This window comes from Rattus norvegicus, chromosome 10, assembly GCF_021556685.1.
Source record: "Rattus norvegicus strain SHRSP/BbbUtx chromosome 10, alternate assembly SHRSP_T2T, whole genome shotgun sequence".
Lineage (NCBI taxonomy): Eukaryota > Metazoa > Chordata > Mammalia > Rodentia > Muridae > Rattus > Rattus norvegicus.
Genome location: NC_141543.1, coordinates 98,284,801 through 98,806,787, shown reverse-complemented (window position 1 = coordinate 98,806,787; position 521,987 = coordinate 98,284,801). Strand labels below are relative to the sequence as shown.

The 521,987-nt window shown below is 46.3% G+C and overlaps 5 protein-coding genes, 1 long non-coding RNA gene, 3 other non-coding genes and 4 pseudogenes across 67 annotated transcripts; 4 read left to right on the top strand and 9 right to left on the bottom strand.

Annotated features, from left to right (window-relative positions):
- Nucleotides 1-37,450: 37,450 nt before the first annotated feature.
- On the bottom strand, nt 37,451-71,845 carry Psmd12 (proteasome 26S subunit, non-ATPase 12). Of its 4 annotated transcripts, none has more exons than XR_015630446.1 (11): nt 55,933-56,112; nt 49,738-49,797; nt 49,521-49,649; nt 48,885-48,992; nt 46,232-46,336; nt 43,509-43,658; nt 42,997-43,426; nt 42,098-42,548; nt 41,288-41,462; nt 39,471-39,548; nt 37,451-37,718 (listed from the first exon to the last, which is right to left on the bottom strand). XR_015630446.1 is itself a non-coding variant. In XM_087570843.1 (11 exons), the coding sequence occupies exons 1-11, from the start codon at nt 71,740-71,742 to the stop codon at nt 37,509-37,511; spliced, it is 1,398 nt and encodes a 465-aa protein (XP_087426969.1). In that variant the 5' UTR covers nt 71,743-71,845; the 3' UTR covers nt 37,451-37,508.
- On the bottom strand, nt 59,602-60,123 carry Rps23-ps9 (ribosomal protein S23, pseudogene 9; annotated as a pseudogene).
- Pitpnc1 (phosphatidylinositol transfer protein, cytoplasmic 1) lies at nt 65,704-330,630 on the top strand. Of its 2 annotated transcripts, NM_001427419.1 has the most exon segments (10): nt 65,704-66,533; nt 199,938-200,086; nt 216,242-216,330; nt 217,447-217,454; nt 240,061-240,132; nt 285,715-285,810; nt 303,914-304,069; nt 310,070-310,133; nt 320,284-320,402; nt 325,819-330,630. In NM_001427419.1, coding segments are annotated over 10 exon segments (807 nt in total). In that variant the 5' UTR covers nt 65,704-66,485; the 3' UTR covers nt 325,825-330,630.
- Nucleotides 119,935-120,568, bottom strand: Rpl17-ps16 (ribosomal protein L17, pseudogene 16; annotated as a pseudogene).
- Nucleotides 179,477-179,615, bottom strand: LOC120095410 (small nucleolar RNA SNORA8). The gene has a single exon (XR_015632485.1). It is a non-coding gene; the product is annotated as a small nucleolar RNA SNORA8 (small nucleolar RNA).
- Mea1-ps1 (male-enhanced antigen 1, pseudogene 1) lies at nt 261,591-262,167 on the bottom strand (annotated as a pseudogene).
- On the top strand, nt 305,400-305,532 carry Snora80d (small nucleolar RNA, H/ACA box 80D). The gene has a single exon (XR_015632471.1). It is a non-coding gene; the product is annotated as a small nucleolar RNA SNORA42/SNORA80 family (small nucleolar RNA).
- Nucleotides 330,631-350,587: 19,957 nt separating the features above from the next.
- Nucleotides 350,588-351,935, bottom strand: Actb-ps10 (actin, beta, pseudogene 10; annotated as a pseudogene).
- A 489-nt stretch (nt 351,936-352,424) lies between these two features.
- Nol11 (nucleolar protein 11) lies at nt 352,425-372,385 on the top strand. 2 transcript variants are annotated; one of them, NM_001402075.1, is given in 18 exon segments: nt 352,425-352,610; nt 354,088-354,201; nt 354,316-354,372; nt 355,764-355,905; nt 357,101-357,158; nt 358,688-358,832; nt 359,499-359,687; nt 360,631-360,707; nt 361,766-361,889; nt 362,199-362,284; nt 363,816-363,887; nt 364,746-364,927; nt 366,577-366,702; nt 366,859-367,110; nt 368,005-368,083; nt 368,522-368,614; nt 370,679-370,786; nt 371,571-372,385. In NM_001402075.1, coding segments are annotated over 14 exon segments (1,692 nt in total). In that variant the 5' UTR covers nt 352,425-352,610; nt 354,088-354,201; nt 354,316-354,372; nt 355,764-355,905; nt 357,101-357,116; the 3' UTR covers nt 371,688-372,385.
- Nucleotides 372,386-402,923: 30,538 nt separating this feature from the next.
- On the bottom strand, nt 402,924-403,057 carry LOC120095432 (U11 spliceosomal RNA). Its single transcript, XR_015632491.1, has one exon. It is a non-coding gene; the product is annotated as a U11 spliceosomal RNA (small nuclear RNA).
- Nucleotides 403,058-411,400: 8,343 nt separating this feature from the next.
- Nucleotides 411,401-514,094, top strand: Bptf (bromodomain PHD finger transcription factor). 50 transcript variants are annotated; one of them, XR_015630670.1, is made up of 32 exons: nt 411,401-412,263; nt 433,141-433,963; nt 446,192-446,415; nt 449,604-449,813; nt 450,369-450,551; nt 458,254-458,451; nt 462,762-462,949; nt 464,226-464,581; nt 464,918-465,049; nt 467,076-467,205; nt 467,848-467,986; nt 469,157-469,336; nt 471,000-473,307; nt 477,394-477,518; nt 478,609-478,737; nt 479,787-479,937; nt 480,316-480,358; nt 482,778-483,024; nt 483,337-483,498; nt 483,710-483,861; nt 484,884-484,992; nt 486,714-486,931; nt 493,027-493,252; nt 493,781-494,206; nt 495,766-495,848; nt 496,027-496,252; nt 499,576-499,916; nt 502,193-502,366; nt 503,034-503,226; nt 504,165-504,249; nt 506,486-506,672; nt 511,322-512,215. XR_015630670.1 is itself a non-coding variant. In XM_087572443.1 (32 exons), exons 1-32 carry the CDS (start codon nt 411,621-411,623, stop codon nt 511,356-511,358), a joined length of 9,486 nt encoding a protein of 3,161 aa, XP_087428569.1. In that variant the 5' UTR covers nt 411,401-411,620; the 3' UTR covers nt 511,359-512,215.
- LOC120095194 (uncharacterized) lies at nt 439,106-442,124 on the bottom strand. 2 transcript variants are annotated; one of them, XR_015632190.1, is made up of 2 exons: nt 441,603-442,124; nt 439,106-439,444 (listed from the first exon to the last, which is right to left on the bottom strand). It is a non-coding gene; the product is annotated as an uncharacterized LOC120095194 (long non-coding RNA). The 2 variants fall into 2 exon arrangements; XR_015632191.1 differs by having other exon boundaries at nt 441,743-442,114.
- A 2,670-nt stretch (nt 514,095-516,764) lies between the features above and the next one.
- On the bottom strand, nt 516,765-521,340 carry C10h17orf58 (similar to human chromosome 17 open reading frame 58). 4 transcript variants are annotated; one of them, XM_087573766.1, is made up of 5 exons: nt 521,204-521,340; nt 520,982-521,080; nt 518,772-519,230; nt 518,456-518,673; nt 516,765-517,654 (listed from the first exon to the last, which is right to left on the bottom strand). In XM_087573766.1, the coding sequence occupies exons 2-5, from the start codon at nt 521,055-521,057 to the stop codon at nt 517,637-517,639; spliced, it is 771 nt and encodes a 256-aa protein (XP_087429892.1). In that variant the 5' UTR covers nt 521,058-521,080; nt 521,204-521,340; the 3' UTR covers nt 516,765-517,636. The 4 variants fall into 4 exon arrangements, with proteins under 4 accessions (XP_087429892.1, XP_087429893.1, NP_001102520.2 ...); NM_001109050.2 differs by having other exon boundaries at nt 516,769-517,654; nt 518,482-518,676; nt 521,204-521,276; NM_001402041.1 differs by having other exon boundaries at nt 516,769-517,654; nt 518,482-518,673; nt 521,204-521,276.
- Nucleotides 521,341-521,987: the final 647 nt, after the last annotated feature.

Here is a 521,987-nt window from a genome sequence, read left to right as displayed (position 1 = left end):
CCAGCATGATTGAATGCACCTTTAATCCCAACACTCTAGAGGCAGAGGCAGTTAGATTCCTGAGTTGAAGGCCAGAATGATCTATATAGTGAATTCCAGGACAGCCAGGACTATATAAGGAGACCCTATCTTAAGTGGGGAGGGGGGATACAACAGCCTAGGGGCTGGGATGTGGCCTCAGGGCTCAGTTGTGTGCTTTTAGAGGATTCACACCGAGTTCCATCATCAATACCTCACAAATAGATGTGGTGGTTACCAGCACTTGGTAGGTAAAGGCAGGGGAGTCAGGAGTTCAAGACCAGCCTGGGATACAGGAGACCCTGCCCCCCCCAAAAAAAAGAATGCGAAACCATAAAGACGATGAAATACCCGACTAACTAACACGGAACAATTCCAAGTTTCCAGGAACTTACATAGATTACCTCAAATACACCAAGGAAAAGAGGATGGAACTGCGAGAAGATACTGAAAAATCTGCAGTTAGGGTAGAAGTGATCTTTATGCTTAACTGTTAGGACAAAATTAGCAAGAAAGGAGTGTGCACGTATGGATAAGCACGCTTGAGCCAACTGGACATATATAGGACAGGGCACCCCCACTGCAGCTCACTCACGAGTTCCTCACAAGTACACACGGAATGCCTTTGAAATGCTACAGATAGAACAAGTCCCAACAGCTTTCCTGTGATTCAAAGAGAGTACATTCTCAGACAGTGATGCAACTCAGCCAGAAAATAAGGATTTTAAAAGGGTAAATCTAACTGGGTCCTAGTTTGCTCTCTGGTGCTGTGATAAAACACTGTGACCAAAAGCGACTTGGGAAGGCAAGGGTTTCTTTAACTTGTGCACATCTTGAGTCAACTGAGAGAAAGTAAGGCCAGAACTCCAGCAGGGGAGGAACTAAAGGAGAGGCCAGGGAGGAATGCTGCTTACAGGCTTGATCTTTATGGCTTGCTCACCCTGCTTGCTTATACAATCCGGGACCACCTGCCCAGAAATGGCACTTCCCAGCATGCACTGCGTCTTCCCACATTAACCATTAATCTCGAAAAAGCCCTACAAGCCAGGCATGGTACCACGTACCTTAAACCCAACATTGGGTAGGCAGAGGCAGGCTGATGTCTGTGAGTTTGAGGCTAACCTGCTCTGCATAGTAAGTTCCAGGAACTGCCAGGGCTACATAGTGAAATCCTATCCCTGCCACAAAAAAAAAAAAAAAAAAAAAAAAAAAGTAAAGAAAAAGAAATTGTCCCACAGGCAATGTGATTGTGATAAAGGTATTTTCTCAATGAACGTTTCTCTTATCATATAACTCTCACCTCTGTCAAGTTGACAAAAAAAAAAAAAAAAAAGCAAAACAAAATGAACAAAAAACCATGTGTTATGTCTTAGGACATTATGTGTTCAAAAATTGTGCATAATTTTAAGTAACACAAATTTTAAAAAAATACAAAGTTAATGAAAATGGGGGCTGGTTGTGGTGGCACATGCCAGTAGGATTTGCTGAAGGAGGCAGAGGCAGGAGGATCACGAATTCGAGGCCAGCCTGGGCTACACATTTTGGGCTGGAGAGATGGCTCAGTGGTTAAGAGCACTGACTGCTCTTCCAGAGGTCCTGAGTTCAAATCCCAGCAACCACATGGTGGCTCACAGCCATCTGTAATGGGATCCGACGCCTTCTTCTGGCGTGTCTGAACACAGCTACAGTGTACTTATATATAATAAATAAATAAATCTTTTAAAAAAAATGGAGGACAGCTGGAGAAACGGCTTAGTAATTGTAGTACCTACTGCTTTTCCAGAGAACCGGTTTCAATTCCAAGCCACCATACGGCAACTAACAACTGCTTTTACCTCCAGTTGCAGGGCATCTGACCCCCTCTTCTGTCGGCCCTCAGTGAACACCAGGCATTTGTAAGTGTGACACACTTACATACATGCCAGCAAAATATCCATAGGAATAAGATAAAAATAATAAATAAATCATTTAAAACGTAAATATTACACCAAGGTAGATCAGTGCTGTAGATCAGCAGTAGAATAATTGTCTGGCATGTACAAAGCCCTGGGTTGCATCCCCAGGACCAGAGCCAATCATAAATGAATATGGCATCCTAAAGTTGAGATGTAACTTCATTAGAATTTGGTTTGGTTTGTTTGTTGTTTTTTGTTTGTTTGTTTGTTTTCAATGCTGGCACCAAACCCAGTGCCACACACGTGCAAGGCAAAATCCTCTACCACCTAGCTACATACCAAATCTTATTCTCAATTTTTTGATTAGGTAATGAGTTCAGAGTTAAAATTTTGCCAGGCAATGGTGGCTTATGCCTTTAATCCCAGCACTCAGGAGGCAGAGGCAGATGGATCTCCGAGTTCTAGGCCAGTGGGTCTACATAGTAAGTTTCAGGACAGCCAAAGCTACCGAGAGAAACCCTGTCTTAAAGCACCACCACCCCAAGAAGAGTAGGGTTAGGTATGACTGAAATACATTTTAAAGTGAAAGCAATGTGCTAGAAAATAAGTATTTCTTGTACCTTCGACCTTAGTGATTCCTAGAGCCTAGCTACTAATGAATGTTCTGGGGCTGGGGAATGGGCTCAGAGGGAAGTAAGAGTGCTTTGCTTGGTAGGGAAGCAAGAGGAATTGAATATGTCTCGCAGTCACACAAAAACTAGGCATGGACACTCATGCCTATAGCCTTAGCACTTAGGGACAGAGACAGGCAGGCCCTTGGAGCCTGCCTAGCTAAATAGTGAGTTTCAGGTTCCGTGAGAGACCCTGTGTCAACAAATAAGGTGGAGAGTGATAGAGAAAGACACTTGATGTACTCCCCTGGCATCTGTATGTGCACACACAGTGCACTAATCCCCACACATACACACGTGCATACATGCACACTTACAACACAAACGCATACGCTTTTCCACGGAGCTTTTTTCAATGTTTATTTTTATTTATGTGTGTGTATATATGTTTTTTTTTTAAAGATTTATTTTATTTATTATATATAAGTACACTCTAGCTGTCTTCAGATACACCAGAAGAGGGCATCGGATCTCTTTACAGATGGTTGTGAGCCACCATGTGGTTGCTGGGAATTGAACTCATGACCTCTGGAAGAACAGTCGGGTGTTCTTAACCACTGAGCCATCTCTCCAGCCCCTATATATGTTTGTATAAGTGTGTGCTGTGTGTGCATGCCCAATAGAGGCACCCAGGCTGGAATTACAGGCAGTTATGTGGTCCTGGTGTGCATGTTGGGAACAAAACTTGGATCCTTTCAAAGAGCAATACTTGCTTTTGTCTCCCTCTCCCTCTCTGACTTTCCCATCCCCTGCCTCCGAGTGTACACATATGTGCAAGAGAGAGGAGAGGAGGGAACCTCACTATGTAACCCTGACTGGCCTGCAACTCTCTAGGTAGGCCAGGCTGGCCTCGAACTCAGAGATTCATTCACCTGCCTTGCTCTCTGAGTGCTGGGAGTAAAGGTGTATATGACACCATGCCTGCAGCATTGTTCCTTCTTAGCCACTGAGCCATCTCCACAGCCCCTCAGGAGGATGTTAGCCCAGTGACCGGGGCATTCTAGAAAAGATGAATCAGTGCACTACGTCTGGCACCTAAGCTGTTGCAAATGTAAGTGGTAGAAAGAAATGCCAGGTAAAATCCTTAGTTGTCCTGGTTCCCAAAGGGTAGACACTGTTCCCACTGAGCCAGGTGGTGGCGGCGGCGGCAGTGCATGCCTTTAATCCCAGTACTTGGGAGGGAGGAAAAGGCAAGTAGATCTCCGTGAGTTCGAGGCCAGCCTGGTCTAAAGAGCAGGCTCCGGGACATCCCAAGTCTACACAAAAGACCCCTTCTCAAAAAACAAAAACAAATAACCCACAAGACAAAACACACACACACACACACACACACACACACACACACACACACACACACACACGGTCTACAATGTAAAAGACTGGCTCGTGTCTAGCTGTACCTGGAGGTGTTTCGGTCATAGCCCTAACAACCAGACCTCCCACCCTAGACAGTGGAAAGTAGCAGAGAGAGGAGATGTGCTCAGTGTGGGAAGAGGAACACCGAAAGAAGCCCGCCGACCCCCAATCCTTCTGCAGAGTCTCAACATGACGGTTGGGTTTCAATAGAGGACAAAAGGCACGCATGACCAAGCAGTCCTAGTCAAGGTGTGGACCCACCTCCTGCAGGTGGCCTGATGATGTCAGAAATTTTGAAATCTTTGTGGGAGGCAAGTTTCCCTCTGGCTGGCAGCAGGTGCCTTCTTCTCCCAGCAAGAGATCCTAACGCCTAGAGGGCCATTGTTTAACTAATCTGATAGCCAAAGGGAGGGGAGGGAACTTGCATTGCCAGAATATCTTCGTTCCTGCCTGGGACTGTCAGTCCCATACAGAGTAGTACTGGGGATGTAAACCGAGGAATCTTTCAGATCTCACGGGTGAGAGTTGAGGTGGGTGAAGGTCCTTTAGCAAACTATTGGCCAACGTCTTCTAAAGGTGAGCAGGAACTTAGAGAGGAAAGACACAGCCCTGTGTTGTCACAAGACATGTGCAAGCCTGGATCTGCTCCTCACTGGTGGACCCTCCTCACACAGAGTGGGTGAGGCTCTGAGTGTGGTCCCCCGCCCCCAGCACCAACAGAGAAAAAGGAGAAAATCGCCATCAAGGTGGCTCGCTGAGTAAAGGCACTTACCACCACGTGGACCTGAAATTCTTTTCTTCCCAAGAAATCACATGGTAGAAGGAAAGAACTGTTGCATCCAAGTTCTCTCTCTCTCTCTCTCTCTCTCTCTCTCTCTCACACACACACACACACACACACATGCAGAGAGAGAGATTTTATTTATTCATTTATTTATTTATTTATTTATTTTAGAAAGAGAAAAGGTATTTACAGGAGCCAGCTACTAGATCAACTGCTGCCAAGCCTTAGGACCTGGGTTCTATCCCCAGGACCCACGTGACAGAATAAGAACCAACTCCCGGAAACTGTGCTCTGACTTTTACACACACACAACGGAGCATGTACACACACACACACACACACACACACACACACACACACACATACAAATCTTTTTTTTTAATTTTTAAAAATGGTATTTACAAATGTCCACAGCAGTATTATTTGTAGAAGGTGGGTCTCTCCTTCTACCCGATGTGTCCAGGGATCGAACTCAGGTCCTCGGGCTTGAGCGCAGGTGCAAAGCTGAAGGCATCAAGACTGTGTATCGTAGGCTGTGTAAATGGCCAAAAACATATCAGAATGCCGTATAGCAGTATGAAGGCATGAGAGACTGGCTCACGTTCGGCAAACACGAAAGACTTTCCCAAACAGTCAAGGCAAATACAACCCTGGAATCCAGACAGCAAGTCCTTTTAGGGAAAGTTCAGGATGCAAATAAAACCCAATTACAACATCAGCTGGCACATGTTTAGCAAAAAGACAATGATGCAAAAATCCAACCCCACCCCACCCCACCCCCACCCCCACCCCCCCCACCCCCTGCCTGCCTCCAGGGATAAGTCGGGGGATGGATAAGAATTCTTCATTGCTAGCAAGTGTTTGTTTCTGACACTAGGCTCTTGTTTTAGGGTGTCTTGTTTTGTTTATTCTGACTTTTTGTTTTAGGGGATTTTTTTTTTTTTGTGACAAGATCTTTCTAGATAGTCCAGGCTGGTTTCAAACTTGAGATCCTCCTATCTTAGCCTCCAGGGTCTGAGAGTATTGGCTTGTGCCACCTCCCATCCGGCGATGCTGTTGTTGCTCTTGAAGTTTTGTAGCGTGGCTCTCTACTTTGTAATAAAACAGTGTGAGCTGTGGTCCCCACACTTTTTACTAAGAGGATTGGATTTCACAAGAAAAAAAGGTTGAGCTGGGCATGGTAGTGCACTCCTTTAATGCCAGAACTGGGAGGTAAAGGCAGGTGGATCTCTGAGTTTGAGGCCAGCCTGGTGTACAAAGTGAGTTCTAGGACATCCAGGGCTACACAGAGAAACCTTGTCAAAAAAAAAAAAAAAAGAAAAAAAGAAAAGAAAAGAAAAACGTTGAAAACAGAAAAGAGGGTGTTAAAAGGCTGGACTTGGGCTGGAGAGATGGCTCAGTGGTTAGGAGCGCTGACTGCTCTTCCAGAGGTCCTGAGTTCAAATCCCAGCAACCACATGGTGGCTCACAACCATCTGTTATAAGATCTGATGCCCTCTTCTGGTGTGTCTGAAGACAGCCTTAGTGTACTTACATATAATAAATAAATAAATCTTAAAAAAAAATAAAAAGAAAGAAAAAGGCTGGACTCAGTGCGGGCAGAGTCACATGGTCTCCCCATCTGTGAACATACAGAGTCATTACCAAGCTCATGCTTTGACACAGGTTATCTTTATGTGTTCAGAAAGGTACGGAAGGGAGGCTCCTGGCTGATTTACTGCTCCCCTAACAGATCACTGGTGGGGACAAGGATCTGCAACATGAGGTACCTGCCTACTGCAGTGAACTCTGTGAGCGAGGTTGGGTCTCTACTGCTTCTCACCAGGAAAGCCCCTCAGTCTGGCTGGAGAGAAAGAAACAGTAAGCTTGTAGGTGACCAGAGCCAGCCCCAGAGCAGTCAGGAGGGGCTGTCATCATAAGAAGTCACTGTGGTATCATGGCCTGGGGCAGGGAGGAGGCAGTCCTGATGAGTGGGATCTTCCCTTGGGTGATAAAGTGTTTTAGAATTAGATAGGGATGATGGTTGTAACCTGCTGACTGTGGACGTGCCCTAAACACTGCAAGCAGCAGCATTAACAATAGCTAAGTGTTCTTAGTTCAACACAGAGTCTTTATTTGTAACATGGACTGGCCTGGAACTTACCATGTAGACCAGGCTGGCCTTGAACTCACTAGCTGGCCTGCCTCTGCTTCCCTAGTCAATGGCATGTGCCACAATGCCCAGCCTAAAAATAGCCAAGTTCAACTCCCATCCTTGTGAGAGATTACCTAGTTGGTTAAGTGAAATTCCTAATTCTGAGTCAGGCTGGTAGCACGTGCCTGGAGCATTCTGGCACTTCCGAAGACAGGATGATGGGGAGTTTGAGATCAGCCTGGGCTCAAACCAAATAAAAACAAACAAACAAACAAATAATAAAAGTTGCAACCTTTATCTCAATTTAATTTTTTTAAACTCAGAAGATACATTTAAGAAAAAAAAAGGATTTTTCTCTTTGCCCACTGAGGCAGAAGTCTTGCTAAGGAGAAGCAAGAATTTACAGAATTTCTGCTGTACCTAAATCTTCCTATGGTTCCTGTTTCTTGCATTCAAGTTTTTATTGCATTCAAGGTCTTACCAAAGACCTTCTCTCTCTGACTCAGGTGTATGTTTGTGTGTGTGTGTGTGTGTGTGTGTGTGTGTGTGTGTGTGTGTACATCTGTGTACTTGTTTATCAAGTATTGCACGCCTATGTTGAGCATGCTCACTGTATACGTGTGTATGTGTGCTTGGTGTGTGGGTGTGTTGCAGTTAATGTGTGCATTTCCCATGTGTGGCGCGTATGTGCACACAGCTGCCTCTGACCCTCTGCAGGCTTTTGCTCTCGCAGCCCTGTTCTGCTGAGTTTGCATCTCTGCAGCCTGCCCTCTAGCTGTCCCTGACAGGAAGCCAGGCTTCCTGGGGTCTTGAATCAGCAGCACAGGAAGGAAATAGAGGCCGCAGAACTGTCAGATAGGACACAGCTGACTCCAAGGCGCCATCCATACCTCCCAGAACAAGTCTGAAGCAGGTTTCCAGACCTGGGCCTGAGACCTTGGCATCAGAAACAGAAGCATAGACTGCTTTGTGCTGTCCCCTGCAGAACTGAGCGACACTCCCCAAGGTCAGTCCTCCGCTTTTCAGCTGTAGTTTCCTCCCTGTGAGGCAGGAATAATAAAACAGCCTTTCCCTCAATTGTTGTGGCATTCAAAGTCTTTAAAAACAACAACATAAACAGCGGTCAGGTGTGGTGGTAACCCATACCTTTAACCCCAGCTCTCAGAAGGCAGATGCTAACAGATCTTTGTGAGTTCCAGGCCAGTCTGGTAGCAAGTTCAAAGCAAGCAGGGTTACATGGTGGGAGCCTGTTTGAAAAAAAAATTCAAGAATACAACCAACATCGTGTGTGTGTGTGTGTGTGTGTGTGTGTGTGTGTGTGTGTGTACACGCGCACGCACGCACGTGAGCACATGCCATTACCCATTTACCTATCTCACTATCTGCCTGTCCTTATTTACTTTTATTTTTTTTTTTTATGTGTACGTACATGTAAGTACCAGGTACATGCCTCATTGTCAGAGAAGGCCAGAAAATTACATCAGATCCCCCAGGATTGGAGTTATAGATGGTTGTAAGATATGTGGGTGCTAGGAACTGAACCCAGGTCCTCTCTAAGTGTTGGTATTCTGTCTAAGCTCCAGCCCCCACAGCTACCTGGGAACAGCCAGATATGCTTCGCCCCACAGTTGCCTAGCAACAGCCAGCTGTACCTGACGCTATATAAGGGGCTGCTTGCCCCCTCCTCCCCCTCTTGCTCTTTGCTCTTTGCTGCTCTTGCCCCCTTCTCCCCCCCCCCCCCCGCCCCATATGCCCATGACCAGTCTTTCCTCTCCTCTACTCTTTTTCTCTCATTAAACCTCTCCACGTGGAACCATGTTGGCTTGGTGTTTTCTGTCTGGGCACGGACCGAGATTTAAACCCCTCACTCTAGCCCAGGATGTCCTAAAATTCACTATGTCCCTAGGCTGGTATCAGATTGGTTGCCATCCTCCTGCCTCAGCCTTCTTTTTTTTTTCTTTTCTTTTTTTCGGAGCTGGGGACTGAACCCAGGGCCTTGCGCTTGCTAGGCAAGTGCTCTAACACTGAGTTAAATCCCCAACCCCCTGCCTCAGCCTTCTGAGTGCTGCGATTATGGGCATGTGTCAAGAGCCATGGCTTGCCATAGCTGATATTACAGGTCTCGTCTAAGCTGAAGAAAATGATGAAGTACGGTGTGTGTGTGTGTGTGTGTGTGTGTGTGTGTGTGTGTATGTGTATGTGTGTATATGTATGTGTGTATGTGTGTATATGTGTGTATATGTGTGTATGTGTGTATATGTATGTGTATGTGTGTATGTGTATGTGTGTTATGTGTGTATGTGTGTGTATGTGTGTGTATGTGTGTGTATGTGTGTGTATGTGTGTGTGTGCCTGTATGTGTGTGTGTGTGTGTGTGTGTGTGAGTGAGAGTGTGTGATGGGTTCTACACTTATAAACAATCACTTGTCAAGACTCCCTCTCATCTGTTGTGAAGCAGAACTGTGTTGCCTTCAGTGTGTTTTAACAGACTGTGTGGTTTATCCCGACGTCTGGTTTTGATGCAGAGACGCCCTGACTGTGACCTTCACATTGCTTTTTACTCTTTTGGTTAATATCTGGGTTTCCCCTCTGTTCTGTCTGTAAAGGACAGTCTGGGGTACTCAGAGTGGTCATTTCCCGGGAGTGACTACAGGCACTTGACCACGGAACCTTTTAAACTTAACTATTCAAAAGCGTTCACATTTCGATTTGCAAACTATTTTGCAAAATCTGCAAAAGCCTACCAGTTTGGGATTTTGAAATTGGCACAGACGTCTACAGCAGTGAGTCCTCATGAGTGGGGTGGGGACAGATTTCTGTAAACAAAGCAAGAGGCAATCTTTCCAGCCTCCCTTAGAAATGTTTACATCTAAAGAGAGGACCTCCAGCTCTGCCAGGTTACCTCAGGAACCATTCAAAGCTACAAATAACGTCCTCAGTGAACCGGCCTCAGAGCCTTCAAGCGAGTCTTTGCCCTTTATGCTTGACCAATGGTAAATATCCTGAAGGGTCTCTTCAAAAAAGGGAGGTAAGGGTTTACTTGATGAAAGGTTGCTTGGTTTTGTCTTTTTGTTTTTGTTGTTGTTTAGGATATACATACATACATACACACACACAAACACAGAGACACACAGACACACAGACACACACACACACACACACACACACACACACACACACACATGCCTGGTACCTTCAAGGTCAGGAGAAAGTGTCTGGAGAGTTGGTATGAAGGACAGTTGTGAATAGTGTCGGTCCTGGGAACCAAACAAACCCAGGTCCTCTCCAAAAGCAACAAGTGCTCTTAACCAATGAGCCATCTCTCTAGCCCTGCAAGGCAGGTTTTTCCCCCTATTTATATATTTATTTATATTTATTTTTGAGATGGGGACTCTCTCTGTAGTCCAGGATGTCCTGGAGCTCACCATGTAGACTGACCTGGCAAAGTAGGAATTTTCTTTTTTTTTTTTTAAGATTTATTTATGGGCTGGAGAGATGACTTGGCAGTCAAAGCACTGGCTACTCTTCCAGAGGACCTGGGTTCAATCCCCAGCACCTACAACTATTTATAACGTCAGTTCCCAGGGTTCTGGCATTAGGCACACAGCTGGTACAGAGACATTCATGAATCAAAGATTTATTTATTTATTTTATGTATGTGAGCACACTGTTGCTTTCTTCCCACACACCAGAAGAGGGCATCGGATCCCATTGCAGATGGTTGTGAGCCACCATGTGGTGCTGGGAACGGAACTCAGGACCTCTGGAAGAGCAGTCAGTGCTCTTAACCACTGAGCCATCTCTCCAGTCCTAGTAGGATATTTAAAAAAGCCTAAAATACACAGTTCATGTGGGAGTGGGTGGGTGGGGTACGAACCTGTTTGTGGGTGTGTTCATGTAGGACACATGCATATGAGGGTATGTGGAGGCCACAGGCTGATACCCAGGGCCTTCCTCTACTGCTCTCCAATTATTTTTGGCAACAAGGTTTCTCCCCTAACCCCAAGTGTACTAAAGTAGCTGACCAGAAAGCCCCAGGAGTTCCCTGAGCAGTGGGATCTCAGATGACAGCCTTGTTCAACTCTATACTCGGGCACTGGAGATCTGAACCCAGGTCCCCTCACACTTGCAGGGCAAGTGCTTTGCCCAAGGAGTCATCTCCCAGCCAAAGAAAAAAAGAAGAACGAAAACAAGGGCAAACTAAATTACCGACACAAAAGCCTTGTGACCAGTTTGCACAGCAGTCTCCAGACCTCCTCTGCACCGTAACAATAGACCATCACATAATAGTGAGTCCTAGTGTCTCAGACGACAGACCAGAACCACCAGCTGATTTATCAGTAGTTATTAACATTCCTCCCTGCCCACAATTGGTTCTCTTTTCAGTCCAGCCTTTTTGTCCCTCCCGGCCCTTGAAGTGTGTTCACGAGCCTAATTGAGCTATATGAAGGCTTTATTTGAACGCTGGAGAGTGTTGTTCAAACAACAATGAGGAGTGGATGGTATTGGAGTATTTCCCTTTACCAAATAAAGCTGCCCTTGCTAGAACTCTTAGAGATGAGGAAGAGGCTCCAGCAGGGATCAGGACCAGCACAGAGTGAACCAGTGCGTTTAAGCCTTCCTGCCTCTCTTGGCTTTTCTGATCTGTCCCCGGGACACTTGGCCCCTGGGATGGTTAGACTCCACACAGCCTAGAATGAGAAGCTGTCAAGATGAGGTTGGGCTGTGGGCGTGTGTGGGGGGGATTAATAGATGTGAGAAGAGGGGTTGGGGATTTAGCTCAGTGGTAGAGTGCTTGCGTAGCAAGCGCGAGGCCCTGGGTTCGGTCCCCAGCTCTGCAAAAAAAAAAAAAAAAAGAAAAAAGAAAAAAAATAGATGTGAGAAGGCCCAGCCGGACAGTGGGCAGCACCAGTGCCTGGTTTGGGGTCCTGGATAGTGGAGCGAGCAGCAAGCTGAGCACTGAGCATGCGCACATTCATTTTTTTCTCTGCTCCGCTGTGGATGCGCGGTGGTGGTCAGCTACTGAAATTCCTCCCGCCTCGGCTTCCGTTCAGTGATGGGCTGGATGGAGCCTGGGATTTCAAGGTAAATAAACCCTTCCTTTTGTTGGGAGTATTTTTGTCATAGCAACAGCAATAAAACTTCTCTTCCTCATTGACTTCTTCTTTACTCTCCTTAACCTTATGCCTCAAGAGTTTCAAGAACTTGGGGAGAAAAGAAACTCCGTTCTTACATATTGTTTTATTATTGGCAATGATAAATAAAATTATACTAATGTTAATTGATTGATATTTGTTAATGGATATTTGTTGGTGAGTATGAACTATTGTTATTATTAATATCAACGGTGTTATTTTGAGACAGGTTCTTTCTTTTTTATTTATTCATTTATTATCTATAAGTACACTGTAGTTGTCTTCAGATACACCGGAAGAGGGAATGGGATCTCTTTACAGATGGTTGTGAGCCACCATGTGGTTGCTGGGAATTGAACTCAGGACCTCTGGAAGAGCAGTCGGGTGCTCTTAACCGCTGAGCCATCTCTCCAGCCCCTTGAGGCAGGTTCTTACTAGGTACCTCAGGCTGCCCTTCCACCCTTGATCCTGAGTACTGGAGTTAGAGGTCTGTATCACCACACCTGGTTTACCCAGGATTCTTATCTTTTTTAAAAATAATTAATTTATTTATTTATTATGTATACAGCATTCTGCCTGCATGTATGCCTGCAGGCCGGAAGAGGGCACCAGATCTCATTACAGATGGTTATGAACCACCATGTGGTTGCTGGGAATTGAACTCAGGACCTCTGGAAGAACAGACAGTGCTCTTAACCACTGAGCCATCTCTCCAGCCCAGGATTCTTATCTTTCATTCCTACTTTCCAGAGCCCCATTTCCTCCTCCTCTCTGAACACATCTCGTGTCTCCCAGACTCTCCAGTCCCAGATCTAACATCCTTTATACTATTACCGGTCCCAATACTGACTGCCACTAAAGTCACAACTGAGATTGTCCCAAGGAAAGGGCTCCGGAGATGGCCCGATGTGCAAGCCTGGAGACTTGATCTTGATGCCTAGCACCCAGGAGATAACCTGGAAGTAGTAACCTGTAGGTGCCTGTAACCTCTGGGTGTTCGGAGGTAGAGTCAAGCAACCCCAGGTTACTCGTCAGTCACTCAAACCAGAGAGCAAACTCCAGGCTCAGAGACAGTCTCAGAAATTAAGACCTAGAAGCCTGGGAGTGGTAGCGAACATCTTTGATCCCAAGAAGGAAATGGATCTCTGTGAGTTTGAGGCCAGCCCGGTCTACAGAGAAAGAATTCCAGGACGGTCAGGACTACACAGAAAACCCTGTCTGGAAAAACCAAGCAAGAAATTTCCCTTCGTATCATCTACATGACAGCTCACAGCCGCCTGCAGCTCTAGTACCCCCAGAAGATCTGACACCCTCTTCTAATTTCCACAGGCACCGGACACATACATGGTGCACAACCATACATGTAGGCAAAACACAGAAATAAAATAGAAGTAACAGGAAGGCAGACCATCAAGATTACTCAGTGGATAAGGATACCTGGGCCAGAGCTGACAATTCCCTGGAGGAAGAAGAGAACCAATTCCCTCAAATTGCTTCCAGACCTCTAGGTTGCACGGAACTGCAACCCCATAAAAAAAAAAAAAAAAAAAAAAAAGAAAGAAAGAAAAAAAAAGAAACAAATGTTTTAAATTCAAAACAAAACAAAATGGTAGAAATTGATTGTAGAAGACACCTGGCAATGACATCTGGCTTCCAGCCTACAGATACCTGCAGACAGACAGACCATCGTTTCCAGCCTACAGATACCTGCAGACAGACAGACAGACCATGGCTTCCAGCCTACAGATACCTGCAGACAGACAGACCATCGTTTCCAGCCTACAGATACCTGCAGACAGACAGACCATGGCTTCCAGCCTACAGATACCTGCAGACAGACAGACCATCGTTTCCAGCCTACAGATACCTGCAGACAGACAGACCATGGCTTCCAGCCTACAGATACCTGCAGACAGACAGACCATACACACAGATTACCCTAATTTAACTGGCATTACAACCCAAATTTATTGCACACCTCAATATCCATTCACTTCCCTCTTGTTTTTCAGATAGAATTCAGCCCACAGGTTTGCAGCAATAAATAAATTGCCCTAGAACAAAGAGTTGTTACAAAAGGTAGTGTGGGGGCAGGAGGAGCCAGTGTCTGGAGCTAAAGCCTTGGTTCCAGTCCCCCTCATAAAAGCAGGTGTAACTAGGTGAGGTGGCCAATGCTTAGGACACCAAGTGCTGAAAACCGGAGGCAAGAGGATAAATTCACTTACATAGCCAAGTCTGAGGCTGCTGGGGATACATTAGAGCTTATCTCAAAAATAAAATAAAAAAGAAAGAAAGAAAAGGAAAAAGAAAGATCGAGCAATTATAGTATTATTTATGAAATGCATGCAGCTAATTAAAGAGGGAGAGAGAACATTTCTGCAGCCAGACATACATTCTAAGATATAGAAATTATAAAATCATTTTAAATATAAATAAAATTTACCTAACCCATGCAAAAGCAATATGAAGGTTTGGTAGAGAGAATAGAAATGAAGTAGGAATGTTGTTTTTTTTTTTTTTTAAATTTCTTTGTTTATCAAGACGGTCTCACTGTGCGACCTGCATTGGTCTGGAACTCTCTGGGTACAACAGGCTACTCTTACCATCAATTTCATCCTCCTGAATGGCTGGGATAACCGATGAGCTACCATGCCTGGCAAAGGCAAGGAATTCTAAGGACTCTAATTTTTTTTTTTTTTTAAAGACAGGGTCTCAACTATGTATCCCTTGTCCAGCCTGGAATTTACCACGTATTTCCAAGTTGGCCTGGAACTCACGGAAATCCACCTGCCTCTACCACCACAGGCCCCCAAACCCCTTATTACAATGAAGACGTAAAATCAGGAAATAAATCCTGTTCATTCCAGTTCACTCACTCATAGGTGGGTTTCAGATCTTGCCAGTTGCTGCCTTAGCGTCAGTATCCTTCGTTGTGATTGGTCGACCGCCGAGATGCCCTCTTTGTGGTTCTGAGGATCAGACTCCAGGCTTGTGAACGCTAGGTGAGGGCTCTCCCTCGAGGGCTCTCCCTCGGTTATACCCCAGGCCCAACTCCTGTGTTTTTTCCCCTCCACTATCTAAAAGCGTTTCGTTTCCTCCCATTCCCAGCCTTGAGATTTTGGAGAAGTGTCTTTTGTTCCCGTTAGGAACAGCAGATACTTCTGCCCTGATTAGATGGGGTCTGGGCGTTGGGAACCGGGGCCCTCCCTAAGGAACACAAAGCCAATCTCCAGGCATCCTAGTAGAAGGCAGCCTCTGTCAATTTGTCCCGTGGGAACTTCGATCATGGTCACGACGGTGTCTGCCGGCTTTTTATTTTCCTGCTGCAAAGTTGCTGTTTTTCTCTCTGTAAAATTAAATGGTAAGGGCTGCCAACTTGGTGTTAGGATGCTGGCCCAGCATGCCTGAGGCCCCAGATTCAATTCCCAGCATGATGAAAAGAAAGAGAAATAAAAATGTAAGAGCATCTTACTGGGATCTGTTTTGAAACTGGAAGTAACTTGTTAATGCTTTGTCTCTTGGACACTAAATTTCGCAGGCATTGATGATCTTCTTTTTTTTTAAGGTTTATTTATTTATTTATTTATTATATATAAGTACACTGTAGCTGTCTTCAGACACACCAGAAGAGGGCATCAGATCCCATTACAGATGGTTGTGAGCTACCATGTGGTAGTGGGATTTGAACTCAGGATCTCTGGAAGAGCAGTCAGTGCTCTTAACCTCTGAGCCATCTCTATAGCCCCATTGGAGATCTTTGTGTGGATTAATTGCTGTGATGATTGGCTTAATAGTTTCTGTTTCCCATCCATTTATTTACTGGGGGGTGGGTGAGTAGAGCATGTTTGTGGCATTCTGTGTGTGTGTGTGTGTGTGTGTGTGTGTGTGTGTGTGTGTGTGTGTGTGTGTGTGTGTAGGTCAACTTGAAAGAGGCAGTTCTCTCCCTCCACCATGTGGGGCAGGGGAATTGAACTCGGGTCATCAGGCTTGGCAGCAAGCACCTTTACCCCCAAGCCATCCTATTTGCCCTTCTTTTTTCTGTTTTTGGTTTTTCTTTTTCTTTTTCTTTCTTTTTTTTTTTTTTTTTCGGAGCTGGGGACCGAACCCAGGGCCTTGCGCTTGCTAGGCAAGCGCTCTACCACTGAGCTGAATCCCCAACCCCGGTTTTTATTTTTCAAGACATGGTTTCTCTGTATAGCCTTTGCTGTCTGGGAACACTGTGTACCAAGCTGGCTTTGAACTCAGGTACCTGCCGGCCTCTGCCTCCTGAATGCCAGGATTAAAGGTGTGTGCCACTAGGTCTGGACCTTCCTGATGATGATACGTTAGTGATATTATAACACCTTTCTGTTCCAATGAGAACTGAAATCAATTTAAGATGTTATGAAAGCAAAAACCCAGTCGTTGCTTTTCTTTTGTGTTGTGTTGGTTTTGAGACAGCCATAGTGGTGGTTAGTCCAGGGACTTACTGTGAAGCCCAAGCTGGGTCAGACAGAAAGATGACTAAGTGATTAAGGAAACATGTTGCAGGCTGGAGAGACGGCTCAGTGGTTAGGAGCACCGACTGCTCTTCCAGAGGTCCTGAGTTCAAATCCCAGCAACCACATGGTGGCTCACAACCATCTGTAATGAGATCCGATGCCCTCTTTCGGTCTGTCTGAAGACAGCGACAGTTTACCCATATATATCTTTTTAAAAAGAGAGAAAGAAAGCATGTTGCTCTTGCAGAGAACCCAAGTATTTGGATTTCCAGCTCCCATGGTAGCTCACAACCATCTGTACTTCTAGTTCCAGGGGATCTGATGCCCTTTCTGACCTCTGCAGAGAACAGGTATGCACGTGATATGCATACATACATGCAGGTAGGATATTCCTGCACATAAAATAAAATAAATAAACCTAAAGGGGGAAAAAATAAAGACATGTAAACACGGCCAGGCTAAGTGGTTTAACCATTTACTCGAGTGGTCCTCAACCTATGGGTTACAACCCATTTAAGGTCACAGATCAGTTGTCCTGCATGTCAGATATTTGCATTACGATTCCTAACAGTAGCAAAGTTACAGTTCTGAAGTAGCAGTGAAATAATATTCTGGTTGGGGGTCCCCACAACATAAGAAACTGTATTAGAAGGTTGAGAACCACTGTTTGAATCCCACCATTCACCAATCAGATGTACAGACAGGCAGATCTCTATGAGTTCCAGACCAGCAAGGGTTACAGAGTGAGACCCGGGAGACCCTGTCTCCAAACAAGCAAACAAAAAGCGATTTAACAGAGGCTGAGAAGAGGGTTCAGAAGAGCAAGTGCTTGCCACAGAAGCCTGACAACCTGACTTGGATTCCTAGAGCCTATGGAAAGCTGGAGGCATTGATGATCTTGTAATCACAATGTGCCCTGCTGAGGGATGAGACCTGAGGGCCAGCTAGCCCGGTGCACGGCAGTGAACAGCAATAGACCCTGTTTCCAACAAGGCAGAGGATGAGAATCAACCCCTGGCTCTGTGAAATATAACCCCTCGTGTGTGTGTGTGTGTGTGTGTGTGTGTGTGTGTGTGTGTGTGTGTGTATGTGTGTGTGTTTGTGTGTGTGTGTATGCATCATCCATCAAAATACGGGCAGGTATCCTGTTTACTATAGAAACAGTTACAGATCAACTCCAAGTTCACCTTATTTTATTTAAAGATTTATTTATTTTTATTTATATGAGTACACTGCAGCTGTCTTCAGACACACCAGAAGAGTGTATTGGATCCCACTACAGACGGTGGGCTGGGATTTGAACCCAGGACCTTTGGAAGAGCAGTCAGTGCTCTTAAGCACTGAGCTATCATCTCTCCAGCCCCCAAGTCCACCTTTCCAAGCCTCAAACATAAAGTCTTTCTGCTTGTCCCTGCAAAGCTCGTCTGTACCTAATGTCCCCAGCGAAGTCTTTAAGTTGCAAACAGTTTCATTTGCTTTATCTCAGAGATAAATGTGTCTTAGCTAATCAGACTTCCCTTTTTCAAAAACAGACGACGACACCCTGAGTGTTGTGCTGAGGTCATATCCAGCCCTTTAAAGTACTCAGTTCAGGCCAGCGAGGTGGCTCAGTCGGAAAGGTACTTCAGCCAAACCTAAGAACGTGAGTTTAATACCAGCCTGCGGCATACATCATAGGGAATCTCAGGCCATCCTGACTTAGCTATTAAGATCTCGTGGTTTTTAAAAACAAAACAGGAGTGGGCTGTTGAGCCTGACTACCTAAGTTCAATTCCTGTGGCCCACGTGGTAGGAGAGAAGTGACTCCTGACTCCCACAAGTTGTCCTCTTACCTCCACATGCGCAGTGTAGCACCCATGATGTGCTGTGGGATGTGTGCACCTTCTCTCTCTCTCCCTCTCTCTCCCCCTCTCTCCTCTCTCCTCTCTCCTCTGTCTCTCTCTCTCTCATGCACATGCTCACACCCACACATGCACACATACACACTCACACTCACACGCGCATACACACATACACGCACCCGCAAATACACACACACACACACACACACACACACACACACACACACGTATAGTAAAAATAAAGCACACACTGAATACTAGTATATTCAAAAGAAACCTTGTGCCTGTTTAAGGTCACTCCCATTGTTTCTGCAGTACCCGATCTGACCACCACTAATCTTCCACTATGCTGGAATCAACCCAAGGCCTCGGGAAGGCTGGGCCAGCAAGCCACCTCCGTGGTCTGTCCCACACCCTTGCTTGCTTTCTGCCCTTGCAGAGTTCCCCTTCTAGACAAACTCTAGAACGGGCGTCCTCCGTGAGCAGCTCTTTTCTCTGAGCCTAACGGTTTTGTTTGTTGATTAGTTGGGCTGTGGTGATGCAGGGCTAGCCCAGAGCCTCTCACATGATAAGCACCCCCATCCAAGACTACAGTCACTGAGGTCCGCCTATGTTGTAGCGCCCCTCACCGAACAGTGGACCCTTGTAGAGAAGTGACACGTAGTTTTCCGCCACTCACAGTGGCTGGCTGGCTGTTCCTCTCTGGCTGTGGTTGTGTGAACAGTCTTCACAAGTCTGTTATGAACATGCAATTTCAGTTCTCTGGGAAGAGCTGGATTGTGAGGCAATTTGTGTCCAACAATTTGAGAAATTGCCCAACTCTTCTATGCAGTGATTATGCAATTTTACATACCAACTGTGATTTCGGGTTCTACCTTTTCTACATGCTCACCAATTTGTGCTTTTTTTTAATAAAAAAAATTTTATTTTGATTGACTGATTTGTTTGTTTAGGAACAGGGTCTCACTGTGTAGCCCAAGCTGTCCTGGAACTCACTTTGTAGACCAGGCTGACCTCAAACTCATGAGATTTACTTGCCTCTACCTCCTGAGTGCTGGGGTTAAAGGTGTGCACTGCCACCACCCAACTGAGAACCCTGTCTTGAAAAAAAAACACAAATAAATAAATAAATAAATAAATAAATAATATATAATTGAGGTCTCAGAATTAGGGCTATGATATATTTTGAGTTGATTTTTTTTTTCTTTTCTTTTTTTCAGAGCTGGGGACTGAACCCAGGGCCTTGTGCCTGCTAGGCAAGCTCTCTACCACTGAGCTAAATCCCCAACCCCTTGAGTTGATTTTTTCTGATTCCCTGACCCTCTGGTTTCCATAATAAATGTCATTTTTGTACAGTTTATTAATTTTTTTCTCCTTGTCCCCTCTCTCTGTCTCTGTCTCTGTCTCTGTCTCTGTCTCTGTGTGTGTGTGTGTGTGTGTGTGTGTGTGTGTGTGTGTGTGTGTGTGTGTGTAGGCTAAGAACTTATGAAAATTGTTTCTCTCCTTCCACCACATGGGCTCAGGGATAGAACTCAGTCCTCGGGACTGACCTCAGTCCTCCTCCAGATTGGAAGCAAGCTCCTCCTCCTGCAAAGGCATTTTACAGTCCCATGACAAGGATTTCTAACCATATCATTCCATCAAAGTTCCTGACATTGTTAATATTCTTCTGGATCTTTCAGAGTTCCTTCTCCCAACCAGGACTTGATGTTCCAAAGCCTCCCTGGCTTTGTCTCTGGTGCTTGCTTCAAAGTGTTGCTCTCGGGAGTGTTTTCTGCTGCAGGTTGAAGATCAGACGTTAAGGCCATGACATGACATCACCCCTTACTCTGAACTCCAAAAGAAGAGTACCTGCTTTGCTCCATAGTCCAGTAGTGAACACAATGTCTAGGAGGTGGTATGGAGGGTGGAGGTTCTAACCCAAGTTCATTCCCAGAACCCATGTAAAGATGTGGGGCAAGAAAGGACTGTTGGCATTCTAAACTCCACCCCCAGTTACCTGGCAACAACCAGGTATGCTCCGCCTCACAGATACCTGACAACAGCCAGGTTTGCCTGATACTATAAAAGGGACTGCTTGCCCCCTCCTCACCCTCTTGCTTCTTGCTCTTGCTCTTCCCCTCTTCCCCCTTCTCCCTTCTCTCCCCATTCCCCTCCCCCCTCTACTCCTCTCCTTTTCTATTCTCCTTTCAGTAAACCTTTGCATGTGGAACCATGTTGGCCTGTTGTGGTTTGTCTGGATGTGAGCCGAGATTTCTACCCCAACAAGGACTCCCCAAAGTTGTCCTGTGACCTTCATACAAGCACAGTGGTGCATGTACCCACACACACTAATGATCAATGAATGGATAGAATTAAGAATATGATTGCATTTGTTTCTCCTTGGTAATTCAGAAAGTGTCTAGAGGATTCTTTGATGTCCCAGGAAGAGAAATCTCCTGGTCAATCTCAGATAGATCCACCTCACCCTTAAACCTTCTCCTTGCCAGCCCCTTCCCCAGTGACCACCCATCCCCCACAGACATCAGCAACCCCCAATTTCCATCCTCTTGGTGTCCGGGAGATTTCCCAAGACACTGAGGTCAAAAGTGGTTGATGGCTTTGCTCTGTGGACCTCTACTACTTCTAGGCTCCCAGGGGTATATGAGGAGAGAGCTCTTGTTTCAAAGACCGGGAGATGGCTTAAGGTTGAGGGGGCTTCCTGGCGATTGGACGTATTTGCCCTAGTATATTTAGAATCAAACATACTTTGCCTTGGTTAGTTTTCTTTGCAAACTCTCTCCTGTCTGGACAACAGAGAGACACATATTCTTGTTATCAGCATGGCTTTAACTCTACTTGCCTGTGAACTAATGCAGGAAGATCTTCCTCTCTCACAGCCTTACCTTGACTTGCAGTGTGCTCTGAAAAGTCCAAATTGCTACGGTGCTTTCTCCCCCAGCTAGAACAGTGTGCTGGCACTGAGCTCGCCCCTATTTCAGTTGGTGTGGAGAAAAAGTCCAGCTCACCCAGGCTAATGACAGCTTTGATGTTTACTCCAGCCTGCACGCCCACCCCAGGCTGGGAAAGCCCCAGGAAGTGAAGTTTGCTAACTTCTAGAAATTGAGGCATCATCTTATGATTTTTACAGCAGTGGCTCCTAACCTTCCCACCGCTGCGACCCTTTAATACAGTTCCTCATGTTGTGGTGACCCCCGGCCATAGACTTTTGCTCATTGCTACTTCGTAACTGTAATTTTTGCCACTGTTATGAATTGTAATGGGAGATCTGCATTTTCGGTTGTGAAGGGGGTGGTGACCCACAGGTTGAGACCTTTTGACGAGCGGTTAGCAAGTACAGCTGCTTAGCAATAGAAGAGCAAAGTGACTCAGGAGAGTTTCCCAGCCCTCCAGCCTGTAGCCAGAGGCAGGCTCTAGAAGAGTACTGGAGAATTATCTAATCCATTTGTGAGGGCTGGGAAGAACGTTCAGAACAAATACCCCAAAACCCAGGGTGGTGGTGGGGCGGAGCAAACTCAAGGTCCTGAGAAACTGTAACAGACCATGTAGCAGATATGGACACATTCTAAAGAGTGTATTCCTCATTTGGCTATCGGACTATTGAAAGAATTAGAATTCTCCCACTCCCAGGAGCCTCCTGCTGAGAAAAGAAATGGCTCAAGCCTTGGGGACCACTCAGGGAGTAACTCATGTCCTGGGAAAACGTTGACCTTTTGTCAGATGACCTTGCAGTTTTCCTTGGTGCTGACACAATGGTGGGGAGGAGTTTTACCTTACCTCATACATATTCCTTACTTTTGACTTAATCTCTCCCTCATTTCTGAATCCCAAAGATGAATTTAGGGATCATTAAGTCTCTTTGTCCTTGGGTGTCTCAATGTAGTCCTCACTGTCCTGAAACTCCGTATGTAGACCAGGCTGGCTCTGAACTCACAGAGATCCACTTGCCTCTGTCTCCCCAGTACTAGGATTAGAGGTACATAACCACCATGCCTGACTCTTTTTCTTTCCTGTTATGAACTGCCTGATGTGGGTGCTGGGAAGTGAGCCAGGGTCCTCTGCAAATGAAAGCTTGGCAGTTGGGGTTGGGGATTTAGCTCAGTGGTAGAGCGCTTGCCTAGCAAGCTCAAGGCCCTGGGTTCGGTCCTCAGCTCCAAAAAAAAAAAAGCTTGGCGGTTAGAGCACACACCCAATGTCCCAGTCCTGTCTTTTGTCTCCTCCGCCTTTCACTGAACCCCTTCTCCTTCCTAATCAGATCCTCTCCTAATTTCATTTTATTTTTTTTCTGGAAAATAACGTTTTGTTTGTTTGGTTTGGTTGTTACTGTTGCTACTGTCTAGTCCTGGCTGTGCTGGAACTCACTCTGTAGTCCAGGATAGCCTCAAACACAGAGATCCACTTACTTATGCCACCCCAGGGCTGGGATTACAGGCATATGCCATCATACCCAGTTTTTACGATTGTTGTTCTTTGTCAGGTTTGTTTTTGTTGTTGATGTTGTTGTTGTTTGTTGTTGTTTTTGTGTGGCCTGATGCTTTCACTTGGAGTCACCTGCACAAGCATGGGTGGCTGTAGTTATTTCTTTGAGCAAAGACAATCAATTAACCACTGGCTACCCCACCGGGGAATAGACTACTATTAACAACCAATAGCTATCAGGGAGGGTGTGGCCTCCCAAGCTCCTCCCCCATCCATTACAGGATGCTGACAGCCCCCCCCCCCCTTTTTTTTACTTTCTTTCTTTTTTTTTTTTTTTTTCCCGGAGCTGGGGATCGAACCCAGGGCCTTGCGCTTCCTAGGCAAGCGCTCTACCACTGAGCTAAATCCCCAACCCCTTTTTTACTTTCTTTTTAAAGATTTGTTTTCATTTCTGGGCTGGGCTTAGCAGGTCCGGGATTGCTTTCTTGCTTTGTAAGCCTGTGGGTGAGTCAATCCCTAATAACACCCAAAAGTTGTCCCTTCACCCCAACGTGCATGCCGTGGCCCAAAAGCATATACAAATACATAATAAATAAGGAATCAAATAAATGCAGTTATATAATGAGAGAGAGAGAGAGAGAGAGAGAGAGAGAGAGAGAGAGAGAGAGAGAGAGAGAAGGGCCACTGATTAGAAATCCCACAGAGCAAGTGTGTGAGCCAACCTTAGGCTTGCTTCTCTGGACTTCTCTCCCTAGCCTGTGTGGTGACTGTATTTCCACCTTAGCCTATGAGAAAAGAACAATACAAGCCAGGGTCCAAGGAAGAGTCGGCCAGGCAGGCTTTCCCAGCAAAGCAGCAAGCATAAACAAATAAAGCAAGGGCAAAGGATTCTTAGGTCAGAAAAGAGTTCTGGGGGCTGGGGATTTAGCTCAGTGGTAGAGCGCTTACCTAGGAAGCGCAAGGCCCTGGGTTCGGTCCCCAGCTCTGAGAAAAAGAACCAAAAAAAAAAAAAAAAAAAAAAAAAAGAAAAGAGTTCTGCTTGACACCAGGATGGTTATCCAGTCATCCAAACCCCATGGAGTGAACGCCACAAAGACCGAACATTCCTGTGCACTGACTGGGGTCTGGGTGACCCTGAGGTATCCACGTGGGAGCCTCAGTTGTAACCAGCATTCCACTTTAGGCAACATGCTGTTCACAGGTGGCTGTCCACAGGGATAGGAGGCAGATGGGAAATCTTCACGTCCCACTCTCAAATTTGCAGTGAGCCGCACACTGCCCTAGAGAAATTAGGTTCCAAGTTGGGAATAAACAAGGAGAGGTACTCATGCCTGAGGTATAAAACACTTGGTGAGCTAGCCATGCCTTTAATCCTAGCACTCAGGAGGCAGAGGCTGGCTCATCTTTGTGAGTTCAAGGACAGCCTGGTCTACATATTAAGTTCCAGAACAGCTGGTGAGACCCTGCCTTGAAAAAAACTATATACATATATACATATATGTTTGCATATATATACATATATATGTGTATATATATACATGTATGTGTGTATATATACATACATACATGTGTGTATATATACATATATGTGTGTATACATATGTGTGTGTATATATATGTATATATATACATATATATATATGGCTATGGTTTAGGGGTTGAGGATGCGGATATTTGGTAGAATTCTTAGCAGGCAGACAGCCCTGGGCTCAATCCTCAGCGCTATAAATCAAGCATGTGGTACATGCACAGCTGTAATCCCAACACCACTTGAGAAGTGGCAAGGCCAACTTTGATTAGATAATGAGCCAGCTTGGGATACCTGAGCCCCTTTCTTAAAAAAAAAAAAAAAAGCTTGTGTTTGAAAGTATAATGAGAGTTGTTAGGAACTGGGAAGTCAGGAGAATGGAGAATTTCTTAAGATGATTATTATTATTATTATTATTATTATTATTATTATTATTATTATTGTTAATTATTTTAAATGTGTATGGGCATTTGCCTGCATGTATGTCTGTGCACCACATGTGTACCAGGGAAGCTAGAAGAAGGCATCTAATCCCTTGGAACTGGAGCAGCAGATGTTTATGAGCTGCCATGTGGGTGTTGGGAATTGACCCTGGTCCTTTGGAAGAGCAGGGGTAGGGGGGAGCTCTAACCATTGAGCATTTTCTCTAGCCGGAGACAGGTCTTAATACTCTGCCCTGGGACTCACAGAGAGTCATGTAGGGCACTGAAGATTCCCAAACTTCTTCCTCCAGTGCTGGTGTTAGAGGTTTGCTCCTCCACACCAGAAGCAAGTTTACTGGGACCACGTTTCTGGAGGTTCTGAGTCAAGGCCATGAATTCAGGGAGGGAAGCTGAGGGCACCCAACAGAGGCACGAGTTGGAAATAGCTTGGTTAAAAGCAAGTGGTCACTTCTGGAAGTTGGGAGGCAGAGGCCGCCAGATCTCTGTGATTTCAAGTACAGCCTGTTCTATGTAGGGAGTTCGAGGACAACCGGGGTCACATGGAAAAGCCTTGTCACAGAATAACATAAACAACATGAAAGCAAATGGTCGTATCTCATATAGGAAGCCTGAGGGAGACCGGAGTCCCACAAACCCTTGCGTTTGTTTTTTTTTCTCCTCCTCTTCTTCCTTCCCTCCTCTTCCTCCTCCTCTTCTCTTCCTCCTCCTCAACTTTCTCCTCCTCCTCCTCTTCTCTTCCTCCTCCTCATCTTTTTCTTTCTCCTCCTCCTCTTCCTCCTCCTCCTCTCTTCCTCCTCATCTTTCTCCTCCTCCTCCTCCTCCCTTCTCTCTTTCTCTCCCTCCCTCCTCTCCTTTTACTTCCTCAACAAGGTCAAACCTAGCCTGGAACTCCCTATACACACCAGGCTGACCTTGAACTCACAGTGATCTTATTGCCTCTGACTTCTTGGCGAGACGCACCATAAATTCTCTCAAACCTCACACTACTTAAAATAGTGCCAGCCTATGGTCCAAGCCTTCCACAGCGAGATGTTTCTTACACACACACACACACACACACACACACACACACACACACACAGTAAGAGGAAACATCTTGGCTGCCAAGGCAGGGATTTGAGTTTCTTTGGCTTCTGAGCTGTTCTTGGCTCCAGGCCATCTAGGGAAACTGAGCAAGTACATGGGACCATGGAACTTGGGCTAGATCCATCAAGGACACAAAAAACAGATTATCCAGTCCTCTCCCCCAAGTGGGGCAGACAAAAGTGCCGTTGATGCTGAAGCTGTGGAAAGCTTCACAAGGGCTCATGGGAGGAAGCTTGGCATGAGCAACTCCGCCTGAACCTGGAAGGGAGCAGCGGGGTTGGGGGAAAGATCCAGGCAGTGCTGGGCTTGGGCAGTGAGTACCCTGCGTTTCTCAGCACGGCAGAAAAGACATGGCTGCCTGCTGCCTGTGCCTGGGGCCAGAATTCTCTTACGGGGACTATAAACCCATGGACAAGTGCTCATGACATGAGTTTTGCTTGATTGTTTTTTTTATTACATTGATTGACTGAGGGTGGGATGGGGTCTGGCCAATGGAGGTCAGAGGATAACCCTTTCTTTCTCCCATTTAGGTCCTGGGGGCTAAACTCAGGTCACCAGGCTTGGCCACAAGCACCTCCCACATTGAGCCATCTCACCAGCTGTTGGCTATTGTTTGTTTTTTGCGTCAGGCTCTAATGTAGCCCAGGCTAGCCCCAAACTCAGTCTGTAGCCCAGGATGACCTTGAACTTCTGTTCTTCCTGAGTGCTGGAATTATGAATGTGCGTCACATACCTTTCTTGTGTAGTTGGTGGGGGTTGGGGGTGGGGGACTGAAACCAGGGCCTTGGGCATTTAGGCAAGGACTCTACCCACTGAACTACATCTCCACCCCCCTTCACGATTTAATAAATGGAAAAGTCAACACACACACTTTACCTATGTGATTTCTATATAATAAAAACTCTTGGGTCTGGAGAAATGGCTCTGCAGTTAAGAGTCTGTTCTTCCAGAGGTCGATAACCAGCAACTACATAGTGGCTCACAGCCATCTACACTGGGTTCTGGTGCCCTCTTCTGGTGTGCAGGTGTACATGCCGACAGACCACTCGTGTTTAAAAAAAAAAAAAAAACTTTTCTTGGTCCAGTGGCTTTGCTACCATAGGTGTTTGCAGCCAAGCTGAAACCTATATGATTGTGGGAGAGAAAAGGTTCCCAAACGCTGTCCTCTGGCTTACACTTACACACACACACACACACACACACACTCTCTCTCTCTCTCTCTCTCTCTCTCTCTCTCTCTCTGAGGTGAAAACACACAATAAATGAATGAATAAATGAATGAATAAATAAATAAATAAATAAATGATTGAATGTTTTTTAAAATTTTCCCTTCTCAGGGGGTGTGGGGAGGACAGTATGTAGGAACTCAGGGTCTTGTATAGGCCAAGCATGCACTCCACTCCAGATACAGCTCTCAGCCCCCGTCTCTCCAGACCCTTCTCTCTCACGGACTGAACAAGAATGGGAGGAACCGTGGTATAATATTAACAATATTTGGGTAACAGGACTTTTTTTTTTTTATCTCGTCACTTGTGTCTCTCTGTGCCAAGCACCGTGATCGCCGTAAACACATTCTGTAATGGCAGACATCACTCCACCCTGCCCGATACTTCAGACCCTTGGTATGGGCAAAGGTGGGGGATATGGGGGAAAAATAAAAACCGATGCGGAATGTGATCCTGAAATATTTGTTGGTTTCAGCATGCAGGCCCGTAGTAGGGGAAGCTTCTAGAAGGTCCACCTACTGTCTCTCTCTGCCTCAGAGTTTCCTCAAAGCTGCTCTGATTTCCCTCTCCTCTTGCCTGTTTAGCAAGAAACACAGTAGCAGATGTTATTTTCCCCAAGAAAAGTTCAAAGAACAGGGAGCCAGCCTCTGGCTTCTGCCCCCTGCCCTCCATTCCCTCACCTGATAGAAAGCCTTTGATATGTGTTTGTCACAAGGGCCTCTGGGTCTCAAACCCCCTAGGGCCTGGGCAGGGCTCTGCTCCGGGTTATTTAAGCCTCCCTACTGTCTCCACAGCCACGCTGGGACCACGTGGCTAACACCAGCCTTGCAGCAAATGACGTAGACAGAGGCCTTCAGGAGCCTTTGGCTTCTCCTACAGAGGAAAAGCTGAGCTCATCCTGAGAAAGGGATGAGCTAGGGGCGATACCTCAGTCTTTGGATTCCACAGGAATCTGTTTACTGCCCTTAGAGAAAAATCGTAAGACTTCTGTAGGCTCTGGTTTTTCAAAGTTTTGCACTTTCTCACATAAATGCCACAACAAACTCGTGCCCCAGGCACCTCAGAAGAGCAAAATCACACCTCCTTCTTAGGTGGGTTTCCTCATAAGCTCTCCTGGGGTCTTGGGAGGACCAGCCTGAGCCTGGGGGTGGGGCTTTTGCCACTTCAGGGCCGGAGTAGCATTTGAAAAGGCAGGGAGGAGATCTGGGGAACTCTGAAGCTGGGGGAGGGAGGATCGGAACTGGCCCCCACTGAAGGGAAAAGCCGGCAGCTGTGATCTACCACTTCAGAAGGGAACTCCTGAGGAGTTAGCTGATTGAAAGGGATGGTACCTCTGACCAGCAGGGAGGATGTTGTCCTACTGCTGTGGCTTCTTGAGGTGGACGAACAGCAGAACAGAAAAGGATAGGGAGGATCCTGGCTCCCCCTTATAGTCAGGGCCTTGAGTGGCTTACTATAGCAGTGTTTCATGTAGCCCAGGCTAGCTCTAAATTCTCCATGTAGCCAAGGATAACCTTTAACCTATTTTTTAAAGATGCATTTGGTTTTAATTGTGTGTGTGTGTGTGTGTGTGTGTGTGTGTGTGTGTGTGTGTGTGTGTGTGTGGTGTGCCTGTGTGCTGGTATGTGCTGGTGCCCCTGGAAGCCAGAGGCATTGGTCCTCTGCAAGAGCAGTGTATGTTCTTAACTGCTTGGTTTCAGACCCCAGGAAAAGGGACTGAGGTGCATATTTTACATATCAAAGCAGACGTGGTCTCCAGGTTCTCCCAGCAGCCCTCTGCCCCACCTAGCATACCCTGCCCCCAAATCCTGAATTTTCCAGCCCAGAGGCTGAGCTGCCCTTCTCCCAGAGGCTCCACCCTATATAAATCAGATATGTTATGCTTCAGTGTGTGCGCATGCGTGCGCGTGCATGCATGCGTGTGTTTGTGTGTCTGTCTGTCTATCTGTCTGTCTGTCTCCCTCTCCCTCCCTCCCCCCCTGTTAGTGTGCATGTGCGTGTATGTATACACGTGCACATACATGCCCCATGGTAACTTCCCTGGCCTCAATCCCTGGGGCCAGTGAATTTGCCCTAGAGCAGCTTCCCAGACCCGGGTGGCTCCATCCTGATCAAGCAGAGGAAGTAGGCTTCACTTGAGGGAGCAGGTGGCTACTGCTGGTAACTCCCTCTCCCACCAACCCAGCTCACCCACAGGAAGTCACTGGTCCAGGAAGCTTGGTGGGATTCATACCACCTGCCCCTCATACAACTTGCACTACACAGATGCTCTATCCCCACCCTAACATTCCCTTTGCTTCCTGTAGTACATCACCCTGACCTCCCTCCTATCCCCTGTCATGTGATGGCTAATTCGAAAACCATGGTTTCAGTTGCTTTTGACAGTGGAGAGAACAGAGCCCATGATGTGTAACAGTTTCCTTTGGGATTGAAACATTTCATCTTGCCTGGAAGCTCTTTTAAATAGACAGGTAAACAACTTAAAAAAAATAGCTTCAGGAAGTTCCTGAAACTGATCAGATTCACTAGGCCTCTGCCTGCCAGAGTAAGCAATGATAATTGAGAGTTACACTCAGACTGAGCAAAGTTGTAAAGATTCTTTTGAGTTCAGGCCAGCTGCCTAGAAGAAGTCTAGATCTGAGGCACTTGGAAAGGACACTCTCCAGCCTGTAGAGCTGCCTACAGGCTGTGTTATGCTGTCCAGTGTGCTCCTGGTTCCCAGCTTTTGTGAGCTGTTGGAGCCAGCTTTGATCATGTAGTTGTCTATGAGTCGAGTACTTTTGGTCCTGTGTGAACCCCAATAAAACGTATTGGTTAACCAACCTGTACTTTGGTGATACCTGTACTGTGGTCTATCCTGGGCTATCTATCTGGAGTAGATATGTGTGTTACACTCGTTAGGAAACATTTTGTGTGGCCCTAACCTCAGGACCTTAGCACATAACAGTAATTGAAGTAAGGCTTTTAAAGAGGTTATTAAGGCCTGGGAGTGGTGGCAGTGCACCCTTGTAGTCCTAGTATCAAGAAGTCAGAAGCAGGAAGATTGGTCCAAGTACAGGACTGACACGGTCTACATAGCAAGACCTAGTGGAAAAACAAAACAAAAAAAAAAACCCAAACCCCCTAAACAAAACCAACCAACCAAAACAAAAAGGATAAGTACACTGTACCTATCTTCAGTCACACCAGAAAAGGGCATCAGATCTCATTACAGATGGTTGTGAGCCACTATGTAGTTGCTGAGAATTGAACTTGGGAGCTCTGGAAGAGCAACCAGTGCTCTTAATCGCTGAGCCATCTCTCCAGCCCTTCTATTTTCTCAATAGGCTCCTTCCTGAGGCTCAATTCCTCCTGGCCAAGAAGGAAAAATCCCCATAAGGCTCAGCCACCATCCATCTCTCCTGCTGACCCTCAATTCCAAGTTCTGGGCAAGTAGCCACACCAGTCACCTGGGCTACCAGCTCTGCTTCAGCAAGGAGGAAGTAGCTGCTTCCTGCCCTTTTCGTGAATGGAGCATACCCAGCTCTCCAGAGTCCAGGCCTTTCTCCTCCAAGAGCAGGAACTAGAGGTGTGCTTGGCCCTGAGGTCCAATGACAGACTCCCCCTGCTGGCCTTCAGGCCCTGTGCAGAAGATAGAAGGAATTTCATAAAAGACAAAACCAGGGATGGTGTTGCATGAATATACTCCTAGATTTGGGGTAGGGTGCAGGGGAGCAGGGAGGTACAGGAGTTCAAGGCTAACCTTGGACATGTAACAAGTTGGAGGTCAGCATGTACCATAGGGGACTTTGTCTCAAAAAAAGGTATGTGTACATGGGCGTGTACCCTCAGGTTTGGGAGTGGTAGATTTGGGGTAGGGGAAGAGAAGAAAACAGTGAGATGCTTTATGGAGTAAAGGCTTGTCACCAGGCCTGAGAACCCCAAGTTTGATCCCTGTAACCCACACAGTAGAAGAACTCATCCCTGTGAGTTGTCTAACCGCCACGTGCATCTGTGACACAGGGTCAAATGCCTGCCACAGTCACTACATGTAAAAAACACTACGTGTTAGAGGGGGTACACGCCACCATCTCTTCCTCCTCTGTTCTGATACACCTCTGAGAAAGAGGGAAAAGGGTCTTGAAAAGAAAGGCAAGGCCTGGAGAGATGGCTCAGCAGTTAAGAGTACGGGCTGCCCTTCCAGAGATCCTGAGTTCAATCCCCAGCAACCACAGGGTCACGGCCATCTAGCATGAGATCTGGTGCCCTCTTCTGGTATATATGTGTACTTGCAGATAGAGCACTCATATACATAAAATAAATATTTAAAAAAAAAAAAAAAGGCAAGAGTGGGCAGGGCCTGAGATCGGGGTTAACCTGTCTAAGACAAGTTAGACAAAGGAATCCCTGTGTCCCCAGTGCTGGGGCTGTAGGTTTGCACTGCCATATCCAGTTACATTGATGAAACTGCCCTACACCTCTAGCCAAGGACGTGAGTGGTGAGTAGCATCGTCTCCATTGGAAATAAGGGTGTGGAGAAAGGATTAGAGAACTCACCCAGAGACACAGAGCTATAGTAATCGAGTCTGCATCCTGGTGCAGAATCTAGGCTCCCTCTGTGCTGCACCAACCAGCCCGGGGACCCAGGACCCTCACTCTGCACATGTGTCGGGTCTCCTGAGCAACGCAGTCGTGCCCACCTCGCCCTAGCTTTGCTTCTGTCTTTCCACGGGACCCTGGACCCTAGTGCTCTTGTTCTTGATAAAATGAAGAACCTTGAAAAGAAAGAAAGAAAGGAGGAAAGAAAGAAAGAAAGAAAGAAAGAAAGAAAGAAAGAAAGAAAGAAAGAAGGGGGGCAGGGAGATGGGGGAAAAGGAGGGGGGAGGGAAGGAGGCAGGCAGATCTCTGTGAGTTAGACACCAGCCTGGTCTACAAAAAGCCGGTTCTAGGACAGCCAGGGCTACACGGAGAAACCCTGTCTCAAAAAACCAACCAATGAACCAGAAAGGTGATGAGAGTGTGAGCAGGTGGAGGGTGGTGAGATGGCTCAGGCAACACTGGCTGTGCAATCCAGCACCTACATGGTGGCTCACAACCATCAGTAGGTCCAGTCCCCATGGGTTCTGATGTCTTCTTCTGGCCTGCTCTGGCACCAGATGTGAATGTGATGCACAGACAGTCGTTTAATTAAAACACACACACACACACACACACACACACACACACACACACACACACACACACACAAATGTCAAAGCCAAACAAAACAGAAGCAGTGAGCACCAGTCTTCCCGTTTAGTGGGAATGCGGAATCACAGTCTGAAGACCATGGGGATCGAAAGGGAAGAACCTGAGAAGCAAAGCAGAGGGCCTCTGTCAGTAGCAGAAAGGGTGTGTATTTCAATAAGTATCTTACTCCATCCACATAAGGGCCAGTGCGACGGCTCAGCCTGCTGACCAGCCATGCCACCCGAGTTTATCCTCTACACACACGTGATAAAGTGAGAGACCGGACTCCTGCAAGCTGTCCTTTGGTATATGCGCAGAAAGACGTGCATAAACAAGTAAAACAAACCCATCTTATTGTTGGCATCATCATGCTTTCTTGGGAATGACGTTTGTTCCGTAGCATTCTCTGGAGTCGTCTAATCCTTCAAATCCTTACAAATCCTGAGTTCAGTGCTGAAACCCTAATTAGTTACCCATATCGATAGACCGAGTCCCCCTTCTCAGTGTTTGCACTTGCAAGTAACATCGCTGCCTTAAAAAGACACAACCAAAAAGTGTGCTTCTGCACCTCAATGATGATGCCCCAAGTTCAAACAAAGGTAGGAAATGGGACAGGGTAATAAATACACAAGTGCACATTTTAAAGTGCATTAATATGGATGCCAACTGTTTATTTTTGAGACAGGCTCCTGCACTCCAGCTGATCTCTGATTCTCTACAACCAGAGACCTTGACTGTGTCTGCATCTTTCTGTGTCTACCTCAAGTGCTGGCAACGGAACTGAGCCACATCCCCAGCACGAGACAGGGTCTTCTAACACTGTGGTCCTGTTGTCTAAGACTTCCTTCCCATTGCTGGGATCATAGGGTGAACCAACACACCCTGTGTGTCTCCAACCTTTAAAAAGAGAAAACTAACAAAACTTGCAATCTTGGAGGGGAAATCATTATATTCTCTTATTATAATTCATATTAAACTTCAAGTTAAGGACAATTATATAGGTGCTTGAAGAGTGCAAACCTGTCTCAGGAAGCAGAATGTAGCCAGGCTTTCAAATCAGTAGACTCAATTCTCTCTCTTTTTAAAATCATTTTTGAATTTTTATCTGTACATTGTCACTTCTCTTCAGACACACCAGAAGTGGTCATCAGATCCCATTACAGATGGTTGCGAGCTACCATGTGGTTGCTGGGAATTGAACTCAGGACCTCTGGAAGAGCAGGCAGTGCTCTTAACCACTGAGCCATCTCTCCAGCCCCCAGTAGACCCAAATCTGGCAATGAAGAACAGTCCACTGCAGCCCCAGTGCCACACCTGCCCCCAGTTAGCTGTTCCCTCCTATGGTACGTTGGGATCCCAGCGTGCTGAGCTCCATCTCCAGCCAATCAGCTCCCTTTGCAGACAACTGTGCAGGATATGCTCCCACTACTTCAAAACAGGTGACTTATCCACGGGATTTGAACATGTTTTGTTGACGCAGATTCATCATAGCTTTGTTAAAAGATTTATTTCACGTGTTTGCGTGCACAGTGCTCATACCATAGTGTGTATGAGGTCAGAGGATAGCATGAGAGCTCTCCTCCACAAGCTATCTTCTGGTCTCCACATGTACACTATATATAGTTCTTGCGTGTGAGTGCTGGGGAGACTGGAGAACCAGCTTAGCTATTAAGACACTATCTGCTCTACCACAGGTCCTGGGTTCAACTCCTAGACACAAACGGAGGTTCACAAACCAAGTTACAGGGGATCTGACAGCCTCTTCTGGTCTCTTTGGCACCAGACATACAATCCCAGCAAACATCACACACCTAAAATAAAAGAACTTCAACCCTCTGTCTGGGAGATGGCTCTGTGGGTAAGCCGCTGGCTTCACAAGTGTGAGGACCTGAGTTCAATGTCCAGAATTCCCACAAAACCAGACATGGGAGAATGCATCTGTATCCTAATTGCTCTTTATAGTGAGACAGACCAGAATCCCCACAAGTTCGCCAGCCAGTTAGCCTGGTGTATATAGCAGTGAAAGCCTCAAGGGAGATGGAAATGAGTGCTGAATGAGATTGGCCTGTTCCTGCCACACAATCGCCCAGCAAACACCCTTGGCCATCTCACTGGCCCCAGGAGTTGGCAAAACTGAAGCTGTCTGCAGGGCAGTGATGGCGCACACCTTTGATCCCAGCACTAGGGAGGTGGAGGCAGGCAGATCGCTGAGTCTGAAGCTAGCCTGGTCTACAGGGTGAGCGAGTTCTGGATAGCCAGGACACACCAAGAAACCCTGTTTTGAAAAACCAAACCATACCAAACCAAACCAAACTTCGGGAAGTTGTCCCTTGAGCTGCCCACCCTAACTTCATTTCCATGGCTGTGCCCCCAAAGTAATAAAACAAAAACAAAACTCTGAAGATGAATGAGTAAGTAAAAGATATGGGGGAAGCATGAATCACAGCACCAAGTGAAAGAAGCAAAAGAGGTGCCAGGCTTTGTATCTCTACCACGTGACCTCCTGAAGAGAGGTTGTGTGGTTGGGGACTGAGCACAGGCTTTGTGCATGCCAGGCAAGTGCTCATGTCCTCACTCTGCAGAGACAGAATCACTGAGATGGTAAACAGCCGAGAGGGCTTAGCCTGAGGCAGAACAGCAAAGACTTGGGAGGCCGGGGAAAATACATTCCAGTGGTGGATCCCTGCATCATACAGGACCTGAAACCGCAGGCGGTCACAGTGTGCTGGAAGGAGGAGGGGGAGGAGGAAGGGGAGGAGAAAAAGGGAAGGAAGAGGAAGAGGAGGAGGAGGAAGAGGAGTGGAGGAGGAAAAGGAGGAGGAGGAAGAGGAGTGGAAGGAGGAAAAGGAGGAGGAGGAGGAGGAGAGATGGCTCAGCAGTTGAGGGCATTTGTTGCTCTTGCAGAGAACCTGGGATTGGTTCCGAGCATCCACATGGTGGCTCACATAGATCTATAACTTCAGTTCCACAACACCTGACACCCTCTTGCATCCATGGGCACCAGGCATGCAAGTGGTTCACATGCATACATGCAGTAAAAACACTTGCATATGTAAAATATAATATCAACAAATGAAATATAAATTAATGTTTTAAAGAAAAATAAAACAAAGGTTTGCTGCGAATAGTGGGGGCTGGCCTTGAACTCAACGATCTGCCTGTCTGCCTCTGCCTCACCAGTGCTGAGACTAAAGGCGGGCACCACCATGCCTGACTAAAACACTCTTCTCCATTCGTGTGTACTAATTCTCATCACATCCCACTTAACGGCCACCAAATTGTCCTACTTCATGATTCCACAATTTGGGACAATTGTGGGATCTCTATGGAATCTGGACTTAAAAAAAAAAAAAACAAACAAAAGCATATACCATACCTCTTCCACTTAAAAAAAAAAAAACCCTTGGGGTTGGGGATTTAGCTCAGTGGTAGAGCGCTTGCCTAGCAAGCGCAAGGCCCTGAGTTCGGTCCCCAGCTCTGAAAAAAAGAAAAAAACAAAAAACCAAAAAAACCCTTAATTTTCTAACATTTTCATTTATTTTCTCTGACATTAAAAAAAAAAAAAAAAACCCACCAGGGTTGGGGAAAGAAAAAAACAAAAAAACAAAAAAAACCTTAATTTTCTAACATTTTCATTTATTTTCTCTGACATTAAAAAAAAAAAAAAAAACCCACCAGGGTTGGGGAAAGAAAAAAACAAAAAAACAAAAAAAACCTTAATTTTCTAACATTTTCATTTATTTTCTCTGACATTTAAAAAAAAAAACCACCGGGGTTGGGGATTTAGCTCAGTGGTAGAGCGTTTGCCTAGGAAGCGCAAGGCCCTGGGTTCGGTCCCCAGCTCCAAAAAAAGAAAAGAAAAAAAAAAAAAAAAACACCTTACAAATCCCGCTTGTACTAATTGATCTCAGAGGCTGACAATAGAAGTACCTGTTTCAATTCTTCAAAAAAGAAAAATTAAACCATGACGTTCGAGGGTGGCCTTAAGCTTTTCAGTCCTTTTGAAGTATTAAAGTGATCAGAACCTAGAGCCAGGCTGTGGAACTTGGCCCCTTCAGGCCAGAACTAGACCTGAAGCCTGGAGGCAGCCTTGTAAGAATGACACCTGCTGAGCCACGCCATATGACACAGGCTTGTCATCTTAGCTATTTGACCAGTTTATGCAGGATCCCAAGTTCAAGGCCTGCTGGGCTAGAGTGAGTTCAGGGCTAGCCTGAGCAAGTTAGTGAAACCCTGTCGAGAAACAAAAAGTCGTAAGGCCAGGTTCGTAGTTATAGGCAAGCTAACATGTTTGAGGCTCTAGTCTGGACTTCCTACGTAACAAAAAGCCTCAGGTGTCAGGCTTAAGTTCATACAAAGGATGGGAAGAAGTGGTTAACAACCCCGAAAGCCAAACCAGGATGTAATAGAAAGCAGCCTGTATCAATATGGTGTCAATCATCTGACTTATTAATCATCTGACTTAGTTAACTACCAGTCAAGCTGGGCTTGGGAGTGCGCTCCTGGGGAGGCGGGGTGGAGGCTCCAGGACACAGGCTGGGCTATGGAAGACCACCTGAAAACAATCAGGACATCAAAGAAGCTCGAGGCCCCACATAAGCAAACTACAGTTACTTAGGTCTGTTTATGGGGCTGGAGGTGTAGCCAACTGAGTTAGTGCTGTTTGTGTAGCATGTACAAAGCCCAGGGTTCAATCCCAGCACCACATGGAATTGGAGCACCAGGGAAGTAGAGGCAGGGGGATCAGGCCATTGTCCTCCACCACGCTGTGCAGTCTGAGAGAAAGAACACTCATATTCCAAGTGCGTTCAGGCCAGAGACTTCCTGCCAGTGTCAGACTCAAAGCACAACTCCACACAGAAGATCCTTGCATGGTCTATGTTTTGTTTTTAATTCTAGTAAGTCATCAATAACTTTATGACACGATTATTTATAAACACTTGTTAATCACCAGCTCTCCAAGAAGAGGCAACTTCAGGAGCTAACACACATGTCCTGTTTTCATTATTGTCATGTAGTGGTCAGATGAATAGAAACAAATGGTACCAATACACTCGAAGGAAGGCTGGGACACAAACCTTTCCGTCTTCAGACTGGGAAAATGTTTTGCAGCGTTAACATGAAACCAAGGAGTGGAAAAGGCAGAGGTGCTTAAACACATTTACTATCTTAAAATTTTAGAAAAAAGATCGGATAGTAAGAAAAAACAACATATACACCACGAAAACAGTCTTTCTTTTTTAATGACCTCCAATTTTGTGTCTTCTAGAAGCATCCAGACCCTCACTGTAGATTATGTATCATCTCCTCTTTGGCTATGAGGTGTGTCGTTTTGTTCACCAGAGACATCAGTGAATTCAGTTTCTGAGACCAGTCATTTAATAAGTTATTTGGATCCTTGGGTCTCTGGAAGTTGATGACCCCAGCCAACCTGTCCACTTTAGCAAAGATGGTCTTGTTAACGACTAGATTCGAGAGGAAGGCCTCTGACTCCTGTGAGACAGACAGACTGGATTAGGATGGATGAACACACTCTAAAACCCTTCATCATGTGCACAGGCTAACACTGAGCTAACACAAAGCACTGACGGTTCCTTGCCAACTGCTGACCATGATGATGTACTTACAACAATGGATGGTCATCTCATGAGCCTCCTGCCAGGTTGCTGGCAGCTCCCAACACTGGGGAGGTGCAGGCAAGACCAGGATTTAGAGGGACGGACACACACACACACACACACACACACACACACACAGAGATAATGCAAGCATGATTTGTTTCTGCACTGATAGTAAATGCAGAGTTAACAATGAAACCAGGAAGTGGAAAAGGCTAGACTGTTACCAATCAACCAACACACCACACCTGAGTGTCTCTAAGCCAGGTCTGAATCTAAATGTGACCCTGTAGATTTAGCCCTGATGATGATAATCAGGAACAATGATACAATAATGAACTGGCTCCTAGTCCTTCCCTCCTTTCTTTTCTGCAGTGCTGGAGATCTAACTTGAGGCAGCACAGGCTAGGCATGCGCTCCTCGGCTGAGCTGGATCCCTAACCCACAGTTACCTCTTACAGGCACTATGGTATGTATATACATACAGCTATTCCCAGAAATGCTTGGTGGAGGACATATACTCTGCTACAAGGCAACTACAAGGCCACAGATCAATTATGCTTCTCCCGTGTCCTCTTCCACAAGAAGTCATTCAACTCTGATGTGTGGTGACTTTTTTTTAGATGAATTTTTATAGCATGTTCTTGCCATGACAAAAATGGCTTCTTAGGCTATTAACTCCTACATTTTGTTGTTGTTGTTTTTGTTTTGTTTTTTTAAAAGCAGGGTCTCATGTATACTAGGCTGGCTTTAAACTAACTATAAAAGTGGGGGTTGGGGGAGGGAGGCATTAAACTTAGGCTCCTTCTGTTCCCCAAGATTCCAGGCAATGCCATCTCCCGAATCTTTGTCACACACACACACACACACACACACACACACACACAACCACACTACTTCTTCAGTAAGCCCTGGAGTCATTTTAGCACAACTGGTCAAGTATTCCTCATAAACTTTATCAGCACAATATGTCTCTGTGGTTCTCTCAATGTTTTTACCATATTCACTGTGAACTTAAAATTATCAATGTAAATGTAGTCTTGGGAGTACTGGGGATTGAACCTAGACCTCCAGACCTCTCAGTGAAGGTCTAGTTAGCACAAACAATATTAATGTAACTATAAACTTACTATTTTGGCTTGAGGGGTGTGTGGATTCAAGATAGCTTCGGACACTTTAAATTATCTAAATTTTAAAGATTTATTCATTTTATGTACAGCATTCTGCCTGCATATGTGGGCGCAGGCCAGAAGAGGGCACCAGATCTCATTACAGATGGTTGTGAGCCACCTTGTGGTTGCTGGGAATTGAACTCAGGACCTCTGGAAGAGCAGTCAGTGCTCTTAACCACTGAGCCATCTCTCCAGCCCAATTATCTAAATTTTAAATTTAAATCATAAAAGCCAAGGTGGATTATGCGTGTCTGCAATCCAGCACTTGGCAGAATGAGGTGGGAAGATGGAGAGAGAATAGAGGAAGTTGGGGGAAGCCAGTCCGAGGTGAGACCTTGTGTCCCAGCACATAAATGGACGATAATGAAACAATTATTTTCTCACCCTCTTCTCACAAGGCCACTGCCACACAACAGGAATGGCCAGAAAACCCCGAGAACACATTCAGAACTTACATCTACAGAGAGATCCAGAAGTTGTGCCATCCTTTTCATGGTTATCCGAGTGTAGTACTTGGCCATAATTCTGATGTTCTGTGAGGACACACACAACAGTTGAGTTCAGTAGGGTTCACATTCCCAGGCCAGTTCATTGGCAATCAACACAGGGCTGTGCTTCTCTCTAGGTCCCCCCAACCCCACTAGAAAGAAGTTGGGTCTCAACTTCAAAAGAAAAACCAAACCCTGAGCTATAACTGGCTTCTGCAGGTATTTGTGAACGTGGTATTTCACTTATGTTCACTGGTGTTCCGTCTACACATGTCTGTTCGGAGGGTGTCAGACCCCTTGAAATCGGGAGTTACTTACAGACACGTGTGAGCTGCCACATAGGTGATATAAACTGAACCTAGGTCTACTGGAGGAGCAGCCGGTGCTCTTAACCACTAAGCAACCTCTCCAGCCCCTTGTGAACTTGTTTTACTGACTGATCATTTCTTTAAGTGAGACAGTTGTTTTCACTTATTTATTTATTGAGAAAGCCCTTATTATGTAGCCCTGCAGGCCTGGGACTCCATGAAGACCAGGATGCTCTGTACAATGGAGCTCTGCCTCAAAAGAAACACATGAAACACTTTTACTAATGATGTCTGTGGTTTAAATGCTATCCGGAATCCTGGCACTTGGGAGGTGGAATCCAGAAGACCCACTACATAGTGAGGTGGGAGGCCAGGCCAGGCTTCCTATCTAAAAACAAAAACAAAAAGACACACAAACCTTACATTTCCTAGTTTCTCTGGGAAGTGAAATCAGACAAAGATTTTATTATTCATTAACTTTAGAGAATTCAGCAACCACCAGGACACAGGGGAGATGGAGTTAACTTTGACGAGACCATTCTGTGGTTGGTCGGTCAGGGCTGAAAGCAGCGGGGGCCTCCAGGAAGTCTGGGGTGCTCTGCACCCTCGGCTCTCCCTTCCCTTCACCCCTTGAACTCAACAACCATCTGACTGAGTTCTTTTAATGGTCTCTTATAGCTCAGGTTGGCCTCAAACTCACTATGTAGCTGAGAACTGACCTGAACGCTTAATCCTTGTGCCTTACCTCCCCACTCCTGAGCCATCACACCTGCCTTCAAAATTCTGAACTGTTGTGGGATTCTTCCTAATAGAAATGCTCATCTACAGGTACCTGATCTGATCTATCTCTTCCTCTTTTTGAGAAAGGGTTTCACTGAATATCCCTGGGTAGCCTGATACAGTTATATATCATAGACTGAAATCAAACTCGGGGGTTTGAAGTTGAAACTCTTGCCTCAGCTTCCTGTGTGCTGGGATGACAGGAGTGTGCTACTGTACCTGACTAGTTATCTGTTCAGAAAAGCCAAAAAGACAAACGTAAGATAAACTCTGGTACTGTCTGCAAAGAGTAAATGTCTAAAATACCGCTTTCAGTATTGAGGACAGAGGAAAATTAGTTCTGAAGAATTAAAAACACAGGGTCTGATACCCTCTTCTGGCCTTCACAGGTACTTCACTGGTACACAAGCAAGCAAACATATAAAATAAAAATAAAATAAAACAAAACAGTTTTCAGCTGGGCCTGGTGTATGTCCTTGTAACCAGTACTTGGGGGGCACAGGCAGCAGAGTCATTGCAAGTCAGGGCCAGCCTGGCCCATGTAGTGAGCTGCAGGCTCTTCAGAGCTGCACACTGAGAGCTGTTCCCACGCCCCCTTCATCAGAAAGGGAAGTCGTTTATGTTTGGATCAGCCACTCTTACTTCTAAGACAATTCGAAAGGTAAAGTGTGGGCTGGCAGGCTGCCCGATTCTTACATGCTCCACGACTCTGTTCTTCAAGTCTTTCCACCGTTTTTCACCTTCTTCTGTAGAACTGAAGACGTCAGTTGCTGGGGTCTCCGAGGAGCCCTTCCGTAGCTCCACCCCATAGTCCTCAACAAGTGTGGACCAGCGCATCAGCTCCATTGTGGTAAAAAGCTTCAGCAGATCCCTGCAGAGTACAGACAGCTCAGTATCTGAGATCCATCTAACAAAGTCAGTGTTGCCAACACCAAGTCCCAAATACAAAGTGCTTCCTGACCGGAAGCTTCCTTCTCACCATATTGATGACGTGTGTGAGTGTGTGTGTGAGTGTGTGTGAGTGAATGAGTGTGTGAGTGTGAGTGTGTGAATGAGTGTGTGAGTGTGAGTGTGTGAGTGAATGAGTGTGAGTGTGTGTGAGTGAATGAGTGTGTGTGAGTGTGTGTGAGTGAATGAGTGTGAGTGAGAGTGTGTGAGTGTGAGTGTATGAGTGTGTATGAGTGTGTGTGAGTGAATGAGTGTGTGAGTGTGAAGTGTGAGTGTGTGTGTGTGTGTGTGTGCATGGACCCTATGGTCCATGACTATGTCAGAAGACAGTGTGTGGGAGTTGGTTCTATCCCACCATGTGGGTTCTGGGTCCAGGCTATTGGTGATAAACCTGTTGAGAACAGCAGGCTGTAACGCACTACGTCAGTGTTTTTGGCAGCACTAACTTTGACACTGTCGCAGCAGGGACTTTTTTCCCTACTGCAGTCTTGCAGCAGGCATGGGCACAGGCGGAGGGAGCAGTCTGGAGTGGGTTTCCACAGTGACACATGCACTCACTTGTATTTGGGAATCTCTTCCAGCTTCTTGTCACTACTTATCCGGTGAACCAAATCTGACTGCTCATTGTCAAAAGGAGCCAGGATAACATAGAGAACAACACTCTTCAGAGCCTAAGGAAGTTGCAGACAATAGTTCATATGTAACTGGAAACATAACGGGATTGAGTAAACGGTGAAAGAGTGAAACAGTATATGTTCTAATTCTTATTTTAACTCAGATAGTCTTAAAAGGGGCCAGGCATACTCTTTAATCCTAGTACTTGAAGGCAGAGGCAGGGGAGCCCATGAGTTTTAGGTCAGCCTGGTCTACACAGCAAGTTTCAGACCCTGTCTTTTTCTTTTTTTTAAGATTTATTATATATTTTATGTATGTGAGTACACTGTCGCTGTCTTCACCAGAAGAGGGCATCAGATACCATTACAGATGGTTGTGAGCCACCATGTGGCTGCTGGGAATTGAACTCAGGACCTCTGGAAGAGCAGTCAGTGCTCTTAACCTCTGAGCCCTTACAGCAGTTTTTATAGCAGCTCTGGTGGCATATACTTTTAGTTCTAGGAGTGGGAGATAGATGCAAAATGACCTGGAATTGAAGGCTAGCTTTGACTACATGGAGTTTGAGGCTAGCCTAGAATACGTGAGACTGACTCCAAACCACAAAACAAAAATAACAATGGGAAAATCTCTTTAAAAAAAAGTTCCCAAAGTTATTGGCATCTGCAACGTTTTCAACATGCTAAACAGATTTCTGTTTTGCAAAATAGTCCCATTTAGGGGCTGGAGAGATGGCTCAGAGGTTAAGAGCACTGTCTGCTCTTCCAGAGGTCCTGAGTTCAATTCCCAGCAACCACATGGTGGTTCACAACCATCTATAATCAGGTCTGGTGCCCTCTTCTGGCCTGCAGGTGCATACATGCAGGCAGAAAGCTGTATGATGTATACATAATAAATAAATAAATGTTTAAAAAAAAAAATAGTCCCATTTAGCCAGACAGATGAACAGGAAGCAGCACCTTGGAGGAGAATGTCATTATGGCAGTTACAGGCTATAAAAGCAGGTAAAAATGCAAGTCATCTTTCCCCCTTTCCTTCTCAAGTAGGAATCACACTGAGGACCCTGAGCCAGCCAGGCAAGGGTTCTAGACTGAGCAGCACCCTGCCCTGAGGCTGTCCTAGCATCAGGCCACTGCTTACCTGCTGCCACTTGTCACTTTCTGCCTGAATGCAGGGAGTGTCGTAGATGGCTCTGTAGTGCTTACAGATGGACAGATAGGACCCCTCATGCTGATCCAGCTGAATCATTAAGTTATAGTACTTCAACTTTAATTTCTGAAACAAGTTCAACGTAAGTTAGGCTTGCGGCTCCCAGCCAAACACTGAGTGTGAACAGGCTGTGCAGAGACATGCTCACCTCTGTGTTTTCTTCCTGGAAGAATTTGGTGTTAATTTTTTTGCTGATGATCTGTGTGCGAATGTAATCCTTCACGGCTAGGCAGAGCCTCATCTGCTCCAGAATAAACTCCACTCGCTCCTTCTTCTCCATAGACCCATAGGTTTCCACCTAGCAGAGCAATTCCTCAGGTAAGTTTAAATGACTTAAGTGGATACTGAAGTAGTTAGCCAGATCTGTATCCTTATCTGTTAACTCTGTATCCTTGTTCAGTGCTGGCAATTATACAAAACAAAGTAGTGGGGCTAGAGACACAGCTCAGCAATACAAGTGCTCACTGCCCTTCCACAGAACCCAGTTCTGTACCCAGCACCTGTCAGGTGCCTCGAAACCCCTTCCAACTCCAGGAGATTCAATACCCGGATTTAGTCTCTGTGGGCCCCTATGTGTAGAGACACACCTCTAAGTGCACATGCCACGAGTCACACATACATTTATGTGTATTTATGTTTGTGTGTGTGTATTCCCAACAGAATTGAGGGGCAGTGGTGGTGCACACCTTTAGTCTTAGCACTTGGGAGGCAGAGGCAGGTGGGATCTCTCTGATTTTAAGGCCAGCCTAGTTTATGGAGCAAGTTCCATGAAAGTCAGAGCTATACAGAGAAACCCTGTCTCAAAAACTCAAAAACTCCAACCCCCGCCCAGGCATGCACACATACATATACATGTACACACATATACATATATGAATACACATAGATGAGTACATGTGTACATATGTACACATGCATGTACACCACATACATGTATATACATACGCATGTGTATATATATATAAAATGGTGTTTTCAAGACATGGTCTCACCACTTAACACTGCCTGTCCTGGAACTCACTGTGAATGAGCTGGGTAAATCCCAGCACTTGGGAGGCAGACAGATGAATCTTGGTAGACCGGGACAAGCCTGGTCTACAGAGAGAGTTCCAGAATATCCAGGGCTGCACAGAGAAACCCTGTTTTGAAAAACTACTACTGATAATAAAAGACTCTGAAGGCAAAAGAAGCAGAATGAGTATGCAGAACCCTCAGACCAGTCATTTAATGCTTCCGAAGTTCAGTTTCCTTGGCTAGACAATTTAAGCACAGTGCTGTGTGTGAAGGCTCCTGGGATGAAGACAGGAGAGTGATGTCCTGGCCTCCCTAGAGCTGGGATCCTTAAATACAGTTCCGTATTCTGTGGTGATCCCCAACCATAGAAACACTTTCTGCTACCTCATAACTGTGATTCTGCTGTCAGAAATCATAATGTAATCATTGGATAGATAGTCAGGACATCTGATTTGCAATCTCTGTGAAAGGGTCATTTAACCTTCTGCGGGATCAAGGCCGACAGTTTGAGCCACTGATATGAAGGATCTGAGATTTATAGACGATCAGAGAATGAAGACAATGCAGGGAACTAGACCCTTTCAATAAAGTCATTTCTTCCCTTCCTTAGCCCAAGGATGTCAGGGTAACCTATTTACCCTAGTGTGCAGCCTCTGATGGGGCCCAGGCACTGTGAGGTCACTAATGGGACTTGACACTTTGAGCACAGGTCATGAACTATTTTCTGGTAACATCTCTGGCTTTTCTCAGAATGCTTAGCTCTATAAAGGGAAAGCACACAGGTCCAGCCTATCGGTTTGTGCTTTTAGAGTGCCCTGGTGACTACAGCATCAAACTCAGGCTTCTATATGCAAAGGAAACACTTACTACTGAGTTCTTTTTTTTTTTTAAAGATTTATTTATTTATTATATTTAAGTACACTGTAGCTGTCTTCAGATACACCAGAAGAGGGCATCAGATCTCTTTACAGATGGTTGTGAGCCACCATGTGGTTGCTGGGAATTGAACTCATGACCTCTGGAAGAGCAGTCGGGTGCTCTTAACCGCTGAGCCATCTCTCCAGCCCTACTACTGAGTTCTTAAGAGTTCCAGCTCTGGTAATTTTTCTTTGCCAAACCATTTTGGTCGAGAAATTTAACTGTTATCAATCATTCATTAAAAATAAAGCCGATGGGGGCTGGAGAGATGGCTCAGTGGTTAAGAGCACCAACTGCTCTTCCACAGGTCCTGAGTTCAATTCCCAGCAACCACATGGGCTCGAAACCATCTGTAAAGAGATCTGATGCCCTCTTCTGGTGAGTCTGAAGATGGCTACAGTGTACTTATATAATAAATGGATAAATCTTTAAAAAAAAATAAAGCCGATAATTTAAAAATAGATTCCTAAGGTAAAGTCAGCAATGCACTTACTTATTTAAATTCTAAACAGAGGCTGTGGTGGTGCATGTCTTAATCTCAGCACTCAGGAGGCAGAGGGAGGTGGATCTCTGAGTTCAAGGCCGGCCTGGACTATAGAACTAGTTCTAGGACAGCCAGGGCTACACACAGAAACCCTGTCTCAAAAATGCAAAACCAACTAACCAAACAAAAAAACCCCAAAATCCAAACAGAACACAAATATTCAAAAATAATTCTACAAAAACTGAGGCCAACCTTTTAATGCTAACATTTCTTCAAATTATGTTTAGCAGGTTAGCTTGCAAAATCAGTTTCCAGGGTCCCAAAGAACACTGTGCTATGTACATGCTTACTCTTGGTAACTTAGCAAGAAGTAATGAGGGATCAGAATAAGCCACTTCCGCAGGAGAATACTGCCAACTCTGCATGTAAGCCCACAGGGCCCCACAACACCTTACCTGTAACTCCTGCAGGATGGAGGCGGCCTCCTTCACGTCGCCATTTTGCTCTTTTATAGTTGCTAAGGTTTTAGTCAGCCTGGCACGCTCAATTTCAACATAAATCTACAAACAGAAACTGACAGTATTAAAATGCCTGCAGAAACATGTTAACACTTAAAGGGTGGAGTTGCACTATTAGGTCTGACAGCTTCATCGTACAGACAATTCATCACCCACACACACTGAGAGACATCTCTCGTTTTACACCCAGAGCCATGATGCAAAAGCCTTTATAAAACACTGCAGGGCTGGACACAGCTCATTGGCTCACTGTTGCTGTTCCAGGACTGCAATCTGGATCCCAGCACCCACATGAGGTAGCTCACAAATGCCTGCAACCTCAGCTCCAAGGAATCCAATGCTCGTTTCTGGCCCATGTAGGTACCAACCCCCAACACATACGAGTAAAGTAAAATAACCTAAAAAACTTCATTTTTGCTTTGGGAAACTAAGTATACATTAATGTGTTTAGCAATAACAGAAGAGCCAGGCAGTGGTGGTGTACTCCTTTAATCCCAGCACTCGGAGACAGAGGCAGGCGGATCTCTGTGAGGTCAGCCTGGTCTACAGAGCAAGGACCACCAGAACAGCCTGAGCTATACAGAGAAACCCTATCTCGAACCCCTCCCCAAGCCCCTCGCCCCCAATAACAGCATAAAAAAAAAGTAATGGGACCACCACATGCTGAATTAATGGCACAGAAAAACAGAGAGCGGCTTTAGAAGACTTGCAAATAACACTTTGCAACAAGGACATGCACAGCTCAACATCTGTAATTCTACTAAGGCTCTAAATCAGGTTCATCTTTTGTTCTGGATGTTGTGCCCTCAACTCAGGTCTGCATCTACTCTAAGCATGTCCATGGCCACTAAGGCACTTACCAGCTCAATTCATATTAACTACAATTAAAAAAAAAATATATATATATATATATCTCCATATATCCAGGTAAGAAGCATACTCGTAATTCCTGTACTCAGAAAAGCTGATGCAGGACCTCCAGTCTGAAGCTAGCAGGAGCCACAAAAGACTATCCATTTTTACCTTTCTTCCCTCAATCTGATCTTGCTAACAATTTAAACTACTAGCCTCTTTTTTTTTCCCTCCTGAAACAGGGCTTTACTGTGTAGGCCTAGATATCTGCCTGCTTCTGCCTTGAAAGTGCTGAGATTAAAGGTCTGCACCACCATGCTTGCTAGCATTTTCTGTAGCTATAAAATTAGTAGATTAATTTCCAACAAATCAAACACCAAAAATCTAGGGCTGGAGAGATGGCTCAGTGGTTAAGAGCGCTGACTGCTCTTCCAGAGGTCCTGAGTTCAAATCCCAGCAACCACATGGTGGCTCACAACCATCTGTAATGAGATCTCATGCTCTCTTCTGGTGTGTCTGAAGACAGCTACTTATATAGAATAAAATAAATCTTTAAAACAAACAAACAGGGCTAGAGAAATAGCTCAGTGGTTAAGAGCACTGACTGCTCTTCCAGAGGTCCTGAGTTTAATTCCCAGCAACCACATGGTGGCTCACAACCATCTGTACTTGGATCCGATGCCCTCTTCTGGTGTGTCTGAAGATAGCTACAGTGTACTCATGTAACTAAAATAAATAAATCTTTATAAAAAACAAACAAACCACCAAAAATCTAAGTGTAACCCCTAAAGAGCCTGAGAAATAAAACCCATGCTCTCTAGCAAGCCTTCCATACCCAGCCCCAAACTTCAACTTCCAATAACATCAACTATTCAAACAGTATCCTTTTCTTTAATCACACACATTTGTGTATGTGTGTGTGTTCACACACAAATGTTAATGCCATGAAGTACACATGGAATTAAAATTAGAGAGCCTGTGGATATCAAAGGAAGGCTGTCTGGCTCAGGAGGACACACCTAATAATTCACTGGGCCATGTTGTAAGTCCACATCGATCAAATTCAATCAATCTCTCTCTCTCCTCATATCTACAATGTCTTGAGCCATATAAATTTTGACTAACATGACCTGGCTGGTGAGATTGCTCCATGGTTGAAAACACTGGCTGGGGCTAGAAAGACGGCTCGGCATATAAGAGACCACTGGTTTCCCTTCTAGAGGTCCTGAGTTCAATCCCTAGCAACCCTGCGGTGACTCATCTATAAAGGGGGATCAGATGCCCTCTTCTGGCACAGAGGTGTATATACAGACAGATTATTCCTACATTAAAAAAAATACCTAAGTAAATAATTTTTACAAAAGTCACATGACCCAGTTAGTTATCCAAGAGGCCAAGGCAAATGAATGGTAAGTTCCAGGTTCCCATCTCTTTCCTCTTTCTCAAAAAGCTACATACATTTTGGGATTAAAAACACTTAATTCTGAGCAAGCTGTGGTGATGCATGCTGGGTACAGTGGTATAAACCTTTCGTCCCAGAACTTGGGAGGGAAGGCAGGCAGATTCCTTGGGGTTTGAAGCATGGTCTATGCAGTGAGTAGAGACTGTGGCAGCACAGAGATCCAGTCATACAACAAACACAAACTAACAAAAGCACAACACAGATATACACCTATGCAGCACAGAAGCACTCGGCCCTCACGGACTGCAGTAAGAAGTCACGCCAGCAGAAACTCACCTTTCCTTCTGTAACCATACGCAGGGTATCAATCAACCGCAGCTTGACTGGCAGGTCTGTGATCTCCTCCACATAAGTACAGCACTGCTGGACCATTTTTGCAACTGCCTAATAGGATAAACCACTCATAAGTGAACTTCAGTCTTCAAACAGAAAAAAATAAATATTTTTGTTTGTTTTGAGAAAGGATCTCTCTGTGGAGTTCTGGTTGGTCTTGAACTGTCTGTATACCAGGCCAGCCTCATACTCTCAGAAAGCCACTGGCCTTTGCACCACTAATGCCAAGATTATAGACAGATTCCAGTAGAATTTCAAACCACCTCTAGAATATAATTAGAAACTTTGTAAGTTAAACAAATTTCCAATGACTTCAGAGATTAGTTTCCTAAAAGTCCTTAAATGCAAACATAAGCTTGAACATCTTAGGGTATAGTTACTTAATAAGTGTGTGAGCTTGTGTGCCACAGCCGACATGTGGAGGGCAGAAGACACCTTACAGCAGGAGTCAGCTCCTCCTTCCTCTATGTGGGTCTTGGGGACTCAACTCAAGTCCTCAGGCTTGGCAGCAGGAACCTTTAGCCGCTGAGCCACCTCTCTAGCCCCAGTTTTTTGTTTCTAAAGCAATCAAGAACTCACTTGTTTTAACTGACTCCTTCGTTTTGACAGAAGCATAATATTTTCATTAAGTAAGTCCCACTCTTTGGCCTCATAGCACATTTTCACTACTGCAACCAAGATGCGGGACGTGGACACCATGTCAGAGGCCTGCAGGGATGAAAGCACAGCACAGGTGAGTGGGCAGCACGAGTCCCTGACTGCTAAGTGCGGGCTGTACCGCTCACTAGGTACTTACAGTCCGGGTCTGCTTTTCTAGAGAGAGAAGGGTTTCGATGACTTCCTGAAGCCGTCCTTCCTGAAACAAGACAATGAACAGAAGCATCACCAACAGACCCAGTCCTGACCAAAGCCTTTGGGAGAGTTAAATCAATGTCCACTCTAAAGGAAACATGTCCTCCACTACTGCTCTGGTTTCTAACTCTCCATGTGTGAAAAGCTTGCTCCTCCAGGGTAGTCCTCAGGTTAGGGTTTTCCTACTAAGGATCCACAAGCTGTGCTTCTTTTCTCCTCTTTGGGTGTGAGTGCCCTAGCACTGTGCCTCATTTTTCTTCTTCCCCCCCCCCCCCCACACACACACAGAGGCAGGGACTCACGTAGTCCAGGCTGGGCCTCAAATTCATGTAGGCAAGCGTGACTTTGAACCTCTACTCCTTGCTCCCGGTTACAGAGGTCTAACCACACCTGGTCTGTAGGGAACTAGGGGTAGAACCAAGCGTCTCTGCACGGAGTTGAGCACCCCACCAACTGAGCTACACCCTCAGATTTACAAACTGTTTGTTTTGAGATGGGTTTCTCAGTGTAGCCTTGGCTGTCCTAGAAGACCAGACTGGTCTCAAAGTTAGAGATCCAACTGCCTCCTCCCCACCCCAGGTGCCGGGATTAAAGGTGTGTGCTACCACAGCCTGTCCTCACAACCTCAGAAAAACTGAACCTGTAATAATAATGGTGTCTCCTCTGAGAAAAGAGAGTCTTGTTTTGGATTCTAACTTATCAGCTTAGAGTGGCGATACCTGTTTATCCTGTTCTGTCCAGAACTCCTAACTGGTAGGACTCTGAAGCGTACAAATAGAAGAAATGATCTGAAGACAAGACCCACAAGCCAGCCTGCAAAGTCCCCTTAGGAGGGGCTGATGCAAACTAAATCCACCTGCTGAGACGAGGGCAGGTGAGTAAGGGGGAGTAGAGCTGGGGCACAGAGCAGTGAGGACAGCAAGTCTGAGGCTGGCCTGGGCAATTTAGCAAGACCTTGCCTCAAAGTGAAAAAGGGTCAGGGGTGTGGCTTAGTGGCAGAATACCTCTCTAACATGCACCAGGCCCTGGATTCAATCTTTAGTGTCTCACCCACTGCTTTTCTAATGACAGTCACAAGCAATTTATAAATATTGCCCCCTCTGACATCCATTTAACAGTTTTTAAATTTAGGCCATAAATGTTTGAATTTTGCCTTATTTCCCAAGATAACCTGTAAGACATAGATTTTCTCTTTCTGCTGGGGTCTAGACATGGGCTAGGGACTGAGCATAGGTCATATATGTGCTGAACACACCTTGTACTAGTGACCTGCCATCCTGCCAACCACAGAGCACAGTCAGGGACTGTTCAGACCTAAGAAGATCTGGAATGTGAATGTAACATATCTTAACAATGCTTTCCAGGCAACAGGGAGCTGCAGGTCAGAAAGCCTACAGATCCATGTGTAGTATTAGCTGAATGCTCACCACAGGGAGAACAGACAAATTGAGAAGGCTAGTAAATCACAAAAGACAGAGAAACAGTGTTGGGAAGTCTGCTGCACATTAAACCGTCACCTCATTTTACAGATTACAACTGACAGTTTAAGAGACTTGATCAGTCACAGAAACATCAGCAGAACCAGGTCTAGATCCCCAATTCACCCATTTCAGCATGACAGCTCCCTTACTGAGGATGACTATACTCTGCTCAAAGTAATCTCTATAGAAAATAGTATATGAAAATAAAGTGAAAAAAAGAAAGAAAAAAGTAAAAATGTCAACCATCCTTTACTCACTAAGATAGCTGCCGTGGTTGCTGTCACTGTAGTCGGTTGAGTGGAGAAGAATCCACGGCACACTAACTCAGAAGCAGACACTAAGAACTGCACCCTACTGGGGAGGGAGTCACACTGCTTTAGTCCATGCACTGGAGGGCCAGCATGACATCAAAGGCCATCTCCTTAGAAAGGAGCTCTTGGCCAGTGTTCTCTGAAACGGTTAGTCACTCAGCACCTCATTTAATACTGACCCCACAGGCTCTACTTTGCAATGTCCCTGAACTACACCCAATATTAACTTTGTAATCTCAGTAAAATTTATACTCTGAAATTGACGCTGTCCTCAGACCTGCAATGATCATTCTGACCTGGCTTCCTGTAGGGCAAGCTTAGAGGTAAGAGCTGTTCACACTTAGTATCTTAGTCGGTGTTCTACTGCTGTGAAGAGATGCTATGACCAAGGCGACTCTCTTAAGAGAAAACATTTAATTGGGGACTTGCTTCAAGCTTCAGAGGTTTGGTACATTATCATAATGGTGGGGAGCATGGCAGCAGGTAGGCAGGTGCTGGACAGTGGTTAAGAGTTATATCCTTATCCACAGGCAGGGGCAGAGATAGACACTGACACTCTGGGTTAGGAACGGGCTCTTTAAAATCTCAAAACCCACCCGACGTAACCACAAGGCCACTCCCTGGTAACTAAAGCAAATATAGGAGCCTATGGGAGCCATTCTTATTCGAACCACCACATGTAGCTTGAAGATACATTCTCATACCTTATGTAATAGTGACTTATAGACAGAGTGGGAACTAAGTGCTCCGTGAGTTCCTTAGACCTGGACCCTTGCTTACTTGTAGCTTCCCTTACACCAACTTGTACACAACTATGTCAAACTACTCAGATGATTTTAACTGGCTTACTGTGCCTGGCTGTCACAGTAAGGAGGATATGACAAGTTAACAGGGCTGAGAGACACTACCATCATCTTCATTAAAGACAACTAGTTCTCAAACCATCTCACTTTTTCCTCCTACTCTTCTATGTTCAACCCAATGACTATGCACCATCTTCCTTCCTGTCTATTCACACGGCTCCCGAAATGCCACCTCTTGCGGGCAGCCTTTCAACTCAATGGGAGTAAGATGGTAGCAGCCGTCCAAATCCAGAGTGTGAGAACGTGGAACTTGTGTGATTCATTTTCCTCACTAGAAAATCTCTGTAGATTAGGTAATGTCTACAGAGTTTGTTCCATGTCAGTAAGAGCCAGGCACCTGTAGGATCTCTAAAAGTTAACATTTGCTAAACAACCCCAAGAAGGAACTAATACAAAGTTACCACAAACAGTTGAATTTTAAAGCCCAGAGTAGGCCACCTGACCAGGGTGCTGGAAGCTGATTTCCGGTATTCTGAAGGGCAGCAAATGCTCCTAACTGCTGAGCCCACACTTGACACACTCTTATCAAGAATCTGCACCTACACTTTTTACCTTTAAATTTTCTTTCATATTTAAACAATGTCTGAAGGGAAATTAAGTGCAGATGATCCTTTAAACAGGAAATGAGATATAGCAAAAATTGATTACTCTTCTTGTTGCTAGGAACCTGAGCGTGATTACCCTAGGATAACCATTGAATGATTTAAGTCTTCTTACAAATGAAAAGAACAAAACTTTAAGTTATTAATGAGCTCAAAATAAAAATAAAACAACGCACACTAAAATGTTCATACACTCCAAAGTAGCAGAGACCAGAGCACTTGTCTAACCTCCAGCCCTGGAAAGGGGTGGAGAGGGAAAGCCATGTGGGGAGGGAAAACAGTGAAAGGCTGGAGGTTAGAGCTTAGTGGGAGAGTGTTGGCCTGCTATGTCCTGAGTTTGATCTCTAGTAACCCACCCGCATACACCCACACAGTTTGCTAGGGTGTTTTTAAAAAACGAGTAAAGCAAAACTGATTAAAGAGATCTAAAAAGTCAACCAGAGGGGGCTGGAGCAATGGCTCAGTGGTTAAGAGCACTGACTGCTCTTCCGGAGGTCCTGAGTTCAATTCCCAGCAACCACATGGTGGCTCACAACCATCTCTAATAGGATCCGATGTCCTCTTCAGCTGTGTCTGAAGACAGCTACAGTGTACTCATATACATAAAATAAATAAATCTTTAAAAAAAAAAAAGTCAACCAGAATTATGAGAAAATCTGAAAGTTAAAACTATGGACCTGTTTTAGAAAAAAATAAAAAAATCCACCTGCTTCTCAGTCTTCTTTTCTGATCCATAAATAAGTACCACACACATACCTTGCTTGGCTTCACAAGCAGTCTTCAAAAGCAACACACACGCAAACCCCAGAACCCAAATGTTTTCATTTTTAACCACTTCAACAGGCCCAAACAGCTTTGGTTTTGAGCCCACCCATTACTCATCAACCGCCCAGGAAAGCATCTGGCACTTGAGTTTGTATCTGTGGCCTACACAACAGGACTTTTCTTGGACTACACTTTGTCTACATTTCCCTTCCTGCCTGAACCTCCCGAGTGCTACGATTACAAGTATGAAGTACACTGCTGGTGTAGCTGTACTTTCTAAAGCAAATGATGTCTCTACCTGCTATGAGTACCATTGTTCTATTAATTTCAAAGGGGCCGTTCAGGAGATGGCATTCCCTAAAGGTAGGTTTCTTAATTTTTTTTTTAAGATTTATTTATTTTTATTTATATGAGTACAGTGTAGCTGTCTTCAGACACACCAGAAGAGGGCGTCAGATCTCATTACAGATGGTTGTGATCCACCATGTGGTTGCTGGGATTTGAACTCAGGACCTCTGGAAGAGCAGTCAGAGCTCTTAACTGCTGAGCCATCTCTCCGGCCCTGTTTCTTAATTCTTTAGCTCTTCAGTTTAAATAGACAGATTAACATCCAGTTTTTTTTCTTAAAGATTTATTTATTACACATAAATACACTATTGCTGTCTTCAGACACGCCAGAATAGGGCATCAGATCTCATTACAGGTGGTTGTGAGCATGGTGATGCAGTTGCTGGGATTTGAACTCAGGACCTTTGGAGGAGCAGTCAGTGTTTTTAACCACTGAGCCATCTCTCCAGCCCCTAACATTCAGTTTTTAAGCATTAAAATATTTCACACAAAAATCCGTATTCGGGGGTGGAGGTGTTTGGGATGGAAAGATGGTTCAGTAGTTAAGAGCACTGGCTTCTCATCAAGAAGACCTGTGTTCAGTTCCCAGAACACATATGACACCTCACAACCAGTTTAGAAACAAACATGCAGGCAAAACACCCATAAAACAATTTTTAAAATTTTATACTCCTGGTTTCCCATTCAAATCAGGAGTGTTACTTGGCTTTGTGACTATTATCCATTCTGTACTTATATATTAAGTTCTTAGACCAAACAATCCTTGTAGAGTGTATCCCAGGTGATTTTTGAGACTTAACTGTAGGAATTTAAGGAGATCTGGGTTTAATCGTTAGCAGTAACCGACAACATATCTAATGAGCAAACCTAGTTTTGAATCCCTGGCTATTACTATAACCTCAGGCAAAATACTTTCTGCCTTGGCTTAAGTATAAAATGGTATTAAAAGTTGCCAGTTGCATAGCATAGAGTGTGGAAATGTCTGGGTCAAGATATATTCTTATTCCAAATTAAAGGCCTGATGGATGGTGTAATTCATGGTAGAGCATTCGCCTTTTGTGGTCATGACACACACACCCCGCCCCCAAGTTTGATTCCTAGCACACAAACCACGTCCATATTGGTTCATTGTTCATTATCTGCCCTCTCAGGCTCTGTACTTAATACCCGTTTGTCTTTCCTATACTGTCCTCTCTAGAAATTACTATCTCAATTTTATTTCATCCTACTCAAGTCTAGTACAAACATCAGCTTCTCTCCCATAAGAATGATCGGTTCCCTTCCGTGTTCCATTAACACTTTCACTTGGATAGCTTACCAACATGCACAGGGTCCGGGGTTCACTGCGTGTGTGTTATCATTTTCCTGATCCTCCTAACCAAAGACCAGTCACTGCCATGATCCACATACACTTTTAGAACGTTAACTGATTGGGCCACAGTAATATTAGAACCAAACTCCGATGCAGCCTGAAGTTGAGAACCGACTAAACCAAACCTTACTTAGCATCCCAAGAAAGGGCAAGTACTAAAACCAGGCTTCAGGTTCGATGGGAAAGAAATGACTATTTATCTAGGGCTTGGGGAGCTTCGGGTTGCGGCGACTCCCGGGAAGGTAGACCCGGGGTCTCCCACTCAAGCAGGTCCATCCCCGGCTAGGAAGACACCAGGGATGAGCGCTCCAGCCCGCAGGCCCCCTGAGGCCTAAGCAGGATCCACGCCGTGACTCAGCCCCTGGCGCCCGCCAACAGCCGGCTGTCCTCCCCTCACCTTGGCCAGCTTCTCGCACTCAGGCAGGCGCTGGTCCACTGTGGCGCTGTAGTCCACCTCCATCTTCACAATGCGCCCATCGGCCCGTTCCGAGCCGCCGTCCGCCATGGTCCTTGCCTAAGAGTCCCCTGCTGTCCCCCAAGTTCGGCCACCACTCGTCACTCGCACCGGAAGCCGCCTGCGGATCCACTCAGGCAGTGTGTCGGAAGCCTGCGGCTAGGACCCCGTGAGGCCCTCTGCTCTGGTCGCCAGTCAGGCAGTGCTGCAGACAGGCCTGGAGGCGGGCCGTTCGGCGCGGGGGCAGGAACGAGAATGGGCGGGGCTCTCTGAGGGCGGGGCTCTCTGAGGGCGGGGCTCTCTGAGGGCGGGGCTCTCTGAGGGCTGGACTAGTGGTTCCAGCCTCCCGCTGGCTTCTAGGCTAGGCATCTGTGTCTTAGGGATGCGAATCTAACACAGCAGGACTTCTCACGTATTTTTACGTCCACTGATTTGAAAACGATTTACCAGAACAATCCGTGAGCCACTTGACTTTTCTTGGTCCTCAGTGTTCCCATTTTTAAATGAGGAGGCTAAAACTGACCCTGAAGACAAAAGTTCTAAGGTTTTCTTTGCATTGATCTGTGAGATTTTTAATTGCAACTAAAAAAAAAAAAAATAAAAAAAAAAAGGTGGCAGGCAAGCAGTGTTTTTGCGTTTTCAATCAATTTGCCGAGCCAATAACAAGAACCCCTAAGATAATTCAGATCACGTTTCTGAGACAATTCCATCTCTCCAGCCTGAGCAAGTGATCTTAACTGCTGAACTATCTCTCCAGCCCCCAAATTGTTTTTAGTCAATTACATTTCATTTAGTTATATCCATGTGGAGGTAAGGGGACAGCTTGTAGGAGTCAGTCTTGCCTTCCCCCATGTGGGGTCTGGAAATTGAACTCAGTTTTCAGGATTAGCAGCAGGCACCTCTACCAGCTGAGCAATCCCCCTGACCTGGAAATTGCTATTTTAAAAGCCTGTACAAGTTTTATTACCTACATCCTCTAAATTTCTATGACATAGCATAGAAACCACAAAACAAAACAAAACAGGGGTTGGGGATTTAGCTCAGTGGTAGAGCGCTTGCCTAGGAAGCACAAGGTCCTGGGTTCGGTCCCCAGCTCCGAAAAAAAGAAAAGAAAAACAAACAAACAAACAAACAAAAAAACAACTTTCAGGGGCTGGAGAGATGGCTCAGTGGTTAAGAGCACTGACTGCTCTTCCGGAGGTCCTGAGTTCAAATCCCAGCAACCACATGGTGGCTCACAACCATCTATAATGGGATTTGATGCCCTCTTCTGGTGTGTCTGAAGACAGCTACAGTGTACTCATATATAATAAATAAATCTTTAAAAAAAAAAGAGGAAAATATGAGCTGGAGGTTGAAAGTTTTTTGTTATTTTACTTAATTTATACATAGGAGTCTGCATGTATGTATGTGTACCATAAGCATGCCTGATGCCCAAGGAAGCCAGAAAAGAACATCAGATCCCCTATAATGTGACTGCTTGTCATTGAACTAAAGTCCAATAAGAGCAAGTGGTCTTTTTTTCTTTTTAAATAAACCTTAGACAGTGCTCCTTTTAAAAAAGATATATTCATTTATTTTATGTATATGAGTACATTGTTGCTCTATTCAGACACAGTTGAAGAGGGCACCGGATCCCATTATAGATGGTTGTGAGCCACCATGTGGTTGCTGGGAATTGAACTCAGGACCTCTGGAAGGGCAGTCAGTGCTCTTAACCACTGAGCCATCTCTTGAGCCTGAGCAAGAGTCTTAACTGCTGAGATATCTCTCCAGCCCCCAGACTGGTTTTAGCTCTAGTAAGATGGAGAGCCAGTGGAAACAAAGGAGTGGTATGAGCTAAAACATGTTACAAGGATCATCTGCAAGGGCACACTGAGAGCACACTTTGAGAACAAACACGCAGCATGAATCAGCCAGGGAGCTGGGGTGTGGCTTAATGGCAGAGTGATTAGTTAGCATTCAGGGATCCCATTCCCAACTCTGTGATCACACACACACACACACACACACACACACACACACACCCAACAAACAAAGACTCATTCTGGATGCTGTGAGCTCATTAAGTTTGGGCAGAAGTTGGGAGACTGAGAGATTTTTGTAATAACCCCCAAAGGAAAAACGATTATGACTATGAGATGAGAGGGAGGCAGTGGAGGTGCCAAGAAGTGGCTGGATTCCGGACCTAGTCTGAAGATGGAGTTGAGTTGGCTGACAGATGACAGGAAAGAGCTGGAACAGGTCGGTCACAGCATCTGCTTGGGTGGGGACACCATTTCTCAGGAAGCAGCCAGTTAGGGAGGATTGAGGCAGGAGGGAAAGAGGAATATCACCATCTTGGGATGCACATGGAGTGTCTATTGGCAGGCTATGTGGCTGGGTTAAGAAGATGAGTGTGTAGGTGCACAGTTCACCTTAAGGGAAGTCATAGTTGCTAGAAATTTGAAGTTAGGGGTTGGGGATTTAGCTCAGCGGTAGAGCGCTTGCCTAGCAAGCGCAAGGCCCTGGGTTCGGTCCCCAGCTCCGAAAAAAAAGAAAAGAAAAAAAAAAAAGAAATTTGAAGTTAGAAGTCGTACTGGAATAGCGGTACTGAAGGAAAGCCTTATAGAAATGTTCCAGGGCTGGAAAGATGGCTCAGTGGTTAAGAGCACTGACTGCTCTCCCAGACGTCCTGAGTTCAAATCCCAGCAACCACATGGTGGCTCACAACCATCTGTAATGGGATCCGATTCCCTCTTCTGGAGTGTCTGAAGACAACTACAGTATGCTCATATATAATAAATAAAGAAATCTTAAAAAAAAAAAAGAAAAAGAAATGTTCCTGTATTTGTTTCTGTCAACTGCCTGCTTTTAAGGCAATTAGAGAAACTGATGGATTTAAAAATAATAATACGTGTGTGTGTGTGTGTGTGTGTGTGTGTGTGTGTGTGTGTGTGTATGAATCCGTACCTGCTATAGAGGGTAAGAGGGAAACTGGGCACCATAGGAAAGAGATTGAGCTGTCTCCCCAGTGTCTCTTCTCCTTTCTGTGGTTATCCGATCTCTTCTAGCTCAGCAGTTCTCAACACAGGGATCCTGACCTCTTTGGGGGTGGCATATCAGCTCTCCTGCATATCAGACATTTACGTTACGACTCATAACAGTAGCAGAATTACAGTTATGAAGTAGCAATGAAGATAATGTCATGGTTGGGGGTCACCACAGCGTGAGGAACTGTATCAAACGGTCGTCGCCTTAGAAGGTTGAGATCCACAGCTCTAGCTCTCTCTGTTGCATAATTCTTTTTAGGCCTATCTACAACAACCACTTCATCTCAAAATCCTCAATTTGGTCACATCTGCAAAGACGCCGAATAAGGCAACATTTTCAGGTTCTCAGAGCTGGGACTTGGTATCTTTGGAAGCCATTGTTCTGTTTATCACAGTCATTGAATTTTTAAAAATTTTAAACATTTACAATTTTTAATTGTAAGAGGGTATCGGTTCCCCTGAGCCTGGAGTAACAGAGGATTGTGAGCTGCATGTGCGTGCTGGGAATTGACGCAGGTCGTCTGGAAGAGCAGCCAGTGCTTTTAACTGTGGAGCGATCTTTTTATCTCCTCGCCTGGAGTTTTTTTTTTTTTTTTCCAGGATATGAAAATTTATTATTCTGTTTCCATTGTCAAAATTTTATGATCTTGGTCTTTCCTTCTTGCCTTTGTACAGAGCCAAAAGAGACACATTGGCTACTTTAACCTCCTTAAAGCGGACTCCAGGAATATCACCCACGGCATGGCCTTTGTGACCAAATCCAGAAACCAGAACTTCATCATTTTCCTCAATGAAGTTCAAGCAACCGTCATTGGGCACGAACGCTGTGATCTTCTTGCCGTACTTAATGAGCTGCACCCTGACACACTTCTGGATGGCAGAATTTGGCTGTTTGGCTTCAACCCCTACTTTTTCCAGCACAATTCCTTTTGCATGAGAGGCACCCCAAACGGATTGGCCTTCAGGGCTGTGCCCAAGTGGGCTTTCTTGTACTGTTTATCATGCCACTTCTGATCCCGTCGGTGATTGCGAAGCTTCCGGGCAGTACAGAGACCACGACACTTACCCATCTTGCCGGCGCCACGGGCCCGAGAGAAAGAGCTCGCCTGGAGTTTTGATATGAGTTATTATGCCAAGTAGCAGTGGTGCACACCTTTCCCCTCAGCACTTGGGAGGCAGAGGCAGGTGGACCTCTGAGTTTAAGGCCAGCCTGGTCTACAGAATGAGTTCTAAGACAGCCAAAGCTACACAGAGAAAGCCTGTCCTGAGATACCACAAAAAGAACACTGAGTGATCTCGCAGAGAACCCAGGTTTGGTTCCCAGCATCCACCTGGGCATTCACAATCTACAATTCAAATTCCAGAGATTAGGGCGCCCTCTTCTGGCCTCCGTGGGCATCAGGCACACCACGTGGTATACACAAACTTGCAGGTGATGCTCATACACATAAAATACAGATAAATAAATCTCTTTTTTTAAGTTCTTTGTCTTAAAAAATAGTTGAGGGGTTGGGGATTTAGCTCCGTGGTAGAGCACTTGCCTAGCAAGCGCAAGGCCCTGGGTTCGGTCCTCAGCTCCGCAAAAAAAAAAAAGTGATAGGGTCGTAGGTCAGTGATAAAGCACTTAACCTTGCAAGGCCCAGGGTTTAGTCCTCAGCACTGAAGGAAAAAAACTGAATAAATAAATCAGAGAGGGGCTGGAAGATGGCAAAGTTAATAAAGTGTTTTCTGAGAAAGCAGGGGGGGCTGAGTTTGATCCCCAGAACCCACATGCTGGTGTGGTGGTGGCTTGAATTGGTAATCTCAGTAGAGACCAGCAGATCTTTGGAGCTCTCTGGCTGGCCAGCTTAGTCTAAAATAGCCTAGCTGAGGAACACCAAGTCCCAGTGAGAGACTCTGCCTCAAAATGTCGGATGATGACTCCTGGTCTCCTCATGCATGAGCGTGTGTCCACATGTATCTCCTCCCACTACAGACAGGCAACCACACACAGTCAGGGGGATTCCACATTAGAGTGGGTCTTTCGTACTTCTTCAGCATGAGCTGGTCACAGCAGATACCACCTTAGCTAAGCGATGAAGGTTGAGATTAAGGCAAAGAGGAGGGGCTCACCAGGGGTTACTTGGGCAGTACAAAACAGAATGGGAATGACAATGGGAGTTACCCTTCCTTCCTTCCTTCCTTCCTTTCTTTGGAGACAGGGTTTCACTGTCCAGCTCGTGCTGACCTGGAACTCACTATATATAGACTATGGCCTCCCGATCTGCCTGCTTCTGCCTCCTGAGTACTGGGATTAAACATGTGCACCATTTACTCTGGGAACGATTTTTAAAATTATTACTATTATTACTATATATTTTTGTTTAAAGGTTTATTTTATATAAGTACAATGTCACCGTCATCGAGACACACCAGAAGAGGGCATCGGATCCCATTACAGATGGTCGTGAGCCACCATGTGGTTTCTGGGAATTGAACTCAGGACCTCTAGAAGAGCAGTCAGTGCTCTTAACCACGGAGGCATCTCCCCAGTCCTAGAATTATTATAGGTGTGCATAAATGTGACTTTTCCACGTGTATCTGAGGGCCTTCAGAGCTAGAAGAGGATGTCAGATGCCCTGGAGGTACAGGCGGTTGGGAGCCTCTTGATGTGGGCGTTAAGAACAGAACTGGCGTACAACAATGTCAAGCAACCAGAGCTTCCAGGGACTAAGCCACTACCTAAAGACTATGCATGGACTGACCCTGGACTCTGACCCCATAGGTAGCAATGAATATCCCAGTAAGATCGCCAGTGTAAGGGGATGCCCTGGGTCCTGCTAAGACTGAACCCCCAGTGAACTAGACTATGGGGGGAGGGCGGCAATGGGGGGAGGGTTGGGAAGGGAACACCCATAAGGAAGGGGAGGGGGGAGGGGGATGTTTGCCCGGAAACCGGGAAAGGGAATAACACTTGAAATGTATATAAGAAATACTCAAGTTAATAAAAAAAAAAAAAAAAACATGAGTCTTAACTCAGAAAATAATTAAAAAAAAAAAAAAAAAAAAAGAACAGAACTGGCATCCTCTCTAACAGCCAAGTGCTCTCAACCACTGTGCCATCTCTCCAGTTCCCAATGGCTACTTTTTTCTTTTTAAATCATCTTCTCTCAACCCTTTCTCCTCCCCACTGCAGAGCTAGAAGAAACCAGGTCTTGAGCAGGATGAGAGATCTCCTATTGAACTACACCTCAGCCTCCCCCTCCCCCATGCAACCCCTTTGGACAAGTTGAAAATCAGTCTCTAAACCTCCAACCCCCGAGCTTGCTCTTCTAGAGGCTGAAAGTCAGTCCCAATCAAGTTCGGAGTAATTAGACCCTTGCATAGGACCAATGGATCTTACACTGATTCCTGGTCGCCCCCTCCTCAACACGGCCAAATGCTGGATGGTGGAGGGTTGACATATTTAATCAGTGAAACCAAGAATTCTGTTCTTATCTTTCAGTGACTTCCATAACAAAGTGCCATCTGTCCTAAGACGTGAAGTCAACGCGTGATGCCTTTACTTTCCCTGTGCCCTACCCTCATTTTTACATTCGACCGCCGACAACTGCAGTTGATGGAACCTCTTATCAACCATTACCATGATAGCGTTGCCCTCCGTCACCTTGAAAAGGAACAGGTATGGCTGGGAGGTGGTGGCACGTGCCTCTAATTCCAGCACTCTGGAGGCAGAGGTGGGCGGATCTCTGAATTCAAGGCCATTCTGCTTTGCAGAGTGAGTTCCTGGACAGCCAGGGCTACTCAGAAACTCTTTGCATCCAGAATCATCATCAACAACAACAAAATGGAGGAAGGAAGGAAGGAAGGAAGGAAGGAAGGAAGGAAGGAAGGAAGGAAGGAAGGAAGGAAGAATTGTCATTTACTTGGGGCTGCTGAAGGCAGAACTTGAAACGCTTGCAAGCACCCACTTTTGATCACTAGATGGCACCCTCTTCCCCAAGACTAAATGAGTTATGAATGAACTCTTCCTAACCCCAGACCACGAACCATAGTAATGAATCCTAGCCGCCCCTAATTCCCGCCCAGATTGTTTATGTCCCGTCCTCTCTTCCTCATTCCATCGGGTCCACAGGTTCCCATATGTTTCCTGTAGTATTTACGTTAACACAGGCACCTCTAGTATTGCGTCCTCAACAATTCAGCACATTGCTGTCGGCGTTACTTTCCATAACATATACATGGGTAGTCAATGCTTGGCTTTAAAATGATGTCGAGGGGTTGGGGATTTAGCTCAGTGGTAGAGCGCTTGCCTAGCAAGCACAAGGCCCTGGGTTCGGTCCCCAGCTCCGAAAAAAAAAAAGAAAAAAAAAAAAAAACAGTAAAATGATGTCGAGAGGCCAGGGATGGCATGAAGGGTTCTCCGAGAAGGCAATGGGACGGGCAGAAGGATCGAGGCTGAAAAAACGGAGTTTTTTTTTGCAGGCATTAGGATTAAGAAATACTAATGGGCTAAAGTGGGAGAGACAGTCTCAGAGCCTGGAGCATCCTGTTGTCAGGCCTTCAAGGTGCTGGGTTAGAGCTGTGCTTGCACACTTAGTGAGAGCAGGCAATAGAGGCGCTGAGTAAAAAGGGAAAGACAATGCATGGGGGGGGGCGTCACCTTGGTAACAGGAGGTGGAAGAAAAGCAGAGTCACCCAGCAGTGTCCGGGTTCCCTGTCCGGGGATTCACCCTCCCAAGGATTAGAAAACACTACTGTAGGGGCTGGGGATTTAGCTCAGTGGTAGAGCGCTTACCTAGGAAGCGCAAGGCCCTGGGTTCGGTCCCCAGCTCCGAAAAAAAGAACCAAAAAAAAAAAAAAAAAAAAAAAAAAAGAAAACACTACTGTACTGAATACTTGCAAAGTTTCCCGTCTGTCCTTATTCTCTGAACAAGGTAATATAGCAACTACGTAGCTAGCATACAAGTTGCCTTACACAGTATTAGCAGTCTAGAGATAACTAAAAATGCACAGAAGGGTCTGTGTAAAGGTTATTTAATGCCACTCCACTAAGAGGAAAGGAAGAAGGAAAACAGCTTGTGTTTTTCTTTCTTTCTTTCTTTCTTTTTTTTGGTTGTTTGTTTTTGTTTTTGTCTCACAGGTTTCCAGTTCAACTACCAGGTCAAATTTAGATGATCTACCTCAAAGGATGGTGGCAGACTATACTTTTAATCCCAGCACTTGGGAGGCAGAGGCAGGTGGGTCTCTGAGCTCAAGGTCAGCCCGGACTTCAAAGTGAGTTCCAGGACAACCAGTGCTACACGGAGTAACCCTATCTCAAAAACAAAACAAAAGCAAAAACAAACACAGTTCTCAAGGAATTCGGTTTGGCTTTAATTAGCTGCTGTAAATATTTCTGAGCCAACTATGGGAAGCATTTATCTAGAAAATATTTTTTCTTTGTTTCTTTCTTTCTTAACCAAAATATAAGCTAGAATTAGGGTGTCCTTTTCCTAGCAGGGTGGATCATGTTCCCTGAGTTCTAAACTTGGGTCATCTAGACAACTTTAGCCAGAGCCCATTCCCATTATGTTGCTTAGTGACCTACTGAGCATAATTTTAACATCTGTATTATTGAGGCCTGCATAGTCTGCCTTGCCCTATGCAAGCTCTATGGGTGGATACAGGTTTCCGGAGTTCACAAGCACACACACACACACACACACACACACACACACACACGCACGCACATCTATACGTGAGAGCCAGTGATGCTTACAGATTATCCTCCTATAGGCACTGGATGCATATTTTTTTCCATTTTTAGGAAAACAAGCTAAAAAAAAAAAAGTCAGACAAATGAAAACCAGACTTCAGCAGTTACATGCTGCTTCCTGAGTAACCGAAGAATGTGCTTCTTGTGGTTAAAATGAGAGATCTGTTTAATATGGATGAAATACCAACACCCCAGGCATTTTAATTGACATTTCACTGTGACTTTTTGAACTTAGGAGTGCTGACACGAAAACCTATTCTTTCTGCTCTGGGAAGCTTGCAGTAGGATTGTAGAGCCAGGGAGAAAGAGGTAACAGGCAATCTCAATCTCTCTCTCTCTCTCTCTCTCTCTCTCTCTCTCTCTCTCTCTCTGTGTGTGTGTGTGTGTGTGTGTGTGTGTGTGATGTGAGCGCGCGAGCATTTATACTTTGTTTTTACCAACACTGCTGGAGGATTCCGTCTTAAAAACATATTAGAAAAACATACTGTAAAACCATCACCTCTTTTGCCCTCGGCCTTGCCTTACCCTATCAGAGAGAAAAATGTTCGCTGTGAGCATTTGTAAAGACGCTCCCACCCCCAAAGTCAAGGGGCACTAGTGCACTTTGGAAACTGAGTTTCCAGAGCGACTAACTCGAGAGCCCCATGGCACCCAGAGTACATTCGAAAACAGATCCCAACGTTGTCAGAGTCCAGGATAGCCCCTCTTTGCGATTCTCTTCGTCGCTAGCCGCTCTAGGTTCTGGGACAGCCCAGGCTGTCTGGCAGCAGACGGGGAGAGACATGCTGTTTTGTTTAAATCCTCCACATTCTTTGCCATTTCCCCATTGGCCGGATGGGGCTACCCTCCCCGCCGCGGCCGCTGCTGATGTCAGCCTCGTCGCTCTCGCTCCTCCCGCACCCACCTCCCTGCCCCAGGCACACTGCAGCTCGGCGCGGACTCTCCAGTCGCGGCGAGCTGGCTGCAAACTCACGGGCACGCACGGAGCTCGCAGAGCCGAGGGACTCGGGGGAGGGGACGCGCGCAAGGCGCTGGCAGCCAACCGCCGAGGTTGAAGACACCCGGGGCCCAGAGCAGGGCAGAGCCCTGGCGGCCACGGTTTCCCTTCTCTCTCTCAGCTGAGCTCCGGAGAGACTCGGGGACTGGCCCTAAAAAAGAGCAGGAAATCTTGTTTACCGCCCGGGGAGAGGAGCCCATCGAGCCTTTGTTTGGAAAGTCAGCATCGCCGGCTCCCGCGGCAATGTGTTCCTGGTGACATTAACCCAGGGTAGACGGGTAGGAGAAAAGGGAGCTCGCCAGGTTCAGCTCTGCTTTCGGAGGAGGATCGAGAGGGCGACTTTTGTGCATTTGTTTGAATTTGTGGAAATCCCTTTTCCCCTTCCTTTTGCCTCTCTTGCCCGCCGCCGGGCATGTCCTGATCTGGTAGCCGCGCCTACCAGCCCGGGGCTGCTGATCGGAGCTGTCTCCCGCGGGTCTCCCTCCCTCAGTGCCTGACTTTGCAATACCGGGAGAGCTGATCTCTGCGAGGAAGGAGGCGGGGGAGTCACAGACACCGGGACCCGAAGCTTGACATGCTCTGGGGCGGACCGGAGGCAGTTAGGAGCTGAGCGCACCACCCCGGCTGCTTCGCTCTCCGGTTCCCAGCGTTTTTGCCCTCCACTGGGCTCCAGCCTTGCTCATCAGTTGGGACGCCCCCTTCTTTCCCGGGGTCCGCGGCCGGCAGGAACATGCTGCTGAAGGAGTACCGAATCTGCATGCCGCTCACCGTGGACGAGGTAGGCACCGCGCCCGGCCTCGCCCGCTTCGGGTCCCCAGCCGCCACCACTCGGCCGGCGGGTCCACTGCGTGCGGCGGGGAAACCCTGGCGCCCAAACCTGGAGGCTGTAAGGGGAGGAGGCTGGGGATTCGCTGTTCCCACTCGTCACCCCGGCAGAGGAAAGGAGGCGTGGGGGTGGGGCGGGGGAGTCCAGGTGAGCTCTTCGGGGACATCTAGAATCAGATTACTGGGGACCACAATGCGTCACAGGGAGCTGTTGCGCCCCCTCCCTCCAATTAAGCAAATGCACAGAGTACAAGACTCCAAGCATGCTCTGCAGCCGGAGTATCGGGGTACCCCGCCGTGGTGATAGCCACTGTCCCCATGTACCCTTTACGAGGTGGGTTTGCAGGGACATATCCCGCGCGGTCGGGATCTGCCGAGAGTCCCTCCTGGGGGCACGTCGGAGGCCTAGAGAGGGTCCGTTTAGAACCAGATTTCTCCTTGTCGCCTCCAGTCTAGGCGCTGGCTCCTGCCCAGTCCGAGCATCCAGGCTCCCTCCGGGACCTGGCTTGTCCTTTGCTGACCGCCTGGCTCGGAAACTTTCTGCGTGTCTCGTTCCTTCCGCGGCGGGGAGCGTGGTCTTAGGAAGAGCCCCAGTGGTGGGGCCCGCGGCGCGGCCACCGGAGGGCGCTCCAGGCCGTCGGGCCCAGCCCTCCCGGCTCTGAGTATCGGGGCTGCAGGGTAGGGGGCTCCCTGCTCAAGGGCTCGGCCTCCACGCGCAGGTCAGCTTGCATTCTTCCGATTCTTCCTCCGCCCCCCCGACCTCCCCCCCTGCCGCCCCAACAGCGAGCTCCGCCATTGAGGAAACGGTGACTCAGTGAGGGTCACTCCGGCCCGGGCTTCGTTTTCGTTCCCCTTTCTCCCCACCTCTTTGGATATTTCATAAGTGCTTTGCGTCTGTCTAGGGCCACATAGCCAGAATATGAAGCCAATCAAGGCAGTTTGAAAAAAGAATCCTGTGGTTTGGTGTGGCAACAAATGAAATCAGCGATCCACGACGTATTTGTATTTAAAACCGGTGCATTTAATCTATCAGACATGTGATCTATTCACTACTTTGTGAAAGGGGCCTTGTGCTTTTGTGTTACTCAGTCAAAGACTATGGCTGCCCCCCACCCCCCACCCTTACCGGGATGGTGGTAGTAATCTTCCTTCGGCATCTGGCGCCTGTGTTAAGGTGAGAGAGACCCTAGGACCCTCCCAGGCAAGATCAAAGTAGCCTAAAGTTTACAAAACACTTGACACTCGACACTGGCTGCCAAAGACTGAGAGGGATAGTTTAGCCACGCCCCACTCCCCACCCCCAGCCTTATCAACAAGCTTTAGAGTTTGCTAGCATTTCTGGGGTGGCAGCATTTTGAGCTGGGTTTTAAGCGGTAGTTAGGTGCCTCTTAACCTTATCAATGAAGAAGCAGCGTACGGCTTTGTGGAGGATGGAGAAAGGCAAATGAATGGGAATGGACGTACACACCCCTCCCCTCCCTGGTGCTGGTGCTTTGTGGACATGCTGTCTTCCCACCTCTGGAACTGCTGAGCAGGACCAGGGCGACCGGACCTGGGGGTGTCCGTTCCAATCCGTTTGGAAGCTTTGACTGTGGTAATAGATGGGACTGTGCAATCCCTAGGGCGCTCGCCGACTCAGTCAAATAATGAGTCAGGTTCTATGTAGTCCTGGCTGTCCTAGAACTCACTGTCTAGACCGGAGACTGGACTGGCTTCGAACTCAACTCGGAGACCTGTCTGTTGGGATTAAGTGTATGTCACCTGGCTCCGCCTTTCTTAACTGCTAGAGCATTCCCCCGACGTTTAAGTATTCGGTGTAGTAATTACATTTGAGAGGTTTAGGGGGTGGCTTTCCCTCCCCCCTTCTCTCTCTCTCTCTCTTTCAAGAATTTTTTTTAACTTTACAAGTACCCTGTCGCTGTCCTCAGACACACCAGAAGAGGGCATCGGATCCCATTACAGATGGTTGTGAGCCACCATGTGGTTCCTGGGAATTGAACTCAGGACCTTTGGAAGAGCAGTCGGTGCTCTTAACCACTGAGCCATCTCTCCAGCCCAGCTTCCTTGCTTTCTTTCTTTGTTTTTCTTTCTTGAGACAGGGTTTCTCTGTAGCTTAGACTGGCCTCAAACTAAGAGATCTGCCTGACTCTGCTGTCTCTCGGGTGCTGGAATTAAAAGTGTGCACTGCCACACCTGTCTAGAATGACCTTTCTTAATTGGCCAAGGAAGCCAGACTCTACCTATAGGATAATTATTAAATTGCTTAACTTGAAACTTACTTAGACCAAAGTAAGGATGAGTCTGTGAGGTCATATTCTGAATTTTTTACCTTTTCTTTTCATTTTGTTTCATTCTCTTTGTGGTTCTGGAGGTTGAACATGGCTTTGAGCAGGGCAGGCTCAACCTCTGCCTCTGAGCTACATCCCCGGCCTGAGGTCTTATTGTGAAATTGCTCCACGTTTTATCAGAGATGCGAAGCCAGTTTAGATGGGCGGTCTCAGACAGAAAAAAATTTTTTTTGAATTAGCCGAATCAGTTGATGGGTTAGGAAGGCAGACTTGGCTGGCTAGATGTCAGACACTTTATAGAGAGGCTGAACTGTAGTCCACCCCACAGCCTCCCCGTCCCATGGTGGTGCCCTGCTGGCCGGCCTTAACACTCAATGCTGGGGAGCAACTAAGTGTCTGGCTGCAGAAGACGTTACTGCAAATCAAACAGTCTCTGGGAGCTCCACTCCTGCTTCAGCCTCTGACTCCCTTTGGACTTGGTGCAACCTGTGTGGACCTTCTGGCGCTTGCTCCTGATTAACTTTGGATGTTAATTAGTAGCACTCACTGGATTTTGCCAAGGAAGCGCCTGCCTGGGATTTGGAGAGTCATTGTCTGGTCACTGTCCCTTTTCTTTCTCCCCTGACCCCATGTGGCCTCTGGGAATCCCTGTCATGGTTGCTACAGTGATAAATACTAGTGATCCCAGTGGTAGGGAGATGGGAGCTGGAGAGAGATATTGGAAACTTTAGGGTCATCCTCAGCTATAAAATAAGTTTGAAGTCAGCCATGAAACTTTCTCTCTGCCCCCTCCCCTGCAGAACAAGGTTAAATGCTGTGTTCCCGGCTGCAAAACTAGTTAATGGCAAAGCGAGGAGGAGCATGTTGGTAATGTCTTTACTTGTTTTCCCTTTCCCCGAGCTCTGCAGTGTTTAATCCAGGGAAAAGAAAATCATTTCTTGAAAACAGATACAGTCAGCCCTGTCATCGAAATAAAAAAAACCAGGGGCCTTTGAATTGTTACAGATAGTATTGACTTCTACTCTCTCTCCAGTCTTACTTTAACACATAAAATGTTCCCCAGTTCCAGGAAAGAGAACAGCTCCGTGAGACGGGGGGGGGGGGGGGGGGGGGGGGGAATAACACTGAGCTTTTGTCTGAAGCAGGGTGTTAATGGTATGCTTGTATGTGCTTCAGTGGAGGAAGGCTCGCTGAGGAGGCTGAGGCCCTGGGTTTGTCACCAGCGCCACACACACACACACACACACACACACACACACACACACACGGATAGACTCAGACTCAAACACATACACTCAACACAGACAGACATACAGACAGACACATGGACAGACACACAACTCACACAGATAGATACACACACACACACACACACACACACACGAGGAGGGGGTAGATTGAGAGTTTCAGTGTAAGGAATTTAAAAGTATCATTCCATGGATTAATTGAGATTATATATGCTGGTATACAAGTTGAAGCCAAAGCCAGAGAATAACCTTGGCTGCCCTTTCTCAGATAACTTTTTTTTTTTTTTAAGATGAGGCCTTAAACTGGCCTGGAACCATTTGCCAAGTCAGCTACGCTAGGTGGGGCAGTGAGCCCCAGAGATCTGCCTGTTTCTTCCTCTGTTTTCTCCCCTCGAGGCTCTGGAGCTGGAGCTCATCCCATCACCACATTGCTGACAGAACTCTCTTGGACCTTCTACAATCAAACAAAATTGCAACTGTTTGTGTGTGTGTGTGTGTGTGTGTGTGTGTGTGTGTGTGTGTGTGTGCGCGCGCGCTTGGGATGTATGCAGAGGTCCAGATAACCTATAGGAGCAGGGTCTCTCCTTATTCCAAGAGAGGATAGAGCCCAAGTTATTCGGCTTGGTGGCAAAGTACCTTCTGGATGAGACTTTCCTTACCCTTCATGGGTTAACTTTAATTAAAAACAGTAACAAGCAAACAAAACAAATAGAAAACTTCGCTGGTGTTAAATACAGTCAGCTCTGAGTCAAGTGAAAGCCCATTGGGAAGTTGTTAAGCAGTGGGAGGAGGTGGGGGATGGTGAGACATCTGGATTCTAGAATTTTAGACTTGGAAGTGCTGTTTATTAGCCATGATGTGTGTGATCACGATGTCTTGTTTTCTTTTCTTTTCTTTTCTCTTCTTTTCTTTTCTTTTCTTTTCTTTTCCTTTCTTTTCTCTTCTCTTCGGAGCTAGGGACCGAACCCAGGGCCTTGCGCTTGCTAGGCAAGCGCTCTACCACTGAGCTAAATCCCCAACTCCGATGTCTTGTTTTCTAGAGGGCTCCAGGCTTGCAGAGGGCTCATTCCTTTGCTTGCTTGACCCATAGATAATGTAGAGACTGCGCTGAAATAGGGCTTCTGGTTTCTCCCGTGAATCCTGCTTCATGGGTGCCGTAAGGGCTACAGTCTCTCTCTCTCTCTCTCTCTCTCTCTCTCTCTCTCTCTCTCTCTCCCCCCCCCCCTCTCTATCTGATGCCTGTTGGTAGAAGATGTTATATCCCTAAGCCTTGTGTCGGTGTATAGCATGTCTACTGGATCTTCTCTGGTTGAAGATAACTTGCAGATTCAGACCTTGTATCCACCCAGGGGACACCAAAGTCTAGTTCCTGTTAGAACCTAATGAAGTGTGTCTAGGGTGAATGAGTGTTTGCTTAGTATTTATGAAGCTGAACCACACACGGTTATCACCCTAGCACCTAAAAACAAAACAAACAAACAAACATCGTTACCTGAGTGTGATGGTGCACACTTAGAATCCTAGCACCAGACTGGAGAACGAAGAGTTCAGGGCCATGGACCGGAGAGGTGGCTCGCCAGTGAAGAACACTTCTTCTTGCAGAGGACTTGGGCTTGGTTACCAGCATCCCCACTGTTTCTCACAACCACCCATAACTCCAGTTCCAGGGGCTCCAGTGCCTTCCTCTCACCTCTGAGGGCACCAGACACACAGGCATGGAAAGCAAAATCAGAACCCTCAGTACACGTAAATAAATATATATGAGTTCAAAGCGAGCCTGGTCTACCCAGTGAGACTCTGTCTAAATAAATAGATGAATTAATAAATACACAAATAAAGAGATAAGTGTTCCCCCAGAGACTGAAGCCCATCCAAAAGAGAATGCAAGGTAGGCATTTTCGTATTTTAGTTCTTATTTATTTAAAACACAAAACTATCTTTAAAAAAAAATATTTGGACTGCCCTCACATTAGCATGTGTTCAGGTAGGGATTTATTTGTGGTCTCTAGGGGTTTGCTGCACAATGAAGAAAAACAGAAACATCCGCCTCCTTAAGGACCCGAAGCAAAAAGAAGAATGATAACCGTGTACACAGGATGTCATTGTGTGGTCTGCTCTGGTAGACAGCCGCCACTCTACCCAGGAGCGTCTGGCCCCAGGAGAGTTCCCCTGATGATGTTTCTGAGAATCATGGGAGCTGGGCAGGCCACCCTGGAAGGCTGGGAATGGAGATACTAGGGTGGGGGTCATTTCCCCTCTCTTCCTCCCTCTCCGTTGGAAACTGATGAGTTTCTGCAAGCACCTGCAGACCTTGAAGGAAAGAGTTTGTTTTTTTGGCTTGGTTTGGTTTTTTTTGTTACAAGGTGTCTCTTTGTAGCTCTGGCTGTTCTGGAACTTGCTCTGTGGACCAGGCAACCGTCAGACTTACAGAGATCCACCTGCCTGTGCCTCCTGAGTGCTGAGATTAAAGGCGTTTGCCGCCACTCTCTGCCTAGGAAGATGCTTCAATGGCTGATCCTTGCATCCACTCTGTGTATTGTATAAAGTGGAACCCTTGACGATGAAGGCTAAAGATTCCTCAGAGTATGGAAACATCTTTTAATTTTTTTTTTTAATCTTTTACTTTTAATGTTCTGACTGTTCCTAGTTGAGAGGAACCAAGACCAGGACCGTCAGTTTGATCTCTTACTGATCTAAGTAGCTCCCCGTGCCGGGGTCGCTCACAGTGAACGATGCTCACGGAGCCACCCCGCTCTCTAGCATGCAGAGTCTTGCTCCTGAGTGGCGTGGACTCTTAATGCACACGCTGAAGCTTTCAGCACTAATGGACCAGACAAGGAACAGATGCAGGCCTGCTGGCTGGGGCCAGGAAGTTGATTGTGCGAGAAAGGACACTGCCCTTCCCCAGTCATTTAAGGGGACACCTGTCATGTGGGACAGATTCCCGGCCTGGAGTTGGAGAGAAAGGCATACTGTTCTTAACAAAGGCTAGTTGGATGTGGTAGTTTATGAATTTCACAATGAATAGAAAGGTAGTAAGCTGGTGGTTGGAGATTGTTGTTGGGGTCTCAAAGTCGAGGACTTGAGCATGCTAGGCAGTTTTTTTTTAACCCCCTCGGAGCTGGGGACTGAATCCAGGGCCTTACACTTGCTAGGCAAGCACTCTACCACTGAGCTAAATCCCCAACCCCCTAGGCAGTTATTTTTGTCCTCAGCTCTAAGACGGCTCTTTTTTTAAAAAAAGAAAAAGATTTTATTTATATTTTCATTTATTTGCTAAACGTTTTCCTGTCTGTACCTGTTGGCGAACACATGAGTGCAGTGACCGTGGCGGCCAGAAGAGGGCATCAGGTCTCCTGGGACTGGCGTTCCAGCCGGTGTGGGTGCTGGGAACCACAGCTCTTCACTGAGTATCTCTCCAGCCCCCTCAGTTGGTTGAGAGAAGGCATGGTACCGTGCCTGGCAGGCCTGGGTTGACCTGTTTCTTGTTAGCTAGAGGTCTGGATAGTTTAGGCAACCCTGAAAACTTTTGAAAGGTAGGTAACAGCTCTGCCCTTCCTCTTGGTTAAAAAAAGGGTGAGTTTTGGATCTTACCTAACAGAGCTCAGGAAGGCTGTGGGTGGGGCGCATCCTACCCTATGGGAGATGAAAAGGGAAATTCTACATTCCATCCGTAGGCCTCGCAGAGATTTTTTTTTGTTTGTTTGTTTTTGTTTTTGTAGACTCTTAGGTAGAGGAAGCTCAAGTGTATCATTCATACTGTGAGCTGTAAAGTTGGTCATCTGGAAAATAGAAAGCCGTTTCAAAAAATGTTCAAATTATGGAAAATATAGCTCTCACAAACAGGGCCTCAGCATGGCCCAGCTTTGGGCCTCCCCTTTTTTAAAGTGAGAAATGAACCTTGGGAAGGGCCTGCAACCAACCCTTTGGTTCCTGACCATCCTGTCTTCGCTAGCCCTCTCAGACCTGCGATACAGTGAGGCAGCGAAGGTATCGGCCTAGAGTGCAAAGTACTTTTATATTAAAAGCGGCTTGAGGCTGGATGGCTCAGGGGTTGAGCACTTGCTACTCTTTAAAAAAAAAGACTGGGGGTTGGGGATTTGGCTCAGTGGTAGAGTGCTTGCCTAGCAAGCACAGGGCCCTGGGTTCGGTCCCCAGCTCCGAAAAAAAAAAAGAAAAAAAAAAACAAAACAAAAATAACAAACTGAAGTTCTGCTCCTAGCACCCACATGGGAGTGGAGGAGAGACACCAATGTTTATAACTCCAACCACAGGAGATTGGAGCCCACTTCTGGCCTCTGAGCACACACATGACATATACTCACACAGACACGTACCTATGAAGAAAAAAATACCAAAAAAAAAAAAAAAAAAAAAAACCAAACCCAAAACACCCAACAACACTGAACAATATTTGACCCAGGATTGCTCTCTTTTTTGACCCTGGCTGTCCTAGAATCACTTTGTAGAGTAGGCTAGCTTCTTTTTTTTCTTTTTCTTTTTTTTCGGAGCAGGGACCGAACCCAGGGCCTTGTGCTTGCTAGGCAAGCACTCTACCACTGAGCTAAGTCCCCAACCCCGTAGGCTAGCTTCTAAGTCACAGATCCACCTCCCTCTGCTTCTCAAGGGTTGGGATTACAGGCATGTGCCCACCTCCATCCCCGCAAAATTAATCTTCAAAGGTTAAAAACCAAAACAAAACCAGGGTGTAATGTCCCAGCAGGCAGAGCTCCAGCAGGCAGAGCTCCGTTAGTTTTGGGACAGCCTGATTTACATAGTGAGTTTCGGGACAGCCAGCGCTAGATAGTGAGAGAGAACCTGCCTCAAACCGTGTAACCCCCCAAATAAAAAATAATAAATAAATTATCAGAAATTCAAAAGCCTAAGACACCTGGGTTGGAGCTCAGCGGTTCAAAGCACTGACTGCTCTTCCAGAGGTCCTGAGTTCAATTCTCAGCAGCGACAGACGTGTGGCTCACAACCATCTGTAGTGGGACTTGATGCCCTCTTCTGGTGTGTGTGTCTGAAGACATTGACAGTGTATTCACATATATAAACATAAATAAATCTTTAAAAAAAAGACCTAGGCGGAGGAGATGAAGGGTCAGATGATGACCCTTGCTGCCAAGACTGATGGATTCAGGCACCACACGGTGCTGTCATACAAGCACACACTAAATAATGCTGGAAGACAGCTGGGGAATGATCATTTCCCAGCATCTAAATACAAATCAGGGTGTGACCCGGTTGGTCCACTGCTCAGGGTCTCCAGAGGTAGAAGCTCTGTGACATCGTGACTCCCTTCTTTCTGGAAGTCTCATCTGGTTGTGACAAAAATAAAGTCCCTTGAAGTGGGAGAACTAAGGTCCTTTCTTTCTTCTCTTTGTGGCTGTCAAATAAAGACCTTGCCCCTAGAGCCCACTTTCCATTTCCTCTCATGTCACCCATTTTCCGACATGACAGTTGGTTCTTTCAAATCATTGGAGGGTGTCTGCTGCAAGTTTTAATCTGTCAGCATTGTTGTCTCCTGTTGACTTCTGAGACTTTGCAAAGGAGCCCACTGCTTGATCCAGGCCCACCATGTTCAAGGACAGAGGTGGGGCCGTTCTGCCTAGTGGGGCCATGGGCTTGATTGAAAGGCTTTGTTGGAGGAGCAAAGGAGCTGCACGTTAAATTTAGTTCTGCAAACTTGCAGGTTGGTATTTGGGCCATAATGAAAGTATTCATTTCACAGATACATTCTTGGCCTCCCGCTGGGTGCCCAGTGCTTGGGGACAGTGCTGCAAGCATGGCAGACACAATTACTGCCTTTCAGGAGCTCAAGGGACAGAGGACACATGGGAGAAGTTTGAAACCAGTGATGTTTTGAAACCAAAACTGGAGATGTAGGTTGATAGGCCAAATCCTTGCCTAAAATGTAGTGGGGACAGAGGAACAATTGGATTGCTGTGTAAATTACAAATCAGTAAAGCTTCTAAAACATGGGTCAAGAGATGGTCCCAAGGGTGGCTCAGTGGGCAAAAGCCCTTGATACAGGAGCAGGAGGACCTGAATTTGAATCTCAAGCACCATCTGGTGGGCAGGCCTGTGACTCACACCTTAAATCCCAGCACGCAGGAGGCAGAGGTAGGTGGATCTCTAAGTTCAGGGCCAGCCCAGCCTGGGGGTTTTCTGGATGCAGCTTGTTTGGCCTACGCAGCAGAAAACAATAGAAGCGCAAACAGGATGGGAAGTGGGGTCTGCCCTGGCGGGTCCTAAGATCCGAACAGCTAATGCTGCTGTAGCTGGTGTGCACCAGCGTTCGCACACTAAGGTACACGATACAGACACACACAGAGGAAAAAAAAAAACATTCAAGAGGTACGTAGAGTTATTTGAGGATCTACCTCACAGGATTCCACCAGCAGAAAGGTCTGAATTGGAAATTATGAGTTATAGTTCTTCTCTCCTCCCCCCCAGGAAATGGCTATAGCTGTCTCAGGTCTAGACGGTTTTCCAGAAAATCGTGTCCTCTTCTGAAACAGTGTGGGGGAAAAAAGGGCATGCCAGATTTGAAACCAGTGGCCTCGACTTAGGTCAGAACTAGGAGGGAAATACATTTACTGTGAGACCCAGGGCTGGCCACAGGGCTGCAGGATACTGCAGATCTTTGAGGTTCTAGTTCATAAGGACCACCCCAGTCAACCCCCTCATGGGGACTGGAGGCCCCTGTGAAGGGAGAAGAAACAGCACTTTGGAACCTTGGGACCTTCTTTGCTATAGCTCCTTCACTGAGACTCCCGGGCAGAGTGAACCCAGCCTTGACACTCAGAAGTTGGGTTCACTCAGTCAGCCAGTTCTTGGTAGCAGTAATGTCTTAGAAGAGGTCCTCAAGACATCTGGGCTTCCTGGCCATTTAAACAGTGTCTTGGTCGATTTTCTTTAGGATGGCAGAATCCCCCCCAGTGCTAGGCAGGGCACATCGCTAAGAACTCATATGTGGGGAGGACGGAAGGCCAGGACATTCTGTCTTGGCTGCTGGCTATATACATGATAAGGACAAAGGAAGGAGTCTGGGGTCACCCACCACTTCCTGGCTGGCTGCCTGAACAGCATCATGAACGGTTTTGTTGACTTAGAACGATGTAGTCAGAGCTTACCAAGACCTTTTAACAGCGAGCGTTAAAGTGACTCACATTCACATTTCCCAGCACTCAATGCCTCATAAGACGTAGCGGGAGTGGGGGCCCGCATCTAAACGTGTAGCCAGAGTAAGTTCTCATTAGATCATCACCTCATGACTCACTCCGGTTCTCTTGACGATTGATTGATTGATTGATTGATTGGGTTTCCCTACACTGGCTTTGAACGCACTATCTTCTTGCCTTAGCCCCCTAAGCGTTGGGATCACAGGCCTGAGTCATCATGGCTAGGTGCGTGCCGTGTGGAGGAGGACGTTGGTGTCCTTTATCACTCTCTACCTCATTCCCTTGAGACAGTCTCTCACTCCATCTGGAGCCTGCAATCCCCAGTGACCTCCATTTCCGCTGGTAGTTCTGAGGTCACAGGCACATCCACATTGTTGGCTTTTTACATGGGTGCTGGAGATTCGAACTCAGGTCCTCAAACTTGTTCGGCAAGCACCCCATAACCCACTGAGCCATAACCTCAGCCATGTGTTTTCTTTTCTTTTTTCCTCTCCCCCTTTTAAGGTCAGCTGAAGCATGACTGTCTAGAACTCCAGTTGTTCCCAAGCCCAGCTCCTTTGATCCCCTCACAGCATTCTATCTAACCATCTTAGGGTGTGTTGCTGTCCCTGGGCTAAATCACCCTGGGTAAGAGTGCCCAAACAAATGTAATCTGATGACAGCCTATAATAATGCTATTTAAGCACTTAATCTAAGTGGCTAGTCTCTAAAGACTGCTCCCTGGCCCCACATTCATTCTCTCTATCTCCCTGTCTCTCTCTTTCACACACACATAGACACACATACATACACAGAGACACATCGACTTATGTCTATACAGGCATGTAATGCTAACAGTCACAGCGGTATACCCACACAAGCAGACATGTTGCAGGATATTTGATGGCACTGTGAGCCCCGAGATTGTTTTTATTTACTGAACAATTGTTTCTGGTTGTGGTGTGGCCTTAGAACATACCTTTAATCCCAAACAACGAAGGTGAAGTTAGTTTGTGGAGGGAAGGAAGCACCCAGGTTTGAAAGTGATGTCTAGTACAGTGGCAGACGAAGGGACGAATCAGAAAAAGATTTAACAGAATGGGACATGCCCAACTCTCGTGAGACAAGAGAGAAGAAAGGGAAGCTAGTTCAGAGAACAGTACAGGCAGAGGAGATAGGAAAGAGAAGGAAACAGTTTTTACTTTTTTACCAGGATAGTTTTACAGAGACAGGCTGTAGAAAGAACAAGCTAGACGTGAAGGCAGAACACGCCAGAGACGGGGAGCAGCCAGAAGATAAGAACAGATTGCCAAAGTGAGGCCAAGCAGAGCAATTCAGGAGAAACCAAGAGAAGCCAGATCGAATCAGTTAGCGTGGAGAGGAGTTTGAGCCAGAAGAGCTGAGTTGGCCCAGCCACTCAGAGTTCAGAAAGAACAAGGAAGGGTGAGCTTATTCAAAAGCGAGACCCAGAAGCTGAAAATACCCTGGGCCTAGATTAGATTCTACGGAGGCTAGAAGCTTCCAGGACTAGTTAAGCCGCGGAAGTGATAATTACTTCAGGGGAATAAAAGATACTTTTTACACACATATTCACACATATGCTTATTCACAGACACAGATGAGGAACACACAGAGCCACATGCACGCACATACCTACAGAGACATTCACAGTCACACATGCCAGGCACACAGACATGAATACACATATAACCCAGATGCACCCACTTCACACAGACCTCCCATTATGGTCTGATGATATTAGTTATGTGAAGGCCTTGTTCTGAGGATTCTAAGTCTGTGTGAAAACACTAATCTTAATGCTTTTGTTTTTGTTTATTTGTTTGTTTGTTTGTTTGTTTTTGGAGCTGGGGACCGAACCCAGGGCCTTGCGCTTGCTAGGCAAGCGCTCTACCACTGAGCTAAATCCCCAGCCCCTGTTTGTTTGTTTTAAACGCCCCTCAAGACAGGGTTTCTCTGTGTAGCCCTGGCCCTTCTAGAACTCCTGTAGACCAGACAGTCCTCAAACTCAGAGATCCACCTGCCTCTGCTTCCCAAGGTGTGGGCCGCTGCTGTCTACTCTATATAGCTTCATGCTTATTTGAAAGAAATGACTCAACCGAAGAGTGGAAAATCACTGCTGACTTAGGTTTTACTATAATTAAATAGTTTAAACCTTCATTGGGTCATTTATTTCTTTGTTTGTTTTATTGATTTATTCATTATTTTGAGGCAGGGTCTCTCTATAGGGCTGGCTAACTTAGAGCTCACTATGTAGACCAGGCTGGCCTCGAACTCACTGAGATCCTCCTGCATCCCGAGCTCTGGACTTGAAAGATGTATGTTGCTAAACCAGGCCTTTTGCTGGGTCTTACTTGCTGGATTCTTTATATTTCCTGCCATCTCTCCTGAACTTTGTAGTTTGAATTTATAATTAAGCTATAATTATATTTATAGTTATGTAATTACAAATTAGAAAGGCTTTCCCCTTTCTCTTCTTGTACTGGGGCAAGCTCTTTTCCCATAGAGTGCTACCCTCAGTTCCAGTTTGTGTCTCTCCTCCCCCTCCCTTCCTCCCTCTCTCCTTCCCTCCCTCCTTCTCCTTCTCTCTCATTAATTTTTGAGACTGGAGTTTGTGCTACATATTCTAGGTTGGTCTTGAAATTTCAATCCTCCTGCTTCAGCCACCCTGGTGTGGCTGTCTTTGCATTGATACTTAGGACTGTGTCTTAGTCCTTGGCAAAGGGTTTGTGACTTTGTATGACCTACTCGGACAGTTTATAGATCGTACTATAGCTGGTTATTGAGCCTGTACCCAAGCTTCCTAGAAAGTCTCTTGTAGGACTGTGCAGTCCCTAGAAAGCCCAGGGCTGCACACCCTCCTGTTTTATCTCTGCCATCTCCGCTTTCCTGTCTGACAAATATACGTTGTGTAAGCTCTGTCTCCTGGCTCTGTCGACTCTCAGGAAGGAACTAGCCAGTTACCCTGTGGCAGGAGGGCTTGGTGGGGTGTGGCTTGCTTATAGTTTACTTATTTAGTTCGGTTTTTAGTCTTCCATAGTTTCATACGCACATATGTGTGTAATGTATTTTGATCTTGCTCCACCCACAGTCTTTCTCCTTGCCATCACCCTCCTCCTCCTCCTCCTCCTCTTCCTCTTCTTCTTCCTCTTCTTCCTCCTTCTCCTCTTCCTCCTCCTCCTTCTCCTCCTCTTATAAGTCTTTTTCTTAAGGCCTGCATGAGTGGGAATGGGGAGTGAGTTACCTGAACTAGGGCACATTTCTAGTGGCTACACCAGGGATGACTGAGACTCCCCTCCCCCAGCAACAGTTTGTTATTCCTCAGGGAGCTCCTTATGAGCCCCTACCCCAGCATTCTCACTGAAAAGTTCACCAGGGGTTGGGGATTTAGCTCAGTGGTAGAGTGCTTGCCTAGGAAGCGCAAGGCCCTGGGTTCGGTCCCCAGCTCCGGAAAAAAAAGAAAAAAAAAAGTTCACCAATTCTCAGTTCTTTGAGCCAGTATCTCCTTTGCTGCCTACCTGGCAGTAGTTTTGTCCGTCTGTTTGTAAGTTAGGCAGTGGGGTAGTGCTTCACAGAGGCAGCACGGGGGACTCGTTCTGAAACTATGAAATGTGTAAAGTTTGATTTATAAATATACTCAGGGCCCTGGTTCTGATCTCTTCTACCATCACCCCAAAAAGCAAACAGCCGGATGGGGCGGTGGTGGGCAGAGGCAGGTGGATGGGTCTACAGAGAGAGCCCCAGGACAGCCAGAGCTATATACAGAGAAACCCTGTCTCAAAACTAAAAACAAAGCTCCCCACCCTTGCCCCACCACGGACAAAAAAACATTTTGGGACCAGAGATATGTATGGCTCAGAGGTTGAGAGCACCGATTGCTGCTCTTCCAGAAGACCTGGGTTCAATTCCCAGCAACCACATGGCAGCCCCCAACTGTCCGTAACTCCAGGATCGACACCCTCGCAGACATACACGCAGATAAAACACCAGTGTACATAAAATAAAAGTAATTTTTTAAAAGAGATTTTGATTAATTTTTTTTCAAGGCCATCCTGGACTACAGAGCAAGATTTAGCCCCATAAAAGGAGGTGGGCGAGCCCCTTGACATGTAGGTGAATTCGAGCCTTTTCTTCTGAACAACTTTAATAATGAATCATATTCCTCTTTGAAAGGAACGTTCGTCCTTTGTTCTTTTATAAGAGATCCACCCCTACACTCCCGGGAATCACTCCTTTTAATGGCAGCAGAAACCTTTGGCTTTCAGAGCCATCATCTGCGGGGACGGGAGCTCCGGAGCACCTGTGCCTCCATGAAAATTAGCTGCTGAAAATGGCGCTGGGAAGAGACAGGCCATGCCAGGCCCCTGAAAACGCCAAACTGTTCACCTGCAAGCAGGCAGGTTGGAAGGTCTGAGGGCTCAGAGAAGATCAAAATGTACCGTTCAGAGCCTCATGTTTGCCACCTCAGAGATGATGCTCATTAGAGTTTCAGGCGTGTGCTACTCCTTCCAGTACTGGGGATTGAGCCTAGGGCCTCGGGCTTGCCAGACTGGATCTATGTAGTTCTGTCCGATCGATCGACTCGCCCTACTACTGAGGCCCCCAGCTCTGACTCACTGTTCTTAGCATTGCCTCCTAAGACAGTTTACAAACCAAAAGTTCCAATGAATGCTGTTCATTTTAGAGCCACACCGCATGTGGAATAAGGAATCCTTTTCAGAGGGAAGGTCTCAAAGCGACACCAACAAACGAAAACCTGAGCTTGCCGCCGTGTGTCTTGGCGTATTAGGGGATAGTGGTGGAGACAGGAGGATTGCTGGCTGCCAGCCCAGATCTAGGTTCAGTAAGGGACCCTGTCTCAGGGGAATGAATGAGAGTGATAGAGCAGGACATCTGACATCTTCCTCAGGCCTCTGCCCAGGTGATGCATGAGTACATGCATCCCCACATATATATGCACACGTGCAGGCACGCAACACATACACACACAAATAACCAGAGTTTACACGTTCAGTTAAGGATTGTCTACCTCAAAAAAAAAATTCTTTTTATGTTAAATTTATTTCAGTAGTGCTGACAGCCAAACATGTAAACATTTCAGTATCTAAGGACATTTTCTTTTCACTTTTTTTTTTCTTTTTTCGGAGCTGGGGACCGAACCCAGGGCCTTGGGCTTGCTAGGCAAGTGCTCTACCACTGAGCTAAATCCCCAACCCCACTTTTTTTTTTTTTTGTTTTTTTGTTTTCTGTTTTCTTGTTTTTTTTTTTGTGGCTTTTGTCTGGAAAGCACTACAACAGACCAGCTCAGACCCACAGAGATCTACCTGCCTCTCCCATCCAAGTGGTAGAGATTAAAGTTAAGTACCACCATGCTTAGCTGTATTCGTCATTTTTAGTGGCATTAAGAGCTCCACATTGCTGGACAAAATCACATGCCACTATAAGAAAATGGTTGAGGCAACCATCTTAAAAAGCAGAAAAGTTTAATTTGGCTCCCTAGGAAGAGAAGTATGTGTTCTTAACTGTGGAACCATCTCTCCAGTCCCCAGTCAGTGACCTTTGCCAAACCGCCAGTGTTTTAATTCAGAGAAACTGGTATATTGTCCTTACACAGAAAAAAAAAAGTGCATCGGCTTCAAAACACTTAACTAACATAAGAAGGAAAAAACCCACGAATTTTTGAAGCATTTCAGACCAGTAGAATTGGTACCGCTGAAGTGGAGGGTAGAATATTTGATTAGGAATAGTGCTTTATTCCTGTAGAAGGGAGAAACAGACGTTAATTGGATTCCTTTTCTCAGTGAGGAAGTACGGTTAAAATGTTACCTTATTTTCATAGAAATTTATAAATGTTTAACCCAGGAGGAAAAAAAAAATAATTCAAGTCAGTGTGATGGCTTATTAATCCGTGCGCATTGTAACATTTTCCTTCTCGTCATTCTTAATGATGTCTACAAATAGGGCTTTGGGCTCGCCAGCCAGCCAGCCATCGGAGCTTGCTAGGTTTTTATTTGATTTGATATTTTCAGACAACATCTCCATCATGTTCCTTTCCCTCCCCCAGTTCCTCCCAGCTCCTCCTCACCCACCCACCCGCCCAACTTCAAGTTTCCTCTCCCTTCCTCTTTCAAAACAAAAACAAACAAACAAAAGGAAAGAGAGAATCAAAACCGACAGTAAACCCACTAAGACAAAACCTACCACTACAAAAAAATGTGGAGTCTGTTTTGTGTGGACCAACTCGTCCTGGGCGTGGGGCCTGCCCTGGAGTGTGGTAGACATACCCAGTGACACTCCATGGTGAAAATGGGGTGTTTCCTTTTCCCAGTTTTACTTTTTTCATTTTCCTCTTCCTCCTCCTCCTTCTCTTCCTCTTCCATCATCATCATCATTTTCAGCATCATCATCAGCATCATCTATTTAGTCTGAGGCTCGAATCCAGAGACTCGTGCAAACCGCTGAACTTCATCCGGAGCCCTTCGTTAGATATTACAGTTTTCATTACATTTTACGTTGGTTACTTTATCATGTGTATATGTTTGAGGGTCCGAGGACAACCTGCAGGACTTGGTTCTCCTCTTCTAGCATGTGGGTCCCCGGTTGTCATGCTTGGTGGCGGGGGCCCTGGCTCACCAAGCTCCCCAACCATCTTGCTAACCCTCCTCCGGCTCCTCCCCCTCTTTATTTTCATGACAAAGGGCCTCACTTTGTTATCCAGGCTGAGTCTATCTGTGCCTATACCTTGGCCTGTCTGGAACTTGCCACGTAGACCCTGCTGATCTCGCACTGGCCAAGATCTGCCTGTCCCTGCCTCCTGGCATTAAAGGCCACCAACGTGTTCAGGCCGGTCTTGAGCGCCTGAGTTTATAAGCTGTCCACCCCAGCCTCCCAAGTAGCCAGGACTACAAGCTGATATGTATGGGTCACACACATGAAGTTGCCCTTTTCTCCGGCCATGGCCACTATTGCTCTATGACTTGGACCGCTGGTTTTCCTGAGGATTGGAGTAACCAGACGAGAACCTTGTGCTTGAGTCCCACTGGGCATATCTCCTGGAATGTGTAATTGCTGGGGTTAGTGGCCTGGTGACATAACTCTCTTTCAGAAAGGTTTTGCTGAGTTTGCCCTGTTCTGAAATGACCACACACACACACACACACACACACACACACACACACCCCACCTTTCACGATCCCTGGTTGCTGAGTGTGGTTTTCTTAGTACTCAAAAAACGCTGTGAAAATAGCCCTTTAGCTTAATGACATGGGTGAGAGATAAGGAAGTGGTTATCTAAGCCTCCCACGTGCTTGGCAACTCCAGTTGCCTTTGGTTACTGGGGCATGAGTTACACCTTGCAAGCTGGAGACTTAACCCCAGCCTAATGGGGACAAATTTTTTTTCCTGAGCCTTTTTTCTTAATTATTATTTTAAAATTTATTTTTATGGATATGAGTGTTTGGCCTGCATATATGTTTGTGCACCCCTTTGATGGTTGCTACCCCGGGGAGGTCAGAAGAGGGCTTTGGATCAGTCTGTAGTGACGTGACAGATAGTTGTGAGCCTTCGTCTGGGCCCTGGAAATTGAACCTGGGTTTTCTGTAAGAATCACAAGTGCTCTTAACTGCTGAGCCGTCTCCACCGTCCACCTGGGGTTTGTTTGTTTTCTGTTTTGTTTTGTTTCTGCACCAGGGTCTTGCTCACGCTGGCCCGAGGGCTGGGGTTACAGGCGTGACCTACCACACCTGGCTTGAAAGCCTATTATTATTTTTGTTACGTTGTTTTCCCTCTCTTATAAAGGCACAGTGTCCAAATGGAAAGTTCACAGAGTCACGATTCAATTGTTCGCCTCCTTTGGGCTGTGTGTGACGGAAACTTGGACATAGCCGAAAGTAGTTACGGTTTTGGACAGGATGACTTACGGCCTGTAGATACGGTAGTACGTAGATGTGTCTTCCTGCCAAGATCTGGCTGCAAAAGAGCTTGGTAGTTGCTTTTCTCTGTTTTTTTTTTTTTTTTTTTTTTTTGTTGTTGTTGTTGTTGTTGTTGTTGTTTGTTTGCTTGTTTTTTAAAAAATAATAATTAGGCTATTTGTTGTCTAAATGGAGTAATCCCCTTTGGCTCTTCAAGAAAAACACTTCTGAGATGGGCGAGTGTATTTAAAATCAGCACAGTTGTTCAACCTCCTGCTCACACTCCTGGAGTTGATGTTTCCCCCTTTCCTCCTCTTCCTCCCCCTTTCCTCCTCTTCCTCCCCCTTTCCCCCTCTCTCTCCCTCTTAGCGTTGATTCTGTCTGTCAGAATCAGCCTTTATTTTTATTCATTTGTTTTAGTTTGGTGTTTGTTTGCTTGTTTATTATTTATTTATTTATTTATTTATTTATTTATTTATTTATTTTTGGAGGGCATGAGAGACAGGATCTCTATATGTGGCCCAGGTTAGCACTGAACTCTCTCTGCAGCCCAAGCTGGCATTAAATTCTGCCTCAAGCTCTGGGGATGACAGGCTTCACGGCCACACTGACGAAGGAATGAATTTGTTTTTTAACTTTTAAAATGTTACGCGTACGGCCGTTTTCGATTGCATGTAGGTCTGTGTGCCCCGTGCGTGTTTGGTGCCCATGGAGACCAGAAGAGGATGTTGCGTGCTCAGGGACTCATGAGTTACAGACACCTGGAGGCAGGTGCTGGGAGCTGAACCTAGCTTCCCGGCAAGAGCTGCAAGTGTTCTTGACCGCTGAGTCATCTCTCTGACCCAGCCGTTTTATTTTTTAAAGATAAGAGGTCCCCACCGGTGCTGAGATCAAAAGCAGCCAAATCGGTAGGCTCGCAAGAGGCTGCCTTCCCGTCTGCATCCATTTTTCATCTGTAGAGCGGGTTTCTCCTCAGGGCTGTCCTGGCCTATCTTCTCCGCTGGAGACTGGTAGGCAGAACTTACCCCAAGGGCCTTTTAGGCCTTTCCTTTTAAACTGAGAACAAAGTAAAAAGCTACAGCGGGGAGGGGTGGGTCGTGGGTGGTGGGGGCGCTTGCCAGGGCTCTTCGACCTCAGTTTTGGGGAGGGCGGGAGCTGTGTCATTCCGCGGTAGGTGCGGATCTGCCCTGGGTGTTTCTTGGAATCGGGGTAGGGGTAGGACCTGTCCACCCCAGCTACAGACTGGAAGCTTTGCCTGGGACACGCCTGTGGGTGCGGCACATCCGCAGCTGGATAATCGCTTGCGTTTTGCCTCTGTTGGAGCTTTTTGGATGGCTAATCAGCCACACCTTGCAATGTTGACACTATGAGTCCTGTTAATTGCCTCCTCCCACAGAAAGAATCACCCCAGAAGAGACTCATCAGCACTTCCTAAACGTGTGGTTTCTTCTGTTCTTCTTGTTGCTCGTCTCTCTTCTTCCACAAAACACCCTGAGCCAACCGAGTTCTCCTTAACTGGTGCTTTCAGTCCAGGGTGCACTAGGCAAGAAGTTACCCCTGCAGGTGTAATGAGCCAATTCAAGTGGAATTCAAGTCTAAAGACAGGTTAATGGGGGGGGGGGGGGGCGCTCTCATGGGAGTTCACCAACCACCCAAGAGGGGGTTAGTGAAGTTGCTGTGGAGAGGGAGAGAGAGTGCACTTACAGAGGAAGAAGAGAGAAGCAGAGAGAGACCTATGCCTGGATTATTAGGGAAGAGCTTCAAGGAGAGGGGTATGCCAGCCATGTCCTCTAACAGGAGCTGAGGGATGCTGGGAGAACCTGCCGGTTCCACTTAAGTATGTTTTAAATAAGCACCTCAGCTGCTTGTCCCGGGTCTGAAACCCAACATTAGGGGGCAGAGTGGACAGGTCATTAGTGGATCAGAGTCTTCCTCTTGTGCCATCTCTGATTTCATTTACAAAGGCTCGATTTACCTGAGTCTAGATTCTCAGATTTAGCTTGGCGCAAGACCTTGTCTAGTGGGTGTGAGACCATCCATCCCTTTTCGCTGCCCCAAAGCAATACAAATAAACAACAACAAAAAGTACCCTTTTTTTTTTGTCTGTCCAAGTCACTGGTCACTTGGAGCAGAGTTGAGCAAATGTAAGGGAGGGAAGTCATTGTTTTGTTGTAGGGCTTGAGCTGAGCTGCATGTGAAATGCCAGTCTCCCGCTTTTAAATGCCGTGCCGTACCAGAATCCGGTTCCTCTTTGGAGTCTGTAACTCACCTTGCGTTTTAGGGACACAGGAGATGGCTCAGTAGGTAAGGAGCTTGCTGCAAAACCAGAAAAGACTTGAGTTTGCATTCCTAACACTCAAGTAAAATTCTGGTGGTAGCCCTCTCCCTCCCTTTTTTTTTTTTTCTTTTTTTCGGAGCTGGGGACCGAACTCAGGGCCTTGTGCTTGCTAGGCAAGCGCTCTACCACTGAGCTAAATCCCCAACCCCCCCCCTTTTTTTTAAGTTACTTTATTTTATGTCTATGAGTACATTGCCTGCATGTATGCGTACCATGTGCATGGTACTTTCAGAAGTCAAAAGAGGGCATCAGATTTTCTGGAACTGGAGTTATGGATTGTGAGTTGTCATGTGGATGCTGGGGACTGAACCCCCTCAAGAGCAAGCCCTCTTATCCCTGAGCCATTTCTTCAACCCTGGCAGCCCTCACTTGTAACCCCAGTATTTCGGAACTTGACATTAAAGCCCGCACCCTACATCAGACCCCACCTCTCACCCTCAGTTAGCCAGTGAAAAGAGCCAGTCTTTTTCCAAACTGACCACACTGATCATGCCTCCTTTTGCTGGTTTCCACTCTTCTTTGACTCTTTGGATGGCTGGTTAGGCTTGACTTGGGGTACAGGGTGTGGTCCCTAAATTTGATAATACTTGCACTAGGGAGGTGGGGAGGGATAGGAGGATCCCTGGAACTTCCTGGCAGCTAGTCTGGCTAACTCCTGAGTTCGGGGTTCAGTGAGGAATAGTTGCAAAAACTAAGGTGGAACTAGAGATTAAAAACATCTGGTGTCTGGGCTGGGGTAGTAGCTCAGTGGTAGAGCGCTTGCCTAGGAAGCGCAAGGCCCTGGGTTCGGTCCCCAGCTCCGAAAAAAAGAACCAAAAAAAAAAAAAAAATCTGGTGTCAACTTCTGGCTTACAAACACACTCATGGACACTCATGTGCATGTGTACACACAAATATAAGCCCCACATACTCTACATGTGTACACACACAAATACATCAGTTAAAATTGTTCCTTCTGGGGGATCCTGTGGGGCAGCAGTTGACATCTTGGAGTATCTGCTGTCGAAGTAGTGGGTGGGAAGACCCAAGTCCAAGTGTGCGGGGTGGTAATGTGTGTCAATGTCACAGTAATGGACGCTAAAGATTAGTTTATCTCTAGCCCTGCAGGGGCTATAAGTCACTCCTTTAAAATTCGTCCTCCAGCACCCTGCTGCCGGTGTTGCTATGGCGGTGTGATTCTGGCTTTGGTGTCAAGGTTGCCTTTGAAAATACATGGGCCAAAATAACAATGTAACAGGTGGCTGGGCCTTGTGAATTCCCTTGTTAAACTACTCGGCCAAGGAGTCCAATGTGAGTGCATTACACAATACAGAGCCTCATGCATGCCAGGCACTCTGTAGCTGTGTGTGTGCACGTGTGCGTGTGTGCGTGTGCGTGTGTGTGTGTGTGTTTGCGTGCACACCCATGCCTGCCTGCGTGTGCCAGTGTATGCCCATGTGTGCACGTGCTGAGTTTAGTCTGTTTTTCTTGTTTTGGGTAGTAGTCTTTCCCCCTTTCTATTTTTATTTATAGACTTTTTCCCTTCTTTAAGCCGTGCTATGCCTATTTCCGGTAGTTATGTGAGGAAAGAGTTCAGCTTGCTTTATTTAGCAGGAGGTGCCCTTTCCTTATTTTGTGTAACCAGAGCCCTCCTCCTAAAAATAGCCCTGCTCCTAATAGGATTCTTGTTATAGCTATGTACCCTTTATTCACACAGAAGACCTCTTTTAGCATATATATATATATATATATATATATATATATATAATAACCATACAGTAAGTATTATATACATACACACTAAACTATATTTCTCTGTAAGGTCAGTTCTTACTGAATTTGATAGACATTGTTCATTATAAATTCACTTGCCAATTATGATACCACCACTCCCTCCTTTCCTGGGCCTGGAATTTAAGGCCTTAAGTATACTGAGCAAGTGCTTTACCACAGAGCCATAGCCTCCATTTCTCTCTCCTTTAAAGATTCTTTTTAGATTTACTAATTTTATTATTTTTGCATATGAATATTTTGTCTGCACGCATGTGTGTGCACTACGTGCATGCCTGGTGCTCATGGAAGTCAGAAGAGGTCATTGGATTCCCTGGGCCTGGAGTTACAGATGGTTGTGAGCCACCATGTGGGTTCTGGGAATCCAGCCAGGTCCTCTGCAAGAACAAGTGCTTTTATCCATTGAGCCAACTCTCCAGCCCCTGCCCCACCCCCTTTTCCCTCTTTTAGACAGGGTCTTATATAGCTCAGGCTGGCCTAGAACTCACTATTTAGGAGAGAATGACTGCCTCAGTTACTTTTCTGTTGCTGTGAGGAGACCCCATGACCAAAGGGACTTATAAAAGATAGGAAGAGATAGTAGAGGATTACATGTCCAGAGGATGAGTCCGAGGCTGTCATGGTAGAAAGTATGGCAGAGGCCATGCAGGGACAGCACTTGAGCAGTAGTTGAGAGCTTGCACATCTGATCCACAAGCAGGAGACAGACAGACAGACAGACAGACAGACACACACACACACACACACACACACACACACACAGAGCATGCTGGGAATGGTGTGGGCTTTTGAAACCTCGAACTACACTCCAGCAACACACTTCTTAATCCTTCCCAAACAGTTCTACCGGGTATTTAAGAGAGCAAGTATTTTAATATATGACCCTGCGGAGGTCATCCTCATACAAACTACCACGCCGACCGTGAACTTCGGATCTTCCTGCCTCATCTCTTGCCGACATGTACCACCTTGCCTGCTGTACATCATGATGGCCCTGGCCTGAAGCTTTGTGTGCAAAATTCATGCATTCTATTACCCAAGCTTTACCACCACCCAGTCACCTCCTTTTGAGTTAAAAAGCTCAGGAACGGCTTGAGCATTATTTCCACCTCAGCTTCTTTACGAACTCCGTTTACTGAGGAGTCTCCGCTCCCTCACAATCCCTGTGGTCTTTCTCTGTAACCACCCTTCGAAAAAATACTGAGAAGGGAATACGAGAGCTTTCTGTGCAAGACTGAGGACCTGAGTTCAGTTCCCTCCTCACCCATGGAAAAAGCCAAGCAGCCATGGCCACCCATGCCTGTAACCCCAGCCCAGGGGCAGGGAGTGCAGACAAGTAGAGCCTGAGAGCTCGCTGGCCAGGCAGCCTAGCCTAAATAGGGAGGTTTGGGTTTAGTGAGCAGCCCGGTCTCAAGAGAACCAACAGAGGAAGACACCATTCATCTATGGCACCTTCAAGATTTGATGATGGTGTATGCCTTTCATCTCAGTACTGGGGAGGCAGAGGCAGGAGGACTACTGTAAGTTTGATGTCTAACCTATGTATTGAGTTCCATACCATCCAGGGCAGCACAGTGAGAGTCTCTCAAAAAACTTTTTTAAAAAAATATCTTGTGTAAAAAATATTGAACGTGTGGTGGTACATGCCCAAATCCTGGCACTTGGAGGCAGAGACCTGATTATTAGTTCGGGATTAGTCTAATCTACATAGTAATACTCTTTCCTTCATGTTTATTTTTTTTAAATGGGGTGTGGCCATAGCTTAGTTGTAGATGGAGAAAGACAGAGAAAATTTTCTTCCTAGGCGTATAGGCTAAGGGAGGAGAATCATGTCAAGTTCAAAGCCCATATAAGAAGTTGTAGGCCATCCTGGCAACAGAGTGAGCCAATGTCTCAAAAACAAACAAAACAACTTACAAAAAGACAAGACTAAGAGCAAGACAGAACATCTCAGAGTGCAACACTCTGAACAGAGGTCAGCTAACTTTTTCTGTCAAGGTCTAGAATCATTACATGTGTAGGCTAGGAAGTATCTCAGCGCCCTACAAGCAACCTTGTGGCACGGAACAGACACAGACCATGCATGAAAGAAAGGGGATATTAATTTGCCAGTTGAATTTCAGATAATTTTGACCTGCCAGCATAGACGATACTTTTTACTAATTTTCTTTTTCTGAGACAGGGTCTCGGGTAGCTCATGCCGTCCTCAAACCTGATACACAGCTGGAATGGTCTTCGGATCTCCCCGCCTCTGCCTCCCAGATGCTCAGCTTACAGATGTGTGCAGGCAGGACATCTGTCTACCGAGTGATACCCTCATCCTCTTTTTTTTTTTTTTTTTCGTCTACCAATCTTTAAAATAAAAGTTTGTGATTCAAAGACTGACCGGCAGCCGGTGGACGATCAGGTTTGGTCCATGGGCCCATGGCCAAGGGTTTTCTGGCCTTTGTTAAGGGAGGTCCTGTAGGATGGGTATCCAGTCCTTGAACTATGACCTCAGAGCCCGTGCTGCGCTCTGCCTCAGCTTAAGTATTACTGTTAAATGCATCACCATGCTCACCACTCCTGAAGAGACAGCCATTTCTACACATGGACTTTGCCATGCTTTCAAAACACAGTGTTCTCTATCGTCTCTTTGGGAAGGTCTGGAAACTTGATTTAGGTGGGACCTTGTTGGAGGAAGTAAGTCACTGGGGGGTGGGTCTTTGAAGATTGTACCTGGTCCCTGGTCTCCTTTTCTCCCCCTGATCTCTGACTAGCAGATCACCTCCACCTTACTGGCCGGGGCCGGTAAACCGTGCAAGAACCCCTGAAACCGTAAGTCCTTTGCGTCAGTTATTTTTATCACAACATCAGTAACAGTCTTCTCTGTGGGATACCCCAGCAAAGCCACGGGCCTTTGCCATGTGCCTGTGAGAACTGGTGGCTGTAAACATCCACACAGCAACAGCCATAACCACAGGCCTCCGAAACTCTCATGTGCTAAATGAAAGAGGGCATCGATTTCTAAAGCATCAGTTCGGTCTGCTTTCTGCGACCCTTACAGGTTATATTTACCACGCCTCCAAGCTCGTTGGTGGAGGTGAGGAACAAGCACATCTTTCTTCAGTCCACTGACTTTACAGAAACCTCAGCTCTGAAATATCAGTTGTTCCTTCTCGCTGTTGTCAGAGAAACCGGTGGGGACTGGATATGGAAGCGGGACCATCAATTACATTAATAAGCTTAAGCCCGCACCGCCCCCCCTCGTTAGTTTTAATTTTTGAAATGAGTTTATTAGATATTTTTGCGAGACAGTTTAGAGACGATTATGATTTAGCATGCAGAGGAGAAAGTTGGGCAAGATTTGAAGCCAACTTATTTCCAAATGTCTAAACATTTCATTAAAATGATACATTTGAGTATGTGGACATTTACTCTAAGCATTACTCTGCTTTCGGCAGCAAAGGGTTTTAAAACATCGGAGGCTGAGAGCTGCGGTCGACTCTAGCAGGACAGATTCAGGGTGTTCATTGTTGTTAATCGTGGTTTCAGTGCGAGGTCTGACCGGACATTTGAAGACTCGATCCCCACGTAGTGGTACTGTTTGGGCGGTTAGGAGGCGTGGCCTTGCTGAAGGAAGTACGTCACTGGGGTGGGCGTTGAAGTTTCAAACCATACTCAGTCATTCCCAGTTTGCTCTCTGCTTCTGGTTGTGGTTTGACGTGAGAGTTCTCAGCCGTTCGGACGCCATGCCTGCCTACGCCTTGATGGCAGAAAAACTCTTTTTTTTTTTTTTTTAAAGATTTATTTATTTACTTAATGTACAGTATGCACTGTAGCTGTCTTCAGACACACCCAACCCCATTACAGATGGTTGTGAGCCACCATGTGGTTGCTGGGAATTGAACTCAGGACCTTGAGAAGAGCAGTCGGTGCTCTTAACTGCTGAGCCATCTCTCCAGCCCCGGCAGAAAAACTCTTATGTCTCTGGCCCAGTAAGCCCAGCCAAATGAACCCTTTCTTCTGTACGATGGTGTGTTATCATGGCCGTAGAAAAGTGCCAAATACAGTTGTGTTGGGCTTTTGACTTGTCATCTTGGCACAGTCTGAAGTCCCCTAGGGAGGGTCTCAGGGGATCATGCTGGGTTATGGACATGTCTGTGGAGGTTGCCGTAACTGTGTCAACTACTGTGGGAAGACAAAGCCTGAAAGGGAATGGCACCGTTTCCTGGGTTCGGGCCCTGGACTGTGTAAAAGAAAGCAGAGCTGGGAATGTGGTTCAGGGGTTAAGAGTATGTACTGCAGAGGACCTAGGTGGGGTGGCTTCTAACTATGACTTCCAAGTGCTATGGAGGGCCAGCATCCCCTTCTGGCCTCTCGGTACTTGCACTCAAGTGTACTGACCTACACACACACACACACACACACACACACACACACACACACACACACAAATAATTAAAAAATAAAAATAGACCCTGGTGTGGGGGCAGAGGCAGAAAAATATTAGGGGGTTTGAGGCCAGCCTGGTCTATGTGAGTTTCAGGACAGCCAAGGCTACATAGAGAGACCCTGTCTCAAAAAGAAAACAGATGTGTGTGTGTGTGTGTGTGTGTGTGTGTGTGTGTGTGTGTGTGTGTTTGTGTGTTTGTGTGTGTGCGTGCATCTGTCTGTCTGTCTGTCTGTCTTAGTCAGGGTTTGCATTCCTGCACAAAACATCATGACCAAGAAGCAAGTTCGAGAGGAAAGGGTTCATTCAGCTTACATTTCCACATCGCTGGTCATTACCAAAGGAAGGACAGCAACTCACACGGGGAAGGAACTTGTAGGCAGGAGCTGGTGCAGAGGCCATGGAGGGATGCTGCTCACTGGCTTGCTTCCCCTGGCTTGCTCAGGTTACTTTTCTATAGAGCCCAGGACTGCCAGCCCAGGGATGGCACCACCCACAATGGGCCGTCCAGGCCTTGATCACTAATTGAGAAAATGTCCTGCAGCTCGATCTCATGAAGGCATTTCCTCAAGGGAGGCTCCTCTCTCTGTGATAACTTCAGCTCCTGTCAAGTTGACACACAAAACCAGGCAGTACAACACATATAAATATAACAAATACATTTTAAAATATTTTTATATCTTTTTTGAGATAGGGTTTCTCTGTGTAGTCATGGCTGTCCTGGAGCTAGCTCTGTAGACCCCAGCTGTCCTTGAATTCACAGTTATCCCCCTGCCTCTGTTGGTATTAAAGGCATACACCACCACTGCTTAGCAATACAGCAGTTAATCTTTTTCCCTCAAGGGAAGAAAGTGAGCTGAGCAGCATGAGTGTGTTGGTCCGTCCGTCTGTCTGTCCGTCCATCAGTCCTCTCTGCTCTTGACTGTGGATGTGACTAGCTGCTTTGAGTTCTGGCTTGGACTTTCATGCATTGTGGACTAGGACTCTTCATTCCAAGCCAAATGTCTCATTTCTTCCTTACAGTTAGCCTGCCAGGCTGGTGCCTCATCTTCCTTTGCACGTGTAGCTAACTGACGTTCAGAGGATAGTCACGTCGCCAGTGTCAAGAGAGGCCGACGGGGTTCGAAGGTCGGGACACTTGCTTCCTCCAGAACCATCTGTGTTTCCCACAGCCAAAGGGAAGTGGACATGGCCTCATTACTTAGTTACTAGAATTAATGAAGAAATAAAGATCCTACAGTGTTTACTGGAATGATGCGTTTCTGGAGCAGTTAGCCCAGAAATTATGAAAATCTGAAATAAAAAAGTTTTGACCTTAGTTGGGAGTCAATACCGCCTTCCCTTTGCCATTCTCTGGTAAAAGAGGAAGTGTAGATCCAATTTTAGATTACCTTCCTTCCAGATATTTTAAATCCTGAGGGAAACTACGTTTTTAGCAAGTGTCTCTATCTAGGTTGTATCTTGCAGAAAGGTACTTTTGGTATGTAATGACATGACTATTCAGATGCAGTAGAGTCTGGACGAGAAGCTTTGACCACCTAAAGAGATTGTTTAAGTCAAGGCTTTAAAAATACGTGACTTGGAAGCCAGGGAAGTGGTTCAGCAGCTGTCAAGCCTGACAATCCAGGTTCTATCCCCAGAGCTCACAGGGTGGAAGGAGAGACTCAATTCTCACTCACACATCATACACCTCTGTAATAATAATAATAATAATAATAATAATAATAATAATAACAACAACAACAATACACTTCTGCAATAATAATGATGATAATGATAAAACAACAACAAAAATAATAGTAAAAATACATGACTTAAAGTGAGAAAAGTCCTTTACAAGTCACCCTGTAGCTGAATGTGGCGGCATACACCTTTAATCCCAGAGCTCAGGAGGCAGAGGCAGGTGGATCTCTGAGCTCGAGGCCAGCCTGGTCTGCAGAGTGAAACCTTGTCTAAAACACAAAAACAAAACCCAAACAATTCACTAAGCATGCTCCATAGCCCCACATATCCGTAATCCTTAAAATGATCTTAGAAAAGAGCTATGAGGGCTAGGAACTCAACGTGCCTAGAGTGCCCAACAGCCCAGAGTTCAGCCCGGCGCGCCACACGCCACTGGTACAGTGGCTACACACCTGAAGTTCTAGAATTCAGGAGGATCGGGACCTTAACCTCCTCAGTTTCACGGAGAGTACAAGGCCAGCCTGGGCTACCTGAGATCCTATCTCAAAAATAATAAGTATTAGATGAAACCTTTTTTCAACATTTTTGAACCTTTGCAAGTGGTGACTGGAACAGGTCTCCCCCGAGACGTTTGCTGAGTGGCTGGTGCGTGGCTTTCTGGCGAGGGAGACCACTTGGGGTAAGAACTCAGGAAGATTGTGATGGCTGCCACTGCCCTGCCCCTCCTCCCTGCAGTGCTGGGAATGAAACCCAACCCCATACTCATCCTCAGCCACCTTCTAACGCCCGGAGCCACACCCTCAATCCGTCCTTACCTTCTTTCTACCCTCGCCGCGCCCCAGCTTCTACCGAGCTTTGCCCGAGGTGGTTGCTTAGATAAGGTTGGCTTCTGGTTTATAGCGCTGGGGGCAGGGATATTATATTGTTTGGGTTTCTTAACACTGAATGGTGAACAGACAGGAGCAGTTTAGCCAGAGTCGTCCTGCCCAGCTTCAGAAATGGAGTGGTCACAGATCCGGGCGCAGTCTCCTTTAGCTCATCCCCTGCTCATCCCTGTCGTAAGCCTGCACTGGCTTCCTGCTGTGTGTTGCTGTTTCCTTGAGCTATAATTTTCATACCATAGATTTCACTTTCTTTTTTTCTTCTCTTCCCCTCCCTCTCTTTCCTTCCTTCCTTTCCTCCGTCCATTCCTCCTCTTCTTTCCCTCCTTCTATCCCCCTCTTCTTCCTTCCTTCCCTGTTGGGATGCGGCCTGCGCCCAGACAAACCACACCAGGTCAACACGGTCTCACGTGGAGGAGGTTTATTGGGATGGCGGAGGCGGGGGAGGGGGGAGAGAGAGAAAAGAGAGAAAAGAAGAGAAAGAGGAGAGGGGGAAGAAAGGTCAGCCTTTTATTTGAAATATGACTTCTCCCAGGTGAAGGTAGGAGCTGAACTAAAGGTATGCTGGGAATGTATGGCTGTTGCTATGGCAACAGATGTGCAGGTGACCAGCTGATGTCATTGCTGGAGGTAAAAGCAGTTCCTGATACCAAAATCCCCTTCCTTCCTTCCTTCCTTCCTTCCTTCCTTCCTTCCTTCCTTCCTTCCTTCCTTCCTTCCTTCCTTCCTCTTTCCCCACCTCCTCCTGCCCTCCATTTTTCTCCTTCTTGGCTGTCATGAAACTCAGTATGTAGCTCAAAAATTGCTTGATTCTATTGCTGCTTTCTCCCAGCACTGCAATTCCGGGCATGAGCTATCTTGCCCAGCTTAAAATTCACTTTTTTATTTTGGAGACCTTTTTTGTTTGTTTGTTTGTTTTGTTTTGTTTGTTTGTTTGTTTTTCTTTCTTTTTTTTCCCAGAGCTTGCTAGGCAAGCGCTCTACCACTGAGCTAAATCCCCAATCCCCCCCCCCTTTTTTTTTAAACTAACCCTGGTGGTGATCCATTCTGGGATATAAGGTGAGCGGGACGTTGCTCAACACTGTCTTGTTTTGTTTTGTTTTTGAAGTTTCACTCTTTAAACAATTACAAGTCTTAGAATTTTTTGTGTATTCCCAAGGTTATGCCTGGATCAGTTGACTACGAAGCACCTAAATTTCCAAAATAAACCCTGTTTCGTCTGGTAGTCACTCCCCAGCCTCAGGCAACTTCAAGTCTACTTTCTAATCATAAATATGTGCTCTTTTGTGCTTGGCTTTTGGCATAGTAATTGTCTACTGGACACACCTGGGAAGAGGGTGACCAGTTGAGGAATTACCACTCTCTAACTGGCCTGTGGGACATTTCTCTAGATTGTTGATGGCTGTGGGAAGGCCCAGCCCACTGTGGGTGATACCATTCCCTAGTCAGATGGATGTGTAAGAAGGTACAGGGGCAAACCCTGGACAGCAAGCAAGCTAGTAAGCAACATATCCCTCCCTGTCTTTTCCTGCTGTAAGTTCCTGCCTTGGCTTCCATCGATGATGAACAATAACTTCTAAGCCAAATTAACTTTTTCCTCCCTGGAGTTGCTTTTGTCCAGTGTTTTTATCATAGTAGAAAAAAAAAGAAACAAACTATGGAATCTGTTTTTGCTTAGCATATTGATTCTTAGAGTCAATGTTGCAGCATGAAATGAATGCTGCAGCATGAAACACTTCTCTATTCCTCTTTGTAGTTTTTTTTTTTTTTTTTTTTAGTTGTATTGACATGGTGCTTACCAGTTGAAGGACTCTTGGGTTCTTCTATGGCAATGACCACTATTGTTGAGAACACTCATCCAGACATTAGTGTTTTGTTTTCATTTAGGTTCTCTGTTGTTTGTTTGTTTGTTTGTTTGTTTGTTTGTTTTGAGACAGTGTCTCTCTGTGTAGTCCTGGCTGCCCAACAACATTTGTTTTTAATTCTTTTAGAGATATTCCCCAGGGTGGGGTTGCTGCAGGGTCATGTGAAATTCCTATGCTCAAGTTGTTGAAGAACTGCCAACTGTTTCCCACTGTACCATTCCCTCTGGCAGAGTGTGAGGACTCCAATTTGCCAACGCTCCTCATTTATTTTCTTTTTCATTCTAACCACCCTGGAGGGTGTGAAGTGGTTTGGATTTGCATTTCCCTAATGGCTTAAAATGTTCAACATCTTTTCTCATCCCTATTGGCATTTTTTATATAATTTCTGAAGACATTTCTATCACAATCCTTTGTCCGACTTTTAATTGGCTTGCGTTTCTTAAAAAAAAAAATGAGTTGAAAGTGTGTGTGTGTGTGAGTTTGTGTGAGTGTTGTATTTGTGTGTTGGGCGCTAGACTATCTGTTGAAGATTTTTATTATATGTGCATGTGAGTGTGTCTTTGTGTGTGCATTTGTACATGAATGACAATGCCTGACAAGGACTGAAGAAAGGCATCGGATCCCCTTGGAGCTGGAGTTGTGAGCTGCCCAAATGGGTGCTGGGAACTGAACTCAGGTCCTCTGGAAGAGCAGTATGGGTTCATAACACTTAAGCTATCTCTTCAGCCCCTGGGTGTCAGGGACTGAGCACACATTTGATTTTCTATTATTTTCTCCCGTTTGTCAGGTTATCTCCTATCTTTTTACGTATTGGCCTTACAGTGCAAAAGCTGTAAATTGGTAGAAGCCTGTCTTCATCATCCTCCCCCACTCCCTTTGTTTTTGAGCCATGGTCCCTTGTTGAACTTGGAGCCTGCCAATCCACTAGCCAACCAGCTCTTCGGGTCCCTGTCTCTGTGTGTCCCTTGCTGCTATTAACAGAGGCTCATTGCCATATCTGACTTAGTTTTGTTGTAACTTGGGCTCTAACAGCTTGAACTCAAGTTTTCGTGCTCACGAAGCAAGCACATTGCCAACTGAGCCTGCTCCCTCCCTATCCTGTCACTGAGCATTGTATCTAGTGATTGATGCAAATGATCACGCCATTCTGTGTGTGTGTGTGTGTGTGTGTGTGTTTCTGTAACACCCCTCATAGGAATCTGCCTTACACACTTCTCTGTTCTCTATGCATCAAGTAGTTCACAGAGGTTTCTTTCTGTCAGGAGCACATTCCAATTGTCTCTTGTTTTCCCCTGTGAGAGTCGCTCTCTGTGGCATATGCCTAGGAGTGGAATGTACGAACACGTTTCCTTTATTATACTTACGCTGCTGTGGGCAAAGTATGAAAATTACATTTGGGGAAACTTAAGTCTTAAGGATTCTGTTTGTTTTTTTTTTGTGTGTGTCTATGGATGGGGAAAAAAGTCATTGCTAAAAGGATGTGGTATTTGCATCTGAAATTTGCATTTTAGGCTTCTGGTGTGTTGCTCTTAGCAAGAATTATGTTAAACAAGCTAAAGGCAGGTCGCTGGAGACTCTAGTATGCAATTAATACCTCCTTAAATGTATAGATATTAGCATGTAGCGTAACCATGTTTTTGGCCAGTTGATACGGTAGGATTTTTGCTAACAGTACAGTAGTCCCTCTCATCCACAGTTCTGCTTTCTGTGGCTTCAGTTCCTTGAGGCTGAACATAGTCTGAAAATACTATATGGAAAGATCTAGAAGTAAATAGTTCATAAGTGTTAAATTTGCTATTATTCTTAGAATGATGGAATCTCATGACCTCTCTCTCATTCTCTTCTTGGGATTTGCATTATCCATCCCTGTGTACAAGATATCCATGTTATTTATGCTGCTTGCCTGTTAGTCACTTAGCAGCTCCTGGGCAATCACACTGGTATTAAGTCATTGCAACCCAGTGTTCAAATAACCTTTTATTTTTTTCTCAAAATATAAGAAATAATAATATTGACAACTTGGGTATGCTGAAGAGAAGCTATAAGGTATTTCCTTTCAGCGAAAAGGTAGAAGTTAGACTAGTGTGTTGGGAAGGACGGACTAGAAGCAGAAAGTCACAAGATTGAGACCAGCCTGGACTATACAAGGTCTCGCTAACAAAGCAGTATGTTTTGCACAGGGAAGTGCGTATAGACAGTGTATATAGATAGGCCTGGGCACTCACTGCCCCTTCAGGCATCCACTGGAGTTTTAAGGGAAGCTGGGAGAGATGAACCTATGTCAAACAACCTTCCAACTTCTATAGGGCCCTGGCAAGTAGGATACAGAACAGCAACCCTGTGTGGAGGGGTGAGGGTGCATCCCTTCCTTGGTACCCGCACGGTGGGTGATGCCAAGATGCATCCCAGTGATGAGTAGCCCTACTGTGTCTAGTGATCTCATTCTGGGCTAGCACTGGGAAGGCGTGGCAGGTGATGGGTTGGGTACAGAGTGCGCAGAACCTGGGAGGAGATGGATGCTCTCTGGGTGGGGTAAATCTATTGCTGTTCTTGAGAAGGGAGTCTTACCCGGAAAGCTCTACAAGCCAAGGCCAGGCCAAAGTCAGCTGAGAAGACAAAGACTTCCCCTCCCTTCCAGCTCTCTCGGCCTGTTTACATTCACTCCCCTCTTCATGTAAACTAGACTTTTGGACCCCAGTCCTAGCCTGGGTCAGCACCGTGTCTTACAATACACGTCAAAGTTCCTTTGTGTGACATTGAAAGTCTTCCTGGTCAGCCTCTGGCTGACCCCAGACTCTGCCTTCTTTCCCGGTACTCAGCGCTTCTGCCCAAGTCAAACCAATTACAGTTTCCCCCAACGCACTACGCGGTTAACTTTTAATATCTCTGTATTTTATTGTCTGCTTCTCTCAAAAAACAATCAGAGCTAATGAAACGTCGGCTATTACAATCACACGGCTGCTTATGTAATGGTTCCACAGCGTCCTTAATAAATGAGATCTAAATTGTTCTGTCTTCTTGAACCCAGAAACTCCTTCTGACTCAGGGTGTCTGAAGCTCCAGTGTGTTTTCTGAGGATCATGCTGTACTCTTTTTCTCCTGGAAGGATTTGGTCAAGACTTAGAGTTAGACACAATAAATATGCAGCAGTAGTTACATCTTTCAGAATGAACTTGTTGATTTAAACAAACAAACAAACCAACAAATCCTATGTCTTAGTTAGGGTTTCACTGCTGTGAACAGACACCATGACCAAGGCAAGTCTTATAAGGACAACATTTAATTGGGGCTGGGTTACAGGTTCAGAGGTTCAGTCCATTATCATCCAGGAGGGAGCAAGGCAGCATCCAGGCAGGCATGGTGCAGGGGGAGCTGAGAGCTCTACATCTTCATCTGAAGGCTGCTAACAGAATAGACACTTCCAGGCAGCTAGCTAGGATGAAGGTCTTGAAGCCTACTGCCACAGTGACACACCTACTCCCAACAAGGCCACATCTACTCCCACAGGGCCACATCTTCTAATAGTGCCACTCCCTGGGCTGAGCATATACAAACCATCACACATTGTTTTATCTGAAATACGAATTTGAAGGGATGGTGATTGTCACATGCTGGAAAATGCACTGCCAGTATTGTTTTTTTACATGCTGAGACAGGGTTTCTCTGTGTAGCCCAGGCTGTCCTGAAACTTGCTCTGTAGACCAGGCTGGCCTCAGACTCAGAGATCCACCTGCCTGTGCCTCTGGAGTGCTGGAACTAAAGATGTGTTCCACTATGCCCAGTTGTGGTGGTGGTGGTGGTGGTGGTGTGTGTGTGTGTGTGTGTGTGTGTGTGTGTGTGTGTGTGTGCGCGCGCGCGCGCCCTTGTTTGTCCTTATTCAGAGACCCTCAGAAGCCTTCGTTTAGTATATTTATTTTGTGTGTATGTATCTCACATGTGTGCAGTGTCCACAGAGTCCAGAAGAAAGAGTCAGATTCCCCTGGAACTGGGTGGGGGGTGTTGGTGTTTTGCAAGACACCTTATTTGGTGCTGGACACCAAATCCAGGTCCTCTGAAGAAGCAGCAAGTGCTCTTAACTGCTGAGCCATCTCTCCAGTCCCAGCCTTGTTTTTTTAGACAGGCTCTCTGACTAGGACCTGGGGCTCACTACCCATGCTAGGCTGACCGGCCAGCAAGCCCCTTGGATCTACTTGTGTCTGCTTCCTGAGAAGCACATGGCATGTTCTGCTTTGAGGGGACAGGGGGAAATCAGGTCCTCATGGTTGCAAGGCAAGCATTTTCTCACTTAAGCCACCTCCCCTCAAGCCCAAGTGGTAACACACTTCTGTAGTAAAAAAACCACTGACGTGGGGTTGGGGATTTAGCTCAGTGGTAGAGCGATTGCCTAGGAAGCACAAGGCCCTGGGTTCGGTCCCCAGCTCCGAAAAAAAGAACCAAAAAAAAAAAAAAAAAAAAAAAACAACAACAACAAAAAAAAAACACACAAAAAAACCACTGACGTGTTTTCCTCAGACGGGAGCTCCGACCACCCTGAAGCAGCATATGGGAAGTGTGTGCCTTGTGTCTTCTCCTCGGTAGATGATTTGGGTCTTGTGGCTCCCAGATACAAGACCTCCTTATTTATTACCAGATGATGACCAGGTGATAGATTAGTACTGCCTTGTCTATCTAAGGTAGATTGACTGCCTAGTCAACTACATACATCCCTCAATGCCTGCTTTCACTGAAAACTCGCTTTCTCCCTTGATCGTTGGCCTGTTCATGACAGACGGCATTGCTCTGCCCGTTATGGGAGAAGACATTTTTGTATCTAAGCAGGATATTCTAAGTCTGCTGAGTAAGTAGTGACCTAAAAATTATGATACAGGAAAATGGAATTTCACTGTTTTATGCAAAAAGTTCCTATCACGGGAGAATAGCAGTTTTTATGCATTGGATTGGTAAGCAGATTTTTTTCATAGTTTAAGAAGCCATGCCGCCCAAGGGAAGAGGCCAAACAGAGAAAAAAAAAGCAGCAACCAAGGAAGGCGCTGTCTTGGGACTTTTGCTTGATAAAGTCCTGCTGTGGAGGAGTGCTCTGGACAGACACTGGACGCCGCAAGTGCCTCAGATTGTTCTCAGAGGCCTTGGCATTACAGAGTAACCAGCTTCCGTCAAGCAAGGTTGCCAAAGAGAGGCCAGAGGGCTGGGGATGTACGGCAGCTGGTAGAAAGCCTGCCTTTGAGCATAAGGCTGGACTTTATCCCAGTACTGCAGATGGTGGCCATGTTGGTCACCCTACTTTACTGTCTTATATTTGTTTGTTTTTACAGACAGGGTCTGTAGACCAGGCTGGCCTCTAATTCACAGACATCCACCTGCCTCTGCCTCTCAAGGGCTGGGATTAAGGGCATGTGCCACCACTGCCCCGTCTACTTCGCTTTCTGTTGCAGTGATAAAGACCAAAGCATCCCGGGGAGGAAAGGGTTTATCTCATCTTACAATTTATACTCATTTACAATTTATACAATTTATACAATTTATACTCATCTTCAAGGGGAGTCGGGGCAAGAACTCACAGTAGGAGGAACCTGGACCAGGCACTGGAGGAGAGACCATGGGGCAGTTGCTTACCAGCTCCACTAGTCATGGTTTGTCAGCCTGGTTTTTTCTACAACCCAGGACCACTTGCCCAGGTTGCACTGCCTAAAGCGGACCGGCCCCTTCTACATCAAACATTAATCAAGAAAATGACCCCACAGACTTGTCTCCAGGCCAATTTGAGGGAGACTTTTTTTTTTTAATTGAAATTTTTTCTTCCCAGATGACCCTGGCCTGTGCCAGAAAAAGACCCAAACTAAAACTAACTAACATGTTGATAGATGCCCGGGACCTCAGTGCGGCGGAAGGGGGAAAGGCAGGAGTTTGAGGCCCTCCGTGACTAATAATGTATTTGAGGCCAGCCGGAACACATGAGACTCTGTCCTTAGGGGAGGGAAATTCAGGGGTGGGGATGGCTCAGCAATAAAGAACACTGGCTGCTCTTTGAGAGGACCTAGGGTTCAGTTCCCAGCATTCATGTGGCAGCTCACAACTGTCTATCGTTCATGTTCTATGGGATCTGACACCCACACAGTCAGACAGAGACAGACAGACAGACAGACAGACATGCAGGCAAAACACCAAAGCACATAAAATAAGAGTAAATAAATTGGACTGGAGAATTGGCTCAGTGGTTAAGAGCACTGGCTGCTCTTCCAGAGGTCCTGAGTTCAATTCCCAGCAACCACATGGTGGCTCACAGCCATCTCTAATGGAGTCCAAAGTCCTCTTCTGGTTGTCTAAAGACAGTGACACTGTACTCAACATACATAAAATAAATATTATTTTACTTCTTAGTCAATGGTTCTTAGTCAACGCCACGACACTGTAAAAGCATGCTTATGTGAGTAGGGGCTAGGGAACAACAAAAGCATTTAGCAAGGAAGCTGGGGAAACTGACAGAAATGGGAACACAGTTCGTGAGGTGGAGGAGCAGCCTCTCCCAGAGTAGCATGAGTCCACTTCCCTGGCACAAGACCCAGGGGTTTCCTGTTTTTCGGTGGAGCAGCACAGACATGGTGCCCATCCTGGCCTGCACATTTCTCGAAACCATCATCTCAAATGGGTGCGGCAGTCGCGCAGCTCCTCCGGTCTTTGCTTTAAGTGCTGTTCTGTTTGCGCCACAGACATGGTTGCCAGCTCATCACTCATACCTGATTGGCATTCTTCGAACTTATAGTCCTTAAATATTGTATCTAGAAAGTACTAAGGAAGGGATGCTGTCTCCTCCCTCCCTGAAATAAACTCTCCATCAAATCAAGACAAATAAAACCTTTTGTTCTAGAACTGCTCACACCTGGCAGTCTGACAGGCGGAGATGGAAAACCCTTGGCTTCTAGTTCTGTGCTTCTGACTCTAGGCCGCCTGTGCTCCTCTAGAGGTGACCAAAGTAGTGATGTGTTTCAGATCAGAGCTACAAGAAGGGGAGCATCTCATGCAGGGGAACGTGTTTTCTCAATCAGTGATTAGTGGGAGTCTTTTTTGTTGTTGTTGTTGTTGTTGTTATTGTTATTGTTATTGTTATTGTTATTGTTGTCTTTTGAGACTTTTTGTGTGTGTGTGAGTTGAGGCTTGACTGTCCTGGAACTCACTTCGTAGACCAGGCTGGCCTTGAACTCAGAGATCTGCCTCCCAAGTGCTGGGATTAAAGGTGTGCCTAGTAAGTCTTTTATGACATGCTTTATATTTAGTGTGATTTGAAGACCTTCGGTGGAAAATTCACCCACCCAAGTCTCCCACCTGATGTCAGGACCGAACATAGTCATAAGCAAAAATATCACTACCAACGGCCAAATCCTCCAGGGTGCACAGAAACTTAACCATCGCAGTTTTCAATTTTACTTTTACGTCTGTCTGTCAGTCTGTCTGTCTGCCTTGCCTGCCCCCCCCCTCTGTGTGTGTGTGTGTGTGTGTGTGTGTGTGTGTGTGTGTGTGTGTGTGTGTTGGTCAGGGGACAGATAGATACTTCACTACATGAGCCCATGTCTTCTACATGTGTACTCTCTGTTCCTGGCGCCTTAGGAGGTCAGAAGAGGGACTTGGACTCCGGCCCTCTAAGAGAAGCCAGTGCTTTTAACTACTTAGACCTCTCTCTCCTCATACATATGTCTTATTTACTGGCTTTAAGTATACCTCATCAGAGAAGCACTTAGTGACTTGGCACTCAGACTTGTTTTCCAGCATTTTCTTGATCCAATCAATAGCCCTTTCCCTACACTTCCATATACAGCAGGAGAGTCAGATGTGGTGCCACTGAGGCCTGCACTAGCCGTGAACAACACACCATCTACCGTGTTAATGGGAATATACTGGATGCAGATCTCTTCTGGGGACTCAGGAGGGGGTCTCATTGGCCCTCCTGAGGGAGGCTAACACTGGAGGAGACATCTGTATGCTCTAGTTCCTTCTACTGGGGTTCACTGAGAGAAAGCTTTCTTCTTGAGGGTTCCAAGGAGAACAGGCCAGATAGAGCAAGTTCTGTTCACTTTCTCACCCCCAGGCCTCTGATTTCTTCCCTCTCATGACCCATGGATAGGATAGTGCCTCTACCCCAATGCCAGGGACTCAGGGAGAGAGGATGGTAAGTTTTTCTTTTTAAGACAAGGTCTCACTATGTAGCCCTGGCTGTCCTGGAACTCACAGTGTAAACGAGGCTGGCCTTAACTCTCAGAGATCTGCCTGCGTCTGCCTCCCCAGAGCTTGGGCTAAAATCGTGTGCCACTGTGTCCAGATGACGCCAATCCCTTTTTTGCTATGTGTCTTTTTGGGGGAAAGCCAGGTATTGCTACCGGAAGGGTACTCCGCCCTGACTAATGGCTGTTTTAAAATTGTTCTTTATGAAATACATAAAGCCCCACCTTTCGGTATAAGGGAAGTTACCTTAATTTTGTGTGAAATGGAATGTCCATTCACCTCATGAATATCAATCAGGTTCTGGGAAAAACAGTGGTAAAGTGAGCCAGCAGGTCCCTCCTTAATGGGTGTAGAGTGCGATCGGGGCCAAGACAAATTAGAAGCCTTCCAGAAATAATAGCGAGAGTCCAATTCTACAAGTAGGTGATACACGAGACCAACAGGAAATGACTTCGGGTTAAGACTCACAGTGTGAGATGAGCCAAGGAGCTGTGAACCCTCAGAACGAACTCCGGCAGGCGGGGTGAGCTGGTGTAACCAGCAGGAAGCGTGACTCAATCCTGACTGTCACCAGGAAGGCTTCAACCAAGTCATCTGAAGAAAGTGTGTGCCAACATCCACCACCGAAGTGTAAAGGGATCGGCCGAGAGAAAACCAAATACCATGTCCCAAACTTGTCCCAGCAAGAACAGGTCATGCACTTTGGCATTGTCTGTCAGTGCATAGATAGCTTTGGGGTGGGGGTGGGGTGGGCGAGACAGACTGGGTGATTTTTGAATGAATTTAAAAAAAATTTTATTAAAATTTTCCGTGTGTGTGTGTGTGTGTGTGTGTGTGTGTGTGTGTGTGTGTGTGTGTGTTTGCATACCCAGTTCCTGCAGAGGCCAGAGCAGAGTAGAGTGGATATCCTGGACCTTGACTTACATACAGATAGACTGCAAGCCACCAAGTGTGGATGCTGGGACCTGAACCCAGGTCCCCTGCAAAAGCAGCAGGTGCTGAGCCACCTCTCCAGCTCCCTGTTGATCATTTCTGTTTGTGTGTATGTGTGTGTGCCTGAGTGAGTTTGCATGCTGGTGCCCGCAGAGGCTACTGGAATTACAGGTAGTTGTGGGCCACCTTATAATGGTGCTGGGAACCAAACCCAGGTCTTCTGTAAGCAGTTACCATTCCTAGTCATTAAGCACCTGTCTAGACCTGTGGGCTAAGCTCGTTAAAATCTTTACTTTTTTTTTTTTTAAGATTTTTATTTATTATTGTGAGTATTTGAGTACACCGTAGCTGTCTTCAGACACATCAGAAGGGGGCATCAGATCTCATTACAGATGGTTGTGAGCCACCATGTTGTTGCTGGGATTTGAACTCAGGACCCCTGGAAGAGCAGTCAATGCTCTTAACCACTGAGCCATCTCTCCAGTCCCCGAATTCTTTCCTTTTTAACGTGGGTGCTGGGAACCATGAGCTCTGATCCCCGTGCTCACAAACACTTTTATGTACCTTGCCATCTTCCCGCCCCGAGTCTTAAAAATTTTGATTCGAGGAGGAATCAGGTAAGGAAGAGCTTCGCTTTAATGGTATTCTTGCAAGACTGCTAACTCTTTTGATATGTGGAACAGAGTCCACTGATTCTTCTTGGAGGAGTGCTGGCTGGCGGGCGAGTCAGCGGCTGGCAGTGTCATCAGCTTAGGAGCCTTTTGTGGCAGGCTGAGTTTAAAAGCTCCCAATAAACCAGGATGGTATTTAATAGAGATATTGTCAGGATGGTACTGAGACTTGAGCTTGGCTTCCAGATCATTTAATATAAGTTGGGTAGGCCTTTGCTCTGATTTTCCTCACAAGTATTATAATACTAAATAAAATGACAATGTCAAATATCTTATATAAATTTATAAATATATTAAGTATAATTACAATATTAAGTATAATTTTTTTTTCTTTTTTTCAGAGCTGGGGACCGAACCCAGGGCCTTGCGCTTGCTAGGCAAGTGCTCTACCACTGAGCTAAATCCCCAACCCCTATTAAGTATAATATTAAAGCCAGTAAAACTGCCCTCTGGCATCTGAGGAAGGTTTCAGGACCTCTGAGGGTACCAGGACCTGAGAATCCTCAAACTCCTTGTATGTTTCCTTATCCACATCCACCTCTAGGTGGTTGTGCTGACACATGTTCTTTAGTGTGTGTGCATGTGCCTGTTTACATGTTCAAATGTATGTGATGTATGTGCACGTATTTGCACAGACCTGGTGTTCAGGCGAGTGCGTTACACCCTAATTCTGGTCCTGCTTACATGAAGACTACTTTTCCTGCCGCATCATTTCTTTAGCCCTGACACCTTTTTTTTTAAAGATTTTATTTATTTATTTATTTATTTATTTATTTATTTATTTATTTATTATATATAGGGACACTGTAGCTGTCTTCAGACACACCAGAAGAGGGCATCAGATCTCATCACAGATGGTTGTGAGCCACCGTGTGGTTGCTGGGATTTGAACTCAGGACCTCTGGAAGAGCAGTCAGTGCCCTGTAACCACCGAGCCATCTCTCCAGCCCATTTTTTTTTTAATTATTAGTTATCGTGTGCACACCACAGCACACGTATGCAGGTGGGAGGCAGCTGTCAGGAGCGGGATCTCCAGGGCAAGATCTTGTTTGTTTCTGCAGCTTCGCACACTCCAGGCTGAGCTTCCAAGTGGCTCTCCTGTTTCCCTCTCCCATCCTGCAGCTGGGGTGCTAGGACCATAGAGGCACTTCCTCTTCTGGCCTTTGCCATGGATTCTGGTTTATCAGCCATCCATCTCCCCGGCCCCCTGACACCTTTGATTGGCCAGATCTGTAGATTTGATCCCTTTAATAAGGAGCATCCCCTCCCTCTGTATCTCCAGGTATGACCTTGATCCTGGGGAAGGTGACATTTGTCTGGAACACTCTTGTGACTTGACCCAGCATGACAGGACGTAGATTTCCTGCAGAAAGGTGAACTGTGATCGCTAATACCTCCAACCCACCAGGCTTGCTTGTTTGAGTGAGAGTGTGCGAGCACCCAGGCATGTCTGCGTGGGTTTACCATTCACTGGTTTGATGGACAGCGACGTAAACAGCTGCTAAAAGAAGGAAGAGAATTTCTTTGGCTGTTTCAAAACCAGGGCTCAGATTCCATCATTCCGCTAAGACTGGGTAGCACATGTGGGCAGATTTTGGGCTTCTCTGGGGCATCCTGGTCCTCCTTTGAGTTTGAATATCAGGGTCCCTTTCACAGGAGAGCTTTGAGTGGATTCCTTGTAGCCGTGAGAGACATGCTTCTCTCAGATCGTTCTAACATCAGTCTTACATCTCTTGTGATCCGGATGCATTTTATACAGGTCCTGATAGATTTTACAGCTCTTCACAGGCCCCTTGGGAAAATGACTCAAGAGAGAGGAGAATCAATCTCAATCTCTCTCTGTGTGTCCGTCTGTCTGTCTGTCTGTTTGTCTCTCTCTCTCTCTCTCTCTTTCTCTCTCTCTCTCTCCTTCTCTCTCTGTCTTTCTCTCTCTGATTTTCTCTAATAAAGTTGCTTTTCTAGTTTCATGCCTGTTGTGATAAACTACCCGGACAGAAAGCAATTTCGAGGAGAAAGGGTGTGTTTTTATAAATACAGACTACAGCTTACTATTGTGGAGAAGGGCAGGAACTGCAAAAGAACTGGTTTCCTCACATCCCCAGTCAGGAGCAGAGAGAAGTGCATGTAAGCTCCACCCCCCCCCCCAACCCTGTGCAGTTCAGGACCCCCACACATCCCCACCCTCTCAGGAAAGGTGCTGCCCGAATCTGGACGTTCTCCATAGATTCCTCCACAGGTCAAACCTTTGGATAGAGTGTCTTCCCAGGGGATTCTACGTTGTGTCAAGGCTGACACGTGTCACAAGAACACATGGGTCAATATGACTTTAATCCCAGTACTTGGGAGGCAGGGGCAGGGGGATCCCTGTAAGTCTGAGGCTGTCCCGTCTATATAGGGAGTTCCAGACTACAAACTGCGCTCCCTAGTTAACTGATGCCTTCATAGGCTACCAGAGACCTCTCCCACCTTTATGAACATTGCACAGTGGGGTGACAAATGCATTTGAATATATATCCTATTTGTGTAGGGGAAAGAAGTCCCTGTTTTTGTTTTTGTTTTTTTTTGTTTTTTTTTAATAAAGACAGTTCTTGCCTAAAACTTAATTTGATCCAGGTGTGGTGATGCACACCCATAACCCTGGCATTCGGGAAGTGGATGCAGGATGGTCGACAATTTAAGGCTAACCCTGAACTCTAGCATAGCGAATATGAGGTTAGCCTGGGCTACTTGGGAACCCTGTCATAAAACAAACAAGCCTACTTAATTTGCATAGAAGTGGCTCATATTTCTTGGTGAATTGGGGTTGCAAAGAATTCACTGATAATGATTTGAGTTCCCCTCTCCGCCACTCTGGAGCCTCAGCTTGGGTGGCAGACGGCAGAGAAATCTTCTGTAAGTCAGTTCTCCCCCCACCATGTGGGTTCGCATCCATGGCAGCAAGTCTCTCTACCTCCCGAACCGTTTCTCTCTCTTGAAAATAATTTCTGAGATGTGCCTCGTGCATCCCAGGGTGACCCTCAAACTCCTGGTGTGGCTGAGAATAAGTTTGAAAACTTGTGTTTTTCCTGCTTCCACCTTGCTCGTGCTGGGATTATAGGTGCCAGCATCTGCATTGGTCTGTCAGGTGACTCTTGCTGCGGCTCGCATCCAGGGCACCCTGCGCGTTAGGTAAGCCATCTACCGACTGGCCTGTTCTTACTGTGTACCTACTATGTACTGCCTATCAGCTTGGGACTCATAACCTATCTCTTTGGTAGCAAACCAAAGCTGCTTGAATCCTGCGTGTTCGGGATGCCATGCCATCCCCCTATGCAGAGGAGACAGAATGGCTTGCCTTGGGCTCGGTCTTGCTGACGTTAATAATCCTCAAGGTCCGGCTTTTCCAGACTGCTTCATTTCTTTGCTGTGCAGCACACTGTCGCGTATTACTCCCTCCGAGGGGTGTGAGCTGTCTGCCATCTTCCCCAATCTTCCTTCCATGTGAATACGGGCTGCACCTCAGGCTTGGCTGCGAACTGATTATTCTCACCGGGGCCTGTTAACACAAATCCCATCACCCCCACAGCTAAAAATAAATCATATTTAACACTTGGCAGCAACATTCCAGGCAAATATATAATCTGATTTGATTGAGGCTTTGTGGAAAATGTTAATGGTGGAATCAAAGGCTTGTCTTGAAGACGAGGGAGGATTGATTCTTTCCTTTCGTGTGAGCAAGGTGGATGGATGGAAATCAATTCACCCGTCTTCGTAATCAAGAGCGCCTGACGGATGCTTGGGCGTCTGATGTGACACTCGTTCATCCAGGCTTTGGATGGTTTCCCTCTGTGTGACACAGTGTCTCGGAGAGTCAGCATCCCGTGTAGAGTCTGTCTGTCCATCTGCGTTAGAGGATCCAGGGATACGAAGCAAGTGAGACCGTGTCTGGCACAGTGATCATAGCTGATTTTTAACTATTTTCTTTGTCGTTTTCCCGTGTTTGATGAACAAATGTTTGTCAGTCGACCTGTTTCATTGTAGAGAAGCACAAGTATGGAGACTGACTGACTGTCAGTTGTTTGTTTTGGTGCTTGGTTGACATTAGCTCATGTTGCCCAGGCTTGGGTCTAAGTTCACGTACTCAAGGATGACTTTGAACTCCAGTTGTTAGCATAAGGACTGGGTTATTTGGTGCTTGGGAGTCAAACTCAGGGCTTTGTACACTCTACCCACTGAGCTCTATGCTGAGGCCTCAACAAGTTTGTTTAGTGTATGTCTGTTTATGTATGTATGTATGTATGTATGTATGTATGTATGTATGTGCATATGTATATATGTCTGTACCTATGTATGTATATATGTGTGTTCGAGAGCACATGTACCAGTTCTAACGTGAAGATCAGAGGATAATTTTCAGGGGTCAGTTATCTTCTAGCATTTGGGTCCCCGGGATCAAACTCAGGCCCTCAGGCTTGGCAGCAAGTGCCTTTACCCTACTGAGCCCTCTCACCGGCTCTCTGAGCTTCATTTTATCCATCCAAAGAAGAGTCGCCTTTCAGAGGCACAGCAGTCAAGCTTATAAAAGGCTTCTGCTTCTGTATGCAAGGAAGTTCATCAGTGGTGACTTTTTCTTTCTGGATCATTAACTCTGTCTAGTGCATTGCGAGGCAAGATTCGCTGTTGGAAGAAGTTCATTATGTACTTCTGTTTTATGCTAAACTCTCCCTTTAATGATGATTTGTTGGGTTGGTTTTGTGTGTCTGTGTGTGGGGTGTTGTTGTGTGGTTTTGAGGTCTCTTACGGATCAGGGTGGACTTGAACCCTCCGTAACCAAGGCCGGTCTTCAACCGAGTCTCCCACCTTCACCTTTCAGATGCTTCCCAGGTGTGCGCCACCATGTCTGGCTCCATGGAGATTTCTGTCAGGGTTCTGTGGAGTCGTATCTCCAGCTTTCCTCTCTGTGTCCCCCTCTGTACCATCCCCCGTCCTTCTATATCCCGTCAGCCTCTGCCGACCCTTATTCGAAACAGGGTTCTAGCTTGCCTGGTGATTTGGTTTTAGAAAATATTCCTTGATCATCCAGTAAGTTTGCAGCAGTGATCTTGCAGTTTCCAAATTGTGGTTTTGGCTAGAGATTCTAATGAAGACACGCAAGGAGCAGCAGGCCGAGAATAAGGAAAGGATACTCTTAAAATAGACCTCACGTGCTTCTGTTTAGTTACAGGGTAATTTGTAAAACATGAGTATCCAACCCAGGGTGTGGGGCATGCTAAGCAGGCAGGCTGCTGCTGGGCTGCATCCGAGCCCTCAAAACGGATGCTTCTCTGTCCCCTGGACTAAAGCCCACGGGTCCCTCAGCACTGCAAGCCATAGAATTGCAAGCATGCAGATGCGTCCTCACATCTGTGTCCCAGGTGTCCCAAGTGTCACCACCGAGACAAACTCTTCTTCCTTGGCCTTCAGTTTCTGGCTTTCTTGCCAAGACTGTGTTTCAGGTGTCATTATGCAGGTCTCTTCCCCCAGCCTGGATGGGTTTCAGCATGGGTTTTAGCAAGCTTCACCACACCCACCCAGAGAAGGATTAGCCCTCCCCGGAAAGTGGCTATCTGCTGCTCTCAGGAAGCCAGCAGGGTGTTCCTGAGAAGGGAAGGTCTCTAATGTGTTTTCTAGAGTACAAGCCCATGTTTTTGCAAACTTGTGACGTTCTAGAAACTTCGTTACTGGCTCTAAGAACATCATTTCCTATGACCGTAAATAACCGAACAACCTCTCCCACCTTGATTTTTTTTTTCTTTTTTTAATAGTATTTCCATGAGTGCTTGAGTAGGATCTCATGTAGCTCTCCTGACCCTTCTGTGCTTGCCTACTGAGGCTGGGGTGATAGGTACGTACCTCCACTCCTGGCTCTACCAGTATATGTTAGTCGTATAAAATACTGCACTTTGCTGTGCATTGGTGGTGCACACCTTTAATCCCAGCACTCGGGAGGCAGAGACTCTTGAGTTTGAGGCCAGCCTGGTAAATAGAGTAAGTTCTAGGACAGCCAGGGCTACACAGAGAAACCCTCTTTTTTTTTTCTCTCTCTCTCTTTTTCTTTTTCTTCTTTTTCGGAACTGGGGATCGAACCCAGGGCCTTGCTCTTGCTAGGCAAGCGATCTACCACTGAGCTAAATCCCCAACCCCGAGAAACCCTCTTTTAATCCCCCACCCACTGTCTTCAGACATACCAGAAGAGGGCATTGGATCCCATTACAGATGGATGTGAGTTACCATCACATTGAACCCAATGTGGGCATTGAACTCAGGACCTCTGGAAGAGCAGTGCTCCTAACCACTGAACTATCTCTCCAGCCCTCTTCCTGCTATGATGTTTTAAGTCAATGTCTTGCTGTGTGGCCCTGTCTGGCCTTGAACATGAGCACGCATGGCGTGCTTCCTGCTTCTGCTAGCATTACAAGTGTGGGCCACACTCCTGGCTTAGTTTGTTTTGTTTTGTTTTCTTTGTTTTTTCCTTTTTTTTTTTTTTTGGAGTTGAGGACCGAACCCAGGGCCTTGAGCTTGCTAGGCAAGCGCTCTACTACTGAGCTAAATCCCCAACCCCTTTTTTGAAATAGTATGTCACTTGTTACCCCAGACTGGCCTTGAATTCACGATTTTCTTGTCTCCTCTGGGGTTATAGGCTTGTCTCACCGCATCCTACTTTCCGTACTCCTTTTAAAATGTCATTAGGTCCACCAAGAAGCTTCAATCCCCAGCCTGCAACACAAAGTGGTCTTCCTGGGGCCTTAGCTGCTGCTGCTCTTTCTGAGTACTCAGGGTGGGGGGAGACTCTGGGCTGCAGGAATGTAATTGTATTGCGGTCCTGGCAAAGGCCCACCCTCTGTGGATAGATTTCTCCAGGCTTGCTCTGTGAGAGCATTTGGGATTTCGATCAAGCACTTTGTTCTAATTAAACTGATGAACTGCTCTGCAAAATTCAGGTGCAGTGGCAGCACCCCGTTGGGCATCTATCTCTCAGAAAGCCTGGCCTTTTGTCTTGGTCAAATGAGGTCCTGGTTGGGCTTAGACATGCAGTGTAGGTATGGGTTGGGGGTTTTGTTGTTGTTGTTAATTGAAATCAAGGCCAGAGGACAGTGTGCACAGCGTACAGTCTGTTAGGCTCCGACTGGGGGTTTTCCTACTTCACAGCGGTCCAGTCCTTGGAATCGGCAGTTTCCTGACTGGAGCTGTGTGGTCAGATACTCCATTTCAATGATGGGTGACCAGTCCGAGGCCAGCTAGCTCCCAGTTAGTCTTGAGACCTCTTTATCATCATCAGGACCCAGCTCTCTGTAAGCTGAGGAGGCCCGGAGTTAGTTTGTTTATACTATGTGATCAAAACGCATCTGATATGCCTAGGGGAGTTTTTTTAGGTCTGTGTTTCCCAAGTGGTATCTGCAATGTCTGTGGTATTTAAAAAAATATTTTGACTCATATTGTTTTATTGATGGGAACTCTTGCAGATTTTTATATATTTCTTTTATGTTGTAAGAAGAGCAATATGACTTACCAACGATGGCTAAACATTCTTTGCCACTCTTACTTGTGGTTGTTGTTGTTTTTGATACATTGTTTCCCTGTGTAACCCTGACTGTCCTAGACTTGATTTGTAGACCAGGCTAGCCTCACAGTCATGGTGATCCAACTGCCTCTGCATCCTGAGTGCTCTGATTAAAGGTGCACCACCACAGCTGGTTTACCCTTACTTTTTAAGATAAGAATCCCTTTAGCCCAGGCTGGCCTTGAACTCCCTATGTAGCCCAGGCTGGCCCTGAACTGACAGGTGCCAACAGGCCTGGTATAGGTGGTGCTAGAGCTTGGTGCTTGCTAGGTAAGCACTCTGCCAACTGAGCCACATCCCAACCGTGACTTTTTTTTTTTTTTTTTTTAATTTTTGAAACAGGGTCTTATTCTGTAACCTAAGCTGGACTTGAACTTTAGTGATCCTTCTGACTCAGTCTCCCAAGTTCTCGGGCTGGTTTTGAACCTAAGACGTTCCTCCTCGCTTAGAGGGTGGAAACTGAACCAGGGTCCTCTAACAAGAGCAGCAAGTGCTTTTAACTGCTGAGCCATCTCCCAGCTCCTACATTCAAAAATTTTAACGAATACGTAAAAGATATCAATTTCCGTCATGGTTCTTCTCTTGTGTAATTGATGAACCTCCTAGTGTTGACTTTTAAGAATCAAGCACTCTATTTAGTTAATAAAAGCAGCCCAGGGTTGAATTGAAAGCAGCTGTGTTTGCCGTGGGCACGGCTGTGACGTGGCCACATGTGCAGAAGCAAAGGTTTAGAAACCAGAGGATGACTCCTCTCTGTCCCCAGGGACAGCCACAGGTCTGGCTCCTAGGACTTGTTGGAGTTGACATATGTTGTAGTTCTCAGAGAGTATTCTATGAGGCCGATGGTAATTATGGAAGCTAAGGTCTCAAAAATGAATATGGTCTCCCATTTGGGCAAAGGACATGTGACATCACTCCTTCACATTTCATTCATTTCTTCATAGGCAGATGAAGAGTGCCATATGTATTTATGGTGTGCCATGTGGGGTGTGTGTGTGTGTGTGTGTGTGTGTGTGTGTGTGTGTGTGTGCGCGCATGTGTGTAAAGGCCAGAGGGCAACCTCAAGTGCTGATGCTAGACTCTCTTGCTTGCTTTACTCATCCAGTAGTGAGTAAAGAAAGAAATAAGAGCAGAAAATAAAATGAATAACCAGTAAAGAAACAAACAAGTTGAAGTTTGATATTCACACTTAATCATCCCAGCATCAGGTGTTCGAGGCCAGCCTGGGCGTCATAGCCAGACCTTGTCTCAAACAGTAAAGTAGGGGTAGGGAGATCCTTCCGTTGATGTATTTACTGTGCAAGTGAGTTTGGATCCCCAGAACCTATATAAAAGCTAAGAAATATTGTGTATGCTTCCGGGTATGTGCTTGTGACTTCAGATGCCCATGGAGGCCAGAAGAGGGCATCAGATCCTTGGGGCTGGAGTTAGGAGTGGTTGTCAGCTACTCAAGGAGGATGCTGGGAACTGGACTTGGGACCTGCCAGAGCAGTATGTGATTTTAACTGCTGAGCCATCTCTCTGGCTGACGTAGGTGTTAAGTTTGAACAGGCCGCTTCTGAGGCAAGTGGGAAGGCAATACATATAATCTATGTCTGTGGACTTTACACAGGTGACCAGAGGCTGCCTGTGCCTTTAAGGGGGACCCAAAGGAGGTTTTTAATCTCTGGGTAAAAAACTTAACTGTTTGCGGAAAACCTCAACAATCAAGATAAACAGTATTGAGGCTTCATAGGTTGTATCAGAGGCTAGCTCTTCCTCCTGCCCTGTGAACACGCCTACTTCCGTTAGGCTGCAGTAACCCATTTCCTGTTTAGTCATTGCCTCTTTCCTGGGCCTGGCTAGGGCCACAGTTAACCATTGCTGCACTTCCTCTACTCAGAGCTGGCTTTCTGAAGATGTCTAGATGCCAGGGCCTGCAGGCTTCCACTCACTAAGGCCTTCTAGTCTCTGGAATGCATTTCCCTCACCTGATGATTCACCAGTGCGATCCCCCACTGTGCTGTCACTCAAGGCATCCGTGGTGGAGCTTGGGTTGGGTCTATATCCTGGGAGACCAAAGTTAGCCGAGACAGAGTGGGACTCCTGGGCAAGGGGACATGGGTTGCCAGTGAAGATTAGCGCCAGCCACCCGGGGCTCTCTCCTTTGTTCAGTTGCTTCAGGCAGAGGGGAGCGAGCGTTGCCAGCCTCCCTTTTAATCTGATGTGTAACTGCTGAGACCAGAGAGCTGAGCACACGCTTCAATTATTCTTTTTCCTCGTCCTAAGAATGTAAAAGGAGATGAGGGAAAAAATGACAGAAGTGTGTCACTAAAATAACTTATTAGACTTTGGGAGCCTTAGTCATTGCTAATGGTTGAGGCTTTGAATATTCATCAGTGCACCCTGCTGTTTGGAGAGTGTACCAGGCTCTAGGGCTGGCTTGTGCCCCCCTCCCCCCTCCCTCTTTCCCACTCTATCCCTCCCTCCATGTGTGTTGTGTGTGTGTGTCCGAGAACGTGCATGGCGCTATGGACTGAGCTCTCCCGTTTCCACTTAATTAGTTAAGAACTTACTGAATGGGGAACAGAGTGATACCCAAGAACAGGAGAATGGGCTCTTTGTCCCTCCAGCCTTTTGTGACTTGGTTGGGTAGGAACAGATTCCACTCACCCAGAGCCAAGTTGGAGCTTCCCTCTGGGCTGTTTCCACCCTTCCTCATTTCAGTCCTGAATGTGTTTCTGGCTTCTCCTAGGTCAAGATCCTCTCCCTGACCTTCCGCTTTGGTGAGGACTCTCTTTGCTCATCGATTTATCTGTCGCACTGACGCAGCAGATGACCCTGGGGTCTGAGGCAAAGGAAAATATGAACTAGTGTAGTTCATATTTTCATACTCATGTACTCAGAATAGTTCACTCTTATACCGTGAAGCAAACGGAAAAGGTGATAGACCTCTATAATAGAACGGAAGACCTCTCTGCTCTGGGGTTTGAACTCAGGGCTTCTCACATGCTAGGCAGGCGCTCTACCACTGAGCCGCACCCCGCACCCCAGCCATCCACAACGCTGGCAGTCTCTTCCTTAGACAGGGAGGGCTAAGGAATCGATGAGGGACATTTGAGTCACAAATGGGACAGCTTGATACAAGTAGTAACAGTTGGAGTATCTTATGGTTGATTTGTTATATGTAGTTATATAAGCTTACATAATTATATACAGCTGTTATTATAGTTATTTGGAGTGTGCGTATGTATGCTTGTATGCGAGTGTTTCTCTCTGGGCATGCATGTGTGTACCAGTGTGGATACAGAGAAGAAACCTTGGACGTCACTTGGCAAAACATCTACTTCCTTTAAGACAGGCTCTCTCATTGGCCTGGAGCTCAACAGTTAGCGTAGGCTGGCCAGCAAGCCCAGATACCCGCTTGTCTCCACATCCTCAGCACTGGGATTAGAGACCAAGGGCAGCTTCTGGCATTCTCACTTGTGTTCCAGGGACTGAACTCAGCCCTCCGAGCCATCTTCTCGGAACGTATTCTTTTCCCCATTTACCTTAATATTTAAGAACATATTGCATTAAAGTAATATTTATCTGCACATTTGATCCCCTTACATTTTGCACCTGAGACAAATTCCTCTCCCACTCACCCTTATGCTGGCTCTGGTGCAAAAATTCATTCCCAGGCTCTCTATACAGCTGTCTTCCTCATAGCAATCATGCTCTTACTGGCTCCTGATTGCAGGAGAACAAAAACCTAGCCCCTTTGGCTCAGTATTCACCCCCAGCCCCCAGCCCTTTATTTAACTTGCAGGGGAACCTACCCTGCCTAGCCCTGTGTCTTCCTCCTCTAACCACCTTCCAGCCCCCACACTTGGAGGTCCCGATGCTCTCGCTTCTACCTGACCTGTACCCCTTTTCCCAAAATGGTCCTGCCTAGCTCTAGAATTCTCCCTGCGTGCTCCAAGCAGGGCTCCCTCAGGCAGGCTTAATTGTCCTGATTTCCTAGAGGAAGCTCTGTGTTTCTCTGTTCTGTTCATACTGGGGTTCTTGCCTTCCCCACTGGATGGTGATTTGTCAGTTTACCTGTGCCCTCAGATCCACTGCCAGTTCCTTGAGGAGACTGGCCAGGGCTTTCCATGTCAAATGGATGAACGGATCTGTGGGATCAAAAGCAGTTTGCAATTATAAATGCCTGCAACAAACAATGGCTTCGCAGAGGGGATCCTGCCCTGAGTTCAAATCTTGATTATAAGACAGCTCGGCTACACTGTGATCGCCTTCAGATTTATTCATTCATTCATTCATTCATTTGGTGTGTGCTATGTTTCTGTGTGTGGACATGTTTCTGTGTGCACGTGTCTTCTTCATCCACTAACCACATTTTTTTTTATACTTTATCCGCATTTATTTATGCTGAATTTATTCCCATGCCATGAGCTTTTGTTTCTTCAATTTCTTCTGGGATATCTTTTTCTTCTGTGCAACCTCCTCTTCTGGCTTTGGAACAATCTGTTCCTTCTCAGTGAGGATCATCTCGATGTGGCAGGGGGAGCTCATGTATAGGTTAATCCGGCCGTGAGCTCTGTAGGTTCGTCTGCGCATCTTAGGAGCCTTGTTCACCTGGATGTGTTCAATGACCAGAGAGTCTCCATCCAAACCCTTAAGTTCAGCATTACTCTCTGCATTTTTAAGCATGTGCAGCAAAAATTCAGCACTCTTTTTTGGCCACCGTCCCTGTGTCCAGCCCCACTGTTTGGCCTGGGCGCACCTACCGACTCAACCATTATACCGCCGGAATGGCACACACTGCTTCTTTAAAGTGACATCCTTCAGATACTTGGTGGCTTTGCGGATATGCATACCCTTGATGGCCTGGGCAGTTTCCCGGGTGTTCTTAAAGTGAACACGAAGGTTTGAGCCTCTTGACTTGCATGATTTCGTGGGGTTTTCTGGGTCAAGGGAGTAGCGAACCATCTTCACAGGTCACCTCTGGCCGCTAACAGGAAGAGCACTAACCACATTTTAAGGATACACACACACACACACACACACACACACACACACACACACAATTTTATGTGTCTGGGTGTTTTGCCTGTATGAATGTATGCGTGTCACATTTATACAGCTCCCTCAGAGGTCAAAAGGGAGCTCAAATCCCCTGGAACTAGAATGACAGATTGTCATGAGCCACCCAGTGTGAGCAGGGAACTGAACCCAGGTCCCCCTGAAGAGTGGTCATGTCTCTTAACCCAGGAGCCATCCCTTGAGCCCCTCTACCTTACTTTTTGGGACAGGGTTTCTCAGTAAACTTGAAGCTCAATGATTTTGCTGGGCTGACTGACTGGCCAGTGACCTCCAGGGAACCTGTCTGTTTCAGCCTCCTGTTTGTGCCTTGTTGGGGGATCAGACTTAAGCGGCAAGCACTTTACTGACTAAACCATCCCTCCAGCTCCTAGATGTGGTGATGGTGGTGATGGTGGTGGTGGTGGTGGTGGTGATTTTATGGTAACAACAACTGTGTCAATATTCAAATATAGACAAAGCAAATGAACATAAAACAATGCAATTACCTACATTCTAACTTATAATCACCATCCTATCTTACCAACCAACGCACAGACAGTTTGGTTTCTTACCTGTTACATCTGTGCCCACCTTGGCTTTGTGTGTGTGTGTGTGTGTGTGTGTGTGTGTGCCTTGTTTCTTTTTTTCCCTGTTTTTATTTTTCCCTGCAAAAAACGAGTGAACATTTCTGTTGATTTCAAGCCCCATGTTTGAAATTCTAGGTAGAGATCACAAGGAACTTGGATCTTGCATGGGAAAGCCCTCTGAAGCAAGTCGTTCATGGGACATACAAGGGTCTCCCCCAACCCCCCACAGAAGGTTTGGAGTTAGGAAGCTGTCTCAGGACGTCCTATCAGCAGGTTGTTTGTTTGGGAAGGGGACTGCTTCTTAGGCAAGCAGAAGCTGGTCACTTTAAAGGATTGCTTTTGAAATTAGAATGTGGGGCTTGGGCCTTATCTACTTAAGCAGTGTCCGCCAGCACCCAGCACCTCGCTTGTTAACAAGGGCGGTTGTGTTTACTTGCTTGCTTTTTTGTTTTTGTTGTCTTTTTGTTTGTTTGTTTGTTTGTTTGTTTGGAGGAACAATTCCCAGTCAGTTCCTGTACCAACTCTGAGACTTTATGAAGTGGGGGAGAGACGAGAACACTCTGGTTTTCTATGCTCAGCCCTGCCGAGGTGACCTGGCAACGAACTGTCCCCTTTATCCCACTGGACTTAATCCTTCTTCTGAGTAACAGAGCGGAGCTTTGTTTCCCGTGAGAGTGGATTTCTGCTACAGGGAGAATTAACTGCCGGTTTATTCGAAGGTGCCTTCTGATGCAAGGCCTTTGGAACTGCGCATAAATAGGGACATTGTTTGGGCATTCGGTGCAGAAGGTTTAAGTTGCTAGCCAGTTCCCTTCGGACTCCAGGTCGCTCTGACTGGCTGGTTTGTTTTTCTTTTCTCACCTCCTGGAGGCCTACTACAGGTGGTCCTCCCCTCTCCGTGGCTTCAGTCCCTGCATCTTTAGCACTGTCCCAAGTCACACAGCTCACCCTTTTCTGGAGCCTTTTCTGCCTAAGGAGGAGAAAAAAAATACTCCTCTGTGTCCCAATGAATTTTAACTGCCACCGAAAAAAAAGTGTGTGAGCTTAGCTAGGATGGACCACAGAAATAGATTTGGGAGGGGTATGGCAAGGAGGTAATTAGGTTTCTGATTAAATATTTTCATTTTATTTGAGGGGGAAGTAATTAGGGGTTGAACCCAACACCTTGCCCATGTTAGGCCACTGCCCTGCCTTAGGGCCGTATCCCCCAGACTCCCCACCCCAGATCTTACTCTTTGGCAGCACTGGGGGATCACACATGTTAAGCCGACATCCCACCGCTGAACTGGATCCCCCAAGCCTTTATTTGCTAATTTATCACTTTGAGTCAGGGTCTCATGATGTAGCCCAGGCTGGCCTTGACTTTTTTTTTTTTTTAGTAAGCCTATGTGAGGATGGGTGTGTGTGTGCCATGGTGCATCTTCAGAGGTCATCAGAGGGCCACTTATGGGGAATGAGTTTTCTCCTTTTACCACGTGGTTCCTGGGAATCAAAGGAGGGTTGTCAGGCTTGGCAGCAAATGCCTTTAATTAACCAAATGCCATCTTTTTTTTTTTTTTTTAATCAGAGATAAGAGAGGCAGAAGTTAAGTTTTGAGCAAGCTGGTTCACTCTTTGTGTTTTGAGAATAGTTTAGAAGTAGGACAGTCGTCTAGTTTTGTCCCCCAGCCTCCCTGAGTCTCCCGTGAGGTCTGGTCTCCATCCTCACAAACCACACCTTCACCCGGCCTTTGTCAGGCCCCTGGACCCATCATTTCCTCCTCCTTCCCCGGGGCCTCTGCTTCATGGGCGTCTGGTCCATACTTGAAGCTGTGACTTACTGGTAAAACCTCTTTTCATTGTCATCCAAAGTTAGCAGTACCCCTGGATTGTTGTGTCGTCCGCTTGAAATCGCAACCCCCAGTTACAGCTAACCTGCCTGGTTGTCCCGTCAGCTCTGGTTGTATTTGGATGTTGCTTGTCTGCAGAAGTTAGACATGGCTGCTAACCACGGGTTTCCAATTGGAGACTAGCTATGTGTGAAGGAGGTGAATGCCAGACCGTTTGTGTCTGCCTGGTTCAAATGCCAGCGTGGCCTCCAGATGACCTAAACTCATTATAGTCTTATTATAAGGATAAAGAGCGTGCCCAGACAGTAGCACTGGAACATATCTCACCACACCCTAATTAGTGAGGAAAAGAGGCAGCTTGATACCTGGAACCCACCTAATGGTAAGAGACATCTGTAGTTGTCCTCTGACTACTTATGAGCATCCTCCCCACATTCTCCATGACACACTCACGTGCACACACACACACACACACACACACACACACACACACACACACCATGTACTCATACAGCCAATAATAACTTGAGCCTCCCAGAGACTTGCTTGTGATGATGCTGACGCACACCCCTTGAAGCCTCAGATTGTCTTTTTTTTTCCGGTTTATTTTCCAGTTTATTCGGAATGTGTCAGAATGTAGCAGTCTAACGGCTCAATTTGCGGTTCTGTAATTATTTATTAAGGTAGCATTACAAGGAGCACAATTCTTTTCTTAAGAGAAAGGAAAAACAAAACAAAACAAATAAAACCAAGTGAGTACCCCCTTATATTTTCTTGACAGGTAACATGAAAAGAAAACCTTCCCTGCTTTTATCTTTATAAGATATGCAGCCTCTCTGGGAGGCCTGGCTTGATTTGTACGCATCCTTCAACCCAACCTCTGGACAACTCGGAGACTTGAAACCCAGTGACTTTCCCTCCCAGGGACTGGAACAGGAGCAGGACACTGGTTATGTACAGTGTCCCTTGCCAAAATGGTCAAACTGAAAAGCGCAGACATCTTTTTTTGTTTGCTTTTAGGTTTTGAGACAGGGATTCTGTACCCGATAGATGACTTGGAACTCATGGTCATCCCTCTGCCTCAGACCTCCAAGGCGCTAGGATTACAGATGCCAGCCAACATGCCCAGCCAGTACACCTCACTGTCACTTTCTTTACAGAGTGATGTTTGTTGTGTTACGTAGTTAGTTTTAGAAAATTTAAAATGTCATTTATTTATTGATTCTTTGACAGTTTCATACATGGTCACAATGTATCTTGATTATATCAACACCAATTTCTGCCCTGCTTCCTCTAGACGCTACCCCCAGCACATCTCCTTCTCCACATGTCTTCTTTTTAATTTTTCCCTTTTTTCTTTCTGTTAACCTACTGACTCCAATGGAGCCGAGTGCTGAAATATTGACTCACTTGTTGGCTATTCCTACAGCTGCAGGGAGTTCCCGAGTGCTGTGACCACGTCAGGACCGGGACACAGCATTTCATGGCCCCCTTCTGCATCTCCCAGCTCCTTCATTCTTCTCCCCTTCTTCTTCTGTGATATTCTGCAGCCTTGGGGTGGGGGTGGGCGAGTATGCATACAGATATCCCACCGAGCAGTGCGAGTAGCCCAGCCACTCCTTTTTGCATTTTGGCCAGTTATAATGTATCTCTTTCTGAAAGGCTAATCTTGATGTCTCTCCCTTGGTACTAAAGAGTTAGACTGGAAGTGTTTGCTTTCGTTTGGTGATGGGGTTGGAACCCAAGTCCTTGCACATACTAGATAAGCTTTCTACCCTGAGGTAGAAACCCTCAGCCACACTGGAGACACTTTGGGGCTATTGAGGGATATGGTTGTGTGTGTGTGTGTGTGTGTGTGTGTGTGTGTGTGTGTGTGTGTGTGTGTATTTAGTAACCTGGTTCAGGGTGAAGTCCCTGATAACTCAAAACAAGCGACCGAAGAACATTTTGACGGCCTAGCTCAGATTTTGAATATTTAAGTTAACTGTGCTGTCTTTCTAGCGGTGAGGTTGGTAGGTAGCCAGTGGCTACCAAGAATGAAAACGGTAACAAGTGTCCCGCCCAGTGCCTCCCCTAATCCCTACCTGGTGTAATTAAAACTATACTTCATGTTTGCTTTCTTGACTTAGAAGGAGATCAAGAATGTGTTTTCTGATTCTTGAAGTATTTTTAAAATTAGCTTTTTTTTTTTTTTAATGAGGCAGGCAATATGGCTCAGTGGGTAGGGGTGCTAGCCACCAAGCCCAAGGAAACCCGAGTTTGATCCCTGAAGCTCATATGATAGAAGGCAAGAACTGACTCCTGAAAATGGTATTCTGACCTCTGCATGTGCAGGCACTCCCATGTGTATTCTCTCTCTCTCTCTCTCTCTCTCTCTCTCTCTCTCTGTCTCCCTCTCCCTCCCTCCCCCTCTCTCCCTCTCTCCCTCTCTCTCTCTCTCCTGCTCCCCCCCACCCCCCATCACTAGGACAGTGTATTCTACTTAGCTATGACCTCTGTTTTCTTTTCTTTTCTTCTCTCTTTCTTTCTTTTTCTTTTTTCTTTTTGTTCTGAGGATGTGAGGATGGACTCTTTTTTTTTAATTTTCAGAGAAGGAGGCCTGGCCTAATTTGACCTTTAAATTAACCACACCTCTGTAACCCTGGTCGACTTCGAACTTCCTTCCCCTTCTTCTCTCCCTTCTGTCCCCTCCCTTTCTCTTCCTTTCCCCTCCCCCATCTCTGCCTTACCCTCTCCCCATCTCTTTATTTCCTCCCACCCTTTTATCCATTCCCTCCCCTCATCATTTGTGTGCGCATGCAGACACGCACGCACACATGCACACACGCATGTACTCACGGACACGCACATATCCTATCCTCAGCTAGTCTAAGCTTCTTGGCTCTTCCCCTGCCTCCGTTCCCCGTCTTTACTGTAGGTGTGCTAGGATCATAGTTACACATAGATTCTGAGGCCCAAACTTGAGGTACCCTGTTCAGCAGACCTCAAGGAAATTGGAGGCCTGGCTTGATGGGTGGCCAGAAGACAGGGGGGAAGCCAGAAGATGAGGTAGCGGCGTGCTAAGAGCCAAATCCCTAAGCACTGCATATTTGATCTCTGCTCTTACTTAGGATTCAGTTTATAAATTAGGAGTTAAAGGCACGAGTGATAACGAACACTCAATAGACCAAAATGGCCAGCATCCCCACTCCCAAACTTTGGGGTTAGCATTTAGTAAAGTTAAGAGCTATTTAAGCGAGCATGGTGGCCAGCATTGGCACTGGTGGCTATTGGGCAGGATGTGCATGTCACTGGGATACAGTGGGAAAGGGATGACTGAAGACCACACTGGGGTGAATGAAGCCAGACCAGCCAAGATGTCTTCCTACTGCACGGCTCTGTGGGACTTACAACTTTTACCAGTTATTTCCATACTCTTTTTGTTGAAAGAGTTTGGACCATGATAGGGAGGTAGAAGGGGGAAGACAAGCTGAGAAGGAGAAAGAGTTGAATGTAATGGAAGAGTCACAGGGGAAAGCAACACACGGAGAGAAGATGGCGGAATACATGTGTAATGCTTTTAAAGAGATTAATTGATTTAAAAAAAATAGTAGTTTAAGGTCAATCTGATCTTCCTAGCAAGTCCGAGGTCAGCCTGAGTTCTATCCACCCCTTTCTCAACAAAACAAAAAAGAAGTCATATCATTGACTGGATCAGTACTTGGTCGTTTCAGACTGGGGAGTGGGATCTCGTTGTCTGGGTGGATCTACTCGCTGGGAGATATTAATGGTGTTTTCAACAAGAAGCTGTTTATGATTGCTTGGACATCTGTCTTGGTGTGGACTTATTTTCTTTCCTTTTGTGTAGATGTGTAGAAGTAAAACTTCTGGGTCATACCTTAAATGGATATTTTTCTAATGAAACTGTCAGGGGGTGGGTAAGATGGCTCTGTAGGAAAAGGCACTTTTGCCTCCTAGGTTGGCAACCTGAGGTTCCTCCTGGGGCCACATGTCAGAAGGAGAGAACCAGCTCCTGCAATCTGCCCTTTGACCTCCCTGTGCCCCTTCCTCATAAACAAAAACAACCATAAATATAGTTTTTTTTTAAAAGAAAGGACCAGATGCTTCCCACAGTAGCTGTTGTTGTGTGTTGTCCTGTGTAGCTGTTGTGTGCTGTCCTGTGTAGTTGTTGTGTGTTGTCCTGTGTAGCTGCTGTTGTGTGTTATATTGTAATGGCAACCCATGAGGGTTTGGGCTTTATCTCATTGCTGCCAGTCTGTACCTGGTGTTTCCTGCCATCTTGATTACAGCCGTTCTAATGGGTGTGTGGCGGTATCATCGAATTGTGGTTTTAGTATGAATTTCCGTTGCTCCGCTAAGACCACTCACAATGATAGGGTGTGTTCTGCTCTGTTATTAATGAAACTCTACTGACACCGAGTTGGGGTGAGCGTTGACCGCTGAGCCAGCGCTGCAGTTGGGCAGGGGTGGAGGGTGCGTGAGAAATGCTCAGGTCTGAATGAGGCTCAAACCCACCCCTCCTATGATCCTCAATCCTAGGGGTCAGCCTGATTGGATTAAGACACATTTTGGGGAGAGTGGGGGTCCGTGCACACACTTTTGTATGTCTGTGGGCATGTTTCCAGACAGGGCTAACTGAGGAAAGGCTCACCTTGAATGTGAGCGACATCCATGGGCTGGGGTCCTGAGCTGAATTCAAAAGGAAAAAGCTGGCTGAGGGCCTACATTCATTTCCTGCCCCCCCCGCCCATACCCCCGCTCCCTCCCCGAATTCACCTGTTCTCTGGTGCACTGAGATATAAGCAAGCTTCCCCACACTCCTGTTGCCACAGCTAGTAGCCACTCAGCCATCTTGCCTTCCCCCACCACCAAAACTTTATGTCTCCTTCCTTGATACTGTTTCTTGTTTGATGACAAGCAGAACCGCTAAGACACTAAGTGACTAGCCAGTCCTCCTTTGTTTTATACCAGAAGCCACTGAGAAATTGACTCCTGAAGATCTGAAAGTCAAGTCATTGTCCCCTGCACCAACGTTCTACCCGTTTCTAAGTAGTAATAAATACACTTGGCCAGTTGGGTTTGTTTCTTCATCTTTTTCTGTGTTTACCCCTCGGTGAGAGGCGAATGGGTGAAATAAAGACAGAACAGAAGGAAAACAAGCCTAGCTCTCCATGACTAAGAGCTTGTAGCAGAGCTTGGGCGAGAGCCATTTGGATTGTCACATACCCCGTGGTCTCAGGTGTGGGAGTTTTTAATCCCACCTGCGTCTTCCCTCCCCGCTCCTCCGCATCAGCAGGAGCTCTGCAAATATTTCTAGAAAGAAGGGATGAGTAGGAACATTTTAGGCACTGTGGCCAAGAGACAATGGTAGGGATGTCATCATGTAGGTGTATGGGATGAGATGAAGCAAATGTTTCTTTTTCTTTTTCTTTTTATATGCATGTATTGGTGTTATCACGTGGGGGCCATGCAGGCCAGAAGAGGATGTCACATCCCTTGGAACTGGTTGCGAGCTGCTCTGTGGGTGCTGGAAACCAAATCCAGGCCTTCTAGAAAAGCAGCCAGTCCTCTTAATGTTTTAATGGACAAAATTCAAAATATAATCATATTGGATACTATTTCTTGGGCCCACCAAGGAAAAGAATTCTTTGGGGGGGGGGGAGAGGCATTTTACTGAACTGCAAGCTGAGAGAGTCTGTCCTGTCATCCTGACGGAAAAATGGCCTCATTTTTTTCCTGCATAACTTCTTTGAAGCTGGTTGTGTCCGCTATCCAGAGGGTTTATATTGTTCATTTTGTGACTCTGTTTCTGTGATATGAGGAAACTCTTAGTCTGGGAAAATGGTCTCAGAATCTGGGGTGGTTCCTTGGATCCTGTATCAAACTCATCGCCCCTTAACTGTGGCCTCTGTGTTCTTTACAGTCACATTTCTGGAAGTTTCTCTTGTGTCATCTCTAAAATGAGTAATAGAGAGCAGAGTCAGCTGGCACATAGCTGTAATCCCAGGGATTTGGGAGGCTGAGGCAGGACACTGTGAGTCTGAGTCTGGAATACATACACATAGTGAGGTCAAGGTCAGCCTGAGCTACATCAAGGAACCACAGCCATTTGTCACTCTAGCGCCAGGAGACAGACAGACAGACAGACAGACAGACAGACAGACAGACAGACACACACACACACACACACACACACACACACACACACACTCTAAAAATAATGAATCTTTTCTTTCCCTTTACAAAAAGGGAAGATAAGATGGCTCACCCAAGGCCAGTGACCTGGGGCTTTATCCTTTGAACCCACATGGAGGAAGGAGAAAACTGATCTTGCCAGTTTTCCTCTTAGCCACACTCACCCATGTGCGCATGCGCTCCCGACCAGGGCCACGCAAACAGAAAATCAATGAAGTTTAAAAAGCCGAGTGAGCTTGCCTCTCATAAAATTAAACACAAATTTCAAGTCACATGAATTTCATTCTTTCTGATATATATATATATATATTTTTTTTTCTCCCGTTCATTTAAATATGTACTCTTCAGTCACAGGCCAAACGTGGTTTACTGATACGGTCCGTGGACACCGCACAGGAGTAGGCACTGGTATCGTTACCCCTTACTTAGAAACAATTATTGCTTCTTCCCTTAATTGGAAGGCACCATATGCTCACCTCAGGAAGCTTGGAAAACACAGAAAAGCACAATAAAACAAAAATTAAGCACACCGTCCACAGAACAGAGATGCTTCTCGGGTGCCACACCGCTGTGTGCCTTTCAGCCTGCTATCTGGACACGTCACACGCATTCGCTGTTTTCTTTTCAGTGTATGGATGTGTGAGTTTATCTGTGTGTCTGTGTATTCCAACTGTATGCAGGTGCCCGAGGAGGCCGGGAGAGGGTGTTTGATCCCCTGGAGCTGGGGTTATAGGTGGTCGTGAACCAATTCAGTGTGAGTGTTGGAAACTAAACTTGATTAAGCAAGCTTGCTTAACCCCTGAACCATCTCTCCAACCTCCATGTCCGCCCCTCCTCCCCCATGCATTTTAAAATAAATTCCAATCCCACGTCATGCCCATTGCTTGGTGTTATTTTCACTTATGAAAAGCTACCACCCTTAATATTTATGCTCTGAACTTTAACGACGACATTCTAGCCTATTATACAAATGCACTAAATGGCACCTATGCGATTTCCAAAAGCATTAAGCTTGATTTGCATTTATTTTCCCCATTAGACTTAAGTCAGTGCTAAACTAGCACATACATGTTTGTACGCAGCTCTGATGAACTCCTTGGGGGTAAATTACAAAGTCGAATTGCTGAGTTAAAGATGTCTAGTGATATATAGCTCAGTGGTAGAATGCTTGCCCAGCACAAGCGAGGACCGGGTTTGAACCCCAGCCCTGAAAAGAACGAAGGGTGTGTCTACATTTTGTGTTTCTTTGTGTGTACATGTGTGCTCGTGTGGGTGTGCTCGTCCGTTTATGTGTATGTGTATATGTATATACCAGAGGATAGCTTTGGGTGTCAAGCTCTGTCTATGTTTTGTTTTGTGTTGAGACAGGATCTCACTATGAAGACCAGATTGGCCTCTGTCCAGACCAGTGTTGAGATTAAAAGCATGTGCCACCACAATTGGCTTCTTGATAGTGTCTCTATGAGGGCTAGAGAGATGGCTCAGTTATTAAAATGACTCACTACTCTTACAAGGGACCTGGGGTCAGTCCTCAACACACACACACACACACACACACACACACACATACACACGACTAAAACACATACAATAAATACAAACACAACTTATTTTTTTTTTAAGTGACAGTTTCTCATTGTCTTAGAGCTTGCTTAGTGGGGTAGGTTTGCTGGTCAGTGGGCTCCAGGGATCCATCTGTCTCTGCCTCCCAGCACTGGGACGCTAAAGGCCTCTAAGCCAAGCTTCTGTTCTCAATATGGGGTCTATGGCTAGAACTCAGGCCACCATGCTTATAAGGCCACCACCCAGAGCAACATCAGCAGCCCTCATCAGCAGCCCTCATCTGAGTGTTTGAAGCACTTACCACTGCTTTTTTTTAAAAATAATTTGTTTATTTTTACTTCATTTGCATTGGTGTCAGTTCCCCTGGAAATGGAGTTACAGACAGTTGTGAGCCACCATATGGGTGCTGGGGATTGAACCTAGGTCCTCTGGAAGAGCAGCCAGTGCTCTTAACCACTAAGCCCTATCTTCAGCCCCTTAATGGATTTTGTTTTCTTTTTCTTTCTTTTTTTTTTTTTGTTTAGGTGTATCTATTTATTTTATATATGAGTACACTGTAGCTGTGTTCAGACACACCAGAAGAGGGCATCAGATCCCATTACAGATGGTTGTGAGCCATCATGTGGTTGCTGGGAATTGAACTTTGGAAGAACAGTCAGTGCTTTTAACCTTTGTTTTCCTCTCCTGACCCGTTGAATTAATCTTTAACCCGTTCCTCCTCCGCTCTCTTGGTTTTTCTGCTCTTTAATGTTTAGTGTGTATTAAATAGCCACCTGATGCTAACTCCAGTCACGTGCCATGCCCTCCCTGTTTCCTTTTCATTTCAGACTTCAGCTTTTATCCTGTGGCCCATTTTGTCATGTCTGTATGTTTTTAACTTTTAATTTCTTCAGGTTTGGTTTTCTGAGACAAGAGTTTTTCCAGGTAACCAGAGTTGTCCTGAGATGCTCCTGAGACTAGGATTATAAGTGCACATTACCATGTGCACTTTTAACCAAGTGGTTAATTATTATTATTTTAGAATTTTGTGTTTGTGGAAATTGTAAGCTGCCCTTCGTGTCTGCTGGGAACCACTCAGGTCCTCTATAAGAGCAGTAGTTCTCTCTGTGTATCTCCCTCAGTCTGTCTGTCTCCCTCAGTCTGTCTGTCTCTCTGTCTCTCTGTCTCTCTGTCTCTCTGTCTCTCTCTGTCTCTCTCTCTCTCTGTTTTTCAAGAAAGGTGTGTGTAGCCCTGACTGTCCTGGAACTCTATTAGTAGACCAGGCTGGCCTAAAACTCACAGAGATCCTCTCACAAGCAGTGTAGTATTTTTTTTTTTCTTTTCCTTTCTTTTTTTCGGAGCTGGGGACTGAACCCAGGGCCTTGCACTTGCTAGGCAAACGCTCTACCACTGAACTAAATCCCCAACCCCAAGCAGTGTAGTCTTTTTTTTTTAATGTTTTTTTTAAAGATTTATTTATTTTATGCATATGAGTACACTGTAGCTGTCTTCAGACACACCAGAAGAGGGCATCAGATCTCATTACAGATGGTTGTGAGCCACCATGTGGTTGCTGGGATTTGAACTCAGGACCTCTGGAAGAGCTCTTAACCACTGAGCCATCTCTCCAGCCCAGCAGTGTAGTCTTAACCCTCTGCGCCACCTCCCTTCATCTTTCAGTGACTGTTAGCTAGGTAGGAGAGTTTCTCTTCCCACACCAAATTGGATTTTACTCGTCCTCTGGGCTCTCTGTTGTACCTGACAAAATTTTCCGTCTGCCTGGTTCCTTTGTGGGTTTTTTGTTTTGTTTTGTTTTGGGGACTGGATCTCTCTGCACTTGAACTCAGTATGCAGCTCAAGGTGATCTTGAGGGCTGGGAATACAGCTGTGGCCACCGTGCCCCACTTTTCTTGTCGCTCTTGAGGGGTTTCTGCCTTTGATATTTTGCGCTCTCACTACTGTATGCATAGATTTTTTTTAATTCTGTTCAGCGCACTTGACATTCTTTATAGGGAGGGTTTGCGCTTTCACGATCTAGAAAGCCTCTTAAATATTATCTTTAAAAATATTTCTAACGCTGCTTTGTGACCGCATGCTGCTCAGATCTGCACACAAGAATTGATTGACAGCCCCAGTGGACTCAGTTCTCTCTCAGAAGACAAACTCCCCCTGGCTAACGAAGAATATGACAGGTGCTGGTATGTTCCCAAAGGATCGGGACTCCTTTAATAAGTGACTTTGGTCCAGGAGTCCCTATCAGCATAGCGGCACACGCCCGCTTTCCCCTTCCCTCTTTCCTTCCCTAACCCAGAGTTTCATTTAGCACATGCTAGGCAAGCGCTCTGCCTGCACTCCCCTCGCTTCACTCCGAGCCTCTTCTGGTCCTATCTTCCTTTCCCTCTCGCCCATTCACACTGCCTTTGAAGCTCTAGGTCTCTCCCTGCCAATTCTCGCTTCCTTTTCTTTCTTTCCCGATGTTTCCCTGACACGGCCCCTGGGAGCCTGCTCCTCGGAGGGCACAGACTGAGGCACTGTCTCCGCTTTCATTCATTTGTTCTTGAACTAAATGCACACGGACCATAACATTGTATTCACATTTGTCCTTTATTCTTTCACCCCACCCCCATATTTAATACATATATAAGAAGTAATGTTTTTTTTTCATGTGTTCGTGTGTGCCTTCATGAGTTTATGTATACTGCATGCATGCAGGAGCCCATAGGGGCCAGAAGAGGGCAGCAGATAGCCCGGAACTAGAGTCAGAGGTTGTGACTCTCCACATGAGTTCCGGGTGGGGAGAGACAGGGAACCCCAGTTCTGTGCAAGGATGGTAAGCGTCCTTAATTCCTAATCAGCCTTTACAGTCCCTTTCTTGCCACCGCGGCCACATACACCCCACCCCTCACCCCCGTCTTGGTTTTTCAAAGACGAGGCTTTGAAAAAGCCCTGGGGTATTTGTTATGCTTGCTGTTCATGGTCCAACCTCAGTGTTAAGTTTCTTTTCATCGGGTCGTTAGGTGACATTTCATATTAGTGTCTTAACTTCATCTGGAGGGCCTAGGGCGGCCTCTGGCTGGGAGCCAATGTTTCTGCTCACTTCTTAGTTAAGAGCTTCCGGGATCACCCTACTTAAAGCTCAGAATCTGGGTATCCATTGTTTAGGAATATGTTTGTTTGTTTGTACTTGGTGTCCAGGCCCATAAAATTGTCTTCTTGTTGGGAGAGAGTGGTAGATTTCTCTCCACCATCTTCCACTTCGTGCAGGAAGCAGCCCGTGGAAGATCCTCAGTCCCTTGGGGCGTTCCAACTGTCCTCTCAGGGTGGTTCTGGGTTTCATCTCCTTCATGTTCTCGGATTTTAAAATGCAGATCTGAAAGCCCCCTCCCACAGCCCAGGAAGCAGCCCGGGCTCCCAGTCTTCACTTCCCCTTTGGATTGGATATGGCGCTCGAACACCCATTCTGTGTGTCCCCGTCCTTGGGGCTGCATCTTATGCATCCTTGTGTTTGTAGTGGGAGGATTTTATTCTGCAGCCCCGCCCCTTGCGCCGTCTTATTGCCTGTCGTTATCTCAAACCAGTCCTCTCTCTACCACATGGAGCTCTGGTCTTGAGCATTCTCAGGCAAGCTTTCTTAGGTCCTATCATCCATTCTCAGAAAAGCAGACTGGGAGATCTTGCCACTGACTGTGCAGGTAGTGTACGTCTTGAGGGGGACAGAAAGCTGCTTTTACTTCTTAAACCTTTTTAAGTGTCAAACAACAACAACAGCAACATGGCTGTGTAAGATTTTACAAATGGCTTCTTAGAAAACCAAAAAAATGGAGCCAACAAGCTGGCTCGGCTGGAAAAGTACTCGTTGCCAAACTTGATGACTGGAGTTTGATTTCTAGATTCCCTTAAGTTTGGAGCCAAGAACCAACTCCCCCAAAATTGCCCTTTGACCTCCACATGAGCACCACGGTGGTACTTAAGCTTGTGTGCTCGAGTGTGCGGATGCACGCGCACACACACACACACACACACACACACACACACACACACGCAATGTAAACGAATAATGACTACCTGTGCTGTCTTCCATTTCCGAAGCCCGGTAATATAGATCTTTGTTCACTACCCCCTGGTCCCAGCCACACACACACACACACACACACACACACACACACACACACCCATCCTTCTCAATTTGTCCTTTGTCAGTGGGGCAGAAAAGAGGTTGAAGTGATACACACACACACACACTACACAGGCATAATCCACTGTGTTCTGCTAAAAAGATAAACTTAAAATGAAGCGATTTGGGGTTGGGGATTTAGCTCAGTGGTAGAGCGCTTGCCTAGCAAGCGCAAGGCCCTGGGTTCGGTCCCCAGCTCCGAAAAAAAGAAAAAAAAATGAAGCGATTTATTACCTGTGGCAGGTATGCTGCTTCCAAAATCTGTCTGTCTGTCAAAGTGAGCCCTTACCGATTCTCCACACCTTTCTGTTAGCCTCCGGCTGCAGAAAGCCTCTGACCGTTGTTGGTCAGAGGTGGCGAAGCAGTTGAAGGTGTCAGACCAGCCCCGACTGCCTTCATTCTGATGTGTCCTCTATTCATGTTGTAAGACTCAATTGTCTTCCCGCCTTCGACTTTGCAAATTCCACCTGGACTTCAGATTTCTCAAGTGAGGAATAAGACATTCTATTCTGTAAGTCTGGAAAACGCTTCTAGAACCTTCTGCCGGAGTGAAATAGAGAATGGATCCCGATAGAGCGGCGTCGGGTGATGGCAGAGCTTTGGAGGAGAGTGCCCGAGGAGGGCTGCTTTGTGTGGAATGCAGCCTGTGAACCGGTGAACCCAGAGCGCTTATCTCTCACACACAATACATCTCTACTCTTCGTCTCCAAGCCCGTCCATTCTGTCGTATTGGAGAACCAGGTAGCAGAAACTTCTCCAGGAATCGAGGCAGAGGCCGGGAGCCAGCAGTCAGTGTCTCTGACGTGCAGCCATACTCAGATATTGAAGAGGAGTTCTGAAGAGTCCAAGGATTTTAAACTGACATGGCCGTCAGTCTTTTCATTTAGAATTCTGACTTAACAGGCACTCAGAACTAAGAAACTGAACAAGTAGTAGAACCTAGCTTGCCCAGGGTCCCAGAACTGGATCTCTTCTTGGCTAGCTTTGTAATTTATTATGGCAGGAGTGGATTTCGCCACCAGTTTCCTTTTCCTTTTTTCCTCCCTTCCTTCCTTCCTCCCTCCCTCCCTCCCCTCCTTCCTTCCTTCTGTTCTTACTTCCATTCTCTCTCTCTTTCTTTCTTTGACTTTTGTTTCAAGAATAGTGATTATATTTAGTATTTTGTATGTGTGCTGCATGTACATGTACAAGTTCCATGCATGTCCCTGTGTGTGGAGACCAGAGAAAAAACACGTGTCACTCCTCATTTTTGTTTTTAAGATAGGATCTTCCTTTTCTTGAAGTTTTCATAGTCACATAGGCTGGTGGCCTCTGAGCCCCAGGGATCTGCCTGTCCCCCACTCTCAGCACTGGGATTGCAAGGACATGCTACCATGCCTAGCTTTTGTATATGGGTTTTAGGGACTTAACCCATGCCTAGCTTTTGTATATGGGTTTTAGGGACTTAACAAGTCCTTGTGCTCTACGGAAGCCCTTTCCCCTGGGTGTCTTCTTTCTTCTAGCATTTATACTTCTGTTGCTGTTTTGAGACAGGGTTTCACTATAAAACCCTAGCTATTTGAAACCCAATTTGTAGAGCAGACTGGCCTTGAACTCACAGCAAAATGGCCTATCTCTTTGTCCTGAGACCTGGGATTAGAGTGCACTCCCATGCCTGTCCTAGCACTTGTACCTTTAAAACCATAAGCATCCTATAGTAACTCAGATGTATGTATTCTTCTGCATAGCAAGTAATGATTTATTACTGCTTTTGCTGTTGTGTAAGTGCTGGAGATCAGCCCTGGGTCCTCACTCAGGAATGCTGGGTGAATGCTGTACTAACATCGGTTTATAATAGGAGGAGGAGGAGGCTGAGCACGAATAACTTCCTTTCTTTACCTCTACTGACTAGTCTCTGAATTCATGGGAATCCTTTCCACCACATATATCACGGCAGCCATCAACTCGGCTTTCACGAGTTCGAACTCACAAGACATTGGTTCTTGTGTTGCCTTCGTCTCCTCCCTTATTTGGTTCACGGAGGCCCAAGAAGCAGATTTAATGACTAGAACATCTATTCTCAACCTGTGTGTCTCAACCCTCCCTCTTCAGGGTTGGGGAGGTGCAGGAATGACCCTTTCACGGGGCTGCCTAAGACCGTCAGAAAACACATATATTTTACATTACAGTTCATAGCAGTAGCAAAATCAAAGTTATGAAGAGAGCAACGAAAACAGTTTTATAGTTGGGGGTCACCACGACATGAGGAACTGTATTAAAAGGGTCTCGGCATTAGGAAGGTGGAGAACCACTGCTCTTAAAGATTCTTAACTGGAAGCCAAGGACCATCAGCCTCAGGGGATAAAAATGAAGCCACTCTTTACGTGTGCAGAGGAACACGGGGCATCAGCTGGGCCTGTACCCCATTTGTTTGCTTCTAAGGGCTCCTGCGTGGCTGGACTGTTCATGTAGCCTGGGAGATTGGATCTCTCTGAGCTTCTAACCTACCAGTTATTCATAAAAGCATTCGGGCTCACGGCTTTCTCGGAATGGCCCACTGTTCAGGATGGGCCTCATCTATATTTCAAGGAAATTCTTAATGGGAGAAACGGAACACTTTTCCTTTGATTAATTCATTGCTTTTTTTTTTCTTTCTCCTCCCCATCCCCAGTCCTCAAGGACTCAGAGGTTGGGAACTCTTAAGAGGAGGTCAGAAAGGAAGGTTAGAACATCAGAATGCCACAGAGCTAGCCCCATTGAGATCCTTGAATGCCGTGCTGCATTGTGTCGGCCGGCCTCTCGGGAGAGCCCGTGAGACCGCTCGACTGAATTTAAATCCCACAGAAGGAGCCCAGTGTTGGGAGCTTTATAGAGTCCTCAGCAGCTTTGGTCATCATTTTATGACCCCTGACCTTTAGGGTCATTTAAGCATGTTGCGAAGTGTAGTATTGCTAGGTATAGGACACAGAAGGGCACCTTGCATTCTGGGTGCTGGAGCCCCTCACACACCAGTCCCGTTCTGTCCCACGGAGCCACACCCACCTGGAGAGAATAGGCTGGAGAGTTCATGTGCCAGGATGGCGGTGTATAAACCCCCTGTAAGTCTCTGGTTTGACCAAACATAGGGTCTCACATGGCCCAGGCTAGCTTGTGGCTTGCTACATAACTAAGGATGTTCTTGATTCCCCTGCCTCCGCGCCCTGAACCACAGGTATGCACCATTGTGTCTGGCATGTGGGTAAGAGTGTCAGGTTTCTGCACCTCTGGCTTCAGTGGGACCCTCTGGGATTGCTAGGGCACGGTGGCACCCGGGACGCTGGGCAGTTCTGGTGTCTTTCAGCTACTTCCTTCCAAACACATCGGGAAGTGAGGAAGGCTCAGCAGGGACAATACATTTTCTTCCCCAGACAATCCAGCAGCCAGTCTGGTTCTGCAAAGAAAAGTTTCTCTTACGAACAAGACTTTGACCTTAACTTTCGGCAGGGTTGTAGTGGGTTATCCTTCTAGTGAGGTTCCCTTAAATGCTTCTGGGACCAGTTTTTGCTTCCAAGCCACCTGAGAAGGCTGAGAAGGCCCTGAGCCACCGAGGAGATGTTTTTATGAATTCTGGTTTCTTTCCAGATCCAAGATCTAGGGAGGGCAGTGTGAGGTGGTGAGAGGGAATCGCACCCACCTTTCCCCTCCTCTCTCTGTCCCTCTCACCTTCCCCCCTTCTTTCATCCTTTCTTTCACATTTTTAAAATTGACTTTGTGTGTATAGTGTGTGTGTGTGTAGTGGGAAGCTAATGTCCCGGGGATGGTGGGGAGGTCAGAGGACAACTTCTGGGTCCTGGGACTTGTTTCTAGTGAAATTTAAGCTGTCAGGATTGGTGTGAACATCTTTCCCTGCCAAGCCATCTCCCTTGCCCCTCCTTCTTCATTTTTATTTGGGTTTGGCGTGATTGGAGTATTCTTTAAATGAAGGCTGTCACAGGCTGTTGAAGTGGCAATCGCCAAGTGGTGACTCTGGGGACTAGGGATTGCTTGCTCTCTTGTTATCCTAACTTGTCTCATCGGAACCCAATACGCTTTGTTTGTTTCACTTGTGCCCTGAGCAGGACTCAGGGCAAACACCGAGTTCTGTAGCTGAAACATGAAGTCTTCAAGATACAGAGAGGGGTATGCTGTGCGTGTATGTGTGTGTGTGTGTGTGTGTGTGTGTGTGTGTGTGTGTGTGTGTGTATCTTGTTAAAATATCCCCATGCTCTGGGAATAAAATAACACCTACCCAAGGAGATCAACCTGGTCTGGAAGGTGTTTTCTAGGACAGTATTAGAAAGCAGTATACAAAGTCACGTGGGACACCTGAGATGGTCCCTAATGGGTATCCTTAGGGACGTCCTGAGGGCTTAGAAATGAGCTGAACAAAGCTGGTCATAGCGGCATGTTTCTGTAGACCCAACTCCCTCAGGGGAGAAAAGGATCCTGAGTTCGATTCTAGCCTGAGCCTACATAGCGAGACAATGTTTCCAAAAAGAATGAATTGAGGGCTGAGCAGATGGCTCAGAGACTATGAAGAGTGCTTGCTATGTAAGCATAAGGACCAAAGTTCAACTTGACAGAACCATGTTAAAATCTGGACATGGCTGGCCCTGTGCCCGGAATCCTAGCACTGTGGAGTGGGGTGGGGGTGGGGGAAGATGCAGACGTAGGAGCCCACCAACCTGGCTCCAGGTTTCCTGAGAGACCCTTTAAGGAAGAAGGTAGAATGTTTGAGCAGGACACCCAATGTTCTCCTCTGGTCAATGCGTATGGGTGCGTGTGTACATACATACCCACGAGCACAGAAATAAATATTAAAGTTAAAAGAGGTTCAATTCGTTCAAATAAAAAAAATGTAATAAAGCCAGGCTTGTGGGCGACCGGACAGGGTCAATTTCAGGTTCTGAAGTGAAGTATTAGAGCTACTGGGTTCAGGGTGGGCTTGATGCTCAGTGGGCAAAGCGCTTGCTGCAAAGCAAGGCTGAAGATCCGGGTTTGGTGGTGAGAATCCTCCCAGCGCAGGATGGATGCTCGCTCACTCCCTGAGGTTGTGCTGTGACCTCCACTTTGACACCAAGGCCTCCCGTCTGCTACACACACAAAATAAACAAAAATGTAACGAAAACGTAAAGAACGTGTAGACGTATTAAAACCAGTAATAAATGAATTAAAATACTTTATTATTTTTAAACTGTGTATATGTATATGTGCATGTGGATGCAATTGTCCACAGAGTCCAGAAGAGGGTGTCAGATCCCTATAGGTGACGTTTCAGGCAGTTGGGAACCACCCAGTGGTAGGTGCTGGGAAAAGAACTCTGGTCCTCTGCAAAGAGCACCAAATGTTCTTAACCCCAGAGCCAGCTCTCCAGCCCAGTGCATTGTTTTGAAGAGAAGGCTTTGGGTCCTGAAGTCTGGCTTTAAATTCCCAAATGCATCTCACCTGCAGCCCCGTCCCCCGGGCCGCCCTACCTATCCCTTCCCTGGTTCAGCAGTGCTGTCCCATCCTGGCTGGCTCCTGTTTCTCTCAATCCTTCCACATTTACTAAACAGAATCTTCTCGTTCATCTCCATTTATCTATCGATCTGATTATTTATTTATTTATCTACTTAAATATTTATTTAATGTATGTGAGTACACCACAACTGTCTTCAGACACACCAGAGGAGGACATCGGATCCCATTACAGATGGTTGTGAGCCACCGTGTAGTTGCTGGGACTTGAACTCAGGACCTCTGGAAGAGCACTCAGTGCTCTTAACCGATGAGCCACCTCTCCAGCCCCCGATCATTGATTTCTATCAGAATGATCTCACAGATACTTATTTTATTCTCTGAGTGAGAGATGTTTTTAAAACAAGCAAGCAGCCTCCCTGAATCATATGGCGGGAGGTAACAGGGTAAACAGTGGATTCTGGGAAAGCAGCAGTAGTCAGTGTATCTGTCTGTGGGGAGATTCCCAAGGCCAGCAAGGACTGGATGCAGAAAGGAAGGCCAGGGAAAGCCAGCAGGGCAGAAAGTGTGGGAAGGTTCACATCAGAGAGAACATGGAAGGGGCGATGGTTCATTTACTTCTGTCTTCTCAGAGATGACTTTAAGGTGACAGTGGTGGGAAATTGGCTGTTGTGCCTAGGATGCTTGGCTGAAATTCCTCCGTGATTCATGGCGGGGGGTGGGGGGGAGTGGTGTCTTTGTGCCTCAGAATAATTAATCATTCTGTTTTGCACACCAGGGGACTGTCAACAGCATCTCTGACCTCTAACCCTTAGTTGCAAAGAACATTGTCTCTCTTGTCACCAGAGGTCCCCTCATAATGTCCCCAGGCAATGCCAGATGCTTCCTAGAAACCAGGTCACCCATCCTAAGAACCAGGGATGCAAAATGGTTCACACCATCCTGCCAGGAGGCAGTGCCTTGTTTTTTGCTGTTGTATCATGTCCGTACTCGTTTAGTGTGCGTGCACATGCTGGCTTGGCTTGTATACACATATATACCCAGAGGACAACTTGTAGGACTCAATCCTGTCTTTCTGCCATGTGGGCTACTGGGATCCACCTCAGGTCATTAGGCAGTGGCAAGTGTCTTCACCCACTGAGCTGTCTCACCAGCCCCTAAGTCGTTGTTTGAGACAATGGGACCTGAAACTCACCAATTAGTCGAGGTTGGCTAGCTAGCAAGTCTGTCTCATTTTTTCTAGCCACCGTCCCCATCTTTGCACATGGTTTCTGAAGACCCAAACTCAGGGCATCATGCTACATGGCCAAGCAGTTTACCAGCTGAGCCATCATGAAGGACCTGGCTCTCTTGGGGACAGTTGATGGTCCTCATAGCCTTCATCCAACCAAATGGGGAGACATGTTCTAACTCAAAGAGGGTGTGAAATGATTCCAAAGTGTGCTTCTGTGTGTGTAGCCTCCGTGATTCATGGCGGGGGGTGGGGGGGAGGTTGTTTTGCTTATTCTGTGGTTTCTGTGTGGGCCTCGAGAGTTGTCTCTGGTTGTTATGACAGTTGGGGACACAGAAGCACTTCTCACCCGTTAGTCGCTGAAAGTCTGTTTGGTTTCAATCCAACACAACGCCTACCAAGCTGGGTGTACACTGGTTGCTGCTAGAGTCATTTCCTAGGACAGCTGGGGGACGTGGGGACTTTTACTCCCTTTCTCATTTATCTTCGAAGACACTTGCATGTTGGCCTAGGGTGGGGTTCTTTCCCCCATTCTTTTTCTTTTCCCATTGCTCAGTATTTCTGAGGTTGACACTTCAAACCTAGCAAAGGTGACAGAGGTTAAGGGGACAAGCCAGGGCTGAGGCCTGAGGGACCTTGTGTAGCCACTGATGCCATCTGTTGGTGGCTGGCAGAACTGATGCCCTTGGTTGTGCTGGAGCACCATTGATTGCCCAGAGTTGAAAGTTGACAGCCGAGAACCTTCCTCTCACCAGCAACATAGACCCGGCAGGAGAGAGAAAAGTGGGCTGGCGTCTCAGGTCAGCTTCAGGAGTTAAGTGGTGCTAGAAAATTTAAAAGAGGATTTTTTCCCCCTCCAAGGTCCTGCCAGGAATGCTATTGGGACCTGAAATCCATTTAGGAGTCATCTGTCAGCTTAGAAATCTCACCTTGGGGAATCAGCAGAGCCACAGAGAGCACTCCAAATAGCCACCAGCAAAGTGTGGGTCCGTAGAGTAAGTACGCGTGATCGCTTGTTTGTGGGATTGCATTATTGAGGAACACAACTCCATACTCACGAAAGCAAGGAGGATGGCAGCCCACGGAGCGGTGACAAGATTCTCTCTTCTTCCAAAGGTCTTTCAGCTGTTACCCATTCTGTTTCTGCACCAATCCATTTGAACCAAGGTCTTCATTTTTCTGATAATAAAGCTGAGATCCTGTGGCTGGGAATGATAAGAGTATTGCCTGGTATTAATGAAGCCATGGGTTTGATGACCCTCAGAACTACAGAAACCAGGGGCAGGTGAGGCACTGGGGAGGTAGAGGCAGGAGCGTTCCAAATCCAAAGTCATCTTGGCTACGTAGCGTGTTCAAAGCCGGTTTGATAGACCTAAGACCATGTCTCAGAAGTCAAGTCGGTGAACGTATTCATTGATGGAGCCCTTGCTAATGTGGAGAAGCTAGGTTCCGTTCCCTAGAGCATCACAAAGGGAAACCCAGATAGATACCTGGGCAGGCCATGGAGGTATGCACCGGTAATCCAGCACCTTGGAATGTTGCTACCAGAGGATCTTGAGTTCTAGGTCCACCTGTGCTACTTGAGGTCCAGCCTGCATCACAACAGCAAGACCCTATCTCAAGAAACACAGAGATAGGGCTGGGGATTTAGCTCAGTGGTGGAGCGCTTGCCTAGGAAGCGCAAGGCCCTGGGTTCGGTCCCCAGCTCCGGAAAAAAAAAAAAAAAAAAAGAAACACAGAGATAAAAACAAAAACACCACCAAAAGGCCCCTCCTAAATCCTCAGAGATTAAATCCATCCCACGGTATCACCAGCTGGCTGGTTCATGAGGCCAGCCAAGGTGGCTTAGCCAGTGGAGATGGTGACCTAAGCCCAAGGTATCCTTTGGCCTCAAAAACACACGTTACAGCACAGGATAAAAATGAGACACTCAGTCCAGCCAGCAGGTCCTTCATTCCAGCCACAGATAATGAATGTCCCAGAGGTAGGGCAGGAAGGATGCCTAGGTGGGAAAGTGTGTGCCGCACGTGCGTGTGTGAGGATGTAGGTTTGATCCCCATACAGGTAGAGCTAGGTGTGATGACTTATAACTCAAGGGGAATGGTGACAGTTGGATCCCTGGGGCTCTCTGGCCAGCCAGCCTAGCCTATTGGGTGAGCTCTAGGCACAGTGAGAGACCGGAAGAATGGGTGGCATCTGAGAAACAACCATCTAGGTTGACCTCTGACCTCCACATAGAGGTCAACCTCCACATAGATGAACGAACACACACACACACACACACACACACACACACTTCCGCTTCCCCCTCCAGATAGACTGATCTCCTTGAGCCCGGGCTAGGTCATGAGTGTCCCTTCTAAACCCTTGTGACTCTGCCTCCTGGGTGGAGAAGTGCTGTTCCCCAGAGTGTGGCCCCGAGAACTCAGAAGCATGTGATGTTTGGTAAGAGCCTTAGGGTCTCAGTCTCCACTCTGGGTCAGAGTCTGCACTGTGGCAAGACCGAAGGGTGAAGCCCCCACAGGGCATCTCCTCAGAGGCCTGACTTACGGAGTTACCCCTCCTGTGGCATTCAAAGCCCAGTTTGCATGACCCCCACTAAGGACCCAGGCCTGCCATTGACCTTCAAGATTGCAACAGCAAGAGAGGTGGGAGCTCCCCTACAAGCCTGGCTCACACTAGCAGCCTCTGATTCCTGGGCATGCCATAAGGTAGTCACCGAGCCAGGGCTGTGGGCTCTCTCCTGGGGGAGAGAGGTGGCTGGTTGGTGATGAATTAACACCAGAGAGGTGGTTTTACTTTAGGCTTAGGGTCTGTTTGTGCCAGAAGCAGGAAGACAGAGAACTTTTTTCACTTCCAAATATAAGTTCTCCTGTAAATGCTTACTCTTGAGTGTAAGCGGGAGATTAAAGTGTAGGTGTCTGTCTGGCGTTGGCATCAGTCACAAGGCCTCTAGGCCAGGAGGCATGCTGCCTCAGCCAAACCCATCTGCTGTCTTTCTAAGAAAGAGAGAGATCCTTTTAGTCCCTGCCCCTTCCTCCTCCCCGCTTTCTTGCCCCTCATCTTGTTCAAGGCGTTGTTTTGGTTATTCTGAGTCCTGTCTGGGTGGGCATGTGGGTGTGCATACCTTAGCATGGTTGTCCTTGGAGGCCAGAGGCGTTGGATCCCCTCAAGCTAGAGGATCACCTCATGAACCTGTTTGTAGGTGTAGGAACTCTGTCCCTGTATTTGCTCTCGAGACCCAGCGTTGAGCCCTTGATCCTTCTGCCTCTGCCTCCCCGCTGCTGGTTTGTACCATCACACCTGGCAGGGTTTTTATTTCAGTTATTTTTTTTTCCAGATAGGGTGACCTCAGACAAGGTCACCCAAGAATGACCTTGAACTCCTGATTCTCCTGCAGCCCAGACACTATGATTTCAAGTCAAGACCTCATCTGTCTGGCTCTCTTTAGCCTAGTTCTTAAACTCCAGCGTCAGAGGGGTTTTCTAAATCTGTACTTTCAATCCAATAGGTCTTAGATGAGACCCAGGAGCCTTTATACTAGGCCTTTCCGGGAGGCACAAGGCCTTGGCCTCTTCTGCCCTTCTCTGTGAGCGTGGAGATGGGTGTTGTCTCCTTTTCTCTGGAACTTATGCCTGAGAGCAAACACCTCCAGCCCAAACTTTGAGAAGGAGTAATCTATCCCCTGAAAGGATGCCCCACCCGTCTTGGGAGGTCTGTGCTGTGGCGCCCCTGAGAGACTGGGCACTAATTATTCTCACAGAAGCCATTCATTAGTTGTCACCCGTCTGAGCACCCTGCCCCCACTGCATTCCTTTGAATTCAGAGGTTTTGAAATGATCCAAACTGGGCTCAAGACTTGAGTCTTTTTTTTTTCTTCATTCTTTCTTTCTCCAGCTTTTCTCATCACCAGAGCTACTCCTTCGTTGCCCACAGCAACCCCAGTGGTCAGTTGGTACCTCAGTATGGATGAAGCCAGCCAGGAGACCTGGCGTTCTGGGACGCTGATCCTCTCACCAGAGCCACAAAAGAATCAGGTTTCCCCTATTCCTTCTGGTGGATTCCAACCGCTGCCAGCATTTAGCCCAACTTCCCTCCGTGTGTGATCCCTTTCCTCTCAGGCAGAGACTGTCCATGCCCCAGCTTTGGAGGAGTCTGTTTACCAACAATGCTTTGTAAACTATCACAGTTCCCTTCTGTTCACACGTTCCAGCCACACTCACACATCTGGGAAGGGTGTCAGCTTCACCCTTTGCACTTCTCTGCAAAGCCAGCAGACATCCACCCTGACTGGTAGCTAGGGTTCAGGATTCTCTCTTTCTCTCTCTCTCTCTCTCTCTCTCTCTCTCTCTCTCTCTCTCTCTCTCTCTCTCTCTCTCCCTGTCACAAGAATATGCTTTGTCAAAAGGAAATGGCAGAGTTGTCATGGAAATAAGCCATCAGCTCTCTGAACTAAACTAACCCTTGGTGGGGAGGGATGGATCCTCTGTTAATCCGTCTTATCCTGACGGCACTCCTTGTATTCACTCCTCTCTGTGTGTGTATGGGTGTGTGCATGTTCATGTGTGCACGGGTGCACATGTGCGGCCATAGGTCAACCTGTGGTGTCCTCTCTGAAGACTCACACTCCATTTTTATCTTTTGTCATTTGGTAAGGTGTGATGACTTTGTGTGTATGGCTTTGTGTACAGAGACAGGTACATGTCACCCTGGGTTGTAGGTCAAACAGCAACCTTGGGGAGTTGGTTTTCCTCTTCCACCGTGGGTCCTGAGACTGGAACTTAGGCTGACAGCCTTCCCTGTGCATGCTGGGACAGCTCCTCAGACACATCGTGATTTTCTTGAGACACTGTCTCACTGAAGCTGAAGTTTGCCTTTTAGGTTAGATTGGCTGTCCAGAGAGCCACAGAGATAGTCCAGGCTCTCCCTCCGAGCTCTGGGATGGACGCACTGCCACACTGCCACACTGCCACACTGCCACACCTGGGGATCGAACTCTGGTCCTCACACGTGCATGGCAAACATTGTACCGACTGAGTTAGTACGCCAACCCTCTCGTTCTATATTAACAGACTTCCGGAACAAATGTCACCAAGTAGAGGCATGGAAGGATTGTGAAAGATGGTTATTTTTTTTCCTGAAGAGGATAAAGAAAAAAAAAAAAAAAGCAAATTTGGAAACATCAAAAAACATTCCTCATTCTCTCCAGACTCTGGTTTCTAAAACTACGTTTCCTTTAGATTCCAAGGCCTGCCCTGTTCTTTCCGCATTTGTCAGTGACGTGAGGCGCGCTTTGAGTGAAGGCATCTTCCCCTCCACTGTTCATTTCTGTTTCAATGGCTTGCCTCGGTACTTTTCTTTAATTAATACTGTTTATGCTCGCTGATGAGTAATTCACAGTCATACAAGCAACAGATGTCAGAGGATTCAAAATGACTTTCCCTGAATTATTTATTATTTCCAAAAAAGTAACAGGTTTGTTGAGCAAGTAATTGGCGATCCAGATGTAGATCAAGGTTGTCAGTAAGCAACAAGGTCTCCCACGTCCTTGCCGTCCTCACTGTTTGTGCCTCTTAATAGCTAGGGCTGCACTGTGGACGTCAAGCTTGGAGCCACGGCTCAAGAAGTCCATTATTCATCCGCCTGCTGACAAGTCGGGACCTGGTCTGGTCTCCAGGTTAGTCTGTGGCTGTTGAAACAAAAATAAGAATTCATCTTGAGACAGCTAATGAATGTGGCCTTGCAGGTAGCTCTCTTTTTAGACACCAAGACCTCACATCCCCCACCGAAACAAGTGACATCTTTGTTTGCAGGGATAGATTAAGCACAGAGACTCTTGCCAGGTGTGAGGGTACACGTTCATAATCCTGAAGTTCATAAACTTCAGAGGTGGAAAGTAAATCTGGGAGGTGGTGACACACAATTTAGTCCCAGCACTCGGGAGGCAGAAGCAGGCGGATCTCTGAGTCCGGGACTAGGTTCTACAGAGTGAGTTCCAGAACAGCCAGGGCTACACAGAGAGACACAAGGTTGAAGCAAGAGGATCTAGGATAGCCTCGGCTACATATTGAGTTTAAGGACTGCCTGGGCTAATAAGACCCTGTTTCTAAAAACAAAACAAAACAAAAGTCAGCAACATCAAAGGGACAGGAGTCTGGAGGTGTGGAGGAAGATGATGCACAGAATCTGAGATGTCCAAAGGCACACTTGTAAGAATATCCTCTGGTTAGCTGTTACACTTATTTGTCGTGTGTGTGTTTGTATGTGAGGACACACATGCCGTAGTGTGTGCACGTGTACACGCAGAGATCAGAGGAAAACGCACAGGAGTGAGTTCTTCCTTCTTGTCATGTGGGACCCATGAATTCAACTCTGGTCATCACAGTGAGTGACAGGCTCACTGAGTCATCTTACTGACCCAATAAATGCATTTTTTTTTCTTTTCTTTTTTTCGGAGCTGGGGACTGAACCCAGGGCCTTGCGCTTGCTAGGCAAGCGCTCTACCACTGAGCTAAATCCCCAACCCCATAAATGCATTTTTCAATGATTATTTTATGCAGGTTTTGTTCTGCCTACATGTATGTCTGTGTGAGCGTGTCAGACCCCCTGAAACTGGAATTAGAGACAGCTGTCTGCTCCCACGTGGATGCTGGGAATTGGAACTGGGTCCTCTGGGAGAGCAGCCAGTGCTCTTGACTTCAGAGGCATCTCTCCAGCCCCCTCTATGAACCAAATTTTAAAAAACAAAAACAAAACAAAACCAACAAACAAACAGAAACAAAACAAAAAAAACAACCAGCCAACCAAACAAAAGCCCCCAAACACAGAAAGGCCCTAAAACATGAATAAAAACAAAATATCAACTTTAAAATCTAACCCTGAAAAATGGATTATACCAATTCTGGTATACTGAAACAGAGAAATATTATACAGTCATTAAAATTATATGCAGATTTATTTTTTATTTGAAAAGATATCAGCAAATTAGATAGAAGATAATATTAAATGAGAAAAAGAATTAAGACATTATGTTTCTGGTTTTTTTTGGTTTTTTTTTTTTTTTTTTGCATAGCAACAAGTCTAGAAAGAATTTGTCTAAAGTATTAATAGTGGCTAGTTAGGAAGAGGAAGACCCAGAGTGATTTTTTTCCTGCTTTACAGATATTTTTATTATATTCATGATAAATACAGGTTTTTAGTCATCATAAAAGGTCAAGGTGCTAAAACAAGACATTCAATTATGTCATTTAAAGAAGGGAACTCCTGCATTTAAACATGTATTCTAGAAGGGCAAGTGGCTCTGATGCCTTTGTGGATAGACCCAGATTCTCTTCTGCCTGGGACCTCTCCATTTGTCACCTAAACGCTCAGTGCTGAGCTAAATGACCCAGGATGTCACTAGGAGCAATGGGTGTGGGGAGGCACACTTCCCACCTCACTGCCCTGTTTCTACAGTAGTTTGTATCACTCTGGATCTTGTCCCTGGTCTGTGCTCTGACATGATGTGTGAGGTAGTCAGTGGTCTCTCTCTGACCAGCTACAGTGCTGTCCGGCTGAAGGAAGAGGAAATGAATTTTTCTCGGCAGCCTGCAGTCCCTGCTAAATATATTACCTGTGTAATAAGAGGCGAGCTGAAGAAATTAAAGGAAGTAAAGTTATAGATTAGGTGTCATCCGAGGGCATCCTTTGGGAATTAAATAGACAGAAGGGGGGGTCGAGATTTGTTTTCCTGGGGGAGACAATCTGGTTGAGAGATGAGATTGGTAGAAGAATTCAAAACAACAGAATGCAAAGTACCAGAAGAAGGTCCCAAAAAGTGCGGGGCCGAGCTTCGTGGGGTGGAGCTTCGGCGTGGGCGGGGCAGGGGTCACGAGGAGGTCTTAGAGGAATTGACAAACTTACATTTTGGCTCCTTCGAACTGCCAGGGTTGCTGGCACTTACATAAGAAATAAATCTTTTTGTGCTTTGTGACATTTCAAGGCTAGCGTGACCTTGTACACCACAGGGGAATAGAATTATATTTGTCTATTGACAAAAAAAAATCACTGTAAGTCTCCAAGTGAGCCTTACTTACCTGTAATTCTTTGTTAAATATGTAGTGACTTTTTCACATAAAATGTCTTGGAAGAGGAGCTGTAATCATGTACAAATTCCTGTAGCTAGGTGTTGGCATCAGTGTTTGCCCTTAAGAATCCCAACATTCTGAAGGCAGAGGCAGGCAGAGCTCTGAGTTCAAGGCCAGCCTGGTTTACAGAGTAATTTCTAGGACAACCAGTGCTACATAGAGAAACCCTGTTTCAAAAAACAGTGCCAAAAATTATTCCTGTATGTGTGTGTGTGCACGTGTGTAAGTGTATACCACATGTGTGCATGTGTGATACCACGTGTGCAGTGCCCACCAAGACTAGAAGCGGAAGTCGGATTCCCCTGGTGCTACAGGCTGTGTGAACCATCCAGCCATGGTGCTAAGAATAGTAGGTGATCTTAAGCTCTGTCCCACTTCTTCAGGCCCGAAAATTATCAGCTCTTACTTGATGGCTTTGATTGGATCCTCTGAAGCTGGAGTTAGAGGTAGTTTCCAGCTTCCCAACTTGGATCCTTGGAACTGAACGCAGGTCTTCTGCAAGAGCAGCAAGTGTTTCAAATTGCTGCTGAACCATCTCTGCAGCCCCCTCCATCGATTTTTAATCACATAAAACACGTTTGTCAGAACAGGATGGAATTTTGTAGAATTTAAGCGCTGTGTGGGGGGAGGGGATGCTAGAGAGAGGGAGGCTCAGTGGTTAAAGGCATGGCTGTGCAGGAACTACCCTGGTTTCATTCATAATACATGGTGGCTCACAATTGTCTATAACTCTAGTTCCGGGGAATCTGACGCCCTCTTTTGGCCGCTATAGGTACTGCACAAATGCAGTGTACATACGTGTGTTCTTGGATATGGCTGTATGCACAGAGCTCTCCGAGGTCCAATGTGCTTTTATTTATAATTCTACCCCATCTATGACCTCTTACACCACAGTGGACACACCTGCTTCTGATGGCGTTTTCTTTATATGTCATGCAGTGAAATAAAATGAGAAATAGGAAAAAAAAAAGCCAAAAAAAAAAAAAAAAAAAACCCCAAACCACTCACTGCCTTCGTAGTCTTTTTAGAAATAAACAGGGTTGTCTAAGAATAATTGGGGCTTCTTATGCGCCTGGTGGCTCACAACTGCCTCTAATTCTGGCTCTGGGGGATCAGATAACTCTTGCCTCGTAGGCACACACACACACACACACACACACACACACACACACACACCCGTGTGCATATAATTTAAAAATAATAAAAATCATCTTTAAAAGGTGTTATTGCAGGGAGGGTTGGGGATTTAGCTCAGTGGTAGAGCACTAGCAAGCGCAAGGCCCTGGGTTCGGTCCCCAGCTCCGAAAAAGAAAAGAAAAGAAAAAAAAAGTGTTATTGCAAATGAGGCCTAGATATGAAAAATTACTGTGCTGGTTTTATCATTCTCCAAGTAAATTTCTACAGCTGTGGGAAGACCTTTAAAAATCGAACGATCTAATTGTCTGGTTTTACAGAGCTGTGGAAGGGTCAAGCCTTACTGTGGATTTGGCCGCCCGTTCTCTGTTCTCCTCACCTCAGTATTCCCGGGCCTCTAACACAATCGCTCTGTTGTCACCCAGCTTCTTCTTCTTTCCTTCCTTCCTTCCTTCCTTCCTCCCTTCCTTCTTTCCTTCCTCCCTCCCTCCATCCCTCCCTCCCTTTCCTTTCCTTCCCTCCCTTCTTCCCTCCCTTTTTCCTTCCCTCCCCTTTTCCTTCCCTCCCTCCTTCCTTCCTTTTTCCTCCTCCTTCCCTCTTTCCTTCCCTCCCTACTTCCTTCCTTCCTCCTTCCCTCTTCCTTGCCTCTCCCTCCCTCTCTCCCTTCTTAGACTGTACAGTCTCTGGTTTGTAGTGTGGATGGCATTGGACTGCACTGGGGCGGGAGCGAGAGGACCTGCAGCTCTTTCTGCACGTTCTGCTGATCGCAGGATGTCTCAGGAAGGACGAGGAATGCCTTTTGATTTGTATGAATAAGAAACCCATTTGGGACAAGAAGTCAGACTTGCAGCCAGCTTTGTCAGGATGTTTCACAGCCAAAGCCTGTGTAGATAAAGAATCCTTCCCTCCATCCACCCCACTTCCAAACCGGGGAGAGTTGAAACCTCACAGCGGGGACAATAAAAACATTCCGTTCTCCTTTTGACCGGGCCAAAAAGCAGTGTTACCTTTGAGAATAGGTTTCTTTCCCTTGGATGAGGCTGAGGCTAGCCCATGGAGGTCTGGCGCCAATTCAGTTCTGAGACTATTCTTAGAGAAATGTTCATGACCTATAGGCTTATTGATTTCCGAGACTATAGAAATCCATCTGTCTTTCTATCCATCATCTACTCACTCTCCCCCAGTCACCTCAGAGTGCCCCCTGCAGGACTGTCAGCTCACACTGGTTTTGTGCTCAGGGCATTTGACTTAACACTGTGGGTCTTTTCTGGTTGTTTTTCTTTTAAAGGTTCATTTATTTTATTTCACATGTATAAGCATTTCACTTCATGTATGCAAATGCACCACTTCCACACCTGCTGTCCTTGCAGGTCAGGAAAAAAGCGTTAGATCACCTGGAACTGGTGTCACAGATGGTTGCGAGCCACCATGTGGGTGCTGGGAATTGAACCTGGGATCTCTGCAAGAGCAGCCAGTGCTCCTAACCACTGAGCCATCTTTCTGGGTGCACCTCCCCTGCCTGGCCCTGCCTGTACTTTCCCTTTGCAGGTGGTTTCATGTGTCCCCCAACTTAGCCTTGACCTCAGTATGTGGATGTGGCTACCTTGATCCTCAAGCATACATCTCCCCAAGGCTAGGATCACAGAGGGGTGTTTTACTGAACTGGTTTACGTGTTCTGTAGAGTAAGCTTAGAGTTTAGTGTATCCTTAACTTTCAAAGAATACCTCTATTTTGTCACTGGTGAGAGGGGACTTTTCCGATGGGACTGCTGCGCTGTCTCTCCGGCCCCCTTAGCCATCCTCCTCTCAGAGAGTTGTGGTTGTTTCTGCTCAACTTTGCCTAATTAGATTTCTGTGAAGCTTGAGGTCATTTATAGGCATTTTCCACATTAAGAATACGAGCCTCTGTTGAAATGTGTTGTGGTTCTAAATTGGGACCATCCTGCCTTGTCATCAAATCATTCATCCTTACTTCAGTCAGTGCGTACGCGGGTCTGATCCTCCGGGGGCTGCTGTCGTCGTTAATTTACGTCTGACCTTGTTCGGGAGAATATTTAAGGCTGGGGAGCTAATTTAGGACACGCTGGTTCTTTACCAATTAGCATGGACCCGTGAGAATATGAGGCCCATGACATGACCGAGGGATGCGTGGCAGCTGAGGGGGACACACAGAATGGCAAGGTCTAGGGAAATAAGGGGGAAGACAGGGTTTCATGTAGCCCAGGATGGACTCACCCTCTCCATGTAGCTGAGGATAACCCTGAACTTAACCTTCAGAGTGCTAGAATTACAGCACGTACCACCAGACTGGTTTTATGTGGTTCTAGGAATTGAACCCAGGGCACTGTCCATCCTAGGCAAGCAAGCGGTCTGTCTACCTGCTGAGTCGCCTTCGTGTCAAGATGACCGGTGTTCATTTTATTTCGAACCTTGGACGTTGTGTCCAAAAAGATGGTTATAGTAGTCAGTCTTACCTCCGGAAAAGGGTGGTAGAGAACTCAGGCCAGATGAGCCCTGATGGGGTGAGTCGGAGGCAGGATTTGAGCCCAGGCTGGTAGCCACAAGGTCGGTCCTCCACCTAACCACTTGGCTACAGTGCCTCTCATAGTGTGTCTCTGTGTGTCCGTATCCTGGCACATCACCCCCACAAAAGAAAACCAACACGGGAGCTTTCCCAGGGACCACAGCGGGAATTGCGTGGAGCGGGCCGGAACACGCAGATGCTCCCATTTCCCCCTGGGTTTGTGCTTTTTGTCTCTTGGTGAGCTCCAGGCAGTGAGCTGGATTCCAGGGCCTGACTGTTTCAGAGGGGAGAAGAAATGAGTCGCAGAGGCAGTGTCAGGAGTGAGGGACATCAGAGAGAGATAGGGGGAAGTCATTAAAGATGTCTCTGAAGATGTCAAGAAGGAAAAAAGCTGCAGTGTGCACACCCCGGCCTGAGGATGGCTTCTCTGGGGCAGCTTAAATTCTTCATTTTAGTATTCCGTGTGGACTAGAGGACTGTGGGATTTAATAACGTGTGCCTTAAAGAATGGCCCCGCGAGTAAGTGCTCCCCTGTCGCAAAGATGTAACCACTATAATTGAATTTTGAAGCAATATTAAAATTGTTCTTTTGGTGATGTTTCTGAGGTGCATGAAATAAAGTATCCAAAGTCGCCATTGATTAAACTGAAGCTTTGCCGTGTGAGCGCCGTAAAGCGCCGAATTCTGCTGCTAGCAGGTTTTATCGAAGTCCCTGTGAAACAGACTAAGAGAATCCTCCCTTTACATCATTTATGGTCGTGCTGCTGTTTAAATGTGCCAAAAAATGTTCTCAGTATCTTGGCAGTATTTTAGAATATAGTATATTATCTTAGTCCCGGGCTATGTATATATAATAAGCACTCAATATGTATTGGTGGTGGTGTTTAGTGTGTGAGCTGAATTCCCTCTTATGGATGAAGGAAAGAGGCTGACGTACAGCCTGGCGTTCTGTGTGCTTGTACTAACAGGCCACCGAGGAAGAACCTTAACTTGTTCTTCCTCCTTTTAGGTCTGGTCTGCCTCTGGTTTCATTGAGCTGTGTCTCACACACAATCCTAAGGACAGGGCTGGTCTGAGATGGTCCCAGAGTCCTGCTGCCACGTGTCCCTTTCATGTTATGCTTTGGGAAGTTTTTCTTTCCTTAGAGATGGGATCTCATGCTTCCCAGGCTGGCCTCAAACTCTACACATAGCCAAGGCTAGCCTTGAACTTAGAATGCCCTTAGTACTGGGGTTTATGGGCGTGGCCACTTCACCTCGGCCCTTCCTTTCTTCTACCTCTCTCTCTTTTCCCTTCCTCTCTCCTACTCCCTGCATTGCTAGAGATCAAATCCATGTACACATCGGCTGGTACGCTGAATGGGATCACCAGCCGCCATCATCTCTGTCCTACCTAAGGACAAGCAGATTCGACGAGCCTGAGGCTGGGAGGAGACAGGGAATGCGTTCTCAGTCCAAACACAATGAGGAAGAGTTGACTGATTGTTGGCAACCAAGCACTCAGGGCAGTAGATGTGGGCAGGAAGGAACATTAAGGAAATTTCTGTTCCCCCTCATGCAGCTCTGAGGTAGACTGACATATATTCATTTATTTACTTGTACGCTAGAGCTCACAGTACCTTGAAGAGTGCTAGATCCATACTCTACCCCTGAGCAACACCACTGATCTGTACAACTTACTCTTGAATGTGTGTATGGGTGGGAAACACTGTATAGGTTAAACCTATACAGTTGTAAGAGTGCTGCTTACAGGGGCTGGAGAGATGGCTCAGCGGTTAAGAGCACTGACTGCTCTTCCAGAGGTCCTGAGTTCAATTCCCAGCAACCACATGGTGGCTCACAACCATCTGTGATGGATCTGATGCCCTCTTCTGGTGTGTCTGAGACAGCAACACAGTACTCATACATAAAATAAAATAAATCTTTAAAAAAAAAAGAGTGCTGCTTACAACTTTAACATACACATTTTTCTTTTTTAAAAAAAATCATCCATTAAGTTAAACTCCTACTGAAAACCTGGAGGAAGAGAGAGCCCATGGTTCTGATCTACAGACATTTCTGTTTTGCAAAACTCACACGATCAAAACAAGTGTGAGTTTTCTCTGAGTGCTTCTGAGCTCCCAGGATGCCCCAAGCAAAGAGGTGCTCCCCTCAGCTCCCCCGGAGTGATGGACTTTTGGTGGCGCTGTTAGTTGCAAAATCTAAAGAGGGGAAAGTTTGTCTTGTCGGCCGCCAAACTTCGGACTTCACCGTGAACCCTCAGGACTAACTCTCTAGGCCAAGTGTGAGCAGCCCAGGCAGGAGCTGCCGATGTGAGTGAGGGTGGAGGAGCCGTGACCGTTTTATTTAGATGCTTGGCCGGAGTTCAGACCCGTGGACTCTAGGGTCAGTCTCCAGAGAGAGCTCAAGTGATTTCCCCCAGGAACTTCCTGTCCCTATCCCTTGTACAGGATCACCAAACACAGCTTGCTGGTGGAAGAAAGGGGCCAGAACCACAGGTCAGAGGAGAAAAGCTTTGGTTAATTAGGACTGGACTACTTACTGAAGAGTTCCAAAAAAGCCATTGCTGGCTGAATTTTTCTCTTGCTGGAGTTGTGTTTTGTTTTGTTTTTGTTTTTTTATTTTTTTTTACATAGAATACTAAGAAAAAGGAAGGAAAAGATAAAAGATAAACTCCACTTTCAAAATAACTCCACTTTGAGACAACTCATCTAAGAGAAAAGTAGAGTTGCTCACCGAACAAAATAGTAGCACCGGGGATTCGAAAGGCAACCCCTCCACCCTCAGCATCGTTTGACCGTCCGGGGCCTGGAGCCCATCCTAGCTCACCTCGTGGTGTTTGGAACACTCTTTGGGAGCTGGCAGCGTGATGGTTATGTAATGTGGACTCTGAGGCCTGCCAGGCGGCCCTCAGCAAGTCCTGGGGAGATGCCAGATTCTCTGGAGTCTTTCTGCTGTGGCCCCCGGGGTACGTACTGGGCACCGATCTCAACCGTCAGGATTTTACAGACCGAGACAAGTATCCTCGGGAACCCTCAACCACACCTGAGCATAGTTAAGCAAGAGTCTGGCTTCATGTTGTGTTTAATTTTTGAAACCGCAGTGACATATAAACAGTAATTAAATGTGTGTGTGCCTGTCTGAGTGTGGGTATGTGCATGTGAGTGCAGGCACCGTCAGAAGCCACAAGAGGGCGTCAGATCCCCTGAAGCTAGAGTTCTAGGTATGTTAGTGAGGTGTGGGATGTGTGTTGGTCGCGGACCTTGGGCCCTCTCTAAGAGGAGTAATAAACCTTAACTGATGAGTGTTGGGTGCATTGGGAGGGTAGGTGAGCGTACAGAGATGTGCACTTGTGGAGGTCAGAGGACAACTATTAGGAGTTGGTTCTCAACTTCTGCTTTGGTTTCTGGAGATAAAACTCAGGCATCAGGCTTGCAGGATAAGCCCTTTTATCTACCGTGCGACCTCTGCGGCCCTATTTTTAAGATGGATTAACCCTCCCCTCTTCCACAGTTTCCTCATCCACTCACGGGACTTGGCTGGCTTCCTTATCGGCTTGAGTGAACTTGGATGCGCAAACACCCATCTGAGCCCCTGCTTCCACTGCCTTTGTTGATAGGCTCATAGTTGGGATTGTTAGATATCCAACACTCCGCCCCTGCTCCTCCCCCTGCGAACGTGCCGCATCGCGGATTCCTGTTTGTTTATTATTATTAAGAAAGGAAAGTACCCTGAGAGCCCTGGACTCCCGAGTGCACAGAACCCGACTGTTTGCTCCCCTTCCTTTCCTGTACCCTCGTGGCTTCGGCTTCTGGTGTCACGTGTTTGCCAGGGACCGGTGGCCTTGTTCCAACTTGACTCCTCTCTTGACACCAACTTCTCCCTTCCTCTTCCTTCTCATTCCTTTTTCCTCTTTTGAACTTTTGGTCCAGATGCGCAGCTCCTGTGGCCTGTATGGGAACTGGTACTTCCTGTGGGCTGCAGAGGGGAATCCCACCCCCCAAAGCCACAGCCGACCGATGAAGGGTAATATCCTCTAGAGACGCTGGTTGAGGCCTGCGGAGTTCTGCAAGCCTCTAGGAGGCTTACTGTACAACCCTCTGGGTTCTCCAGGTTTCCATCTCGGACTGGATCAGCATTTTATTTCCCCTTTTCTGTTTGCCTATCTTCTGTTTCTTTGGATTTTTTTTTTTTTTTCCTCTGTGTAGCCCTGGCTGTCCTGGAACTTCCTCTGTAGACCAGGCTGACCTCCACACATGGATCTGCCTGCCTCTGCCTCCGGAGTGCTGGGATTAAAGGGGCACACCACCACGCCTGGCCTTGTTTGTTTGTTTTTTTTTAAAATAGATTTTAGAGTAGATTTAAAAAACAAAAATACAAACAACCTCAGCCAGTATGTAAAAGGCTTGGAAGTAATTTTACCTTGTTGCTTTTTATTTTTATTAGTTTTGATTTTTGAATAAAAAAAATGATCTTTTTGCACTATTGGGAATAGAATCCAGAACCATCCCTCATACTGGGTTAGCACTTAACCATTAAGCTTCTGAACCATTGAACACTTTCAACCTTGTTTTTATTTAAACACACACACACACACACACACACACACACACACACACACACGTATACACGCCCCTTTGGCCTGGGCTGATCTTAAACTTCTCTATTTGGCTGAAATTGAGCTGATCCCCCTGCCTCCACCCCTCCGGTGCTAAGATTACAGGTATACACTAACCCGATTGATTCAGTGCTCCTCATTAAAACCAGAGCTTTGTCAAAGCCAAGCAAGAGCTACCAACTGGCCTATGTCCCCAGTTTAGAAGAAAAAAAAAAATGAACCCACATGATATACTTTGGAACAGAGAGTGAGACCTGAGTCACACTTGACATAAAGACAAATTATTTTATCTGTCAGCATTTGTTTTTAAAACCTTGGCTTCAAAATTAGAACACAGATCAGCAAACCAGTTGGAAGAATGAAATTAACGATATTTTAAAAACATCCCCTCTGGCCCTGGGAATGAGCAAGTGGAGCTGAAGTGGGGTGTGGGGAGCACTGGGGACTGTAACTGAAAATGAAGGACATCCTGTTCCAACAGGAACGAGCAGGTGGGCGAGGAAGGCTTCCCACAGGGCACGCCTAGCAATGTCTGCAGCCCCAGTAACAGCCTTTGGGGAAGTTCTGATCAGCAAATAAAAGGAAAGAAAGATCTGGAAATATCTGTAGTTATTAAGAAATCAGGACCATCTTGCCAGGTGGGCTGTTAGAGAGCCGAGGACCCTTTAAGTGGCAGAGCCTGCTGGCCACAGTCTGGTTCCAATGGAGCACACCAGGAAAACTATCACCTGCAAGCCTTGTTCCACCCTAAGTCAAATCAGCTTCTCTCCCTGGGCCCTTCTCAGACATTATTCTTTCTTCCCTCTGTGTTCCTATCTGAGGAGTGTGAATGGCCCAAGGGCTTGTTTTTGTCATGCCCCACTATTAATACCACCCAGTGGTTCTAAGATCTCTTTCTGGTTGCTCTGGGGCACAAAACTTGCCTTCCCCAGTGATTTGTTAGGCCCATGAAAAAGGGAAAGGAAGGTTGTCTCTTCTCAGCCAGCTCTGGCTTCCAGGCCTGGGAAGCAGGGCCAGCCCCCATAGCGTGTGGCCATTAGAATGACGCAGGACTTGAGAAAGCGTGTGAATGCAGCCGGCCGCTGCAGCTGGTTCGTTCTGACTCTGTGCAGACTGTTCCCAGGAACACACAAGACACCAAGGGCTGTGATGTAACTCAGATCCGCCAGATGTGGGAGCCAGCGTGAGTCATGCGGGGAGATTCATTAAGATACGCCTTCTGGGTCATCTGAACACAGATTGTAGGCCACCTTCCCTACCACTGGGGGTTATAGGCAGCAAGTCCACACCCCAGGAATCCCCAAGTTCACTGACATCTGTCAGAATTAGAGTCTGGTTTTCTACGGTGACACAGCGCAGAACCACTGTCGCCCCATGGTTTTTTTAGCTTGCCATTTGCTAAAGGACTTTGTCCCGTTGGATGATGGAGGGAAATCAGAGACTATAAAGGGATGAGGCTCTAACTCCATAGTGGAGCACTTCTATATCCTGAGATTGTCTGCCTCAATCTGCAACCTCAACACCACCAAAACATGCGCTGAGTTATAAGAACGTCTCCACACATCCTTGTAAGATCAGGACAGGGATGGGACGAAGGAGGAAGAGAACACTCAGCTGGCACCGTGCCAGCGAGGGGCTGGCATTCTGATCTGGATTATTATTATTATTATTATTATTATTATTATTATTATTATTATTATTATTTGAGTACAGGACTCCTCATGGTGATTTTTTTTTTTTTTTTGGTTCTTTTTTTCGGAGCTGGGGACCGAACCCAGGGCCTTGCGCTTCCTAGGCAAGCGCTCTACCACTGAGCTAAATCCCCAACCCCCTCCTCATGGTGATTAATGAGTGTTTTTTTTTCTTTCTTTCTTTTTTTTTCTGAGAAGTTGTAAACCGACCTTTAAAAACTTTCTCACAGGGGCTGGGGATTTAGCTCAGTGGTAGAGTGCTTACCTAGGAAGTGCAAGGCCCTGGGTTCGGTCCCCAGCTCCGGAAAAAAAGAACCAAAAAAAAAAAAAAAAAAAACAACAAAACTTTCTCACAAACGTGTGATATCCAGTCAGGAAAGTGTGTGTGCTCGGCTGGATGAATTTCTTGCCACCTAGTAGTGGAGGGTGGTGATACTGGAGCTGTTAGGGTCAAGGCCTTAACAGGTTAGGCTCTGTGTCACTATCCCCCGTAGGCCAATTAAGGAGTCAAAAGCAGAGAAGGGAGACTAATTTAGTCTGGCCACATTGGGGAGAGGAACAAGTAAAGAGGCCACTAAACCCTACCTCAATCTTCAGGGCACCAAAAGAAGAAGGTTTGCGTTTACACAGGGGCAGGAGGTAGGTGTATGTAGGTGGTTCGTGTCCGAACACCTTCTCGCCTTCAGCTTCTCCTGCAGGGTGATCTGGCAGGTTGTCAGAACCATGTGTGTCAGAACCTGAGAGTCAAGTTCCTCCCCTGGGGGCCCAGCACTCAGCCCTTCCCTCCTGAAAGTGTGAGGATCCTAAGGGAATTCCAGTTTCTAGGGTCATTGTGGTGCCTCTCTTTAGAGTATTTCACTTCTGCCAGGATGGTTACAGCGTCCCCTCAGAAGACACAGTTTAATCAGGTGGATGGAGGTGATGCTGTCCTGAATTATCTGTGTGCTCTATGTCTGACGGCAGGTGTCCTTAAAAGAGTTGACAGGGAGCTGGGGAGTTGGCTCAGCGCTTAAGAGCACCAGCTGCTCTCCCAGAGGACCCAGGTTTGAGTCCTAGCACCTACACGACCAGTCTCTTAACTCCAGTCTCAGGGGATCTGACGTTCCTCTTCAGGCCTTTGTGGACACTGGGCCTACACGTGGCACACAGACACACATACTGGTAAAACACCCATACACATAGAAACATAAATAATCTTTAAAGGGAGGGGCCCCACAGGCCAGTTTGGGATAGGGAGATCACAGAAAATATGATGGAAGGAACAAAGGATGTTTGTTGGACTTCCGGAACCGTACAAGGCAGAACGGTAGAGCTGGCTGGCTTGGAACACAAACAAGAATCTTGCCAAAAAAAGCAAGGTATGTCCCCGATGTGACGTACAGGTTCTTCATTGGCTTCACCTCCTCATATGCATGGGTCCCTGAGTCCCCATGTTTTAAAAAACAAGATCTCACCACAGAAGATGGCCAATGCTTATAAAATGAAGACTGGCTCTCATCTGTAGCCAGACTGCCCGTGACTAGGAAGTAAGTCTTATCCTCCCGAGGCACCACCCAAAGTGCCTCAAACATCTCTGCCATCTCATTTCAACAAAATCAGAAAACGGTCATAACAATCTTTAAGTGGAAGAGGGACCGAGATGGAGAAAGAAGGAATAAACACAGCCACAATTTTGAGATCATATTTAAAAATTTAAATTTTAAATTAAAATTAATTTTAAAGTAAACCCAGGAGCATGGAGGGGTGGAGCTTTAGGAAGAAACACTGATAGTTCAGTAATTAAGAGGAGCAAATAAAGCGGGGTGGGGGTAGGGGATGGGGGGCTCTGAGAGAGAAGTAGACACACACAGAGGAGGTCATGGGGAAGGAGGGAGAGTCTGGAGTGGGTTGTGTAGCCAGAAGGAGTGCCTGCAGCTTCCAGAAGGGAAGAGTAGATTGTTATCTTTTAGAGGGAGCTTGGTTCTTCGGACACCTCCATTTCTGACACTCAACTTCCGGAACCATAAAGAATAGATTCTGATTGTGTTATCTGCCACCTCTCTGGTAATTTAGTATTTGGTATGGAAGCTAATAGAATCATCACACCCAGGTCAAGAGCTAGGATATTAGCAACACCAGGGGAAACCCACCTAAAGCCTCATCTCTTCATATCATCCCTGGATCACAGTTTTCTTAGTCTTAGTTTTCTTGTTGCTGTGGCCAAATACCTGAGGAGAAGCAACTTAAAGGAGGAAAGGGTTATTTTGGTTTTCATTTTGTGGGGATACAGTAGCACATCAATCAAGGCAGCAGGAGTGTTGGGTCTGGTTACAATGTAGCCACCACAGTCAAGAAACATAGCAGGTAAGATATGATTCTGAGTATCAAACGCCAAGGTCCCTTCTTGTGACTCACTTCCTCTAGCAAGGTACCACCTCCTAACGACTTCACAGACGTTTAAAATAGTGCCATCACCCAGAGAGCATGAGTCGATGAGGGACTGGCTTTTCACATCCAAACCACACAGGTTTTATGCCTGGTGAGCGTCCTTAAATGGCATCCTACCGCGCACTTACTTCTGTTTGAGACTTATTTCACTCAGCACTCTGGGGGCTGTGTGTTTCTTTGTTTCGTGTAGTTTCTGAGACAGGGTCTCCACTGTGTAGCCCAGACTGGCTTTTAGCTCTGTATCCTCTTGATTCTTCTGGGACCACATACATGTGCCACCATGACCACCTTGTATTGGGTTTGATCATTTTTCTAGCTGTCTACAGTTACTCCTTTATTATCCAAGGTTTCAGTTACCTGTAGTCAAGTGCGGTCTGAAGATGATGTGAGATGGAAAGTTCCAGAAGTAAACAAACAATTTCATAAGTTGTACTTACTCCTTTTTAAAAAAAATTTTAGACAAGGTCACTATTAGCCCTGGCTGGCCTTGAACTCATGGAGAACTGCCAGCCTCTGCCTGTAGAGTGCTGAGATTAAAAGCATGAACCATCACGCCCAGCTCCCCGACTTCTATTTGAATCGTGATAGCACATTGCAATTGGTCTCTGTGTATTATTAGTCGTTGTGGTTATTGTTTTATTGAGCTTGATTTATCAATCACAGTCCTATAGAAGATATGTAGCAGTATACAGGGACCAACCACAGTTTCCAGCATCTACCGGAGGGGGCTTGGGATGTGTCCCCTACAGCTGGCAGCACTGCTGAACCTTGGGTCTCTGAAGAACCCATTACAGGGCTCCCAGGGCTGAACAGACAGTGGAGCCTACCAATTTTCTGAGAACCAGAGAGCTGGGCTGCCGCCTGTGAATTTTAAACATTCTTAACCCATCACTGGGAAGATGACTGAACAGCTGTTGTACCTTCCATTTCAAGTCTCAGAAATAAATTTGCATGTTTTAGGAGCTCCAACCCTTCCTCCTCAGCAGCTCTCTGGCTTTATGCTAGTGAGGACGCATCCACACATGCACGGGTAGTGTTCCTGAATACCCCGCTCTGATGAGCCTTAGAAAAAGCGCCAGGAACCTCACAGAGGACAAGATTAAAATCCAGGGCCCCAGCTGTTGAGAGATGAGCTGTCTCATTTGCCTGATGTGCCCCCACATCCTTATGGAGGTGGGGGAGGCTGAGTTTGAACTCAAAATACCAGAATAGAATGGGGAGGGGGAGGGCAGGTGTGACAGCCACACCCTGGGTGCCTTTTTTTTTTTTTTCCCTAGAGAGAAAATCTTTGATGGGGTTTGCAGTGGTAGAAAACCCAGTCAACATGGCGAAAGAGAAGTCATTATTTTTCTGGTACAAAAGTAGTGTGTCTTTCTTTCAGAATGGGAAAAATCCAGTCCCAGCAGGAAGTATCTACAATCCTGTGCTGCCATTAACCACTGTTGAATGTATTTGCATATGCAAGTGCATATACAAACCTTCTTCCTATAAAAAAAAACAAAACATTTATTTCTGCAGTCAATAAATGTGCTAGGTGCTAGTCCCTGGGGATATTGCATGAATAAAACAGCACTTGTCCTGATGGGAGCTGATATTCCAAGCAAGCATGGGCCAGGAGTGGCACAGCATGCCTGTAATCCGAGATGCTGGGAGCTGGAGATGGCAAGATTGGAATTTCAAGGCCAGCCTCCGCCTTATAGCAAGTTTAAGGTCAGCCTGGGCTGCAAAAACAACCCAACCAAATTAAAACAAACGAATAACAAAAGAAAAACCTATAGTACTAAACAGGATAGTGTAGTACGCGTTCATATTAACTGATTTTCTACCCCTTTCCACTGCAACAGTTATTCCAAAATAACTCCTGGATTTATCAGTGAGTACAATCTAACTAGACAGAAATGGGTGGTAAACCGCTTCTGAGATAGTGACTGCACGGTCTGCTCGGGTCCCTGAGTGCCTATAAGGATCCAGGCAGCCTTGCTGATTTGCTGACTTGCAGCAGCTAGAAGGAAGCTGTGGCCTCTTTGAGCCATGGAGATTGTATCAGTCAGTTGTCTGTAACAAAATATCCTAGGGGGAGCTAATGTTGTAAAGAAAAGAGATTCATTTGGTGCTCAGATTTGGAGGGAGTCTGCGTCTATTTGGGGTGAGCTTAATCAAATCATGACAATGGAAGCAGTGGGAAGCACATCTTAAAATGTTTTATTTTAAACACTGGTGTGTAGACATGCACACACGTGTGTCATAGTACATGTGCGGAGGTCAGAAAACACCTTTGAGAAGTTAGTTCTCTCTTTCCACTGTGTGTAGCAGGTTCCTTTAGCCTTTGAGTTATCTTCCCGGTCCCTGGGTCACATCTTGTATCTTGATACAGGAAACAGGAGAGGGGCTAGGGGTCAGCTACCCAATTTTACTGCAGGTCACTCTCGGATGGGGTGGTTCATGAGACACCCCAAAAATGTAAACTCCTACTTCTTAAAGAATTCCACTTTCCAAGGTCACTATACTGAGAATAAATCCTTCAACACATGGGCCTTTTAGAGACAAACCATATCTGAACAATGGTGGAGAGCTTGGGGTCAAGCTCCAAATAGACAGCTACAGGAGTCACATAATACGGCACCCCAAGAGAAGGAGAGATTGGCTAGCTCTGTTGCAGTAATGTTAATAGATTTGCTTGTTTGTTTAAGCTGGAATATAGTCAGCATATAAAGTGCACGGCAGGGGCCAAGAAGACGGCTATGAGGGCACAGTGCTTCTCTGCAAGCATGCCGACAGGAAGATGTGAGTTTGATCCCGGTGAGAAAAACAGGCACAGCAGCAGGTCCCCAATACCCCAGGGGCGGAAGGTACCGCTGAGTGTATCCGTAGGGCTTACTTATTGTCCGTTTCAGTGTGGGATCCTATCTTAAGAATAAATGGGGTTCAACCTAGCATCTACCTCATGAATACAGACAAGACCAGACAGACAGATAGACAGACAGACAGACAGACAGACAGACAGACAGACACACACACACACACACACACACACACACACACACACACACACACACACACACACGGCACTGTAAAGGGAAGACAGAGCAAGACAGCAGGCGAGTACCCCCAGTCCTCTGATCCCACAGACACTCCAGGCTGAACAGCTCTTTACACACCACCTTTCTTAGAGAGTTTGCAGTGCCTGCTCTTAGGATAATGGAAGAAAAGGATGCTGGGAGGGAGGCAGGAAGGAAATCTCTGACTCACTCAGAGTGTACAGAGATGCTTCCTGCTTAACGGACAGACAGAACGGAGTCCAAGCCACAGACTAGAGATGATTAGAAGTGTCTGACTATGAGAAGGCTTATCCATATATAACCTCCATATATATCCATATATACAGAGTTCCACTGTATATCCCTGGCTGCCCTGGAACTCATGCTATAGACCAGGCTGGCCTCGAACTCACAGAGATCCATCTGCCCATGCCTCCTGGGATTAAAGACGTGTACTACCAGTATCCAGCTAGATTTATTTTATTATTATGTTTATTTTATCTCACTGCGGAACCACGGCTGGCTTTGTACTCAAAGTTCTTCCGTCCCCCAAGTGCTAGAACTAAAGGCATGTATCTGCCAAGCCCAGCTAAAGATTTATTTTTATTTTTATGTATGTGAACGAGTGTGTGTGCACTGTAGGTGCCTGAGGAGTTCAGAGGAAGGGATCGGATAGCTGGGTGGTTTTGGGCCGCCAGATGTGGTTGAATGCTGGGAACTGGACTCGGGTCTCCTGGAAGAGCGGTAGTGCAGGGTCGTCTTTCCATCCCGTGCTTTATTCAATTGTTTCCTATTCCTGACACTAATCCTAAGACATAGTTGAAATTTATGTGTGAGGGTTGCTGGGAATTAGATTCGAGAAAGCGGATTTTACTGGCGCTGTAGAGCGCGCGTTGGAAAGGCACACCGGCATAGTCCTTGCCATTAGAGGCAAGGGGCTCAAACCAGAGTCCTGAGTCAGGAAAAAAAGGTCCGACCTTTAAATAGTTCCCTCTGAGAAACAAGATCCTGAAAGAACCGTTCCGTACCCCCTATCTCCCTCCTCATCTCCTCCTACCATTTGTTTAACTACAGGGCTTTGGGGCCCTGCTTTCCATAAAATTTATTATATGGAAAATATTTTCGGCTCTCTAGCTCCCTTACCAAATTTAAAGCATTTTAACCGGCTCCAAGAGGCCTTTAAGTCCCATGTGTGACTGTCTTTGAGTTGAGTCATATAAACTTTATTGCCAGCCTTGGTGAAAACTGCATTTCGTTGGGGTCACTTCTGACGTGTGTCACCCCCAAGCCGGGTCCCATTCTCCCTGTGGTTGCCATGGAATGACTGAGTCAACAGCCTACTCCGAGAAGAGGAGGAACCTTCACCGGTGCTCCTGTGAACACGGGCACAGCGTGTTCTAGAAAAGGATGGATTTGCCATCAGAGTTTTAATAGCAAAAAAACCCAAACCAAACCAAACCGAAAAACAAAGTTATGAGGATGGAGAAGCTTAATGAGATGGTATGAGGCCACAGGGTCATTTCTATTTAGAATAGAAATTAGAAGGTTAAGGGTCAACTGTAAGCGTAGTGTGCTTACCAAATATGTGTGAGACCCTGCTCGAACCCCCAGGGAGAAATGGCAAAGAGAGCTAAGATAAAGAAGGAGGGAGGGGTGATAAATCCAAAGATAGGAAATTCAAATGAAATTTTAAATACTCTTAATATATTTAGAATAAGGAGCGCTCTCACCTTCTCAATTCTGCTAGACCTGTACGAAAATAAGAGAAATTTTTTCTTCTGAAAAAGTGTATAAAAAAATATCTGGGCTGCAGGTATAGTTGGTAGTGAGCTCGCCTAGAATGCTTGAGGTCCTGAGTTCACAAACCCCCCAACAGTTCATAATAAACCAGGTGAGGTGGTGTTTGCCTGTGATCCCACCACTGGGGATGTGGAGGCAGGGGGATCAGGAGTTCAAGGTCATCCTCAGCTACATAGCAAGTTGAAGGACAGCCCCCACCACCAAAACAATAAAATAGAAAGAAAAAAAAAAAGATACGTAAAAACCCAAAGATGACTGACAGAGAACCTTGTAAATTTTATCTTACATAGAATCAGATTCTTAAAGAGACCTCGTGAGAAAAATATAGGACAGCTGTTTTTATCATCCAAACGTGGCCCTACATTTCGGCAGGTTCTGGAAACTTTAGCTGACGAGAGACTTCATTAGATTAGGTCCTTTCGTATCTCATCCCAGGACCCCCTGTTCTGCTCTGTTTCCTGTCTACGATGGGGGTAAAGAGAGTCTCCTCCTGCAGGCTCTTGCTGCAATGGTGCTCTAGAGTTGGGCCTTCTCAAACAGGAATTTCCTGAGGCCCTATTTGTCATTTTTTTTTACCCTAGTGACAAACCATTGCCTGTTGTAAAACGAAAGATTCCCACCCTCCCTCTCAATCTGGTATTCTCTTTTATAAACACTACAATATCAGGTCTTACATTTGGGTCCTTAATTCATTTTGAGGTTTAAAAAGAAAACTTTTTTCAGATTTTATTTATGTGAATAGGTGCTTTGTCTGCAGTAGGCAGTGCCCTTAGAGGCCAGCAAAGGACAGTGGATTCCCTGGGACTAGAGTTAGAGACGGTTGTGAGGGGCTTGTAGGTGTTGTGAACCAAACTCAAGGTTCACTGAAGGGTAGCAAATGCTGTCAACCACTGAGCCATCTCTCCAGCCCTCAAGATATATATCTTATATATACATTTTAAATTTGAGGCAGGAGAACTAGTAAGGAACTATTTTTTAAATCCCCATCAAAATGATACATGGTCAAAACAAACCGGAGCTGTGGCTGAATAGGAGTCTGTGCCTCCCTCCTGCTGCTGGCAACCATGTTGTCTTGTGCGGTCTCTGTGAGCCTCTGTGAGCATTACCGGATCATATGCGGTTTCCCAGTGGCTATCTTCTAGATTCTTCCCATTGGCTCCCCAATTTGCTTGTAGTCTACTCTTCAGTTGTCCTAAAGGTTGTTGTTTTTTTTTTTTTTTTGGAACCAGAACATTTATTTTATGACCAATTGAAATCCTCAAGACGAACTGCATGCTGCAACAGCTGCCCTCTTGGGTTTAGTTGTTGTTCCTTCACGGAGTCTATGTCTGTGCCATGTTAATGCAGCACCACCAAGACATTGCGTCCAAACTGATCAAACAGACCTTCTCGCGCTTATCTCAGAAGTTAATTGTTCTTCGTTTTGATTTATAATTATGTATATGTGTCCGTGGAGGCCAGACTTGTTGGATCCCCTGGCACTGGAAGTACAGTGGTTGTGAGCCTCTGGGCGTGGGTGGTAGGAATGGGATTTTCTGTAGGAGTGTGAGCTTTTGACGCTGAGCCATCTCTTCTGCCCCAAAGCTAATCATTCTAGGCAAGTATTCTGACCTCTTCTCTTTGTTACCTTCGTTATCTTAGAGAATATAATCACTTGGTTTTTTTTTTCTTCCTTCCTCTCTCTTCTTCCGCTCTCGCTCTCGCTCTCTCCTCTTTCCTTCTTAGTGTCTAGCTATGTAGACTAGGCTGGCCTCAAACTCAGAACAATAGCTTTCTTGTTTTCCTGGAATTCCTGCTTCTCTTGAAAGCAAGCAAGCAAATGAGCCATCCTGAGCTGTGGCCGCCTCTTCCCCTCCAGTGTCTGGGTTCAGACATTGTTCGTTTCTTCCTTCTGTTTGGTCCTGTGTTGTGCAGCCTTATGAATGAATGTCGCTGCTTAGAAATCCAGAAGGTCTGGTCTGTGTGAAAGCATCTTTCTTCCCTCGGGCCTTCTTTGTCTCTGCCTCAGTTTCTTCATCTGTATTGTGATAGAAATCCTAATTGTACCCACCTATTAGAGTTATTAGGATGAATGAAAGCAGCTATTTCAGGAAAGGCTCTTGGACAGCTTCTGGAACATTCTAGAGCTGTTGGGAAAGCCTCTTCATTAAGGTGAAAGTGCACTCACTGTGCCTTGGCCTTCTGCACTCTTAGGAACCCCACCTGGGCTGTCAGTAAAGCAACAGGATGCTGGCTCCTGTGGCAGTGTAAACAATGTCCGGTTACCCTGCCCGCTGTTATCCTGCCCGCTGTCCTCCCACCGAGTCCTGGGCTTATGAATTATTCCTTAGCAGATTTCTTCTCCGATTACTTAAAATCCCAATCAATGATACAGGAAGGGTTTGTTGCGTTTAAATTTTTTTTTTTTTAGGTCACTAGGCTGGCCTCCGTTGTCTGTCTGTTTAGGAAATCATAATCCTTTCCAGGAAATGGATTGGTTTAGATGAGGGTGGGGGGCGTGGCTTTGGGGGGGAGTAAAGATTGCAGGTTGCAGAGGAGGTGGGAAAGTTTAGGAGAAGAGGGATTCAGCGAAGGGGTTGGCTCAAGGGCTGAAGCATCTAATGGCAGAGCACCAGGCGTGCAGTGGATGCTGGGAACTTAGGGCAGATAATCCTGGTGTGCCCTGGAGTTGTCAGGAAGTGGCGTATGCATGGTTGAGGGGTCATAACCTTCCATCTTGGCTTCTCCTTGACCTTTCCCCATAAGACACTAAAGAGCTGGGTGTAATCCCGACAGTTTGTGGGTTGTTTGGGAATTTGAGGGGGATGAGGAGGGAGGAGAGAGCAGGCCAGGTTTATAGGTCACGGGGTGAAAGCCAGGCAAGTGAAAATCAGGAGGCTCCAGAAGTCTGAGTGGTTGAGGCACAAACCTCTAAGAAGCCGTGGGCACATAGCTCAGGGTAGAGAGCATTTGGCCAGTGTGTACAATACGCCAGATCCAATCACAGTTTGTTCCAAAGCACAGAACAAACTCACATCCCTGAGCCGAAGGTGAAAGACAGGGTCTCCCACCCTGAAGGACCGGGGCTTCGTGAGCAATGGGAAGGATTTGTCAGGAAGCAGTACCCAAACCAGATTCAACGAGGAGATAGGGTCAGAGAGGGACAAGAGTGGATTCGGCCACTCACTTTGGAAACTCTTGTAGGATCTAGAGAAGGGACCATATCAACCCAGACAGATAAGCCTGTAGGGGGAGCGTTGTCAGCAAATAGACTACAGATGCTGGTGGGAGTAGGGAGGCCCCTAGGAGTGACTCCAGACTTCCCACCTGTACAGGTGGGCGGCAAGAATTCAGAGGAAGTCATACCCTTATATAACCCGTGCTATTGCTCAAAGCCTAGCACGGATACGCTGTCTTTCTACCTCCCAGAGTCACGGTGGAATCCAGGTGGCCTTGTTCTGTCTTTTTAGGGGCAGGGGAACAAACACGTTGTTGCGGTGCCACTTAACATGCTGGAGTAGCATCTTTGTGGTCCTGGCGTTTTCTCCAATCCTTCCAAGAACCTCGGATGCATCCTTTCTCGTGGAACGGTGCACCTGGCCACACTACCAAGTGTTGCGTTGTTTTCGTTTAGCATCTGTCTTTGGAGTCTAGAGCTAAGGGAAATAGGAAAACACGCATAAACAGAACGGCAGAAAAGGTACTCTGGCTTCCTGTTTTCAGGCGGCTTAATAGCTGAGCCTTGTAGTGGATACCTGCAAACTGAACTCCCCGGTGCCAGAGGCAATAGGGAAGTTGCAATCTTGAGGTCAACCTGATCTACATAGCAACTTCCAAACCACCTAGGGCCACAGAGCAAGCCCCTGTCTCTCCACTCACCAAAGAGCAAAGAGTAGATTTGTTTATGCCTTTGAGGTCATTAATTAACTAGACTGTCGGCCAATGAAGTCTGGGGACCCTCTCTCTCTGTGTCCCTGAGTCTTGGGAACACAGGTGTCCAGTGTTGCTCCCAGCGTTTGATGTGGGTGCTTCAGATCTGAAGACAGGTCCTTGTGAGCACAGCACGCACTTCAGCAGCTGAGCCTGCTCCCCAGCCCCTTGGGAAACATTTCAACCAAAACCCAGTTTACATGCTATCTGTAATTTAAGCCTTTTTCTTTGTTGCATCTACAGCCTCGCTAAGGTTTTATCAATTCTGTTTTGTCGATCTTTTCAAAGAACCGACTTTCAGTCTTATTGATTTTTCTATTTTCTAGTTTATTAATTTACACTCTAGTCATTGCCTTTGGCTGTAGCGATAATTCTTTTTCGTTGTTGTAAATTTTCTTTACAGTATCTTTAGGTGGAGAGTGGGTTGCTTTGCGGTCTCGTGTGTGTTTGTGTCAGCCTGTCTGTGTGTATACAGGGATGCATGCATGTGTGTGCACTTGAAGGCACATCCAACTCTGTACAGTCAGCTTTACCCACTGAGCTGTTTACCCAGCCCTGGAAGTCATTTTATTCTTGTACAGTGGGGTGTGTTACATTTTACATGCATCTCTCCTGTCTTCCGTTGTATTTTCTAAGGGCTGGGGACTAAATCAGCCTTAAAGATACTGGGCAAACTCCTTTGCTTTAGTCTGTATTCTCTCTCTCTCTCTCTCTCTCTCTCTCTCTCTCTCTCCCTCCCTCCCTCCCTCCCTGCCTGCCTCCCTCTCCTTATCAGTGTCTGAGGTTATTTCTGGTATTTAAAATGCCACTTTGAATTGCTCATCAATTTGCTTTGAATAAAAAAAAAAGATGAAAATTCCAAATAGTATACCACAAAAAAGGAAATTATTCTCATACCCGGTCATTTCTCTCCTTCACTCTGGAGGCATGGACGCTGTTACAGAGTCCGTGACTGTGGAACTAGTATGAAGCTTAAAACACAGCAGCAGTGGTGAAGGTGTAGCCACCTCCAGTTTGAAAGCTTGATCCCCCCCTCCAAAACAGAGACAGGGGTGGTTATGTGTTGCCCACCAGTGCCAGCCATGCCTGATCTCCGGGTACAAGCCCAGAGGGCAGACCTACACAGGCACAGTATCTGCAGGATACTCATCACCAGGCCACAGCCTGGGAGTCAAAGCAAAGGAAAGAATTTTAATCGTCTTTCTCATCTTGGCAAGATGGTATTTTGTTTTGTTTTGTTTTGTTTTCCCCTAACCTCCAGCGACTGTAAATTATGTTTTGTTGGGCTTTGTTTAATCGTATCCTGATTATAAAAATGCTACATGTGCTCTGAGACGATTTAGAAATTTCAAAAGAAAGCGGAAATTCCAGGACCCAGAGATTTTGAGATTTTAGTGTCTTATTATTTCTTTTAAAATTTTTAGATCGTTATTTTATCGCATGTGTGTGGGCGTTTTGCCTGCATGTGTGCCTGTACACCGTACGCATACCTCATGCTCTCGGAGAGTAGAAGTTGTTGGACCCCCCTGCAACCGGAGTTACGAATGGTTGTGAGCTACCGTGTGGGTGCTGGGAACGTGTTCCTTCCGCCGCTAACATGCAGCTCCGGCCTCTGCATTATTATCTACCGAGGCAAAGGCTCACTGTGTTGCCCAGGTTGGTCTTGAACTTGTGATCCTCCCGCTTGCGACCCCTGAGTGTTGTGGTCACGGGTGTGGGCCATCATGCCTGACTCTATCTTGTATTATTATTATTTTGGATGTGGCCTTTTTCTGAATCCTGTGGTTTTCTGTAGGCTTTCCTCTACCCGTGGCTTGGCAGTCCATACCAGGTTTCCGTTATGTTCTGGTAGTGACCCTCAACCTTTGTCATTCCTGATTATTGAGATCAAAATATTTAGTCTTTGGAACTGTACACTCCAGTCACCATTCTTTAAGAATATTTTATCTGTCTGTCTGTCCATCCATCTGTCTGCCTGCCTGCCTGCCTGCCTGCCTGCCTACCTATCCATCCATCCATTGTGTAATGTTCCTTGTGGGTATGTCCGAGACCTTCTCCTGTCCTCCATGCTCGTCAGGCATCCTGCTTTCTCACCAACCACAGGATTTCTCTCCACTAATCCTGGAGTTTGTCATTTTGTCCAGAATACCTGGTCCGAAAGCCCCAGCTACCCTCCCCACCTCCCCCACCCCCACCCCCACCCCCCACCCCCCGCCACCAGCACTGCCATTGGAGGGACATACATGGCAACATCCAGCTTTTTACATCGGGGTTGGAGACCCAAGCTCGGGTCCTCGTGCCTATGTAGGAAGGGCTCTGACCCATGGAGTCACCTCCCCAGCCATCCTGGAGTTCTTTGTCGGGGACGGTAGGAATACACCACCGTGTTCATGCCTCACGCCGTCACTACCCACCCAGTCAGGAATTTCAGTCAGACTGCAATTCTTCAAACCCAAATCAACTTTTATTTGACCAAATATTTATTTCATAAGCTGGAAAGAAAGGAATTCTACTCTCCCTTTTAAGCATTTTTTTAAATGATAAAATAAATCCAGACTTGGACTCTGTGTGTGTGTGTGTGTATGTGTGTGTGTGTGTGTGTGTGTGTGTGTGTGTGTGTGTGTGTGTGTGTTACCTGGGATAGTACCTTTTATGTGTTAGGCAAGCACTCTCTCTTCAAATTATATACCCAGTCCTATTCTCCCCGCTCCCCCCCCCCCCCCTAGTTTTCCAAGACAGGGTTTCTCTGCATAGTGCTAAATGTCCTAGAACTTACTCTCTAGACCAGGCTGGCCTTGAACTCAGAGATCCACCTTCTTCTTCCAGTGCTGATATTAAAGGTATTCGACACTGTCACCTTGTCTTATAGTGATGGAAATTTTAATTTAACAAACATTGTCTGGGTGCTTACTCTATGCAGTATGGAGGGCTAAGCAAAAAGTTTTAAAAATAATTTTTGCAGTCTTTAGGCCAGCGATGAGGCATTGGCTTGTGCCCGTACAAAGAGGCTTCTTACCCAATCACTGATAACTGCTTGTTTGTTTTTTCACATGTTCCTTGACAATTTCCTACACGTGTATAATGTATTTAGGCCACGTTAAAACCCATTACCTTTTGGTGTTTGAGACAGGCTGTCATGCCTTGAACTTAATCCTCCTGCCCTACCGCTCCAATGCAGAGAAACTGCTGCCTTCCACCCCGGCTTCGTTCACCATTGATAATTTTGAAGACTACTTCAGGATATAGAAAGTGCCGGTAATATATTCAGTTAGAAAAAGCACATTACGAAGTGGTATATATATTCAGTGTAATTTCCATTTCATCTTTTTAAAAAGAAAAAAAAAAAAAAGAAGCCCCGAAACTAGAAAGAATATGTTCCTAAATGTCAATATTGTTTATTTCTGGATCAGCAAAACTTTTTTTTCCATATTCTAATTTTCCTGTAATGAAAACAAATGAATTTTATGATCAGATGGTAGAGCAGAACGGCAGTGGTATTTTAAGGACAGAGCCCTGCTTTTTAGGTTTCTAGGCAATGGATACTTTCATCCCTTGTTTCGGGGATTTATTTCCATCTCTTGGGCAAAGAAAGATCAAAGCGGGTCCTTAAAGGGAGAGTAGAATGCGAAGCCATATTGAGAGCCTGTTCTCGGTCGCTTTCTGCCGCCAGTGGAGGGTTGATTTGGCGGGCAGGTCCATCATCAAGCGAAGTCAAGGCGGGAACCTGGAGGCAGAAACTGAAGCAGAGCCCTCCGGGGGAGCACTGCTTGTTTGCCTGTTCAGTGACCTTTCTTATCCAGCCCTGGACCACCTTCCTACGGTCCCCACGGTGGGTTCAGGTCCCCACGGTGGGCTCAGCCCTCTTAAAATCATTCAGCAACCAGGAAAAAATCCCTACAGACATGGCGACATCCTGTCGTGTTGAAGCACTTCCTCAGCTCAGGTTCCCTCTCTCCGGACGTGTCTTAAGTTTGTGTAAAGTGGACAGAAAGTATGTGGGCCAGGGCGCGTGCTGAACGGAACCAGGAGTAGGAAGCCCGAGAGTCCCGGGAGAGCTATGAGTTCTAGAGCAGGGTGGGCGTGCTGTGTACCCTGGAGAAGATTGTTACTGGCTTGCTGTTGAGCGCCATATTGTGGCTTTATGTGGGTTTCTACAGGAAACTCTGGTAGGAGAGGTGAGGTCGCCAAGCTGAAGGCTGGGAGGCAGAAGGCAGGGGACCCATGGGAACCATTCTTCCCTTGGATTGTTGGCTCTGGCCCAGCACTGGGTTACATTCTGGATCTGTCACCTGACTCATCTCTTGGTCGTACGTCTGCATCCTGCCTGCCACCATTGTCTTCAGAGCGCAGCTTCACGCTCTACTGTACGTTCTTTGAGGCCAGAGTGGTAACCTGGATCTCTTCCTGCCCCCACGGTGGATGCTCAGTTATGCCGGGCTCATGTCATTGGTCCTGCCTTTAAACCTCATAGAACATTCCATCTTTCTACCTGGGCATGGTGCCACCACCTGTAATCCTAGCCTTTGGGAGAGAAGCCGGGAAGGCTGTGTGTTCCAGGTCCGCCTGGGCAACGCTGTGAAAGTCTGTCTCTAAACAAAACCAAAACAAGAAAGAAAACAAACAGAAAGCCCCAAGCTTCCACCTTTTCAATCTATCCCCAACGGTCTTTATATTCCCATTTTAGAAACTACCCAGCCCAGAGGTGTGGCTGTCCTCCCTAAGGTCCTGTGTGGCTCCACGTATAGGGAGTACCCTGACCAGGTAGATGCAGTTCATGGTGACAGAGGAGGCCAGCTGCCAGGGCCAGGCGGGAAAGCAGGGACACAGAGTTATCCTAATTCAGGTTGTGGTCGAAAAACCATTCCTGTGATTCCTGTGGTGAGCGGACATGGCGAAAACCCTTGGTGCCAGTGAGTGATTGGCATAGGGCTGGGAAGCTCAGTGGGTAAAGTGCTTGCTACACACAAAAAAGTGAGGCTCTGAGTTAGAATTTCCAGCGCTACGTAATATGACTGCAGGCATCTGTAATTGGTGATCCTGTGGAAAGATGGGAGGCTGAGGCAGAGGAGTACGCTGGAGCTTGTGGGCCAGCTAGTCCAAAGTTCAGAGTGAGACTTGTCACAGACAAGGGGGAAAGTGACAGCTGACACTTGAGGCTGGCTCTCTTTGTGAGACATTGTGGCACACGCAACATGAACCACACACAAGTTTCAAGCACTTGCACGCGTGCACACACACACACACACACACACACACACCATGTATGCACATGAACATTACATAAAAAGTTTTAAATTTGTTAAACTTTAATTAAAAATAAACATGAGCAACAAGAGGCTGGGAGACGGTGGCTCGGTGGCTAAGTGCTTGCCGATGAAGCTTAGGAACTGGGGTTAGGATCCTCAGAACCCATGCAGGTGCTGGGTGAGCATGGTGGCCCACTTGTCATGCCAGCCTCAGGAGCTGGATCAAGTTGGCTAGTGAGACTAGTCATGTCAGTGAGCTCTGGGTTTGATTAAAGACTCTGGCTCAGGATTAAGCTAGAAGAGTAACCAAAATTCTTGATATCAACCTAGAGCCCTAACACACACCAACATATGCATCACACACATACACATGCACACCCCAACATGCAGCATACACACACACACACACATACACACATACACATGCACACCCCAACATGCAGCGCACACACACACACACACATACACACATACACATGCACACCCCAACATGCAGCACACACACACACATACACATGCACACCCCAACATGCAGCACACACACACACACACACATACACATGCACACCCCAACATGCAGCACACACACACACACACATACACACATACACATGCACACCCCAACATGCAGCGCACACACACACATACACACATACACATGCACAACCCAGGGGCTGGGGATTTAGCTCAGTGGTAGAGCGCTTACCTAGGAAGCACAAAGCCCTGGGTTCGGTCCCCAGCTCAAAAAAACAAAAAACAAACAAACAAAAAAAAACCCCAAAAAACAAAAAAAAACCACATGCACAACCCAACATGCAGCACACACACACACTCGAATGCACACCCCAACATGTTACTCATACACACGCACACATACTAATATGCACACCTCAACATGTCACACACACGCACACACGCACACACACACAGCTTTGCTATTGCCAGAGTATATATTGTTTTTTTTTTGTTTTTTGTTTTTTTCTGTTCTTTTTTTCGGAGCTGGGGGCAAGTGCTCTACCACTGAGTTAAATCCCCAATCCCCAGAGTATATATTGTTATCTTCACCTCATCAACCCTGGCCCTCTTCCCTCCTCTTCCTCCCCTCCCCTCCCCTCCCCTCCCCTCCCCTTCCCTTCCCTCCTCTTCCTTCCCTCCCCTCCCCTCCCGTCCCCTTCCCTTCCCTCCCCTCCCCTCCCCTCCCCTCCCCTCCCCTCCCCTCCCTTCCCCTCCCCTCCCCTCCCCTTCCCTTCCCTTCCTTCCTCCACCACCCCATTTCCTTTTGGTAGGGTCTCATGTAATGCAGCCTGGCTTTGAACTCTTCATGTATCCTGCCTTCACGTCCCAAGTTCAGGAATGACAGGCAGGGACCACTACAAGTGGTTTATTTGAGGCTGGGGATTGAACGGAGCCTTTGTGCATAGTAAACACCGAACCAGCTGAGCCTCATGCTTTGCCCGTTTTCCTATTATTTATATATTTATTAAATTTTAAGTAAGAGTTCCTTGTGGCCCAGGCTAGCCTTAGCTTGTTAGATAGCCAAAAACGACTTTGAACTTCTAGTCTTCCTGCTTCTGCTTTGGAAGGGCTGAGATCACAGGGGCGCCCCACCCTGCCCCACCTTAGATCAGTATCAGCCTGCAGAGGGTGAAGGGTGCTGGGAACCTTCTGGAAATGTAGCCATACCATGACTCTCACAGCTTTACTCTGGGGATGAGTGTGCTGTCCAAACTAGCTTCAAAGCCTCGGCCATCTTTCTGCCTGAGCCTCCCAGCTGCTGGGATTATAGGTAAGAGCCGCTACGCCTGGCTGCTGAGTTCTTCTATCTTCTTTCTCCGTGGCATGCTTGGCCAGAGTGCAGACACTCCTGAGACAGCTTGGCTGTGACTAACACTGACAGCATTGTTCTCATCGAATACCTCCGATGGCTCTTTTTACTGTAACCAGCTTCACGCGTCAGCTGGCTACAAACTACAAGACTAGGCACCGCTCTCCGATCTCGCATGTTCCTACAGAATAGTGTGGGTTGTGTGTGTGTGTGTGTGTTTTTAAGATTTACTTGTAATTATTCCTAAGTGTCTGTGGGGGTGTGGTGCGTACATGCATGAGCACAGGTGTCCACAGAATGCACGCCTACAAGGGGGTGTTGGATCCTCGCTGGGATTACAGGTGGCAAGCATTCTTTACCGCTGAGCCGCTGAGCCATCTCTTCAGTCCGTTGTGTTGCGCGCGCGTGCACGTGTGTGTGTGTGTGTGTGTGTGTGTGTGTGCGCGCGCGCGCGCGTATTTAATTGAGCTGGTACAAAAATCTTGATTTCCAACTTTTCTAGAGAAACAGGAAATCAAAGTGGTTGCTGCCGACCTCTCTGAGTCTGAGTCCTTGGTCTTCCTCTCTTTACAAAAAAAAAAAAAGTATTATGTTTTATTTTATTATATCTGGGACTGTGTATGTCATGGTATTTCAAGGACAGAAGGTGGCCTGAAAGAGTTGGCTCTCCTTCCAGGTGGATCCTGGAAACAGAACTCAGGTCTTCAGGTATTGTAGCAAGTGCCTTTACTCCTTAGCCATCTGGTCAACCCCATTCACCACACTCCTCTTTCTAGTCCAGGTTCTTCACCTCAGGGCACCATTGGTGACTCCTCTCTGGCCTTGTCTGTTTTGGGGAGGGGCATATTTCTAGAGGACCATCTCTGCTAAAAGTAGGCAATGTAAAGTAGAACCATCTCTCTTAAAAGTAGGAGCTTGTTCCTTGCCTCAGAGAAGGGTATTTCCTGTCTGGGGAATATTGTCACCTCACAGTTATGAAGACCTGTGCTCTGATACCCAGAATCCCTGTGAAAAGCCGTGAGCTGTGCCTGCAGTCCTGGTAATGGTAAGGTGGGTGACAGAGGCATCGGGATCCCTGGCGCTAACTAGTCAGTAAGCCTTGCCTTCCAGGCAATAAGAAACAAAAGGCATCTGAAGAGTGGTAGGTGATCTTGTCTTGAGAGTCGCTGAGACACTCACATATACATGCCGTGTGTTCACCAATACACACATGGCATGTGTGCACATGTCAGTGTACTCTACATGTGTACATGAGTATACCCTACATGTAAGTGTAGAAGGAAAGAATAGTCCCCATGTGTTCAAATGACCAGAACATTATTGTAGCCATTGGCTAACTCTCCTGGAGGCAATGAGAGCCATCTTAACCACCCACCCCTAAGAGGCACTGCCAAGCACCTTCTATGCCCTCCATTCCGAAGGAGCCTAAAAAATAATGTTGCCTGTGGAGCAGGATTCATTCATTCATTCGTTCGTTTATTCAAAGTTGAGTTTCTTTTTAAAATAAAAAACAATCATTAGAAATACCAGGTTTAACATGCGCAAAGCCAAGAAACCAATGATGCCAGATAGTGAATTTCTATCGCACTGTCTTTTGAACACCCATCAGGAAAGAACTGCTAAGTGAAGTTGAGTTTCTAAGTCCTTGGACCATATAGTAAGACCAAGAATAGTCTTATTCTCCAGTGTTTCTCAACCTTCCGATTCCTGTGACCTTTAATACAGTTCCTCATGTTGTGATGTCCCCTGCCCCAAACATAACATTGTTTTCGTTGCCCCTGTCTTTTTGGTCTCTTACCACCCCCAGATTTCCCCACAGAATTAACTTTAACTAAGTCACAGAATTCTACCATCTTCAGGTATCCTGCCTGGGCCCTGGTTCTCGGGGTGGGGATGGGGGAGAGACTTACATTTTTTCCCCAAAGCATTCCCTTCTTCTCAAGTGAGTAAGAGCTTGAGGATTGGTCTGGCTGTTGACTTGGAGATAAAGGAAAACCAGGGGAACATGACAGACTTCGGGAAGTCTAAACTGCTTGGTGTGGCCCAAACAGATCCCGAACGCTGGGGAGACCAGGGTTACCTCTAATGTCAGGAGCCATAGTAGGGTAATGTAGACAGGAAAGTCCCAAGGTCACATCCCACACAGTTGGAGTCTCCTGTCTGAAAATTCATTCTAAGAATCGCATCTGCACATCTAGCTGGGCATCCTACCTTGAACAGTTAAAAAATCAGATCTGCTTTACTTCTAATTTTAGAAGGAACTGGGCTGACCTTCATTCCGCTGTTGCTAACTGGAGCCCCGTTACCTGGGTGACTGGATTCACAATATGTCAGTATGCAAATCCCATCTGCCCAGGAGGAGAAGGCAAGAAAGGCCTTGCTCCTCCTGGGGCTGCCAGCAGGATCTGGAAACAGCTCCCTTTGGAGCCCGAGGAAGGTCCTGTAACAGAAAGAAATAGGGAAAGGAAAGGGGATGGCTAGAGCCTTGTTTCCCCTGCCTCCATCCTACTTCATGACTTTGCTCTGGGGTGGAGTGGAGATCGGGGTATCCATGGCTTACATACTCTCTGTATGTCTTCAAAGGTGGAGTAGTCACTTCACTGTGTCCTAAAACATTTGAGTCATTAGAATGGCAAAGTTAAGACCTTGTTGTATTTGCAGATGCATTTGTGAGTGCTTTCGTGCATGTGTTTGTGTGTCCATGCACGGCACCCTGGCACACAATGCCAGTCAGAAAAAGAACAACCTGAAGGAGTGTATTCCAACATATAGGGGGATTGAACTCGGGCTGTCTGGCTTGGCGGCGAGGCCCTCTGCCCTGTTGAGCTGTTTCAAGAGCTCCACTTACTTGAAGGCCTTGCTTCTGTGGCTCTGCTAGGAATCATGTTTCTCATGGTGTGTGAGCTGGGCTCCACCCAATAGACAGGTCAACCCATCTGACATCTCCCTCTCTTCTGCTGTCAGGAGGAAGGGATTTTTCTCCCAGGAGGCTCTGTTTCCAGCTCTTGTTGCATTCGGTGTTTCTGGCTGGTGGATCAAATCCGTCACCTTCAGATACATTCAACCCTGAAGGCAGGGACGCTCCCTTGTTCCTTTTCATGAAATTGCTGTCACATCAGCTGTCAGCTGCAGGAATCCCTCTCTGCCACCCACACATTTTCTGAGTCCAAATGGGATGGACTCATTAATTTTAATTTATACTTCAAACCTCAAGGACATCCGTGAGTGGGCATGCTTTATTTAATAGTTATGCTGGATTTGTGTGGGAGGGATACTTAGGTGCAGGTAGGGGACCTCAGGCTTTTGGTTTCTAATGTTGACACCCTCGATGACTTTCCCTGCCTTCCCCACAATCTCTTTATCTTTCTGGGTAGCTCTGTCCTCTCTCACCTCATTTAAAAAAAAAATCATCCTAGTGATGCTAAAAAACCATCAGCAACAGGCAGGTGTGGAGAAAGTCACTTCCTTTCCCATGATCCTTGGGCCCAGACTTAGAAATGGCCTTCCCTCTGACTCCCAAGCAGGGGACGAGGAAATGAATGAATGACCAAGGGGATCCTGGAGTTTACTACTTAACTAGCTTGGTGACCACAGACAAGTGACCTAACCCTCCTGAGAACCAGTTTCTTCCTAAGCCAAACAGTGACATAGACAGACACTGCCATAGCAGAGTTGCTGTGAGGACTCAGTGTGTGGGGTCTAAATCCTGGAACTCCTTGCTGGGCAGAGAGAAGCCAGCCCAGGATGGAGCAGGTTTTGTAAAGATTTCTTTCCTGCCTTGGCAAGAAGTTCCACTGCTAAAAAAATGCATTTCCAGGATTGGCTTGGCTTAGAGGCTAGCTCCTCCCCTTCCTTTTCCTTTTTTTGGGGGTGAGGTGGGGTGGGGGGTGACTTGTGGCCTCAAACTTAACATGTGGTGGAGGAGAACTCTAGTCCTCCTGCTGGAATTTCAGGGATGCAACACCTCCCCCAGTTTATGGAGGCTGGGGATGGCACCCAGGGCTTCCTATGTGACAGGCAGTCTACCAAGTGCCACCACCAATGCCTGTCCTACTTCAAGGTCAGTGAGGATGCCCTTCCCCCAAGGCCATGCATGCTAGGGGTCAGGGGATGGATGGGCTGGGGCATGCCGTTCCCACCCCTGCCAATCCAAGGTCTGCACACCTTGACACCTGCTACTTCCAAAATCACAAGAATTGCAGAACAATTCATTTTCAGACCTGTGTAACATAAAAAATGTCCCAAGACCGCAGAGTTTCTAGGAGTATTTGTTCAGTGAGCCATATTTGCCCAAGAGTAAGGCAGTGATGTGAGGTTTACTCTCGGCTTTGGAAGTCACTTGGGCATTCTCGTTTGCGTAAGTGTGCGCACGAGTGTGCACAGATTTGGCAGCCAGCGGTCAACACTGAGGATGTTGCTCACCTGCCCTTCACGCTTCTTTTTTGAGGCAGGGCTTTTCATCAAATGCAGAACTCACCAACTGGCTAGGAGCTTCCAGGATCCTCTCCTCTGCCTCCCGACTTTGAGATTACAGGCACCCTGCCCCGGCTTGCTTTTCAGGATGTCCTGGAGGTCCAAGCTCAGGTCCTTGGCTTACATAGCAAGCATTTTACTGGCCGATCCCTTGCCCTAACTGACATTCATGTTTTTCAGGTAACTTAAAGCTATCCAAATTGCCAGGCCATGGTGGTGCACACCTTTAATCCCAGAGCTCTGGAGGCAGAGACAGGCTGATCTGTGTGATGTTGAGGCTACAGTGCTAGTTCCAGGACAGCCAGGGCTACATAAAGAAACCCTGTCTTGAAAAACACACAAACAAAAAAAAACCACTATCCTAATCGAGTGGGAGAGGCATAGTTCTTGTGGAGTCTGTCAGGCTTTTTTTTTAACATATATGTGTGTGTGTGTGTGCACATGTGTACAGGTGTGGTCTAACATGTTGCCACATGACACAGTTCTACCCCAAAAAGAGCTCTTAACATACTCCTCTACAGATACCCATGCACAATAAAACGCTCATAGCATGATGGTTCTCAGCCTTCCTAATACCCTTTAGTATGGTTCTCCTGTTGTGGTGATCCCCCCAACCATAACATTATTTTCAATGCTACTCCGTAACCATAATTTTGCTACTGTTATGAATCAGAATGTTAAATGTCTGCGTTTTCTAACAGTCTTAGGCGACCCTTGTGAAGCGGTCATTTGACCCCTAGGTCGAGAACCTCTACTTGTAGCAGCAAGCACACCAAATGTCCATCGGTAGGTGATGGGTAAACAAAATGTGGTACGCCCATACAGCAGAATAATAAATAGTAAAGAAAAGCAAGTACTGATTTTCGTCACAATATGGGCGAAGCTTAAACGAGGGCAACCAGACACGAAAGGATAATTAATGTATGGTTTGTTTATAAGAAATACTCCAAACTAGCACTTTCCTAGAGGTGGAAAGTGGTTACGTGCCGCGGATGGAGGGCAGAGGGAAGGGACTGTTCATGAGTTTGGGGTGAGGAGAACATGGGATTAGGTATGTGTGCCGCGGGCACGCCTCATGAGTAAACAAAAGAGCAGTGAATTGTGTTCCTTACACGGTGTGAGCGGTCAGGCTGGAGAGATGGCTCAGCAGTTAAGGGCACTGCCTGCTCTTCCAGAGGTCCTGAGTTCAAATCCCAGCAACACAGCGTGACTCAAAACCTTCTGTAATGAGATCCGATGCCCTCTTCTGGTGTGTCTGAAGACAGCTGCAGTGCACTTGCATACATAGAATAAATAATTGTTTTAAAGGCATTTATTTATTTATTTTTTAAGTAGCATCTATAACAAGTAGTGCAGGATCAATGTTTGTTCCAAGGTGACTTTCTCAAGAACATTGGCTACCGAAAACAGAAGAGTGATGGCCCTAAGGAAAGCACCCATGAGACCCCGAGTCCGTCCTCAACACTACTGAAGAGAGAGGAGGAGGTGGAAGAAATGGAGAAGGAAGAGGGAGGGGAAGGAGGCGGGAGGGGAAAAGGAAGAGTATAGCAAGGAGGAAAGAAGGGGAAGGGAGGGGGAGAGGGAAGTTCTTAGGAAGAGAGAAAGGAGATTCCCATGAAAGAGCCTGGCTTTGTCACCCCGGCTCTTTGAGAGTGTTAAATGCACCCAATTCATAAATAAACTCTGAGGGCTCCTCTTCCTTCTATGCCCTTGGCAGTTGTGTAGTTTACTATAACCCAGCTGGGCCATCAGGATACCAACTGAGCTTCCGAAGCAGAAATGGTGGTGCCTTCTCAGGTCATGCCCACCTCCAGCACACAGGGCTCCCATGGTGATAATTTTCAGCTGCCTCCTTGAGTCGCCCTTCCAGAGACAGACTTCACTGCCACTGTGCTCAGGCCTTTTCAACCTCAGAGCCACCTACCTACTGCATGGAGTTTACCTATGGACCACTCCAGAGCGTTGCAGGGGACACCTGAGTGTGAGCCAACATCCATAGTTGGGTGGAAACCTCGCCATCTGCATTTCCTGGGAGAGGGGTTTGGTTCCTGGGCACTGCCTCAGATGGTCTTCATAAAAATAAGAGGCTATGTAATAATAACTTACCACCCCAGAACTGACCTAAGAATCTCACGGTGTCTTCATGATGGTTGTGAGTCACAGAACCGAATCCCAAGGAAGGTGTGAGGAACTCAGACCCTTCTACCCTGCCAAGGGAAGAATAAGATGAGGGCCCAATGGAAGCAGTTTGGGGTGGGGGTCCTAAAAAAGTTAAGCCTTGGTTGAACAGACAGTGCTCAAAAGGAAACATAAATGATCAATAAGTGTATGGGGGGCAATGTCAGCTTCCTCAGCTGTCTGGGGAATGCGGATGGAAGCTACCCAGAGGGAACTGGAAAGATGGCGAGGCACATCCAGTACCCTCTTCTGAGGCATCGTCCAAGGGCATCTGCATAAATGTGTGTGCACGTGCACACACACAATCACAGACAACTTTGTTTTCAATCTTTGTTTAAAGATTTTGAGACGCATCACACAGAATGACTGTTCTTAAGAACGTTGTTGATAACATGCTGGGGAGGGGCTATGGAAAAGGCACTCTTGTTCGCTGCCGGCAAGAAAGGAAACAAGTCCAGCGACTGTGCAAAGTAGTGTTGGAGGTTCCTCCCAGAGCTGAAGAAAGGGCTTTGATGTGGTTCAGCCGGCCCACTCCTGAGCGCACCCCAGAAGGACTCTAAGCCGGCTTGCCGCAGAGGCACGCGCACCACGATGCCTGTTGCTGCACTGTTCCAAATCAGCTCAGTTCTAAGAACCAGCCTGAAGGCCCATCAATAGGCGAATGAATAAAAGATGTGTAAACACAATGGAATTTTACTCAGCGCTGAACAATGATGAAGTTAGGACATTTGCTGGGGAACGGCAGAATTGAGGATCATCGTGTTACCTGAAATACGCCGGGCCCAGAAAGACAAGCAGCACGTGTTTCTCTCCTCAGCAGCATCTAGATTTAAGAGAACATGATGACGGAAGAGAGATACTTAACATGAAAGAGAGCAACAGGAAGGATGATGGATGCAGGAGAGCGAATGCTACCACAGTACATTTCACACACGTGTGAAAAGCCTCGTAGTGAAGCCTTTGTACAATTCATACATCATTCATAGGAATGATTTATTTAAAGGTAAGTGTAAAGGCACTTTCTACCCAGCCCTCCCTAGGTGGAAGGAGAGAACCAATTCCCATAAGTTGTCCTCTATGCTCCAGGCACATGTTAGGGCTCACGCATGCGTGCCTTCACAGAATACATAGAATATAATTAAGGACTTAAATTTAGAGCTGGAAAGATGGCTCAGTGGTTAAAAGCACTGACTGCTCTTTCTGAGGTCCTGAGTTCAATTCCCAGCAACCACATGGTGCCTCACAACCATCTGTAATGGGATCCGATGCCTTCTTCTAGTGTGTCTGAAGACAGCGACAGTATACTCATACACATAAAATAAATAAATCTTCTAAAAAAAACATTAGAGTTAAGCAAGGGGTTGCTATAGACTCCAGCTCCCCACTGGAAATAGCAGAAAGCAGAGACTCCTCTCCAGGGCTCATGACAGTATGGTTCATGATAGCCAAGAGGCAGCCTGATGTGTCTCCCTGCAGATGAGTGGTCAGCCGGTATGGCCCCTATATTAATGGGTGCATTACTCAGCCCAAGCGAGGAAGGGGATTCTGACACGTGGCCATGGAGATGATCATGACAAAATGTTACAGCATTTGTCAATGCCACGCCACTCACTGTAAGCAAAATCATAAAGAGGGACGAACGCTGCATGATTCCGCCTCCGTGAGGCATCTGGAATAGACAAATCCACAGAGGCGGGAAGTGGAAAGGGGGCAGCCAGGGTGTAGACGTAAGGAGTTGTGTGCCATGCACAAAGGTTCTGTTCCCTTGCACATTTCCACAGAGCAGTTCTGGAGATGGGCAGTAGGGATGGCTCTGCAACATTCTATGCTTGAAAGTAGCTAGGACAGTGGTAGCATTGGCCAGTGATCCCAGGAGGCAAGAGGATTGCAAAATGGAGGCTAGCCTGCCCTTTCCATAGCTAGACCATTTTCTACAATGATGATCGTGATGGTGGTATTGATGATGGAAGAAGACTTTGGGCTCATAGGTTCACATGGTACAGTCCATCTTGGTGGGAAGGCATGGCAGCAGGAGCGGGAAGCAGCTGATTTCCCCCAGCATCACTGGCAGGAAGCAGAGAGTGGAAGGAATGCTTCTCCTCAGTTCATTTCTCCTTTTCATGGCTTCTGTGTCCCCAGCCCACGAAATGATGCCGTCCACATTTAGGATGTGGTTTCTCACCTAACTAACACAGCCTAGTCTGTCCCTCACGGGCATGTCCAGAGGTCTGTCTCCTAGACCGTTCCTGTCAGACTGATAATCAGTAGTAACAACCACTCGGCTATGAAGACCCTCATGCCTGGAGACCTGGGTCTCTCTTCCAAAACGGGGTGAGGAAAGCCACTGGAACCTTCCATGCTCAGCTCTTCAGATTGAACTTGTCATCCCCTCACCCCTGGACACTATGAAGTGACTTGAACCGCAGTCCACGTGCTCCATCAAGCGATTCTGTGGCCTGAAGATTCTCTCAAGATCTTGATTGTATAGGCATGGCGGATTGAATCTCTCTCTCTCTTAAGAACCACCACTGTTCAACTACACTCACCAAGTGTTTCTCTTTGCATTCCGTTTCCTTTCCTTCTCTCTGAGGTTTCCTAGACTTACATCTGCTTCTAGCTGTTCTACAGCTCCTCTTGACTTCCTGGTCATCGAGAGAGAGGATTTCGTAAATCCTCGGCAGGAGCCAATTGCTTCACAAACAGCCTCTTTTGTTCTAAAAAGACCCTGTTTAGCTTGGTCTGAGGCGAATCTCTTGGGAACACTTGATAGGAGGCTGAGGGACGAAGATGAACAATGACAAAGCAGGCACAAAGAGACCTGGACCAGGCGCAGGTCCTGGAAAAGCCCCATCTTGATGTAGTCTCTTTCTCGTCTTGGGATTGGCTGCGCAGTCTCCTTCTCTCTCATTTTGGGATTGGCTGAGCGGTTTTCTTCCGTAGCCAACACAAGCACCTCCTTCGCTTGCTTAAGGTCAGTCAGGCCTGCCAACAGGCCCCTCTTTTACTTGAGTCAGCATCCACTTCACATTTGCTGCGCGCCACTGGAGAAGTCCGATGATACGTCGGGATTCTTCAGCTGGGTAGCCTCATGTTGTCCTCAAGGCAGAATCCCTCAGGAAACTCTCATCCTTGACCAACATGGAAACTAATGTCTATCGCCCTGCCTCCATTGTCTGTGGGGTTCTAACATTTGTATGGAGCACTTGTGTTTTGGTTTGTTTGGGGTTTGGTTTTTAAATGACCCAGGGGCTGCGGAGATATCTCTGGGGAAATTATGTTCTAAGTAAGAGGCCTGAGTTCAGCTCTCAGACGCATATAAAGATTGGCACGGCAGTACTGGGGAAGTGAAGGCAGGACATTACGAAGATTCGAGAGCCAGTCCAGCTCCATCAGCGAGCTCCCTGGTTGGCAAGAGACACTCTCCAAAAGCAACTTAGAAAGCACCCGAGGAACACACTGATCCGGTCCCTAGTGTGCATGCGCTACACACACACACACACACACACACACACACACACACACACACACACAAGAATGATGCAGAATTCACATACTCAAGTGCCAAGACTGTCTCACAACCCGTGTACGGAGAAACCCCACATTCTTCTAGAACAACTTCCTTTGTGGTACTTACCTTCTAGAAGGTTCCTCCAGTGCTTTCTTAATGGCTCTTCCAGGCTCCCACTAATGGCTGGATCTCCAGCATCTTATCATAGATGCAAAGAGTTGACACGCCCAGTGCCTCAGCTGACACTGTAAAGTGCTGAGTGTGTATGATGTCATTCCAGTCTCTGACCTTCGAGTCAAAGGAATCCTTAGGGACAGGAATACCGCCCCCTAATGTTCGTCGGCCTCGGCATGTACAGAGTTTGCATTTTAAAAAGTTTTTTATTTTTTTATTTTTAAACTTACGTGTATGGGTGTTTCATGTGAATGTGTGTTTGTGTACCACCTATGTACCTGGTGCTCTTGGAAGACAGAAGAGGGCATCAGATCCCCTAGAACTGGAGTTGTAAGCCACCATGTAGGTGTTAGGAATTAAACACGGGTCCTCTGGAAAAGCAGCCTCTTTATTTTAAATATTGCTTTCTTATCCTTCTCTATGAAGTACACCAAAACTGTGCTGGGTGGAATGTGTTAAGTTTCCTAATAGCTTCCTTGCGGGGATAATACCAGGTTTGTAACAGCGAACACAAACCCTTTTCTGCCTTCCCAGTCGAGGACCAGGTTAAACATCCCCGTTCATTATAAGTTTGCTTCAAAGGTTGTTTTTGCTTTTCTTTTTAGAGTTAAATGTCAATAACCCAGCTCCTTTAAAAAAAAAAAAAATCTTCCCACCAGCTCTTTCCTCTCCTCATGCAATGACACAGGTGCTAGCTACATAAACAAGGCGCCTGTGAGGGCCGCTCATAAAAGTGCAGAGGAAGTTAATGTGATGGCCGCTGATGGCCTGAAACCTGAGCTGAGGGTTGGATTTTCTTTATGGGATCGGATATTGGGTTTTTTGGTGGTTTATTAACCTGGTAGAGTGACATCTGAAGGAATGCCCAAGGATGTGACCCGCCTCCGTCCCTACCTTGCCCCGCTCCTACCTTGCCCCGCTCCTACCTTGCCCCGCCCTGCCTTGCCCCGCCCCGCCCCACCATGCTCCGCCCCGCCTTGCCCTGCCCCTACCACACTCCCGCCCTGCCCCATCCCCTTTTCTAAACATTTCCTGTCTGCCTGGAAAAAAATCTCCACTTAGAATCTGGAAGACAAGAGGGTTGGTGAATCATTTCCTCTGGCTGGGCAGAACACACTAGGTTTAAAACACTTTCCCCTAAGGAGTGAAAAATGGGGGCTGCGCTTCGGGTAGAGACTATCTGGGGGAGAACCCCAGACTGAGAAACAGCTAAAAGGGGGGCTGCTAGATGAGATTGTAGCCAGTAAGGACCTTGTTCCTGCACTGGTGTTAAGGTTGGAGGGACCAGGATGCACAATTCATCACCTTCCTTTCTGCCAGGGTCACTGCCACAACTTGGCACAGTCTGCTCCATTGTCGCTCGGGAGCATTTGCAAGGTGACTCCTCTGGAAAGTGAGTGGTCTCAAGGTTCGAGACCCAGTCCACCGACTCGGTGGGAAGCCATGGCCTGTATCTCCTGTCCTTTGGTTTCAACACATTCACGTGCATTCTTTAACCAAAGATACAAAATAGTCAAGTGGGAAGGTCCTTTTCTTTTGAGAAAGGTTTTGTGTCAGGTGGTGCAGGCTGGCTCGAAATTCACTATGTAGCCAAGGGTGACCCTGAACCTGCTAGTCCTCCTGCCTCTACCCTCCCAGTACTGGAGTTACAAATGTGCACCATAAATAGTTGTATTTGGTGCTGAGAATCAAACACAGTCTTTGTGCATGATGGGAAAGCTCTCTATCTACTGAGCTACATCCCGAGCCTGAATACCTGTTGTTTGTTTTACTGTTGTGGTTGATGTTGTGTTTTGTTTTCTTTGAGACAAGGTTTCTCTGTGTAGCCCTGGCTATCCTGAAACTCAGAGGTCCTCCTGTCTCTGTCTCCGAGTGCTGGTATTAAAAGGGTGTGCCATCACCACCCAGCCCAAACACTTTTTCTTAATCCTACTCTACTAATTTTATTTTTTAAACTTAGGGCTTCAGAGAAGGCTCAGAGGAGAGGAGCACTTGTACTTTGAGAAGTCATGAGTTTGATCCCCAGCACCTGCACTGGGTAGTTCACACTGCTTTGTAAATCACTAACCTGGATTTATGTTACTCCAGCTCTGGCGGGTCAGTCTGATGCCTTCTTCTGGTCTTTATGAGTACCACACACATGCTTGCATGCACAAACACAAGTAAGTAAATAAATAAATAGTCTTTTAAATATAATGAAAAATACATCACGGCTACACTGATGAACTACACTGACAGTAGAAGACATGAACGTAGGCCTTTTAAAACAGTGATAAAATTGTGATAAAAAGAACATACCCAGGACTTGACTGGGGAGACGGCTCAGTGGGTAAGAGCAGTTGCTGCCAAGCCTGATGACCTAAGGCTGATTCCCCAGGACCTACATGGTCGAACAAACACTACATGGAGAGCTCCAACACTTACAAGTTGTCTCTGGTCCCTGTACATCTACCATGGAGCACACATAAGCCTCTCACCCCATCACAAGCACAAAAATAAGTAAACTATAAATAAATAAAAATAAATATACACAGCCTGAACTGTAACCTGTTAACCATTTTCATTGTTAGTCTGAGTATGCCTGCCTGTGTTATTGGGTGACAGCCACCAAATGTCTCTCAGACACTTTTACTATAGTCATTTCAAACTCAAGCTCCACCTTCACCTTGGGTCTGACGTGTGTTGTATTTTGCTTGGCTTGATTTCTGGTCCATGGCCGGTGCCTAATTTTTTTTTCTCCCCGAACTTCCCGGGGCTCTAATGTAGCGGCCACAGGGCTCAAGTCCTGGTCCCAAGGGGCACTAGGTAGGATGTGCTACAGCTGTAGCAGTTTGTATCCAGGCTGGTGATTTATTGAGCATTTGAATCTGTGATCCCCACCCCCCATTTGGTTCTTACTGTACCCCGTGCCTGGGTTTTTATTGGCTCCATTTTGACGATTGCAAAACAGGGCTGAGATGCAAGGCTCTGGTTGGGGTTGCACAGCTAAGTCAAAGGCAGCGTAAGGACACTCACTCCGTGTTTTCATCTTGACAACCAGGCGCCTTCCGCAGGGAAACAATTATCACCTCCTCTGGTGGCCCAGGTAATAGCTGGTCCTGAGAGCGGGAGGGTTTCTCCAACAGCATCCTTGATGACCTGCGGTCCATCGTCCGGCTTGGGAACACTGTTACTCTCAGGCAGACCCGATGCCTGACCAACCACCCTGGGCCGGCCCCCAGGTTTGGTATGGTGGGATGGGCTCACTTTAATCCCAGTTGGTATAACTTAGAGTCTACCACTCCCGACAGTCAAGCTACTTTTTCCACTTTGGCTGCGAGTCTTTACAACACTGTGTGCATTTGACAGTGACGGCAACTTCAGGTCACACATGCTAAGTTCCCAAAGCAGGGATCCCATCTATAGTTCATATGTTTTCTAGTTTAAAAAAAAAAAAGATTCACACTGGCCATGGGAGCCCATACCAATAGTCTCAGCACATGGGAGGTGGTGGGTCAGGAGTTCAAAGTCTTCTTAGGCTGTTTGGCTGGCTACATAGTTCATCTAGGCCTGGCTGGGCTATGTGAGACCCTGTCTAACTAAGTTTATGACCTGCCTGGTCTACATAGTGAGTTCCAGGCCAGCCAGAACTACATAGGGAGACCCTGTCTCATACGAGAATAACAACAATCTTACACATGCACACAGAGAAAACAAAATAAGAAAGAAAATAGAAGAAAACAATAATGTTTCTAATGTTCAGGGCACCATACATAATCAACCAGGTAGATAGCTACTAAGTAGAGAGTTGAGGCTAGACCGGGATGAATGAGGAAAATAAAACAGGGTCATCCAACCTTATGTGTAAGAGAATAGTAAGCAAATACTCCCAACTTTTTTTTTTCTTTTTTCTTTTTTTTTGGAGCTGGGGACTGAACCCAGGGCCTTGCGCTTGCTAGGCAAGCACTCTACCACTGAGCTAAATCCCCAACCCCAATACTCCCAACTTTGAAGACTATACCTACAAGTCTCTTAAAACCACTCCACATACCACTATAGCATAAAAAGTCCATAGGATGAGTGAGCCTGTTTGTGTTTCAATAAAACTTTATTTGAGGGACTGGAGAGATGGCTCAATGGTTAAGAGAGCTGACTGCTCTTCCAGAGGTCCTGAGTTCAATTCCCAGCAACCACATGGTGGCTCACAACCATCTGTAATGGGATCTGATACCCTCTTGTGGTGTGTCTGAAGACAGCTACAGTATACTCATCATATACATTAAATAAATAAATCTTTAAAAAAAAAAACAACCTTGATTTGAAAGGAGACACCAGCACATAATTTCCCAGTTATCACTGGGATACAGCATTCCACCTGTGCCTTGGCTTGGTTACAGAAGGCAGCCATAGCCTCTGGCTTTTGAGATTGAGATGTGCGGGTTGGGGATTTAGCTCACTGGTAGGCTTGCCTAGCAAGCACAAGGCCCTTGGTTCGGTCCCCAGCTCCAGAAAAAAAAAAAAAAGAAGAAGAAAGAAAGAAAAAGAAAAGAGATTGAGATGTGTGCTTAGTGTACCTGCTCCCTTGTGTGTAACGTCGTCGGTGTTGGGTTTGCTTAGCACAGGGCCGGCAGTGGGACTGAATCCTGGGAGGCAAACCGAGCTAATCAAGAGCTCTCCTAGTGGGTTCCACGAAGCCATTGCTCCACCGTGCTCTGTGGGTCATAGATTGAGGATGAAGAAGGGTGGAAGAAACGCTATGTAAAATGCATTAAGAGTTGTATGAACAATATGGGGTAAGCCTGTGAACACCATTACGTCAGCGTGTGCCCTTTATTCACACGGCTGTGTATATGGTGGAGGTGGGAGAGGGAGAGGTTGTGCTTAGCCAGTTGGGCATGGAGAGTCATTTGAAAGGAATGTCAAGACGGCCTAGCAGGGAGAACAGCAGGTTGCACAGGGAAGACATTCCTAAAGGACTGACTTGATAGGCAAGTTTGAGATAGATGTAGCCACTCTGGGCATAGAGGACACAGCAGGACTCGGGCACACTTCATGGATAGGAAACCGCATGATTTCATGTTCAGTTGGGCGGACAGCAACTTCTCTGCTTGTGTTATGTGGTGTCCGTCCATTTTAACGGTAAAGGCTGAAGTAGGTTTACATTCTAACTGATCACCTGGAGCCTTGATTCTAAGGCCCCTCTGTTGTTGTAAAAATATAAAAAATAAAAAATGTATTGATGTCGTTTAACCCCACTAGGTCTGGCACCTCAGTGCCCCAAGATATCTGCTAGATATCTTGGCGGAAACACATCCCAACTCCGTGGCGGCCCACTGTCTCCTGCCGCCGCACACTTTCCTACACTCAAACCGTCACATAAAAGAACACACAACACAATAACCTTTGGCCCAATTGATAAGATATAATTACCCACCTTAACATACAAAGCCCAATACACATCCATCCCTTAAGAACATTAATAATAACCTGTAAATACACAGAGTGGAATCTTAACGTCACCTGCCATGGCCTCTCTCCCTCTCCCTCCTCTTCCCTTCCTGTTCCAGTCTCCTCCTCTTCCTTCAAACTTCCCCCCCCCCCATATCCTTCCTTCTCATCCAGTGACAGGACTCATTCTATCCTGTACCTGCCCTCACCTGTATTTTACAAATTCAATGGGAAAAAGGTTCTGATGAAGTCACCTGATTCCTGAGTATGTGGCTAGGCAGCTGTCCTTGGGGCAGTGGAATTAGCATCAAAATACAGATAACCCCAGGGCAAACCACCACACCGGTCCTTGAGGGGTGAGGCAAACTGGAGAAAGAGAAAGGGACCAGGAGGATGCTGGTGTTGGTTGATGACATCCCTGTGGTGAGCGATGACATCACTTGGTGAAGGGCTTGGAAGGTGGTCCTGGCTGGTTTGGAAGCTCAGCCGGAAGCTTGGAATTTTGTTGACCCAGAACTTGGGGTCTGGTGTGTCTTTAGACAAGAGTACAAGTGAGAATGCTTATTTTGTTTGCTTGCTTGCTTTTGTTTTTTTGAGGCGGGATTTCTCTCTGTTCTATGGATCAGGTTGGACTCCAGCTCAGTGATTCACCTGCTTTTGCTAATTGGTGGTCAGTAGAGCTCCGCCGAGATCAGTTCTCAGACCTTGGTACCATCAGAACCCTCTGCACCTTTGGCCTTAGTGCCTTCATCCAACACTCAAGTTTGGCTGGAAGTAGCGATCTGGGCATGGTCCCTAGATGTTGGAACTTGCTTGAGTGTGGAAAAAGAAGCAGGTCTCGAAAGGATGAAATCCTATAGCCTGGTACGATTTGGCTTCCGGAAGTCCCTCTGAGAGCCCTCAACGAGCTGTACTGGGGAGGTTTGTCCCTTAGCATGCCCCCTCTGAGTAAACTTACCGGTCCCTGTCTGTATAATCAAAATGTCAAAGGTCGGGCTGGAGAGGTGGCTCAGTGGTTTAGAGCACTTCCAGGGGTCCTGAGTTCAATTCCCAGCAACCACATGGTGGCTCACAACCCTCTGTAATGGGATCCGATGCCCTCTTCTCGTGTGTCTGAAGACAACTACAGTGCACATACATACATAAAATAAAATCTTTAAAAAAATGTGAAAGGTCTGAGATGACCCCGGGGTGTGGTTTTTTTTTTTTTTTTAAGACTTATCTTTATTTATGTGTATCTGTGAGAATATTTGCACATGTGTACAGGTGCCCAGGCAGGCCAGTAGGGGGCATCAGATCCCTTGGAGCTGGAGTTATATGTGGTTGTCAACCACCAGATGTGGTGCTGGGAACTGAACTTGTGTCCTATGGAAAATCAGGAAGTGCACTCCAGCCTCTACGTGTGGCATTCTTAGGTGGTTCAAGAATTATCTGTCGCTCCCAGTAACTGAGATACTGTTAGCTGTTCATGTCCCAGAGTCAAACCCTCAGGACTTTATAATAAAAACGATAACAGACTATTTCTGGATGGTCCTCAAGGTCTGATTGCTATGCCTGTAGCCCAGGTCTGCTTTTCTTAGGAGGAAAGGAAAGGACAGACAGCCTTGGCCCATCTCGGAGTCTGGGCTTGAGTGTCCCGCCACCTTCAGCATATGTGGGTTATTTCCTAACCCCAGACTGATGCAGTCATAGTGAGCTAAGGCTGGTGTCTGCCCTGGGCTGGCCCATGGAGGAGCCCCTGGAATGATCAATGAGGCCAGGCAGCTGGGTCCCTGTCGGCCGCGGTGAATCAGCCACCTGGCCTTGCCCAGACCCATCTCCTCTGAGCAGGAAGCACTTGCTCCATGCCCAGCCAGCCTGACTCGTGTCTGGCTAATGGCTTTTGTGTGTCACACATCGACCTTGACACCCTACCTTTTTTTTCCTGCGTGAGTGGTTTAGAGCTCCTAGAGACAGTGTGCTGGTAGATTTAGCTCTCCCCTAAGCTTTCTAGTGAAAGACCTTGGCAGGACTTTGAGTGGGGGTGACTTCAGACACAGCACTTCTTTTTAATACTTGAGGTGAAATGCACAGGACACAAAAGTAACTTTTTAAAAATGTTTTTATGAAGTGTATATACATTAGTATATGTGTGTTATATAAGTGTATATTATACATGTTATGTAAAATATGTACTACATGTGTGGTTTATATGTAACATGGCATTTTCATGCATGTGTGCAATGCATTTGGATCATATCTATCTCCCATGACCCTTTCACCCTCTCTCTTATTCCCGTGGATCCCCTTTCTTCCCAAACACTCCCTTCTTTCATGTCCGTGCCCCCCATCTCCCTATCCCGAACCCCAGCTCCTGGTGATCCTCTGAGCTTCCTTTGGGTTCCTTACAGGGTTCTTTACTCTCAGAAACATGGGCTACTGACAGAGTGGCCGCACCAGAGGAAATGGCTCTTCCTTCCCCTAGCAACCACTAACTACCTGTAGATCCTTAGAGAGAGCTGGGACTACTCCCACCCCCACCCACAGCCCCACCCCCACCCCACTGCTACAGATCAAGTCAGGGCCTTGGGAGAGCTAGGCACACGCCCAAGTTTCACACTTCCAAGTAATCCCTTAAGAGTGAACACTCTGGTTCTTTATGTGCCTCAACCACTGTCTACCCAGGACATTTCAACATTTCATTACTTCTTTGGACCTGTTGTAATAGGTGTGTGTGTGTGTGTGTGTGTGTGTGTGTGTGTGGTGTGTTGAGGTCAGACTTAGGACATTAGCTGTCTCCCTCAATCTATCTAAATCATCTATTTATTTTAAACTTGTTATTATTGTTGTGTGTGTATGCATCTGATATATGTGCATCAACACACTCAAGCTCTCTCTATATTATTATTACTACTACTACTACTACTACTACTACTATTATTATTATTATTATTATTATTATTATTATTATTGTGTGTGCACGGGCATGCATACGATGTATGTTGGCACATGTGCCATAGCATGCATGTGGTGATAACAGGACAATTTTGTCGAGTCAGTTCCTCTTCTACCCTTACGTTGGTTCTGGGAATTGACCTCAGGATGCCTGGCTTATGTAGCAGGCTCCCCCACCTGCTGAGCCAGGCTCTCGCTGACCCTGAAGTCTGTAGATTCTCGGAGGCCGGCTGGCCAGCGTGCTCCAGGGATCCTTCTGATTCTACCTCCACACCGCTGGGATTCCAGATGCTCTCCTCGCTCAGCCTCCTCAGGGCGTCTGGGAGTCTAAGCTCCGGACCTTATGCTTGTGCGGCGATCACTGCACCAAGAGCCTGGAGATCAGAACCAAAATCAGAGTGTACGCAAACAAAGCACTCTTTTTCCGAATGTTTGGTATGGGAGCATCTATCCTGGGTCCCAACCTAATAGCTTATCGAGGCCACCCAGTCCTCATACAATCTTTCTATATCTGTTTGTCTGTGTTCTAATTTCTCTTTAGTCTAAGGTTACCGGCCATGCTGGATTAAAGCCCACACGGATGGCATCTTTTAAGTATTTCTTTTTTTTTTTTTTCTTTCTTTTTTTCTTTTTTTTGGAGCTGAGGACCGAACCCTTGCGATTGCTAGGCAAGCGCTCTACCACTGAGCTAAATCCCCAACCCGGATGGCATCTTTTTTAATTTATTTTTTTTTAAAGATTTTATTTTATTGTATATGAGTACACTGTAGCTGCCTTCAGACACACCAGAAGAGGGCATCAGACCCCATTACAGATGGTTGTGAGCCACCATGTGGTTGCTGGGATTTGAACTCAGGACCTCAGGAAGAGCAGTCGGTGCTCTTAACCACTGAGCCATCTCTCCAGCCCTCTGGATGGCATCTTTTAAATATGATCGTCACCCTTTGAACTCTGGGAAGGGAGACACCTCAACCCCATAACACATTAAAGTGGCTTCTGTGTCAATATTCATTCCTTTTGGTGGCTGAGTAATATTCCACTGTCTGTGGTCCTTAAAGCATCTTATCCAAGCTGCTGCTGTGGATATCTGCACCCACCGAGCCATGGAGTGCCTCCCTCCCTCCGCTTATGTGTGGTGGCCCACTTATCTCACACGTCCCGCTTCCCCATCCTGGTGGGAACAAAAGTAAAAGCAGTACTGGCCAGAGGGGAAGCCAGGTCAAGCCTCATATCCTCTGGTTCATTTTTAAAAATGGATTTATCTTCCAGCTTCCTCTGTCCTCTTCCTGCGCTTACCTTGTACCTTCCCTCCCGACAAGCTCACACACACACACACATTAAAAGCATTTTAAACACGGGCTCGTTCTGGACAGGGCCACGGCCAGATAGGAAGCATAGCCCTTGGAGAAGAGCCAGCCCACAGCCTGATCTGTTGTCATGGTTACTGGGCCTGGTCCCTTGAGCCGGCTGCAGACTTAGAGCCTGTTCAGAGCTTCTTCACATTCCCTTCCATGCCCCTGCCTCAGCATGAAAGAGGGACCTTGGGACAAGAGACCTCTCAGCTTTGGAACCAACCACGATGCTGACTTGAATATTCCAGCTGCCTCTAGAGTTAGAATAGATTCTTCTCTTGCGCACAGACAGGGCCTCTGCATCCCTGCTAGCCGAGGGCCCTTGTAGGAACAATTGGGCATCCTCATTAGATTGCAGGACAGTCAGGCTTTGGTGGTAGTGACTTTGTGTGCTAGCTCATACTGACTGTGTAAAGAGGGGCCACAGCAGAGTCCTGATATGAGCAGGCATGTCCCCTATCCAATGGTTGTAACCCTCTTCCCTTTCCCCCAACCCCACCCCACCCCAGAATGTGACATTAAATTCATTTTGCCACCTCAGGAGTCCGTTGGGGAAAGAAGCACCTGTTGGCCTTGGGTTGGGTTTTTTGGTTGGATGGTTGGTTTGTTTGAGTCATTATTTATTTTTTTTAATGTACTAAATTTTTGTCATATGTTCGGTACAAGTGCCATAGCACATAGGTATTGGTCAGAGAAACTTGCAGGAGTCAGTTCTCTCCTCCTACTGTGTAGGTTTCAGGAATCACACACATGTCATCAGGCTTGGGGACAAGTGGTCAGGCTCAGTTTTGCGAGAGGCAGGAAGGAGAGTTGAACAACCTGGGGGTGAAGACATTGCAGAAAAATGTCTCAGTCCCTGTTGCTCCAGGATACCCTTGTAGGGTTGATGGACTCCAGAAGGCCCTATACTGTTAGTAGGTTTGTGTGACAACGATCCAGAGATACCAAGTATATTCCTCAGTGTGGCACAGGATTCTGGAACTCCGGTTTTTAGCTGTGGGATGGGGAGCTTTATGAGCATCTAGGGGCCTTCACATTAGAGGCTCATGTTTGTATCTGAGTGGCTGAGGCAGGATTGTCAAGAGTTCCAGGCAGTATAGGTTAGAGAGACAGTGGTTGGCAGGCAGGCAGGCAAGCAGACAGACAGACAGACAGACAGACAGATAGGCACTGTCTCAAAACAGTGATTCCTGCTTAGCACGAATGAAGTTTCAGTTCCCAGCATTGAATAAAACAGGCTCTGTGGTACTCACCTGGCGTCCCGAGAACCTGGGGGTTCTTGGAGGCAGAAGGAGCAGACATTTAATGGCATCCTTGGCCTCGTGATGAGTTTGAGGCCAGCTCGACCTTTGCAAGACCTGTCTCAAAACCAAAACGAGACGAAGGCAGGGTGGGGGGATGGGAAAACGAAAGCCCAACTTTTCTCACGCTCCTGTCTAGCCACCTGTGAGAACTGCTATTGTAGGCGGGACAAGATGCAAGTGACAGTTAATCCTTGTGTCCAGCAATGCTGCCAGTTAGCTACGGAGCCAGGACATAAATAACACACCCTAGGCTGCCTTTGGCCAAGCCAAATAGAACACCGACTCCCTTTAACCCCCTCTCTGTCCAGAATGGGAAGCAAGGCAGACTCCTCAGCTTGTGCGCCCTCAGCATGGCCCTTAAAGACTGACAGAACTCCAGGGGGCGCTTGGTCCGGCCGCTCTGATTGTTCTCGGGATTGTGCCATTTCTACATCCTGCTCACAGCCAGCCCTCTGCCCAGCTCCTCAGACCCAAGTGGCTACTGGCTTTTTTCTCAGCAGAAGGCACTGATGAGATGTGTAGCCGTATGCCCTGTCATCAGAGGACAGTATGGGGGGGATTCATCAGAGGCAAGCTGGGGCTGACCTCTCTGTCTCCATCCCTCTGTTTGCTTTGCAGTACAAAATTGGACAGCTGTATATGATCAGCAAACACAGCCATGAACAGAGCGACCGGGGAGAAGGGGTAGAGGTCGTGCAGAATGAGCCCTTTGAGGACCCTCACCACGGCAATGGGCAGTTCACTGAGAAGCGCGTGTATCTCAACAGGTAAGCCATTGCCGCTGGGGCGGCCCCTCCCATCTGTTGACGCCGTGCGGTGAGGTCACTAGAAAGCCATTACGCCACCGTGACAGCCACCCATGTTATTGCTTTAAAACCAGAGTCATCTGGAGAATGTGAAATCTACCTTGGATGACATAAGAGGAGATCTGATCGATGCCTGGGACAGTGTTTGGGGGGGGGGGGGGGAGCGCGGGAAATGGCTGTACCTGGACATAGTACGGGCAGTCTAGACCTCACAGCTCTGTGACAATGGGTCTTGATTATTGGGTTTTCTACATTCTGTCAGATGACTAACCAGGAGTCCACTGAGAAAACTAACAGTGACCAGAGTGATTTGTGGTGGCTAAGGGGGCTTCCATTTCTCCAAGGGTCTCCCCACCCATCCTGCAGTGATTATTCTCCTTTTGGGGTAAATTATAAACCAGCACTGGCCAAGGTTATGTTTTCTGTTTTGCAAAGTTTATTATTATTATTATTATTATTATTATTATTATTATTATTAGTCTTCTGTTTCCTTACTACCAGTGGCATAATTAGTTCTTGGGGTTGTCTGAGCTTCTCTCCACTTCATCCCATCCAGCCTTGGCTTTTCTGTTCAGGGCTTTTCCGGGTCAGAATATTTGTAGTGAAGGGTCTGGGAGACGGCTCTGTCAGGAGGGCAGGTGCAGTGTAAGGGCCCTGAGCTCGCATCTTCAGCGCCTACGTAAGGAACCGAGCATAGCAGGGCCTGTGTGTAATTCCAGGACTGGAAAGGTAGAGACAGGATTATTCCAGGAAGTTACTGGAGGCCAGTCTAGCCAGATCGGAGAGCTCCAGGTTCATGGAGACACCCTTTGGGGTCTTTTTGTTTTGTATTGTTTTTTGTTTGTGTTTGTGTTTTATATAGAGATAGATAGATAGATAGATAGATAGATAGATAGATAGATAGATAGATAGACAGACAGACAGATAGATAGACAGATAGACAGATAGATAGAGATAGATAGATATATTTTATTAAAGTTAACTGCCCAGAAAACTAGACTTGTATTAGCCTTTCCACAAGTACATTTTACACACACACACATGCATGCACACACACACACACACACACACACACACACACAAGCGCCTGCTACTTCTGTATCTCCTAGCTCACTTGTGACCATTGAGAATCTATTCCAACATTAGCTGGACAATTTCCCGACTTACACTGGCCTCTGTGAGTGAGCGTTCCCCATTCCCAGTGACTTGGATGTGGTCATCCACTTCCGAGTGGGGTTATATTTAGAGACTCCACTCTCCAAAAGGCTAAACTAGACCATTCTGTCACAAGAAGATACTTCAAGCCTCATCCACAGAGTGGAGGGAAGGTTTCCAATCCAGTACCTTGGCAGGGAAGGCCTTGGGCTGATGGACCAAATATGCTTCCGACTGCCTGGGGACACGGCACCAGGGAACTCTCAAGATTATGCAAATGAGTTGGACCTCATCTGTCAGTTGGAAGCTGTGCGTTCCCATGATTTAGAAGCTGTCCAGGCCCCAGCCAAATGTTTATGTGCAGGAGTCACTCGGCCCTGGGTATGTGTTCTTCTCTAGTCCTCACATCATGGAAGGCGTCAAACACACAGGAGCAGGTTCCCCTCAGGGATCACCTCTGAGGAGAAGTGAAGGACATTTGGGAATTTTTGGAAAATTCCATTTCTCAGCTCCAGTTGGCTTGGCTTACGTTTTGCCTTGCGGGGACTGTTCCCCACGCAGCCAAATGAAGAAGAGTGTTAGAAACTTTATAACTTTCCCTCAAGCAGAAGATGTGTCCAGCTGTCTCTGTCATGTCTGTTTTCTCTATCGAAATATACGCTATTTATCTTAATGAAGTCATAAACATTAGTGGGAGGGAAGCGAGCTATGAATAGAAAACGTGCACTTCCAGTAATAGTAACTGGGGAGATTAGTGCCGACCCCTCCCCCGCTTCCTATGACAAACACAGGACGGAACAGAATGGACCGTAACAATACAAAATGAGCTTAAAACAAAGACAGGGAAATCCTTAGTTCCTCGAGCTAGAAGGGAACCTGAACTCATGAACCATCGAGGGCCATGGAAGCTAGGGCCAACCATTGTAGGCCCCACCCATACCAGACGAGGAGATGTGGTCTCAGGGCCACACAGATGGGGGCTGCTGCCGAGAGTCAGGCATGCGCACTGGTTCATGACAAGCGAAGGCTGAGAGACTCAAACTGAAGAGATGGCTCCGGGGTTAAAAGTGCATACAGCTGGACTGGAGAGATGACCCAGAGGTTAAGAGCACTGATTGCTCTTACAGAGGTCCTGAGTTCAAATCCCAGTAACCACATGGTAGCTCACAACCATCTGTAATGGGATCTGATACTCGCTTCTGGTGTGTGAAGACAGCGACACTGTGCTCACAACTTAAATAAGTCCTTAAAAAGTAAAAGGTCCATACAGCTCTTACAGAGGAGGACCAGTCCCAGACAGCACCCGTGTCTGGTGGCTCACAACCACTTGAAATCCCAGCTCCATACTGCGCTTGGCGGGAATATATAAGCGTGTGCGCGCGCGCACACTCTATAGCGGTCTTTTGTGGTTTTATGTTAATTGTTCGTTTCTTGTCTTTTTCTTTTTTTAAGTCAGGGTTTTCTGTGTATCCCTGGCTATCCTGGAACCCACTCTGTAGACCAGGCTGGTCTGCCGAGATCCACCCGCCTCCGCCCCGAGTGCTGGGATTAAAGGCAGGTACTGCCCCCAGCTGCCTAAAACTAAAGTGATTTAAAAAGAAAACTACGAGTGGAGATACTTCCACAAAGTTAAAACTAAAGGAAAAGGAGAAGGGTGTGTGGAAGCAAACACTGGGAGGAGCTGACTGAGCTGGACGGTTTAAAGGCACCGGCAGCAATGGCTGGCTGCCGCCTGTTTGTAGCATCAAAACAACAACAATAGAAGATAAAAAGAGTCATTTTTTTTTTTTTTGGTTCTTTTTTTCGGAGCTGGGGACCGAACCCAGGGCCTTGCGCTTCCTAGGTAAGCGCTCTACCACTGAGCTAAATCCCCAACCCCAAAAAGAGTCATTTTAACGGAGGAAAATACTCCAAGGTGCCAATATAGTTTAGGGACTGAAGAGCGATGTTGACTGTTTTCGTTTGTTGTTTTTTTGAGACAGGGTCTTACTCAATAGATCATGCCAACATCGAACTCGAAGAGATTTGCATCTCTGCATTGAAAGTGCTGGGACTAAAGACATGTGCCACCCCACCCACCCCTCTTTCTTTTTTAAGGCAAACATAAATATTCAAAGCATAGAAGTAACCTTCAGAGAAACGGGACAGTAAGGAGTAATTCCACAGTAGCATGCAACCAGTTCCTAGGGGTAGGGATAATGGAAATCCAATTTTGGTGGTAAATTAAGCTAATGTGTCCATTCACCCTTATGGCCTGGGATGGACCTTCACAGCTAATTGTTGTGCCCTAAAAGGCATCAATTTTTTATCTATAATAAATTAAGACAGATGTTCAAGGCCTCTCTTTTCTGTTCAAACGGACCAGCATCTGCTTTTGAGAAAGGGAGGGGGGGTCCCCGAATCATGTTTTCCCAGTTGATTTATGCCAAGGTCATACTTTTATGAGAGAGGACCAGTTACATAAATTATCTCCTGTCAGTGTTTTATTCATGGCATTATAATAGAGCGACCTCCCAGGACTAAAACTAAAAAGGGGAAAGTGGGGAGAGAAACCGACTACTGGGGGAAAATGAATGCTGCCTGCCCTGTGAGCTCTCATAATAGAATTGAACAGGAACAATACGGAACGGCAAAAGTACAAGAACACCTTTCGTGATAGAGCATGTGCCTAGCGTGTGCAAGGCCCTAGGTTCTGTCTCCAGAATTACAAATAAAAATGTTACCACACATTAATCTCAGGGACATAAACAAAAAACTATCTTATAAGCATACCAAATCCCTCAGAGAATAATAATAAACCATCATCCAAATTTGGTCCCTAAATCCATTATATTGACATTAAATAAACCCTCCGGTGTACTTCTCCACAGTAAAGCTGGGATCCTGGCATTTGGTGGTGAGGAGGGCATGAGGTTCAGAAATCAAGGGTAATTGTCAGCTCAGTGCTTTGTGCTTGTGGGACAAGACATCTCCCCCAGTCCCAACAAAATGATGAGACCCTGGTGAGGAACTTACAACTGCTCAGTATGATTTTCAGTCAGCAACCTAATCAAACCTCTCATTCACTGCATACATTACAAAAATAAATTATAGATCAATAAAATCCCTAAATGTGGAAAATATAGATAAACATTCTTTAATGTTAACAGATTAGGATAAAGCCACTAAGGCATAAAGACAAGGACTGGTGATATTAAAACAGTAAAATTGAGAGCACCTACATAGCAGAAAAAAATTACACACTAAAAATAAACCTTTATATACTAGAAGATACCTAAATTTCAAAGTCGACCTCTAACTAGAGGAATGCATCTGTAATGTTTGTAGAGAGAAAATTCGGGCACTTCAACGAATAGGTCTTTCTCATCAATTAAAAAAAATGTATTTGAGTGTGTGTGTGTGTGTGTGTGTGTGTGTGGGTGTGTGTGTGTGTGTGTCCCTGTGTGTATGTGCACATGAGTGCAGTGGCCATGGAGGCCACAAGAGGGCATCAGATTCAGTTTCCCAAGTCCAGGAGTTAAAGGTGGGTTCTGGGAAGGGGACATTTCTCCTCAGCAAAAGCCTTCTGCATTCTTGACCAGTTTTTTTTTTCTTTTAATTAAAAAAACAACACAGTTCATTTGAAAGTTGAGAAAGGGGTGGGGAATTTGAGTCAGAGGAGAGGAAGTGTGAATAGTATATGCATGAAAAACACTCGCCTCATCAGGAGGCAGGGAAACAGATTCCAGCAGGGACATCTCTTTCCGCACACATCCGAGTGACAAGAATTAAAGTCTGGTGAGTCTCGGGATTAACAAGGATGTGAGAAAACAGCCGGCTTCAAATGCTGGAGGGAGCTGTACTCGGATATCACCCCTTTATAGAACCATTGGCAGCGACGGGGAAAGATGAAAATACGTTCCCATCTCCGTTTATCTCGTGGCAGAACCCTAACGGAATCACCGCATCGTGCACAAGAGGCAGGCGCCACGGGATCCATTCTAAGCCGGCTGCAGTGGAAAGTAAACTAAAACTATCCAGAGATCTCCAATGGAAGTAGGCCATGGTATATAGTTGCAGGGTGGAAAATTCCACTGTGCTTTAGCTTAATGAAACAGATTTACTTTGGCAAATTTCATAAAGTGCAATAGGCAAGCTATAGAAAAATGAGGAGTCAAAAAAAAGAAAAAGTCTGGCTAAATAACTAGATGGTATTCTTACCATTCTTTTGAGAAATCCACAGCTAGGAAGGATTATGAGTCTAAAATTCTCATCGAGAAACTTCAATCAGGGAAACATCAGTCATTTTGTATGAAGGCTCATCTTCCAAGACAAAATTAAACAGGGACAACTTTTATCTTCGATGCCCAAATGCCACCTGTAGGAGGACAGGATAAAGGGCTGGGAAGGCATTAGCTGTGCCAGCCTCATGAGACAAGTTCAGTCCCATGTGACCAGCTTAAAACAAACAAACAACAACAGAACGGGCAGGTACAGTGGCGAGTGTCTGTGATCCCAGCACAGCTGTAGTGTGGCGGGATGGAAAGAAGGAGGAGTCACCCAGAAGCTTGCAGACCAGCTAGCCTGGAGTTAGCAATGCAGCAGCAGACCTGAGACTCTTCTCACTATAGTGCAGAAGGACTCCCGAGAGTTAACCTTCCCATCCTGACAGGAGGCAGCCCTAAACACCACACAATAATTAAACAAAGGAAAGGGATGAAGCATTGTGCTTTTCAATGGTCTGCTTGAAACTAAACCAGTGATGGGGGTGGGGGTCAGCGCTGCAGCGATGTCTGGGCCATTAAGTGCCCTGGCTGTTCTTCCAGAGGACCTGGCTTCAATTCCTAGCGCCCATATGTCACCTCACAACTGCCTGTAATTCCAGTTCAGGGGATCCAGCACCCTCACACAGACACATACGCAGGCAAAAACACCCATGCATATAAAATAAAAAGTAAGATTGGAAAAACCCAGTGATTCGGGCTGATACTTCAAAATGAAGCAATTGTGTGCTACGTACACATAAAGTAAAGATTGTATGTGTGCACTTGTATGCGTGTGTGTGTGTGTGTGTGTGTGTGTGTGTGTGTGTGTGTATTAAACACAGAATTGCAGACATTACCATTGGGGGCCATCCATAAAAGTAAAGTACAACTGTCTATAACATGTATTGGTCCACCTCAGTTCTTTCTTTTTTTTTTTAACTTTTTTTTAAAATTTTTATTTATCTAATGTATATTACAGATGGTTGTGAGCCACCATGTGGTTGCTGGAATTTGAACTCAGAACCTCTGGAAGAGCAATCAGTGCTCTTAACCACTGAGCCATCTCTCCAGCCCTCAGTTCTTTCTGTCTGTTCCTCCGTGGTTCATTTTTAAATGGAGAGAGACACGCTGGGTTGAGGAGACTGTTAGAATAACTCGAAACCCTAAGGATGGCAAGATTCACTGAAGACGATGGAAAGACTAGGGCTGTCTTGCTGCGCTATTAGATGAACAAGAATTAGCTTTTTGTGCACTTGAAACCCAACACCGCTGACACCAATGGGTGAGCATGGCGGGAAAATAAAAGAGATGTTTGCTCAGTTAAAGGGAGAAATTTCCAGGCAGACTAACCATGTGATCGTGCAGTTGAGAGCCTACGAGTCTATTAATGTAAACAGCCGGATGATCCCGGCAGATGGTGGCCTCAGTTGGACAACCCAGGACATACTTTAGTGTGCCTCTGTTTTTTTATATACTCAAAATATGTCTTGGACTTTCCCTCTGGACACATGAGTAACCAAAGAGGCAGTGTCTAATCCGTTTCCTTTCCACAAGTGAGTTGAGTTTTAGCTTCCTTTTTTTTTTCTTGGCAGTTCTGCAACTTTGACATTCAGCAGGTTAGTTCTCCGAATTGACCGTCTGTAGATTTTTTTTTTTTTTTTTTTTTTTTTTTTTTTTTTTGGAGCTGGGGACCGAACCCGGGGCCTTGCACTTGCTAGTGTCTGTAGATTTTTAATGTCGTAACAGGCACGTAAGTTACCAGCACGTACAGTTTGTTTGGTGAATCCTATTACATTTTCTGGACAAACATATTCACATGCGGTATGCGAATATTCCTTCTTCCCTTGTCCCAGATGTCTCTATTGAGCCCGTGTCAGTGCACACATCTGGAGTCCCCATTACCTTCATGGTGAATTTCCAAATTTCTTTGAGTGCCCGAGGAGGATGCTTCTTGAAGCCCACTCCATGGAGGCGCTCGTGAATGTTGATGGTGTATTCTCGGGTCACCAACTCGTTGATGGCAGAATGGCCCTTCTTCTTGACACTCTTCTTTGTGGGAGCCATTCTGCCAGGCCCAAGTTGGAAAGGACCTTTGCTTCCTTTTTTATGAATCTAAAGTAGGTCCATCTTTGTATTCATAAGTCACCTACCTGTGTGTTGAAATCTTACACATGCATGTGAGCATACAGGTTTGGAGGGAAGCCTTTAGGGAGCTGAGGTATGGTTCTTGTTTTTTGGTCAAGGGAGGACCCAAGGCTGATTGGGTTGATCATTTGTGAATCTGTCTGATTTTAGCTACAGATTGCCTGGAGCTGTGGAGTCCTCTGCACCCATATAATAGGCTCTATTATTACATGGCGTGTCCTGTGGACCCAAGTTAACAAACTGGCAGAGTGGGTAGATGCCTCTTTGCACCGATCTGTCGGGAAGCATTGGCCAATGTAGCCATGAGCACTTCTCGTTATATTCAAAGCCCTTGTAACCAGGGCCTACTCTTCAGCTAATGTCGGAAGGAGAAAATTGCTCAAAGGGGAGATAGATTGAGCCATAATTATTATTACCAAGCAAATCTCAGACACTCATCTCTCAGGGAGCAGTGTGCTTTGGCTGATATGTAAGGTATCTATGGGGATAAATGGAAGACTGGCCAAAAGGGCAATTTGAGGTTCTATCAGTGAAGCTGCCAGCAAAAGAAATGAAGTCTGTGGTAAGCAGAAAGAACTTGGTGGAAGGATGTCAGGGATCCGCAGAATTTTCTGCAGCCAAATGAATGGGGCAGGAATCAAGACAGCTCCGGAGTGGGCCAAGAACCCAGGTTGACAGTGGCCTTTAAGCAGAACCCAAAGGTGACTTCTGTAAGCTTACCCCACCCCTGTTGCCCCCACAGTTGCTATGGATACCTCCCAACCTCCCCACCTTCTAGCCCTTGTTTCAAACCCAAACACTGTCACGTGCAAACTGCAGGTGAGTTGACTGAACACAGGGTCATTTTGTAATGACATGGTAGTGGGAGGGGCCATGGATGGGTAGGAAGACGTCTGAAAGGAGGGTGGGAAAAGGAGTCTCTTTAAGGGTGTGTGTCTGTGTGTGTGTGAGGGAGAGTATGTGTGGGGGAGGGAGGGGAGGATTGGAGAGGGTGATGCTGGGTGAACATGAGCAAGGAACCATGGTATATATATGAAAATCTCACAATGAAACTTACCATTTTGTACACTAACTACACCCAGGGCTATGCAACCAGACTCAGCTATCAACGTGGGCTCATGGGATTTGAACTCAGGTCCTCACGATTGTGCAGCAAGCACATTTCCCCACTGAGCCATCGCTCTAGTCTCTCCTAGTGTGCAGGTCTTTCATGACCCACAACGTCAGCCATCTATTTACACACTCTGGCCATTGTATACTTTTCTTTCGCAGAGTGTCTGTCTAGTTGGGTGCCATTTATCTTAGAAGTCCCCTCTTCTTTTCCAGGGACAGCAGGGTTATTCCATCCTCCAGCCCTTTTCACTAGGCGAGTGCCCTGTTGGCCGTGACTGACATTTTGGAGCATCTGGTGGATTTGGCTGGCCAGGTGTTAGGATATAAAAGCCCATCACATGGGCACCGTCACAATACTCTGACTGGTTGCCCTTGGGCCTTAGATCCGGTTCCTTTCACCAAGTAAGCAACATTTCTTGGCTCACCTACAAAATCCCTGGTTTCAACCTGACATCCAAGAGAGGAGACAAAATATTAGTCAGATTCCGGGATAGCGATTATAATTAAACTCTTCTCCTGGTAATGTGGGAGGTGCGTGTGGTACTGAATGGTAACTGTCACCTTCGGGGAATCTAAGGCCACCTAAAAGATAAGCCTCTGGACCCGTCTATGGGAGATTGAATCAGGTTAGCTTGGGGGTTAATTGAAGTGAGAAGACCAGGCCTAAATGAGGTCCCAGCCACTTGAAGAAGAGAACGGGACAGACATCAGCATTTGCCACGTTCTTCCTGCTCACTGTGGAGACAATCTGTCCAGCAGCCTAGGTTCCCTACCTCTGTGTCTTCTCCACCATGATGAACTGTACTCCTTGAGCCACAACAAGCTCTTGCCCCCTTAGGTTTGCTTCTAGGCAGGAGAAGTGTGTCTCATCAACAGGATGCATGCACAGCACAGCCCTTATTCTTCACGTTTCCCCACCATCCTGACTTCAGGATTAATTAGGCCATAATAGCATCTGTCCGTCAGGAAGACCGGCTTCCAGTGATGATCCCATTACCTTCCTGACTCGATGTGTACAAAGACAGCCATGTTCTTCCCTCCACATGGCCCTCGCCTTCCCCTGCAATCTCTCCAGCATCTAGCAACTTTTGTAGGAGAGGGCCAAGCTTCTAGAAGTCCTCACCAAGGATGCGTCATCACTGGCTGGCCCTGTTACTTAGCAGTAACTCTTGCAGTCTGTCTTTCCCATTTCTCCTTCTTGTGCGCCAACCTCTTCCTGATCTGTTGAGCAAGCCAATGCCATTTCCCAGATCCTCCTCAGAGTCAGCTCCATGCCCAGCAAAGCGTGGGTGGCTTTGTCAGAGCCTGCTGTCCAGGCAACAGGTGACAGAGAAAGTGTCAGACTCTCTGACCTAATTGCCTTTCTCCATGGATTCTCAGAGAATCTTCGTGGTCATTATTGATTTCTAGATACACAGAGATGATCCTCAGTCACTAGAAAATATTTTGCAGGACTGGGGAGATGGCTCAATGGGTAACATTGAGTTTGGGTTCCAGCAGCTATGTTAAAAGCCAGATATGGCTGTGAAGCCCACTAACTCTAATAATGATGGAGAGTGAAACAGGAGGATTGTGGGAACTCACTGGCCACAGCCAGGCTCCCAAGTTCAGTGAGAGAGCCTGTCTCAAGGAATAAGGTAAAGAGTGACAGATAGAGACCCTCCCCGCACATCCTCCTCTGGCGCCCACACATGTCCCACCCTCGGACACACACGTGCATGTACACCAGGCTCATAAGAACTAAAAATTGTGGAGTCTGGAGATGGAGTCAGTGATAAGAATACTTATGTATCAGGGCGAGATTCTGGAAACACACATATATACTTATGCACATGCACATACATATATGTACACATGCACATGCATGTACACATACACATATGTCAGCTAATGCCATTCTAGATGCCAGGGCTGCAACAATGAACAAAAGAAAGGTCTCCACGGGCTGGAGAGATGGCTCAGCAGGAAGAGAACTGACTGCTCTTCCAGAGGTCCCGAGTTCAATTCCCAGCAACCACATGGTGGCTCACAACCATCTGTAATGCCCTCTTCTGGTGCATCTGAAGAGAGAGACAGTGTAAATAAATCTTTGGAAAAAAAAAAGAAAGAAAGAAAGGTCCCCACACTGTCAGGCCTTGCAGTCTAGTTGGGAAGAACAGAGAGTGCGCTCTAACTACAGTAATCAGAATATTATTTTAGACTCTATGGTCTATATACACTGTGTAAATAACATATCACACAATCAATATAGGGAGTGTCTTCATGGCTGCGTCATACACATGTGTATTTACAGATATGGGAAGAAACAGAAAGAAAGCCATTGAAGAGTACTATTGTTTGTGTGTGAGAGACTTCCTCCTTACCTGCTATTTCATTCTGTCCCCAACTTAATACTTGAGAACATGTCAGAAGTACTGCTGCTGCCCCCCTTCGGTCACCTCCATCCCTGCCCAACTGCCCCAGTGACATTCTAGCACGCATGGGGCCAGTGGATTTGCCTCGGGCCTGAAGATACTGCTGAAGTGAACAATTGGCTCCTTAAAGCTTCCGGCCTGCTGATGACATGGCCTAATGCGGTTCCAGCCCAGGCTTCCAAAGGCTTGTACCAGGCTAGCCCCTTTCCCTACACCCAATGCAAAAATCTCATTAAGATGTGAGCGATGTTTATGTTCAGATTCAGGGAGCTTGAGTTCTGCATAGTTTCTGCATGCGAAATTAAGGCAGACCCGCCTCTCACAGGAGAGGGCACTCTCGTCCGTAAACTCTGCCTTTCTGTGTTGCCGAATAACCACCACAGTAGGGGCACAAACGAGGGCTGGGAAGATGGCTCATGGGCGCCACCTGAACACAGGTGAAAAACCAGACACAGTGTGCTTGTCTGCAGCTTTAGCCTTGTTACATCGAGATGGGAGGTAGAGACAGAATCCCCAGATGCTCTAGAGCCAGCCCGGTATGCACAGCAGTGAAGAAGCGAGGAGGGGAATGGGTCAGCGTAGAGACAAAAACAGAGACTGTCACTGTATGTCCAGTTGAACAGGAGAGAGATAGAGAGACAGACAGACAGACAGACACAGAGAGACAGAGACAGAGAGACAGACAGAGACAGAGAGCATGTGAGTGCGTGCTCATACACACACACACACACACACACACACACACACACACACACACACACACCACTCACACGCATGAACAAATGCGGACAGAGTGTTCAAAGTCTGTGAGGAGCATGGACAAAAGCATCTAAGGACTGTGAGGCAGAGGCAGAGGCAGTGTCACCCACACAGCATGTTTTCACATTCCACAGTGTAGCGTTGCTAGGGCTCCAGGCTGTTAAGACAGGCCATTATAAGGGTCCATCCTGGCCCATGTGTGAAGCAAGGACTTAATTCAGACACTCTACCTTCCTAGAAAAGAGCCCCTTCTTTCCCATCTGGTAGTGACTTTGAGTGACAGACTTTCTCTCAGAATTGTGGGCTATGTGACAGTGTACATCATTTAAGTGACAACAGTGGCAGGGACTAATTTAATTCCATGTTCCTTTCAGGCCCCGCTAAATCATCACTGCAGGGAAAGATAAATTTCACCTTCTCAGGCCAGAATGATTCAAATAACGATGTGTTCTGGGGAAGCTGGGGCTGAAAGAAAGTCTGTTAGCGGGCTTAACAGTGCTTTAATGGCGCTGCGTTAGTCAGCTCTGTTGCCATAATCAAATACCCAAGGTAATGAACTTATAAAGAGTAAAGGGTTTTTGTAGCTCACAGTGTTAGAGGTTCTGGAACATGGTGGAGTGGGCCAAGCATCCGTGAGATGCCAAGTGTCAGTAGGGGAGGGGGCAGCATATGTCAGGAACTAAAAGGAGGAAGAGAGGGCTAGGGTTCCACATTCCCTGCTCCCCCTCCACCCCCCACCCAATAACCTAGCCTCCTCTCCTTGAACCACTTTTGACTTTTCCCAATAGCACCCCCCTGGGGACCAGGCCTTCAACACTAGTGCCTTTATGTGGAACTTTTTTATGTATTTTTTTTAAAATATAGGAGTGCTTTGTCCCAGAGAATTCATGGATTCATGCCAGAAAAAGGACCTCAGATCCCTATATAAATGATTGGGAGCCACCATGTGGTGGCTGGGAGTTGAACTCAGGGCCTCTGGAAGAGTAACTAGTGTTCTTAACCACTGAGCCATCTCTCCAGCCCTTGGGGAGAGTCTTTTGATATCTGTCCTAGTTTCTTTTCACGTCACTGTGGTATAATTCTCTGACAGAAGCAGTTTGAGAACGCTTCCAACCTCCAGCCCACCATAGTGAATGAGTCAAGGCAGCGGAAACTTGAAGCATTAGCCACATTCCATCCGTAGAAAACAAAGACCATAAGCTACTACTTGGCTCATTTTCTCCATTTTATACAGTCCAGGGTTCCTAGAAGGCATTGGTGCCAGCCACGGTGGTCATGTCTTCCCTAGTGTACTCAAGAGAATCCTTTCCAGGCAGGCCCAAGACCAGCTGACAGTTAACACTAACCACCACAGCACCCAGATTGTAGCAAACACATCTCAGAGCTTGTCACAAATGCCCCTGCCTTTAACCCGGTAAATGACTTAGACCAGGATCTTCTAATGGGTCGAGGGAGAACATTAACACGGAGTTGTAACTTCACCTTGACTGAATGATTATTTTTTTAGGGCCCCATGTCGAAAAAAATAATTGATGATGTCACTCCCTGACGTCTGTGAGGAGTTGTTGGGTGAATAGTAAAAATTAAAACTAGACTGTGGCGTCCTGGCTTTGGTAGAATTCGTCAGTCTCAATGAGGATGGAAACTGGCTGATTGATGGTTTTCATCTTCCTCCCACAATCTGATGGATGCTTAGGACAGTCGTTCTGCAGGGTTCTAGGATGATACAAGGGCTGGGTTATGGTAGATGTGAGAGGAGCACCCAGTAGATTTGAGGATACGTAAAATGAACATGGAACTGTTTCCTACAAGAGGACGGTGGTGAACAGGCCCAGGGCTGTAGGGAGATGCTCTTCCTTTGTCTAAGCTCAAAAGTTCTTTGTTCAACCCTGTTCATTAAAAGGATCAGAAGGGCTCTGAGGCAGTAGCTCAGATGGTGGGATGCATACCTAGCATGCTCAAAGCCCTGAGTGTCATCCCCAGAGACACATAAACCAGGCATGGAGCACACATCTGCAGCCCTCTCACTGCACCGGCCGAGGGAGGAAAACCAGAAATTCAAGGTCATCTGGGATAAGATAGTGAGTTCAAAGCCAGCCTGGAGTATTTGAGAATTTATCTTTAAAAAAAAAAAAAATAAGTCACCAGAAAATGCTCCTATGACTAGAACCCACATGTCCCTCTACTGTTCACTGGTCCTGTGCTCTCGGTACAAACAAGGAACCCAGAGGAAGTCTGGCTCATGTGATTGGCGGCAAGCAAGCCAGCGGGATTTCCCTACCTCAGTTGCACTCCAGCGCCAGCCAGCGTCTGATGGACGCAGCCATCAGCAGAAACTATAAAAAGCCCCTGTCAGGGAGCAGCCATCCTTTGAGAAGTGTGAATGCAAGGTAATGAGCGGCTTCTGCAGAGACAATTTTATAGGAGCGAGAAATCCAAGTTCGAGCAGACTTAGGCAACGAGAAGGCATCTGCTCCCCCTTCACGGGACACCTGAGAGCAAAGCCCACCACAGCCGCTCCCTCACACAGCTTGGAGAGAGCTTGGGGTTGGGTTTTTTTTTTTAACCTTTATTTGTTTGAACCCTAATAAACATCCCAGAACTTTGAGTGCGGTCTGGCAAGCTATTGAAAACACACATTTGTCTTTTTCAAATGTTAGGTTCTGGATTCTCTCAAGAGAGGGGGGATAGGGGTGGGAGGGACTGGAGAAGACATTCCGGCTGTGCTTGTCACTCATGCTCCACATCAGAGAAGAGAATTTCGAGGGCTTGTATTAGTTACCTTTCTTGTTGCCATGGAGAAATACCTGTCAAGTGATTGAAGGAAGAAAGGGTTTACTCTGGTTCACAGTGTTGCCGGTACCGTCCTTCATGGTGGAGAAGGCCAGGCAGCAGAGTGGGCAGCGGATGGCTGCATGGTGTCCGCCATGGGAAGCACAGGCTTGGACGCTGGTGCTGAGCTTGCAGATTCCTTTCCTTTCAATCCAGGATCCCGCCAGTGGGATGGTGCTACCCACATTAAAGTGGATCTCTCCTCCTCCTCCTCGGTTAAGCCTCTCCAGAAGCCACACGCACAAACACACACGCACACACTCACCCCAGACATATACATATGAGTGCGCGTGTGAACACATACACACAAAGACGTATCTCCTAGATGACTCTAAATCCAGTCAGGTTGACAAGGCAGATTAACCATCATACGGCATTGTTAGCTTGAAGTTTTCATTTCTTAGTCATGCAGCTTGGTGCACACTAAGCTTGGTGGGTGTGTTGGGGGGGAGGCCGTGGGAGAGTATGTGAGAGTGTGGGAACCAACCTCAAATATCATTCCGTAGGATCTTTCCACCTTGGTTTTTGAGACAGGGCTTCCAAGCCTGGAACTTGCTTATTAGGCCATTCCCAAGTATCTGCCTGTCTCTGCCTCACCAGCGCTTGATTTTTTTTTTCTTTCTTTTTTTTTTTTTTTCTTTTTTTCGGAGCTGGGGACCGAAGCCCAGGGCCTTGCGCTCGCTAGGCAAGCGAGCTAAATCTACCGCTGAGCTAAATCCCCAACCCCCAGCGCTTGATTTTTAACCATGCACCTGGGTTTCCCACATGGGTATTGGGCATCAAACTCAGTTCCTCATACTTCTCCACCCAGCACTACGGGCTGACCTATGGCTCCATTCCTTCAAACTGCTTCTTGGTATTCTTTGCGAACACGGAGGCCTAAGAAGCTGATGATGCATGATCTCCTCGACTCTGATCTAAAGTGGGGGGGGGGGGGCTGACATCAGCATCCTAGGCCGAGCTATCCCAGTTAGTGCTGGGGAGAAATAAAATCAGGATGACTGGGGCTGGAGAGAGAGCTCTTCAGTTAACAGTGTTTACTGGTTTCCGAGGACCAGAGTTTGGGTCCCAGCCTTCAAGTAAGGATGCTTATAATCACCAGAAACTTTAGCCCCATGGGATCTAGTGCCCTCTACTGTCCGCTGCAGGCACCTATTCACATCACACACACACACACACACACACACACACACACACACACACACACACACACACACACGTATGTCCAAGAAAACTAGCAACTCCAGGAAATACCACAGAGGAGGAGAAGGGAGGAGAGGCCACAGAACCTTAGCAATAGTGTGCCTTATGTCCAGGAAATCAAGTAAGGCCCAGACAGACTCTAACTACCTTTTTTTTTTCTTTCTTCCTTCTCCTCTTTCTCCTCCTCCTCTTCTTCTCTGCCCCCCCCCCTTCTTCTTCACCCTCTCCCTCTTCCTCTTTTTCTTTTTCAGCAAACTGCCTAGTTGGGCCAGAGCTGTTGTTCCTAAAATATTTTATGTGACCGAGAAGGCATGGAATTATTACCCATACACCATCACAGGTAAGTCCTCAGGACAGGTCAGCCGCCTGCGGCAAGCACAGGACAGGGCAGTAGTGGAGTCTCAGAGTGGGGGCAGACTCTCTCCATGGGGCTCGTCCGAGGTCTTCCCATTAATGGGCCCCCTGTAGTTTGTCCACAAACAAGTTGATCAGTTGGGTTGTCACTGTTTTACAGTTTCTCTCTCCTCGCAGAGGATGTGGAAATTTTTAATGCCTTTTCTTATAATGCTCTCTGCTCTGAATATTGTATCAGGCACGGCACCCCCACCCACCGACCCTGCCCCAGATCCTGAAGTTTGTGTTGCAGCCCTCAGACACTTTGGGGTCTCAGGATCAGCATCTTTGCAAAGTTCTGTGTTTAGAAAGAAAGAAAGAAAGAAAGAAAGAAAGAAAGAAAGAAAGAAAGAAAGAAAGAAAGAAAGAAAAGAAAAGAAAAAGAGAAAAATCACTGAAAAGATTTCCTATGTGGTTAATGAAATGTTCTACTGGAATTATTAGCCTTTCGTTCTGTTTTTACAATGCCAACATTTCCGGAGCTGGGGACTGAACCCAGGGCCTTGCGCTCCCTAGGCAAGCGCTCTACCGCTGAGCTAAATCCCCAGCCCCAACACTTGGGTTTTTGTTTTTTTTGTTGTTGTTGTTGTTTTTTGTGGGGGGGGTTCTTTTTTTTGGAGCTGGGGACCAAACCCAGGGCCTTGCGCTTCCTAGGCAAGTGCTCTACCGCTGAGCTAAATCCCCAGCCCCAACTAGCCCCAAACCTCCCCCCCCCCCCCCCCCCCGGGGTTGGGGACCGAACCCAGGACCTTGCGCGCTAGGCAAGCGCTCTACCGCTGAGCTAAATCCCCAACCCCCAACCCCTAGCCCCAAACCTATAGGCTAATTGAATCTTGTCTAACTGACCTGATTTGGCCAACCGCAGGAATACCATGGAACACAGAGATATTCAGTATTTACAGAAATCTAATTCTTGGAAGGTTTCTTTAGCTCATTTTTAATACTTAAAACTTACCAGGAACTGTTTTATCTGTACGGTTTGTTTTCCGTAGACATGGCCTAACTCTTTTTTTTTTTCCCTCCTTTTCTTTTCCCTCATTGCCATCTGAACGTCTGGAATCAGAATACACGGTAAGTTCATTTAATTTTCAAAAATATGAACTTTCTGCTTATGATCTGTGGGTTAATTGGAATCTTCTTCATATTTGTCTTATAGATGTAGTTATATTTTTTAAAAGAGGAATAATTCAGAATCAGAAATATTTAAATGCAGGCTATTATATAATTTTACATACATATAATTCAATAAGCTAAGTGTTCTTTTTTTTTTAAAGAATATTAATGTAATTCAAAGTACTTCAGTAGTCACTTTACGTAATTAACCTCGGCTTGCGATTCTTTATAAAACCTGACTGCTTTAATGGTGAGAGTTCACTCTAATAAAAGGGTATCTCAAAATGTGGTTTTTTTTTTTTTTTTTTGGGTTCTTTTTTTCGGAGCTGGGGACCGAACCCAGGGCCTTGTGCTTCCTAGGTAAGCGCTCTACCACTGAGCTAAATCCCCAGCCCCTCAAAATGTGGTATTAAAGACACTATCGCTTTTGGTGGTCGAAGGGGCTTATGCACGGGGGAGATGCATATGCAAATAACCATACGAGTGTTGGAGTGGTCTGCCACTTTTGCTTGACAAACTAATTGAACTCCTAACAGGCAGACTGACTGCCTTACTTGGCTTCCTGTTTGCTTACCAACTTGCTGCTCTTGGCTCACTCAGTCCGATTTCTGATACACCACCGGACTACCTGCCCCAGGGTGGCTCCGCCCACAGTGGGCTGGGCTTTCACACATCAATCACTAATCAAGACATTGGCAGATTCCGTGGAGCCCGAGTAACAGGCAGTTTTGAGCCACCTGGTATGGATGCTAGGACCAGTTACAGGTCCTGCAAGAGTTATCCCAGCCCAGATATCAGCTCCACGTGAAGAGGTTGGCACAGCAGAGTTCATCTATAACCCCAGTACTGTGGGAGGTGGGGAGACAGGCAGATCCCTGACACTCACCGTCCAGGCCGAATCGATGAGCTTCTGGTTCGGGAAGAGACCTTGTCTCAAAAAATAAGGTGGAGAGCTAGCAAGGGAAGCAGCTAACATCAACCTTTGACCTCCACGTGCTTACTCATGAACATCTGCATACACATGCGCATTTAAACACACATACACAACTACACGGTGCACTCCCATAAAGATGGTGGACTTTGGAGTTTGGTTGAATCCTGTCTCCAGTGCCTCAGAATGGCCGCCCGGTGTGCCTCCGTTTCCTTGTTTGTCATTGGGGGAGCTCTCTCACTGTCTCATGAAGGTGTAGTGGTGATTCTGCTGAACCATTGAAATCTCAACCTAGGGCGGGGTGCAAGGCCAATGCTAGCACATGTTCGCTGGTCTCTGTAACATTGTAGCAGAAACGTCTGTGCTCCCAATGGACTCTACTTACGAACAAACCTCATTGCCAATTAAGACAACCTGGGCTCCAGCTATAGTCATGGAAGGACTGTGGAGTGAATATTTAAGACTTTCCTTCTTCCCACTCTGAAAGATTGTGCCTTTCATTTGAGATGAAATCAATAGAGACCAAGAGATTTGTTACATTTAAAAGTGCATCAAAAAGCCAGGCCTGGTGGCCTAAGCCTTTAATCCCAGCACTTGGGAGGCACAGCCTTGATCTCTGTGAGTTCGAGGCCAGACAGTTTCACAGTGAAACTCTGTCTCAAAGAAAAACAAAAACAAAACACAACAATAAAAAAAAAAACTGCACAAAGATAGTTACTTGTCTGGAACCTTAGAATTAAACTACCTTGACTTGGTCATGTAATGAATGTGATAGTTTTTTTTTTTAATTTTGTTTTTTGTGGGTCTTTTGTTTTGTTTTGTCTGAGACAAGGTCTCACTATGTATCCCTTGCTAACCTGAAGCTTGTTTTGTAGACCAGGCTGGCCTTGAACAGAGAACCACCTACGAGCGTCTTAAAGGTGTCTACCACCATACCCACTCAGGATAGATAATTGTGACAGAGAAAGCAAGTCTGAATGATGTTTGATGATAGTGTGTCATTTCTAAAGAATATGTATGTATTCACTACTTTCTTATTGCTGGGACCAAGGAAGGAACTTGAGGAAGAAAGGGTTTACTTGGGTTCACAGCGAGAGGGAACACAGCCCATCATGAAGGGGAAGGCATGACCCCAGGAGTATGAAACTGCTTGGTTGAGTTGTATCCACTGTCAGAGAATAGAAAACAATGAATGCTGGCTTTCAGCTTTCTTTGTCCTTTTTAGTCCAGTTTAGGAGCCAGCCCATGCGTGCCACCCACATTCGGGATAGACTATCCCACCCTTTTAGGTCCAGTCTAAGTCCTTTCTTACAGATCTGGAAATTAAATGCCAGTGCTTGACATTGCTGTCCTGTGCAGCCTAGAAGTCTTCCTATAGGATGCTTAGTTCCTCTGGAGGGCTTCTCGCTGGCTGGAACTTCAGCCATGTCTCTGCTCCCCCAGCTTTTCTGTAGCCCTAATGAGACATTCTTGTTCAAGGAAATTGGATGTGGGGGCACCGTATTCAAAGAGGAAGCCCATCTTGTTGTCCACTGCTACATCATGACTTTCTGTTTGACTCAACGTTTCCCTTGCTCCCCCATTATTCAGCCCCAAGTCTTTTGCAAATTTCTTTCTTCCTCAATTCTTTGGGTGATTGTCTCACTGTCTGAGGTCAGCAGGCATTCACGGGGCCAGCCAAGTATGCAAAGCATCATGCTCAAGGGCACCACCGAGCTATCACTGCTCCCCTTAGTCATAACCTTAGTATTGTCAGCAAGTCCTGGGGTCTTCTAGCGGTCAGAGGGGCCTCAGACGTGTCCCGTGAGACTGCATAAGCAGCAGGCTGAACTGCCTGTTGACTCAGTGTGGGACTAGAGGGAAGGAGCAATGATGATTTGGGGGAATTCGGGCTAACGAGACACTGCAACAGGAAATGAAGGCCCTCGACCTCTAGATTGGAGCTTTGAGTTCAGAGACAGTCTGTGGGGTGCAGGTGATGGGAAAGGGTAGGGTGCAACAGGCTTAAGCCAAAGTGCTAGGAGGTAAGGCTGTTAAACTTAGTAAGTGAAAGTACAAACTGTAGTTATGTTTGAATTTTTAGTGTATATATATATATATATATATATATATATATATATATATATACATACACACACACACACACAAACTTATGGTGTCAGTATGTCCTACATGTATGGGACATAGTCTAAGCAGCTGGTACAACTGATCATAGGGACTGAAGTATGATTGATAATTAGGCCACAAGGACTGAGACATCTAAAGTCAGATGTGGTGGGTCACACCTTTAATCCCAAAACTTGGGAGTCAGATCCAGGCAGATCTTATGAGGATGAAGCCATTTGTCTACGTAATAGGATTCTGTCAATAAATAAATAAATAAATAAATAAATAAATAAATAAATAAATAAATAAATAGGAAAGAAAAAAAACCAGCACACACACACACACACACACACACACCAAAAAAAAAAAAAAAAAAAAAAAAAAAAAACAACCAAATCGAGACCTGGACCAGGGAGACAAAGAAATGCTAGTGTCTGTCCCAGGAACCTAGCTTGCATCTGCCGTGGCACAGTCCCTGCAAGGCCAGGCAGTGGCTCCCAGCAACCCCTGGAAAGCCCGTCCTGTCTCAGTCAGGATTGGTAAAGGTGGTAAGATGGACATTTGGGGACTGTTAAATTTGACAGACGGACACATGGCCGTCAGGATTCTTCTTAAGAGAAAATGGACCTGCTGTTGTGGAGGGGTGATTTGCACGTGAGGGTGTGTGTGAATGCCGTAGCTCGTGCGTGGAAGCCAGAGAATAATTTCCAGGGCTTGGCTCTCTCATTCCATTCTGGGTCCTGGGATCTAACAGGGGTCATCAGACTTGCCTGGCAAGTGCTTTCTATCCACTGAGCCATCTCCGGAGGCCAATATTTCTTCTCCTTTTTCCTTTCTTTTTTAAACCCCTGCCTCCACGTGAGTGCTGGAGTTACAGATAGGCATCCCCGTGCCCAGTTAATTCAGTACTGGGGCTTAAACGCAGGGCCTCACGGATGCTTGCCGAGTAATTTACCAGCTGAACTCTCCCAGCTTTTTTGTTGATGATGCTGAGTTTGAGGGCTTCTTGTTACTGCCATCCATTTCTTTGTTTTTTTGAGACAAGGTCTCATGCGTCCCAGGCTGGCCTCAAACTCAGCACATAGCCAAGGATAGCCTGTCAGTACTTCAGTGGAGACCTGTGTTGCATGTAAATGTTATGATTGGAACATATATGGTCTAAGTGAAATATAGGAACGTGTCCGGCAGATAGCGGCCTTTACAGTAACCTAGGGGAGAGCAGAACTCTCTCGGCAGACGCCATGTTGTAGCTTGGCCACTAGGATGAATTGCCAATTTAAAACAACAGATATTTATTTTTTGCCATTCCTGGAAGCTGGAAGTCCAAGATTAAGATGGCTGCCAGCTCTCTTCCTAGGGTGGGCTTTCTTCCTGGTTTACAAATAGTAAGCATCTCTCTACATCCTAACATGGGCGGTCGAGAAAGCACGCTTTCTGTTCTCTCCTTATAAGGAACAAATTCCATCTCGGGGACTCCATCTTTCTGATTGTATCTGATCCTATGTCTCCCTTAAAGTCCCAGCTGTAAATGCTACCACACTGGGAGTTCGGGCTTTGACCTTGAAGCAGAGATAGGACAATTCAGTGGATAGCATGCTGATTTAGGTGCCCATGGGTAGGCACTGCCATGCAGGTCAGAAAGCTGCAAAATGCCAGCTCAGTGTCTATGTTTAGTCTCCATAGGGAAACCATGTTGTTGCTGATGAGCCTGCGTTTATTTTCCATTCCAAAATAGGCCTGCTTTTCTTTCCGTCTCCCTGGCCACTGGGGATCTGAAATGTTCTCTCCGGCTCCAGGTGCACTCCCGCAGGCCTGCACAGCACATCCTGCAGCCGCCACCCACGGTTTGGGCTGGGCCGGGTTCTCACGCTCCCTGCCCACCCTGTACTCTGAACACGGTTGAACACTCGGGACGGCTGGCGGATGCTCTCAATTTGCCTTCCTTTCTCCCGACGACAACGCTGTCTAATTGAGCTCTTTATCCCCCGGTCCTTTCATCTTCACTCCCTCTCTTTTTTGATGTCTCTCTCAAGTTCAAGATTTCCTGTCCTACATCCCAAAACAAAATCTCTCCCAAGAACGCCATGAGGTCTCTTTCTTTGAAAGGCAGCCCCTGGGGCCCTACAAACTCCAAGCCAATGTCTCTGCACATTATCAGTCACCCAGTGCTGTAGTAAGTTCCCCCCAGTAGTTCTCTGTGACCATTCAGCCTGTCCACCTGAACCTTAACCTGCCTTTACTGGTGACAAAACCCAGACCGGGGGACTTTCCATGTGGGGTCACTCAGGGGTCAACTTGATCCCGGTTATCAAGAAATAAAAGCTTTTCCGTCACCGGGAGTGAATTATGTAGAGACGTCACTTGTTCAGGAAGTGGAAAAATATCCTTAACTAGATTATGGGGGGAGGAGGATCTTAATTACACACTACACCAAGAACAGTGTGACAACGTTCTTCCAGACAGGAGACCGTTTAGCCAGCCCTTCAGAACCCCAAGCTCTTGTAAAGTTTATTGGGTCCCAAAGGAAGGTACCAAAGACACTGGCTGCCATCTGAAGCAGTCACGTAGGGTTTTATTACCACGACACAAGCCAACAGTGTCAAGCCCCCTGGGTTACGCTCTTATAGGAGAAGAATTCCTCCCTTCCTATAGGAAGCTGAAGTTTGTAATGTTCATAACAGTGACCTACAGCGTCCAGTGCGTCCGACCATATTGGTGCTGTAACCACACCCCTCCATCAAATCAACTTTTCAGTGAGAACCCATAGGAGAGGTCACGGTAAATGATGTGCCTTCATATTCATGTAGCTCAAACTGACCTTGAACTGGCAATGTAGTTTAAGGGGGTCCTGAGCTTCTGACCTCCTGCCTGAGCTCACAGGTGAACATCACCACGTCCAGTCAATGCAGCACTGCAGGTTAGACCCAGCACCTTGTGCATGCTAAGCAAACACTGAAGCTCTGGCCCCTAGACACACCTGCCTGGCTGTTAAAATAGCAGCTGTTACACAGAAAAGATCCAACTGTGAGGGACAGTCTACTCTTCCTCATGTTGATGACTCAGATGAATGAGGACAACCACATTCTAATAACTAAGGAGAACCAAATGACTCTTGGGATCCTCAAGCTGTGTTGTGTCTCCGTGAGGCTTAGGGCTTGGCGTAGACAAAACCCTACACAGGTGAGGAAGGGATGGCCACAGCTGAGAGAGTCTGTCACCAGTCACTCAAGGAGAACACAGGCTCTCCTCCCCAGGAATGGCACCACGGAGACAGATCCCTCCCACACCTGCCGTGGAGTCCTAGCCAAAGTGTCACGTAAACTACTAAATTACATAATGACAGAACCAGGGACAAGGCTGGGGAAGGACGTGTTTATTATACCAGACCTCGAGGACTGGCTAGCTTGTTTGGAAGGAAATTAGAGAACCATCTGGCCCGCTGTGGAAGCGAAAAGAATGAAGGTCTCCAAAGTGTCCCTTCTCCAGGGTCACGGAGACATGAACTGATGGGGAAAATTACTTTCGTCTCTCCTTCACAGTTAACCCTGACTCTCCAGTGCTGTGCACAGTTTTGGATAAACAAGTAAAATGTCCCCCTTTTAGGAATAGGACCACATAGGGGCTCACCATGGCAGGCCTTACAGCACTTGAGAGACTGAGTTAGCCTGGGCTACTGTTGTAGTTTGAATACAGTGTCCCCCAAATGGTTCTATTTGGGAACAACCTTTAGAAGGCGGGCCCATCTGGCAGAAGTGGGTCACCGGACGTAGACCTCTAAATGTTATACCCAGCCCCTGCCATGACCTCTCTCTGCATGCCCCCCGCCCCCGACTATGTGAACAGTCTGTGCTGTAGGCTCCTGCCACCATCCTTTGAACTGTTCTGCCTGCCATGCCTTCTTCTCTGTGGCAGACTGAGCCTTCTAAAACCGGGAGCCAAGCAAGATAAGTCTCTCCCATGAATCGTTTCTGTGGGCACTTTACCACGGCAATGCGAAAGTCACTAAGGCAAGCAGCTACAGAAGGAGGAGACCTTGTCTCAAAAACAGGAAAAGAAAAATATATGGGGAGGAGAACATAGAAGAGGAGAAGGAAGAACCCAGCAAAGGAGGAGGAAGAGGAGGGAACAAATGGGCTGTAGATGCAGACGTTAGAGTCCATGCTGAGGAAGGATCCCTCTAGTCAATAGCATTGATAAGCAAGATGGCGGTGGGCGCAGAACTGAAGACTGACCTTCACAGATAAGATAATACTGAACACACAAGTCATGGCATGAAACCGATGTCATAAATAGAATCAGATTTCTCCTGCAAACGTCCTGAGAGGCTCAGAGACTCTAGGTGGAAACAGACCCATTCAGAGTGACAAGTAAAGATGAAGGGGAGAGGACCACATGGTGGTGGCTCACAGTTCTAGTCCCAGCGCTCCGGAGGCTGAGGAAGAGCGTCATGGGTTCAAGGTTAGCTTGGGGTACATAGTTACATGGCTATGAACACCATTACAGTAGTGGCTACAGAGGGGGCACTTGCCTTAAAAAAACAAGACCCTCAAAAAACAACCAAAATAGAAAGGCAGACAACTAATTAGGTAAGATAAGAGATGAACGGGCTTTTCTTTTTTCTTTTTTAATTATTTAGTTTATGTGTATGAGTACACTGTAGCTGTCTTCAAACACACCAGAAGAGGTAATCAGATCCCATTACAGATGGCTGTGAGCCACCATGTGGTTGCTGGGAATTGAACTCAGGACCTCTGGAAGAGCAGACAGTGCTCTTAACCGCTGAGCCATCTCTCAAGCCCATGAACAGGCTTCTTTGTACTGAAAGCTCTTATAGCCTTTGGTTCAAAGGGACCTGCAATTTCTTACACTCCCACATTTATTTATTTATTTACCTTTTTCAAGGACTTTGGGGGTTTCTAGAAGCTTCCCTTGGAGCTACTATTACTGCTACATGGGCTGCTGGATCAGATCTAACCAAGTAGACATTGCCTTCTCCGTTTCAGTAAGCTAATATGTTGTCTGTAGATGATTACTGCTTACACACCAAGGCATTTGTTTTTGTTTTGTTTTTAAAGAGTGCCCAGCAATATTGAAATGTTTTGGTATTGTTAGATTCAAGTGGTATGGATCCTGGATAGATTTCTTTTCAAGCACATCAATGCATTAAGTCACACAGAACAGGTAGCATTGGGTTGAAATGCGAGCTCTGTGCATTCAGATGTTACTGTGTTAGCTTCCCAGTGTCGTGACAAAATACCTGAGACAGATTGACTCGAAGAAGAGGGAGATAAAGGTTTGACTTAGTTCTCATTTTTGGAGATTTCAGCCTTGTCACTTTGGTCCTGTGGTAAGATCATACATCACATTGGGCATGTGTGGATCAGAGGAAAATGTCTCGCTTCATAGCCCAGGACACAAAAAGGAGAGAAACCAGGGTCGCACTCTCCCCTTTAACCTGCAGTTACCTCCAGTCCCACTGCTAGTGGGCGAGCCTTTAATGCTAGGTCTTTTAGGGACATAGGAAAGATAGTTGTGAGGATCAGCCAGCTGGAAAGCATAAGTTTCCCACAAGCCATGGCCCTGAGTAGGACTCAGTCTCCCAGTCCAGCAACCAGCTACCCAGTGCCTCGCAAGTAGGAGCCTTGAGCAGCTAATTCTATGACTTGCAAGCCCAGAGAGAAAATTCATTCAACCATGGGGCAGGGGCAGATGATAAAGCACAGTATCTGCTACAATAGTGTAGAAACTTCTGTGTTGCTCATTCAGGAAGACAAAACACGGGACAGTCACGGTAGCAGTACTATTTTGTTTGTAAAGTTTTTGACATTTATTTCTTTGTGAGTATGTGCTATGGCACATAGATAGCATCTCGAGACCAGAGGACAGCTTGCAGCAGTTGGTTCTCTCCTTCCACCGTATGGGTCCTGGGGCTTGAACTTGGTCCGGTCTTCAGGTAGCACCTGTACGGGCTAGGCCTCTCTCTAGCCCCAGAAAGAAAAAAAAATGCTTTTAAAGGACTCCTCTGCATATTGTTTTATTAGGAAATAGGTCTTTTCTTCTCTGCTTACTTTCACCTTGATGATATGAAATTTGGGGGGGGGTGTTCATTTTTGTGTGTTTGTGTGCACGTGCTCCAGCATGTGTGTGAGCATGCACGTGGGTGTGAGTGCATGTGTGAGTGTGTGTCAGTCTCCATGTTATTCCCTCGAGACAGAGTCTCTCTCTGAACTTTGACTCTGGGCTTGTAACTTAGAAGCCTCAGTGACTGTCCTGTCTGTCCCTACAGTGCTGGCGTTACAAGTGTGCAGGGAACCACATTTGGCGTTTACGTGAACGCTAGGGATTTGAACTTAGCTCTTCGTTCTTGCATCCAAGCACTTTGCGTCATTACCAGCCGCTTTGTACCGTCTTAATGTCTCCTACCTACTGTGCCTGTATTTGAGGACTCATTGTAGCTCTTTCCTATCTGTTATTTATTTACACACAGTCTGGGGCTCGTGGGGCTGGTCAGCCTATCTCCTCAAATCCTTGCCTTGCCTCTACTGCGTGCAGCGGTCAGTGCGCATGCGTGCCCTGTGCATGCTATGCCCTCTGCTACGACAAGCCTAGCTTCAGATCGTATGAGCCTGAATCTCATTTCCCGGCCCTAGAAGTGCCAAGAGCAGCTCATGCTCCATTCAGAAAGCTTGCTTTCATTCATGCTTTTAGCTCCATCTCCCTCCTGCCCTTGCTCCTCCAGTGAGTTACTTATCCTGTGCCTGGGAGAGGACGGCGAGAGGCTCCATCAATGACTGAATTAATGAATGAATGGAGCTGTGTGCAGGGTGCGGCTGGCGGGCGATGCAGAAAGCCCAAAGTGTATTTCCTTGCCGTGGGCTGGGATACAGGCAGCTGTTTCCAGCTCTTTCCGGCTCGTACTCGCTTCCTCTCACCCTCCTCCACTTCTTTCAGACCCCACCATTCTTCTTGGCCACGTGCATCTTCCTGTGCGGTGTATATTTGGGGAGTCACTCTGATTCATCCTCTCCTCATTTCTATGCGATTCTTTGTCTCATCCTCTCTGCTTTACGAGTCTTTCACTTATTTTTTTTCCCACTTGAGTTCTGAAGATGCTTTTCCAGAACTATCTTCTCTGCAGTCCCCTCCCAGCTACCCTTTCAGCATGACCACAGACCCTATGTAGGGGCAGTCAGTCATACATGGCCCTCAGAAGCCAGACAGCATGATTGTGGAGAACCTGAGTAGATGAAGCCCAAGGGACCACGGGACTCCTTAGGACTCATATTTTAAAGGGTGTGTTCTAAAGAATTCCAAACACGGATGAGAAATCTTATTTTACCTTCTAAGGCAAAATTTCTGTCAGCATAGAGTGCACACACACACACACACAGAGAGAGAGAGAGAGAGAGAATAAATAAATGTAAAAGGCTGAAGTCAGTGCTTGAAAAAGCCCAGAGAAGTATGTACCACTGGAAATAAAGAAAGAGGCTAGGCGGTAGTACACCTTTAATCCCAGCACTAGGAGGCAGAGGCAGGCAGATCTCTTTGAGTTTGAGGTCAGCCTAGTCTACACAGCTAGTTCCAGGACAGCCAGGACTATGTAGAGTCTGTGTCTTTAAAAAAAAAAAAAGAAAGAAAGAAAGAAAAAGAAAACATATAATTGAAGATAAAGATATTTGAAGTGGGATATTACCTTAAGATCTATATCTCAAAGCCAGACACAGTGGCTTACACCTAGAATCCTAGCACTTGAGAGGCAAGACTGAGGCCAGCCTAGCTGTGTTGAGTTCCAAGCCAACCAGGTTGGAAGAGGAAGGGAGGAGAGGATTAGCAAATGAAAAAAAAGGAGGGGAAAAGTTGGGAAGAAAACATTTGGGGGGTGGGGCTATGGGGAGATGACTCATCCTATAAGTACTTGCCATCCAAGGGTGGGGACTGGAGGTCAAATCTCATCACCCACTTGAAAGCCTGGCAATTCATAAAAGGTACGTTTATAATTCTCACAGTGCGGAAGCAGAGGCCAGTAGCTTCCCGAGGCTCACTGGGACTCACTAACCAGCTACCCTAGCCTACTTTGTGAGCTCCAGACACGTGAACGACCAGGCCTCGAAATACAGTGAACAGTTCCTGAAGAATGACACTTAAAGGTCACCACAGTCCTCCACACAGGCACACACATAGCCATAGGGAGGGAGAAGAGAGAGGAGAGATGGAAATAGAAGGGGAGGGAGGAGGGAGGGAGGGGGGAGGGAGGGGGGAGGGAGGGGGGAGGGAGGGGGGAGGGAGAGAGAGAGAGAGAGATCGCTAAAGACAATAAAAATGAAAGCTACCTGTCTATATGCCCACCGTCCCCACATCCAAGCTGCAGGCCTCCTCTTCCCTTGTAAGCAACACTAACTTTTCTTCCTGATTAGCACCTCTGGCCTCAGCATCCAGGAAAGGAGACTGTAAACCCCTTACCTGGTACCTGGTCTCACTCATGCTCTACAGCATTCTAGATGTGAGTCTCCTTTTGGTGAAAAGAAAGACTGACAGTTTTATTAGTGACTCTGTCTCAAGTTGAAGTTCCCTGTCTGGCTTGGACAACATTAATTGACAATGTATACAATATATCCAGTACCCAGCAATTGTTACCGTGGTCAGGGGACTCCCTTAGAAGGACGATCCTGAGTCCTTGTGGAGTTTTATGTGTGTTGATACACATCATAGTCTGTCAGTAAATGCCTAGAACAAATGAAACTCAAGACAGATGATCAAAATGTGAATGGTTCACTCCTTCTTTAAAAGGGGAACAAGAATACCCTTGGCAGGGAATAGAGAGGCAAAGATTAAAACAGAGACTGAAGGAACACCCATTCAGAGCCTGCCCCACATGTGGCCCATACATATACAGCCACCCAATTAGACAAGATGGATGAAGCAAAGAAGTGCAGACCGACAGGAGCCGGATGTAGATCTCTCCTGAGAGACACAGCCAGAATACAGCAAATACAGAGGCGAATGCCAGCAGCAAACCACTGAACTGAGAATAGGACCCCCGTTGAAGGAATCAGAGAAAGAACTGGAAGAGCTTGAAGGGGCTTGAGACCCCATATGTACAACAATGCCAAGCAACCAGAGCTTCCAGGGACTAAGCCACTACCTAAAGACTATACATGGACTGACCCTGGGCTCCAACCTCATAGGTAGCAATGAATATCCTAGTAAGAGCACCAGTGGAAGGGGAAGCCCTGGGTCCTGCTAAGACTGAACCCCCAGTGAACTAGACTGTTGGGGGGAGGGGGACAATGGGGGGAGGGGGGGAGGGGAACACCGATAAGAAAGGGGAGGGGGGAGGGGGATGTTTGCCCGGAAACTGGGAAAGGGAATAACACTCGAAATGTATATAAGAAATACTCAAGTTAATAATAAAAAAAAAAAAAAAAGAAGATAGCAAGAAACAAATTGGACTCCAGATAAGAGTTAAAGGAAATGCTCTCTTAAAGTCTATAAATACTTCCTGACCCCAAGAGAGACTTCTCGATTCCCTGTTAAAGGTCTGATCTCGGATAGGAGAAGATTTGGGTGGGGACTGAAGAGATCGCATGACTGTTTGAATTAAGACCTTCTTGGGGAAATGGGAGGCTCAGAAGTTCTGGGTCATTCTTGGCTTCACAGTAAATTCCATGTCAGCCTGGGTTACATGAGGCACTGTCTCAAAAAAAAAAAATTAATTACAGTAAATCAATCCGATTTGAATTCTATTGAGCTACTACACCCCTCCCTGATCCTTTCTTGTTCTTAATGTCCTGGTTAAGGGTGACATGTGAGTGTTGGGTACCAATTGAATGAGTGCATCTCAAGCCTGCCACTCACATGCTTTCTTTAGGTGCATAACGGTTGCTAGTTATGATATGTAGCCCTGCGAGTCAAAGTGCACAAAGGTTATAAGAATTTGGGGGAGGTTTTGCATGTAGTAGCTACCGGACACACTGAGAAGTTGAGCAATACCAGCTGTAGCCCCCCACTTGCCCAAACATTGGGCCCTCACTTAATTCTAAAGAAGCCACCTAATAGAGTGATGGGTATATTTGTTTTACCCAGAGAGGCAGGCAACCTGCGTTGAGGCTCAACCCCTCACTTGTTTGCCTTTCACTCTGGGCACACTGCTGGGCCTTGCTGGATACTTGCTGCTTTGTCAAGTTGGGCTTAGATGGGGACTAAGGAATTATGAAATGAGTTCAAGGATGTCAGTTATCCCTTCAGACAATGAGGATATGGTCATCAGAACCTTCACACTTCTGGTGGCCTTTGGAGTCACCTGACTGATTAAACATAGAGTAACCTTGCTGTATAGTCCAGAATTTCCATACTAGGTATCTACTCAAGAGAAATGAAAACCCATGCCCACACAGAAACTGGTGCAAGAGTACCCACAATGCCACTGTTTATAACAGCCAACAGGTAGGAGCAAGGAAAATGGGTATTACACATCTGTGCGACTGTATTCCCAGCACTCGAGATGGAAGCATACAATGATAAATTCAGTCCAGCAACTGATGAGTGGAGAAATAAACTGTGGTATATCCATATAGTGGAATACAACTGTGCCAGGAAAAAGGATGAAGCACCATTACATGGTGCCACGTGAAAGAGACTAAACACAAAGGCCACATGGTCTGCTCAATCTGTATGAGTTGATTAAGCGTAGAGACCATGGAGGAGCAGCAACTTGTGGTATGTTGCTCGGGGGAGGCAGGAACTAGCAAATGACTGCTCTTAGGTGCAGAGTTTCTCCAAAGATGATGAAGCCATCTTGAAATTAGATGTGGTTGCACAACTCAAGACATACTAAGCATCATTAACAAGTGTCCCTACTATGCACCCATTATATTAAGGAAGTTAGTTTCTTCCTTTAGTGCTGTGGATGGAAGCCAGGGTGTCACACATGCTAATCATGTGCTCTACCACCTCGCACTAACCATAGGCTGTACTGCCTCATACATGCTAGCCACACACACGCTGCGAACATGCTAACCGTGGGCTCTACCACTTCAGCCTCTGGGGGGCGGGGGGGACCTATCTAGTGGAAAGTCATCAGAGAAAGACCTAGAAGCTGTGTTTCTCAGGACCAGCAGATGAGTCTCCATCACCTAGTGATAGAAATAAGATGGGTAACATGGAGAATCTTAATTGTACTTTTTGCTAGAAAGTGCCTAAGCTTACAGCTTGTCAGCTGTAGGCCACATGCCAGAGGAATATTGCATCCTCGATGTCAGTCTTTGAAGTGATTGGTCTCCGTGGTCCCAGAAATTTGGCCAGTCCCTGCTTCTGAAGACCAAGGGCCCTGGAGACCCTTGGACCTGTCCCCTTGGCTACTATACTCTTGCTGTCCCAGAGGTGGTATCCACATCAAGGGTTTCCCCGTACCCCTCAGGTAGCCTCTGACATTCCCTTGAGTGCTTGCCCCCTTCCTCTTTAAGACTTCAGTTTGCTTACATTTAGTTTTGTTCTCATAAGTGTTTCTTATCGCCATAGCAACCCTAATCAATCACAGGACCAAAAATAGCTCTTTCGTTTCTTCCAAAGCGTGTCTGTAGTGAATTGGGAGCGCAGCTCCACCTTGCAATCGGTACAAGCTGCTCGCATTTCCCGACAGTGAACCTGGGAGGACTCACGTCTGGAAATTATTCTTGCAGAGGCCCAGACGCCTCACATCTCCCTCCCTACCTCATCGCCTCTCAAAACTTCAAATAGGTTTTGGTTTTTTTTTTTCCCCCAGTGTTCAACAGAGAATCATCCCCTCTGCTGGAGATTTTGCCAGTACTGTATGATCATGTTTCAATGGGAGGCTTAACTCAGTAGATTCTAATGGAATGGCTTGCCAATTAACCATACACAGATAAGACACACTAAGCCAGTGGTGGCAGGGAGCAGATGGTGAGGACCCCAGTACCATTCTTCTTGGGGAAAAATGGAAGATGCGATGATGAGACAGCATGTGTCCTGTTGCCTTGGTTTCTTGATGGCTTGGTACTGTGTTTTGAAGAGGAAAGGCGCTCAGGAGTCACTGCTTGGAAGCAGAATCATCACAGGTGGCTCCTGGGGTTGCTACATTTTTTTTTTCAATGCTATATTGTAACTTCTTTGAGCCTCGAGTTTAGTAAACTGAGTGAACTGGTAGTGGCCATATTAGTCCTTACATGTAGGAGGCAGAAAGGCCCCTGGTAGGACTTTTGTTTCTCTGCCTGAAGTGGTCAACGGGTAGAATGCAAACCGAAAGAGGAGGCAGGAAAATGGGGCTTCCTATCCGCAGTGCCAGGTCAGGCCACCATTCATGTAATGGGAAGGACCAGTCAGTCAGGTGTTCAGCCTGTGGTAACTACTCCAGCGAGTCTGACTTCCACCCTGTTCTCTCACCTGTTCATAGTGCCAGGCCTCTCTCCACTCCAGCCCTGTGAGCTCATCCGGCTGCTCTGGGAGTTCCGTAGATAGGAGTACAGGGACTTGGCCAACGCCACTCCAAGCCTCTTCCACCAGAATCTGCCTAGCCTCAGACATCTCCACTATCCCTTTGCTGAATAACTGTGATTCTGGCACCAGCTCTGTGAACGGTTGGGGACGTTTAAACTGAGACTGAGGGAAGGCATTGGCTGAGTATCACCAAGTTCATAAACAAAAAACCCGAGGCTCGAACGAACACCCCTTTCCCTCCAGACATGGATCTTGTTTCTAACAGAACACCATCCTTCCTCCATGAGTGCAAGATGCACACTTCTGGGTTTGGCCAGCAGCTGGGGACAAGCTTCTTGGTGTCAGTGGGCCATACGCAGTGGACATTGACAGAGCCCTTGTAGGTTGGATGACTGTAAATTGGGAGGAGCGTGAGGTCCCCTGGGTGTGTTCAAGCCTCCAAGTGCGTGACACCTCTGTGGATGAGGGCCCGATGGACCATGTGGAAAGGAGCAGTGGGCAGACTCCTGTTGCCATGGGGCAGGCGGCCCACAAAAGTCAGCAAGTGCAACCATCATCAGTTATATTGTGTTGCCATCTCCGTGGGATTAGGAATGTCTGCCTAGGTTTGCTGAGCTGAAATAGAAGTGTCATGGCTTGCATTTCATCGAGCCTTCTGGGTTCCCCTCTGCTCTCCGTCCTTCCCTTCCCTGTGACTGAAGGACCGAGTTCACACTCTATTCAAGGCTTTACTCCAAGCTTTAGGAAGCTGAGGCAGTGAGGTTAGCGTGGAATCCTTCGTGAAATCCTGTCCAAATGAGCGGGGAAGCAAGCAAACAAATTTAGCCTTCGGTACACTGATTCACTCTCAGGACTGTGGATCAGAGATCCCCGCAGGGATGTCTGAACTTTTGACAAAACAAAAAAACAGAAACCCTTTGACAGTACAGAGTGACATTGTCATCTGAGTTGAGCCACATTCATATCTATCCTGGGATGCATGCAGCCTGTGGGCCAGAGGTAGGACACATCTCCCCAGATATCATCCACTGAAGCCCAGCCAGCCTCCTTGTGTCCTCAGAATGGAAGGACAAGTGTTTGTTTGTGCCTCCGAGGCCATCAGAATGGAAAGACAAGGGCTGGAGAGATGGCTCAGCGGTTAAGAGCACCCGACTGCTCTTCCAGAGGTCCTGAGTTCAATTCCCAGCAACCACATGGTGGCTCACAACCATCTGTAAGGAGACCCGATGCCCTCTTCTGGTGTGTCTGAAGACAGCTACAGTGTACTTATATATAATAAATGAATAAATAAATCTTAAAAAAGAATGGAAAGACAAGTGTCTGTGCCTCCGAGGCCATCTCAGAACTCTGCCCACCGTGACTTTAGAGTCTTGACTTCGTGGTGTAGGTCACTTGATGCACTCTGTACTCCCAAATGACTCTTAGAAATCTCCCAGATCTGTTAGACTTATACCTGTTATGCTATAGATAATGGCTTGTCCACTGGTATCTCTCGTCTCACAGCAGGTTCAGGTATGGTGGTATCAGGGTCCCTGACATCCTTTCCCTTGTGACACGTCCCTCAGTGACCTGGAGTCCTTCTCATTCAAGGAAACATGTCCATGTTTTTAGGAAATGATGCAAATTTTGAGAGAGTCCAGGGTTGGTAGGTGAAAGTCTATCCTCCCCCCCCCCCAAACCCGATCTGTCTAGTGGTATAGTCTTAGCTGTGGAAAAATATTAAATCATAGGAAGTAGTTATTAAGGTAAATTGAATATGCAGTCAGTATTCTGTGGAGACGTATGTATGCCATTCCCAGTAGCAGTAGGACTTCACAAGGAAGTAAAATCATGTCAGAGGTCATCATTTGGCTGGAAGGCTGACACGGGCAGAAAGATATGGTGGGACAGGCAGACCGGTGTCAGTCATTCAGAAGTGGCGACTGAGATGGTCTTTGGCTTGGATTTCCTTGGGAGAACCGTGCACACAATGCCTGGCAGCTAGAGGTGGTAAGATTGGGGACCAGGCCCAAATTATGCTGCTCCTGCCATCCATGGCTCAGAACTCTTACTGCAGTACTGGGGAGGCCGGCCTGGGCTGTGCATTGAGTTTACGGCTGCTCTAAGTAACTCAGTGAGCCCCTGTGTCAAATGGGAAGTAAGACCTGGCCTGGTGGGGCCAGCAGGATGGCTCAGAGGATAAAGATACCTGTGACCCTCTTAGTGACATGAATTAGATCCCTAGGCATGGGTAAAAAGATAGAATCAATTCCCCCAAGTTATCCTCTAACCCCCATATCTATAGCTCAGGGTAGAGTGAATTCTTGGCATACATAAGGCCCTGGGTTGCATCCCCAATTCTAGAAAAGAAGAGGAATGTCTGGAGAAATGTGATGAAGAACGTGTTTTGCTCATGCAGACAACCCAAGTTTAGTTCCCACTGATCACACTGGGCAGCTCACAGCCACCTTTGACACCAACTCGAGGGGATTCACTATTATCTCCTGGCTCCCTTAGACACTGCACTTATGTGCGCGCACACACACACACACACACACACACACACACACACAGGACTTTTAGAAAGTTAAAATATCTTGTTTAAAAAGAGAAAGGAAAAAAGGGGAAGAGAAGAGGGGGGACACAGATAGGAAAGTTATGTGACAGAGTTATACACCCGAAGCCAAGATTGCCTGGGTCCATTGGAAGCTGGAGGAGCCCAGGACAGCTTCTCTGGTGCTGTCCATCCCTCGAGTGTGGTCCTGTCCATACCTGGATTCAAGCTTTCCAGCCTCCAGAGATGGGCAATGACAAATATCTGTTGTTTGAAGCCACCAAGTTCTTGACAATTCATTTTAATGTCTCTAGGAAGTCAGAGCAGATTGAGGGAACCTTCACGTTCAGCTCAGACCTCTGGGTTTCATGAGTCTGTGGGCCCGGGAGTGGGTGGCCCATGGCAGCTGGAGATGTGGGAAGTTGGAATTAGAGGTGTTGGTTTGGGAAGTAGCTTCACAAAGTGTCCGCAGGAAAAGCAGAAGCGGTTGAGATGGGGGGGGGGGGTTGCTGGATCGGGGAGAGGAAGAGGGTGGTGGGACAGCTTAAATCAGGGTGCAGGGGTGTGGAGGCTGCAAAGCCAGCTGCCGTGCAGAGTGGCGGAATTGTGTGGGCATACGGCCGGTAAGGGGATCTCTAGGGTGTCGCTGGAAAGGCGATGCTGGATCAGAAATGCTTTGGGTTTCTCTTCTCCATCCCAGACTGCACCAGATGAGGAGAGAGAAGCCAAAGGGGAGCCTCTGACATTCAATGGCGAAGACAGAGAGAGGGGGTTGGTTATAGATGAGCAAAAAGCAGTCAAAAAGCTCGGTGTTTGTAAGACTAGCACAGTGCAGCCTGGAGAGATGAAGGCTCAAAGATGAAAGCTTGTTCTGCAAGCACGGGGGTTGGAGAGGGGAGCATGCGTTTGCATCCTAGCACTTGAGGGGCAAGCTGGGTGAGCAGTACTGGGAAGTCTAAGCTCCAGGTTCAGAGAAAGTAGAGAGAAGTAGAAAAAAACCCTCCTCTGGCCCCTGTGTGCACACAAGTACACACACACACACACACACACACACACACACACACACACACACACACACAAACACACACACCCCAAAAATTCTCCAAGCCTAGATGGGGCTCCTTAGGCCCTCATCATCCTCTTGCTGCCTTGCTGAGGGCCAAAGCACCTGCAGCCCTCTTGCAGGCAGAGTTGCCATTCCGATCGGGATAACCTCCTCCCTCCTCCACTGCACACTGCAGCACCTGCACATCTGCATACAAGCTGTTTTGCATTTTGTATTTGGGTTTGAAACCCAAAGGCTGGAATTTATTTGCTTGACCTAGATAAGTGCTTTAGAAGATCAACTTGGGGGTAGGGGAAACCACAGGCTGGAGAGAGAATCTGATTGGTTAGATACTTGCTACACGAGTGTGAGGACCAGAACTTGAGTCCCAGGCACTCGATCAAAGACTGGTGTTGGCGCACCAGTGGTGTCTGTGCTAGGGAAAAAACCAGAGAATTCCCTGGGGCTCTTAAGCCACACAACCTAGTCTGTCAGCAAGTTTCAGGTTACACGGGAGAGACCTCGTCTCCAAATAAGTTGGGAAGTGATAGAAGACACTCAGGGGCATGGCTACACAGACACTTGGATACACACACCTCCGAGGAGTTTTCTTCGTTTGGTGACACAAGCTGGTTCGCACCCCACATTGCCGCCTTCTCTGGCTCCTCATTGGATTGACCCCCCGGATGAGTCACAGATTTGCACATACAAATATTGATTTTCCTAAAGGCTTGTTATCTTTAAGAGGGTTTCTTCGCAAGGACGTCTCCAGAGTTCATGAGTCAATCAAGGTTCCACCGGGGGCCTTCAAGGGTGCCAGCATCTTACTTGTGAGGACCAGCCTCCCTCCCTGGAAGTCCCTGGAAATGGGTGTGAGGGCAGAGTGGTTACCGAGTGAGAGGTTGGATGGGAGACAGCGGGGGAGGTGTTAATAAATCACCACAGCGTCTAGGCCTCCATCGAGGCAATTACTGGGATTGGTCGTCTCCGTGTTTCCTTGGTCACAGCTTGGATTGCTTCTCTCAGATGAAGGCAGATAGATGCCAGGCACACAAGGCATGAGTTATCAGGGAAATTAGCCATGGTATGTCCTTTGCTTCTTACACAGTCATGCCCAGGGTCAATTGGGCTGACGGGAGGGCAGTTAAAGCAGAAGGGAGCATGAGAGATGCCAGCTACCCTATTCATCGATGCTGAGACTTTAGCTGTCCCAGCTGTCCATTGCTTGCCCATGAACAGGGAAGTAAGCCTGTTTCCCCACCAGATCGTGCTCAGCATACCCCTGGTGGGTTTGTGCAACTTTCATCTCTGGACTCCACCTCCAGGCTTTTGGAATCAAATACTCTAGGGTAGATGCTGAGACCTTACAAAATGCTGTTGCTATCACTGAACTGGACACCCAGCTTTGAGAACCACTGAGTATTCTCAGGACCCTTCTACTTAGCTTTCAGACCTGATTCTGTACGGTACTGGTTGTGTGATTGTGGGCCATTTACTTAACCTCTCTATGGCTCCATTTCTCATCTTGAAAAGAGGGATGATAATATTAGCATTTACCCCTTGGGGAATTTGCAAGCACTCAAGAACTTGGAAACCTTCAGAATGTGCCCATGGCAGGGAAACTAGTCTCTTGGGACCAGAACAAGCCATGTCTCTTATATCTAATACCTGCAGGTCCCAGGGAAATCACTGGGTCATCTTAAGCATTAGCCTTCAATCCCATCTCTGGTGTCCAAGACAGATAATGCTCAGCTCAGTGCTGGGAGGAAGCCGGATACACCCCATACCCATAGACATCCTCTTCTCAGACTGCCTGACCTTCCCAATCTACTAGAGACATCGTGGGGCCTGATGAGACACAGACACTAGGGCAGCCCGGCAAATAAAGCCTCTGTCGGGCACACATTGGCCAGGCCCCCTGCAGCCTCAGGCTGGTCACTGCTGCTCACCGATGGCTTACTTGTTGCTCTGTTATCCATATGTATTTCAGTTCTGAAGATCAAACCCAGGGCCTTACACGCCCCACCATGAACTGTGACCCCGCCTCTCGACACTGTATTGTTAGTTACATCCCTTCATTTATACTTTCTAAAATCACGAGTACACAGTGGGTTCAGAGAGCAGGGTTAGGAGGACAACCTTTAAAATGCCAATCTTTCCTTCAACCTAATTTTGAGGCTGGGTTTCTCTTGCTGTTTTCTGCTACGCTGTGCACCCCAGGCTTGCTGGCCCGTAAGCTTCCAGGAAAGTCTTGCCTCTGCTTCCCATCTGCCAATCCAGAGGCTGGGAGTACAGATATGCAATATCACATCCAGCTTTCTTCCGTGAGTTCCAGGGATAGAACCCAGGTCCTCTGACTTGAGTGGCAAGCAGGTTTCCTGTTGAGTCATCCTGCCAGCCCTTTAAAGTTATGCATTGAAAAACAAACTCTAGAGGCTGGGGAGCTTGCTTGTTAGGTAAAGCGCTTGCTGTGCAAGCCTGGTGATCTTTGCTTAGATCCCAGCACCACATAAAACACAAGAACAGAGGTACCTATCGTAATTCCAGCTTGGGGGGGCTAAAGGCAGGCAGATACAAAGGCAGCACACACCCTTCAAACCAGCACTGGAGGCAGAGGCAGCTGGACCTCTGAGTTTGAGGCCAGCCTGATCTACAGAGGGAGTCCAGGACAGCCAGGACCACATAAAGAGACCCTGTCTGTCTAACTGCCTGTCTGCCTGCCTGTCTCTGTCTCTCTCTCTCTCTCTCTCTCTCTCTCTCTCTCTCTCTCTCTCTCTCTCTCTCTGTCTCTCTCTCTCTCTCTCTCTCTCTCTCTCACACACACACACACACACACACACACACACACACACACCACGGTGTAGTGTGACTGAGGAAAATACCCATCAGAGACCATCAGCATCTCTATGCTGACATGTGTGCACACACATATGTATGTACACATACACAACACACACATACACACATACACATACACATACACACACACATACACACACAACACACACACATACACACACAACACACATATACACACATACAACACACACACACACACACACACACCTATCTGACCAATAGTCTCTGTTCTCAAGGTTATACTGTGCCACACACACACACTCACCCTAATTTCATATGCACCTTAACATGTGGGTTAAGGTCAGGTCCCTAGTAAGCAGGTGGGCTCCCTAGTCCTGGAGTTGGCCACTGTGACAGGCGTCTACATTGCCCTGTCAGGATTCCTAGAGCGTACTCCTTTTGGGAATATTCTGGGATACACCCCTTCCAACACTGCTTACTGCCTCTGGTCTGACTGTTGAAAGAAATGGTGTTAGTGGCGGTGGCTTCTTCTACAGAATATGGTTATTAATGTATAACTTACTATGTCTGCCATAGACCTGTGCTTCCAACCTAATGGTCAGCCAAGCAGCCCCCACACAACACTAAAGACAGAAGGAAACTCCGGTGCTGATCAAAGTCTGCTTTTTCTCCACAGTGTTCCTTCCTGCCGAAATTCTCCATCCACATAGAAACCAAGTACGAAGACAATAAGGGAAGTAACGACAGTGTGAGTAGCCTTCTCATAACCTCTCACTCTGGGGCTCACTAGAGTCTCAGCCTCTGAAAAGGTCACGGTACTCCCAGCCCTGGTCTGTGCCTGGGACCTCAGAGAAGCCCTGGTCCTGGCCCTCTGGGACAAGGCATGCAATATGATACAGTCTGGCTTTGCTGTCTTCTAAGGTGTGTGTCCTTCCGATGGGCCTTTCTGCAATGGAAATGGTTGCTATGATTGGAGAGGGGACCCAGAAACACCTTAAAACTTCCTGCCCTGAGCAGGACCAAATTCGTTACAGGGCATGGCTGTATTTGTCAGGCAGACACTATGCCACCTTGTGATGGTCTACTTGGCTAGTCTGTCAAGAGTGACTAGCAGATGACAGAGCTGCTGGGCACCTTCTGTGTAATCTGGGGTCCTGCCTCTTCCTAAGCCACCTCATTCAGGTCATTGTCCTTAGCGCCGAGATATCAAATTTAAGAGGGACTTTGCCTGGATGGAATTTCAGTGGTTCCCACGAGGTGACACTCAAAATTGTGTTTTATTAAAGTTCACAGGAAGAAGACATTCACTTTTCATCCATTCATATTCACTCATTCACTCACTCACGAATTCATTCATTCATTATTCAGCAAGGGGGTATTAAACACCTTCTCTTTATAGATCACCATATGAGTCACTTGGTGGGGTATTAAACATCCAGGAATGATTGTACCCGTAATCCTAATACTGGGAGTGGGGCGGGGTGGGGGTGGGGTGTCAGGGAGAAGATCTCAAGTTCGAGGCTAGCGTAGAGTGTCAGACTTTGGATGCCAACTGTTTATCTAGGGCACCAAGATCAACATTTCTAATAGCCAGACCCGTGAACCCCTCCCAGTGTATGAGGAGTTGCGGCTGGTTCCGGGGGCAGCCGGAGGGATGCTTTCTATGAATAATACTGTGAACAGGGATGACCTGGCTGATACCCAGTTGCTTCCGCTTCTTGAATATTAGCTCTTCACGGGATGGAGAACTGCTTTGTTCTGGTTTGGTTTGGTTGCCTGTTCATAGGCATATCCGATGGTGGGCCTAAATGTGTGTATGCATATTGACGAACGGTGCCCAAGTGCATGAGGGTGTGTGTGTGTGTGTGTGTGTGTGTGTGTGTGTGTGTGACTATGGAGGCCTGAGGTTGATATCATTCATCTTCCCTGATCACTGCCCACCTTATTCATTGAGGCAGCGTTTCTCAGTTGAACCCGGAGCTGCCTGATATGGCTAGTCTGGCCAGCCCCTTGTCCTGGGGATCTTATATCTTCTAAGAACTGGCATTCAGACAGGCTGCTACTTCTACTAAGCGTTTATGTGAGTCCCAGAGACTGGAACTCTGGTCCTCACAGATGAAGTAAGTGCTTTAGCCCAAACTACTTTCTTTATAAAGTTTTATTGGTACCTAGCTACACTCATCCTTACATGCTGTTTGTCAGTCACCGACGTGAGTAGTTGTCCTAGGACCCATAAACCTTGACCCTTCCAGGAAAAAAAAAAAAAAAAAAAAACAGTCAGAGTACTCCATTATCTCCCCAACAGTGGTCTCAGCCATATGCCTGCTTCAGAATTTCTGGAACTTTCCAGAGAGAATAATATCACTAGCTGGGATAGTCTCCTCTCACCATCCCGCCCATCGTGAGCACCACTCAAGGTGGTTTCACAAAGGGAATGGAGAGGCCCGCCCCCCCCCCCCCCCCCCCCCCCCGTCCTCGGCCTGAGTTCGGTGCACCCTGCCAAAGGACTCGTGCTAATCTTGGCAAATGATGACCTTTTCTGATTGGAGAATTAATATGCAGTTTTTTCAAACTTAAAGTGTGCAATGGAAAAAGGTCTAAATTGAAAGGGAGAGCCAAGAGTGATCCCATGATTCAGAGATGAATATCCCTGTCCCTCTGACCCCTGATACGGGTTTCTAGTGATTCATTTCTTAACCAGCTCCTCCCAAAATAAATCATACAGTATGTTATTTTTAACCAGGCATGGCATACCCTTCCCAACTTGGGGTGTGTGTGTGTGTGTGTGTGTGTGTGTGTGTGTGTGTGTGTGTGTCTAGAGGCCGGAGGTCAACACTGTGTGTAATTCTCAGTCATTTTCCACCTCATTTTTTGTGAGCCCATCCCTCACTGAAGCTGGAGTCCACATATTCTGCTAGGCAGGTTCAGGCATCAGCCTGCCTCTGCTTCTCCAGCTCCCAGTTCTCAGGTGCATGGAAGGTAGAGCGTCTGGCTTTTCCTGTGGGGGCTAGGAATCCAGACTCAGGTCCTCGTACTCATAAAACGAGCAGTTAACTGAGCCCACCTTTACCCGCCTCTCGCACTTGGTTTTTCAATGACTGTGCTGCCTTCTCCTCTTTGATGCTCTTCTGGCTGATGCTGGAGATCGAAACGAGCTTGACTCTTTGGACATAGCTATGGGCAATCAGAAAAAGAGAGATGCTCCTCGTGCAGAGAACCCAAGTGCATTTCCTAGCACCTATATTCAGTGACTTCACAACTGGCTGTCACTCCAGTTCTCGGGGTTCTGATGCCCTCCATCTTCTATTCTTCCAGGGTACCAACCATGTCATGGCGCACAGACATACATGCAGGAATAATACTAATGAAAATGATTTCTTAAACAGTCTTTCTAGCCAGCCAGTGACAGTGCATGCATTTAATCCCAGCACCTGGGAGGCAAAGGCAGGTGGGTGAGTTCGAAGCCAGCCTGATCTAACAGGGCAGATCCGGGAACAGCCAGGGCTTCACAGAGAAGCTGTGTCTTGAGAAAACAAAAATAATTGTTTTTTTCTTATTCTCTTTTTCTCTGAACTTCGTTCCATATGAGTTAATTCAGATCGGCTCTCCTTGTATAGATAGATGACAGAGAGAGTATCTTGATCCTGACAGATTGACAAGCCCCTGGGTAGGGTAGAATTGACTTCCCACCCTGGCCTCTGCCTGACTCTGTTCTCAGTTCTGCGTGTGTTTCTCCTGCGGCCACTGGAGCAGAGAGCCCTGGCATCCCTTCGTTATGCCGCTTTGCCTGTGCTCTCTTCTCTAAGTTACATAGTCAGCAGAAGTTTAATGCTGATCTCAGGAGGAAGAGAAGGGAGGGTTAGGACTTCACTCATGCTCCCAAGTCCTAAGTGCATATTTATCTAAGAATAAATGACAGCAAGGTACATCTGTCCAACCGTGGGTTCAAATCCAAAGCCCTGAGTAAGCCCATGTCTTGATCAGTCACATCCTTGTTCTGCCCGTGGAGTGTGGGGAAAAGAGGGAGTGTAGAAATCGGTGTGTTGTGGGTATTTCATTCATTATTGAATGAACTCAGTTCACCTGTGCCCTTTCTACGTCTCCAGCCTTCCCGTTCAGCTACTACCCTCGAGAGTCTGCGTGTACCGTTTCCACCCGTACCTGCCAAAATTTTAATGAAATGGACGCTGATAAGAAGCAATAATTACAATGAAAGGCTGGTGATGGTCACACTGATTAGCGGCTGAACGGAGTACACATTACTATCTTATCATACATTATCATCTCAGTCATAAAGGTGATCCAAAATCCTGTAAAAACACATCGTCAGGATGACCAGCTAGCAGTATCTTCTCAGTAAAGAAGAAGCTAGGAAGTGTTTGTGTAAACCTGTGGTTCTGTCAGTCCGGACACGATGGGGAAGTTGCCTTAGATTGAGGTGCATTTATGTCTTGCACAAACCGATGGGAATTATTTAGGCCTTAATTAGCGCTCGGGAGATGGGGCCGTGCCAAGGCAAGGTTCTGTCTGTCCAAGATCGTAAATCTGGCTTGCAGTCAGTGCCTAGCACTGCCTGGTCCGGCCGAAGGGGAGAGCGTTCTTGCTGCATCGTGCCAGCGTGCCAACAGGTTAACAGGGCGGGGGTGGGGCAGTGTGGCCGCTGTTTCCTCTGCCAAGCAAGCACCAGGCAAAGTAGCGGTTCTCAGCCCTGGCTGCAGGGCTCTCACCTAGCTTAGCTAGCTAGCATGTTTGTTTGTTTGTTTGTTTGTTTGTTTGTTTGTTTGATCCAGGCTAGCCTTGGACTTCATACACACCCAGGCTGGCTCACTCTCCCGTCAGCCTCTTAGCTCCTGGGATCACAGGTGTGTGTTATTGAACCTAGATCACCTGAAAACTTGTTTTTTTATTGCTTTTACATTTATTTTCTCTGTGTGTGTGTGTGTGTGTGTGTGTGTGTGTGTGTGTATGAGAGAGAGAGAGAGCGTGTGAGCATTTTACTCTGTGTGTGTGTGTGTGTGAGAAAGAGAGAGAGAGAGAGAGAGAGAGAAAGAGAGAGAGAGAGAGAGAATATGAGCATGCATGTGCTGTGTGGAATCAGAGGGCAGCTTGTAGGAATTGCCTCTCTCTCCATCGTGTGGGTCCCAGGGATTAGACATCAGGCTCAGTGGAAAATGGTCTTTCCTTGCCGGGTCATCTCTCCTGCCCTCTCCTGAGAAGTTTTAACTACTTAGTCCCAAGCCCTTTGGTACGTCCGTTCATTTGATGGCAGGTACAGACAGTTCAAACACTAGCCAACACACAGAATTATGGAATACTCTGGAAAGCCGACCTCTCCAAATGGGCTTATCATGGCTGAGCCTCATCTGTTCTCTAGGTGGGCCATACATAGGACCTGCTGCCGTCGCCCAGCGTGACAGTCAAAAGCAGTGGTTTTAATAGTGGCTTCATGTTGAAATCCCTCAGAAAACTCAGCAATCCTATGCTGCTGTCCCTGCCCTAGGGACCGTGATTTCTTTGGTCATAGGTGGCACCTAGGTGTTTGGATTTTTAACACACACCCTAAGTGCATGTAAGAGGCAAGAAGAAAAAAAAATCTCAGCACCAGAGATTAAGTGTATAAATATTCAAAGCCCAGGCTATCTAAATGGCTTCGGTTCTGCATACTCAGGAACGTGGAAGAGTGTCCAAAAGGTCTTTGTGGTCTTGGGCAATGGTGGAGTCCTATAAGCCTAGGACCAAGGTTTGTGTACTGGTTGGTTTTGTGTGTCAACTTGACACAAGCTGGAGTTACCACAGAGAAAAGAGCCTCCCTTGAGGAAGTGCCTTCATGAGATCCAGCATTTTCTCAGTTAGTGGCGGAGGGCCCAGCCCTTTGTGGATGGTGCCATCCCTGGGCTGGTGGTCCTAGATTCTATAAGAAAGCAGTCTGAGCAAGCCAGGGGAAGCAATCCAGTAAGCAGCACCCTTCCATGGCCTCTGCCTCTAAGTTCTTGCCCTGTGTGAGTTCCAGTCCTGACTTCCTTTGGTGATGAACAGCAATGTGGAAGTGTAAGCTCAATAAACCCTTTCCTCCCCAGCTTGCTTCTTGGTCATGATGTTTATGTAGGAGTAGAAACCCTGACTCAGACCGTTTGCATCCCCAGAAGCACACCTAAATGTGGGTGGGTATAACCTTCTGAAATGGAAATGAATCCTCAGGGCGAGCAAGCTAGCTAACTAGGCTACCCGCATCTAGTAAAACCAGCCACATCAGAGAACTCTGGGTTTCACTAAGGGACCCTGCTGTAAGGACTAAAGCAGAAGAGTGTTTCAAGATGATCCCAACATTAGCCCATACGCATGTGTGCACACACAGATAGAGATAAATTTTCACACTCAAACATCGGGGAGTGTCTTCTTTGTAGACATCAGCCTGTTTCTATTTTATCAGCCATGTGTGTCACCAAGGACTTGCTTCCTCCTGGAGGGAAGTCCCCTGGTAAGAAGGAAAGGGTCTGTCATTCTTTTCCGGTTCCAGGAAGAAGCATTTACAATGTAGACTTTTTAGTCTATAATGTAGTGAAAAAAGGCAGAGCTGTTCCTTATGAGACAGGCAGATCAGTCCACCACTCACGTCCTGTCTCTGACCATAGGCAGCTCCTTTGGCCAATCAGAGTCTGGGTTTCTTGATCAAGGATTATGAAAGCAATGTTGTGGCAAGTGGAGGACTCCTAGAGATGAGTTTACGGGGAAGCACCACGTAAAGCAGAGGTGCCATGCACCGTCAAGTCATTGACGTTTATGTCGTGCACCGTCAGCACCATAGTGGCCATACTTGGGTTAATGGTGTTTTCCTGAAGAAACTTTGATTTGGCCCAGACTGTCCAGCAAGCACTGTTGGTCAAGAGTTTGGGAATTTTTGTTTGTCGTTCACTGTTGGTTTTGCCTCGCTATAATCCAAGCCAAGATGGTGGCCGAGTCTGGAAAGGTGGCCATGTATGAAACCAGGAGAGATGGGTACGTTCTTCAAAACACTGACTTTCTGTCGGACTTGATATGGTGTTCGAAAAAGAGTGGACTATGGATGAACTTGGGGTCTCTTGCCTTAACCTTTGACCTTGGTCATCGATGGTGTCTCTGTTTGCTGGGGCAACATTGGAGAGACAGATCCTGAGGGGAGAGTGGAAGGATGTCTGAGGCTCCCCTGAGACCTTCGAGAGGAACCAGCAGGTCGGCAGTCAGATACGTGAAGCCACGGTCCACAGACTTGTAGACCATGATTCAGATGGGTGTGGTTAAAATCATCCTTATTACTGTAGGTTCCTGAGGGAGACCTCAGATTCCCCTTGATCTACACTCCATAGTCACCTCCTTTTCTTTTTGTTTATGGTTCCAGGGTTAGAACCCAGAGTTCTGTGCACGACAGACAAGCATGCTACCCCAGCGCCCCCTCCTCTTGTGTGCCTGTGTCTGTCTGTCTGTCTGGGTGACGTGTGCCCTCTTCAGCTGCTCTCCACATTATTGTTTGAGGCAAGGTGTCTCACTGAACCTAGGGGCCACCAGTCATCTTGAGTGGCTGGCCTGAGGAGCCTCAGGGCTCCTCCTGTCCCCACCTCCCCAGAACTGGGGTTGCATACATGTGACTGCACCCAGCTTTTCCATAATATATTGAGACCTGGTCTCACTAAGTTGCTCAGGCTGGCCTTGATCTGCTGATCCTTCTACCTCATCCACTTCATTAGCTGGGATTACAGGTCCACACCACCAGGCATGGCTTAAGACTCATTTCCTTTTTGATTTTTTTTTTTTTTTAGTTTTTATTTATTTATCTTTGCATGTATCAATCAGTGTTTTGACTACAGGTATGTCTGTGCACTATACGTTCGCAGTACCTGCAGAAGCCGGAAGAGGGGCTGGATCCCCTGAGACTGAAGTTATGGCTAGTTTTTAGCTACTGTGTGGATGCTAGACACAAAACCTAGGTCCTCAGGAAGAGCGGCCATAGCTCTAACCACTGACCCACCTCTCCAACCCCTTAAGATTCCTTTTCAATCACTGAGGCCATTCTCAGTCTTAGGAAATTACACCATCTCATTTAGTTAACTACAAATCTTACTGGAGAAATCAAACTTCATTGGTGGTGGGGGGGGATGGGAAGGACACCTCTAGGTGAATGACATAAACGGTTTGATGCTTTGACTGGCCTCAGCTGGTACTGTCATGGAGATGAGGTCAGAAATCCTCTCATCCTCGGGCCAATTAGTGACCGTGGAAGTAAGCAATTGGAAGAGAATTTGTTTCAGGAGAGTTGCGTTTATCTGGGATTGAATCTCACACTGGTGATTGCAAATTTTATTTCATTATTGTTATTTGCAACATCCAGAGGGCAACACACAGTAATTTATTAACACGTCGTAAAGTGTGCTGAAATTAATTTGTGAAGAAGGGCTACCAGCGCGATCCACAGTACCCAGATTCCTAGTCCCCGAAGATGCTCTAATCCTTCAGTGGGTTCTAACTAAGGATTGCAGGAGATGGAAAGGCGCTTATTTTATTTTTAGACATGATCTTTGATGTCTTCAACCTTTAGAGTTCTGGTTTTAACCTTAGGTTTTTTTTTTAAGAATTGTTTATTTATCTCATGTATGCTGTAGCTATGTATGCTGAACACAGCAGCTGTCCTCAGACACAGCAGAAGGGGAGCATCAGATCCCATTACAGATGGTTGTGAGCCACCATGTGGTTGCTGGGAATTGAACTCAGGACCTCTGGAAGAGCAGTCAGTGCTCTTAACCACTGAGCCATCTCTCCAGCCCCTTAACCTTAGATATTTTTATGGCCAGATACCTACAAAATCTGAAACTTTCTCTAAGAAGTCAGTATATATCAAAATAAATACATAAGGCCACATGAAACACCCTCATTTTCAGTTTGGGAGGATCTTTTTTAATCCACGTGGGTCTGTGAAGTGGAAAGTTGATCTCTATTCAAAAGTATCATTTTCGAGGACAATAGAAACACTTACTTGATTCCATGATGTGGCCTTTCCTATTTATAGTAGTTTGTGATCTTAAAACTAGATTTTTTGGGGTTGGGGATTTAGCTCAGTGGTAGAGTGCTTGCCTAGCAGGCGCAAGGCCCTGGGTTCAGTCCCCAGCTCCGAAAAAAAGAAAAAAGAAAAAAGAAAAAAAACTAGATTTTTTTTTTCTTTTTTCTTACTAGATTCTTTTTCCCTGGAATGTAAACCAACATGTGGGTGCTGGACACTGAACCCAGGTCCTCGACAAGAGCACCCAGGGCTCTGAACTCCTGAGCCAACTCTCCAGCCCCATCCAAGATGGATATTTAAAATAACGATATTTAAAATAACGACAACAAACGGAGACTGCTCATTCAGACCTGTCACCCAGCAGGTAGAAGAAGGCTGGAGCAACAAGCTTGCCTTGAATTTAAAGCCATATATATAGTGGCTGCATAGTTCTGGACCAACCCAGACTACAGAATGAAGTCCTGTTTCAGACAAGTAAACAAGCAAGCAAACACGAGCCACACAAAGGCGTGACCAGATCGAGGGTCAGCCCTCGGATCCTGAAGTGCAGTCACAGTGCCAACCAGAATTACTATTCATGGTTACTGATACATGCAGCTTCTAGTAGTGTTCGCTTTTCCTTTGGCCTGTTCCCACCATGTTGTGATAAATCTGAAAAGCCCCGCCTCTGCTGGCTGCTACCAGTTTTCCAAAGACAAGTAATCAGACTGGCCCAAAGCGACACACTCTAAGGGACAAAGGTGAGGCACAGTTGGGAAACTGCCAGGTAGGAGGAGGACATGGTCTGGATGACCATGTTGTTACAATGTTGCCATTACCGCAGCAGTGTGGAGCCAACAGCTGGTGCTGAAACAGAGTGCAGCAGAGCGGACCCTCCAGACCTTTCAGTTTATTTTAAAGGATCACACCTTGATTCCACCGTCACCTAACCAGTCCCACCAGGAGCAGAGTTCACATCACACAATGTGGGAACATATACACGTGACATAATATAAAAAGACATGGTGTGCCTTCCATCGTGACCCAGCGAGAGGGTACACCCTCACTGAGGGGTGAGCCTTTCCCTGGTGTTTATCGGCTTTCAATCAGGGTGAAATAAACAGAGGAAGGCACCGGAAGGGGCACGCTACAACACGACAGTCCCGGACTATTCGGATTTTGAAACGGGGTCTCGCTTTGTAGCCCAGCTGGCCTCGAACTTGTAGCGATCCTCCTTCCTCAGCTTTCCAGGTGCTGGGGTTACAGCAATGCACGCCCCCACTCCCAGCTTTTGTAGTCTAGACACCCAGCATGAGGCAGAGCATACTCAAGGGATAGGCAGTGCTTGTCCTAAATTGATTATAACATCAACATGGAAAAAAAAAGTCCAAAAATAGGACAAATTTTGATCAAAGAACAAAAATGGGAGATTTTCATCTTTTCTCTTCGTGACACAAAGAAAGTAGAACTGGCTATTATATAACACATCGGGTTTGATCCTTGGGGCTTACAGGGTAGAAGGAAAGAACTGACCCCCAGAAGTTATCCTCTGACCTCCACATGGACACTGTGTGTACGCATCATGAACACACACACATGATAAGTAATGTAATAAAAATTTTAAATAATGTAGCAATATTTTGCTTATGGACTATTTACATATTGCATAACCCATTTTATTTTTAAAATATACAGACAGCAAATTTACTATGGTCATCAGCCGGGAAGAGGAGCAGAAGGGATCCCAGCTGGATTTTGTATGTGGGGGTTTCCTTAAATAGCCCAGGTTGGCCTCAAACTCACTGTATACATAGCCTAAGGTGGATTTGAATGCATGCTTCTCCCGTTGCCTCCCAAGTAGTAGGGTTACAGTTGTGAGGTACCATCGCAGACTTACCTTTTCACTTTTGAAAAAGGTTCCTCCTCAAGTCATGTTGCATGAGACACGATGTGCCCGCCCCCCAACTTTCTAGAATCCACTCTCAGCCCCATCCACTATATTTGCAATTGTTTCCCAAATATTTTTTTCCCCTCACAAGAGACCTAATTGCTGTGGGAAACCACTGTTCCCCGCTTTAAAAAAACAAAGCTTGCCTTTCTTGTTTATTTACCTAGATCTTTCTGTTTATGTTTGTGGAGCCGTTTTTGGTCCTTCTGTGAATGGATTGATCATGACAGATGGTACCCAGCAGCCTTTGGGTCTTGGAGCGTTTTGGATGAGGACACTTTAGGAGTCTGCCAAAAGCTGGCAGCTGGCTAGACCCACTAACCAGAGTGATATACTAAGTTCGGCGAAATCACTGCCTAGCCTTGGGCCAAACAGGGGCAGACCAGGGCTCTGCAGGGAACAACTCATGAGAATTCATCAGCCAGAGCATCCCTGATGATGAATGAGGAGGCATGGCTCAGGTCAGAGGACTCAGGAAAGGATCCAGTGAGATGACTCAGACCATCAGTGGTGGTATTTCTCATTGACTTCAGTTGTGGGGATGGCTTGAGAATCAGGCTCTGGCTTGCAGCTCCATGAGTGGTGAAAGTGATCTGTAGGACAGCTGTTAAGTTGCCCCATTTCTGAAGCTTGCAGCCCCCATTCTTCTCACCGTGCTGGGGGTGTTCTGAGAGACAGTTCTCTTGAGTTCACTTCACCAAGCTGGAGGACTGTGTCCAGTCTCTGGCCCAAATACCAGACCTTCTCTGTATGGTGACTTCCTGCCAGGAAGATGGGCATCATGGCGTTATACGCTGCTCTTCCTGGGTCTCCTGCACCTGGAAAGGACTCTGCTTGGCACCGCCCCCTCATCCCTCTGACAGTCAAGCCAGTGCCCAATAGGATAGAGGCAGGAGAGTGAGGGGAAGGAGGGCGCAGGGCCTGGAATTGGATCCATAGGACTTCCACCCCAGATTGGCCACTTAGCAGCTGGCTTATCACTTTTGTGTCCTTGTCACTTGCCTGGGTGGTTCTGACTTCTGAATCCCTTGTATGTGTAGAAGATGTTAACCATGCAGTGTGCTCAGTGTGGCCTTTCGTACATACATGCTAAGCCTGTAATGAAGCTTCCATGTTCTGTCTATTCTAGTGTCACTGTTTTTCATGTTTTAGCAGCCCTGGGGTAAAATGTTAGTGGCGATAGCATCTTGTAGTTATGAGTGACAGCACCTTCCTTCTCTCTGTGGTCCAGCGGGGCTGTCTGGGGTTCCACGTGAGTTCATCCCACTCTCCTGCTCTGGGAGAGGACGTTGAGTGACCCTTGTGAATGCATCAACCAGTTATTCTCTAACGTTCTTTTTTCTTTACTTATTATTTGCTATATGGGTATATTTTTACGCTCCCATGCGTCATGCCAGTGGAAGTCAACCTTCTCTTCCACCAGCAGTGGTGAATTCCCGGTCTCTTTGTTATTTGCACCGGTCCCTGTGCATGTGAACTTCTGGGTGATTCCCGTGCCTCCAACTCTCATCTCACTGTTGGAGCAGTGGTGTTCCCAACACAAGCTACTACATCTGGATTCCATATTGTCGGTGTTGGATGGCAAGCAGTTTTACTACTGAGGCATCTCACCAACCCACGCATTAGTCACTTTTATTTTGTCACTAATGACCAAATACCTGACTGAAGAAAAAAACTTGGAGGGGATTGATTTTGGCTCACAGTTTCAGCGCTCTTGTGCACTTAGGTATCACAGCCTTGGGAGTGTGGGGGGAAGGGTGCTGTGTCTTCCATGCCAAATAGGAAGCAGAGAATAAGCAAGGGGCTGGGTCCCAGGAACCTTCCAATAGTGAGGCCCTAGCTCCTGACGTTTCTCGAACCTCCCAAAATAGCACCGCGGCTGGAGACCAAGAGGCCAGTACATGAACCTGTGAGGGACATTTCAGCCACAAATGCGTGCAGAGAAAATGTGGACGCAGGAGCAGCATCTGCTGAAGAAAGGCTATCCAGTAATCAGCCAGGGAGGGTGTTTGCGCCCTTTTCCCTGGACAGCCGTGGGCTGCCTGGGAATGTGAATGTCTTGTCAGAGCCCTGGAAAGGGAAGAGCTGTGTCACCTTCCACAGAGCGGTCCAGAGCCAACCTCTCTGTCATAAGCACACCTTCGAGGATGAGCCTTGGCCGGTATTTTAGCCTCTTATAAGAAAACTTTTGTGGGGCGAGGGAATGGTGGAAGGAAGTTAATGACCCCCAGTGGCCACCGTTTGTAAGCAATTTTTCCTGTCTAATGCTTCCGTCTGCTCCTGGACTTGCCCGCATGCACGCTGTTTTATCCAGGCACAGTGTGAGCTAAGGTTCAGTGGCCCTGGTACTGGATCTTCAGGGTAAGAACCATGCTTATCTCATGGTACCAAGCTGTTCAGTCATACGTGTTTGTAATTTTTTTCGGACATTCACTGTGTGTTTGTGTGTTCACAAGCGGATGCATGCTCCCCTGTGTGCTTATGGCGGACAGACCACAACTGTAGGAGTCAGTGCTTTCTTTCCACTGTGTGGGTCCTAGAAATTGAACTTAGATCTTCAGGCTTGGCAGCAAACTCCTTTACTCATTGGGCCTTCTCCCTGGCCAGTGCTACTTCATATTCAAATCATCTATCTCCCCCTAATGCCTATTGGTGACCCACGTGTCATTATTTTTATATTGAGTTTGGATGGATGTCTGTGTGTGAATGCAGGCACAGACAATTTTGGGTGCTTGTCCTCACTGTCTACCGTGTTTGAGACAAGGTCAGTTTTGTTCAGAGATATCTATACCAGGTTACCTCATTCCTAGGCGTTCATTCTCCTGTGGTCGCTAGGGATTTGAACTCCAGTCCTCATGTTTTTGCAGCAAGCTCTTTTGCCCACCAGGCTGTCCCACCAGCCCTAAAGACCTATTTCTAGTCCCCCCAGCCGTTTTAGTTAGCTGACTAAAATATAAAGTTCACGCAGTCGCCTCTAAAAATGGTTCCATCCTCTTTCCAGCCCTTTAACTAGAGGGTCAAAAAACCCCTTCGGAATATGCAGACAATTCTGTGGAGTTATTTTAATTATCTTAATTATGCTGGCCAAGCTATTAATAAATATGTGTTGAAAAGCATCAGATGAATACCCCGATGGGATGGATGTGATGCCACACGCCTGACATCCCAGCACTCTGAAGGCCAGAGGAATTTGAGGCCAGCCTAGGGTACAAGGCCAGACACTGACTCAGGTCATAAAAGTAAATAAATTATAAAAATCAATATTATAAAATGATATAAAATAAATAAACACATTGGTACCATCACAGAATAGACAGGCGCTCAGGGCCAAAACCAAGTGAGCGGCACTCGATGCTGAAGGATTTGGTTAGCATTTACACCAAAGTCCAAAGGTCTGTCATGAGCTAAGTCAACGTCCCCTTGGTTGCAAGGCAGAACCCATGTGAATTAATGAAATGAAATATGATATATTCCGAGAACCTTCCTCAGGAGTGAAAGATTGCAGGGAGATGTATATTTTTTTTCTAGTAACATTATTTTGATCTATAGGGGAACCCTGCTTGCGGCACCCGGCTAAATTTACTCAGAACCATCTGGGTCTCTTGGAATAGATACGATACCAGTTGCACACATGGTGTGCCTTTGTTGGGGCTTTCTGTTAACAGAAAACAATCTCACCGAGGCTTGGGGGCGTTTCTCTGAGGTAGAACATGTGCTTAGCAAGTGCTGCTCCCGGCTCAATCCCTACCAAAGCGAATTGCCCTTTCTAGAAAGGAATTGGGCAGGCAAGATGGCTCAGCGGGCCGACACTTGCAACCCCGGGAGAGGAGAGAACTGACTCAAAAAGTGGTCCTCGGAGCTCACAGTCACACTGTAGCCTGTGCAGACATGCATAGCAACACAGCAGCAGCAGCAGCAACAACAATAATAATAATAAGTAAACAGTTGTTTTTTTTTTTAATTTAAGAGAATCATGAATCAGACATTGTGTCACATAACTGTAACTCAGCTCTGGGGAGGTATAGGAGGCAAAAGGATTCAAAGTTCGAGGCTAGCCTTAGCTATACAGCAAGTTTGAGGCTAGCCTGAGCTACATTAGACCTTGTCTCAAAAAAATCAAAATAAAGGAATCGTGGGGTACACAGGCTGCTGACATTCTGCTTTGGCTATGAGCACACACGAGTGCGTCCTTTGTCTAAGGTCTGTGATTCCTATTTGGAAACGAAATACTTCTCCTGTCTACTAATGGTAGGACGCTAACCAGTGACTCCTGTGAGCCTCTTTGTGTGTCCTTGTGCACGTACATGCATGTCATGGCTCGTGAATAGAAATCACAGGACAACTTGCGGGAGTCGGTTCTCTCTTTCCACCGTGTAGGCCCTCAACTCATCAGGCTCGGGAGCAAACGCGTTCACAGGTGAGCCATCTCCACAGTCCAGGATTGCAGATTCTGGAGAGGTGCATGCGTATGTGGCCAGATTTGTTCTGTAACTGCCTCAAAAACTGCGGCTTTAATTTCTCACCTTCGTAAGTTTGTACTGTGAAGTCTTGAGGGGCAGCAAATACCATAAGTAAAATCGCATGTGCAAACAGAAATTCTAGCATAAAAGACCTGACGCCTCAGAACGGCGGGACCTCCTTCCTTTCACTCTGTGCTGTACCAGGCCGGTGCCTTTACCCGTAATCAGTGACTGGGCAAAGTCAAGACGTCTTTTTATCAGACAAAGTATTCAGAGACCTTTAAAGGTCGTTCCTGTTACAGGCAAGCTAACGTACCTGGAGGGTCCTACCATGTCTCAGTGCAGCCCACCTCTGCCTTCTGAGATGCGTTCCGACCTCTGTCTGTGGACCCTGACTTACTCGTGGTTTTTATACCTGTTACTCTAAACCGGCAAAGGCCAAAGGCTTTTCCTTGTGCTCCTCATTCCCTAGAGTCTAGTGAGTGCTTATACTTGACTCATCCCCTTTGGCTTTCATTACTCTCCTGGGTCATCTTTTGAATGACATTGGGTGTTTAGAATCTGGGCTGGAGAGAAGGACCACCAATGAAGGGCATTTGCTGATCTTAACAAGAACCGAAGTTCAGTATCCAGCATCCACATAGTGGTTCGCAGCAGACTGAGACAGGTAGATATTTGTAAACCCCAGGCCAACCTGATTTACATAAAAGTTCCAGGCCGGCCAGGACTACAGAGTGAGACCTGTCTCAAAGAGAGGAGAAGCTAGACAGCACCTGAAGGATGCCCGAGGTTGATCTTTGACCTCTGTGTATTCACGCACCCCCCCCCCCAAATAAGCACACGCACAATGTTAAGATGAAGCAGTGTTTGTCAAACTGTTATCATATAGGGGTGTGGATTGGGTTCATTTGTCTCTGCCAGTTATGGAATTAAAAGGCAGGAACAAACTCCTCCACAGGTAGCAGTGGAAAAATCACACACACACACACACACACACACACACACACACAGTAGGCACACAGAGAAAAAGGCCCTCCAAGAACCAGAGGCGGGACTCAAATGCCAAAATCCAGTCTTTTCTCAAGGGCTGGCAGGGTTTAAAGACCAAAGATTTCTCATTGAATCTGGAGCTCTATGACTGGCCCCCAGGGATCCTCCTGGTCCTGCCTTCCTGGCATCAGAATTCTGCGTGTCTTCTCATTTCGCCTTGGTTCATTTGAAGAAAGGCAGGATTGCTGACTGGCTCCCAACTGTTGTGTAAACATAGCCTGCTCTGGCCTTGAACTTGTTGGGCCAGTCCAGCAGCAGGCGGCCCACTGGTGGGAGAGGAAGTCCACAGGGCCTTTGTTTTAAACTGCCAGGCTTTTGTCTCAGGTCAGGAGGGTGAGGAAGAAGCTGGCCACCTTGGAAGGTCACCATCTTTATTGCAAACCTTTGTTATTTAGCCCTCTGTTACTGTGGCCCCTCTCCCTGTGTCCCAGGGAGTCTGGTTTGCTCCTAGTCTCTCAGAACATAGGCATGGTTGGTCCGTCTTTGGATTGGTAAAACAAGGAGAGCATTTGAACTCAGGCTCCATCCTTTACGGTTATTTTTTTTTCCACAGCTGAGTAGCAATAGCACCCACAAGGAATGTTCTTAATGGCTTAAGAGACACTGTGGTGGGAAGGTCTGTGTTTCCGCCCTCCCAGAATTCTGGGTGAAATCCTACCAGAGCCCTCCAAGGCAGTAGCTGCGTCTTAAGAATGAAACTGAGAAGGGTCCCTACACTTGTTTGCTAAAAGCCTCAGAAACTCCTCACCCCCTTATGTTGCTGTGTGCAAATCAGTCTTAACCTGGGCTTCCCAGACCCTAGAATTGTGAGAATCTACCTCCCCCCTCCTCTGTTATGTACAAGCAGCCCCATTTCAGGGAATTTGCTACAGTAGCCTAAATGCTTGAAGGCAGGAGAGGTTGTGAGTTCAGGCTGAAGTGCTCACACAGCAAATGACAGTAGGAACCAGTAGAAAATTGGATCCATAAGTTCACGGCTGAGCAAAAGAGGGCGAGCTCTGAGGAGTCACAGGGTTACTTTTGAAGCTGTAGGAATGAAGAAGATGGATGAGAAGGGCCGCTCTGAGAGTTTGAGGGAGAAATGGGGTGTGTGGAGATCACAGACCCCGAGAGAGCTGTGGGTGAAGACACTGTCGGCACCGATAATGGCCCCAGAGTTCAGTGAGCGTGGCATCTAGAGGGTCCTGAGGGATGGCGTAGTAAGGTCATGGGCAAGCTTTTTGACAGGGAGGTGACATAGTGGAGCAGAAGCCAGCCAGCTTGCAATGAACCAAAGAGGAATTTCCAAGGGGCCTGGCTGTGAAAGGAAGGGGACAAATCAGGTTGAGAGGGAACAGAGAGAAGGGAGATACTTCTCCCAGGCTTTCCTGCTGGGTAAGAAACACATTCATGTTCTGGGGCCTCTTCTCTGCCCCAAACACACAGCAATGACTAAGAAAAATGCCCTAAGAGGGCTGGACAGCTCAGTCCTTAGAGTGTGCATGACAGGCCACTAAGCTCTGTGCTCTGTAAACTGGGAAGTGGTGGCCTATATGTATAACTCCCACACTGGGGAGTCCAAGGGGCTAGCCTAGGCTCTATAAACAAACTTGGAACCAGCCTGGGCTACATGAGACTGTGTCTCTCAAGCAAAACAAAATGAAAATGCTCAAAGACGATTAATATTTGAAACATGAAGAGCTGAAAGCATTTTCTAGGACTGAAGAGGCACAGTTACTTAGATCAAAGTTTACTTTGGACAATGTTGGTGGCTAGCATTATGGAGCCCTTAAGATCCAGGTCCATCTCCTGTGTTAATTCCTCAGTGCTTGGGTAATGCTGGGGGATAAGCATTTTATATTTAGGGTAAAATGGAAATGTAAGATCAGATCTCTCTTGCTCAAGGTCACCCAGCTAGGTGTGGGGATTGGAACTCAGCCTCGCCACCATCTAATCTCTCTCTAACTGCTAAAAAAGATACATGAAGATAATTCCATAGCTAGAAGCAGAGTATCAAAAATAATAGTTTTCAGAGTTTTTAAAGACGTCTCAGGAAGAAAGGTGGCTCATCTGGAAAGGAGTGAGGTACTGTCTTGATGATGTGTCTCATTCCATTGTCTGTTGCTATAACTGGAGACCACAGGGTGGATAATTTATAAAGAATAAAGGTTAGTCTAGTTTACAGTTCTGAAGGTTAGGAAGTCCCTGGGTGTGTCATATCATACTGTGAGGTCATTGTGCCTGCTGGGATTGTCTGCAGCAGCCTAAGGTGGCACAGGCATCTCCCGGTGAGGGAGAACCATCTGCCTCAGGTTTCCTCATTTGTAAAACTGAATTGGGTCTACTCTTGATGCCTCCTCTTTCCCTAATCCCAAAGTCTCACCTCCAAATACCAGAGAGGCTCAAACTTTGTTCCTCGTAATGCCATAGAATTAAATTTCAATGTAAGTGTAGATGAAGACCCTGAAAAGTTAGCATGGTGGCTTTTCGTTGTAGTAGCAAGAAATCAAGGAAGGATTGTGTAATAAGTGTTTGTCTTAAACTAAACTTGGAGCCAGTGAGATGGCTCAGCAGGTAAAAGATACCTGCTACCAAGTCTCATGACTTGGGCCCAATCCCCAGAGCCTAAATGACAGAAGGAGGGAACTGATTCTTGAAGTTTGGCCTTTAAGCTCCACATGCATGGCAAGGTACAGGGATGATCACGCAAGCGCGCGCGCACACACACACACACACACACACACACACACACACACACGAAATTAAATAAACAAAGTGTAAAAAGGTCAATCTGGTAGGGCAGGGGTAGTACAGGGATATTGCTCAGTGGGTAGAATGCTTGCCCAGCATACACAAAAGCTCTGGGTTGATCTCAAGCACTGCGTCCGACCACACATACAGCTGGGCACAGTGATGCATGCACTAGTCCCAGCACTCAGAGGGTTAGAGGCAGAGAATCAGAAATTCAAGGTCATCCTCAACTACGTGGAGAGTTTGAGGCTAGCCTAGGCTACATGAAACACACACACACACACACACACACACACACACACACACACACACACACACACACACACCAGAAAACAAGGAACAGATGTGGGCCCAGGCTGGTCTCAAACTCCTTTTGTTGTTAGGATGACTTTCTGAACATCTGGCCTTCCGTGCCTCTTCCTCTCCAGTCTGCACTTCCCTAGCAATGATGGGGAAGGGATTCAAGGCTTCATGCACGCAAGGCAAGCTACGACACAACTGAGCTACACTCCCAACCCCTGACATTAGCCCTTGGTGGTGAAATACTAACGATAAAGAACCTCACAGGCCAGAATTTGGAGGAACCATCTCTGGAAACCAGATAGTGAGTGTTCTTCTCGATAGAACACTTTGAGATTGTTCCTCTTCCAGGTGGAAGAAAAGGTCAGAGGGCAGGGCAGATACAGGGAGGGAAGGGGGACAGAAAACCAGTTAGCTTGTGCACATGGCCTCTAGCTTCAGGCATGTGAGGAGAAGTCATCGAGAGGAAGAGAAACCAGGAAAGAGGTTTGAAGGAGGTTGGCGAAGGTCAAAGGTCCCCGCTGGTGAGAAACTGGTGACCGAGAAGAGGAAACTGCTCGCTTGGAAGTCTCTGCAGCCTGGTGATTTGGGCAGCTGTGGTTAGCGGTGCCACCAGCCTGCTTGACTGTCCCTTCCCCAGCTGAGCTCTGCCTTCTGTGCGTAGGAGCACAGGAAATGTTGTCAAGTTCGTCTAAGAGTCGTTTGCAGCGTGTGGGAAATTGAGTAGGCCAAGGTCGGAATGAGCCTGCGGTCCAGCCCGAGTCTCTTGGGGGATCGGAGGGTTCAGTGAGGTGACAGGAAAAGGTATCCTGGGATTGACCTTGAAGTTGGACTTGGAAGGAAAGTAAACAGTGTCTGGGCTTCAGCAGGGGATTGTAGCGGTAGACGGAAGATCACGGAAGATAGGGGAGCACGTGGACAAGGTCAGCTGACGTGGGAGACCGTGAAGGTCAAAGGAGGAGATAGGAGAAGGCTGGCCTATGTCAACAGTGGACGGTCGAGTCCCCTCCTCAGTAAGGTCCCATTGACCAATCAAAGTACTCACCCTGCTGACACAAGGAGTACTGGGTGCAGGTCTACCTATCAGAGTGTGGGTGAGGGGTTTCCTATGGTAGCATGGGTGGCCCCAAAGCAGCCATACTGGAAAGTTCCTAGTGTGGATGGACCACGGCTCCCCATAGCTGTGTAAGATTAACTTCCCCTAGGCCATACGCCACTAGGGCAGAATTATATACACATGGCTGAGAGAAGTGTCTGGAACCTCATGTGAGGGTCTGGTGACCTTCCTCGACCCCTCCTTGATAGAATGCCGAGTCCCAAAGCAATATTGAGATGGATACTTGCACGCTGACACAAATGATTGGATAAGGATGGTGTAGTGCCTCACGGTGGTTAAGGGTCAAAGTGGTCCATTGATGGCGTCAGTGGGGACAGAGGACTAGAAAGCAGGAGCTAGACTGCTGAGGGCTGTCATGCTGTCAGTGACAGCTGACTTATGATGTGCTTTTGTGTTGTTGGTTTGTTTGTTTCTCCTAAAGAATCTTTGTGATTGTTTTTTAAAACTGAATTGGCGATTTCAACTGTACAACCTCTTCCATAGCAAGCTCTCGGGACCTGTAGGGTTGCAGACCCTAGCCAGCCTCCTCCACCACAGCCTCTCCATGCATTTGGACAATCCGAGCATTTGTCCCAGAACTCAGTGGTCCTCAAAGTCCAGAGTCATAGTCATTGGCTTACCTGGGAGATGGGGACAGGGCCCCACCTAATGGCCCTTCTGTAAAGTGCAAAGGGAGCTGGCAGGCTCAAGAGAAGGGAAAGGGCTCCAGCCACTCCAAAGGAGGGAGTGACTTCCTCCAGGATAAAGGGGCAAGAATGAGTCGGCCTCAGGGGATAATGGTTAATGTCAAAGATGATAATAGCGTTGGAGTTGACCAAGACCAAGCATCCTGTTCACCGCTGAGCTGCATCCCCAACCATGCTACTCCCCAACCATGCTACTCCCCAACCATGCTGCTACTCCCCAACCATGCTGCTACTCCCCAACCATGCTACTCCCCAACCATGCTACTCAGTTTTAAAACCCTGGTCAAAGGTTTACATCCTCATTGTGAGGAAAGGGAAATCTGTCTTCCCTGTCTTTTTTTTTTTTTTTTTTGGTTCTTTTTTTCGGAGCTGGGAACCGAACCCAGGGCCTTGCGCTTCCTAGGCAAGCGCTCTACCTCTGAGCTAAATCCCCAACCCCCTGTCTTCCCTGTCTTACAGAACCAGTTTGTCATTGTTGTTGTTGTTGTTATGGGGTTTTTTTTGTTTGTTGATTTTTTTGTTTTGTTTTGTTTTGTTTTTGGCAGTGTACATAAGGTGCTTTATTCTCCACAGAGTGATACATGCTAAGGTGGGCTGGGCTTGGGCCAATGTTCATATGTACAGAACTGAACAAAGTGGGTCTCTGAGAGGTCTGACTTGCCTTGGTGCGAAAAGGGACACGGGAAGAAGAGGGATTTTTTTTTTTTTTTTTTTTTTTTTTTAGTTTTGTTTTGCTTCTTTTTTTCGGAGCTGGGGACCGAACCCAGGGCCTTGCGTTTGCTAGGCAAGCGCTCTACCACTAAGCTAAATCCCCAACCCCGAAGACAGATGTTAAAACCAGAACTGTTAGTCCTGTGCTGGTCCCGGCCTGGAATGCAGGGAGGTAAGGCAGCTTGCTCCCTGAGTGGTCACTTCCAGGCAGGGGACGCCTGCCAGGCTTGGAGGGCTTTCTGCACCACATCTTCTCACTGAGCGTCCGATATCTCCTGAGCCCAGGCAGGAACCCCTGGCGCGGGCAGGCTTACTCCAGCCATCGTCCTCTTCACCAGTTCCACGTGTTCCAGGTCCATGGGGATTGAGCTGTACTGCACAATGCTGCAGCTCCCTGCTCATCTCCAGCCTCACTCTCCAATGGCGGGTCTGGCAAGTGAAGCTCCAGGGCCTGGATCCGATCTCAGATATCAGCAGCACCATCTTCACCCTGACGTACTGGCGCCAGTCCCACCTCTTCCGGTTCAGGGTCTTGATTGAGGGGCTGGTATGAGTAGCCTGCTGGGCCCGCTCCTGTTTCCTCCTCCTCTTCCTCAGGTTCTTCACTGGTCCAATCCCCAGTTCCTTCTGGAGGACCCTGATGGGGCCCTGAGTCCTCAGTCTGATTGGGGAAGATACGCTCAGGGCCCATGGGATCTCCCCCTAGAACTACTGCTGCCATCCGGGCAGGGGCTTCTCAGAGCCCACAGCCAGACCCGCACCTTCACTTCCGGCGGGGCACGACGTGCTGGTTGTTTGATTTTAATAATGGGTTTTTTTTCCCTCCTTCCAAGTTTTCCAGGGCTGCAGCAAGAATTCCTAAAAACACTCATACTGGCAATCGCATGGCCTCTTGCTTTTCAGTAACAATCGCCTGGGATTCTCAGAGGTTCCACATCCCTCAAGGCAATGCTTGCCCACTGGATCTTCAGAACAATGACTTCACAACCATGTCTGGTTTTTCTCCATGTTCAGGAGTGAATGGGGGGCGTGGGTAGCTCATCTTAAATGTTTAAATTTTAAAATGAGAAAAGGCTGTGGTTGGAATGTGGGGTGCATGTCCCTCAAGGGTGCAGATGCTGCCATTTGATCCCCCTGTTCTTAGGGTCTTACTGCTGTGAAGAGGCACCATGATCAATGTACGTTTTATAAAGGACAACATTTAATTGGGGCTGGCTTACATGTTTAGAGGTTCAGTCCATTATCATCAAGGCGGGAGTATGTCAGCATCACAGCATCCAGGCAGGCGTGGTGCAGGAGGAGGTCTACATCTTCACCGAAGGAAGCCAGGAGCAGACTGAGCATCCTCAGGCAGCTAGGAGAAGGGACTCCAAGCCCACCCCACAGTGACACACTTCCTCCAACAAGGCCACACCTTCTAATAGTGCCACTCCCTGGGCCAAGCATATGCAAACCATCACACCCTGCAAGGGATTAATCCAGCTTTGATATTTAGAGGCGGACTTTTGAGGAGTCCTTAGAAATAGATTAAGTCTTCAGTGTGGGTCCCCATGATTAAAACACAGTGGTATTGAGAGATAAGAACACCCCTGTCTCTCAAACACACATACACACACACACACACACACACACACACACACACGCATACACACAAAACCTCTTGTCATGTAACACTTCCTGCCACCTTAGAATTCTGCGAGTAAGAGACCGAAGCTGCCAGATGTGGGCACCTCTAGAGAGTCACAAGCCAGACCAACATGCAACACAGAGACACCCTTGAAAACCGAGAAAAGGCAAAGTCCAAAAGTCCTGTTCAGATTGTGTGCGTGCGCTCGTGCGCACGCGTGCATGCATGTGTGTGTGCACATGTTTGTTTGCGTGTGTGTGTTTATGTGTGTCTGTGTGCGTGTTTGTTTATGTGTGTGTGTTTGTGTGTGTGCGCGCGCGTGTGCGCGCGTGTGTGTGTGTGTGTGTGTGTGTGTGTGTGTGTGTGTGTGTGTACGAGCCAGCTCCATAGAGGCCTCTGTGTAGGAGGGCTCCTCCTCCTCATTTCTTTACAAACTTTCCTAGCTCGAAGCTATTTCATTATTGTAATATAGAGCAGGCTAAAGCCAGAAGAAGCAGCTAATACATGGCGGGGGACGGGGAGTGTGTCTCATGAAAAACGAACAGATTTTAAGAGGGAAAAAAAATAAAAGAGGATCGGGTGAGAACGCCAGAGTAGGGAGGAGAGTCTGGCCCCAGAGACCTGAAGGCAAAGGAAACAAGTTAAAAATAAAATCAAGCTGAGGGTGAACCTCAGAGCCCCTCGGCCCGATCAAAGCTGAGTGGAGAGCCCCATTCCTAGAGCCCCACGTCCGGACAATTTATTTCTCCTCTCAGGCCCCACGCGTCGCCCCAGCTGAGATCAAATGACAAAGGACATCTCAAAATACCCACAGCCAAAAGTGCTCAGCCTGTCTCCCAGGTGGAGAAAGAGCGCTTTCGAGAGGCTCTGTCGAGAACCACTGATGGGTTTTCCAGCATCCATCCAAGTCCTTGGGCACTTGTCCCCTGCCAGCTGGTCGCTGCCTTCCAGCCCTGGACTAGATCTGGGTCCTGACTGGAGACCCCCGCCCGCATTGGGTGCTTGTGGCTCCCCCCCTCGCCCCTCTGGTTTTGCATCTTCCTCCTGGAGCCCTCCCGACCTTTTGTTAATGAAGATCTTAGCGAAGGGGAAATTTCATTAGTGGCTCACCATCTTGGGTCAGGGCTCTAAATTATGTTAGTTAAGTAAAGGTAGCATTGTAAGTCTGCGTTTGTGGGGAGCTGTTCCTGAGGACCGTGATGGACAGTAAAATAATAAATGATGGGCAGGAAGAAGGCTCTTAAAACCAGATTGGCCACTCAGGCCGTACCAGACAGAGCAAGGCTTCTGCTCTGTGTCAGAATGGAAGGCACAGAGCTCTTGGTTAAGGTCGCAGAGATAAAGAATGATCTAATACTTCTAGTACCCTATATATCATCGCAGTTAACATTCATAGCAACGTGTAAAGGGAGGTTCACTATGGTTCTTACTGCTCTTAAGAGATGTGTGTGTGTGTACATATATATGTATATATAATGTGAGTGCATACACGCACACTCCTAGCTCAGCAAGGGGAGGTGGCATACTCCCCCCAATACACACTTTTTAACTTAAAAATCAATAATCAGAAGGGATAGGAGTGAGCTGAGAAAACTCACACTGTACACACACACACACACACACACACACACACACACACAGAGAGAGAGAGAGAGAGAGAGAGAGAGAGAGAGAGAGAGAGAGAGAGGGGCACACACACACATATACCTTGTCTAAGGCTACACAGCTAATAACTGACAGAACTGGTTGCCACAGCCTCTTTTATTTTTTACTTTTATATCCTTTACACATACAACCTCATCTGCCCAGAAGCAGATCTTGTGACTGGGGTAGACCTTGGAGGCTAATCTCAGAGAGATTCCTGCCCTGAAACGGAATGTCTGGGTTTACGGAACCGTGGGCCGTGGGTGATAAATGAGAGGGTTAATCAGAAGTCTGGTTGAAATCCGTATGTAAGTCAGCGTGCATGAGTCGGGAAAGTCGGGGTCTCGGAAAACAAAAGCGGAGAGCGGAGAGCCACGCTTCAGAGCATCTCAGAAAAGGACACGCTCTCCGCAGATACCCTCCATGCCACTGATCTTCCTCCTGTTGAGAGGGGTGACTGGTTTTCGTATTGTCGTTGCTGCAATGGTGGCCCTGGGGGTTGAGCCCAGAGCCTGGCCCGTGTAGGCACCTGTTCTACCATCGAACTACATCCCTGAAGTCTCTTCCAAAGACATTTTATTGATTGGTTGGTTGGTTGATTGGCTGGCCGGCCGGCTGGTTGGTTGGTTAGTTTAATTAATTGGGGAGTATTTTACATCACATGTGTGGTGATCACAGGATAATTTGCAGGAAGCAGTTCTCTCCTTCCACCCCCATGGGTTCCTAGGGCTTGAACTCGGGTCATCTGACCTTGCAACAAGCCCCTTTATCCTCTGAGCCCTTTCACTGACTCTGTTTATTTACGTTTGAGACACGGTCTCTAACCCAGTCTTGGCTCAGACTCTCTATGTAGGCAAGGATGACTCTGAACTTCTGATCCTCCTGCCTCCGCCTCATGGGTGCATTTTAGGCATATGCCAACACACCCAATCCTTTGCAGTGGTGGGTATTGTGCATATTAGGTGAGCTCTCTACCCACTGAGCCCCATCCCTAGTCCCTCTAAAGACCCCATAGGACACATCTAATTCATAGGGGAGGTTTGGAAATGCAGGCTGGAGCCCCACAGCCCACCCCGAGAAGCTAAGCATTGGTAAGGTCCTTTGCCCAGAAGACTGTCTCCATGTCTGAGAGATTTTTAAAGCCGAACTTCATAATGGAAACACCGCTGCAACCTGCTATCAGCGAGAGTGATATTAAACTGGCCCAGAGCCAACCACGTGGCACAGAGATTAGCATTGCAAGTCAGATTGTAGGCTCAGGGCCAGGGGAGGTGGTGTACCCCCCCCCACCCCAACACACACTTTTCATTAAAAAATAATAATCAAAAGAGATAGGGTGGGTTGAGCGAAGTCACAGAAGAATTCTTGTTGAGCATATCTTACCTCTCCCTCAATGCTTGCCCCTGAGATATCTTGGGAAGCTTGCAAGGAGACCACTGCCTGTCTGGAAGCTTGGCCGGGGCTTAGCCTTAAAACGGTCTCCATAAGAACCCTTCTGGTCTGCCCCGACACTGCCATTCTTGATTGGCCTGTTTGACAGAGAAGGCCACAGGGAAACAATATCCAGCAAAGCCCAACCCCACCTGAAGTGGGAGACCACAGGCAAAGCCAAACTGACTTCCTGAGACCTGCTGCTTCCAGGGAGGCCCACGCTTGGGGTGTAGACATCTCTTCCCCCATCATTTCAGCACTCAGTAAGACCTGTGGAAGGCCATGCTTTGTGTGTGTGTGTGTGTGTGTGTGTGTGTGTGTGTGTGTGTGTGTGTGTGTGTGTTTGTGCGTGTGTGTGTGTAAAATACGTGTGGAGACCCTAAATCAGCATCATGTGTCTTCCTAGGCCATTTTCTATGTTACTTTTTTAAGGTTCATTTATTCCTATTTTATGTTTTTGCCTGCCTGTATATATGTGTACCATGTCCGTACAGTACCTAAAGAGGCCAAGAGATGGTATCTCAGATCCCCTGAGCTGCCTCATGGGTGCCAGGAGTCAAACCCAGGTCCTCTGGAAGAGCATGGCTCCTGACCCTTGAGCCGTCTCTGCAGCCCCATCTCTACCTTATTTTTTGAGATAGTCTCTAACTCGGTGGTTCTCAACTTTCCAAATACCGAGCCTCTTTAATATGGTCCCTCCTGTCGTGGTGAGCCCCAGCCCTAAAATTATTTTCATAGGTACTCTGTAACTGTAATTTTGATACTGCTACAGATCATAATGTAAATACGATTTGGGTCTCAACCCAGAGGTTGAGAACCAATGCTTTAACTGAACCTGACACTCCCCAATTGGCTAGGGCTAGCTGGCCAGTGGCTCTAGGGACCCCCTTGTCCTCTAGCTCCTTACGCTAGATATTGCCGTGGTGAGGATTTGAACCTGGTCCTCATAACTACAGAGCAAATATTTTACACACTGTGCCATCTCATCAGCCCAAGACTCCTTCCCTCACAGTCCAGTTGCTCATCTAGGTTGTAGCTCTCTGATTCCACGAAGGGGGGCCAACTCTTGGGTTCTATTGTGCAGTGGAGCTGAGGTGGACAGCCCAAGACCCTCAGATCCCCTATTCCGGGCACAAAGCACTGCCAGTAGCAGGCATCTCTGGTCTAAACATTTCTCAAAGACTGGATGATGTGCCCAGAAGTCCTGCTTTCGCCGGTATAAAATAAACCATGAAGGGCTCCTCCCGCATACCCTACTGAAAAGCCTCATGCCTTCCAGAAGCCGTTTCAGAGCCTCCAGTTGTTAGAGCTTTTTTTTTTTCCTATTCAAGTCATCTCGTCTCTGTAAATATTTACGTATGACTTTTCCCCTAGAACTCATTGAGAGTAAGTTGCAGGCGCAATGACCCTTCACCCTTGAATACGTCAGTGTGTGTGTCCTAGGAACAAGGACTTTCTTTTATGTAACCTCGGTGCAATGATTAAAACCTGGAAGTCGGACATTGAGCCAACAGTACAATCTGGTACACAGGCGTATTTACGTTTTGCCAATTTGTTTAGTCTTGTTTATTGGGGCCAGAGTTTCACGTAGCCCAGGCTGGCCTTCAATTCTATATAGCTGCGGCCAGCCTTGAACACCTGATCCTTCGGCCATCACGCTCCAAGTACAAGCATGACAAGTCCGCCCTACTGTGCCCCCCTCCACTATTTATTGGTCCTCTGATCCATGACCTCATGTTGCCTCTAGTGGTGAGTTCTGTGTGCCTGAGAGGTTTTTCTGTTTTGCTCATTCTGGGACTGTTGCTTATTCTCTGGTTTTCCTAGCTGTGTCTTATAGATTCCCACCATGCCTCTTCCACAGGGTTCTGTAGCCATACTATGTGACCTTTATGCGCACAGATGGCACCCTGGTGTCTTCTTGTCTGGCGTTTGAGAAGACTCTGGTGTCCTTTATTCATCTTTTTTTAATTTTATATTTATTTATATATCTTTAAAATATTTATTTTTGTCCACGCCGTGTTTGTCCAGAGCTGGGGGAGGGGTCATTGTCAGCATGGGCTCCAGATGTTGTTACAAAGTCACCCTGAGGTAGAGCAGGAAGAATCCCGGAGGCCTGATGATCCCAACCTGGCCTCTGACTCCAGCAAAGTGTGGACCGAGCCTTCCTGGAGTCATTGCCTCAGATGTGCTGAGCTCTTACAAGTTGGCTTCCGAGAGTGGGCACCAGGGAGACTGAGGCAGGAAGAGCATTTGAGCCCATGAGTTCGAGACTTGCCTAAGAAATTAAGTGAGATCCCACTTAAAGATGATAGTAATAACCCAACCACGATCAGGGGTTGGGGGAACGTCGCTCCATCAATAATAGAACGTTTGCCCAGCATAAATGAAGCCCTGGGTTCATCCCACAAACTGCCTAAACTAGGTGTGGTGGTATCCATTGATAATCCCAGCATCCACATGGAAAGAAAATTGAAGTTTAGGGCCATCCTCTACTATAGAATAAGTTTAAGGCCAGCCTCGGCTACATGAGACCTTGGGTTTGGGGTGAATGGGGGAGACGGAGAGAAAGAAAACATGAAGTCAGATGGATGTAGATCTGATCACACAACAAAACTGGCCAAATTCACTAGCGTTAAGTTCGCCTTTTGTCCCGAATTCAAGTATGTCGGATGGTCTAACCTCTTAAACAGTGCTCCCATCCTGGGCTGATGAGGTAACTCACCCCCAGTTTGATCCTCATCCCCATGGGGGCAGCAGGGGTGTGTATGATGTCCCTGCTTCTCCATTTGATCAGTCAGGGCCCTGGTTAAGACCTTAATCCTTTTCAGAGAAGTCTCTTAATAGACCTCTTCCCAGAGAGGCAAGGAATCTAATGCAAGCCCAGGCTGACTGTCTCACATTAGCTTCAGCACCACCTGAGAGCTTGTTAGACACCTACCCCAAAGCCACCAAACAAGAACTTGTGTTAAAGCATCAGGATTCTGTCAAGGTATTTTATGTTCCCATTAAAACATGATTTATTAATAGAACACATCAGAAGGCACGGCAAGGAATTCAAGTCATCCCTCAGACTGCTGTCCTTGCTCCCGGGGCATGACTCTCAAACTACTCTCTCCATTCACAAGATTCAGCCTTAAAAATCAATTTGAAGTTAGCCCCCTTCCCCATATTCATGAACAATAAACCTGATTGGTCTAAGTCCTAGTTTTTTCTCAGGTAATTTTTTTTTTCGAACTTTGACATCTGCTACTATTTGTTGGCTGTCACAAGATGTCACCTGCTAGCAGGCAAAAAAAGAAAAGGAAAGGAAAGAAAGGAAGACTCAACTACAACAAACATGCTAATTTAAAACTCAGGGTTTGAATATAGTTTTTGGTCCTACAAGAGGGCTCAGCAGGAAAAGGTGCTTGCTGCCAGGTCTGATGACCTGAGTTCAATGCCCAAAACCTATCAGGTGGAAGGAGAAAGCCAATCACCAAAGGTTATTCTCTGACCTCTATCCTTGACAGGTGCACATGCACAAACTGTAAACAAAGAAATAAATAAGTAAGTATATGTAAATCCTTGGTTCATAGTATAGAACAGGTCAGTTCAACAATAGCAAAAAAAAATTATAAAATGTATTCATTTGTTGTTGTTGTTGTTGTTGTTGTTGAGACGAGGTCCATGAGGGACCATCCAAGTGGCTGTGGTGGCTCGCAACTTTAATCCCAGCACTAGGGAGGCAGAGGCAGGCAAAGCTCTTAGTTTGAGGCCAGCCTGGTCTACAGAGTGAGTTCCAGGACAGCCAGGGCTACACAGAGAAACCCTGTCTTGAAACCACTCCCCCCCCCGCCCCCCGGAAAACAAAACTGAACTGGAACTGAGGGATGCAGAGGTGAGCCAGAGGCCTGACCTTCTAGCACGGTCCCTGTGTGCTTGGGGTACTTGATGGGACTGTAGTGGTGACTGTTCCTTAGTGGGACCCCTGCTCAGACTTGCAGAATTCAGCAGAATGAAAGGGTTGCTGTATGAAAGGGTTAAGTATATCTTGTCCCCATGTCCAGAAGCAGCTGTCCAATCCTGTCACTGAAACATTTACACCAGTTACACAGGTTAGGAGACATAGGGTTCTTCATAAGAAAATCATAACGGGCAAGCTTCAGCCGTGGCTCAGTGGTCCTGAGGTTGACCAGGATGTGTGAGGCCCAACCCTGCACTGCCATTTTTGAAAAAATAATAAGCACAGGAGGGCTTGGAGAAGCCACTCAACAGTTAAGAATGTCTACCACTCTCCTAGAGGGCCCAGGTTTGGTTTCCAGCACCCACATCAGGTGCCTTGCAACTACTTGTAATTCCAGTTCCAGGGTATCTGGCGCCCTCTGCTGGCCGCTGTGGGCACTGTACTCATGGGCCCACAAAGATACTCATAACCAAAACTAAAACCTTTTTTTTTCCAAGTAAAATCTTTTTTAAATTTTTTTAAAATAAAATAAATCACGAGAGTGTTACTTCTTGTACATCTGACCTTATTCCACAACTTAAGAATCAATAGATACTTGTTCAACCTCTCTCGGAATCTCATAGTGATATATGACATCCAAATTTAACAAAAGTAACATCAGCCAAGACAAACCACCAAGCGGAGGCAGTGTCCCCTTGTCAATTCCATCAGTTAGAGGCGAGTGCCTGTGGGAGCCCAAGAATTCAATTTTTAAGCAGATGTCACCCCCAAATGAATCTGTGATTACATATTGCTCTCTGATTAAAATGCCTTATAGGAGTCGCTGTGATCTTGAGAGATGCCAGGCAGATCTGAAGTGGGAGGGGCCTCAGGGCAAAGGTGGAGCAGGGGCCAGAACATAGAGGCTGAAGCAGAGAGCATGGCCTGGGGAGGAGGTGAGAGACCCTGAGGAGGGGGGACCGGACAGAGCTGGGAGGAGGGGAAGGCAGACTTTGAGGACAAGGGAGGGACTTGATGAATGGAGATAGACACTCTTGGCCTGTAATCTTCGGTCCTGCTGGGAGCTCTGCAAAGCTCCTTCACGCCTGTTGTCTTCACGGGTCTCAACAGCTTAGGGACCACTCCCGGATGCTGGAATGGCCAGAAGGACTTCCTAGGGTCCCCTATCTTCTAAGACATAGGTTCAGAATTAGAACCAGATATTTTCACTCCTGGGCTCTGATCTTCCTGCCGTAAGTTGATATGTTCCAGTGGGACTGAAGAAACTGACTTAGTGGATTGGGAAGAAAATTCATGGGCAGGTGTATGGGTGGGTGGGTGGGTGGGTGGGTGGGTGGGTGAGTGGGTAAGTGAATGAGTGAGTGTGTGAGTGGGTTGGTGGATGGATGAATGGATGGATGGATGGGTGGATGGTTGGGTAAGTGAGTGAGTGGATGTGTGGGTAGGTTGATGGGTGGGTGGGTAGGTGGATGGATGGTTGAGTGAGTGAGTGGATGTGTGGGTAGGTGGATGGATGGATGGATGGATGGATGGATGGATGGATGGATGGATGAATAGATGTGAATATCAGGAAGACGAGCCCCATGGCTGTCCATGTCAGCAAGATTAGAGGACCTGTCATAGAAACAGATGGTGAGATATAGAGGCTATGGAATACATCCAGTTTAGTGTCTGGCATGCTGGGAGAAGGAGAAGTATGAGATGGTGAGATAACACCCAGGTTGATTAAAAGACCACAAAAAGATCCAAGGTTAAAATGTTGGGAGTCAGAGGGTTTGGGGTAGGGGACATGGTGAACGTAGATCTAAATATGTTTGGTCCGACCAGAGATGGGCATGGTCATGTGACATAGATCTGGGCCTCAAGAAAGGTGTCTGAGATATCCAAAAGGCCTGCTGTGTCATTAGCAATCAAACACTCACGTTGTTACAGATGTCCGCTATAGCAATGTGAACATGCAGAATTATCATGGGATTGGAATCGATGGTGGAACACTTGACTAGCATTTAGGGGGCCCAAGTTTTATCCCAGCTTCAGAAAGGGAGAAGGAAGAAGGGGGGGAGGAAGAGTGGGGGAGAGAGAAACACCGCTTATTCTTAAAAATAACTGTTCTAGTCCACTGGGAAGAGAAGCAGGGTGGGGCTGTTTCTTAAAGATGACATTCAATCCAAAGCCGATAACTGGAGAGAAAGGCTGAGGCAGCAGGCGGTGCCTCCTCATTGAGGAAAACCATCCTGCACAGATCCCGCTGAGCCTGCAGACCTTATCATGCCCTTGGCCAGAGCCCCAGTCACCAACGACATCCCCACCATATGCTGGGCCAAGCCTATCCTCCCCCTTGTCTTGGTTGGGTAGCTCCTCCTAGAGGCTTCTACAGCTATCTCAGGTGGGGACAAATGGAGCTCTGCCATGGGTTCTGTGCCTGGTTCCTGACTTTGTCGCTCAGGGAGTTTATAACCCATCCACACAGAAAGGGGGTGGGGAATCAAAAAAATCACAAACTACCAGGAAACAGTTTGTTCCTTGATTTTTTTTTTTTCCCTGACAATAGATGCGGTCTCTTATGATTCTTCAGTGGTTTGGGGCTGGTGCCTGATGCATTGTTTTGCCCGGAGAGGTTCAGTAGGAATGAGCTGGATAGAGACGAAGGCCCTGAAACACCTCAGGATACTCATTTGGTGGACGGCAGAAGCAAGCCAGGGTGCAGGCCTCATCCCTTTGCCCACTCTTACATGGTGACCCCAGCCAGGTCCCCGCAAGCCTTTTCTGTCCCCTGTATTTCATTCTCTTCCCTCAAGGCTGAGTTAGTCACAAAAATAAAACCCCCCATACCTTAACTATTCTGTATCAGAAACTCTGCCTCTGTACAAAGCACTCATTGTGTGAGCTAAAAGAAAGAAAAGAAAAAAAACGTTGAGGGAACCAGGAAACCAAAGTCACCTCCAGGTGAGGCTGGTGCAGGCCAGGCAAACGTGGGTCTGCCAGCAGTTTCAGGTTCGATTTCAATTTGTCAACGTGAGAGAGAAAACCAGCCATTCCGGCTCCCAGAGACCACCTTGTGAACCGAAATAAGAAAGAACTGGGAGAAATTGGAGCTATTTTAAGCTCAGCTTCTGAGATTTATTTTTGGACCCATTATTGATCTTACTGCAGGGAAACCATACAGCCGTCTCTGCGCCAATACCCACACCTGCCCACGGGAGGTGCCGGGCCCCATCTCCCGGGCACCTCTGTGTCCAAAGGAGGCTGTGGCCCACCCAGGGAGAGGCTTTGCTCCTAGGCTGCCATCTGCATCAAAATTAGAACAACTTCTGAATGGAACCTTGTTACAGCCACCCTTGGAACCTAAACTTACAAGTTCTCCCCCCACCCCCCACCTTTTAAAGCCTTTTTAGCTGATGAATTCGGCAGTAGCATTTGTGACCTTGCTATACGGCTGTACTGAATGTCTCTGCCTCACCCATAATTAGTTGTCGTGGCCTGGAGCGCCTGACTAGGCTGTTGGTGGCAGTGATTTCCTACACCCCCTCCCCACTCCCATTCCCTATCCCCCATAAACGTCTTTTCCACATTGGTGCTGTCTTGCTTTTTCCCCACATAGCCTCACTCACAGGAGCCTGGGGATTCCTGAGGTCCTCTTGGGTGGGGTGGGCAACCTTGAGGCATGGCTTGAAATAGTTAAGTGCCTTCCTCTTATTTTGCGCGAGTCGCTTTTAGACTTGAACACCACCACCACCACCACCACCACCACCACCACCACCACCACCACCACCCCCACCCCCCCCCAATTCGAAGTGTTACTTCCCTCAAAGGCATCATGGCTGAGAATTCTCCACAGTTGTGTCCACCCCACCACCCTTTTCATCCTGTCTCCACCTTGCCACTTTACCCACTGTCCTTTGCTCTTTGATCATCGTGTCCCTGTTCTACCCAGTCTTTACTGATGACCTCTGTGTTGAACTTCACCAACCTCACAGTCATGGCCCTGAGTTACTCCTGCCCCTCCATCCCCTCGGACGGATTGCGCTCAGCGGGTCTCTGTCTGTCGATACACAGTTCTATAACCTTTCCGGGAGGTGGAGAATAGAAAGCACCTGTGTACCTTGGGGCCTCTCAGAAGCTCCTGCCTGGTCACTGAGAACAAAGCCACGTGTTTAGGGTGGCGGGCATCATTGCGGCCTGGGTGTGAGTAGAGGATTGTGGGAGTTTCCTAGACTACCATACAAGTGTCTCCACACAATAGAAGTGTTCTGACCTCACTGTGCTGGAGGTCAGAGGGTTGAACTCAAGGAGTCCGTGGTCCTCTAAAGGCCCTCTCAAGCTTCCTTCTTTGTCTCTTCCAGCATCTAATGGCGCCGCCAAACATTCCTTGGCTTGCGTCTCCACCCCTTCTGTCTCCATATCTGTCTCTGTGGTGTTTTCCCCACACCAGGTGCTCACTGCCTTCACTGTGTCTGCATCCCTTCCCCTTCTTATCAGGATCAGATTTAGGGACCCTCCTCTACCCAGAATTTCATCATAAGACCTTTGACTAATTACATGTTCAAAGTCCCTGTTTTCTAATAAGGTCTTTCTTGAGCTTTCTGGTAGACCTGAGTCGGGGAGGGAGCACTATTTACTCTACTGTAGGAGCACTGATCCCTGTGTCAATGGGAGAATCAGCACATACCCCACAACCCAGGAAGCCCACTCCTGTGCGGAAACTCGTGTTCATGCAAAAACCCGTCCTCAGATGCTTTCCGTTCCCAACTCTCTCTATTCAGAGAAATGGGTAAACGTCGCCCGCACGACAGGAAACAACGGTTCAACGCTAGAAAGGCACAAACTCTGAAAGCCTGCACAGTGACGAGGGTCAGGAGGGGGCTGTGCTAAGCCTGTCTCCAACGTTACGTTCTCCGAGTTTCCCTTCCATGCCTGGGGCTTCTGTCTTCTATAAAGTGCTAAGAGCCACACATGGGGGTCTTACCAGTGGTAGGCAAACTTGGTACCAAGGTTCTGTCTGAGACCCTTACAGAGCCCAAGCAATAGGATGTGTCTATGGTTTCCAGAGCTTGAGTGCATGGAGGATGTGCTACGGGTCTGTCTGAGGGTGATGGGTCGGTACTACATTTTAACTGTTGGAAAGATACCACTGGAAAACTGAGGGCTGGAGAGATGACTCAGTAGCTTATAATTCAGAGGACCCAAGTTCGATTCCCACTACCCATGTCAGGCTGCCCTCTTCCAGCCACCAAGGGCGTTTACCTCACATGCACACAGACACACACAGACACATATGTGCGTGGTTTTTTAATGAAAGTGCAGTGCCATTGTTTGTGTTTATAAACAAGATGGTACTGGGTCTTCTCTGCAGCTGGAGGCTTGTTCTTTGCCTGGTTTTTTTTTTTTTTTTGGTTTTGTTTATTTGTTTTTTAAGATTTTATTTATTTATTTTATTTATATGAGTACACCGTAGCTGCCTTCAGACACACCAGAAGAGGGAATCAGATCCCATTACAGATGGTTGTGAGCCATCCTGTGGTTGCTGGGGTTTGAACTCAGGACCTCTGGCAGAGCAGTCAGTGCTCTTAGCAGAGAATGATCTGAAACTTCCAATCTTCTGACCGTAGCTCCCAGTGCTGGTATCACAGGATTGGACCATGGTGCTTGGTTTACAGAGGTAGAACTGAGGACCTCATGTATGCTAGCCAATTTCTAAATTTTCATTTGTGCTGTACTCAACAAACTGAAGGGCTTTAGGATGCCTGCTAATCTCTTCCTCGTGCTTGACTAGTTTTCTGAGAGAGAGAGAGAGAGAGAGAGAGAGAGAGAGAGAGAGAGAGAGAGAGAGAGAGTTCAGAAATACTTTTAAAAAGTAAAATACTTTTACTTTTTATTGGAAGGGTACAGACTGGAAGGTGTGTGGTCTCTCCCAGGAAAGGGTCAGGCTCAACAATTCCAGACCCCACTGTGTGTCTCCTTGTCCTCAGACTGAGAATCAGACTGTGGCAGTACATACCCATAATTCCCATACTTAAGAGGCAGTGTCGGGAGGCTCATGAATTCAGGGCCCAGTTAAACTGTTAAGAGGATTCTGTCTTGGGGTAGGGAGGGGAATTAGCATCAAGGCTGTGGTGTCTTTCGGTGACAGAGTGCTTGCCTGGTAACGTACAAGGTTCTGGATTTCCTCAGCAGCTCCTCTGCCAAATTTCTCCTAAGCTCCATCTCGAAATCCATCTTGGCAGAGAGTTCTATTTTAGCTAGTTAAAAGTGATACAGAAAATGGTTCTTCAACGACTAATATCAGAATCAAGCCAGGGAGCTAGAGCGATGGCTCAGTGTGTTTAAGATCACGGGCTGCTCTTCTGAAGGACTCGGGTTCAATTCCCAGCACCCACATGGCAGCTCGCAACTGTCTGTGATTCAAGTTCCAGGGAATCGGACACCAATGCACGTGAAAAAAATTAAGCAAATTAGAGAGAGAGAGAGAGAGAGAGAGAGAGAGAGAGAGAGAGAGAGAGAGAGAAAGATGATAGATATTTAAGACAATGATTAGGTCACTTCCCAAATGTAATTACACATTTGTGTGTGTGTGTGTGTGTGTGTGTGTGTGTGTGTGTGTGTGTGTGCTGGGCTTCATAAATTTTCAATTAAAATTATTTTTTTTTAGAAAATCACACTGGGGGGAAGGGTAGGATAGGGGTTTTATGGATGAGAAACCAGAAAAGGGATAACATTTGAAATGTAAATAAAAATATCCAATTAAAAAACAAAAGGAAAAGGAAAATCACGCTGGGTGTGAGCCCAGTAGTAAAACATTTTCACAGCATGGGTTCATACATATATACTATATATTTGTATATAATGTATAGTAAACATTTTTAAAGTAACAATGTAAAAGTTAGTGGAAGTAAAAAATTTATGTGATCTGGAGAGAAAAACGGAGCAGTAAACATTTAAAATGTAACAAAGGGCTGGGCATGTAGCCTGGTGTGCCAGTGCTTGTCTAGACACATTATGGGCTGAGTTCTATCCCAGTCCCTACACAAACCAGGCATCATGGTGTAAGCTTGCAGCGGCAGCTCTTGGGAGGATCAGGAATTCAAGGCTGTCCTCAACCACGTGCCTAGTAATTCCAAAGACAACCTGGGTTCCATGAGTTCATGCATTTAGAAAAACAACAACACAAGTAGAACGGTCCCTCAAACCTAATGCCATGAAAGGGAGTCAAGTTGTCCCTGAAGCCAAGCACAGCATAAGGACAGCAAAGACATCCAGCCTGGCAGGCCGTGTAGGCTCACCACTTTCCAGGAACAGCGTTCCTTCAGAGCATCTGGGGCCGAAGGGGGGCGCCAGGGGGGTGGGGAATTGAACCCCTGGCCTTCAGGTTGCTTTACCCCTCTTTGCTGGCGTTGGAAAACTCTTCCCTTTTGCCTGACCAAAAGTCTAATGATGCTGTCCACCAGAGCCCTCTCCAGAGAGAGGCTGCTGTTTACCCAGCATTCCAGTCAATCCACCCAGCCGTAATACCCCTAAAGCCTGGGGCGAATGGAACGTTTGATGGGGATTAAATGAAAGCAGCTCGCCTCTCACTGCACGGCCAGATGGGGCTCTGATTCCGCTCCAAGACCAAGGTCGACTCCAGAGTGAGTCTGGGGCCCATTCTGCCCACCAGGGCCGCCAGCACCAGCAGTCAGTCCTGTAGGCACCCCACCGTAGAGATTGTGGGTTAGACCCTGGGGTCTCAGGGCCACATGGTGCAGCTCACTATGGGATAGGCTTCTTCTTTTCCTCCTGTCACAAAATCAATCAAACTCTTGGTCTTAGTTTGAGCAACCGCGTTGGAGGCTCGGCCACCTGTAACCCTAGCTCTTGGTCATGTGAAGCCCCCTTCTGACCTCAGCTGCACTCACATGCACGTACTCTCACATAGACACAGCACAGAAACATCATTTTTAAAAAGGGGAGGGTGTGGTGGTGGTGGTGGTAGTGAGACCCATCCCATGGGTGGGCACCAATCCCAGACACTATTAATGATACTCAGTTATGCTGGCAGACAGGAGTCTAGCATGGCTGTCCTCGGAGAGGCTCCATCCAGCTGCTGACTCAGACACATGCAGACGCCCACAGTCGAACAGTGGATGGAGCCTGGGGACTCTTAAGGAAGAAGAGGAGGAAGGATTGCAGCCCCCAAGCAGGTAATAACTCCACAGGGAGACCAACAGAGTCAATAAACCTGAACTGTTGGGGTTCTCAGAGTGTGAACCACCAACCAAGAAGCATACACAGGCTGGACCTACGCCTCCCCACATATCGGTAGAAGTGCGGCTTGGTCTTCTTGTGGGTCCGGAGCAATGGGAATGGGCTATCCCAAAAGGGACTGCCTATCCGTGGGACATGTTCTTCTAGCTCGGTTGCCTTGCCTGGCCTCAGTGGGAGAGGATGTGCCTAACCCTAAAGAAATTTGCTGTATCAGGGTAGGGGGATACCCAGGGGGCCTCCACCTGCTCAGAGAAGGAGGAGAAGGAGGTGGGGGGAAGGATTGTGGTAGGAGGTGACCAGGAGACGGGAAAGTAAGTGGGATGTAAAGTGAAGAAGTAAAATATATAATATATATTACACATAATATATATTATATATTAATTATACATAATATATTATATTATACATTATACATAATATAAATGATAAAAAGGATTGGAAGGCCAGCACTAGCCCCCCACACACACACACTTTTCCTCTGACCTTCATGCATGTATCCGGGCACCTGCACTAATTTACATATTGACACTTTTAAAATAATTTACAAAATAATGTTTTAAAAGCTGTACAAATGCATTGTGTTGGGCATTTCAAAGACTAGCAGTTTCTGGGTGGTGGTGGTACACACCTTTAATCCCAGCGTTCCAGAGGCAGAGGCAGACCTCTTTGAATTCAAGGCCAGCCCGTTTTCCAGAGTGAGTTCTAGGACAACCAGGGCTGCATGGAGAAACCTTGCCTTGAAAGAGCAAAAAACCAACCAAACAGAAAGAACGATTCACTTTGTGAAAAGAGGTGGATTTATGAATATGCCGAATCCTGTATGAGAGGAGCTGAAGCATCTTTGAGGTTTGGCGTTTTGATAGCGTATGGATCATGTGATCTAGTGTGTTGTTTGGCTAAATCTTGTTTTAAATCTAGTCTTCACAAAATGCCAAGTCCCGTAAGACCTTATCTTCCACCTCTGAGGGGCCCACTGTGAAACGTACCTAGTAGGGGTATAAACATTTACCCACCTACCGAATGATTGCCTAGATCATATTGACCTGTGAACAGGTATGCGGGGGATTATCGTGATGGTCTTAACAAATGTGGAAAGACCCAGCTTGAAAGTGGGCAGCGCCGTGTCCTGGTTTGGGGCCCCAGAGCAAAGAGAGCAGGGAAGGCTCGCTGAGCGCGAAGCACGCATGCGTTCCCTCTGCCCCTGACCGCGGCGGTGATATGACGAGCTGCCTCGGGCTCCTGGCACCGTGACTTCTCCGCAGTACCGGGTTATAAATTGCAGAGATGGACTGTAAATTGGAATTATGAGCTAAAATAAACCCCTCTCTCCCCGAAGTTGCTTATCATCAGGATATTTCATCCCAGTGACAGGAGTAAGGCGAGGACAGGCGCAACGAGGCAGCAGTAAAACAGCCTTCTGCTTTCAGCGCCCCTCCTCGCTGCCCTTCCTTGGTATGTCTTAATTAATCACATCCCAGATGCTGAAAATCTAGTAGAAGGGAACAGTGGCTTGGCTGGGTCGCCTTGTCCTTTCAATTGTATCTGAAGCATAAAATGAGACGACTGGTAGGTTTTTCTCAAAATCCCTACCCATCGGCCATCTCTGTCCTGCCTCTGCACATAGCCTCAACCAACACACTACAGAGAAAGCCAAACAAACCAAAAGCACGTGGGAATGGTTTGCTTGGGGAAAAGATGTAGCGTTAGGTAGACGCTGTGCCGTTTATGTGAGGAACTGAAGCATCTTCTTTGAGGTTTGGTACTAAAGGATACCTGTGCCCCCCCCTTTCTACTTACACCCTCAGTTTAAATAATAATGATAATAATATACAATTTGTTTTTTAGAATTCTTTCATGTTTACAGAGAGATTGCGTGGCAGTACAAAGAGCTCTCATCTAAGCTTAGAAACGTGTCTCCTTTGGGGAGTGGGAATTAAACCCAGTGTCTCTCACACATGCTAACATAAAGGTACGCCCTACACACACACACACACACACACCCTGAGTTTGAACCTTAAACCACAGAAGTTGCTAATACCAAGAATGGAACCCAGAATCCATGCATCTGGATTTCCAAACCATTTCCAATAGGCTGCAAATCCCACTCCCCTCCCCCCCAAAAAATTATAAAATTTGGAAATGAGACAAAATAATACAAAAGTCTAGGAAGATGATCCTTTTCCGGGAGAAGTCCAGACGGCTGGGAATAGGACACATTCTATTTACAGACACACAGCAATGGAAAGGAAGCCAGAGCGCGCTCCCCAGTCCGTGTGACAGAAAGGAGCTGATCACGCAGATCCATCCTCACTACCGTGGCCATGATCCCACAGTGAAATATGCAAATCTCCTTCCCCCAGTTTCTGATTTCTCTCCCTTGTCATCCCATTGTTAAGAATCTTTGTATCTAAATCTTTTCAGCTTAATTTAAGTGACTCACTTTAAGACAAATTCTCAAAGTGTACATTCCCAAAAGTGTGTGTATGCATGTGCGCGTGCGTCCGTGTGTGAGTTCGTGCGTGCATGTGTGTGTGTGTACATACATGTTAATGTGTGTATAGACATGCGTGCAGGTGCTGATGCACATGTGTGCACATGCACGTGGAGGTCAGAGGTCAGCACTGGATAGATAGATATCTTCCTTATCTGTTCTCTGACTCCTTCTTTAGACTTACTGAAAACATAGAGGCTTCTCCTAAAACCTTGAACACTAGAGCATACTGGTCTCTCTAATGTCTCACACCTCAAAATGTTGCCCTTATGTGATCCTGAGTTCAGGCACTAGAAACCCACCCAGAAGTATTGACTGCAGAGCCGTAGTCAAGCGGACTTCCGCACGCTTGGTATTTCAGGGGCTTTGGCACAAATTAAGCCTCTTGTTATCAAGAGAGACCGGTGAGTGTACAAAGTTTGCTCCTAATAGAACACCTGAGCTACTGAACCAGGGATTAGTGAACACCAAGTCTTAAGGGCACGCTCGGTGGTGACCAGAACATACATTTTATGAGTAGTCAGACTCCAGGGTAATCTTCCTAGAAGGAAGCAGGAAGTACTTTGTGCTGGTGATGGTCTTCTCAGGAGGGCTATGAAAAACAAGTCTTCAATCATGGGGAACCTAGTTGGAGAGCCGGGAGCCAGGCCCTCCACTCTGAACTTTGTTGCTGACTGACTGACCTTATGGTTTTGAACCTCAATTTTCCTCATCTGAAAATTGGGAATATATAATAGAGTTTTATTCACGCCTCCTCTCCCTAGGTTTGCAGTGTGTTCATTTCCTTCTTCTATAGCACGTTCTTTATTCTGCCTTTTAGTTCAGAAATAGCCTTGGTAACTTTTCCAGGGCAGGACTCCAGCTCTCACCATCCCTGTTATTTCTCCAAGCTGGTCCCAGCACCTGCATGCAATGAGTATCAGCTGGGGCCCTAGCAGAAGGCAGAAATCACAGTTATCTGAACAGAAGGAGTGTAATATCAGGAGTTATTAATGTCTGGTGGAAGCAACTACCAAGATGGGACGAGGACGTAGAGGTTACTATAGAGCTGAAGCTGAATGCCCAAGGAAGGGCAAACTTTAAAAGCCTTTCTCTATGGCTAAGGTGTCATTTGCTGACATCTCTGGAGAAGGTGTGGCTGTCACCAGCAGGGTGGCAAAGGAGTTCCTTACACTCCCTTAACAGCAGTTGGGTGCCAGTCATTGAACAACAGAAAGTCTCCTGGGACACAGGCAAGGTGAGGTTACAGGCCAGGTGTGCCAAGGAAGTTGTCGCGCACTACCAGTGCAAGGCTAAAACGCACAGGGTGCCTGCATCAGGAGGGCCAGAGCCAAGTGGTTCCTGGGCCCGCTGCCAGGACTGCAAGGTCATTGAGTAACTGCCCTCCAGGCACGCAGCAGGGCAGAACAACATCCTTTCCCACAGACTGAACACACGCCCTCCAGAATCCAAGCCTGAGAGAGACCAACCCTTTCCCCAGTAGCATCTCCATAGCGCCCTCTATTGACAGGGCTTGAGTAGTACTTGGCTCAAGAGGGGAAATGCTCATACCGTCCTAACCTAAGAGAGAAGCAGTAATGCAACGTGAGTGATTTTATATATATATATACATATATATATATATATATTCTAATTACAGTTGGGGAAATGGTTGAGTCAGTAAAGTACTTTCCTTACAAGCAAGAAGATGCCTTCACATCCCCAGCACCCCCAGGTGTGGTGGCATGCATTTGTAATCCCAATATTTGGGTGACCTGGCAGAGAAAAGAGGGTCCCTGTAGCCCACCGGGCAGCCGATAGCTAAATGAATAAGATCCAGGTTCAGTGAGAGACCCTGTCTCAAAAGAGAAAGTTGGGGGTCTAGGGAGGGGTTCAACAGGTTAAAGCACCTGCTATTCAAACATGAGGGCTTTAGTTCAAATCCCAGCATCCAAGTAATTACAGAAGCATAGTCATGCACTCCTGTAACTCCAGCTGTGCTCGGGGCGTGGAGACAGGAGGACTGCCAGAGCTTATAGGCCACCAGCCTCGCTCCAGGATCCCTGACATCCTCCAAAGCATATGCGTGCCCTCACAACTCGCACATACATAATAATTAACTAATCTTTAAAAAGACAATCAGAAAGTTGATAATGACAGAAAACACCTGATTAATTTCTGGTACATACTCTCTCCCTTCCTTTTCTACCCAACCCCTACACACACACACACAGGCACAGACATGCACATACAGACACATACACACATAACTAATTACCTGAGTTAAAGCCACACAGCTTGCCAATGACCCTCTTAACCCCTGCCTACTCCCCTTCTTTAAACCCCATAGACTACACCAACGAATGTCAATCCCCTGTGTTTCTTTCGTAATTTTCTGTCTAGAAAGCCCCATTCCCTCGGGCATTCTGTTTTGTCTTCCTTCTCCTCTTGGCCTTCACTTAAGAGACTGAGACTCTGACTCCCACGATCCCTCATTTCACAACCGACTTCTCCACACAGGCTCAATGGTTTCGCCCTCTGTCTGCTTCATTTCCAGGCAATCCACCTGTCTATCCCAGGCAGTCGGAGTGCCCGGAAGCACTGGACTGAAACAGGCCGTGGGAGGAAACTGGGTTCATCAAAAAGCCAAGCCTTCTATGCCTTTGAGGAATGTGCCACAGACATCTCAGGGCAGATGGAAGGTTCATCATCCCTAACCAGTCTGAAGACATTTGTCCATCTAATTTTAGAATTTAGGACAGATAAGAAGAGTAGAGAGTTGGAGGACTGAGAGGTGGCTCATTGGGTAACGTGCTGACCGATCCCCGTACCAACATAAGAAGCTGTGCATGGTGGCATGAAGTGGTGGGAGACAAGATGCAGGAGGGTCCCAGCAGCTCACTGGCCTTCCTGTCCTGATTAAGCTCCACTGAGCTTCAGAGTCAGTGAGAAAATAGGTAGCGAGTGAAAGAGAAACTCTGGCTTGCACACGTCATGTATGGCGCTTGCACATACACACCAAAACATAGGACGGAGGAGAAGACAGACGATAGAGTAAACAGCAGCCTTGGCAGAGTTTCCAGGATGGCCACTAAGCTAGAAATGCTCACCTGACTCAGGTGAACAGCCCTTGGGCACTGCCCCTCAGAAGGGTGGGTTAATAGGCAGCCACTGTGCATCAAGACAGTGTTGGTAGGTGTCCGCCATCTTAAATGTTAAATGGTTAACATTTTTCTACAATGCCCCATCATCTGTGGAAGAGTGTGATGGGGATCCCTGGTAGTGGAATGAGACGGGGTCCAGAGACTCCTTCCAAGGATAGCGTGACTTTCTAAACCTAATCTGCTCAGTATCCTTAGAGGCTACCTCATCGCTTCAGACTAAAATATGGGGTGCGTATAGTGATTGATAAAGTTCTAGATCTAGGGCTGGAGAGATGGCTCAGTGGTTAGGAGCACTGACTGCTCTTCTAGAGGTCCTGAGTTCAAATCCCAGCAACCACATGCTGGCTCACAACCATCTGTAACAAGATCTGATGCCCTCTTCTGGTGTGTCTGAAGACAGCTACAGTGTACTCACATATAATAAATAAATAAATAAATAAATAAATAAATAAATAAATATTTTTTTTAAAAAGTTCTAAACCTAAAGAACCCACCCTGTTTACATACCAATGAAATCACACTCTTACGTTATCATGAACTTAAGAGTTGGGATGTGGCCCCATTGGTAGAGGGCTTGCTTACCATACCGAGCCCTGGGCTCAGTCTTAAGTATCTCAGCAGACCAGGCCGGCAGATGGAGGTCTGCCGTCTCTGTTTGGGGGAGGTGGAGGCAAGAGGATCAGCAGCTCAAGGTCGTATTTGGCAGCTCGGGCAAAAAAAAAATCCCTGGCGGTGGTGGTGTAACCCTTCAGTTCCGGCACTCATGAGGCAGAGGGAGATGAATCTCTGGGAGTTCAAGCCTAGCCTGGTCTACATAGTGAGTTCTGGGACAGCCAGGACTATGTGGAAAGACCCTGTCTCAAAGAGAGGGGGAGGGGAGAGGAGAGGAGAAGAGAGGAGATAAATATGAGAAGAAAATGTTTAAACTTAGGCAAAAGAAAGGGCTTGTGGTTTATTTTCTCTTTGCTTGTCTCTGTCTCCTGCCATGAGAGTGAATTATTTGTGAATAATATACACATAAAAGTTAATGAGGGGCTGGCGAGATGGCTCAGTGGATAAAGGCATCTGTTGCCATCCATACCTGGCAACTTGAGTTAGATCCCCAGGACCCACATGGTGGAAAGAGCCAACTTAAGCAGCTTGTCCTCTGACCTCCATCTCTCATACACACACACACACACACACATACGCACACACACACACACACACACACACCACATACGCACACACACACCGCACACACACACATACGCACACACACACACACACACACACCACATACGCACACACACACCGCACACACACACATAAATGCAATAACCTTTTTTTTTTTAAATTAACGAAAAGGCCCTTGTACCCTTCTCCTCTAATCTTGGGCTGTGTCTCTGCTTTTTTTTTTTTTTTTTTTTTTTTTTTTGTCTCAGCTCTCCCCAGACCCTCCCAGCCTCTGCCCAGATGAGCTGCCAAAACCCAGCAGTCTCCAATTTTTGGAAGAGCTTTTTGGAAAAGATTTGTTTCCTCTTTCTTGAACTTCTAAAAACAGCCCACTTCTTCATCTTCCCCTCAGCGTGCGATGACAGATCCTACACCTGCCTCTGATACCACACAACCTAAGTGAGGAATAAGAAAGAGCCTGTCAAGGTTCTCGCACATTCTGCGGCAGGCAAAGCCAGCGGGTGTGGGTAGGGCCATGGGAAGGTGCCCTGTCAGGTGCCTGCTGCCCTAGGCACGGATATCCTAACTACCGGCGCTCAGCAAGATTTCATCTGCTAATCTTGGATGTGCTGCTCTGTCCTTTCAGATTTTTGACAGTGAAGCCAAAGACCTCGAGAGAGAAGTATGCTTCATCGATATCGCCTGTGACGAAATTCCAGAACGCTACTACAAAGAGTCTGAGGTAAGTAGTCATAATTGAAGCAATTCGTTCATTCGTTCGTTCGTTCGTTCGTTCGTTCATTCCACTGTGATTGATGAAGCACTTCCTTTCCTAGGACACTTCATGTGACTTTTATGTTCATTTGGTTTGGTCTCACCATCTCACTAGTTAACATTAATTTTCTTTAAAAATGGATGCGGATGTTTTCTGTACACCAGATGCGCGCAGTGCCTGCAGAGGCCTAAAGAGGGCACCAGATCCCCCTGGACCCATTAGGGATGATTGCAAGCTGCCACAGGGCTACTGGGAATTGAACCCAGATCCCGATTCCTCTGGAAGATCGGCCAATGATCTTAACCACCAAACCTTCTCTCCATCTCTGGGTTCTTTAAGGCCAGTTCAAAATGGAGTCCCCAAGCCGCCCTCTGTTTGTACTTGTTCTTCCTTATCCTCCCAACTGGATCCGCCCCGCCCCGCCCCGCCCCCCATGCCCCGTGACATCAGGGTTCCTGGGGCTAAGCATTCATCACATTGGCCTCTCTGAATGCCTGTCTGTGTGAGGACGCAGACAGCGCTACATTTCTGTCTTTGGTTTTAACATAAAGGAAATCCTCAATCAAGCCTCCAAACTTTGATGGTTTGTGCTGGCCCAGAAACCGTCCTCCTAAAATAGCAGGCACCTTCCCGAGGGCAGCTTTTCTTGGCTGGGAATGCATGAAGGAGACCATCTTCCCCTCCGGCTTGTCCCCTCTCAGTCCACCCTCTGCCTCGCCGCTTATCCTTTGTGTCACTGTTGATGCCAGTCATTATTTATATCCCGTTAGTCTCTTATTAATGGCTGCTGATGGAACTTGAGTGGCCCGCTTGTGAACAGTGAGTGTCCCAGCCCTGGGATGACTACCAATGCGGGGCTATTTTTGTTGTTCAGCTACAGGCAGCCAATCGCGGTGTGATTAACGGGGCCCAGATTTGTCCTTGAGCTCTAACACGTGGACCTTGACGCTCTTCTCTCACACTCATTCGAGCTGATGGAAGATACCATGCATAAACCCTTCAAAAGTAAAACTCCAGGCCACTGAGATGGTTGTGCAGTTAAAGGTGATTGCAGCCAAGCCCCGAGGCCCTGAGTTCAAGGCCTAAGACCCCACATGGTAGTAGGAGTACAGACAGACCCTCACAAGTTGTCCTCTAACACACACACACACACACACACACACACAGACACGCACGCGCACACACACACACAAGTACATAAAGAAATTTCAATGTGAGTTCTTGTCTGTTACAAACTGGACTGCCCTGTGGTTTAGATCTTTATCTGCCTATTTGGGAATTTGTTTGGTTGGGAAAGCCTTACTTGGTTTTAGCAGATGCCGGCCTACCTCATTAAAGGCTGGAGATCTCGCCGAGTTCTGCTGATTGTTTTAGGTCACACCGGCTTATGCTAGCTCATACCTTCACTCAAGCTGAGTGCTCAGAGACGAAAGCTAAGGCTTCTCCATTCTCGGATCTCACCAGCTACTTTCACAGCGGCTCCGCACAGATGCTCTCCCAACAGTTGTCAAAAGAATGAGGGAAGGCTGAGGGCTTTGTTTTTCTTTCCAGTAGTCGTAATTTCCTAGCAAGTGCCATGGAAGAGAATGGATCTGTCGCCATTAAACTACCAGTTGTGAATCAGAGATATTTTTCCTCTTAGTGTGAGACTTACGGGCTTACTCTTGCAGCTCTGCAATCAATCCTTGAATCATCATAAGCCAAGACACCATGGGCAGAAGCTGGTAATAGGGGTGGGGAGATCTGTAGTTGTTGGGGAATTGGGGAGCCTTTTCACAGGGTATATCCCCCACCCCATGCTGATAAATCCAGACCATGTTTTTTGGAGGCATGCCTTTCTACCAGTCTATTGTCCCACACACTGTCACAGGCCAAAGGAGGGGACTGAAGCTTTCTGTCACTTTTCCCACTTCCCCCTGGAAGCCTCTGAGCCACACAACAGGGAATGCCACCCATTAAGGTGACCAGAGCTGGGAATTTTCCACTGGCTGGCTCCTGCCTGACAGACCTCTTGCCACCACTAACTGGGTTTTGGAGGGACTCAGGATCAGCTGATGACCTGGCCTAAGGATCCGCTTGATTCTCATCCTGCAGGGTTCCTGTTTCCTACTCAAATCCACAGCCTGAGCAGCAGCTCCCCAAACCTCTTAGACCCAGTTTCATCCTTTTATAACTTTTTAGTTTTTATTCATGTGTTTCTCTCTCTCTCTCTCTCTCTCTCTCTCTCTCTCTCTCTCTCTCTGTGTGTGTGTGTGTGTGTGTGTGTGTGTGTGTGTGTGTGTGTGCACTCGAGCACACAGACACCTTAGATGGCCAGAAGGAAGTGTCAGATCTCTTAAAGCTGGACTTGCATATACAGCTATGAGCTGCCTGGAGTGAGGGCTGAGCACAAATGCCCATAACCATTGGACTATCCTTCCAGCCCCTCAAGTTTCGCTCTTATGTCAACTAGCGGGTCTGGAAAGCAGGGCTGTTGTGGGATCTTTTTAACTGGAGCAGAGAGATGGCTTCTTGGTAAAATGCTTCTTTCCCACGCCTTAGGAAGTAGGTAAGGCCCCAGAACACCAGTAGAGATGATCAGTGAGCACCACGTTCAGTAAGGTGTCAAAGAGGACACCCAGTGTGGACAACTAGCCTCCACCTGGGTATGTGTATACGTGGGTGTGTGTATGTACACATATATATATACACGCATATATACACACATACACACACATACACATATACATACACACACATACACATATACATACATACACACATATACATACATACACATACACACACATATACACACATACACATACACACACATATACACACATACACACACACACACATACACACACATATACACACATACACACATACACACACATACACACACATACACATATACATACACACATACACACACATACACACACATACACATATACATACACACATACATACACACACATACACATATACATACACACATACATACACACACATACATACACACACATACACACATACATACACACACATACACATATACATACACACATACATACACACACATACACACATACACACACACACACACACACAATTTGGGGGATCAAGGAGAGCACCTACACTAAGCAACACAGACACAGTGTCCTGGCTGTCCATGGAATTCAGAAAGCTCTTGGTGCCAAGTCACATGCCCAGGTCCATCAGTGCCAGCAAAATAGCAGAGAGGGTGAGAATGAGCTCTACACAGTCTGCCCTCACTATGAGGCTGATACGCAGCTTCTCGCTTCTGCCAAGATTTCCATCCCCACCCTCTGATGCTCAGCCAAGATTTCAAGGTGAAGATCCCAGTGAAGGGAAAAGGGACTGTGCAGAGGGCACGGGCCAAGAGACCTATCTGTAGAGCTGAGGTGGCAGTTCCAGGGGAAATGAGAACCATCCTCACTCCCACCCTGCAGAACTGGTCCACCCTGGGCAGCCTCAAAGACAAGTGTAGAGACCCCAGACAATGCAGATGGTGTTGACCAGGGGTGCGTCTGGTTCTCCTGCCTGATCATTCAGTGTGTTGCTTCCTAACCTTGGCTTCCGTGATGACTGTACACAGAGAAAATAGTATGTTTATTGGCCTTCTCAGGGCTGCCCCTGTAGCTCTAACCAATTCCAACTGTACCTGGCCAGAGATGCAAGCTAGCCGTGTGTAGGAAAGTGTGTCTTTTAAATTTCAGATGCGCTTCCAAGACTAAGCAGGGGAGGAAAGGAATAAATGGAGTTCCCTAGTCAAGAAAGTGGAGGGCGTGCTGGGCACAGTGGCTTACCTTTTAATCCCAGCACTCAGGAGGCAGGGTCAGGCAGATCTCTGTGAGTTCAAGGCCAGCCTGGTCTACATAGAGAAACCCTGTCTCAAAAAAGAAGGGAGGGAGGGAGGAAGGGAGAAAGAGAAAGAGGGGGAAGGACTGTTGTTTTGTTGGTAGTAGTGTGATGGTTTGGGTTTTGTTTGCTTGTTGGCGGCTTTGTGGTTTTGTTTCTAGACTTATTTTATATGTATGTGTGTTTTGCCTGTGTTTATGTACAGACCACAATGTACACTGGATCCTCTAGAACTGGCATTTCAGATGGTTGTGAGCTGCCGTATGGATGCCGGGAACTAAACTCGGTTCCTCTGCAAGAGTATGGAGGGCTCTTGACCTCCGAGCGTCCCTCCAACTCCCCGCTGCCTTTTGATCTTGGCTTTCTTGTTGGCGTATGAAGGATATTTCTCTTCCTGTCATCCTAGCGAGTGTAAAAGTATACATCTGATCGTAGAGCTTAGTCATCTTAGTGGGCAGGTTTGGATTTTGAACTTGAATAGCAAGCAAGAAGGGTCACACGGGGCTCAGCCGTAAGAGCATTTGCCATTCTCGTAGAACACCTGAAATCCGTTCCTGGCACCCATGTAAGGTGAATGTGGTCTTGCACGCACATGCGCGCACACACACACACACATGCACAAATAAATAAAATTAGTCCCACGAGGCTGTCCTGGCAGTGTGTGCCCTTCACGTACAGTGGAGCATGTGCTGGAGCAGAAAGGATCTTTAGATGCAATGTGATTTAGGACTTTCTCCTTGGACTGAGGTGACTCTTAAAACTTGCTCTCCAGGTCCCTGGATTATAGTCTCCCTGGCAAAGCATCCTTGACAGCTGGTTCATCATTCACAGCAAATCTAAAACGTCTGTTGACTCCACTCTTAAGGGAGAGAGCAGAGAACAAAGAGAGATGTCTAACTTTTCCAGTGACTGTCAGGGGTGAGAGATTAAACGCTAAGGACAGGCCCCCCGAAAGGGGACAGAGACTCCAGATGAGTGAATACTGCCGTCCTTAGCTGCACCCTTCTGAACCTCTCCGCTCTCTCAAACTAAAATATCTTCGACTGGGTCTGCATCTCGGTGGTTTTAAGAGTATTTGAGAGACTCAGTTACCGTCAAAGGGCCACACTGGAACGGCTGCCCCGTGGTGGGATAAGTAGTTAAGTTAATTTGTTATTGTGTTGTGGTGGTGGTGGTGGTTGCCCCTCCCCCAATCTGTTTCTGACTGAATGACTGGGTTCCCGGTGACTCCTGGGTAATAATAGGGGTCACACTTTGCTCAATGTGGGGAAAGAGAGATGCGTCCATGGCCGCAGGGGTCCCCTGTGAGAATCTTGGGACCCAGGCATAGGAAGTCAGCAAGGGAGAGATACTGAAGGGTCCCCAGCAGCTGCTGGACTGCTGGACCCGGAGCTGTGCCATCACCAGGGTCTGGGTAATGCTAATGCCGTTAGAGTCTATGATGGGGCTGTGTGTGTCCCCGTAACATAGCATTTGTCATGTGTGGTGTGTGCAGAGACCCTGGTTCCATCCCTAGTATAGAAAAAAAGTGAGAAGAGAGAGGAAGGGAAGAAAGGAAGGAGAGGAGGGAGGGACAGAAGGGAAGAAAGGCAGTTCTTAGTGGTCACCTCTAGACATGAGTTTGTAGGAAGAAAGTGGGGAGGGAGGGAGGGAAGAGGCAGGCAATCGGGGCAGACTAGTCTTGTAGAGTTCAGCTTGTTGTAGAGGGATCCGTGCCAAAGATAATCTAGAGCTCACATTTTCTGTTCTCACCTGAAGAGGGCCTGGCTCTATGAGGACACCAGGATGGCCACGCCCACCACACTTCATCATCCTGTGTCTGTCTTCCCTTCCGAGGCGTGAACAGAGAAATGAAATGAGATGCTACCAAGGCAAGACAGCAACCTTGGTCCTTGGCATATAGTAAACGTTTATCCTGGTTTGGTTTCTGTATCTGCGATAAAAGTATCCCAAAAGGAACTTAGAGGAGAAAGAGGTTTTGTGCTTGAGCAATCCCAGTGGCGGAAACTTGAAGCAGTTGTCCTAGAAGATCTGCAGTGGAGAGGAGAGAGAGAGACAGATGCATGCAGACTGAAGTGCTTGCTTTTTCCTGCAGTCTAGGGGATGACACCACCCAGAGTTGGCGTGATCCCAGGCCAACCGGATCTGGACAGTTCTTCCATTGAGACTCTCTTCGTATCTGATTCTAGGTTGTGTCAGGTGAACCATAAAACTAATGAGGCTGGAGAGATGGCTTGGCAGTTAAAATTCTACTGCTCTTCCAGAGGACCCACATTCCATTCCTAGCATACACACAAAGAAAAATAATGAAAGATAAATCTCTAAAAAAATGAAGGAAACTAACCATCACAGCATTGGAGAAGGGGTTCCTTCTGCTTTCACCCTATTGATCTGCATGAGAGTTGCAGGGCCTGGGCCTCAAGGCAAGCATGTGCCTCCGGCAGGTGGCTGACATCCACTAGTGGCATTCTGGAAGTTTGTTTGTGTGCATATTGCTTTTCAGTCTGCAGTGTGAGTAGGGGAGAGAGGCAGAAGTGTGATTCTGATGACAGCCCCAGTTCCTAGATTCTCAAAACCCTCTGCAGCCTCATCAAGATGCTTCGGAAACTAAAGCCATTTGCGCTGCAAAGAGTTACCAAAAAATATGTTCTTTCTTCTCTTCTGGTTTAACCTCATTCCAAATGCCGCGTGTCTGATTCAGCATCTCTAAGAAACCTTAGAACTTAAATTCAACGTTATGCCAAGTTTTGGCAATCTGTTCCTTCGGGTCTCAGGGTGGTGCCTACCTTACTTCATTTTCTTATGCTATAGCAGAGGACCACAGCGCAGTTAATTTATAAACAATGGAAGTTTTGGACTGGGGCTGGAGAGATGACTCAGTGGTTAAGAGCACGGACTGCTCTTCCAGAGGTCCTGAGTTCAAATTCCAGCAACCACATGGTGGCTCACAACCATCTGTAATGGGATCTGATGTCCTCTTTGGTGTGTCTGAAGACAGCTACAGTGTACTCATATACATTAAATAAATAATATTTTCAAAAAAGAAGAGGAAGAAGTAGTTTGGTTACAGTTCTAAAGACCAGGATGCCCAAGAGTATATGGCTAGAATCTGGTGAAGGGTTTGTGCTGCTTTACACATGGTTGATGGGCAAGGAAGCAATCCAAGGCTTAGGACCTCTCTGCTTACTATATTCAAATTTTTAAAGCATTTTACTGATATTTCATCTGGGAGGAGGATAGCGATATAATCCCCAAAGCTTGCCTATTCTCCTTCCAGAGGAGAATACCTGTGCCACTTGTCTTGTTGTAACAACACACCTGACAAAAGCAACCTTGGGTTCCCTCTTGACCGCCAGGCTTATAGTTTCAAAGTTTTTAAAGATCTGGCTCTCCAAACTCCTCTTTCCCAGAGACCAGTGGCTGAGATGTTCTGTCACTTTGTTGCTCTGACAACCAGCCTTATTTTATAGAAGGGCTCCAACTCAATCCACCTCATTAACACAGATGAGGGAGTGTTTAGGAGTACAATCCCAGGAACCACAAACAAGGATCCAATCCCGTTTTCATTATGACGTCCCAAGGATTAAATGAAATTGTATATATGACGTGCTTGGCACCGGCTCTGGAATCGATCTCTTTTTTTTAATGATTTATTTACCTAATGTATTTGAGTACACTGTCTTCACACACACCAGAAGGGGGCATCAGATTCCATTACAGATGGTTGTGAGTCACCATGTGGTTGCTGGGATTTGAACTCAGGATCTCTGGGGGGGGGGGAGCAGTCAGCGCTCTTAACCGCTGAGCCATCTCTCCAGCCCTCTGGAATCTATCTTTACCCCATGGTTCCTTTGCTGTTTTCCCTTTCTTCCATTGTTGGCTCTTTTCTGAGCCCCACTCCTCCCAGCCACTAAAGTGGCCCTTTTAGTTTTATTTTTTCCTGGCCTTTTCCCTGGCCCATAGAAATCATCAGTAGTGGACTTCGTGGAGCATTAAATTCTTTCCTGGTGTTATCCAAAATCCCCATTCTCACACTCTTCTCAGCATGGTGAGTCTTGAATGTTCCTAGCCCTAAATTTTAACTGGGACAGGTGTAGAGCGCATCTGAGACACCCCCACCACGAGGACTTTTGTCCTCTAGCTTTCTATGTGCCAGACAGAACTTAAGAGACAACTTGTTCTAACCGAGTCGCTTTGCAGGGGAACAGCATAAATCGCTGTGTTTGCGGTACATTCTGGTGCCGAGAGCAAAGGCCTTAAAAATAGCACTTTGGGTGCTAACTGCTAACAAAGCAAGAATTGACCCTTCCAGCCACGACTTCCACTTCGGCTTGTTCTTCTCTTTTTTTTTTTTTTTTTTTTTTTTTGTAAACTGACTTATGGCAGCTGACCTTTTAAGTCAGGTCGTCACTTAGCACTCAAGTACGTATGCTCAAGAGCTCCCGATTTTGTGAACTACAGATCTCGGACCCGAGGATTCACTCATTTTGAGGAGACTGCTTGAGTCATACATTTAGCCAGGGAGATGGCTCAGTAGGTAAAGGTGTTTGCTACGAGGCCTGATGTTCTGAGTTTGATCCCTGGGGCCCGCACTGATGGAAAAATAGAATCACTTCCTGCAAATTGTCCTCTGGTTTCCACGCTTACACCATGGCTCACGTGTACATGTGTACACACACACACACACACACACACACACACACACACACTCTACATACACACACAATAGATAGCTAGATAAACAGATAGACAGACAGACAGACAGACAGACAGATAAAATGTAATTTTTTTTTCTTTTTTTCGGAGCTGGGAACTGAACCCAGGGCCTTGTGCTTGCTAGGCAAGCGCTCTACCACTGAGCCAAATCCCCAACCCCACATCTGGCTTTTTTAAAATGTAATTTTTTTTCTTTTTTTCGGAGCTGGGAACTGAACCCAGGGCCTTGTGCTTGCTAGGCAAGCACTCTACCACTGAGCCAAATCCCCAACCCCACATCTGGCTTTTTTAAAATGTAATTTTTTTTCTTTTTTTCGGAGCTGGGGACCGAACCCAGGGCCTTGCGGTTGCTAGGCAAGCACTCTACCACTGAGCTAAATCCCCAACCCCAAATGTAATTTTAAATATATTGACGGGAGCTAGAGAGATGGCTCAGAGGTTGAGAGCACTGACTGCTCTTCCAGAGGTCCTGAGTTCAATTCCCAGCAACCATATGGTGGCTCACAACCATCTATAGTAGGATCTGATGCCCTCTTCTGATGTATATATGCAGAACACTGTGTATATAATAAATAAATAGATCTTTTAAAAATATATTCACGGATCTATGAAGCTGTCACTACAATCTCCCACCTCTACTCCATTTCTGGGAACCCTCTGATCTACAGTCCGTCTCTGTCAAGTACCTTGACGTGGACATCTCACACAAATAGGATCGCTTAGCATGCCCTCCTTTAGGAATATATTCTCCAAAATGCGTTCATGTACCTCTTGTAGGATTTTAAGTTCAAGAAACCCTGTACTAAAATTTGGGCTAATTTTCTTCCCTTTGAAATGGCCCGTCCATGGGTGGAAAATGATCCCAGCATTCTAGAGGCTGAGGCAGGAGGATCACAGGTCCCAGACCAGTGTGGACTGCACAGCAAGACCCTGCTGGAAAAGACAACTGTGGGAGACAAAGCTTCCCTCCAACCTCGCAGGGAAAACATGGTGGCAGGCCCAGGAAGCAGCTGGTCACGTGGCATCCCGCAGTTGGGAAGAGAAGGACAGATGCCGGTACTCTCCCTGCCTTCTCCTTTTTGTGCAATCCAGCAGTTAGAAGAAGAGATCTTCCCACCGCTATTAACCTACCCTAGAGAATTCCTTACACATACACACAGGCCCAGAGATTCACCTCCAAGGTGATCGAGAGCCTGTCAAGGTAATCACTATTAGCCATCACCCTCGAGTGACCTTGGAGGAAAGTTCCAGCAAGTAGAGAGGAAAAAGTCTAGCATGGAATTTGTATCCCATTACTTCCTCTCTGCTTTGGGGCTAAGTATTATCATTATATAATATAGCAATTCCCAGCTGGGGTTCCCATTCAGCCTTTTTATATTTAACATCTATCAAAAACTTATCATTTCTTTTTTTTTTTTTTTCTTCTTGGTTCTTTTTTTCGGAGCTGGGGACCGAACCCAGGGCCTTGCGCTTCCTAGGCAAGCGCTCTACCACTGAGCTAAATCCCCAACCCAAAAAAACTTATCATTTCAATTAAGCAGGGCAAGCCCCTGTTGGCTATTGTCCTTTGTGATTCTGACTGGAGGTGTAATTAATCATGGAGACTTTATATCTCAGCTAATGTGGCTAATAGTATTACTTCCCAGATGTGAGTTTCTCCTGCAGCTGGGCCAAGATCTCCTGTGGGCTTCTCTTTGCACTTTCCAGATGTGGGCTTGATAAAGCCACTCGGGAACAGTTTCCCACGGTCTACCTAATTCCTCAGCATTGCCTCTGTAGGCTTGTCCTGGTGTGAGATGCTAATGCCCCCAGGTATTGCTGACCTAATCTACAGGTGTGCCAAGGGGAAGGACTGGAGAGCCAAGTCCTCGGGAAATAGTCTTGGCACCAGGTCAGCTCTATATAGATGGGCTTTAACAGCAAACATTCAATCTACCATCTGCCTGGCCCGGAGAACACCAGCAGAGTCCAGAGCCAAAGATTTCACCATGGACAAATGGAGAAGGCCCTGGTCAGAAGAACACAGTCTCAGCCATCTCTAGGCCAACTGCTGGGCTAGAGTTACTCAGTGCATACCTCCAGGCAAGACTTCTGCTTGCAGAGTTTCCGGATCACCCAGAGGAGCCACCTGTAGGTAGAGTGGCATTTGGAAGGTCCGAGATCAAGTGGGTGAGTGGTAGAAGAGACCTTAGAAATTTGGATAACTGACTAATCTCTCCAGTCTGGTTTGAATATGAGCTGTTGCCCACCGGCTCAGCTGGTGGCAGGGTTCAGCAGGAGGTTGTGGAACCTTACAGACATGGAGGCTTCACCTATTAAAGTAGACCGCTAGTGGGTGGAGTTATATCCACTTCTGGGTCTGGCCTACTTTCTCTGCCTCTTGATTGGCCGATCTGGGAGGAGCCACCCACCACGTATCCGCTCCCATCTTGATGAATGGAGACGGTCTGAACTGTGAGCTAAAATAAAACTTCCCTCCCTTAAGCTGTTTCTAATAAATAGATACTGTGTCACATGACAAGAGAAACAATTACATTCCTCCTTGGTATGGGGTTAATGGTGCCCATCTGAAAAGGTCTAAAGCCAGTGCAATAATGCAGTTGGGAGGCTGAGGCCAGTAGATCTTTGCGAGTTCAGGACACCCTGGTCTACATAGTAAGTTCCAGGACAGCCAGGGCTACATAAAGAGACACCCTGTCACCATGAGTAATAAACTCTCAAAGTCTCCCTTGTAGCATTTATGTATGTGAACTGAAACTGGAGAAGTCATGGGTGGGTTAGTTAGAGTCCTTAGGGTCAGCCTTGAGCCCGTATGACTTTATATGAGGACACAGAGACAGAACAGCACAGAAGGAAGATGGTGTGTCCCCACAGGAGAACATTGCCTATGATCACTCCCGAGCCATGCCTTATAAGCCAAGGAATGTCAAAGATGGCAAGCAAATCCCTAAATGCTGAGGAGGGAGAAAGCGGCAGGCATGACACCTTGCTCATTTTAGACATCTGCATCACACTAAGCAAATTCCTGTCATCTGGGCCCTAGGTCTGGTCCTTCATTATTGCAATAACAGAACACAAAACACCCAAGTGCCCCATCTAGGAGAAGAGCTCCCCCAGCCCGGAATTGACAAGTTCCAGGAAGGACAAACAGCAGGTATCTAAGTATTACTTTCATCATACCCAAACATACCTATAAGTCACTTTTTTGGGGGTGTTCAACATGAACCCATCCTGTGTCCAGAGGTATCTGTTCAGTGAGTGCCAAGGGAAGTGAAATCTCTGGGTGGCTCCTGAGTGATGTTCTCAGGTAAAGGCCATTCAACAAACAGCCCATAGAGAAAGTGGCTATCTATTGTCTATTCAGTGTGGGCACTGAACACTATTATGTGACCTCGACCATGTGTCTCACTAATAATAATTTGTGTTCTAGTAATAACTGTCAGTCCTCTTGGAGGTTAGGCATGATGGCATAACCTATCCCAGCACTCAGGAGGTAAAGACAATCAGATCTCTTCCGAGTTTTGGGCCAGCCTGGTCTACATAGAGACAGCCAATGCCACATAGTGAAACCCTGTCTAAAACAAAACAAAACAAAACTACAACCTTCTCTTGAAGTATAGACCCAGATAGGTACCAGCTTCCAGAAAGCAGGGATGCTCAGCCGGCCTGTCCCTCCCCAGAGGAAACTTCCATCCTGTTGAGTGGCCATGCTCCTGTTGAGTTTGTTTCCTGCACAGTTGACTACTGGGTTACAAACGGTCAGGTGGGCCAGCAGCTGCCTGCCTTTCAGAGCTTGACGAGAGCTGAGCAAACCACATGATAGCCTGTCTCATTGGCTATTTGGGCTTCATGTCTGTGTGAGTCTGGTGTTGGCAAGTATCTGTCACTTTCTGTGTTCCGTTCTGAAAGCAGCAATTGACACCCGTAGCCTGGTGGTGACACCACAGGACAGTTATGAACACCATCCCACCTTGTGGATCTCCTTTAAGTGACTATACCAGGATTTCAGGTGAAATGTCCTGACCTCCTGTGATAAGGATTGTATCTTTCTCCACTCAGACTACTGTAACAGAAAACTATAGACGGAGTGGCTTTGAAACAATAATGGTTTCTTAATTATGGAGGCTGGAAAATTAAGGCTGTAGCAGACTTATCCTGGAGAAAGGAGAACAAACACCAGGTAGAGGGGCTGGGGATTTGGCTCAGTGGTAGAGCGCTTGCCTAGGAAGCGCAAGGCCCTGGGTTCGGTCCCCAGCTCCGGAAAAAAAAAAAAAACACCAGGTAGAGCACTGGTGACTAAGATTAAAGAAAGAGATTCACCCAAATCTCTTGGTTGACTGGGTTTTACTTGTGGACTATGAATGAAGACTTACTTAGAAGATAACTCAAAAGCAGCTTGCATTTCCAAAAGCCCATCCCAGCATGGGTGATGGCTCTCTCAAGCTGCATCACTAAAAGATCCACAGATAGCTTGCTATCAGCTGCAGTGGCAGAAAAGGCTCCTCTCTACAATTTCTCTTTACAGAATCTTGTAACTTTCTGGATTCCCTGAGTGCTGTAAGTTTCTTGAGTTTCCTGAGTTGTGCAAGTTGCTCAGACTTCTCCCTCTAAGAGGGAATGATTCAGTTTAGAGGAAATGTCTACAGAGGAGCTGCTGAAAGAGGTCTAGACCCTGATTCCTAGATAGTATCTTCTTGTCACTACAGCAGAAAGGATCCAGGCGCTCTCCAGTCTCTTACCTACTTTTTCCTATAGTCAAATCTCATCTAAGAATAGGGTAGGAAGTTATGCATGGTGGATTAAACACCTGGACCTAGGGATAAGGGGACAGTATTGGATATATTGCTGATCATGTCTGAGCTTCAGGTTCCCTATCTGTTTTTATCTAGTAGCAGTGGCTAAACCTCGAAGTTCTAAGAATCTGGGTGCTCAGACCCTGCCCCAGTCCAGGTAAAGCGAAGCTCTGGGGCCTTGACCTGCTCCACCTACACTTCTTCCCTAGAGGTCTCTGTCATGTTCTTGAGATCAAGATGAGGCTCTAGAGCAGTGCTTCTCAAGCTTCCTCATGCTATGACCCTTTAATACAGTTCCTCATATTGTAGTGACACCAATTATAGCATTATTTTTGTTGCTACTTCATAACTGTAATTTGCTACTGTTATGAATTGTAATATAAATATCTGTGTTTCCTGAGGGTTTTAGATAATTCCTGTGAAGAGGTCATTCGACCCCCACCCTCCAAAGAGGCTGTGACCCACAGTTTGGAAACTGCTGCTCTGTTCTGGCTTCTGGTTCCTGCAGGAGGAGGTCATGGGTTGTAACTGAGCAGCTCCAATCTTTGCCTCTGTCCCCAAGTGACTCTCTTCGTGTCCTCCCATCATCTGTCTCTTTCAAGGACATTTGTCATTGGACCTAGGGCCATCCATTTAATCCAGGATGATCTCATCTAAAGATCCTTAGCTTAATTACATCTGCAAAGACCTTGGTTTCCATCATGTCATACTCAGTTTCTAGGGGCAGAGGCACACACTTAGCATATCCTTTGGGGAATTACCAGCTACTGCACGAACTTTTCATTTGGGAAGCAGAGGGAGGAGGATTGCCACAGGTTCTCCGTCTGCCTGGGCTACAGAATAAAACCCTGGAAAGAAAGAAAGAAAGAAAGAAAGAAAGAAAGAAAGAAAGAAAGAAAGAAAGAAAGAAAGAAAGAGGGAGGGAGGGAGGGAGGGAGAGAGAGAGAGAGAGAGAGAGAATGACTGCTTCTTGATCACACTAACATGAAGTATTATGTCCATTTATAAAAAGCTAATAACCTAGTTCATGCCTTTGATCCCAGCACTTGGAAGGCAGAGGCAGACAGATTTCTGTGAGTTTGAGGCCAGCCATGTCTACAGAACTAGGTCCAGGACAGCCAGAGAAACCCTGTGTGGAGAGGGGGTGGGGCAGCAGAATGAAAGAAACTAACAAACAAACAAATAAATAAACCCTATTACTATATGTACCACTGAAAATAAAGAAAGAGGCTAGGTGGTGGTGTACACCTTTAATCCCAGTGCTCTGGAGGCAGAGGCAGGCAGATCTCTGTGAGTTCAAGGCCAACCTGTTCTACAGAGTGAGTTCCAGGAAAGACAAGGCTACACAAAGAAACTATGTCTTGAAAGCAAAGAAAGAAAAAAGAAAAGAAAAGAGACAAAGAAGGAAGGAAGAAAAAGAAAGGTTTATAAATGTTGTTTTAAGCTCAGGGCCTGTCTTAGGGTTTTACTGCTGTGAACAGACACCATGACCAAGGCAAGTCTTATAGAGGACAACATTTAATTGGGGCTGGCTTACAGGTTCTGAGGTTCAGTCCGTGATCATCAAGGCAGGAGTATGGCAGCCTCCAGGCAGGCATGGTGCAGGAGGAGCTTCTCGTTCTACATCTTCATCTGAAGGCTGCTAGCAGAATACTCAATTCCAGGCAGCTAGGCTGAGGGTCTTAAAGCCCACATTCAGTGACACACCTACTCCAACAAGGCCACACCTACTACTACTAGTGCCCCTCCCTGGGTTGAGCATATACAAACCATCACATTGGTCTATACAGTGAGTTTCTAGACTGCCATGGCTGCACAGAGAAACCCTGTCTCAAAGGAGGAAGAAGAAGAGGAGGAGGAATGAGAAACACTGAAATTATACACACATTCACACACATGCTTGTATATTCTATAAAATACATTTTTTGATTAAAAAACAAGGAATATATCTAAAAACTAACTCTCCTTATCCCTCCAAATATTTTGCAAGAAAGTCCAACGGACAGAGCAATTTAGACTCTTGGATTTAGAAGTGATCAGGAAAGTGGAAAGTAAGTAAGCTATGCTAAGTGGTTGGGCTCTGGGAAGTAAGGGGGTACGGTGACAGGGAGAATGGAGAAGGAACGTTCCCAGGGTCTAAGCTGAGTCTAGTAATACCTGATGGATTATATGGGTATACGTACGTGCACACACATGAACACATAGACACACATGCCCATAGACACGTGTACACACACAAGCACCCTTTCTTGGTTCGTTGCACTCACATTCAGACATTCACATCTGATCCGGAGTTTGAATTAAAGCTGCCTTTCCCGAAGCCTTGCTTCTGTACCTCTCTCCAGCACTTAGAACGCGAATCTCCGATTACAGGCCACGTTAGAGATTTACTGGACGAAATTATCAGCTGTAGATATGACACCAGTCTTGGGTGGGGAACATCCTGTTCCCACACAAAGCCCAATTGTGAATCGATTCTTGAGCATTGAGCCGTGTTTTAAAAAAAAAAGGCCCCCCTTTTGCTGTTTAATTTTGAAAGTAAATGTGGCAGAAAGAACACTGGGCTGGCGTGAAGGACCTGTGGTCTTTGGGTGAAATATCTGGAGGTTTTTTTTCCCCTCAAGTCTCAGTGTCTTTATCCAGCAAATGGAGGGCATGAAACCAGAGTTTCACACTCAGAAAATTCTATTCTAGGCTCAACAAGATGTCTCAGCAGGTAAAAAGGTACCTGCTCCCCGGCGTGATGACCTCTGTTAGATCTCCAGAACCCACATCAGGGAAAGAAAGAACTGATGCCTAGGTTTTCCTCTGACTTTAACACATGAACCACAGGGCATGCACGCATGCATGCGCGCGCGCGCGCGCACACACACACACACACACACACACACACACACACACACATAATTTTTAAATGTAAAGTCCCTTTTTACAGACCTTACCTCTGGCTCTGGTAAACACAGTAGACTTCTCATTCACGTCTAACCTCTCCCCAAACTCTGTTTCACAACAGCCTACTATAATTTAAAGTTTTTGTGGAGCCGTCAGGAATCATACCTTGAGACTGGAGAGATGGCATAAAGAATTTGCCATGCAGGTGTAAAGAACTAAGTTCCAATCCCCAGAACCTACATATATCCAAGGACGATGGTTCGAATCTGTGATCCCTGTGTTCCTATGGTAACAGGGGAGGTGGACACAGAAGAGTCCCTGGAAACTTGAAGGCCAACTTGTCTGGCTTATATAGGAGAGCGGTAAGCGGTAAGACTGTGTCAAAAGCAGAAGATGAGGAATGACTAGCAAGGTTGTACACAAACGCACACACACACACACACACACACACACGCACACACACACACACACACACACATGCACTCGCCACATCTTAGTTGAAGCACCTCTCTAGTTTTAGCTATGTGAACAATACTTTTTCTACTCTCATTCTGAAATGAATTTTTTTTTTCAAGATGGGGTTTCTCTGTTCAGCCCTGGCTATCCTGGGACTCTCTATAGACCAAGCTGGCCTCGAACTCACAGAGATCTGCCTGCCTCTGCCTCTGCCTCAAGTGCTGGAAGTAAAGACCTATACTGAATCTTTCAGGAAGGCCCTTTCACATTGTGTCTTGTTTAATGCTTGGGGATTGTGGGTCTAGAATGTATACCCGTGGTGTGCTAGAACTGCAGCTATGAGAACCCTCTATGCGCCAGAAAGTTCACAGTGCTGTGGGGGTAACCAGAACCCCTGGGCTACACACAGCAGGCTCTTGAAGAAAAAAATAGCAGAGACAGGCAGGAAAAAAAGGGGGGGTGGAGGGCAGCAAGGGAGAAGGAAGCTTAGGAAAAGTTACTGATGTCTGGCATATGAACTGGCGGGATGGTTCAGTGGTTAGAGCTCTGGCTTGCTCCTGCAGAATACTACATGCATGCTGGCAAGCTCTACTGTCTGAGCCCTGTCCCAGCATAGGGTCATATGTAGTTGTATTCGAAGCCAGTGCCACAGACAAACTCTCAGAGGAGGAGCAACAGGGGGAAGGACAAAAGTTCTGCCTTGTCAGTGTGAAACAGGGGTAAGAGATCATTTGCTCTGAGCTAAATCTGAGTGGCCATGCCCAGGAACACAGTTTCAGGTTGTGTGAAAAGATGTCTTCCACCGTGGATGCCGTTGCTCGAACAATTTATAATCTTTATTTAAGTATGCGTGCGTGTGTGCACATACATACATTGAACGTGGAGTCAGTAGACGGCTTTCAGAAAGCCATTGTCGCTCCTACCTGCTGGGTCATCTGTTTTCCATTGAACAACATAGTCCAGGTTACTGGCTCTGGAGCTTCCAAATGTTTCGGTCTCTACCTCCCATCTCATCTCCCCAGCACAGACGCTCACTACCACATCTGGCTTTTTTTTTTTTTTTCTTTTTTTCGGAGCTGGGAACTGAACCCAGGGCCTTGTGCTTGCTAGGCAAGCGCTCTACCACTGAGCCAAATCCCCAACCCCACATCTGGCTTTTTTAAAATGTAATTTTTTTTCTTTTTTTTGGAGCTGGGGACCGAACCCAAGGCCTTGTGCTTGCTAGGCAAGCGCTCTACCACTGAGCTAAATCCCCAACCCCACCAAGATGGTCTTGAACTCCTGACCATTCTGTCTCTGCCTGCCAAGAGCTGCGATGCCTGATTTGTCTGCCGTATCTTTTCTAGGATCCTAAACACTTCAAGTCTGAGAAGACAGGCCGAGGGCAGCTAAGAGAAGGCTGGCGAGACAACCATCAACCCATCATGTGTTCCTACAAGCTGGTAACCGTCAAGTTCGAGGTGTGGGGCCTTCAGACCCGAGTGGAACAATTTGTGCACAAGGTGGGTACCTGATCCCTGGGATGTGGACAAGGTCCTTACAGCCATCATTGCCTGGTAGGAGATCGAATGTTTGCCCAGTTCCTCAGTGCTGAACTGGTACCAAGTACTCATATCTAGAAAATGCATTTTCTCTAAGGGCGTAATTCTCTCCTGTTACTCAGTGGAGCATTTCTGTAGATCAGTTCCCGTTCTGTGACCTGAATCTGCCTGATGAGTGTATTTGGGAAGTGGGATTCACAGAATGTATGGCTTGCTTTGCCAGTTAGGTTAATACCTCTAAGCACTTAGCAAGAGACCAGAAGTTATCTCTGGGTACATCTCCCAGGGATAACTCCCTCAGAGGAACTTGCCTATGTAGGCACCAAAAGTAGAAGACCCCTTCCCGCCCCTGCCACCCTCCCCCACCCCACCCCCCCCAGGCAGAACAAGAGCTCCAAGTGGGCCCATTAGGGCGGCACACCTCAACACTTCTCACTTCACTCTCCCCTTACTAAAGGATGATGACCAAGCCCAGAGCACAGATTCTTTTAAAGATTTATTTATTTATTCTATATAAGTACCCTGTCGCTGTCTTCAGACAAACCAGAAGAGGGCATCGGATCCCATTACAAACGGTTGTGAGCTACCATGTGGTTGCTGGGATTTGAACTCAGGACCTCTGGAAGAGCAGTCAGTGCTCTTAACCTCTGAGCCATCTCTCCAGCCCCCGAGCACAGATTTTTACTGGGCCCTTGCTTGGGAAAACAAATTGACTTTGGTGGCAGGAACCAACTTGATGACACAAGTTTTCTCAAGGTCTCAAATAGGATTCTTTTCCGTATGATTCTAGCATCGTGGCACATGAGATGACAATGCCTTTGTAACTGCTGTCACTTGCATAAGGATAAATAAATAACTGGGCAGGCGGAATAGCTCCATGGTAAAGGCAGTGGCTGCCAAGCCTGACAACTTGAGTTCAACACACATGATAAAAGAGCGATCCGACACCCACAAGTTATTTATCCTCTGACCTCCAGCCAAGTGTTGAGGCCTGCCTGAGCATGTGCACACACAATATAAATAAATGTTACAAAGTTTTAGACATCTGGGCAGTGGTGACTCATGCCTTTAATCCCAGCACTTGGGAGACAAAGGTAGGTGATTCTCTGAGTTCAAGGCCAGCCTGGTCTACAGATCGAGTTCCAGGAGAGCCAGGGCTAGACAGAAAAACTCTATCTCAAACAAAACGAAAGGAAGGAAGGAGGAAGGAAGGAAGGAAGGGAGGGAGGGAGGGAGGAAGGAAGGAAAGAAAGAAAGAAAGATAGATTTCATTAATAATTCCCAATATAGTGCATGGTTTGGATTTATGGCAGGCCTGTTTCCCTGGGCCTCTCATAGTGTCCTGTGTTAGAACAACCTGTGGCCTGGAACCATGGCCTGGCCTCTGTTTGTAGGCAGCTGGCACTGAAGTGGGTCACACAGTAAGAAGGGGGAAAAGTAATAGTAATAAAAAAGAATTCCCATTATGACGGGAGCTGGAATGTGGCTCTGTTGATAGACTGTCTGCCTAGCATGCATACAGCCTGTGTTACATCCTCAGTACTCTAGAAACCAGTTTCGGTGATGCACACCTACAATCCCAGCACTCTGGGGTTAGAAGCAGAGGAAACAGAAGTTCAAATTTATTCTCTGTTCACTATAGTGAGTTCAAGGACATCCTGAGATACATACATACATACATACATACATACATACATACATACATACATACAGGACCCTGTCCTTTAAAAAAGTGAAACCAAACAAAGAAACAAGAACAAGCCAGTTGTTGGTGGTCTATGCCTTTAGTCCCAGCACTCAGGAGGCAGTAATAAGTGTATCTCTAAGTTCAAGAGTTCACAGTTTGGAACTTAAACCTAAGGAATGGTGCCGCCCACAATGGGCAGATCTCCCCCACAGCAATTAAAGCAGTTAATAAAAATCCTCCACACTGGGCATGGTGGTATGCACCTTTAATTCCAGCACTTGGAAGGCAAAGACACACAGATCTCTGTGAGTTTGGGCCCAGCCTTGTCTACATAGCTCATTGCAGGCCAGCCTGGGCTACATCATGAGAGCATGTCTCAAGAAAAGAACAAATATTCTTCCCAGACATATCCATAGGTTAACCTGATCTAGGTAATTCCTCATTAAGGCTCCCTTCCCAGGCAACTATAGACTGCCAGTTGACAATTGTAACTGGTCATCACAGAAACTTCATGTTTTCTTTCTGGGTCCTGACCTTGGTTACTGAGCAGGAAGACAAATCACGGAGTAACTGTGTTACCACCTAAGCTCCATGTCTCCATTGTCCTCTCCTTCAAATTTTACATTCTTTCTTATCTCTCCTTCCCTCTCCCTCCGTTGCTTCTTTCTAAAAAAAAAAAAAAACATGTTTCTGAGTGTTTTGCCCGAATGTGTGCCACAAACATGACTGGTGTCCACAATGGTCAGAAGAGGGAATTGGATCTCCCGGGAACTAAAGTTATACAAATCATTGTGAGCTGCCATCTGGGAGCTGGGAATCAAACTCAGGTCTAAGCAAGAGCAACAAATGCTCTTAACAGACGAGCCAATTCCCCAGCTCCTGTTTTTATTCTATTGAAGCAGGATCTCATATAGCCCAGGCTAGACTCAAACTCATTATGTAGCCAAGGCTGGCCCCGCGTGCTCAAGTGCTGGAATTTCAGGTGTGTGTCACTACACCTGTCTGCTTCCCTCCCTCCCGTGATAGACCCTCCCAAATTATCGCCTCTAACTAAAGAATCAACGCGTGGTCATGCATGTCATTTCCTCTCCCAAAACATGTTTAGATTGCCCACAGCTCGCTTCATTTATTTCCTTGATGATGACTTTGGCTGGTTCCGAGCACCCGTTTCTTTTTTTTTTTTTTTTTTCTTTTTCTTTTTTTTCCAGAGCTGGGGACTGAACCCAGGGCCTTACGGTTGCTAGGCAAGCGCTCTACCACTGAGCTAAATCCCCAACCCTTTAAAGTACCTGTAAGATTCTTTGGCTTACTGTTATACTTCCTTGCCTAATTCCAAACTAAATGAAGTGTTATTACCCTGCTCCCCACCCCCTCCCCCCACCCCCAACACACCTGTTCTGCTAATGAGGACATGTTTACATGAGTTCAAAGTACTGGGTGGTGGGGGAGCTTTCTCTAAACACCTTTGTTTCTTAAGAATCTATTCACAGTGAAGGGGGTGGGGGGGAGTGGTATTCAAAAGCCAGCCATTAACGCATTATTGAGGCCTTGTTGCCAGCCACAGCTGTGTTGTGCTTAATATGACAGGGTGGATTTACGGATGCCTTGACGAAGTTCTTTTGATTTCCATGAATTTGACACAGTCAGCACTCGAGTGTGTATGGCTGCATGGTATTTCTTAGATTCATTACATGTCTCCAGTTCCAAATCATAAAAGGGCCTCGGCGAATACCCAGAGGCAGGAGGAATAAACACTTCATTAGAAACGCTTCCCTTGTTTCTGAAAATCCACCCAATTAAAGCCCTTTGCTTATGGAAACACACTTGAGCCCTTCCACGAGAGATTTCTGACAATCACTGGATTTTGTTTGGCAAGAAGAAAGGGAGGAATGTTGGAGGCTGTCTGTGAGTTTCCAAGAAATGTAATAAGGAGTATTATGGGCTGGGGAGATGGCTCAGTAGGTAAAGAGCTTGCTGCCCGGGCAGCAGGGCCTTAAGTTTGGATCCCCAGCACCCACATAGAAGCTAGGTCTAGGCGTGGTAATACATATAGAGGTGTAATGATACTAGCACTGGAATCCTGGAGACTTATTAGTCAGCCACTCTCAATAGATAATTGCCGAGTTCCAGGTGCAGTGAGAGACCCTGGCTCACAAAGAATGAAGCCTGGCAGGATGGTTCAGTGGGTAAGGACACAACCGACTTCTGCAAGATGTCTTCCAACTCTTACACACAGATGTGAGCTGAAACACACACACACACACACACACACACACACACACACAGTCAATATAAGAAAAAGTTTAAAGGAAGTGGATAGCAATAAAGGACTCCATCCAGCATCTCCCACTGCTCTCCGCCCGTCCGCACACTTGTTTGTGCACTCACACACAGCATGTTTATACAGAATGAAAAGGTGTCCCTTGAAACAAAAGCTCTTAAGTTGTATTACATGTGCCCACAAACAATACGTTCTCTTCTTTAGCCTTCTATCCCAATTTCCCTCGAAGAAACAATTGTAGGCTATGCAGGTGTGAAGACCTGAGTTTGGACTGCACATACCTTTTACCCCAGCTCTGGAGAACAAGGACAGGCAGATCAGAGGGTTTGCTGTGCAGTCAGCCTCGGGGCTCAGGGGTAGAGGGACAGTGAGCTTAGCGTCAAGCTTCCAGTTAACTAGGAGACCCTGTGTCAAGACAGCAAGCAGAAGAGGAAGACACTTGGTGTCCTACTCTGACCTCCCCACAGGCATGCATGTCTGTCTACACAATATACACGCTGGACACACAAGCACACAGAAGAAGGAAACACAGAAAAATCTGTGAAGCAGGTGGTCCCCAATTCAGAGGATTTTGGCAATCATGTTTCTTTCCCTCCCCCCTCCTGCCCCTCTTCCCCCTCCCCCCTCCTTCTCCCTCTCCCCTTCCCCTCCCCCCTCCTTCTCCCTCTCCCACTTTATTGAAGCAGGCCCACAGACATGGCACTAGAGCACTAAGCCGAGAGAGCTTACGTCTTATCTGCAAGTTGGAGGCAGAAAGAGAGCTAACTGGAAAGGCGTGGGTCTTTGAAACTTCAAAGCCCACCCCTAGGGATGCACTTCCTCGAACAAGGCCACATTTTCTAATCCTTTCCAAACATTTCCACCAACTGGGAACCAAGTATTCAAGCATATGAGCCTGTGGTGAGATAGCCCCTGCACCCACATCCCGTGCAGTTGCTTGGGATGTCCGTTGACCGGTGTGTTGGGAGTGTCAGTGACACTTGGTTCCATCTGGACTTGAGCAATGAATGCGATGACCAAAACATCACCCTTACAGTACGTGAGACGCAAGATACGTAAACATCCTTATAGGCTTGATTTTCACGTAACAAAAAGAGAAAACAACAATTATTGAAAGAGACACAGGGCTAGAAGGGCAACTCAGGTTAAGAGCACTGGCCGCTCCTACTGTAAAGAAGGGTTTTTGTTCCCAGCCCCAACATGGTAGCTTACAACTCCAGTTCCAAAGGATCTGACAGCCTCTTTTGACTTCCTCAGGTACTGCCTGCATATGGTACACATACATGCATACATACATACATGCAGGCCAGACACTCACACATAAAAATAAATAGATCTTAAAGAAAGAGATAAAATAAGAAATATTACTTTGCTTAAACATTACTATTTGGGGGCTATCTGTGTATGTATGGAAGAGGGGGTGCACTTGCCCAGTCATGCTCTTAGAGAAGCCAGGGGTCAACATCCTCATCTCTGTCTCTTTGTCTCTCTCTCGGTCTGTCTCTCTCCACATTTTTAAATTTTCTCCTAAATCGTTTTACTACATTTTTACATTCCGTTTATTTTCTTAGGGGGAGAGGAGGACCTGTGAGGGCGGAGGCACATAAGGAGGTCAGAGGACCACGTTCAGGAGTCTGTTCTCTCCTTCCACCGTTTCTACCAACTGGGACCAGGCACTGAACTCGCCCAGCTTATGTTTTGAGACAGGCTCTCTCACTAAGCTCAGGGATCACTGACAGACCAGAAAGCTCCTGGGAAACCTCCATTTGCACCCCACCATCACCACCCCCCTCCCAACACTGTGGTTGCAGGACAGTCATACATTAACACGTCTAATTTTTACATGTGTGCTAAACAGCCAAATTCAGTTCCTCATGCTTAAACAGCCAAAACTTTACCCACTGAGCCATGTCCCTAGCCCCTCAACCCTGAGTTGCTCTCGGTCACACCTTGGTATTATTATTTCAACCTCCTTCTCTTACTCTTAACTCAGGTGGTCCGAGACATCTTGCTGATTGGACACAGACAGGCCTTCGCGTGGGTGGATGAGTGGTACGGTAAGTCTGATGGCCCAAAATAACTTGGAGAATGGTTTCATAACACACTGGCGTGGCTTTCAGTACACCCAGCTTCAAGTGTAACCTAGAAGGACAACAACAAAGGACGGGCCACCACTTCCTGTAATGGAAATGGCTCTGTCTGGAGAGCCTAGTAGAGATGTAATTATAGGAGCTTGGTCTGAAATAACCACAGAACTATTGACCAAGGAGGACCTCGGCGTGCTTGATGCTTGTCTTCCGGACACATGGGGCTCCATTGTTCTCTACGGGGTGGATTTCAGACCCATCCTAATTTATCTTCAATGTTAACTTCAATGTTATCTGACCGAAGCATCTTATTGAGTAACAGTCCCTTGATGCAGGGAACACTTGAAACAGACCCTCCTCGGAGACATACAAGTTCTCAGAGAAGTCAAGGACAGATAGAGGCATAGCTGCCTAAGACAGCTCTAATGGAAAGTACTGGTCTGCCCTTTTTTTTGTTTCTTTGGGGTTTTTGTTGGTTTGTTTGTTTTTAAATGTCATTCGGAGATTTTAAGCAAGTTCTGCACCTTGTCAATAAATGAGAACAAGGTTTGCCCAGTACCATGATGGATGGACCACCCTCCCTGGATGCTCAGTCCTGCAGTTGTGTGGACATGAGTCTTCTGCCTTCCCCAGTCAGTCATCAGGTGGCTTGTGTCCTTGGCTATAAATAGAAGTGAGCACACCCAACCAGTGACTTAGGACAGAGCCAACTGTATGTGTCTTTTGTCCTAAGTCACGTTATTTGTCCTGGGTGTGCACTAGTTGTATTTTGGTCTCCCCCATCCCCCGTTCTACCCATGCCCTCTGTTTCCACAGCAGCAGCTAAGCCACTCCGCTATCCTATCTTAAAGTGAAAGGCTACATTGAACAGAATGGGCAAGGGCAACAATGGTCTCTCAGGCCACACGTTTCAAAGGCTTGGTCCACCAGGCTACTGGGTTTGTTTAGTTTTACGTTTCCATTTTCCCAGCTCTGCACCTGAAGAAGAGTGAGCGCTTCTTCCTGCTTTGTCCAAGTGCCCAGCCCCACCTAGATTATTATGCCCCACAACCATGGGACATTTCATGCTCTGTGCTGTCAGGAAGACTCACCAGGACCCTGCTTTTATGACACAGGTCACTGGAGAGTATCCTCGGATTATTTCCTCCAGTCCTTAACTTTTTCTGGGTGTTTTTTATCCTCTTGGTGTTGTTTTTGTTTTTGTTTATTGGGGAGAAAATCTCAGAGAGAATACAGACAGACCTTTGGCCAATGCCACCACACACACACACACACACACACACACACACACACACACACACACACGAAGGAAGGGAGGGAGGGAGGGAGGGAGGGAGGAAGGAAGGAAGGCAGGGAGGGAGGGAGGAAGGAAGGAAGGAAGGAAGGAAGGAAAGAATAGAAAACAGTTGAAGAAATAATGTCTACCCTCTCTTAACTTGGATTTCTCAGAGCTCATGGTTGTCTTGTTGCCAGCTTCTAGGAAATACCACAAGGCTAGTCAAAGAGCAATAGGCCTGCATTGATTACACAAAGGATGGAAACCCAGAGGACCCAAAATCTGCCACCTTGATGACCAGGAGGCAAAGCTCTCAGCTAGGATTTTCTATCAGCAGAACGCTATTGAGGGCTTTTCAGAAACGTTAAAAGGAGGGTTGCACTCTGCGTTGAGGGGCAGAGCGTTCCACGTCTACCCTTCCAGAAAGAGGGTTTGGGGCCAGGGAGATGGCTCAGTGGGTAAAGGCATTTGCTGCCAAACCTGGTCACCTAAATTCGTTCCCCAGAGCCCATGTTAAAAGTAAAAGGAGAGAAATGACTCCACAGAGTCCTCCGCTCACATCTACCCAAGGTGTATCATGGGATATGCATAGTGTGCACAGATATACAATGATAATCTTTCTTCATGAGAAAAGAGGTTGACAATCAATAGAGGGGGGGAAACAAAGTCCGAGTGTGTATCCAGCAAGGGAATATGGAGAATGGATCCTGAGCCTTTTTTGGCTCAGCCAAGCCTGCAGCAAGGAAGTGATGACTTTAGGCCATTTAATTAAGAGAGTGGGAGAGACTTGCCTAGCATGTGCAAGGCTCCTTTAGAATTCTCAGATTATTACAAGAGCCTGAAGCTAGAATTATATATTAGATGAAACGCAGACTCTCCAGCCGAAAGGTCTTTAAGAATTCTTACCTCTTTACTTGGGATGAGAGGGAAGGCAGTTAGCTACTCAAGGAGCCTATTGATCCCAAAATCCTCTTTGTGTCTGAGTTGTGGTCAGAAGGTTTTGGTGGATGTGTGGACCGTCAGGGCGGCTGTCGACCCCAGAGTGGTCTCCACCCCCTGTGTCCACACGACAGTCTCAACCAAAACAAGCAACCCTCTCAGGCAGCAAAAGATCTGAGAGCCACACCACCAATTTGGTATAAACTCTTGCAGACCTCCGCAGCCCTGCTGAGCTGCTGGCTGGGAACACAGTGGCTCCTTCATTACCTGCCACAGACTCGCAGGAAATTAAATGAATAGAAACAGGCCCTGCCACCCAGTGTCTCCTCAGCCACTTACTGATTCAAGGTCATTTGGGGAACTATGGGTCTTTCAGATAGATGGGTGTGTTATAACCAAGGCAAAGTTCAAACCAGGATAACCCCTCCACTCTGGTACCTCAAGCTGCCTTTTCCCCTTGACCATGTACAGGCTCAGTGAGGGCCCTGTTCATAAATGTGGACAAGGTCCCAAGGAAAGCAGCCTCCTCTGGAGCCACAGTTTATAATTCTGGTTCTCAAAGCAAGGACCCTAGACCTGGAGCCTCCAAATCTCCTGGGTATTTGCTAGAGACGCACATTCTCAAACCCCTATCCCATGGCGGTTCCAGAAGCCCTCCGGGTTGACTCTGAACCATTGGCTCACAGCCTGGGATGTAAGGTAGATTGGCTGACAAGGACAGCTTAAATAATTCATTCCAAATAGATTAGACTAAGAAGAATCATAGATGTCTTTGGGGCCAGCTGCTAAGCTCTGGTGCCTTATAAGAATTAAAAGAAGGAGAAGGAGAAGAAGTAACCACCCTCCTTTTTTTAAACAGATGCGTTAGAAAAGAACCCCCCTTCTGGGCAGACTCAGCAGATGCTGGATTGTTGGGGCTGAGTTTAGGTACTGTTCACCCTGTCCGTCCTTAAAAGCATCATCCAGGACAATCCTGGCTTCCTCTCTCTCTCTCTCTCTCTCTCTCTCTCTCTCTCTCTCTCTCTCTCTCAAAGTAGACTCACCATTCCAGTGTTTAATTATGAGCGAAGAAAAGACATGGTTCGGGATGGTGATCTTTTCTCGCCCAAGGATTTATTTCTGCATCTCTACTGAGTCCCAGCATTCTTGGAAGTCACGAAACCATTTCCCTAAGCAGATTTTATTCTGTTCATGTTTGTCGTAAAGTATCGGCGTGTCCATGTTGGAGGAGTTGAGTTTGCTTTTCCAAAGCCCTGATTGGTCTTTCTCCATGAGCCTTGAGCCTCTCTGCATGACTAGAACGCTAATCAGCCGAGCCAAGACACGTTTCAGGAGATGGGGTGAGAGGGGAGGTGGATAAAAATAGCCAGCCCAGCTTCATTTTTTTTTAAAAAAGGCTTGGATTGGCTTCTCAAATCTGACACTATTCTCAGAGAGGCACATTGAAGATTGCCACAGGGACCCTATGACTGAGGGGGACCTCACTAACGTCTTTGAAAACCTGACTCTTGCCGAAAAAAGTATGTGGGAGGTTGAGTTCTGGCTGGTAGATGAAACGGCCTTATGAAGTGGCTTAGAAGTCAGCCAGGATCCCTGGAGAAGGCCTGACAAGGCGAGAAGCAAGCTGAGGTGGAGAAATGAGCAGGAGCTGTGTGAGTTCACCTCACCAGCGTCTTCCAGGAGCCTCAGGTTTCCTGGAAGCCCGGCCCTGAGCCTGTGTACGTGCTCCTCTCTCTAGGAAGGGAACTTGGGTCATCACATCACTTTCCTTTTCAAAGGGGCCTGTGACCCCTTTTCCTGCCTCCACTCTAACACCCCCTAAAAACAGTGGGTATAGAGGTACCAATCTCTGACCCCAGTGCTTGGGAGGCAGAGGCCGGAAAAAACCATCACAAGTCTGAGGCCGGCTTGTACTACACAGGGAGAGACCCTATGCACAGCAAGACCCTGTCTCAAAACAGGCTGGAGAGATGACTCAAAGGATAAAAGCACTTGTTACTCTTTCAGAGGACTGCGGTTCATTTCTTAGCAACCACATGCTAGTTCGAAGCCACCCATAACCCCAGTTCAAGGAATCAGATGCCTGCTTCTTATCTCTGCAGGCCCCGAGACCTCGTGCAGTACACAATCATATACATGCAGGCAAAACACCTGTGCTCATAAAATTAAATTAGATCCTAAAATGGAAATCGAAATCACAGCCATTGATTGCTACCCTAGATCTCAGCAGTCTGGGTTGTATGGAAAGGGTATGTTCCAAGCACGAAGGATTGGCTGATTCCGTCACAAAGGAATGCCTAAACTTTACGTAAAAATCATGTGTTAGGTTATAATTGTTCTAATGAATTGGGTTTCTTGTTTGTTTAAGTTCCCACTAGGCCTAATGGTTTATGTATACAAGAAAGCTAAGACTGGAGGAGGATCATGAGTTCCAGACCAGCCTGAGCTACATAAATGAGTTTTAAGATAGCCTAAGATATATAATGAGACCCTGTCTCAAAAAAAAATAAAAACAAACAACAGATAGTGACAAAGAGACTTTAAAACTGAGTTTTCAGAAGGATGGCCTCGGGGTTGGGGATTTAGCTCAGTGGTAGAGCGCTTGCCTAGCAAGCTTCAAGGTCCCGGGTTCGGTCCCCAGCTCTGGAAAAAAAAAAAAAAAAAAAAAAAAGAAGGATGGCCGCCAGTTTGCTGGAGGCAGGAACCCAGTCCAATTCATAATCAGGATTTCTAAGACCCAGATACTTGTTTCAACTCCAATTTTGCCTCAGAACAATAGAACAATGGTGGCCTAGAAGCCTGGAAGGGAGAGATTAGCCAGAGCCCCTGTAAGAGGCAGTTAGGACTGACACTCTCTCTCTCTCTCTGTCTGTCTCTCTCTCTCTGTCTCTCTCTGTCTCTCTCTCTGTCTCTCTCTCTCTCTCTTTCCTTCTCTCTGTGTGTCTCTCTCTGTCTCTGTGTGTGTGTGTCTCTGTGTGTGTGTGTCTCTCTCTCGTGTGTGTGTGTGTCTCTCTGTGTCTTTCTCTGTCTCTCTCTCTCTGTCTCTCTCTGTCTCTCTGTCTCTCTCTCTCTCTCGTGTGTGTGTGTGTGTGTGTGTGTGTCTGTGTGTCTGTGTGTGTCTGTGTCTGTGTCTGTGTCTGTAAGGATCCACCAGTCTCTTACCCACAACTGTCTCCAGAGGTCATAGGACTGGTCCAAGAAGCTATAAGGAATTAAGCCCTTTTCTTCTACAGTTCAGTACTATTTGGATTCGTATGTGGTATGAAGCATGTGTGGAGGTCGGAGAACAACTCTCAGAACTTCCTTCTCTCCTTTTACCATGTGGGTCCTGGGATTTGAATTCTGGTCACCAGGCTGGGAGGCAAGCAGTTTTCCTGTTGAGCTATCTCACCTTGAATTCTTTTTATGTAACATAATCCTGGCATTATTTGAATGACTGGAGAAATAAATAGTAGTTTTATCCAGGGGCTAGAGAAATAGTTCAGCAATTAAAAGTGCTCGCTGCTCTTGCAGAGAACTGGAGTTTAGTTCCTATCACCCATGTCAGACAGCCCACAAATACCAGTAACTGCTGGAATCTAAAGACCATTTCTGGTCTCCACGAGCACACACGCAAACGTGCACATACACAAACGTGCACATACACACATGGAGAAACACAAACATCCCTACAAATAAATACTTTCAATTAAAAAAATTAATACTAAAATAAAGCCAGATGTGATAACACACACCAAATAATGAAGAGGCAAAAGGCAGGGGTAGGAGAGATGGCTCCAAGGTTAAGAGCACTGACTGCTCTTCCAGAGGTCCTGAGTTCAAATCCCAGCACCCACATGGTGACTCACAACCATCTGATCTGATGCCCTCTTCTGGTGTGTCTGAAGACAGCTACAGTGTACTTGCATATAATAAATAAATCTTTAAAAAAAGAAGAAGAAGCAGAGGCAGGTGGATTTCTGTGAGTTTCAAGGCATCCTAGTCTATAGGTCAAGTTTCTGGACAGCAAGAGCTTCATAGAGATGCCTTGTCTCAGAAAATGAAAACAACAAAACAGGGTTGGAGGGATGGTTCAGTGGTTAAGAGAACTGGTTGCTCTTCCCGAGGTCTTGAGTTCAAATCCCAGCACAACCATCTGTAATGGGATCTGATGCCCTCTTCACATACATACAATCAATAAATTTAAAAAAAATAAAGAAAAAACAAGCAAACAAAAAAGAAAACGGGGGGGGGGGTTGGGGATTTAACTCAGCGGCAGAGCGCAAGGCCCTGGGTTCGATCCCCAGCTCCGAAAAAAAGAAAAGAAAAAAAGAAAACGGGCATGCATGAAGCCCTGGGTTCACTCCAGAATGCTACATGAAGGCAGGAGGACCAGGAGTTCAAGGTCACCCTCAGCTATCTGCCAAGTTCAGGGCTGTCTTGTGCCAAATGAGACCCTGTCTCAAAAAATGAATCAAATAGTAATACTGTGGTACACACCTATAATTCCAGTATTTGAGAGTCAGAGGCTGGAGGACCAGGAGTTCAAGGCCAGCTTGGGCTGTAAGAGAGACCCTATCAAAAATACAGCAAGAGAGGCGATAAACATTGAAGGGATAGAAGACCCGGTTAATTGAAGTCTGTTTTGCTGTATCGTGCGAGTCTTTAGCTGACGGTCGAGGAAACAAAGAAATAGCCTCAGTTAAGCCAGGAGTTCCCTCAGTTAAGAGGGAACTCCACCTCAGCAGAGTCACTTTGTGCAGGAGAGGGCTTCACCTCATCCCAGCACTGGGGAGGCAGAGACAGGAGAACCCTAGGGGCTCACTGGCCGGCCAGTCTAACCAAATCAGTGAGGCCCAGGTTCAGTGAGAAACCTTGCCTCAAAAAATAAGGCAGATGGGGCTGGAGTCAACAGTTAAGAGCACTGACTGCTCTTCCAGAGGACCCAGGTTCTATCCCCAGCATTCACGGTACAGCTCACACGCATCAGGGAATCCCACTGCATCTTTGATCTCCGGGAACACTGTGTGTAAATGATACACAGACATACATGCAGGCAAAACACCCACAGACACAAAAACAACAACAATAAAATACAGGGAGATAGTAGAAGGCACCAGACCTTGACCCCTGGCCTCTGCATATAGCTGCATACATATATAAACATATACACACCCACACTGCACACACACACACACACACACACACACACACACACGTGTTTGAGAAAACATAATTTTGGGTGATAACCTCAGAAAGCATTTGTTTCTGGCAAGAGCTCTGAATCCAAGTTGCTAGAAGTTACTCTTACCTTTGAAAAATCGATCCGTAATAGGATGAATTATCTTCGGAAGAGTACTCTGAGAGTATGCAATTGAATCTTCTAAAAAAAAAAAGTTGACGTGCATGTGGATTTTGAGGTCATAGTCATTGCAGAGACCGTGCATTTAACCAGATGTCCCAAAGTGGGGTTCCCCACCTCATTAGCATAAGTTACTGAGGACGACTGACATGTTTACCTCCTGGGTATGCATTTATGGTATGTGGAGGTATTTCAAGCTTTAGAGAGATTTTTCTTAGTTGGTGGCTTACCTGGCTTGTAGACGCAACAGCATCTAGCACTTGGGAGGTGGAGACAGCAGAGATGAGGAGTTCAAGGTCCTTCTAGAGTACACAGGCAGATTTGGTACCTGGGCTACATGAAACCCTGTCTCAGAGAGAGGGGTGTGGAGAGGGCCAGCAGAAATAGATGTTTCAGTGTTTTTAAATACATAAGGCCCTCTCCCATCAATATTACGCAGTCTTCTACCTCGTTTTGGTTTTGTCTTACGTTTTTTGGCTTTGTCATCAATGCCCCCCACCCCCAACCCCCGCCCCAGTCCGTCCCTTCACTTGTTTTCAAACCTCACTATGAGCAAGGCACTGGCCATCTTTGCTGCCAAACCCTCTCTTACGCCCACAAAACTGATGTAGCTCTGAAAGGCCAGAGTCTGCCCCATGGTAAGTCCCTCCCTTTGAAGTGAACTAATTACAGATAAAGAACGATTTCTGTGGAGATTCATCACAGTAAGGCAGTAAACTGTCTGCCTTCTCTGGGTTCTGTTTTCCCGATTAATTGACTAATGCCATGCGCACAAAGAAACTTGTTTTCAATTTTGAACTCCTATTTGAACGGGACTGCATCGAATTCGTTTCCAGGTGTGTTTGTGTTTAAGAATTACTGATAATCAGACATTGAAGTTGTGGGGTTTGGTCTTGTGGAATGTGTTGGTATTGACTAAGAACCGTCTGTCTTCACCCTTAAAGACGCCTCCTTCTTTCATTGCTTGTCAATAACCTGCTTTCTAAAAGAGCATGTCCTTGCCTGACTGGCCTGCAGCTTAGCCTTCTCAATACTTACATTGCTCGTGGACAGCATTTCTGATGGATGACTCCAGGGCTGAGAGGAGCACCATAAGTTCAATAAAATAGCCCAGGCCTAGATTTTGAGCCATACCCTACCTCAGTCCCAGACCACACAGAATTAAATCATGAGCTCTGGCAGATCTGCCCTTTGGAAGCCAAGAGAGCCTCACATGACACTCGATTGATATAAAAAGACATCAGGCCACATGATCCAGAAAGTGCTTAAGGAAAAACTCCAGCCAGGAACACACGAGGCAAATCCCCCACTAAGCCAATCAGTGATGGCGCTGATGCTTTTTATTTTTATTTTTTATTTTTTGCATACTTTGTTGGTTGATGATTGATGAGGAGGCCTGAAGTGAGATTCTGCCAAGACCTTGATAATAGGGCTGGGAGAATGGCTGATAAAATCCAACAGAAAAGCAAGAGAGTTGGGGGTGGAGAGGAAGACAAGGGGGACGTTTAAGGTGAGACGGGGTTAAATATCAATGTTCCGAATCTCACTTGCTGAAAGAGGAGATTCCTTGTTTTTCCTTTTGTTGGTTTTTGCTCATTTGCTTTGTTCTTTGAGACAAGATCTTATGCAGCCTTGAAGCCATAATCCTCCTGCCTCAGCCTCCCAAGTGCCAACATCGCAAGGATAAGACAGGACTTCCCAACCTGGTCGCTGTTGGCGTTTAGAATGAGATCTTTTTTGTTGAGAATTGGAGGTCCCGGTCTATGGGATGTTTTGCAGCTTCCCTCCTTCCCTGTCACTAGAGAGATGCCAACAGGACACCTTTCCACCGCTGTCACAACCAGACACTGCCACAAAACCGTCTCCTGCTGAAAACCATTATGGTCTGAGAGCTCATTATCCTGAAACACCGAAAACTTATAGATTCTAGCCAAGCATGGTGTTGTGCACCATTGTATTTATAGATTGATGTGGGTGGAAGAGTGTCAGCCATCTCAGAGCTGTCAGACTACACTCAAAGACCCGCATTTTCTGGCCCCTCGAATTCCTTGCAAAACCGCATCCGAGTGAGAACTGTATGGACTCTCACACTCCCAAGTGAGTGCACTGGGTCTGCCCTCCACAGTCTGTCTCCTACCATAGCAATGAAAGTGTCCTTGGTGTTTTCCAATGCACTAACTTAAAGATGGCCTAGTATCTCTCTGGAAAGTTCTACCTGAAGGTAAGTATGAAGCCAAAACCACCTGGCCTCTCTGTCCCCGAGAGAGATCTTCTAACAAAGCTTTAGGAGATCTCAGGCTACGCACAGCCCACTCGCTAACACTCTCACCCACTCTCCAAGAATCACCCCTACACAATCTATCGATCTCCACCCTTCCCTGCCCTCACTCCCTTCTTGGGCTGGTTTATCTAACTTTATGATTTTTACCCCATAAAGTTAGTCAGTCACCTGCTTTTTAATTAAAAAAAAAAAATCTTGGCTGAGCTACCGACTTTCCCTAAAGTGTCCCCATTAAAGTTTTGTGTTTAATAACGGAAGTTGCCCACGTCTTGACTTTTTTCAGATATGACAATGGATGATGTTCGGGAATACGAGAAAAACATGCATGAACAAACCAACATAAAAGTTTGCAATCAGCACTCCTCCACTGTGGATGACATAGAGGGCCATGCACAGACCAGTGTATGTAGACTGTTCAAAGCGCGTTGCCCACCCTGTGGGAAACAGTCATGGAAACCCACCTGTCAGCCCCTGGAAATGCGGGGTCCCCAGCCTTCTGTGAAAACAGAACCTCTCCCAGAGACTGTGGGTAAAGGTTCCCCCCTCCATCCAGTCTTCGAGTGGGCTGTGTCAGTCACCTGGGTCTTCCAGATCTTTCCATTCTTCAGTGGCGTCACCTCATGGCTAACCCAGGACACAGAGAGTGGAATCCTCTGGGGGGGTACCTGTCAGATAGCCCGCACCAATCACAAAGCAGCGTAGGCATAACAGTGGGTGTCAGGAGTAAAGTGGATAGAATGCCTAACTTTTCAGAGCGTAGTTGACACTTGTGTTCCTTGGAGGACTTTGCTTTTGTCTTAGTCTCTGGAAGGCTTTCTAGAACTCATTCGGGCTGTTTCCCTGAATCAGTTCCTTCTGACGTAGGCTAATCTCTGGAGTAAGCTACAGTTCATGCGCACACACATGCCTAATGGTGGAGGGGTGGTGAGCTGAGATTTAGGGGTGCTAGACCTAGCCAGGCCTTAGATAGCCCTGGGTTATTGACAGCCTTGGGTTACTGAGAGCTGACTCTATGGTGTATTCCAGAATTTAAATACATGGTTATCTCGTTGTGCTAACAGAGAGGCAGTATAGATAACAAAGGACTCATCACTGAATCGTTACGTGGGTCTCAGCCAGTTCTCCTATGTGTGATCTAGGAACAGTTTGAGTTCTTGTGTTTCCCATGCCCAGGCCCTAAGATAATATTGATGAGAGACTTGAAAACTCAAAGAACACAAGTTATTATATGGATGCTACCTTTGTTTTGTTTTTTTAAGATGTGAGAATGTAGGGTCTACCGGCAGCTCAGCAGTTCAAAGCACCTGCTGATCTTGCCGAGGACCCAAGTTCAGTTCCCAGCGCCCATGACTAGTGGCTCACAACTTCCTGTAACTCTAGGTCCGGGGTATCCAGCGCCCTCTTCTGTCCTACTAGGTATTGCACGCACGCACGCACACACACACACACACACACACACACACACACACACACGATAAATCCTTTTTTAAAGAATTGAGAGCATAATTACAGAACTTTGAGGGGTGGCTTTGAGACAAGGCTCTAGAATTGGAAGACCCTCTGGTAATGTTTTGGAAATATTTAGTTATTTTTCTTTCCCAGCATGATTTGGACTGTGCCCTGCCAGGCTAGTGCACGCCATTGGTCACTGGATGCATGTGAGTGCCTGTGAGCCTGAGGGCGGGCTAGCTCCGCCTTCCCCCTTGTCACGCATGCGCTGCAACCATTGAAGTAAGAGTTGCTGAAGGTTTGCCCCGATTTTGATCAGACACCTCCCCACCTCTCCTTTTTTCCTGTTCTAAAAATGGGAATGTTCTTTTAAGGAAACTGTTCCAGAACGTTCCTTGCTTTTGATTACTTTTTCTCCTAGGAATGTCAAACACAGAGCCATCAACTGCTCTGAAAGCTGCTCGCTACAAACACAGACCAGACAAAGCTACGGGGGAGCGGGGGACAAGGGATGCCTGAAGGGCACTGAGCTGGACTAATTTCAGGGTCTAAGCCAGACATGGTGGCTGAGAGCTGAGGCAAGAGAATTGCCTTGAGTTGGAGGCCAGCCTGGGCTATGAGACCCTGTCTCGAGGTGGGGAGTTGGGGGAGAGGGAGGCTTAGAGCTTAAGGCCTTTGCATGTGCTTTCTGTTTTAATTCATCATTAGCATTAAACTGTAGAGAAATAGAGGCTCAGAATGCACCCCCACTCGTTCTCTGGCCGTAAGAAACCATTGTCACCGTTGACTGAAACATAATGGTTGCCTTATAATGTTGCCCTCTTTCTTTGAGATTCCATGAAATCGCCGATCATTTGTTGTGTTGTGTTGTTTATTTGTTTGTTTTTTGCAATCGTATTTTTTTTTCCATAATGAGAAATGATGGTTAAAGGTGAGAGGCTGTTTGTACCACAAATAAGAAGTGTGTGGATAGGCCAACAAGATGGCCTAGCAGGGAAAGGGCCTCATCATACAAGCCTAGTGATGTGGGTTTGATTACCAGAGCCCAGGTAACTGCGGATAGAGAGAATTGGCTCCACATATACAAAGACATGCATCCTAAATTTTAAAAAAAATTTTTTTTAATTTATAAATAGTAATAACGCCCCCGTAGGGGGACTAGGGTTGGAGCACAGTTGTCAGAGTGCCTGGCATGTGCAACACCCTGGGCTCCATCCCTAACAACATATACACTGTGGCTGGTGTCACAATCCCAGCAATCCCAGCACTGGGGAAGTAGAGACAGGAAGATCAGAAATCATCCTCAGAGTTATTTCAGAGTTATCCTCAGCTACATAGTGGGTTAGAGGCCAGCCTGATCTACCCAAGAGCCTATCAAATAAAAATAAAAATAATAACCTTCATGAGTGCTAAAATGAAATTTAAGGGGCTGGGGATTTAGCTCAGTGGTAGAGCGCTTACCTAGGAAGTGCAAGGCCCTGGGTTCGGTCCCCAGCTCCGAAAAAAAGAACCAAAAAAAAAAAAAAAAAATCCAAAAAAATGAAATTTAAATTAACTCCCTGAGCATGGATAAGTTAAATTGGAAGTACGCAAAATTAACATCTGTGAGCACGATAAAGAAAATCAGTCCCATCTGACGATTTCAAAGCCTCCAGAGAAGAGACTCTGAGGGATCTTTTTGTTTGTTTGTTTTTGTTGTTTTGTTTTTTTAATATGAATTCTGTGCTGTGTTGTTTCTGCCCCCTGCTGGAAACATACACTATCACAACACTTCGGCAACTTGTTAACCAAGTAATTTTTCAAAATTGCTATCCATTTATTAAAAATATATCCTAGTTCACTAAAGTTCTCTGTCCGATTCCAAGTATATGCTGCTTTAAAGAGCCGAATCTCACTTATTCACTTAAAAGTGGTAAGTTAATAGGTGTATTTTTCTTAAAATTATATCAATTTTATATTATGTCACCCACAATTGCAACTTTTCTTTTTATCTCCTTTGTAAAAACTCTTTTCCTCTCAGGAATTTTTTTTTAATTTCATAGGTAAATGGTCACAGATTTAATTTAATGGGAAGTGTGTTTTTGAGTCAGGCATGATGGCGCACACCTTTAATCCCTACACTTGGGGGTCAGAGGCAGGTAGTTCTGGGCTTTGCAGACCTGGAGCCTGGTCTGCGAAGCAAGTTACAAGACACCTGGGGCCACAGAGAACGCCCCCCCCCGTGTGTTTATTGTCACCTTGCTCAGATGTTATGAAACCTAGTGATGTGGTCTGGTGGTAGAGCGCCTGTCTGGCATACTGGGGGCCCTGTATTTGATCCCCGGCCACACAAAGATCACCTGATGATCAACATGGGTTGTTAATACTCAGTCCACATTCAACATTTCTAAGGTGTGTTATTGAAGGGTACACTATCATTCAAAGAGACCTGAACCACTAAGACCATGGAGAGGACCAGAAGGAATGAGTGGGCCTCTGTCAGTGAGCCAAAGTAGATAAACAGTTCAAGGGCTCCGCTCTACCCACCTCAGGGCAAAGCCTTCCCTTCAGGCTTATCTTGACAGCTCCATTTACCTGGTTACTCTATCCCCAGTAAGTGAGAATCACCAGAGGGTTCCCAGGAATAGCCAGGCCGACAGTAGTCCCTAATAACAATACCAAGGGCCTGCCAGACATCTCAGTGAGTAAAGGCCCTCGCCGCCCAGCCTGGTGACCTGAGTTTGATCCCTGAGAGCCACATGGTAGAAGGCAAGAAGCAACTCCAGAAAGTTGTCCTCTGACCTCCACATGCCCCCCTCCCCCAAAGCTGCAGTTACAGGTGGCTGTGAGCCATCTGATGTGGGTGCTGGGAATTGAACTCTGGTCCTCTGGAAAAGCAGTGGGTGCTCTTGGTTGCTGAGCCGTCTCTCCAGTCCCAATCAATGAAAGTTTTAGGCGGTTCTTTGAAAACCTGACACCTAGTACACAAGGTCTTCTTCCCTCTTTCTTTTCATTCTCTTTCTTCTTTTAAACAGCCTTGAGGGATGATTTTCTTTTCCTTTTTTCGGAGTAATCACAGTATTTTATTGCTGGGTAGCAATAACACCCCGTGACCTCAGAGTACAAAAACTGAGTTCTGAGGCTAAGGAACCTGAGAAGTTCCGATGTTTTGCCTGAATTTAGCCTCTTAAGGTTCCTGACTGTTCTGTGATCGAAGCTTGACAATAATGTTGTCAAGGCCATTGATCGCTTTAATGGAGGCTCTTTGTATGGAGGCTGTGACCCAGGCTTGTAAAAGCTTCATGTTCAGGTAATAGCAGCAGCCAGCGAGGGCGGGTGCATGTGCACACATACGCACGCGCACACACACACACACACACACACACACACACACACACACACACTGGATCTGGCTCTACACTCCTGGTAAGTCTAATTCAGAACACTCATTGAAGTGAAGTGGCTGGAGAAAGCTCGGTGACTAAGAACACTTGTGCTAGTGACAGCACTGAAACGTGGACCCCAGCCTCCAGGCAATAATCCAGGCATGCTGCAAATGCCTATAACTCTAGCTGGGGGGGGGGGGGGGTGAAGGGTAGGAATAGGAGAACCAAGGGCTTAGAAAATGTGAGCCCCAGCTTCTGAGAGAGACCCTGCCCCAAAAGGGATAGGGAAAATTAAAGGTGCCCTCTTCTAGTTTTCTTGTGTGCACAGCGGTGTCACACACACACACACACACACACACACACACATGCAACACACACGCAATACACATATACACATAAATACACATGCACATACATATACACAACATATATATACACATACATACACATGCACTCACATGCACGCACTCATACAGACACCACACACATGTACACACACATATATATGCACACACATATACATGCATACACACACAAATATTTTTAGTGCATACTAATTGGACCAATGAGATGGCTCACCAATTAAAGATAGCCGCTGCTGCCAAGTCTGGCAAGCTGAGTTCAGCCCAATGAACTGAGGGCCTGGATGGCGGAAGGACTGAAGGTTGTCCTCTCACCTCCAAGACTCAGTCACCCCCCCACACAGGATCCATGCTCACCCAGCAAATAGATAAATAAAGTGTATTTCAGTAATTCCTGAATACTTACTAAAGAGTCCTTTGAAAAATCTTGGATTGATATCCAAAAAGGAAATGTTTTTTGGGGGGGATGTGTCTTAGTAACAAAGATGAGGGAGAAAAAAAATGAGGGATTAATATTTCAAAAACAATTCAGGTTTGTGATGGGTAGGAGTCGGCTTCATGGTAGCGCCCCCAGATTTAGCAATGAAACCCATTTGCACGTCTGGACAGTAACTATTATTCTCTCTACTTTTCCCTTTGAAGACATGACAATGGATGAAGTGCGAGAGTTCGAACGAGCCACTCAGGAAGCCACCAACAAGAAGATCGGCGTTTTCCCACCTGCCATCTCGATCTCCGGCATCGCTCTACTGCCTTCCTCGGTGCGCAGCGCCCCCTCCAGCGCCCCCTCCACCCCTCTCTCCACAGATGCGCCAGAATTTCTATCCATTCCCAAAGACCGGCCCCGGAAAAAATCTGCTCCAGAGACGCTCACACTTCCAGATCCAGAGAAAAAAGCCACCCTGAATTTACCTGGCGTCTACGCTTCCGAAAAGCCATGTCGGCCCAAATCAGAGTAACTCCGTGTGAACATCCCGTTGGGTCCTTTATTTTCATTTGAGGCTTTTTTTTTTTTTCTTAAAGAATCCTCTGGTCGAGGAAAGACTGCCTCTTCACTCAACTGTGTTCTTGGATCTCAGACTGCATGTGGTTAGATAATCTCACAGATAGCAAGAACCCCCTTCGTGTGCCACACAGCATCATAGCGAATGTGGAAAAGTACGATTTAGAAAACAAAGCAAAACAGGAGGGGCAGAGGGCAAAGCTCAGTGGGTAGAGAGCTGCTGCAGCTGCCACAGAGCCCTTCGGTTCCATCCCCGCAATGGTAAACCAGGCAGCAGGGTCAGAAGTTCGGGGCCAACCTCAGCTAGAAACAGATTCGAGGCCAGCCTGGGTTATGTGAGACACTGTCTCGAGAACAAGACACACAGAATTGTCTCTAGCTTTAGAAGTGGGACAAGGAGGAAGCTGTCTCTGGGACCTTGATGAGTCTAATGTGGGCCTCAATGGTAAAAGGGTGAATGGATGAGAAACCTTTTTTTTTATTTTTTATTTTTTTTGGTAAGGTGTGGTAAAATGACATCAATTTCCTCCCATCAACAACAAAAAGTAAAAATATATATATATTCTCAGGAGTCACATGCCCAATTTTATCATTTGGGACTGCTGACCACCAATACTTGAATTCCAGTTGTAATCAATATTCCTATTTTGATTTAGCCTGACTCAGGATTTGGAGCCTAAATTAACTTCTTACACTTTTGAAAATTTTAATAACCAACTTCTAGAGGCTCCAAGTGCAATTCACGATAACGTCTCTTTATACCTTTTCACAAAATTTAATAAAGAGCCCATCTGTTTGCGTCTCTTCGCTTCCCCCTCCGTGCCCTGGTGGCTTCTTAAATCTTTTTAAGACTTGCCTGGAAGGCTTATGACCACAACTAATATAATGTGGAATGTTCCGGAAACAGAGAGCCCCAGGTGAGGCAGCCATCTTCTCTTCAAGTACCTCCAAAGCTTGACCTGTGAGCTTCACCATCCAAACAATTCTCAGAAACTTCGACAAGCTAAGGAGAATTCATTCATTATTAGTCTCCCACTTGAGGAAGTTCAAGGTAGACTAAGTTACCTGTGCTTAACCACTGTCTGAACCATGCAGAAGAGAATCCATCCCTCCTGGTTTACTCTTAGTAACACCCAGATATACCTGGGATGGGTTGACCATCACCAGGCTTCTGAAAACACTACCATTCTCTTATTCCTTCCTTATAATCTAAACATCGGGGGCCAGGGTGTAGCTCGATTGTAGAGTTCTTTACCTAACATTCAGGAGGCCCTGGGTTCCAGTCCCCCAACCCCGCAGAAAGGAAATAATCTAGTTATCAGCTGTGTCCCAGGAATCCAGAAAATACAGGCAAGCGAGAGATGTTGAGGATTTGCGGGTTCCTATTTGTACAGAGGTGTGGTCATAAATGTTCCTTTTGTCTTAGTCTCGTTGCTGCACAGAGGGGACATGTATGTATGCCAGAGTCCAGGCCGACCGCTGACAAGGTCGGTCATCAAAGTGGCAGAAAGAGAAATCGGTCACCGTTGCACCTCACTGCCTTTAAGCCCACAAGGAAAGCCCACAGAATAGCAATAGCTGTGTGACGCTGCAGAACCTACGTCCTAGCTGTCCCTTCCTGACTCCTGACCTCCAACCTCAGGAAAGAAAATGGCCCCCAATACAGATCCCAAAGGAAGCAAAAGCAGACCAAGGAGTGTATTCTCCTTCCCTAACACCTCCCTGCCAGTGGACCCTGCCTGCACCCCGTCCCGGGTGCACCACATTCTGCCACGTCTCCCGGGTCCATGCCCTCTCTCTCGGCCCAGGTGCTGGCTCCTTGAGCCCAGCACCAAAGTGTTTAGAGTGTCTAGATCATTCCTTTGTCTATAGATGGACATTGCACCCCAGTACTCAAAGGAAAGCGATTACAAATAGCTTATCGTAACAGCGCACCTTTTCCTCGAGGTGACGGTACCGTAGTAGGGTACCCTCCTTTGCATGGTATGGAAGCATGAATCTTGCTTGTGGGAAAACCGTCCTCTCTCCCCAAACCCTTTGAACCCCTCAGTGGTTTCCTCTGCATACGGCTGTATTCAATGAGCAAAAAAAGCAAAATTCCACTTTTCAGAAGACACGGAGTTCGAGTATGTATCTGCTTACCGTTTGCAAGCTGACGCGGGCTGGGGTGGGCTCGTCGGTTTTCGTGTAGTGCGAGCTGATTTTGCGCAGGTGGCTAACCCATCTGGCACCGAGTTTTTCCAGTAATACCACTCCACTCCTCCGTTCTATACAGGCTTCTGTTGTCAAGGTCAACAGTCTGGTTCTCTTAGAAAAGCTACCTTCGCATTCCCTCTCTGTGAGTCTTCTTTTCCTTTGTAGTCAGCTCAGGACCTTTGACACCAATTGTAGCGCTAACTTCTGGTAATGTGATTCTTAACCAACGCGTATGTGTTCAGTTTTCCTGTCTACATGTGGTTCTGTGTGTGTTTCAAATAGGGAAGGGGTGGGATTCTGGATATATTTCACTAGCTGCTTTGAATATTTAATCCAGTCATCAAAAAGCATAAATGACTTCGACGTTTTCTGAATCTTGATTGCCAAGTGTCGTTTCGCTTTGTCCTCACGTTAATCTGCCATTGTGGGATCCAAGCCTTCGAGGGGTGTGTGTATATAGAACACGAGTAATTCTTGTGAGGATGGAAACAAAATGGGTGCATGATGGAAATTTAGGGGGGTAAAAAAATAGCAGAAACTTGAATGGCTAAGCATGTTCGAGGGGGGAATAGAATCCTTAACTCAGTGCCTATGTCTGCCATGTGAAACCCTTCAGCTTCGTTCACCAAAATTGTATCATACCTGTACATATATATACATGTATAAAACGCAGTATAGCAAGCCACCCACCAGCAGTTCTAAGTCTCTGGTGGCCCAACTGAAATAGCATAGGATAAAATGTGTGTTTACCCCTCTTCATCTCTGACAGCGGTAGATGCCGCTAAAATGGCCATTCGTGTCTTGACTCCTGGTGGCTTCCTAAGAGGAAACATCCCCGCATTCAGGGTGTGGCACAGCAGCATCTCTTTGTTGCGCTTTTCCTGGGTCAAGGCTTTGTGGTGTTTTTATTGCATAAAGCTTGTCTCACCCCACCCCACCCCCACCCGGAGCGTTTCCTTTTGCGCTGTATAGTAAGAGAATGCAAAGGAAAAAGAAACTGTAACATTTTTTATTGTTGTTGTCAGTTTGTGGGTGGACTTGCTTATAAACCCTGCTCTCTGGCTTTGCATCTATGTGGGGCTATTTTAACTTATCTACAGGCATATGTCAGCCGGGTTTTTGGGTGTGAAGATAAGTTAGCTCGATTGTAGATCTAATGAACACACACACACAAATAAATAAAAATGTAAAAATAGGATACACAACCCCTAATGATATCCCCCAAAAGTAATCGTGTGGTTTTCATTCATGACCCACAATGAGCTTTAAACTAAGAAACATCTTGATTAAAACCCTCTAAATTGAAATTTTCAGAGCTAAATGTGTTTATGAAGATTTTCAAATTTCACTTCCTTTGGCATCTCTTCAGTGCTCTGAGACAACAGGGTAACAGGGCACCAGCTGGCTTACATTGGTGGGAACTTTGTTTTGGAAAAGGGCCAGCACAGAATTGACTCTCCTTTCAACCTATAAGCAGATAATCCAATGCAGAGTGACGTTTCCATACTTTTCTGGTCATCTGACTGGTAGGCTAGATGACATCTTCCATCCAAGCCATAGTTGTAAAAAAATAAAAATAAATCTTGGCCTGGTCTGTAAGTTGACATGAATAAACTATGTTAAACTCTTTATTCTTGGTAAGACCAAAGCGTTACACCGTCACACTGCGTTGACACCACGCACAGACCCAAGACACCTTGGGTTCCCCTGTATTCCGAATTCCACCTTCAAAGCACTCTGTCCGAGTCTGATATCTTACTGCTCAAGATCCATAGGACTTCATGCTATAAGACAATGTGAACGTGTGGAGAACTTCACAGACGACGCCCCTTTACTGTAACTCCATTTTAATAAATGCTTAGGATAAGCCTTCCCACTTTCTTGCTTTCCGAGTTCAAACTGTATCTGTGGAATTTCAAGTCTCCCTCCCCGTTTCCCAGTGTCCCTGAGGAGATAAGAGGTTCTTTTGAGTTGATGTTATATGTCCTTGCCAGTGTCATTTCAGCATTTCCGTTTTCGAGCTGAGATCTTGATCGGGTTAACTTAGTCAAAATACCACTGCCACCACTGAAGGACCAAGTGTTGGAACGCAGAGTGCAAGCAACTCGAACGGAAGTGACCCTCACACACACAACCCTCTGTGTCCTTTTACGGCTGTTCTGTCGTCGATGCCCGCCCCCCCCCTTGTTATTTATTATTGTTAATAACTTACTTTTTCTTACATTCTATTGTAAATAAAGTACAAAGCAATCTTCTTCCAAGTGTAGCTTCCTCTTTCTCAGCCAGTCCCAAGGGAACGCTGTCCAATATTGATGTCAATGGGAAAGAAGACAGGACAAGGAAGGAAGCCAATTACTGTACCCAGCCAGATGGCCTCGTGTGCAAGGTTGCCTCTCCTACTAATGGGCACGTGGTATCCAAGACCCTTCGTAGGAAATTCCTAGTGACCTTAGTTTTCCAGCCTAAAAATACCCAAAAGAAAACCTAGAACCCCATAGGCTGAATGCATTAACTCCCTTATCCACCTAGAGGGTACTTGAATGTCTCCAGAATTTAAGATCCCATAGCCAAGAGGGATCCTTGGGAGTACCAACCAGATTCACTCCATGCCAGGTTAGGTCTGACGTGTGTGTGTGTGTGTGTGTGTGTGTGTTCACACATTGGGCATTGGGTTTGCCAGGCAAATAGGTACTGGCAAATAGGTACTGAATTAGACAGCTCAGCTAGGCCTTTTTGTTCTTGTTTGTTTTGTTTTTTGTACTGTTTTTTTTTTGGGACACAGTTTCTATTACGTAGCCCTGGCTGTCCTGGAACTCACTATATAGACCAGGCTATCATCAAACTGAGAGATCTGCCTGCCTCTGCTGGGATTAGAAGGGCATGTGTGCCACTGCTCCAACTCATTTCTTTAAATATATTTATGTACTTAATGTATATGAGTACCCTGTAGCTTCAGACACACCGGAAGAGGGCATCGGATCCCATTACAGATGGTTGAGAGTCACCACGTGGTTGCTGGGAATTGAACTCAGGACCTCTAGAAGAGCAGTCAGTGCTCTTAACTTCTGAGCCATCTCTCCAGCTCCTCTTTTTTTTTTTTTTTCTAAGACAAAGCCTTGGGCTGAAGAGATGGCTCAATGGTTAAGAGCCCTGACTGCCCTTCCAGAGGTCCTGAGGTCACTTCCCAGCAACCACATGGCGGCTCATAGCTGTCCTCTGGTATGCAGAGTATATGAAGACAAAAGTACCCATATACATACGTAAATATTTAAAAAAAATAGACAAAGTTTTTATCTCCTTTTACTTGCAATATGGTAAAGATGACCTTGAAATTTCAATCTCCCTGCCTTAACCTTCCAAGTTCTGGGATTCAGGTGTGTACCAGCACACCCAGTTTATTCAGTGCTAGGAAATCCAACGCAAGGTTTGGTGCATACTAGGCTAGAGCTCTACCAACTAAACTATATCCCCAGCTCTAGTTGGGTCACTTTTTTAAGGTATTCATTTTATTTATGAGTGTTTTATTTATTTGTGTCTTGAAGGAGGCATCGGATCCCCCAGAACTGGAGTTAGAGGCATGGGTGCTAGGATCCGAACTTGTGTTCTCATGTTTCAGCAGCAAATACTCTTTTTTTTTTTTTTCCTTTTTTCTTTTTGGAGCTGGGGACCGAACTCAGGGCCTTGCGCTTGCTAGGTGAGCGCTCCACCACTGAGCTAAATCCCCAACCCCAGCAGCAAATGCTCTTAACCATAACCACTGAGCCATCCCTCCAGCCCCACACCTGGCTCATGTTTTAGGATAAGGCTGTCCTGTCACGATTTCCCTATCCCACTCAGCCTCTGCTGTTCATGAGAGGTTCCTCTGGGGTTGCTGAGTACGGAAACAGAAATGCTTCAATGTCTCAGTGGAGCTTACACAGAAACACAGCTCTAGTCTATCTTCCGGTTAGCTAATGCTGATTGGCTGATTCAGTGGGTCAGGGTATTTGCTGCTATGTCTAATGGCTGGAGTTGGATCACCCCTAGGACTCGCACGGTAGAAGAAGACCAACTCTTAAAAGTTGTCCTCTGACCTCAACACAGGTCCTGTGACACTCATGTCACACACTCACACGATAGACAGACAGACAGACAGAAATTTAAAAAAGGAAATAAAGTCACCGTCTGACCTCTGACCGGAACAAGCACAGTGCTTTTTTTTTTTTTTTTTTTTTTTTTTTTTTTTTCAGAGCTGGGGACCGAACCCAGGGCCTTGTGCTTCCTAGGTAAGCGCTCTACCACTGAGCTAAATCCCCAGCCCCTAAGCACAGTGCTTTTTATACCAAAGTCCTATGAGTTGTGTAATATCAGTTCAATTAACTAAAACATGTTGCCTTTTATAGCTCTAACATCACCGTTATGCCCCATCCAGCATTTTAATTCTGTATGCAAAACACACCAACTTTCAACATTGAGCTGCTGGCTGGCTTTCAGCCTTCGTTCTCAGGCAGAGGCTGCCTCCTGGGGCTGAACTTTATGGGGGTCGTTAAATATTTGCGTACCTAATCCTCAATGTATAGGTTCTTGTGACTCCCTAAGCAGAGTTTTATTAAAAGCAGTTTCCCACTGAGGCCCAACCTTAGCCTTCTGAACACCCACAGATTTCTCTATAATTTCCTCAGCCACCATTAGAGCCATTACATTCCTTGCGGTGTTTCTGCCTCTGATTTCCAATTGTGCCCTGGTCTCAAGTTCAGGATACATTCTGTCTGAAACAGCCATTCATGAAATTGCCAGTCAGGGTTGGAGAGATGGCTCAGCGGTTAAGAGCACTGACTGCTCTTCCAGAGGTCCTGAGTTCAATTCCTAGCACCTAGCACCCACATGGTGGCTCACAACCATCTGTAATGGGATCCAATGCCCTCTTCTGTTGTGTCTGAAGACAGTGACACTGCGCTCACATACATAAAATAAATAAGTCTTTAAACAAATAATTGACATTGCCAGTCAGCCAGAGGCTTTGATAGCTTTGCTAGGGTAACTGGGGTGTGCATCCGCACCAGGGTGTGAAGTGGGTCCAGCAAGCTCTTTTTTTAAGGTTATGGCTTGACTCTTTTTGCCTAACTTGTCTACCCTTAAATTCTTTCTCTCGAATCATGTGCGACTTAAAAGACTACCTCATTGGAATTCAAAGATTTCCCTCCTTTCTTCTTCCTGGGAGAGTTGTTCCAGTTTGTTCTCTGTCTTAGAGTTTCTACTGCTACAGTGAATCACCATGGCCAGAAAGCAAGATGTAGAGGGAGGGGTTTATTTGGCCTACACTTCCACAGCACTGTTCAATCACTGAAGGAAGTCATGGCAGGGACCTGGAGGCAGGCGTTGATGCCGAAGTCCATGGAAGAATGCTGCTTACTGACTTGCTCCACTTGGCTTGCTCAAGCTGTTTTCTTATAGAGCCCGGGGCCACCAGGTGAGGGACAGCACCACCCACAGTGGGCTGGGCCCTCCCCCATCAATCGCTAATTAAGAAAATGCCTTACAGCATTTTCTTCCACCTCTCAGATGACTTCAACTTGAATCAAGCTGACATAAAACTATCCAGCATACTGCCCAAAAGCGACTTGGGGAGGAGAGGGTTTCTTTCAGCTAACATATCATAGTTCATCACCGGGGGAAGCTGCCAAGGACCAGCCTGGACTTGGAGAGGAAGGAGTTCCTGAGGAAGAGGTATTTAGGAGCCAGGAAAGATCAACTCAAAGTCTGTTATGGGTACAAGCTGACAGCTCTGTGTTCTGCTCGAGCTGGCTTCCTGGACAGCTGTGCAGATAGCTCTTGCAGACCAAGGCCCAGTCTTTTATTTACATAGCAGTCCAGTCATTACCCCAGGTTCCCTTTTGACTATCCCATGAATCAGGATTGTATGACCATAGCCCCTTGACTCTTAGAAAGAGACAGTAAGTACATTTTCTTTTACGTAGCAAATGAATCCAGAGATCTGCCTACCATTGTAAGCACAAACAGTAAGTTTGGCTGGGTGGGATCCCATCCTGAGATTACTATCTGCACCATGCCTAGATGTGCTAATGTGCTAGCTCTGTTCCAGGGACAGGAACTGTGTCATGCCAAGTCTTCTGCATAGCAGGATGAGGCAGGAAGCCAAGGCAGGAACCTGGAAGAAGGAATTAAGCAGAGACCTGGAATAGATATTTAGATACTGGGTTGCTTTCCCTGGCTGCTTATTTAACTCTCTCTCTCTCTCTCTCTCTCTCTCTCTCTCTCTCCACACACACACACACACACACACACACACACACTTTGTTTTCTATCTGTGTGTGGAAACGTGTGTGTGAATACAGCGCCTTTGGAGGTCGAAAGAGGTTGTTAACTGCCAAATGTGGGTGCTGCAAACTGAACTCTGGTCCTTTAGAAGAGCAACAAGTGTGCTCTTCACTGCCGAACTATCTCTCCAGCCCCTCAGCTGCCTTTCTTATATAGCCTTACCCTTCTGCCCAGGGATGGCACCACCTATAGTTGGATAGGCCATTCCTACATCAATCAGCAAGCAAGAAAATGCCCCCACAGACATAACCACAGGTTAATCTGAAAAAGGCAGTTGAGATCCCCTCTTTCCAGATATGTTGAAGTCTGTGGTCAAGTTGATAATAAACTAATGATGGTTTAGGAATAAGTGAGTAATTTACCTTAATGTTCTTGTTCTGTTCCAAGCATATGAGCTAGAAAGAAAGAAAGAAAGAAAGAAAGAAAGAAAGAAAGAAAGAAAGAAAAAGAAAGAAAGAAAGGGGGGCTGGGGATTTAGCTCAGTGGTAGAGCGCTTACCTAGGAAGCACAAGGCCCTGGGTTCGGTCCCCAGCTCCGAAAAAAAAGAACAAAAAAAAAAAGAAAAAGAAAAAGAAAGAAAGAAAGGAAGGAAGGAAGGAAGATAAAGGAAGGAAGGGAACAAGGAAGGGATGTAGTTCAGTAAGTAGCATGTTTGGCTAGCACGCAGGAAGCCTTGGCTTCAATGCCCACGACCACACAAATCAGATGTGGCGGTACACTCTTGTAATCCTAGCAGTAGGGAGGTGGAGGCAAAAGGACTGTGTCTTAGTCAGTGTTCTATTGCTGTGAAGAGACACCATGACTACAGCAACTCTCGTAAAGGAAAACACTTCACTGGGGCTGCCTTACTGTTCCAGATATTTAGTCCATTGTCATTGTGACTGGGACCATGGAGACACACAGGCAGACATAGTGTTGGAGAAGTAACTGAGAGTCCTTCACCAGGATGGGCAGGCAGCGGGGATGGGGGAGGGGGGGGGAGAGAGAATGCACTACCTGCTTACCTTGGGCTTCTGAAACCTCAAAGCTCACCCCCAGTGACACACCTCCTCCAACAAGTCCACACCTCCTAGTCCTTTCCAAGAGTGCCTCTCCTTAGGAGCCTACAGGGTTGGCGGGGGTGAGGGGGTGGGGGCGCCATTTTCTTTCAAACCACTACAGATTAGAAGAGCAACCTCGGTGGCTGGAGAGTTGGCTCAGCTTGGGGGCTGGAGAATTAATTGGTTCAGGGGCTAAAAGAACTTGTTGCTTTTACAGTGGACCTGGTTTGATTCCCAGTAGTTACGTGATGGTCAGCAACCCTCTGTAACACCCATCATGGAGGATCTAATGCCCAATTCTCGCCTCCAGGGGTACCGTATGCATGTGAGTCACAGACAGAAATGCAGACAAAACAACCATTATACATAAATTTAAAAAAAAAAATCAGGGGTTGGGGATTTAGCTCAGTGGTAGAACGCTTGCCTAGGAAGCGCAAGGCCCTGGGTTCGATCCCCAGCTCCGAAAAAAAAAAAAAAATCAGGGGTTGGGGATTTAGCTCAGTGGCAGAGCGCTTGCCTAGGAAGCCCAAGGCCCTGGGTTCGGTCCTCAGCTCTGGAAAAAAAAAAAAAAAAGAAAAAATCAATCTTGGTTACATAGTCAGTTTAAAGCCTAAAATAAAATATTGGTAACCTTCAATGTTGCACTGAATGGCCTGAATTAAAGGGCTGAATTAAGCACTTGAGATTTAAAACATCATTTTGTTTAACTAAAAATTAGTTATGGAGCCAGAAAATGGTTCAGCCAAGTAAGGGACTTCCATGGGCTAGAAAGATGGCTCAGTGGTTAAGAGCACTGACTGCTCTTCCAGAGGTCCTGAGTTCAATTCCCAGCAACCACATGGTGGCTCATAACCATCTGTGATGGGATCCAGTGCCCTCTTCTGGTGTGTCTGAAGACAGCTACAATGTACCTATATATAATAAATAAATAAATCTAAAAAAAGAAAGAAAGAAAGAAAGAAAGAAAGAAAGAAAGAAAGAAAGAAAGAAAGAAAGAAAGAAAAAGGGACTTCCACCAAGCCTGACAGCCTGACTTCCGACTCTGGGACCCACAGGGCTGAAGGAAAGAACTGATTCTGCAAGTTGTTCTCTTCCCTGTATACTGATACAGTGGTGAGTGTGCAAAACACACGCACGCACGCACGCACGCACGCACGCACGCAGCCAGGCAGGCAGGCAGGCACGCACACAGAGTAGATTTTCTCTCCCCTCTGCCCCAGAGTTTTTCTTCTCTACGTAGCCTTGGCTGCCTTGAAACTTGATCTGTAGACCAGGCTGACCTCAGAGATCCTCCTTCCTCTGCCTCTTGCCCGCTGGGATTAAAGGTGTGGGCCCCCACCACCCAGCTGATACTTTTTTTTTTTTAAACCAATCATATGCACCTAAGGCAGATACAAAAGACTTGGAACTTTTTAACTTCTCTTACCCAGCTAAAGCTCTTTGTCTTCAAGTGTCCAGTTGGTGACCACGAATCTGTTGGCATATCCCTGCAGCTGGGGCCTCTCCACCCTTTAGCGTTCCTGGTGTAACCCACTTGAGCTTTATACTTTCAAGCCAGTTCGATAAACTCCTTTGCTACTGAGCCAGCCCCTGAAGGGCCACTCTGGGCTAAGAAGTTAAATTCTCAGACTGACTATAGCTAAGGATAACCCTGAACTCCCGATCCTCCTGCCTCTACCTCCCCAATGCTGGGACGAGAGTCATTCACCGCCATGTTTAGTTTTGTGTAGTGCTGGGAATCAAGCACAGTGCTTGGTGCATGCTACGCAAGGATTCGACAACCGAGCCACTTCCCCAGGCCACGAGTCTTCTCTCAGAAAGCATGACGGGAGTTATAACCTTCCGGCACCCACCTTCCCAACCCATCCCCCCACCAGAACTTCTCCTAACAGCTCTGGACGATTGAGCTTGTCCTCAATTTTGCCTGTGGAGCGCTGCTCTTGGCCTGATCCTCAGATCTTCTCACTGGGTCTTGTCTTTTTTGTAGGCCGACTTTCCAGCGTATTTCTTTATCCTTCTTGTTGCCTTTGGAAAGCGCTGCCATTCTCAGAATAGCGAGCCCCTCTAAGACAATGGCTGTACCTCCTTAAACTTCACAAAGACAGTTTTAGCCACTGTCTCCGGAGGAGGGTTTGAGGGCAGACAACTCTGGGTGATTTTAAAATCTTATCCCAAAATAAGTTTCTCACTCCCTGGGGATGGTCTCCGTGAGATGCCGGCAGCTGACTACACACAGGCGACCCTTGAGAATCAAGTTGTGCCGCACACAAGCAGTCCTGCTCTGAGAGCTTCCAAAGATAGCTCACTGCTCCGGGGCACAGAACGCAGATAAAGTCACTCATGGGGCCAGAAGTGTTCTTTGCCTTTTCTCTCAACGACTCTCGGAAACTTGGCAAGATTTCTTCTGATTTGAATGTTCCCATTGTCATGTTCAAGTTATTCTATTCCTTTGCAGTCTGAGATAGCTGGTAATTATTATATAAACTCGAGGAGATGACAAACCATCATTGTTAGATATTTTAGGATTTAATTTTTTTTAGTGTGCGTGTGCACATGCACATATGTGTACACATGTGCGTGTATGCACATGTATGCATTTGGGTGCTAGAGGAAGAGATGGAGGTGCAGGTGGCTGTAAGCTACAGAGCGAGCACCCGTCACTCAAGTCCTCTGCACCAGCATCCATCCTTCTTAACTGCTGAGCCATCTCTCCAGTCCCAATGTTTTTTTAAAAAGGTTTATTTATTATATATGAATACAATGTAGCTGTCTTCAGACACACTGGAAGAGGGCATCAGATCTCATTACAGATGGTTATGAGCCACCCTGTGGTTGCTGGGATTTGAACTCAGGACCTCTGGAAGAGCAGTCAGTGCTCCTAACCACTGAGCCATCTCTCCAGCCCCCAGTCCCAATTTTTTAAAATAAATTGTTAAGGAAAATTTTAATGTGCATCAACGTTTGTCTGTATGTATCTCTGTGTACCACATGTTAGCTGGGTCACTCATAAAGGTCAGAAGAAGATGTTGGATCCCCCTGGAACTAGAGTTATAGATGGTTGTGAGCCACGACTAGGTGCTAGGATCCAAACAAATGCTCTTGGGAGGTAGGGAGATGGCTCAGCAGTTAAGAGCACTTGCTGCGGGGGTTGGGGATTTAGCTCAGCGGTAGAGCGCTTGCCTAGGAAGCGCAAGGCCCTGGGTTCGGTCCCCAGCTCCGAAAAAAAGAACCAAAAAAAAAAAAAAAGAGCACTTGCTGCTTTTCCAGAGGACCTGAGTTCAATTCCTAGCGTCTACATAATGGCTCACAACTGTCTGTAACTCCATTCCAGAGGACCTGATACCCTCTTCTGGCCTCCTCAATTACCAAGTGCACATGTGGTCATACATATCAGGTATACATGTAGGCAAAACACCCATACACATAAAATTCAAACAAATCTTTTTTTAAAAAGTGATAGCTGGGTCGTGGTCCACACCTTTAATCCCAGCACTTGGGAGGGAGAGGCAGGCAGAACTCTGTGAGTTCAAGGAAAGCCTGGTCTACAAAGTGAGTTCTATGATAGCCAGGACTACACAAAGAAATCCTGTCTTAAAAAACAAACAAGTGGGGGTTGGGGATTTAGCTCAGTGGTAGAGCACTTGCCTAGGAAGCACAAGGCCCTGGGTTCGGTCCCCAGCCAGCTCCGAAAAAAAAGAACCAAAAAAAAAAAAAAACAAAACAAAAAAAAACAAAAAAAAAAACAAGGAGATATGGAGACAAAGTTTGGAGCAGAGACTGAAGGAATGGCCATTCAGAGACTGCCTCACCTGGGGATCCAGCCCATATACATAGTCACCAAACCCAGACAATATTGCAGATGCCAAGAAGTGCACGCTGACAGGAGCCTGATATAGCTGTCTCCTGAAAGGCTCAGCCAGAGCCTGACAAATACAGAGGCGAATGCTAGCAGCCAATTGAACTGAGAATGGGGTCCCCATTGGAGGAGTTAGAGAAAGGAGTGAAGGAGCTGAAGGGGTTTGCAACCCCATAAGAACAACATTACCAACCAGAGCTCCCACTAACTAAACCACCACCCAAAGACTACACATGGACAGACCCATGGCTCCAGCTGCATATGTAACAGAGGATGGCCTTGTTGGACACCAAAGAGAGAACAAGCCCTTGGTCCTACCAAGGCTGGACCCCCAGTGTAGGGGAATGCCAGGGAGGGGAGGCAGGAAGGGATGAGTGGGTGGGTGGGAGAAAGTGGGAAAATTTGAAATGTAAATTTAAAAAAATCCAATTAAAAAAAGTATGTTGCAAAAAAGCAAACAAACAAGTGCTCTTACCCACTGAAACATCTCTCAGCCTCCATTTAGTTGAGAATAAAGCTATGGGCTGGAGAGGTGGCTCAGCCATTAAAGGCTAGGCTCACAACCAAAAATATAAGAGAGTAAAACAATAACCCTTGGGTCAAGCACTAGCCCCAGCATGGACAAGGCCCTGAATTAAACTATCACACCCCTCTAGAAAAGAATCCTTTCTTCTGGGGAACATCGTAACTTTCTTTTTTTTTTTTTTAAAGATTTATTCATTTATTATATATGAGTACACTGTAGCTGTCTTCAGACACACCAGAAGAGGGCATCAGATCCCATTGCAGATGGTTGTGAGCCACCATGTGGTTGCTGGGATTTGAACTCAGGACCTCTAGAAGAGCAATCAGTGCTCTTAACCACTGAGCCATCTCTCCAGCCCCCCATCGTAACTTTCTAAATGCTCATCTTTCTATAAAGTGCTTGGAGGGTTTTGAGTTGTTTTATAAATACATGAGTGGGGGTTGGGGATTTAGCTCAGTGGTAGAGCGCTTGCCTAGCAAGCACAAGGCCCCGGGTTCAGTCCCCAGCTCCGAAAAAAAGAAAAGAAAAAATAAATAAATAAATACATGAGTGTTTAAAAAACAGGCTTATCCATTTTCTTTTCCTTTTTCTTTTTTCTTCTTTTTCTTCTTTTTTCTTTTTTTCAGAGCTGGGGACCGAACCCAGGGCCTTGTGCTTGCTAGGCAAGCGCTCTACCACTGAGCTAAATCCCCAACCCCTTCCTTTTTCTTTTTTATTAGTTTGCTTGTTTGTGTGGGTATGTTCATGTGAGCTCAGGCAACTCACTGAGGTATATACCCAGCTCTCCTTTTTTCTTTTAATTTTAAGATAATATCTCATTAAGTTGCTGAGGCTAGCCCTGAACTCTAGAAGGCCCTGAACTTGCCATTCTTTTGCCTCGGTCTCCTAAGTAGCTGGTGTCATATGTTGGGCCACCAGCCCTGGCTTATGTCTTCTATTCATTTATTTGTCTTAGATAAATTCTCAGAAATTGGGGCTGAAGAGAAGGCTCATCAGTTAAGAGCACAGACTGCTCTTATAGAAGGCATGAAACACCCTCTCCTGACCTCTAAGGCACTTGAGCCCACATGCACATACTCACACACACATGCACATACCCACACACACATGCACATACCCACACACACATGCACATACCCACACATATGCACATACCCACACACATGTGCACATACCCCCATACATATCCACATATCCCCATATGCACATCCTCATACACACATATGCACATACACATATACACATGATTAAAAAACAATTTAAGGGTTGGGGATTTAGCTCAGTGGTAGAGCGCTTGCCTAGGAAGCGCAAGGCCCTGGGTTCGGTCCCCAGCTCCGAAAAAAAGAACCAAAAAAAAAAAAAAAAAAAACAATTTAAGTAAATCTTAAAACATTTTCAGAGTCAGGCAGTGGTAGAACCTGGCTTTAGTCCCACCACTTAAGAAACAGAGGCAGGAGGATTTCTGTGACTTCCAAGCCAGCCTGGTCTACAGAGTAAGTTCCAGGCCAGCCAAGACTATACAGAATGACCCTGTCTCAAAGCAACAATAACAACAACAACAACAACAACAACAACAAAATCTTATAAGTCAAACTACCAGCGATGAGTGGTGGGTGGGTCATGCTTTTAATCCCAGCACTCAGGAGGATCTCTGTGATTTCCAGGATAGCCTGGTCTACAGAGTGAGTTCCAGGACAGCCAGGCTATTCCATAGAGAAACCCTGTGTTGAAAAACTAACAACAACAACAAAAAAAAACAAAAACAAAAACAAAAAAAACCCTCAAACAGGTTTTGGGGGATTGAAGATGAGCCCAGAATTTCGAGTAAGCTATGCTAGCTCTCTACCAAATGAGTTACCCACTCAGCCCAAGTCATTTGCTAAGATAAAAAACAAAAACAAAAACAAAAAAGCAAAACAACAAAACAACCTTACTAGTGTCCTAAGTAAGAAGGCGATATTTCAAGAATAAAGAATGTCCCATGGGGTTGGGGATTTAGCTCAGTGGTAGAGCGCTTGCCTAGGAAGCGCAAGGCCCTGGGTTCGGTCCCCAGCTCCGAAAAAAAAAGAACTAAAAAAAAAAAGAATGTCCCAGGCTGGAGAGATGGCTCGACAGGTTAAGGGTACTCGCCGCTCTTTGGAAGAACCCAGTCTCAATTCCCAGTACCCACCCTGTGACTCAAAACTACCTTTCACTCTCCTTCCAAGAGAATCAGACGCCCTCTTCTGGCCTCTTTGGGTACTGCATGCATAGAGTCCAGAGCCATACATGCAGACAGACACTCATACATATACAATAATACATATTTGCAAGGCAGTGGTGGCTCGTGCCTTTAATCCCAGCACTCAGCAGACAGAGGCAGGTAGATCTCTGAGTTTGAGGCCAGCCTGGTCTACAGAGTGCGTTCCAGGACAGCCAGGGCTACACAGAGACACCCAGTCTTGAAAAGCACAACAATAAGTAAAATCTCAAATATATACATACATATTTTGGGGCTGGAGAGATGGTTCAGCGGTTAAGAGCACTGACTGCTCTTCCAGAGGTCCTGAGTTTATTTCCCAGCAACCACATGGTGGGTCACAACCATCTGTGATGGGATCTGATGCCCTCTTCTGGTGTGTCTGAAGACAGCCACAGTGTACTTATATATAATAAATAAATCTTTTAAAAATATTTATACATATATATTTTGAAAGAATAAGAAGTGAAAAAATGGTGTGAGATCCACACAATCCACTTCATTTTCATGTATACCTCCTGTGAAAAGAATAACCTTTTATTCTATAAAGAGAATTAAATCAGGTACTTAGATCATTAAAAAAAATAAAATAAAATCTAATTTCTGATTATCTGTGGGTCAATAGTTCTGTATTCAGATTCCCTGAGCAACTTGATCTGCTGTTGCGTGAACACAAGAATGCCAGGCTTCCCTGTTTTTCTGATGAATTAAACCTAATTTACATCAGGGAAATAAGACACCAGGAAGAGATGATTAATACACGGTTTAATGTTGGGTTAACAATTTGTGAGGTGAGGAGGCTGAAGTCTCAGCAGAAAACTCCTCAGTGGTCCTTCTCTATGTAAAATCAAGCCCTATGCCCATGCTTGGGCTCCCGTCTTTAATCCCAACACTGGGAGAGGCAGAGGCAGGCATTCTCTGTGAGTTCCAGGTCGGCCACATCTACTCAGTGAGTTCTGGCCCAGCCTGGAAAAAAATCAAGCCAGATGTCCCAGCGGCATGGTAAATACCTGAAAAATGAACCTTTTGATGCATTTTTAAATTTTATTTTTTTAAAAGATTTATTCATTTATTATATATAAATACACTGTAGCTGTCTTCAGATACACCAGAAGAGGGCATCAGATCTCTTTACAGATGGTTGTGAGCCACCATGTGGTTGCTGGGAATTGAACTCAGGACCTCTGGAAGAGCAGTCAGTGCTCTTAACCGCTGAGCCATCTCCCCAGCCCTTAAATTTTATTTTTACACTCCAGATTTTATTCCCCTCCCGGTCCACCCCTGACAGTTCCACATCCCATACCTCCTCCCTGCCCCCACCCCCGAGTCTCCACAAATATGTCCCCACCCCACCCACCCCATCAGACCTCTAAACTTCCTGGGGCCTCCAGTCTCTTGAGGGTTAGGCACATCCTCTCTAAGTGAACCCAGCCAGACCCGGGAGTCCTCTGCTGTCTATGTGTTGGAGGCCTCACCTCAGCTGGTGTATGCTGCCTGGTTGGTGGTCCACTGTCTGAGAGATCTCGGGGGTCCAGGTTAATTGAGACTGATGGTCCTCCTACAGGGTCACCCTCCTCCTCAGCTTCCTCCCGCTTTTCCCTAACATAACCACAGGGATCAGCAGCTTCTGTTCTTCATTGCATTTTACTCATTGTGTGTGCATTCGCACAGGCCACAGCACACATGTGGCAGTCACCACGTGGGACTCAGCTGGTCAGTCTTGGTGGCAAGTGCCTTTACCCACTGGGCCCTCTCATATCTCCAAATCAGTTGTTTTAAGTGGTTTGAGGGAGATTCTCTTCCTCCCTGCCGAAAATTTAAAAAAAAAAAAAAAAGGGACACTTCAAAGTAGGAAAGAAGGTTCAGAAGGTGGAATTCCTCCGTCTCCCAAGGGGACAACCCAGCAGCCTTTCTTCCCAGAGGAAACACTGAAGCCACAGAGGATCCCTCAGGGAAAATAAAGATGAAGACAGTTCCAGTCTGTTAGAAGAGCAAGGTTCTTTTTTCAGCAGCTTCCAAGATCACAATTGACGAGCTTCAGTCACTTCCTAGACACAAGACTCTGCCTTTGATATATATATATATATGTATATGTTATATACATATATGCACACACATATATAAAATACATATACATATGTATAATAGCCATACAGCCTAAGCTGGACTGCATATAATACACATATATATGTATCTGTATTATATATGTATTATATATAGATATGAATTATATACATAGTTAAGGACTGTGTGTGTTTTTGTGTGTGTCTGTGTGCACGCGCATGTGCGTGCGTGCACACACACCTGCTTATCTGAATATATACCACCAGAGTACAATTTCCAAGGAATCCAGAAGAGGGCGACAGAGCTCCTGGTATTGAAGTTACAGGCAGTTGTGAGCCACCCAGGATGGGTGCTGGGAACCAAACCTGGGTCCTCTGGAAGAGCAACGGTGCTCTTAACTGCTGAGCCGTCTTCCAGCCCCTTTCTAAAGCTGGGGTGTTGTTGTCATTGTCTTTGGTGGTGGTGGTGGTGGTGGTGGTGGTTGTGGTTTTTTTCCCTACAGTGGGGGTATACATACACGTGTGTAGGTGTGTTCATATATGTGAGTTGGTGATATCGTGTGGAGGGAGGCCTGCGGCTGATGTCTAGGGTCTTCCTGCAGGGTCCCAGGCTCAATGCAGAGATCGCTGGCTCATAGTCAAGTGAGCCAGCTTGCTCTGGGAATTCCTATCACAACCTTCCCCGGGCTGTGATTATATAGGTAAGCTACCATCTCCACCTAAAAGGGCAAGCCTTGGTTTAAAACTCAGTCTAGGTTCAGCTCAAACTGGATTATTGAAGGATTTCCAGTGGTTAGATAAAAGCTAGCATTTCTCAGGAACCTGTTAAATAGTTCCCACCTGCCAAAAGGAATCATCCTCCCCCCCCCCCCCCCTTTGCCTCTGGTGGAAGGGATGTAGGGCCTGCCTCCAGGTTCCTTCAGTCCCTCCTCACACACACTTTTTTTTTTTTTTTTTTTTTTCGGAGCTGGGGACCGAACCCAGGGCCTTGTGCTTGCTAGGCAAGCGCTCTACCGCTGAGCTAAATCCCCAACCCCTCACACACACTTTATACATGTCAGAGCCCACCCCACTCCTTCTCACCTCCTCCTCCAAGCTAAACTCCCAGGATGCTCCAGTTCCCAGCCTCCCCTCCCTCCAGCTGCTTACCCTTCTACCCCACGATTTTTCCATACCCCACCCCCAGCCCTCGCTACCCAGTCTGCTTCTTTTTCCCTCTGCTCTACACTCTTCCAGATGTTTTTCTCTCGTGTCCACAACAAAAACCTTCCCCTGACTACGGATTGACCATTTCAATAGTTCCCCTACTCTGCCCTCACGTACACACCTGACTTAAAGGGGTTCTGTAATCTCTAAACTGCAGTCTTCGGTATTGTGTCTCCCAAATGCTTTACCTGATGCGCCTTCTCCCCCCCCCCCCCCCCCGCCAACCCCCACTTTTTTAGATAAAATCATACCCCGGGCTGTCATTCACTGACTCTTCATCATGTGTCAGGCCCTGTGCCACACAGTTCACATTAATTAACCCCTGTGACCCTCATAACACCCGGAGTTAAAAGGAGAGTAATCTTGATTCTTACAAAGGAAGAGAGTGAAACAGAACGTTGAGCGCTGAGCGTGATGCGGGGGCTGGAGCCCGTGCTTGCTTACTTCGAAGCCCTGGGTTCCATCCGCAGCCCAGCATACAGGAGAATCAGAGGCTCCAGGCAGGGATCTGAAGATGTCTCCAAGGCCGAACACCTGATCTGGATCGTTGGAACATGAATGATAGACTCCCACAACTTGTGTCCCCACTCCCACCCCCTCTCATCCTTGACTCCAAAGCCTGGGCTACATAAGATTTGTGTTTCAAACAAAACAAAACAAGAAACAACAAGAACAACAGGTCTGGAGAGGTGGCTCAGCACTTAGCGTTGGCATTTCTTGTAGGCCCCGCCCCACAGTTACCTGGCAACAGCCAGGTGTGCCTGACTCACTATAAAAGGGGCTGCTTGTCCTGTCTTCATCTTCACTCTCTTGTTCTCTCCCCATTCCCCTCTCCTTTTCTCTCCACGTGCTCATGGCCAGTCTTTCTCCCCTCCGAACCCCCGCCTTTCTCTCTCTACTACCCCTTTCAACTCCCCTCCCCATGCCCTAAATAAACTCTAGTCTGTACTATACTGTCCTGTGGCTGGTCCCTCAGGGGAAAGAGATGCCCCAGCATGAGCCCGCAGAAGCAAACCCTGCCCCCACACCATACCGAGACTCTAGCAAACATATCCCCGGCTTCTTTTTCCTTTTTATAAAACACAACACTTAGGAGCACATACTGCTCTCGTTGAGGTCTCAGACCCTGCATTAGAAGGCTCACAACCACCTAGAACTTCAGCTCCTGGGGGAATCTGACACCTCTGGCCCCTTCAGGAACCTAGACACACACACACACACACACACACACACACAAACATAAAAATATATATATATATGAGACCCATTCTGCAAATAAACAAGCTTCTTACCTACAGCCAGAAGTCAAGTCCCTAGCTTCTAAAACGAGACGCAGTAGTCGTCCAGATCTCAAGGCATGGAGCACAAGCCTCTGGGTCGGCCAGTCCAGCCCTTCTGCCTTGGCCACTCAAGGGCCCAGGACTACCAGCTGTGGAGGAGCTTTTCCCTGCTTGCCCATGACTCCTGGGCAGGTGAACAAGAAGACCGGAGCCAGCTGTTGGTAACAGCTTGAGTCAGAAGGCCGGAGAGCAGATGAGGAGAAATAGGCTGGGAAGGAGCTAAGGGCTGAATCTTTGCTGAGCTTTTGGGACTTAGCAAATAGGACTTACAGGTTACTACGTCCACTTTAATTCAATGTAAATGGTGAAAGATTGCATAGGGTATGTTTATAAGGTTTTTATAAATCACTCATCAGGCTGGAGAGATGGCTCAGCGGTTAAGAGCACTGACTGCTCTTCCAGAGGCCCTGAATTTAATTCCCAGACACCACATGGTGGTTCACAACCATCTGTAATGCCCACTTCTGGTGTGTCTAAAAACAGCTACAGTGTACTCATATACATACAATAAATAAATAATAAAAAATAAAAAATACTCATCATCTGAAATCCAAATTAAGTGTGTTTATTTGACAAGCTATCTTGTAGGTCAAGGTAAGTAAGAATTTGACTGTGCTCATCTGAAAGCACAAGAATATTAGAGCATCGTAAGCAGGGAGTTCAGAATCTGATTGGATGCGATTGGGCCCATTTGGGGTGGCAGTAGATATATGATCTCATAGAGATCCTACTGGCTATAGATTGCCTAAGAGTGGGCAAAGGATCAGAGAGCCCAGAAAGCAGTTGCTAGGGTCCAAGATAAAGAACAGGCTTGGGGGCCAGCAAAAGGGCTTGACAGGTAAAGGAGCTTGCCACCAAGGCTAACAACCCAAGTCTGGTCCCTGGAGACTGCAGGGTGGAGGGAGAGAACTGTTACTGTTGTGTTTTATAAACAGGTAAGGAAGGAAGGAGTGTGTTTGGTGGAGGCTTGGTATGGTGTGGAGGGAGGGGTGCCTCTGTGGGCCCACGCTGAGACATCCCTTCCTTCTGAGGTACCAGCCACACTATGGAATAGTATAGAATAGAGTTTATTCAAGGCATAGGGAGGGGAGTTGAGAGACAGAGAGAGAGAGAGAGAGAGAGAGAGAGAGAGAGAGAGAGAGAGAAGAGTAAAGGCAGGTCATGAGCATATGAGCATGTGGAGTGGGGGAAAGAGGAGTGGGGAGAGAGAGAGGAGAGGGTAAGTAGCAGGGGCAAGAGGAGAAGAGAGGGGTTGGGGATTTGGCTTAGTGGTAGAGCGCTTGCCTAGCAAGCACAAGGCCCTGGGTTCGGACCCCAGCTCTGAAAAAAAAAAAAAAAAGGAGAAGAGAATCGAGCAAGAGGGAGAGAGGAGGGGGGCAAGCAGCCCCTTTTACAGTGAGTCAGGCACGCCTGGCCGTTGCCAGGTAATTGAGGGACAGAGCCTAGACTAAATGCCCACAGTTATCCTCTGGCACTACCACATGGACTGAAGATATAGCGGGGTGGAAGAGTCCAATCTCGAAAGGACAAGAGTGCAGCTCTACCTAACAGGAAAGGTTTGTGAGGATGGAATTCACAGAGACAAGAAGTAGTGGGACGGGTTCCAGGGGCTGAGAGAGGAGGAAGAGAAAGGAGGATTTACCATGTTTAGGAAGACAAAAAAAAGTTCTGGAATTGGATGGTGGTGATGGCTACTAAAAATACGTCAATGTAGCAATGGCAAGGAACTTCCTATCAAGACATGATTAAAATGGTACGTTTCACATTGTGTATATTTTACCACGATAAGAAATCTCTGGATGCAGGCAGTGGGTTTTGAAAAGACACACCCCGGGGTTGGGGATTTAGCTCAGTGGTAGAGCGCTTGCCTAGCAACCACAAGGCCCTGGGTTTGGTCCCCAGCTCCGAAAAAAAGAAAAAAAAAAAGAAAAAAAGAAAAGAAAAGACACACCCCATACTATAATGAAAGATCTTAGATTCTTCTCCTCTCTTCAATGCCTGCTGCAGAGAAACTGCTTCCAAAGATGCCTGCTGGAATTCTACTATTCCATTCCTTGCCGAGGTCTGAACATTCGCTTTCACATGTGTTAAGACTCCCAATCTGGGGCTGCAGAGATGGCTCAGCGGTTAAGAGCACTGACTGCTCTTCCAGAGGTCCTGAGTTCAAATCCCAGCAACCACATGGTGGCTCACAACCATCTGTAATGGGATCTGATGCCCTCTTCTTGTGTGTCTGAGGACAGCTAATGTATTCATATAGTGAATAGATAAATCTTTTAAAAAGATGCTTGTTGCTCTTGCAGTGGACCCTAATTCAATTTCCAGCACCCACATGGTGGCTCACAGATATCTGGAACTCCAGTTCCAGGGGACCTGACATGCTCTTCTGACCTCTGAGGGTGCCAGGCACTTACTTGGTGCACAGACACACAAGCAGGCAAAATATCCACACACACACTAAGTAAAAATAAAACCCATTTAAAAAAATTTTTTTCTACACAGTGTTCGTCTTTGTAGCCCTCACAGTCCTGGAACTTGCTTTGTAGACCAGGTTGGCCTTGAACTTACAGAGATCCACCCACCTCTGCCTCCAGAGCGCCCGGATTAAAGGTGTTCGCCACCGCTGCTGCCACCACCCAGAAAAAAAAATGCAATTTTATTTATTTTTTTTTAGTTACTGTAGCACTTTTAGTTTTCTTTACTCAGTGACATGTCACCAGGCCTAATGTTCTCACTGAACAGTGGAAAAACCCACATTTGTCATTTTTTAAAGTATTGAGCACAAAAAAAACTTTACATAAATTAAAAGGATGAATTACATTTACAGGTGTCAATGAAAACATTCCCAAATCATGGCAAGTAACAACCCATGGCGGTCAGGAGGGATAAAGCCAGAGGGAAACGAGGTCCTAAGGCTCGGACTTTCCCACCCTTAGACCAGCAAAACGGACGTAGTGACTGGTAAGGAACACTTGCCAGCCTTGGGAAATACTGTAAGTCTGCTGTCCGTTAATAACCGGCACAGATCACTACACGGTGTTACACCAGTCCAGGGTGGGGATTTCTTGTCCACAGTATTCTCTCTCTCTCTCTCTCTCTCTCTCTCTCTTCCATTTTTTATTGGTGATTTCATTTATTTACATTTCAAATGTTTTCCCCTTTCCCAGTTTCCCCTCCACAAGCCCCCATCCCCTCTCCCTCCCCCACAGTATGCTCCTACAAGCTCTTACTAGTGACCGAGCCACATAGATTAAGGACCAAATCAAGATATGCACAGGGTACCAAGGGAACAGTTAGCTTGAATACAAGGTCAAAAATCAGCAACAAGTTCTACACTCCAGTGTTGATACCCGATATAAGCTTCAAGGACAGATTTCTTTTCCAAGGCTTGTACCAGTTTCAGGAAGCCAGCATGAGGTGTGTACACTTGCCTGGGCAAGTTGATACTTTAGAATAACTCATGCAGCGATGCCCGACACCTGCTCAGTCCATCTAGAAGAATTTGCGGTGGACGATGGGCGTGGTGGGGGTGGGGCAGACTCCTCATACTTGCTGATCCACATCTGCTAGAAGGCAGATAGTGAGGCCAGGATGGAGCCACCAATCCAGACTGAGTCCTTTGTGCTAAGGGATGGCAATAATCTTGATTTTTATTGTGCTGGGTGCTAGGGCCGTGATCTCCTGCATCCTATCTATGAGAAATGCCTGGGTACATGGTGGTACCACCAGCCAGCACCATATTGGCACACAAGTCCTTTCGAATGTCCACATCACATGTCACGAGGGAGTCAAAGGTGGTCTTGTGGATGCCACCGGACTCCATGCCCAGGAAGGAAGGCTGAAAGAGTCCCTCTGGACACCGGTATCGGTATCGCTCATTGCTGATGGTGATCACCTGCCCATCAGGTAGCTCACAGCGTCCTTCTCCAAGGAGGGAGACGATGCAACAGTAGCCATTTCTTGCTCAAAATCCAGGCCAACATATCAAGCCTCTCCTTAATGTCACCCACAGTTTCCAGCTCAGTTGTGGTAGTAAAGCTTCAACCTTGCTCTGTCAGATCTTCATGAGGTAGTCTGTCAGGTCCCGGACAGCCAGGACCAGAAGCAAGATGGTGTGGGTGGTGCACCCAGATGCATATAAATAAGGGCCCAGTGATACTCATTACTAGGTAAGTTCCAGGCCAGCCTAGGCTACAAAATGCCCTATTCCAAACAAAACAAAACAGAAACAATGTGTGTGTATGTATGCGCGCGCACACACACACACACATACACACACACACACACACACACATATATATATATATATATGCATACATTGTGCAGCAGTCTGCTCAAACTGCAGTAGTGCCTCTGAGTATTTCCTAGCAAGGAAAAAGGAGGTGTAAGGCCCAGAGACTCAGCAAATAAAATTTACAAGTATAATTAAGCCAAAACCTGTAAAATTCACAAGCCCCATCCCCAAAGTTATACAAGCAGCAAACCGCTCCACTTTAGCTATCTGTCAGAGTCAGGGATCTCCAGGGATGAAACTTTTGTGATTCTTCACCCACACTGAGGTTAAAGGAAGCCTAGCCAACGTTAGTTAGCACAGAGCATTTCCTAGTTCGCTCTGTGAGAGCACCTCCCAGTAGCCCAGGCTGGCCACCAATCTGTTGATCATCCTTGGCTTGCCAAGGGCTGGGCATGCCCTGCTAAATTTCTTTTTGTAGCTAAGGCTGTCCTGGAATTCCATGCGGACCAAACCGCTCTCGAATTTACTGAGATTCCCCCCTGCCTCAGCCTCTAGAGTGCTAGGATCAAAGACATGTGCCACCACGCCCAGTTAGATTTCGTGTTTTGTTTTTTAATCAAAGGAATTACATCCTTATAATCTGGAAGAGATTTCTCTACCAGCGCCAAAACGACAGGAAAAATAAATGCCCACAGGACTAGACACCTCTGGAGGGTTGATGTAAATGAGATTAGGCATTTTGAAACAGCACCTTAAAAGTCATCTGCAGGTTAATTTTTTTTCCCTTCTGGCATATTGCGGTAGGACTTCCTAGAGTTCACTTAGCATGTTTTTTTTTTTTTTTTTTTGGAGCTGAGGCCCGAACCCAGGGCCTTACGCTTGCCAAGCAAGCGCTCTACCACTGAGCTAAATCCCCAACCCCACTTAGCATGTTTTTTAAAGCTGCTTTTTTTTTTTTAAAACCAGGCCATTTTTTTTTTAAACTCATCCTTCAGTTTCCATTAGCTAACTGGCAAACACAGGGCAGAGAAGCCAACTTAACGATTTGTCTCTAGGAGTCGGGAGGCGTGGCCTCGAGGGGCACGGTCATTGGCACGTGGTCTAGGCTCCACCCACTGGGCGGTGATCTCTCTTCCACCCGCCAGGGGTCGCAGTTCTGCAGGAGCTGATTTTCCTCCTTTGGCGAGGACCCACCCCTTTTGTGTCTTTCGCTCTCGCGAGAGAAGCGCAAAGCCTACTGGGAGGCATGCACGGGCTGTAGGCCAGCCCAAAATGGCAGCCTTGGAAGAAGAATTCACGTTGTCTACTGGAGTCTTAGGCGCCGGGCCTGAAGGATTCCTAGGTGTAGAGCCCAGTGACAAGGCCGACCAGTTCCTAGTGACCGACAGAGGCAGGACCGTCGTCCTCTACAAGGTGAGGGCGGTGGGAGCGGCGGGCAGGTGTCTCGCCTCTGTCGGAAGCTGGGAGCGGGAGGCTTGAGTTTATCACCTCTTGGGATGGAAAGCCAGGAGCGGGCGTGACAGACGTCTGCGGTGCGACAGAGTCGGCTGGACGCCGAATGAGGTTCAGAAGCTGTTTGCTTGTGAGGACTGACATATTTCCGAAGGACATGCGGCGGTGTCTCGGTGCACAAGGGATAAGCTGGGAACCTATGCCTCCCCTTCTAATCTCCCGGAGAGAGCCGGGCCAAGGGGATTTCTGTCACCCTGCGGCTTGCTTGCTGAAGGGTCGAGCGGAGATTGAGCTTCAAAGGATGACACTGATAGGTTGAAAATATGTGTTCTCCAATACATCCTCGGTTCCTTGGGATTTCTGGGACGCGGGAAGTCGGGGAATGGGAAGAGGCAGAGATTTCTTGGTATCCTAGAAAGGTTGAGCAATTCTGCATCACACTCTGAAACTTAAGAGTTGAGGGCTGGAAAGTCGCAGTCTCACCGGATTTGCAGCCTAATTCCTGTCTCGGCACACTTAGAACCTTGTTATAGCAATCATCCACAAAACACTTTTTTTTTATTACTTTTTTATTAACTTAAGTATTTCTTATTTACATTTCGAGTGTTATTCCCTTTCCCGGTTTCCGGGCCAACATTCCCCTAACCCCTCTCTCTCCCCTTCTTTATGGGTGTTCCCCTCCCCTTCCTCCCCCCATTGCCGCCCTCCCCCCAACAATCCCGTTCACTGGGGGTTCAGTCTTAGCAGGACCCAGGGCTTCCCCTTCCACTGGTGCTCTTACTAGGATATTCATTGCTACCTATGGGGTCAGAGTCCAGGGTCAGTCCATGTATAGTCTTTAGGTAGTGGCTTAGTCCCTGGAAGCTCTGGTTGCTTGGCATTGTTGTTCATATGGGGTCTCGAGCCCCTTCAAGCTCTTCCAGTCCTTTCTCTGATTCCTTCAATGGGGGTCCTGTAGAAGGAAAGGAGATTCCTGAACACCGTCCTCTAGCCTCTGGGTTCATGAGTGTGTGCGTGCACAATAAATACATACATGTAATTAAAAATAAATAGTGGGTTGGGGATTTAGCTCAGTGGTAGAGCGCTTGCCTAGCAAGCTCAACGCCCTGGGTTTGGTCCCCAGCTCCGGAAAAAAAAAAAAAAAGAAAAAAAGACTAAAAATAAATAGTAACTATCCACTCTGGAACTTGAGGTAAGAGAATCTGGATTCGAGGCCAACCTAGATTACACAGAAAGACCATCTCCAATACAGAAGAAATAATAATTTGTCCCAGCCCCTGGTAGCCATTCTCTCAGATGTCATTGTTTTAGTTTAGGTACTTCACACAGGTAGAAATCATAGTCAGTACTCTCATTCAAGGGCTTTTTTTTTCATTTATTAAATCTAACTGCTCTAATGTCCGAAGCTAAATTCTTAAACTGTTTATTCTTTTGCCAGGTTTCTGACCAGAAACCCTTGGGCAGCTGGTCGGTGAAACAAGGCCAGACTATAACATGTCCTGCTGTGTGCAACTTTCAGACTGGAGAGTATATTATGGTACATGACCATAAGGTAAAATTGAAAACAATAATATGTGTAACATAAACTATATTGCATGTATGATTATTCCTTACATGTAAATAGGCAATACAGCACTATATAACCAGTGTACTTTTTTGATTTAAGGTTTTGAGAATATGGAATAATGAAGACGTAAACCTGGATAAAGTATTCAAAGCTACAGTAAGTCTTTGGGTTTTCTGACATATTTAATTATTGGTGAAATGAAACAACTCAATTTCATGTTTGATATATACCACATTGCCTCTGGGGAAAAAGAGCTCACGCTTGTCATTTTCCCCTTCATGTGTTAGTGGGTTAGACACTACAGGCTATGTAATCCCATAAAGACTGATTTAAATAGTTCTGAATGGGGCTAGAAAGATGACTCTTCAGTTAAGAGCATTTGCTGCTCTTGCAGAAAACTGGAATTCAGTTCCCAGCACACAAGCACCTATAACTCCAGCTCTAGGCAATCCTGATGCCTTTTCGGGCTTGCATACACATGATGCACACACATGATGCATACACATACATAACTATTTTTAAAAATAGAAAAATCGTTTTTGGAGTTTGAATGTTTGATGTATTTCTTGTAAGAATGTTTATTTTCTGTGATATTTCGTCTCACCAGCCCCTTGTGTACTCTTCTAATCCCAGCACCCACGAGACAGAGACAGAGACAGAAGTGAGACCCTGTCTCAGCAAACGAATTTCTAGTTCTAAATGTCTGTCTCTATAATTAATAACGTCTGGGGCTGAAGAGGTGGCTTAGTGATTAAGAGCACTGGCTGTAACTCCAGTTCCATGGCTTCTGACAACTACAAACAGACATACATGCAAGTGAAACAAATGAACATAATAAAATAGAAATGATATGGAATTGATACACCTTAGAACCCCAAGTGAGAATAATTCAGAGCCAATACAGTTGTTGCCTAGACGCATGAAACTGCAAACTGTGCTGCTTCCTAAAATCCTGGAGAGCTGAGCTCTTTCTCACCCTTCGTTAGCAGCAAGAGCCTTACCTATTACCTTACCAGCTCCTTGCTGCTTTTGTCTTTGTAATTGTTTGTTTTATTTTGTGTTGTCTTAGTCAATCTCTGTTTCAGCATGTGTGTGGGTGTAAGGCTTAGCTCAGTTAGAATGCTTGCCCAGTCTGTACAAGGCCCTACAGCACGGGGTCAGACAGACAGACCCAGGGTGGGGGTAGGCTAATAATCTCTATCTTTCTCTCTGACAGAATTTTACTGTATAGTCCTGGCTGACCTGGAACTTGATATGTAAACCAGGCTAGCCTTGAACTCACATACATCTGCCTGCCTGCCTGCCTCCAGGAAATTAATAGCTCAGACTTCTGGGTGGCAGGGAGGACAGGCAGATCCTCAGGGATTAAAGGGATTAAAGGTGCCCAAACATAAGTCTCTTGGGCACCTGCTGGTAATGTCAGCCACAGTCATGAGTCCAAGGCCAGGCAACTAAGCTAAACACCTTTAAATGTCTGTATTGCTTTATATGTCTATTCTTTTAGAGTAAAACTAAAAACATTTGGAACCTTTTTTTCCAGCTGTCAGCTGAGGTCCATAGGATCCACTCAGTACAAAGAACAGAACCCCTGGTGCTGTTCCGAAGAGGCGCTGCTCGTGGGTTAGAGGCCTTGCTTGCAGAGCCACAGCAGAACATTGAAGCTGTCATACCAGATGAGGAAGTGATCGAGTGAGTGCCAGTACTTGCCTATGAATTTTTACTTAGAAAATGTACTTTAATACTTTTTTTTTTTTTTACTGTGTTTAAAGGTATTAGTGCTAGAAACATAAAGGACTATGGGATAATTCAGTGGTATAGCCCTACCTAGCCCTAGCCTGTTTGAAGCCTAGAATCAATCCCTGGAATCCAAAGGAAAAACATACCCTAATTAAATCCCACTTATTGCTGGGTATAGTCCTAGGCAGACAGAGGCAGTCAGGTCTCTGAGTTTGTGGCCAGCCTGGTCTGCATAATAAGTTCTAGGCTGGCAAGGGCTACATAATGAGACCCTGTCTTAAAAACAAAACAAAACGTTAACAACTACAACACCATTTATGAGACCCTGAGCACAGTCCCCAAGAGCCTGTGAGCCTGTGGAATAATAAAAAATGATGAGGAAATCACCATGGTCCTCGAGTCCTCACTGTCCGTCAAGTGTCAGAGACCTGGACAGTCAGTGGTTTGTAAGGAAATGGACAGTATTGGAAGTCCAAACTTTTTGGTTCTGTCATGCTTACCAGCCAAGCTGCAGCTCTTTCCCTGGAGAAAAACTTGTCTTTGTAGTAAGAGGTGATGGTAGGGCTGCAGTGCCTCTGGCTTTCCTGGGCCCTGGAGGAGCACTGGAGAAACAGCTCATTCACCTGGTGCTGGGACAGTGCGTGACCTTTCACTTGTGGCCTCTTGAGGTTGACCTGGTAGAAGCTAAAGTCCTAAGAGCAAGGCCTGTGCTGAGTGAGCGAGTGAACACTCAGTCTTGGACTGACCGTGCGTGTGTGCCTTAAGGTGTGAACAGCTGTCAGGCAGTGAGTGACTTTGGGTTCTCATCACCACTTTGCCACACACCGTCAGTGCTGCCCTAGTCTTAACTTCCCTTGCCTTGTTCTCTGTTGCTTATGGAAGCCATATATGGTTCTAATGTAACCCTAAGGACTCTAGTCCCCAAAGTAATGAGGTGAAAGGGGGATGCAGGCTCCTCTCAGCCCACCTCACAGTTTCATCAGTGTCTGGGAAGTTTGATGATCTGTGCTGCCTTCACTGCCATGAGTGAAGTCAGGCTTCCCTCTTGTCCTGACTCTAGAACACCATAACAGTTACTTAAATATCATTCATCAAGAGCATCTCTCAACTGATTTTGTGTTTTCTAATTTTTCTCTCTTCTTTAAAGGTGGTCAGAGGTTTTCATGTTATTTAAGCAACCGGTTTTAATTTTTATTACTGAAAATGTAAGTGATATCTTCAATTTCTGGTCTTTTTTAAGTCACCTGTGTTATTTTTAAAACTAAGATGCAATTTTGCTATTTCTCTTAGCTTGTTTTTTTTGTGAACACTAAAATGGTAGTTATAACTGTTCCTATGCCTAAATTAAGCTTTTTTTTTTTTTTAAGAAGACTTAATTTGCTTTATTCTTATGGTTTAAAGCCCCCATATGGTAGTGACAGCTGGAGCCTATATCCTCTAAATGAAGACTCCAGCATGGATCTTCACAAGATGGTCAGGGATTTTCTGGTGGGGGACTTGGTGAACACAGTCTTTTTCCAGGGGTCTGGGATCAGGTACCTGTCAGTCTTGGAGATGGTATCAAAGATGGCCTTTTCAAAATTGTGCAGTGTATTTGGACAGGGGAGCAAAGAAATACCATTGCCTCTGGGAGCAGAGATAAGGCACATCAGCACAGAGCCACAGCAGCCCGTCACCTTACATGGACAGTGTGAGGCATATAAATCTTGTTTCCCATTAGCCCTTCCCCACAGGGGAATGGGAAGCATGGCCAAGACAGGGGCCCTCAGATGTCAGTAGCTCCCTCCCTCCTTAGACTACTTAACACACAGTCTAACCTAAGCCTTGAAGCAAGCCTGCTGGCCAGTCCTCTCTGCTCCTGTAGTGCTGTCCTCATCCTTTAGGGATGCTCAATAACTCAGATTTCTACATAGCAGAGAGAACAAGCAGATCCTCCAGGTCTTGATCTTCATGCCTTTGACCAGGTGGTCCAACTTGGTGATGAGAATCTGCATCTCATCTTTGCTATATCTCCCCAAACCCCATGGCGCTCAGATTGTTTAAACATGGTTCCCCAGGTTCTGCTGCCCAAGGTTGCACAGCATATTATGTCTTACCAAGAAAGGAACTAAAGCAATATTTTTATAACATTTTAAATTTAACTGAAGACATGCCTATAATTGTAACATGCCCATAATTCCAGCACTTGGGAAAATGGGGCAGGAGGATGGAGAATTTGAGGTCAGCTTAGGCTACATAATGAGACACTGTCTTAGAAGACAATGGGTGGGGATATAGCTCAGTGGCATGACTCCTGCTTACCAAGCACAGCACCTCTGCAGTCCTGGTGGCCTGGAACTCACATGTAGACCAGGCTTGCTTGGAATTTGCTGCATTTTTCTTCTCTTTGCCTCCCAAGTTCTGGGATTACAGATAGGTGCCACCACACCCAGCCTGGGCAAGCAGCTTTTAAGTAGTTATTGAAGTAATTAAAATGGAGCAGTAACTTCTAGGATTCTTTATTTTATTTATATGAGTGCACTAGCATCTTCAGACACAGAAGAGGGCATCAGATCCCATTACAGATGGTTGTGAGCCATCCTGTGGTTGCTGGGAATTGAACTCAAGACCTCTGGAATATCAGTCAGTGCTCTTAACCACTGAGCCATCTCTCCAGCCCTAACGTCTAGTTTTAATGTTTAATCATAGTTATTTGAAGTGGGGATATTTATAAAATAAAATTTTTTCCTTGCAGCATGGGAGTTATGTTGCTTATGTACAATTGTGCAAATCACACAGCTTAAGCAAATACATACTCTTACTTGGAAAAGAAGAAAAATCTGCTAAACCAAATTTTACTGCACGTGTGGATGGGAAATTCATCTCCCTGGTGTCGCTAGGTAAGTTTTTAATACCGCAGGGGTAAATGGAGGCTGTGAGAAGGTTGTCTGTGGAGCAGATTCTTAAGCTTTCTGCAGATTTCTCCAAGAGCTGTTTCATAGGACTTTTTTGTTAGGCTTACCATAAACAACAACAAATAATGCGGTTCCTATAAGAAAGAGAAGTCACATATAGCTAAGGAGGATCCTTCTGACCCCCCTGCCTACCTTACAGGTGCTGAGGTTACAGAGGTGTACAGCCATGCCTGCTTGGCCTTGTGCATGGTAGACAAGCACTTTTACCAATGGAGTGACCTCCAGCGTGTTTCCCCGACACTCACACATTTCCATGGCATCGTGCATGTGCCTTGGTTCTCATTTTCAGGCCAGAGAACAAGTTGTAGTTCTCTCCCTTCATCACATGGGCTCCAGTGATCACAGGTCTTCAGGTTGGATAACAAGTGCCTCTACCTTGCAAACCATTTTACTGATGTCATTTATAAAACTTGTAATATATTTGTTGAGGGAAAGAAAAAAGTAATATAGTTATCGATATTCTGATTGGGTTATTTATAGACTTATAGTCTTGCAAGTATCCTAATACAGATTTTAGAAACACCCTAACACGTTTAACGTTTAAATATGATAGCTACAAACTACTAAATAACAACTGCTTGCTCCCAACAGGCTCTGATGGGTGTGTATATGAAACCTTGGTACCAATATATTCAAGTGACACGGAAAACAATCAGAGGTTAGTTAGAGCATTGATGCTCAAGACGGTTGTGTCTGGCAGTGCTCGAAATGGTTCTGCCCTCACCATCCTGGATCAAGACCACATAGCAGTCCTGGGACCTCCACTTCCAGCTTCTAAGGGTAACTGAAATCACCTAATCAAATTTAGCTTTTAGCCTCTAGCTTCTATGTTCTTTCTGTTCTCAGCAGACTCTCACTCTGTAGCTCAGGTTGGCCTTGATCTCAGGATCATCCTGCCCCAGCTTCCCAGGCACTAGGATTACCGGTGTGTACCACCGTGCCCAGTGCCGTCTTCCAGTGCATGAGCTCCATCTGTATGTATCTTCCTTAGGTCCTCTAGCAGTGTTTCCTAGTTTTTACTGTACTGTCAGTTGTTTTTTCCTTTAAATGTAATCCTTCCTTTTCAGAGCTTCTTTCTCTCTCTCTCTCTTTTTTTTTGGGGGGGGGGGTTCTTTTTTTCAGAGCTGGGGACTGAACCCAGGGCCTTGTGCTTCCTAGGCAAGCGCTCTATCACTGAGCTAAATCCCCAGCCCCAGAGCTTCTCTTTTTAAGCTGTAGAAACACAGTTGGTTTTATGTGTTACTCTTACCCTCCAACTTGCTAAGTTATATTTATTGGTACTGTTAGTAAGTGTGTGCGTGCGTGTGTGTGTGTGCGCGCGTGTGCATGGGTTCGAGTACATTGTATATGCCTGTGTGTGCTGGCTTTGGCCTCAGGGTAATATGGGCCTTCTGAAGGGTTAGGACTTATTTCTTCTATATTCTAAAATAGTTTGGTGCTGATTTTATGATTGTTGGAATTCAATGGTGAGGTCATCTGGTCCTGGGCTTTTCTTTCTTGAATGTGGTTTTAATTACAGACTCAGATCTGCCATTTTGACCTTTGTGGAGCTTTTCCACTCCACTCCCTATCTGCCCTGTGCCTCATTTGTTTGAATTCCTGTGGCACCCACTCTTGTATACATCAGGCAGACTTGTGTATTTACCTCTACCTCCTTCCTTCATGCTAGGTTAGCATGTGTTCTGTTTAGGTCTATTTCTGACCTCTGTAAATTACATTATAGAATGCCTCTCCATATGGAACATAAAATTTCAGACATTACAGACATCAAAAGAGCTGCCACAAGGAACCAGTGGGCAAGTAAGTTGGTTTTTTTTTTTTTTTTTTTTTTTTTTTTTTCCTGTTTGTTTGTTGGGTTTGGTTTTGGTTTCTCTGTGTTGGGGTTTGGGTTTGGGTTTTTGCTTGAGGTAAGGTGTTGCTGTGTAGCCTAGCATGGCCTCAAATTTGCAATCCCCCTGCCTTAGCCCCCTGGGCCCCAGAATTATAGACATGTGCTATCATTCTGTTACTTGTTTGGGTTTCTATTAAGTTTCTCTCCTCTGAGGAAAACGAGAATTACAATTCATTTTTTACCCAAGAGTTTTCAATTGGTTGGGCTTTTGTTTTAATAGTTCATATATACTTATAATTTTGTTCGTTGTGTCTTAAGCTATAACCTACAGTGTTACTATTCCTAATAAATTAGCCTTTATATAGTAAATGTTACTGTGGAATTGGTGGCCTGTGCCTTTAATTCCAGCACTCTAGAGGCAGAAGTAGGCAAGATCTCTGAGTTGCAGGCCAACATGATCAGCATTGTGAGTTCCAGGACAGCCAGAGCTATATCGTGAAACCCTGTCTTGAAAAAAAAAATAGGAAAAGTTGCTTTTGTTGTTCTGAGATAGCTTGTGCAATGCTTATGTGCTCTGTAGTAAGCTTGAGTCAAAGACTGTGTCCATCGATGACTGAATGGGTGAAGACAGTGTGGAATGTATTTATTAATGGAACTTGGGTCATAAAGATGAATCACATGTCATTTGTAGGAAAAGTAGATGAAAAAAAAAATTTTTTTTTTTTTGGTTCTTTTTTTTCGGAGCTGGGGACTGAACCCAGGGCCTTGCGCTTCCTAGGCAAGCGCTCTACCACTGAGCTAAATCCCCAACCCCCAAAAAATTTTAAAAACCAGAATTTTCTTTCATTGCTGGATCTAGACTTAAATTTGTCTAATGTATGAATGAGCATGGAGCAGGGGGTGGGGAGAGGAGACTGAGCAGCTGTGAGTGGACAGAACGGAGCGCCAAGGACAAGCGGGCACTCGTGCACTCGGGAGTGTGCGAAACAGTCAGGCCTTGAAAAAATGAATGCCTACTTTCTTTCAGCTCTGGTATCATGGGGAAATACTATTTATGCGACATGGGAAAAGTCTAACTGTGATTCCATACAAGTGCGAAGCATCATCTCTGGCGAGCGCTCTTGGGAAGCTCAAGCATACTCAAGAGTCAGGTAGGACTCTCTGCTATTTATGACACGGGTCATTTATCAGCTCCTGGTTTCTTTTGTCTTTGGGTTTTTCTAAATAGGGTTTCTCTGTGTAGTCCTTACTTTCCTGGAACTCACTCTGCAGACCAAGCTGGCTTCTAACTTAGATCTGCCTGCCTCTGCCTCCCAGGTGCTGGGATTAAAGGCATGCACCACCACCTCTTGGCTTGAGACTTCTCTCAAATTATGCATAAGTGGTTTTCCTTTGTTGTTCTTTACTTTGATGATATTAGGTCAAAATAATCCAGTAATTTATGTTTTGTATTTCCTTAGGCAGTCATTCCGTGCCCCATTTTGTAAACTGGGAGACGTGTTCAGAATATGAACTTGGGTCCTACAGTGCAAAGCAGACAAGAACTGTAAGTTCAGTAATTGAATGAGAAATGTTAGTATGAATGGAAAAAGCGAAAAACAAAAGACAAGAAAAGGCTAGGGGCTGGAGAGGAAGCTCAGCGGTTGAGAGCACTGCTGTTCTTCCAGAGGTCCTGAGTTCAATTCCCAGCAACCACATGGTGGCTCACAGCCATCTGTAATGAGATCGAATACCTCCTTTTCTGGCCTGCAGGTGTACATGCACATAGAGCACTCATGCATAAAATAAATAAATCTTTAAATAATTAAAAAAAAGAGAGAGTCGGAGTTGGGGATTTAGCTCAGTGGTAGAGCGCTTGCAAGGCCCTGGGTTCGGTCCCCAGCTCCAAAAAATAGAAAAGAAAAAAAAAAAAGAGAGTCCATGTTAGCGTAAATGTTCGTGTGTATGTATCTTTTACAGCTTGGTTTTTAATAACATGTTCAGCATTGTGACCTTACAGCCTTTACCCAAACTGATACTTAGCAAATCTAGCTGTTACTTTTTTTTTTTTCTTTTTCCTTTTTCTTTTTCTTTTTTTTTTTTTTTTTTTTCGGAGCTGGGGACCGAACCCAGGGCCTTGCACTTGCTAGGCAAGCGCTCTACCCTGAGCTAAATCCCCAACCCCTACTTTTTTTTTTTTTTTTTCTTTTTTTTTTTTTTTTTTTCAGAGTTCTTTCAGAGGTTCTGAGTTCAGTTCCCAGCAACCACATGGTGGCTTACAACCATGTGTAATGGGATCTGATGCCCTCTTCTGGCCTTCAGATAGAACACTGTATACATAATAAATTTTTTTTTCTTTTTTTTTCTTTTTTTTTTTTTTTTTTTTTTTTTTTTTTTTTTTCCGGAGCTGGGACTGAACCCAGGGCCTTGTGCTTGCTAGGCAAGCGCTCTACCACTGAGCCAAATCCCCAACCCCTAAATTTTTTTTTAAAGAAATAAAAAAGAGGGGTTGGGGATTTAGCTCAGTGGTAGAGCGCTTGCCTAGGAAGCGCAGGGCCCTGGGTTCGGTCCCCAGTTCCAAAAAAAAAGAACCAAAAAAAATAAATAAATAAAAAAGAAAATCTTGGAACTAGAAAAGTGACTCTGGTTAAGAGTACTGGCTGCTCTTATAAAAGACCAGGTTTTGTTCCTAGCATCCACATAGCAGCTCAAAATTCAGGGGATCCAACACCCTCTTATAGCCTCCATGGTTAAGCATTTAACATACTAAACATACACACATGTAGGCAAAATACTCCTGCACAAAAAAATGAAACTAGCTGGGCATGGAGACCCATGACTTTAATCCCAGCACTTGGAAGGCACAGGCAGATAGATCTCTTTAGGTTTGAGTCAGACCTAGTCTTCATAGTGAGTTTCAGAATACCCAGGACTTCATAGAGAGACTCTGTGCCCCCCCAAAATAAAATAAAACAAAAAAATTTTATATATTTTCTAAGTATATATTATACCTAGTGTTTCTGTATCTGTTCATAGTATTGATATTTTGATAAGTCTTTTGCGTCTTTTGAAAACCTAACCAATTTATTTACTTACAGCTTAGAAAAAAAACTGAAACAAATTTACACCCAGAAGTTCCAGGAGTCAAAGAACTTTTATCAATAATAAAGGTAATTCTGTTTGTTTGGATTTGTTTTGTTTGATTTGGTTTTTGGGTTATAAGATAAGGTTTCTTTGTGTAGCCCTGGCTGTCCTAGAACTCACTCTGTACACCAGGCTGACCTCAAACTCAGAGATCTGCCTTCCTCTGCCTTCTGAGTGCTAGGATTAAAGGTGTGTGCTACCACTGCCCTGCTAATAAATTTAATTTTTTTTAAAAGCAAAAAATATGGCTGGTAAAATGATTCAGTGGTAACAGCTCTTGTCTCACAGCCCTGGTGACCAATTCGATCCCTGGAACCCATGCAAAGGTGAAATGAAAGAACTCAGTCTGTATATTTGTGAAGTACATAAATGTGTGCCACAGAGTGCCTGGGGAGCTAAGCTACTGTGTAGGTGCTGGGCTCTGAACCCAGTTCATCTGCAAAAACAACCGTAACTGCTGAGTTCTCTCTCCAGCTCCATTCTGCATGGTCTAATGTTCATTGTTATTGTGGTGAACATCTGTGTATCAGAGTGGGCACAAAACTGCCTTGTTTGACTCTATTATCTGATGGCATTAGTGCTGTGGTGCTGTGCTCCTCTCGTATGTCAGTCCACACAAGGTTTGTAATACTGTCTGAGTAACTGGGCTTGTAAACCCTTAGATTTTTCCTCCTGTGTAATTGTGTGTGTGTGTGTGTGTGTGTGTGTGTGTGTGTGTGTGTGTGTGTGTGTGTGCGTGTGTGCGTGTGTGCGTGTGTTGTGCAACTTAATGTCACTTTGCTTCAGCTGATTGCATGAATATTCATGTTTTCTTTTTCTCTTTTTTAATTCAGAGTGATATTTCTTAATCTCCCAGACTAAATTATTTAATTCTGCCCTTTCAGAAAGATTCAGAAAAGCACATTGAAGTAGAACTACGTAAGTTTTTGGCTAAGTCGACACCTGACTTTCATACTATAATTGGAGACATAGTGTCTGGACTTCTGGGAAGATGTAAAGTGGAACCATCGTTTTACCCCCGGAACTGTCTGATGCAGCTCATCCAGACACACGTGCTTTCCTACAGGTAGATGAGGTTCACACTTCATATTTAGCCTTTATTTTAAACCCTGTTTTTTTGTACTTGTGGTTTTATTTTTTGTTTTGTTTTTTATGAAAAAATGGTTCTTGGGAGGTGCCTCCATAATTAAAGTATGAGGGCTAGAGCTTGTCCTCCCTGAACCCCCATAAAAGCATGGTGGGGTATGGCAGCCCACCTGCAGTCTTGGTGTGTGAGAGAGAAGGATAGAACTGGCCAGCTTGACCCTCTAGGTTTGGTGGGAGACCCTGCCTCGTATAAGGGGAAGAGTGGAGGAGGAAGCCACTCGGCATTACTGTGGAGCTTCCACAGACACGTGCACACACATACATGCACACCCACTCATAAGCGATCATTCATAAATTAATACCACACACGTATATCACCAGAGGTTGCTACCTGGACATGTTAGTAGTCTTAGTTTCTTTCCTGTTGCTGTGATTTCATGGGCTTCGCCACATAGACCTCACCTTCACAGCTTCACACAGTGGGCCTGTGAATCCTTTTTATAGGGACTTCAGTCCTGCCACACATTGCCTGACTTCAGTTTTCACATCTTTGCCCTCAGACTGTTACTGCCCTGATAATGCTGCTGACTTACACTATGAGTTCTAGGAATGGCTTGGACCACAGCCATAATAGCTCATTTGTGCTGAGCCTAGGGAAACATTTTGCTGGGCAGGTGCATTTTAGGAGCAGGGAGCTCCTTCATTGTACTACACTTCCTTTAAATGAGTCTGCATATTCACTAGATAAGAGTGTCCGAGGGATGAAGTTTTGTTCTTGGAACAGCTTTCTTACTGTCCAGTGTAGCATCAAGGTTTCTAGTTAAGGGTGTTGACCTCTTTAATAGTTACAGGTGGTCTCTCGGTATCAAACTAAATGATCTCTTTTGAAATATCCTCTATGAAACAAACTGATCTGTTATTGCTCAGTTCAACTTCATGTATGTGCTCAGGCGTGGACAGAATGGAGGCAGATTCTTGGTTAGAATACTGCAAATAGCCCATAGCCCAGGCCCTAGGCGTCTCTTGGTCCACGGTCCAGATACCTTTCAGCATTGCTGCTGTCAGGTTCCTGCCTGAGCGGCCTCCCAGGCTTTGCTTTCAGCATTGAACTGCTGTTTGAACCTGAAAGGAAGAGATTAAGACAACTGAGATGGTTCCCGCCTAAACCTAGCACTTAGTAGGGCAGGGCGGAGAGATTATTGGTAGTTTGAGGCCAGTTGGTTGGGTTTTTTTTGTTTGTTTGTTTGATTGATTTTTTTTGTTTTTTTAAATACTGGAGCTGGAAAGCACTTGCTCTTCTTGCAAAGGATCTGAGTTTATTTTCCCAGCACCTACTTGGTAGGTCACGGGTACCAGGGATCCATGTTCTCTTCTGACTCTCAGAGACACCAGGTACATCTGTGGTACACAGACATACAAACAAGCACAGCAGTCGGGGTTGGGGATTTAGCTCAGTGGTAGAGCGCTTGCCTAGGAAGCGCAAGGCTCTGGGTTCGGTCCCCAGCTCCGAAAAAAAAAAAAAAAAAAAGAACCAACAAGCACAGCAGTCATCACATAAACTTTTTGTTGTAATTTACAAATGGCTTTTTAAATATAAAACCATAGTAATTGCATTACCTTTGGTCTCAGCTTATGCCCTGACTTGATGGAGATTGCCCTAGAGCACACAGATGTGCAGATGTTACAGCTGTGTCTGCAGCAGTTCCCTGACATTCCTGAGTCCACCACCTGTGCTTGCTTAAAACTTTTCCTGAGGTAAGCTAGAACCTGTGCTTTTCAGGCCTTCATATCATTTAGGTCTGGGGCTGGCTTACTTGACTTCTAAAGTGTTTAATGCTTAGATTAGAAAATGAACTTACGGAGGTTCAAATTGTGAGAAGAACTAACCTCTTGTTTCAATTAACATCGTAGCATTGGTGATGACTGTCTTCGGGACAGTAATGTCAGCATGGAGTCAGTTTTTGATTATGGTGATACTACACAAGATGAGAAAAAGGAAATGGAAGAGCAAACTGAAATTGTTCAGAATGGCTTCGGTCCTGAAGATGGTGGCTGCAGTAAAGATAGTCAGCAGTTGAACAAAAAGCCTGGTGACACAGCACAGGAGCCCATCTCCTTCCCTGTGACCTTGTGTCCTGTGGCACCAAAGCGAGCAGCTCTGCTGTATCCTCCAAATGGTTTCCATTGCACTGTGTCCGTCAGGGATATATGCTAAGCAAAAGTAAGACATGATTAAATTGTTTTTCCTGTTTTGTTTTCAATATTTACTTGAAATATATTATATCCAATGCTGCCTTTAGTTACTTTATTAAGCCTGGTGTGTGTGTGTGTGTGTGTGTGTGTGTGTGTGTGTGTGTGTGTGTGTGTGTGTGTTGGGCTGAATTACACCCATGGTCATGTACATACTTGGCAAACACACTACCTCTACCTCAGTGCTCAGTGTTGGTTTCCCTGGCCATTTTTATCTGTTTTCTTTGGGGAATCTTTTGTTGATTCTTTTGGCTTAGTTTTGTTCTGACATGTGTCCTGTGGCTCGTGTAGGCAAGGTCAGCCCTGGCGTGCTCCTGTTTGTGCTTGCTGAGTGTGAAGGAAACAGGTGGGTGCTACCATGTCTAGCTTGGCCAGTTGTCTTAGTTAGGAAGCTATGCTAGGTCTTACCTGTAATCCCAACACTTGGCAAACTGAAGCAAAAGGATTGCTGAACGTTCAAGGCCAGCCTGAGCTAGAGAAAGATTCTGTAGCCGTAAAGAAGAGGGAAAGATAGGGGTTGGGGATTTAGCTCAGTGGTAGAGCGCTTGCCTAGCAAGCGCAAGGCCCTGGGTTCGGTCCCCAGCTCCAAAAAAAAAAAAAAGAAGAAGAGGGAAAGATAAAAGGAGCTGCACAATTGCACAATTGCAAGCTCCATTAATTCTGTGGAAGTACTGTTTGTGAGTGAGCAGCACCCCTGAGCTCTGACAGCAGCAGGTATTGACCTCCTCCAAACCTCGGAAGGGAACTTCGTCCTCCCGAGCAACCTCTCCCTATTTGAAGACTTTATTTTCCTTAAGTCCCGAGTAGAAATGCAGTCCTTCATTCAGCATACAGTGAGCCCTTCCTCCTGCCGCACTTGAAGGACATCCCTGCGAAGCATATAACGGTGAGTGCCCTGCGCATCTTGTGCATTTTATTTCTGGGTTAAGTTGTGCTGCTTAGATCAGCATCTGATAGGCCATTCTGAACACTGCAGGATACTGTCCTATTAGATGTGCTCAGGACATGAGGGTGGTTTGGGGGTGATCAGCCTTGGTGTGTTCTTTATGTTGTGCTTGCAAACCAGGTTAAACAAGTTATCATTGAAAAGACACTGAGAAAAGAAAATTGTCACCTGTTGTTTACTGATCTGCTCCTAACTGAGCAGTCTTGGTGATGAGTAAAATGGAGCCTGTTTTACTCTTTCCGTCCCCAGATACCTGTCACATTTGCTTGATGGATAATTCAGTTGCACAGCTGTGTAAATTTTCCTACAATCTATTGGGTGTACCGTAGGGGTATTGTTTCACCACAATGGATAATTGTGCTCTCCTCTCCCTCACAGCTGTTTCTGCAGTATTTGTATTTCCTCTATTTGAAGTGCACTGGCAGTGCTACCATGACTCTCCCTGGAGTAAGCCCTCCAACCGTGAGCCAGGTCAGACATCTTTTTGTCTTTGTACAGAAACCTTTTGTGCAGTGCCAGCCCTAGATTTCTCCCTGTTGTCCAAGATGAGTGGTCATATCTCTTCCCTCATGCACACTGTTGGAGTGGAGAGGGATTCTCTCTTCACTAGATGGATATCTAGAGTCATAATTCCCAAAGTACAGAATCTCAAAGTCCTCTTTGTAACTGGAAGTTTCTATATCAAAAGTTTCAAACAGTAAACTTTGGGACCAGATATAATGGTATAAACCTTTGATCCTAATTCTCAAGTCAGGAGCAGGTGGTCTCTGTGAGGTCAAGACTAGTCTGATCTATATAATGAGTTCTCCTAGCTAGACCTTGCCTCAAAAAAAAAGAAAAAAAAAAGTAAGCTTTACACCTCTACTCCTCCAGCCCTTCTTAGAGATGACCAATATTACATTTCATTTTCTTTTTTAAATGATTTATTTATGTATATGACTATACTGTCACTGTCTTCAGACACGCCAGAAGAGGGCATCGGATCCCATTACAGATGGTTGTGAGGCACCATGTGGTTGCTGGGAATTGAACTCAGGACCTCTGGAAGAGCAGTCGGTCCTCTTTACTGCTGAGCCATCTCTCCAGCTCCAACATTAAGTGTCTTTTGTGGAGTTGGGCATGATGGTGCACAATTTTAATCTCAGCACTCAGAAGGCAGGGAGAGTCAGTTTGAAGCCACCCTGATCTACACAGAGTGAGCTTCAAGACAGACAGGGCTACACAGAGAAACCCTGTCACAAAAACAAAACAAAACCAGAAACATTTCTTTTGTCTCTAAAAATATTATCTCATATTACAGTGCCATATTATACAGACATGGTCTGGCCTGGTACATTAATCTTCACATAGATGTACTTGTGGGCACAATCGCACAAGAAAAACACTGAGTGAAACAGGCATATATTTTCAGTTTTCAGAATGCCAGATTACCTTTCCAAACAGTTGTGATGGGGCTAACCCAGAAGCTTGGGGCTTTTAGATTCTGCCCACACCTGCTATCATTGTCAAGCTTCTTGCTCTTGCTAATCAGGTAGGGATGGTGTTGTCTTGTGTTTCTTCGACAGAGGATGCAGGAGTTTTCTTGCTTTATTCCTTTTTGTGAGGTTTGTAGTCAGGTTCTTATCCATCTCTCTGTTGTATTTCTTGTTTTGTTGGGGGGAGGTATAAACAGTCCCCGTATATTGAGTAAGTTTCAACTCGTTCTTTGATAGTTTCATGTTTTCATACAGTGGTCTCAGTCCTTTTCTTCCTCTTACCCTCTCCCTCTCTTCTGCTGAAACCCTTTCTTCCTGAGACACGCCCTTCACTTTGATGTCCGTGTGTGAGACCCACTGAATCTGATGAGTGCTCCTCCAGAGCATGGATGGAAGCCATCAGGGCCCACTTTCCAGTGGCTGCACCTCTGGGTCCACTGGGCAGACCCCTCACTAACTGGGAATTGCTGGTGGTCCAGTCTCTCGGGGAGGGGGCTCGTGGTCTCCTCATCCTCTCAGCATCATTTTTTTCTAGGCAAATTTTAATTTTTACATGTAAGACGTACTGGACCCTGCCTTTAACTCACTGACGCATATGTATTCTATGTTTATTTACTTGTTTTTGTTCTTTTGAGGCAAAATCTCACTCTAGAGCTCACACTGACCTTGAACACTCAAGTGCTGGGATCTACATTGGTGCCGGGAGTTTCCTGGACCAAACTTGTAAAGTGGAAGCCACTTTTGCAATAGCTTCTCTTTCTTTCTTCTCTTTTCTCTTCCTTCCTTCCTTCCTTCCTTCCTTCCTTCCTTCCTTCCTTTCTTTCTTTTGATGTATTTATTTTGGAGGCTGGAGAGATGGCTCAGCGGTTAAGAGCACTGACTGCTCTTCCAGAGGTCCTGAGTTCAATTCCCAGCAACCACATGGTGGCTCACAACCATCTGTAAAGAGATCTGATGCCCTCTTCTGGTGTGTCTGAAGACAGCTACAGTGTACTTATATATAATAAATGAATAAATCTTTTAAAATAAAATAAATTAATCTTTCTGTATTTATCTCCAGATCATGGATTGGATATGCCTACTTCTAGATGCTAATTTTACTGTCGTCTTAATGATACCAGAAGCAAAAAGACTTTTGCTTAATCTTTACAATTTTGTGAAATCGCAGGTTTGTGGTTATTTAATATTTTTAGGTTTCTTTTTTTTTTTGGTTCTTTTTTTCGGAGCTGGGGACCGAACCCAGGGCCTTGCGCTTCCTAGGTAAGTGCTCTACCACTGAGCTAAATCCCCAGCCCCTTAGGTTTCATTTTAAGGGAGATCTGTGTATATGTGAGTGGGTGGGTGGGTGGGTGTATGCCAAAGTGTGAATCTGTAGGTTAGAGAGTTGCCATCTGCAGGTCCAAGGGATAGTGGCTTGTTTCCAGCAGTATCTTGTCTAAAAAAAAAAAAAAAAACCTAATTCGGAGCTGGAGAGATGGCTCAGTGGTTAAGAGAACTGACTACTCTTCCAGAGGTCCTGAGTTCAATTCCCAGTAACCACATGGTGGCTCACAACCATCTATAATTAGGTCTGGTGCCCTTTTCTGGCCTGCAGGCATATATGCAGGCAGAGTGCTAGATAGATAGATAGATAGATAGATAGATAGATAGATAGATAGATAGATAGATAGATAGATAGGTAGGTAGGTAGGTAGGTAGATAGATAGATAGATAGATAGATAGATAGATAGATAGATAGATAGATAGATAACCTAATTGTACAACTTATCCTTAAAGTATGCCTGGGAGGAGGCAGGAGGCAGCTCATGGTGGAGGGGACAATACACACTTAAGGCCCATGACTATTCCAGTACCAGAAAACAAAAATGTTTTTGGAAACATTGGGAGAAGTGCTTGCTATAGGTTGTGTGTGGTGCTCCAGTACAGTTACTCTGGGTCCTTGTCCTCTTCAGATCTCCATCTACTCCGAGCTCAACAAGATTGAAGTCAGCTTCCGGGAGCTGCAGAGGTTAAATCAGGAGAAGAGCAGTAGAGGACTGTACTCCATCGAAGTTCTGGAACTTTTCTGACAGCCAGAGACAGTCTTACTGGCTGTCCTAGAACTGGATATATAGACCAAGCTGGCCTCAAACTCACAGAGATCCAACCCAGAGCACTGCGATTAAAGGTGTGGCCACCACACCTGGCTTAATGGATTTTTTTATATGAATGTACCTGTTCATCCAGGGGAGAAAGTTTTGTTTGTATCCATCTCAGTGTCCAGAGAGGAGTGTGAGTCTCTGCACCATCACATACCACCATTCCTCAGTGCTACGGGTTCCACAGACATCACTTCTGGGTTGCAGACATCACTGGAAGAATGTTACAAACTTTTTAAACATGGAATTGAGTTGATTTTAAGTAAACTTATTTGTGTACTGATAAAAGTCTAGTTTCTTACCGTGCATTTTGAATAGTTTTTCTTTCAATAAAATAAGCAAGCCATCTCTGAAGAGTGGATCTAAAACGGATGTGTGTCGGTCGGAAGCTATTGCAGTCATCTGTCTCATGGAGAACTCAGGACCCCAAGCCAACGTAGTGCGTTCTGCCTCGCCATTTCTTCATCTTTCACCGTCTGCCATCTCTCCTCCCTCAGGGGTTGAGAAATTCCCCCTTCCAGCGTGATGTCTCAGACAAACTGTGACAAGGATATGGTAAAGATCAGTTTAAATTATAAAATCTTATTACCAAGTAATGAAAATGTCTCTCTTTAAAAAAAAAAAAAAAAATGAGGGGTTGGGGATTTAGCTCAGTGGTAGAGCAGTTGCCTAGCGTGCACAGGCCCTGGGTTCGGTCCCCGGCTCCGGGGGGGAAAAAAAAATGTATTTTTGAGGCAGGTGAGGGAGTTGAGTGGGTAAACATGGTTGCAAGTTCTGTAAGTCTGTTGCTCCCTGGAAGGCATGTGAAGTGGGAAGGAGAGTACCAGTTTCCCACAAACACTACCCACATCTTCAATCCTAGCACTCAGGAATAGAAGCAGACTAATCTCTGTATATTCAAGATCAGCTTCATCTGCATGGTGAGTTCCAGAACAGCAAGAGTTCCAGTGAGGCCCTGTCTCAAACCCTCCTCACCAAGGCTGAGTGACAATAGACAAGTGCCCACAGTGTGAGTGTAGGACAAATCAATGTCTGATCCACAAATCCCTCTATATGGAATCTCAGTGTTAGGAAAGACCTTTATTTTAGGTAAACTTGAGTCACAACCGTTTCAGAAACAAGAGTAGGCATAACATCGCTGTGTACTGTGTAACTCAGATGCTGATCTCTCTGCCCCCATAGGTTACAATCCTAATAATTCTAAGCTGATGAGCCAATGACTGATGGGGGAGAATAGGGCGGGACTTCCTCCCAGCAGGGGATGGGGGCAGGACAGAGAGGAGCTGGAGAGGAGCCATGGGAAGAGACTCGGAAAGGAAAGGGGAAGGAGAGGCCAAAGTGTTCCACCTGCTAAGTGCCATGTCCCATTCTGTCACAGCAGCTTCTGGTGAGTCAAGTGCTTTGGGTTTGTTTGTTCACTGTAACCCTAGCTGTCCAGGAACTCAAAATAGACTAGGCTGGCCATGAATGCAGGGATCCTCCTGTCTCTGCTTCTATGTCTTGCAACTGACGGTGAACTGAACCGTCTGACATGAGTGCTGGGGACCGACACCAGGTCTGAGAGAGCACTTCTTGCTCTTCACCACCAAGCCATCTCCAGCCTAATCTGTAAATTATTTAAACCAGAAAATAAGATAAGCAAATGCAGTTCCCTGTAAATGGTTTATTAGACTCATGTTTGTGCTTTGTAACTTGTGGTTTAGTTGTACTTGAGGATGGCTCTGTGGGTCACAAAACCAGGCATGGATGCACGCACTAATCTCGCCAACTAGAAGGCAGAAGCAGGAGGGTTAGGCCAGCCTGACTTACATGTTACACTTTCTCAGGGAAAGAAACAAAACCAAATATAAATACACATAGAAGAGATGTCACTTGAACTCAGCTTCTATGTAGTGGAGTTAGTGCCTGGTAGGCTGAATTATTCAAAGCAAGTACTGTGCCTTCCCCTTCCAGTCACAAAACCCAGGACCACAGGTGCACAGCAGTGCAGTAAACAGGCATCAGCACTGAGTGGGCTCTGTCCAGTCTGTCTCTGTTGCTGCAGTCACACCAGGGCTGGAGTAATGGCTCAGGGGTTTAAAAGTTTAGTTCCGGGGTTGGGGATTTAGCTCAGTGGTAGAGCGCTTGCCTAGCAACCACAAGACCCTGGGTTCGGTCCCCAGCTCCGAAAAAAAAGAAAAAAAAAAAAAGTTTAGTTCCTAGCAAACTCCTCAGTCTTCCTCTCTGCTGACCTCTGTGGACACAACTCATGTAATACATACGTAGAATTATGTAATATAAAAGTAAACTATTAGAAAGGACATTCTGACTAAAAGCAAATTAGGGAAGGAAAGGGCTTAGTTCATCTTTTTTGGGTTCTTTTGTTTTGTTTTGTTTTGTTTTCTAGACAGGGCTTCAAGGACTTAACATTAAAGCAGAGAGCTGGGGATATGGCTCCACGGTAGAGTGTTTACATCAAAGGCATGAAGCTCTGAGCTTGGTTCCCCAGCATTGCTGGACAGCGAGCATGGTGGTCACGCCTTAGCTGCACAGTGAGTTCGATCCCCATCTCAAAGAAAAAAGAAACTGGAGCTCTGATGTGAAGTTGGAGCCGCCTTGTTCTGCTGAGTGTTTAACTGAGACCTCCCAAGTCGGGGTGAAAGAGTGAGAAATCCCTGCCTCTTCAGAAGAGACCACCTGCAAAGTCAGCATCCCCATGTTTGTCTCTGAAGCCCCGTGTTCTTGGTGGCATTGTACTTAGGCGAAGTTGAAGGAGAACTCTACCATGTTTCCTGCCTGACTGAATCAGCAAGCTCTCCAAAGGATGCTGGGGTCTGACGTGAGATTGCCAGGGTTTCACTTGCTAATTAACCGGTTCCTACATGTAGCCTCAGCTGACCTCAAACTTGAAATCCTCCTGCCTCCATGTCTCAAGTGCTGGGATTACAGATGTCCACCACCATGCCTGACTTGCTAGTCAGCCTTTAAGGAGAAGGCTTAGGGCTGGGGATGTGGCTCACTGGTAAAGCGTTTGGCTAACATCCATGAGACCCTAAGTGTACATACACCCCAGCACCACAAAAATCAAATAGGAAAATGTGTTGCCCTGCTTTTGCTCAGTCTGTCCCAAGCCTGTGCTGACAGTCACTGCATCAATCGGATTTGCGTTTAGAGTGATAGTCCTGAAAATACTGTTAGAAATACAGAGCTAGGCCCGAGTGGGTGAGATGTACACTGCCAGGAGCATTGGAAACATGCAGAAGAAGAGAGCTGAGTAGCACGATGCTGTTCTCTTGTAGCCCCAGCCCTGGGGAGGTGGAGGCAGGAGACTTAGGACTCAAAGTTCATCATGGCTACATTGAGACCTCTGGGAGAGGCAAAAGAAACCTAACAAGTTAATAAAATTGGAATTTCAGTAATTGTGACAGGTCAGATTATTTTGGGAATGAATGTGCCACCTCTGGGGTGCCTCAGTTCCTTTTTCTGTTGCTGTCTTACAAAAGTAAACGGAAGGGTGTCCATTTTAGCTCACAGCCCAAGGCCTGGTGTTACAGTGGGGAGATGAGCAGGCCTGTGAAGCGGATGGTCACATGGTTTCCACAGTCAGGAAACAGGAGTGTGGCCGCTCAGTCCCTTTCTTCATTGATACCAAAGGACTTGCTCAGGGGGTGATCCCACTCATGAGACCACAAGTAAGGTCTTCTAGCATCAATAAACTTGATTAAGGGGTTGGGGATTTAGCTCAGTGGTAGAGCGCTTGCCTAGCAAGTGCAAGGCCCTGGGTTTGGTCCCCAGCTCCGGAAAAAAAAAAAAATAAAATAAACTTGATTAAGGAGATCGATCGCACACAGGCTAGTACCCAGAGGCTCTAGGTCCTGTGTAGTTGATGACAAACCCATGACGTAAGGTGAATATGTCTCTGCTTGGTTACTCTGTGGTAACTCAGGCCTCCTTTTTCCATCTTTGAAGTAATCACGATTCTGACATTTATACTGGAGACATTAACATTTAGGTCAAAGTTTAGCACACTGAGCTGTAGGCCAAACCCATTTATATTTCTTAAAGATTAAGGCATTAGAGCTACATAGACAAGCCTTTTTGTTTGTTTCTCAAGACAGGGACTCTGTGTAGCCCTGGCCGTCCTGGAACTCGCCCTGTAGACCAGGCTGACCTCAAGAGATTCACCTGTTCTCCTGCCTCTGCTTCTAAGTGCTGGGGTTAAAGGCATGTGCCACCACTGCCCAGTCGTAGCCATTTTTAAGTTAGGCCCGGAGAGCAGAGAAGTAGAAAGTCCAAGGTCAGGGAAAGCATGTTGAAGATGGCTGAGCCAAGCATCTGAGTCCAGCCTCTTGTGACCTGGGGCAAAGGATTGCACCAGAGACACGGTGTCAGAATGAGCTCCAGTTCTCAACCTATGGCTTGGAACCACTTTGGCAAGCCTCTATCTCCAAAAATATTTGCATCTTGATTCATAACAGTAGCAAAATTGCAGTTATGAAGTAGCAACAGAATTTTACAGTCCGGGGTCACCACAACATGAGGGACTGTATTAAAGGGTATCAGTATCAGGAAGGTTGAGAACCACCAGGCTAGGGGAGGAGCAAGCCAGAGAAAGCAAGCCAATAAGCATTGTTCCTCCCAGGTCTCTGCTTCAGTTCCTACACCCAGGTTGCTGCCTTTAGTTCCTGTCCTCACTTCCCAAATAAACCCTTTCCTCATGTAAGCTGGTTTTGTTTTGTTTTCCAAAACAGGGTTTCTCTGTATAGCATTGGCTGTCCCGGAACTCACTCTGTAGACTATGCTGGTCTCAAACTCAAGAGATCCTCCTGCCTCTGCCTCCGGAGTTCTGGGATCAAAGGTGTGTGCTACGATGCCCAGCTTCACTGAGCTGATTTTGATCACGGTGTTTACTATAGCAACAGAAAGGAGGGCACGTGGTTTGAAGCCAAAACAGATACTTTATTAAGAAAGGAAACGCTCTCCCAAGAAGGAAAGTGGGCTACAGAGCTGAGGAGACAGCTCCAGAGGCTCTGTTTTCGTTTTGAGAGTCTTACTGTGTAACCCAGACTGCCCTAGAACTCTGGGCCTCTGCCTCACAAGCATGGGGCCACAGATGTATGCAAACAGCCATACCAGGGTTCTTTGGAATTTTTACATTGCAACCCCTACTCACTGCTCCAAGTAATTTTTTTTTTAAGATTTATTTATTTTATGTGAGTACACTGTCACTCTCTTCAGACCCACGAGAAAAGAGCATCAGATGGTTGTGGTTGCTGGGAATTGAACTCAGGACCTCTGGAAGAAAAAATAAATAAATAAACTGACCTCAGTCAGTTTTTTAATAATTGTTGCAAATTCCGTTTCAATTAATTTTTATTATTTATTTCTATGTGTATGGAAGTTTTGCCTTTGTGTACACCTGGTACCCACGGAGGCCAGAAGGGTGTTGGCGCCCCAGAGCTGAAGTTACAGAGGGATAGGAGTTAACATGGGTGCTGGGAACCAGACCTGAGCTCTGTGAGATCACCAAGTGCTCTTTGCTGCTGAGCCATCTCTCCAGGCCCAGAAGCAACTTTTGAGCCACTTTGTCTTCTAAAAAGTTAGGCAAAATAGATATAAAATTTACTGTCTTAACTATTTTAAGCACATAATTCAGTACCCACCAATCTGTTTATTTTTGCGCCTCAACCTATCTGCAAAGCTACCCACTAGGCAACTGAACTCCTCCTCTTTGCGTGTGAGTGTTTATTAGCATGTGTCAATCACACATAATAATGGGCTGTCATGGTACTTCCCTGTTTGGCCATACATACTTCATAGTTGCTCCCTCTCCCTCCTTCCCCTCTCATTCCTGCTGATCCCTTTCTTCCCTCTTTTTTTTTTTTAAGATTTATTTATTTATTATATATAAGTACACTGTAGCTGTCTTCAGATACACAAGATCTCTTTACAGATGGTTGTGAGCCACCATGTGGTTGCTGGGAATTGAACTCATGACCTCTGGAAGAGCAGTCGGGTGCTCTTAACCGCTGAGCCATCTCTCCAGCCCCCTTTCTTCCCTCTTTAACTAGTCTCTCTGCTTTCTAGTCTGTGTGTGTGTGTGTGTGTGTGTGTGTGTGTGTGTGTGTGTGTGTGTGTGTGTGTGTGTGTATTCCAGTGAGCTCCGTTGGGGTTGAGCTATGGGCATCTGACCCGTGGCTACACCACTGAAGAAACTGCCTCTCCTCCCCACAGTAATCAGCTCCCCCACCCGCCCTCTTTAACAGCTTCATTCCAGCCTGAACATTGAGGCTCGACCACTGCGAGCAGCTCAGGAGGCTGTGCAGTAAGTAAACCAGTGGTGAGAGAATTATGCCTTGGGCCATAATTCTTGTGTTCCTGGGGCAGAGCTGTGGCCAGGACTTAGAAATAAATAAAGAGTGCTGGAGAGATGGCTCAGCGGTTAAGAGCACCTGACTGCTCTTCCAGAGGTCCTGAGTTCAATTCCCAGCAACCACATGGTGGCTCACAACCATCTGTAATGAGATCTGATGCCCTCTTCTGGTGTGTCTGAAGACAGCTACAGTGTACTTATATATAATAAATGAATAAATCTTTAAAAAAAAAAGAAATAGCAAACAAGATGGTTCTCTGCACACACATGCACTTAGATATGCACCCACACAGACACATGCACACACAGATGCAGTGATTTCAAATTAAAAACAGGGAAACACATCTGTACTCCCATCCCAAGAGGCTGGCCACCTCAGCTACCGCAGCAGAACACCTGCTAACACCAGCCTGGGGTGTGACTCAGTACAGCAGCCATTGCCTCAGGTTTCAAGGCCCTGGATGCAGATGAGCCCACCAAGGTATCTTCCAGATACTCGCTCTCCCTTCCTCAGAATTAGCTTCCCCTTGTTGGGTGTTACCATTATTTGCAGTTTGTAGCTGAGGTAACAAAGATCCTGAAGTCCCATAAGGCAGGGTCCTTCATACTTGGCACTTTTGTATGTGGCCTGCCTTTCCTGTCTTTTCCCCATGTTCTTCCCACCTGCCCAGGAGGTTACAGCACAGATAACAAAAACTCATATAGTCTCATCCCAGAGCCTGGCTTTGGGAATAAACCATGCTTCTGCATTTGCTGATCATGTGACCAAGCCATTAATGCACTTCCGAGATGCCCCAAGATAGGCCAAGAGGAGACTGGGGGCTCATTCTGTCTGTTGAGCATCCAAATTACCTCAATGCCTGGAAATCCAGAAGCACTCGACCTTCCAGCTTCCCCTGTGGCCTCCCCAGTGATTCAGAGATGCTTCTACCCTGGAGTTTCCAGCTTGGAAAAGGAATGTATATCGAGGAAGGCCACATTAGTCAGAAAATCCAACCTGGCACTATTCCTGGGGCCAGGCATCCCTGCTGTTGTCCTGACCGTGTCCACACTCCAGCTGCCCTCTGACTCCTGGGAGTTCTCTCTCTCTCTCTCTGTGTCTCTGTCTCTCTCTCTGTCTCTCTCTGTCTCTGTCTCTCTCTGTCTCTCTCTGTCTCTCTCTCTCTCTGTGTCTCTGTCTCTGTCTCTCTGTCTCTCTCTGTCTGTCTCTCTCTCTCTCTCTCTCTCTCTCTCTCTCTCTCTCTCTCTCTCTCTCTCTCCTCTCTCTCAGGATAGGGTATGTACTGACAAAACCCAGGATGGCATGAGAGGGGCAGGAAGAAAGAAGGGAAGGAATCTGTCTGCTTCTGTCCTGCAGGCTAAGCCTCAGGAGCACGGCCCCTTAGCTCATTATGTTTGTAGTGGATGCCGGGAGCTACCGCAGTTGGTGTGGAGATAAAGGGTCTCTAGACCCTTCTTTGCATCATAAGCAAACAGAATGGAGGACTGCCTCTGTTAACCACTTTGCCCAAACAGGTGTAGCAAGAAGGATCTTTTGACCTTCATATTTGTGGCCAGAGTAATGGTACAGAGGCTAAGGTACTTAGCACACAAGCTTGAGGATCCGAGTTCAAGTCCCCAGAACCCACATAAATCTCGGTGTGGTAGAACACATACACATCCCAGTGCTCCTCTCTGGGGAAGAGAGGAAGAATCAGGAGAACCCTTGGAGGACAGCTCACAGGGCTGCTCATCTCCCATATGCACCAACCAACAAAGAGATGCTGCTTCAAACAGTGGAAGATGTGAAGACACCCAAAGCCATCTGACCTCTACCGAGCACTGTGGCACGCATACACACGTGCACACATGCACACATCATTCAGACCCACAACAAAGGAAAAAAAAACATTTCTTCTTTTTTTCGGAGCTGGGGACTGAACCCAGGGCCTTGCGCTTGCTAGGCAAGCGCTCTACCACTGAGCTAAATCCCCAACCCCCAAAAAAACATTTCTTAAAGCTTGAAGATTCACTTTCTTTTTTTTTTTTTTAATTTAATTTTATTTATATGAGCACACTGTAGCTGTCTTCAGACACACCAGAAGAGGGCATCAGATCCCTTTACAGATGGTTGTGAGCCACGGTGTGGTTGCTGGGAATTGAACTCAGGACCTCTGGAAGAGCAGTCAGTGCTCTTAACCACTAAGCCATCTCTCCAGCCCCCCAACAGGTAGTCTTAAAATCATTTTATTTACTTTATCTTAAAATTAATCTTGGCATGTGTGCGTGCAAACCCACGGGTTCAGCCTAAATTTCAAAGGAAAACCTATGAAGCCAGGCAATCTGTAACCAGATGAGTAGTATAGGCATCAAATTTTTGCAACCTACTTTTAGGGTTCAACCTTGCCTCTAGCCCACCACCCAGCAGAGGCAGTGGAAGAGAAAAGATATTAGAATGTGGGGGAAGTGGACCTGTTCAGCAATAGTTTTTTGGGGACGAGCTTAATCTTTCTCAACAGTTCAGACCCGAAGCAAACACTGAATACAACTCAGCAACTGCAGACCAGCCCTCTAGGCAGACAGACACCAGGCATGAACCAGCGACTGTGGTTCAGTCCTGAAGAAGCCACCAGGCTTGTCAACCAGTCTACAGAGAGGCAGCAGAAGCAGCAAACTGCCACAGGACCCTCACAAGCAGTTCTTGGGTGAGTTTCTCTCAATGACAGTGTTATCACAAGCTAAACTCAACAACACTATGTATGTAAGGCAAACCAATACATGCGAAGAATGTTTTGAGCAAACCAAATCTCAATGCTTGTCTCCCACTGTCTGTGGGGCAATGTTTAAGCTCCTTCATCACGTGTCTGCTCACCTGTCTGCTACAGCCAAACATCCTTTCACCTGTGTCTGCTTCAGGAAAACAGTCTTTCCTATGTTCAATTTAGCAAGACATCCTCTCACCTGTGTGCCCCAGCAACACGTCATTTGACATAACCAACTTTCCAAAGAACCTGAAGTTTCCCCTCCAGGGGAGAATGCCTACCCACATCCCCCAGAAACACCATGGTCACAGTGGAAACCATAGGACAATACGGATGCCAGGGATACGGAACATCTGCCAAGGAAAGCCACAGGTATCAAGCTGGCCAATCCAAGAGGGAAGCCATGCAGGCTGCAGACAGGAAGGATGTAGGATTGGGTCACCTGAACCTGTGGTGTTCACAGCATGAATCAGGTCCTCCCCCCCCACCCCCACCCCCCCGGCAGGTCTTGCTTTCCTGAGCACCGTCTTTGCTCTTCCCTTGTTCCCCTCTGTGGAAACGATAATTCTTACTCTGTGTCGCTGAATCTTTGTGTTACACGGCTTTTTTGAAATGTCGGTTTTTTTTAAGCTTCTTTTTTTTTTTTTTTCCGGAGCTGGGGACCGAACCCAGGGCCTTGCGCTTCCTAGGCAAGCGCTCTACCACTGAGCTAATGTCGTTTTGAAGGTGCCCAAAATTAACAATTTGCACTGAATCTCAGGAGAGGGCTTGGGCTCCGATGTATAAGAAGTCAAAACTCTTAAGACTTTAAAGACCCTGGGAGATAGAATATAAAGATACTTTGCTTTGTGAACTGGCCATGGCCTTTGGGAGCCAGGGACGGGCTGTTCTGGGTTAAATAGGATAGGTCCCTCTATGGCTGTAATGGCACCCTCCTGAAGGGAGGAGGGAGGACAGTAAGTTCTGGGTTGCAAAGACAGTGACCACCACTCCAATCGAAGTGTTTAGACAAGGCAAAGCTTTACCCTTAATTTTTTTTTCTTTTTCTTTTTTTTTCTGGAGCTGGGGACCGAACCCAGGGCCTTGTGCTTCCTAGGCAAGCACTCTACCACTGAGCTAAATCCCCAACCCCAAAGCTTTACTCTTGGTCAAGAGATGTGCTACTGATTGTGCCAGAAGCGCTGGCTCAGTGGTTAAGAGCACTGACGGCTCTTCCAGAGGACCCAGGATTACCTCACAGTGCCCACATGGCAGCTCACGACCGTCTACGACTCTGGTTGCTGTTCTTTTTTGAGACAGGGTTTCTCTGTGTAGCCCTGGCTGTCCTGGAACTCACTCTGTAGACCAGACTGGCCTCAAACTCAAGAGATCCCCCTGCCTCTGCCTCTGCCTCCTGAGTGCTGGGATTGAAGATGTGCACCACCACCACTGTAGACCAGACTGGCCTCAAACTCAAGAGATCCCCCTGCCTCTGCCTCTGCCTCCTGAGTGCTCGGATTGAAGATGTGCACCACCACCACTGCCTGGCTGTGTTTTAATTTTTTTTATATATTTTTTTTCTTTTCTCTTTTTTTCGGAGCTGGGGACCGAACCCAGGGCCTTGTGCTTCCTAGGCAAGCGCTCTACCACTGAGCTAAATCCCCAACCCCATTTTTAAGTTTTAATTATTGTGTTTAAGAGACCGATAAATTGGGGCTGGGGATTTAGCTCAGTGGTAGAGCGCTTACCTAGGAAGCGCAAAGCCCTGGGTTCGGTCCCCAGCTCAAAAAAAAAAAAAAAAAAAAAAAAAAAAAGAGACCGATAAATTGAATGCCTCTACTGTGTAAGCCCCACTGCCCAAGGGGAGATTGTTCGTTTAGGATAGCAATACTCTTGTTTTCGTTTCTGTAAACAAGCTTAGCTGCCCTAACTGCACAGGAAATTATTGATCTCACGTAGGTGGGCGGTGCATAGGCAGGAAGTATGTCAGATGTATGCTTGCCCTTGATTGGATGAAGATGGGAAGTACCCTGCCTTGAGAGTTTTGCCTTTGTAAGCCCCTGGCTAATGTAATTTGACACTATAGTCTGGGAATCTTGAATAAGGACCTGACCCAGTGTCTTTCATCCTGGTCAGTATTTAATAAAGCTTGCTTCAAATTCGGCTCAAAAGTTGTGGTATATGGTCTGTCTCCCCCCACCCCCTCCAGTGGGGCAAAACCCCTTTGCTGAACTCAACATTCTGTAGGACCTCCGCACACATGTAGTTGTGTAACTTGGTCTTCATGTAAGACTCCAACAGCCAGAGCAGAGGCTGTCTCTGATTCTGTTGCCTGCCTTTGAGACTCTTTTCCCCTACTGAGCTGCCTCGGTTAACTCAAAAAGACGCATCTGGTGTTATACAACTTGATGTGCCAAGGCTGGTTGATATTCATGGAAAGCCCCCCTTTTCTGACAAGAAAGGAGGAGTGGATGGGGGTGGGAGGGTGGAGAACTGGGAGGAGGGGAGGAAGGGGAAACTGTGCTTGGGATGTAAAGTTAATTACTTAATTTTAAAAGATTAAAAAAGTGGTAGCAGCACACACTTTTGATCCCAGCACTTGGGAAGCAGTCAGGCAGATCTCTGGATCTCTGAGTGTGAGGACAGCCTAGTCTACAGAGTGAGTTCCAGGACAGCCAGGGCTCCACAGAGAAGCCCTGAATCAAAAAACTAAACCAGGGCTGGAGAGATGGCTCAGTGGTTAAGAGCACTGCCTGCTCTTCCAGAGGTCCTGAGTTCAATTCCCAGCAACCACATGGTGCTCACAACCATCTGTAATGGGATCTGAGGTCCTCTTCTGGTGTGTCTGAAGATAGCTACAGTGTACTCACATACATAAAATAAATAATTCTAAAAAAAAAAAAAAAAAAAAAAAGAGCAACAGGTGCTCCTGACTCCTCAGTTCTCTCTCCAGTCCCTGCAGAGAACTAAGAAGTCACATGACGAATGGGAGGTATTTTGGGCAGTGCATTCACCTGTGTGGCCTCTCAGGCCTTCACTGCAGCCTTGAGTCTAAACACAGCATGTGCATGTTATAACTTGCATGCCTAATGCCACACAACACAGGGTCAGACTGGTGATGTCTTCAGGTGATCAGCGAAGCTTGCAAAAGATCACCGGGCTTGTTGCCTGTTGTCCCTCCTTCATAAAAGGAAGCCACACCCACACCTGGAGTGTAAAGTCCCTGCTCCCAGATAATCATATGCAATTCTGCCCTAACTACACATGGACTAGCTTATATAGATGGGGACAGACTTTGGGAGGTGACTTTATGTACATAGTCGTGGGAGAGCCATTATCCAGGCTGGGAACAGACCTTCCAGTGTTGCTTGCTGCTTTCTGGTCTCCCTACCCATAACCCCCCACTTGCACTCTGTGAGCAACCCTAATAAGTACATTGGTTCCCCTGGCTGAATTTTAGTGGAATAGAACTTCGGGTTGTCATTGGGAACCTTATAGGCATTGCCTAGTATCCTGCTCCCACCAAGGTAAAACTCTCCACAAATTCAGATGAATGCTTCCTGATTGAGCGCCTCGGCTCAGATTTGAATTATCAACAAATTGTAATGTTTCTACTGCATACACAAAGCTTCCTTCCTCTCGTAGAAACAGAATGGTTTAAGTTCAGGTATCAAAGACTTCCCCCCCCACCATTGTTCCTCAGCACATGAGTATCAAATTACTGTATGATTATATCATCTCATATTGTGTTCAAATGCTTAATTTAGGGCTGGAGAGATGATCCAACGTTTAAAGACTAGGCTCACAACCAAAAAGGAAAGTATGCTTAATTTAATTTTATTTGTTTATTTATGGTGTATGGGCAGAGGGTTTATATGTGTGCTACGGCAACCACATGGAGGTCAGAGGGCAACTTCCATTGTCTTTTCTTGCAGTTGGTGGTTTCTCTCCTTCCATCATGTGGATTCCAGGGGTACGATTCAGTTTGTTGGATTTGGCAACAGATCCATTTACCTGCTAAGCCATTTTACTGGCACAAAAGTGTTTCATGTTAAGTGCCTTTAAATCCTTTAATCCTTGGGGCACTGAGGCAGGCAGATCTCTGTGAGTTTGAGGCCAGTTAGGGCTACATAGTGAGACCCTATCTCAAAAAATAAAATAAATGTATTTATGATTTATTATCAATTGTCTTAGTTACTTTTCTATGGCCATGTAAAACACTATGGCCAAGGGAACTTATAAAAAAGAAAACGTTTAATTTTAAGACTCACAATTCCAGAAGGTTAGAGTCTGAGGATATTATTGTTGACTGCATGACAGCTGACAGGCAGCCAGGGTGCTGGCTGGGCTTTTGACACCTTTAGGCCCCTCCTCAGTGACACACCTCCTCCAACAAGACCACACCCCCAAGCCTTCCCAGACAGTTCCACCAAACACCTGCAACTCGAGTTTCAGGAGACCCCCTGCTGTCTTCCAGATTCTACAAGCACCTTCATACTCATGGTGCAAGCAAACTCACTCAGGCACACACACACACACACACACACACACACACACACACACACACACACATTTTTAAAATAATAAATTAAAAATAAATTTTAAATATGTTGAGAACCAAAATCAACTTATACACCTAGCTAGATACCTAATTTAAATTCATGTATACATGGTTTGCATAAAATTTTCTCAGGTGAAAGGGGGGGCACGTTAAAATGGAAAAGTGTAAGAAGTTATTTTAACAAAAAAAAAGTAACAGGTTACTTTTTAAATTTTATTTGCTTATCTCCTTTATATGAGTATACTGTAGCTGTCTTCAGACACATCATAAGAAGTCATCAGATCCCATTACAGGTGGTTGTGAACCACCATGTGGTTGCTGGGAATTGAACTCAGGACCTCTTGAAAAGCAGTCAGTGCTCTTAACCCCTGAGCCATCTCTCCAGCCCCACAGGTTACTTTTTAAAAATATTTTCTCGGGGTTGGGGATTTAGCTCAGCCGTAGAGCTCTTGCCTAGCGAGCACAAGGCCCTGGGTTTGGTCCCCAGCTCCGAAAAAAAAAAAAAAAAAAAAAAAAAGAAAGAAAAAAGAAAAAAAAATATTTTCTCTTACTTTCTTGAGACAGGTAGACCAGGCTATTCTAGAACTTATAGAGATGTTCCTCCCTCTGTCTCCCAAGTGTGGGAGGTAAAGGCCAGCTGGCATATGGAGTTGTGACAAAAGGAAAAGTTCCCCAATAAAATAAACTAAAGCCAGATGTGGTGGCACATGCATTTACTCCCATGCACTAAGGAGCCAGAGGCAGAGGTAAGAGGATATAAGGCCAGGCTGGACTACAGAAAGAGTTCCAGGACAGCCAGGGCTACACAGAGAAACCCTGTCTCAGAAAAACAAGAACAAAAACAAAAAACAAAAAAACAACTGCATAGTTACACCCTTTGTCTTGGTCAACTTGATCACACATAGAACGGCCAGTAGCACCCCCTGCTGTTGCCACCTGCGTATTGCATCCTGTCCAGTTGCAAAACTAGAAGTAATAGTCAAAGGCTGTAGCTTCTTGGACTGTGATAGTCCCTCCTATTCCCTCTCGGTATCACACCTTGTCTTGTTAGTCCGTCTTTCCTTCCTTCCTTCTTTCCTTCCTTCCTTCTTGAGATTTGTTTGTTATTTTATGGTCGTTGATGTTTGGCCAGCACGTGTAATTAGACACAATGTGCATGCAGTGCCCAGACAGGCCAGAAGAGGGCGATTGACCAATCGCTGTGCACTCTTTCTAGCTCCCACCTCTTTTAAAAAACTTTTCATCTTTTTTATTTCATGCACATGAGTATATATGTCCCTGCAACCATATATATGCAGTGCCTGTGGAGACCAGAAGAGGGTGTCAGCTCCCTCTGGGACAGGGGTTACAGGGTTTTTTTTTTTTTTTTTTTCTTCTTTTTTCTTTTTTTTCGGAGCTGGGGACCGAACCCAGGGCCTAGCAAGCGCCCTACCACTGAGCTAAATCCCCAACCCCTGGGTTACAGGTTTTTGTTTGGTTGGGGGTTTTAGTTTGGTTTAGTTTTACTTTTTGTTTTTCTGAGACAAGTTTCTCTGTGTAGCCCTAACTTGCTCTGTAGACCTGGCTGGCCTTGAACTCACAGAAATCTGCCTGCCTTTGCCTCCTGAGTGCTGGGAATAAAGGTGCACACCACTGCCACCAATGCCCTTAACCACTGAGGAACCATCTCTCCAACTTTTTTGTTTTTGTTTTTGAGACAAGATCTCACTGTATCTACGTCTGGGTCTAGAACTCTCTTTGTAGAAAAGTCTAGCCTCAAACTCACAGATATCTGCCTGCCTCTGTCCCCCAGGGACTAAAGCTGTATGGCACCACACCCTGCTTCCTGTCAGACTTTCACACCCACATCACCTGAATCCATCTGATGGAGTGACAATTCACTGCAGTTTCGGGGAACTTGCGTGTAGTTGGCTCAGGCGCTCTGACCCAGCTCTATGGTCACATATGTGCCTGCTGAGACTAGAAACCAGAAGTGTCTGGCTAACACGGATTTGATCCGGCTGGAGAGATGGCTCAGGGGTTAAGAGCACCGACTGCTCTTCCAGAGGTCCTGAGTTCAATTCCCAGCAACCACATGGTGGCTCACAACCATCTAGTGTCTAGTGTCTAGTGACAGTGTACTCAGATACATGAAATAAATCTTAAGAAACACAAACAAACAAACAAACAAAAAACCCATGGATTTGGTCTTAAAGTTCCAGCTTCTCGGCCCACCTCCCCTGCAAACCCATCTACCCACACATAGATGTTTTTAGTGCATCTGTTAGTCCAGCTTTGGAGTCTAACGCTGTGTTTACTAAAGCAGACAGTGTCTCTGCTCTTTCACTGTGCCCTTCCTGGCTCCTGATCTCTGACCAATCATCTTCATAAACTGGGCGCTGGCCTTTAGGCATAGTCAGTGTCCTTCAGGTGCCCAGTTCAGGCCCCAGATCTCTCTCCTGATGTCCTCAGGGAAACTGTGACCAGCTACAGAGGTACTAGATTATCTCAAAGTAAAGACTCCACTTATCAAACCTTCCTTGTATCATCTGACCTGAAGCATGCCATTTCCTTCTTCCTTTCTTTTTTCTTCCTCTCTCTCTCTCTCTCTCTCTCTCTCTCTCTCTCTCTCTCTGTCATTTGTTTGTTTTGTTTTGTTTTTCTGAGACAGAATTTCCCTGTGGGGCCCTGGCCATCCCGGAACTCCTCTGTAGACCAGGCTGACCTCGAACTAACAGAGATCCTCCTGCCTCTGCCTCCTGATGTGTTGGGACAGAAGACATGCGCCACCATGCCCAGCTCTTCTCCTGAGCTTTCAACCTATTCTGATGACCTGGAAGTGTTGGTTATGCCTTTTGGCATGGCCACTTTCAGCGATGCCCACTACTATAGAGATATGAAGTTCTATCTTGTCATCTGTCTGACACATGCCTGAAAGTACCCCACCTTAATCACATTCTGAGCTTAAGTCTCATATCAGAAGGCAGGGGTGGGACAGCCTGCCTTCAGGGAGAGTCTTGGCAAAGAACCAAGGCTGGCTGGTTCTGCTTTAATCCCAGCAGAGACAGGTGGATCCCTGTGGCCTCAGCTATCTATAGAGTTGGACTCATGTATACTGGGAGCTCCGTGTCAGCCAGTGCTACACAGAGAAACCCTGCTCAAAACAAAGAAGCAAAACAAAGCAAAAACAAAAAAAGAGAAAAGAAAAGTAACCATGCCACAGACAGACCCAGAGACTGAGGCTGTGCCGTTTTCATGTGTAGGTGGAACTGGAAGCAAGTGCGCTCTCTTTCTCTCTCTCTCTCTCTCTCTCTCTCTCTCTCTCTCTCTCTCTGTCTCATCAAACACACTCTGCCAAGTGGACAACGTGAAAGACACAACCTCGCCTTTGGTCCTGTTCCTAAAACAATTTGCTCTGCAGGCAGATCTTGTAGATCCTGCTCAGCTTTAGCCTAGGGACTTAGAAAGCTCAGACGGAGGATGCTGGGTTCCAGATGCCTGGGCCAGAGACAAGACTGGTTAAGAGTGGCAAGCCCCGGGGCTGGAGAGATGGCTCAGCGGTTAAGAGCACTGACTGCTCTTCCAGAGGTCATGAGTTCAATTCCCAGCAACCACATGGTGGCTCACAACCATCTGTAATGAGATCTGATGCCCTCTTCTGGCCTGCAGTCACATATGCAGGCAGAATGCTGTACATAAAATAAATAAATCTTAAAAAAAAAAAAAAAAAGAGTGGCAAGCCCCACCCCTACACTTGCACTTGGCCTACACTTGCACTTGGGGCGTACCGGATACTGCCTTCCCTTACCATGCATTCATTTCCCAGGCCCAGCTCGTTTCTCTGTGTTTGTTTCGTTGTTGTTGTTGTTGTTGTTGTTGTTGTTGTTGTTGTTGTTTTGAGACAGGGTTTCTCTGTGCAGTCCCGGACATCCTGGAACTTGCACTGCAGACCAGGCTGGTCTTTTTTTTTTGGTTCTTTTTTATCGGAGCTGGAGACCGAACCCAGGGCCTTGCGCTTCCCTAGGCAAGCGCTCTACCACTGAGCTAAATCCCCAACCCCCCATTTTTTTTTAAATATTTATTTTTTTTATGTATATGAGTACACTGTCGCTGTCTTCAGACACATCAGAAGAAGGCATCAGATCCCATTACAGATGGTTGTGAGCCACCATGTGGTTGCTGGGAATTGAACTCAGGACCTCTGGAAGAGCAGTCAGTGCTCTTAACCGCTGAGCCATCTCCCTAGCCCCAGGCTGGTCTTGAACTCAGAGATCTGCCTGCCCTTGCCTCCCAAGTGCATGCGTGACCACTGCCCAGCTGAGACAGCGGGTTTTTCAGGCATCTAGACTTGCATGCCCACCTATGTTGTCAAGGCTGCACCCCAGGACTGCAGAAGCATTGATATCTGTCAGAACATCAGTACCTACCACGAGGGGAGAGAGGCTGGGAAGGAATTTCAGGTGAAAGCACCTTTAAAAGGTAAGCCTGGGGCTGGTTACAGGTGAGAGACCTCTCAAAACGTTAAGGAGGAGGAGGATAATTAAAAAGAAAAGTTGGGGGCTGGGGATTTAGCTCAGTGGTAGAGCGCTTGCCTAGGAAGCACAAGGCCCTGGGTTCGGTCCCCAGCTCTGAAAAAAAGAACCACAAAAAAAAAAAAAAAAAGTTGGTAGCTTTTAGTTCTCTCCAGGGCACAGGGCCATCTAAGTCAAGTTCAAGGTCTCGGATGATCCTTGGTGGCAGGTTGAGCAGTGTCCTGCTCCACCCTGGCACTGGGTCCAGGTTCCCAAGCTGTGTGTTTAATGTTCCCATGGAGGAGGATCTCATGATAATGATGATGATGATGGTGGTGGTGGTGATGATGATGATGGTGAGGGTGTTGATAGGGGAGGGGGTAGTGATGATGGCTGTGGAGAATGGCTCAGGCCAGCCCTAGTAAATCTGCCATGGCTGCAAAGGTCATAGTGCTTTCGGTGGGGGCTTTCCTGTCATCAGCAGCCATCCCAACCTCTTTCATGGAGTATCTGACAAATAGCTGTGGCAGCTAAGCTGGAAATGTGGATCAAATGTGTTTCCTCAAGGGTTAGGGAGCATCGTGGAAGGAAGGGTAGAAAGAACGTAGGAGCCGGATTTGGAAGGGGCGCTGTGTTCCAGACACGACAGGACCACGGCGCTCACGAACTCACCCCAGTTGTGGTGGCCTGCACAAGACCAAGTCAGCAAGACCAGTTACATTCCAGCAAGTAGCACTCACTGAACTCAGAGGAGGGAGGAGAAGAGAGGAGAGGATGATGGGAGATGTGTTGGGAAGGTGTGTGGGGGGGGTGGGTAAAATGGGAATGGGTAAGATTAAGATACATTGTGTCTGTGTACGAAAGGTTTTTTTTTTTTTTTTTGGTTGTTGTTTGCTTTTTGAGACAGGGTTTCTCTGTGTAGCCCAGGCTGTCCTGAAGCTCACTCTGTAGACTAGCCTGGCCTGGAACTCAGAGATCTGGCTGCCTCTGCCTCCTGAGTGCTGGGATTAAGGCATGTGCCACCATGTACAGCTACTAAAAGATAGGAAATATTGAAGGCTGAAGGCCGTGAGGAGGTGAGTTGAGTCCCAGGTGCAACGGTGGCTGTCAGAGGACAATGTTCTCCCCTCCTTGAAGACTGCATAAGTCTCTGGCTATCCTGTCTTTATCACTAAATCATTGGAGTTAGGAGCCATGAGTTCTTGGCCTCCAGTTGTGTAGAAGTCACTAGGTTGGAACTTCATGAGAGACCAGCAGACCTGCCTTAAAGGATGTAAGACTAGGCTGACTTGGGGGACACAAAGGAAAAGTTAGAAATAAAGAATTATAGCCAGGCCGGCACTGGTGGCACAGACCGGTAGGGTTTGCTGAAGGAAGCAGAGGCAGGAGGATCTGGAGTTCGAGGCCAGCCTGGGATACACATTTTGGGCTGGAGAGATGGTTCAGCGGTTAAGAGCACTGACTGCTCTTCAGAGGTCCTGAGTTCAAGTCCCAGCAACCACATGGTGGCTTACAACCCTCTGTAATGAGATCTGATGCCCTCTTCTGGTGTGTGTGAAGACAGCTACAGTGTACTCACATACATAAAATAAAAAAAGAAAGAAAGAAAGGAAAAAAGATAGAAAGGAAGAAAGAATTGTAGCCAGAGCCTGAGACTGTAGCCCGATTGGTAGAGAATCTCACTCGCATACCCAGGGCCCAGTTCTTCATGGACATGGAGTGATGCTGTACACCTGTAATCCCACTTGGAAAGTAGACACAGAAGGATTAGAAGTTTGAGGTCATCTTTAGGTACAATGTAGTTTCATCAACGCCATTCTGGTCCACAAGACACTCTGTCTTAATATATAGATATAGATATAAATATAGATATGGATATGGATATAGATATAAATATAGATATAGATATAGACAGAGATAGATTGATATAGATTGATAGGTGTATTGATATATATCATACCTGCAATCCCAGCCCTTAGGAGGCTGAGGCTCGAGGGTCAGCTGAGCTCCAGAATTTTGAGAGCACTCTGAGTAGCAAGACTCCATCTCAAAATATGAGAAGAGAAAACAAGCAGTTTATTCCTGAAATTAAACACACATTAGGGAAGATGTTACAGAAGGGACTCATCTGTTTCTTAAGATCACTTGGAGTGAACACAGTGGAAAAGATAGGGGATGGAGCACCCCGACTCTTTAAAAATGCGCGTTGTTGGGGCTGGAGAAATGGCTCAGAGGTTAAGAGCACTGACTGCTCTTCCAGAGGTCCTGAGTTCAATTCCCAGCAACCACATGGTGGCTCACAACCATCTGTAAAGGGATCTGATGCCCCTCTTCTGGTGTGTCAAACACACTAGCTACAGTGTATTCATCTAAATAAATACATCTTTTAAAAAATGCGTGTTGTTTATTTGCTTACTCAGAATAGGATCTTGCTATGTTAGCTCAGGCTAGCTTCAAGCTCATAAAGCCCTTGTGTCTACCACCTTTTCCCCTCACCCCACAATCACCAATGTAGAGAAAGTCTATGCTACCACTAGCCTTCCCAAACTTTTTTTTTCACCCCCGGAGCTGGGGACCGAACCCAGGGCCTTGAGCTTGCTAGGCAAGTGCTCTACCACTGAGCTAAATCCCCAACCCGTCTTCCCAGACTTTCAATCCCAGAGATGCCCTTGATTATAGAATGAATGGGAGAGGGTCTTTCCCAGCCCAAGGAGCACAGACCCCCCCACCGAAGTGTTTGGTGATGCTGCCCGAAAACAAGGGCCTCAGAAAATTGCACTTCTAAAGATTGGCCTGAAGGTGGCGCTCCTGCCGTTGACCTGGAAAAGACTGAGAAAGAATGAGGATGTCCCCGAAGTGGAGATTGGATTCCTTTCAGCTCTTGGAAGAAAGCATGACAGTGCTCATGCCTAACAGCGTTGTCAGCCCCGCGAAGGGCTCAAAAGTCACCTTAAATTTTATTTTAAATTCCCGTTGCCTCACATCCAAAACAACACGGGTTTAAATAACTACACTCCAACCCCATGTGGTGCTGCAGGCCTGTAATCCCCTAGCACATGAAGCCATGAGACCCTTGGGTTCAGGACCATCCTTAAAAACATAGCTAGTGTGAGAGCAACAAGGCTTGGTGGCGGCACATGCTTTTAATCCAACCAGGGCTACATAGTGAGAACCTGCCTCAATACCAAACAACACCACCAACGACAAGAACACATCCTATCGGATACAAGTGTGCCCTGAGTGTTTCCAGGCTACGTTCAGTAGAAGGGCTGCAGGCAGGGCAGGAGCCAGGATACCCAGTCACTTTATTGTCACCCTGTGCCCTGCAGCAACCTCTCAGTTACACGGAGCCTCGAGTAGCAGAGTGGTCAGCTAGGCGGAAAGGCTTCAGGCTATCTGAGGAATTACTTTCATTCATTCCTGCTCACTGCTCTAAACAAGAGACTCTATCTGGACAAACAGGCGGACGTGGGTCTGAAAGCCAGCCTTGCGAGATCGATCCTCACCTCTGAGGCCCCGGGAGAGCTTTCTTTTTTCTTTTTTTTTTTTCCTTTTTCTTTTTTTTGGAGCTGGGGACTGAACCCAGGGCCTTGCACTTGCTAGGCAAGCGCTCTACCACTGAGCTAAATCCCCAACCCCCCCAGGAGAGTTTTCTATACTTTGGCAATATTATTTATTGTGTGTGGTTCATGCCTGGTGTGGTATGTGTTGGGAGATATTTGTCTGGTGTGATATGTGTGTTGTATGGTATATGTGTGTTTTACATTAGGTCCAGCCTGGCCATGCCTAGTCTGTAGGGCAATTTACTTTGTGTGTACTTGCATGCACATGTATGTATGCAGGAGGGTGGTAAAGTATGACTATGGTTTATGTGTTATGATATACATATATATATCATATATGTGCTATATTGTATGTATGTGGGGGTAGGGGAGGAGAGACGGAGTAGGAGAGTTGCATATAGGGAGTCGTGTGTATGATGTGTGCATGTGTATGGTAGAGTATGTCTATGTGGGAATGTGTAATGTTCTTGGTACGGAGAGTATGTGGTGTGTCAATGGTCTATCTATGGAAATGTGTGTGTTTGTGTGTGTGTGTGGCTTTCAGAGTATGTAGGGTAGGGTGTGTATTGCTAGGTGTGTGATGTGGTACGTGTTGCATGTTTGTTGGTATATGTATGAGGTATGATACATGTGTGCTGTGTCTGTGTAGTACGAGCATGGCATACGTTGTAGTGTGTATGTATGTGGGACACATGTAGGAGGGTCAGGGAATATGACTTCTCTGTGTGTAGCATGTATGTAGTGAGTGTAGAAGAGTATGAACCTGTTGTGATATGTGTGTGATGCGTGGTTTGTATATGTCTGTGTATCTGTGTATAGTATGTACCTGGTGTACCTGGTGTGGGATGTGTGTAATGTGTGGTTTGCATGTATGTCTGTTGTGTTGTGTGTGCCTGCCATGGTATGTATATGGTGTGTGGTTTGCATGTATATGTGTCTGTGTGTAGTGTGTACCTGGTGTGTTATGTGTCTGCTATGTGTGTGGTGTGATGTGGACTGTTGAGGAACTCACTCAGCAGGGCGAAGCAGATCCCTCGCAACCGCATGGACATAGCATTCACAGCAAAGGAAGTCTCTGTTCCTCCCTGGCCCCCCAGCTTCCTATTTGTTTTAGAAAAGAAAGAGAATCCTGTGCCCCCAGCACCAGCCGGTACACGAGTAGCTCATTTCCTTCCTCACCTTCCCTCCCCTAAAACAAAACATTCATTTTATGATCACCTAAAGTATTCACAGTAGTAATGCCAATAACTACTTAATAAAATCCTGGTTTCCTTGAGATGTCAGCTGGACGTCTTCCTGGCTGAGAAAGTGACAATTGGACGACTCAGGTGATAATGAAATGGCCAAAATGATTGGAGGTGGCTTTAGTTAAGCAGGAAACAAAAATAGTTCCCCTATTGCACCCTGTGAAGGACCCATTAGAAAGACTAAGTGGCATTTTCAAAATGCATGCCCACTTCATACTCTGTTAGCCAGCTCTGCCCAGAAAACAAAAAAGGCCAAAAGGAGCTGCTCAGTATGATGGAAACCCAGTCAGAAGAAAACTCGTGGGCTGTGGCTGCACACACCTGTCCTGACTGCACTCAGGAAACAGGCAGGAAGATCAGGTTCAAAGCATGTGCTGGCAACATGGCAAGATGGAAGCCAGCTTGGACTGTCTGAGATCTTTTCTCAAAGAAAATAAAAAGATTAAAAAAAAAAAAAAACAAAAACATAGCAAGTTCCCCCCGCCAGCACTGGCCTCTCTGATTTTAATTGCAGGTTCTGGTGCTGGGAGACCCTCATGCCTGTAAGGCCAACACTTTACTAATTGATATTTCTTTTGGTTCTTTTTTTTTTTTTTTCGGAGCTGGGGACCGAACCCAGGGCCTTGCGCTTCCTAGGCAAGCGCTCTACCACTGAGCTAAATTCCCAGCCCCCTAATTGATATTTCTTTTTTTTTTGTTTTTTTTTTGTTTTTTTTTGTTTTTTTTTGTTTTTTTTTTTTTTTTACCAAGACAAAGCATCCTATAATCAATTTCCACAGATGCCTGGTACCTTCAGTACCTGGCCCAAACTTCAGCTTAACCTTAGCTGCTTCTGGGATACCAAACATAGGAATAGAATACAGACAACAGACACTAACACATCTAAGCACACTTGTCCATGCCTATACTCAAATAGGCAGCCGAACGCAACCTCCGAAGTCAAGTCACAGTCAGATCTTTTTGACTGTCCGTTGCCGGGTCCTCCCGACAAAATTCGGCTCGTGGAACGTCTCTCACGCGTCCCAGAACCTGCGCGATTGGGGCGTCCCCCGGTGCGCTTTCTCCAAGGGGCATTCGGGGTTCCGGGGGGTCACGCTCCGATCCCGGACGAGCCCCCAAATGAAAGAGCGTACCCCTAAACGGGGAACCACGTCTCTCGCTCCGATCGCAGGGTGGGGTGCCCCCAGGAATCACGAGGAGCCATTCTTGATGTAACAGCAAGAGGTAGCTTTATTAACGAGATCCCAGGTCTTAGCGGGATCCCGGGTCGACACGTATCTCACACAGGAGACAGAGGAATCGACCTAATTGATATTTCTTAACTTGTGATTTCATTATCCAAAAGGAGGTGTATTTGGGGAAGGCGGGTGCAGCTTTTAGGAGATGGCTCAGCAGGAATCTATTGCCAAGCCTGATGACTTGAGTTTGATCCCCAAGACCTGGATGGGTAGAAGGAGATAACCAATTCCTGCGAGTCATTTTCTGACCTCCACCAAGCGCACTGTGGCGAAATCATACTCAGACACATACACACAATAAATAAGTGTAAGAAAGTTTGTTTTAGTCTGTTGGAGATGGTGGCACATGCATACTTTGAATCTCAACACTTGGGAGACAGAGGCAGGTAGATCTCTGAGTCTGAGGCCAGCCTGGTCTACAGAGTGAGTTCCAGGACAGCCATGGCTACAAAGAGAAACCCTGTCTCGAAAAACAAACAAAAAGAAATATTACTCAAAGCTCTTAAACAATTCTTAAGGGAGGAAGATGACTCAGGTGGAAAGGACGGTGTGTTTCCACTCTCTGCTGCTATAACCAAAGGCCACAGGCCGAGTAATTTATAAAGAATAAAGGTCTAGCCAGTTCACAGTTCTGGAGGCTTTTTAGAATATGTAGACTTTCCTTCTGGAAACTTGAGCCACATAAACTTTCTTCCTCAAGTTGCTTCTGGTCCTAGTGGTTTCTCATAGCAACAGAACGAAGCCAGTGCACCAACTAAGGCAACTCTGTGGCCCGCATTTATTTTTGTAATTATTCTTTATTTACTTCTAATTGGCATAGCACAAAATGCAGAGCTGGGAGAAGGCAAGAGTCTTCACGTGCAACCACTGAGCCACACTCCCAACCAAAATTCACCCTAAACGGGCATGTGATTCAGTGGGCGCTTAGTATACTGACGAGGTAACTCAGCATTAAGGAACATTCTCACCCGCACAAAAGGTGAGCTGGGGGGCTGGGGATTTAGCTCAGTGGTAGAGCCCTTGCCTAGGAAGCGCAAGGCCCTGGGTTCGGTCCCCAGCTCCGAAAAAAAGAACCAAAAAAATAAAAATAAAAAAAAAGGTGAGCTGGGACTCACCACCGCCTCTGCCCTGAGTCTCCCTGACCCTTCCCTGTCTCTCTCGGGTTTTTCTTTTTTTTTATTTATTTATTATTATCACTGTATGTGTATGGTATTTTGCCTGAATGCATGTCTGTGTACCACTGGAGGTGCCAAAAGATGATGTCAGAGCACCTAGAACCAGGGTTACAGACAGTTGTGGGTGCTGAGAATTGAACTCAGGACCTCTGGAAGAGCAGCCAGTGCTCGTAGCTGCTGAGCCATCTCTCCAGCCCCTTCTCCCGTCTTAACAGTGTATTCGTCCTCCGTTGCCATGAGTTCTGGATATTTTGTGTGAACTGAACAGCTCTCTATGGAATCCCACATATGAAGCCTTTTGTGTCTGGTGGTAGCCACGACTGAGAGGCCAGATCTTTTAAGTTCAGACTTCATTTTAGAGAACCTGACCCAAGTTTGAACTCAGGTAAACTAACAGGCTGGTACCTAGCATTAGTTTCCAAGTTGCCCCCCAACAAAACCTGAGCCTAGCCCCAGTCTCTAGGCTAATCCCCAACAAGACCAGTGTGTCCAGGTAACACCTTCAACAAGACCAGCGTGTCCAGGTTATTCCCCCAACAAACCTGCACCCCAGGTTACAAGCCCAGCCACTGTCTCACAACCACCAATGCAGAGGGGACAGAAATTAAGTTTATGACTATGACTCCTAGCACCAGCCAATTATGTTAATTATGTTAGAGGCCACAGTAGCTTTCCAATCAGATGCGTGCACACTTACCTCTGCTTGCTGCTTACTATAAAGCCTTGCCCCAATAGACATCTGGGGCTCTCCCATCACCAAAACCATCCTGTGTGATGGGGGTGCATTGTGGGAGGGGGCCCCAAGCTAGCTCGAATAGAATAACCCTGCTGTTAGTTGCATCAGATCAGCTTCTGTCTGTGTTTTTTGGGGATCACTAACATTTCCCTAGCACAACACTTTCATTTTTGCTCCCCCTCCTTCATGATTTGTAGATCATTGCTATTTATTTATTTATTTATTCATTTATTTATTTACTATTTTTTAGTTTTTCAAGACAGTGTTTCTCTGTGTAGCCCTGGCTGTCCTGGAACTCACAGAGATCCACCTGACTCTGCCTCCTTCCTGAGAGCTAGGATTAAAGGCTTGTGCCATCACTGCTCTTGGGTTTTTATTTTATACGTATTAGAGTTTTGTTTGCATGCCTGGTGCCCTTGGAGGTCAGAAGAGGGTGTCAGATTCCTGAGAACTGGAGTTAGAAATGCCAGTCTTTTGGAAGAGCAGCAAGTATTCTTAACTCTGGGCTAGCTTTCCAGCCCAATCAGTCTCAATAAATTCTCTTTTTGTAAGATGTAATTTTATTTATTTATTTTTTTCATGTTTGAGACAAAATATCTCTATTTAGCCCCAGCTGTCCTGGAACTCACTATGTAGACCAGGTTGGCTTCAAACTCAGAGAGATTTTCCTACCTCTGCCTCCTGAATTCTGGGATTAAAGACATGTACTAGCATGCCTGGTTTAAGATTTGCTTTAAATTATGTGTGCACATCTGTGCATAGGTTTGTGCAAATGCTGGGACTGGAGTTACGTTTGTAAACCTCCTATCGTGGATGCTGGGAGTGGAAAGCAGGTCCTCTAAACGAGCAGTAATATTCTAGTCATTAGGTAACCAGAGAACCAGCTCTGCAGTCCTTAAATTCTATTTTAAAATTTTTACTTCTTTTTTTTGTTTTGTTGGGTTTTTTTTTTTTTTTTGGCTTGCTTTTAAAAAAAAATCAATCTATCTATTTATCTATCTATTTAGATATCTATCTATCTCTGAGACAGGGTTCTCTGTCTGTCCTGGCTGTCCTGGAACTCACTCTGTATTAGATCACTCTCCTGCCTCTGCCTCCCAAGTGCTGGGATTAAAAGCGTGTGCCACCGGATGGGGATTTAGCTCAGTGGTAGAGCGCTTGCCTAGCAATCGCAAGGCCCTGAGTTCGGTCCCCAGCTCGAAAAAAAAAAAAAAAAAAAAAGCGTGTGCCACCACTGCCTGACTTATTTTTTTACTTCTCAGCTGAAGAGAAACCTAGTTGTGAAAGCGCTGAGAAATCATGTCCTTCTGCAGTGGCTGTGGGGATGAGTCTAGTCCTTGCTGCCTCCATTGGTTTTCTGAGGTCTCCTAAAACAAACACGCAAAACCCAACTATTCTAGTAATTGTTACTAAGATTCCACTAAGCTTGGTAAATGGCCACTAGGTTTCCAGGAACCCTTCTGGCTTCTTTCTCTGCTCTCTTTTATTTACTCTTCAAATCAGTCCAGTTTTCAACTTCCTACAGGAGAAAAATAAAGTCAAGAAGCCTGCCCTGGGGCTGGAGACACGGCTCAGAAATCTGAGCTACTTGGTTTGCTTTTGAATTAAGGGCCTCAGCTGGCCTAGAACTCTTGCTGCAGCCTCCCCAGCGCTGGGATTACAGGTGTGAACCACCATACTTCACTGGTGAAGCATGGGCAAGGTTCAGTGTTCAAGCCCCAACATTGAAGAAAGACAAAAAAGAGCTGAGGGTGGGGACGTGGGAGGTAGAGTATGCCTTTAATCCCAGCACTCAGGAGGCAGAGGCAGGTCTGGAAAAACAAACAAACAAACAAACAAACAAACACGGAAACAAAAAAAGATAAACCTTCTACCACAAGCATTTTGTGAGATAGGAGAGGTAGGTTCTTCTTCTGTATCTGGTGTCTTAGTGTTGCTGTGACGAAACACTAAAACCAAAAGCATCTTGGGGAATGAAGAGTTTCCTTGGCTCACATATCCTAAATCACAGCCCATTGAGGGAAGCCAAGGCAGGAACACAGACCTGGCTGGAACCTGGAGGCAGCAGCTGATGCAGACAGAGGCCACGGAGGAGCGGTGCTTACTGGCTTGCTCAGCCTGCTTGCTTGCTTGCTTTCTTTCTCTCTCTCTTTCTTCCTTTCTTTCTTTCTTTCTTTCTTTCTTTCTTTCTTTCTTTCTTCCTTTTTTTCTTCTTCTTTTTTCTTCTTCTTCTTTTCTTTTTTCTTTTTTCGGAGCTGGGGACCGAACCCAGGGCCTTGCACTTGCTAGGCAAGCGCTCTACCACTGAGCTAAATCCCCAACCCCAACCCCTCAGCCTGCTTTCTTATAGACCCTGGGGCCAGCAGCCCAGGGATGGCATCACCTACAATGGGCCGGGGCCCTCCCCCATTGATCACTAGTTAAGAAAGTGCCCTACAAGCTCTCCTACAACCTACTCTTCTGGGGCATTTTCTCAACTCAACGTTCCCTCCTCTTTGATGATTCCAATTTGTGTCAGATTGACAGAAAACTAGCCAGCACACCCACACTGTCCTCAAATTCTTGCATAGCCCAGGGCAGCCTTAAACTTGCAATGACTTTTCTGTTCAACCTCTAGAGTTCTGATTACACATGTAAGTCACCGCGTCTGGCAAAAATCTTGATGGGATTCTAGGCGACTATTAAATTATAAAGGTGTTTGGTAGAGGCACATAAACAAATTACTGGGGGAAATCAGGTGTCTGCTGTACTCTTGGCTATGTAAATAAACCACAAGAGACCCTGGGCCTCTCCAGCCCATGGGTTTAGATGAGGTCACGTTTCACTGCTTCACTGCCCCCACCTGTTCATACAGTCTTCTGCAAAGGCCTTGAGAGCTTCCAAATATTTGTCAAATGTCTGTGTTTGTGATTGGGCAGATAGCTCAGTGGGCAAAGTTAGCATAGAGATAGGACCTCAGTTTGATTCCTAGCATCCAAGTTGGCGTGCATGCATGCACGCATACACATACACATACACACACACACACACACACACACACACACACACACATGCCTGCCCTCGATGTTCAGGGTCACTCTTTTTTTTTTTTTTTTTTTCGGAGCTGGGGACCGAACCCAGGGCCTTGCGCTCCCTAGGCAAGGGCTTTACCGCTGAGCTAAATCCCCAACCCCCAGGGTCACTCTTAAACCTTTACTCTTTTTTTTTTTTTTTTTTTCTTTTCTTTTTTTTCAGAGCTGGGGACCGAACCCAGGGCCTTGTGCTTGCTAGGCAAGCGCTCTACCACTGAGCTAAATCCCCAACTCCTTAAACCTTTACTCTTGCAAAGCCTCTCTAGTAATGTGATCCATCCACTTGGTTCACCAGGGACTGAGCAGTTTCCTGAAACTCAGGACCTGGCACTCAACTGAGAAAGTCCTTAGTAAAACTGGAGTGAGGAAGTCACTGTGTCACACACCAAGCCCCGTACCGGACAATTCGTAGCTGCTTGAGTGGGGTTTTGTATTCTCAGATGAAGCCAAACTAGATTCCTCATGTAGACGGGCGCTGGCGTATTGCTCAGAGAACTGAGGGAGCTGGGTGCAGTGGTTTGAATCAGGGAACCTTTCTTATCCCTGTGAGAGCAAAGAAAACAAATCAAACTTGGAGGAGCGCGGGGTGGGATGAGAGGTGCTGGTTCAGGAAACGTGAGCATGTTATGTGGTGACTGAAGCAGTCCTGACAGTGGACAAGGGAACGCAGCGATCTAGAAACAGGACAGAGGCACCAGGATGGCCACTGGAGGAAACAACGAATCCACAAAGGAAGGCCAGCTCCGTGGCCCAAAACACCGAAGGAAGTGAAGGATTTGGGGTTTGTAAGTTTTGTTTTTGTCCTTTTGAGATAGAGCCTCATGTAATCCAGACTAGCCTCAAACTTGCTGTGTAACGGAACATGACTTTGACCTTCCAGATCCTTCTGTCTCCACCTCCCCAGCGCCAGGATTGGCAGGTGTCTGCTTGATACCGCGCCTGATTCCTGTGGTGCTGGGACTGAACCATGCTTTGTGTATACTGGGCAGGCTCTTCACCAACGGAGCTGCATCCCCAGCCTTCTTCCTCTTCTTAGTCTCTGCGTTCGTTCTGACGCTGGGCAAACACTACCGCTGAGCCATTCCCCCAGCCACTTCCCCTTCATGCAGGTCCTGAAATGCAGGTGGTTACTCTTGAGGTGTTCCTCCCCACCCCCACATTCTCTACTGTAATGGTCTAACTCAGCACTGAGATGCCTCAGGGGTTAACAAGAGTATGTGCTGGGGTTGGGGATTTAGCTCAGTGGTAGAGCGCTTGCCTAGCGAGCGCAAGGCCCTGGGTTCGGTCCCCAGCTCCGGAAAAAAAAGAAAAAAGAAAAAAAAAAAAAAAAGGAGTATGTGCTGCTTTCCATCTCTAGCACCCAAGTTGGGTGGCTGATAACTGTTTCTTTTCAATCCCAGGAGGATCTGATGCCTCTGGCTTCCAGGGCACCAGCACTCACAAGAACATATACCCATTGTGTAAACACATGCACATAATTAAAAATAACAATAAAAGCTAAATCTTGTAAAATGGTTCCATTAGCCGGGTGGTGGTGGCGCGTACCTTTAATTCCAGTTCTCATGTGGGAGAGGCAGGTAGACCTCTGAATTTGAGGCCAGCCTGATCTACAGAGTGAATTCCAGGACAGCCAGGACTATACAGAGAAACCTTGTCTCAAAAAACAAAACAAAACAAAACAAAAACAAAAACAAAAACAAAACAAAACAAAACAAAAAAAACCCAAAACAGAAAAAATTAAATAAATAAATAATGGTTCAATTAGTCTATCTGACCATCAGTCTGTATTTATCTTTTTTTTTTTTTTTTTTTTGAAAGACTCACTATGTAGCTCTGGAGCTCTCTATGTAGATCAGGCTAGCCTGGATGTCACAGAGCTCTGCCTGCCTTTAGCTCATCCATGCTGAGATTAAAGGCATTAGGGGTTACAACTTTTCAGTTTTTCTCTTTAGTTTTGTTTTTAAAGTTTTTTTTTTTTTTAACTATTAAAGAAAACCTTTATTTTCACAAGCGCGCAGGCGCCGGGACCAACGATCACCAGCTGCCCAAGTACCAAAAAATTATGCTTCCGAAATCTCTTGATGTCGATTCCGCACACAGAGCAATCGAGTTGCCCTGCGTGTGCCACTCACGACAGAAGCCCTTTTTGTTTTTAAAGTTTTTAAAAAGATCTACTTATGGGGTTGGGGATTTAGCTCAGTGGTAGAGCACTTGCCTGGAAGGGGGAAAAGACCTACTTATCTATCGTACTCTATCTGCATGTCCAGCAGCGGTCATCAGAGTTTATTATAGATGGGCATGAACCACCATGAGGTTGCTGGGAATTGAACTCAGGTCCTCTGGGAGAGCAGCTGGTACTCTTAACTGTTGAGCCATCTCTCCAGCCCCTTGTCTTTGATTACTTGAGACTGGTTTTCTCTGTGTGTCCCAGGTTGACCGGAACTCCCTCTATAGAGCAGATGCCTCTGCCCTGCTGGTATTAAAGTATGCACCATCACTGGCTCACTTTACAGAACAATAGCCAGTTCTTTCTTTCAACCCGGCAGCTCGGATCACCATAGTTTTGCATCAATTGTCTTTCCCCATTGAGCTATCTGGCTGCTTCCAACATCTTTTCCCTTCAACCCCCAAGACTTTTATTTGTATGTCCCTAGCCATCCTAGAACTTGTTCTGTAGATGAAGCTGGCCTTAAACTCATAGAGCTTCCTGACTCTGCCTTCTCAGGAGCTGGAATTCAAGACACGAGGCACCACCACCTGACTGTCTCCTTGGATTTATAAAGACCATGTCTTGGGGCTGGCTAGATTGTACAATAGTTAAGAGCACTGGCTCAGGTTGGGGATTTAGCTCAGTGGTAGAGCCCTTGCCTAGCAAGCGCAAGGCCCTGGGTTCGGTCCCCAGCTCCGAAAAAGAGAGAGAGAAAAAAAAGAAAAAAGAGCACTGGCTCTCCTCCCAGAGGACCCAGGTTTAATTATTTTTTTTAGAACGTATTTTCTTTTTCTTTTTTAAAGATTTATTTATTTAATGTACGTGAGTACAGCTGTCTTCAGACACACCAGAAGAGGGCATCGGATCCCATTACAGATGGTTGTGAGCCACCATGTGGTTGCTGGGAATTGAACTCAGAACCTCTGGAAGAACAGTCAGTGCTCTTAACCTCTGAGCCATCTCTCCAGACCCTCAAGTTCAATTCTAAGCACTCACTCAGTGGCTTAAAACTGCAACTCCAGTTGCAGAGGATTCAAAGCCCTATATTGTCCCCAGCAGTGTCAGGCATGCATACAGGCATCTATGTAGGCAAAGTACATGTACACTAAATAAATTAATTAATTAATAAATTAATTGGCTGGAGAGATGGCTCAGTGGTTAAGAGCACTGACTGCTCTTCCCAAGGTCCTGAGTTCAATTCCCAGCAACCACATGGTGGCTCCCAACCATCTGTAATGGGATCCGATGCCCTCTTCTGGTGTGTCTGAAGACAGCGACGATGTACTCATATATGAAATAAATACATTTTTTTTCAAGAATCCTATCTCTATGTGCTCATTTATTGCATCTTCGGAGTGATCTGAGGCCTCCTAATGTTGAACCACAGTGTAGATCAGAGGGTGTTCAGCAGGAGCGCAGCACAGCATAAGGAACTCTGACGACTGGACCCCGTTACTTAGTTACCCAACATTCCACACACAGCTATGTGTAGAGAGGTAGTACAGAGCCTGCTGCAGGTCTCAAAAGGAATGTCTGGATGCAGTTAGGGGACGAAGCCTTGCTCTCTTTGCTTGCAGACTGCTCTTTTCCTGGATCCTAACATAGCTTGAAAGTCTGGTATTCACGCAACTGTGCAGTTGGTTCCAAGCTGAGTATGTGTTCCACTCAGCCACGAAGTGACTACTCCCTTCCCCGAGAGCCTGGGTATAAAAGAACAGGCCTGAACATGTCCCTGAGAAGCAAAGAAAGGTGCAACCCCATCCAAGCTGTTTTACTCCTTGTCACTGCCACTCCCTCAACTCATAGCCACAGCCTTATGGAGAATTTCCCATGAGCAGGTGACTAAGGAGGAGAAGGTGATTTAAAAAAAAGCTTATCCGGGGTTGGGGATTTAGCTCAGTGGTAGAGCGCTTGCCTAGAAAGCGCAAGGCCCTGGGTTCGGTCCCCAGCTCCGAAAAAAAAAAAAAAAAAGAAAGAAGAAAAAAAAGCTTATCTGTATATGTGTTTGTGTGGATATAAGCTCTGTGTGTGCGCCTATAAAGGCCAGAAGAGGGCATCAGATCTCTCCAGGAGCTAGAGTTAAAAGCAGCAGTGAGGTGCCCAGGATTGGTCTTTGGAACTAGACTCATCTGGATTCATCTGCAAGAGCAGGAAGCATTCTTACCTGTTGAGCCCTCTTTCCAGCCCCCTTTCCAAGATCTTAACAGACAGGCTGGAAGAAATCCTTCCCAGCACACAAATCGTGTGCTGTGTTCTTCTGGTTCCATTTGCCATAAGAAAGACTCTGGGTAGTCACAAGACCATGAACTTACGAGTGTAAGAAAGGATGCATGGGAAAAACAAGGAATGAACCTAGAATGTGAAAGCATTTGTGTCTTTTTTTTTTTTTTTTTTTTATTCTTTTTTTCGCAGCTGGGGACCGAACCCAGGGCCTTGCGCTTGCTAGGCAAGTGCTCTACTGCTGAGCTAAATCCCCAACCCTGCATTTGTGTCTTATAAGAATACTTATCTGGGGCTGGAGAGATGGCTCAGTGGTTAAGAGCACTGACTGCTCTTCCAGTAAGTCCTGAGTTCAAATCCCAGCAACTACATGGTGGCTCACAACCATCTGTAATGGGACCTGATGCCCTCTTCTGGTGTGTCTGAAGACGGCTACAGTGTACTTAGATATAATAAATAAGTAAATCTAAAAAACAAAAAACAAAAAACAAAAAACAAAAACAGGGTTCGGTCCCCAGCTCCGGAAAAAAAAAAAAAAGAAAAAGAAAAAAAACCAAAAACAAAAACAAAAAGCAAACAACTTATCTGGCAAGGTCGAGATGATGCATGTCTTTAACACCAACAGAAAGGAGGCAGAGAGGTAGTTTGAGGCCAAAACTACAAAGTGAGTTCCAGTTAGCCAGGACTTTTACACAAAGAAATTGTTTCAAAAAAACCAAAACAACTTATCAAGGTACTGAAGTTAACACTGGTTGCTGGTAGTAGGTGCTGCTATTGGGATATAAAGTGAATAAATAAATTAATTAATGGGAAAATAAAAACACTGGTTGCTCTTTTCACAGGACCAGGATTTGATTCCCAGCATCCACACGGTGGCTCACAAGTATTTAACTCCAATTGAAGGGGATCCAATACTCTTCTGGTTTCTGCAGGTATGGTATACAGACATTCACACAGGCAAAACACACACATGCATGCACACACGCACAAACACATACCCCCCCCAAAAAAACATTAAATATGGTTTCAGTGTGGAGAAGGAGGAAGCTTTAATAAGTGAGTGGACAGAGTGAGTTCCAGAACAGCCTAGGCTATACAGAGAAACTCTGTCTTGAAAAACCCACCCACCCACAAAGCAAGCAAGCAGACCATTTGTACCCATGGGGCCAAAGATGAAGTTTGATGGGTAGAATACTTGTGTCCTATGCAGGAAGCCCTGGCTCCCATCCCCAGCAACACATAAACTGGGCATGGTGACTCACACCTGTAATCTCAGCTCTCAGAGGTGGAGGCAGCAGGATCAGGTATTCAAGGTCATCCTTGACTTCACAGCGACTTTAATACCAACTTGTGCTACAAGAGGGAAGAGGGAACCAAGGCTGACCTGTGGATCTGAGGTCATGAACAAAGTAACACAAAGTAACAATCAGGCCCTGGGTTTGTTTCTAGAACTCACCTGTTGCCTATGCTGAGTTGGCATTAGAAGAAATCATTACAATATAGTTTGTGAAGGTTTCCTCCCACCAGCCATAGACCAACTGTCTAGTTCAATGATTTGGTGACTTCTTTCTTTTAACTCTTTCTTTCTTTACCTAGGTGTTGGGCTTAAAGGTGTACACGAGCTGGAGAGATGGCTCAACAGGCCAAAGTATTAAGTAGTTGCTCTTCCACAGGACCTGGGTTCAATTCTCAGCACCCACATTGGTAGTTAAGAACTGTATGGAACTATAATCCCAAGGGATCCCATACCCCTTTCTTTTTTTTTTTTTCCGGAGCTGGTGACCGAACCAGGGCCTTGCGCTTGCCTAGCAAGCGCTCTACCGCTGAGCTAAATCCCCAACCCCAACACCCCTTTCTTATCTTCATTGGGTATTGCCTGCATATGCATTTGAAGTGCAAACATACATGCAGGAAAACACTCACATACACTTTAATAAAAAAGGCATTCCTTTTAAATTTTAACTTTATTTTTTAATGTGTCCATGTCTGTAGAGGCCAGAAGAAGGTTTCCTGGAGGTGGAGTTACAGGCAGTGGTTTTCTCTGTAACCCTGGCTGCCCTGGAACTCACTCTGTAGACCAGGCTAGCCTTGAACTCAAAGATGCCTGCTTCTGCCTCCTGAGTGCTGGGATTTGCCACCACCTCCTAGCTGCAGCAAGAGCTCTTAACATCTGAGTGGTCTCTCCAACCTTAAATTTCTGTCTTAAGAGGGAGACCCACTGTGTAGCACTGGCTGGCTCAAAACTCACTGTGTATTCTTGAAATCACAGAGATCTGTCTCCCTCTGCCTCCAGAGTGCTGATATGAAGGGCATGAGGCACCATGCCTGGCAACTTAAAAAAAAAGATTTGTGTTTTCACATCTATATGTATGTATATGCATCTGAGTGCAAGCTAGAAGACTTAAATCCCCTGACTAGGGCTTAGGTGGTTGTGAGCCACCTGCTGTGGGTGTTGGGAACTGAACTCTGGTCTTTTGTAAGAGTAGCAAGTGTTTTTATTCACTGGGCTGTCTCTCCAGCCCTGAGTCACTCACAGCCACAACAGTGCCTTATACATTGTAGCACATGCCTAAGAACCTGACCTCATAATGACCTGGCATGAAATCCACTAACTTTATCTTCTATGCCACTGACCACAAGTGCTTAGCTTTCTTTGTGCTGGGACTCAGATTTAGAAGAGTGGCCTCCTTTTTCTCTGGAACATTAGGGTCCTTAGATGGAAAGCAATGGCTTCAGAGGTTGGATTCTTTTTAGATTCAGAACCCACAATTCTAAAGTTCTCTGCATCCTTCTTAAGAATGCTTTTCCTGGGGCTGGAGAGATGGCTCAGCAGTTAAGAACACTGACTGCTCTTCCAGAGGTCCTGAGTTCAATTCCCAGCAACCCATGGTGGCTCACAACCATCTGTAATGGGATCTGATGCCCTCTTCTGGTGTGTCTGAAGACAGCTACAGTGTACTTAAAAAAAAAAAAAAAGAAAAGAATTCCTTTCCTGATTAAATGATCCAGAGTCACTTTTCCAAGGCTGGCAACTAAAAAGGTATATGTAATGCCAAAAACATCTCTCATTTTTCCAATATATATGTGAAATTATACATATATAAATATATATCAGAAAAAAATATATATATATTCCTTACAGTATGCAGGGAAACTGTATTCTACACAGTATAGGTCACGGGTTACAAAGTTGGGCTGTAACCAGAAAGCATATGTTTGGATCAATCTGCCAGGTCTTTGTTCTATTCAGTGCAGGCTACTAGTCTGGAAGCTCATGATGCTGAGGTCAGAGGACCGTTTAAGGCCAGGAATTTGCGTCAGACAGAACAGTACTGTGTGGTGAGTAAAAAGACAAACAAACAGAAAAATGCAAGCAAGTAAACAAGCAAGCAAGCAAACCGAAACCCAACACTGGCACATATCTATGCCCAACATTGAGGAGGGTAAGGCAGGAGGAATAGTAGCTTCACTCCAGCTTGTACTACATAGTGACACTGCTTCAAAAAACAAAACAAAGGGGGCTGGAGAGATGGCTCAGCGGTTAAGAGCACTCGACTACTGTTCCAGAGGTCCTGAGTTCAATTCCCAGCAATCACCTGGTGGCTCACAACCATCTGTAAAGAGATCTGATGCCCTCTTCTGGTGTGTCTGAAGACAGCTACAGTGTACTTATATATAATAAATGAATAAATCTTTAAAAAAACAAAACAGGGGTTGGGGATTTAGCTCAGTGGTAGAGCGCTTGCCTAGCAACCACAAGGCCCTGGGTTCACTCCGAAAAAAAGAAAAAAGAAAAAAACAAAACAAAACAAAACAAAATAATAGAAAGAAAAAGCTATACCTGGTGTCATATGCCTGTGAGGTAGAGAGAGAAGGGTCAGGAGTTAAAGGACAGGCTCAGCTACATAGCCAGTTTGAGGCCAGCATGATACCCTGTCTCAAAACAAGTCAACATTTAAAGATATGTCTCTATTATCTTTAAAAAAATCTTTTGGCACTTAACTATTTATTTGTGTATGGGTGTGGGCATGTGTGTCACAGCTTGTATGTAGAAGTCAGAGAGAAACTTTTGGGAGCTGGATCTCTCTTTTACTTTTATTTTTGAGACAGGATCTCTCTATGTCACCCTTTTCCTCTTGAGTGCTGGGATTAAAGGTTTGCCATAATACCCTCCAGATCAAAAGGTGTGATGGCAAGGACCTTTACCCATGAGCTGTCCTGTTTGCTCTCTGTCCACACACACACATTCATGGCGTCACATGTGTCAACCCACAGCCCAGTTTGATGCCTGGTTAGATCACTCTATTTAAAATCAAACATACAAACATGTTTCAGATAAAAATCTTCATATTCTCTTGAAAAATAGAGAAGATTGGAACAGGCATGGAGGGACCTGTCTGTAATTCCAGAGTTTGTGAGGCTGAAGCAGGAGGATCACAAGTTTGAGGCCAGCCTGGAGTTCACAGTGAGAGTCTGTGGTAAAAACCCACCATCGCAGTGTGTGGTGCCGTACACCTTTGCACAGCACTCAGGAGGCAGAGGCAGGTGAATCTCTACCAGCTGGAGGGCAGCCTGGTCTACATAGTGAGTTCTAGGCCAGCCAGGGCTGCACAGCAAGACCCTGTCCTAATAAAATAAAACATCCACTATCATCAAGGAAGATCTGAAGACCTGCCTATTTGGGGCCTGCATTCCTATAGCTGTAGTCTTTGAACAAAACTTTAGCCTTTGTTTACCAAAGAATTCATAGGGCTCACTTTCTTTACTTTGGTACCACTCTCAGAGATCAACCCAAGTAAAGTGAATCAGTGATAAATTAGTAGGCAATTAGTACTTGCTTTTTTTTTTAAAAAAAAAAAAAGGTTTATTTATTATTTCATGTATGCGAGTACACTACAGCTGTTTTCAGACACACCAGAAGAGGGCATCAGATCTCATAACAGATGGCTATGAACCACCACATGGTTGCTGGGATCTGAACTCAGGAGCGCTGGAAGAGCAGGCAGTCCTCTTAACCACTGAGCCATCTCTCCTACCCTAATACTTGGTTTTTAATTTTCAGGTTTATTCACTGAACCATATTGTAATTAGCCATTTGGTGGGCTGAATCATATTAACTATTTTTCTTCAAATCACTTTTTTGGTACTCACATCTATCAATAAGCACTCATATAGGTTCCTAAAACCTTTCTTTTCTTTCCAGAGGCCACCCCGAGAACACTGTCTTGAGCCACCTCAATTTGGCGACATTTGGTGCATGTGTCTGGAATTTTATCTTGGTGACTAGCTCCCTAGGCCAAACCAAGACTGGTAGTTTGTCAAGTAGACATTATTTCCAGGTAACACAAACACATAACTTTGAGAAGCCAATTATAGACAGGACACCATCCTTCCTATCACAAGTTCTGGCTGAGGCGTGGAAGTTCCTAGCTGGGAAGTGGGAAAGGTGCCTGGAGGCCCGCAAGGAACCATGCTCTGGAATTTAACCCTGGCTGGTAGGGTGGGGACTCCAGGAAAGTCAGTGAAACCACCCTGGGGGTGTGGCTCCAGGCGTGCAATCCTGGAACAACTTCAGGCCCCTCTAGATCTAAGCCTTTGGGAGTTCTGTATTGGGACTGACTTATCTCCAGCTCCTGTCCCTGAGTGGGTGGCTTTGCGTGGCCACTGTCCTCAGTCTCTAGGACGCGCCTCCCCGCGAGAACCCCCTCTCCGCTTTTTCTGCATCAATTTCCCCAAAAGAACCAGTGACTTGGGGGAAGCTCGTTTTCCGGCCCGGATTTGGACAGACACGCATCGAGGTCTCCCTGAGCTCCAGTTGGTGGGGGGGTCGTCTCTCAGGAGGAGACACCAGACTGGGGGGACAGACACCCCACGCCACCCATCTCGCCCCTGCGCCGCCGCCGTCCAGCCGCGCAGGGGCGCTCCGGGGCCTCCCGGCCCCCGCCGCGCCGCTCCCGCGCTCCCCCTAGCGGCCGCCGCGCTGCCTCGCTCTGTCCCAGGCTCGTCGGGCGGCGCAGCTCACGTGACCGCGCTCCGGGCCTGCGGCCGCTGTCGGTTCCCCCAGTCACCGAGCGAGAGGGAAGAAACAAGATGGCGGCTGCAGGCGATCCGGAGCGGGGCCCCGGCAATTCGGACTGAGCCTTCTCTCTCCACCCCGCCGCTGCCGGGCCGCGCCCCTCCCGCCCGGGCCCCGGCGCCCTCCCCTCCCCCTCGGCCCCGGCGCCCCCCGGCGCCCCTCCCCCACCCCTTCCGCTCCCCCCCCCCTCAAGCCGCGGCTCCGACATGAGGGGCCGGCGGGGCAGGCCGCCCAAGCAGCCCGCGGCTCCTGCTGCGGAGCGCTGCGCCCCGGCCCCGCCGCCGCCGCCGCCGCCACCACCGCCACCACCACCGCCGCCGCCGCCGCCGCCCGCCTCCGGACCCATCGGGGGGCTGCGCTCGCGGCACCGCGGCAGCAGTCGGGGCAGGTGGGCCGCCGCCCAGGCTGAGGTGGCGCCCAAGACCCGGCTGAGCTCGCCCAGGGGGGGCGGCCGCAGGAAGCAGCCACCGCCGCCGCCGGCCTCCGCCAGCAGCGCCAGCGGCCCGGGCCGGGGGGGCCGAGGAGGCGGGGGCGGCAGGACGGGGGGCGGGGGCGGCCACCTGGCCCGGACCACCTCGGCCCGCCGTGCCGTCAACAAAGTGGTGTACGATGACCACGAGAGCGAGGACGACGATGAGGAGGAGGACATGGTCTCGGAGGAGGACGAAGAGGAGGAGGAGGATGGCGACGCCGAGGAGACCCAGGATTCCGAGGACGACGAGGAAGATGACATGGAAGAAGACGACGATGACTCCGATTATCCGGAGGAGATGGAAGACGACGACGACGACGCTAGTTACTGCACGGAGAGCAGCTTCAGGAGCCATAGTACATACAGCAGCACTCCAGGTACCCACCCAGGCCGCCTGGAGACTCCTTCCCCACCTCCTCCCCTCCCCCTGGCTTGCTCCCTCTCGAGTGCAGTGCATCCTGCTTCCTAGCTCCCCCCACTCCCGGCCTGTCCCCCACGCGGAGGCCACGGCGCGTCTAGTGACAAAAAAAAAAAAAGAAAAAGACAAAACAAAACTAGATTTGCAAGAGGAAAGAGGCGCATTGTTCAAAATGGAGATTGCATTGTTGCAGTTTGCAGGCCACACACTCGTTCGCTCTTCTTCTCCCCCCCTCCCTCTCTTTCCTCTTCAAAATTTGTGCCAAGTGCGGTGTCTCCACCAGTCAGGATTGAAACTTTGGCACACACGTATCCATTGAGCTCGTCTTTCTCTCCTTGTTTTGGTATGAGTGTTTTATTTATTTATTTTGCAATGAAAGAAGCCTCCTGCTTTGCAAACCGTTGCATGTCTAATACGTTTTGTTGTAGATTTGAAAGAAAAATGACCTGGTCCTTAAAAGTGAGAATTTAGATCGTGGCAGCACACATAGACGTGCTTCCTTTCCTATCCCCTAGTTATATAGTTTGGTAACTGTTTTGGGGGAAGGGTTGTTTTTCGGTGAGCAGGGAGCTTCCTGGGGTCCTGAGCGCTTGTTTGTGTTCTTCGAGTGAGCCCTCGTGGTCGCGTGCAACAGTTGCTGGTAAATGGCTGATTGAAGAGCAAAGCAGAGAACTAGACCAAACCAAATTTGTCAATCCTTCCGATTTAAAATTACTTTGGTTAAGTTCCAAATAAAAGTTTAACACCACGGGGGCCGTGTGTCCTAACCAGTTTGATCTTGGCTTTGCGTGGGAGATGCAGTTTCGTGGCACCTGTTGCCGAAGATGTGTGGTTGATCATCTAGGCGCAATTGCCAAAGATGAACTTTTTGAAGTCACGGTCTAGAAGTGTCAGCTTGAACCTGACAGGACTTTTTCTTGCTGTTCTGTTTCTGAGGAAAAAGCCCTACCTGGATCAGCAGTGGGTTTCATCAGTAGTGGTGAATTCTCGGATGTTTTTTCGCATTATTTCTTGAGGTTGGCCCTGAGATGTGTGTCTTGTTCAAGTAAAAGACACACATGCAATTGCTCCTTTGTATTAAATGAATAGTTATGGGACTGGGGGGGGTGGTCCTTAACTTGTAGCAACAGACTGTCAGGCTTTTTTTTTTTTATGTCTCTATTAACCAGGATTCATAAAATTAAGGTCTAATTGTAAGGACATTTGCAGAGTAAATGAGGACATAGGGTCTTTCTAGGAGAGTCTGTCTTACTGTTTTCAGGGACGATGAGGGTACTAGGAGTGCTTAAATGTAAGTGTTTTCGTTTTTTATAAGTTCCTAACTGCTGCAAGTATGAGAATTAAGCCAGATTAGATTGGTTAACACCAAGTGAAAAAAGCCAATTTCTTTTGCCTGACTGTAAGAAGGTTGCCTATTTTATGGGCTTGGAGGGAGGCTATCTTTTTTTTTTTAATAAAGATTTATTTATTGTATATAAGTACACTGTAGCTGTCTTCAGACACATCAGAAGAGGGCATCAGATCCCATTACAGATGGTTATGAGCCACCATGTGGTTGCTGGGATTTGAACTCAGGACCTTAGGAAGAGCAGTCAGTGCTCTTAACCACTGAACCATCTCTCCAGCCCGGGAGGCCATTTTTTAGCAAGTTTAATTTCTTGCTTACTTAGTTTAGAGTGTCTTTTATAGGTTTTTACTGTAAGAAACAACATGTTGGGCATCTGTATCAAGAGCTCAGAATCGAACTGAAGACTGCCCACAGCAGTGGGGGAAGTTAGTTTTTGGGTTAGGACTCAGGCATTTTGGCTGGGCAGTTAAGCTAACTTTTAACTCCTTGAAGACCTGGCCAATAGTACCGATCAGTTGAAGGCCATTAAAATGCTGAATTAAATTGCAATTTGTGGTTAAAGATCCTTTTTAAACAACCATGTAAAATTTGGGAAATTTTTTTTTGTAAATAGGTTTTTATTTTGTTTTGTTTTGTTTTGAGAGACAGGGTCTCTACATAGCCCTGGCTGTTCTAGTACTCACTATATAGATAGATCAGGCTGGCTTTGAACTCACAGAGATCCACCTGCCTCTCTGTCTCTAGAGTACTTGGCAAGCTTGTATACTTAGGATACTTCAATGCCATTTTTCTTCTGATGACACTTATCGTCTACCTCTGTGTACACTTGTCCTATGATTATGTGGATTAATAACTTCAGGAGTAAGTTTTACCCTTAAACATTCTGTAACTCCTAACAGACACACACACTGCAGATATGTATAAAAAGTCTGATTGGATAACTTGTTGTTAGGGGAGAAATTTGATAATTCTCTAGTAGGTGCCATAACTTAAATGTTCAGGTTTTCAGACACTCAAGTTGGTGTAATTAGATTTGGATAAACACTTCAACCAGTAACTCTTTCTAACAGTAGACAGTATACTTAAAAAAAAAGGACTATTAAAAGGATGTATTTTTATTGTTATTTTTGAAAATTATGCGTATGTCTATGTGAATGAGAGTATGTGCGCGTGGTATAGGTGTCTGCAGGGACCAGAGGTGAGGTGTCAGATCTCTTGGAGCTGGAGTTTCAGGTGGTCCGTGAGCCATCTGACATGGGTGCTGGGAATCAAGCTCAGGTCCTCTGGAAGAGCAGCAGGTGCTAAGGGCGAGGATCTCTGCTTCCAGAGTCTACTGCTTTAAACCGCTCTTTTATGTAGCCTGCCAGGTCCTTTCCTTTTTTTATTGGCTTTATTAACTTGAGTGTTTGGTCTTTTGAAACAAATTACTTCTTCAGATGATGGTAAAAGGATGTTACACTTTGTGTTTTTGACTTCTAGAGTCTGTCCACTTGTTTTCAGTGAGTATCCACAGTGGGAGTGCTGCTGCTGCATTGTTGAAGCCAGGGATATTGTGTCATTAGTTTTATTGTTGGTCCTTTTGGGAGGAGACTTTAAGTCCATGTGTGTATGTTTGTAAAGTGTGGGTTGAGGTACACTTAAGCTGCTCCAGGACAGTCAGGGCCACAGAGAGAAACCTTGTCTCAAAAAGCCAAAGAAGAAAAAAAAAGATACAGTTTAGAGCAGGTCCAGCTGGGTGTGGTGGTACACGCCTTTAGACCCAGAACTCTGGAGGCAGAAGCAGGAGGATCGTATTATAAGTTGAGTATAGTCTGTAGTCTGGTCTACATAATGATCTCCGAAACAGCCAGGACTATACAGAGAGACCCTGTCTCAAAAGAAAAGCGGGTCCAAAGAGGCAGAACATTTTCTTAATTAGTGATCTGGAAAGGGGGGAGGGGAAAGCCCACTGTGGGTGGTGCCATCCCTGGCCTGGGGGATGAGGGTTGTATATTGTACAATCAAGGCTAAAGAGGAATGTGTTTTGGGTAATGTAGAATAATTTGATTATTTGGTTTAGAACACTGGCTTGAGTATTACTGGCATATTAAATCCCTGGTATAAGCTGTGGATGTAGTTCGTCTGGTACATGCTTGCTTAGCATGCATGAAGCCCTGGCTTCCATTTCCAGCCTATAAGCTGGGTTTGGTAGGGCATGCCTCTAATCCCAGCACTGCAGATGTGGAGACAGGAGGATCTTCACAGTCATCTTTAGCTACATAGTGACTTACACAGCTGGGGTCACTGTTGAACCAAGTACCTTTATCTGTCTAGTATACAAGTAGATACTATTAAATAAGATACTTAAAAAATAAGTTCCTAGTTTCACACTTATCATTGACCTGTTTTTTGAGTACTCTGAGATAATGTAACCGTTGGTGCAGACCTTGGTGCAGACCGTCTTAGTGTTGCTGTTGCTGTGACGAAACACTAAGACCAAAAGCATCTTGGGGAATGAAGAGTTTCCTTGGCTCACATATCCTAAATCACAGCCCATTGAGGGAAGCCAAGGCAGGAACACAGACCTGGCTGGAACCTGGACCCAGGAGCACCAGCCAGGGATGGCACCACTCACAGACCCCGAGTGGCTACCCCGACCCCCTTCCAGATCACTAATTAAGAAAATGTTCTGCCTTTTTGTTGCTTACAGCTGGGTTTTCTGGAGGCATTTTCTCAATTGAAGCTCCCTCAGTCATCCTCTCAGATGGCTCCCGTTTGTGTCAATTGACATAAAACTAACTAGCACACACATATTATTACAGTCCCGTACTTAAAGAGCTCATTACTTAAGTATTAATTTGTGTGTGCTTGTGCACTCCAGTCAAGGCTTCTCTGTGTAGCCCTGGCTGTCCTGGAACTTGCTCTGTAGACCAGACCAAGCTGGCCTCAAACTCAGAGATATCCCCCTGTCTCAGCCTCTGCTTCCACCTCCCAAGTACAGGGAGTAAGTAAAGGCAAGTTCTACCACTCCTGGCTTTAACAGTTTATTTTATTGAGGAATTTTTTCCTTTGTGACAACAACTTATTCAAGGCTGGCCTGAACTCACTGCTATCCTCCTGCCTCAGCCTGTCAAGAACTGGAATTAAGGTGCATGCCAACACACTGATGATTTCTTTCTTTTTGTGGAGGAAAAAAGCCTTTTTCCCACAGGGCAGCCACTACTGGTTGATGTTGGTGATCAATCAATGCAAACTTGAAACTGTCTCGTTTGCTTGAGTTAGATGCATTTGGTTGACTAATTTTATCTGTCTGTCTGTCTGTCTATCTGTCTATCTGTCTATCTGTCTATCTGTCTATCTTATCTATCTATCTGCCTACCTACCTACCTATTGGTAAAAGTTTGAGGAAGGGGACCTGAGGTCTGGCCCAGTGCTTAGTACATTTGTTCCTCCTGCAGAAGTCCCAGGTTCCATTGCCAGTGCCCACAGGGTGGCTTACAACAGTTCCAGGGAACACCCAACAAATGTCCTCTTCTGACTTCCTAAGGCCCAGGCACCCACAGGGTGAGCATCACATACATGCTGCTAAAACACTCATTCATGTAAATAAATAAACCTGGAAAACTCTCAAAGAGTTAATATCTGGTGGGCATTATTTCCTGGTATATTGAGAAGGATTATGTAGGGAAATCAGTTCTACCTCTCCACCCCTCACCCGTCTTGTGTACTTGGGCTTGAACCTAAGTAGGCGAGCGTTCTATATTCTATGTGCCCAGCCTGTTTTTTTTTTTTTTTTTTTTTTTTTTTTTTTTTTTTTTTGGTTCTTTTTTTCGGAGCTGGGGACCGAACCCAGGGCCTTGCGCTTCCTAGGTAAGCACTCTACCACTGAGCTAAATCCCCATCCCCTAGCCTGTTTGTTTTTTAAAGGTAGGATCTTCTTAAGTTGCCTTGAATTTGACAGTCTGTCTGCCTTAGCTTACCAAGTAGTGTACACTACCAAGACAAACAAAATAATGAGTTTTTTCCTTCCTTTTCAAAAAGGATCTCACTATGTATCCCTGGCTGGCCTAGAGTGAACCCACTGTGTGACCAGGCTGGCCTTGAACTTGTGTTGATCCTTCTCTCTCAGCCTCTACAGTGCTGAAATTGCAGGCATGAACCCTCTGTGCTGCTCAGAAAGTGCATTTCCAGTAGACATTGGGTAGAGTTCTGACAGCACTTTGAAACTCAGCATTTCTGATAAAAATGAAAAAGATTTATGTTATGTTTGAGACTTCTGGGAATTTAAGCTATGATTTTAAAATTTGGTATCTTACACCTCAAAAACAAAATCCTGGTGTCCTGGGAGCCTTAATGGTTTGTGTCCTCTAAGGATTATGAGAGCAGAGGTTGGTGGCAGAGATCCTCTGACTGAGCTGTGGGTTCCCCAGAAGTAGAGAGTAGCACTCCTGGCGGTGTTTCCTCCTCAGAGACACCAAACTGTCTTTCAGAACACACACACAATTCCATATTGCTTCAAGGAAGGTACCAAGTGGAGACTTAGAGAATATGGAAGGCAGCATCTACACTCTGGCTTGGGGGCTGGTTGGTGTGGGCAGGAGCTTCCTGGACCGGCTTGTAAGGAGGGAGGAGGGGGAGGGAGCAGGATGATCTCAGCATTGATAGTCAAGTGTGGGCAGAGGCCAGTGATGTTTAGCAAGAGCTGGAGTGAATTGGAAGTCACTGTGAAGCTGCATTTGATACCCTGGGCGGCAGTTCCCTGGGGAAGCGGCTGTGGCCATGCGCTTTCTTTCTTTCTTGCCTGCAGAATTAAGGATTGGGCAGTTGGGGGATCCCAAGCATTATTCCCGACCTGGAACACTGAGTAGAGGTGTGCTGTTCTCATCAGCAGTACCCCACGTGGAAGCTTGGCCTCCTACCATACATTAGGTCCCAGGGATGTGCTGTGAGCCTCCCCTGCACTGAGGTGCACCTGAAAGGTGGACTGAAGCCTTCTCTGTCTCACCCAGATCTGTGTTAATGCTTCATTCTGGTTCCTGGAATCTGTCAGGTCTGGGAACAGCAGGGTATGGTCTCAGTGACGAGCTAGACTTGTTATCCAGGATTCAGAGGGTGGCTAAGAGGAAAGTGAGCTAGCCAGTGGGCTCTGGATGGATCTTGTAGTGCTGCATGGTGGCTCAATCCAGGGGTTTCCCATAGTGAAGAAGACCCATAAGAAAGTAAGCAAGCACCAGCAATGCCTCTGTGAGGAGGGAGGATGTGTGGTCAGAGATGAGAGGAGACCGGTTTTGACCATCAGCGCCTGTGGAGGTTAAACCTGAGAATTAAAGAAAGTGAGGGCCAGGAGAGTTACTACAGTCAGGTGACATGATCTGTGAGTATCAGTGAGGCATGTCCTATGTGTGACAGTAGGTAGGCTTGTCTGTGCTTCAGACTCACCTGCTCCTCTGCTCCCTGCCGCAGGCACACTGGGAAATGGGGCAAGTGCAGCAGAGTCTAGGAGGTTGCTCTGGTTGGAGCAATCTCGGAGGTTGCAGAAAGGAGCTTTGGTTCCTTTTGTTAGGCTGTGGTTTCTCATTCCTGAGACCCTGTTTTCCTGGCTCTAACTTTCAGGGGTGTCACAGATTGATAAGCTGTAGAATGCATGGATACAGTGATCTGGTGAGAGACCAGGAACAACTTGGTCCACTCTGCTTAGACCTATAATCCTTGTTGGGACTTACTGTTTGGATTCCTCTTGCTCATCTTGGTCCATTTTCTTCATCTGTTTAGAGTAGTTAAAATCTCAGCTTTATAACGAAAAAAATATTTATTGTATGCACGGGGGCATTTGTCTGCCCATCATATGAGTGCTGGGTGCCCTCAGAAGCCAGAAGAGGGAGTGCATCAGGTCCCATGAGGCTGGTGTTATAGATGCAAGAGACCATGTTGATATTGAGAATTGCGTCCTCTTAGAGGTTGGGGATTTAGCTCAGTGGTAGAGCGCTTGCTAGGCAAGTGCTCTACCACTGAGCTAAATCCCCAACCCCCACATTTTAATTTTTAAGAATGTTTTTGGTTATTTGAAGAGATTCCGTAGGAGGCAGATTTCTGTTCTTTGAGTCCCTCCCACTTCCACCCAGACCAGGTCTCACTATGTAGTCCTGGCTGTCCTGGAACTGCATAGACCAGGCTGGCCTTGAACTCACAGAGATCCACATGTTTCTACTCCCTGCCTTTGTCTCCCCAGTGCTGGGACTAAAGGCCATACATGGGCCACTACACCTAGCTATTTGGTAGTTTTGTTTTGCTGTTTGGCTTTTGTAATTTTTTAAAAAGATTATGTGTGTGAGTACACTGTCACTGTCTTCAGACACACCAGAAGAGAGCATCAGATTTCATTACAGATGGTTGCGAGCCACCGTGTGGTGCTGGGAATTGAACTCAGGACCTCTGGAAGAGCAGTCAGTGCTCTTAACCGCTGAGCCATCTCTGCAGTCTTGTAATTTTTTTAAAAAAAGATTTACTTAGGTGTTTGAGTGTTTGCCTGCATGTATATATTGTGCATGACTGGTGCCTAGGTAGGTAGAAGACATTAGATCCTGGAACTGGCAATATGGATGATTAGGAGCCTCCATGTGGGCACTGAGAACTGAATGTGGGTCCTCTAACAACAGGGATGGCTCCCGAGCTCCCACACCAGCCTCCATTACTATTGTTTTGAGACAGAGTCCATTTTGTAGCCCAGTTCCGGCCTGGAACTCACAGCAGTGTGCCCGCCTCAGCCTCCCTACTGCTAGGATAAGTGTGAGCTACCACAGCCAGTGCGGGACTGAAATAACCTGGGAAGAATGATGCCCAGCACCCAGGGGCAAGCCCATAATCGCAGTGCTGCTCCTGCTTGGTTCTTGGAGCCCAGGCCAGGGGCCACAAGGGAGTGAGGAGTAGATACACACAGACATAAGCACAATGAAGCTGGGATTGGGTGGGGATTTGCAGCTGAGGCAACCTGGAAGGAGAGGGGTTACCAGCCCACATGGGACATGTCAGCACCTCAGACTGAATCTCCTGTGGAGGAGATGGATTTGCTATTCTTCCGATAAACTGATCAATCTTTAGAAATACTTCTATTTGAGAGCTCTGCTATTCTTCACGAGTGGCTTCATATGGCTTCATATGGCTTTGCTAATTTCCTGTGAGTCTGTTGGTCTTGGAGTCCTTCACAGGCAGAACCTGTCACCATACACATTCACTCAGGGTTCCCGCCACTCCCTACACTGCACTTGAAGGCTGAGGTAGGAGGATCATGAGTTCAAGGCTAGCCTGGGTACAGAAAAGAAAAAGGAAGCTAGGGGTGATGGCCTTTATCCTAGGAAGCCAGGCTTAGTGGCACTGCCTTTAATCCAGGAGGGAGAGGCAGGCAGATCTCTGTGAGTTAGAGGCAGCCTGGTCTACTGAGTGAGTTTGGGACAGCCACGCTACATAGTGAAACCGTGTCTCAAACAAACAAACAAACAAAATCCTATTACTTGGGAGGTGGAAGTAGAGATATCAGAAGGAAGGGAAGAAAATGCATTATTAAATTATTTGTGTTGTTTTACATTTCTTTATTTTGCACGGGGTCAGCGGTGATAGTTGTATTAGGGTCAGAGGACAGCTTGCATGTAAGTTCAGGAATTGAATCTCATCCTTAGATCATCAGGTGTGGCTGCAAGTACCTTTTATCTGTGGAGCTATCTTGTTTTCTTTGCTAGTCTATGTCTGATGTTATTTTTGTTTGTTTTTGCTGCAGCATTTAAATATTTTTTTGATTCCCTAATGGTACTCAGTAATAGTAATAACTATCATTTAATGGGCCTTGACTAATTTGATGAATGATTTTAAGCAATGCTTATGAACTATTTTAGGTTTTCTTTTTTAACAAATGCTGGGTAAATGTCTTCTCTGAGCACCAGCCCTAATCCTATCTCCCCACCCCACAACTCCCTGAGGCAAGATTCATTCCTGATGTACCTCAGGCTGGCTTTGACCAGGGAAGCATATATCATGCAGGAAGAGTGTGAGTTCAAAGCCAGCCTGGACTACCTATGAAATTATGTCATAAAGCAAAAAGATGCAATCCTGTATTATATGGCCTTTTTCATTTTGCATTTTTTTTTCTAGGATTGGGTGGGTTTCTCTGTGGCCCTGGCTATCCTGGCACTCGATCTGTACACCAAGCTGCCCTCAAACTCACAGACACCAGCCTGCCTCTGCCTCCCTAATGTTGGAATTAAAAGGCATGTGCACCAACACCCAACTTTAGCATTATGTTTAGAAACTCATATTTTATACCATGCAGTATTTAAATGATAGAGTGTTTTGTATGTGTTTATCAGTGTTGCCTGTTTATTTCATGGGCATTTGAATTAGTTCCATTTGGTTATCAAGAATTCACTGGAATTTATGTGATGTGTGTTTGTCTGGCATATATCTTAATTTCTTTTGGGTGTATATACCTAGAGGTGGAGGTAGGTGGATCTCTCTGAGTTTGAAGCCTACCTGAGAACCTGGAACAGTGAGTTCCAGACTGCCAGGTTTACATAGTGAGACCCCTCTTTTTTTGAAGTCGCTGTATAAAGCAGTGGGTTTCATTATGGTGTCTACATACATGTGTCAGTATGATTTTGACCTGCTGTTGTAATGTTTCTTGTCATGCAGATTCAGTTGTAGGATTTTTGTTTTACTGACAGGGGCTTTCTCATTGCTCAGGATGCTCTTCCTCTCATGGTCTTTCTGTCTTAAGTGTTCTGAGTGCTGGGAGACTGGTACCAGCCACCCAGTTGGTAGTCAACTTTTTCTTTTTTTTTTTTTTTTTTGGTTCTTTTTTTTTCGGAGCTGGGGACCGAACCCAGGGCCTTGCGCTTCCTAGGTAAGCGCTCTACCACTGAGCTAAATCCCCAGCCCCAGGTAGTCAACTTTTTCTATTCTTTTTCTCTGGTGCTGTTAGGGTGACCCTAGGTCTGTGTAGGGGCAAACACTCTACTGAGATAATTCCCAACCCTTTGCTTGCTTGCTTCTTGCTTGCTTCCCCTCTCTCTCTCTCTCTCTCTCTCTCTCTCTCTCTCTCTCTCTCTCTGTGTGTGTGTGTGTGTGTGTGTGTGTGTAGGGGCAAGCACTCTACTGAGATAATTCCCAACCCTTGCTTGCTTGCTTCTTGCTTGCTTCCTCTCTCTCTCTCTCTTTCTCTCTTTTAAAAAAAGATTTATTTATTTATTGTATAGAAGTACACTGTAGCTGTCTTCAGACACACCAGAAGGGGACATCAGATCCCATTACAGATGATTGTGAGCCACCATGTGATTGCTAGGATTTGAACTCAGGACCTCTGGAAGAGCAGTCAGTGCTCTTAACCACTAAGCCATCTCTCCAGCCCTCTTTCTGTTTTTCAAGGCAAGGTTTCTCTGTGTAGCCTTGGCTGTCCCCAATCTGTAGACCAGGCTGACTTTAACTCAAAGATCCACCTGGCTCTGTTTGCTGGGTTCTGGGATTAAAGGTGTGCACCACTACCCAGCCAGTTTACATGTTTAAAATCACATTTGTTTGTTTTGTGTGTGTGTGTGTGCAACTGGACAACTTGTAGGAGTTGGCTTTCTCCTTGTACCATGTGTCTTGGGGGTTTGAACTTGAGTCATCAGGCTTAATTGGCAAGTGCCATTTACTCACTACTCTCTCCTAGACCCTGCAGTTAGCCACAAAGGTGTGTTTTGCTTTTTAACTTTATGTATATGCATGCTTTGTCTACATGTATGTCTATGCATGCCTGGTGGAGGCTGTCAGATCTTGTAGTCACATAGGTGAATGTGAGAATTAAACTGAGGTCCTCTTAACCTTTTCCCTATAATCTCTTCCCTTCCCTCCCCTGCTCTTCTCTCTTCTCCCCTCCCCCCTCCCCACGTGGTAGAGCCGGGCTGTTGCTTGTTGGTCGAGCTCTTCCCTGGAGTGTGTAAAGCACTGAGTTCAGTGCTCTCATCACCTCTAGGCACAGAGGATCTCTCCAGTGCCTGACTCAAGCTTCTAGTTTGTAGTGGGCCCCTTTCACTTTCCAGCTCTAAGCTATTTAATGTGGTAGCTGTTTAAATGGAAATTCAATAAAATGATGTAAAATCTGGTGGTAGTAGGTACTTTGCACGTGATCAAGAGCCATTTGGATCCTTGCTGTCATTGGCTGCAGGAAGTTCTTACTACCTCTGTGGGGTCAGTGACAGTTTACTTAACACTTCTCTCTGTCTCTGGCCTTTTGTTTGCCCCAGTCTTGTGATGCTTGTGGCCTTAGTTGTCTGGCTATGGTTCCCCTTCTTTGAGGCTGTTGGCCGAGCATTGTTTATTGAGATGATGGTGTGCAGTCAGACTTTGGGGTCATCTTTAGGATGCTTACAAATTACTAATGGTTCTAGGTGGTCAGGGGAGAGGCAGCCAGTTAACAGTGTTAGAAAATCTGGCACAGGGGGTTGGGGATTTAGCTCAGTGGTAGAGCGCTTGCCTAGGAAGCGCAAGGCCCTGGGTTCGATCCCCAGCTCCAAAAAAAAGAACCAAAAAAAAAAAAAAAAAAAGAAAATCTGGCACAAACTTCATCAAGTCTTGATAAAATAAAGCTGTTACTTACACACACACACACACACACACACACACACAAAATTCATACTTTGTTGAAAAGTTGACTTGATAACTCAGATGTCTTGTGTTGTAAAAGTTGCTGTGTAAACTAAGTTGTGAACTACTAGGTGTCCCAGGGAATCCTACATAGAAACCTCTCAGATCTCTCAAAGTAGTAATCCTTCTCATTCCTTGTTGTCTTGGGTTCTTTTATGGCCTGGGGTTGAAGTTGCTCCTTAAATCTGCTAGGAAAGTTCCTGTTAGGCTTCTCCCTGGCCACTGCTACGTCCTGTGATGATACCCTCGAGAGACAGTCCAGCCAAATGGCCCACACCATAGTACTCGGCAGCAGATGCAGCTTCTGCGCGTGCGCATCCAGGTGCAGCTTCCTGCCGGGTGCTTGCGCGCTCACATTGCTTCCTGCCCGGTCTGATGGCACTGTATTCACTTATGGAACCTAAAAAGAAGTTCAGAAACACACATATTTATTGGTGTAGGATTTCTTTTCTCCTTCTCCCTGCTGGTACATGCACACCACACACAAATTTGTTTGAAGAAACAACTAACATGGCCATGTTCAACTCTCAAGGAAGTAGTTAATGACATTTTAAAATTGTGGTTTTGGGTTTAGAGTTTTTAAACATTAATGTGTGTGTGTGTTTGTGTGTGTGTGTATGTATGTATGTATGTGAGAGAGAGAGGGGTGTGTGTGTGTGTTTGTGTGTGTGTGATATCTCAAGTGTGAGATCAGAATGCAGCATGTCAGAGTCAGCCTCTTTTCCCCTGTGGTTCTCGTTAGGCGTCTTGACTGTGGTCATCAGTCTTGGTGGCAAGTACCTTCACCTACCCATCCAGCTATCTTGCCATCCCAGAATAACACATTTCAAAAGTATACTTGTTGTAATTTCAGGTATGCATTTGAATGTTGGCTCAGCATTTCTGGGTGAACCTTGGTAACGTTGGAGATAGTCTTTTCCTGTTTGGCATCTTGTCCTTAATGGCCTGAATAGTTTGAGCTGTGATTCTGCCATGTCTTGGGAAGCTTAAGTGGAGACAGGGGCAAGGGTCATAGGGTTACACGTGTATAGGGTCCTTGAATGTACGTGAAGACAGGAAGCACTTTTTATCTTTATTGATACTTGATGGCGTTTGCTACTTATATTTAGTTGTCTCTTACAAAAGCAGTTTTGAGTGAGTCCGGGACATGATTCTGTGGGTAAAAGCACTCGCTGTCAAGCCCGATGACATGAGTTAGATCCCTGAAATCTACATAGTAGAAGGACAAACATCCCCAAATTGCATTCCGATGTCTGTACGCACTTGTGAGAGTATGGATGTGTGTGTGCTCACGCATATGTGTGCATATGTGTGCATGTGAGTGCATATGAGTGCATGCGCTGGGAATTAAGCCAAACGCCCTTGTGTTTGCCATGTAGGTGCTCTACCCCTGGGTTTAGGCCCTTAGGCCCTGTCACTCTGTAGCTCACAGGATCCTCTCGCTTCTGCCTCCTGAGAACTGGTACTGTAGGCTTATGCCCACACTTCCAAATCTAATAAATACTGGCAATGCTGGCATTTCATTAGTTATTTATATTTTTATGTGCATTGGTGGTTTGCCTTCATATATGTCTGTTGAGGGTGTTAGATCCCCTGGAACTGGAGTTACAACTGTGAGCTGCTACGTGGGTGCCAGGAATTGAACCTGGGTCCTCTGGAAGAACAGCCAGTCCTCTAAACAGCCGGGCCGCCTCTCCAGTGCCCTTTGTTAACTTTAAAGATGAAGTAAATTACAGATTTTCCTCTTTTTGCTTCTCTGAGGTAAAAACATTCTTGTGAAGTTGGCGTATGTTTTTCCTGTCACTGTTTATACTTGTGTATGTGTTTGTGTACGTGTGTTTATGTTTTTATATTAACATGGATGGCCATGTATTGATGTTAACTTTTTCAGCTTTTAAAAAAATTGTTACTTATCTGTTAATAGCCCTGACCTGATTCATTTGGTCTTCTGGGCAGTGTGTTGTGGATTGGAACACACGGCCTCCTGTATATACTAAGCACATGCTTGATGGCTGGCTCTCTTCCTCCATCAGACATGCTTATTTGAGGCAAGGTCTCACTTACCTCAGACTTACAGAGCTCCACCTGCCTGCCTCTGCCTTTAATCCTGGGATTAAAGGGCACATATCACAATGTCACACTCGGCTTTTTTTTTTTTTTTTTAAAGATTTATTTATTCATTTATTATATATAAGTTCACTGTAGCTGTCCTCAGACACACCAGAAGAGGGCATCGGGTCTCCTTACAGATGGTTGTGAGCCACCATGTGGTTGCTGGGAATTGAACTCAGGACCTCTGGAAGAGCAGTCGGGTGCTCTTAACCGCTGAGCCATCTCTCCAGCCCTCGGCTTTTTTTTTTTTTAACATTTTAAATTCATATTAGTGTTTCCTGTTTCTTTGTTTACTTCCAACCCATGAACCTCTGTAGGTTATTTCCAGTTTTCTCTTAGCATGTGTAACACACATGCATTCAGTGTGCATCAGCATTTGGGCGTGTGTCTTGTTAGGGGTAGGTTTTTTTTTTTTTTTATTTTTTTGGTTCTTTTTTTCGGAGCTGGGGACCGAACCCAGGGCCTTGCGCTTGCTAGGCAAGCACTCTACCACTGAGCTAAATCCCCAGCCATGGGTAGGTGTTTAAGAGCTGATGATTACATGTCTTCGTGTCAGTTTTGACAGATTTTGCTTGTTTGGTTTTTTTTTGTTTGTTTGTTTTTTGTTTTTTGTTTTTTTGTTTTTTCCCAACACAGGGTTTCTTTGTATAGCTCTGTCTATCCTTGGAATGCACTCTCTAGACCAGGCTGGCCTCGAACTGAATTCAGAGAGCTGCCTGCCTCTGCCTCTGCCTCTCAAGTGTTGGGATTAAAGATGTGTCCTACTGGGCTGGAGAGATGGCTCAGTGGTTAAGAGCATTGACTGCTCTTCCAGAGGTCTTCAGACACACCATAAGAGGGCATCAGATCTCATTACAGATGGTTGTGAGCTACCATGTGGTTGCTGGGAATTGAACTCAGGACCTCTGGAAGAGCAGCCAGTGCTCTTAACCACTGAGCCATCTCCAGCCCAGTCTTTGTCTTTTTTTTCCCCCTGAGACAGTGCCTCTTTATGTAGCCCTGGCTGGCCTAGGACTCTATATGAAGACTAAGCTAGTCTCAAGTTCACAGAAACCTTCCTGGTTCTGCCTCCTGAGTGCCGGGATTAAAGGCGGGTGCTACCACAACCAGTTGTGTCTTAAATTTTTAAAGATGACTGTTAAGTGTTAAGTAGATCTCAATTTTTTAAAATTACATCATTCATAGCTTGCATGTGTAACAACCCGTGAAAGCCTTTGTTTCAGCAGTGGCTAAGAGCACTGGCTGCTCTTGCAGGGGACCCGGCTTCAATCCTCAGCTTCCTCATGGTGACTCACACCTGTCTGTAACTCCAGTTCCAGGACATCCAACATCCAACACCCTCTTCTGGAGGCAGCAGGCATGAATGTGGTGCACAAATGTGTTTACAGGCAAAACAGCCATACACATAAAATAATGGAAAAGAATTAGAGTTTGTTGATTAGGGAGCACCAGTGTGCAGGAAATGCACTCCCCTCGTGCTGCTCCAGGATTGACACCTCCCCTCAGATGTCACACAGGGGGTATCCCTCCATTTTCTTCCCATACTTAGAATAAAAAAATCTAAGAAATCTAGAAGCTGGAAAAGGCCACAGATAGTCCTTCAGGATTAATAAAATAAAAACTGTGGGAGTAGTCTGCGCTCTGCAGTTCCATCCCTTAGCACTGGAGCTCCAGAGTGCTGTCTGTGGCTCTGTCCTCTCAAGGGCTATCTTTCTTTGCAAGGTCTCTTCTATTGATTCCTCCTGAGGCAGCCTTTTGCTTTTCCTCCTTAGTTTCCCTCCTTTCTGCTTGCTCCTCTAGCAGTTGTCAAACGTTGGCTGTAACTCAGAATGAACCGAGCAGAGGGGGAAAATACAGAGTCCAAACTTCTTTTCCCTAGGGTTCTGTGCAGTAGTGTTCCACACTGTAGCCAGGCTGGCCTGGGTGATTTTGTTGCTTCTCCCTACGGTTTTAGGGAGTGTTTGAAGGCAACTTTACATGCGAAGGAGTCAAGTGGTAGCAGGTTCTCTGTCGACAAAATAAGCGAGTCAATCTGAATTAAAAGTGTAAAAATAAGTTTACTGGGAACAGGTTCACTGGCCCCAAAGTACAGGACGAGAGAAATCAGAATGTAGATGTGAGTGGTGGGGGTGGGAACAAGGGACAGAGGACACACACACACATAGACAGACGGGGGGGGGGGCGTTGGGAGCACACACATGTGAGAAAAGGAATACAGAGGAGGGTGGGGATTGCTTGTGTACTAATAGGGTTAGGGGTGCTGGGTTTGAAATCCAGCAGGTGGAAACCTAGTTTCCTTAGTTATCCTGAACTTCTTCACTATTTAGACCATGCCTACCGAGTGTGGGCGTTAAAGGCGTGTGCTGCTACTCCAGGCATGTTCCAGTCCAGATCACAGGTGCACACCACCACAGCACAGTATTTACAGAAGCTCATGCTTAGTCATTAGCAGCAACATTCCTGACTCATTCTCTCCCCCTCTTCTCCCAACCTCCTCTTCTTTTTTTTGAGAAAAGGTTGGCTTCAAGAGAGCTGCATGCTCTTTTACCCAAGCCTTCCAAGTGCAGGGATTACCTGTGAGCTGACAAACAATACAAAAATGAGTGTGACATCTTAGAATATAAGTGCTAAAAATTGGGGCTGGAGAGATGACTCAGCAGTTATGAACACTGACTACCCTACCAGAGGTCCTGAGTTCAGTTCCCAGCAATCACATGGTGGCTCACAACCATCTGTAATGGGATCTGATGACCCCTTCTGGTGTGTCTGAAGACAACTACAGTGTACTTAGATACATAAAAATTGCTAAAAATTGGGTCATCTTTTTTGATTCCCTGCTCTTCCCAGAAGTAACTCCCTTTGAGCCCTGAGCTCATTGTTGTTGCAGAGGCTGCTTCCTCCCTGAGCAATAAAGTAAAGCATTGGGGTAAAGGAAAGCAGCAGGGGACCCCGAGTTCCAACCCAGACCAAAGCCAGGGAAAAACTTACTTCTGCACCTCTCTTTTCTTTCTTTGTTTTTTTTTTAAGCACTGTATACAGGTAAGGACTCCACCACTGAACAGACAGCGTTTCGAGCTGGTTCATTTCAGCATGTGCACACTTCATAATTGACTGAGTTGTTGGTGCATATTGAGGCTAAAAAGAAAAAATAATCACAGTCTGTTGAATGAGTGCTTTTGTATCTCGTCGTATATGAGTATATCCATCTGTGGGAGAGATTCAGGAGGCAAAGGGAATTTCTTTACTTTACCACATTCTTTAAAAAACATGAACACAGCCAGGCATGGTGGCACATTCCTTAGCAGGTAGATGTCTCTAAGTTCGAGGCCAGGTGGGTCTATAGAGTTCCAGGACAGGCATGGCTACACAGAGGAACACTGTCTGTCTTGGGGAAAAAAAAAATTGAACCCAAGTCAGGAGTGGTGACTTACTTAGAAAGCAGAAGCAGGTAGATCTCTGTGAATTCAAGGCCAGCATGATCTACACAGTTCCAGGCAGCCTGGACTGTATCAAGAGAGACCTTGTCTCAACCATGTGAGCCCCTTTTTTGTTAGGGCTGGGAGGCACGTTCACGTTGTTCAGTATGTGTATAAGCATAGTAGGCGATACCTGGATCCTTAAGCTGTCAAACCTACTGCCTGAGTTCCCCTGTACTCCACAGAAGCTACCAAATGGAGGAGGGGAGGGAAATCTAATACCTTTTTCCACAGTGCCTGTGGCTTATTCAGAATTTATAGAAAGCTGGCAAACAAAGGCAGGCCATATGTAAATTTCATTGTGGGTTAGGATGATCTGTTTTTTCCTGGGTAGGGGAGAAAGCTGGGTCCTATACAGTCCTGAAGGGTTTATTTAAATCTCTTTAAAATAGGGTCTTAAAAGTCTCCATTTTGAAAGAGAAAGGAAACAGTTTTGTGGAATGGAAGATCCCACCCATTCCCTCCCTGGCAGAGTTCTTTATCCCTAGGTTCACTCTTGATAGGTGAAGAGTTGAAGCTTTCCTCTCTGTCTTTGGAGTTACACTCTAAGTGGCAGATTCCTGCATTCCTATAATTTTGCAAGTGAAAACGTTAATTGTCTGAGCGAAGGTTGGTCTTTCCTTAGCCTTTTCTCCCGCCTTGCCCTGCTGATCAGGGCTACAGAGACTTGAAGAAACTTCAGTTGCCTGTCTGTATATCTCTCAGTTGTGTGTACATTGTTTGAAGACCAGAGGACATAAGAAGAGCAGAAGAAACCATAGGAAAGTCCCAGCATGTAGATCCTGGGGATGGGACTCAGGTCACCAGACTGGCCGCAAATGCCTTCACACAAAGAGCCTTCTCAGCTCCACTTCAAGGGCTTCATTTCTGCTTCTGGGACTTTATTTATTTATTTTATGTATGTGGTGTTTGCATGTATGTCTATGCACCATGTATATGGCTGGTGCCCACAGAGTCCAGAAAGAAGGTTTCAGATCCCCTGGAACTGGAGTTACAGATGGTTGTGAGCCACCATGTGGGTGCTAGGAATTGAACCTGTGTCCTTGGGAAGAGCAGCCAGTGCTCTTAACCTCTGAGCCAGTCCCCTTCAGGATCTTTTATACAGCCATGTTCAGTAAGCAGCTGAGAAACATAGGAACTTGTTCCATAAGTCATTCCTTTGGTTTGGTAACTTACATGGGAGCGATGAGTCCCGAGTCATGGGTTGGAGATATGAGGTAGACGGACGAGCTCACACTGATGGTTAACTAGCAGACTGGTTCTGTAAAGTGGCATCAGTGCCATGTGGATTTCTGTCCCTATCGTTGTCATCCTTGTGAGGTGTGTTGGGGTTGGGGAGCTGCCTTTCCTTCTCACTGTGTTTGTTCTGCAACCTTGTCTGGCCAACAGTGTGACTGACGTCTTTCACAGAAAGTAATGGCTGAGTGGTTATCTTCTTCCCCAGAGCTTAGGTCTATGTCTTGGACATTATGAGTGGTTTCTGTTTGTAGTCTTTGGTGCTTGTTTTTCTCTAGTTCTGTGTAGTGTACCACTGTGGTTTGCAGGTAGAAACCCAGGGAAGGTGCCATGGTTAATAAAACTTAGTTACATAGGAATGAATTTAATTGAACCCATTAGGGTTACTTTTGAAAATGAGAAACTTACATTCTACAGATACCAGAGATTATGGTAATAGAAGCAGTTTAGGAATAACTTGTTCTTTTCACTAAGTCTTTCTTTTTAAGCACAAGTTTATTATTGAATGTATGTATATGTGATTGGAGTGGGGGCGTGGCACAGTGTGTGCACTTTGAAGTCAAAGGACAATTTGAGAGTTTTCCCCAGGCTCCTTTGAAAAGTGTCTACACACTGAGCCCTCTCTTGCTTGTAAAGAAGGCACAAAGCAGGCTGGCTATCTTACCTCAGACTTGTTTAGAGGCTTAAATGCTGTATGTGAGAATGTTACAGACAAGTTTCTGGGTGTATGTATATATAGATGGATTTAGTATGTGGTCTGTGTGTACCTAGAACGTGTGTTTGTACATAGACAGACAGCTAAATCTAGTACATGTTCTCTATGTGTCGGTTGGTAGATAGTGTGCAAGATGGTTGGATGGATGGATGGATGGATGGATGGATGGATGCATGGATGCATGGATGCATGGATGGATGCATGGCCTGTGTATACTTACTTGGTTGGTTAAAAATCACAGTGCTTTCTTGGTTTCCCAGACAAGACACTGTTCTCCTCAGTGCTGGAACTTCCCTGCTTGTCTGCCTCTTTTTCCTGCCTCTCCTGAGCCTGTGCACACCGACTCCTTGTCCTTTACCAGGTCTTCTGGCCAAGTGGGCACCCTGGACTGTCTGTTAGTGGAGAGGAATCTGGCTGATAGTGTGAGCTGTGCTCTCCACTACACTCCAGTGCTGTGCCATATAGAGAGCTATTTTTTCAAGTTCTCACCAACACATTAAAAAAGACCAGTTATTGACAGTTAATTCTTAGGTAATTAAGAGGTAATTGACTATACTTTAACTTTTTTTTCACTTCTGGTTTAGAATTGAATGGGAAGCCAGGAGTGGTGGCACATACCTTTAGTTTCAGTTCTAGGACAGCTAGAGCTGCACAGAGAAACAACCAGACAATTAAATAATAGATAAATAAAAGAATTGAATGAGAAACTTTGCATTTAGATTTTTTTTGTAGACATAACAATCAGAACTAAATCATTGTATTAAGATTACACTTGTAATTCCATCGGTATAGCTCCAAGCTGCCGCCGCCGCTGCCGCGCTACCACCACCACCACCACCACCACCACCACCACCACCACCACCACTACCACCACTACTACTACTACTACTACTACTGAAATACTATGTCACTATTTAGACCAGGCTGGCCTGGAACTCATAGATTTACCCGCCTCTGTCTCCTTAGTGCTAGGATTAAAGGCAGCATGTGCCTGGACACCCAGCTGATGTTAGTTTTGCTATGTCATAATTCTGGGGCTGAGCCCAAGACCTCTGTCTCCTTAGTGCTAGGATTAAAGGCAGCATGTGCCTGGACACCCAGCTGATGTTAGTTTTGCTATGTCATAATTCTGGGGCTGAGCCCAAGACCTAGGCACACTAGGTAAATGCCCACCACTAAGCTATACCCTATAATAACCCCGGTGTTAATTTGACTAGGATGTTGTAGAAAAGCTGACTGTGTGTTTGTGGGAGCAAGGCACCATAGTAACCTGTGATGATGTCTTGTCCTTATTTACAGGTAGGCGAAAACCAAGAGTACATCGGCCTCGCTCTCCAATATTAGAAGAAAAGGACATCCCACCCCTTGAATTTCCGAAGTCCTCTGAGGATTTAATGGTGCCTAATGAGCATATAATGAATGTCATTGCCATTTATGAGGTTGTGCGGAACTTTGGCAACGTTTTAAGGTTGTCCCCTTTTTGCTTTGAGGACTTCTGTGCAGCTCTCGTGAGCCAAGAGCAGTGCACACTCATGGCGGAGATGCATGTGGCACTTCTGAAAGCAGTTCTTCGTGAAGAGGACACGTCTAACACCACCTTCGGCCCTGCGGATCTGAAAGACAGTGTGAATTCTACCCTGTATTTCATCGACGGGATGACATGGCCGGAGGTCCTGAGGGTCTACTGTGAGAGTGATAAGGAGTATCACCATGTCCTTCCTTACCAGGAGGCAGAGGACTATCCGTATGGACCAGTGGAGAGCAAAATCAAAGTCCTGCAGTTCCTAGTCGATCAGTTCCTTACGACTAATATCGCTCGTGAGGAGCTGATGTCTGAAGGGGTAATCCAGTATGACGACCATTGTAGGGTCTGTCACAAACTGGGAGATTTGCTCTGCTGTGAGACGTGCTCAGCTGTGTACCATTTAGAATGCGTGAAGCCACCTCTTGAAGAGGTGCCAGAGGACGAGTGGCAGTGTGAAGTCTGTGTAGCACACAAGGTGCCTGGTGTGACTGACTGTGTTGCTGAAGTCCAAAAGAATAAACCATATGTTCGACATGAACCTATTGGGTATGACAGAAGCCGTAGGAAATACTGGTTTTTAAACCGAAGACTTATAATGTAAGTAAATTTGGCCTTAATTTTTGTATATATTTAGAGGGAAGCCTTTTTCTTCATGGTTGGTATGATAGAGCGGTACCCATGTTGATGTGCAATACCCGTGGTTTATAAGGAATTGTAGTTAAAGACTTTGGAGACGGAAGGGGTGTGGGCACTAATATGGCATCCTGGAGCCGTGCACCTTACTTGCTGTAGGACTTCAGCCTCTTTTTCACCTGTTTACCTCCTGGCAGCAGGAGCAAACTTGCCTGAGACTGGGCATTTATTCAGTTGCAGTTCCCCAGGAGATCTGAGTCATGGGGTTTCAAGAACCAATTTGGAATTAGGCCTGTGGGGCAGGGGGATCACAAGTTCAAGGCCTGCTTTGCTCTACAGAGTGAGTTTCAAGGCTAGCCTGGGTAGATTAGACCGGCCTCGTGTCAGAGTAAGATAAGAGGCTGTGGTTGTAGCTTAGCATTAGAGCAGAGTGTTTGTCTAGCGTGTGTTCAGTCCCAGTACAACAACAGTGAACAGATGTGCAAAAGAAGCTGCTGGCATCAGGGGCCAGCTGGGGCCAGCTGTACTTAGCCTCCTCAGGACATCAGGCAGTGTTGAGATCGTGCTCAGTATTGAGTATTCTCTGGACCTTGGTAGACGATGGACCACTTGGTATTGTGAGCTTTTGCGTTTTGAGGCTGTCTTCCAGGCCAAGGAAAAAACTCTGTGATGTGTGAACTTCAGTGTGGGCTGGAGGGCAGTGTGGCTCCATCAGTGATGCCCTCTGAGATCCGACTCTTGCTTTGCTGTGTAACTTATTGGTTTACTTTGCTGGAAGCCTGTGAAGTCTCTCTAGCGTTGTGTAGGTGTGCAGTGATAAGATAGGTACTTGCACAGTCTGTTGTCACCATTGAGCATTTGCTTGGCATTCATCCTGGTAGTTGGTCCTGTGGCACTGAGAGTGTGCCAGCCTCCTTCTCCCGAGTCCTTCTGAGCTTGTCATGTGCCCTCACTTTATTGGACATCGGGGGAATTTTGCCTTCATTTTTCTTTCTTTCCTGTTTTCCTTTGAGGGGTATGTGCATGCATGTGCGTGTGCATGAGTGTTATGTGTGTGCATGCATGTGTGTATTAGTTCTGGCTGGCCTGAAACTTACTGTGTAGAACAGGCTGGCCTTGGACTCAGAGATCTGATTGCTTCTGCCTCTCTTAGGTTTTGTTTGTTTTGTTTTGTTTTGTTTTGTTTTGTTTTATACTGATCTCTAAACCCTACTATTTACTTTTTCTTAGCTGCTACCATGCATTTAGCTTTTTTGCCTGCATGTGTGCCTGTGCAAAATACACCTGCAGTGCCTGCAGAGGCCAGCATGGGTGCTCCTAGAACTGGAGTTAACAGAAGGTGCGAGCCACCTTGTTAGGAACCATTCCTGGGTCCTCTTCAGGAGTAGCCAGTGCTGGGGTTGGGGATTTAGCTCAGCAATAGAGCGCAAGGCCCTGGGTTCGGTCCCCAGCTCCGAAAAAAAAGAAAAGAAAAGAAAAAAAAAAAAAGAGTAGCCAGTGCTTTTAATCAATGAGTTGTCTGGCCGTTCCCCATACTTTCACATCCATCCATCCATTTATTTATTTATTCATTTATTTATTTGGTTCTTTTTTTTTCCAGAGCTGGGGACCGAACCCAGGGCCTTGCGCTTCCTAGGCAAGCGCTCTACCACTGAGCTAAATCCCCAACCCCACACACATCCATTTATTGAATCTGCCTGTCTGCCTGTCTTGTCTTTCTTTCTGTTTTTCTGTCTGTCTGTATATCTATCTATCAAGTGCTTGTCTGCAATATGCATGTACCTGGTACCCGCAGAGGCCAGAAGAGGGCTTGGATCCTGCAACTGAATTCACAGATGGTTAGCTGCTGTGTGAGTGCTGGGAATTGAAATTAGGACCTCAGCAAGAAGAGTCTACCCTTGGGGTTGGGGATTTAGCTCAGTGGTAGAGCGCTTGCCTAGGAAGCGCAAGGCCCTGGGGTCCCCAGCTCCGGGGAAAAAAAAAAAAAAGAGTCTACCCCACTCCTCAAGTAAAAGGCCAGGTGTGGTGGTGCATCCCTTTAATCTCAGCACCGGGGAGGCAATGGCAGGCAGATCTATGTGACTCTGAGTCTGCCAGGGCTACATAGGGAGTTTGTATCTAAAAAAACCATCAAAACAAAAACTCCCATCAAAACAAAAATCCCACAAAAACAGTTTATGCTCTTAATTGCTGAGCCATTTCTGCAGCCTTTTTTTTTTTTAAGCAATTAATGTATTTACCCTACATCACAGTGGAAGCTTCCCCTCTCCTCTCCCCAGTGCTTCACCTTCCCTCCCCCCAGACCCCATTCCTTTCTCTTCAGAGAAGAGGAGGTCTCCCGTGGATATCAGCCCACTTTGTTGGACTTAGAGTAGGACTAGGTGCATCTTCTACTACTGAGACTGGACAAGGCAGCCCAGGAGGGGAAGGGCTCGAAAGGCAGGCAGTGGAGTCAGAGACAGCCCCTGCCCCTGCAGTTAGTGGGCCCACATGAGGACCCATGCATGTCGGTCCCATGCATGCTCTCTGGCTGGTGGTTCAGTCTCTGTGGCCCTGCAGCCTCATATCTTTAAAGAGTTCTTTTGTCCTGTTATTATTTGTAAAGGTAAAGACCTTGTTCTGATTTTATTTTATGAATATCATGTTTACTTTTCTGAGGGTATTATTTTAACTTTTTTTCCCTCGAGCCAGGGTCTCTGTAGCACAGCTGCCTTTAAATTCACAGGAGTCTTCCCTTCTTAGCCTCGAAAGTGCTGGGCTACACAGTGAGGCACCACTCACAGTGAGTCCTTTGGTTTTGAGCTGCTGTAGGAAGGTCTAGGCTGGTTTTAGGCTCCTGAGTGCTGGGGTCGCCGGTGTGCAGTGCCATGCCCAGGTTCTGGGTGTATTTCCAGTTGTTTCCTTACTCTGAGGCTGCGTGGTTAACTCCTCTAAGCTGCTTCTGCCATTATTTGTTTTGGTCTTTAACCTCAGATGTCTGCGCATCTCAGTTTTAAGCTGCTGGTTAATACTGTGGAACTACCTGCTAATTGGAGGCACTAAGCGCGTGTGTGGGTGGGCCATCTCAGGGAGGTGGGAGAAATGGCTCAGCTCAACATCCCAGACTGTTAGGGAGTCCCGCGCCGTCCTTGGCTCCATCTGCTGCAGCTGGTCAGGGGAACTGAACGCGCCTTTTCTGGTATCCTGCTTGGAGCACACAGGCCTGGTCGGCAGGGTGCACTTAGAAGCAGGCTGCATGTATTGTGCTTGAAGCATTTCTTATGAGTGTTTTTTTTTTTTTTTTTTTTTTCCCAGAGCTGGGGACCGAACCCAGGGCCTTGCGCTTCCTAGGCAAGCGCTCTACCACTGAGCTAAATCCCCAACCCCTGCTTGAAGCATTTCTTAAGTCACTGAAAGCCTCAGTTCTGAATTTGTTCACACCAGGATGGAGGCTTTTGATGCAGAGAATTTCAGCTCTACTCTATTCTCTAGAGACCAGACCTGTAGCTAGGTCTGTTTCATAGACAGCCCCCCACCCCACCCCCAAATCCCTGCTGAGAGTGTGGAGTGAGGAGTCACAGCCGCTGGGCTTGGGCTTTCTGGCTTTTCACATTGGCAGTGATCATATGACCACATGCTTTCAGCTTTTTTAATTGTCTTTCCTCTATCCTGAATTTATGTCTTTAAAAAAGTTGGTTTTGGTTGTTTTGTTTTGTTTTGAAGCAAGCTATAATAGCTGTTTATGGCAGGCTGGTTGGAACTTGAGATTCTCCTGCCTCAGCTCACAATGGGTTATGAGCCAAGTATTCTTTAGCATAACTTCTTTATAAGCACCTTCTCTCTCACTCCTTCATGTGCAGGGAGCATTAGAGAACATCTAATGGTTCTTTGCCCTGACTGGTTGGGGCATTGGGTCTCTCGCCAGCCTCTTCCTTGGCCTCTTAGATGTTGGTTCCCATAGCCTCTGTCTTTCTTGAGCTGTTCTTTCTACGTGGAGACCAAAGGTGTTTGGTGCACGTGTACGTGCACCTTGATGTCTTTGGTCTGTCTGGTCTAGGTTGTCTTTCTAGCTTTAGAAACCTGCGAATAGTATCTAATTACCTAGGTAAAAATAGTACCTAATATACCTCACACTGGGTGTCCGGAGCATTTTTATACAGTTCTTTAATTAATCTTTACAACAGTGCTGTAGTATAGGTTTTTATACTTGTCTGTAATTTATAGATGGTGACATTAAAGCTAAGGGAAATTAAATAACTTGCTCTCAACCCTATATATAGCTGTTTGCAGGTGGGACCTGAAGTTGTTTGTAAGAATGTTTCTAATAGTAGTTAAAGTGTACCCATGCTGGCTGGCAGCTCACTACTGCCTGTAACTGCAGCTCCAGGGAGCAGATACCTTTGGGGTCCAGACACTGAAAACGCACACTCAAACACACGCACACACACACTTGAGTTCTCTTTCTCACACACAGAAAGTTAAAATTAAAAATAGTTTCAAAAAGAAATGTTTCTAACTTTATTGTGTGCTGCAGTCTAGCTTCTAAACAGTCACTTTGAAGGTCTGCAGTTTGAGTTGCTTTAGCTTTTAAAACCTATGTTGTGGGGCAGAGATGCAGAGATGGTGGCTCAGCAGTTAAGGTGCCAGCAATGACTACTCTTCAGAGGACCAGCGCCCACCCTGCTGCTAACTGCCTGTCGCTAGTTCCAAGGTGTCTGACGCCCTCTTCTGGCCTCTTTTGGTACTGCATGCACATGGTATAAAGACATTCAGACAAAACACACACACATATTTTAAAAATATAAAAAAAGACAAAACAAATGCATATAACTGGGGAGAGCATGTCTGATGAAAGCTTGTCAACGGAGAGGTCTCATCAGTTTGAAGGTGAATGTGCATGAACTATGGAAATCAAGTGGCTGAAGGACTTACACCTTAAGTACTTGTGGATTAATCAGTTGGTGAACTTAAATAAATAGTCTCTTAGTGGAATAGCAAATTCATTCACTTAACTTTAGCTTGGAAAGAATGTTTTATAACATTGGTTTCTATCAGCTCTAATATCTGATTTCTTGGTGTATAGGAAAGTGCATCGAACATAAACATGATCACTCAAACATACATGGGTTTCTCTTTTGGTATTTTGTTTTGAAAAAAAATAGATTCATTTATTTCTTATGTGTATGGGTGTTGGCCTGTATGTGTGTTTGTCATGTGTGCCCGGTATCTGAATAGGCTGGAAAAGTTGTTCGATCCGGACGACCTTCCATGTGGATGCTGGGGAGGGGACCCTGGTCCTTCGTAAGCGCAGCCAGTGCTCTCAGCCTTCCCAGTTGTCTTCTCAGCTCTCGCTTTGTGGTTTTGAAACACGGTTTTCCTTAGGTACCCCAGGCTGCCCTGGAGCTCACAGAGATCAGCCTGCCTCTGCCTTCCAAATGCTGGGGTTAAGATTCCAGCACCACCAACCTGAAATACAGTAAGTTTTAATGCCCTGATGTTTTGGGTATTTTTTTGTGTAACATCAGTAAGGGATCTTTAAACATCATAGTGGTATGATACCAAGTGTCTATGTCAATAATTAGAAGTAAATCTAAAAACCTTTGCATCATTTATGGAAGTTAGATTAAAATGCTTTCAGGCTAAGCGTCCTTTGTGGTGGAGTATATATGCAAGCTTGGGAAGGTTTCAGAGCCAAGTAAACTTCAGTCAACCCTCTGTAAGTTGAGTTTTTCCCTGGAAGCTTAGAAATCTAAAATGTTGACTCTCGGAGGCCCTGTATTTTAATTCCAGTCTTAGCAATTCATAGGAAATCCCCATCACTGCCTTTATTTAGTGAGCATTAAAATGTTACTTGTATAGGTTAGTGACACGTGTAACGAGGGAACAACCGTATGGACTTGTGCCAGCAGATGCTGTGTCCAGACGAGGCTCTAGGAAACTTAACCGTCTACCTACACTCCCAGTTAGCTGGTCGTCTTTGTTTTTTTTTTTTTTTTTTTTTTTAATTTTATTTTATGTGTATGGGTATCTTACCTGCATGTATATCTATATACTGCTTGTATGCCGGATGTGAAGCATCAGATTGCCTGGGACTATAGTTACAGAAGGCCGCCATGGAGGTGCTAGGAACTGAACCTGTATCCTGTGGAAGAGCAGGTAGTGCTCTTAACCACTGAGCCATGTCTCCCACACCCTGAAGTCATCTTTTTAACACTTTTCTTTGAGACAGCTTCTCTATTTATTTTATTTATTTTTGTGTGCATTGCATTTTGTCTTGCATGTGCATGAGCATGAGTTGCCAGATCCTCTGGAACTGGAGTTAGACAGTTGTGAGCTGCCATGTGGATGCTGGGAATTGAACGTGGGTCCTGGAGAGCAGTCAGTGCTCTTAACCGATCAGCTATCTCTCCAGCTCTGAAACATTGTCTTTCTCTCCTGAGGTTGGCCTTGAATCTGTATAAGGCTGAAGATGACCTTGAACTTCTGACCTCACCCCTACCCCACTCTGCCCCCAGTCTTGATACTACAGGCTTGTCACTATACAGTGAGTGACTGATGATCAAAACATTTTTATGATGTTTTTCCTTTTCTCTAAGCTAAGTAACCCTTTCCTGTTATCAGCATGTACCCTGTAGCCCAGGTTCACACATTCAGCGCCCTTCTCACCACCTAAAACCAACTGTCCTTCAGATCTCTGTTCATTTGTGCCTTGCCTTCTCAGAACCCTCTCTGCCCCTGAACTCCTCCTCTCACATCCTGAAGTGCTTAGGAAATCTGCCCCATCTGTAAAAACAGCACAGTTGTGGTGCTGAAGGCCGACCCTCAGGCCCTGTGGATGATGTAGATGAGCACAGGCACGGCCCTGCTTATAGACTGGCAAAGTGCAGATGTGGACCTGCCAGATGTGGGCACGATTCTATACCCAAAAGATGCTCCACTATGTTCATAGCAGCCTTATTTATGATAGCTGGAAGCTAGAAAGAACCCAGATGCCCTTCAATAGAGGAATGGATACAGAAAATGGTACATTTATACAATGGAGTGCTACTCAGCTATAAAAAACAGTGACTTCATGAAATTCATAGGCATGTGTACTCATTGGTTGGTAGTATGTGCATTTTTTTTTAAAGGATTTAATTGTTTTATGTGTGTGGGTGTTTTCCCTGTATTTGTGAGTGTACTTTGTGTGTGCTTGATACCTTTGGAGGTTTGACGAGGATGTTGGATCCCCTAGTACTGGAATTGCAGGTGGCTATGAGCTACCGTGAGTGTTCTAGAGATGAAACTGGGGTCCTCTGCAAAAACAGTCAGTGCTCTTAACCACTGAACCATCTCTCCAGCCCTTTATTTTTTAAGTGGGGGTGTGTGTGTGTGTGTTGTCTGCCTGCCTGCCTGCCTGCCTGCCTGCCTGCCTGCCTGCCTGCCTGCCTGCTTGCCTGCCTGCCTGCAGGCACCCATGGAAGCCGGAGGTGTCTGAATGCCTGGAGCTAGATTTATAGACAGTTGTGATCCATCTACCGTGGGTGCTGGGAAACAAGCTCAGATCTCTGCTAGGACAGAATGGGCTGTTAACTTCTGAGCCATCTCTGCCCCACCTCCCACCCCTTACACACTGTAACCCTACCGAAGTACATTGTTCCAAGGACTGTCAGTGTTCTCTGTGGGGAAGGCAGAGGGGGGGCCGGTTCTTTCCCAAGATCACATGACCTGTGGTAGACCAGGAAGGAATCAAGATGGTGAGACTGTAGGTCAAGTGCTCCTGACCTGGCAGTGCTGGTCATCAGTAGTTGCTGCCCTGTTGGTTCTGTTAGAGGAGGGTCACCATGACAGACCTCTAGTGGGAATGAAGTCAGTTCTGAAGACTAGAAGTCAGGTCTAACGGTACCAGCAAGGCTGTGGGGAAGACAGCCCTGTCTCCTTGGCTGACTTCCTTTACTTCAATCAAGCTCCTAAGATTTTCTTTAGCATCCGTCTTCCATCTCTTAGGCTGTCTGCAGCTGCACTCTACTTCTTGGTACTGAGATGCGGGCATCTGCTGTGGCTGCTTTGGCAAAGCACCAGAAACAGGACTTTATCAAACGGCTTGGAGTCCAGAAGCCAGGCTCTTCTGAAGGCTCAGGGAGCCTCCTTGTCCTCTCTAGGTCTTGCACAGACCTGGCAGATACTCTAGTTATGTTTCCTGCTCCGCCTCCTTTCCTCTGTGAGGTCAGTGGAGTCTGGGTGATTTCATTTCAAACCCTGTAGGTAAATACTTCTCCCAATCAAGGTTAGGTGGGCCTGGATTTGGAGGCCAGTATTGAGCCCATGACAGGGCTCTTACTCTTCTGTGACTTTGTTGGCACTTCCTGTGAGTCACTTTCAGACTCACCGTTGGCTCCGGAGTCTCAGTCCACTCAGTCTGGGCAGTTCGAGTCCAGCTGTAAAGCGTACACCTGTAGTATGCCCATTTGCTCACAGTTGTACTTAGGCAAGAAGGTTTCCCTTCCTACTCTGTCTTCTCCTGTCACCCTGTGAAACAGTGGGGACACTTGGCAGTGAGCACTCTTGGGGCAGCTGGACCAGTTCAGTTCCAGTGACCCGGGAGAACTCGCAGGCCTTGGAGAACCAAAGCTTCCTCCAATCCCAGATAGTCATAATGGTCAGCGTGCATTTGTACAGGAGAGAGGTGGCTGTCGCGCTGGCAGTTAGGACAGAGGCGATGCTTAGATGACCTGTAATGACCCCGGAACATCTGTAGGGAAGGTGACTTGTTCTGACAGCCTCAGCCTTGTGCTTACTATTTCACTACTGTGTTTGTAACGAGTTTATTCTACTTCCAGAAAAAAAGCCGTCAGTGTGAGGAGTATGTGCTTTTGATGAGCAGAGTCAGAGGTAGTTGCCACCCCATTTTTAGAGTGGTGTTAACAGGGAGTGAGGAATGTAGAGTACTCGGGTGAGGCGGGGTGTAGGTGTGTGACATCCGTGCCTGAGAAGAGAAATGAGAAGGATGGATGCTGTGAGCAGATTGAAGGACGTGCACGGGGGAGGTGTTACGTATAACCCACATCCTGCTAGCAGCAGAGTCAGCGAATTGGTGAAGTTACTACAGGTTTGAGTCATTTCATTATAAGTAAAAACTTACTAAAAGCAACTGAGTGCAGAATGGACTTGTGCCTGAAGCAATGAGTTTGTTGTAGAGAAATTCCTCAGAGACCAGAATAGATCCACATATCCTTTAGCTGTTAGGGAACCTTTCAGTAGTTTGTGGGTTGCTTGAGGAAGTTGACAGAATGGGGAGCTGGAGAGAGGGCACATTGGTTTAGAGCTTGCTGCCAGCTCATGCTAGGGGCTCAGACTCCTGTCACTCCAGCTCCAGGGATGCAATGCTGTCTTCTGGCCTTCACAGGTGCAAGTGTGGCATATGTGTATGTGTGTGTATTTGTGTGTGTATCTGTGTATGGATATGTGCACAGAAGTGTGGTGTCCATGGAGACCAGCATGGGGGCCATTAGATGATCCCCTGGAATTGGAGGAGTCCCAGGCAGTTGTGAGCCATCTGGTGGAGGTGCTGGCAGGTCCTCAGCATAAACAGTGCATGCGCTTACGTTCACTTGAAATGTGGAGCTGCAAGTCACATCCTACCTGTCAGTGGGGATATATTCTGAGAAAAGCATCACAGGTAAGCTTGTCTTCAGTAGCGTGAACCTTATAGAATGAACTTAAGCTAGTGCCACTGGCTGCATATTTGTATAGGACCTCTACTGTCTGGGTTCCATCCGTGGACTTGAAATGCCATCATGTGATGTATGACCATGTTTCTGAATAAAGAAGAATGTAACAGTTAAAGAAAAGAACTACACGGGTGTAACTCAGTTGGTAAAGGGCCTGCATGCTTGTCATGAAGGAAGCCCTGGGTTCTGTCCTCAGAGGGTCATAAGCCAGGCAGTGCTGCATGGCTCTAATTCCAGCACCTGGGAAGTGAGACAGGGAATTCAAGGCCAGTCAGGTCACAGGGCAGGGAGGGGAAGAGGAAAGGAAGGAGAAGGGGAAGGAGGAAGGTGGAAGGGGGGAGAGAGAGAGACTGAGAGAGAGAATGAAAGAGAGCATGAGCTAACTTTATAACAAGAAAGCTGTAAGACTGAGACTTTAGAAAATAAAAGGTGAGATTATCTATAACTTAGGTCAGAACTCACTAAGCACTTGAAACTGTCAGTATTTCACACAGCATGGTGTTTAGGGACTTTTAATCAGTCTTTTTGCTGAGAAGACTGGCATCGTTAGCTTTGGAAATGAGAGTAATACGATCGTTTCCATACCAGTCATAAGAACTCAGTCTTACTCCCGGTCACCTGGCTGGCGGCTGCTCTTGGTTGACGGCTGTCCTGCACTTCAGGCAGGAAGATGGTGGCTGCAAAGAAGATGAAAAGGTCTCCAGAGCTGATCAGTTGTAGACTTACTTGTTGTGAAAAGTGGAAAGTTATGTTTTGGGACAAACATTCTTCGAAGACAATCAGACAGGCTTGGTTGTCCTTGCCAACAAGTGCCCAGCTTGACTGAAATAGAATACTATGCCGTGTTGGCCAAAACTGTCGCCCATCTCTTCCATGACAGCCGTATTGATGGGGGTTAAGCGTGTGAGAAATGCTTACACTGAGTGTGCACACCGTCTACCGCTGACTCAGGTGATCCTGATATTAGAGGCATTGCCAGAGCAGACGGGGGAAGTAGAGCGGGGAGTTTTTCTTTCATGAAACTTCACCAGAGCTCACTGGAAGGAAGGGAGGGAGGGAGGGAGCAAGAGAATGAACTTAGAAGTATCTATTAGAATGACATGTAGAGCAGAGTTTTTAAAAAATGTTTTTGTTTGTTTGTTTGTTTTCTTTTTTTCTGAGTTGGGGACTGAACCCAGGGCCTTGCGCTTGCTAGGCAAGTGCTCTACCACTGAGCTAAATCCCCAACCCTAAAAATGTTTTTGTAAGTTTTATATTTATGACAAATAAAAACCAAAAGAAAAATAAGTGTGGGTGAGAGCCGGGGAGATGGCTCAGTGTGGAAGAGCACTTGTTGAACAAGCCTGAGGCTCTGAGCTCAGATCCCAGTACCCAAGACCCATGCTGTAGCCTGTGTAATGTGGGCGGTGACAGGATCACTGGGTTCCAGGTCCAGCTGAGAGCTCGTTTCCTTAGACAAGGTATATGGAGCAGGATACCTGACATTCACCTCTGACCTGCACTCACACATGGAGTGGAGTGCCTGCACCTGTGCTTGTACAGATGCCAAAAAAGGAAAAATACTGTGTGAATTTTTTTCCCTAAATGTTTGGTAATTAATACATGATTAATATATTCCTTCAGAATCACTGAGTAACACATTCGTGGAATTCCTCTAAATTTTCACTGCCTTAATAATGTTGTGTGTGTGTGTCAATCACTAATGATGCTCCTACTCATAGAGGCTCTTGTTTAAGACCTCCACATCTTGCCGTGGCCTGATGGCCAGTGTCCTCACTGTACAAGTGAGGGACATAAGTGGCTTGGAGGGAACTTGTCATGGCCATGCCATTTATCTCAAGGGACCAAGCCCATTCAGAGCCAGATCTTTTCCAGTTGGTAATGTTCAGATTAGAACCCAGGCCTTGACCATTCCACACTGATTCATATTCTTAGATTGTGTGTGTGTGTGAGTGTGTGTGTGTGAGTGTGTGTGTGTGAGTGTGTGTGTGTGTGTGTGTGTGTGTGTGAGAGAGAGAGAGAGAGAGAGAGAGAGAGAGAGAGAGAACATTGCTGAATTAAGGGGGATTCTTACAAAGCCCAGGCTTAGTTTAGCCTGTGTAACAGTGTGTGGGTGTGCTCTCTGCTTGTGTGGCGTCCCAAGCTGTAAGACTTCCTAAGACTCAGGGGTTAAGATTCTCACTCACGAAGCTGGTACAGTAGAGATGCCTGAGGGCTGGGCTGTTCTTTGCAGAACTCTCTGACCATGACTCTGGAGTCATGTTTTTGTTTTATGTTTAGGTATTTGCAAGTAACCTCTCTATTCATTAATGCAGAACATTATTTTGATCTAGGAGTCGTGGGTACAGAAGTCCAAGTTATTGGAGGTTATTTGGGTTTGAATAGATGAACAGTGAGTGGGCGTCAGCACAGTCTGCGCATTACACGGTTGAACCTGGTGGGTAGATGTTTGTTGGGTGAGTGATCTTGTGTCTGATATATTTCTTCCCTGATTTCACAACAGAGAAGAAGACACAGAAAATGAAAATGAAAAGAAAGTTTGGTACTACAGCACAAAGGTCCAGCTTGCAGAATTAATAGACTGTCTAGACAAAGATTACTGGGAAGCAGAGCTGTGCAGAGTTCTAGAAGACATTCGGGAGGAGATGCAGCAGCACATGGACGTAACTGAAGACCTGACCAACAAGGCTCGTGGAAGCAACAAGTCCTTCCTAGCGGCAGCTAACGGTGAGGCCAGTCCTTCTTGAGCTCTTGTCGTACTGGAGACAAGCTTGGAAATGTCCAAGTTTATGCCTGGTGCTTTGTTCCGATTCTCTAGCTCACGGTTTCCCTCAGTGAGGCTAGCAAATCAGGATGCTGTGTGTTAGTGTTTGCTCCTTGCCTCAGTCACCGATGGTACCCCCTAGACCCACAAGTCATATAGTTCTTGTTTGTTTAGTGACAGGTCTGTGTAACTCGGGCTGAGTTCCAGTTATTGTATAGCCCAGGTTGGCCTTGAACTCATCATGGTCTTCCAGTGTCAGCTGTCAGGGTATTGACTATGAAGGGTGTCCACCTCACTTAGCTCATTGTGTCCTCACTGCATCCCTTCCTCACTGTAGACAACTGTAGAGAACACTTTATTTCCACCAGATTACTCCCACCCACACAGTCAAGTGGACACAGGTCTTGTTTCCTGTGTCCTCAGCATTTAGTGCATCTTGTTGTAGACAACCCCTCAGAAGGCGTTTTGTATTGCTTGTCTCGCTAATGTTAGGGCTCACAGGCTACACGAGCATTACTGAGGCTCACCCTCAGTCTCTTGCAGTTTTCTAATTCTGGAAAAATGGGCCTGATAACTATAGTTTAAGAAAGACAACCAAGATGAAGTTGGGGACTGCTGAGGGAGGGACAGAGACAAGGGCTGCAGATCCACAAGGGGAACGCTGTGTTCTTGTCTGTGTAGACTTCACACAGCAATGGCAGGCTTCCCTTTATCCCCACGAGGAAGCTGCTTTAAATGGATTCTCTAGAGGACACACCCAGTCTCACGTGCACGTATTGGAACGTGCAGACATTCCCCGTGTTATGGGACCCAGATTGTTAGCTTCCAAACATTCTCTCACCATAAAAGAACCAAAAGTGAGCCAGGTAGAGTAACACACACCTTTAAACCCAGCACCCAGGAGGCAGAAGCAGGTGGATCTCTGAGGTTTAGGCCACTGTGGTCTACAGAGGGAGTTCAGGACAGCTAGGGCTGCACAGACTCTGTCTCAGAAAATCAAAAAGTTGGATTGTAAGGATGAGTTGAACTGGTGTATGGATAAGACACATGAAGAGGACAAGGAACTTAGAAAAAGCTCTCAAAGGTCAAAGCTGAGACAGCTCAAGCAGTAAGTTAATGGTATTAGAGAATGAGGTGGTGTGCATGCCTGTGGTCTTAGCACTTGTTGAGTACAAGGCTAGGGGCTAGAGGATGGCTCAGCTGTTAGAGCGCATGTTCTTGCAGAGAACCCAGGTTCAATTCTCAGAACACGTAGCAGTTTACAACTATTCATAACTCCAGCTCTAACGCTTTCTCCTGGCCTCCAAAGACAGCAAGCAAACATGTAGCCCATATAAAGACATACAGGTCAACACACACATGTAAGATAAAGTGATGTTCTGTTTTGTTTGTTTTTGTTTTCTGTGTGTGGTCCTGGCTGTCCTGGAACTTGCTCTGTAGACCAGGCTGTCCTCAAACTCACAGAGATCCTCTTGCCTCTGCCTCTCAAGTACTAGAATTAAAGGCGTGTGTCACCACCCTCTGACCCCTGCAAGACCAGCCTCAGATACAGCACTGAATTTGAGTCCAGTCTGAGCCTCATGACAATCCCACCTCAAGCAAACAACCAGACAAACTAACAAGAAAAGATGCTTAATTTTGTGGGTATGGTAGCATATCCCAGCCACTCAGGATCCTGAGGCAGGTGAATTACAAATTTCAGCCCAGTTTGGGCCTTGTAACAAGAACTCATTTCTGAGAATTTATTTTATTAAAAACTAAGGAGTCTGGTTAGTGTCCCTGTGTTCATAGTTGTTTCTCTTATGCTGGTACCATGCCATGGTGGCACCCTGCCCACGTTGAAAGAGGGCACCCTTAGCTGGGCCCTAGTGGCTTTCAGAAAAGTTACAGAGCTTCAGAAAGAAGTGTTTCCATATGGGCTCTGCTCATTTTATACTGGGAAAGTAGAGGTTTGCAGATCTAGGGAGCTTACTCAGGATCAGGGAGCAGATTCACCTCAGGTCTTTATTGGGTTGCAGGTCGGTTTTTGATTCTTGTATAGACTGAGTCTATGTCAGTTTGGAGTGTTTGCTCATGGCCGATGTGACAGTGATATATACATCCAGTTTCAATTTTAAGCCCCTCACTGGCTTTCACTGGGGCTGTATATTGATTGCTGTATATGTAGTCCAGATGTGCCTGGGTTGTAGGTGTGATCGCTGCGCTCTGCCTTTGCCATCTCATCTTCACAAAGAAAGTTGATTTTTATTACTAGCATTTATTTTTAAAAAGTAAAGCTCACCGAGTTAAATTAATTGTAAATGAAATATGTTTTATTTTGTGTGCTCCCCCATCCCCCACACACACTTTAGGTTAGGTCTCACTGTGTGGCCCTGGCTGGCCTGGAACTCATAGCTTATCTACTTGGCCTCTCTTTTCCGAGTGCTGAAATTAAAGGTCTCTGCCACTGCATGTAGCCTTAAAGATCTTAAAAATATTTATTTATTTGTGTGCGCGCGTGTGTGGTTATCTGTGTGTGTACGTGGTTGCCTCTGGAGACCAGAATATGGCATTAGATCTGCTGGAGTTACAGGAGATCTGAGAGTCTCTTGACATGAGTGCTGAGAACTGAATTCAAGTCTTCTAGCTGGTGTAGTTTGTTTTCTTTCTTTCTTTCTTTCTCTCTCTCTCTCTCTCTCTCTCTCTCTCTCTCTCTCTCTCTCTCTTTCTTTCTTTCCTTCTTATAAATAAATTTCTTCACTTTCTTCGGACACACCAGAAGAGGGCATTGGATCCCATTAAAGATGGCTGTGAGCCACCATGTGGTTGCTGGGAATTGAACTCAGGACCTCTGGAAGAGCAGCCAGTGCTCTTAACCACTGAACCATGTCTCCAGCCCCTGTAGTTTTCTTTCTTAAAGACTTAAAAATATGGATATTAACACCGCTCCCCTTCTTTTGGAACAAAGTCTCACTATGTAGCCCTTGGCTGTCCTGGAACATGCTATGTTGTGCTATGTTGGTAATGCTGGCTTTGTAGTCAAAGGTTCCACCTGCCTCCAGCCCTGGGTGCACCATCAAGCCCAGCAGACATTAAAATTCATAAGTGTCATTTGTTAGTAATTTTATATTTAGTTATGAAAGAAAACAATTACATTTGTTGTTTGTTACAGAGGAAATTTTGGACTCCTTAAGAATCAAAAGAGGGGAAGATATTGACTGTGATCAGAACCCAGAAGATACAGAAAAAGACAAGAATGAGGGTGAGAACGACAGCTCCAAAGGTGCTGAGAAGAGCAGGGAGGAGTCGGAGGACCAGTCCCCAGACAAGGACGCTGACGGCAAAGTCCTGGAGGAAGAGCCCGGGCAAGGAAAACCTGAGGGTAAAAGAATTACTTGGTTCAGAGAAATATTTTGTTAATGCTTCAATTTTACTTGCCAAATGAAAGTGGGAATTTTTACTGCAAATGGCTATTTTTGATTCCCAAAGATATTTAAGAGAATCTGTTGTAATCACATCTGTGGAAATGAGTTTATATATTGACGGATTTGCAATAATATAATACTTATATTCTAAGAAGTTGGAAGTTGACATCCTGTGAAATTTATTGATGAAAAGTTACTATTTTATATCAGATTATATATGGTATATGTTAAAATGTGTTCTTTTAAAAAATTAATTCTAAAACATTCTTAGTATCTTACTCTTTATTTTTGGATGACCCGTTACAAAGCTCTTCCAGAGTCTGACTTGCTTTAAAATGGCCGTCAAAGAGAAACAGTTTGTTTTTTTTTTTTAAAAAGAATTGGCTATTTTATGTATTTAGAAGCAGGTTTTTTTTGGTGATTGATGGTTTTTTAGTTGGTTGAATGTGGCCGCTTGTCCAAAGTCAATCGTAAAGCATACCTTTAAAGTTTTGTTGTGCGTTTTGCTGTAGAGCCAACAGAAGTTGGGGATAAAGGTAACTCTGTACCAGCAAATCTTGGTGACAACACAAGAAATGCTTCTTCAGAGGAGACTCCCTGTGAGGGGAGGAGCCCCGAGGGCTGGCTCTCAGAAACCCATGATAGCAGCACGGCAGAGAAGAAGGTGGCATCTGAGCTCCCCCCGGATGTACCAGGTACAGAGGGCAGCATATCAATGCCTCTGTAATGGGGGACCCTTCCCTTTGCAGTCAAAGCTGCATGTCACCTAGAACCTGACGGTCTGCATCCATCCATGCCGCTTGCTCACAGTGCCACTCCCGATTGCTAAACTGTCACCTAACACCCGATGTTTGGCAGATACCTTGCGATTAGTGCCTGGAACTCCCTCTCAGCCCTCATGCTTGTGTGTATTGGAAGGTTTTGTGTGCCTGGTCACCAGACCATCCTGACCGAGACTTTGATTTGAGTTACTCACATAGTAATGTGTGTCTCCATGTTGAGTGACCTGGCCCTTGTGGCTCTGGTTATACTAACACATTAATTTTCTGTTTGCATGCTCATGTAGTGCTACATGTCAGATCATAATTAGTAGATAATCCATCATCACCAACATTTTTGCAAGGCGCATTGATATGTTAACCAATAATTCCAATTTTAACCTTTTTAATGTTGAAATTTTACTTGGAGTAAGTTATATATACTAAGAATGTGATTATGACCTTTTGCTTTTCAAAAAGTCCAGTGGTATTTTTATCGTAGCAGCATGCATAATCCTACATATCTAGTTCAGATGATTGAAAGTGAGCATCAAAAATCTCAAAGTCATGGTGGAAGGGAATCCTTTTTGTGAATATATTAAGACTCCCGTTTGCAGGGTTGAGTGTGGTATTGCTGTGTTAGTGATACTGGGATCTGACTGGTGTGTTGGAAACACTGTTGTGTGGAAAAGGTGTGCAGCCTAGGTCTGCTTCTGCCCTAAACCAGTGCCACTCGGCTTTGAAGGGCCTCCATGTTTCTGATTGGAATGGGAAGGGTTTTTGGCAACCAGCTTTGAGAGTTGCTGAAAACCGCAGGGAAAGCTTAGGTCAGGCATAGGCTTCACATGAACCCCAGCAGTCAGCCATATGTAGTTGGTGCTGCTGAGGCAGTCAGGAACTCAGGGCCCTGCATAGTGAGCGTTAAGCTGGGCAGGGCTACTTAGGGAGACCCTGTGTCAAAACACAGAAAGGAAACTGTAGACTTGGCAGCTGCTGTTTGGGGCGCTCACTGGGGAGGCCATAGAGATTAGACTCGAGATCTGCGTAATCTACTCATGTAAGGAGAGACTGGAGTGGAAGATTTTGACTGAATATTAACTTCGTTAAAATTAGAATTGTTTAGAAGACAAGTTGTCAGTGAGAGGGTAGAATTTCCCAGGGACTGTTTTCTCAAGGGGCTGGAGAAACGCAGGTCCATAGTTTTGGTTCTAGAGTTGACTGAGTTCTAGGCTTTGGTCAGTTTTATTCTCAGTTTATATATTCGGGATTAAAAGTTGGAAGGTGGAGCATTATTGCTGAAATAATGTAAAAAAAACCTTCCATGTTTATTACTTTTTAAATATAATTATCGTTCTTTTAGATTGATCAATACTTAATGTAAATCTGACCTAATTGACCTGTTTTTAAACCAGACTTGATTGAGTTTGATCACTTAGATCCTTGGATTCTAGCCTTTGCATGCTGTTATATTACACGATTTGTCTTGTGTGGGCGGGTATGGGCAAACACGTGTATGCACGTGTATGCGTGTGCCTATGTAATAGCAGATGTAGAGATTCAAGGACAGCCTCGGCCGCAAGCACCTTTCCCTTCTAAGCCATCTTGCCAGCCCGCGTTTTGTTTTTATCAAGCAGTTAATATTGTAATAAGTTTTAGACTCAGTAGTCTAAATACACAACCCTGGCCACAGTAGACTGCACTCTGGTGAGTCTCAGATAGCTGTAACGACCATTCTAGCCATGAGGGGGATGCTCTGCTCTCCCACTGCTCTGCTTCCAGCTCCTGTTATCCGGCAAGTGGCTGTTACTCTTCTGTGCCTGGGGAGGGTGAGGTGTACTCTGTGATGCCCTGAACCAAACCAGTCACTGTCCTCACCTCCGTGGGTCAGCTGGCTGTTGGGGTCTGAGGTGGGAGAGTTGCCCAACAGATTAGAAGTAGCACCCACGGTGTGGAGCACCTCACTTGTCTCTTTCTCAGACTTGCAGAATATGTTTAGACACAATATTTACTGAATAAAGCCTTTTGATACAATAATACTGTCAGACTAGGTGGAGAGAGACTCTGGGTCAGTTAAATTTTCTTGAACTCGTAAATGAGTGAGCACACAGGGAGCCAGCAGGCGCACCTACCCACCGGAGAGACAGACGGGTGTCTCTAAGACCACCAGTGCCACTTTTGTCCTTTTGTTTTTATAATTTTTAGATTGTCTTTCATATGTATGAGTATCTGAGTGTTTGCTGCATGTTTATCTATGTATATCAGGCACCTAGTGCTGGAGGAGGTCAGAGGAGAATAGCAGATCCCTGGAACTGGAGTTGGTTGTGAGCCACCATGCAGGTGTGGGAATTGAACTTGAGACCTCTGCAAGAGGGGCAAGTGAAATGGAAATGTATGGTTTGGACACACAGTGAAGGATTCTTTGCCAACTACATGCATGTATTGGTTCTCCTTGCATTGTGTTGTTGAGCTCTGTTTGTCATGACTCCATAGAGAGCAAACGCACCAAAAACCTTCTGGTGGTGCGCTGGGGGGCTTCTTGCTGCTTCTGTGGACTTGGGATGGTTGGCAGAGTGATGTCAGCTGATGAGACTCACATGCTGAGGGAGGAGTGATGTTTGGAGGGAGTGTAGAGTACCCATGGTGAAGTGACTTGACGGCTGGCTTTGCAGTGCTTCTTGGTCTGGAGTCTTCACTGATCTTCACTACCTTCACCTCACTGAGAGAGGCACAGCCCAGAACGTCTGCAGTCTCGGGTGGTCTTGTTTTCCTCCTGCTGACTCATGCCCATGCTGCTGAGGCCTAGCCGTTTCTGTTAGGTCAGGCCGGGCCACCGCTGCTGGTTTGTGTTTGCTGACTTGCCACTGCTGACCTGGACTGCTGGTGTATTCGTGCAGCATTTGCAAGTGGATCAAGCGGCCACTGCTGAATCCTGTGAACTGAACCGTTGATTTCCTGACAGCACATATGGGATTTGTTGCAAAGAACAATTTCTGAACAGGTCCACTTCCCCTGTGTCCTAATAGCCTTTCTTTTTCACTACCTCTGGTGGGCAGTAGCCTAGAAGGGAAGGTAAAGCATTTAAGAACTGTTATTAAAAGAAGGATTTGAAAAAAATCTAAAACTATAGGCAAGTGTTCTTAACTGCTAAACCACCTTTTCAGTCTCTGATTTTGCTTTAAAAAGAGAGAAAAGGGGGGGAAGTGAATCATGATACTGTGTATGTGTGTTTTTTTTTTTTATTATTAATTTTTATTTTGAGGCAGGATTCTTATATGTAGTCCTGCTTGTCCTGGAACTTACTCTGTAGATCAGGCTGCCCTCAAACTCAGAGACCTGCCCCTGCCTCTTGAGTGCTGTAATCAAAGGCCTGCACAACCACTGCCTGGCCTTTCAATGTACCATTTTTAAAAAGATTTATTTATTCTATATAAGTACACTGTAGCTGTCTTCAGACACATCAGAAGAGGGCATCAGATCCCATTACAGATGGTAGTGAGCAACCGTGTGGTTGCTGGGAATTGAACTCAGGACCTCTGGAAAAACAGTCAGTGCTCTTAACCACTGAGCCATCTCTCCAGACCTCAATGTATAATTTTTAATGTCTGTTTTTTAAAATTTGTTTGTTTTCCTTCAAGACAAGGTCTGAGTGTATCGTCTTCACTGGCCTGGAACTTGTGTGTAGACCAGGCTGGTCTTGAATTCAGAGATAGCTGTTCACCTCTGCTTCCCAAGAGCTAGGATGAAGGGTATGAGTCTCCATTTTTATCTGGTATCTCATTTTAAAAATTCTTTTATACTTAATAAGATACCAGTAAGAACTAAAATATCCAGTGACGGGTAGAGCATCCATCATCTTTTCCTGTCACCCCACTATGCATACGTAGCATGGTTCGTTTATCCTTTTCATACACTGATGCTCACCTAACCGTTTATGTACTCTGCTGTGTATCTGTGAGTGCTTCCCAGTATGTATGTATAGTGTGTGCCTTGTGAAATAACAGGCTGGAAGACAGTGTTAGATCCTCTGGAGCTGGAGTTACAGGCTGTTTGCCAGTGTGTGAGCGGTGAGAACCAGTCCTGGATCCTCTGCAAGAACAAACACACTTGTCTGCTGTGCCATCTCTCCAGCTTCCAATGATAGTTTTTAAGTTTCCAGTGGGGGCCTTCATGAACAATACTATTATGGTTATTCCTCTATCTATCTTTTACATATGCACCTGTATTTCTAGAGGCATAAACCTCATCGTGGATTTCCTGGTCTTTAATGTAGTATGTATTTGCCTCCATACATACCTGTAGCAGGTCGACACACACTGTAGTAAGTCTCTGAAGTTTCCCTCACAGTGTGAGAGAGAGCTCTGGCTGCAGGTCATCATTGCCAGCTAGTGGCATCAACACTGTCATCTGTTCTTCCCCTTTGGGACAGGAGTATAGGGGAACCTTCCAGATGGCATGTGGGGCTATTGTATTGTGGTTTGTACCTGTAGTTAGCAGGCTATTGAAGACATAGAATGTATGTGTGTGCATGTGCATGCAAGTGAGTGTGTGTGTGTGTGTGTGTCTGCATCTGTGTATATGTGTGTGTATCTGTGTGTGAGTGTGTGTGTGCATCTGCATCTGTGTGTATGTGTGTGTGTGCGTCTGTGTATATGTGTATGAGTGTGTGTTTGTGTATATTTATGTGTCTATATGTATGTTTGAGTGTGTGTCTGTCTGTGTGTCTATGTGTATGTGTATATGTGTCTTTGTGTCTGTGTATGTATGTGAGTGTGTGTCTGTCTGTGTATATGTGTGTATGTGTGCGTCTGTGTATGTATGTGTGTGTGTGTCTGCGTCTGTGTGTATGTGTGACTGTGTATATCTGTGTGTGTGTCTGCATCTGTGTGTCTATATGTGTGTGTGTCTATGTGTATGTGTGTGAGTCTGCATCTGTGTGTGTGTGTGTGTATGTGTGTGTCTGCATCTGTGTGCGTATGTGCACAGGTCGTTTGGTTTTCCTCTTTTATGAAGTGTCTGTCCTTTGTGTACTTTTTGTTTGTTGGCGCAGATCTTTCCCCTTTAAGGCCGTCTTTACTAAAGCAAAAATTCCTGTATTGTTTGAGTGTTCCAGTCTCATGGTCCGTGATTAACTGCGGCGTGGCTGTGATTATTTTTTGCATACATTACTGTGTCGTAATTTTAGTACTTTGGCTGGGACTTTACACTCTCTCACGAGTGAGACTGGCGTACATTTCCTCTGCTGTCCCTGTCCGTCTCTAGAAATGAGATTATTGTTTCGTCATAAAAATCATCTTAGGGAGTGGCGACATGGCTCAGTGTAAAAGTACTGTCCGTACAAGGCTAAGTTCAGGCCTGGGAACCCACGGCAGAAAGCAATAGCCAGCCTCTGAGGGTTGTCATGTACTCCACATGTATGCTGTGGCACATACATGTCTGCACATACACTTTAAACAATAACGGTGCTCTCAGGCCGGGGAGATAATTCAGCCATTGATCCTGAGGTCTTACCCTAGAACCTATGTAAGTCTGTCGTAATGGTGGATAATCTCAGTACTGGGAAGAATGGCCAGTGAGAAGCTTGTCTCAGATCATGTTGGGGCTGGTGAGATGGCTCAGAGGCTCTTGTTGGGCAAGGCTGACCATGTGAGTTCAGTCTGCGAAAGTCACATAGAATTACAGGAGAGAACCGACTGCAGCACCTTCCTCTGGTCTCCACACCCAGCTACTGCATGCTTTCAGTAGCTTATGAACTCCTGACCTTTCTTGTTTCCTCCCTTTGGTCTCCTTTGCTTTTTACCCCTGTGCTTCTGAAGGCCTTCCATGCCGGCTTTCTCCTGGGTTTGCTGTCAGTGCTTGCGTTTTCCTCCACACTGCTATAGTTGGAGCTTACAATTTGTTTTTGCTGTTGTGTCACCTTTGTAACTGACTAATTTCAGAAGGTACTGGATGTGGGACCCAGCGCCCATGGTCAAGAGGCAAGCCCTCTACCGCTGAGTTACAGCCCCAGTACCAGTTTGACACTAGTAAATGTCTCATGTATGCCTGATGAGCACACATGCTTCCTGAAGCCAGAGTTGGAGGCAGTTGTGAGCCACCTGATGTGGGTGTTGGGAACTGAACTCAGGTCCTCTGGAAGAGCAGTGAGTGCTCTAAAGCTCTGAGCTGTGTCTGCAGCCTCAGTGCTAGAAAGATTCTCGGTTGAAATTTATTTATTTATTTATTTATTTATTTATTTTTTAAAGATTTATTTATTTATTAAGTACAGTGTAGCTGTCTTCAGACACACCAGAAAGGGGCATCAGATCTCATTACAGATGGTTGTAAGCCACCATGTGGTTGCTGGGATTTGAACTCAGGACCTCTGGAAGAGCAGTCGGTGCTCTTAACCACTGAGCCATCTCTCCAGCCCCTGAAATTTATTTATATATTCATTTGTTTACTTACGGTGTGCCACGGCATCTTAGTAGAGGGCACAGAACAGCTTACAGGACTTCTGGAGGTCAGGAGACAGAAAGCGTCTTACCAGCTGAGCCGTCTTCCCAGGCTTAATATGAAAATTTAAAATCTAAAACTGCACCCAGTTAAAGTGAACAGATGTGGCAACCACCATAAGGAGCAGTCAGCGATCCAGAATGTTTCCTGTGGCTCAGACGGAAGCAGGCTGGACTGAAAGGTGGGGGTGGGGTATTTTGAAAGACAGCATTAATTTATTTACCGCATGCCTGGAACTTGGCAAGTAGAGTAGCAGGTAGCACTGATGTCCTTTCTTTTAGGCCCCCTGCTATTGTGCTTAGCTGTTTATTTGAGCCTAAGTTGGTGTCATTCTCTGTAGTCTCCCTGCCTTAGGGATCCCAGGTGTGAGCACAGCGCCCTCTGCAGAGCCGTAGCTTGCATTTCTCTTGGTTGAGCTAATGGACATATTTCTATGTGTTTAAAGGCAGCTACATCTCCTGTATTGTTTATGCTATGGTAGCCATCATACTGGGTGCTGTCAGATCTAAACCACTTCCTGTGGGCATCATCTGCTTGTTCTTCACTGGGCAGTGTCCGTCCATCCATCTGTCCATCTGTCCATCCATCCGTCATTACTTAGTGTTAGGGAGAGTACCTTTTCAGTGACAACGAGGAATGCAGACAGGGACTTTCTGAATGCCCGTGGCTTTCGTTTTTTTCTAGTACTAATTTCTGTGTACTGGTAACGCTGTAAAATCACCCAGAACAGGTGACCACGCTTAGACGGAAGACCTTATTGCTACAGAATCCTCTCCAATTCTATTTCTTAATAGAGACATTTGAAAACTTTAGAAATGTAAAACTATACGCTTCATGCTTTGGGTGTTTTTCTCAGCAAACCACTCCTTCCATATCCCATGTGCTTGCTCTGCACTGTGTGCAGTAGCTGTGTTGGTTGCTTTTCCTTCAGCTCTAGAATATTGAACGGTCGTGTGTGCCTTGTACTGGATGGTGAGAAAGAGCCCATGAGGTGCCGGACTGAGGGACTAACAGTGCATTTCAGTATCCCGCCACGGTCGGCTTCGCTTTCGGACCCTGAGCATCACCTACAGCCATTAAATGCTTTTCTGACATTTAGCTGTTGCTGTGGTTTTCAGAGTAAAAATCAGGTATTTTATTTTTCTAGAAGACTCTCACAAGACATGTGACAGCAGTAACACTAGTGCCACCACTGCCTCCAGCCAGCCTAATCTGGAGAACTGCAGCAGCAGCAGCAGCAGCAGCGAGCTCACTTCCTCCCAGAGTGACTCTGCTAAGGCAGCGGATGATCCTGACATTGGAGAAAGGGACTCCCATACACCTGTCTCTGTTCAAGAAGAGATAGGTAAGAGTGCTCTCATCCATTCAAGGAGGTTTTTTTCTTTTTTCTTTTTTTCTTCAAACATTTTCAATTTTTTAAACTAACGTTTAGTAGGTTGGGAAGAATTAGTGTTTTGTGGGGTTTTTTTTTTTTGTGTGTGTGTGTGTTTTTTTTTGTTCTTGTTGTTTTTAATTAACATGAGCTCACTGCTTTTGTTTCACATAAATAAAATCCTGTAAGAGGAGAAAAATAGAAACCTTTTTACCCTCCTGAATCACCATCAGTATTTTGTATTTTCTATTACATTCATATGTGTATGCTTACAATTTTTTTTTGGCTTTTTTTGTTTGTTTGTTTTGAATACATAAATGGGATCATTCTGCATGTGTTTCTCCATCTTGTTTTGGCTTTCTGTTTTTCCACACAGTGACACGTGGTAGGGCCTTTTCATGTTGGAGGAAAAAAATAAACATATTTTTTTAGCTGCTGCATGATATTTGGTTATCACCATGGCGTTTCTTCCTGCCAGCCCCACACCTCTCTGTGTATTCTGCAAGTGCTCTGGCGCTGTAGAAAGCAGTGAATGAAATGACTGGCTGGTCAAATGGTAGGCACCTTTCACAGACAGTGGGTACTGCTAATAACTCGACAACCAACAGGGGAGGAGCTCTGCTCAGCTCCAGACTTGAATGTTTCCCTGTTTGCACACCTGTGTTTAACACCATTTCTCTTTTTGCCAGTGGGAAGAAAGTATTTCATGGGAAACTTTGTATATCCCTGCTTATAAATGCGGTTGCTTCTTTTTATGTGTTTAATAGCCTGTGTTTTGATGATTCCTGTTTCTGCTCACTTTTTTCCATAGGAATTTGGATATTTAAGATTGCTTCATGTATTGTGGTCATTAATATCTGCTTTAAATAAGTGTTTATATATTATTTTCTTGTGTTCAATTCTCTACTGTCCGAAATGTTTACATTTTTATGTTGTTAAGTTTATATTCATCTTTTTCTGCAGGGTTTCTCTGTATATTACGTTGTGTCTTATTAAGGAGGACAACCTCAGAAATAATACATAGAGTTATAGTAATTTCTCATTACAAGTTTGTGGCACTGTTCTAAGTTTGTCTTGAGTATAACTTGATACATGATATAGGGTTTTTGTTTTTTGTTTTTTTTTTAATGGAAGTCACTAGGACATCATCCAATAGTGTAAATGTAGAGGGAATTTAATTAGCTTGTATAACTGAGAAGCCCAAGCACTCTTGAGGTGTAAGTGGGCCCAGTGGTATAAACAACTGTTTCTGTCTTTTTCCCACCCTCTACTCCAGCCTTTCTCCCTTTCTCTACCTTGCCCTTCTTTTTGAACTGACTTATCTTTGTGTGATAATTTCCTTCTCTCCTAATACACCTTTCCAAGTGGCAGGTAAGGTGGCACCAGCAATTTGTTTTCATGCCTTTCCAAGGTCTGTGGCCCAAAGGCAAAGGCCCTCCTCCCGCTCCATATCAAAAGTCTTTGAGGAAGGAATTCGAGTGGCTTATCTTGGATCATATTGGTCCACCTCCGTGGCCAGGGCTTGATGGCTCCAGCAAGGCTATATGATTGAGATGGGGTAGGAATGCCTTCACAGAGAGCAGGGCTACTTCAGAGATAGGACCCAGCAGGTGCTGCACTTCCACCCTTCAGTAGTCAACACAGCATGGTCCCTCATGTCTGTTCCCAAATACCTAGCTCACAGTACCTCCATCTAATATGGTGCATAAGGCTCACGCTCACCTGAGGACTTCCAGAACTCTTGGCCCGCAACTGCATCCGATCACCGTAGTTGTGTCTAGGCCGGAAGCTCGGGTCTCTGTGCTGTGCATTATGTTGGGCAGCTTTGGCTGTGGCTGGTCTTACGCTTGTAACCCAAGGGGAGTGTGAGTTCCACAGTTAATGTAGTCCAGATAGCAGAGGGTCTTCTTTGGTAGACTTGGGACGATGACAGTGGGTAAGAAATGAGAAGCGTGTGTGAAAGGTTCTTCTAGGGGCCATTCTGCTTTGGCAACCTAGTTCTGCTGCTATACACAGTATGGACTATTGGGAATTGCTATTGGGTAAATGGTCATATATACCAGTGTGGCAGTGTCAGAGTCAATATGTCAAAATGACTTCTCCTTGTAGATTTTTAGAAATTCCAACTATTACCTAATGCTTACTAACTAGCCTCGGGTCTGTAGACATGAGCCCTTCTACTTCCTCATTTTGTTTGGTGGGTCAGTAGCCTCTGCGCTTTGCCTATGCTTGCCAGAGAGGCTGCAATAGAACAGGCACCAAGCTGACTGCAGAGATTGACATGTTAATGGTAGCAATGTGGCCCTTGGGTGATGTGTGTTCCCTCTGTGAAGGCCTCTCCCCTCCTGTATCTTCAACTCTGACCCCTCCAGATGAAGTTGCTCCTTGCTTTTATTCCTACTAAACTAGTAAATGCAGGGGTTAGTTTTGAGCAGCACTGTATTGTGGCTGTACACGAGGAGCCTTGTTCAAAACACCCTTGCTATTCCTCTGTTTTTAGGAAGTCCAGCCTAAACCCAGACAGCATTCAGAAAGCTATTATAGGATGTTATAAGTGGTCCCAAGAGTTCAGCTCGGACACACACAGAGTCCAGGAGAAGATGACAGTACCCAGGATGACTGGCTGGCTGGCTGGCTGGCTCGGCAAGATGTTTACCCTCTGCTCTAGCGTGATTCAATCAGTGGTATATTTTGTACATAAAGACTTAAAAATACTTTCTGTATTATTTAGGATTTATTGCTGTCTACAGAACTCTACCATGCTTAAAGCATAAATGGAATTTTATGAGGAGTTGACAGGAACATCAAGGACTGTTTACAGCTTCAGGTGCATTGTCAGGGTCAGGAAGCTAAGTACGGTTATCATCCTCTTCCTCAGAATTTTCTCTTCTGCTTTGGGGTATTGGGGCTTATCGTTTCCTGACATTTCCTGGGGTTTTTCTACTGTAGAGATGTAAGTTACCAGCCTCTAATTTACACCCTCACTAACAGAGAAGGCTGAGTCCTACACTGGGGATTCAGTCGAGGCCTAGCATGTTGAAGCCTCCGAGAGAAAGGACAAGGGAGATGAGCCGGGAGGAGAAACCAGGTTTAAAAACCATAACACAGGGGTTGGGGATTTAGCTCAGTGGTAGAGCACTTGCCTAGCAAGCACAAGGCCCTGGGTTCGGTCCCCAGCTCCGAAAAAAAGAATAAAAAAAAACCCAAAACATAACACAGCCTAGTGTGATGCCTGGTTGGGAGAGTCACTTCGTGGGATGGGGGACGTACTCTGTTCAGTTCTGTCTGGGTGCTGTACCCACAGGGGACTTGTGACCTGTCACCCTGCTCCTATTGTAGGGAAGGGACACACTGAGCCTACCAAGGGTAAACAACCCATTTGCATCTGTCTCTACTTGCCTAAAACACCACCGTCTGTATAGTGTGGTAAATTCCTGTCCTTTGATTTATTAATGCTGTACTGTTTGATTTCTTTTTTTAAGCTTTAAATTAAAAATCAGGCCTTGTTCAATTTTCTGGCTGATGGGAAGTGTATTGTGATGAATGGCTGGGGTACGTTCAATATCCGACATGAGATATGTGCATGTAGAGAGCAGAAACTGCTTCTGGGCATTTTAGTCTTCCACCATCAAAAGCAGATGTTAAGAGATTCTTATTATGTTAAAAGAATAATTGTCGTGGGGCTGGGGATTTAGCTCAGTGGTAGAGCGCTTACCTAGGAAGCGCAAGGCCCTGGGTTCGGTCCCCAGCTCCGAAAAAAAGAACAAAAAAAAAAAAAAAAAAAAAAAGAATAATTGTCGTAATGAGTTTCCATAGATAGTTGTGTAGCTTCTCCAGAGAAAAATTCCGTTGTCACTTACCTTTAAAATTCAAGACTATTACTATTTATGGGAAGTTCAGTGGGGAATCTTTCTAAAATTAACTCTCCTTTTAACATACAAATCATATTGTATTAGATATGCAAGGCAACAATTTTGTATGCGTTTGAGTTGTTAACATTTGTTATTTGCAAGTTTCTGGAGGCCCCTCTTTTCCAGTTGATGAGTTTCAAAGCCAGTTCCACTGTCTCAGTAAAATAATAAACAAGTCATGGTATTTTCACTTTTGGTGTTTTCTGTGGAGGAAACCATTGAAGTATTGATAACATTTGCTTTGCCCGTGAAAGGATGTCATCTGCCTACTTCTTGGACTTTAAATATAGGTGGCATATAGTATTGGGTGAGTGAAGCGTTCTTACCTACTTCCTGTCCACATTACTTCGTGGCCTTCTCATTTGATAATAGGTGATTTCAGATTGGACAAGTCCAATGGAGAAGTTTCTGAGTCCCCTGGAACTGGGAAAGGAACGTCCGGGTCCACTCGCATCATCACCAGACTGAGGAACCCGGAGAGCAAACTCAGTCAGCTGAAGAGTCAGCAGGTGGCAGCTGCGGCCCATGAAGCAAATAAATTGTTTAAGGAGGGCAAAGAGGTGTGTTCTGATTAAAACAAAATTCTGTGCGCTGTGAAGGGTCATAGTTGTGCTTTGGAGAGAGGGCCTGGAAAGACTGACTGTTCTTCCAATGGGTACCTCCAAGCTCCAGCCAAGGGACCCAATGCCTGTGGCCTCCAAGGGCACATGCACTCACGTCAGTTCACACAGGCAGACACACATGTGGACTGCACCCTTAAATCTTTAAAATAGATAAAAAAGAAATTTATAAATCTAGCTTTGAATGAATTTTCTTTCCTGTGGTGAGTACCAAGAGCACAGTTGCTAGGCTTGTAATATGGTAAATACGTTTATACACCCAAATTTAGTCCATTTATTAGAAATTCAACGAGCAGATTACATTACAGACTCAGCTTTATTGCATACATTTCTCCTTTGTGAGTTTTTGTTTTGCTTTTTAAGTTACTGTTTTACTGTGTAGCCCTAGCTGACCAGGCTAGCCTCAACTCAGATGCATGGACCTCTGCCTCCCAAGTGCTGGCCTTAAAGGTGAGCACCATCACTGCCGCCTGCCTTGTTTTTATTTGTTTAACTTACATTTTATGAGTATGTGGGCATGCACACAAGTGCCCAGATTTATGAGGGCTATCCAGACAACTTTGTGGAGTTAGTTCTCTCTTTCCACCTTCTTGTGTTATCTAGGGATTACAGTTGGTCACTGGACTCATGTCCAGTACCTGTACCCACCAAGCTATTTCACAGGCCCTTGTATTCCCTACCCTGAGACAGTTTTGCCCTGTAGCTCGGGCTAGGCTTGAGTTCCTGGTCCTCCCACCTCAGCCCTCTGAGTGTTGGGGCCACCCAAGCCCCCTCCAACCTTTAATGTAGCTGCTTCTTCCTTTCTTTCTTTCTTTCTTTCTTTCTTTCTTTCTTTCTTTTTTCCTTCCTTCCTTTTTTATTTATCTACTTATTTATAAAGATTTATTTATTTATTATATATAAGTACACTGTAGCTGTCTTCAGACACACCAGAAGAGGGCATCAGATCTCATTACAGATGGTTGTGAGCCATCATGTGGTTGCTGGGAATTGAACTCATGACCTCTGGAAGAGCAGTCAGGTGCTCTTAACCGCTGAGCCATCTCTCCAGCCCTCTTTTTTATAATGCCCTACTTCCCCCAAATTTAGCATTTCAAGTTCATTTAGTCATAAGATGTTGCCTATTTGGAATGATTGATTACAATTATTGAAAGACAGTTGGCCAGAAAAAATTTGCATCCTTGACACAAATAATGATGCTTATTTTCCTCCTCAGGTGCTGGTGGTTAACTCCCAAGGAGAGGTGTCACGGCTGAGCACCAAAAAGGAGGTGGTCATGAAAGGGAACATCAACAATTATTTTAAGCTGGGTCAGGAAGGGAAGTACCGCGTCTACCACAATCAGTACTCTACCAATTCATTTGCTCTCAACAAGCACCAGCACAGGGAAGACCATGACAAGAGGAGGCACCTTGCACATAAATTCTGTCTCACTCCAGCGGGGGAGTTCAAATGGAATGGGTCTGTTCACGGGTCCAAAGTCCTCACCATCTCCACACTGAGACTCACCATCACGCAGCTGGAGAGCAACATCCCTTCATCCTTTCTTCACCCCAATTGGGCTTCCCACAGGTAAAGGACACTGACATTAATTTACTGCTTTAAATGTGCTGATACCTATAAATTGATCCTTATAGGCGTGCCCCTTAACATGTTATTACCAGTGAGTTCAGTGAAGTCACAATGGGCAGGAAACTGAAGATGTGTGTGTCAGAGGTACCGATGCTGTACTCACATCTGAGTAACTTTAGGTGTTGGAATTTTATCCCTAGAGTCAAGTGGAGACCAAAGTTAAAGAATGTTGTAGGTCGAGGAATTGGGAGGACTGAGTGATGCCTGGTGCTGCTCCTGGTGCATAAAAATCTTAAGAACAACTGAGTGAAGTGATTTCTTCCTTCTAAAACACAGGGCTAATTGGATCAAGGCCGTTCAGATGTGTAGTAAACCCAGAGAGTTTGCATTGGCTCTCGCAATTTTGGAATGTGCAGTTAAGCCGGTTGTGATGCTGCCGATATGGCGGGAGTCTTTAGGACACACCAGGTGAGTGAATTCTAAGCCTTGGGAGTGGTGGATATTGAATACTTCAGAAATGGTAGACCATTAGTAATCATGGAAACGCCTGAGAGTCCACAGTAAAGACTGTCTCTTCCTGGTTCACAGTAATTCATAGGATGCAGAACTGTAATAGAGATGTGAAGAGACCAAATATGGTTTTGTTGTTTTAAATTGTGTGTGTGTGTGTGTGTGTGTGTGTGTGTGTGTGTGTATCTGTGCGTGCCATGGGTATCAATAGATGGAGAGAAGTCTATTGGCGGTGTCTTTGCCCCTTGAGTCATAAGTGAAAAGCATTTTTGAGATAGGCCCTGCGTCTTAGAGGAAATGAGGTGATGCAGTTGTTCCATTTGTGACTGAACAATCCACAGACACTTGCTTTCTGTACCTGACCAGCTGTGAGCATCTGAGAGCTCACCCTTTACCTACACACAGGCACTCACATTCCACATACACATGTGCACACAGACAAGTTGTCAAAGCCTTGGGTCTGAGGGTCTGAGCTTGGTGAGATCCAATCTCAGAAAGTAACAAGCCAGGCACAGTGGCACTTGCTTTCAATCCCAGTGCTCCGGGCATGGAGGCCAGCCAGGTGGGTCAGGAGTTCCAGGGCAGTCTTAGCCCACAGCTGGATCCATGAGATCATGTCTCAGGAAATAACCAGCACTAAAACAGTGTTTGAGAGATGGCTCGGTGGTTACGAGCACTGCTTTCTCTTTGGAAGACCTGAGACCTGAGTTCAGTTCCCAGCACTCATGTTGTAACTAACTGTCTATAACTCCAGTTCCAGGGGATCTGATGTATTTTTCTGACTTCCATGGGTTCCTACAAACATGAAGTATATATAAACTCATGCAGGCTCTCATATCTACACATTAAATAGTGCAAATATTCCTTTAAAGAATAGGTATTAAATTGAGGTACACACACCTTTAATTTCATCTTTATGTAGTAGAGGTTAGACAATTGAGGTTGAGGCTAGCCTGAGCTACATATAGCTACATAAATCATGTCTCAACAAATATAAAATCCAAAGAAGCAGAACGGGGCTCTCAGGGTGTCCTTAAATCGGCCTGAGCACATGGAAGCCCAGCTGAACAACACCACATCACTAACAGAGAGGACATGGTTCAGGGAAGAGACCTGGAAAACTGGAGTGAACAAACAAACCCACAATGCTTATAGAAGAAGGGCAAAGCATGGATTTGTTTATATTTCTGTCTGATGCTTTTCTTTTAAATATGTAAAACCCAGGTGCCATAGAAAAGGAAATTGAACATACGTATTTAAAATTCTGAGTTGAAAACCATTACATAATCAAACTCAAAAGAGAGATGTCGAGCTGAGGGAAACATTTGCACCACAAATGGAAACTTTCCTCAATTGGCAAGACCTCCTATAAGGGGAAGGACCCATAGTCCAGGACAAGTGAGAAGTTGTACAGCTACCCAGACAGGCACTGTACAGGAGATAGATGTGAAAGGCTAGCAGACAGACAATGGTGACTTCTTTCATTAGCGTGGGACTGTATTGTCTCCCTCCCAGTTTGGCTCGAAGTTTATAAGTTTGATGCTCAAGGTCAAAGAAGGTCTGAGGCCGTGGGTTGGCTTTGTGGTTGGTGGTGTCTCTGCCCGGCAGGAGAGCTCTCCAAGTCTCTGTATTGTCTGGTTAAAAGTCACATCTTGCTGCTTGTGCGGTGTGAATTCTGTTTATAGTGGGCCCTACAGACCGTAAGTGTTGGCTTATGCGTGGGTCTTTACAAGACTGCAGCTGGCGTCTCTTTGGTGAGGTGCTTGGAAAGGCCGCTCCTTCTTTGTTTTGTGGGAATGATACATCTTGGTTGATCTCTCAGAGAATGATAGAGAATGATAGATACAGCTGCTTGTTTCTCTCCGTTGGGAGCGGCTTAGATGTAGGGTTGTAACTAAGCACTCCATTCTCTTCCAAATTTTCATCTTTTTTTGTTTATTTTTCAAAATTAAATGTGATTAGTTTTTAATCTGCGTATTCTCAGGTTACATAGGATGACATCAATTGAAAGGGAAGAAAAGGAGAAAGTTAAAAAAAAGGAGAAGAAGCAGGAGGAGGAGGAGACGATGCAGCAGGCCACGTGGGTAAAATACACGTTTCCAGTGAGACACCAGGTAACTGTCACTGGGCTCCATCAGGGCGCATTCGGGATTCTGGACGCAGTCACTGTCCTGCTTTGTCGGGATCATGAATTACTGGGGTGCTGTGAGCACGTGTATACATGGCTTTCTCAGAATTTGAGACTGATTGGTTGAAATTAGTAATAAAAATAAAATCTTGTGGGGTTGGGGATTTAGCTCAGTGGTAGAGCGCTTGCCTAGGAAGTGCAAGGCCCTGGGTTCGGTCCCCAGCTCCGAAAAAAAGAACCAAAAAAAAATAAAATAAAATAAAAAAACTTGTTAAATTAATAGGAAAGTTAAATTCTTTAACAAACCTTTAGATTGCTACTAAAAATATAATTATTTGGTAAATTTAATTGATTTGTACAAATCTTTTATTGTAATTTTATTTATGTGAGTGTGTATACGTGTGTGAGGGACACAGACACGCACAAATGCACGCAGGACACGGCATTTGTAGGACTTGGTTCTCCACTTCCATCCTGTGGGTCTGTGAGGGCAGGCATATTGTGCCTGTTTGTCCTTCCCTGTTCTGCCATCCCTCTGGCCTAGTGTGCCCGATCCTTAGCCTGCGTTTGACAGACGCTTCTCATACTCCCATGTGTTTAACAGTTGTCCTTCATCCGTTCTGACCAGGTGTGGAAACAGAAAGGCGAGGAGTACAGGGTGACAGGGTACGGCGGCTGGAGCTGGATTAGCAAGACACACGTTTACAGGTTCCTTCCCAAGTTACCAGGCAACACGAATGTAAACTACAGGAAGCCCTTGGAAGGAGGTTAGTGAGCAACTGTTGTACTGTTGTAACATACACAGCTAATGCAGAATCTTTAATGTTTCCAATTCTCATGGTTTGGGGAATCTTTGTTTTTGTTTTTTTCAAAATAGTTTCTTTTTTTTTTTTTTTTTTTTTTTTGGAGCTGGGGACTGAACCCAGGACCTTGTGCTTGCTAGGCAATCAAAATAGTTTCTTTGTGTAGCCCTGGCTGTCCTAGAACTTGCTCTGTAGACCAGACTGGCCCCAAACTCACAAAGATTCACCTGCCTCTGCCTTCCCAGTGCTGGGCATTAAAGGTGTCCACCACCACCCAGTGACCCAGTGGGATATTTATTTATTTTTAATAAGACCCCTCCTTTGATTTCATAGTAAAATGACCTTATTTTAGATAAATATATTCTTAGGAAGTTTTTTTTTTTTTTTTTTTTTTTTTTTTTTGGTTCTTTTTTTCGGAGCTGGGGACCGAACACAGGGCCTTGCGCTTCCTAGGTAAGCGCTCTACCACTGAGCTAAATCCCCAGCCCCTCTTAGGAAGTTTTTAATAGTATGTGGAAAATTACTGTTTTGGTTTACTAGTTATATGTTCTAGTTTATTTAAATTTAAGATTATTTATATTTTATATGTATGAGTGTTTGCCTTCGTGTGTATATTTGCACTACATGTTCGTACCTAGTACCCACAGAGAGCAGAAAAGGGGCATTGAGTCTCCTGGCCTTGGAGTTAAAAAGGGCTTTTAGCCACTGTTAGTTATGAGTGATTCCTCTGCAAAACTCACAGGGGCCCTTAGCCAGCTGAGCCAGTTCTCCAGCCCAGGAGCTCTAGGGATTTTCCAGTTACCTCTATTCATAAGGCGTTGATAGATAGATGTTAGTTAAAGAAAAATGGGAGAAAATGTTTAAAAATATTCAGCTGTGTAATTGCAATATTATTTTCAAAACACAAGTAGTGTGGCTCAGACGTTAAGAGTAGCTTGTAGATCCCATGGTTTAGTTCCTAGCTCCCACCCTCAGGAGCTCAAAGCCTTGGCTGTAGGTCTTTGGTTGTCTCTTCTCACCACGAAGAGTTACCTGAGCACACATATGTATACAGGCCCAAAGACAAATAAATTAATAATCTTAAAAATTCTAATATTGTGAATATCCGTGGCTATATATGTGATTCTTTTTTAGTCAAAAATAATATGGATGAAAATAAGGATGAGTCAGATAAAAGAAAAAGTCCACGAAGTCCAAAAAAAATGAAGACAGAATGTGACTCTGAGAAAGGTGAGGCGAGAGACGCAGACTCCACAGCTGGGGCCACGGCAGGCACAATGGAGCTGTCTAAGTTGCCTGAGAAGGAGGAGCACGGTAAGCAGGGGCAGGAGGCAGAGCAGGGTGATGAGTGCCGGGGACAGGTTCCCACCGGCAAGCTCCACAACCTCTCTTTTAAAACAGCGTAGTTCACCGTGCCAAGCTGCAAGGACTGTAGATGTTCACGGACTTGGCAGCATTTATGACAAATGACAGCATTTCCATCATGCTAAAGGAAGTTGCTTTCTGTCCCACCATTGGTCTGTTCTCTGGATTTCTCTGTTTTAGACAGTTCAGTTCAGTGAAATTAGACAGTCTGTTGCCTACCTTTATCCAACATGATGTTTTCAAGGTTTACCCACATGATAGCGTATTCCATAGAGCACTCCACTGTGTTGGAGCCACAGTTCATCTGTCCAGTCATTGACCAGTTAATAATCCAGCCTTTCTGCTTGCTTTCTTTCTTTCTTTCTTTTTTTTTAAGATTTTATTTATCTTCTGTATTGAGTACATTGTAGCTGTCTTCAGACACAGCAGAGGGCATCAGATCTCAATACAGATGGTTGTGAGCCACCATGTGGTTGCTGGGATTTGAACTCAGGACCTCTGGAAGAGCAGTCAGTGCTCTTAACCGCTGAGCCATCTCTCTAGCCCACCTTTCTGCTTTCTAGCTGTTAGGAATATTAACTCTAAATTTTTAGACTTTAGTGTATGTGTGTTAACTCTGAAAGGCCTGAAACATACAGAGATTCCTGCTTGTTCTCTTGGATGCTGGGAAAAACATTCAGTCCATTTATTTGTTTTGTGGGTTCCAGGGATCAAACTCAGAGCCTCATACGGTAGAGGGCTCCGAGTATAGAACCATGGAGAAACAGGTTTCCACTTCTCCATGAAGTGGGACTGCTAGGTCTTGTGGGAACCATATCTAAGCTTTTGAGAAACTTCAGGGCCAGTGAGATATGGAAATAAACATGGTTTAAACCTTTTTTTTTTTTTTTTTTAAAAGCACATAAGCAAACTAGAGAGATGGCACACTGGATCGTGTGACTGATGATGTTTAAATATGAAGACCGGGACTCTATATTCTCAGAATGCATGTGCATTCCAGTTGAGATTTGGTGGCCTGCCTTGACACCAGAGCCTTGCTAGCTAGATGGGCTAGGTCTATTAGTGAGCTCTGGGTTCAACTGAGACAAGAGTCTCAATAAGATAGAGACAATTCACTGTTTGTTTGTTTAGATTGGTTTACTGTACAGCCCAGGATGTCAAACTCATGCTATTCTTGCCTCTGCTTCCCCAGTGTGGGTGACACACCTCAAGGTCAGCACAGTTGATTACTGACTGTATCATAGGCATAATGTACTCAGTAGCCTGTCATAGGCTGTCAGCCCTCACTGTAAAATCCCATCATTTTAGGAACCAAAACTCAGAATTATCCAGTATTTGAAATGTATCTATTTTTTTTAGCCCCATTTAAAGTTTAGCAGTGACCATGATCTATATTATAAGTATGAAAATAACAAAAAGTAGATACTTCTAGAAATAAAAAGTCTTCATGAATTCATTTCAGAGTAAAAAATCACATTTTTTTTTTTTTTATTCTTTTTTTAGGAGCTGGGGACTGAACCCAGGGCCTTGCGCTTGCTAGGCAAGCGCTCTACCACTGAGCTAAATCCCCAACCCCAAAAATCACATTTTTATTAATGTCTTTAATTCACAGATGTAAAAGAACTTTTAGATCCTGATAATGACAAACCCTTCAAGGAAGAACCAATGGAGATCGATGACAGTGTGAAAACAGAGTCACATATGAACAGTGAGGAGAGTGCACAGGTAGATGTGGTCAATGTCAGTGAGGGCTTCCACCTAAGGACTAGTTACAAAAAGAAAACGAAGTCCTCTAAGCTGGACGGGCTTCTGGAACGGAGGATTAGACAATTTACACTGGAAGAGAAACAGCGCCTTGAGAAGCTAAAGCTGGAGAGTGGGGTGAAAGGGGCAGGCAAGCCCCCCACAGGTGCTGTGAAAAGCTCCTCTGAGCCTCCGGTATCCACAAAAGCAGACGAAGGGCACCAGGGTGACTTGCTTAGACAGGAGCAGAGGTCCACTCCCAGTCAGGCTGGCACTGCGGACTTGGGGCTGGGGGCCTCACAGAGTGATCCCTTGGTTCTTGGCATCAGTCCTCCTAGTCTCAGCATGGGCAAACCTGATCCAAAAGGTCAAGTATTAGATGATGTCTCCATTCAGAGTCCGGGGCCAGCCTGTCAGGGGCAGAACTCTGTTGAAAGCGACCTAGATGCCAGGATCTCTGAAGCTACCAGTAAGGGACTGGAACTAAGTCAGACAAAAACAAAAGTGACTGACTCTTTGACTGATGACTCTAAACCAACCAGTGCAGATGAGGGTAGCACTCTGATCTGTAAGAGCAAGAAGCCGCTCCCACAGGACGATTGTAGCACTGCTGTGTCATCTTCTTCCAAGAGTACTTTACCTGCACCAGTCCCTAAAAGTCCCCGTGACAGAGATGCCCGGGCTTTCCCGAAAGCAATGGACTTGGATGGGAGACTAGGTGGTGACTCTGAATATAATAGCACTTTGGAAAATAACTCTGGTACTATGTATATGCGGGACAGCAGTGAAGAAGATATGGTTGTTCAGAATAGCAATGACACCACCTCTAAACGGTTCATAACTCCAGACCAAGGCATGGAAAGTACGGAGCCGACAAAATGTCAGTTAGTTTCTAAGTCCACTGAAAATTGTGACAACAGACTACAGGGTAAGGTAACTGAAGCAAATGGTAAGAAACTGGGCCAGCATCAAAAGCCAGAGGAGAGAGCAGTTAACAGATGTGCCGACCAAGTTAGCCTAAGACACAGCGCTGACAGAAAGAACAGTGAAGCCCGAGAGTCTGAAAAGAGAGGACAGAAAGCAAATAAATTTCAAATAAATGGCAAAGATAGTAAAGCTAAGGGGTATCTGAAGGGACCGGGCATGAAGGATGTCTCTGATGGTAAAGTCATGAGTGGTGCCGTTGAACCAAAGGTCAATAATATCAATAAAGTCATCCCTGGAAATATCAAGTCACTGGCTGGGAAGGAATCTGCTGTGAAGCCGTTTGTTAACGGCGACATCATTATGGAAGAGTTCAGTGAACAAAACACTTCAGAAACCAACTCGTATTCACTGAGTTCTTCAGATGCCAAAGGTAATCACCAAGATGGCCTCCATACCCTACCATCCACCAAAGACTCTGCCAGTACCCAGGTAATCATACCCCCAGCCCCTTGTCCAGATCGGAACTCACTTAATCAGGTAGAAGATATGGAAACTGAAGGTCCAGAGGTTAAGAAAGTTACCCCGTCTCCCATTACTACTGGAGAGGACTCTAACCTCGGTAAAGACGTCATGGATGAAAACGGTCTACCTTCCAGCAAAGATGAGAATGTCAATGGAGAATCCCAAAGAAAGACGGTCATCACAGAAGTCACCACAATGACATCCACTGTTGCCACAGAATCAAAAACTGTCATTAAGGTAGCAAAAGGGGACAAGCAAACTGTGGTTTCTTCCACAGAAAACTGTGCCAGATCCACTGTCACAACTACCACCACCACTGTGACAAAGCTCTCCACACCGTCCCCAGACAGCGATGTGGATACCGTCTCTGTAAAGGAGCAGAGTAAAACCGTGGTCACCACAACAGTGACAGACTCCCTGAGCACTGCAGGAAGCACACTGGTGACGTCTATGACAGTGAGCAGAGAGTACTCCACAAGAGACCGAGTAAAGCTCATGAAGTTCTCAAGACCCAAGAAGACCCGTTCAGGGACAGCCCTGCCGTCCTATAGGAAGTTCGTTACCAAGAGCAGCAAAAAGAGCATATTCGTGTTGCCTAATGATGACTTGAAAAAGCTGGCCAGAAAAGGAGGCATCCGGGAAGTCCCGTGCTTTAATTATAATGCAAAGCCCGCCTTGGATATCTGGCCATACCCTTCTCCCAGACCAACCTTTGGCATCACGTGGAGGTATGTACCTCAGAATGTTGCTGTCGGGGCAGGGGAGGTGCTTTTTAAAGCGTTTGTTTTAAGTAAAATGAGATGCCAGAAGATAGGGCTCACATCTGTAACGGCCAGGGCTAGTGATGAGATGAGATACAGAAAGCTGCTAGCTCCGCCAGTACGTGGGACTAATTTACCCACAGCCACGGACTTGCCAAAAATGTAAAGGATTCGTTAGCATGCATGAGACCACAGGAACAGGCCAAGCTTACTCTACAGTCTAACTTTCCAGTTTCTGCATGCTGTTTGCTCTGCACCGTGACAACCACAGAATTGGGTTATTACTTCCCGGGATTCATAAAAAGCGTGCCTGTAAATTCATAAGGCCCATCATGTTAGACCTTCCTAGTGACATTTATTTGTATGTGTTAGAGTTCTTGGTTATTTATGACAGAAAGATAAACTATCATTTCCTTAGGAATGTCTTATTTAGAATTAATTTTACTTAGAATGCTCTGGGCCCTCTGTGTTAGTTAGATAGTCGTTAGTCATTGGTTACTAGGAAGGGGGCTCAGAAATTGTCTATGGTGTAGTGATTTGCCCATGGCCATAGAGGCCAAGTCTTCCAGACCCCAGCCCAGCACTTTATATGCTGTTTGCATTTCACACGTGTGTCCATGTGCTGTCCCTTTCATGCCCCCATCTCTATCTTTCCCCCCCGGTTGAGTGGATGAGCGAAGCAGGAGGAACAGGGCCTGTGGGCAGGGCGCTTTGGCTGCCGTTGGTTTTACGCGACCGTTCCAACACGATGTGGCGCACTTCCTTTGTCTGTGGTGCCAGACTTCCTTTCAGTGCCATAGTATTTCCAGCTTCTGTTAACATCATCCTTCTTTATGTCCTTCATACTACGTCAGCTAGCTAGGGTCAGCCAGGGCCACACAACCAGTGTAAGTGCCAGTTTTCCCTAAGGAGTCATTCAGTCCAGTGACCTCTCTCTCGTTGTTTGTCTGAGCTCATTTTATGCCTCGTCGTTGGTTTGAAGTAAGATGTCGTCACCCCATGCACATGCACTAGAGACAGCTGAAAAGTACACTTTCTCTGCAGGGCCTGCAATGAAGGATTTGCAGAATCCTGCAGGGAACCCAGGATCTCTTCATTGCAGTTCATGGAGTTGTAGGATGGCTCTGCACTTTTCCGCTTTCTTCACTGAGAGCGGCCCAAAGTGCATCCTTGACAGCCCTGCAGGTAACTTCTTTCCCACTGGAAAAGTTACTGTGTACGTACAAGTGGCTGAGCTAAGATCCCCGCAGGCAGGGGGCTGGCCTTTCTGCTCCCTGTGTTCTGAAGTGAGAGGTGGTTCCGCTGGGGGACACTGCTCAGAGCCTGGGCACCAGAGCCCTGTGCATGGCTGCAGTGTCGCCACCTTGACTTCAATGTCCGATGCATGCTGACAGGCATCGCATCTGTTTGCTTGTCAGTCTCATTTTATAACGGAAAGAAATTCCTTCCTGGTCATTCTTAGTTGTCAAAGTTGAAATAAGCATCTATTGCTTCTGATAAATGGAATCATGAGTAAAAATGTGTGTTATTCTTGATTTTAGGGCACTTACAAAAACTTTGTCACAAAAGTGATTCTTGTAAAGTCTGTTTTTATACTAACCCTTGAATCTTCTGTGTTTACTTATTTATTTGTTGAGGGATAGTTCTTGTGGGTCTCGCTCTGCAGCCCAGGCTGGTCTCAAATTCCTGCCCTCTCACCTCAGCCTCATAAGTAGTTAAGACTACACGGATGCCCAGCTGCATGTATGATGCATAGTTTCAGATGTAATGTTAAAGCTGAGCACGATAGGAAAGTTAACACTTGTACAATAAATTTTGACCTCTGTGCATAACTGTTCCTTCTCTTTGTTTTCCTGGCATGACTCCGTGTCACTGTCTTTTTCAACTGGTGGTTCTTCTCCATAATGCTGCTGGAGGGGTCCTGCTAACGTGCCTGCCTCTGCTGGGACTATTCTGAGTGATTGAGGGACTTGCTGACTACTGCAGGGAAGGGAGGAGAGTGGCAGTCATCTGAGGAACCCAAAGAGAGCAGGAAGCCGTAGTATCTAGTCTCCTCTGCCTTCCCCTTGGCATGGCTTTCTTCTCCAGGCATTGCCATTTGTACCCACCCCCCTCCCTCTAGCCATAATAACAGGATGTAGCATGCCAGAAGTGTGTGGTGTGGTTTTGCACACTTAGCTCCTTCTCGTGTGTGTGTGTGTGTGTGTGTGTGTGTGTGTGTGTGTGTGTGTGTACACATGTGTGTCCCTTGCCTTCAGTCAGCCAAACGTGCTGTCATCTGATTACCACGTGCTTTAGCCTATGGCAGACCTAAGTACTTTCCTTTCTTACAGCTCTTAGCAGGTGGATTCTACCACACATCTCTGTATCTCAGCTTCCTTCACAGTCTTGACACATTGACTCACTCCATTGTTTGTATGAATGAGTAGTGAATGAATCAGCAGACTGATAACTAGTGAGATGTGTTTATCCACTGATATTGCCTGCATTTTAAATAGGGTTGCTTTGGGGGGTATCGATCACTGTTAGGACTCTGGGTTCTGTCCTCAGTGCAGTGTGGGTAAGAGGGTCTTATGTGTGAGGCAAGGCAGGCAGAGAGGGGATTTGAAGCTATTGTTTGACCCTAGAGAACAAGTAGAGGAGGAAGAGAGAATAAGAAGTACTTGCTCTTGCCAGAGGTGGTAGTGCGCGCCTTTAGTCCCAGCACGGGGAGGCAGAGGCAGGCAGATCTATGTGAGTTTGAGGCCAGCCTGGTCTACAAATTCAGAACAGTCAGGGCTACATGGAGAAGCCCTGTCTTGGGGAAAAAGAAAAGAAGAAAAGCAAAGCTTGTTCTCCTTCTGCCATACCAGACTTCCACAAGACTCTCTGTGGGTGTGGCCTGAAAGTGACAGACACTTTCTCCCTCTTGGGTTATCCCTACACTATTCAACTTCTTGCCACTACTTTAAAGACTCTGTCCAGGGTCAAGGAGGCTTGGGATATTAAGGTGAGGCAAACGTTTCCCAGGTAGAGCTAGGAATTGACAGGGGTGCTGCAACCGTTCATTTCCTCACATGATAGTAACAGAAAGCATCACCATTCCCGTGCAGAATTGTCCCGGGTTTCTTCTGTCTGATAGTGGAGGGAACGATTTTCATTAGATAAGCTTCCTCTGTACTGCATTCAGCCAATGTGTTCATGTCATGTAATGTGAAAATATCCAAAGGGAAATGTAATTATGAAGGTGTTAATAGGAATTGACAGCTGCTGGCCGCTGCAAAGAGATGTCACAGTGAATTCCGTTTGCGGATAAAATATTCATTGAAATTGAGTAAACTAACTTTCAGATGCATTTTTAGTGTTGGTGCAAAAAAGAAAGATATGTTCAGCAACTTTACAGTTGCTTAAGGGAGAACACGAGTCCAGGGTCCCTTCTTTTCATTTGAGTAGCTGATGCGGGAATGGACGCTTCTGGTAATGGATTTCTTCACAGGCGCCAAACTTAGCTAGCATTGCTACGCTCACAGTATTTGCTGTACTTATGAGCAGGGGTTCATGTTTGGAAAAGCTACCTTGAACCTCAGAATTCTGTTCAATTAGAAAAGGTTCTGCAGAGTGTTTTAGTTTTGTTTTACTCTTTGAGAAAATATAAACATTTTTAGGTTTTTGTTTTGTTTTAGCAAAAACTATTTTATCATGATTTTTCTTCAAGGCTCCTATCAAATTTAGTAACATGGTTACTTGTTTTGTTTTTTCCTGTATTTTTCATGCAGATATTTTATAGAATAATATAAAGATCTTTATAAGTTGTCTTTTCAGTCTTAAGATAAAATACCTTACATTTTATTTCTGTGGCATTGGAAATGAGTCTCAATGATTTAAAATTGTTAAGAGCACATTATCCTGGAAACCCAAAGGTGTTACTTTAAAGGCTGTAATGCCTGAGTCTACAAGTCACAGGTACTGAGGTCCCAGTCAGTGCCAGAAACATGTCCTACAGGTTCAGAGAGGAAGCGAAGAGAGTGTGAAAGCTGTGTGTTTGTATGTAGTTGATCTGGGCTGTCCTTTCAGGTATAGACTTCAAACGGTAAAGTCCTTAGCAGGAGTGAGCCTGATGCTACGGTTACTGTGGGCCAGTTTGAGATGGGATGACATGGCAGCCAAGGCTCCGCCAGGAGGAGGGTCTACACGGACAGGTAAGGGAATTGCACTTTTAAGTTTAAAGATGCAGGCTAAGGATGTAGCTTAGTTGCAGGCTGAAGTGCATACATATCTCATGCATGAGGACCTGCGTTGTGTTGTGTAACCTGGTTCTGGTGGTGCATGCTTGAAACATTCATACCGAGGGGCAGGAAGCGGGAGAATGAATGGTCCAAAAAGGGCCAACTAAGATTATATGAGATTGGGTAGCCAAAAAGGTAGCCAGACCTGGCCGCACAGGTTTACAATGCCATCTCCTTAGGAGGCTGAGGCAAGAGGATCTAATTCATGACCCGCTTGGGCTGCTCAGCTCAAGACCAGCTAGAAGAACTGTCTCCAAAAAAAAACCAACCCAAGAAACTTAAAGTGGGTCTGGGTCTATGGCTGTAGCACTTGCCTAGCATATGCAAGGCTCTGGGTTTGACCCCTAGCAGTGCAATAAAATAAAATCATGTGCTGCTCACTGAATTTATTAGATACTTACCTTATTTTATAGAAGTTTACCCTTAAGTTTTCTGGGTGCCATAAAATCAAGGTTCAGATGATAGGTCAGTCAGCACACGTACACTCACCTAAATGTTCACACGATGGTCGTTACCCAAAGCAGTCGCTCAGCCAGTCACCGGACAGTCCTGAGCCCTGGAGCCCCCCTCAGGCCTTGCTTTGATTAGGTGCTGCTTCTGGAAATAAACTTGGACAGTATATCATTGGTTTTTTCCACTTAATTTTTTTTCTTCCTGCTACTTATGCTGAGGCAGAAGGGTTGCCACAAATTTGCTGCCTTTCTGGGCGCCACTGAGTTCTAGGCCACCTTAGGCTATAGAGTGAAACCCTTGTGTCAGAAAGGAAAGGAATGACCCGCCTTAGCAGCACAGTGGGAGCCATCACTGAAGGACAAACACCACCCGAGAGAAGCCGCTGGAGGACCAGAGACACTCGGCCGCTGTCATCAAGCAGTGATGCTCTGGTTATAATAACCCAGGTCATTTCAGACTCACGCCTCTAACAAAGCACCAAGTGGTACGTCTTCTAGGTTTCCTCATATTTCAGGTGGTTCTTAACAGTGTGTAAATCGTGTTCCCACAGAAACATCTGAAACTGAAATCACCACCACAGAGATAATTAAGAGGCGCGACGTGGGTCCCTATGGCATCCGGTCTGAGTATTGTATCAGGAAGATCATTTGCCCCATTGGAGTTCCAGAAGCACCAAAAGGTAAGAGGTAGAAGAAAACGCATCGTTGCTGGCCTCTCGTGTTCTATTTATGGAGGTTTGGCTACCTACCTGACGGTACACACTGCTCCTGTATTGACAACCTCCAGGACAGGAGATTGCTGTGAGTCCTGGACTAGCCTGGCCTACAGACCTACAGAGTGAGACTTCTTCAAAAAGTGGACTAAGGGCGAGAGAGATGGCCCAGCAGTTACGAGTGCTTATTGCTCTCTCTTGCAGAGGACCTGCTTCAGTTCCCAGCACCTACATGGTTACCAGCCTTGCTTCCTTGAGAGGCAAGGAAGAGCAGCCTCATGTTATCTCTGGAGAGGGTTATTGCCAGGAGCTTGCTACTCTCTTCCCCAGGGTCACAGCTAAAAAAATGCCAACATGCTAAACCCTTGACAGAAATTGTTACAGTCTCAGCAGTGAATTGCTCTTACTCACATGTGGAGAGAGGATAGGGAACAGAGTTCCAGACAGAGAGGAAGGTCGTGTGAGGCTTACATGCCTTCCCCAGGATTAGTCTGCCATGTCTGAGGAGCCGTGACCACTGTTCGGCTCTCACAAGTGGTTTCATCGGAACATGGCTGCATGCAGTTCACAGAGTTTGGTTTTCCACTCATGCTTTTAAAAGATGATTTAATCATCTTTATGTGGACTGGTGTTTTGCCTGTATGTATGTCTGTGTGAAGGTGTCAGATCCCCTGGAACTGAAGTAACAGACAGTGGTGGCTCCCATGTGGGTGCTGGAAATTGAGCCTGGGTCCTCTGGGGGAGCAGCCAGTCAGTGCACGGAGCCATCTGTGGGTGCTGCTGGCACTTGGGCACTGCGGTCCAGACGTGCAGTGTAGACCGTCTGGCCTGTGTGGTCTCAAGGATTTGGCAATATCTGGCACTTTAAAGCGAAAAGTTTGGCTGGTGGTGGCATCCTGGGATATGTATCTCAAATTAAAAGATGTCATTTGCCAACCACCATGCCTCATGAAATAGATGTCAGAAGAACTCCATAGGAACAATATTGCTGAAAACGATCTGATTTCTTTCACTAGAAACACCCACACCTCAGCGGAAAGGCCTTCGATCAAGTGCCCTGCGGCCAAAGAGACCGGAGACACCCAAGCAAACAGGCCCTGTCGTCATTGAAAGCTGGGTGGCCGAGGAGGAGCTGGAGCTCTGGGAGATCAGGGCTTTTGCTGAGAGGTAATGGTTAGCCCCTGTCACAGCGTAGTTCCCGCCACTCATTCTCATTGTTTTCCTCTACCCTTTGATTCTATGTGTTAGCTCTGGGTAGTTGATTTAAGCCTCGTTTCTTAATTTTAGTGTGTTAGTGTTTTATATTTGGTTTTTTTTTTTTTTTTTTTTTTGTTCTTTTTTTTCGGAGCTGGGGACCGAACCCAGGGCCTTGCGCTTCCTAGGTAAGCGCTCTACCACTGAGCTAAATCCCCAGCCCCTATATTTGTTATTTTTAAGTTATCTTAAACTTTCCTTAAAAAGAGAAATAGTCCCCGCCTCTGTGTTGCCGAGTCAGCCAGGTGTCATTTGTAAACAGTTGCTGATGAGTTCTCCTTTTCCCTACAGAGTGGAGAAAGAAAAGGCTCAAGCCGTGGAGCAGCAGACGAAGGTCAGTAGACAGCAGGCTTCTCTCAGGGGAGGCACTGCACAGCACATCGGCCTTTGTGGCCAAGGAGAAGCCCGGGATTATGTATTCATATGGAATATTTAAAGTGTACCTCATGTCTCCTTTTTGAAAGAATCTCAGTGATACGTGAACCTGCGGTTCTGCAAACCGAGCACACCATTGCAGGTGCTGAGTCCTGGCGATTGCTCTTACAGTCCCTGCGTCCTTTCTAAAGGCTCTTTCCTCCAGTGCAGCCTGTGAAGAAGTAAACTTCGCCCAGGCTCTGGCTTGATTGGAATCAATGCTCACAAAGTCGTTTGCTGGATTTTCAGCATCCCATATGGTGACCAGTGTACTGTATCCAAGAATCAGATTGTAGCACTTGCTTCTCCTAAAAGTGTAAATCTAGAGAACATAGATAAAGTAGCATGGGGTTTTAAAAACAGAACTGTTGGCATAGTTAAACATTTGTTTGTGGGTATGGGTGTTTTTCCTGCTTGTCTCTGTGCACGATGGTGCATTCCTGGTCCTGATGTCTAGAAGAGGGAGTGAGATGCCTGGAACTGGAGTTACAGATGACTGTACCACTCTGAGAACAAGCCCTGGCCCCTTTAAGGGCAGCCCTGTACTGAGCATATCTCCAGCCCAAGCTGCATATATTTTAAAAACACTTATTTTTTAGGTGTCAGGGTTTTATAAGGGACGTTTTTCAAACTGACATGTCTTTCAATTTAGTATGCATCTTTCTATTCACTTGAAATTTGGGGAAATAGCCCTATTGGAAATGCACAGAAAATCATAAGCATCTGTTCCTATAGCAACTGGCTAGTTGTCCTGTCCTTCATCTTTATGCTGTGTTTTGTCACCTCTGCAGCGCAGCCCAATGTAGCGCCTCTTCATTTGTTTTCAAGTTCTTCACATTCTTAATGCGTTTTCTCCTTGTGAAATACTGTGATTATGTGTTCTGTTTCTTTGCTTCTATTTCCCTCTGAACTAATTGGATCAGATGATGGCTCTAAGTGTGCAGAACAAAGCTGCTTCTCTTTTGAAAATAAGCATTGATAAGCAATACTTCAAACTCTCTTTATGTATATGGGCTGTCTGCAAAAGCAGTCCAAGCAGAATGGCTGATTGCAGAGGGAGGTGATGCCCTGGGATTTAGGTTCAGTGGAGTCCGGAACAATGTCTCGCAGTAGCTCAGGCTCTCCCATACCTCAGTGTGTAGGGCAAGCTGGCCTCAAACTCATGGTAGTCCTCCTGCCTCTGTCTCCCATGTACTTCAGTTACAGGCATGAGCCACCATGTCCAGCTCTTCTTTGTGGTTTTGAGACACAGTCTTGCTCTGCATCTCAGGCGTCCTCGTGAGCAAACGCTGTGTCCTTGGGCCCCTTGCACATCCTGTCGCCTCTCTGAGCCTGACTTTCTTCCAGCTAACTGACTTGGTGACATGAGGTATACCGCTCAGGCACCCAGTCTTACCTAATGCTTGACGTGCGGAAGCCTGGTTGTGGCTTATTTGACCTCTGTGGATAAATCCCAGCGCTCTTTAATTTGAAACGTGCAAGTTGTCTTTTGTACCTGTTTTGTTTGGCACAGTGGTTCTTTGTGTAGTCCCAGCTGTCCCAGAACTCTATACACAGAGCTGCCCTCAGACTTACAAAGAACTGCCTCCCTCTGCCCAGCAGTGTTGGGATTAAAGGAATTTATTTATTTTCATTTTTATTTTTTGCAGTGCAGAATAATGACCCCAGGGCCTTGTGCATGCCGGGCAAGCACTCTACCAACTGAGTTGTATCCCTAGTAACCCGGTGTCTGATGATGAGATTTCCCCCTTCTGTACAAAGCAGTTAAAGTACCTTTTAATTACATAGAACACGAAGTATTTCCAGTACTCAGGAAACTGAAGCAGAAGGATTGCTCCACATTTAAGACCACACGGCATTAGTTCCAGGCCAATTTGGGTTACAGAGTGAGACCCTGACTATAAATAACAGTAACAAAGTCTAAACTACTTAGAATTTTCCATTTAGCTTGATGATGAGTTTGCTGACCTGAGTAGTAATAATAAAAAGTACTATCTTGCTGTTTATGGTTGGACAATCTAAGCTCGTACTGCCATGAGTCAGAGCCACCCCTTTGTCCCTGCTCTGTCTGAGTCATAGGTGTCCTGTCTCCAGTAAGATGTCCCATGCCGTTCTCACTCTGAACATTGGGTATTGTATGGAACATTTTGATCGTTTAAATTTCTTATTTATGATCAATTTCTAATGATGTAGACTCTGGGAATAGAGCCTTCATAAAGGATCTGGGGTAACTTTCGACAGGGGTGTTTTCCTTTTGAAAGTTGAACATCTAGGAAATCCCGCAGAATGGGGTTTGCCGTGGAGAACTGGGGTTCACATTTCCTCTCCTTGACTCTCAGAAACGTTTGGAGCAGCAGAAGCCTGCAGTCATCGCAGCGTCTACCACGTCCCCAACAAACAGCACAAGCAGCACTGTCTCTCCAGCTCAGAAGGTGATGGTGGCTCCCTTAAGTGGCTCGGTCACCCCTGGAACAAAGATGGTGCTGGCCACAAAAGTTGGCTCTCCTGCCACAGTCACATTCCAGCAAAACAAGAACTTCCACCAGACTTTTGCCACATGGGTGAAGCAAGGCCAGTCCAACTCAGGTAGAACAGGGATGAATGGAGTATTGCTTTTATTCTGGGTGGGGAAAAGCATTTCTAACCTTCTTTCCCGAGAGAGTGGCTTGCACAGGCAGGCTGGACGGTCATTTGTCGGAGCTGCTCTTTGTGCAGTCCTCACCTTCAGTATCCACATAGCGAGCGAGCGAGGGAGTGAGCGAGCGCACTTGGAGCAGGAGGAATGTTTCTGTTAAATACAGAGTGCGCCATATTTCGTGCATCGGTGCCCTTCCTAGAAGCCACTGCGCTGCTGGTTATTTAAAGTCTAAAGCTTATTAAATGTCTTATACCCATTAGCCACCAGCACAGCTGCCACCTCCGCTACCACCATTGCCAGCACAGGTCAGACGCTCCACATTACAGGCAGTCCCGTCACTATGGCAGGAAAAGTAATTACCAAACTGCCACTTCCTGCAAACAGCAAGATTGTCGCTGTAAATGTGCCGGCAACACAAGGAGGTAAGGGAAGCAACCGCGCAGTCTGAGTTCACCTCCGCCAGATCATGCTGTCGCCATCCTCCATCTCCTCCTCACTGGTTCAGTCGTCAGGTGTCACATTCTGTGTAGCCCACTCTGCAACCCACCACACGTAGTTCCTCCTCAGACACCAGCAGCACCTCACGCCTTTCCTTGAGGGCTAGTGTGGTTCATGTCTTCATCTCTCTTGAAGGTGTGGTCCAGGTACAGCAGAAGGTCCTGGGTATCATTCCATCGACCGCAGGTCCAAGCCAGCAAACCTTTACTTCATTCCAGCCCAGGACTGCAACCGTCACAATTAGGCCCAATACCTCAGCCTCCGCGGGAACCACTACCACTTCACAGGTAAGCATTCACGATTTACCACAGGATTTCTCTGCTGAGGAATATTGTTGTCAAAGTGACATACTAGTGGCCTCTTCCAATACCAGTTCACCTCATCTTCCTTTATTATGATTTCATCTGTGAAGTATTTAGATTTAGATAATTTTTTATATATTTTTTTTCAGAGTTGGGGACCGAACCCAGGGCCTTGCGCACTGAGCTAAATCCCCAACCCAATTTTTTATACTTTTAATAAACCAAAATTATACATGATGCGTTAATTTGGCATGTGTTTAGTTGCATATTGGTATTGTTTGTAAGTAATTGATATTTGCCAATATTCCCTAGATTAGATTGTGTGTGACTTGATGAACAGCACAGGAATATGCCACTCTTCCTGTCAGTCTGGTAGCCCCTCCCACCTGTGCTTTAGTTCATCTGGGTTCTTTCTGATCAGAAAGAAACATTGAAATATACTGTATGCCAACCAGTATGTGCACATATGAGATAAAACACTTCTTTGGCACTAGCTTCATGGGAAAACTTAAAGTCAAAATGTTCTGGCTCTAATTATAAAACTGAAGTCATGTGCTCACTGTTGCTTCTTAAACTGTGAAAGGATATTGAATTTTTGTTTACTTATTATAGTCTCCAGGTTCTAGAACTCAGCCTCTCAAGTTTCTGGCTTAAAAATTCCACCTTTATACCAACACCGAATGCAATTTCAAATGTAACAGTGGGCAGGCAGAGGCAAGTGGATCTTTGTAAGTTCCAGGACAGCCATGGCTTTAGGAGAGAAACCCTGGAGTTCTAATTTCAAAGCAGTTTTCATTCTTTTGTTGTCATTGTTGTTGTTTGTTTTGTTTTTGTTTTGAGACAGGGTGTCTCTGTGGAGCCCTGGTGGTCTTGGAACTCACTCTGTAGACCAGGCTGGCCTCAAACTGAGACATCTGCCTGCCTCTGTCTCCCAAGCACTGGCAGTAAGAGTGAGCGCTGCTGCGCTGCTGAATGGGTTTAATTCCTTGTCCTTTGCTCCTGCACAGGTGATCACAGGGCCTCAGATCCGCCCTGGCATGACTGTGATTAGAGCGCCACTCCAGCAGCCAGCACTAGGGAAGGCGGTCATCCGAACACCAGTGACGATGCAGCCAGGTACTCACGCACGCACGCGATAGAACTGCTTCAGGGCCTGGACAGCACAGCTAGGCAGCTGTGGCGTGCCTCTCTGTGTTAGAGAATGCTGATTTGAATTACAACACATGACACCCTAAATTTCTAATCCATGGTGGGATCACAGATAGTGTATGTCCTTTTCCCTGAAAAAGATAGACAAAGTAAATTCAAGTTTGCTTACAGCATGAGTGAACCAGACCACTAATAAACGTAAAGCATAGCATTCAGACATTGAAGAGCAGCACAGAGCAGCGCAGAGCAGAGCAGCATAGAGCAGAGCAGAGCAGAGCAGAGCAGAGCAGTGCAGTGCAGAGCAGAGCAAAGCAGTGCAGAGCAGAGCAGTGCAGAGCAGAGCAGTGCAGAGAGCAGAGCAGAGCAGTGCAGTGCAGAGCAGAGCAGAGCAGTGCAGTGCAGAGCATTTCAGAGAGCAGAGCAGAACAGCGCAGAGCAGAGCAGAGCAGCGCAGAGCAGAGCAGTACAGCGCAGAGCAGAGCAGAGCAGAGCAGCATAGAGCAGTGCAGCGCAGCACTTACATCGTGTGAGTTACAAAGGCAGTGCCAGACCCTCAATCACAGATAATGGAAGCTGGTTCAAACCACCATAGTAAATGTCAAAGACTATGACTTGGGCCTGGCATTTGATGGTAGATCTTTTTTTGTGTATGTGAGTAAGGCCCTGTCTTTGGACCCTGGCGTGGGGATGGGAGTGTGGGGCAGTTGAAGATAAAAAGATTGAGGGAAAAATCCAAAAACAGAGGAGGCTCATCAGTGAAAGACACGTGGCTGAATGTACAGTTAGTGATAGTTGAAAGAGAACATGTGTGTATTGGATTATCTCAGTGACTTTCATGTAACTGACCTGAACCAGGCTTTTTAGGTTTATTTCACTGTACCTGTATGAGTGCTTTGACTGAATCAATGTTTCTGCATCATGTGCACGGATGGTGCTCACTGAGGTGCATCCCTGGAGTTGGAGTAACAGACAGTTGTGAGCCACCATAGGGGTGCTGGGATCCTCTACAAGAACAGCACGTCCTCTTAGTCACAAAGCTCTCTCTGCAGCCCCCAGGACCGGTCTCTTTGCGGTGTTTCTGCTAGTTAGCAGTACCATGTGCTAAAATGTTAAATCCCCAAGCTGTGGTACACAGGGCATGGCCCTGAGCTCCTCAAGCACTCACAAGTAAGTCTGGTGGGTCATGTGGAGCGAATAGGCAGGGAAAAAGCAATAAAGCAAACTTTCCTCATGGCACGAGGCCTGCAAACCTCAGACCATTGTCCCCAAGCAAACACACAAATAGTTGCCAAAGGCCATTGCACTTGAGAACTTTTACAGCCTAAAGAACAGATTTTTGTTTCAAGATAGGGTCTCTATGTAGCCCCAACTGTCCTAGAACTCACTGTGTTGACCAAAGTGGCCTTGAATTCACAGAGATCTGCCTGCTTCTGTCTCCTGAGTGCTGGGATTGTAGGCACAAGCCACACAGCCTGGCCTGGCCTGTCATTTTTTAACTCTATATAAAGTTAGTAGGACTGGCTATGGTCCTGTGTTTGAACTCATCTTGGGTTATTGATATTCAAATGTCTATTGGAAGGTTGAAATGAACTGCATTCATCTGAGGTGTCAAACTATCTTAGTCCAAAGTGCGTGCTAGTGGTGTGTGAGTGATGGGGCTGTCTTGTTGTTATCTGTTGTTTGTGTAGGTGCACCCCAACAAGTGGTCACTCAAATCATCCGGGGACAGCCTGTTTCCACTGCCATTTCTGCTTCCAGTACGGCTTCTTCAGCACCTGTGCAAAAGGGCTTAACTCCAGGAGCAGCGGCTGGCACTCTGCAGCCTTCAGCCCCACACAGCCCTCGTCCTCAGCAAGGGCAAGTGAAGCTCACCATGGCTCAGCTCACCCAGTTAACGCAGGGCCACGTAAGTAACTTGGCTTTAAACTGGAGAGGTAGCCTTATTTTTCCTGAAGTTTACATTTGATCTGAGGTAAAATGTGAAGTCTACCTACTTTAAGGAATGGCTGGTTGGGGCTGAGGAGATGGCTCAAAGGTTCAAGCATTGGTGGCTCCTGCCAAGGATCTCGGTTGAGCTCCAGGCACCTACAGCAACCTGTAACTCAGGTTCAAGGGATCCACACCCCATTCTGACTTCCATGCACACCGGGTGCATCTGCCTCCTGGAGTTGAACTTACTAATGACAGCATAATGTCTGGCCTTGAGATTCCTCGGGTTAGATGTTGTACTAATGAAAGGGATAAGCCTTTTAATTACCAAAATGTTGTTCATTGGGCAATTTTCATAGGAAAAAAAGCAAAGCAGGTTCTGAATGCATTAAACTGATCACTTATATCGTTCCATATTGTTGGCTAGTCTTTTCCTATCAAAACCCAAAGCTCTCAAAAGTCTACTGTTTGTGGCCCTTGCTGGGAATCACAGGATGGAGTGCAGAGCAATAGCTCTCTGTGGCGACAGAGCGGGAGTATTAGCTTATGTGCTGGGCTCCATCCCCACCACCCACAAAAAAGTCAGCTGCGAGGGCTGGAAATGGCTCAGCAGCAAAGAGCACGTACTTCAGAGGACCCAAGCTCAGTTTCCGGCTCCCAGGTCAGTTGTGGCTTCCAGTAGTAACTCCATCTTCAGGAATTTGATACCTTCTGAGCTCTGTGAGCACCTCCATACATGTGCAAAGATACATGTCTGTACAACTTAAAGGTAAAAATTAACGTTTAAAGTGGGTCTTGGGAGCTCACTGTCCAGCCAGGGTAGCAGACATGATGAGCTCCACATTCAGCTGACTCTGTCTTTTCACATGAGGTGGAACAGGCTAGAGAGATGGCTCAGGTGTTAGGAGTGCTTCCTGCTCCAGGAGAGGTGGACACAGGCTCATTTCCAGCTTCCTCACAGATCTAGGGCTCTAGTACCCTCTTCTGCTTTCCAAGTGCTCTTTTGCACATACATGGTGCTCATAAACTCAGGCAAGCTGGCAGACATACATGGAAATAAATAAATGTTAAAAAATAAGGTGGTAAGAGGAAGACACCCAGTGTCATCCTCTGACCTTCATGTGTGCACACATGAGCAAGCACATACACTGTATACACACATGCTAAAAGCAAACCAAGAAGACACCAGAGATACAGCATGGCTGTGGAGTGCTTATGTAATACCACAGAGCTCTGGGTTGGATCTGCATCACTGCATAAATCCTGTGTGCTGGCATGTGCCCCTAATCCCAGCACTTGGGAACAGAAACCTGGCAAGTTCAAGGCCAGCCTGGGCTGTGCCAGACCCTTTCCCAAGAAGGCCAAAACAACCAAAGAGGCTTCCTGCAGCGCTTCTGATACACTTCAGTCGTGGTCTCTGTTGCCGGTCTGTGAGTGGGCTGTCATGTTGATGCTAACCTTGCAGACTACTGAGGAGAGACTAGCGCTTCTGTCAGGAATACCAGCCTGCTTGGCCACACACTGGAAACCATGAACTTGGAGCAGTGCCTTGTGCCTCATTCCTGGTGGTAAATTCAGTGTTCTTCTCTTCATTCTCTCGTTATTTTATTTTATTTTATTTTTTTTTTTTTTTTTTTGGTTCCTTTTTTCGGAGCTGGGGACCGAACCCAGGGCCTTGCGCTTCCTAGGTAAGCGCTCTACCACTGAGCTAAATCCCCAGCCCCTCGTTATTTTATTTTGAGACAAGGTTTCATATATCCTCTGATAGAGCTGTGTACTTGAGGAGCTAGAGGTGTTTGCCCGCATACCTACCCGGTTTATAAGATGCTGTGGGTTGGACCCGAGGCTGTGCCTGCTAGGCAGACTCTCTACCAGAAGAAATATGTCCCCATCCATCAGTTCATTTGTTCTTTCATTCATTCATTCATTTTTCTTATTTTTGCATTACAGAGACAATGGGCCCACTTCTCACTTTTGTCTCTCCTGAGACAGGGTCGCTCTGCAGTGTCCTGGAACTTACTGTATAAACCAGTATATTCTTGAATTCCCAGCAATCTACCTGCCTCTGTCTCCTAAAGCTCCTGTCACCACTCCTAACTACTTTCTTTTCTTTAACCCTTTTTCTCTTTCCCTCCCTCCCTTGTGTTGGGGTCAAAACAAAAGTCTTTCAGATTCTAAACAAGTGCTCCCTGCTGGGCTGCCCAGCCCCATAACTGTCTAAACACACAGAAACTGCTGACCATATACACTCAGGAGCGAGTGCTAGGAAGCTTGCAAGTTCCAAAACAGCTTGGGCTACAAAGGGATGTACCCTGTTGCAAGAACTGTTAATTACCTAATTAAATTTATAAATGGAGTTTCATGAAAAATAAAAACCCCAGAGCCTCAGATACAACTCAGTTGGTACAAACCTTGCCTGGTATGTGCATGGTCCTGGATTCAGTTGTTAGGACAACAGAGGCGGACAGGGGTCCCAGCTGCACCTAGCCTCATACCTGAGAAGTCTCAGCTGCTCCAGAACCTGCAACAGAATAAATAGCAGGTAATATACACCTGATTAAAGTACAGAATGAGTTCAGAGCCATCTAGGGCAACCTAGTGAGACTTACCGTAGTGAGACTCCAAATGAAGTGTTAGAGCTACACAGCCTCTAAGTTGAATCTCACTGAGAAATAGAATGAAGCAGACTTGAACTCCAGTTTATGAAGCTACTATAGTGAGGATGGTCAAAATAAGAAAACAGCACACCCAACCACAGATGTTACCCAGAAAGTATGCCCAGCTGGAGCTGTCACCCAAAGGTTGCAGATACTTAGCAAGGGGCAGGGAAGAGGCTCAGGCGGTAAAGCTCGTTGGGACTTGGAGAACCCTCAAAAGCCACACAATAGTGCAGAGACCGGCTCCAGAAGTGCATTGGCCAGCAGAGAGCAGTAGCAGCCCTCTCTCAGACAAGTTGATAGGCAAAGACTGGACCCTGAGGTTCTCACCTGACCTATGTGTGGGTAACCCCCATCCAGTCACACACACACTAAGTATTTTTTTTAAATTAGTACAAATCAACAAAAGATAAGTCCAGGGGTTGGGGATTTGGCTCAGTGGTAGAGCGCTTGCCTAGCAAGCACAAGGCCCTGGGTTCGGTCCCCAGCTCCGAAAAAAAAGAAAAGAGAGAAAAAAAAAGATAAGTCCAGGGCTGGGAGTATATGTAGCTCAATGGTGAGAATTTGCCTAGCACACGTGAGGCAGTTCGTTCAGTTTCCAGCAAAGTGCACATGTAAACGCATCCCTGAAAGGGAAGAAGCCAGGAGCAAAAAGATCAACTGAGCTTGAAGAAGGAGGAAGAAATTTAAGTGATCAAAACTCAGAAAATCCCACTGGACCGTGAGGAAAGTCTGTATAATAGCCATTTACCTAAGAGGTTGGTCTAAACTGAATGTTCATCAAGGAAGAGTTACCCAGGGTCACTGGGGAGGCTTTGGCTCATCTAGCTGACGTGTAACCCCGTTAGTTAAGCCATTTCTCGCAGTCTTGATGCTGTGCAGGATTGCGTGTGTGTGCTTGAGGGATTGGTGTGAGTGACGGTGTGCACTGGAACAGATACTCAGCAGCATGGTTTGTGAGAATCAGTAACTTAGAGTGACCAAATGTCTGTGTGGTAGTTACTGCAGGACGGAAATGAGCTAACTACAGCTTCACAGAAGGGGCTTTTTTATTTATTTATTTATTTATTTATTAACTTGAGTATTTCTTTTTTTTTTTTTTTTTTTTACTTTTTGTGAATTGTTTTTATTGTAGTATTTATTCAATACTTAAGAAAACATAGTATCATTGACCGGCTTTCAATTTCAAACATTTGTAGCTTGAAACATGGCATTATTAGAACCAAACACTTCCCAATATGTATATGTTGTATTTTTTTACTCTAAGTCATTTTCCTGTTGATAAAAGATTAAGTTATTGATTCCTAATATGGAACAACCTTATGTTAAATAATTTTAAAGGTTCAACTTAATGAAATTTTTTTTTCTTTTTTTTTTAATTTATTTAATACGTAATAATAATTCTTTGGTTTCCGGGCAAACATCCCCCTCCCCCCTCCCCTTCCTTATGGGTGTTCCCCTCCCAACCCTCCCCCCATTGCCGCCCTCCCCCCAACAGTCTAGTTCACTGGGGGTTCAGTCTTAGCAGGACCCAGGGCTTCCCCTTCCACTGGTGCTCTTACTAGGATATTCATTGCTACCTATGAGGTCAGAGTCCAGGGTCAGTCCATGTATAGTCTCTAGGTAGTGGCTTAGTCCCCGGAACTTGAGTATTTCTTATATACATTTTGAGTGTTATTCCCTTTCCCGGTTTCCGGGCAAACATCCCCTCCCCCCTCCCCTTCTTTATCGGTGTTCCCCTCCCCATCCTCCCCCCCCCCCCGTTTTTGTTTTATTTTATGTATATGATTACACTTGCTATCTTCAGATACACTAGAAGAGGACATCAGATCCCATTATAGATGGTTGTAAACTATCATATAGGTGCTGGGAATTGAACTCAGGACCTCTGGAAGATCAGCCAGTGCACTGAACTACTGAGCCATCTCTCAAACCCTGCAGTTGGGATTTTAAAACAAGAATATACAATTTGGTTGTGTGTGTATAGGCTTCAGAAACTGGCAAAACAAAGGCATGCCGCCATCCCCACCCCCCTATAGGGGACCTGCTTCATTTTACCCAAAGGGGCCGTTCCCATTGATTTTAAATGAATGTTGCTTCTTTCTAAGGTTTATTATTTCATATGTGGTAGTGTTTCGCTTGCATGTATGTGCATGCCTGTTGCTGATGGAAGGGACATGGAATTGTCCGTGACTGGAGTTTCAAGCAGTTGTGAGCCACTGTGTAGGTGCTGGGAATTGAACTTGGGTCCTCACAAGAATAAGTGCTCTAACACTGAGCTAACTCTCTAGCCCATGGATGTTGCTTCTGTTGTGGGAGGCTCAGTGATCTAGGAAGTAATATTCTTAAGAGATACAGTGTTTAAACCGTGAGGACAGCCATGTCCTCTGGGAAAAGAACTTCAGCAGAGCACATCCCATTCTTGGGTACAGCATAGTCATCACCACGCTGCTTGTAACAGTTACTTAAACCTGGCATTTGTGGAGTTTTGGTCACCCACAGAATGCTATAGGAAGGAAGGCAGAGGTTATGGAGCCAAGTGCAGCCTTCCTAGCATGGAGAGCTGTCTCCTTCCTAACCCTGTGCTTGAGCACTAGGCTTTAAACAGTCTGTACATGTAGAACCCTGGTTTCTAGTTCCCCTGACTCTTGTGTTCTCACATTCTGTTTCTGATCCGTGAAGAAACACAACTGGGCAGTAGCATGCCTTCCCAGAGAAAAGACCTGGATTCAGCCGTTTGGAACACTTAACAGTGCATAGGACATTTGACGTGTTCATACTGCACGGGAACAAACGCAGACCCCAGAACACCTGCTCAGTTTTCAGCACCTTTAAGCTAGGGGATTTTTTCTTTCTGTGGCTCCGAGAGTTGGGTTTAGGGCCATGAGAATTGCAGGTTGGCTCTCGGCTGCAGAGACACTGTCCCAGCCCTTGGTTTTTTTGAGGCGGGTGTTAATATGTTGGGTCAGGCTACCTTTACATGTATGCACACCTTGCTGCTTCTGAGTCATTGAGAACGAGTGATTAGGGCATAGGGTAAGATTTGCTCTGCTAAGCACTGAATCTGTGTGAGACTGGAGTGAGACTACATGTAAAGATGTTTGAAAAGTATAAAATAACATTAATAAATAAAAGTGGCTTAAAGTAAGAATCAGGAGTAATGGCTTAAGTCAACGGTGCGTTCCAGGTTATCCTGGGATACCAGTGAGACCCAAACTCCTAAAATTTAGTCAATTGATTGAAATTAGAGTTTTGACCTGAACATGATGGCTCTAACCTATATCCAGACGTGAAAGTAGGAGTGAGTTTTGCCCCTGGGGTTCTCGCGGTGAGGATGTAACATAAATGATTTCATTCAGCTTTGTGATTTGTGATTTGAACACTGCATGTTCCGTGTTGTCTGCTTTTCCCACAGGGCGGCAACCAAGGTTTGACAGTAGTGATTCAAGGACAAGGTCAGACTACTGGACAGTTGCAGCTGATACCTCAGGGGATGACGGTCCTCCCAGGGCCAGGGCAGCAGCTCATGCAGGCCGCGATGCCGAATGGCACCGTTCAGCGTTTCCTCTTTACCCCACTGTCAACACCAGTCACGGCCGTCAGCAGCAGCAGCAGCAGCAGCACTAATGCAACAGCTACAGGTAGACATGCTGGCTCTGCACTTGATGCTGGGTTCACACAGGGCCGGGTATGCGGCCTCCAGCCAGCATAACAGCCATGTGGTCAGCCTCTGTGCTTCATGCCTTATTCCTAGACTCACTTCCCAATCAACACAAAGCAAAAATAATAGAAAGGCGGGAGGAACAGAGTAACGGATGCCGTGGTCCCTGTGCCTGCTCTCCTGCTCCAGCCTTGGTGGAGCCATGAAGATGAGGGCTCCTTAGAGAGAACGGTGCTTGAGAGCTGCAGGCCCAGACCTCTTTGTAAGCCTTCTCCAAGCTCTCAGTGCTCGTTTCCATGTCCTAGCGGAAGAGTGACCCTTGACAGGTGCTCCTGAGCGCCCAGCTGACACACACAGAGGACATCAGGGACGTCCCAGCTCCTCAGTTGAGGAAATTCCCTTCAGAGTCTTCTTTCACCATAGTCTCCCAGTCTCACATCCAGAAACCATTTTGTCTTTCTTTTTTACAGGCTCAGGTGAACAAAAACAGAGTAAATTATCTCCCCAGACCCAGGTACAACCAGCCACAACCCTGGCACCAACTCAGTCATCAAGTGTGAGTCCTGCAGAAGCCCAGCCACAGCCTGCTCAGCCTGCAGCACAGCCCCAGCCCCAGCCCCAGCCCCCAGCTCAGCCTGAAGTCCAGACCCAGCCAGCTGCCTCGTCCCATGTCCCTTCTGAAACACAGCCCTCCCAAGCACAGTCATCTAAACCCCTGGTTGCAACACAGTGTCAGCCTCAGAGCAGTGTACAAGGACAGTCTCCAGTTCGTGTCCAGAGCCCACCACTGACTCGAATACGTCCATCAACTCCATCCCAAGTGACTCCTGGACAGCAACCCCAGGTTCAGACTACAGCCTCACAGCCGATTCCAATTCCGCCCCCCACATCTCTGCAGGCACCTTCCCAAGGCCAGCCACAGTCACAGCCCCAGGTACAGTCTTCAACTCAAACTCTTTCATCAGGACAGACATTAAATCAGGTTACTGTTCCATCCCCATCCCGTCCTCAGCCACAAACACAGCAGCCACAGCCCCAAGTCATCGCTGTGCCTCAGCTCCAGCAAGTCCAGGTTCTCTCTCAGATCCAGTCGCAGGTTGTGGCTCAGATACAGGCTCAGCAAGGTGGTGCGCCCCAGCAGATCAAACTGCAGTTGCCCGTTCACGTTCAGCAGAACAGTGCTGCGCAGGCCCAGCACGCTCAGAGTGTGCTCACAGTGCAGGCAGCCAGTGTGCGAGAGCAGTTGCAAAGGGTTCAGCAACTCAGGGATCAGCAGCAGAAGAAGAAGCAGCAGATAGAAATGGAGCGTGAGCACACCCTCCAAGCTTCTAACCAAAGTGAAATCATTCAGAAACAGGTAAAGTCATTAAGTCAAAGCAGCATGTTCAGTAGCGTGAATTACTGTGCTGTGCAGTAGACTTAGTGGTTTGGTTGTGTTAGGCTTCCGTAATGATACACAGTCACTGGTGGGTGACCTTGGAAGAGCAGAAACACTGCTTGCCGGGCCTGGCCTGGGACTTCTTGTTGGACATGTGGCATCAGTGCTTATGAGAAACCACATTTCCCTGGTAGAAAACTGAGTGCTAAGGCTCCCACCACAGTGTAGCTATTCACTTGAAGTCATTTGATTTGCAAGTGTCAGTCCTTCATTTGCCTATCGACTAAGCAAATTGTGGGCAGACAGTTCATTTGCATTGACTTGCCACACCTTTGTAAAAATGTCTTAAATCAGATGTTTGTTGGTAGTTCCATGTAAGGTGTTGTGGTGTAGCAGGGGCATCCTGGAGTGGTGTCTGGGTGCAGTAAGTCACTTCAGACCATTAGAGCTCTGCCAAATCGAAGTTGGTGACCTGCGGTCTTACTGAGGATAATTCTGTCAGCAGCCATGTGCCTCGGTCAGCACTAGGCCAGAGGTACTGAGCGCTGAACTGCTGTTTGCTCCCTGAGCTGTATCCAAGTTAAAACTCCTCTCATTATAGCCACATGGGAGTGTTAGGACCAGATCCTGCCATGTATGTAAGTGTGAAGGTGTAAGTTAATACTTATGAACGTAAGTCCTCTGATACGTTCAAATCCCAGCTCTTGTAATATTTGCGCTGTAACCTGGGATACCTGTCTTCCAGATCTCTGTATGGGGCAGGGCACTCTTGAAAGTCTTGATGCTAGCACAGTGGGTGACAGTGAAATCTGGGGCTGTGTTATTTACTGTTTAATCTCAGACAACTTGGTCAGTTTCTTTGTGTCTTGATATTTATTTGAAAAACTATCCCTATATTCAGTGTATCACAGAGAACAAGCAATGTTGAGCTTGGCTTAATTCAGTATTTGGTGCATGATGAGGCCCTAGGACCACCTAGCACCTTCTGTTCTGGTTATATTAGTTAGCCTTCCCTCACCAGTTCAAACATCAGCGTGTGTTGTTATTTCTTGCTGTGTGCTAACTTACCTGTATTTATTATAAAATATGCATTTATGGATTTATCTCTTCTCAAGGTGGTGATGAAGCATAACGCTGTGATAGAGCATTTAAAACAGAAAAAGACCATGACTCCAGCGGAAAGAGAAGAAAATCAAAGGTAGGAGAGTCCGCTTTCGCTTTGGTCTCACCCAAGTTAGTGCCAGGAGTGGCTCACAGTCCGTTGCTCCTTGAAATTCTGCACTCAGTTTGCACATCATCTAGGGGTGTAGACAAATCGTGCCTTACTTTTCTGGGTGGAATAGACAGCGTTACAGAGGTTGTGTGTTTTTCTCTAGAATGATTGTCTGTAACCAGGTGATGAAGTATATTCTGGATAAGATAGATAAAGAAGAAAAGCAGGCGGCCAAGAAGCGCAAGCGGGAGGAGAGTGTGGAGCAGAAGCGGAGCAAACAGAATGCCAGCAAGCTCTCTGCTCTGCTGTTCAAACACAAGGAGCAGCTCAAGGCCGAGATCCTGAAAAAGAGAGCGCTCCTGGACAAAGAGCTACAGATGCAAGTGCAGGTGGGCCCAGAACCTCACACACCTTCCCCTCCATCGCTGCTTAAGCCTAAAATCCCAACTTGCTTTCTAGATGTACATTTGCACTTGTAGCTTGGAGAGTAGAGGACATGCATGGCTTTTGAGTTGCGTGGCTCTTTCTGTCTTCTGACATCCAGTGCAGAGGCCTGACCTGTCTTCTGTGCTGAGTGAAGACGACGGTGTATACCAATGTAGGGAAACAAGCGCCTGCTTATGAAGACAATTTTTCCTAACCTAAAAGTCGCCCAGTAGGCACTGCTAATCCAGTCATGCATATTTGCACAGCTTTCTGAAAAAGGAAGCAGGGTATTGATAGCATCCGTAGGATGATACCTTGTACAGTTTAAGAAAATACCTATCAGACCAACAAACAACATTACATAGCCTGGAATCTTGACATTAAGACTGTTCAGGGTTGGGGGCTGGAGAGATGGCTCAGCGGTTAAGAGTGCCCGACCGCTCTTCCAGAGGTCATGAGTTCAATTCCCAGCAACCACATGGTGGCTCACAACCATCTGTAAAGAGATCTGATGCCCTCTTCTGGTGTATCTGAAGACAGCCACAGTGTACTTATATATAATAAATAAATAAATAAATCTTTAAAAAAAAAAAAAAAAGACTATTCAGGGCCAGCGCAGTGCCAGTACACACCTTTAACCCCAACACTCAAGGGCAAAGGCACTTGGATCTCCTAGTTCAAGGACAAGCCTGGTCTACAGAACACGTTTCAGGATAGCTAGGTCTACGTAGTGAGATCATGTCTCAAAAAAATAAAAACATATACAATTGAAATGTCAAAATTTAAATGAAAAACAGAAAATACAAAAATACTGAGGAAAAAACCACAGTTGCTGTTTTTGAGATTTTGGATCGCAGTTCTTAGTATGGTTTGCCCTTTTTTTCCTTTTATCTTTTTACAAATATCTACATAAAGCTGCCTTTAGGTCTATTTCAGATGGGATCTCTGCTTAGTCTAGGACTGGCCTCATGCTCCTTGGTCTCCTACCTCAGCCCCGTGAATGCTAGGATTGCAGGCCGGTGCCACCGTGCCCAGGAAGGACTGTAAGATTAGTGCTGCTGTTCTTGTGAGACAAGGTGGATTAGACTTTTAAGAGTGACTCTAACTAAGTACAACTCTGAGGTCAGTCAGAGGACGTTTGTGTGTTTGTTTGGGAAGAAGGAGCCTGCTCTATTTAAGTCCATCAAGACAGAGGTAAAGAAGCAACAACTGAGACAAGTAGTCGGACACATTGCCCTCACGGGACTCGGTGAGCGCAGGCTCTCACTGGGCAGCTTTCTCCTGTTTTGCTTTGTTTTGTTTGTGCCAACGCTGTTTTCTTTTCTTTTTTTTTAATTTATTTTATGTATGAGTGCACTGTAGCTGTCTTCAGACACACCAGAAGAGGGCATGGGATCCCATTACAGATGGTTATGAGCCACCATGTGGTTGCTGGGATTTGAACTCAGGACCTCTGGAAGAGCAGTCCGTGCTCTTAACTGCTGAGCTATCTCTCCAGCCCGTTTTGTTTTGTTTTTAATATTTATTTTATGTATATGAATACGCTGTTGCTGTCTTCAGTCACACCAGAAGAGGGCATTGGATTTCTTTACAGATGGTTTTGAGCCACTAATGTGGTTGCTGGGAATTGAACTCGGGACCTCTGGAAGAGCAGTCAGTGCTCTGAACCACTGAGCCATCTCTCCAGCCCCTCCTTTGGATTTTTTGAGACAAGTTTTCTCTATGTAGTCCTGGCTCCTCCTGGAACTCTCTGTGTAGACCAGGCTGGCCTTGAATTCACAAGAGATTCATACTGAGCCAACAATCCTTTTGGTTTTGGTTGGTTGGTTGGTTGGTTGTTTGTTTGGTTGGCTGGCTGGTTGTTTGGTTGTTTGGTTGGTTGGTTGGCTGGCTGGCTGGCTGGCTGGCTGGCTAGCTGGGTGGCTGGCTGGTTGGGTTAGTTTGGTTTAGAGATAGGTCTCACTGTGTACCTGATTGTCTTGGAACTCAGTAGTTCTCAACCTTCCCAATGCTGTGACCCTTTAATACAGTTCCTCATATTGTGGTGATCCCTAAACATAATATTATTTTTGTTGCTACTTCATAACTGTAATCTTACTACTGTTGTAAATCATAATGTAAAAGTCTGATATGCAACCCCTGTGAAAAGGGGTTGTAAACTACCAATCAAGAATCATGGCGGGCGGGTTGGGAATTTAGCTCAGTGGTAGAACGCTTGCCTAGGAAGCACAAGGCCCTGGGTTCGGTCCCCAGCTCCGAAAAAAAAGAACCAAAAAAAAAAAAAAAAGAATCATGGCGGGCTGGAGATCTGGCTCAGCAGTTAAGAGCACCCGACTAAGACTGCTCTTCCACAGGTCATGAGTTCAATTCCCAGCAACCACATGGTGGCTCACAACCATCTGTAAAGAGATCTGATGCCTTCTTCTGGTGTATTTGAAGACAGCTACAGTGTACTTATATATAATAAATAAATAAATCTTAAAAAAAAAAAAAATCATGGTACTACACAGACCAGGCTGGCCTTGAACTCACTTCTAGCTCTGCTTCCCAAGTGCTAGTGTTAAAGTTGTGTGCCACTACACCTGGCTTCTTTTGCTTGTTTTAAGGGGAAATAGAGTTAACTATACTCTAGAAAATGTGCGTGCGTGTGTCCATAGACCCTGGTGCGTCTGCCTCTCCTCTCACCTCTGTAGGACGCCGGGACTGCTGATGAGCTCCTACCTCCGTCTGCCTTGTTGTGTGCTCTGCTCATTGAACTCAGGAGTCAGTCACAAGCACTTGTGCCCACTGAACCCTCCCACAAGCCCACGATCTCAGTGTATACCCCAATGTATAGAGAAAATAGTATCTTTTTGATGGGTTGCTTGTTGGGTGTGAGGGGGTGTTGTTTTGAGATAGGGTCCCAAGTAAGCCAGGCCTACACTCACTGTGCTACAGAGCAGACCTTTAACTTCTGATCCAACTGTTTCCACCTCTTGAGTGCTGGGACTGCGAACCCAGTTAGAAAATAATATATTTTGTTGCCTGGGTTTCCTATCTTAATTCTAAACAAAGTGTGGTAAACAAGGACAATCTATCTCTTTTTTCTGTTCACTGCTGTCCAGAACCAGGCAGAACCAGGCAGATCTCTGAGTTCAAGGACAGCCAGGGCTGCACAGAGAAACCCTGTCTTGAAAAGCAAAACAAACAAAAAGAGCTATTTGGCAATGGAGGTAATGTCCAGCCTGTCCAAGTGGCTCCACCATGTAACCCTGGTGATCATTTGTTTGTCCTCGATTGACCACAGGAAGAGCTGAAGAGAGACCTGAAAATGAAACGAGAGAGAGAGATGGCACAGGTGGTACAGGCCAATGCTGCCGCAGGGCCCACACCCTCAGTGCCAGCACCAGTGCCAGCACCAGCACCGGCAGCCCCTCCAGCTCCTCCTTCTCCGCCTCCCTCCACACACAGTCTGCCACCTGCAGGCCACCCCACTGCCCCACTGCCTGTCACTTCCCAGAAGAGGAAGCGAGAGGAGGAGAAGGACTCTAAGTCCAAGAAGAAGAAGATGATCTCCACCACCTCAAAGGAGGCCAAGAAGGATACCAGGCTATACTGCATCTGCAAGACGCCATACGATGAGTCCAAGTACGTGCCTCCCCCTGCTTAGTAGTAGTGTGAGCAGTTGGCAGCACGGGGAGAGGGCGAGCCAGTGTGAGGCTGGGCTTAGCATCAGTGCAGTAAGGGTGCTGTTCCACATGCTCACGGGTCTTGCTTGTCCTCATATCCTTTCCTGTCAAAAACAAGCTTGCTGTGGCCTCTCTGCTTTCCCAAAGCTCTTTGTAGACTCGCTCCTTTCTACCAGCACTGCGTCTTGCAGAGGCACCATCCCAGCTCTCCTTGGTCTCCTTTCTATGATGGCCAAAGCCCAGAGTCTGTCCTAAAATGGATGGCCCAAGGAGGCATCATCAGTTCCCTGTTTAAAAAAAAGAAAAAAGAAAAGAAAGAAGTTGCAAGTTAGTATTGTCTATGTTTACACTATTTAGAATCAAAAGCCAAAAACAAAATCCATGAAGTGTTCCTTTTTTCGTGAGTTTCACACTCAAAACCTGATGAGCGTGGCAATTGGAAGCTGCTTTTGACAGTCATGACTTATATTTGGTGACATAAATGAGATATTTAGAGATGTTAGTCCATAAATATACTTTCTTGGTTTTCTCCCCCCCCCCCTTTTGTCATTACATTATTCAGTGATGTCTTTAACTTCTGTTTGGAACATGCAGATGTAGGGCAGTGTTTGTAAGCTGCCAAGTCACAGTATCATTTTACAGGACCAAAAAGTTTTTAACTGTACTTTTAAAAAAGAGAGTCAGGAATTCTTACTGTCTGTGCATGTGGAGACCACTCCATGGGTCCTCAATCACCATCAGTTTACAAATGGTCAGCCGGACACTCTGCTGGGAGACATGCTCCCTGTCGAGCCAGCTCCGCAGAGTGTAGCCATCTTCACGTCTACTGTGTGTCCCTCCATCATCAGTGGTTATCCATCATGGAAAGAGTGGTACCCTGTGAACTAATTTCTCCCCCTAGTCTATATAAGTCCGTGTGCCTCACTTTAAGTAAAATACCTTAGAGGACTCCTGAAACACAGGTGTCACACCAAGGACGACGGGGAACTTTCTAATAGGTCAGCTGTGAGCTGCTAACACAAACCTTGGCGCAACCTTCTTGGGATCCTGACATTGCTTAAAATGAGGCGCACACACACATGTGCTCGTTCTGTGGAGGCTGCCCGTGATTTTATGGCTGGTTCACTTTTTTTTTTTCGGTTTTCCATTGACATTTCCACACAGCAGGTTCATTCACCGCCCCCTACCAAACAGGCCTGGTGTGAGCATTGAGCCGATAGCTTCTAAGGAAAGTTATTAAAAATTGGAAACTCGGGTTCTGAAGTTCCTTCCAGCGTACATAGCACCTTAAAGAGGCAACATTTAAAATATGTCAACAGGTCCTCACCTGAGGCAGGGAGTGTGGGCCTCACAGTTCAAAAGAGAGGGTCCCTTGGAATAGGTTGAAGCACATCACTGTGTACTACTCACTCCCTCACGGTCATGAAGCATTCCCCTAGGTTAAATCACCAGAAACAGCTTGGTAGAATGAAAGATTACCAGTGGTGGCAAGGCCAGCCTGGTTGCCTGTGAGGGACGCAGGCCTGCACAGCTCCCACCGGCAGGGACAGAGATAATTTAGGGAGCTGCTGGGCTTTTCCCAGGACCCTGTGTCAAAGCCTGGGCTCTTCCCTACCCCCTCACACACTCCCCTCGCCAAGCTCTGTCACCAGGAATGACTACATACATGGACCTCTCCTAGTCTCCTCCATATCACGTGTGAGCATTTGTCCTCTCCCCTGGCTGGCCTGCATGCTCCTGTACGTAACTTCTCCTTGGTGTTTCCACTCTGCTTTGTTTCCAATTTAAGTTTGTGAGATACATTTTCAAACCTATCTAAGAAATTGCCCTGGTATTGAAATGGCTTCTGTAGAATAGGTTTGACAGATGTAAGTCTTTGATTCTTTGGCTTTGGTTTCTGTGCCTGTTACAGTTTCACACACATTCATTAAAAGGAAGCCATTACCATCTGTGTGTTGTTAATTTTTTTTTCAAGTTCCAGTATGTTTTTAAGACCCATATTCACTAAACAGTGTGTTTGCTGAAATGGATGTGAGTGCTGATGTGTCCACCCTTGGTACAGGGTCAGATGCTGTGTTTGCCACTGGTAGACTGGTTGCATTCAGAGTGTTTAGCTGACTCATTGACTCATATATTATCCTGTAAGAAAGCGAGTCAGGGTAGAGAAGACAGATTTACACACCATGCAGCTCAGAATGACAACTACAGTGTCATTTCCGTTGTGAATGCTTTTAGGTTCTATATTGGCTGTGACCTTTGTACTAACTGGTATCATGGAGACTGTGTTGGCATCACAGAGAAGGAGGCTAAGAAAATGGATGTGTACATCTGTAATGATTGTAAGCGGGCACAAGAGGGCAGCAGTGAGGAATTGTACTGTATCTGCAGGACACCTTATGATGAGTCACAGTGAGTTGATAAGAGCATCTGTTTGACAATTCAGGAAGCCGCATTGCTCGATTGGTCACTACCTACTAATGAAAAGCAGGGTCTGCTTCTCTGCTGTGTCTATACACCTACGTGACAAACCTTTCCGGTTTTCTTCTTTCCCTCTTTCCCTCTCCTTCGAAATGTATGTTGCTTCCTAGTGAATGATTGAGTTGCCCTGGGGGAACTGTGGTTATGACGGTAGATTTGACTCTCCAATGTCACAAAGTAACGTAAGGAAAACAGCCCGTGTGTCTGAGGGGTGCCCTGTAGAACTAGAGACGCACCCTTTGGGAAGAGCTGGGGCGGTTACTAGCTCACTGATTTTCAGTGCTCATCTGATGTGACACTAGTCGAAAGATGTTTGGGGCCTTATTTGAGCTTTAAAATCAAACATTTCACACTTTGCTTCAGATTGGTTCCCCATTAGCACACAGTACTTTTTAACATGTTTACAACTGTTCTTAACATCTAAAGTACCTGGTTAACACATTGGGATGTCACTCTGAAGAGTAGTAAAACAACCATACTGCTAAAATTATCTTATGCCCCAAGGGTTAGCCTGTGTCCAGTTGCATGATGGGTAAAGTGAAGTCTGAGAAGAAGCAACCAGTCCTTTAGCCTCACGTCTCCATCTTGGATCTTGCAGATTTTATATCGGCTGTGACCGGTGTCAGAATTGGTTCCATGGGCGCTGTGTTGGCATTCTGCAAAGTGAGGCAGAGCTCATCGACGAGTATGTCTGTCCACAGTGCCAGTCAACAGAGGACGCCATGACAGTGCTCACACCACTCACAGAGAAGGATTATGAGGGCTTGAAGAGGGTGCTGCGCTCCTTACAGGTGAGAGGCTGCTGACTGCTGCATCTGACCACGAAGCCAAGCCTGCCTCATTGTGGACACAGGTTTGAAGGTCCCATTCTCCAGTGAGCACACTTGGCTGTCTCCCTGCCCCCCGACTGAGGGGCTGGACAAAGTGCACTTTTTGCAGGTGCCGGTGACACAAAGCTTACTAAAGGTGCCACCTCTGCTGTTGCCCGTCTGACACTGACGAGGGTGTTCACCATTTGCTTTCACTTCAGTGAAAACCACATCACATAGGCATGAGAAAGCCGTTTGACTCAAGTCTGATTATTTTCTCACTAAAAATGAAAGAATGGGGAAGATTGGGAGTCTTAGAGATGGGTGTCGAGATAGGACGTTATAATAAATCTCTGCTGTCTCCATAGTCATAGTCAGGAGAGCTGGGAAGGAGTCCCCAGTCGGTGCCTGGCCGAGTGCTGTTTAACATCCATCTCTACCACCTCATTACCCAGCAGGGAGAGCACCCAGCGTGCTGAAGGGATGGTGTGCCAGCCTCCCACAGCTGGCAGTCATCACATAGAAACCAGCGTGTGGGCTTCGGGCCCCTCCTGCTGGTGGCCCACTCCCGTCACCAAGGGCCTCAGAGCTACTTTGGAGGGTTTTGACTGTAAATTGTGCTCATTTAAGGAAATCTGTGACTCTCCCCCAAGCCACCTTGTGTGGACAGTTTCACTTCTCCAGTGTAAAGCTCACTTGAATTTTAAAGGTTTGTAGATCCAGTGGGGCAGCTGAATAGTAGCAGTGTATATGTTGCATATAATATGACATACATATATAGGTGTGCGTGCGCGTGCGTGTGCGTGCGTGCGTGCGTGCGTGCGTGCGTGCGTGCGTGTGTGTGTGTGTGTGTGTGTGTGTGTGTGTGTGTGTGTGTTAGTGCTTCCACTGACAGCTGTGATACTTGTTCTCTGTTGTAGGCCCATAAGATGGCGTGGCCTTTCCTTGAACCGGTAGATCCCAATGATGCACCAGATTATTATGGTGTTATTAAAGAGCCAATGGGTAAGTGCTTAAACTGAATAGGAAGACACATTTCAGGAGAAGTCTCGTCGATGTTCTATCATCCGTGAAGCTGCTGACAGTATCTTGCAAGTGCAGGCAGCAGTATAACTCTCGGTCACTCTGGATGCTCACTTGAAGTGTCTTTTGAAGCTGGGTTTCATAGGTACTCTTAGTCCAGGCTGGCTCAGCCCTGAATTGCACTCCCAAGTGCTGGGGTTGGAGGAAAGCCACCACCTCAGAAAATCTATTAAATTTACATACGCATGCCTTTGAGCCAGCAGCTTAATGTGGAGACAAGTGTATGTATGTTTGTGATGGCCAAACACTGGGAATGAACTGGCTGTCGGCCTAGGAGCCTCTGTGTCAGATGCTGTGTGAGTAGAGAGCTGTGTAGCTGTGCAGTGAATGCAGTCAGCGAGCCCAGCCTGACGCACAGCAGACCCCGCGCCGGCAGTGGAGAGAAAGCATTAGGAGAGCAGCTATCACTGATGGCATGAGGATGGGCAGCAACCTGATATTATTATATTACATTATGTTATATTATATTATATGATATATTATTTCAGAATAATGTACCAGCTGCAGAAGTTTCAAAACTAAAGCAACAAAACCTCCCTTTAGCTGATAGAGGGGTTGTATCTTTAAAGCCAGCAAAATATTCTTAAAGAGGAGAGGATAGAGGGATGGAAGGGAAGATTCCATTAGAGCCATCTGAGGGCCGAGCAGGTAGCTGGCAGGACAGTGTTGGCCCAGGATAGCGATGGGTCAGTCTCTTCAGCTTTGTTGTCTACAAGTTGGAGTTACTGGAGCTGGAGAGGTGGCCGGGCAGGTAGGACAGCCGGTGCTCTGCCAGCAGACTGGGCTTCAGTTCTCAGCACCCAGATTCATGGTGGGTCGCATCAAAGGATCTGCCTCCCTTCTCCCTACGGCTCCTGCTCAGTACACGTACATACACGGTATCTGAGAAGGTGAACATTTCTTAATTTATTAGCCAACCTCAACTTTTTAAATTATTTTCATCTGGAGGTTTTTGAGACAGATTTTATTCTGTAGTCCAGCTTGGCCTTCTCCCACCCCAAGCAATGCTCATCAGTTCCCAGCATGCTTGGCTGACAGGCGTGAGCCACTGTCCTACCTTTATCAAAGAGTCAAGGTGCTTCGTTCCCTTTGTTAACACTAGGAACACAGTGTGCGCCTCCTGTAGACATGTGAGGGCATACAGAGCTGTAAGACAGTATGGGAGAAAGTGAAAGTTATCCATCTATGTCTGGGTTTTAAACAATAAACATTATATTCTAGTCATCCCCCACTCCCTTCTTATTGTTTGGAAATAGGGTCACGCTCTGTAGTCCTGGCTGCCCCAGAACATATAATCTTCCTGCCTCATCCTCTTGGGTGCTGGGATTATTGGTGTCCGCCATTCCCAGACACAGTTGTGTATTTACTAAAAGTTCATAAATATGCATATCTACATGGTATGGAGTAACTTTAAAATGGTGGGTTGCTCAGCACTCAGGAGGCAGAGGAAGGTGGAGCTCTGACTTTGAAGCCAGCCTAGTCTACAGAGTGAATTCCAGGACAGCCAGGGCTACACAGTGAAGCCCTGTCTTGGAAACAAACAAAAATGGTGGTTTGCTTCGAGGCAAGTAGCACGGTCTTACTAAAGGTCCTGATGCCACTCTGCTGGTTATGTCCAGAGGTGGCTGTGCTCATGGTTCTGAATTGTAGTTTTCCTTAGTCTGCCTACTCATTTGTGTTTGCTATTTTAAAGAGAAAGACAGTTCCTTCTGGGCGTGCTGGTGCATCCCTTTAATCCCAGCATCTGGAACACAGAGGCAGGCAGATCTCTGAGTTCCAGGCCAGCCTGGTCTACAGAATGAGTTCTAGGATAGCCAGAGCTATAAAGAGAAAACCTGTCTGTCAAAGCAAACCAAGGATACTTCCCTATACATAGAGCCAGTTGGCATGATTTCTTTACTGTAAGCGGTTGAATGAATGGCCATTGCTCTGTGTACTTTATTAAATATGAAAAAGCCTTCTTAGCAGCAGCAGGATTACTGTCTTAGAACCAAAAGCAGAATATTCCTCATGAACAGCAAACTGGCCTCCAGATGTGGAGTAGCAGTATTAAAAAGACTCAATGTAAATATATGTTGAGTTCATGAGAGCTGCGGGACATGATCACATTGGGAAAACCTTAAAACTTCAAAAATATTTTATGTTTTGTGTTTTTAAGACCTTGCCACCATGGAAGAAAGAATACAAAAACGGTATTATGAAAAGCTGACAGAGTTCGTGGCAGATATGACCAAAATTTTTGATAACTGCCGTTACTACAATCCCAGTGATTCCCCTTTTTACCAGTGTGCAGAAGTTCTTGAATCATTCTTTGTACAGAAACTAAAAGGATTCAAGGCCAGCAGGTAAGCACGGGTGTTCAGGATCCTGAACCACGTTACTCTCCAAACTCTATACTCTCCTACCGAAGGCCGGCCAGTGAAGTGTCCACAGTGAGTTTGTTCCATAAGATTTACTGTACCTACAAAGTCAAGGCTGTAGTACTACACCAGACGTGGGAGTGCACACCTTTAATCCTAGAGGAGGCCGTCAGAAGAGTTGGTGAGTTTGAGACCAGCCTGGTCTGCTTAGAGAGTTCCAGGCCAAACTGGTCTTCATAGTGAGACCCTGTCACAACAAACAAACAAGAAAGATTATGGCATTGTGATCTACCCTTCAGGATGGGAGCAGACAGAGTATTGAGAAAGGCCTATGTCTAGTAATGTGGTTAAAATGAAGTCATTATGTGAAATGCTGTCCACAGAGTCTGTTTGCAGGACTCATGATGATTCTCCTGGACTCATGCTGCTCTCCTGGAGCCCCCCCAAGGAGAAATCTAGCAAGAGGGCTTTGCATACTCCTGGGGTTACTTGTGCTGCATCTTAGAAATCATCAAATGCTGCTTTTCTAGGTGTTTTTCTAGGCCGTGTAGACTGTAAGTCCTCAGTTTTTTTTTTTTTTTTTTTTTTAAGTCCTCAGTTTTTTTAAACCATAAAAACATTGAGCAACTCTGCATGAGATTTTGTTATTGTGACCTTCATTCCCTTCTGTTTCTCAGCCTCAGCCCCCATCTCAAGCCCATGAAGTTCTTCCTCTTGTAGAGCTTGGTGCCTCTCAGGTTCCCCCATCACTGTTCTGTTCTGTAGCCATGAGGGTCATCATTCACCATACCCACATCCCCACCTGCTCAGTCAGTCCTAGACGGTCAGGTCATAGAGACCTTGGATGTGCTGGGGACCTGGGCCTCTATGCATCATCTAAGTTATTCTTAAAAGATTCAATACCGAATATTAGAGTTGGTGTCATGAGCCCAGGGTGAAGCTCAAGGACAGCATTAGCATGCTCAAGCTTCTCAAGGCCGGGTGAACGCACTGGCACAGTATCCTGCCTCATAATCTCCCTCTGAGCAAAGTCTTGAGTCTGTTTTGTCTTTCTTCTCCCATTGCAAGAGCTGTATTTTAGACACAGTGTAGGAATGTGCATAGTAAGGTCTATATAAAGTAATAAAGAGTACATTGGTGGTTGGGGATTTAGCTCAGTGGTAGAGCGCAAGGCCCTGGCTTCGGTCCCCAGCTCCAGAAAAAAGAAAAAAAGAAAAATAAAAGAGTACATTGAAGTCTATCAGTAGTTGGCAGATGGGAGCAAAGGATCAGTTTATGAGTCCAGTGCAAACCTAATCGCAGAGAACGTCACATATGATAATCCCAAAGTTTAATAGAAGACCACAGAGAAAAGTGACTTAAGATCCTTGGATCTGTGTTGGAGGCAGGGCTGGCATCTAGCACATGGAAGCCAGAGTCTGCTTGCCTTACTACAGTGGGCAGGCCAGCATTCCCGATAAAGAATGAATCATTCCCAGAATCTCACTCGGAACACTAAAAAACTCCTTCTAAAGCAAGAGTAGCTGGCACTCACATTCAGAGAAGCAGCAGCCCATCAGTTAGCTCTGGCTGCATCATAGTACCGGCCATGTGGACACCCAGTCTGTTACCCCTTCTGCTGAAGATAGCTGATACCTGGGGACAGCCTGCAGGAAAGCCTGCATCAGCAAGGAAAGGTCCAGGGTGGAGCAGCAAAGTAAAGCCCAGAAAGAACAAGAACTTTTTATAGACAACACCCCCCCTGAAGCATGACCCAAGAGACTGTCTTCTGCATCCTGGTGAACAGGTTATGGAGACAAAGCAATGCCTCACTAAGGTAGAAAGATTGGGAAAGAAAACCGTATGGGATGAGTGTTTACATCATGAAAATCATTACTGTGCCTGGTATTTGGTGAAAAGTCCAGAAGAGCAGACAAGACAGGACATTACCAAAAGATCACTGTCGGGAAGTGACTGTGCAGGACCACTGGTCAGTGAGTCCGGCCATCAGGAACCCTCAGTGCTGCCATGGGGATGCTGGGGAGTGAGGAAGCCTCCGCTCTGCAGTCTGCATCCTTGTAGAGAGACAGCGCTGATCAGTTTGCCAAGGCAAGGGGGCAGGTGGAAAGCAAGCACCATACACACTGTGCCGTGAAGTTTCCAAGAGCTAAAGCTAAAAGAAGCTTCCAGAAGGTAGAACAGTACACCTGTGAGTAGCAAGGGCTAGACGAATGACCGACCTTGGTAGACAGGGAGACGACATCCCAGTTCTTCAGGAAACATGGTGCCAGCTTACATGTGTGCAGACATTAAGACAGTTCAGAGTGAGAGCAGGACACTTAGTGGTGTTAGGAAAGGGCCTTCACGGCTTACCACATGCACTAGCAGAAAGGCCTTTGGTGCATGGCAGCTCCTCCCTTGGTAGCACACATCTTTAATCTCAGCTACAGAGTGAGACCTTGTCTCAAAAAGCAAAAGGCCTTTGGTCCAGGAAACAGGAGGTCCCAGCAACAGAATATCTAAGACCTAGGGGACATTTACAAAGGCAGTATACATAGCAGGTGTCCAGCCAGAGGACAGCAATAGAATATGCCAAGACAGCAGTACCTAGGGAGAGAAAGGGGTTCGGCTGTTAGGTGATTGTCAGAGTCCAAAAGAGTACACTGTGAGCCTAGAGAGAGAACAGTGAGGGTAAGACTCCCCTCTCTCAACAAATGCTGAGGGGTTGCAGAGAACAGGCTTCAGCTCCCAAGCCAGCCCGAGGAGGTACCGCAGACAGACCCGCAAGTTCCAGGGAAATAAAAGGGCTCAAAGAGGAAAGCAGGGGGAGTGGGGAAGTGAGCTCATTTCTCCTTGGCCAAAACAAACACAGTTGCTGAGATAGCCCTGAGGAAGTGCAGCTGTGCGGAAGAGGGAAAAGAGAGATTTTGGTCCAGGCCCAGGGAGCAGTGCAGGGCCACAGCTCCCTAACGAGGGTGCTTTCCCATCACCCTGTGCAGTTAGTCCTCTGATCAAACTTTCTTTTTTTTTTTTTTTTTTTTAAATATTTTATTTATTTAATGTATATGAGTAGCTGTCTTGAGATACACCAGGATCTGTTACAGATGGTTGTGAGCCACCATGTGGTTGCTGGGAATTGAACTCAGGACCTCTGGAAGAGCAGTCAGTGCTCTTAACCCCTGAGCCATCTCTCCAGCCCCTGATCAAACTTTCAAAAGTGCCTTTGAAAACTTGGAAAGGCTGGGTGCTCTGAGTCCCACCTGAGCTGCCAAATGTGTAGGCAGACTCCCAAAGGGGATGTCGAGGGAGGGAAAAGGCAGTTCTGGAGCTTGTAGCAAATCCAAAGGGTTTGAAGAAGATACAAAGGCTTAGCAACATACTGGGGTGTGTGAGAGAGAGGGGTGTGTGTGTGTCTGTGTCTGTGTGTGTGTGTGTATGTGTGTGGGGGTATGTGGGGGGGGTGTGAGGTGGGGTATGCCTTGTGTGGTGTGTGTGAGAGGTATGTGAGAGGTGTGTGTGTGTGCGCGCGCACGAGTGTGTCTGATATCAAACCCAGGGCTTCGGTAAGCTCACATGGTAACATTGACCTCCAGGAGTAAGGGACCACCTCATGCCAACAAGTTTCCCATGGCTCTCTGTATGGGAAAGCCTTGGTGTGCATTTACAGACATCAGAGCTGACTTTAGAAGCTGCCTCAGTTGTGCTCCATGCATTCAGTGTGAAGAGTTTCGTGCTCTCCTGGTTGAGGCTGGCGTAGTGAAGTGATCCTTAAGCCCTCCTCCAGTCCTGCAGTTACCCTGACCACACCTCCCATTTTTGATTTGTGATCTCCGAGATTGTGTGCACATTATTCTCATGACTTTGTTCTGATTCATCATTTATACCATCCGTGTTCTTTCTTTTCTTGCAGATTGTGATATCTTTAGTCTGAATTTTTAACTGGAATCAGAACTGGATGTTGGGGTCACTTTATTGTACCACGTGATTGCCTAATTCAAAATCCCCCTCCCAAAAGTTGAAACTAGTTAATATAATTTTTTAATGTTAAATACAGATATATAGATACATAAGAGTTTTATTCTGGCAGCCACGTTGGACAACGTTTAAAGAATTGTGAATGCCGAGGATGTCGTACTTCCCGCACTGCGGGATAGAGTCCTGAGTTAGTCCTGCTACCTGTATAGTAACTTGGTTCCTTCGGAAGTTGTGAATAAAGCTGTGAAAAGAGGAAGACTTTCTGGACCTGGACAGAAATGTGATGTTAATATTACCGTTGTCTTCTGGTGGGGCTTTCTGTTGTCTGCACCGTTGTAAATAGACAGGCACACCCTTCACTGCAGCGACGCTTCTGTAAATGACTTATTTGTCCCATGTGTTGAAAATGGTGTAATCTTAATAAACAATATATATTCACATATATACATATATTTTTAAACATTGGCTTTTTCCAGTGAGCTACCATGTTTACTGTACAGTGAAAAGTTTTACTACTATAGTTTAAAGATTTCTTAAATGTTAACTTTCTTCTATTTGCTTGCCAAGGATGAGGGAGAGAGCACGGCTGCTCCCCCAGGCTGGCCTTGGCATCCACACAAAGTGTCATTGCTTCACAAACGAAGGGTGCTTAATTGTCCCCTTTTTTCTGTATTCTGTAGGTCTCATAACAACAAGCTGCAGTCTACAGCTCCTTAGGACTCAGCGTGTCACCTAAGCTAGACACAGCAAGTCTGGCGCTCTGAACTATTTAAATTAAAGCGCCAGATGTTTTCAGTCAGGCTACCCTGACAAGACTTGACCGTAGCCTCCTTCATATTGGTCACAACAGTCCAGTTGTGTTCTTGGCCAATTTTGTCCAACGGACAAAGGAAAAGCAAAGTCAACGGCACCGTTGTCTTGTCGAGAGCAAATGGCTTTACTGTTGTGGCAGAAGCAGGAAGCTTTGTTTATTGAAAAAAAAAAAAAAGAAAAAGCAAGAAAAAAAAAGATACTATGGGGTCAAATGTAACCCCGTGGGATGCCACATCTGCTCTTCAGTGAAGAAGCTGTTTAGAGTCTCACAGAAAACTTTCTGACTGTATTTATTTATTGTTGCAAAAAAGACGCTTTTTTATTGCTGCCCTCATTTGTCAGCTAATTATTTTTTCTTATAAAAATCCAGCCCTGGTTCCGTGTATCCACCCTATGTCCTATCATGATTCCATAGGTGAAGTCCAAGGCGACCTCTAGGTGTCTTTTCTTTCTATGAAAGGAGCTGCTATGGACACACGTGCACACACAACTGGGAATCAGCAATGAGCTTATTGGTCACGGGAGACACAAATGAAGCTTGCAGGAAGGTTGGGCTAAGTGGTCCTGGACTTGAGACTCCGTTGCCTTGAATACACCAGTACAAATTGTCATTTACTCCGCACCAGGCTAAATGAGCAAAATCTATTTGAAGGTATCTTGTTTGTAAACATTTGTCAGATTCTAATTTTTTTCTTTTTGTATTAAAATTCAACTATGGATGTATATGAATCGAAATAAATGGAGATAATTTTTCTCCCACAGACAGAGGTCTCTTTGAATGTGCGCTATGATTCCCTGTAAGCCTTTGTGGGGACAGGGGAAGGGGTGGACCAGGAATGACAGGCAGACCTGGATTTTTCCAGAATAGCAGAGGCCCTTCCTTTCCTAAGTCCCTTGTCACCACATCAGAGGAAATCTCTAGGGAGCTGGCCCCCTGCATCACTTGGTCATACCTGTAGTAACCGGAGTATGCCACGGAACAAGTTGCCTTCATCCCCCCTTCTGTAATTATAGGCAAATTCCCAGTCACAGGCAGCTCCCTGTGTGGGATGAAGGGTGTTTGCTGGCTGGGTTCCTTTGGGTTCTGTTTGTTGCAGTAGAGCAGGGTAGAGGACAGAGCAGACAGGCTTACCCTGCATGCTCCTCCTGCAAGTACTCTCCCCCTCCCCTGTGAGCTGCTTGCTGTGTTGTGAAAAACAGCGGGAATTGGATCAGGCGGCCTCGGGGATGTTCTCCTAGATTTTGCACTAGTCCCATATTAGCCTTGTCCTGCTGGGTTCTAGAATCTACCTAGTTCTTGTTTTTCTTAAAAGTCTTCTCTGTGCTGTTTGGTGTCACCCTGCTATGCAAAGCCTTCCACAGCCCTTAGTTTCTTCAAAGGAAACTGTGGCAACAGTTGCAGTTCTTTCTCAAGACAGGCTCAGGTGTACAGGTTCTGTCGAAGCCCTGCTCCTCCCTCTGTACATAAAATGTCACTTTAGCCTATGCTTACAACTAAAGAGACTTAGCTGCTCAGTATGGTCACAAAGATTTGCTTAAGCTATTAAGGTGGAAGTAGTTAAATACAGGCTGTTCTGTCCTTTTAGTTTACAAAAGGACAAATGTCCCATGTTGTAAGCATTGTGCTGATGCAAGAATTCTACATCCTAATGATTTAAAGGGATTCTGCATCTCCCCGGCCCAGTATTCCTGTCCTTACCATCTATTTATATATCTAAGTATATATGGGCTTAATCACTTAAGCTTGTTCCAGCAAGAGCTTTCCTACCTGTAGGCAATAGATTGCTATGTTTTTAACAAATTGTAGCAAATTCTAAATAATTTTTTTGTACATGATAGGACATTTCATCCTAAAAAAATAAAGTAATGTTTTTGACATTGGATTCTGTGCAGTTTCTAATGAAACAATGGTTGGTTGGTTCAATGTTTGCTATATTTTCTGAAGCTGTTGGCATTGCCAAGTTGTACAGAAAAAGGGGTGGGGTGGGGTGTGGATTTCTGAGACCAGGAAGATGTTAATTTCTTATTTGTGTAATTAATGGTATAAAGACTTTTGCGATTTCTATCACCATATAAAGACATTTTATAATTTTATCAGACTATAGAGTTTTAGTCTTTCAGAAGGAATTTTTGGAAAACGTACATTCTTATTTCAAAAGCTGCTTTTCTACAAATCTCATTTGACATACTTCTGCTACTCAATAAAGGGTTCAGCTGTCTGCTTCGGCAGACCAAATGGTCCGCTGAGCATTTGTGATGTGGCTAGGGTGTCTCTGCTCACCCTCTGTGCCTGTAAGTTGTACTTCTTTGCTTTGATAGATTTCTTTGGCTAAAAGTATTTTTTAGCATTTCCTGTGTCCATCTCCAAACTCACAATTTCCGGCCATTTCTTAAGAGATATTTTCATAATAGCGCTAAAGCTTTTTTTTCTCCTGTGCAAATTCTTCAGGGTTTGTATTTACTGTGCTATGCTAGGTCCAAGAAATTGTGATCCTTTGGAGATGTTTTCTACAGTCAAAATGACCTTTTTCTATTTGGCGTGGCCTGGAGTGCTGTGTAGGGACCCTGACAATGTGCTGCTGCTCTTTGTAACCTTCCCTCTTAAGATCTGCAAATAAAACTTCTTTCCCTGTCTCCGTCCATCTGTGTCAGGTCAGATCTCGGTTCTCGCGGTTCTGGTGGGAGCCAACCTGGTGGCTGCACACTCAGAATGACAGCACTTGTTGTTGACAGTTCTTGTTGTTGTAAGTTTTATTTATTTGTACGTGTATGAGTGTTTTACCTGTGCGTATGTATGTGCACCATGTGTGTGTCTGAAAGTCCTTGGGAGGTCAGAAAATAATACTGGATCCTTTGAAAATGGAGTTTACTGATTTAAGCCACCGTGTGGATGCTGGGAACTGAACCCAGGTCCTCTGTAAGAACAAGTGCAGCCAGCGATTTTAACTGCTGAGCCATCTCTCCAGCCCCCAGAACTCACTCTTTTCCTGGTGGGGGCAAGTTTCCAGGCAGTGTCTTTAACGTGGTGGAGTGTTGTTCTCCCCTGAATGAAGTAATAGCTAAGGGAGAGCAGTGGGGGGCATAAAGGACACTGGGAGGAGAGGTCTGGCATCTGGAGTCATTTGAGGAGTTTTTAAGTACACAGAGTGAGATTCTGAGAAGAGCACACCCCTTGATCCAGTGTAAACTAAATTTCAACTAACACAGTGCTGTGTTTTCAGACTAGAAGAGACCGTGCACAAGCCAAGAGGGTGGCCCTGAAAATGGCAGGCAAGAAGTCTTGCACATACATTCAGATAGTTTCAGAAGAACCTTGCAAAATGCCATCTGACATTCTAGAGACAGGTTTTTTTGTTTTTGTTTTTTTTATTTCTTTTTCTTTTTTTCGGAGCTGGGGACCGAACCAGGGCCTTGCGCTTGCTAGGCAAGCGCTCTACCGCTGAGCTAAATCCCCAGCCCCCTAGAGACAGTTTTTAAAAGCTGTCTTACACCAAAAGGGAACTGGGAGTTGTCTCACAGACCCTTCCCTACCAAAAGGAAAAACACGTCCTTTTCCCCTCCTGGAAGTCACAGCTGTATTTGAAGGACAGATGCTGTTGAATTCCTCTTGAAGGCAGCTGAGGGACTAATGTGTATGTACATAGGCACAAAGGGGCCCTTCAGGCTTTTGGAGCACTGATCCATGAAGTGGGTGGGGGCTAGGGGAATCTATCAATGGGAAAAAGGATTAGAGATAACAATGACTTGCTCATTAAATTTTTCTATAAAATTAGAAATTGCAGCCAAGGTCCTGTGTGAATATTGTTTAAAAAAAAAAAAATGATGCCTCCAACCTTTTGCTAGCCTGGAATCACCAGGGTTCTTTTCTGTCCCTAGCCCATGGCTAACAGACCTTGACTAAGCCTCACTAGCCTTGTCTTGCAGATTCAACCTTGAAAAATGGCTTTTATTTTTATTCAGACACTCTCTACAACAAGTGGCCTGACCTCCAAGTATATTGAACTTGAGGGTCTGCTGTTCGTTTTCCTGTATATGTGTCTGCAGGGAGGTATGTAGGCAGGTGCCCCAAGGGAGCCGGAAGGAGGGGGTGAGGTGCCCTAGAGGTGAGGGACTGGTGAGAGCTACCTGGTGTGGATGCTGGGAACGGGACTCCAGTTGGGACAAAAACAGCAGGATTCTTAACTATTCATGTCTCCGCTACCCCTTTCTAGAACAAGGTCTTGAGTAGCCCAGGCTGGCCTCACCAAGGATAACTTTGATTATTCTCTGCCTCCTGAGTGCTGGCATTACAGGCTTAAACTATCATAACTTAGCATTCCAAAGAAAAATATATTAAATAATTTGGACACATTTCATCTATGGAAAATTCTCTAAAAGACCTTAAACTGGGGATTTGTGATGCAGTTACAGAGAGCCTGCAAAACCCTTTGCTCATCCTAGGAGCTCCAAAGGTATGGAGCCAATCTGGCTTCCATAGCAAGTACCAGCCAAAGGCTCTATGCAACTTTTCTCAAACCAAAAGATACCAAAAAAGAAAAAGAAAATCCCTTAGTAATGCTTAACCACAAAATAGAACCCCTCAGCTTTATTTACTACGGTGCCTGAGGCCAAAGAGGCAACAGTTACCATGTTACACATGGCTCTCCCATGCACAGGGCTCTCTGTGGAGCCCTGGCTGTCCTAGAACTCAGAGATCCACCTGCTTCTCCCCCCTCAGGTGCTGAAGTTAAAAGTGCGTTCCACCTCACCCAGCATCTTTTCTGAGACTGTTTCCTGTAGCTTAGGTTGGCCTTGATTCTTGACACACACACCCCTCAGGCTCCGAAACACATTGCCCTGCCTGGCCACACATTCTGTCATTATTGCTGCTTGCTTCCCAGTCAGCTCCAGTGGTCCTCTTGTCTTTCCTCGGACAGTCTCCATGCATGCCCTTCTCCCTGTGTTCTCCCTGTGGCTCTCACTGGCCTGGAATTCACAGATAGCCACCTGCCTCTACCTCACCAGGGCTGGGATTGAAGGGTCATGCATTCTTAGTGTCTATCCACAGCACTTCCATTGAACAGAAATACAGCTTGATCCTCTGAAAGGAAAGTCAGCATGTCCTGTGGACTCAAATATAAAATCATTACGCTGGTGATTGAAGATTTCCCACACAAAACAAAACAGTCCCACTAAGCTGACCCATGGGCTGTCACTAGTGAACACTGCCTCCCTCCAAGGTTTGGGAAGAAAGTCTGAGAAAGGCCTTTTCTCAAATCTTTAAGATCACTGGAGGGGGAAAAAAAAAAAAAAAAAAGCAAAGCCAGGTGCTTTCTGATTTCATGGCGAGATTTACTGCTTTACAAACAATCATGATACTACTGGGTCTTAACATAAAAATGACATCAGATACACCAAAAAGAATTTGTTGGAATTGATGCCAGTTTGGCACAGAACAGGTTATTAGAAGCAAGGAAGCATGACAATACACAGGGGCTCGTATTTTGGTGCACCAGGAACACAACTTGAATGATGCTTTGCTTGAATTAGCCCTTGAAATGTATAGTTTTCGCACTTGGCTGGCGTTTGACTTATATGACATTTCATATGTAAACGACTTGACTCGGAACGCTCACTCTCCGTGTGTGGAATTTAACACTCGATGCTTTAAATACAAAATCTGGCTTGACACATGATAGATACTATTCAAAGCTGTATATTTAAATCCGAGAAATGTTTTGTGAACTGTCTCTACTGGGGAAAATGTATTAAATTAAAATAACTTAAAGACAGCAAAAGTGGTGTGATCTGTTTGACCTGCGGGGGTCTAGTGTCTGAGTCGTGTGCATTACTGAGCTTGAGGAGCTTTCCCACCATGCCCTGGTGCACTCCTGTCAGCATTTTGTAAATAAAGTGGTAGCTTTAGTAAGCTTCACAAGTAGTTCACAAGGAAGGTAGCTAGCTGCGGGGCCAGTTTCACAGACGCTTCCCACCATGTAAAGACCAACCACGAATGCCACGTTGGCCTGTTCAAATGCACCGGGTGTGGGTGGCACCGCGAACCTGCCACTCGTGCTTTCGGTTAAACCTCTTCACGTAGCTGCTGCTACCCTGGATGAGCCCGTCTCCTGGACGCAGGCGCCCTCTTAGGACCTGGAGCAGAGCACTGGGGAGCTGCCGTCTCTTATGGTAGATGTGGCCCATCACAATATACCTGCTTCCTGAACAAAAGCATGAGAGAAATGGTGTCATTTAAATGCCCAGAAACAATGAGAGCTGAGCTTGAATCCGGTTACCTTGCTACGCTTGTTGCAACGTATCTGACCTATTGGCAACAGGTGAAAAACTGTAGAACCGTTAACCTGCAGACAGGCAACATTTCCGAACAAAGCATTCTTCCCAGACCACCTCTAGGAAGAAGTGAGAATAGGTATCCCCAGCACGACCACCGCCCCCAAGAGGCCTTTCTCAACTCGGCGCTTGATGGTAGAAGCCCCTAGGCATCCCTTTTGAAAGTAGTGTTCTGAACATATCAGTGTTTGGGGATTTGTTTTGAGGTCTTTTAGCCAAAACTGGGGGGGTGGGGTGGGGGGATAACCTTGAACTTCTGACCCTTTATGCTTCCAAATTCGTCCTGAGTGCTGGAGTCGCACCGTCACAGCTGGCCTGTTCTGTGCCAACCAACGTTCTCACCTTTATGAGAGAGCTGAAATGGTGCTGTCATCTAAACTCTTGGTTAAACTACTGTCCCACGAAGGAGCTGGGATCGAGCCCCACCAGTAACCCAGCTCGTGTTAAGGCTGAAACAGGAGGGTTACCCTAAATTCCAGGCTAGGCTCCATCTCAAGCGCCCCTCTGAAAAGGACAAATTCTGAGAGTGTAACTTATGGCGTGCTTGCCTGGCATGTGTCAGACCCCGCTCAACTCCTGGTCTTTGAAAAGGGGGTGCTGGGGTGACCAAAAGAAGCTGGGCTGCAGCACTCAGGTCCCCAGTAGCAGTGTAAGGGACGCAATGAACTGGCCTTTTCGGGGGGCGGGGTTTCGATACCGGGTTTAAATTCTGGACACGGCTTATGGCAACTGGAGGAGTCCAGGGCTAGTATATGCACGCGGAAGAAAAAACCGTCGGGAGTGATGTACAGACGGCTCATCTTGTACAGGCCGTCAGGGTCCACCAGTAGAGTCACCAGGCGCATGCCCGCGCCCAACACGTCCACGTCGTGCACGATTCCGTTCACGGCTGCTTTGGAAAAACAGGATTTAGAGAAAAGCATTATTACCACTAGCGCCAGGACGTGGGCGGGCGCGCGGGTTCCTGGGAGGATGCAGCGCGCTCACCGAATTCGCTGGCGCAGTAGGCCTCGCGCTCGTCCGCGTCCGCGTTGCAGGCGCGCGCGCAGGACTGGGTCTCCGGCTCCCCGTCCTCGGGCGACAGAGCCTGCGGGGTTCCTGAGGGCTGCGCGGCGGCGCGCGGCCGGTTCGGGTGGGCGGGGCCAGTGACGCGCGAGCCCGGGGGTCGCGGAGCCCGAGCGCGCGCGCGCCGCGGGGAGTCCTCGGGCGGCGACGCGCGGTTCTCCGCCTGCGCGAGGCGCGGGCCCGGAAGCCCCGCGGGCGCTCTCACTGCCTCCCGGAAGCCGGCGCGGTTGTCGGCGGGCGGCGCGGCCTTCCGGCGCCGGGGGTCGGGCCAGGCACGCGGTCCTGCGTAGGCGGCGCGCGGTCGGCGTGCGAACTCCGGCAGCGGCTGCGCGCGCGGGCCCGGCGTCTCCCGGGCGTCGGGCTTTCGGTGAGGCGGAGGGGCTGCGGGAGAAAGCAAGGCGGTGAGGCCAAGGGAGGCGCGAAGGGAGCAGGGGAGCTTCAGAGTGAGCACCTGACCATCCCTGCGCGGAAGGACCACTGCCTGCAGCTCCAGATCTCGGCAGGAGGCTGGCTACGAGTTCGAGGACAACCTGGGCTACAGAGTCAAACTATCCTAAGAATAAACTAGTAAATCCAACATTAGTGCTAAGAGGTCTAAGAGCATTTTATTATTAAGGAACTTTGCCTGTAGCTTTTCTAATTACAGTCTTATATTTATTCTAGAGCTTAAGAGTTCGGGTAGCATTGGTTAAACATCTAAACCCGTACACACACACACACCTTTTTGCTATTTAGAGTTTGTCGAAAAAGTACCAAGTGCAAGCCACAAGAGGAAACGGCTCGAGTTACAGGTTTCTACTAATTGTTTAAGCGCCCCTGACAACAGAACTATTTGGTTTTCCCATCAGTGTTTACACTGTCATCTCGGTCTAGGCAGCATCGAGCATTTGTGAGTGGATTTTTATCTGGCTTCTTGGACACCACTTAGTAGTACACAACAGCTTAGAAGAGGTTTTAAAAGCCTGGCTGGGAAGCAAAGGCCTTTGGGTAAGTATAAAAACAAACATTAGTCCCACTACCCCTCCCCATTAGAAAATCTCCCAAATAGCATGATAGTTTTTTTAAAAAATCAATGCTTTTCTTCAGCTCTGCATACAGGTTGGTGCACAAACTTCAACCAGCTTGAAATCTGGGCAATTTTGCATGTCCAAGTACACAGTTTCACCTCCCGCCTCCCAGTGCCCCTCCAGCCAAACACAGCCCACAACCTAGTTTTCCTCCGTTTGCATTAAAGAGCGTGTTCTGCCCCTGACAGCTTTGACAACACTTGATTTACAATGATGCATCTTGCCAAATGAATACTCTTGCAAAAAAAAAAAAAATCAGCTTTCTCCCAGCAGGAATGGCTAGTTACATAGTTCATGTTCTTGCAAAGCCATTGGCTCTGACGCCCTATGTTAAACTTGGGCACCATGCATGCACAGCTGAATAAAGTTCTGGTGGCCATCCAACTCCTGTCAACTGTTGACCTAGCTGCTTCCCACTAAACCACCATCTGTTGTCATGGAAAAGATGGTCTGATGTGGGGTTAAATGCCACTGAAGTCGTTCCATTTCCATGTGGAAAAAAAAATGACCTAAAATTAATTGCCCAGTTAGGTGTGGGAACTATTCTCCCCAGAGACCGTGAAATGAGCAAAATATCCTAACAAAAGCAAAACCAAACACCACCTGGCTGGGACCGCTTGATTTGTGCATGCCTGAGAGTGTTTGAGTGTGTGTGTGTGTGTGATCAAGGTTCAGGTAGGTATCCGGAGGCTAGACCAGAGCTGCAAGAGAGGAGAATGCCCAGGGCTGAGGCACCATCGCTGGCATATGTCACCATCCCAAGCCTGTCCACAGCGCGCTGCGACCCTTTTGACACTTTCCCTCCTCCAGGATGCAGCTCTTTAACATGCAAAGTTTTCTCCAGCCTGGCTGGCTCGCTCGCGATCATTTCAGCAACTGAACCCACGTCTTTCCTTCTGAAAAGACTGCCAAGGGACTTGAAATATTGGGAGACCCTTGTCGCTGCTCTCTGGCACGCACGCAGACCGGGACTCGCCTGTCCCGGAGGCTCTGACCCTTGGCTTGTCCCGCCCTGCGTCTCGCCCCTTTCCCGATCCCTGGGGCGCTGCATTTTAATGACCTCACCTTTTCTTTCCGCCAACGGGGCTTCGGGGGACCATCCGACGATCAAACAGAGAAGCCAGAGGGCTCGAGCTGTCATTTTTGTAGACAGGGTTCCCCGGGCTAGAAAACGCAGCGAGGGCTTTGGCTCGCTTCCTCCCCCCCACCCTTTCTCCACACCCCCACCCCCGTTCATGCTAATGAGGGGCAGCCTTTGGGGAAACGGGCATCGCTGGCTGCACAGACCATTGAAACAAAACGGAGCGGCGGTGATCTCGCCCTCTTTCCGAGGGGGGTCGGATGTGTGGTCCCGACTGGGATCTGTGGGCCAGGAGAACAGCACGGCCTTGAGCTGTTGCCCTGGGTGGGTGGTGTGCTTGGGGTGAGGTGACAAGCTGTGGGAGAGTGAGGGTTTTGAGGGAGCTGAAGGAACGCGAGTGATGAAATCAACAACAAATAAATTAGTGCTTAGAATAGCTTGGGCTTGTGGAGGGGAGGGGACTCCGGATGACAAAAAACGCATTCCAGAACGTGTGAGGCAATTGCCTGACAATCCAAGTTTGGCAAAGCTGTTTGACTGTATATGCAATCTTGATATTCTAGAACCAGAAACGGGACTGGGGTGGGGGGGGGGGGGTGAGCAATTTTTTTTTCTTGACAGCCCTCTCCTCTGCCCTCCTCCTCCCCTCTTTTCTCCCTCCATCCATCCATTGATAACTAGTATTCAGTTGACCACATTCACCAAGTGTATACTGAATGCATAAAGATTGCCAAACCATCTTTCCAATTCTGGGGGCATCTTGCTGCTTGGGAACAAGCAGAGGTTTTATTGTTTCTAAAAAAAAAAAAAAAGCAAACATCTTTTCTGCTTATCTTTCAGCTTCCTGACATAGCATCTTACCTCGATCTGTCCGGAGGGAAAGGCTCTTTTCCCTCAGATGAACTAAAACCATCATTTGTCAAGGGGTGGGGGTAGGGTGATGAGGATATCACTTCTCCAGAGCAAGTCCAAAGCCTCGGGGACTACATC

Coding starts and splice junctions, on each gene's coding strand:
- Bptf (XM_087572442.1), top strand. CDS start 411,621: ATGAGGGGCCGGCGGGGCAGGCCGCCCAAGCAGCCCGCGGCTCCTGCT. Junction 412,264..433,140: donor TACATACAGCAGCACTCCAG/GTACCCACCCAG, acceptor CCTTATTTACAG/GTAGGCGAAAACCAAGAGTA. Junction 465,050..467,075: donor GAGTCTTTAGGACACACCAG/GTGAGTGAATTC, acceptor GCGTATTCTCAG/GTTACATAGGATGACATCAA.
- C10h17orf58 (NM_001109050.2), bottom strand. CDS start 521,057: ATGACAGCTCGAGCCCTCTGGCTTCTCTGTTTGATCGTCGGATGGTCC. Junction 518,677..518,771: donor CTACTGCGCCAGCGAATTCG/GTGAGCGCGCTG, acceptor GTTTTTCCAAAG/CAGCCGTGAACGGAATCGTG. Junction 517,655..518,481: donor GTGTCCAGAATTTAAACCCG/GTATCGAAACCC, acceptor GCTTTTGTTCAG/GAAGCAGGTATATTGTGATG.
- Psmd12 (XM_087570843.1), bottom strand. CDS start 71,742: ATGCTGGTAACCAAGCCCAAGTCCTCTGCAAGAAGAAGTGTTCTTCAC. Junction 48,993..49,520: donor GAAGGAGTCAGTTAAAACAA/GTGAGTTCTTGA, acceptor TTATCCTATTAG/GCAGTTGCAAAAATGGTCCA. Junction 43,427..43,508: donor TCCAGGAAGAAAACACAGAG/GTGAGCATGTCT, acceptor AACTTGTTTCAG/AAATTAAAGTTGAAGTACTA.